This window comes from Camelus dromedarius, chromosome 17, assembly GCF_036321535.1.
Source record: "Camelus dromedarius isolate mCamDro1 chromosome 17, mCamDro1.pat, whole genome shotgun sequence".
Lineage (NCBI taxonomy): Eukaryota > Metazoa > Chordata > Mammalia > Artiodactyla > Camelidae > Camelus > Camelus dromedarius.
This window is the reverse complement of record NC_087452.1, coordinates 33,303,402-33,807,481: the sequence shown is the minus strand read 5'-3', so window position 1 is coordinate 33,807,481 and position 504,080 is coordinate 33,303,402. Positions and strand designations below refer to the sequence as shown.

The 504,080-nt window shown below is 47.2% G+C and overlaps 18 protein-coding genes, 1 long non-coding RNA gene, 1 other non-coding gene and 3 pseudogenes across 52 annotated transcripts; 9 read left to right on the top strand and 14 right to left on the bottom strand.

Moving 5' to 3' along the window:
• Positions 1 to 15,857: 15,857 nt before the first annotated feature.
• DAG1 (dystroglycan 1) lies at positions 15,858 to 66,099 on the top strand. 5 transcript variants are annotated; one of them, XM_031470320.2, is made up of 4 exons: positions 15,858 to 16,143; positions 21,116 to 21,167; positions 52,260 to 52,660; positions 63,468 to 66,099. In XM_031470320.2, the coding sequence occupies exons 3-4, from the start codon at positions 52,376 to 52,378 to the stop codon at positions 65,865 to 65,867; spliced, it is 2,685 nt and encodes an 894-aa protein (XP_031326180.1). In that variant the 5' UTR covers positions 15,858 to 16,143; positions 21,116 to 21,167; positions 52,260 to 52,375; the 3' UTR covers positions 65,868 to 66,099. The 5 variants fall into 5 exon arrangements, with proteins under 5 accessions (XP_031326180.1, XP_031326181.1, XP_031326182.1 ...); XM_031470321.2 differs by having other exon boundaries at positions 21,116 to 21,172; XM_031470322.2 differs by lacking the exon at positions 21,116 to 21,167 and having other exon boundaries at positions 15,858 to 15,984.
• Positions 66,100 to 77,702: 11,603 nt separating this feature from the next.
• BSN (bassoon presynaptic cytomatrix protein) lies at positions 77,703 to 160,889 on the top strand. Of its 2 annotated transcripts, none has more exons than XM_031471146.2 (12): positions 77,703 to 77,896; positions 119,904 to 120,312; positions 131,859 to 132,743; positions 140,139 to 140,585; positions 141,011 to 147,670; positions 149,900 to 151,976; positions 152,289 to 153,100; positions 153,233 to 153,332; positions 153,838 to 153,969; positions 154,229 to 154,283; positions 154,653 to 154,745; positions 157,160 to 160,889. In XM_031471146.2, the coding sequence occupies exons 1-10, from the start codon at positions 77,703 to 77,705 to the stop codon at positions 154,267 to 154,269; spliced, it is 11,757 nt and encodes a 3,918-aa protein (XP_031327006.2). In that variant the 3' UTR covers positions 154,270 to 154,283; positions 154,653 to 154,745; positions 157,160 to 160,889. The 2 variants fall into 2 exon arrangements, with proteins under 2 accessions (XP_031327006.2, XP_064352610.1); XM_064496540.1 differs by having other exon boundaries at positions 156,886 to 160,889.
• Positions 160,890 to 163,009: 2,120 nt separating this feature from the next.
• On the top strand, positions 163,010 to 171,917 carry APEH (acylaminoacyl-peptide hydrolase). Of its 3 annotated transcripts, XM_031470330.2 has the most exons (23): positions 163,010 to 163,074; positions 163,150 to 163,282; positions 163,786 to 163,912; positions 164,293 to 164,386; positions 164,485 to 164,560; positions 164,650 to 164,813; positions 164,983 to 165,120; positions 165,217 to 165,308; positions 165,392 to 165,432; positions 165,517 to 165,638; positions 165,725 to 165,763; positions 166,215 to 166,275; positions 167,453 to 167,550; positions 168,192 to 168,243; positions 169,018 to 169,106; positions 169,561 to 169,699; positions 170,154 to 170,237; positions 170,322 to 170,402; positions 170,754 to 170,842; positions 170,952 to 171,142; positions 171,250 to 171,352; positions 171,437 to 171,543; positions 171,651 to 171,917. In XM_031470330.2, exons 1-23 carry the CDS (start codon positions 163,063 to 163,065, stop codon positions 171,754 to 171,756), a joined length of 2,238 nt encoding a protein of 745 aa, XP_031326190.1. In that variant the 5' UTR covers positions 163,010 to 163,062; the 3' UTR covers positions 171,757 to 171,917. The 3 variants fall into 3 exon arrangements, with proteins under 3 accessions (XP_031326190.1, XP_031326191.1, XP_031326192.1); XM_031470331.2 differs by lacking the exon at positions 165,725 to 165,763; XM_031470332.1 differs by lacking the exons at positions 163,010 to 163,074; positions 163,786 to 163,912 and having other exon boundaries at positions 163,147 to 163,282.
• RNF123 (ring finger protein 123) lies at positions 171,469 to 205,787 on the top strand. Of its 6 annotated transcripts, none has more exons than XM_064496533.1 (39): positions 171,469 to 171,598; positions 179,643 to 179,760; positions 180,036 to 180,120; positions 182,779 to 182,858; positions 183,004 to 183,098; positions 183,514 to 183,568; positions 183,681 to 183,766; positions 184,068 to 184,154; positions 184,382 to 184,449; positions 184,644 to 184,769; positions 185,108 to 185,222; positions 185,307 to 185,411; positions 185,813 to 185,944; positions 186,094 to 186,186; positions 186,258 to 186,331; positions 187,120 to 187,237; positions 187,439 to 187,538; positions 187,753 to 187,814; positions 187,996 to 188,067; positions 188,292 to 188,412; positions 189,039 to 189,140; positions 190,342 to 190,448; positions 190,857 to 191,055; positions 191,413 to 191,558; positions 191,835 to 191,918; positions 192,659 to 192,766; positions 197,147 to 197,324; positions 198,188 to 198,262; positions 198,412 to 198,499; positions 198,598 to 198,685; positions 198,786 to 198,870; positions 200,214 to 200,353; positions 200,461 to 200,649; positions 200,739 to 200,814; positions 201,047 to 201,131; positions 204,765 to 204,907; positions 205,057 to 205,151; positions 205,277 to 205,362; positions 205,446 to 205,787. In XM_064496533.1, the coding sequence occupies exons 2-39, from the start codon at positions 179,679 to 179,681 to the stop codon at positions 205,564 to 205,566; spliced, it is 3,951 nt and encodes a 1,316-aa protein (XP_064352603.1). In that variant the 5' UTR covers positions 171,469 to 171,598; positions 179,643 to 179,678; the 3' UTR covers positions 205,567 to 205,787. The 6 variants fall into 6 exon arrangements, with proteins under 6 accessions (XP_064352603.1, XP_031326186.1, XP_031326187.1 ...); XM_031470326.1 differs by lacking the exon at positions 171,469 to 171,598 and adding an exon at positions 175,845 to 175,985; XM_031470327.2 differs by lacking the exon at positions 171,469 to 171,598 and adding an exon at positions 177,832 to 177,970.
• Positions 172,337 to 177,805, bottom strand: MST1 (macrophage stimulating 1). The gene is made up of 17 exons (XM_064496535.1): positions 176,953 to 177,805; positions 176,128 to 176,275; positions 175,935 to 176,047; positions 175,737 to 175,851; positions 175,518 to 175,654; positions 175,320 to 175,440; positions 174,706 to 175,173; positions 174,398 to 174,528; positions 174,209 to 174,311; positions 173,958 to 174,094; positions 173,830 to 173,865; positions 173,624 to 173,744; positions 173,396 to 173,473; positions 173,099 to 173,245; positions 172,917 to 173,023; positions 172,679 to 172,818; positions 172,337 to 172,571 (listed from the first exon to the last, which is right to left on the bottom strand). The coding sequence occupies exons 1-17, from the start codon at positions 177,002 to 177,004 to the stop codon at positions 172,410 to 172,412; spliced, it is 2,316 nt and encodes a 771-aa protein (XP_064352605.1). The 5' UTR covers positions 177,005 to 177,805; the 3' UTR covers positions 172,337 to 172,409.
• AMIGO3 (adhesion molecule with Ig like domain 3) lies at positions 201,486 to 204,766 on the bottom strand. The gene has a single exon (XM_010978368.3). The coding sequence runs from the start codon at positions 203,995 to 203,997 to the stop codon at positions 202,471 to 202,473; it is 1,527 nt and encodes a 508-aa protein (XP_010976670.1). The 5' UTR covers positions 203,998 to 204,766; the 3' UTR covers positions 201,486 to 202,470.
• On the bottom strand, positions 205,757 to 208,248 carry GMPPB (GDP-mannose pyrophosphorylase B). Of its 3 annotated transcripts, none has more exons than XM_064496537.1 (9): positions 208,098 to 208,248; positions 207,854 to 207,987; positions 207,649 to 207,729; positions 207,510 to 207,558; positions 207,231 to 207,373; positions 206,861 to 207,019; positions 206,699 to 206,777; positions 206,497 to 206,624; positions 205,757 to 206,413 (listed from the first exon to the last, which is right to left on the bottom strand). In XM_064496537.1, exons 2-9 carry the CDS (start codon positions 207,980 to 207,982, stop codon positions 206,009 to 206,011), a joined length of 1,173 nt encoding a protein of 390 aa, XP_064352607.1. In that variant the 5' UTR covers positions 207,983 to 207,987; positions 208,098 to 208,248; the 3' UTR covers positions 205,757 to 206,008. The 3 variants fall into 3 exon arrangements, with proteins under 3 accessions (XP_064352607.1, XP_064352608.1, XP_064352609.1); XM_064496538.1 differs by having other exon boundaries at positions 208,107 to 208,246; XM_064496539.1 differs by having other exon boundaries at positions 205,757 to 206,140; positions 206,231 to 206,413; positions 207,854 to 208,236.
• A 318-nt stretch (positions 208,249 to 208,566) lies between these two features.
• On the bottom strand, positions 208,567 to 270,784 carry IP6K1 (inositol hexakisphosphate kinase 1). 2 transcript variants are annotated; one of them, XM_064496536.1, is made up of 7 exons: positions 270,565 to 270,746; positions 269,941 to 270,204; positions 226,807 to 227,157; positions 216,915 to 217,125; positions 215,090 to 215,271; positions 212,502 to 212,677; positions 208,567 to 211,962 (listed from the first exon to the last, which is right to left on the bottom strand). In XM_064496536.1, the coding sequence occupies exons 3-7, from the start codon at positions 227,027 to 227,029 to the stop codon at positions 211,429 to 211,431; spliced, it is 1,326 nt and encodes a 441-aa protein (XP_064352606.1). In that variant the 5' UTR covers positions 227,030 to 227,157; positions 269,941 to 270,204; positions 270,565 to 270,746; the 3' UTR covers positions 208,567 to 211,428. The 2 variants fall into 2 exon arrangements, with proteins under 2 accessions (XP_064352606.1, XP_031326195.1); XM_031470335.2 differs by lacking the exon at positions 269,941 to 270,204 and having other exon boundaries at positions 270,565 to 270,784.
• LOC116158383 (U6 spliceosomal RNA) lies at positions 217,595 to 217,701 on the bottom strand. Its single transcript, XR_004142689.1, has one exon. It is a non-coding gene; the product is annotated as a U6 spliceosomal RNA (small nuclear RNA).
• On the bottom strand, positions 219,337 to 224,489 carry LOC116158231 (aminoacyl tRNA synthase complex-interacting multifunctional protein 2-like; annotated as a pseudogene).
• On the top strand, positions 239,180 to 239,898 carry LOC105088149 (large ribosomal subunit protein eL32-like; annotated as a pseudogene).
• Positions 270,785 to 272,664: 1,880 nt separating the features above from the next.
• Positions 272,665 to 280,822, bottom strand: CDHR4 (cadherin related family member 4). 2 transcript variants are annotated; one of them, XM_064496531.1, is made up of 18 exons: positions 279,777 to 280,822; positions 279,235 to 279,419; positions 278,959 to 279,121; positions 278,790 to 278,881; positions 278,193 to 278,303; positions 277,465 to 277,568; positions 277,150 to 277,286; positions 276,714 to 276,897; positions 276,463 to 276,616; positions 276,105 to 276,198; positions 275,591 to 275,794; positions 275,373 to 275,512; positions 274,681 to 275,145; positions 274,321 to 274,463; positions 273,768 to 273,824; positions 273,579 to 273,666; positions 273,329 to 273,356; positions 272,665 to 272,817 (listed from the first exon to the last, which is right to left on the bottom strand). In XM_064496531.1, the coding sequence occupies exons 1-18, from the start codon at positions 280,036 to 280,038 to the stop codon at positions 272,762 to 272,764; spliced, it is 2,667 nt and encodes an 888-aa protein (XP_064352601.1). In that variant the 5' UTR covers positions 280,039 to 280,822; the 3' UTR covers positions 272,665 to 272,761. The 2 variants fall into 2 exon arrangements, with proteins under 2 accessions (XP_064352601.1, XP_064352602.1); XM_064496532.1 differs by lacking the exons at positions 279,235 to 279,419; positions 279,777 to 280,822 and adding an exon at positions 274,102 to 274,182 and having other exon boundaries at positions 272,665 to 273,359; positions 278,790 to 279,075.
• Positions 279,292 to 293,241, bottom strand: UBA7 (ubiquitin like modifier activating enzyme 7). 6 transcript variants are annotated; one of them, XR_004142432.2, is made up of 25 exons: positions 293,027 to 293,241; positions 292,775 to 292,943; positions 292,541 to 292,675; positions 292,325 to 292,431; positions 291,891 to 291,981; positions 291,652 to 291,787; positions 291,374 to 291,471; positions 291,134 to 291,280; positions 290,531 to 290,713; positions 290,270 to 290,377; positions 290,033 to 290,113; positions 289,800 to 289,955; positions 289,545 to 289,710; positions 289,260 to 289,465; positions 289,078 to 289,160; positions 288,827 to 289,010; positions 288,680 to 288,754; positions 288,246 to 288,429; positions 287,655 to 287,737; positions 287,283 to 287,375; positions 287,001 to 287,192; positions 285,310 to 285,402; positions 285,134 to 285,234; positions 284,479 to 284,666; positions 279,292 to 279,419 (listed from the first exon to the last, which is right to left on the bottom strand). XR_004142432.2 is itself a non-coding variant. In XM_031470340.2 (24 exons), the coding sequence occupies exons 1-24, from the start codon at positions 293,080 to 293,082 to the stop codon at positions 284,537 to 284,539; spliced, it is 3,057 nt and encodes a 1,018-aa protein (XP_031326200.1). In that variant the 5' UTR covers positions 293,083 to 293,241; the 3' UTR covers positions 284,449 to 284,536. The 6 variants fall into 6 exon arrangements, 4 of the variants coding, with proteins under 4 accessions (XP_031326200.1, XP_031326203.1, XP_031326201.1 ...); XR_010384852.1 differs by lacking the exon at positions 279,292 to 279,419 and adding an exon at positions 280,974 to 282,167; XM_031470340.2 differs by lacking the exon at positions 279,292 to 279,419 and having other exon boundaries at positions 284,449 to 284,666.
• Positions 282,163 to 284,287, top strand: INKA1 (inka box actin regulator 1). The gene is made up of 2 exons (XM_010978932.3): positions 282,163 to 282,680; positions 283,445 to 284,287. The coding sequence occupies exons 1-2, from the start codon at positions 282,468 to 282,470 to the stop codon at positions 284,243 to 284,245; spliced, it is 1,014 nt and encodes a 337-aa protein (XP_010977234.2). The 5' UTR covers positions 282,163 to 282,467; the 3' UTR covers positions 284,246 to 284,287.
• Positions 293,242 to 302,880: 9,639 nt separating the features above from the next.
• Positions 302,881 to 326,397, bottom strand: TRAIP (TRAF interacting protein). 3 transcript variants are annotated; one of them, XM_064496529.1, is made up of 16 exons: positions 326,123 to 326,397; positions 321,836 to 321,893; positions 321,224 to 321,307; positions 319,169 to 319,208; positions 318,440 to 318,567; positions 317,109 to 317,203; positions 316,494 to 316,607; positions 315,540 to 315,627; positions 314,839 to 314,928; positions 314,346 to 314,434; positions 306,124 to 306,279; positions 304,282 to 304,330; positions 303,854 to 304,003; positions 303,691 to 303,741; positions 303,341 to 303,474; positions 302,881 to 303,269 (listed from the first exon to the last, which is right to left on the bottom strand). In XM_064496529.1, exons 1-15 carry the CDS (start codon positions 326,218 to 326,220, stop codon positions 303,346 to 303,348), a joined length of 1,419 nt encoding a protein of 472 aa, XP_064352599.1. In that variant the 5' UTR covers positions 326,221 to 326,397; the 3' UTR covers positions 302,881 to 303,269; positions 303,341 to 303,345. The 3 variants fall into 3 exon arrangements, with proteins under 3 accessions (XP_064352599.1, XP_031326210.1, XP_010976613.2); XM_031470350.2 differs by having other exon boundaries at positions 302,881 to 303,253; XM_010978311.3 differs by having other exon boundaries at positions 302,881 to 303,474.
• Positions 324,415 to 325,277, top strand: LOC116158332 (small nuclear ribonucleoprotein G-like; annotated as a pseudogene).
• A 1,376-nt stretch (positions 326,398 to 327,773) lies between the features above and the next one.
• Positions 327,774 to 339,386, bottom strand: CAMKV (CaM kinase like vesicle associated). Of its 2 annotated transcripts, none has more exons than XM_031470349.2 (11): positions 339,220 to 339,386; positions 332,076 to 332,250; positions 331,846 to 331,977; positions 331,584 to 331,658; positions 331,230 to 331,368; positions 330,966 to 331,086; positions 330,736 to 330,811; positions 330,502 to 330,638; positions 330,303 to 330,381; positions 329,978 to 330,065; positions 327,774 to 329,682 (listed from the first exon to the last, which is right to left on the bottom strand). In XM_031470349.2, the coding sequence occupies exons 2-11, from the start codon at positions 332,168 to 332,170 to the stop codon at positions 329,119 to 329,121; spliced, it is 1,506 nt and encodes a 501-aa protein (XP_031326209.2). In that variant the 5' UTR covers positions 332,171 to 332,250; positions 339,220 to 339,386; the 3' UTR covers positions 327,774 to 329,118. The 2 variants fall into 2 exon arrangements, with proteins under 2 accessions (XP_031326209.2, XP_031326208.2); XM_031470348.2 differs by having other exon boundaries at positions 332,076 to 332,184.
• A 3,331-nt stretch (positions 339,387 to 342,717) lies between these two features.
• On the bottom strand, positions 342,718 to 346,470 carry LOC105088129 (uncharacterized). The gene has a single exon (XM_010978922.1). The coding sequence runs from the start codon at positions 346,468 to 346,470 to the stop codon at positions 342,718 to 342,720; it is 3,753 nt and encodes a 1,250-aa protein (XP_010977224.1).
• A 7,493-nt stretch (positions 346,471 to 353,963) lies between these two features.
• Positions 353,964 to 366,720, bottom strand: MST1R (macrophage stimulating 1 receptor). The gene is made up of 18 exons (XM_064496528.1): positions 365,340 to 366,720; positions 361,736 to 361,906; positions 361,262 to 361,422; positions 360,748 to 360,913; positions 360,499 to 360,635; positions 359,907 to 360,068; positions 359,718 to 359,811; positions 359,352 to 359,564; positions 359,104 to 359,250; positions 358,861 to 359,023; positions 358,608 to 358,709; positions 358,326 to 358,532; positions 357,888 to 357,968; positions 357,562 to 357,743; positions 357,359 to 357,468; positions 356,934 to 357,099; positions 356,394 to 356,530; positions 353,964 to 354,506 (listed from the first exon to the last, which is right to left on the bottom strand). Exons 1-18 carry the CDS (start codon positions 366,570 to 366,572, stop codon positions 354,251 to 354,253), a joined length of 3,888 nt encoding a protein of 1,295 aa, XP_064352598.1. The 5' UTR covers positions 366,573 to 366,720; the 3' UTR covers positions 353,964 to 354,250.
• A 4,043-nt stretch (positions 366,721 to 370,763) lies between these two features.
• MON1A (MON1 homolog A, secretory trafficking associated) lies at positions 370,764 to 382,001 on the bottom strand. Of its 3 annotated transcripts, none has more exons than XM_010978275.3 (6): positions 381,738 to 381,992; positions 375,281 to 375,420; positions 373,377 to 373,862; positions 372,007 to 372,772; positions 371,145 to 371,292; positions 370,764 to 371,047 (listed from the first exon to the last, which is right to left on the bottom strand). In XM_010978275.3, the coding sequence occupies exons 2-6, from the start codon at positions 375,405 to 375,407 to the stop codon at positions 370,907 to 370,909; spliced, it is 1,668 nt and encodes a 555-aa protein (XP_010976577.1). In that variant the 5' UTR covers positions 375,408 to 375,420; positions 381,738 to 381,992; the 3' UTR covers positions 370,764 to 370,906. The 3 variants fall into 3 exon arrangements, with proteins under 3 accessions (XP_010976577.1, XP_064352597.1, XP_031326217.1); XM_064496527.1 differs by lacking the exon at positions 381,738 to 381,992 and adding an exon at positions 381,328 to 381,349; XM_031470357.2 differs by lacking the exon at positions 370,764 to 371,047 and having other exon boundaries at positions 371,151 to 371,365; positions 381,738 to 382,001.
• A 664-nt stretch (positions 382,002 to 382,665) lies between these two features.
• Positions 382,666 to 386,845, bottom strand: LOC116158232 (uncharacterized). Its single transcript, XR_004142433.2, has 2 exons — positions 386,429 to 386,845; positions 382,666 to 384,801 (listed from the first exon to the last, which is right to left on the bottom strand). It is a non-coding gene; the product is annotated as an uncharacterized LOC116158232 (long non-coding RNA).
• Positions 386,846 to 387,006: 161 nt separating this feature from the next.
• Positions 387,007 to 474,535, top strand: RBM6 (RNA binding motif protein 6). Of its 7 annotated transcripts, none has more exons than XM_031470360.2 (22): positions 387,007 to 387,156; positions 387,534 to 387,675; positions 400,972 to 401,081; positions 404,473 to 405,751; positions 406,999 to 407,088; positions 408,351 to 408,420; positions 427,236 to 427,309; positions 454,610 to 454,684; positions 459,350 to 459,410; positions 461,191 to 461,466; positions 461,891 to 462,051; positions 462,888 to 462,985; positions 463,661 to 463,703; positions 463,844 to 463,925; positions 464,162 to 464,247; positions 464,787 to 464,933; positions 466,579 to 466,674; positions 467,832 to 468,092; positions 470,000 to 470,074; positions 470,774 to 470,871; positions 473,403 to 473,532; positions 474,291 to 474,535. In XM_031470360.2, the coding sequence occupies exons 3-22, from the start codon at positions 401,038 to 401,040 to the stop codon at positions 474,414 to 474,416; spliced, it is 3,372 nt and encodes a 1,123-aa protein (XP_031326220.2). In that variant the 5' UTR covers positions 387,007 to 387,156; positions 387,534 to 387,675; positions 400,972 to 401,037; the 3' UTR covers positions 474,417 to 474,535. The 7 variants fall into 7 exon arrangements, with proteins under 7 accessions (XP_031326220.2, XP_031326219.2, XP_010976565.2 ...); XM_031470359.2 differs by having other exon boundaries at positions 387,534 to 387,708; XM_010978263.3 differs by having other exon boundaries at positions 387,534 to 387,746.
• Positions 474,536 to 479,723: 5,188 nt separating this feature from the next.
• RBM5 (RNA binding motif protein 5) lies at positions 479,724 to 503,541 on the top strand. Its single transcript, XM_010978252.3, has 25 exons — positions 479,724 to 479,846; positions 481,188 to 481,256; positions 483,061 to 483,226; positions 484,067 to 484,222; positions 487,933 to 488,002; positions 488,488 to 488,561; positions 490,986 to 491,069; positions 491,893 to 491,953; positions 492,409 to 492,474; positions 492,955 to 493,115; positions 494,369 to 494,466; positions 495,084 to 495,171; positions 495,332 to 495,409; positions 495,489 to 495,561; positions 496,258 to 496,343; positions 496,730 to 496,814; positions 497,026 to 497,117; positions 498,780 to 498,941; positions 499,355 to 499,504; positions 499,585 to 499,656; positions 500,266 to 500,445; positions 500,751 to 500,825; positions 501,895 to 501,992; positions 502,071 to 502,200; positions 502,895 to 503,541. Exons 2-25 carry the CDS (start codon positions 481,240 to 481,242, stop codon positions 503,018 to 503,020), a joined length of 2,448 nt encoding a protein of 815 aa, XP_010976554.1. The 5' UTR covers positions 479,724 to 479,846; positions 481,188 to 481,239; the 3' UTR covers positions 503,021 to 503,541.
• The last annotated feature ends 539 nt before the right edge of the window (positions 503,542 to 504,080 follow it).

Here is a 504,080-nt window from a genome sequence, read left to right as displayed (position 1 = left end):
ATCTCTGCATAGACCTGAGTTGAATTCTCAGATACCCCATGGGGAAGCCTCCACACACACAATGGAACTGGGTTCAGGGACCCTTATTTACTCCATTTCTGCCTTAAAAAAATTTTAGTTGATCTATTATACAATATCACTTTGATTCCTTTCTTTCCTTTTTTGTGTATTTTTGAACTATTTCCTTAGTGGCTTACTTGGGGATTACAATTGACATCTTTAATTTTTAACAAGCTACTTTGAATGGTACCAACCTAGTTTCAATAGTTGACAAGCACTCTGCTTCTATACATCTCTGTTCCTCCCCCTTCATATTGTAATTATATTTTCATACATTTTATGTCTACTAACATAGGCTTATAATCATTGTTTTATGCATTTGCCTTTTTAAAAGATTTTTAAAATTTAAAAATTTTTCTTTGTTTATTTTTTAAATTAATCTTTTTGGGGGTTGTTAATTAGGTTTATTCATCTATTTATTTAATAGAGGTACTGGGGTTTGAACCCAGGACTTCATGTATGTTAGGCATGCACTCTACCAATGACCTATATACCCTCCCTCCTAAAGCTTTTTTAATTGGAGTGTAGTTGATGTACAATATTATTTAAGTTACAGATGTACAATATAGTGATTCACAATTTTTAAAGGTTATACTCCATTTATAGTCATTATAAAATATTGACTATATTCCCCGTGTTGTACAACATATCCTTGTAGTTTATTTTATACATAGTAGTTTGTACCTCTTAATCCCCTTCTCCTATATTACCCCTCCCCTCTTCCCTCTCCCCACTGGTAACCACTAGTTTGTTCTCTTTATCTTTGAGTTCTTCTTTTCTGTTATGTCCACCAGTTTGTTGTAGTTTTTAGATTTCCCATATAAGTGGTATCATATGATATCTGTCTTTCTCTGATTTATTTCACTTAACATAATTCCCTCCAAGTCCATCCATGTTGCTGCAAATGGCAAGGTTTCATTATTTTTTTTAAATTATTCCATTGTATAAATATACCACACTCATCTATTTATGGACACTTAGGTTGCTTCCATAACTTGGCAATTGTAAATAATGCTGCTATGAACATTGGGGTGCAGGTATCTTTTCAAATTAGTGTTTTGAGGTTTTTTGGATATATACTCAGGTGCGGAATGGCTGGGTCATATGACATTTCTATTTTTAGTTTTCTTGAGAAATTTCCATACTATTTTCCACAGTGGCTGTACCAATTTACATTCCTACCAACAGTATACAAATGTTCCCTTTTCTTCATATCCTCACCAACATTTGTTGTTTGTGTAGTTTTTGACGATAGGCATTCTGACATGTGTGAGTTATGTCTCGTTGTGGTTTTGATTTGCATTTCCTGATGATCAGCGATGTTGAGCATCTTTTCATTTGCCTGTTGGCCATCCGCATTTCCTCTTTGGAAAAATATCCATTCAGTTCTTCTGCCCATTTTTCAATCCAGTTGTTTGGGGGTTTTTCTGATTTTGAGTTGTATAAGCTGTTTATATATATGTGTTGGATATTAACCCCATTATCGATCATATCATTTGCAAATATTTTCTCCCATTCAGTAGGTTATCTTTTCACTTTGTCAGTGGCTTCCTTTGCTGTGCAAAAGTTTTGAAGCTTAATTAGGTCCCATTTGTTTATTTTTGCTTTTATTTCCTTTGCTTTAGGAGACGGATCCAAAAAAAATACTACTACAATTTATGTCAGAGTGTTCTGTGTTTTCCTCTAGTTTTATGGTACCCAGTCTTACATTTAGATCTTTAATCCATTTTGAGTTTATTTTTGTATATGGTATTGAAATATGTTCTAAGTTCATTCTTTTACACATAGCTGTCCAGTTTTCCAAGCACCACTTGTTGAAGAGAGTGTCTTTTCTCCATTGTATTTTTTTGGCTCCTTTGTCATAGATTAATTGACCATAAGTGTGTGAATTTATTTCTGGGTTCTCTATTCTGTTCCAATGTACTATGCAGCTGTTTTTGTGCCAGTACCATACTGTTTTGATTACAGTAGCTTTGTAGTATAGGCTGAAGTCAGGGAGTGTGATTCCTCCAGCTCTGTTCTTTCTCAAGATTGTTTTGGTTATTCATGGTCTTTTGTGTTTCCATACAAATTCTAAAATTATTTTTTCCAGTTCTGTGAAAAATATGCATTTGCCTTTTAAATCATGTAGAAAAAAGAGAAACTACATACCAAACCAAGAGTATCATGGTCTTGGCTTTTATATTTACCTATTAAGTTGCCTTTATTAGTGTTCTTTATTTTAAGTTATGGCTTCAAGTTACCGTCTAAAATAAATAGACCTAATTACCTCCCTCCCCCCACCCCAAAAAAAGGAATTTAAAAAAAGTTACTATCTAGTGTCCCTTCGTTTTAACCTAAAAAACTCTGTTTAGCATTTTTTGCTATATTGTTGTTATTGCTGTTTATTTAAAATAAGCAAATAGTTTAAATTTTCTTTGGTTTTAATTTCTAATATTATAAACATCTATAGATATAACTCACATAAAATCACTCAAGTCCTTAGTCATTTTAATAGTGTATGTAGTTCTAAAAAGACACAAGTGAACTTATTTACAAAACAGAAACAGACTTACAGACACAGAAAACAAACATTGTTACTGGGGCAAAGAGGGTGGGAAGGAATAAATTGGGAGTTTGAGATTTGCAGATACTAACTACTATATATAAAATAGATAAACAACAAGGTCCTACTGTACAGCATAGGGAACTATATTCAATATCTTTAAGTAACTTATAATGAAAAAGAATATGAAAAAGAATATATATATATATATGACTGGAACATTGTGCTGTACACCAGAAATTGACACATTGTAAACTGATCATACTTCAATTTAAAAAAAAAAGTATACATGGTTCTTAGAGTAAAAACTTTGGAAAAAAAAAATCATACTTCAATCAAAAAAAAATCCTGCTATTCTAGGATTTATTTCTGGGAGTTAATTTGCTAGATCATGGCTATGAGAGAATGCACATCCTTAAATTTAATCAGCAACATCAAACTTCTTCCTAAAATGGTCATACAGCAATAAGCAATAATCCTTTTAAGCTGTTTCTCTGGCCCTCTTCTCCTGACTCATCTCTGACACTCCTCACTCCCCAGCTCCGGCCACACTGGCCTCCACGTTGTCCCAGGTTCACAGATTTATGTCAGTTAGCCCTAATATCTCCTCACCTGACATAGTATTGCACATTTGTTTACATGTTGTCTGATCATCCTGTAGAACAGAAATGTAATGCAAGCCACAAATGTGAGCCCCATGTGTAATTTTTAAATTCCTAGTACTTACGTCAAAAAAGTCAAAGAAACAGGTTAAATTATTTTAACAAGATATTTTATTTGACCCAAAATACAAAAAAAATCATTTCCATCAAATATTGATATAAAATCAATATTTAAAACATTAGATAGTTTACACTATTTTTTACTAAATTTTTGACATGACATGAGGTATGTATTTCACACTTACAGCACTTCTCAATTCATACTAGTCACATTTCCAGTGCCCAATAGTAGCATTTGGCTAGTGGCTACCATATTTGACAGCACAGCTGTAAAATGTAAACACTATAAAAGCAGGACTTGGTTTGTCTTGTTCCCGGCTAAATCCCCAGCACCTAGAACAGTGCCTGGCACATAGTAGATATTCAATTAGTGTTTGCTCAATTTGGTAATGAATGGAAAGGCTTTCCACTCCTCCCTACCAGCATCCTCCCCTAGAGCAGGTCGCAGCCCTCTGAGAACACGTCTCCTGGCTGGCAACCCTCGGCATAGTCAAGACAGCAGCGCCACCTGCTGGGGAATGGAGAGTCTCCCGCCCATGAGAATCAGGTTCTAGGATTCAGGCTGGTGGAGCCAGCGTAGGTGGGAGGTGGGCTCTGGGTCCCTGGAATGATATTCCTTACCTGAGTCTTGGACCCTCAACTTTCCAGAAATCTTTCCCAGACCTTATTTCCTAGCATTACCAAAGCAATGATCATATCAAGAATTCCATCAGTAATCAAAAACAAGGAGACCGTGCCAGGCTCCCTTTGGCATGGTCTACACCTGGACTCTGGGAATGGCTGCCTCAAAGTCTCCTACAGGCAGGCCCTCTGCCCAGTCCTTCTTAACTTCTGTTGGGCGTAGACCTTTTGAGAACATGATGAAAGCCAGTCTCCCCCAAGAGTGCACTGTACACACATATGCACTGCACACACACATACACACACACACTCACATACATTCACACACACACTCACACACACAAGCTGCTCTTACTCATAATGTTTGGGGATCCAGAAAGAGTCAATATATAAACTTATACGAAATGAATGGCACCTTTGTCATAATGCGTCTCCAAGAACAATCAAGTTTCTGATCCAGGTGGGGAAATCTCCTAGCTATGTTGAATGAACAAAGCAGAATAATAATAGCAACAATAATAATAACCACTAACATTTACTTAGCGTTCACTCTATGCCAGGCATTGTTCTCTTTACGCTTGTGTTCTTCCCTCATCCCACTCCCCTTCAAGATACAAATCACAATTATTCTAATATCACAGGTAAGAAATTAGTGAAAAAATTAAATAAATGGCCCAAGGCCATACTGCTGAAGAGTGGCCATATAGGTGTTCGATCCTGGCAGAAGGAAATCATGTTGTATATAAAATCTGGTCTCAACTCCATGAATTTTTTTCATTTTATAAATATTTACTGAGTACTTTTTTCACATGGACATACTGCAGTAAACAAAAGTCTCTGGTCTTACAGAGTTTTCATTCTAGTGGAGGAGACAAGACAAATCAGTTTACATACAATGTCCAGTAGAGATAAGTACTCTGAGCAAAACCCAAAATACAAAAGTTACCGTCTAAAATAAATAGACCAACATACTCTTGCCAGGATTCAGCCAGGCCCTTTGTTAAAAGCCTCCTGGCTCCTAGGGTAGGCAATATTTCTTTCCTCATTTCTTAACTGTAGGTTCAGAGTTGCTGGTTGGCAGCAAGAGGTGGCAAGAACGTGACTAACAGGCCAGGCTCTGCCTAGAGGTGGCCATACTAGGCAAAATGAGCATAAGAGGAATTCGGTTTCAAGATGAACCATTTGGGAGGGCTGTCTTGGGTGGGCAGTGAAGTTTGGGAGGGTGTGAGATTTGGGAAGGACCCAGAAGTCTGGGCATAATTTGGACTTGGGCTATGCTTAGCTTAAGGCCTGGTACGTAAATGTGCTCAATAAATGTGGTGAATAACTGATAGAGCCGATAAATGAAAAAAAAACAAACCGAGCCAAACAAAAACCCAAAAGGTGTGTTGAAGGGCGTGTGTGAATGAGAGTCCAGAGATTCAAAAGCTCCCTGAGGCCCACAGGTTGGCAGCCAGTCCCATCTGGATGGGCAGGAGGCAGGGGGGCAGCAGATGCTTCTGGGAATCAGGGGGTCCCTAGTGTAAGTATAACAGCCCAGCTCTGGCGAGTACAGGTCTAGATTCTCAGCAGGGTTTGAAGCCGATCTATCTTTTATACCATCTCCAATAGGATGATGTGAAGTAGCTCCAAGGAGGCAGTAGGGCAGATGGGCCCCTGGAGGCTCCCCTAGCCCAAACTCTCAGGCTCAAGAAGGCAATGCAAGTCATGATGGCCAGGAGCTGGCCCCAAGGCTTAGCCAACTGGGGCAAAACCAGACTGGAATTCTTGGACCTTTAGCACACTGCAGGGGCTTCTAGCTTGGAGTCCCTGCAAGTACAGCAGGATGTTTGGGACCCTTGTAAATTATAGGCAAGGTTGTGTGTGTAGGGAGTGTTTGTCTAGGAAAGGTGCCAATAGCTTCTTCAGATGATGGAGGTAAGGAAGGCTGGGGACCCTGCCACAGGGCATGAAATCCATGGTACCTCCTTCTCAGAGTTGGTTTCCAGACAGGCTCTGTGCTGTCTTCCCAAATGTCAGCTGACAGCCCCACCATCTCTGCCACGGAGTACTCAGCAGCTCCCATCCAGGAGCGTGTGTGTCCAATCAAGGAGGTAGCAGGGAATAAGACTTTCTCTGGTCCTTGGGGGCTGCTGGGTACAGCTGGGACTTGAAGCAGCTTCCTGCAGCTGTTGGGGACAGAGAGCCAGGAATGTTTGTGTTTCACTGGCTTTCCCAGGACCCACTGTCCTGCCACTGAAGTCACTGGACCCCACCAGGCCCCATTCTGGGCCTTACTGTTGGTACATTTTATCCCATTATGAAAGGAATCTGGAACGAGATGACTGTAGCATTGGGCAATGCAGGACCAGCAGGAGGCTGCTCAGCTGGCTTATCTTGTCTGTTCCCAACCTCCTTCCCTGAGTTCCCCCTGCTTGGCCCCCACTCCAGACCATTCTGCTTAGAGTCATCAGGCAAGTTCCAGCAAAGTCTGGGATGCCTAGTCAGAGCCCACTCAGGCAGTCACCTTTGCCCCATTCTTGTCCGTCTGGTCAGGCCTGCACAGGCTCTGCTACTGCTGAGCCCTTCCAGGGAGTTCCTCAAGCCAGCAGGAACCTTAGCTGCTCCTCTCCGCAAAGACCCAGCTTTAGTGACCCCCCTCCTCCAGGTGGCTTCCTCAGACTAGGCCAGGCTGCCTGAGTCCTCCCCACACACCTCCTTGTTTCCTGGTACAGCTCTCCCTGGGAGGAGCTGAAACACAGGCTCCTCTGTTTTCCTAACTATGACTTCTAGTTCTCCAAACTGGCCTTTTTGTGTGTCTGGGAACAGAGTAGGTGCTCAGAAAAGGGCTTTCGGATTTGATTTGATTGTTTCCCTGCCCTTCACCCAGTTCCTTACCCTTTAACAGTCAGGATCTGAAGAATGCCACCCTGAGGACACCTCTGTCCAAACACTGGCCCCAGGCCTCTTTGCTCTTTGAAAGGGGCTGGCTGACCTGGAGCTACCTGCCTTTTCTTCCTCACTGAGGTTCCTGCAGCCTCTTCCCTCCCTCACTGGTCCCTGACTATTCCCACAATCAGCAAGTGTCAAGACCCCACCAAGGTGAGGCCAGGGTGGCCACCAGCCATGTGAACAAAAAGAGAAGGAGACAGAGACCTGGCCCTGTTTCTCTCAAATCTGGAAGCCCCTCTTACAAGCCCAACGCCTCTGTATCCGGGACTCAGGCATGGATGAGTCCTGGTAGTTGAAATTTTGATGCAACCACGTCCATTTATTCACTTATTCAACAAGCATCAGTGGAGTCCCTTACTCTGGGCCAGCCACAGTGAAGGCTATGAAGATGAACCCAGATCTTCAGCTTGGTCATTTCCTGGCTATGTGACCTCTGCTAAGTGACTTTACCCTCGTGCCTCAGTTTCCTCATCTGTAACATGGAGCAAATAATAACTGCTTCAGAGGGTTGTTGGGAAGCAAAGTGAAATTTGTGTATCCAGGGTGCAGGACAGAGCTCAGTGATGGTAGCTGTTATAATCGAGGGCAACCTTTGCCCTCCAAGAGCTTGAGGTCTCCTAGAAACAGTACGGAGTCAGATGCTGAGAAGAATTCTGCATATTGTTCTTGAGTGGAATAGGCAGGGCTTGGGTAGGTGGAGGAGAAGGGGCCCGCATAGGTGAGTTGAGGGGAGGGGATGAGACTAGTGAGCCTTGACCAGTCCAGGGCAGGTTCCTATTGCCCAGGGGGATATAGGGTGGTGCTTAAATTTATTCTTCAGGAGGCTGGCAGTCCCTGAAGTTATGTTGGTTTATGAGGATTGGGCTCCAAAATGCAAATTGGACTCTCTGGGAGGTCTCTCCAGAAGGGTACAGATCTCCTACACAGACTTCAGACTCCAAGAAGCCTCATTTTCAAATGTTCATTCATTCCTTCCATTTGATTGGGTACCTAAGTGCTATGCTCTGTCTCAGGTGCTAGAGGTTCCCAGGATGGAGGAATAGCCAGACACAGATCCTCCAATCTGTCCTAGGCATAAACTCTAAATGAGACATAATACTAAACAAAGATCCAGAGCAGGGACACAGTGCCCAAGCCAGAAACTGAACGGGGAATGAGCAGGAATGAAGTCGGCCCAGTGGGAAAAGAATGCTGTGGGCAGAAGTGTCCCATGTGGGAAGGCTTGAAAGGTTTGAGGTGAGCTGGCAGATGCCTGTGTAGGAACTTAAAAAGGTTCCACGTAGCTGAGGGTTTATGCAAAAAAAAAAAAAAAAAAAAACCTAGGGTCAAGATGTGTGGGTAGGTATTGACAGAAGTGAAGGATGGAATGTTGGGGGGCAGGGGGTAGAGTAGAGGGCAGGTAACTAAGCTGGGCAGGTCAGGGTGAATGAGGAGTCCTTGTTCCCAGACAGTGGCAGTGGGAGGTCAAGCAGAACACTGAGCAGGGTGGGATCACAGGTAGATTTGGGTTTGAAAGTTAGCTTTGGCTGCTGCTGCACCAATACTGGGTCAGCAGAGGACAGGGCTGCATGGCCTCTCCTCCCTGCAGGCTGCAGTGGTTTTAGGGGCTCAGAAGACCAAAGCCCAATAAAACGAGGAGGATGTACAGGGTAAGGGCTGGCACTTCACCCTCAGCTAACAGGAGGGAAGGGCATCTTGGCCCTGGAGGAGGCTGGGAGCAGCAGCAGCTGTTACCCCTTGTGAGAGTGCAGACAACCCACTGCTGTGCTGGGTTTCCAAGATTTGAAGTCAAGGACATCTGAAAGGCAGGGCTGTGGGTGGGCCAGCAGGGCCATCGGGCAGGGGAGGAGGAGGTCATGGCAGTTCAGCAGGAGGCAGTGTCCCCTCTGATCCAGCTGTCTGGGAACAGCTGCTGGCCCGGAAGAGGGAGGGAACCAGGACAGCAGCAGGTGAAGAAGCCCCCTGGCTGCTGGGCCGTGGGAATGGAGGTCGAGAGCCAGTGGGGGTGGGAGGGCAGCAGGGGAGGGGCAGCATCTGCTGCCAAGGGGCCAGCCTGGCTCCAGTGCTTTCACAGGCAACCAGAATTCCTCTGGGAAGGAAAAGATGGGATGAGGAATGGGGGGCTAGCGAGGGAGCAAGTGCTCTCTTCCCCCTTCTGGTGGTTCCCCCAAAGGCCATCCCCCTGGGCTGCACTGCCTCTCTCAGGATCCTTCTAGAGCCCTCCCCCCGCACTAGTCCCTGGGTTTTTTTTTTTTTTCCCTCTCCCCAACTCCTCAGCTCCTTATCTGCACCTGTGTCCTGGCCCTTCTGGGAAGGAAAGTAAATAACCCGGCACCTTTTGGAAAGCTCTGGCCCATAGGGTCAGACAGGGAAAATGGTTTGCCCAAGGTCCCAGTCAGTCAGAGGCAGGCGCCAGGGCCCCTGCCTGTGTGCATCCAGCCCTTGGGGCCTCAAACCTGGGCTGCCCACTATAAGAGCAAGTAGGCCTGGGACTCCCCCAGGGCCTGCTTCCTGTGAACTGGGGAATTGAGGGAACCTACTGGGAGTGAGGCTGGTCCCAGTGGTTGTAGGTGCAGTAAGGAGGCCTGTGGACTCCCGCTTCTTTGCCCAACTCAGCACCGCTGCCACTGAACCAGCTGCCAAGGGTCCCAGCCAGCAGGGTGAGCACAAGGAGGTTTCAGGCAGAGGGAGGGCAGGGGATCAGCCAACGCCAGCTTCCTTCCTGAGGCCCCAAACTTGGGGGAGCAGCTCCTGGGCCCTGGCTTTGAGGCCCAGGCTATCCTCTTCTGGAGCAGCCTTCCCTCTACCTTGATGTCCCCACCTTGGTGTCATGCCAGCTGCCACATTCCCACATGTGCTTGAGGGCACAGAGATGGGTGGGGGAGGAAGAGACAAAATGGTTTTTTTCAACTTTTCTGTAAAAATTCTCCACGAATCATGAATGGGTCTTTGTATGGCCCTTAGGACATGTCAGTGCCTCTGCAAACAGCCACGACCATGTTTGCAGCCAGTCATGCCCACACACAGAGATCCAGAACCTTGGCTTCAAGCTGGGGTCTCTCTTACCTCCAGGGCCAGGGCTGGTCCTGAGTCCTTAGGACCTCAGTCCTTCCTGTTCCAGGCCTTCCTGGTCCCTGGGGTCCCTGACATCCCTTGTCAGGTTCAGCCTACTGAACTCATCTGATGAACACAGAGCTCTTCTGCCCATTCACGGGTGACCCCAGCCAGGACTTTGATCCATTCTGGCTAACTGGCAGCTGCAGGGAGAGACCTTTGAAGGTTACCAGCCCTGAGCAGTGAGCAGGAGGGGGATGGATGGGACAGCTGGCTGAGGTCCCATGTGCCTGCAGGTGACACTCAATTTCTCCTGAGGGCTTCCAGCAAGCCTGTGTCTAACAGCAGCCCAGGGGAGTCAGGTGGGAGGAGCACCCTAGAACCTGTCTTGGACCAGGATATTCCCCCTCCTTCTCTACTCTTTCTCCCCACTTCACCTTGGCCCATCCCAAGGGCTTCCTTTCCTCAGGGAGCTGGTGCCAGGCCCGCTCTGGTGGGCTCTGCAGGGTCTCTCCTAAAGCCCTTACCTGCAACACAGACCAGGAGCTGCCCCAGCCATTCCTCTCACCACAGGCATTTTCCCTGCCCCCCTCGTCCTTCCTCCTTTGGGGCTGGAGGTGGGGAGGGGGGTGCCGCCTCTGCATTCCGGTGGAAGGTGGAGGCAGGGAAAGTGAGACATTTTCTCTCTAAATGCTTGTTCTGACTTGACTTCTATGGCGCCTGGTGCCCTTCCCCTGCAGGCCCCCTATGTCTGCCCCCTCCCCTGCCTGCTCTCCCACCCCTCTCCCCATCTCCCAGGGAAAGGAGGGGCTCCAGGGCTGGGGCCAAGCTGCTGCCCCCTCATTCCTCACCCCACTGCATTCCTTCCATGAGGCCTGAGGGCACCGTCCCCACTCCCCTCCTCCTTGCTCCCACCCTTCAGCTTCCCTATCCCTTGTTCCTGGGATCCTGTCCTTCTGGCAAACCTGAGCCAGCTTAAATCCAGCTCCAGTGCCTGCCACCTACCAGTCACTCATCTTCCCTTGTTCACTGTTGCATTCACTGCTCAGGCCATGCTGACCTCCAAGATTCCTCAGACCTGGCCACGCCCTCCTCTGCCCCGACTGTGGTGGCCATTCCCTAGGCTGGTTCCCCTCATTTCCCCGAAACCTCCAGGACTTCCTACTTTATCTCCTGTGGGCTCTGTCTTCAGAGAGAGGACTTTCCTGAAGAGCTGTACAGCACAGCAGATCCTGGCGCCTCCCAGCCCTCTCATGCCCGATTATTGTACTTTTATTTACTTGTTTATTTACCATATATCTTGCTACACTAGAATTTGGGCTCCACAAGAGCAGGGCTTATTCCTTTTATCCCTTGCTGTGTTTCCAGCGTATAATAGACTCAGTAAATATCTGTGGATTAACAATCCATTGATGGATGTTTCAAACTGGTCCAGTCACATACAGTGATCTGTCATTCTCAGTGAGCAGGCAGGTCCCACAGTGAGCAGGCCCATACATCACATGAGGTCCCTTGATGATGAGGATGGCTGAGAGACTCAGAGAGGGCAATTAGCTTATGTAAGGTCACACAGTGAATTTAGCTCTGGGTCCCTACAGAGGCTTATTCCTCACATGGACATGGATCTACTGGGAGGTTTGGGGCTGATAAACTAACATTCACTCTTTTTTTTTTTTTTTTTTTAATGGAGGTACTGGGCATTGAACTCAAGACCTCATGCCTGCAAAGCACTCAGTCTACCACTGAGCTAACCCACCCTCCCTTCACGCTTTATCCTTTATTAGCTCCCCACAAGATGGCTGGAGGGATCCCTCTTATTCCTCCCAGAATTACTGGGGATTTCCCAGACCACAGGTGGAGCTCCCAGAGGCCCTGACTGTCTCTGTCACTCAGCCTAGAGCAAAGGCTGTCAGTCCACTCAGGTCCAACACCTTCCAGTGTTCCAATGGGTTACCCATCAGCCATGACAGCAGTGCTGCTGGGTAGCCCGTTAATGTCACCTGACTAAGGGGCCACTGAGAGGATCCCAGGCTGATGAGAGGGATGGGCCCAGATCTCAGGCCATCTCTGAGAAGAGGTCTTTCTGCCCCTGAAGGAGCCTCTGGCCAACCTCTGAGCCATACATGGACATATGACTGAGCGAGAGAAGGGACTCTTAATCTGGCTGAACCAGAAGAGTGTGGGTAGTTTCCCCAAGAAGTTTAGGGGCTAGTTGGTCATTGACTGAAAAGAATTAACAAACAGACCGTTTACTTTGCTTGCTTCCACTGGCTACCTGGTCAGACCAGACCTAATCTGGTGTTTAGTCCAGTGCTCAAGGCCAGAAGCTCAGTGTTTTGAGAACAATCACCCAAAGTTGGCCTTGGGGGACTGTTTTATCCCAGAGCCAGAAGAGAGTGGAATGTGGCTGAGCGAGGGGGCAGTAGAAATATGTGTCCACCTGGGGAGAGGGACTTTTATTTATTCAACTAGCCCTCACCCTTGCTGTGGAGTTCCTGTTCCCAAAGGACTGCATGTTCTGGAGAACTAGGTGTAGAAGCTGCTGCCTGGCTGACTAGAGGAAGGCCCTGTGCCAGACACGTCTGAAGGGGTCTGCTGGAAGTGCTGGAGTGGAGGGCCCTGCAAGGGAGGGAACTAACTTGTCGGAAGGCTGGTCGTGACCAGCAAACACGCCTACTGGCAGTTTCTCCCGGATGAACTTATCAGCCCTTTCTTTCTGCCAGAGCTGCTGGACAATCTGCCTTCTGTTAAATCCAGACAAAAGGGACTCCTCCCTTGCCCTGATTTGGCTGGCCCTGCTTGCCAGCCCACTGCTGGCCTGGCATTTGGGTCAGGAGCCTCTACTCTCAGCCAGCACTGACCCATGCTGCTCTCCATCGGGACTTGGGGAGGCTCAGCAGCAGGAGCCTCCCTCCCTCAGGCTGGGCACTGGCCGCAGGCCCTTGGTTCCTTGGGGAACATGCCAGAATAAAAAGGCCCTAGGACCAGAGGAAAGTTTGGTCTATGTAGGTGTCTGCTGGATTTTATTTGAGCTAGAACCAAGGCCATAGCTTAAATCACATCAGCCCCAAGTAAGCATTGGGACATCTGCCTTGGGCCTTACACAGGGCTTGGGCCCTTGGGGCTAATTGCCAACCAACAAGTGAGGCAGGCAGTGTCCGCTGATTCCTTCCTTCCCAAACAAAAATTGAGCCTCTACTATGTGCATGCTGTCAGGTGACTGTTGCAATGGTGGGAACAAGCAGGTGCACATCTGGCCTCAAGGACTCATACTTCCGTGGGGAAGAAAAAACTTAATCTGATAATCTTCCTGGAGCCTCTGGCTGGGGGTCTAAATGAAGGAAGCACTGGAGGCTAAAGGGCCAAGAGAACTGAGGTCTGACTGTCATGTCTGAAGAGCCTCATTCTCAGTCTCCTGATAGTCCTCCCAGGGCTCATACCACGTGGGCCCTTTGGGCAGCTGTTCTTGGGTGTGCCCTGGGTCTCACTCTTGGCTGTGCTCTCCAACTGGCTGTGAGCACCACTCCTGACCAAGGGTGGCCTAGGCACCGCAGGGGTTCCAGAATAACTCCCAAGGGTGAGTCACTGGGGACCTTGTGCTTAGCCCAAGGGTGGGCTGTAGAGTTTCATGAGAGTGGGAAGTCTTCAACTCTCAGGACCACAGGGAGTAGCAGAGCCTTGATTTAGCCCCTACACATCCTAGGGGCCCATGAAGACTGTCTACCTCCCTCTTTACTCTGCTGTGGGTTCCATGGGGGTTGGTTGGGTTCCAGTGGGGGCTGGTTAGGCCCCCAAGAGGCTGGTCCAATTCTGGCCAACCAGGCCTCTTGCCTTCTAGAGCCTGAAGGTACAGGGGGCTGGGGGACCTGGGAGTGGATATGCCAAGGCTGGAGGGCTGGGACAGGGGGAGAGCATTGCAGCCAGTCTGGGACCACAGCATCTCCAACTGAGTCCCAAACTGGGAGAGGCAGGGACTGGAAGGTGGCTATAAGGGCTTCAGGCAAACACTGCTCCTCTTCTCCTAGGATTAGGAAGGGTCTGTCTCACCTTTTGGCACCAGCTAGTTGAGGTAGGGACCTTCCCATGGCCAGAGTTCTTGGGAAGCTTGGGCATGGGGTGCTGGGACTTTGGAGGCCAGATTGAGGCTTGGTGCCTCGTGTAACAAGACCAGTGCTAAAAAAGGGAAGAGGAGTTACTCTAGCATCCATGGATGGTCAGTGAGGACTAAAGAACAGCTAGCAGCTTCTGTGTAGATGGTAGGAGGGAAGTGCCTCATGAGGCCTGTACTCACTGCTGTCTTTTGTTTTAGAAAAAAAAAAAAATATGTTTTATGTTTATAACTATATAGTCAGACATTAAACTACCCAGCAGAACCTGGGGCTGCAAAGCAGTGCCTGGTGTTTATTTGGGGGTAGTGGTAGACTCCATAAACTGAAGGAGTATATGAAAGAATGTATTTTGTTTAGAAACCTAAATAATTTTCTGCATTCTTAACCTTTTCAAAGCAGCAGAATTTTAGAGCTGGATTTGAGAGGCCAGTAATTTTTTTTTTTACTTTTAATATTAATTCATGATTTGGGCCCTTTTCCTGGTTTTTAGTTCTTTTTCTGGTCTATGTGAATGAAGTCTGGAACCCAAGTTTTTAAAAAAATTAAAAAAAAGTTTCTTTAGGGGGGAGGTATTTATTTTAGGGGGGAAGTATTTATTTACTTTTTGGAGGAGGTACTGGGATTGAACCCAGGATCTTGCGCATGCAAAGCATGTATGCTACCACTTAAGCTATATCATCCCCCGTTATGCTTTTAAATATAAAGAATCACAAACAGGTGTGAATGTTTGGGAGATGGGGCATTCCTTTCTGCTCTCTCTGAAATTTTCTTCTCCCAGTCCTTCCTGAAGAGGGGGAAAAAGCAGGGGAGACCCAGAGCTGTCTCGATTGTGGGAGGAACCCCTGGCAGGCGGCAGCCAGTTCTGTGTTCAGAATGTACTCACTGACAAGAGCGCGGGCCTAGAATTCCAGCCTGGCCACAGGCCCAGAAGAGAGTGGACAAATCCTAAACAGGGCTTGGGGAACAGAGCCCACCATGGGTCCCATCCCCAGACCCATCCAGTAACTGTTCAGGTCCAGTAACTGTCAGATCTGGGGCTTTGAGATTGGGGGGGGGGGGTCTAGGTAAGCCCTGGGGAGATGAGAGCACTTTTAGGAAGACAAGAGCCTTTCTGAAGGGAGACAGACCTTAGCAATAACCCCCCACCTCTTTATTCCCCCCACCCTCTGCAAGAATGCGGGCCTCGGGTGAGTGACCAGTGCCAGCGGGTCAGAGCTATTTCTGGCGCCTGAGGAGGCTTCAGATTCCGGGTGTTCAGGGCAGGAGGAGGGGACGAGGGTCAGGCCAGAGGCGCTTCCCGGACGCCCCCGCCTGCTGGGGGACAGGCCCGCTTCCTGCCCGTCCAGTCTTTGCCTCAGTTTCCTCATCAGTATAAGAATCGGACAACAGGGCCACGATCCTTCGCAATTTAGAGGACGCTTCCTGATCTTTTTTTGGCTTAGAAATACCTCCTGATTTGTGTTCGAGGGAAATCAGGACGGCTGAAGGCAATCGATGGGTGGCCAGTTGTGGCCGGGCCAGTTCTCGAGCCTGACCACCCGGGTTGGTTGGATGCCTGTCAAAGACCCAAATGCCTGAGGTTGGGCGGGGCGCCCCTCCCCCACTTCCAGTCCCAAGCGCTCAGAGGGACCGAGATGGGCCGAGGCGTGTCCCGGGGACGAACCTGGCGGGCCGCGGGGCGGGATTTCCAGGATGGGGCGTGTCCTTTCGGGCGGGGGCGTGGCGGACCAATGAGCAAAGCGGCGCGGGCGGGGGCGGGACCTATGCGCGGGTGCGGCGCGCTGCGGGGCGGCCGACGCAGGCAGAAGCGGGCGTCGCGAGGACTGCCGGTCGGCGCCGCGAGGAGCTGGCTGAGGGATTGGCTGCGGCACTCGCGTGTCAGGGGGTTGCTAGGCTCCGGCCGCGCGCCCCGCCCTCGCGCTCGGCGCCCTCTCACCGCCCGGTACGTGCTCGCGCGGAGGCTGCGGTGCGGCGCTCGCGCTCCTCGGGCTCGGCGGCAGCAGCAGTGGCGGCGGCTTCGCGCCGAGTCCCCGGGGTGCAGCGGCGGCGTCTAGCGACCGGGAAGAGCGAGCACCTGCCGCGGCCCGCCCACAGGCGCTCGGTGAGTGCGCCGCCTGTCCCCTGCCGCCGAGCCTGGCAGCCCAGGGCCCCATGACCGTCGCCGCCCGAGCCTCCCTAGGAACACCTGCTGCTGCTCGCTATTTGGCCCGGGGTGGGGACACGGTCGCGGACGTCCTTGCGGGTGAGGCGCGGCGCGGCCCGGGCAGAGCCGCCCCCTTGCTCTCGGCCGTTTAGGCGAAGGCTTGGGGCATCGGCGTCCGGGTCGGGGCTGCGCGCCGCGGCGATGGGCCAGGCCTCAGCCCGGCCCGCGCTCCCGGTAACGCGGGGCCTGCGCGTCTGCCGCGGGCATGTGCGGCCTGCGGGCCGCCTCCCGGGCTTCCGAAGAGGGTAGCGCGGCCCAGTTTGGCCGGAGCCTGAGGATGGGGCATTGAGCCCCCGCAGGAGGCGAGGAAGGGCGCCGCAGCCTTTGGGTCCTCAGCCGCTCAGAGCCTTGGGGTCACCTCTCCACATACATACACACTTGGGCTTCTTTGGAAGCCGGCGACTACCTTTTCACTTGGTGTTTAGAAAACCATATTCACCCACGGTTATATTTAGAAAACGTCTCTAAAATGCTCTCTTGGTTTAGAATCTTTATGCCATAAATTCCAAATTAATTTCAAACTCAACTACTAATTTAAAATGCATATTTAAATCTCTGTGACTTGAGAAACTTTTAGATTACTTTGGAATTAGTATTAATAGTGAGCATGAAGTTTTGTCTTGGTGAGAGTTACAGTCTAGGACAGCACGGGTTTAGCCTAGAGTTCTAACTTAAGAGCCTGGCCTGCTGTTTCCCTAAATAAGTGAGTAGACATGATTCCTGGCATGGAAGCCAGGCTCTGCAGGGAGGGTGGTGTTTATAGGACAGAAGTCCAGATAAAGAGTTGGATGTGCTACCAGGTGTTTTGGAGTTTGGTGTAGATGGGATGTAGTAACTTTATCAGGTTGTTCTGTGCTTAGGGTTCAGAGACCTAATTTTAGAATGTCCTTTTTAAAAAAAAAGAATTCGACATTGGCGGCGTAGTTTGAATATGAAGTTGAACTTTGTTTGCCTTTGAGTCAAGGAATAAGAGCTCCTGGCCTGCATGCTTAAAGGAGGCTAAGGAGCCATTTCTTGGAGAAATCAGATTTGAGGAGGGAGTTGGATGCATAGCGTGAGCCTGTTAAAGGCCTGTGGGATACTGTATGGAAAGTCTGAGTGAGCAGTACTGTATAGGAAAGAAACGTTTGGTTGGAACATGAAACCTTGTGTACCTGTGTTGAAAGAGGTAGAGGGCAAGTCTTCACTGTTCTTAAAAGTTGATATGGCAAAATGCATTCATTTATTTAACAAATATTTGGCTTCACTACTTACCAAATTCTGTGGTAGGTCCAGGGGACTCACGAAAGAGGCTGGTTCTGCCTTTAAGGAACTCAGTTTGGTGGACAGTAGGGGATGGGAGCCTGTGATTAATAGTGTCTGCTCTCTAAGTGTGCTCACATGGTGCTTTGAGAGTCTGAGGAGAAAGGGAATTCCTGAGCTGAGGTTTGCAGGGCCAGCAGAAGTTAGCTGGGGGACAGCAAGCTCTGGACACAGGGAACCACATGTATATGAGTGCCTAGAATAGCACCTGTGAGTCCTTCAGCTTGACAGGTGGAAGCCCCACGCCTTCCTTCTACTTAGGAGTTCAAACTTCATACTCAAGGTGTAGGAGTCTGGGAAGGCTTTGCATTAGTGGAGTGGCGCCATCCAGACCTATGTTTAAGAGATCTTATTGGTGGCCACACAGATAATGGCAGGGAGGGGATGGGATATGGACTGTTGACTGTGAGGTCAGCCAATGGAAGGAAAGATGAGGGAGGAGGAGCCAGCTCAGAGACTGGTTGAAAAAGTTTGAGCAAAGGGGCTACTAAGCTGTGGTGGGGGAGGAGACTGCATTCAGGAATATGTGGGCCAGAAGATTTAGCATGACCAAGGATTTAAACCACCTTTCCTGCAAGTTTGCTGGTGTCTCAGACACTGAAAATGGTGGGTTTTGGAGGGACCCTGGGACCACTTAGGCTGGAATTGTTGTTTATAAAAGGATAAGCATGGCATTTGATTGTTAAAAACCTTAAACAACTTTACTTCTCACTTGAACTGGGGGCATTGTGTTTCTTCTTGGGCGGGACTAGTATTTTAAACCCTGAGAGTAGATGTGTGTTCATCCTTGTTGAGGCAGATGAGAGCATGTTCAGTCCTTTACCTCACAGTTGTTCCAGCCTTTCCTGTGCTGGGGGGTCAGTGATGCAGTGGGCCTACATAAGCCACAGTCAAGGGCCTTCTGTGTTTTCTGCTCTACATGCACCATTGCTAATGCTTATGAGAACCCTTTATAGTGACTTAGCAAGCTGAGTCACAGATGAAGGAATGTTCCCAAGGTCACACAACTGCCATGTGGCAGAATCAGGATTTGAACCCAGATTGAACATTTGCCCATAGCCACCTGCGTTTGTGTTGCATCAAACCAATATTGGTGGCCTTAGTTGGGTCCTTCTCTGGCAAAGACCAAACCCAGGTATCTGGTGGCGGGCAGAATGCCAGGACAGTATGGGGAGGTGATCAACGATCCCACATGGAATTCCAGGAACATGCTGTGAAGGACCGTTTTCAGAAACCTAGGGTTTGTCACAGCCTTCTTGAAGCCTGTACTATTGCTCTGGGCATCATGCTGAAGTAAGCCAAGGAACTCGGGTCCTAGGCTAGAGAGAGCAGACTTTAGGGGAGAACTGCATTCGAGCTAGACTTTCAAGAAGGGTTAGTGGTTTGGTCGGTGAAGGAGTGTGGCAAGACGGTCACAATTCTGTGGAAGAAAGAGGTGAGCAGAGGAAAGGAGTGTGAAGGAAAAGACTGGGCACCTTTTCTGTATGTTCTGGAAGGTTGATTTGGAGTCAGAATGCCACATGCGTGAGTTTGGTGTTATGTAGGAACAGGGAACCTTGAAGGTCTTGAAACACAGCTGTGGTGGGATCAGCTCTGGGTTTTCAGAAGTGAGCCTGCAGTGTGTGGAGGCTGGGCTGGACTGGAGGCAGGTTGGTTCCTGCTGTGGTCCAGTGGGGAGACAGTGGACCTGAATAAGAACAGTGGTCAGGAGAGGAGTGGAGAGAGAGAAGGTTCAAGATGAGTTAGTTCAGCAGATGTTAGGGACCTAAATGGTGCTGGTACCAGTGGGGTCTACCTTTGAAGGGAAGGGGCAGGAGGTCACAATGAAAAGATGAGGATGTAAGGCAGTATCAGCCAAGGACTGGTGGGGACTTGAGGGACTTGAAATAAAGAGGGGCCCCTAGACTGCAGGAAATGGGGAAGTCTTCATTCAGTCTCTGTGGCAGATAGGCAAAGATAAACTTATGAAAGAGAGAGCACGACTTGATTCACTTGGTAGGTAATGGAACAGTGAATTTTAAAATGCTTGATGTTTTGGAGACTCAGAATCATGGCAGGGGTCATACAGCTTTAGACTGGATTCATTGAAAGAATTGCCATTGTCTCACAGATTTGACATGTGCAAGGCAAACTAAAGGTGGCCCATGATGGTGTGAAGTTGGAGCCCCTTTACCTGTACCTGCCTTTTTGAGTTGAGTGGTTTTGGTCATAGCCTTAATAAGAGGCACATAACTAGCCTAGTGGAATGGCAAGTGGGAATAGACCCATTTTGTGGATGGGCAAGAATAAGAGTGAGGTCTCATGAGTTTTTTTCTAGCCAGTGTAAGAAGTCAGTAATGAGAGGTTTGATTCAATATCCAGGTTCCAGGGTGTGTTGTTTAGATTTGAGCCACTGTAGAGTGTGACTGCTTGGAGGCTGGGGGCTTTCAGAGTATCAAAGAAGTAAGACATGCTGGTGTGAATATCAGAAGGGACCCAAATGGGGGCTAGAGTATTGAACCTTAAAGGCACTAAAAGTGAGAATAAATTCAGATAATATGGTCTTCAATGTGTCCTGTGTATTGGTCAAGGATTTCTCTCTCCTTTTCTGGAGTAAGTTTTCTCCTTCCATGTTAAAGAGTGTTTCTGTGCCTTTGCTTATTGTGCTGTTGCTTGTTAAGCCCCATCTTTCTCTGCTCTTCCTGTGTTGACTCTCCAGTCCTGGAGTAAGGTGATGGTGGTTTTGAATATATGAGTGATTAATCTTGTCATTTCCCAGTGGGTGTTTGTGTGCTCATGCCTTTGGGTATTAATTTAAAGCAGTCTTCCTATGAGTTGCATAACCTGCTTTGCCTTTTGACTGTCCCTCTTCACTCTGATCATTAGTAATAACTGCTCAGATAGCAATTTCTATAAATAGGATTCTAGAGTAGTTTACAAAACTACAACAGCCAGAGGGCTTAATTTAGCCTTAATGAATAGGGTTTCCTATTTTCCTGTTTCTTAGGTTTGATAGCTAAGCATTTTCTTAGCCTTGCTCTGGGGCCTGGGTGGAAAGATGGATGGGATGCAGTGGTACAGGGTCATAAACTGAGGGTGTCTCAGTTGGTGAAGCTGTTCTGTGTTCTGTTGGAGCGAAGTAAATCTGAATGAAAATTTTGCAGTATGTTGACTTAATTTATATTTATATTTTAAAAGCAGGATTCTAGTGGGAATAATCAGATAAATATAAAAAATCAGTTTTATGACTGAGTGTCTTTATCCTACACATCATGGAGTGCATTTAATAGCATTGAGGTTTTGCTTCTCAGTTATACCTTCTTGAGCTAATTGTTTTTGAAAATACTACTGTCTAAATTTTAGACACTGGAATTAATTTTATATCTTTGGAAGTGTTTATAATTTTTGGTCCTGGATGGACTCTACAGAAAACATTTTGTTTTCTTTACCACCCTTTGACATAAAGGGTGACTGGTTGGCAGGAGACTGAGTGGCATTTCCCACTTCCTTTGGAGTTGGTCATTGTGGTGTATGTAATTCTATTTCAGTTGTGAGCATTCACCAACATTGGTTCCTTCTTTTCCTGCAGGGCCTCTGCTCTCCAGGAAGATAAAGCTTTTAAAGCAGCCTAGCACTAGAAGGTGAGGTAAGGTACTTGAAAGGGAGATTTCTGCAAAACAAAACGATGGATAATCACATACTTGGCAAAATGAAAACGGAATTTTAAAACACTATGGTGGGGGAAGAGCTATATTAAATAATACATATATTTAAAATAAGAAATGTGGAAGATAAAAGTAGAAAGGAAAAAATCCCTTGTCTCCCCAACTTTATTCTTTCTTTAACTAGAAAATGCTAACACGTGGTACAAACTCATAAGGTTCTAAAGGATTGTACAGGGGAAAGAAATGTTGCCCAAGTGCCTGCTTCCCCTCCCTAGGAGCAGTCATTATTTCCTGATTCCTGGGTGTCCTCCAGAGTTGGACCTTGGGCAGCACTTTTACTGAGTTTAGGTTAGAGAATAAATTTATTGTCCTGTTTTTACCCTCCTAGCATTATAGCATGATCATTGCTCTATATGTATAACATTTCTGATGGTTAACCTATCCCCAGTGCTTAGATGGTTGTTAATCTTACTTTGGTTATAATAGGTTATGTTGCAGTTAACATCTTTCTGCATAAAGTTTCTAAAAAATTTTTTCTTATCACCATATAAAATATAAAAATATAAAACTTTTGATGAAAGTGAGATGTGACTTACAGTTTTGCAGGAGCACATCTATAACATCAAGTAAGGCAGATTTGTATTGATTGTGGTTTTTTTTTTTAACATTTAAAAATAGACATTCTATGTATTGATTTTTATTTTTAAACACTGTGTATGTTTTCCCTAGTCCCTTTTGTATGACTTGCGTGGGTATGCAATTTTTATAGTCACATGGAGGCCCATACTCGATATTTCCTCCCATTGCAGGTGTGTGCAGCCACAGATGCATCCTGAGGTAGTCACAGCTGTTGGATACCCTAAGTATAGGGGACCGTGCCAGTTGAGGGGAACTCAGGAACGAATGAAGCACATGGAAGGATGTGTTATCTCAGGGAAAGAGTGGCCAGTGCCCAGCATGGTCCTCTGTATTGGCATTTGCTCTTCATTTCTGTAGATGCTGAGTTTTTGTGTATGGAGTATGGGAATCAACAAACGAGAAGCACCTCTTATAGAGTTCTTTCTAATTGTTGGTATATGTGTATTGAAACAGATTAGTGGAACTGGAAGATGCTTGGTTTGACAAATGTTATGGTTGTCTTTGTTTTACCTCTCGCTATGCTGGGAACCTTTCCCCTGGGCATTCTAGAGGTTGATATGGGATTACTCAAGAAGATTCCCAAGGCTTTGTATGGCAGAAGTGAGCCAGTTCTGCCTTGGTTTTCATAAATGCCTCTCTTATTTAGCTTAGTTGTTCTTCAGGGGCCGGGCTGATTCTCTAGCCAGTTTTTGCCGAGAAAAATGATAAAGTCAATGATGGAATTGCAAATGGTGTTTTCTTTTTATTTGGCCATTAATCAGAACCTGGGACACCATCCAATTTTCTGGGCCCTTACTGTACTATGAAATACTTTCATAAAAGGTACATCTCGTTGTAAATGTCCTGTGTATACTCCTGCTTTGGCTGGTAGGTTGTCTTTGCATCAGATCTGCCCTGACCCCTGGGAGCCTTGCTTACTGGATTTAAAACTTTTTGAAAATAACGGAGACCAGCCTGATGAGTAGCCCTTGAGCAGAGGTGGATTCTGGGTCTTACAGAAAATGAAGAAATGTAGAGAACTTTGCTCTACCTGTTAGGTTAAACATGCCTGAATAGTGTCTTATATTTTTAGACATTTGAGCAATGTTGGAAAGATTGAATTGCCTGAATAGAGAAATTTGGTAGGAGGAGACTAGAAGAGAAGCTCTTTATTAAAGATCTAAAAATAGAATTCATTAAAGTTACAAACAGATAAGAGTAGAATTCCTTTCTTGTTCTTTCCTTCTCTGGATTGTGCTATCAGCTGTTGCTTCTGCTTACCTGGGAAAGATCACGATATTTTGTCAAAAGGGTCAACGGTATGGACTTATAATACTGTTTTGCCAGTCTGAACATGTGCTTTTTCCAGTTTTAACAGTAATTTAAAAAGTGACTGGATTCCTTGGCACTGGGAAGAAATCCTTAGCAGGAAAACTTGATTCTTCTGCTTGTAGAGCTGACCCTGGGCTGACGGGGCCTGTGGGGGCCTCTGTCCCCTCAAAGCCCTGAGAGTTTTTCTTCTTCTTTTGGTTGAGCACTGCTGACCAGAGAGGATGCCTATGCGGGCCATCTAATCCATCTGATTTCATCAGGTGGCATCTCAGGTCTCCCTTCTGGTTTTTTGTTTTTTTTTTAGAAGGTGTCCTTTTTTGATTTATGCAGCTGGAAAGGAAAATGGTTGCTCAGGCTTTCTTCTTATGCAGGCCTCTGATGCCCTGAGCTGCCTGTGCCCTTTCCCTTTATGTGAGGGGGTGAAGGAATGTCCTGGCCTCCCTTTTCCCCTCCTGCCATGAGCTTCCAGGGAGAATGGGGCCCTTTGTGGCTGTGCCCACAGGCACAGCTCTCCGCTTCAGTGGCAGGCCTGCTGTGGCCTTTCTGTTCAGTCTACTGTGGTTACGGGGTGCTGAGGAGCCGGGAGCCTAGCGTGCAGTCATTTCCTCACATGCTGCTCTGCTGTTCAGGAGAGTTCTGAGGGATGGTGCTTGTGCTTTGTTTGCCCCTGGGTCTGCCCTCTGGTTTTGTCACGTCTTGGTAAACATTCTTTTAGACCCCTTTGCAGGCCTGAGCTCACTCTTGTGGCATATCTCAGGCCATATTTGGAGATGCAGGCCTGCTGCTCCCAAGGGTGACTGAGTGCCTGGTCACAGGAGGCTGGGCAGTACCTCCAGGCCTTTCTCGTGTTCTGAATCCACTGGGAAGCATGGGATTAATCTATATGTAAGTGAAATTGGGTTTCAGATTTATTTTGGCTTTCAATTATATCTCAGTAAAGCTGAAGAACTTATTTTGGCTTTAATCAACTCATTGAAGATGTGAAATGCCAAAATATGAGGTAGGGGAAGCCAGAGAGACTCAGGTTTAAAAAAAAAAAAACAGATTTGTTCTGGATATGGGAGCGCTCCCCTGGTATCAAACTGCCTTACCCATCAGGCAGTTCTTCTCCTGACCCCAGGCCTATGTGTCTCTGGAAAAAAATGTATGAGGTACTTATGGTTTCAGTGAGATAGGGGTAGAGGCCAGTGGCTGCTGCTTTTTTGAGGGTGTTGGCTTCAGGCAGGGAGCCAGATGTGTGATTATCTGTTGTTTAGCAGGTTCTGTGAAGGGTAGGTGAGCAAGCTTCTGGTCGTAGGGGGATGGAGAAGGCCTGGTCAGGCCTTCCTGGAGTTGGCGAAGGGCTTTTCTACACAAGGTCTACATGATTGCATGGAGGGCTGCTGAGAAATCTGCTCCTTCCAAAAACCCAGGTTGGTTGACTTTGGAATGATCCTGGAAATTGTTCTTGATCTTAGTGAAAAGAAATTTCATTCTTTCCATGATGCTTTAGTACGTACAATTTCCTTATCTTTAGTGAAACTGTCTTGGCACTGGCACTGCCCTGGATGTTTGCCTTCCTCCCTTTGCCTTCTTTATTACAGGGGGGAAAAAAATTCTAGCGTATTTTATCCTTCTGCCTGAGCAGAGTGATACTTTTCTTTCTCTGTTTTAGGCTTGGGAGTGGCATTTTGTTTTTATCAAATAAAGAAATAAAACATACTTGCCATGCTGAGATCACACTGCAAATGCCAGCACTTATTAGAAAATGATATTGAGTTTTCTAAAGAAGAACTATTCTTTCAAATAGTGCCTGGTCACAAGAGGTGACGTCTACCCACTGTAGGTTCTTGCTTTTTGGCAGGACAGGCAAGATTTTTGGCACAAGTGTGATGAGATTGGACAATGAAAACACTGAGTACCCTCAGCAGTAGAAACTTGGGCCTGAGGAAGGAACCTGCCATACTGAGTCCCCTGGAACCCTCCCATCCTAATGTGATCTTAAGTAAGGCCTTTAACCTCTCTGTCTCAGTAAAATTGGGATAGAATATCATCTCCATAGGCTGCTGAGAAAATAAAGGCTTCCTAGTAAGGTGCCCTACACCTCTCCATGACTGCTACCTGTTTTTTGGTTTTTTTTTTTAATTTTTTTAATTTTTAAAAATTGAAGTATAGTTGATTTACAGTGTTAATTTCTGGTGTACAGCATAGTGATTCAGTTATACATATTATCATAATTGCTACTTGTTATACTTGTCCTTTTTCTGATGTAAACTGAGAGTCTGATATTTAATAAAGGCTGGACATATTTCTTAGGTTAAGTGGTGAGTTTAGGGGTTTTTTTTATTGTGTTTTATAATTAAGTGCATAATAAATTATTTTATATATATCAAGTAGTATCTTATAAAAAAAATCTAGACATGAGCCCACTGGTACTTCCCAGAAAGTAGCTCTAGCTTGACTCCTTGCTCACCTGTGGAGCATTGAGTGCTGTGATGTCTCACTGGGACAGGTGGTCCTTGGGGGCACTGGCCCCATCGATGTGAGTAAAGGACAAAAATAGTTTGTAGACCAAGGACTCTGTTAACTAGACAACATTGTTTAGATTTTTAAGGAGTTTCTTTGGAGAGTCTTTGTTGTGCCCAGGTTTGTTTTCTAGAACTTCACGGTGCAGTGGAAGGAGGATGGACCGGCAAGGTTGCCATGTGAATTGAGTGACTGGAAGTGCTTCATTTCCTTTTTTTGTATAATGTTTATTTCTGTTTGAGTTACCAGCAGAAATGCATGCCTAGTATAAAAATCCCCTGGTTTTTAAAGAACTACACATATACTTACTTTTTCTGTATGTGACTATATGATTTCCTTACTGGGTAACTTATAATATAAAATTATAGGATGTGAGGAGAATAAGGGTACAGGCACCAGTGTCCAATTTCTGAGCAGAGGATAATTATCCTAAAGACAAAAGTTGGGCTCCCACCTCCAGGTGATGAAGGCACCATGTTTTATGATTCTGTGTTGAGGGAAAGCTGCCTGTGGGTTCCCAGTGGAGAAGGCTCCACGTGATTTCCAGATAGTAGAGGATTTGGTCTCTGACCTTTATGTTAGAGGCAAGTGAGGGTAGAGCTATTGGCTGTTATCAGATAAGAAAATGATATGATACCACCAGAGGGGAGCTGAAAATCTCTAAATGCTCACTCTAAATCCTTTAATAAGGTAGAGGGGAAGCAGAGCCGACAGATCAGGGAGTAGTCCTGGGGCGATGCAGCAGAACAGTCCAGAGGAGGCCGCTGTGCCAGAGCTGATTCTCAATACAACAGAAGAAACACCAGTGTGGAAGTAAGTCCATTTCTACTGTAGGCACTACAGACTTCTTGTCATTGTCGGGGGATTACTGGCCTGGGTAGTTTTATTTCAGATTTGGATCTGGGGTGGAGAAAGCAGGGTGCCTAGTGGTGTACGTAGTGATGTCCATGTTCCTTAGCTAGTCTACCCATGTTGGTTGTCTGAAGCACAGAAATACTACGTTCATAAGAGGTTATGGGTGACTGGATTAAGATTGTTTGTATTCTGTATATATATTTTAAAGTGTGTACTTTGTCAGGTCCTTTTCTTTACCTGTTTTAGCTTACCTAATGAATTTATGTTTATAATTGGAAAAAGTTAAAGAAAAAAGGAGTTTGATCTAGGATGTGTTTAAGATTAAGTATTGACTGTTAAGCAGCCTTACAAGACTGGCTAACCCATGAACTATGGAGGGAACTGTCATGTGGCATCCCTTAGGCAGGCCCTGTTGGCAGGGGTTTTCAGTTATTTGTTCATTCATTCATCAGGTGGTTTTTGAGTCACTGTCATGTCCTGGGCACTGTGCTAGGCCTGGGGAGGGGATCTGGTGATGGATGAGAGAGTTATGGGCCCTACTCCTGCCCTGACCAGAAAAAAGAGGGAGGAGTTGTGATGATTATTTCCTCTCAGTTGGTGTTTTTTAGAAAAAAAGTGTGGTTTGGAGAAGCTGCGGGTGACTTCAGTCAGTGTGCCTCTGATTCATCATAAGGGGGGGTGGGGGGCTAGGCCCATTCAGAAGGTGATGTGAGGGATCAGGGACAAGACCTTACAGAGCTTGGTACGCAGTTCTAGATTATTTTCGAAGCCAAGCTGACATTTGGGTACACACTGATGTGTCTGTGACCTGTTGAGCTATTTCCTGACCCTGATGTTGTTCCTTAGACAATTCAGGCGAGGCCTTTGAGTTGGAGTTTCAGGGAGTGGTCAAAGTGAACTTCGGGGAGGCCTTTTGGTTTGGTGATGATTTGGATGAGGGTGTGTGTGTGTCGGGGGCTTTGGGGAATAACTGAGGAATCTGCAGGAGATAGAAGGGTTATTAGGGAAGGTTAGCCTTGAAAGGATAGGGAGGGAGAAGATAACTCAATGTGTGGAGGAACTTTGCTGTATTTGCTCTGTTAATCACCAAGGCAGCTGGAGGAGGTGAGGGTGGGGGTGGATATAGACTTCACCCAACCCTGAGATGATGGGACTTATGGTGACCTAGACAGAGTCAGCTTCTGAACAAAAATGGAGGCTGTGAGGTTGGACTAGCCCAGAGTCGAGGAATGTTTGGAGTCTGAAAGATTAGTGCTGGTGTGCTTTGCCAGGGAGCAGGTTAAAACCCTTTAGGGCTATAGGAGTAAGGAAAATCTGCAGGGTAGGGAGTAATGACTGAGTGTGTCAGAATTTGAGGGTACCTGGTTTAAAAAGAAACAGAAAACCTTCTTCATCCATGGGAACTAGGTGAGAGGGATGAAGGAGCCATGCAGCTGTGGGCTCTGGGTGAGCAGCCAGTGGTTGTTCCTAGTGCTGAACCCCTGAATTAGAGAGAGGTCCCCACCTAGTTGCCTGTGGGGCCACCCTCTCTGTTCGCCCTTCCTGGTGAGGTTTTTTTTCTGCATACGCTGCTTTGCAAAGTCCTTAAGCTCTTTCAGGGCTTATTTTATGTTTATTTCATCTTATTTAACTTAAAAAAAAACTTTATTAGTGTAAAATAAAACAAAAATAGAGGAAACAAGACCCCCCCAAAAAAGTATAGCTTAGTGAATTATAAGGTCAACAAATAGAGCTTTGTTGGCCCCCAGAGGCCTTTCCATGGGCCCCAACCCTGCCCCAGCCCTTTTTTTTCCTTCCTTCCCAAGGTGACCACTTTCTGTCTTTTTGTATTCCATTTCCTTACATTTATTCTTATTTAAAAAAAATTTTTTTTGCTGGGGAGCTGGTAATTAGGTTGGTTGGTTGGTTTGTTTTCTAATGAAAGTGCTGGGAATTGAACCCAGGACCTCATGCATGCTAAGCACATGCTCTACCCCTGAGCTATACCCTCCCCTTCCTTATGTTTCTTTATAGTTTTATCTCCAAAATATGTATCCTTAAACACTGAGTTTAATTTTGTCCATTTTTGAAAATTGGCATATCTTTTAATCTACATTTTCTCCCCTTTGTCCTCTTTTCTTGCAATTACCTGCTGAAGAACCTGGGTCCTTAGACCTGTAGAATCTACCACAGTCCAGATTTAGCAGATTGTGTCGCAGGGTGCAATTCAGCATTCTCTTCTCTGTATTTCCTGTGAATTGGCAGCCTTATCCAATGGCTTGATCAGCCTCAAGTTTGGTCCCTTTGGCAAGGCTAGGATGGTTTGGGTCTTTCCTCCGGAGTGCTGCTTTCCTCATGTTCCATACTTTGCTCAAAGCAGGTACCCAGAGCACCACTTCTGTGGCAGGATGATGGGGTCTGAGGAGAGGCCAGGCCCAGCTCAGGCTCTCAGTGGCTCTGTGATCCTTGATCCTTGTCAAACCAGTTTCCCCAGCACGGATGTGACAGATGTTGCAAGAGGAAAAGCCTGGATGTGTCCTTTGGCCTAATTTACTTAGATGAGTTTAAAGTGCTGTCTGCCTCTCAGGCCCTCCCTTCTTCCTTCAAATTTCCCTTTTCCCCCCAATACTCGGCTGCTCTGCCTTTCATTGTCTGTTCTTTTTTTGCCCCCTCTTCAGTTTTCCTCTCTTCTTTCCCCCTTTGTTGATAGAGTGTTCTGATGGGGAAAATATTGAGAGAGACTTAGGAGAGGAATTCTCATCCTGCTTAATTGCTCACTATCTGCGGACTGTGGAAGCCTTGGTTTACCCACCTGTAAAATGTAGGTGTTGCTCCTGATGACTTAAATGGTTGGTTCAAACTGTGTCTTATGAGTATTGTGTTTTACAAATTTTCTCTGTGTTTGAAAGTTATTTTAGAGGATTTTCCTGCTTCTCTAGGTAGGGCACTCGGCCCCAGTGGTAAGAAAATGGAGAAATGGGTAGAGCTTGGACAGCAGCCAGAATCTAGTTTGTCCCTATACCTGCACCATCAGGCCGGGTAGGTTGGGTGGAGGATAGTAGAAAGCTTTGTGGGCTGTGGTCATGACCTCACCTGCTGGTCTCAAGTTCTAGGTACAGAAACTTCCCTTTCTGAATGGGGAGGTGTGTCAGCAGCCAGCTGCCAGCTGCCAGCTGCTGCCCTGCTGGTTGGTGGCTGAAGATGTGGGCATGTGGAGGGCCAAGAGTAACTGTTGCATGAAAGTAGGCTCAGGCTCGAGGCCCAGGAACTTGTCAGCTAGTCCTGGCTTTCCTGTCTGGAGGCCCCACTCCAGCTTACCCCAGAATTTGACGGGCAGTGCAAGTCTGTGTCTGGTGTGAGGGCAACTAAGTGCTCACCTCATAGACAGAACCACTGCCTGGAAGAAAAGGGCTGTGCTCATGATTGGCCTATATCTTTGTATATACCAAGCCCACTGCCGTTCAAGTGAGAATGCCCCTGAGAAGAGGTGTTGTGTGATGTACCAGGATTTATCTGGCCTTTCCCCACTGATGTGACACTTACCATGTGCCTGTGGAGTTTTTGTTGTGCTGTTATTTCACACATTTAAAATTTCATTCATTTTTATACTTAAATAATTTTTTAAAATTTTTATTGAAGTATAGTTGATTTACAATGTGTTAGTTTCAGATGTATAGCAAAGTGATTCAGTTATATATATATATATATATATATATATATACATATATATATATATATACTTTTTCAGATTCTTTTATACTTAAATGATTTTTAAGCCATGTAAATTCAGATTTTTTGCATCCTGTTTGTCTATCAAGGTTGCTTAGGCCTAAGGAGGTAGACCAGTTTTGTTTTCTTGTTTGGAATCTAAGTTTTCTGAGTGTTGTTCTTTAGGGAGGAGAATGTAAGGAATTCCAGAGTCAGGGAGGCGTGTGCTGTGCTGGTGGAAGGGCTGGAGGGGCTGCTGGGCATTGCTCAGGAGCTGCCCGAAGAAGGAGTGGGTGTCAGCAGCAGGCACGGCGGTGAGGAAAGTGCTGAATCTCCTGTATGAGAGATCTGTACCACTACACTTAAAAGTTGAATTACTCAGAATTTGGTGAGGTCAAAACCACAGCCACAGTTAGTTGCTTAGGTGGCGAAGCAGAAGGTAAAGCTGTGTTTTCTGGTGTTGGCTGCTCTGGTGTTCTTTGGTGTTTGTGATCAGCTAGGAGTGAACGTCCTTAGAGGGAGTCCTAGTTTCACCTCAGGGCAGTCAGATAGCAGCCCTCCACCAAAATGATCCCAGGCCAGAGCTGAGTTACTTCATCCTTTAGGCTTTGAAAATCTATTCTTTTATAGATGAAGTTGTTTCACTGAATCTCCTGCTAACCAGTAGTGTTTGATTTTTTGATGTTACTGTTTAAAAAACTGAAGTATAATTTACATGTAGCAAAATGCATAAATCATAAATGTACAACTCGACAGTTTTACAGATGTATACATCACTCAGATCAAGGTATAGAAAATTTCCAGAAGGTTCTATTTGCCTTTATCTAATCAGTATCTCCCCAAAGGTAACCACTCTTCTGATCTCTGTCCTTGAGCTTAGTTTTACTGCTCTTGACCTTCATGTAAGTGGAGTGGTAGAGTACGTGTGTACTCTCATGTGCCTGTCTTTTCTTGCTGAATGTTAAGCCTCTGATGTCTTCGTGGTTCTATACAACAGTTTGTTCTTTTGTTGTTGTTTAGTATTTCACATATGAATATACCATAATTTACTGCTTTTGTTGGTGGACATTTGGGTTGTTTCTAACTTTTGACTATCATGAATGATACTGTTATAAACCATTCTTGTCCATGGCTTCTGGGTATACACCTAAGAGTGAAATACTGGATATATTTGATATCTTAATTACAAGGAATTTTGTTTATATGCCTCTGTTGTATTTTATTTTTGAACTTTTTATCATAGAGAATTTCAAGTACACTCAAAGACAGAATAATACAATGAATCTCATGTACCTATCACCAGTCCCAACATCCATCAATAACTGGCCAGTCATGCCCCAATCACACTCCCAGCTATTGTCCCCTCCCCCCCATTATCTTGAAGCAAATCTCAGACATCCTGTCATTTCATCCATCCATCCTTTAGTGTATATCTTTAGAATATTAATGTAACCACAACAGCTGCTGAATGGCTTCATGCCCTTTCTCTCTGGTCCTGGTGTTTCTCTCTGGGGGTTTGTATCATGAGCCTCATGGTGGTAAGTGGTTCCCTGTTCCTGTTCCTCCTTATCTAGGTGGAGTTGCATATGTCACCTGTTTTTTCTGGGCAGCCTTTGAACCAGGAACCAGTATGGTACAGATTTGGGAGTGTCATCTTAGGACTATGGAATGACAGTTACTGTTGTGGGCACGACTTCCTATTGGGCTACTTGTTCATGAACAAGTTAGGCTGATCAAAGAGAAAGATGAAAGTGGACTGGGGAGGCTCAGGCACACAACTGCCTGTCCCAGATGGCTGCATTGGCCTGCGTCAGATGGTTCTTACCCCAGTGTCCCAAGAGTCTGGAGGGTATGACCTCCAGGAGGGCTGGGCTCCAGCATTCCTCCCAGGCCTTGCCCCTCAGTTGAAGAAAAATAGGCCTCAAACTTAGACTTGACAGTATGGTTTAGAAAAGGTTAATGTTTTTCAGAACACTGAAACTACAGTATGCAGATTAGATTTGAGAGCCCCTAAATACTCTCTAACTTCCCTCTCCCATCCTCCTAGCGCTCAACATTTGTACTCGTGTTCCCACTGCCCTGAACCAGAGCTCTTCTAGGGTAGGCCCAGGAGGTGCCCGGGTCCAGAGGGCTGGTCCACAATAGGAGCAAAGAGCACCACAGATACCTTATTATTTGGAGAAATTAGCCCATAAATTTTCCATAGCAATTTTCCTCTGAGGTAGTCAAGTTTGAGTAGAAAAACATAGTGCCATGTTTTGATTCATTAGTCATCTGGATGCTCACCCTCCCATATTTTCATGCTGGCTAACTATGAAGTACCACTACTCCCAGCTTGAATTTATGATACTTACTGCCCACTCTGTCCATTAATCCAACAATATGAGAGGGGCATACAGCTGTCTCATACTGTTTGAACCTGTCCCACCCTCCTTCCTCTTCCATCTTGTTATTAATGAAGGAGTTTGACAGTAACTAAATTTTAGTGAAAGTTAAGGGGAAAATCACTCGTATCTTTAGATGGGAATGTAAACTGAAAGGCATTTTGCCAGTATCTATCAATTCTACCTATATAACCTTTATAACCTTTGACCCAGCAATTCCACATCTAGGATTTTATCCTCAAATTTCCTACCAGAAGAGTGCAAGTCTGAGAGGGAGAGAGCACCCTTGAGAGGACACCATGCAGGATGCTTACACATGGATGTGCCATCAGCAGCAGGGGGAATGAGAAGGTGGAGCCACCCACTGGGGCTGACGTTTGTTGGTTCTAGTAAATTTTAAAAAGTAACAATTATGAAGCATATGATTCCATTTGAGTTTTAAGAATAGAATAAAAGATGTATTTGTTTATGTGTTTAGAGATATACTAAATGTGTCATTTGTGGAGAGCTACTGAAGACACCAGCCTGCCTACCTGAGGGCCTGGGAAGAAAACCTTCTTTTCACTACGCCTCCCCCACATGTGTATTGTTGGAATTTATTTTACCTCCATGTAAATTACTTTTATTACATTAGGTCCAAAGGACCAGACAGTTGACGGCATCATTTTGAGGCTTCTTGTGTATCTTCTGAATTGTGCCTGGGAATTATTAGTGGGAATCTGATAACTGGGAAACGCTGATTTCAGCCTGCCCAGATCTTGTGTTTAGCTCTGGGACCTCTGAACTTGGTGATGGTTTGGTCAGGGTTTTTTTCCTCCAGAAGGGAAGGCTCCTGGGAAGGAAAGATGAAACTATTTTTAGGCTTGAGCAAACATAGCCCAGTGTAGTAATTTCAGGCCCCAGTGTGACATTTTCTTCCATTATAATCCGAGTCACTTTTAAAACAAATAAACAAGTCCTTTTTTGTGTATATTTTATGCTTGTAGTGTTTCTAGAGGGAGATGCTTTTAAGATACCTTCTTTTCCCCATATAAACTTGGAGGGCTTGGGGGCCTGGTGGGCTTTGTTTTGAATCATGCAGTCAGGGGCCTTGGTGCCTGGAATCTGGAATGCTAGTGGACAAAAAGTGCTAGGGTGTGAGGTAAGTGGTAGGATTGGGGTTACTTAGGCCATCACAGTTTACAGAGCTCTTCGGCTGACTTTGCGTCACAACTGTGGGTGAATTATCTCTGCTTTTCCAAAGAAGAACTGAAGTCCTGAGAGGGGAAACAGACCATGGCCCACACTCCTTTTTATTAACACTTGTTTTCTTTCCATTTCACATAGCATATATTTTTGTAACTTAAAAATCTGATATAACTTCAGACTTAGAGAAAAATTGCAAGAATAGTACTCCTCAATACTAATGAGTCACCATTTATTTACATTTTGCCTTGTTTGCTTTGTCATTCTCTCTTTTCTCTTTATATATTTTTTCCCCGAACCATCTGAGTAATTGGCAAACATCATGCCTCTTTACTCCTAAATACCTAATTGTGTATTTCCTAAGAAAAAGAATGTTCTTTTACACAACCACAGTACATCTGTCAACATGAGGAAACTTAACACTGGTATAATATCTACATTCCTTATTCACATTTCCTCAGTTATCCCAATCGCATCTTTGATAGCCCCATGTGAGCAGGCACAACATGCTGGCTTGTCATCATAATCAGTACTGATTGAAGAGGTAGCCGACAGTTTTTTCCTCTGTAAAGTTGACTTTTTTCCTTTTGCAATTAATAAGTAATTTATGGGAGGATACTATGTAACTATCCTGTTCCTTATCAAACTTTGAGCCTCTACTTTCAGCATACAGTGATGCGTCTAAGACCATCATTCCTTCAGTATTAGTTGTCACTTTACTCAAAGGAGAGGTTTCTTGCCTCCTTGTTTATTCATTGGTTTATTTATATTAGTTCATATTGATCTTATTCAATGGGATATAGCTCATTCTTGTCGTTATTCATATTGATGCCCAGATAGTCCCAGGAGGCCAGTGGGAGCCCCTTTAGGCTGGCTTCTGTGTTCTTTTGACATGTCCTCATCTTTGAGCACTTCCTGACTTCCTGATGCAACAGGATATTCCAAGTTTCTTGTCCCAGCCTGGCATCAGCCCTTGGTTTCTTTTAGTTGAAGTGGTGTTTAGAAACCAACATATGGATGCATGGTACATATTTTCATTTACTGAAAGTCTTTTAAAATAAATCTGATTTTGTATTCAGTTAATAATGTTGCAGTTGAATAAAGGAATTTCATGAGTTGACTAAAGGAGTTCCAGTTCTTGATTTTCATTATAAGTGAAAGAAGTGAACACATGATATTAGCAGAGTAAGATGGACTTTAGCAACAAAGTAAAAGAAGGTCCTGCCTGCTCAAAAAGAATTTATTTCTACTTAATTGTTACAGAAATGATCAGAACCCAGCATACTAAGTCCTCTGCCCAGGTGATTCTAACATGCAGCCAGGGTCTGGAGCCACTGCTCCAGAGCTTAGGAGAGCTTGTATCCTCGGTTGAAGTAAGAAACTTAGCATTCTCACAAAGGCAGAATTGGGCATTCAGAAGGTGCTCATGAACCTGCCCATTAGATGGACCAAAGCTCATTTGAGGAAGATGGTCACTGAGATAACAAGCTTTAGGTGACCTTGGTGGCCATTGCATCAGAAAGGGGTGCCTTCTGTTTCCCTTTTCCTGAGAACTCTTCATGCCTGTCACTGGAAATGTCCAGCTGTTTTTGAAGTGGTAAAGGAAAGGGAAGGAGTGAACTTTGGTATAGTGCCACATTTGAGGAAAAGCATTGATTTATGTTAATTCCCCAACCAAATGTTTGTTGAGCACCTGTTCCACTGAGGGGTTGATCAGATGTGGGAGTAAGCATTCCAGGTTAAGTGGAGCATGGTTGTGCTGTAGGAACACCAGCAGCTCTGTATTCAGGAGAACGTTCTGTGGAGCATACTTGTTCTAGGCGTGGCAGAGTTTGGGTGTGTTTGATAGAAGGGGAAGCACTCCAGAGTGGTGAAGGAAGGGCAGTCTCTCAGGAGAGGAGGACTTGGAGCCTAGTCCTGAAGATAAGCAGAGAAGCTGAGGGTTCAGTAGACGTCACTGTGCTGGGCAGTGAGGCATTATCGTAGCTTGTGTAGGAGCAGAGCCCAGAACAGAGTGACCCAAGGTTGGGCGTGAGCCAGGAACCTTGGACAAGTCACTGACCAAAGCCAGTTTGGGGCCAAGGGGTGGGCAGGGGAAGGACTCAGTGCACGCTCTCTCAGGTCTTTGACCTTTCTTGAACTTGACTGGAATGCTGGGTCTTGACCCATATCATTGGGTGGTGATAGTGGGCCCGTCTCCCTGGTAAGGCCAAGGGAAAGCAGCTGACTGCCTAGACCCTTCTATCCCTTCCCATCCCAGTGTTCTTGGTTAGACAGACTGGTCTAGGAAGTGGAGATCACACTCTGAGACCTCAGCTTTCTCTGATTGGTGCTGATCTGCACTCTTATCCACCCTGTCCAGGCTCTGCTGTCTAGCCCCCATTGATCAGCCTGAGCCCAGGACCTAGTGAATTAGACCCTGTTCCAGCCTTCAGGGGACACCTAGTCTGGCGGGGAAAGTTTTTATTGAGAAGTAAGAGAAACTCATGATTTTTCTTGAGACTAATCATCTAAATAAGAGCAGGCATTTTCATTTTTATGGTGTTCTTCATTTGTGAAGAGACTAAAACAAACGGAATGGAGTTGAAATTAAAGAGCAGACGGGGGATAGGATGGCATCTGAAATTTAGTAGATGGTCAAAATTTGTTGAATAAAAACCATCAAGGAAATATAATTCCTATCGTGTGTTTCCTTGTTAGAGCAAGGTGCTTATGGAAAAAGAAAAGTAATTGCTGCCAAAGTATCATTATTTAATTTGCCATTTGCTTAAGTTATCTCTGTTCACGCTATTGATTATTACTGTACTTGGTATTATTTCATTCTGTATTGCCTAGAAAACAAGGATTCTGAGAACAAACTTAGATTTATAAAATAATTTTTAAAAAATCCTGTCAGCCAAAAAATTGCTGTTGCTCCATTGCACCCGCTGGTGCTATGCTCTCTGGAGTACTGTGACCTCTGATAGTCACTGACCTCTTTCCTGTCCCGTTCCCAGAGGACAGCCACACCTGACGTTCTGATGGGCAGGACCACTGCTTTCCTGTTGAGGGGTAGGTGAAGTTAGAACATGTTCATTCTCCTTCAGAACGTTTTGGACATGACTGCTTTAAAGCCTGTTGTGTCCAGGCCCATAATACATGCTGTGCACCCACTGTTTACAGGCCTTGGTGCCCAGGCACTGCACTTGTTGCTGTGAGTCATCAAGCAGGACATGAGCCACAAAGAAGTAACCAGAACCAGACAAGTGCACACCAGTCCTGCTCGAGGTACTCACTGAGTCTTAGATGCCTGTTGAGTTTGAAGCCCTGTCACTTCCTTGACCCTGTGGTCAGTGTCAAATTCAAGTACTTAAGTCTATAAAAGCAAAAGATAGGTGAGATCCCTGGATGCATTGCACGTAATCCAGAAAGCAGATGTGCAAGCTTTAAATTAGTCTTCTTTGAATTAGCTGCAGTTATTTACAAGGAAGATGCTCCCAGAAGCTGCTGCTCAAGTTTTTGCAGTTGCACTAATCTCTGGGGTACGAGAGGTGGAAACTCTGGTGTCAGGAGCGTGCTGGGTGACTTCCTGCTTCTTAGCCCTTCATCAGCCCTTTTATCAGTCGGATTTCTGCAGGGCAGCTTAGTCTGAGAAGATAGAATCAGAGCTCTGTCTAGTTTACTCATACTTTCTCTTTTGCCTGTGACCTCTCTGCCTTCCTGTCCTTTTCCTCTTACTGACCAAGGAGTTTCTGAGAGACAGGCAGTGGCTATCCCCATGGCTCTGTGAGGGGCCAGCCTGTTAGGAGGACTGTGTTGCCATGAAATCACTCACAGTGTCATCTTGATCCCTGCATGAGATAAATGCAAAGAGGAGGTTCCTGACTCTTAATTAGGTCTGTTCTTAAGACACAGAACTTTTAAGTTTCATTGGATTGGTATACAATGAGAAGACATAAAAGAAACTTGTCATTTACAAAAGAGGTCCTTTAAGTTGTTAGCGCTCAGTGCAAATGATTTACACAGAGACAGGGAAGGGCAGAGCGCCTCTGTGCTCACATCAGAAGCCAGTTGAAGATTCTTGGGAAAAGTAGATAAACTATCTGAAGAATTAAGCTGTGGGCTTGTGGGATCTTTGTCCGTCCGCGCTGTGGGAGTCCATTTGTGCCTGACAGTGGCTCACCTTGAAAATTTAGGAGATCTTGGCTCTGTTTGGAAGAAGGAAACAACACCTTCATGCATTAGGAGATTCTGACCACCACTGAGAAGTGCTTGGTAGCTGCTATTTTATCTTCATTACTTGGGAATATATAGATTATGGCTGCACCCTTTTAATAAGACAGGCGAGCTGTTACATGTGTCCTTCTCTTACCTTTTTTATGCTTTTAATTTTTAATCCTTGGATTCTAAAATTCAGGAATTAATTTCCAAATAATTACTACTGAGTGAAAACTCACTTTGTCCTTTGTGCCAAGGGAGTGATCAAAGCCTGCAGAACAAGGAGGTAGAAGCAGTGGGAGGTGAGGACAAGTGTCTTCAAGGATTTCTTCAGTCATGTTAAACCTGGGTGTAAATCTGTTGTGGCAGACAACGACTGGGAATCTGGAGCTTTGAGGAGGAGGAAAGCACTTGGAAGTAATGGGTTTTCTCTGTCTTACTTGGTGTAGAGGTGCCTGAACTGGATACATTTCTTTGCATCGGTGCTGTGGTCCTTGAGGAGCAGCCGGGCATCCTCTGCTGGGGAAGGCCAGCAGTGCAGGAGTTGATGGGATTTAGCCCAGGAGCTTTGCCTTCAGCAGTTCACTGGGAACTGGCATTCTCAGGTGCCACTCTAAGTCTGATTCTGAGGTCATGCATGGCAGGCGTCAGTGTTGGCCTTGTCCACTGCTTTGCTGCCTGGTCTTAGAGTGGCCATGGCTTTGCAGAGCAGGGGTTCCAGAAGTCTGCAAGGCCATCTTTTGGCTGTTTTGCTTCAGCCTTTGGAAACACACCCCTAAAACCTATCAGAGAAGTTTGTGATTATTTAGATTTTGTAGCTGTGGCAAGGCTGAGGTAGGTAGAAGGGCCAGTTAGACAGAGCCATATGTGGGAGGGAAGGAATTCTGCTAGCAAGAAAGTCTGAGCAAACGGAGTGGGTACCAGTTGTGTCTTGTCCTTTTATAAGCAAGTCTTGTTGATCTGGCAATTTCTGGCGTGGCTGAAATGTTCTTGATGGTTGAGCCCTAAGAATGTGGCCCCAAATAAGAATGTGGCGAAAGCAGGTCACAACTTAAACACAGAAGATTGAGTATTTGCCTAGATACACACTCATTGCACCTTACAGCGCAAGAACTCCCAGTCAGCAGGGGCCAGAACACCCCGTCTGGCTCCTGACCCTATATTGTGAGGCTGCAGGCAGGGTCAAGGGCTGCAGTAAGGGGGGACCTGGGTAGGGAGTTGGGAGTGACTGGGGCCACTCTGATAATTTCATCTCACTTCTGTGTTCTGGAGTCTGATTAGCCAATTAGGTTAAGAAAGCCAGCAGTCAGCACACTTTTTCTAAATTTAATTCATTGAGGTCAGATTAGCATATTAGTTTTAGGCTATGGTATTTATTTTTAATCTTTTGTAGTACAATGGAAGAAATATCAGGAAGCTTAGCTTTTAACTTCGAAGTGTGAAATCAAGTGATTACTTGTTTTGTGTTTGGTGAATCATTTTGGGGATTTAGTGGAAACCCCATCCCTATACCCCGATGTCTGGTGAGTGCCTGCTTGGTGCTCGGCATCTACTGGGGGAGAGGGCAGCCAAGCATATGCAACACGAGATCCATGCAGTGGACCTCTTCCCCCTCCTTTCCTCTCCAGGCAGCCCTCGGAGTCCAGCCTTGACCCAGACAGACATTGACCATCCTGCCCTGACAGTGTTGTCCCAACTCTACCCTTGTACTAAGATGAGGAAGGGATTGGATAGCCAGGGGAGGTTTGGGAAATCAGAAGGCAACTTTTACTTTCTAGTAAGCGCCCCCTTGGAAAACACCTATAATTTATAAGTACTTAGTTTATTACTTCTTGTGTTTTATGATTTAGTAATGTATGTAAATCTTAATTGGCAAATCTTATGCATGGGAAGACTACATGCATAGCAAATAAAGCTTCACACCCAGCACAGGGTAGATAGTCTGTAAATAAGCACTGAAGTGTTAATTATTGTCGGGCTGTCTTGAGATGGCTATAGTTTACTTCAGTTGCGTTCTTGTTTGCCACAAGGGTACACGGATGTGGTAATTCGTCCCCACTTGTATTCTGCCAAGTCTGGCCACCCACCTCTCACACTTACTCCCCCACTTCCACCCCACCTCCCAGTTCAGCTGCTGCAGCCAAATGGACAGTTAAGCCTGGGCCTTGTCTTTGGGCTCAGAGTATCCTTTTCCATCCTCAGTGCCCTACCTGGGCATCAATAATGAAAAGACTGGACCTAAACCTCATTAAGTCTTTTTTCTGAAGTCTGGTTGGTGTGACTTTTGGGTAATGAGGATTTAAAAAAATACTTATTTATAATTGTAGTAAAATATACATAGTATTAAATTTGTCATCTTAACCATTAAATCTTTTAAAAAATTGTGATAAAATACACGTAAAACTTACCATCTTAACCACTTTAAGTGTACAGTTCAGTAATGAGTAATGTTTAACAGCAGCATATGGAGTTCAGTGGAGTGTAGAAGGAACTGTTTTTCAATGAGCTTGATCACATAAGATGTTAAAAATCTACCCAGATTAAAAACCACAGTCCAGTGGAGAATGGCCATTCAGCCCTGGCTTTGGAACCTTGTCTTTCTATCCTTCCTCTAGGGTGTGTTTGTACCTGAGTTTGTACCCAGGTATGAAACTTTTACTTCCTTCCTGTCTTTGTTGAAAAAAATCCCATCACCATCAGCAGAAACCTCTGCCCTTCCTGGACCTTTGCTTTTGATGATAACTGAGAGTTTGCAAGAGTTTTCTAAGTGAAAAAAGCATTCGGATAGCAAGTGAAAAAAGCATTCGGATAGCTTTTCTGTTTGATAAACTGTTGTGTAAGACTTGCTGTGTTTGTGACCCTGGACTATATTGACGAGTTCCCAGCCCCCCGATGGTGTCTTCGCTAGGCTGCCCCCGCACCTCTGGTATTCTTCCCATGGTGCACAGGCCAGGCAGGAACTTGCTTCCTGTCAGGGAAATCTCTTCTGCGTCCTGAGCTGTGAAGGATTTTAGGATGATACCTTGCATCTTCACCAGTGACTTGGCTCAACACCTTCTTCATCTGATGCTAAGGGATGAAAAAGTTCTGTTTTAAGCTCAAAGCAGAGAAATCTTTTTAGTATTTAAAGTCCAAATAAACAGTGACTTCACACTATTCTTTTCCATTGTGTTGAGTACATCCTGTTGGCCATCAGATTGAGCAGTTTTAAACTCATTAACCCACTAACTTTTTTATATTAATGTTAGACTCACATTTAACTTCTGAGTGTCTGGACAAAAACCTTTTTGCTAGATGGAACCTAAAGTGGTTGCTCCAGTTAAGATGATTGCTTTTGCTTTTCCCAAAACCGTTTAAAATAGGGACATGGGTTTTATTATTATTGTTTGGTTTTAAAAAGGAAATCCCATTTTCCTTAATTACCAAGGTGAATGGTTGCAATTTGACAGTTTAAGTACTATTTTTAGGTAACATAGCTATTGGAGAGTAGGGGTTCCTGCCAGTGGTGGGGTGGGCTGCTTCTGCCTCATTTTGTGTGGTTAATAATGAGATGAATATCACAAGTTTTCCTTCATTCTTAGAAAGTAAAAACTAGTAGGGAGCTATTCTTTCAGAGTTTTTAGTTAAGATATTTCAAAGTTTCATTCTCTATGGGTTTCTCTGCATACGAGGAAACATTAAATTTTCTATGAATTGAGTTAATGCCATTTATGCGTTTGTTCCTTGCATTTTTTTGACTGGAAAGTATTTATTGGCTGAACCTCCTGTGTGCATGGGGGTACTCATTAGCTCTGGGAGATAGCCTCAGCAGAACAGAGCTGCTTCTCTCCTGGGGCTGGAATTCCAGAGGAATCCCCTAGTTCCCAGAGACTGAAGGCTGTCTGGACAGGGTAGGGTCACAGGGCCTTATGCCTCATGGCTTGTGTACACACACACACACACACGTACACACACACATACACACACACACACACACACACACACACACACACACACACTCTTCATGCTCCAGTTTGCATATAAATAGGGATTAATATCAGTGACAGGAAGGAGGCTTCTTTTCTGCTGAACTCTGCCTCGGATGTCTGGGGTCCTCACCTGTCACTGAATAATGCTTTTGATTCCCTAGTTGTGTCCTTGCTGACTAATCTGATAAACTTTAAATACACCTTTTAGGCACTGATGAAAACTTGACTTTTTATTTCTGCTCATCACTGAAGAGTCCTCAGTGTCACAGTTGGAGAAAGGAAGTATGCCTGTTTTTCACCCCTTATACCATGGCTGTTGAGCATGTGTTTGGAATGCCAAGTGCTTCACCAAAGCTCTGGGAAAGCTCCTCTTCACAGAACTGTATTTTGCTGGGGCCTGGAGTAGTGCTGAGCTCAGACTTAGCAGCGGGCATTGCATTGGGGGCTGGCACAGAGGAATGAGTTACCCTTTCCCACTCTTCTCAGTAGGAGAGCCTCGGCAGCTTCTGTCAGCCAAACAGTAATGCGTTCAGCTGAGACATACTTTTGGAGTACCCTGAGCGCTTCTGGCGTTCCAGAGGGTATACTGTGAGTGCATGTGCAGCGTTAAAGTGAGTGGCTGTGTCAGGAAGATTGGGTGACTCTGGTTGGTTTCTCTGGTTCCTGAGCACCTTCTCCTCCCACCATGCTCTGGCCACAGATTCAGTGTGACCATCGTTGAGGATTACCTCTCTTTAGGCCTTGGTTCTGAAAAATGAGAAGGAGGATCTCTGTAGTGCCTCCATGTCTGAATGACCAAGTGTGTGAGTATGAGACTGTAGAAAAGCCTTCCAGAGGGAGGTCCTAATACTGGTGTTTGGGTGCAGCCTGACAAGTCCCTACAACAGGGAGATGTGACCCTTGCTTACAGGAAGCCAGTATCAGAAAGATACAAGGCTGCTTTTTGCCAGTTTACAAAAAGACCTTTTCTCACCAGAACATGGAAAACCAACACACAGCAGTTGGAGTTGTGCCCTGGACATTGCCCGCTTGCTAAATGCAGAGCACTTAGTCATGCTCATGAAACAGATACCCTGTGTTGTCATATGTCTGCAGATAGCTGACTGAGCTTATGTTCCTGGTAGGACAGGGTGTGTCTCATACTGTTGCTGTTTTCAAATAAGCTGAGAATTTTAAAATGGAGAATCAGATTAGAAAAGTAAAAGATCAACAGGATCTAATAAGTAGAAAAGTAAGTACACAAAAGAGTAAAGACGTAGGAAGAGACTTTAAAAAAGCAAAAGGCCTGTATCTGCCCCATTCATTTCTTAGGTCTGTGCTTGGCATACGTCAGTGATTGCAACAGTTGGGTCCCTGCCCTTCCACAACTTAACAGTCTTGTGGAGTGTTGGTTGAGCTGAGCCATTTACTAAATAAGAGTTAATCTGTATAAGAAAAAGCCATTAAAGGAAGCACTATGCAACAGGAAAGAAAACACTAAAGTTAAAATTTAAGGTAGTATAAAACAAAAGACATAGAACATTTAAAAAAATTAAGTGATAAAATAAGGAGTATAGAAGCACAGACAATTAAGAAACTGGGAGATACAAAAAAGAAACAGAAAAGAATTTAAAAGAAAAGCCTTAAATTTAGGGCACTTTATAGAGGTCTGAGGAGAAGACCTCCACCCAGGGTACAGTGAACACCAGTTGTTGAGGAATCAAGTGTTTCCTTCCTTGTCTTTCCTGGAAGAGGGCCCCGCTGGGAGTTAAGTGGCTCTTGGAACTGATGCCCACAGGACCCCAACTTCTAAGTCCATGGTCATTTGGTGTCCCCCTCGAGAAGTGTACTTAACACTGCTGGCAGATCTGGTGGGCATAAGTGATCTAGTCTTGTCCTGTTGGCAGGGAAGAAAGGTCCCTTTTGAGGAATGTGTCTGAAGTCCTGTGAGAGCTGCCTGATCACATGTGGCCTTGGAGTGGAACAAGGTAGTGGAAACAGGAAGGAAGACAGTATTGTATCTCTTACTTATCTCACATTGATGAGAGGATTGTGCCAAATGATAAGACATCTTCATTAGCTTTCTAAGGTAGGTGAATTTCAGATCCTGCCTCATACCTTTATAGAACAGCACCATGTGTTTTTCTGAACCCTTAGGGAGAAAGTGCTGTCCTAGGAAGTAGGGCTGCATGCAGACTCTGTGCTCAGCGGGGCTGTGTAAACCTGTGTGACTTGGGCACCAAGAGGGAGAAGTGGACAGAGATGAGGGTGGTGGGTGGGGTAGGGTTGGGGCAGTGCAGGAGCTCCAGGGGCTGGGATCTGGATTTTAGATGCCATTCAGAATATGCCAGACACATGTTTGAGGATGGGGCTTTCCAGTTCTGAGAAGGTGGTGAACAAGACCCAGATAGTTGAAATAGGGCAGGAAGTGCTGGCTGTTTTAGGGTTTTTATTGAGATCACAGGACTCAGATAAGCTCTTCACTTGCATGTTTCAGTACTCAGCAGAGAACATAGACTAACAGCATTACATGTAACCCAAGTATCTGCCACCCAGCTTTGTCATATCTGAATGTTCTTCTGTATTTTTGTAAGATCCTGTTTTAGAAAGTAAAGCAGTTATAAATTTGGAGACTCATGAACCCCTTCTTTTTCCTTTGCCCTCTCTTCCTAGACTGACCATGATCCTGAATTTGGTGTTCATGATCTCATACATGATTTTACATTTGTATGAATCTATAAGTGGTATATAAACATTTTACATAAGCGGCATTAATATCTTTATGCAGTGAACTCTTTTTGCTAAACATTTTTTGAGATTTATCAATTTTAGTTCTTATAATTTTAGTTGATTTTAATTGTCTACAGAGTTCTATGACGTGAATGTAACTACAGCCTGTTGGTGCTTTCTCCAGTTGGAGTTGTTTCCAGCTTTCCAGTGTTGTAGTGAATGTGCTTGCTCTAACTTCATGTATGTGTGTGCATTCCTCTGGGTGTGCACCTAGGAATGGAAGGGCCCAGCTGGGCTGGTGAGTCCTCTCCAAGAGATTGGACCAGGCAATGCTGGACTAGCCATGCAGTTCCTTCCTCTTAGTGATGTCACATTTCAACATTTTTGCCTATTCTGATTGTTATGGAAAGGTTTTTTCATGTTGCTTTAATTTCCTTCCCCCTGATTACTAATGAGGTTGAGTATCTTTTTGTATGTTTATTGCTATTCAGGTTTTCTTTTCTGTGAATTACCTATTTGTTATCTCTTCTGTCTTCAGCCCATTTTTATTGTTTCAGAGCACTTGATGTATTTTGATAAGGATCCTTTAGCTATCCTATGCATTGAAAAAGCTCTCTCCTATACTTTAGTTGGTCCTTTTTACTTTCCTTATGGTATCCTGTATTGTACAGAAATTAAAAATTCTAATTGAAATTTACCTTTTTTTTTTAGGTTTAAAAACCTTTTTTGAGTGTGGATTCACATGCAGTTGTTAAAAATAATACAGAGAGATCCTATGCACCCTTTACACAATCTCCCCCCCCCCATGGTAACAGCTTAAATCATAGTACAATATCACAACCAGGATATTGACATTGATACAGTCAAAACATAGAACATTTTCATCACCACAGGGATCGCTCATGTTGCCCTTTCATAGCCACCACTAATCTGTCTTCCCTTTCTATAATTTTGTCACTTCAAGAGTGTTATATAAATGAAATCGTATAGTATGTAATCTTTTGGGATTAACATTTTTCACCCCCCATAACTCCCTTGAGATTCATCCAAATTGTTGAGCATCAGTAGTTCATTCCTTTTTATTGCTCATTAGTATTCCATGGTATGGACATACCACAGTTTAACCATTCATCCTTTGAAGGGACATTTGGGTTGTACCATTTGTTGAGAAAGCTATTTCTCCCCCATTTGATTGCTTTGCACCTTTGTCAAAAATCTGTTGAGCATTCTTGTTTAGGTCTGTTTCTGGATTCTCTGTTCTGTTCCATTGTTTGTCCCTCTACCAATACAGTCTTGATTACTTCACTAGTTTAGTTGTTACTGTAGGTGGAATAATTCCTCTTTTTTTTTTTTTCCTTTTCAAAATTGTTTTTGTTACTGTATTGAGAGGCTGTAGCTGGTGTAGTAAATTTAAGAATATGCAGATTATGACTTGCTGATGAGAGGGCACAAGTCATCCACATAAGGTCAGCAAGGTAGCTCCCTCAGCATCTGAGCTCCCACTTTGGGGAAGCGAAAACCATAGGTTCCTTTTGATTGAAGATGCAGTTTAAATCCACGCACACAAAGGAAGTAAAGATCTATTACTTACAGATCCCAGAAATAGAGGGTAGGAGTGGGAATGGGTGGGCAGTGAGCCAGGGAAAGGGCAGTCCTCTATACCAGGTCACAAGCCAGTAGGAGATGTAGAGTACCTATGATTTACATAGTGTTTGGGGCAGAGGATTCAACTCTTAAGTGGTTATTTTAAAAGGAGCCTCAGGAAAAGCAGAAGTGGGAACTTACAGCGGGAATCCTAAGCTCAGATCCTAGCTGAATGTTCAGACTTTGGGTATGAGCAGGGTTATCATACTGTGAAATGCCTAGGCAGCAACTCAAAATAGTTGTTTTTCTCATCACAGCTATTCTGGTTCCTTTCCATGTAAATTTTAGAGTAATCTTGTCTATATCTACAGAAATTCTTGCTGGGATTTTTAATAGGAACTGCATTAAACCTTGACTTAGTTTTCTAGGGCTGCCATAAAAACTTACTGCAATCTTAGTGGCTTTGAGTAACACACACATTTATTCTTTCCTAGTTCTGGAGACCAGAAGTGTAAAATCAAGGTATTGGCAAAGGCTGTTGCTCCCTTTGTGGGTTCTGGGGGAAGAATCTCTTCCTTGTCTCTTCTAGCTTCTGGTGGCTGCGACTATTTGGCATTCCTTGGCTTGTGACCACATCACTCCAATCTCTGCCTCAGCCTTCACATTTTCTTCTCCATCTGCCTGTGTGTATAATCTCCCTCTGCCTCTTATAATTGCAACTGTGATTGGATTTAAGGCCAACCTGGATAATCTCCTCATGTCAAGATTCTTAGTTTAATCACATCTGCAAAAGCTTTCTTCATAAAGTACATTTATAGATTATAGGGATTAGGACCTGATATTTTTGGGTAGCCATTATTTAGCCTATCACAAACTTATATATCAACCTGGAGAGAATTGTTACGATATTGAGCTTTCCATCCCATTAACACAGCATGTCTCTCCATTTGTTTAGATCTTTGATTTCTTTCACTAGTGTTGTCTAATTTTCAGCATACAAATCCTGTACATGTATTGTTGGATTTATACCTACATATTTCCTTTTTTAAACGATTTAAATGGTATCATCTTTTAAATTTGGTGTTCCCATGTTTATTTCTAGCATTTAGAAATACAGTTGATTTTTGTGTGTTTGTTTTGTTTCCTGTGGCCTTGCTAAACTTGCTTATTTGTTCTAGGAGTTTGTTCTATAGATTCCTTGGGATTTTCTACATAGACAATTAAGTCATATGCAAGTAGGGACAGTTTTATTTTTCCTCTTACCATCTATATGCCTTTTTGTTTCCTTTTCTTGCCTTATTACCCTGGCTAGAACTTCTAGCACTGTGTCAGATAAGAGCAGTGAGAACAGACATACTTGTCTTGTTTCTGACCATAAGGAGAAAGCATTCAGTCTGTCACCATTAAGTGTAGTATTAGCTATATGTTTTTTGTAGATGCTCTTTATGAAGTTGAGAAAGCTCCCGTCTGTTCCTGTTTTTCTGAGAGTATTTATCATGAATGGGTGTTGAATTTTGTTAGGTACTTTTTCTGTATCAATTGATAAGATCATGTGATTTTTGTTCTTTAGTCTGTTAATATGGTAGATTACATTTTTCAAATATTGAACTGGCCTTGCATCCTGGAATAAGTGCCACTTGGTCGTGGTGTATAGTTCTTTTTATATATTACTAATTCTATTTGTTAATGTTTTGTTAAAAATTTTGTGTCTATGTTCATGAGAGGTTTTTTTGGTATTTGATTTAGGTATCAGAGTACTGTTTGCTTCATAAAATGAATAGGCAAGTATTTCTTCTTTCTGGAAAAGATTATAGAATTGGTGTTAATTCTTCTTTAAAGGTTTGGTAGACTTTATTGGTGAAGCCATCTGGACCTGGAGATTGCTTTTTGTGGAAGTGTGTATTCTTCATTTTTATTTTTATTTATTTTTTAAATTGAAATACAATCAGTTTACAATGTTGTGTTAATTTCTGGTGTACTTTGTGGGAGTTTTTAAATTGCAAATTCAGTTTCCTTAATAGTTTCTTTAATAGAAATTATCTGTATCATAGTGGGTGAATTGTAGTAGTTTGTAGTTTTTAAGGAATTGGCCTATTTCATTTGAATTATCTAATTTATCTGTGAGTTATTTGTGGAATTTCCTTATTATCCTTTTGATGTCCGCAGGATCTGTAGTGATATCCCATGTTTCATTCCTGATACTGGTAATTTGTGTCTTCTCTGCTTTGTCAGTTTTATTAGAGACTTGTCAATTCTATTAATCTTTTCAAAGAACCAGTTTTTATTTTATTTATTTTTCTATTTTTGTTTTCAATTTTTTTTATTTCTGTCTGTACTTTATTTTTTCCTTTCTTCTGCTTGCTTTTGGTTTATTTTGCTCTTTCTCTCTCTCTCTCTTTTTTTTTTTAAGATCTTGAGGTGGGAGCATAGATTATTGGTTTGAGATTTTCTTTTTTTTCTAGTGGATTCAATGCTATAAATTCACTCCAAGTGCTGCTTTAGCTGTGTTCTGCAAATTTCAGTACAGCCCTACAAATGTATTTTTATTTTCATTCCGTTCAATGTACTCTTTTTATTTGCCTTGAGACTTGCTCTCTGATGTGGGAATTATTTAAAAGTATGTTTTCAAGTGTTTGGAGATGTTCCTGTTATCTTTGTGTTACAGATTTCTAATTTGATTCCATTGTGGTTGGAATTATTTTAGTTCCTTTGAATTTGTTGAGGTTTGTTTCATGGCCCTAGATGTGGTCTATCAGGATATATGTCCTGTGGACATTTGAAAAGAATATGTGCTCTGTTGTCAGGCAGAGTATTCTATAAGTGGTAATTAAATCATGCTGATAATATTTTTTGGTTTTTTTGTATCCTTGCTGGTTTTCTTTCTAGTTGCTCTAGCAGTTGTTGAGAGAGTGATGTTGAAATTTCCAACTTGAATTGTGGATTTCTTTATTTTTCCTTTCAGTTCTATCAGTTTTTGCTTCGCATGTTCTGCAATTCCGTTGTTTGGTGCATACACATTTAAAGTTGCTATTCTTCTTGATAGATTGACCCTTTTAGCATAACGTCCCTTTTTGTTCTGATAATCTTCTTTGCTCTGAAGTCTATTAATACAGCTGCTCCTGCTTCCCTTTAATTATTGTTTGCATGATATATCTTTTTCCATCCTTTTATTGTCTACCTGCTTTTGTCATCTTGGTGATGTCATCTGTTGATTATCTTTTTTTGATTCAGTTTGGGATCTCCCTGGTTCTTGATACGACGAGTGATTTTTGATTGAAATCTGAACAGTTTTATTTTTTGTTCTGAAACTAGATTCTGTTTTAACTGGCCTTTGTCTCACACTTCTCTGGAAGGGGAATGGTAGAGGCGGCACTGTCTGATTACTGGGAAGTTTAGGTAGAAGTTGAGGTTTAGTACTCAGCCTTTGTTGACACCTGAAGGCAGGTGAAGTCCTTGTTACTGCTGGGTTGGGGTGGGAGTTCTGGTTCCCTAGACTTCACTCCCACTGATCATTGGTAAAAATTCTGACTTGCCAGTAGTCCTCTCTGACACCATCCCAGCAGGGAGAGGGAGAGGCTCCTTCTTACTGCTTGGATGGGAATATAGAAATCCAAGTTCCCCATGTGGTTTCCACTGACATCAGGGGGCTAGAGGAAAAGAGGTGGTGCATTGTTACTGGCCAGTGGGGATGAAAGTCCTGACTCCCTCCCCAGTAGACATATTAGGGCGCCTTGTTGTAGCCTTATGAGGGTGGAAGTATAGGCTCCCTCCTTGGCCTTTGGTGGTGTGGGTGGGACTGGGGCCACAGTTTTTTCTGTGGAGTTTGGCTAGAATAGAGCTGTTATTGTCTAAATATTTTCTGTCTTGCTAGGCTACCCTTCCTGCTCCTTTGGCTAAAGAGAGCAGACTTTTGTTAGGAATTTTTTTGTCTCATCTGTTGGCACTTCTGGGTTGTCAGCTTCCTCAGCTCTAATTCTAGGATATATGAGGCAAAAAGGAAACTCATAACTATGTCTTTCCTTGAGTCCTGGGGTCCCTAGCTGGTTTTGTTTTCTTCTCTTGACTTTTTAGAGTCTCTTGTTTAATATATATACACATATATCTAAGACTTTTCATTGTATTTAGTGGGAAACTAAGGAAAAATACATCTACTCCATCTTCATAGAAGTGAAAGTTCAATGATTATTTTTCCTTTTGTTTTGTCTTTTAAAATGAAATCCTTCCTTATTCTGACATTCTACTATATTCTAAAATTTTTAAAGTTCTGCCTTTTACATTTGTGTATCTAATCCACCTGGGATTTATCTTGTTTTTTGATAAAGTGACAGAAGAACCTAGTTGTGTTTGTTTTCCTACATAGATGATCACTTGTCCTGGCACATTTGAACAGCTTCTTTGCAAGCTGGTTTTGAGCTCTCCCTCTAGTTCCACAGTCCACTGTCTACTCTGTCCCATGTGATACTGCATTAAATACAGTAGCTTTATGATAAGTCTTTGTTTGGTAGAATAGGACTCTCAGCCCTCAAAATTGTTATACTAAGATTCTTGGATTTTGTTTCTGTCTCATGAATTTTAGTTTAAAAACAGGAATAGCAAAATCAATAGCAAAAAAAAAAAAACCCCTCTTGGAGTTGGCTTGGATTTGCATTGACTTTAGAAGACACTGCCCATTTCAATGACCTTATTTTCTTCAGCAATTTTATTTACTTTCCAGGTCAGAAAATATCACGTGGTCCCTCAACAGCTTGGCTCAGGGCAGGGCTTCATCCTTTTCCAGAATGGGAAATTGCTTGTGATGGCTGTGGTCACCTATGGGCACCCAGAAAGTTACACAATGCATCTGTGTGGCTGCCAGCCTATGAGCAGTGTCATGAGCTGCCTGAAACTGGTGTGGGGGAGAGGGGGCAATGTGCAGGGTTCTAGTTACTCTTTTGGGGGGTGGGGGGCAAAAGAGTTCAGTAAGTTTGTTCACTGGCATCGAGTTTGCAACTATATGTAACATATGGGGTGTAAGAAGTGGGCAATTGCTATATTTCTCTGTGCAAATACTTGGCTTTTTAGTCTTTTTTAAAGTATTTTTTAAAGACTTAATAATTGTGACATTTGCCACATTGTTTTATCTGTGTATATACATGCACACATTTTTTCGCCCTTGGACCATTTCAAAATGAGTTGCAGAGACTTTTGATACTTCATACCTAAATACTTCAAAACTGAGTAGTCTCCTATCAAGCTACACCAGCATCATCTCATCTAAGAAAATTAACAATAAATCTAATCTCCAGCCCATGTACAGAATTCCCTGTTAACCCTTTGGGAGCTGGGCTTGTGTGTTTGTTTTGTTTTGTTTTGTTTTGTTTTGTTTTGAAGTAAGTCCAGGATCCAACCAGAATACACAGGTTGCATTTGGTTAGTCTTTAAATCTAGAACAGTTCCCTTGTGTTTAGAGGTGTCAGCATTTAGAAAGACTAGACTGGTTATCTTGTAGAAGGTCCCACATTCTAGATTTGTCTGATTGTGTCTTTATGGCCCGAATGTTTCCTATAAACTGGAAGTTAGGTCTGGAGCAGCACTGCCCAACAGAAGTATAATGAGCCATGTATGTCATTAAATATTTTCTGGTAGCCACATGAAAAAAAAATAAGCAGGTGGAATTAGTTTTAATTATATAGTATTTAATTTTAAATTAGTTACCATTTATTAATATTTATTTACTTAACCATATTTAATATTTTTACATGCAAAATATTATTTCAATATGTAATCAATATTTTTAAAGTATTAATGAGATATTTTACATTCCTTTTTTTATACTAAGTTTTCAAAATCCACTGTGTATTTTACACTTAATGGGCCAGCCACATTTCCAGTGCTCAGAAGCCACGTGTAGCTGGTGGCTCTGTACTGGACAGCACAGGGTGAGACTTGATCCAACTTAGGGTAGATGTTTTTGGCAGGAACACTGAGGGGGTAGTAACTGCCAGTGTTCAAATTTGAAACCATGAGGATTGCTCAAGTCTGAGTCTGCTCTTCTTCTTTTTCAGGCTCTGGGTGCTCTGGGATGGAGCAGGTGTGCAGAGGGTGAGGACCCAGTTCTGGGACCACGTCGCTTGCTTCCTCTCTTAGAGAGACTATCGGCTTGAGCAGACTCGGGCCCAGGATGAGGATGTCTGTGGGCCTCTCGCTGCTGCTCCCTCTCTGGGGGAGGACCTTTCTCCTTCTGCTCTCCGTGGCTGTGACTCAGTCCCACTGGCCCAGTGAACCTTCGGAAGCCGTCAAGGACTGGGAGAACCATCTCGAGGCGTCCATGCACTCAGTGCTCTCAGACCTCCACGAGGCTGTTCCCACAGTGGTTGGCATTCCTGATGGCACGGCTATTGTTGGACGCTCATTTCGAGTGACCATTCCAACAGATTCAGTTGCCTCCAATGGAGATGTCATCAAGGTGAGACTGAGAGGGGTGGATATAGCTCAATGGTAGAGCAGATGCCTGGCATGCATGAAGTCCTGGGTTCAACCCCCAGCACCTCCATTAAAAATAAATGAATAAGTAAAAACCTAATCCCCCCCAGAAAAACCCAAACAAACAAACAAACAAACAGGGTGAGGCTGAATATAAAGTGTAAATGAGGAAGAATTCTCATCTCCCATTTTAGTTTTGATTTTAGTTTAGTTTTTTTGTTTGCTTGTTTTTTAGTTTAGATTTAGCTTTTCAGTTTTCCAACAATTCTGAGTTCAGTTCTTCCAGGACCTGCTAAGTGTTCCTTGGGAGAAGGACAGCCACTGATGTTCCTAAGAGAGTCCCCTTAAATCTCAGAATAGTATCCTAAACCTTTATTCTTGCTCCCATTTTGAGTGTGTCACCATTAAAAAGCCTTTACATCTGTACTCTGGAAGGTCTTGGTCATCAAATTAGGGATTTGATGGAAGAGCCTGTGTATAGGAAAAGGTCTCCTTTCATTAGCCATTTCTTGGGATTAAACCAAGAAATACAGAACTTTTAAATGCTTTGGACCTATTTTTGAAAAATAAGGTATAAGGTAAATATCAGAGTTTTGCTCTATTTACTAATGTATTTGGTCACGTAAGAACCAAAATTAGAACCTAGATTTTAGCCTTGCCTCATTTCCTTTTGGGGAAGCAACCCAGAGAACAAGGGGATCTGAGATCCATGTGACAGAAGAGTGTCTTGGCCAATTCAGGATGGAGATCAGGTGAAACAGGAAGATTTTAGGTGAAGAAATCCCTTTGCCTGGGGTTGTGGGACCTTGGAATTTCCCCTCTCTCCTGAGTGAGTTTGCATGGTGGCCACATGGGTGGGTGGGGTGTACCCCTCAAGCTATGCATGTCTCCTACAGCACAGATCAGCTCACTTTTTCTTAGAAAGGGCCACGTAGTAAATAATTTTTCTGGCATTGGTGGCCTACGGTTTCTGTTGCAACTCTTCAGCTTTGTCAGCGTAGTATGAAAGTAGCCATAGACTGTATGCAAATGAATGAGCATGGCTCTGTTCCAATAAAACTGTACTGAAACTAAAATTTGAATTTCATATAATTTTTACATGTCAAGAAATGCTATATCTTCTTTTGATTTTTTTCCCCCCTCAATTATTTAAAAATTGCAAAAACATGTTTAGCTCATGGGCTATACAAAAACCACATATCATCCCACGTTTGACTCATGGCCATAGTTTGCTGACCCTTGCCCTACAACGTTCTTTCCCCAGAGGTGTGGCTTAAAAATGAACTAAAAATATTCCAAGATCTGTACTTTGTTATGGTAGTTTTTGTATCTGTTTTGCATTCAGACTTCTACATACACAGTGTTCTGGTTATTTATTGGTATGTTTAAAGCACCAAAATGTAGTGATTTAAAACAGCCAATTTGTTTTGCTCACAATTTTGTGGACAAGAACTCGGATTCAGAACTCATCTGGGAATCTCTGTTGCACATGGCATTACCTAGAGTGGCTCATCTGGGCCTGGAAGATCCACTTCCAAAATGGCTCATTCATGGCTGGCAAGTTGGTGCTGCCTGCTGACAGGGAACCTAGCTGGGGCTGTTGCTCAGGATCCTTGGTTCCTCTCCATGTAGACCTTTCCACGGGCTGCTTGGATTTCCTCACAGCACAACAGCTGGGTTCCAAGACTGGGTATCCCAAGATACAGGAAGTGGAAGCTGCCAGTCTCTTAAGGCCTGGGTTTGGAAACTTGCACAGTGACACTTCTTTGTACTCCATTGGTCAAAGCACAAACAGTCTCTGGTGAGTCTTTACCAACTTGCTGTTCTCTGACCCTCAAGCCTTGGCATCTAGATTGGAAATGGTCACAAATTCCATGCCACTCATCCCATTGAGAGGTGTCTGTGCCCCTTTCCCTTGAATCTGGGCAGACTCACTCCTTACCTGACCATCCTTGTGTTCTCTTCTTTTTCCCTTTTGGCCCTTTCTCTTTAGGTCATGACTTGTTCTCAAGGTAGCCTTATGATCCTAGCTCACTTTCATAGAGCTCTTTCTAGTTTGTAGAGTGTAAAAGAGTTCCATGTAATCTTCATAATACCCCAGTAAGCTAGATTCTAGTTTGACCATTAGGTGAAGAATGAAAGTTATGGAGGTACATTTCTTACCCAACTTCAAATTTTTCATCTTCTGAATATCCAAACCCTGCAGTGGTTCCCCTTGTTCCAGTGCCCACTGGAATGTTGTGCATAGGTTAATCTTGACCAGAGGTGCCTTGAATCAATAAAGTGAGCTGGATATTTACTGTATCTGGCAGAGAGACATCTAACAGGCTTATTCACCATGGGAGTAAAGAGATTTTACTAGGGAAACAGGATTTTATCTGAGCATATTTATCTGCAGAAAGCAGACCATTTAGTAGCTGATTAACCTGTGGAAAAACAGATGAAGATGTGTAATTCTTCATCCCAGTCTTAACATCAGGGCTGTGTGGGGTAGAAATCAGATCAGAAAGCCTGACTTTATTCCTGGAGCTTTGGTTTCCCTGTGTATAACACGATTAAAAAGTCTTTATATTAAAAGGAGTTAGTATTCCCCCACCCCATTATAAGAATGATATTATAAATATATATTGTAGAAAAGGGAGAGAGAAACTCTTGTGGTTCCTACCATTATTTTATTCCTCCTTCATTTTCTGTGTTCATCAAGAGGTGTCTTTGTCACATACACAGGCATTTTAGACAGACCTGGAATCACACTGGACATATTTTTTAACCTTTCTTCATTCACTGTAGTTTGAGTTTTTCTCCTTGGTTATTAAGTATTCTTTGCCAATGTAACTTTTAATGGCTGCCCATTGGGTATGTGTGTGTGTATGTGAGGAACATTTTAGGTCTTGGTACCCAGGAGCCTGGCTGGGGTGATCTCCAAATCATATCCATCACATTACCATCGTCTAAGCTACTACTCACTCACCTCTTCCCAAGCCCGCTGCCTCTGTTCTTGACCCCTCAGTATATTCTCCACACTGAGGCAGGAGACATCTTTATCTTTGTAAAACTTAAATCTGCTAAAAACAGGCTTCCCCTGATCCCCATTACTGAACCACATTGAGGATTAAGCTCCATTTGATTGGGCCTCTGGTCTACCCTCTCTCCCCTTTCCCTTTGTGTACCATGTTCCAGCCACATCAGCCCCTTCTGTCCCACGGGTATGCCAAGCTCTGGGCCCACCCCAGTCCTCTAGCTCTTTCTTCTGTCAGCATGCGTATAGCCATGCCTCTCAGGTTCAATTTGAATATTGGAGCCTGTTCCCTTCACTCTGATGAAAACAGCTTTCTCACAAAACCCTGTGTTGTCTTCTTAGCAAATTTTTGTACTTAAAATTCTTGGATTTTTTTTAGTCTGCATGTTTGGTTCCTGTCACATAGAAAGCCCTCAAAATGTTTATGGGCTGGCAGAGGGAAAGAGGACCCCCTCAGTGCCTGCAAACCTGTTTTGGATTGTCAGAGCTAGCTGGCTGTTTGCAGGAAGAAATGCCAGCCTGTGTCAGTGCAGTTAGAGACTAAGCTTACCCAAGCCTCATGTGCTGTTCCTGGGTGAGGGTTGGTCTTCCAGCCAGTTTGGACGTGGCTGAATTGCCAAATGAGGGCTCATAGGCAGAGCGTGGTCTGTTCTGAGACCTGAGGAGATTAGATGGTGTGGTGGTTGTACTTGCTGACTGGTTAGGAGATGTGCATGGGGGTTGGTGATAGAGTAATTCAGTGTTTGTAACAGACTAAGTCTACTGAAGGGACTTGGAGTATGGGACTGGCTGAGGAAAGTGATTATGTAGCGGAGACGTCCTAAGCCCTCCGCTCTGGGGTAGTCAGGAGAGACATCTTTGCATCTCTTGAAATGGTTGGGCTGCCCCTGCAGAGCCCCTCGGATATCTCATTTTGGTTGAGCCCATGAGGCTTTTCATCCCTGCTTCTCTTTAGCCTCCTTGTCTAGAAACAACGTGGGCCTTCCCTCAGCCCAAGATGTCGGCAGACGGGGAGCAGCCCTTCTTGGGACTGTGCTCTCAGCTGCTGGCGTGGGCCCCCAATTGTTCCCCTAAGAACAATGGGCACTCTTTTTGGCCAGGAAGGGGAGCTCATGAAAGGGGCATTTCTTTGGATGCTTGAGAGCTTTGTGGTAACCCCGCCTGCATGAGATGAACTACAGTTTCTTCCTGCCTCAAGTGGGTGTTCCCTGGCTCTGAATGGACCCCTTGTGAAGAGAGCACACCGGGAAATGCGGGTTGGCGAAGGAAGGCATCCTTGGGGGTGGGTTGTCAGAATGACATTTGCCCAGACACATTTGTTCAAATACTTATTGAATATATATGCTTCTATGTTTTAGGAAAAAAATTAACTGACAGGGACTGAAAGAAGGTGCCAAAGTAAAAATAGATGATGTTAGGGCTTGGGATTGAGACTGATTCTGAGAATTATAATTAGAATAATAATTATTATAATAAGTATGATAATTATAGTACTTACTATATTATAATACAATTGTAATATAATAATTATTAATAGCTCTAACTGTGCTAAGCTGTCCCTTACTGTGGAGGGAAAATGATTAATTTTTTAAAAATTGAGATACAGTCAGTTTGGAATGTTGTGTTAATTTCTGGTGGATAGCATGGTGATTTAACTGTGTGTGTGTGTGTGTGTGTGTGTGTGTGTGTGTGTGTGTGTGTGTATGTATGTATTCCTTCTCATACTCTTTTCATTATAGGCTCTTATAAGGTATTAAATATAGTTCTGTGTGCTTTACCATAGGACCTTGTTTACCTAGAAGATGACTAATTTTTGTTTTTAGATGAGAACATCAAGTAAAATGCCTCATAATTCAGACCAGAAGGGCACTGACTGGGCTGGACAAGCTGTGTTCAGCTTGTGATCCTGTGGCCTTGGCCTTCATGGCAAGAGCTCTGTGCTGGTTTGAGGTTTGAATGTCTAGCCACAAGACCAATGATTGTCTCTCATGGATGTGGCTCTGCTTTACTCAGCAAAGCAGAGGCCCCTCGCATGCACTTCCATCCTGGTTCCTCATCTTATGTGGGGGCAAAGTCTTGGACCTTTGACTTCAAGCTGGAGGCTCTTCCTGTTGACCTGTGCCATCTCCCCACAGTGCAGCTACATGACTGCCCATGTGCATCATTTGCAGAAGCTGAGCTTGGCCACAGAGCAAATTTGTCTCATTGTCATAGTTCATGGCACAGACACAGGATCACCCTGAATGTGAGTCAGCAGCTTGGGGGCCTCTGAAATGTGACTGGAGGCTGACTCCATCACAGTGACCATTTCCTGCCTCCCTGAGCAAAGGAGCCCACCACACAGTCGGCCTGCCTCAAGAAGGCCTTGATCACCTCATATTCAAGGGCCTCCGGGGTGTTGCCTATGACACCCAGCCATAGATGGCTGCAGTTTGGGCCAGCTCTGCAGCTTGGCTGAGGGGTCAGGGGGCTGAAGGGTCAAGAGCCAGTGACCACGTCAGGGAGGGCAGGGACTTTGCCAGGTCAGGCTCCTAGAGGCCCAAGCAGTGGTGTGTCACAGGGCAGCAGTTTGTGCCAGTGTGAAATGGACCACTGAGAAGACCCTCAGAAACATCTGTTGGGGGCATTCAGGAAAGCCCAGCCTGAATCCCTTGGGCTGTCCTGGCTAGAGGTGTTGGTTGGAAGGTATGACCACTGAGGCCCAAAGGAGCCTCAGAAAGGTTTCTAGTGTGAGGGAATTCTCACCAAATGCAGTTACTTGATCATACTTTATTCCAAAGATCTCTCTTTGCTGGCCATCATCAGCTCACCCGAAGTGACATGGGTATGAAAGTGCTCACCCATCTTTCTGGACTCTTTGCTTGCCATTCCTTAACTCCTGCATGGGTAAGATACCACCTTGTGGGTTCTAAATGATAAAGCTTAGGTTTTCTTGGCTTCAGAAGCCAATGATCATATAATTAATTAGGCCCTAGTGAGAGTCTAGCGCTTTAGTTTAGTCTTTCAGCTAAAACTAGCTGGCTGGTCCAGATTGTGGGTGGAAATCTGCCTTTGATGAGGGACTAAGTAATAGAAGCTCCTCTTTTGCTCTTTCTCCAGGTGTGGAAGTTTACTGACTTGAGGTGAGAGACTACTCGCGTTGCATGGTGTTTAGCACAGGTGCTGTATCTTTATCAAGGCCTGGTGTTTGATGGTCAACTGTGCAAGAGAGGGCACGAGTGATGCAATTGGAGAGAATGTGCTAGAACTGAATTAGGGAGTCAGTTACTAGTTATCTGCTAGTATTATAGACTGAGGAGTGACCCAAACCTTCACATTTGGCAGTTCCCCAGTCGTTGGTCATAGTGATTAATTGTAGGCATTGCTAGGCCGATAGTCTTCAGAACTCTTTATGGGTCTGCCCAGGTTTTGTGGTTTTGATTCTTAATTTTTTTTTTTTTTGAGGAAGTTTATGGATCAAGATTTTCTAAAACTGGGTGTGTGGCTGTCCGAGATCTTGTTTTCCTCAGTGCTGGGCTTGCCTTCCATCTCAGAAGCATGTTCTCTCTGAGAGTGGCTGAAACTGGAAAGATTTCTGGCTCTTTCTGGGTGTCCTGTGATCTAAAGCCCATGATCTTCTCGAATCAGGTTTCTTTCTGCAGTTTCTGCCTCCTGCAGGTGTTCCCACTAACTACCTGAAGACACCTTTCCAAGATGGCTGCTTTATACGGTCAACAGGCCTTGTCTCCCACAACTCAAAGGCAGTGTTGGTGTCTACAGACAGAGGGCTGGGTGACTTGAAACCCTGGGAGAGTTCCATGGCCAGGACAGCCTGTCATCCCAAACACATGAGCTGGTGCCTCTGAGCACTTCACGCAGAGCTCTGATTCCTACTTCTTGCCTGCCATTCTAGCCTGCAGCTCTTGGCAGGGTTAGTTGTGGGTTGTTACAGGACAACTAGTACAGAAATTTCTGTATGAGTAAACCAAGGAGTCCAAGGATAGTCATAATCTCATGTGCAGATATGCCAGGATTGAGCACACCTATTTCAGACTCTGAGGAGGTGAATGCTGGCATTGGGCTGTCATCTGCAGCAAGTTCTTCTTGCCCCACTCCGCCCAGCACCTCTCGACATTTTCATCCACTCTTGGCAAACAGGTCCTAACAGGTAAGCAAATCCCTGAGGGTCCCCAACCTTAGCCTTGTTCCCCTATAGGACCCTAGCTTCCTCTTTCTGTAGCCTCTCCATTTCCCTTTGATGCTTTGAGTTTCCTGCTTTGGGGTATGAACAGGGAGACAAGGCCTCAGTGTGTGCTGGGCCCAAGGCCTGTTGGGAAGGAGAACTGGGGAGTGGAGCATGGGCATGCCCAGACCCATTCCTGCCTGCAGCAGCCTCACAATGTGTACTGTGTCTCTGAGCCCACAGGGGCGGGTGGGGAACCCGCACTGACAGAATCTAGTGTGTGCCTGGTCCTATGATCATACAAGGTTGACATCGTTTCCCCCTTTTTAGGGGAGGAAAATGAGAAAATGGGCTGAGGTTGAGTCAAGCCTCAAACTGCCTGGAGCTGGAATTCAGCCAAGAGCTTGTGGAGATGGGGCTTCCCCTTGAGTAAGCTGTTGTTCTAGAGACGAGTCCTGGCTTGTCATGAAGGCTGTGTCTCCCAGAAGGAACATTCATATCCTATTTCACCCTTAGGCATTGAGTTCTGGAGCCTGGAAGTTTTGAAAGCTGGGGAGGATGTCCAGAGTTCCCATGGGCTGAGGGACTCCTGCTTTGTCAGGGTTGAGTAGGTGTTGCATCCCATAGTGTTCCCTCAACTGAGTGCCCTGGAGAGGGAGGGGCCGCTAGTGGAATCCTCTGGGGACTGTGGACACTGCCAGCTCTTCAGGCACGTTCACACTTCCCAGTTCAAGGGCTTTCCCCAAATGGCCTTGAAATCACAGAGATGCCAGCTCACCCGTGACTTGGCTAGGTTCCTTGTGGAACTCAGATTTGTTCTGCTTCCTGTGGCCCTTCTATTAAAATGAATCATTGCCAACCGGAGTGCTGCCTGGGCCTGGTGTTTCCAGAACCAAGATGCTTGGAGATGCATGGATTTTAGTTTAGTTTCATAACTTTCCTTCCTGTCTGAGGAATATCCAAGACCCTGGGGACTGTTTGCTTTAGGGCTGTAGATCCAGGTTGGACACCTGTCCTGTGGTCAGAGCTCCAGGACCCTGAGGAGCCAGAATTTGCAGAGGGGAAGGCAGATGCACGTTGGAGAGGCTTGGCTCTGTTTTTCTGACATAGCTTATCCCAAATGTCTGTAAAGCTGTGGGTAGACCATAGTGAAAGAATTGGTTTCCGTAACCAGAATAAAGCTACCAATTCTGCCCTTCCATCTCTCAATTTGAGATTGAGCATTATAACTTGCTTTGGTGAAACCTGAGGTTTTCTTTGATGTTTGTTATTTATTTTACACGTTATTAATATATTATAATGTTACTTGGCCTAGTTTAAATAAGTGTATATTTTCTAAGACTGGCTGTGTAGGAGTCTTGGCCAAAGAGTGGCCTGGGTTTATTTCTTGGGAAATGTCTGACAGTAGAACTGTGGCTATTGGGGTCAGCAGGACAGCAAGTGAGCCAGCCAGGGAAGCTTGAGGAGGTGGGGGCCCTTCTCTGTTTTTTCTGTTATAAAGTGCCCTTACGTAGCTGGGACAGACTTGAAAAAGCACTGGGTCTGCTTACTCATCTGTGCTGATGGAACACACAGGGCTGGGCCCAGGCCTAACTACCTGGCCATTTAGGCATATCCCACGGGCCTGGCCAGCCACTTGGCAGCCACCTCTGGAGCCTCTCCTGGTCTCTTCTGACCCTGTTCAGTCTTCTCTACAGGTGGCTTCTCCTCGGCTGGCTTCATTCAGAGCTCCATTCCAGGCCATCCCTTCCTTCTTTCTCTACCCTCGCTCTTGCAGGTGTGCTCTCATCCCAGTGGTAGCCAGGATGGGGTAGGGTTAGGAGAAATACCCTCGGGTGGCTGGAGACTTGGGCCCACACCCTGCCTCACCTATTCTCTGCCTCTCAGGACCGCAGTTTCTACACCATCTCTGTAAAACATCTCCTGGTTCCCTTGACTGCACTATTCCATTTGGGCTCAAATTTTTGCTTCACATTTTCTGCAGAACAAGAGCATAAAGCCTCTACTTTTTATGGTTATATGTGGATGTGGCAGTTTTCATATTTAACATAATTGAACTGAAAAAATTTAAAGCATGGATTTCTCAGTCAAAGCAGTTGAAAATTTTGTAGCTAAAAAAGATTGTAAAGGAAGAATATATTTAGTATTTTTCATGGATTTGAAGACACCATGTTTACAGTTATCTTACCATTTCTGATGTTGGCTGTGTTTGCAGTATATGGTGAGTGGCAGGATGGGGATTCTTAGTGCTGCATTAATTGGATGACTGCACCCTGGAGTTGATGTAATGTGGTGTCACAAAAGAAACACTGTTTAGGGTCTTCTCCCCAGTCACTTAGGCACCTGGCTCTTGGCAGGAGGAAGCCTGAGGAACCAGAGCCCTTGGGGAACCCAGCAAGCATAGTTCTGGCCTTCCTGCCACAGGGAAGGAAGCATTTTAGTGTCCCTCTGCTGACAAGCAATGACCATGAAGGGCAGTTTCTGGGCTGAGGCTGGCAGTAAGACATGCTGTCTATTGGCCAGAATGTCTCAGGACTTGATGGACAGGATAGTGTAGCTGAGAGTGCCTCAGGCAGATCAGAGAGTGGGTGCCACCTTTCTTGCATTCAGGTCAGGAGTAGTTGTTTCTTGAAGGTGAGAGGAGTCTGGGCAAGAGGCAGGTCTTGTTTTCCTCTTGTCAGCTGCTATGGCGGCATTCCCTCAGGTGCTTTACGTATTACCAGTATGTTGCTGGGGAAAAGGACTTCCACCCTGAACTAGTCTTGGAGGTTCTGTTGGGTGGAATAAGGGAATAAGCTGAGGCCTGCATTTGTGCCTCAGCTTTCCAAGGGCAGAGGTGAGATCTGGGTTTACCAAACTTAGTTGGCTACAGAACTCTCTTTTAGAGAGACTGGAGCTCCTTGGAATACCTTTGATAAACACTCTTCTAGAATAATTTGCCATTCCCTCACCATGGGCATTGCAATTTTTCTTGAGGTTTGAAAAGCAGGGTTAAATAAGACATTAGATACTGCTAACCAAATGTGCCCCAGTACACTTGAATGTAACGTGATAGTTGTAAAGTGAGTCATTTGGGGGCATTGAGTTGTCCCTGCACCCAGACCTGTGCATTTCCACTTCTGGGCAGGAAAAGTACCCTAGGCCAGGCATATGACTTGAGCAAAGTTGTGGTGTCTGCAGAGGGCAGTGGAGAGGCCTGAGGTGAGGTTGGAAAGGAGAGCTGAGGGATGAGGCAGTCAGGTTTGATTCTGTAGGCAGGTGGGCAAATAGTGGCAGGGCATGTCACTGGCATAAGAACCTGCAACATTCTTGAGCTCCATGGCATGCATTCTCTGGGTTGAGACGTGTTTGAATGCCAGCAGTGCTGTCTCCCCACTGTGTGGGCTTGGTTGAATCATTTGCATTCTATGTTAGCCCATCTGGCAGCCCCAGTTTTTTTGTGACAGGTATATGAGCTCCAGGAGAGAGGAGTTGGTTCCTCCAGTAGGAATTCTGAATTGTACCTCAGGCCTGTCATACAGTTCAGGCTAGGCAAGTGGTTGACTGTTGTGATCATTTTCAGGTTATGCAGTGACAGTAGCACTTAACTCATGCTGATGTCTCTTCTAGGTATCAGCAGCAGGGAAGGAGGCCTTGCCGTCCTGGCTGCACTGGGACCCACAGAGCCACACCCTGGAGGGCCTTCCCCTTGACACCGATAAGGGTGTGCATTATATTTCAGTGATCGCTGCACGCCTGGGAGCCAACGGGAGCCACGTGCCCCAGACTTCCAGTGTGTTCTCCATTGAGGTCTACCCTGAAGACCACAGTGAGCTACAGTCCATGCGGGTGGCATCATCAGACCCTGGTGAGGCGGTGTCATCTGTCTGTGCTGCTGATGAGCCTGTGACTGTCCTGACAGTAATTCTGGATGCTGACCTTACCAAGATGACCCCAAAGCAAAGGATTGACCTTCTGCACAGGATGCAGAGCTTCTCAGAAGTGGAGCTTCACAATATGAAGTTGGTGCCAGTGGTGAATAACAGACTGTTTGATATGTCGGCCTTCATGGCTGGCCCGGGAAATGCAAAAAAGGTGGTAGAAAATGGGGCCCTGCTCTCCTGGAAGCTGGGTTGCTCCCTGAACCAAAACAGTGTGCCTGACATTCGTGGTGTGGAGGCCCCTGCCAGGGAGGGTGCTATGTCTGCCCAGCTTGGCTACCCTGTGGTGGGTTGGCACATTGCGAACAAGAAGCCACCTCTCCCCAAACGCATCCGGAGGCAAATTCATGCGACACCCACACCTGTCACTGCTATTGGGCCCCCAACCACGGCCATCCAGGAGCCACCATCCAGGATTGTTCCTACCCCCACATCTCCAGCCATTGCTCCTCCAACAGAGACCATGGCTCCTCCAGTCAGGGATCCTGTTCCTGGGAAGCCCACAGTCACCATTCGGACTCGTGGTGCCATTATTCAGACCCCAACCCTAGGCCCCATCCAGCCCACTCGGGTGTTAGAAGCCGGCACCACAGTTCCTGGCCAGATCCGCCCAACTGTGACCATTCCGGGCTATGTGGAGCCCACGGCTGTTGCTACCCCTCCCACGACTACCACCAAGAAGCCACGAGTATCCACACCAAAACCAGCCACGCCTTCTACTGACTCCTCAACCACAACTCGAAGGCCAACTAAGAAGCCACGGACACCCCGACCGGTGCCCCGGGTCACCACCAAAGCTCCCATCACCAGATTGGAAACCGCCTCCCCACCTACTCGCATCCGCACCACCACCAGTGGGATGCCCCGTGGAGGAGAACCCAACCAGCGCCCAGAGCTCAAGAACCACATCGACAGGGTAGATGCCTGGGTTGGCACCTACTTTGAGGTGAAGATCCCATCAGACACCTTCTATGACAATGAGGACACCACTACTGATAAGCTGAAGCTGACCCTGAAGCTTCGGGAGCAGCAGTTGGTAGGCGAGAAGTCTTGGGTACAGTTCAACAGCAACAGCCAGCTCATGTATGGCCTGCCCGACAGCAGTCACGTGGGCAAGCACGAATATTTCATGCACGCCACAGACAAAGGGGGTCTATCAGCTGTGGATGCCTTCGAGATCCATGTCCATAAGCGTCCTCAAGGGGACAGGGCTCCTGCGCGGTTCAAGGCCAAGTTTGTGGGTGACCCAGCAGCAGTGGTGAATGACATCCACAAGAAGATTGCCCTGGTGAAGAAACTGGCCTTCGCCTTTGGGGACCGCAACTGCAGCACCATCACTCTGCAGAATATCACCCGTGGCTCCATCGTGGTAGAATGGACCAACAACACCCTACCCCTGGAGCCCTGCCCCAAGGAGCAGATCACAGGGCTGAGCCGGAGAATTGCTGAGGATGATGGCAGACCTCGGGCTGCCTTCTCCAATGCTTTGGAGCCCGACTTCAAGGCCATGAGCATTGCTGTGACAGGCTCTGGCAGCTGCCGTCATCTACAGTTTGTCCCTGTAGCGCCACCCAGGAGGGTGCCCTCAGAGGCTCCACCCACAGAAGTGCCAGACAGGGACCCTGAGAAGAGCAGCGAGGACGATGTCTACCTGCACACGGTTATTCCGGCCGTGGTGGTTGCAGCCATCCTGCTCATCGCCGGCATCATTGCCATGATCTGCTATCGCAAGAAGCGGAAGGGCAAGCTCACCCTCGAGGACCAGGCCACCTTCATCAAGAAGGGGGTGCCTATCATCTTTGCAGATGAGCTGGATGACTCAAAGCCCCCACCCTCCTCCAGCATGCCACTTATCCTGCAGGAGGAAAAAGCTCCCCTCCCCCCTCCTGAGTACCCCAACCAGAGTGTGCCCGAGACCACTCCTCTGAACCAGGACACTGTGGGAGAGTACACGCCCCTGCGGGATGAGGATCCCAATGCGCCTCCCTACCAGCCCCCGCCACCCTTCACAGCCCCCATGGAGGGCAAGGGCTCCCGTCCCAAGAACATGACCCCATACCGGTCACCCCCTCCCTATGTCCCCCCTTAACCCACAAGCGCCTGGGTGGAGGCAGGGGTAGGGCAGGGCCCTGGAGACAACGTGGAGTTGTCTGTGGAGACCGGTGGCCTGCAGACCATCGCCCACTGGGAGCCGACACCTGACCTAGCACACACTGACACACATGGGGCCTGGACAAGCCTGCCCTCTCTGGTCCTCCTAAACCCCAAAGCAGCTGGAGAGACTTTGGGGACAGTTCTACTTTTTTTTTTTTTTTTTTTTGCCTAACAGCTTTTTGTTTGTTCATAGAAAATTCTTCGCTGCGTTTTTGATGGCTGGCTCTGAAAGCACCGTTTGGAGTAGAGGTAGATGAAGGGAGCGAGAAACTGGGAATGAACTCGCAGGCAGTGCTGGGCCGCCTCCCAGCTCTCTGCGTTTTGCCTTTAACACTAACTGTACTGTTTTTTCTATTCACGTGTGTCTAGCTGCAGGATGTAACATGGAAAACAGTAGCTAAAGATTAAATTCAGAGGACTTTCAGAAGTTAAGGTTAAGTTTTTACATTTAATCTGCTGTTTACCTAAACTTGTATGTATAATTTTTGGGTGGGTATGGGAAATTGCTTTGCTAAAAATAAGCTCCCAGGGTGTTTCAAACTTAGAGAAGACCAAGGGACAGTATTTTTTATCAAAGGAATCCTATTTTTTCACACTACGTAAACTTGGTTGCTCTGATAACCCAGGGCTTGACTGGGGGCCTCCTGGCCCTGGCTCAGGGGCCAGGGCCCTGGTGCTGGGCTTGCTGTCCCACTGTTGCCAGGGGCTGGAAGCTGGAGGGGCCTCTTGGGCCATGGACATCCACACCCCCACCCCATGCACGCTAGCAGCCCACCACCAAGGGGTCTTCATTTCCATGGAAAGGGGACTCCAAGAGGCAGTGGTGGCCGTGGCCCCCAACCTAGGTGCTCCAGGGTGGGCTAGCTGCTCGTGGGGGTGCCTGGGGAGGTCGAGGGACTCGACCATAACATCAGCCTGTTTTCTTTTACCTTTTTTCTGTGTGTTTTTTTCCCCTCCTAAAAGGAATATCATGGTTTTTGAAACACTCAGTGGGGGACATTTTGGTGAAGATGCAATATTTTTATGTCATGTGATGCTCTTTCCTCACTTGACCTTGGCCGCTTTGTCCCAATAGTCCACAGCCCCACCCTGACCCACCCCACCCCTCTTCTCTGGCGCTCCAATCCCAGGCCTTGGGCCTGAATGGCTGGGAAAGGTCTGGTGGCTGGGGAGGAGTGCCAGCAATAGTTCATAGTAAAAATCTGTGGGCTCTCAAAGCTAATTTTTTACTAAAGTTTTTATACAGCCTCAAATTGTTTTATTAAAAAAAAAGATTAAAAACGGTGATGCTTACAGCAGTTTGTACAAGCTCTTAGTGTTGATTCCATGGAACTGACGGCTTTGCTCATTTTGATTTTTTTCCCCCCTTCTTTTCCTAATGGTTTAAATTCTGGAATTACACTGGGGCTTCTTTTGCCTTTTTTAGCAGAACTTCCGTCCATCCATCTGCATCTCTGTCCCATGACTCAGGGGCACCCACTCTGCTTTGATTCTCCTCCTTTGGAAGAAACCATTTTGAGCATGACTTTTCTTGGTGTCTGAGAGTTATTTTAGGTACCTTTTAGGGAGGAATGCCTTTTGCAATAATGTATCCCTTCTGTGATCGAGGGCGGGTGGGTGGACCCAGGCTCCCTTTGCACACCACTAAGCAGCCACTTCTAAGCCATATTGACCGTTTTGCAGAGGATTCGTGTGTGCTGCCTCAGGCGGGGGAGTGACAGTCAGAGGGGAGGGGTCTCCACCCTGCACTTCTCTGGAGGGTGTTCCCCCTTGCACCTTTTCCCACAGGGCCCAGCCTCTATCTCCTGCCCTGCCCCCTGGTTGGGTGAGCAGTGCCCCTGTGGGGGGAGCCTGTAGATGAGGGCTTCATGGACCTCCAGGGACTGGGCCTTGTACCTCCAAGCCCTGATGCAAGCTGGAGTTTCCCCAGTGCCCCCAGATTCAGGAGCACAAGCAGGATCTGACCTGGTGAGATTATTTTTGATGACCTCATCAAAAAATAATTCGCAATGTTCCAGGTGAGGGCTTTGAAAAGCCTTCCAAATAGCTCCGTTGCCCCTAGCAACCCCACCATTGGGTACTGCCATGCAGAGACGTGGCTGGCCCAGAATGGCCTGTTACCATAGCGACAGGAGGCAATGGGGCAGTGAACAGAATAACAACAGCAACAATGCCCTTGCAGGCAGCCTCCTCCCCTGAGCGCCTGGCTGGCAATGGTCGTTGGACTCTTAAGACAGAGAGCCAATCTCATATTCAAGTGTTCACCAACCACTGACGTGTTTTTATTTCCTTCTATATGATTTTAAGATGTGTTTTCTGCATTCTGTATAGAAACATATCGAACTAAATAAAAGCAGTGTCTTTATTACAATGCCATTGCCTCCAAGCGTCTATTTCCTGGCCTCTGCACAACATGAGTGTAGGGTTGGACTGGAGTCCATGTGGCAGACGGAAGAGGGGACCTGGCTAGGCCCACTTGGAGGTGGCCTTTGAGCAGCTGACCAGATAGCCTTCATAGCCTTACCATTTCTGTGCCTCTGGGATTGGTGGGGCTGTTTGTCAGAGCTCTGCCAATCAGTGAACCCTCCTTAGCACCTCTTATGCCTGAACCAGCTGAACCATAATTTCCTCATCTTTGGTGGGGGTTTGTGGAGGGGAGTGGGCAAAAAACCCAATGAGACTGAGTGGGAGGGGAGGATGTTGGCAAAGGTCTTACAACAGGCTGTCTGCCCCAGAGTGGATCAACTCCTGCAGCTCCCAGGCAGGGGTCCCTCAGGCTGGGCCCTTGCGAAGATGGGAACTTAGGGGTTCCCCTGGCTCCAGCTCCTGCGCCCACCATTGTATGGCTGGGGCTGGCAAGTCTCCCAGGTAGTCTCAAGGCAGGTTTGGCCTTGGCCTTGGAGTGGGGAGAAGAGGAGAGTGGGTTCTGGCCAGGCTGTTCTACCCCGATTTGGCCTATAGATTCTGGGGGCCTGCCTCTAAGTGCCCTGCCTGGGATGGACAGGACAGCTGGGAAGGCTTAGTGTGACTTAGTGTCCAGGAAGGAGCAGGTTGTCCTGGGATATTGCCCAGGGTGTGGGAAGCAGGGGATGCAGCAGCTGTGTCTTTAGAGGCGGTATCAGGGGTCATTGGTCACAGAACAACTGTAGCCTCTTTTGGACTCACTCCCACCCCCACAGGGTCTTCACCATCTCTACCTACAGTCCCCAGGCTGCTTCTCTGCTCACAACCTTCGAGACCCAAAGCTAAGACTGGTCTCATATTGCAGATAGAGCTGAGTCCCAAAGTGGGGAGATCACACAACGAATACCACACATAAATGCCCGGGAAGGCTGTCCCCAGTTCACAGTTCAGGGACACATATCTCACCCCCTAGACCTAGCAGCAGGGGCCCAGGAAGTGACCCTGCCCTTGCTCTCTTGGCCTCAGGAAGTTCTGCATAATGTCTGAGCTGAAGCCACTGGGTTATGAGTGGACTCACTGTCCTGAACTCTGGTAAAGGGATCTCTGGTTTCAGCAGAGAACAGTAAGGTCAGCAGGGTAGGAAGACGAGGAGCCACAAGGGCCTCTGGCCCCTGCCGTGTCCTACTCTCCTTTGGAATGTCTGATATTTGACTTGGCAGACCCTTTCCCTGCAGCACTCCTGCCAGGTCTCTGTGACCTCTCCTTGGTGGAGATAGGGACTGTCTACTCCGGTCTTCTAAGCTGGAGAGAGGGTGGTGGAGGGAAGGGGCAGGAAAGAAAGATCACAGTAGGGGAGGGGAGAGGGGGCTGTCTGACCCACAAAAATCTGCCTTCCCCCACTCGCCTTTGACCCAGGGCAAGTTCCCAGGATCCCTTTGGCCTCGCTTCTTCATCTGTGAGGTAGAGACAGTGCTAGTCTCCAGGGGATTATGAGAAACCCTGGGAACTGGAAAGCAGGGCGTGGAAGTGGGATAACAAGTCACCCCTAACACATCTTCCTGTAAAAGGGGCAGAGAATTAAAGCGAGGCTAAAAGAATCCTCATTCTCCTAGTATAAAGTCACTGCCCTTGGGCCAAGATCCTTGGGCCAGGCTTGGGCCAAGGTGTTAGCTGGAGAATACTGGGGTGTCTAGGTGCTCCCGACCAGCTTAGCACTTTAGACTGGAGGCTCCACATGACTCATCCGCCTCCACTTTTTCTCAACAGGTAGAAAAAGCTCCTAGAAGAGGCCCTTCCCTAGCTCTTCTAAAGCCGGGACCGCCACACTCAAGCCCTTTGTAAGATATTACTGAATCTTAAAAATACAGATCAGCTAATGACTTACTCTTCTCCTGCTTTGCTTACTTTCTTGATAACCCTCCTGAGACAAGGTGACTGATGCCCAGAGAGGGCAAGGGTCCAGGTTCTGTGTGCAAAGCAGGTTCAATTCTGAGTGTAACCCAAACACTTTAGGTTTTTTTGTAGTGTAAAATTTTGTTCATATTGTAGAGCAGCAAAGAATTATTTGAAGCCCCCACTGGGAGATGAGGGTACCATTTCCCTTATGGGGACCCTAGCGGACCCAGAGAAGATAGGGCAAGAGATTCAAAGTGAGGGTCCCCTTCTGCTGGGAGTGGGGTGCTCCTGCACATGAGGGCAGCCTAGAGCAAGCGCAGCATAGAGAGAGACCTGGTCACTGGGACCCTCACTAGCCCCACTGCCTTCACCTTTGGTGGTGGTGACCCCGGAGTCCTAGCTGGGGTGGAGCAAAGTTGATGTTTGTGTCCCTATGGAAGGTTCCGTGTGCCAGGAGGTGCCTCTGAGTTGGTTTGGGGCGGTGATGGGGGCAGCTCTCAACCGTGGTAGTGGTTCCGGGTGCCCCCCATGTGAGCCTGGTCGAGGGCCAATCGCCAGGCGCTCTGGGCCGAAGATGGAAGACAGTGCCCGCGAGTTCCCAGGAGGTGGCGCCAGAGGCTAGACGAAACCTGACAACAATGGGTTAGCCGGGCTGTGGGCGGAGTTAAGTCACAGCGGGTTAGGGGAGAGTCTGGGAGCTGGGAGAGGCCGGCTGTGGGCGGGTGGAACCCGGCGTAGAGAAGAGCTGAGACGGCTGGGTACTGGACTGAGGCTTGGAGGAGGGCGGATCTGTGGGGCAGGGCTAAGGCTGTAAGGCTAGCTGCCTAGAGCCGCTGTAAGCTAGGCCGCCGACCCGAGGTTTAAAGGGCCGATCTTTTCTCACTCAGCCACTGCCGCACAGACCTTGAGGGCACTGGGGCGCGTGGAGCTGGGTTTGGAGCCTGTCCTTCGCTGCGCCCATTCTCCTTCGGAAAGGGAAGCTAGCAGAGAATAGAAGGGAAGAGTCTGGGTCCCAGGCTTCTAGATGGCTTCTATTCCTGGGGCCCAGCCTCAAACCTTGAATTCAGATGTTTGTAGAAATGAACGAATAAGGACTTTGCCCACTCCCGCCTTAGCTTTTGTATGACTCCAGGCCAGCGCGGGGCCCGCACACAGCCCTTGTTGGATGCCCCCTGTGTCTCCCTTTCCTCCAGCCTGAGAGCTCCTGAGGGCACGGCTGTGGGATATGGGAGGGTTCTGGATGGAAGCCAGGCGGCTCCTGTGCCCCTGGGGGAAGACACTTGGCATTAAAAGCAGACAAGGATAGGGTAGCAGATGACCCTTTTTCTGGGTTGACCCTGGAGTGGGGGCACCCTGAAGCCTCAGGGAATACCTTGCCCAAAACCCAAAGCTGTCTCCACAGTCCTGGGCATGCACTAGGACAGCAGGGAACATCTAGTTGGCAGCTGGCTGGAGCTCCCCAGGCCAAGGCTGAAGGCACTCTTGCCTTGTGTCCTCATGGTGTTGCAATATCAGGCTGTAGAGGGCAGAGCCCAGGTTTGGGGCTTGCCAAAATGGCTGAGAGCTCAGGTCAGACCAGCTCCTTTTCCAGGGATCACTCCCCACTTCCCTCAGCACCCCTGTTGTAAAAGGTCTTGGGAGAGAAAGGTGAAGAAAGTGACTGGCTCCAGCCCATGATGGCAGGGGTGGGGAGGTCCTGCCGGGAGGTGGTAGCAGACTGTCCCTGGGTGTGCCTAGAGGAGAGGACCAGCTCTGTCTTGGATGAACTCACTCTCAGGGAACATGTACCTGGTTGGGCTGGGCAAGGAGCTGGGCTTGGGAGACACAAAGGGGATGGAGTCCTGCTTTTGTCTGAGGAGCACACAGCGTATATTTATGCAGGGGGTCGAGAGGAGGCCAGTGATTAGAGTGCAAACCAGAGGCTGAGGGTTCATCTACTGTGTCCCCAGTGGCTCTGACTCAGCAGCCACTGTGCCTCCCAAGTTATGCCCTGGGTCCCAGGCAGCACATCAGCTTACTCCTGGACATCCAGCCTCCTCAGAGAGGCCCTGAGCCAGGGCAGCACTAGGAGAGGGACACAGCCACCCTGTGAGCCCCAAGAAGATCCCTGGAGCAAATCCAGGGATGAGGGTGGGCTTGGTTGGAACGAGCAAAGATTGGGGGTGGGGGGGCTCAGTGGAACAATGGCCTTTCTGCTCTTGGTGGCAAGTGGAGGATGTCCTTTGTCCAGCTTTACTAGGAATTCTTCAGTCTGCACTATCAGCTTATTGTTGGAAAGACTGCCTTCCCAGAAAGCTGATGCCTGTGTCAGGCCTCCCAGCTGGAGGAGTTATTAATACATAACTAGCAGTGGTATCCCAGATGTTGCTGCCCATCTGATACCTGCTGCTACCCAGGCCAGAACCTGGAGAAACCTGAATGCAACTTCTGCCCTGACATCCTGGCCTGGTGATTCTTTGGCCACACCCACTGCTACAAGGGGTGATAGTGGTCCTGCACAGAGGGCCAGTAGTCAAGTCCTCCAGGTCCAGGGCCTGTTTGAGCAGCAGGCAAACAGAGGTCAAACTTGGAGATTGCAAGCCCAGTGAGGGCAGAGTAGGCTCAACAGTCTTGGTTTCTGCTGCATCCTTGGGGTCAAGCATGATGCTATCCTTCCTCTCAGGCTCAAAAGTGCCACATTTAACTGAAATTTAAATCTAACTAAATTGAATTTAACTGAATTGAAATCATCCATCCTAGCAGAGGCCTAAGGGACTCTGGACCTTTCTATTTGCCATAAAAGTTTTGTTTCACTGACCTGCGCTATTCTGTCCATCTTTCCTGGAAGTCAGGAACTGTTCCAATGGCTCCTGGAAATTCCCTGGGCAAACAAACCCTATCATAATTCACTCTGGTCGGGACAAATGTGAAATTCAGTGGAGACAGTAGCTATGTCCATGGCCTGAAATTCCTAGTGGTAAAGGGTGATTCTCAGTAATGGGCTTGGATTTGTAGTAGCAGAACCACAGAGGGGGTCAGGAGGGGGGGTCACCTTAGGACTTTCCTTAAGACATGTGGAACTGAGCCTGATGGATGGGTTGAGCTAGCTGCCCCTTCCCAGGAACTGTCCAGGTCACGTCTGAACCTCTGCTGCTTAGAGTAGGACCCATGGGCTGGTTAGGAGAGGAGATACAGACATGAGTTTCCACCTGGGCCTGTTCTCCACCCCCACCCCTTCCCCCACCTATCTCCCCATCCATGGAATAGATGTAGGTGGAGGGAAGTCCATGGGAACTGGAATCCTAGTGGGAAGGACTGCTACAGAGATTGAGGCAGCATTTTCTGTAGTTTATGGGAAACCATTTGTGTGCTTGTCTCTCCCCTTGTGCTAACTGAACTCTTTGAGGGCAGGTCCCACAGTCTTTACTGGGCCTGGCACTGAGTAGGCATTGGGTAAGCACTGGCTGAAGGAGGGTGAGTGTGCATGTATGTCTGAATGAGATTGGCAAAGCCAGCCTGGAGGCTGTTTGGAGGAAGACAGAGGGGCAAGGAAAGCAGCATGTTTTGACTTGGACACTTAGAACTTGGAGAAACCATGTCTTCTTCATTATTTTTTCTTGTCACAACAAGCCTTTGGAAGCACATAACTCTAATAGCAATGGGACTTAATTAGCTTTCTTGGGAACAATGCAGGGGCGGTGGGGCTAGGCTGGTGATAAACATTTCGGATGTTTCTTTTTTTTTACTGGCTTTCTTCACATAATGCAAGTAAAGATTTGCACATTGCGACAGGAAAGGAATTATGCAGACAAGGCACCAAGCAAATTCTACACCTTCCATTTTGTTCCCTTTTCCTACTTTTTCAAGTGATGTGGGTCATCTGAAGATCCTAGTGCACAAGCAAAATTGTCCTGGCCAGGCCAGGTGGGCTGCTGAGCTGGACAAAGATCAGGTTTCTTGTTTGTAGCTTCACATCAGCCTGAGGCTTATTTGGGGAGCTGCCTTATTCCCCATGTTAATGGGTGGTGCTGACAAACTTCAGCCAGGAGGGAAACCTGTTTTGGGGGCTTCTTTCCTTCCTCTTCAGTTCTATTTCTCCACCCCAGAGGAGGAGTGGGGACAGGGAGCCAACTTCCTGGGTTGTTTCTCATTAGGAGATGAGATAGGCCTCAGCAGCACTAGAACGACAAGAAGAGCGCAGAGCTCACCGGGGCCCAGAGACAGGAGCCGGCTCTCCCAGCCTTTCTGGAACAGTCCAAAGCTCATGGCAGCACATCATCCAGAACTGTCCTCAGTCATCCTTCTTTATTCTCTTTCAATCTCCATGCTCTCTACTCCCCTTCTTGCCTGTAGATTTTGTCATTCTTCACCACCACTGGCATCTTCATCTTGGGATCCTGAGCCTCCCTGTGGAGGTGCCCACGCTGAAAGTAGCATCCCAGGGTGAACTGGACTGTGTGGGGAAGCAGGAAAGCCTCCGAGTCTGCACTCTGCCCTTCCTCAACTTGGGCTTACCTGCATGTTGCCTTGCCCGTGGCCCAGCTGGCATCCGGGTGTAGGTCCTGAGGCCCTGCATCTCTTCATTCTTCCAAGATTTGCCTTCCAATGACTAATCATTTCCACAGATCCCAGCAGTTGACTGGCTCTGTCTGGGCCTTTTCCTACCTGGATGAATTTTTGTCTTGATTTCATTTCTCGCCGGTCTTCTTTAAGTGTTTGAAAGCACAGACTGGAGAATTAAGCAGACATATGCCCATCCATCAGTTCTGATTTGGCAAGTGGACTGATTCTCCTCCCATCTGGCCTTTCTCCCAAATGACTGCCATGTGTCACAAGTTACACTGAGGTGGGAAGAAGGTACCTTTGGCAAGTGAAGTTTAGGGATCTGGGAAACTTCTGCAAGGTCTCCAGATCCAACCTGTCCCTGGCCAGGCAGCAGATGGACCCAGGAGGGAATGGTACCGGATATGCCACACAGCTGGTTTGCACAAACTGAGAGATTTATTCATTCACTTGTCATGAAATCAAGCCGAGGAATTCTCCTAGGTCAGTACAGACAGTTCACCTATGACCCCTCCATCAGGAGAAACTCTGGATACAACCTCAGCATCCTTTTTATTATTCATTAAATCAACAATCCAAATGTGGTGGTACAGGAGCTATAGCCAAAGGTCCTTCTGGGGTGCTTTTCAGTGAGGGAAATGCTCAGAGCTGCATGGAGAACTCAGCCCAACCATTAGCCCTTGAGGCCCTGCTGAAGGCCAGTCCAAGGGATAGGACAAACCAGACAATGTCCTGCTGTTGCACAGCCCCCATTCTAGGTCAAGAGGAAAGAAACAACCCCTGGAACAGCAAATAAAAATGAGAGACCAAATCAGAGCTCCAGACAGCCAGAGGCCAGCACCATCCCATGGTCAGCAGGAGTCCCTTTACTGAATGCTAGGGTGGATGTGGACAGGGCAGGCATGTTTCTGGGGGTGTTTCTCAGAAGAAGCGGAACTAAGAGTTTGAAAGGAAGGTAGGGCCACCACTAACCCATACTTGAAGGTCCTCCTGGGTCTACTGTACTGTGTCCTTTGTCACCAAGGCAGCAGAGACCCTGGAGGTCTGCTAACAGCCAGGAATCCACTCTGAGGAGGACAACTCCCCAGGCCCACTGGCTGGGTAGGGCTAATTATCCCCATTGGAACCAGGGGCATGTTGATTTAAATCTGTGGAAAGCCATAGCTCCTGTGGCTTCTACAAAACCAGGAAATATACATCCTTCTCTCCCCTGCTTCCAAGTGGCCCAGCCCACACTCGCTGACTGGTGTCTGTGAAGCCAGAGGGGCCTGTGTTGGGCCAAGCTCACGTCATTGGTCTGTCCTTAGTGTCTGTGTATATGTTTTTCCCCAAGAGAAAAGGTATGGCACAAAACCCTCAAATCCCAGACCATCCACCAGAGAGACCACTTTGCAGGCTAGGAAATGGAGGCTTGGTGAGTCTAAGTCGGTTGTCATGGTCCCATTTGGGAAATGGCAGGGCTGAGATCTGGATCCTTGTGGAGCCTAGATATGCACGTGTAGTCACCAGACACTCACAAAGATGATTCAAACACAGAGGGAAACAGTGAAGACCAACATTACATAGGCAGAGAGGCTCTCATCATCCCAGGTAGTCAGTCAGGTAGTCAGCCATCGAGGCTTCACAGAAGCTTCCTCCCAGAGGTTGAGCAGCTCAGAGTGCATGGGAAGGCCCAGCCAAAGTCTGTCCATCAGTCTGGTTATCAGTGTTCCTTGAGGTCTCTGGATTATTCCAGGTCAGGTTAGAACGGCTGACATCCCATTTGGTACATTCATCATTAGGAAAATTAAATGGGTTTGTAAAATGAGTTGAAGTTTTCTCAAGTTCTTCTACACAGCCATGATTTACGAAGCTAGGAATAGTTTGGAATATAGCCTGGATCTTCTAAGAAATATTCTCCCTCAAGAAAGCACAGGTTTGTGTGAGAAGCCAGGAGGTAGACTACCCTGAGTAGTGTACAAACAGTGAAATCTGCAAGAGTGAGGTAGTAGAAAAGTAATTTGGTGAGCTCTCGGGTTAATGCAGAGCCAGCCTGCAGCCCTTCATCTGGACAGTCTCTGGGAATCACAGCTCAAGGCCTCTAAGAAATATCATCTTTTTCCCATCCCCAAGGTCACTGTCCCAGGGCCTGCTGAGGCAGCCTTCCATCTGGCTTCAGGCCAGCCCTGACACACCCTCCACCTTTCTCAGGGACACTTCCTAAGACTCCTGTCCTGTGAGACCTGATTTCAGCGTGAATCCCAGATGGTTCCCATTGCACCATCTGGACAAATTCTTCACCCCTCAGATGGCCTTTGAAACCCTCCTAACCAGCCCCATCCCACAGCATCCTTTATCTCTGTCCTTCCATGACCTTGCGCCTCTGAACACTCTGGTTAATTTGTCTTTCCAACTCCTAAATATCCTCTGATGCCACATTTGGTCCTCCTCTCTGAGGTCTGTCCCCACGAAGTCTGCCAGCCGGGACACTGAAGTTACCCAAATGAGAGCTCCCATTCCCGAGTTCCCTGGGTCAGAAAGCGCCACTGACTCTAGGGCAGGGCACGGCGCGACGCCACCATGGCCCCTTCTCATGATCCCTGTTCCTCCAATCCTGGTTAGGTGGGACGCTCCCGCCAGCCCCTACTGGGCTCAAGGTAGCACAGGCGGGCCGCGTCGGTCTCGGAGGGCGCATGCGCTAGCGCTGGCAGCTGTTTCCCGGCGACCCCGCCGCTGGCTCATGGACACGCGTCCTCAAGGGCTGGCGGGAGCGCGCGCGCGTTGGGGGCGGAGGCCGCACGGGCCGCGCATGCGCAGCGGCAGGCGGCGGCGCGAGTCGAGCGGGGAGATGGCGGCGGCGGCGGCGGCGGCGGCGCGGAGCGTGTGAGCAGCCGCCCGGGAGCCGCCGGCCCGGGCCCAGTGCGACCCCGACCCTGCCCGCCCACCCGCCATGGGCAACGAGGCCAGCTTGGAGGGGGGTGCTGGTGACGGGCCGCTGCCGCCCGGAGGCTCCGGCCCCGGCCCGGGCCCCGGCGCAGGGAAGCCTCCTTCAGCACCTACCGGCGGCGGACAGCTCCCGGCGACCGTCGCGGGGCGGGCTACCACGGGACCACCCGGTCCAGGCCCCGGCCCCGGCCCGGGCGGGTAAGCGCGCGGCGCGGCGCCTCGGGCGGGGACCTGCAGCCTGAGGTAGGGGCAGGGGCTCCCGACCCTGCAGTCTCGTCTGAACTGTGAGGTCGGATGTCGGGCCACACTTTGAACCCAGCTGGATTGGTGTGACCCAGGTGGTCGCGGGAAGGGGCTCTCCCTTTCCAGCCATCCCGCCTTGGTAAAGCAGGTTGGTTAGCGCAGGGTCGGTCTGGGCCTGCAGACCGCGACTCCGTCACGAACCCCAAATTCGCTTACCCCCAACGCTGGGCTCAGGAGGGGCTTATGTAACCTCAGCCTGGTCCCTCCGCACTGGGGAGCAGTGGGATGGAAAACGTTCTTGTCTGGTGGTGTCTGCATGTGTCCATTGTGTTGGGCAGAGGAAAGAGCACAATGGGAGTGGCTGTCAGGGAAGATAAGTGTCACTGCGAGGAACAGAAAGATGAAAATAGTTGAACCACGAACTTGGTCATGCGCTTTCCTCAGGCATTTAGTGGCTATAATCATCTTTGGAGGAAGGGAAAATGCTGCTGGACACCAAAAGGTACTTATTTAGGCTCAACAATACTAACAGGGTCATATGCTTTCACCATGGTTTAGGGAAACACTTTAAGGTAAAGCAAAAATGCTGTTGAATCATCTAGCACCAAATATGTTCCTGTTGCCTTATGATTTAGATTACCGCTTCAAATCAGTGGAATGCTTTAAACAGAACATATCTGATCAAATACTGTGAAACCAGCTTGTTTAAAACGTATGACAACTGAGGTCTTTTAAACAATCAAATGGCAGTAAATGCAGTGGAAGGATATGCCAGTGTATGATAAATCCGTAGACTGAAAACTCAGGAAAGCTACCAAGAAACGACAAGATAAAATGGAAGGCATTATCTTTACACCAAATAGGCCTAGGGAGTTGCAAAACTGGGGGGTGCTTCGGGATCCATGTGAGTTAGCTGATAGTGTTGCCTTGGCTTGTCTGTGGGGGAGCACATAAACTGTGAGGGAGCTTTTTTTCTTTTTTCTTTCTTTCTTTTTTTTTTTTTTTTTTTGATTCTCCAGCTGTCCAACTGTGCATCTCATGTGCTTATTTCCTCAGAAGTCATTTCTTAGACAACTTACAGTGATGAAGGGCTGTTAGTAGTCTGAAACCTGCCACAGACAGGCCAGCCTGTGAGCATCCCTTTTAGAGTGGGGATTTGCCCATTTTACATTAGCTATTACGATAATGCAGTTGGAGAGCACACGGTTCTTAGCACTGCAAATACTGTCCATTTTGTGGCATGTTGAGCTGCTCTTTGAGTTTTAACTTGAGGGAGGCTCACTCAGGCTTTAGAGCTCTTCCTCTAAGGGAAAACGTCTACAGCTGAGTGGAAAAACACCTTGTTATTGGGAGTTCTCTGTATGGGGAATTTGACGTTTCTCTTCTGGTGACCAAACAGGCTGCTCTGCTTGTAGTTTATCTGATGTTACAGAGCCAGGCATTTGAAATTTTGGAAAGACTTGGGCCGCTCAAAGGGACAGGAAGAAGGCTAGTGTCTACTGTTAATACTCCTTTTCTATTTCATTTCTGTATTGTCTATGTGTTCCATGTGCCTTGCTACAGGGCAGACACATGAACTACTGTGGGTTAGGGAACCATGGGCTTCTGCTGGATTTAGTAGTCACATAATCTTTCTTCTGGCTGTGGGCAAGGCTGACACACGGGCCTGTGGTGCTAAGATCGAGAGTTGTCAGGCTTAGGGGGTGAATTGGCTATTGGTCACCAAAGCTCAGGATTGGGGGCCCTTAGGAATGGGATTTACTCTTTCAACTGACATTTGGCTTGTCACAGCATCTAAGCTGAGCTGCGCCTCCATCGTATGTCTCTCCTTCAGCGTTAGAATGGCTTCTACTTCCTCTCACCAGAGCATCTCAGGTACCTGATGCCAAATTTAGCATGTTCTGTTCTGAGATACTGCTGAACAGATTGGCCCATTGATGGAAAAAAAGCCCTGTGGCATGTGCTTCTGGGCATTCAGAAAAGATCATTGACTTTCAAGCAAGTTTATGAATTTGGGGGAATTATATTGTGAGTAGAGGTAGGTGGAAGGTCAGATAAAAGTGAGATCATTTTACATTTCATGCCCCTCAGAGGGGCATGAAACTGCTGTTATGGGAGAGTTGCTTCCTAAGTCTTTCCTATTGCTATATTACACCTTATCACCCCAGGCTGAATTAGTCTTTTCGTCTTCATACTGAGCTGACTTGGGCTTTGTATGGGGGCAACTCCAGCATTTGTGGCTGAAGAACCTGACTTTGAATCCCATGAGTAGCAGTGCCACCACACCCATAGTGCCGCCTCTTGACCTGTTTGGATGATGTGGCACTGTGGGCATCGTAAAGTCCCTCAAGGCAGGGCTCTCTGCTTCTGGTCTTAGGGTCACACGTACAGTTATATACATTGTACCTTTCCCAGGGAGTGCCAGGTCAGCGAAGGCTGAACTCTAGCTCAGGCTCCACTCTCCAAGCTGTATGCCTTGGTATGGGCTGCATTCTCCCACAGGAAGGGGCACCTTTTATTCATTCATTCATTCATTCCTTTAATTTTATGGAGATATGCCCGATGTGCATTGAAGTGCCCAAGCTGATGGAATTTTACCTGTACACACATCACCAGTTCAAGACAAATTTTATCAGGACCCCAGAAAGCACATTTTAAAGAAATTTAGAAGCCATGTAGACCAGTGGCAGCCTGTTTAATCTACATCAGCTCTGTGGACTTGCATATGCTTTGACATTTGAAAATTGATCTTTAATCAATCAGCCAAGGTATATTTACCTGTATTAAGAGCAAGCACTTTGCTGGGCTTTGTGGAGGGTCTGGAAGTGTATACGATGCTCACAGTCTGGTTGGTCAGATAGCTCTTGACAAGCTCTCAAGAGCCAAAAATTGGAAGGATCCTAGGAGTGACACTGTAGGCAGCTCAGTGTCTGAGAAGTGTCAAATAGGCAGTGCTTATACAAGGGTTGTCAAGTGAGAACATGGAGAGGCAGAGCCAGGCTTCAAAAGAAGAATCCCAAGGTCCCTTGGGAAAATGGTGCAGTTATGAGAGGTGGAGAGAGGAAGAAATGGCATGAGGAGGTGGCCTACACAGGCAGGGACTGTGAGCAGACAATGGGCTGAGTGCAGGGGTGTGGAGGAGAGCTGGGGCAAACCAGGTGAGGTTCCTTGCCCTCATTATCCCATCAAAATCCTTGATCAGCACTGGGGTCGCCTCTGACTCACTTCCAGTCCATATGCCAGGGAGACATCTTGAGCCAAGGGCAGCTGGGTGCAAAGAGCCTGGTCATTTGCTGGAAGATGGGCAAGGTTGTTCTGAGAACCACACCCAGAGTTCCTTTCTCAAAATAGATTTGTCATAATTGCTGCTGAAAAATGAATGAATGGGTTTGTCAGGCATAGTATCTTTGGTCTGGGATTAGCCAGACTTGTTCTATCAGCTAGCAGTCAAGCTCTAGAAAAATCTGGGATTAATTTGTAGGGATAAAATGAAAGGATATACTTGTCAGGTTTGGAAATAATGGTCCTTTATCATTTAGAGATTATGTTTGGCCACTAGATTCTCATGGAGGGCATGTCATGGAGTTTGTGCTAAAGTGACCTAACATCTGAATAGTGATGATGTCAAAAGTTCACTCAAAAGGGGCAACCATTTTTGCATTTCTTGCCAGGGAAAGAGGGGCAGTTTTTGATAATATAGCTGTTCCTAGCATTAGTAAGACTGATAAGATGCTGTGGGTCCAAAAAAAAAAAAAAGTTATGGAAACATTAGGAAAAGAGAGTCTATTTTATTTAAAAAAAAGTTTTTATTATGGAAATTTTCACACATACATATATAAAAGTACAGAGAATAAGCTTATGAACTCCCATGTCCCCAGGGCCTAGCCACAGCCGTCATCACCTCATGGCTGATCAAGTTTATCCATCTCTCTTACTTCCCACCCCGATGGAAGCAACTACCAGACATCCCAACATTTCGTCATCAATATTTCAATGTAGACTTCTAAGAAAGAAATTTTTGGGGAAAGAGGGAGGGAGGTAATTAGGTCTACTTATTTACTTATTTTTAGGGGAGGTACCCTGGGGATTGAACCCAGGACCTTGTACATGCTAAGCATGTGCTCTCCCACTTTAACTATACCCTCTCCCCCAGGGTTCAATTTTTTTGATTATCTTATGAATTTATTTGTACAGTTGGTTTGTTTGAATTGTGATAGAAACAAAGTCTATACATTGGGTTTGATATGTCTCTTCAGTTTCTTTAAATTTATAAGTTCCTTCTCCTTTTTTCCTCTTGCAATGTGTGATTGGCTGTGTTGTTTGTCCTATGATTTCTCATATCTGGATTATGCTGACTGTATCCTTGTGGTGTCATTTAAGATGTTCCGCTGCCCCATATTTTCCCTGGAAACTGGGAATTCTTTCTTGAACCTTCCTTCCTTCTTTTCCCCCTTCCTTCCTTCCTTCCCCCCTTCCTTCCTTCCTTCCTTCCTTTTTTTCTTTCCCAAGAAATTCTAGCATTTTAAGAAAGAGTTCGTTGAGGACTTCAGACATGAAGGGGCTGGGAGTTCACTGAAAGTAGATCCAGACTTCGGACTAGTCTGGGAATCAAAGAACAATGCAATGGGTCACTTTTCTGTTCTTTTTCTAACATTCTCCTTCTGCAGAGTAAGTTGGGTTCTAAGTGTAAGAAGTCAAAGCTTTCAGAGTGCCTGGGTCATGCCTTTTCACCCCAGCTTCACCGGAGTGTCTTCCCTGTACGTGTAAGTGGCCAGCTGCTAGGAGACAGGATTTGGGGCTTCAGTAAATCCTCTCCCATCTCACAGGTCCTGCACATTTGAATGGGGTCCTTTCCCCTTGTCTGTGATGGAGGCAGGGAGGGACAGACCTTGCTATGTGTGGGCTACTTGAGGAGAATCTGTTCCTGGAGCCTGAAGCCCATATGTGATCAACCGGGGCTGACTGTGGAGGTAGATTGGCAAAACCGTCACAACAATTGAAACTACCTTTGCTGGATGCCTGCTCCATCAGAGTCATCCTGCTAGGTGTTTTGCACACTTATTCCTCTTTCCACCTGCCTGGCCACACAGCTCCTGCAGGCCCCATGTGTCCTTGTTTTACTCGACCTTCCTGCCCAGGGACTCACTTTGTAAAATGGTGGTGTGTTGGCTGAGACCTGCGTGTCTGCGGCAAGAGCCGACTGTCACTTTAGGACTTGAGGCCCTCCTGGTAAGCTGGGACTTGGGGGACAATCCAGCTGTCCTGTCTCAGTTGGTGTCAAGGTCATGTCATGCTGGCATTGGTACTGTATTCGTAGGACTTGCTCAGGCTCCTTTCCTGAAGGGCCTTCTGCCATCTCCATTCACCAGCACAGTGGTGGAAGCTGATCGTAGTTGGGAAATGAATTGGGACCCTGGCCTCTGGGAGCCTGCCTGTAGTAAGGGAGATGGAATTCTGGTGTCCTACCCTGTATGGATTGGGCCTCTGGTGGGTGTCTGTCACTCTCTGGCATCCTCTCAGCCAGAGTCTTATACTTGAGGTTCTGGTCAGCTGTGCCTGTGGGATGGAGCAGATGAGTATGCTCCCTGATTCATCTGTGCTGTCCTTTGGGTCCCTAGGCTGGTCACAGGGCTGCTCTGATCTCTCCTTCCTGTAATTTGTTCTTAGGGGCATCTAGGGTTCTGAAGAGAGCCTTGTTCTAGCAGAGACCTCTTAGCTGGCATCCCCACTTCTTTCTAACAAAAGGGTCACATGGAGGCATATTGGGAGCCTCCAGGGAACTCTAGGTCACCCCTGAGATCAAATCCTGGCTGCCTCTGAAGTGGTGGGACTGCTGTCAGGGCCAAAGGTGAGGAAGTGATTTTTGCTAAGGAGAAGGAGGACTTAGTCCCAACAGCTGAGGAGATCAAAGAGCCTCAGAGGCTTGTCCACGAGCTCACAGAAGGATCACCTGATCCGGTCCCAGCTGGGACTGCCCCCTGTACCCACAGGAGCCCAAACTCTCAGGTGTCACAGGCTCAGGGAGGGAGCTGTCCCCTCCAAGGATGCTGAAAGAACCAGTAAGGCATTTGTGTGCTTTGGAAGAAAGGGGATGTAAGGAAATTTCCCAGTAGTCACCCCCATACATTGGATACATTCGCGTATGCAGGTACGTAATAAGGATCACCTATACTTTTTGTATATGGGAGCGGGTCTGAGGGATTTCCACAATTAAATCCCACTTAGAAGTAGGAGAACTTTAAAGTGAAATTTTATCTATGTACTCAGGAAACCCTTTGCTGAGCACCTCCAGGGTGCCTGTTCTGGGGTAAAATTCAAGGAACAGAGGAAGGAGCAGGAAATGGGCTCTGTCCTCAAGGGGCTTGCAGTCTGGTGGGAAAGAGACACTTCAGTTCAGGTCTTTATCCTCAACATCCTTAAATTAGAGTTTGTTCCTGCCTTCTCTCTGTGTCACAGAGGTAAGATAAATAAGCACATGATTAAAAAGGGATTGTGTTACTTTATCTTCTAAAATAGTAGAGCACATATTTGTATGGTGCTTTCCAGCTTACAGAACACATTCACAGAACTGACTTACTCTGCTGGGAGCTCCAAAGGCCTAACATAAGAGATTTAGAAAAACAGCCAGCTCGCTGACTTTAGCAAACCTGAATGCCATACACTGAGCACAGCTGGAGGATCACGTCACTTCCCTGCCTCCTGCTCTCAGAAGATGGAAAATTTAGCAAGAGGATGGGCAGGGCTTTGAGGACAGGAAAAGGATCTGGAAGTAGGACATTTGAGCAGAAGACAGGGTAGGGTGGGGTGGGAGTGAAGAAGAGTGGAAGCATCCTGGGTGGGGGTCAGAAACTCAGGTTTTAATCTATACTGACGTTGCTTGAACTGGCTGTTGGTGGGGGGTGGGTCCTCAGTGTTTTTCCATCTATGAAAATGAGAAATTTAAGTCGATGATCTCCAAAGTCCCCTCCACCTCTGACAGCTTATTTCTGTGAGATAAATAAGAAGGAAGGGGGATGCCTCCCACTGTTCAGCCTCAAAGAGGAGAGAAAACAAGTACAACATGCAGCCGTTAGGTTAATTAGAAGAGCTTTAAATGAAGAGGATTTCTCTCCTGTTGTGCCCCAGAGATCTTCCGGAGTGGACAAGATGACCTCACTGTCAAATGTGGAACCAGGAGAGGGACTGGCTTTTCAAGAGCCGGCTTGCCTCTCAGTTGCACCAGATAAGCAGGGGCTCTTGAAAAGCTGTTGGTCTCCTACAGGCTTGGCTGGCCAGCCAGCAAGGCTCCCACCTGGGTCTGCAGAGCCTGCCGCAGCTCCCTGTCCCCAGCTGTGCTCGACTGCTTACCTCCTGAGTGTCGTCCCATCCATATCCCACCAATGCTCTGGCAGCAGCCCATGTGGCCATGTTTCCAGGGGAGCCAGGGTTGGCGAACACTTCACGGCTGTGGAAAGGGCTGGCCCGAAAGGGATTTTAGTTCTGCCCCCTCCAGCTGGGCAAGTGTTGCTTCCTTCCTTTGTAGATGGTGTGGTATTCTCCGCAATTTCTCCTGCAGCTCCGTGGGTTTTGTGGGCTCAGGCCAGGTCTCTGCCAATGTCAAGGTGTGGTTTCCTTCAGAAGCATGGTTTAGCTTCAGCAGGTGATATGTTTACTCTGTCCTCCTTTTATTTTGAGCATCTAATCCAACCCTTAATGGATGCCAGAATGTCTGCTTCCATATTCCCTGAAGGCAGGAGCTCTGCCTTGGTGTGAACACCCTGGTGGTCGGTGGCCTTTGGTCCTTCCCAGGCAGATGACTCCTCTGTTGGAAAGTTCTTTTCTTTTGTGTGTCCTCCTGCTACCTTCTATCCCTTGGTCCTGGCTCTTCCCTCTGGCACAGCTGACTTATCCTGACAGGTCTGGCAGGAGCTCACTGTGCTGTCACCTCCTTAACCCTGGCCTTCTCTCTAGACTTGATTTCTCCAGCTCCTGGGGCTGGGATGTGACTCTGGGACACTTGCTAACCTGGGCTGTCCTGCTCAAGGCTGTCAGTATCCTGAGGACAGGGAGGCTCAGAGAACACAGCTCAGGGCTCAGCACATCTCATGGACTATGAGTGCCAGTCTGAAGGATCAGGGGCCTTGGCTCATGCAGCCTGACAACATCATCCTACACCTTTCTGAGCATTCTCTGGCACTGCATCCCACCCTGTCCAGCCTCATGCTGGCATCTCAGCATGAAGGCTGGCTTCCCTGCATCCTCAGCTTGAGCAACCTGTGAATCTTTGGGGGTTCTGCATGGGTCCCAGCCATGTCTTCTCTGGTTGTACTTAGAGATCCCTTCCAACCTAGTGAGACCCTTTTGGATCCAGACTCTGTCCTCTGAACTGAGGTTATAACTAAAGCAGCGTGATTGTTTTGGGAATCATGCTATGAGAACTTCTCCCCTTCCTATGGCCCTGTGAGCCCACTTTCCAAACCCCTGTATCGGATCTCGAGTGGCCAGTGTTGTGCTCTAGAGGCCATGGCCTTACTAGCTCGGGTTTGAGTGGTGCCAACTGAGGACAGTGGCAGACAGGGTGTGCATGATTGGAGAGGTAGCTGCCACTTGTACCCTAGCCATGGCAGCCCCTGTGCACGGCACAGGAAACCCTGTGCAGGCTTGTCCTTCCCTGGTGGGCCAGGTCATGCTGGCCTCTCTTTGGGGTGCATTGGCCTTTGGCTCTGTAGGTTAGATGTCCCCAGGAGCAGCAGATGCTTTGCAGATGAAAGTTTCAAAGACAAGTAAAAGGAAAAAAGATGGCATGATGAACTCGCTCCTGTGATCCCATCATCCATCTTCAACAACGGTCTGCGGCTTGCAAACTTGTTTCATCTGTATTCCTCCGACTTTTTTTCTTTCGGCTAAAATATTTTCAATAAAAATCCAAACATATCATTTCACTCATTAATATTTTAGGATTTATCTCTAATGTTTAAAAGATACTTTTATTTTAATCCAATTACATGATCACAGCCAACAATATTAACTGTAATTTTCTTTTTACTTTATTACTTTTTGGGGTTTTGTTTTTGGGGGGGATAGTTAGGTTTATTTGTTGATTTTTTTAATGGAGATACTGGGGATTGAACCCAGGACCTGTGCATGCTAAGCATGTGCTCTGCCACTGAGCTATACCCTCCCCCTGTAATTTCTTAATATAACCTAGCACTTAGTCCATGTTCAGTTTTGCTTGATTATTTCAGAAATGACTTTTTCTAGTTGGTTTGTTCAAATTAGAAACCAAACAAACCTTGCATATATACAGAGTATTTTATATATATGTAATGTATATATGTCTTTGTTTCAAAATAATAACAGAATTTTTTTTACTAACAATAGTACTAATAAATATAGTTTAAGATTCTCTTGTGGTTTCTTTGGTCCTTAGTTTATATCTTTTCAGGGATATGTAGCCAAAATTCTGCGTTTTAGAGTTATTAGAAATGATTCTTCTCTGTGTGGTTATGCTATTAAGAAGATATACAATTAAGCTTTTTTTCCCCTCCAGTTTGTAAGGATTGCTTCTTGATCACTTATCTCTTGCCACCATCATACTGCACAGTAAATCAGCCAAAACTCAGTGGCTTCAGATAGCAATTTTTTATTTTCACTCATGCATCTGCATGCTGGCTGTAATTCACTGATCTAGGCTGGGCTCCAGACTGCAGGTGAGTCCAGGTCTGCTCCATGTGTCTCTTCTCCTCCTCAGACAGCAGGCTAGCCAGGGCATGTTCTTCCCATGGTGACAACAGATGCACAAGAGGGCATGCCTAACCACACACACACACACACACACACACACACACACACACACACACACACACAACTTCAAGCCTCTGCTTGAAATGACATATCTGCTAACATTCCTTTAGTCAAAGCAAATCATAATTAAGCCCAAAGTCAAGGTGTGGTGTTGTATTGCTATGGCTGCATAACAAACTGCCCCAGTACTTAGTGGTATAAAACATCCATTATTTTGTTCCCAGATTCTGTGTCAGAAATTCAGACAGGGCACAGTGGGACGGCTTATTTCTGCTCCGCAATGTCTGGGACTTTGGCTGGAAGACTTGAAGGCTGGAGACTGGAATCATCTGACACGTTTTCATCATTTACATGTCTTAGAGTTGATGCTGGCTGTTAACTGGGGGGCCACAGTGCTTCTTCATGTGGGCTAGATTGAGCTTCCTCACAACGTGGTTGCTGGGCTCCAAGGGTGCCCTGAGACAAGGGGGCGGGGGAAGAGAGAGTGAGAGAAGCAGCCAGATGGAGGCTCACTGCTTCCGTTACTTAGTCTCAAAAGACATGAGTTGTTACTTCTGCCACATTTCATTCATTGAGGCAGTCACAAAGCCCTGCCTGTGTTTGAGAGGAGGAGACAGACTCCATCTCTTGATTGGGAGTGTCCAGGTTTTGTAAGAGCATATGGGACTGGAAATCTTGCTGAGACTATTTTCGGAAAATAGAGTCTGCGGCACCTGGAAAAATATACTGCACCTCTCGGAGGAGAAATTGCAAAGTCACATGGCAGAGGGCAGAAATCTCCGGAAGGTAAAGAATGGAGAACAACAGGGCTGTCTACCATATTTGTTACTTTTTCATTTAATTTTCTTAAAATTATGTAAAACTTGCGTGTGATTCCAAATAAAACTAGGGATATTGAGAAAAGTCTGGTTCCATCTTGTTCCCTTCCACCTTGTTCTCTGCCTTCCCTGATAAGAAACCATTTTTATCAGATTTCCTCATTGTTTCTTTTTGAAAATATAAGGGAAAATATAGGTTTATTTACCTCTCTTTTTTATATAAAAGGTAGCAGACTCTAAACACTGTCCTATACTTTGCCTCCCCTCCACCACTTAATATATCCTGAAAATCACCTCACTGCAGAATATAGAAATCCTTCTGATTCCTTGTTGCATTCACACCCTGCTCTCTCACATGGACATGCCATGTCTTATCCGTGGACATCAGCCTGTGTCCAGTCTTTTGCTCTTATAAATAGCACCACAGTGAGGAACCTGGTGTATATGTCATTTTGTATTTTTACCAGTGTATCTATGGGATACTTTCCCAGTATATCTATGGGGTAGTGTATCTATGGGATAGTTTCCCGGTGTACCTGTGGGGTATTTTATGTTTTTTCCAGTATATCTATAGGGTAGTTTCCTGGGGGATGCTAAGACCAAATGGTCAATGCACATTTTGCTATGTGTTGCCAAGCCTGAGGGGCAAGGGCAAAAGCTGAGCTAGTGAGCGGCTTGGACAGTATTCAAGTGTGTCAGGATGGTCACTGGACAAGGAGGGGGTGATGGGCAGTAGGGAGTGAGGTGAGTGTGCTAAAATGTGCTTGACTTCTGAATATATTCTGCACGTAGAGCCAGCAGGATGGCTGGAGTGTTGTCTGTGAAGAGTTAGGGAGAAGTGTCAGGAGGACCTCTGAGTTTTGGCCTGAGCATCTGGTGCACCCTGGGGGCAACAAGGACGGGCCCTAAGATCATAAGTTTGTTCCTGGACAAGGTGTGTTCTAGAGGCACTCAAGTGTGAGATGTTAGGTAGGCAGCTGGGTGTTCAAGTCTGGGCTAAAAGCAATAAAGTAGCACTTCACCTGCAAATGCTTTAATATTAAGGCCACCCGGTTCCTACAAGTACCCTGAGGAAGAGCTAAGGAAGAGGAATAAATTGAGGCAATACTGGGGTTCCAAGAGGGCAGGTCAAGTACATTCAACTCCACAAACATTTATCTTATCAAATGAAATACTAGAAATGAAAACATTCACAAGAGGCCTGGTGTTAAATGCCAACTGGTTCCTGGTTCCCCCCCCAGGGCTGAGGATATAAGGGTGAGGATGTTCCTACTGCAGAGGATGTTTGAATTAAACTTGGTTGAGGGTATGGCCCCTGCCCTCTGGGAGCTGTGACTCACTGAGCGAAGCTTTGGGGCTCAGAGAGCCCACTGTGGTCCATCCTTCTCATCCTCACATACAGTTGCTAAAACAGATACAGAATTTGAGCCTTGGACCAGAGAGTTTGCTTGTCCTGGCCCATCCCACAGGCTCTCAGGATCCGTTGCTAGTCAAGGCTGAAGCCCAGGCCACCAGAGTCACAAAGAACACCTGCTCACTGTAGGAAGAGTATCATGTTGCCCCTTAACTCTCACTGGTGTTCATGAAACTCTGGGAAGGCTGGACTGTGGTGCGGGACAAGGTCCCCTTGGCAGACTCTGGAGATTGGGAAGAGGGCAGGAGGGAGGGAGCTCCAGGTCTGGGATTGCCGCTCTTGGGTGGTGATCTGCTCAGCGGCTACTGGGGTAGAGATAACATAATTTGCCTCTGTGATAGAGATTTCTCTGGGCCCAGGGCTCTGGGCACAGTTATGGCACATGGAGCTGGCTCAAAGCCAGTGGCCTGGAGTAGGTTTTTCCCAATGGCCAAACATCCATCTCTGCTCACCCTCTGTACTGAAGCACTTTTGTGAACATTAGTGCTTATCTCTAACTGCCAGGGTGAGAGAAGCTGCCTGCTGTCAGGGAGCTGATGCAGGCCAAGCGTGTGGAAGAAAGGAGGAAGGGAGCAGACAGAACAGGCAGCTTGTTCTAGATGCTTCTAACAGACCAGGTCTGCCGTACTGCCTCCCTCCACCCCTTGCTCCCCAGCTTTGTCAGGTATATGATAGAGCCCTCAAGGGTCCCTGCTTTCCTTGGTGCTTGGTGCCTCCCTGACCAGCAGGGTGTATACCTTGGCTTGCCTGAGTTGTGGACACAGAGATTGAGGGGCAGCAGGCACATGGCTTCTGTGCTGTCCCTACCCAGGTACCCAGTCAGGTGTGAGGAGCCCTGGGAACCACGTCCAGGGCTCCAGGGACAGATGCCACATGATCAGCCCCTTTTCTAAATGGTGAAAACCTCCCACACCCCTGAATGTGGCATGAGAAAGCAGAACTGTCCTCCCTGTCCTCAATTCATAGAGCCTGGTAGGGACCCTTAGGGTGACACTGCCCCTTTCAGTTGCCAAGACCTTGGCTCCTGCTTTGAGTTGGCTTGGTGGTGCTGAGAACTTGTTTTCAGAAGCATGAAGAAAGAGGAAGCCGAAAGCTTTGCCTTTTTGGAAACCATCCTGTGTTCCATGTATTCCGACACCAGACCTGATCCTGGGACTCTCAGGCTTTTGCGATGGAGGGGCCGTGACCCCAGGGGTAATCAAGACTAAGCTTCCTGGCAAGGTTTTCAGGGAAACAGGCCTTGGTCAGGCTCCCTCGGCTTCCTTTTCCTTAGTCCCTACTGGTGGCTCAGGAGAAAAAAAACATTCAGACAAAGATATGCATGGCTTTTGAAAAGATAGTAATGATACTTAGTAATAATTAAGTGATTTTGCTTATACAGTATTTTTTCTCTGTGTAGCTCTGGCCAGTAGAGGGTCATGATCACTGGGGAGGGATGGAGACAGGCCAGAGAGGTAATGGGCGTTTCTAAGAACCCCATAGCAAGGTGGGGCAGGACTGGGAGGAGGACTGCCCTAGCCTCTGCTCAGTGAATCTCCTTGGCCACTTTGAGATGAAGAAACTTCTGTGTGTCTAGTGAAGGGACCGGGCATCCAGTGTGCAGCACTGGACTGCTTGGCACCCTCTCTGACCCTGGGTAGAGGGGGCTGGGGGTGGGGAGCAGGTGACAGTCTCAGGGTGGCCTTGGGGTATAAGGCTCCAGGACCAGAAGAGAAGAGCCCAGCCCCTACTGCTTGAATTGTGGGGCAGGGCCTCTGCTGCAGCAAGTCTCCTCCGAACGACTCTCTCTTGTAGTGCGCTCACCCTACGCCAGGACCCAGAGGTCTCAGGGTGCACTTGGGAACGAGGACAGAGATTGTTCAGTGCTGGTGTGGATGCAAGGGGTACCTTGTGAACAAGCCAACAAACTCCAGGCCCTTGTGGAGTACACAGCCTTTGGGAATAAGGCCCACAGCCAGATAAGCGATTCTGATAAAGTGAGCTGGTTATTAGTCCATGACATGCCTGGGAGGTGGGTTTAGACACATAGGGTCTAGGCAGCACCGACGACACCTTCCTCCAACAAATTAATTTCTCCAGAGACCTTGCTTTATCCCCAGGGAGGTCTTTGCTCCCCAAAGATTCTCTTTCTGAGAATGCTATTTCTTTGTTCAATATTTTTGTTCAGTGTTTATTTTTATTCAGTGTTTATTCATTCAGCAAGCATGTGTCAATCTTGTTGTGTATCTGGGTCTGTGCAGGCTCTGAGTTCACAGAAATGCAATAGTCAGCCTACTTGGATCCCACAGTCTGGGTGAATGTGAAGGGCTCAGCCAAAGCCACACAGTTCAGAGAGAGGAGCAGCAAAACTTTGATGCCCCTGTGTGGGTCTCAGAGTGCTGGTGTCCTGCAGCCTTGGGCAGAATTCCTTTTGTAGCTGGACAGACCTGAGCCTCAGATGATGGCTTCTCATCAACTAAAACATACACACTCATGCACAGACACACACAAACACACACTCTGACCCTGTTATCTCCCGGTGCTCCAGGGACAACCTAATGTCCAGGTTCCTGTCCTTAGCTGCCCAGACCTCCCTGTGGGTTCAGACCCTTCTGACCACACTCTCCTTCTGGAAACTTCCTTCTTGCTTTTGTAACACTTCCCTGTTTACCTGTTAGGCTTCTTTGTGGCACTGCTTGCCCTGCCTCCCCGAGGTCCTCAGGACTCAGCCCAGAGCCAAATCTTTTCTCCTTATCACCAGGCCCCACCCAGGGCTTCTGCGTGAGAGGTGCTGCGTGCTGGCAGCACCCCCAACTCTCCAGCCCAGGTCCTCTGGCTCCCAGTGGACATCTCCATCTGGGCACCCCCAGCCACCCCTGTGCAGTCTGCCATCACTTGCCCCCTCGCCTTCTCTCGCCTTTGGCTGATATAGGACTTAATGTTGGGTTTGTAGGGACCCTTTTTCTTAGGAAAATGTAAGCCTGTACCATGATGGACTTAATCTGACACAGAGACTTTTTGAAGAGAGAAATGTTGATGATTTTGTTTGGTGTCTGTAAGAGATCTTAAAAAGTCTCTTGTTTGGAAATGGAATCTCTTCCCAGACCCAGGCCTGGGCTCCCCAGGTCAGTGGAAGCTGCTGAGCAGAGTGTGGATGGTCAAAGATATTTCTGGTGGGAAATATCATAATCCAGTTTGGACAGCCTGAGGTCAACAAGAGGGGGCCGTATTATAAGATCAGAACTCTGTCTTTCAGAACCCAAGAGCAGTTTACAGTCAGACCTCAGACAGGGATAAGAACCAGGGAGACCTTCTCCCCACTGACCTGCTTCTCTCCTTCACCTCCCTGCTGCTGCAAAATGTTAGGTTGCAGGAATAAACTACCTGAAGCTACCCCAGAAATCAGTGCTTTAGGGAGAGAAGTCACATAGGAGGGGCACAGATTTAGACTTAGGCCCCTTTTCCCTGCTAGGCTTAATGACAGAGGGGGCCCAAAGTTCTGCGGGGTCTGCACCACCAAGGAAAGCTGGTGAAGACAGGAGGGGATGGAAATTCAGAGCTGGCTGCGGTGTTCAGCCATTCACATTGAGCTCCTTCTGAACTGTCCCTCAGAGTTCAGCATTCATGGTCAAGAACTGGTAGGCGATCTCCACCTCCATGGGTGACAGGAAAGGGGGGTGCCACCAGCTGTGGCATCTTCCTCTCCTGTGATGTCAGGGCCTTAGGATCACCCAGGGTCTCCAGAACCTTCTGACCTGCCCTGGCTGTCGGCACTACCTGTGGCACCCACCACACTGGCCCCGATTCCTGCCTCTTCCTGGGCTGTACTCCTGGCTCCTTCACTGTCTGCCATCTTGAATCCACCCACCCTCTCCCCTAGCCACTAAAGGATCAACACACATGCTTTTTTAAAGAGATGAGATCACACTGAATATATGGCTTTGCAGCCAGCTTTTTTTCACAGAAGAGTATGGGGAGACATTTCTCCCTACCCTCCCACCACTCAAGGAATCAGCAGTTCGGGCCCTAGATAACATTTTGTCACCTTATCCCTTCTAAATTGGAGCAATCCATGTGCCTTTTGGAGGCTGTGGGCCACTCCTGTGTCCCAGGCATATCTCCAGGCAAGCTACCAGACCCTCTATCTAGCTGGACACCTACTTGCTCAACCTTTGAGGGTAACACGAGCTAGAGCGGTGCCCTGCAAGGGTAGGACGGTGGCCTTGCCCCTGAGGCTCTGCCTCTGAACTTCAGAGAGTTTACAGGTTCTAGTCTGTTTTTCTGGCTAGAGCTGTCTCCTGGATGCAGGGGTCCCTGCAAAATTCCTTTTTCTTTCCTGACATGTGGTGTGAATTCACTTTTCTCTATTTATACCTTCTGCAGGTTGCATTGCTCGGATTCACAATTCTTTGAGCAGAAGACTGCTCTTAGGGCAGGGCACTTGCAGCATGAGGGATCTTCTGCAGCTGGCATCGTGCCTTTTTCCCTGGTCCCGATGGTGGCCTGCATTAGTACACACGGCCTATGCCCCTTCAGAGACCTAACCCCAAATCTCCAAATCTGAAGAAGGGTGGACCCCAACTCTCTAACCCCTTCCCACTAAGGGTTTTGGTGTTTGAAAGTTGAAGTTTTGGGGTTTTTTTTTGTTTGTTTGTGTTTGTTTTTTTGTTTCATTTAATTCCTTCTTGAGTCTGTTTTGGTAGTTTGCATCTTTCTTGGAATTTGTCCATTTCATATAAATTACCTGAGGGCATAAGATGTTCATAGTATTCTCTTGTACTGTTTATTTATGATCAGTAGTGGTGTCTGCCTTTTATTTCTAATTTTAGTCATCTGACCTTTTCTCTTTTTTCTACATTAAAAGAATGTTGGTTTGTTGATCTTTTCAAAGAACCTTATTTTTATTTCATTGATATTCTCTGTTGTTTTCTATTTTCTGTTCATTTACTTGTGTTTTAATTTTCATTATTTCTTTATTGTGCTTATCTTGTGTTTACTTTGCTCTTCTTTTTCTTTTATTAAGGTGGAAGTTTAGGTTATTGATTTGAGATCTTTCTTCTTTTGAACATAGGTATTTACAGCTATAAATTTCCTTCTGGCTGCTGCTTTTGCTGCATCTTATATATTTTGGCATACTGTGTTTTCATTTTCATTTTTTTCAAAGTATTTTCTAATTTCTTTTGTGATTTCTTCTTTGACCCATTGGTTATATGGGAATGTGTTGTTCAATTTGCTCTTATTTGTGAATTCCCCAAATTTCTTTCTGTTACTTATTTCTAATTTAATTATGTTGTGTTCAGAGAGCATACTTTGTGTGATTTCAGTTCTTTTCAATTTATTGAGACTTGTTTTACGGCCTAGCCTATGGTCTGACCTGGAGAATGCTCCATCTGCACTTGAGAAGAATGTGCGTTCTTCATCGTTGTGTGGAGTGTTTTATAGATACCTGTTAGTTCTAGCTGGTTTATAGTGTTGTTCAAGTGTTCTGTTTTCTTGTTGATCTTCTGCCTAGTTGTTCTAGCCATTGTTAAATAAAGTATTGATGTCTTCAATGATTGTTGTTGAATTTACTATTTCTCCCTTTAATTCTGTCAACTTTTGCTTTATGTATTTTGGCACTTTTAGGTGCATACATGCTTATGTATATATGCTTATAGTTGTACATAATTATATATTGTATATTAATAATATATAATTATAGTAATTGTGTATAATTTAAATCTTTCTAATGGATTGACTTTTTAAAAAAATCAGTCTTTATCTTTAGCAACACTTTTGTTCTACAGTCTATTTTGTCTGGTTTGATAGCCATTCCAGCTCTCTTATGATTGCTGTTTGTGTAGTTATTTTTTTTTCCATTAAAAAAATTTCAAACTATTTATATCTTTGACTCTATAACGTGTCTCTTATAGATAGCATATAGTTGAACTTTTTAAATCAAGTCTGATAATCTCTGCCTTTTGATTAAATTAATTTATTTTCATTTAAATAATGTAATTGGATGTACATCTGCCAGTTTGCTTTTTGTTTTGCATATGTCTCATGCTTTTTCTCATGCTTTTTAATTCTTCTTTTCCTTCTTTACTGCCTTCTTTTGTATTAAGTGGACATTTTCTGGTGTAACATTTTAGTTCCTCTGATGATTTTTTAATTGTATATATTTAGATTATTTGCCCAGTAGTTGCCTTAAGGCTTACAATAGATATCTCAGTTTGTCAGAATCTACTTCAGATACATGCCAGCTTAATCGCACTGAAACACAGAAATGTTACCCCTACAGCTGTTACTTCTTCCCCTTTTTTGTGCTATTATTGTTGCACATACTTTATCTATATATATTACAAACCCAGCAATACGTTGTTATAATCATTATTTTATATAACATCATATATAATCTTACATAGAGGTTTTAAAGAAGCTGAGAGAAAAAAGGGGAGAAAGTATGTATTTGTGGAGTCTGCTATATTAACTTTCTTATTTACTATTTCTGATTCTCCTCATTTTTTCGTGTGGGTTTGACTTACTGTCTGATGTCATTTCCACACTTCATTACAGCTTTGTTCCCACCCACCTCTTTTGTGCTCTTCTTGTCAAACATATTACATTTCTATATGTTATAAGCTCAACAACACACACATATAGTTTTATGCAATTGCCTTTTATCAGTTAAGAAATATGCAATTATACTTTCTTTTATACTTACTTACATAGCTACCTTTACCAACACTCCTTGTTTTTTGTGTGTAGATTTGAATTATTGTGTGACATCACTTGCTATCTGCCTGAGGAATTTCCTTTATTATATCTTTTTTTATCCCTCTAGCTTTATTGAGGTATCATTGGCCTTTGCTATTTCTTGTAAGGTAATTTACTATCAACATTTTTTTCTGCTTTTGTTTATCTGAAAATTGCTTTATTTTGTCTTCATTTAAAAATTATCTATTTTTTCAGAGATTTTTAAGCTCACTTTGTATTTGTTATTAAAGAGATTGTTGGCTTTGCTAAGGCTAAGAACCAAAGACACAGAGTAATATGAAATGATGAAGCATCAGCACATTTCTTATTCACAGTTTCTAAAAATGGAAAGCCAATTGAGTAGAATATCTTGAGACATATTTGATTTTTTTAAAATTGAAGTTATTGTAGATTCACATGTGGTTTTAAGACGTAATACAGAGACATTTCTATATTACATTTTGCCCAGTTTCTCCTAGTGGTGATATTCTCCTAGTGGTAGGAGAATATTACAACCAAGATATTGGCATTTATACTATCCAGCTACCTAATTTAGAGTTTCCTGGTTTTACTTGTACTCATTTGTATGTGTGCTTATTAATTATCAAAGTTACACTTTTATCACCTGTATAGATTTGTGTATCCACTACCACAGTCAAGACTCGGAACAGTTCCAACCACAAGGATCTCTCATGTTGTCCTTTTATAACTATACCCAACCTCCCTCCTGCCCTTTCCCTCTGCTTCATCTCTAATCCCTGGCAACACCAATCTGTCCTCTATTTAAAAAATTTTATCATTTCAAAAATGTTGCACAAATAGAATCATACGGTATATAACCTTTTGAGGTTGGCTTTTTTCCCTCAGTATAATTCTGTAGGGATTCATCCAAGTTGTATCTATCAGTAGTTTATTCCTTTTTATTGCTGAATAGTATTTCATGGTATGTATGTACCACAGTTTGTGCAACCATTCACTGTTGAAGGCCATCTGGGCTGACTCCAGTGTTGGTCTATTACAAATAAAGCTTTTATAAACATTCATGCACAGGTTTTTATGTGAACATAAGTTTTCACTTCTCTGGGATAAATGCCCGGAGCGCAATAGCTAGGCGTTTGACAGTAGCGTGCTTAGTTTTTAAGGAAACTGTCAAACTGTTTTCCAGAGTGGCTGTACTGTTTACATTTTCACCAACAGTATATGAGCAATCCGGTTTCTTTGCACCCTTTCCAGACTATGGTATTGTCGTTATTTTTTATTTTAGTTATTTTGACATTCATTGTGGTTTCAATTTGCATTTCTCTAATGTTTAATAATGTTGAACATCTTTTCATATGCTTCTTTGCCATTTGTATATCCTCTTTGGTCTGTTCATGTCTTTTGCCCATTTTCTAATCAAAATTTTTTTGTTAAGTTTTGAAAGTTCCTCATATATTCTGGATACTAGTCCTTTATTAGATATGTGATTTCATATACTTCCTATTACTCTGTAGCTTTTCTTTTCATTCTCTTCACATAGGCTTCAACAAAGCAAAACTTAACATTTGGTGAAGTCCAGTTTATCAATTTTTTCTGTAATGGATCATACTTAGAGTGTCAAGTTTAAGAACTCTGCCTAGAGTAGATCCTGAATGGTTTCCTGACATTTAAGTCTGTCAAACATTGTGAATTAATTTTTGTATAAGGTATGACGCTTAGGCTAAGGTTTTGTGTGTGTATGTGTGTGTGTTTCGGGTTTTTTGTTGTTGTTTGTTTGGTCTGTGGATGTCCAGTTGCTTTAATACCATTTGTTGAAAAGGCTATTCTTCCATTGGTTGGTTTTGCAACTTAGTAAAAAGTCAGTTAAGCATATTTGTGTGGAACTATTTCTGAATCCTTTATTCTGCTCCATTGATTTATGTCTGTCCTTCTGCCAATACCATACTGTTTTGAATAATGGGTTATATAGTAAGCCTTAATATTAGGTATAGTAATTCCTTCTACTTTACTCTTCTTTGACAAGATTATTTTAGTGTTGTAGGGTCCATGCTTTTCCATATAAATTTTAGAATAAATTTGTCTATGTCTATAAAAGCTTTACTGGGATTTTGATAGGAATTGCTTTAAACCTGTAGATCAGTTTGGGGAGAACTGACATCTTTTTTATGTTGAGTCTTGTAGTTCACGAACATAGTATGCCTTTCCATTTATTTAGGTCTTTGATTTCTTTCATCAGTGTTTTGTAATTTTCAGGTACAGATTCAATGTTTTTAAACTTTATACCTAAGTGTTTTATTTTCTTTGGAATGATTGTAAGTGGTATTGTGTTTTTACTTTTGATTTCTTCATGTTCATTGTTAGTATATAGAAATGGAATTGATTTTTATATACTTATTTTGTATCCTGCAACCTTGCTGAACTTTTTTAATAGTTCTGTGATTTGTTTTGTAGAGTCTTTGGGGTTTTTAATGTAGGTAATCATGTCATCTACAGATATATACAATTTTATTTCTTCCTTCCCAATCTTATGCCTTTTATTCCTTTTACTTGCCTTATTACAGCAGGTAGAACTTGCAGTACTATGTTGACTAAGAGTGGTGAGCAAGTGGCTAGAAGAGCAGGCTGGGCTGAGGGATCTCCAGACATCAGGTTGAGGTGGTGAGACCAGAGGCCAGAGGGCTTGGAGTGGCAGGCAGGATTTGGGCTTGAGTTTGTTAGGAGTATTCTTCTGGTCACTGTATATGACATTCATGGAGCAGGGGAGCCTGGAGCCCTGGGAATGAGTGGAGGCTATAGTCAGAGCCCCATGTTGGAGTCAGTAACAGAGATTGTTGAACATGGGTCTGAGACAGAAAAATGGCCCACAGGGAATGAGGAGGACCTAGATGAGAAGCCACATTCAAGACTAGGTCAAGGCAGGACAAGAAGCCCTAGTTCATTTTCCTGGCCCCTGTGATATAGTCACTGACCAGTGTCAGATACTGGGGAGAGGGTATAGCTCAGTGGTAGAGCGCATGCTTAGCACGCACGAGGTCCTGGGTTCAATCCCCAGTACCTCCATTAAAAATAATAAACAAACAAACAAACCAACCAATGGCAGATATCAACTCTGTCTTAGAGAAATCCCTCTGGGGGAACAGAGGAGAATAAGTTCTTGAAACTAAAGCCAGAGCTAGCAAACAGAGCCCAAGGCTCTGGTGGTAGTTACCTGGGACAGAGTCCCCTCAATGTCATTTTCGTCACTGAAGCCGTTCCTTGGTGTCCCTTTCAGAGCTAAGGCTGAGTCTCAGTCTACCCTGGTTTATATCCAGTCTCAGAGAGACACCAGACAGTTTTCCATTTTTTGGTATATGTCACTAGCATGGTTTTCTTCTGAAGAATTTATTCTTTTATTTTTCAATAGGAGGTAATGATTAGATTTCTGGAAAATGTGGGATTTGTTTAAATGAGTCACAGCATTTGGCTGAAACAGAGAGGCCTCCATCTGTCGCCTTTGCGTGGTCTCCGGTTCTGTTCTCTGTGACTAAGCTATAAGGGAGGCAGGAGAACTTGGTGTTCCGTAGCTCACCATGACTGGCCCTGCCTGTTAGACACAAGCCTCACTGAGTAGAGATATGGGGAAGTGGACACTGTTTACTGAGAGCTTTTTAACTTGAGATCCCTGCAATTAGCCCCCCTGTGTTTGGATGAGAGAGGGTGGGGGCAGGAGCCAAGGGCTCTTTGTCTGCTGACCTCTGCCAGCCCTTTCATCAATGACAGATTGTTCTTCTGTGCAGAGTAAAAGAAAAGGTGAGCTGTGAATGAGGGGCACAGCGCAGAAGATGCTCACACCCCTGCAGCTCCCGCAGAGGGGTGGCTGCTGTGTGGGTGGAGGAAGTCATTTCTGGGTCCTTGTGCTCGGTCAGCAGATTGGCCTGAGCCACTGGGCTGCTCACATGCCTGCCTCTCCCTGGGCAGCTGGGCCTGGCCTTTCTCAGCCTTGGGAGGGGCTGGGCCCCTAGAGTCCTGCTCCGCCTCTGCTGGCTCCTCCAGGACAAGCAGTGGAACTCTTGAGGGGAGCAAGTGCTACTCCGCTGCTCTCCTGTTCTGCTCAGTCCTGAAGACATCGTTCTGAGCTGTCACAGGAAGTGCCCTTGCCTCCCTGACTCACTCTTATCTCCCCTGTGGGTGGTGTGCTGTCTGGCCAGTGTGTGACTTCAGTAGACTCTTCCTCCTGTGGGGCCTGGTGGAATGGCTGGGTGGCCCTGAAAGCAGATGCCACCAACTTGGCCTGGTTCCTTCTTCAGCTTCCCAGCTACACAGGGAGTATCACGGGAGTTGCCTGCCTCGGCCGGCACCCTGGGCAACACAGGCCTGTCAGGGTATATCCCGATTACTGAACCAGCAAGTGACCAGAGCCTTTTCCAAGAGTGAGCCTGGCCCCCATGTGTGAAGAGGGCTGAGTGGCCCTGGCTCCATTGTTGGAGACAGCCCAGAAGCTATTCCCTGCAGTGATGCCACTAGCCCTGAAGGCCCAGAGAGGTAGATTTCTTGTTGGCTGTACTTTTAGCAGGTTTTTGGTGAGCCATGCGGTCCCTCTGTGCTGAAGCTCAAGACCCGACTCAGCTCAAGGAAGTGGTCAGCGGGCCCTGCCAGCTTCCAGCAGGGGCAGAACCCCCACGGCCAGACAACCCCTCCATTTGGGATTAGGTGTTGCCCTCTCCTGGTACATCCAGGAGGTAGCTTCTCCCTCCCAGCAACCAGCACCGGTTTGCTTTGACCCTGGGAGCTGGCGTTCAGACTACTAGCCTCTGATCAGGCTATGCTGACCTCCCTGGTTTGCTCCAGCTCCTATAATTTTAGCACAGAAAGACATCCTAGTCTTAACAGTTCTTCCCCTGACTTTGTTGCCCTGACAGTGACCCTGGGGCTCATCCTTGGTAGTCCTCAGACACCTCCCTCACTTATTTTCACAGCTGTGGAGAATTCCATTATGTGGCTGGACCACAGTGTTATTCATCCTTCCCCTACTGAGGACTTTGGGGTTGTTTCCTGAGCTTTACTGTTATTAATAGTTCTGTCGTGAATATCCAAGTGTGTGTATCTTTTGTATTTCTGTACCTGGGCATTTAGAAGCTCTGGGTCCATGCCCAGTTTGTGTTACAACTTCCAGAGAGGAAGCATGGTCTTTTTTTTGTCCATTTAGCATCTTCTGGCCACTGCACTATAGCTAATTAAAAGACCGATGAATGATGTTCACTTAGAAGGGAAGCAAATTTGAAGTGATTCAACTTGAAGAGAAAAGACTAGGTAAATACTCATTGGCTGAAGTAAAAATGTTGGCATGGTAACTAGGGGACCAGGTAGAGGCTGGAGGAGAACAGAGCTGGGAAGGTACAGCAGTGCCCAGCGTTGAGTCAGGGAGACTGAACGGATGTCCACAGGTTTGCTGGTGGGCTGGGTTGGGCCTGCCTCATGGTGGGGACAGATGGGCAGGGGACGACCTCTGCAGCTCAGTTGAGGCATTTTCTGATTTTACTCAGGGATTCCTTTATTTTTTCCCTCTGTCTCTCTCTCTTTTTTTTTAAATTGAAGTGAAATTAACGTAACATAAAATCAACCATTTAAATGTGTATCACCCAGTGGCATTTAGTACATTCACAATATTGTATAACCATCACCTCCATCTAGTTCTAAAACATTTTTTCACCCCTTACGTATGAAGCAGTTGCCCCCTGTTTCCTCCTACCCTCAGCTCCTGGCAACCACTAGTCTGCTTTCTGTCTCTGTTGACTTCCCTATTCTAGGTATTTCATATAAATGGAATCATAAAATATGTAGCCTCTTGTGTCTGGCTTCTTTCACTTAGTGTAATATTTTCAAGGTTCATCTGCACTGTGGCATGTATCAGTACTTCATTCCTTTTGTTTTCTTTATTGTGTACACTATACATCACATAAAATTGACCATTTAAATCATTTTTAAATGTACAGTGCGTCTGCATTAAATACATTCCATTGTTGTGTAACCATCACCCCTTCCATCTCCAGAACTTTTTCATCATCCCATATTGAAACTCTGTGCGCATTAAACAGTAACTTCCCATTCCCCCTCCCTAGCCCCCAGTAACCACTGTTCTACTTTCTGTCTCTATGAATTTGACTATTCTGGGTGCCTCATATAAGTGCAATCATGTAATATTTCTCCTTCAGTATCCAACTCAATTCACTTAACATAATGTCTTCAATACGAACATCCATGTAGCATGTATCAGAATTTCATTCCTTTTTAAGGCTGGATAACATTCCATTGTATGTATATACCACATTTTGTGTATCCGTTTATTCATCAATGGGCATTTAGGTTGTTTCCACCTCTTGGCTATTGTGAATAATGCAGGGATCCTTGAGTCTCAGCAGCCTGATGGGCAGTTGGAGCAAAGACATGTAGACGAGCACTGAGATGAGATGCCGAGGCTTGAGAATGAGTCCAGAAGAGGGGTCTGCTCCCCTGTCCCAGGCCTCCCGGACCCACTCCCCCTTTTCCCCTTCCCACGTCCCTCCAGCCACACGCTGGCTGCTCCGTCTGCCAAGGCACTCCTACCTCAAAGGCCACGCCCCAACATTTCTTCCCCTAGGATGCCCTCCCCTCAGGCCTTGGCTCAGCTCCTCCCAGGATGTTTGCATGGCTTTGCTCACGTGTCCCCTCTTTGGAGGTGCCCCCCTGACTCACTAGGGTCGTCCCCCTCCTTCCTCATTTGGATTGTTCTTCTGAATCAGGCTTACCTATTTGTCTTCTGGGTTTTTGCCTGTCTCTGCATCATAAGGCAAGTTCCACGAGACGAGTGGCCTTGTTTGCCTTGGTCACTGCTGGGGAACCAATGTCAGCAGTGCAGCCCAGTGCCAGGGGCCCTGCAGCTCTTGATAAAAAGAATCTGACATTCAGGGAAGCCTTACTCTGTGCTGCCGTGGCTGCCATTGGAGCCCTAACCTTTCCGTCTCCTCGTCTTGAGTTTGGATCTGCATTTACCATATCCTCTATCCAAGGCATCACACCCTGTTATCTGGAACCCCAGACTACCCCAGGTCCTCAGCACCTTCCCCAGACATTCCCTCTACCTTCTGCCAGGGCAGAGTCTGGCTGTGCCTAAGTCCGCGGCAGTTCCCTCACCACCTTGGCAGGACTGTCCAGAACTATGCTCTCTCACTTGTTCCTCCCGGCAGGGGCCCTCAGACCCTGGTCCTTCCTCTCCTGCCAGCCATAGGCCATATGGTTCTACCACTTTCTCTCCCTCAGCATTGCTGGCTGGACCTCTCATTACTTCCCACTCCCCTAAAGACTTTGGCATCAGAACCCCAGGCCTCCTGCCCACTCCCCTTACTTTCAGCCAGGGAAGGAAGGAAGGGAGGAAGGAAAGAACTAATGTTTTCCTCGGTGCCTCCTGTGCACTTGGCATTGCTCTTCCTCAGGCTGGGGTGGCCCTGGCCGCTCTATTGGCTCAGGCTGGCCTGGGCCCTTTGGGCGTGGCGACGAGCTGGGCTAGTCCCTCAGAGCATTCATCTTTCCCCTGGAAGCAAGGCCTCCTGTACAGGGTCTGACTCATTACCCGGGGCTGGCCACATGCCATGAAGTGTGTGCTCACGCAGGCACTCACGTGCTCACCAGTGCAGGCGTGCAGTGCACGTTCACACATGGGAGCACAGGCTAGGGCTCGCAGGCACATACGATCTTGCACACACTTGTGAGCACATGCCCGGCCCCCACCCTCAGGCATGCACACATGTACTCATGCAGCATCTCATCACACTCTTTTCTCAGGTCTTAATCACCACGCTCAGACCCACAGGCCCATCTTTTCCTTACGAGTACGTCTATCTTAATGGATTTCAAGCCCAAGTAGCTGAGTTTAATGCTCTCAATGTGTGAAAACGTGTCAAGTAGGAACACAGGCAATCCTGAGCCTCTGCTATCAAACGGTGGGCCCAGGGAAGGGGAAGAGAGTAGGGAAGAGAGCTCCTGGGGGTCAGCCTGATGAAGGACTCCTGGTCAAGGGTCCCATCTAGAAGAGACTTTTGCTCCTTGGGTGGGAGGTTCTGGCCTTAGCCAGGCCCAGGGGTCCTTGTGGGAGACTTAGCTACCCCACAGCAGGCTGAGCAGCCGGGAATGAGGATCAGCTCCTTGAGGCAGGAGGGAAGAATGGGCAGGTGGGGTGAGGAGGGCTGGTGGGGGTGGAGGGCACTTCCTACAGGAAGCCTTCCCGGCCTTTCATGTTATTGGAAAATCTCTACCAGTGGGAGGCAAGCTTCCTGGGGGGCTGATAAGTGAATCTACCACACAAGGGATCTAGAAAGGAACCCCCAGCACCTTACTGGCCCTCACGGTCCAAGGGAGAGAGTGGCAGAACCAAAGTGCCAGATGCGGGTAGTATATCTCTCCTTCCGAGTTAGACCTCTTGGAAATGTAAGGCAAGAAAACCAGGGGAAAGACTGCAGAGTTGGAAAAAAAGGAAGGTGAGCCACCATCCATGTACAGTTTTCTGCACCTAGGTGGACAGGGCGGGCGGAACAATGGGCATGGTGATGTTGAAGGCTGGAAAGGCAGTGGATGGCTTCCCTTTTTAAATGTCCTTTAATAACAAAGGCATGTCTTCCTGCTGGAATCTTGAGTCTCACTTACTGTCTTGAGATGTCATGTTTTGTCATTCTGATTTTCTTTCACAAGCCTCATGAAGATCTAGCATTCACTAGATCAATGCTTCCTTAGCACTGGCCCCATTTAGGTATGGTGTTTAGTGTTCAGTGGGTGCTGCATGCAGGTGAGTGGAGGGAATGAGGCCAAAGAGCCGCCCACAGGCACCACTAGGAGCTGCCCTGCGCGAGGCCGTGGGAGTCCACAGGAGATTTCTGGGGACGAGGGACTCTGGGGAAGGTCCCATAAATGGCAGGGTGCCTGAGCTGGCTTTTGAAGGTTGGACTTTTTTAAGAAAAAGGCCTTCTAGAAAGAGAGGAGAGCATAAGCTGGGAGGGGTGAAAGTCAGCTGAAGATCTGCAGGACTCCGTACCCAAAGGCTGTGCAAGAAGAGGAGGCTGCAGGTGGGGGGACCCCATTGTAGAGTACTTTGAAGATAGACTGTATACAGGGTGGGGTGGCAACCCTGCAGTGCTGCTGTGGGTAGCCCCACCTACCTTGGGTGGAGCTTTTGGTATTTCCCTCGTGCCTCTTTTGCAGGTGGGAAGAGTGAGCACTTAGCACAGGGTGGTCTGCTCACAGGCTCATTAGGGCCTTGATTGTGGCAGCTGCTGCAGAAAAGCCAAACCTCTTTCAAATGGGCTTTCTGAGTGAACTCCTGAACAGGGCCTACCCTGATGTCTCTGCCCTGGACCTCAGAGTCTAGTCCTTTCTCCCCTGGGACTGTCTATCACCAGCCTAGGAAGTCCTAACAGGCACAGCCTAAGAGGCAGCACAGCCTCTCCCTTCCAAGCCCAGTGTGTGCACCACCACTACCACAGAGGACCACCAATTGCCTAATCATTCACCCCAGTCCATCGGCCATTCAGTCCACAAAAGTCACTGAGTCCTACTCTGTGCCAGGCTCTGAGGACCGGGAGAGGGTATGATGTGTGGAAGAAAGGCAGACTGTCCATTTTTCTCTGGAACCCTCTCCGCTTCTGCCTGTCTTCTTCCTGAGATTTCTCTGACTGCCAGCCCATGTTCACTTCTCCTTCTGGGAGCCCCTGAATCCCTCCCACCTCACCATATAAACGTGGGTGTGCATTTAAGTTCTAGCTATTTTGTGGATGATAGCGTTTTGTGTGAGAGGACGCTTGCTTTGAATTCTTTCCATAGTAATAAATTTGAAACTGCAAGGCAAAGGTGTTGTTGAGAGGCTTTCCTTCTCATTTCATTCCCTGTTATTTCCAGTGCCGCAGGCCCTTTGTACAAAGGCAAGATTCTTTAGCAGCTGGAATAGCCCTGCCCAAGTTGCCCTGCCCAAGCTGGAATAGCCCTGCCCATAGTGCTAGTTGCACTGTGCCCTGGGCCTGGGGACAAGTGATGGGAGGGCAAGTGCCAACAGGGTGGCTCTGGGAGCCAGGTAGGAGTGGGGCCCCTTCTGGTGATTTACTCAGAGCTGCAACTGAGGGCCATTGATGATCCTGAGTCACAATTTTCTTTGACCATTTTGGGGTCACAGATGAGTTTTTCCTTATTCTTGTATAGAAACACAAAAAGCAAGCAAACTATTGCTGGTTTAAAAACTTAAAAAAATTTTTTTAAATTAAAAAGGAAGAGCAGGCCTGCTTTCTGGACAGAGGGGTTTTTAACATGGACTGGGCAGGCATTATTTTGGTGTTTCTTTTGCCCCCCAAAATACACAATGGACATAGTTTTTGGATCTCATTGGCTTTCCGTGAGAAAGGAGTTAAGGGGTCCTCAGGCGAGGTGGGGTTTCCTGGAAGGCTAGAAGAGCAGGCTCTGGAAAGCCCTATACATTTGAGGCGTTTGCAGGTTCAGCCCAGTACTCTGTGCGCAGCAGGTGTTCAGCCAATTCACGTATTACTGAAGCAGGCACTGGCTTATTTTACTAACTGCATTGTCGGCTCACATCTTCCTTCCTGTGCTTGGGTCAGGGCTGAGTGTGAGTCGGGCCCTCAGCCATCGTCACGGGCTAAGGATATATCCTAGTGGTCCCCAAGGGCAGGCTGCGGGCTGGGTCCTCTGCGTGGGTCTGGAGACTGGACAGAAGCTCGTCGAACTTTCTGAGCCAGAGTCCTGGCTTCTGCCCTGTTGGGGTTGGAATGGGGAGAATAGAGCCTGTCGCCTCCATTGCCACAAAGACTTCCAGTTTTGTCTTAACTTATCTCGACTTCCTGGTTTCAGCAGAATTTGGAAGAGAGCTGACAAGCACAGCACTGTCCACCTGGTAAAAGGCTGTAGTCGTAGAATTTTCTGGAGCGAGAAGCGGAGAAAAGCTGGCTCAGCTTTATGTAATGACTCCTGACTCCTGATTAGAGCTTCCGAGCTTTAGGAGTCCTCCCCCTGAGCCAGAAAACTAGGACGCTTCACAGCTCAAAGTTGTCCCTGGGTGGGGTCCCAATGCAGATGTTTGCAAGCCTGGGGCTGGGTGGGGGCAGGAGCCTTGGTGGCTTGGGCTGGATCAGAACTCCTGGGCTCCACCTGGGAGCCATGGCTGTCCTGGAAGACGGGGCTGGTAGATGAGAACCAAAGGCTGGCGAGGGGCCAAAGCTCCTGAGTAGGCTGTGGAGAGGGGGCTATGCATTTGCCTGTCCGGCCATGTGTGCCCTCAGAAAGCTGATGCTGCTAGGGGAGTCTACAGGGGTATCTGGCTGGCCTGATGGCGTTCTTAAAGGGTACCCCAGACACCACAGGCTGGAAAGGCCAGGAAGTTTCTTAAAACTCAAATGCTGTACACACCGTAGGTCTTAGTACAGGGATGCACTGTGATTTGCCCAGACGAGTATCAGCATCCTGGGTTCAGTCCTTATGGAACCCAAAGGGAAGAGTCCCTGAGGTTGGGGCCCTTGTTCCCTCTGGTGTCCCAGTTCTGGTCCCTTAGAAAGCCTGGTGATGGGGAGAGCCTTTGAGGAGCTGCTGACTTGGGTCTCATCTCTGGGTGGTGACTCTGGTCTGACCACCTGCCTGTCTCCTCTTCCTTCTGCTGGCCCTCTTGGCTTCCAGCGTGGGCCCCCACCTTCCCTGGCTCCCTCAGGAATCTTCTACTGATGAGCTGTTACCTAAGCCTGATGAATAAGTGGGAAAAAAGGCATTAGGGCACTGAAAGCAATAATACTCCCCTCCTACTGCGTTCTAGCAAAACAGACCAGCTCTTTTATGCACGGTAGTAAAGCCCAATCTTTGGATCTCTTCCCCTTGGGATTTGTGATAATTGGCTGAACCAGACCTTTGTAAAATGTAAATGATGTAAATGTGACTGTTTAATCCACCTAAAATAAGAAGTTGCATTCTAGCTCTACCAGTGTCATTTCCTACAGATCTTGCCTAATTACTAATTATTTTTTGTCAGTTGATTAAAACAGCCTGTGGGACTTTTGCTTCGAAGGGATTGTACCCACATTAGATTCTGGGAACCCCTGCCCTCATGGGGAGCTTGGTCTGACCTAAGAGACAGACAGTAAACTATGGTGCCTTTCACAGGGGCAGCGATGGGGCGGGGCTGGTGGGGGACACATAGGGAGGGAGGCCCCAAGAGGCTCCACACCAGAAGTCAGGTTCGAATGGTGCTGTGGAAGCATTTAGCTAGCCCTCTGGAGAGCCTGGGGTCATGGATGTAGGAAAGTCCCTGGCTTGTTGGGGAGCTCCCAGGCCTCAGGCAGGGCTTGCATTAGGGAACAGTGTGGGTGATGCTCAGGCTGGTGTGGTAGGCAAGAGCCCGCTGGTTGTGGGCCAGATCAGCCATTGAGGAGTTTGGCCTCTGTGGACTTCAGGCAGTTTGGTACCTTCCGAAAGCAAACAAAAATGTTTACGAATGTGTGCTTTTCTTCTTCTTAGGGATAAGATCTAAGGTGTTAAATCAGATTTATAAAGGGGCCATGCTTTAGGAAACTTAGAACTTGCACAAAGGGAAAGCCAGAGAAAAATGGCATTTATTTTGTGTTGTAAAATGTCTTTCTGATTAAATATGATGAATTAAAAGCATCTCTGCTCAATCTCCTTACTGAACTAATCAAAAACTGCAAGAAGGACAAGAAACAGAATACTCTTATCGTTAATAAAATTAAGAAACACCCATATGCTGAAATGCAGTGAACAAAGAATAGTTTCCAAAAACGGGGAAAATTAGTCTGGGATGAGGGAGGGTTCCAGGAGGGGAAATTTGCCTCTGTGGAACTAGGGCAGGAAGGTCAGAGTTTGGGGGGCCAAACCCAAGAGCTGCCTTCTTGGACTGGTTAGCAAAGCCACCGTATATGGGGACGTTGAGAAATGTCCCTGAACCCTGTGTTATGCCAAGAAGTTACTTGGGAGGTGGAATTGCTCAAGGAGTTGACCAGATGGGTTGCCAGAAGCCTGGACAATGGAAAGACAAAGGAAATTTAAAGTAGGTATAAGGGAGAGGGTATAGTTCAAGTGGTAGAGCACATGCTTAGCATACACGAGGTCCTGGGTTCAATCCCCAGTACCGCCTCTAAAAATGAATAAATAAATAAGCCTAATTAACCCTCTTAAATTATAAAATTAAAGAAAAAAAGAAATTCAGTTTAAAAAAATAAAATAGGTTTAATTGGTATCTCTGGAGAAGAGAATAAAACAAAGGGAACAGAGAAGTATTCAAAGATATAATTAATAGAAAACTTTTCCCCCCGAAATAAAGGAATGCATAAATCTTCAGTTTACCAGGACATACTGAATTTCAGGAAAAATAGATGTGGAGTGTTCACCCATAAAACATCTCTTGGTGAAGTTAGTGAACTTCAAAGAGGACAAAAGAGTTCTACTGCATCCGGAGGAAAACGTTGGTATACCTGTAAGGGGCACTCATCAGGCTGGCCCAGAGCCCTCCACGGCAGTAGTCAGTGCTGGAAAACACAGGCGCTGTATCTGCAAAGCCCTCAGGGAAAGGAAGCGTGAACCTAGAGTTTTACGTCCAGCCAAGCTGTTGTTCAGATTTAATGACAACAAAGATATGTTCAGACATTTAAGAACTAGGGAACGTGGGTCCCATGAGCTATTAAAATGAATGAATGAATGAACACTTCTAGAGATGTACTTCATAAGACATGAATGGAGAAGCTATGATTAGGGGACTAGTAACCCCTCAACAGAGTCCTAAGAGGATGCCAGCTACCATTCACCTGCCCTCAGGCGAGCCATTGTTCAAGGGATGCTGGTTGCACCATGGTGCTGGAGACAGCCTTCGAAGTTACACTGAGCTAGTGGCATTTGATGCTTCAGCCGACTGATGCCCACACAGCTCTTAGGACTCTGGGAAAGCCACAGATTGGAGGTGGAAATGGGACCAAGGGAAAAGTCAGAGGTAAACACGACATACATCCTCTGGAGGATGAATTTGGCTTGAGGTGGGTCTGGCCCAGTTCTGCGTGAGACACTCCAGGAAGCTGGGTATCACTTGAGGCAGGTCTGAGGGTCTGGTTTGGTTCTGCATCATGGATATCAAGTCCATGGCATTTGCACTTATGTGCCCTACCCTTGGGTTCCTGACAGATCTTATTGATTGATGGCAGTAGTCTTTCCCACTGATCTTTCTCAAAACCAGCCCTCCAGGCAGTCACTACCAACAGTGGGGTTAGAGGAAAGTTACCCTTATTTCTCGCCTTGTGCTGGATTCTGGAGCCTGGCTGGGCTTGAAGGGAACCAAGGCCAAATCAGATTGTCCTGAGAGATGTGCTCAAGCTCATGGATCCACATAGGCCTCAGGGCTGGGGAGTGAGGTCACCAGGGCTTGTATTTATGGCCTGACTTCCATCCTGTTCTCAGCTTCCCACTGGTCTCTCCTGTTATGCTTGCAACTTCCCGGGGCCCATGTTTGATGGCAGCTCCTCTTATTCCTCCCAGTCTCTGTTGCTGCATTCTCTACCTTCCTGTCCCACCTGCAGCCTCATCGCACACTTGCCCTCAGCAACAGCCAAGCAGGAAGAGCTCACTGCCTTAAATGTGCTCTCTGCTGGCCCAGATGGACTGGCCTGGGACCAATTAAAGCTTGTCATTTGGTCACAGGAAGGGTCCCAACTGCTAGATGTTTCCGAGGGGAAAGGATGCATGGAGGAGGTGGGTATCTGGGTAACACTTACGGTTTCTTCACGTGGGTTTGTCTTTTCAAGGGTGTGAGGACGTGTATGCACAGGTGCATCAGTACCTACCTCCTGTTGGGGCTGTCACCAGGCTGGCATGGTGCTTTGTCCTCACCTGAACAGGAGCTAAGAATTCTCTGGGGTCTTTTGGGTCTTGGAACATTACCCTCATAGTGGAGCAGCAGCTTTAAGGGGTGGGGAAGTTAGGAAGGGAGTGTCAGCCTCATGGGGAGCTCTGCTTATAGCATGACCACTGCTGCCCCCCACCTAGGAACCCTGCATGTGGCACCTTCCCTTCCCAGCCAGCGGGGCATCTCCTGGCTCTAAAAGAGCATCTCAGAGGCTCTGAGCCCGTGGTGCTGGCTTCCTGGCCAATCACAGGCTCCCAATTGCTGTGGCTAAGTGTTACAGAGAGAACCAGGGAAGAAAACTTGAAAACTCTTATTTACATTTTTAAAAATTTTGTTTCTTTATAATGGAGGTCCTGGGGATTGAACCCAGGACCTCGTGCATGCTAAGCAAATGCTCTGCTGCTGAGCTATACTCCTCTCCCCTCCTATTTACATTTATTTCCTATCTCATCCTTTCAAACTTTGCCATTTGGGGAGGTGTGTTTTATAAGTAATACATATGCACATAATTGGTAGATAAATATTCTTTTGTAGGGGATATGCCAACATGTTTTATTGATCAAAAAGGCAGAAATCCACTGGCTTGAAGGCTTGGCAGGTCGATAAATGTTTTCTTACGTGAAAACTGATTTTTTTAAAAAACCAAACTTTCTGAATTCTCCCATCTATTGCTGAGAGAGTTGCTCCAGAACCCAGGACCTACAGCCCGAGGCCCAGCATTCTGCAGCCCCTGCTTCTCTCCCTGAATCCATGGTGGGGAACCCCTGGGCTGGCCTCATGGTCCTTCCTGGCCTGAATCTTAAAGGAGAAGGTCCTCCCACAGCATCTTCCCGGCCGTAATTGCTTGTTACAGAAAGGTCAGCCATGAATTTATCAAAACCTTGTTTGAAGCCGTGGGACTCTTCCGGCTGCTCTGACTTAGAAAAACTAGTTCCTTAAGTTCACTCCCCTCCTGGTGAGCACAGCCAGCCATTTATTTGTGGGAAATATTTCTCTTTCAAATATTCGACTGGGGGTGGTGAGGGCATGCTCTAGAAGGCCACCATGTGGAACCTGGCCTAGTTTTCCATCTGGGGCCTGCACCGTCCCCACACTTCCCCGCTTTCCTTGCCGGTCAGCCTCAGCCTGAGCAGGCTCTCCCTGAGTGCGGCTGCCAGTGTCCTCCAGGCTTCTTCCCCCGTGGGCCAGGGCAGCCATGTGTCTCCCTGGTGGCCCCAGCCTTAGGGACATACCCAGTGTCTGAGCACCTTTGGTCACTGGAGCTTGTTGGCCTCATGCCTTTCTTGGGGGTTCCTAACCAAGGGGAGCCCAGCTTCTGACCAGCGCAGTCTGGATCATTCTTCCCAGTAGTGGTCATGGTCTGGGGCAGAAGGCTGCAGAGGTTCTGGGGAGAGCCGGGGTCAGGGGAAGCTGACAGGGTTGGCTCTGTGCCCCACCCTAGCAGCCCTGTGGCTGGCAGCTCCTTCCTGCCCTGCTCACCAGCTTTAGGACTTACCTCTGATGGGTCAGCCTTAAATACTGAAAGGGAGGAAAGCTGGTAGAAATACGGCTGTTTTTACCTGCTCCACCCTTCTTGGCCATCTTTTAGAAATCTCCATCCCTGGATAAGGCATTTTTAGTCTTCCCCTGCTTGTCTCTCAACCACTCCTTCATATCTCTGCCCTCTCCCTCCTTCACCCACCTGTCCTCCTGTGTCTTTTCTGCTTTATGGCCATGTCCTTCTCCCCTCCTCTCATGTCCTCATCCCAGCCCTCCCCAAGGAATGGCGCTCCTGGAGGCTGCTGAGAGGAGCACGGACCTCCAGGGCTTTCGCTGCTGACCAGCCATATCCAGGAAACCAGGTCTTCCCTGGGGCTGGGCTGGGTCCTGCCTCCCTCCCTCCTTTCTTCACCCCCTGTAGACCTTTGTTAAGGAGGGCCTTCTCAAGGGCACGCCTCTGGGCTCCTCCAACCACCTGAGCCCCCTTGCAATTGTGTCCCGGAGTGTTTCACAGGCATATCCTGATCTCTGGCCTCAGACAGGCCCTGGGGCTCAGCAGGATAGGGACCTGGCCCCCCCTGAGCTGGACTGGGTGGAGAGGGCTCGTGACCCTTATGGGTGTAGCCTTCCACCAAGGCTTCTGAGACATCTCAGCCGTCAGGGACAGAGACATTGTTTAGGACTCCTCCTTGTGGGAACGTCTGTAACCCTGGGGGTTGTGTCTCTTGTTCTCCTCTCTCTGACTTCTCTGTTTCTGGCATCCCTTCTCCCATTAATGTTGGTGCTCCCCACAAATCTTGTCTGGCCCACTGCTCTCCGTGGGATATCTATCCCTGAGACTTGCCTGTGAACGGAACCATTAACTCTCCAGATAAAAATATCTAGACTTTCCTGGATTGAACCCAAGCTCTGACCCATCTCCTGATGTCTTTTGGACACCCTACCCCTAACTACCAACTCAGCAAAGCCAAACTCAACCTCATGATTTTGCCATTTCACTCCCCAGTCTCCAACCACTTGGTGGCTTCTCTCCCTGGATCTTCCATCTCAATCAGAAGGACCACTCCTCCCTGGACCCCAAGCCAGAATACCCCTGCTGAACCTTCCCTCCCTCCCAGCCCCTGGACTATCTCTTAGGATATTGTCTTATTCTCACTGTCTACCTACCTCCACCATCTCCTGTCAAGCCACAGCCAGAGCACTCCCTTGCCTGAAAGGCTTAGAGGCCCTCTCTCCTGGCCCTTCTCATTTTAGCTCTGAGCTTCCCACGTAGTTTAGGCAGTTCAGTGCACACAATTGTCAGGAGCTCTTCCGGGTGCTGGGAATAGCACTGCCTTATTTACACCCTGTCACGCCTCTGGGCCTTTGCACCTCCTTTCCCCTCTGCCTCGATTGCCCTTTTCCTTTGGGGAGAACAGCCCATCTAAGACCTGGTTTAGACATCTAGTCCTCAAAGCCTTCTCAGACTTCTGCCCCTCCCCTAGACCATCTGGAGGTGTCTTGCAGTGATTTGTTTGCACATCTGTCTGCTCTCTAGACTGGAGGCTCCCAGAGGACTGGATCCCTGTCTGATTCACTTTTTTAAATTTTTATTTTAATTAAATAATGAATAAGCGTTTATAAAGACTATAAGAATACTCATAAAATATGTATAAGATGTAAGGGCTAACAATACAGTGAACACCTGTGGACCCACCTTCCCTTAAGAGACTATCTGTTCATACCATCAGCACCTATTACAGAGGCTGGAACTATTATTCCAAGGGTCAGTAAATGTTTGTGAATGACTGAGTGCTCAAATGAATGAATAAATGAATGTGGTTTTCTCTATTAGTCTCTCTGCGTTGCTGGGCAAACTTGATTTTGGAATCCCAGCTCTATCACTTGCAGGTCACAATGGCTTTACAGGTTCCTTAACTTCTATATGTGGCAGTTTCCGTGTCTGTAAAATGGGCAAAGTGAATCCTACCCCATGGATTTGCTAGGAGGCTTAAAGGAGTTAATATGTGATGGGCGCCTGGCACACGGCGGTGCCCATGGCAGGGGCTCGGCTGGTGTGCCCACCGCTGTGGTCAGTGGCATATTCTGTGTGGTGGAACTGGGGATGCTGCCAGCAGTTAGAGAGGACTCCAGGAGTCATTCCTGCCATTCTGTCCTGCGTGAGGTCAGACCCAGGGAAGGGCCAAGTGCCATGCCAGTCACATGCCATATTTCGTCAGCTCAAACACATTTTGGGACTACATTTTACTGTTCTGAGTCATGATGTGCCCACAGCCATCCATCTAGGAAACACATACTGAGCATCCAGTGTGTGCCGGGCATTCTGATAGGCTCGGGGCACAGCTGTGGAGAAAGCCCAGAGGCCCTGCCCACACAGTGCTGGCAGCCTAGTGCAGGGATCACAGAGGGTGCACAAAAGCAGTACTAGAGTATACAGTGAGTTGGAGGGTGCTCAGCGCCTTGGAGAACAAAGAGGCAAGAGGGACAGAAGCTGCATTTTAAGTAGAATGGTCTGTAAACAAGTGATTCTCCAATGAAAACATACAAATGGCCAATAAGCGCATGAAAAAATGCTCAGTATTGCTAATTATCAGAGACATGCAAATCAAAACTGCAATGAGCTATCACCTCACACCAGTCAGAATGGCCATCATTCAAAAATCCACAAACAATAAATGCTGGAGAGGGTGTGGAGAAAAGGGAACCTTCCTACACTGTTGGTGGGAATGTAGTTTGGTGTAGCCACTGTGGAAAACAGTATGGAGATTCCTCAAAAAACTGAAAACAGACTTACCATATGATCCAGGAATCCCACTCCTGGTAGTATATCCAGAGGGAAGTCTAATTCAAAAAGATACCTGCATCTGAATGTTCACAGCAGCACCATTTACAATAGCCAAGACATGGAAACAACTGAAACGCCCATCAACAGATGACTAAAGAAGTTGTGGTGTGTATATATATATATATAATCATTACTAAACCTTAAAAAAATGAATAAAATAATGCCATTTGCAGAAGGAGAGAGAGAGAGTAGGAGATGAGGCCAGAAGGAAAGGGGCCAAATCTCGTGGGGCCTCGTGGACCATTGTAAAACCTCTGGCTTTTCCTGTAGGAGAGAAAGGGGGGCTTAAGCAGAGGAGGGAAGTGGCTTGATTTATGTATGTAAAGGATAATCCTGGCTGCTGTATAGAGAAGACTGAAGAGGGGCGAGTGGGAGCAGCCAGGCTTGTGCAGAAACGAAAAAAGAGGGTGCAGGGGCTTGAACCAGGTGGAGCGAGGAGGCAGTAGGAGCAGCGAGACTCTGAAGCTAACAAGATCACTGATAATTGACATGGGATGAGAAGGAAGGGAGGCAGAGATGACTACAAAGGGGAGATAGGGAGGAGCATATTTGCAGCAAGATCAGGGGTCAGCTTGGGCTCATCAAGCTCGAGATGCCTGTAGGACATCTTAGAGTTGACAGTGAGCCAAGCGAGGAGTTCAGGGGAGGGATCTAGGCCAGAGATGTATGTTTGTAGTTATCAGGAGGAAGTGATATTTATTTATTTTTAAAAATATTTGTTTATTTATTTATTTTGGGTGTTGTTTTTGTTTTGGGGGGAGGTAATTAGATTATTTATTTTAATGGAGGAACTGAGGATTGAACCCAGGAGCTCGTGCATGCTAAGCATTTGCTCTACCATTGAGCTATACCCTCCCCTGGGAGTGGGATTTAAAGCCTTCATTGTTGAGGGGGTCCTTGAGACTCAGGGGTTGTGTGTGTACTCAGAGAAGCTCCTGTACACAAAGGCTGAGTCCCTTCAGTGTTAGAAGCAGGGTTCTGGATAGGGAGATGAGGAAGAACCTGTAAGAGAGTTTGGAAAGGTGTGGCCAGGAGGGAGGAGGTCACCCAGGAGAAGGTGATATTCTGGGAGGCAAGTAGAGGACTTAATTCAGGAAAGAGGGAGGGCTCGGCACTATCAAGTCCCACTGCTGAGCAGGTGAGAGGAGGAGCTGAGAGGTGGCTGTGGGATTTGATCACGTGGAGGCTGTTGTTGACTGTGGCCTGAGCAATTTCTGTAGAGTGATGGGCAAAAGCCAGGCTGTACTGGTTGAGAGGAAGGGAAGAGAGGAGCTAGAGGCTATGAGTGGAGACAATCCTCTCAAGGAGTTTTGCTTTAAAGAGCAGCAGAGAAGCAGGGCAGTAGCTGAAGGGAAAATGGGGCCAAAGTTCTTCTTTCTTTTTCAGGATGTTTGTGTGGCAATTGAAATAATCCAAGTAGAGAGGTAAAAACGGACAGTGAAGGAGAGGGGAGAATTTGTGAAGGTGAGAAGTGGGCCTTGGGAGCAGGAGACAGTCAACATGGGGGGACAAATGACAAGAGGCCTTCGATGTACAGATTCCCATCCAAAGGCTCCCGCTTTCCAATGGCGAGCCAGTTGTCAGTGACAGTGAAAAGAGGGGGGTTCATGTTGGAGGCTTGAAGGTCAAGGAGAAGGTGTGAGGGATCATCTAGGGGACGGGGGAGTGAAGGGTTCACGGACCTGTGTTGCAAGTGCCAGGTAACAATGACAGCCGCCATGTGGTATGTGGACATGCATCAGGCCTGTGTGCAAGGAGCATTGCCCTTGCAGTGCAGACCTTGCTGAGGGCAGAGGGCATTGTTTGTTTATTCACTGTCACCACAGCTGAGTTGAAAGTTAATTTGAATTTGGATCCCTAATTGTCACATGAGAAAGACTACATTGTGATGCAACACTGAATTCAACTCATCATGTACACAAGTCTGCCTGTTACACATCACCCAAAACACAGTAGAAATTGCTACACTTCTCAGAAGAAACCACGGACCTTGCACAGCCTGGGAAGGGGACTGCAGTCCCTTCACATGATGCCAAAGGCTCTCTGTAGTTTCTGATTAACTTTCAAGAGCTACTTTGAATAATTTAAGTAAAACAATGAAACTATGAATTTAACCAAGTAGGATAATTTCTTTATAATACTTAGAAATCAGTCTATGAGAGGTCCTAGAGCCTGGATTCCAAGTGTGGGCCAGAGATGGCTGCTGCCACCATCACCCTGGGCCTCACGGCTGGTGGTAAAGGTGGCCCAGAGGGACTAGACTCAGACTGGTTATCCTACTGAAGAAGAAAGTGGCTGGTCTATGAGACTGGATGGATGGGTATATGCTGTTGGTTGATGAAAGAGACTTTTGACAGACATTTAACAGTGTTTCTTTTTTCTGGAAGAGTCTTTATTAGACTGAGGGCGTGTCTCTTCACCAGCAGTTCCTCGGAAGGGAGGAAGAACTGCCAAGTGTTTTGAGTGGGCCTCCCCTGGTGGGCTCCTCATCTCCTCTCTGAAATGGCTTGTCCTGAGACATCTTACCAGTTGTACCAGTTGGCTCCTGAATCTTTTTGGTAATCAGGTGGCCTTCATAGAAGGGAGGCAGACATAGAATCCCTTCCTGTTAGACCCTACAAGGGCCGGGAGCACTGGGGCTGAAGAGGCCAGGCCAGGCCGCTTCACAGGTGGCTGTGGCCCGGGCTCCACAGTGGCTCTCAGCCAGGCTGCCCTGTCACTTGGTGCCCATATCCGCCCAAATGAATACAGACTGAAATGAGTATAGAATTTCAGGGAAACAGTATGAAGCATTGCCTTTGGTTTTTCGTGCTCAGCCTCTTTCAAATTGGAAAAGGAAACCTGGCAGAAATGAACTTCGGTTGGGTGAAACAAAAAGGAATGTAAAGGCATCAAGTTTAGCCTGGTGATTTGCCTGCTGCCTCATTGGACTCTCACAGCTCTGCCGGCTCGGCAGCAGCAGGGCCAGGTCAGGAAGGAGGTGGGGGTCAGGCACACTGGACCTCCCTCAGTGGTTCCTCAGGGCCTGGATCCTAGAACTATGGCCCCACCCAGCCTTGCACTAGCAGAAGAGTAACACTTCACCCATCGTGATGGATTGGATTGGCAGCAGGCCTGCTGGAAGACTGGCAGAAGGAAGGCTCCTTTGTCCCTGTCAGAGATGGCATAACTAGGCATTGGGGTGCCTCCCCCACTCACTTCCAACTGTCTGGGGTCAGCCTCTGAAGGGGACAAGCCAGAATGGAAGAGACCTGCTGGCACAGTAGCTCTAAACTTGAGCTGCATGTTGAAATCACCTGGGGAGGAAAAAAAAAATACTAATGCCAGCGTTCTGCCCCCACAGATTTTGATGTAATTTGTCTGGGGTGCAGTCGGAGAGTCAGAAATTTAAAAATCAGCCTAGATGTTACTAATGTGTAGGTTGAGAGTCTTGGTACTCAAAGTGTGGTGTGCAGACCACAGTAGAAGCATCACCTTAAGAGATTTTTAAAAAATGTTTACTAAGCAACTGTTTTATTTTATTTTAATTTTTTGGTGGGGGTGGGGAGGAGGTAGTTAGGCTTATTTATTTATTTATTTATTCTTATTTTATTTAATTTGTTTAAACTTTTTTTTTATTGAGTTATATTTATTTATTTTTAATGGAGGCACTGGGGATTGAACCCAGGACCTCGTGCATGCTAAGCATGCGCTCTACCACTGAGCTATACCCTCCTCCCAACCTTAGAGATTTTTAAAAACACTGACTGCACCCCAGGCCTACTCAATCAGAATCTATACTTCATTGGGATGTAAGAGGGGACACTCGTGGTCCTACCACATAGCCTTGTGCTGAGGGTTCAAGTGGGAAATGCTTGTCAGGGCTCAACGCGGGACGCAGTCTGTACTCGGCCAGTGGTGGTTGTGATGATGCCACCAGACAGAAAGAGGAGGTGGTGATGGGGCTTGGCAGGGTTACCTCAGTTGGTAGAGACCTCTGCAGGTGACTTTTCTAAAATGTGTTTCTAATGTTGTTATTTTCAATGTCATTTCAGCACTTCCAGGAGACTGGACCCCAAGGAGCCCCTGGGTAGCCAGAGAGCAGCTTCCCCAACCCCGAAGCAGCCTTCTGCTACTGCTCCTGGCCGCGAGAGCCCACGGGAGACAAGGGCACAGGGCCCAGCAGGCCAGGAGGCTGATGGCCCCCGCAGGACGCTGCAGGTAGACAGCAGGACGCAGAGATCAGGGCGGTCCCCCTCTGTGTCACCGGACAGAGGCAGCACCCCCACATCACCCTACTCCGTCCCCCAGATCGCCCCCCTTCCCAGCAGCACGCTGTGTCCCATATGTAAGACCTCGGACCTCACGTCGACCCCCAGCCAGCCAAACTTCAACACCTGCACCCAGTGTCACAACAAGGTCTGCAACCAGTGTGGGTTCAACCCCAACCCTCACCTCACCCAGGTAATCACCTCTGCGCCGGCTCCCCTCACCCCACCCACCTGTCTTCGCACGCCTCCCCTGATTCCCTTCCCCTTTTCACCAGTTCTCTTTTGCTGGCCATTTCCCTTGGCCATCAGCAGATGTGTCTTCCTAGGGCTTGTATTCTGGCTCCAAGATGTAGTAGCAGAGAACAAGTCCCGGCCCCCGATCTCCTGAGGGATTCCTGTACCTCCTGAAAACTGGATCAGAGGCTCTGAAGAAAAGATGCTTTCTTACCTGGTCCAAGTTTGACCTGGAGAAATCGCCTTAGAGAGGGCCAAAGACAGTCTTAGGGATAACTTCTCCCCGTGGATGCTCATTTGGAGAGGGCCATGAGCAGCGGCAGGGCCCAAAGGGAGGCAAATCTGTGTGGCCCTAGGCCAGCGTCTCTCCCTGACAGTGAGTTCTGGAGGTGGATGCCGGTGAGGGGAGCAAGGTGTTAAGGGGGTTAGGAACCTGCCTTCCACCTGGGCTTCTGTTCTAGTTCGCAGGGGCCTGAGGGGGTGGAACAGCTACCAATCCTGAGAAACGGCCTTGGGGTAAAGTAGAGACCCAGGCTGGGGGCCAAGCACACAGTGATGACAGTGTCCTACACTCACAAAGAGGCCACGACAAGGCCATTTCTGTGAGACTGGCCTCCTTTCTGCCCCAGAGGACCCTGGGGCCCTAGCCCCACCCCAGCTGTGTCAAGATGCTTTGAGTTGCTGTGGGATGCTCGGCCAAGCCCCTGAGGCTCTCTTTGGTGCTCTGGAGCCTGGGTGCTTCAGTATATTAGTTGAGCTGGGGCCATGCCTTTGAAATGAGTGGGTTTGCTGACTTCCCCCATCTCCTCCTGGGTAACCCAGAGAAGCCTCTGGTTGTCCCCTCAGGGCTCTGCCCATGGGCAGGATGGGGAGTGACTGACTGCCTGGCTGCCTCTGGGATTATCAGCAGCAGGAGCCGTTTGGACCACATGAGTGGGGGGATGAGTGAGAATGAGTGAGAATAACTGTTCACAGGTCGGGGGTCTATTTGTGACAAGAGGTGCTGTGGGTGTGGGACGTGTGGTTTGCGAGAGGTAAGTGTGAGATTCCGAGGAAGGAGCTGCTGGTGTGGGGAGATGACTCAGTGTATTTGGAGTCGCTCCTGGAGTGCGGGGGCTTCCTGAGGAGGCGTGCACACTCGTGATTATTACATCTGTGATTAGAAACAGGCCCATCCCTGCACTGATCAGTTAGGTAAGTGTTGCTCTTTGATATTTAGAACCTTGTGATTAAGGCCAGGGAAGCTCACCTGTGTGTTTCTGCCAGCAAGATGCCAGAAGCACCCGGCCTCACAGGAGCAGGGAGGCTTGGCAGGCAGGGATGAGAGGCTGCCGTGGGGATCACCCCCTTGGGCTGGCCTTGTCCCCCGGGTTCCAGCCTCCCTGAGACACTTACTAGAACAGCAGGACCTGAACGACTCTGGATGGGGTGGGCAGAGATCAAGGGTGAGCCACACGTGGTGGCACCAGTTTCCTGGTGGGCATCCCGGTCCTTCCCACACAACAGGCTCCCCCAACCTTCAGTGCAGTGGGAGGGGAGCCAGCCTTTGGCTGTGCCTGGAAAAACAGCAGAGTGGGAGGACCTTGGCGACACCCATTCCATCTGCCTCATTGTGCTGGGAGGAAGCCGAGGCTCAGGGTCAGGAGGAAAATGGCCTCTACCTTACTGCAGATTCACAGCGTTTGCTGAAGAGTGGGCCTCCTGGCCAGGTACTTCAAGACACATGCAGGAGCTTCAAGACAGGACTGCCGCTGGCGGCCTTTCCCAGACTTGCTTTCACAGAACATTAGGGGCTGCTGTTCCATGGGACCCAGTTTGAGAAATGCTGACCTGGTCCATGCTTCACGTTCTCACCTGGTGGAATGCCTTTTTCTGCAAGGGTTTCCAAGCAGAACCATTTCTTCTCTAGGGCTGGCTTTCAGTGGCTGTCAAGGAAAGAGACCCATCGGCCCATTTTCCTGAGGGGCCAGCAGAGCCCAGTATTTGAGTCAGAGCAGTTGCCCTATGTTGCTTTGCTAAGAGCCGGCGCACCTCCCTGGTCAGGCTTGCGCATAATGAGGAAGCAAGTTTGCAGGTTCTGCTCACACACCTGCTGATAGGTGCACCCCGGTGGGACCACATCTGGTCTGGCCCCTCTGTCATGATGTTAAGTCAGCCGGGAAGGCTGTTTGTGGGATTGCCCTGGTGTCCTGGGCTGGGGTCCTGCCCGGCCTGTGGTTCTGGGCAGCACAAGGGTAGGTTCTGAAGTCAGGCGTGTGTAAGTGTAGGTGGCAGGGGCTCAGGCAGAGTGATCTTTTCCAAGAAATTCAACTCCAGCACTCACTTCCTTCTTTGATTTCTCACTTCCTAGGAGGGGCCCAGCTGGAGTGGGAAAGAGCCAGGGGACTGCGGTTCCCAGCCCAGCTACACTGCAGACACTGGGCACTGGGGAGCTTCATGGGGGCCCTGTCTGTGGGGGCAAGGTTGTGCCTGAAACTGCTGGTGTGGTAACGCGGGGTAGCCTGGGTCCTGCATCCTGCCTCAAGGGTCACAGAAGCCTCACTAGGGCAGGGAAGGGCAGGGCAGCAGGATGCATTTCTCCGCAGCTTCTCACTGGCCCAGAGAGAGGTAGAGCATTCCTGGAGAGGGACAAGGCCACACAAGTGACATGGCCACACAAGTGACATGGAGGGGTTCACGGCCACTCAGACCACTAATGAAGCTGTTCTTGGATCTTTGGAAATGTGACCATGGAAAATAGGCCTTTTTTCATGTGTGTCAGTGGCTAGTTTGTAACTAGAGTAGCAGCACAGGTTGGGAGCGTGATAGAACTGTTGTGCTGAATGGCTGCATGAGGACAAAGGAGAAGAAAGAAGGGAAAAGACTGGTGCTGCTGGGCCGATGGGCACCAGAACTCAGTGTTTTGGTTTTTCTGTCTCATGGCATCTCTCAGGGTCTTATTACTTTAGCTGGGTCCTCAGAAACAGCATGCCGGGGCTGGAGATGAGAATCACATGCAGGTCAGCCCCAGTTGGCCAGAACAGTGTCTGCTCTTCTGGCCAGTGGACCCAGGGGCTGACCGATGGGTGCCGCGCTCACACAGACACGGCGCTGCTTGTCCTGCTGTGCCCAGGTTGGCCAGCTCTCAAGGCAGAGGCAGGGTTGACTGGATGCCTGTGCTTCCTGGTCAGATCAGCAGAATCCTCTCAGAGTACCACCTCCAGTGAGGCCACTGCCCGCATCTGGGAGGCCCACCCTCTCCCCCTCATCCCCAGCCTTCTGAGTCCAGGCAGCCCATCTGCCATCCACCTCCCTTGCTCTAGTCAGAATCGCTTATAAGCCCCTCTAAGGAAACTACAGAGCAGTGAGTGTAGTCTTTCTTCGCCTGTTCCAAGGTCTAGGCTCTGCTGAGACCAAACCAAAACCAAGCTACTGTGCCCACCCCCATCCCCACCCCCTGGCAAGCCTTGGGCTCAGGCACTTACCCAGGGTGGGTGGTGTGGAGAAGGGAGGGGGAGATGCAGTGGCCACAAGCCTCTTCCTCTCCTGCCTGCATCCTACTCTTTTCCGGCAAGGGCCGGGCCAACAGATGGCCCGGGGGTGGTGCTGTGAATGCAGCCCGGATCCCTCTGCTGCAGCCACCAGCCTTGCCCCCTTCCCTCTGCTCCCTCCTGGCCATACTGCCGCCTGGGCCAGTGAGGAAAGAGGAGCAGGTGTTAGAAGGACTTGGACGGTAGCGGGCTGAGGAGAGGCAAAGATGTCCTCCTCCTTCCTGGGCCCAGCCTTCCCCTTTCTATCTCCAGGTGGCAGGCCCTTTAGGAGGCCTTTTTCCCACTGCACATCTAGTCTTGGGGTGGTTTGCCTGGCAGTAGCCACTTTGACCCAAACAATTTCTGAGTCAATAGGGAAATGCTCCCCAAACTTCAGTCAGCCCTGGGCAGCTAGCCTTGTTGCCAGTCCCTGTTTCCAGGAGATGGGCCTCTCAGCCTCCTCTCTTGGGCCCCTGTGGGGTGGAGGCCAGAGGCACTGGGGCAGGTGGAAAAGTAAGCTATTCACAGCTGCGGCCATCAGGCATGGAATTCTTAACGTTTAGCTATGAAACGGGGCTGTAAATTTACCTAAGATTGAATGTAAAATTAAATCAGAACATAAAATGTGAAATTTTATTCCTAAAACACTGGCTTTTATAGATGAGGGTCAAAGAAACAGAAAGAAGAAAGAATGGAGTAAAAAAAAACGGCAGAAAGAGAGAAGTAAAGTGGAAGCAGGGAGAGAAGGGACAGGAGGGGAGAGGCGGGGAAGGGAAGTGATGGAGGGGCAAGTGACCCCGAGGCAGGAAGAGGCAGAGGTGGAAAGCTCAGTAAAGTAGCCAGTTGCTGGCTGGTAACCTGTTGATTCTGCTGTTTCTACGAATCTGTTAGCTCAGCCTTTGGCCTAAGCAGCCTGGCTTGTTTCTACCCAGTCAGAGGGTGGGCTTCTCCCTTCTTCTCATCCTTTGTTCCTCCCCAGTTGCTTTCTGAGTGCTTCTGATAAGCCAGGAACCGTCCTCGACACTGGAGAGGCAGGCAGAGCTGAAGCAGGTGGGTTGTTCAGCCGTGGGGAGCCTGTAGGCCAGGGGGAGAGGCAACCCTTCCATCAACAACCACACCAGCAAACACACAGCCATACCTGGGGGGCAGGGCTGTGGAGGACCAGGAGGAAGTTGAGGTGGGGGATTGGCGCTTGATGTTACTCTGCCACAAGACTCTTGGGAACTTCTCCCAGGAGGAGAAGTTAGGCTGCAGATGTTAGACTGAAGCTGGGCTGGAGACAGGTGGAGGCGGGGAGACCTGAGGGGAAGGGTGAAGTCCACGTGAGGGCCTGGGAGCAGGTGGGGTCCAAAGTGGTTGGGGTGCCATAAGTCAGGACCAGATGGCAGGCAGATGTGATTTCCTGCTGGGCTCTCCAGGTGTGATTTCCAGGGTTTTGGAAGGTAGTAATGGGAAGGTCAGGTGGGTGTTGAAAAACACCTCTTTGAAAATAGATAATGGTGAGTGTTACACATTATGAATGTAATTAATGCCACTGAATTGATACTTAAAAATGATTCAAGTGGCACATTTTATGTTTTATTTTACTCCCTTCATATATGTACACACACACACACACACACACACACAGACACAGACACACACAGACACAGACACACACACACACACACACACACACACACACACACACACACGACCGTGCAGATGCCTGGTGTATTTTGGAGGCTAAACAGACAGGTTTTGGGAATGTAGTGGACATGGGGGTTAGGAGATGGAGAATTCTTCTCTCTGGGCCATGTCAAGTTGGAGGTGCCCCTGAACAGCAACAGGGTGACAAAGCTAAGACCAGGCGGGGGCCGGAGACCTTGGAGAGTCACAGCCATGTATTGACATTAGTATACTTCCAACTAAATACTTCAGCAAGCATATCATTAGTTAGAGATCAGTATTTGTTTAAGGTTTTTTAACATAAAATTTACACAGAATGAAATATACAAAACTTAAAAGTCCCATTCAGTGAGCTTTGATAAAAGTGTGCACCTGTGTCAACCAAAACCCACCTGTCAAGAGAGACAACATCGCTGTCACCACAGAAAGTCCCTTCAGGCCCCATCCCTGTCCATCCTCACCCCTTGCCAGACACAACTGCTGCTCTAATTTTTATCCACCATCAATGAGTTTTGCCTGTTCCAGGCAAATGGCAGAATGCACTCTTTCGTGTAAGGCTTCTCTCACTCAGCACAGTGGTTTCTGAGCTGCATCCACATGGCCAACTCTTGAGAAGCTTGGCTGAGAAGGGGAGGAAGGAGCATGGGCAGTAATGAGGCAAGGTGTGCAGGCAGGAGAGGGTTTCTGAAACGCAAAGGACAGTGGTGTTGTCTGAGTCCTGAGAGGGAAGAGATGCCTAGGGATGTGGAAGATGGGGCGTAATTGAAGGAGTGGAGCCCCTGGAAGAGGCAGGTCTGGATCCTGAGTGTGGAGGAGGCATTCTGTTGTGTGGCACACTGGAAGCAGGGCCATCATTTGAGCCAGAAGGCAGGGGAAGGTGACAGGCCAGGACGGGGAGGAGAAACTGAACCATCTGGTATGGAGGAAAGCTTCCTGGAGAGATGGAGTGAGTTAACCGGGCAGCTGTACGGGCCCAGGAGAAGCTAGGACATAAGTTAATTTATAGTGAAGCCCATTTGCCTAGTGCCCATTCAGCTGTTAGGGTGCAGGCAGGGAGAAAAGGTGTGCAGCTGGATCTGGTTCTGAAGCAGACACAGGTCAAGAGAGCGCAGGGCATTTAGCAGAGTGTGACCAGAACGACAGACCACAGATTCAGCCGGGTGAGAAGGGATATGAAAGCAGAGGGCCCACGGCCAAGCAAAGCAGAGGCTCGGCAGGGGAGTCTCCACAAGGCCCAAGGGCTGCTGTAGTCGGGAGGCCTGAGAAATGACCTCAAGGCTGGAAGAGGACAGGTGCAGGGGCGATTTTGGAGGAGAGACCGTTTTGGACAATGGTCAGTTTGAGGGTGAGGCTGTGGGATAGAGGTGTCAGGTGGGTCAGCCACATGGCTGCCATCTGTGGTGACTGTGGGAGTCAGTTCAGTGGAGGCCTGAGAGGCAAGGGACAAGGACTTTTGAGAACCGGAGGCCGTGATGAAGGGGCCGGGAAGGCAACAGCAGCCAGGAGAGGAGCAGGGTGGGGAAGCCAAAGGCCGAGCCCCGAGGGTCCCGGGGATTTTGAAGACAGGGTGAACCACATTCTGGGGTCAGGGGAGCACAGCTTCTCCTGGCGAGGGGACCAAGAGGAGTGTGGACTTGGGGTGTGGGGAGTTGACTTGGTCCTGGACAGGAGATTTTATAGGGCACAGTGGACAGGCCAGGGAGGGAGGGAAGGCCCTCTGGAGCAGGGTCAGGAGAGTTGAGGGATGTCAGAAGGTGGAGAAGGATCAGCAAGGGGATGGATTCTCTCCCCTTCACGAAGCTCTAGGCTAATGAGGCCTTCCAGCCCTAAGCAGCAATTAGGTTCAGCCTCTGCTACCGAAATCTTGGCCTCAGATGCTGGGCAGATTCCCAGGGCCTCCCTCAGGGTCCCAACATGCTGAGATTGGCACAGTCCTCCCCTGTGGGCCAGGCCTGGCTGACCCAGCTCTGGATCAATGTGTCCTGCCCTAAGGGACCCTGTGGTGCCTACCCCTAAGCCTGAGGTCAGCCAGCTGATGGGCAAAGCAGGTCAGTAGCAGACTTCGGGCAGCTGGATGCCTGGTGGAGCACATGATGTGTCCAATGCCATGGGCAGTGCGAGGGTGCAGGCCAGCCCTTGTCCTCGGCTCACAGTGGGTTATGTGCCTCCTGTCGAGGTGTGGCCAGTGATTCATAGCCCGGAAGAGCATGGAGCACATCGGCCAGTGGGGGACCCTCCCAGGAACCTCTGGATTTGGCACCAGCAGGGAAGGCTGATTTATAAGCTGGTTCTGTGATGTTTCAACTTGTACAAAAATGGAAAAAAGCATGAATGCAGCATCAGGCATGATGTCAGTGCAGTGATCCGACACACTGAGTCCCCGCTCTCCCAGGGAGGGCTGGGCCTTAGAGGCACAAGCCGCTCCTCTCTGCAGGAAGACAGGCTAAGTGACGTCTTCTTCCTTGCCGGTGGGGAGGTGGAAGGGGACGGTGGAAAGAGAATCTGTTACGGCTGGGGGCCCTCAGCGCTTCTTGGCAGCAGTGGAGGTGACAGCATTGCAGGCTCCACCCGGGAGGAGAAGCAGATTCCCCAGGCAGCATTCTTTGGGGCCAAATATGACATGCAAGGCTAGATCCCACCATTTGGGGCTGAGGCACAGGGTGGCAGTGCCACCTGTGTCCCTGTGGGAAAAATGTAGAAGCTCCCCTTAAGAACTGCCACCACCCCCTTCCTACCCCAGAGCCCAGTAGAGAGGGAACCACGGGGAGTAACCACGCAGACAGATCATGGCTGACTGCTCATTCAACACATGGTTCACAGAGCCCCCAGCTGGTCCCCAGGCCTCTGGATTCTCTGGTGCCACCTTAGCTGCCCTTCTATGCATTGAACAGTAAGGGAGCAGCTGAGAAGGGCTCTTCTTGAGGAGACAGTCCCTTCAGAGCCACAGAGCCCACAAGGCCTGCTTTACTGAATCCCTAGCAGGCTCCTGGCAGAGCAGGCAGTGGCTCCCACTTTCCTGTAGCTTCTGCTTCCCCCACCTCCAAACCAGCTCTTGGCCTGAGCCTGCCATTCCCTACTACCGCTCAGGCCCCCACTGGGCTGGGATGCCTAGGCCTCTGTGCCTCTGAGATGGCAGGATGGGCCTCCTTACTGGCAGGAAGGGTCAGCTTGACAAAAGCTAGTGTCTGGCAGAGCCATCCATCTCCATCTCTGAGTAAGCCCCGGGAAGCCCCCTTAGCTCCCCATCTGGGTCTTGGGGCATGAGGTCTATGACCCACCCTTCTCCTGGCCAAGAGACAAGAGGACTTGAGGCGAGGTTCCCAGTTGCACTGGTAGAAGGCCATGTCCTCTGATTCTGGTGCCTAGCTGGCTAGGAGGGTGCCCAGGAGCCAAAGACACTGTTCAGCCGAGGAAGCCTCTCACTGCTGCTGGTCCCAGGGTTTAGGGGAGCTGCCACAGGCCCGGTCATGTATACCCAGCCTAGGTGGGCAGGTGGCTGGTGGTGCATAGCCGTCTCTCTCCCTACCCAGTGGGACAGCCTTCATCCCCCTAACACGGGGTGAGGACCTTGGAGAGGCTGAGGGTGAGCTCCTCCCAGCAGGCCCCTGGGGGTCTGTGGGGGAGGCAGAAACAGAAGTCTTACTATGTTCAGAGAGATCCCCCAGCCAGTGTCCTCCTTGGGAGGCCTCGTGTGCTGGGCCTCTCTGCTGGGCCCGAGCCTGGGAGGGGCTGAGGGAGGGCACGGTCAAGGCTTCTCACCGTCTGGAAGAGGCTGGATAGAAATAGCTGCGCCCATCTGGGAGATGAGTCACTGAGGGGTGTTTTAGCCGTTTCTTGGAGAGGTTCTATTTTAGGTGAAACGCCTGTGACAGCCTGGGTGACGGGGGCTGTGTAAGGCAAGGTTCTGGTGGTGAGTGCAGGAGTTTTAGCACATGCCCTGGTTCAACCCTGTCCAGAACCCAAAGGAGGGTCACCCTGAAGTCCCAGGATAAAGAGCCTTACCTCCTAGGTTCCTCTTCTCGGAAATTCCCACCTCAGGGCAGGCCACAGCTGGTGGGTGCATGACAGACACAGGACCTTGGGTGTAGGCTGGGCACCCACCGCAGGAACTGAGTTTGTGGCTGCTGCCCTGGGTCAGGGCCTAGCCTCCCCTCGGGAGGGTGATCCTCTCTCAGGGTCCCTCTGAGAGTGAGCAGTCAGCTTGCCCCTGGAAGCTCACTTTTGGTGGGAGTGAACCCCCCTCACCCCTGCCAAGAATGACTCTTCTAAAGGAGTCTTTGGACTGAGTCCCAGGGACACAAATCGTTTCCTCTGTGCTTTCTCTGTCCAAAAGTAGATGAAGCCGCCTTGGGTCTTCAAAAGCATCTAGCTGTGGCGATGGCTTCACACTGTGGTGCTTGGGCATCACTGTTGTTAGGGTTTCTAGAGCTGGGCTTGGTCTTTGAGTTTTGCAGGGGCAGCTTCTAGATCCATGACCTGACCTACATGAGACTAAGTGGCCTCCAAAAGAGGCAGACATGCAAAAGGCACCAGGCTCCAGGCTGCACCTCAGGAGCAGGACAGGGCTGGCAGGGCCAGTCTTGCCAGCAGCACTGCTTCCTGGCTGGGTAATCACACGAGCTGGTTATGAGCCGATCTAAATCATATTAGATCTTGGTTTTCTCTACTGTGAAGACAAAATGAAAGAATGCTTGTGAACATGCTCTGTGTAGTGCTGGATGCCGGGGTGGATGCACCAAAGTGCAGTCTCCTCCCCACTCCTCGGATGCTGCTCTTGTGCTTCTGGGAAAGACAGCCAAGCCCAGGCTTCCAAACTGGCAAGTCAGCCCCGGCGGCAGCAGCACAGCCCTACGGCCTCCAGGCATGGAGCAGGCCTGAGGGACCCCGAGGGTGGACAGAACAGGCCTTCTGCCCCAGGGACCAGACTGGACCTTTCCCTGGCAACGGGGCCGCCACGGGGCTTTCAAAGACTCTGGCTGCAACCATAGATGAGCAGACTTAGCGTCTGTCCTTGGATCTGGTTGAGAAGAAGGAGCCAGCCTCCTCCTTGTTGTCCGAATCTCCAATCTCATGGCCAAGGCCTTGGGAGAGCCGTGCCCCTAGTAACGGGTTGTCGGGACTAATCCCACAGGGAGCCTGTCTGGAGTGAGCCCTGCTTCGTGCACACATCACCTCAACAGGAGCTCAGGGACCAGTAGGGAGACGGGAGACACCCAAAGAAATGAAGTAGCAGAAACTTGGGGAAAGAATAATTACTGTGAAGAAAATAAACAGGTGATTAGATAAGTACTTCGGAGGTGTTTTAGATCATGTGGCGAGGGAGGGCCCTGATGGGGAACTGGTACTTGGTTGAGACCTGCACAGCTAGCTGGGCCTGGGGGCAGAGGGAATAGTGAGTGCAAGGGCCCCGGTTATAGAGGAGAGCTCACAGGACCACTTGGCAGAACAGGAGGCCCAGTGCATCTTGGGTGAAGCAGCTAAGGGGAGAGGGGGATAGGCTGGGGTAGATCGGGGGCCTCATGGGCCGTGGGAAAGAATTCCCGTGGTAAGTATGATGGAATCCACTAGAGGGGTTCGAGGAATGTGTGACTGCCTCTGCTCTGCTCCACACACCTGGAAGTGACGTGCTCTGATTTATATGTGGATTTTTTGGAGGAAAATAATATTGGCTCATGTAACTGGAGGTCTGAGGGTAGACTAAAGGCATAGGTGAACCCAGGGAATTAAGTGAAGTCATGAGATCTGCCTGCTCCTCCTTGTCTTGGCTCCACTTCCAACTGTCTGCTGACTTCATCCTTAGTACCTGTCTGCCTACTGGGCAAGAAAGCTACTGACCACTAGAAGGCTACATCCTTCTGATGAGTGATCCTATCGCCTAACAGTCATCCACCAAGTAACATGGAAGGGCTCTGGTTGGCCCTGTTGGCAAGGTCACCTGCCCATCCCTGCACCGCCCCCGCCCCAGCTGAAAGCAGTGATTGGATGGATGGTAGCAAGGATTGATGAGGCAGGATGTGGATGGAGTCAGATGGTACACACTGAGCAGAGGCAGAGCCACTGGGTATGGGGAGGACCCTGGCAGGCAGTGGCTTGGTAGTTGGGGATGGGGAATGTGTGACTGCCTCTGCTCTGCTCCACACACCTGGCAGCTCCTAGAGGGTAGGGTGGTACCATCTGCCCCTTCAGCCCCACCTCCTGGCAGCCCAGAAACACCTGAGCCGGGCTGGGAGCTCGTGCCTGTGCGAGGAGTTGGGCCTGGCTGCAGTGACGTGGGCCACGGGCGCCCCCAGTCCTGACCATCCTGATAACCATGATGCTTCCTCCTCAGGTGAAGGAGTGGCTCTGTCTGAACTGCCAGATGCAGAGGGCTCTAGGGATGGACATGACCACTGCGCCTCGCTCCAAGAGCCAGCAGCAGCTGCACTCCCCAGCCCTGTCTCCAGCCCAGTCCCCAGCCAAACAGCCCCTGGGGAAGCCAGAGCAAGAGAGATCACGGGGCCCAGCGGGACCACAGCCTGGCCCCCGCCAGGCTGAGACAGCCAGGGCCACCTCAGTGCCGGGGCCTGCCCAAGCAGCTGCCCCTCCAGAGGTGGGGAGGGTGTCTCCACAGCCCCCTCTCCCCATCAAGCCTTCCACAGCTGAGCCCAGGCCACCTGCAGGAGAGGCCCTGGCCAAAAGTGCCACCACAGTGCCCTCTGGGCCTGGTGCTGCTGAGCAGACCCAGGAGGGCCTCACTGGGAAGCTCTTTGGCCTTGGTGCATCGCTGCTGACCCAGGCAAGTACCCTCATGTCTGTGCAGCCTGAGGCCGACCCCCAGGGCCAGCCTGCCCCCAGCAAGGGGCCACCCAAGATCGTCTTCAGCGATGCCAGCAAGGAGGCTGGCCCGAGACCCCCAGGCTCAGGGCCTGGGCCTGGGCCAGCACCTGGAGCCAAAACTGAGCCTGGAGCTGGAACAGGTCCTGGATCAGGGCCTGGAGCCCTGGTGAGAACTGGGGGAACAACCAGTCCAAAGCACGGCAGAGCAGAACACCAGGCAGTGTCCAAGGCTCCTGCCAAGCCAAAGACCATGCCGAAGGAAAGGGCCACCTGCCCACTGTGCCAAGCCGAGCTCAACGTGGGCAGCAAGGGCCCTGCCAACTATAACACCTGCACCACCTGCAAACTCCAGGTGTGCAACCTGTGTGGCTTCAACCCGACGCCCCACCTGGTGGAGGTAAGAGAGCTGGACCAAGCATGTTCCCTTGGGCCTTGGTGAGGGGCCGAGGCCTGGGGTAATGGGGGCATGGGAGCCAGAAACGGCTGCGGAAGGCTGGGTCTGTAACAGTCACAGGGCTGCCCCTACGCAGCTGCAGAGGGGCTATGCTCCCTTATCTGTCCCTGCCCTGGGCCAGTCCTTCCACTCAGAGAATAAACTGGCACAGCGGATGGAATAATCATGCCCGCTGCCTCTGACTGACTGACCAGTGCCCTAAGACTGGTCCCAGAGGTAGCCAGGCTCTGGAGGCTCTGAACTGGCCTCCCCATTCCCAGCTTTCTTGGGGATGGCCCTGATGGAAGATGCCAACCAGCCCTGCTCATGTAGGACAACCCTGAGGTCCCACCCTGCCTTCAGTCTGACCCTCACAGAGATTAAAGGGCTGTTAGACAGAGGCCTGTGCCCCCCCCCCCCCCCACAGGCTCTAGCCCAGCCAGGCAGTATCCTCCCATCATCCCTTCCTCTGAGGTCATGGGTTTTGATGTCTACTTGTCCAAATCACAGCTTTTGGTCCACATGTTTTCCCCTGGCTGGGCCTAGTCTCCCCGGGACTATTTGTGGGGTTGCGCAGAGATGCTCTTCTTACCCACAGGGAAGTTTGAGAAAGTGCTCAAGACAGGTTGAGGCCTGTCTTTGTGGTCTCTCTTCCAAGAGAGTTCTGGTCACTGTGCAAAGCTGAGTGGAAGGGAGTAGGAGGCCTAGTGTTCTCTCAAAGCCTGGGGCCCAGCCTGGGAGGCTCCGAAGGTGTGGAGGTACCCTGGCAGAGCTGGACGAGCCTGGGCCTGGAGGCTGCTTCTGCTTACCCACTCCCTTACCCGCTCCGCCCTGCCCAGGGCCATCCGTGTGAACCCTTGGCTGCCTTGGGCATAGCTGGATGTGTCCCCTTTCATGGCATGCCCTTGGGGTCTATGACTGACTCCTCTTGGCAGGTGGATGTGCCCCCAGCTGTGTCGTATCAGGAGATGGTCAAGCCAGCCCCCTCCTCCTGCACACACGGAGTCACCTGAGTCCTTGGGGCTCCTGGGCTGACCCATGTGTGATGGATGGCAGAGCGTGGGAGTGTGGAGTGCAGACCACCGCTGGCCCAGAAAGCAACAGAAAAGCGCGTGGTGTTGTTGTGGTCTCTGCAGCACCTTGTTCTGACTTGCCTTGGGCCAGCCTCAATGGGAGCAGCCCGTTGCAAAAAGGAAGATGACTTTGGCTGCCACAGGCCATCTTTTCCAACATGCAGGGAGAGGCAGGCTAAGGGGACAAGCAACCTCATGTGATGCCCATGTGGCCCTCCAGGCCCACACTGCTACCTCCCAAGCCCTTGGTCCAGTGGTTTACTGGAGGACAACTGGCCAGAGAGCCAGCTGAACAGAGAGGCAAGGGGACACCAACAGGGTTACCACGGCACCAGCGGCACTCCCGTCAGAGCCAGGCATGCATTTACTGCTGGGTGGGGCGGCCCGATGCTGAGGGACTGAGCCCAGTTGGACTGCTGAGCTGGCCCAGCCTGGAGGACCCTTGTCCCTGAGAGACCTCTTGGCCTATATTTCCTCATTAAGCAGAATGTGCAGAAAGGAAGGGAAAACTCTCTCTGTCTGGGAATATAAATGTTCCTGACAGTTCCCTTCAGCAGCCTCTGGGCCAGGCCAGGGGAAGTGCTGATTCTGCCCAAACAGAAGTGTCTCAGTCACATGCTGACTCTGGGGGAGCAGGCTGGATTCTGATCCAAGCCTCTCACTGCTACTTGGCTGTCGCCTCCCTGGATCCCAGAGCTTCTGCCCCTTGATAGCCAGCATTGCCCCCTGCCCCAACCCCTCCATGTCCTCCTGTCTCCATATCCTGCCCCACTGCCACCTCCTGGGCCAGGACCACCCTTGCCTCCACAGGATCTGATGGGTTCCATGGGCCTGATGGCCATGCTGCTGGGCACACTGCTCCTCCTAGCTCCTCCCCACCCGCGGCCCCTGTTTCCCTGCTGCTTGCTCCTAACAGCAGCCAGAAGGTGGCCCAGCTTCTCTGACTCCTTTCTTCTCATGGCTCTGCTTGTTAATGCTGCCATCCTCGGAGGGCCTGTGGCTGCTTCTGGGGAAGGGGTGGATGGGCAGCCATGATGCCCCCTCCTGTGGTTCCCACCATGGAGACCATGCCACCATCAACGCTGAGATGCAAGCTGGCAGCCTGGGGTCATCCTCAATTCCCTCTCTCTCACCTCAGCATCCACTCCATGGACCACGCCCTGCCGGCACTGCCTCCCCACTGGCCTCTCCTCTCCATCCCTGTAGCCATGGCCCTACTCTAAGCCCTTGTCCTCCCTCATCCAATGACCGAAACCTTCTCGTGGCTTTGCCTGCTTTGGGTCTTGCAAGGGGCTGATGGGGAGGGGCTGGTGCTTGGTCTGTCTCCTTCCCTCACCCTCCCCACCAGCACTGTTGCTTTCCTTCCCTGAGACTCTTAACCAGGCCACGGGCCGCCTCCGATCTCATCTCAGTAAATGGCCACTTGGCTTTGGAGCAGTTTTGCTCTTCCCTTTGTGTTCTTGATAAAAGGCTCCTGATTCTCAGTAGGTGCCCCAGACACATCCTGCCTTGGAAGTGAGGTGGCAGTTCGAGCAGGTTCTTCTGCAGGACTGAGGGGTAGGTCTGCCCTGGCTGTCTCTCCCACACCTTCCTTGACCAAGGCTGGCCTGTCAGATTGGGCATGACTGTGCTGTCTCTGTGCACCATGTGAGGCAGAGGGACCTGTGTCTGCATGCAGGCTGGGGGCCCTAGGGCAGGATGGACCAGGGAGCCCCCACTGTTTGCTCCCCACAGGCCTGTTGGACCTGCTGTGGCTCCACTTGAGGCCAGAGCCTCCTGTCTGAGCTGCCAGGGTGGGAATTACCCTCAATATCTCTGAGCTATAAAAATCTTTTTACCTTTTTTGTGGCCAGGGAGGCCAGAGCATACAGTGGAGGAAGCAGGAAAACTAGATCCCTTTTCCTTTTGAAATTTCCTCTGAAAAAATAACCAAAGTGCTGTTTAGTGAGTCATTTCATAATTAAGAGTTGTTGATTCCAAATTTCTTACCTATTTATCTTTTTGAAGGATAATAGTACCCTTTGGCTTAATTTTTAATTGGCTTTTGGTTCAAAATAGAGTTTGTGAAGAAATTAGTGGAATTAGAATTGTTACAGTAACATTGCCAGTTTCTTATCTTATTATAATTGCCAAAATGCCAGCCATGGCCTTGAGAAGACAGGCCTCCTTGGGCAAAGGGCCTGGCACCTGTGATATGTGGGTCGGGCTGGGCTTATTTGGGGCGAGGGCAGTTGCCAAGGCATCAGGAGAGAGGCCAGCTGCGGCTCCGCTCTAGACCTGCCTCAGTCCGCCTCTGGGGGTAGTGATCTCAGGGGGCCTGGTTTCCTCCCGTGTGGAATGCGGGCCCTAGTACTCCTGCTTAGCTTTCTGTGAGAACCAGGTGAGATGCTGTACCTCAGATCCTTGTGCAAAGTCCAACACATAGTCAGCCCTCGAGTCAGGCGATTGGCACCAGAGTGCCCTAAAAGAGAGTCTCTGTACAGGGAAGAAAGAGTCCCCACCAGCCCCGACTATCTGGGTATGAATTGACCTTGTGGCCAGTGCAAGATCCTGGTCTCATGAGGGCCGGCCCACAGGGTATGAACACATTTGGTACTGGAGTACGAGGAGAGCACAGCCCAAACATAAAAGTATATGTTGGGTATATCAGAGAGGATTCCTCTCATTGGAGGCAGAGACCCAGAAGGGAGGAGCCTAAGCCTGACCCGGGACAGGAAGTGTAGGGTCACAGAGTCAGAAGAGGAACAGCAGTACCAGTGATGGCCATCCCTGTGGTCCAGGGTGCCAGGCTTAGGCTTTTTACATCTGAGCATCCTTTTCACCCTCAGCAGTGTGGCTAGGGAGATGTTGGGCTAGGCAGCCAGCCTGGTGTCACTGTAACCAGACTGACACCTCAGCCACCTCCACATGCAGAATACCTATGTTCTGCAGGGTCACTGGGGCAGCGAATGGCAGACAGTGCAGGGAGGATGCCCAGCTTCCAGTGGAGCCTCTCTGGGTTCTCTTGGCTCACAAGGTACGGCAGCCAGTGGGGTCCCAGAAGGTGGCAGGTCTCACCTGCCTGTGGGGCGCCCCACCAACTCTCTCAGACAACTCCATTCCCCTGTCTCATCCTGAACCCACCTACCTCCATCTGATGGTCTGCGCACCTGCACCTCTTACCGTGATTAGGCAGTGATTGCCCTTGGGGGATTCCTACCTTCCTGCCCTCAGAAAGGAACTGGACAGAGAAAAGCAAGGCAGAAGTGGTCATCAGAGCCTCCCATTGTCCATCCCCAGGCCCCAGCTCATTCCCCGCCCACTTGCCAAAGGGAATAGGAAGAGGGGCACACTAGCAGCAGCTCCCCAGGGGCTGGGGCTGGGTGAGGGAGACTATGAGAGAGAATGTGCAAGTGAATGAATGAATGAGGGAGTCAACACTAAAAGGGGAGAAGGAATAATGAACATGGAATGAATGAGCAGGGGTGGGGTGGGAGTATGAAGTGGGGGGCAGAACAGTGTGAAAAAAGGAGTCAAGGTCTCAGGCTGCAGCTGCATTCCAGCATCCAGGCTCAGAGAGTCTGCAGGCCTGCCACCCATGCCATCCCCATCCTCCAGAAGACTTGGGACTCAGCCTGGTCTCCCCGCTCTACCTCTAATGGCCTCAGTGCCCTGGACCCTTCTCCCCCGACCCCCAGAGGGCTGGGGAAGGGCCTCCAGCAGCCAGGTCAGGTGTTTATTTTTAGCTCTTACCTCACATGCCTCCTCCTGCCCTCCCTCCCTCCCTCGCTCCCTGCTATATCAGAGCCGGGAGCAAGAGGGCCGACAATTTGGCAGCCCTTTCTGCAGCCTGGCTGCCTCTGTGAGTAAGCGTGGGAAGGAGCAAAGCCCTGGGGAGCATGTGACATGCTCTGCTGAGGGCTGGGCCTCTGGGCTCAGGTAGGAAGGCCACTGCAGGGGTTGGGTCTTAGCTCTTGGTATCAGCTCTGCCGCCTCCATCCAGTCCACCCTTCCAAGGTGCTCTTGCTTTGTTTGGACTGTGGCTTTTGGGGTGGGGTCTGCAGGCTAGAGGTGGAGGTCAGAGGTTTGCCAAGCCACCAAGGTGAGCCAAAGCAGATGACCTCACCTTGAGAGGCCTAACCTGGGATGGCTGTGTACATGGACCCAAGATGGAGTCAGGGCACTGTTGCCTTGGGCCAGCCCCCTGTCTAGACCTGGATCCTAACCCCATCATGCTGATCCTGGGACTGGGGAAGTGACTGTTTGCTCATTTCCAGAACTCTCTCTGAGCCTCTGTCTACACCCATCCCACCTCTCTAGGATCCTTTCTCCATCTCACAGTCCTCTCTGTCATGGAGGGATTTCCATTGTGACCCCAGGTGATGCCGGGGGACATGTGGAGGGGATTCCTGATTCAGCCCATCCAGCACTCTCCCCCAGCTCCTTTAGGACAGACCCTGTCAGGCACCAAGTGAGTCCAAGGCCCAGCAAGTGGCCAGCACCCATTGCCTCATAGGAGTTTGTAGGGGGATACATAGAGCATGAGATAAGGTCCAAAGGCATCAGCACGTGTGCTAGGGCCAGGCCCTGCAAGGGATAAGGTGAGTATGTGCGGGACCTCTGAAGGCTCCTCCTCCATAGCTGAGCCCCTCTGCCCTGTGTATGGATTTGTATGTGCTGGTCTGGGCACAGTTGGAGCTCTAGTCTCAGGGAAGCAGTCTCAAGGCCCTGTGTAACAAGCCTGTGGAGCAGACCTATCTCTCAATAAACACGAAGGCCCTGCCACCCACCCCACTTAGCCTCTGCTGGGGCCCAGGGCAGAGAAGGTATGTAGCTCTGTGGGTAGGAAACCAGGGCAAAATCATTGATACCATGGTGTCCTGAGGATGCCAGGCTGAGGATAGGCATCCTGGAGGTACCATGCTTCCAATGCTTTTCCAGGTAGGCTAGGGTCTGACTAGGGCCCAGGGGCAGCGTGTGAGGTAAGGGTGCTAAGAATGTGGCCCACTTTGGGCTGGCGAGGGCCAAGAGGCACCTCTTTGCCCTGTCCTTGGCTCTTTGACCGTATGGTTCTGTGTCCTCTGGTTCTAATGTCCCATCCGAGTGGCCAAGCTGCTGGTGGGAACCTGAGTGTCTGGGCACCCAGATGTGCATCAGCAGGAAGGCGGGACCGCCGAGGCTCTGCACGCTGGGGCGAGAGCAGGCACAGGTGTGCACTGTCACTTTCACTCCCTACCCAACCCCTTGTGGGCCAGGGCACGGCCTCAAGTCTTGCCAGAGAGGAGCACTGTCTCTGGAGGAGGCTCCTGGGAGACAAGCTCCTGCCAGCCTCTGACGTGCTACAGAAATCACTTGCTCAGAGCCTGGGATGCTCAGACCGCACCCCTGTGCAGACATCTGGAGGTGGGGGACTTAGACTTGGTTGGACACATTAAGACCTGTGTCCATCTTAGTCATGGTTGTGTCTCCAGCCCCCAGCACTGAGCCTGACACAGACAGGGTGATCCTGAAAGTGTTGATGGTCAAGAATTTGTCCCCAGCCAAGCTCTGGAGGAACCAGGGCCCCTGGCCTAAGGGCTGGCAGATACAATCCCCATCAGAAGAACAGCCCCAAGCCCTGGGAGCAGGAGGAGGCTTCCACTTGGGAGTCTTTGCTGGCCTTAGACAAGGTGACTTGGGCTGGGGGGGTGTGAGCAGAGGGGATGGCTCAGCCCCATCCCCCAACCTCCAATCAGGGCTTCTCCCAGACAGCCTCCCCTGGCCCCAGGAGCCTGCAGCCTCCAGGCACAGCCCTTACTTCGGGGGGAGGGATGGTGTCTGAGGTCTGAGAGCTAGGAGGCTGGGATGGGGCAGTGCATCCAGGAGGTGCTCCCTGTCTGGTGCCATTCCTGGTCTGCAGGGGCTCTCACCTGGGGGGCCCTGCACCTCTCCCAGGAGCTGTTCCCTCCCTGGGGGTACTGAGTCCCCAGCTCCCCCTCTTCCCAGATCCTTGTGATACTTCTGTAGCCTCCCCTCCCCTATGGGTTCTCCTCCTTTTCTGGTCAAGGGAAAAGCTCTCTGTGGGGTAAGGAAGGGACCCTTCTTTTGGGTTTGTCATTTTAACTCTGTATATATGCATCTAAAGGATGGGGAAGTCTGTCATTTGGGGGCAACAGATCTATCAGTCTTTTTCTCCTTGTGCCTTTAGTGTCATGCTTGGGAAGACTTTCTCCTCCTTCAGGTTATAGAAATAGTTATGGACAGAATCTGACTACTTCAGTGTCTTTGTGATTTTCATCAAACTCCCTCCTCTCTCGTTGCCTTACAGAAAACTGAGTGGCTCTGTCTGAACTGCCAAACTAAGCGGCTGCTGGAGGGCAACCTGGGAGAGCCAACCCCTCTGCCGCTGCCCACCTCACCGCAGCCCCCTGTAGGAGCCCCTCACCGTGCATCTGGAACAGCCCCTCCAAAGCAGAAAGGGGCACAGGGGCTGGGCCAGCCATCAGGTCCCTCGCCTGCCAAGGCCAGTCCCCTGCCCACCAAGGCCAGTCCCCAGGCCAAGCCCCTCAGGGCTTCTGAACCCAGCAAGACCCCGAGCAGTGCCCAGGAAAAGAAGACAGGAGTCCCAGCTAAAGCTGAGCCTGTGCTGAAGCCACCTCCAGCGACTACCCTGCCCCCTGGGACTCCTAAAGCAAAGATGGGGGCGCGGAGGGCTGAACCTGCCACCCCTATCGTCAAGGCTGTTCCAGAAGCCCCCAAGGGTGGGGAGACAGAGGTCAGTCCCATTCACTTCCCAGGGATCCTAGCTTTCAGGCAGGGCAGTCTAGGGAAGGGCTTAGCTCCCTGGGGGACTGGGATGTAGGCCTGAGGCAGGCTCCTTGGGGCCACAAAGGACAGCTTGGACGCCTAGATGAGGCCCTGGTGGGCCTGGAGCTTGTGAGTTCTAGGCTGATCCTGTGTCTGACACCTTGTTGGATGCTTTGCTGGGTTTTGCTACTATTAGATGGAGTTAAGTTTCTCTGAAAACCTAGGGCAGCTTGGGGTTTGACATGGAAACTGCGAATTATCCAAGGCCAGAACAATGGAGTGGGTGGTGCGCCCTAATCCCTGGGGAGGTGGAGGCATCCTTTCCCAGGGCCCTGGGATTGACGGAGAGGGCCAGGCTCCCTCATGCAGTGTCTGCTTCTCACCCTGCTGCAGGACCTGCCTTGCAAGACTTACTCTCAGGACCTGTCTCGGAGCCCACAGAGCCTCAGCGACACAGGCTATTCCTCTGATGGTGTCTCCAGCTCCCAGAGCGAGATCACAGGCGTTGTGCAGCAGGAGGTGGAGCAGTTAGACAGTGCAGGGGTGACAGGGCCACGCCCGCCTAGCCCCTCCGAGCTCCACAAGGTGGGGAGCGGCATGCGGCCTTTGTTGGAGGCCCGGGGCCCAGCCCCCAGTGGCGAGCGGGGCAAGCCACCCGGCAGCAGTGGTGAGGAGCAGAAGCGGCGGCCCCACTCCTTGTCCATCATGCCTGAGGCCTTCAACTCCGATGAGGAGCTGGAGGATATCCTGGAGGAAGAAGAAGACTCTCTGGAGTGGGGATGCCAGAGGGAACAGCGGGACACGGCTGAGTCCTCAGATGACTTTGGCAGCCAGCTGAGGCATGACTACGTGGAGGACAGCAGTGAGGGTGGCCTGTCCCCTCTTCCACCCCAGCCCCCAGCCCGGGCAGCAGAACTGAGTGATGAGGAATTCATGCGGCGGCAGATACTGGAGATGAGCGCTGAGGAGGACAACCTGGAGGAGGAGGATGCTGCCACCCCTGGGCACGGCCTGGCCAAACATGGTTCCCAGAAGGGTGGCCCCAGGCCCAGGTCCGAGCCCAGCCAAGAACCAGGGGCGCTGCCCAAGAGGCGCCTGCCCCACAATGCCACCACAGGCTATGAGGAGCTGCTTTCTGAGGAAGGCCCAGCAGAGGCCACGGACGGCACTGGGGCCCTGCAGGGCGGGCTCCGCCGCTTCAAGACCATCGAGCTCAATAGCACAGGCAGCTATGGCCATGAACTGGACCTGGGCCAAGGCCCTGACCCTGGCCTGGACCGGGAGCCCGAGCTGGAGATGGAGAGCCTGACGGGCTCACCTGAGGACCGCTCCCGCGGGGAGCACTCCTCCACACTGCCGGCCTCCACGCCCAGCTACACGTCTGGCACCTCACCCACCTCTCTGTCCTCCTTAGAGGAGGACAGTGACAGCAGCCCCAGCCGCCGGCAGCGGCTGGAAGAGGCCAAGCAGCAGCGCAAAGCCCGGCACCGCTCGCACGGGCCCCTGCTGCCCACCATCGAGGACTCCTCGGAGGAGGAGGAGCTGCGGGAGGAGGAGGAGCTGCTGCGTGAGCAGGAGAAGATGCGGGAGGTGGAGCAGCAGCGCATCCGCAGCACAGCCCGCAAGACCCGGCGTGACAAGGAGGAACTGCGGGCCCAGCGGCGGCGCGAGCGCTCCAAGACACCCCCCAGCAACCTGTCACCCATTGAGGATGCCTCCCCGACGGAGGAGCTGAGGCAGGCGGCTGAGATGGAGGAGCTGCATCGCTCCTCCTGCTCTGAGTACTCGCCCTCACCCTCCCTTGACTCGGAGGCTGAAGCCCTGGATGGCGGCCCCACCCGGCTCTACAAGTCGGGCAGTGAGTACAACCTGCCCACCTTCATGTCCCTCTACTCTCCAACCGAGACACCCCTGGGCAGCGCCCCTACTCCCAGCTCCGGCCGGCCCCTCAAGAGTGCCGAGGAGGCCTACGAGGAGATGATGCGGAAGGCCGAGCTGCTGCAGCGGCAACAAGACCAGGCAGCAGGGGGCCGCGGGCCCCATGGTGGCCCTTCTGAGCCCATAGGCCCCCGGGGCCAGGGTTCCTTTGAATACCAGGACCCTGTTGACCATGACTATGGCAGGGCTGCTCAGCCTGCCTCGGAGGGCACCCCAGCCAGCCTAGGAACAGCCGTGTACGAGGAGATCCTTCAGACGTCCCAGAGCATTGCCCGCATGCGTCAGGCCTCCTCACGGGACCTGGCCTTTGCTGAGGACAAGAAAAAGGAGAAGCAGTTCCTGAATGCCGAGAGTGCGTACATGGACCCCATGAAGCAAAACGGTGGCCCACTCACCCCTGGTACCAGTCCCACCCAGCTCGCTGCCCCTGTGTCCTTCTCCACCTCCGCCTCCTCAGATAGCAGTGGGGGCCGAGTCATTCCCGATGTTTGCGTTACTCAGCACTTTGCAAAGGAACCTCAGGACCCCCTCAAGCTGCACAGCTCTCCTGCCTCCCCCAGCTCTGCCTCCAAGGAAGTAGGCCTATCCTTTCCCCAGGGCCCTGGGACCCCAGCCTCCACAGCTGCAGCCCCTTGTTCAGCTGGCCTGCCACGAGGGTACATGACTCCAACCTCCCCAGCAGGCTCTGAGCGCAGCCCTTCGCCTTCTTCCACAGGCCACAGCTATGGACAGGTCCCAACCACTGCAAACTATGGGTCCCAAACTGAGGAGCTACCTCAGGCCCCCAGTGGCCCTGCTGTCAGTGGACGGGCTGCCAGAGAGAAGGCCCCAAGTGTGAGTGATGGTGAGAGTGGCACCCCCCAGGCCTCCCGGGGATATTCCTGCTTTGTGGGCTCCAGCCCCCCTCTCTCCCCATCTTCTCCTTCAGAGAGTCCCACATTTTCCCCTGGCAAGCTGGGCCCAAGGGCCACAGCTGAGTTCTCTACACAGACACCAAGCCCGACCCCTGCCTCGGACATGCCACGGAGCCCTGGGGCCCCCACCCCGACACCCACGGTGGCTCAGGGCACACAAACACCACACCGACCCAGCACGCCTCGCCTGGTGTGGCAGCAGTCCTCTCAGGAGGCCCCCTTCATGGTCATCACACTAGCGTCAGATGCCTCCAGCCAGACCAAGATGGTACATGCCAGCGCCTCCACCTCCCCAGTGTGCTCACCCATTGACACCCCACCCACGACCCACAGCTATAGCCAGACAACGCCTCCATGTGTGTCTCAGCTGCCCCCAGAGCCACCTGGGCCACCTGGCTTCCCGCGGGCAGCCAGTGCTGGTGCGGATGGGCCCCTGGCACTATATGGCTGGGGTGCCCTCCCTGCCGAGAACATCTCCCTGTGCCGGATCTCTTCTGTTCCTGGAACGTCTAGGGTCGAGCCAGGCCCCAGGCTGCCTGGCACTGCCGTGGTGGACCTTCGCACGGCTGTCAAGCCCACGCCCATCATCCTCACTGACCAGGGCATGGACCTGACCTCTCTTGCTGTGGAAGCGAGGAAGTACGGCCTTGCCCTGGATCCAATCCCAGGTCGGCAGTCGACCGCTGTGCAGCCTTTGGTTATCAACCTCAACGCCCAGGAGCAGACCCATGCCTTCCTCAGCACTGCCACCACCGTGAGCATCACCATGGCCTCATCTGTGCTCATGGCTCAGCAAAAGCAGCCTGTGGTCTATGGAGACCCCTTCCAGAGCCGGCTTGACTTTGGCCAGGGTGCTGGTAGCCCCGTGTGCCTGGCCCAGGTCAAGCAGGTAGAGCAGGCTGTCCAGACAGCCCCATATCGCGGTGGGCCCCGGGGAAGACCCAGGGAGGCCAAGTTTGCCAGGTATAACCTGCCCAACCAGGTGGCACCTCTGGCCAGACGGGACGTTTTGATCACTCAGGTGGGCGCTGCCCAGAGTGTTGGCCTCAAGTCAGGCCCCGTGCCAGAGCCGGGTGCTGAACTCCACCGGGCCACCCCTGCAGAGCTGCGTTCACATGCCCTGCCAAGTGCCAGGAAGCCACATACAGTGGTGGTGCAGATGGGAGAGGGCGCAGCCGGCACTGTGACCACACTGCTCCCAGAGGAGCCGGCAGGTGCCCTGGACCTCACTGGGATGAGGCCTGAGAGCCAGCTGGCGTGTTGTGACATGGTCTACAAGTTCCCTTTTGGCAGTAGCTGCACAGGCGCCTTCCACCCCGCCCCCAGTGCACCTGAGAAGAGCGTAGCAGATGTGGCCACACCTGGCCAAAGCGGCGGCCCCTTCTATAGTCCCCGGGACCCTGAGCCTCCAGAGCCTCCCACCTACCAGGCACAGGTGGTAGGGGGGCCCATGCCCCGTGAGGAACTGAGGCCTTACCCACCAGGCCTTCCTGGCAGGCTGTACTCCTCCATGTCTGACACCAATCTGGCTGAGGCTGGCCTCAACTACCATGCCCACAGGATCGGGCAGCTCTTCCAGGGCCCTGGAAGAGACTCGGCTGTGGACCTCAGCTCTCTGAAGCATTCCTACAGCCTGGGCTTTGCAGATGGACGCTACCTTGGGCAGGGCTTGCAGTATGGCTCATTCACAGACCTGCGTCATCCCACAGACCTCTTGACTCACCCACTTCCCATGCGGCGCTATAGCTCAGTGTCAAACATTTACTCGGACCATAGGTATGGCTCGCGGGGAGATGCAGCTGGTTTTCAGGAGGCCAGCCTGGCCCAGTACAGTGCCACCACAGCCCGTGAGATCAGCCGCATGTGCGCTGCCCTCAACTCTATGGACCAGTATGGAGGGCGGCATGGCAGCGGTGGTGGTGGCCCCGACCTCATGCAGTATCAGCCCCAGCCCGGGCCTGAGCTCAGTGCCCCACAAGGTCTGGCTCCCCTCAGACCTGGTCTCCTTGGGAACCCCACCTTCCCAGAGAGCCACCCAAGTCCTGGAAACCTGGCCCAGTACAGGCCTACAGCAGGCCAGGGAACAGCAGTCCGACAGCTGCTACCATCCACAGCCACTGTGCGTGCAGCCGACGGCATGATCTATTCGACTATCAACACTCCGATTGCTGCAACACTGCCCATCACCACCCAACCTGCCTCAGTACTGCGGCCCATGGTGCGTGGCGGCATGTACAGGCCTTATGCAGCTGGTGGGGTCACAGCCGTGCCACTCGCCAGCCTGACGCGCTTGCCCATGATTGCCCCCCGGGTACCTCTAGGGCCCACAGGGCTGTACCGATATCCTGTACCAAGTAGATTCCCCACTGCTTCCAGCATTCCACCTGCTGAAGGTCCTGTCTACCTGGGGAAGCCTGCTGCCGTCAAGGCCCCAGGGGCCGGGGGCACACCAAGGCCAGAGCTGCCAGCAGGGGCTGCTCGGGAAGAGCCTCTTTCCACAGCTCCCCCTGCTGCTGTCAAGGAGGCTGTAGCAGCCCCAGCCCCAGCCCCACTGGCTGGCCAGAAGCCGTCGGTAGATGCTGCTCCTGGGGGCAGCAGTGGGGCCCTCAGCCGGCCAGGGCTTGAGAAGGAGGAAGTGTCACAGGAGGAGAGACAGCGGAAGCAGCAGGAACAGCTGCTACAGCTGGAGCGGGAGCGGGTGGAGTTGGAAAAGCTGAGGCAGCTGCGGCTGCAGGAGGAGCTGGAGCGGGAGCGTGTGGAGCTGCAGAGGCACCGCGAGGAAGAGCAGCTGCTGGTGCAGCGGGAGTTGCAGGAGCTGCAGACCATCAAGCACCATGTGCTGCAGCAGCAGCAGGAGGAACGTCAGGCTCAGTTTGCTCTGCAGCGGGAGCAGCTTGCCCAGCAGCGCCTGCAGCTAGAGCAGATTCAGCAGCTGCAGCAGCAGCTGCAGCAGCAGCTAGAGGAACAGAAGCAGCGGCAGAAGGCCCCCTTCCCTGTGGCCTGTGAGGCACCTGGCCGAGGGCCTCCCCCAGCTGCCACCGAGATGGCTCAGAATGGCCAGTACTGGCCACCCCTGACCCATGCAGCCTTCATTGCCGTTGCCGGGCCTGAGGGACCTGGGCAGCCTCGTGAGCCCATGCTGCACCGAGGTCTCCCCAGCTCTGCCTCGGACATGTCACTGCAGACCGAGGAGCAGTGGGAGGCAGGCCGCAGCAGCATGAAGAAGCGGCATTCCATGCCCCGCCTGCGGGACGCCTGCGAGCCAGAGTCGGGGCCTGAACCTTCTGCGGTCAGGAGGATTGCAGACAGCAGCGTGCAGACAGACGACGAGGATGGGGAGGGCCGCTACCTCCTGACACGGCGGCGCCGGGCACGGCGGAGTGCTGACTGCAGCGTGCAGACGGATGATGAGGACAGCGCCGAATGGGAGCAGCCGGTGCGCCGCCGCAAGTCTCGTCTTTCCCGCCACTCAGACTCAGGCTCCGACAGCAAGCATGATGCTACTGCCTCGTCATCCACTGCCGCCCCTGCCGTGAGGGCCACAAGCAGCGTGGGCATCCAGACCATCAGTGACTGCTCCGTGCAGACAGAGCCTGACCAGCTGCCCAGAGTCTCTCCAGCCATCCACATCACCGCTGCCACTGACCCCAAAGTGGAGATCGTCAGGTACATATCAGCACCAGAAAAGACTGGGCGCGGGGAGAGCCTGGCCTGCCAGACGGAGCCGGACGGGCAGGCCCAGGGTGTGGCGGGGCCACAGCTTGTCGGGCCAACTGCCATCAGCCCCTACCTGCCTGGCATCCAGATCGTCACCCCAGGGCCCCTGGGCAGATTCGAAAAAAAGAAGCCAGATCCCTTGGAGATTGGATACCAGGCCCACCTGCCCCCGGAGTCCCTCTCACAGCTTGTGAGCCGCCAGCCTCCCAAGTCCCCCCAGGTCCTCTACTCACCAGTCTCACCCCTGTCCCCACACCGGCTCCTGGACACCTCCTTTGCTTCCAGTGAGAGGCTGAACAAGGCTCACGTGAGTCCCCAGAAGCACTTCACGGCCGACAGTGCTCTCCGCCAGCAGACGCTGCCTCGCCCCATGAAGACCCTGCAACGGTCCCTGTCTGACCCTAAGCCCCTCAGCCCCACCGCCGAGGAGTCTGCCAAAGAGAGGTTCTCCCTCTACCAGCACCAGGGGGGACTGGGTAGCCAGGTATGGGCACAGGGGCTGGTCCAGGGTGGGACAGGGGTCTCTACCTAGCCTTGGGGACCCCACAGGGAGGGGTTCCTCCTGGGGTGGGGATGGAGTCTCCTCCAGCTCTAGAGGCCCAGAGCTAGGAGAGAAGGAATGGACCTTTCTCAATGTACATCTGGTGGAGCCTGCAGCTCGGCAAGGACACCCTGGGCAAAACACACTCACACATGGCCCGCACAGCCATTCAGACCCTGCTAGAAACTTCAGCCTCTCCTGGGCAATGCCTCTTCACGGCCCCTATCTAGTCCAATCCCTGCCACCTCCCCCCTTCAGGCCTCCTCAGCTCTGCCCCCGAGTCTTGACCCCTCCTACTCCATACCTCTTCTGTGGATATTTCCTGACAAAATCAGTAACATGGACCTGGCTGGGCTGCTCCCCACTCCCCAGCCCTGGCCTGGCTTCCAAAGCCCCATAGGAAGCCCAAGCCCCACATCCCAATGGGCTGCAGTGTGCTCTCTGCCTTGTCTTGTCCCCACCTCTATCTGGCCCTTAGCAAATCTTTTTACACACCTGTCTGCTCTCCTAGTTAGGGGCTCCTGGAGCATAAACTTACCCTTGTCTGTGGCTTTTAGTTGTCAATGATGCCCTGGGGCTATGAGACGTAGCCCACTGTGGAGGGAAGATGGGGGTCGCTAGGACCTGATGCCAAGGACTTTGAGTGCCAGTCAGAGACGGGTGGGCTCTTCTTAACGGCCCTTGGAGCTTCTGGATGTTTCAGGCAGGTGAGACAGATTAAGATGGGTATCTTAGAAAGCTTCCTGGGCAGCATGTGGACAGATGGGCTGAAGGAAGTGATTGCACAGTGACCCTAAGGAGAGTGGATAGGAACCAGAGGCGTTGTGACATATATTTCTGTTTTCTGGGTGTGAGGTGGGGCCTTAGGGGATGGGGTTGTAGAGGTTAGTTTGGGTTGTGGAGAGCCCTGGGATGTGCAGGCCAGAGGGGTGGGGGGTGAGATCAGGTGTCTGGGCTGGCAGAGAAGGCACGTTAGAGAGGCAGCTGTCTTGGCTTCCACTAGGGTTGGCACAGTGGTCCCATGGGCTGGCCGTGTGAAGCCATGCCACAATGGGTGCTCGTGGTGTGCAACCAAAATAACAAAAGACAGACAACGGACAGAAGGAAATTTATTCCATGTCACCAAAGACCCAGCCTTCATCCTGGGGTTTGGGGGCACACTATCATTTCCTTTATGACATATGGCGAGAGTAGGTGGAAGGTTTTTAGGTAATTTCTTGGCAAGGTAAAAAGTAAGAAGCCTGATGTTAGCCTCCAGTGTATCTTGGGGATTTGGGTGGTCCGTAAAACCCAGAAACCTTGGGCTTTCTAGCAAGGCTAGGAGCTAGAGACAAAGGGAGGACCAAGGGCAAAACTTCTGCAATGTGGACTTTGAGGCAATGTGGAGGCAGGTGAGGAGGGCCCCACAGAGGGCATGTTAGGGAGCGCTGACCAGGAGCCAGGTAGCCAGAGATAGGGCTGGAGAGGCCCTCAAGGGGCTCTGGGAGCCACAGAGAGTGGTGGGCTGACAGGGATGTGGAGCAAGCTGGGGGTCAGGCCGAGAGCACAGTTTGGCAGAGGGTGATGCAGGGCCTCAGGAGGAGAGTGGGCAGGTGTCTGAGTTGCAGATCACTTTAGAGAGGAGGAGAGCAGGAGGCTGAAAAAGATTCAGAGCCTACAGCAACTGACACCCAGGCAGCATGTGGCCCTTTCTATGATCCTCTAGGGAACCGGGGGGCCCAGGACCCACTCCCCTCCTATCCATGGCCCTTCACTGCCCTTGGCTCCTGCCAGCTGCTAGGACCCCAACCCAGAGCCAGACCTGTACTGTCCTCACCTTGGTACACTCAGTAGGAGGTGGAGGGTGACCGACCCATCAGAGACCTGCAGGGGTTCTCAGAGCCGCTGTGTGCCAGGCCAGTACTAGACACCAGCACAGAGGGGCATCTGCTCCTTCTTTCCCCTCCCACCTTCCAGAGCTATGGGAAGAAAGCCTGTAAGATGATCAGAGGCCCTCCCTCTGAGGCCAGTGGGTGGGCAGGTCAGGCCTTGAGGCGGCCTGATAAATCAGGGCGATGACAAACAGCTGTGGAGCCCACCCCTACCCTAGCCCAGAGCATTCCTCTTCCACCCTGTGCCCCGCCAAGCCACCCACACGGGTCTCAGTGCTGCCCGCCCTTCCCTCTGTCTCAGGTGTCGGCGCTACCACCCAACGGCCTGGTCCGCAAGGTGAAGCGGACACTGCCCAGCCCCCCTCCAGAGGAGGCTCACCTGCCCCTGGCTGGCCAGGCTCCCCCACAGCTGTATGCGGCCAGCCTGCAGCAGCGTGGGCTGGTGGGGCCCACGGCTGTCCCTGCCACCAAGGCCAGTCTGCTCCGGGAGCTGGACCGGGACCTGCGGCTGGTGGAGCATGAGTCCACCAAGCTGCGCAAGAAGCAGGCAGAGCTGGATGAGGAGGAGAAGGAGATCGACGCCAAGCTCAAGTACCTGGAGCTGGGCATCACCCAGCGCAAAGAGTCTTTGGCCAAAGACCGAGGCGGACGGGACTACCCACCCTTGCGTGGTCTCGGGGAGCATCGTGACTACCTGTCAGACAGTGAGCTCAACCAGCTGCGGCTCCAGGGCTGTGCCACCCCGGCTGGCCAGTATACAGACTTCCCTGTCACTGCCGCTGCTCCTGCCACCCCTTCCGGTCCCACTGCTTTCCAGCAGCCCCGGTTCCCACCTCCAGCCCCGCAGTACGCTGCAGGTAGCAGTGGACCAACTCAGAACGATTTCCCAGCCCACCAAGCACCCACCTACCCTGGCCCCAGCACATACCCGGCACCTGCCTTTCCTCCTGGCGCCAATTACCCCACTGAGCCTGGCCTGCCAAGCCAGCTGGCTTTCCGTCCCACAGGCCATTATGCAGCCCCAACACCCATGCCAACCACACAGAGCACCCTTTTCCCAGTCCCAGCAGACAGCCGTGCCCCCCACCAGAAGCCACGCCAAACATCACTAGCCGACTTGGAGCAGAAGATGCCAACCAACTATGAGGTGATTGCCAGCCCCGTTGTGGCCATGTCTTCAGCCCCATCTGAAACCAGCTACAGTGGCCCAGCAGTAACCAGCAGCTATGAACAAGGCAAGGCCCCTGAGCTGCCACGGGCCAGTGACCGTAGCAGTGTGAACCTGAGCCCAGCCCCTACCTACCCTTCTGACTCACACTACGCCAGCCTGGAGCAGAACGTCCCCCGGAACTATGTGGTGATCGACGACATCAGTGAGCTAACCAAGGACAGCACCTCCACTGCCTCCGACAGCCAGCAACTGGAGCCCCTGGGGCCGAGCAGCACTGGGCGTCCAGGAAAAGAGCCAGGAGAACCAGGTGTCCTTGAGGGGCCCGTACTGCCCTGCTGCTATGCCAGAGGGGAGGAAGAATCTGAGGAGGACTCTTACGACCCACGTGGGAAAAGCGGCCATCACCGGAGCGTGGAGAGCAATGGCCGACCAGCCAGCACCCACTATTACAGTGACAGTGACTACCGACATGGGGCTCGAGCAGAGAAGTATAGTCCAGGACCCGTGGGGCCCAAGCATCCCTCCAAGAGCCTGGCCCCGGCTGCCATCTCCTCAAAGCGCAGCAAGCACCGGAAGCAGGGAGTGGAGCAAAAGATCTCCAAGTTCTCGCCTATCGAAGAGGCCAAGGATGTGGAGTCAGACCTGGCCTCCTATCCCTCCCCTGCAGTCAGCAGCAGCCTGGCCTCTCGGGGCAGGAAGTTCCAGGACGAAATCACCTATGGGCTCAAGAAAAACGTGTACGAGCAGCAGAGGTACTACGGGGTGTCCAGCCGGGACCTGGTGGAGGAGGATGACCGCATGTGTGGTGGGAGCAGCCGGTCCCGAGGGGCCTCTGCATACAGTGGGGAGAAGCTGTCCAGCCATGACTTCAGTGGCCGGGCCAAGGGATATGAGTGGGAGCGGGAGGCTGTGGAGCGACTTCAAAAAGCAGGCCCCAAGCCCTCATCTCTGAGCATGGCCCATGGCCGGGCCCGGCCCCCTATGCGGAGCCAGGCCTCCGAAGAGGAGAGCCCTGTCAGCCCCTTGGGGCGGCCCCGCCCTGCTGGGGGCACCCTTCCCCCTGGGGACACCTGCCCGCAGTTCTGCTCCAGCCACTCCATGCCTGATGTCCAGGAGCATGTCAAGGATGGACCGCGGGCCCACGCATATAAGCGTGAGGAGGGCTACATCCTGGATGATTCCCACTGCGTAGTTTCCGACAGTGAAGGTAATGGCAGCTGGGGGTGATTTTGGCAGATGCTCAGTACGTGGGGTGCCTGCCTGACCGAGGGGCCCTGGGCCCTGAGATGTCCCAGTGGGGCCTGGCCTGGTGCCTCATCCAGTGGGCCCTGCTGCAGGGTGCCCTTCCTGCCTGCTTCACCTGCCCCCTGGCCCCAGTTGTGGGGGGGTGGGGGCTGGGGGCCTAGTGTTAAGCTTGTGGCTGTGGCACCCACTCTCTGTTTTCCTTGCATGGCTTCAGCTGGGCCTCCCCCTGCGGCCAGCCCAGGGGTTGATGGTGTTCTGTTTTTGGTCTCTGAAGCGTATCACCTGGGCCAGGAGGAGACAGACTGGTTTGATAAGCCCCGGGATGCCCGCTCTGACCGGTTCAGGCACCACGGGGGCCATGCAGTCTCCTCCTCCTCCCAGAAGCGAGGCCCTGCCAGGCACAGCTACCACGACTACGATGAGCCCCCTGAGGAGGGCCTTTGGCCACACGATGAGGGTGGCCCAGGCCGCCATGCCTCAACCAAGGAACACCGGCACCACAGTGACCACGGGCGGCACTCAGGCCGCCACGCTGGTGAGGAGCCAGGCCGGCGTGCTGCCAAACCACATGTTCGGGACCTGGGTCGCCACGAGGCCCGGCCTCACCCTCAGCCCAGCTCCACCCCGGCCATGCAGAAGAAGGGTCAGCCTGGGTACCCTAGCTCCGCTGAATACTCCCAGCCATCCCGAGTACCGTCAGCATACCATCATGCCTCTGAGAGCAAGAAGGGCTCCCGGCAGGCCCACTCAGGGCCCGCTGCACTGCAGCCAAAGCCAGAATCCCAGCCGCAGCCGCAAGGTCGGCAGGCAGCTCCAGGGCCACAGCAGTCACAGCCGCTTCCATCCAGGCAGACGCCTTCAGCGGCAGCATCTCGCCAGCCACAGACGCAGCAGCAGCAGCAGCAGCAGCTGCAGCAGCAACAGCAAGGCATTGGGCTACAACCCCTGCAGCAGGCCCCATCACAGGCTCGGCTGCAGCAGCAGGGCCAGCCAGCTGCTCGGGGCCCGGCCCCTGCTGCCAGCCAGCCAGCAGGGAAGCCTCAGCCGGGCCCCTCAACAGCCACAGGCCCCCAGCCAGCAGGACTGGTAAGTAGGGCTCCAGTACATGGACCCTCCCCAGGGTGAATGCTGGGACTGCAGCTGGACAGCTCCTTGGTTCCAGGCTGGGCATGGGCAGAGTTGACGGGGGGTAGCTCAGCTATTGGTTCTGTGTTGCAGCCACGGGCAGAGCAGGCAAACGGCTCTAAAGGGACCGCCAAAGCACCGCAGCAGGGGAGGCCTTCTCAGGCCCAGCCACCACCAGGACCTGGACCTGCAGGTGAGCCTACCCTTGGGCACCCTTGCCTATGACCCAGAGTAGCTGGGCTGCCATCTCCCTACACTCACTGGCACCCTGAGCCCCCCTGCACCACGTGCCCTCACTGCGCCCTGAGAACATGCCCAGTGGGCTGCAGGCCTCGCCAGCAGAAATGAGCTGGTGGAGTCACCAGCACTGGGGCCTTAGGGCCCAGGCAGCTCTGGGCAGGGAAGCTGGAAGGGACTGGGGAGCTCTTAACTCTCTCCTTTCTCTCCCTCCTCTTCTCTGCCTTCTCATCTTCCTCTGCCCTTTCCTCCCTTTCTCCTTTGTCTTCCTCAACTTCCTTTGTTCTGCTTCCTCCCACCCCTGTTCTGCTTGTTCTTATCTTTCTTTTTTCATTCCTCTATCCTCCTCCTCAACCTCCATCTCACAGGGTCCCCATGTTCAGATTCCCTCGTGACTACTCTCCTGCTCAGACCCTGAAGAGCCAGGCCAAGCAGCCTCATGATGGTTTCTTTCCCCTTAGGTCTGAAGGTTGGAGCCAAGACTGGAGGGACCCCAGGAGCTCCTGCCAGCCCACCAGGAGCCGATGGGGAGAGCGTGCTCTCCAAAATCCTCCCTGGTGGGGCAGCAGAGCAGGCCGGCAAGCTGACGGAAGGTATGCACTGCCTACAGCCAGGGCCATGGTGCACGGCTGCTCCAGGGCCCTACTCTGGCAGGGGTCAGGTCTGGGGAATGGTTCCGGGCCCCGCCACCCAGGCACGGGCCAGCCCAAGGGCCCACCTGCTGCTGCCTAGTCGTTCTCTGGGTGGTCCCTGCCCCTCCAGCTGAGCTTGGCTTCACTGTGCCAAATGGCCGTGATTAGGAAGGAGTCTAGCCCAATTTCCTGTTGCTTCTCTCTCTTTTCTATTTCACAGCTGTGTCTGCTTTTGGCAAAAAATTCTCCTCCTTCTGGTGACCATGCCCTGCAGGGTGAGTATGAACTGCCTGTACCCACTTTCCCCCTGGGAAAGGCATGAGGCGCTCCTGTGGGGGCCCTGCGGGGTCTTCTGGGAGGACTGTAGTCTTCAGCAGCGGATGATGTGGCCAGAGCTGCAGTGTCCTTCCTATGAGTGTGGGAGAAGGAGGAGGAAAAGGAGAGACACTGTGCACAGAGGCCCCATTATGGGGCCAACTCAGTAGAGATCCCTAGCAAAGGGAAGCCAGGGCCAATGATCCCTTGTCCTTCTCCACCACCCTCAGCCCCCACAGAGCTCTTATAGCTATGAGTTGACATTGGGTTATAGGTGGGGCCCCCTATGATGCAGCTCCTTCCAGCCCTCCACTGTAAATACTCCACAGGCTCTTGAAGAAATGAAGGGAGATGATATTATTGCTGTGGAAAAATCTCTGGAGTCAGAGGCCTGGGCGCAGCTCTGGACTCTGCGTATAACAGTAAGTATCAGGACCAGGGTGGGGGTGGGACCTGGCCTGGCTGACCAAACCCACCCAGTTCCTACAACGAGGAGGGGCCTGTTGGGCTTCCTGCAGCTGGGATGGGCCCAGCAGCCACTTGGGAGGCAGAGACAACTCAGCTGGCTGAGGTGACTCCAGTAGTAACCTTGGGGAAGGGCCCAAAAAAGCCAACCACACCCAACTAGGGGTCTGTATGCCAAGAACTGATTCAAAGCCTCATCCCTGAGGCCTGGTATAGTAGCTTTGCTCCAGACATTCAAATGAAGCCAGAACCCCCAAACCCTGCCGAGCTTAGCAGCCCTTGGTGTGAAGTCAAGATACTATTGACTCAAGACCAGCAAGAAAGAAAAGCAGTATGACTGGAGAGGCAGACAGGAAAGGGACAAAGAGGACAGGGAGGCACTTGGACAGGAGGATCCAGACCAGGTCAGCCCAGGGAGAGAGTGGAAGAGCGTCAGGGTGGCTCTGTCTGGGCTGCAGTGGCCAAGGCAGGATCAGAAGCCTCTGCCTAGAGCCTTCTCTGGCCCTGGCCCTGCCTCTGTGGGTGAAGGAGGAAGTGGTGCATCATCCAGGATGGCAGGGAGGAGAGCCTGGTTACTAGCACTGCTCTGCACACAGCCAGGTACCACATCTTCCCATTCCATAGCCTTGGGGCCATCCTCCTGCCCCTTCTTTGCCATTTCTAGGACTAAGACTATGGAGGTTTGGGTGTTTCTCATGGTGGACAGGCATGTGTGTGGTAGGGCCCAGTGCTCAGCAGGCAAATCACCAGGGAGCGCTGGGGCCAGCAGGGGTCCTTGCTCAGGCCAGGCCTGCTTGTGGGAAGGAGTTGGGTATAGTGTCAAGAGGGCCACCTGTCTCTGCAGGACCAGTGAGGGTGCTGGAAAGGCCCAGTTTTCTATCCATTTATTCAGCAAATGTTTGTCAGGCTCTAGGTGGGTGCTGAGCCCTGTTCCAGGTGCTGGGGATATAGCAGAGAACAAGACCAAGTCCCTGCCCTCTGAAGCTGACAGTCCATTAAGAGAGGCAGAGAGCAAATAAGTTAAAAAGAATTACTTTACAAGGTAATTTCTGAAGGTGATAAGTGTTCTGAAGGCAGGGAAGCAGGATTATGGTGGAGGGGTCTACTCTAAAGAAAGTGGTCAATACCAGGTAAGGCTCAAGGGAGGAGAAGAGGCTGCTGCGGGAGGTGCCCACGGAAGGGAACAACACCAGCGGAGGCTCTGATGACACAGGTAGGCCTCAGGGACAGACAAAAGGCCAGCAGAGCCAGAGCCACAGAGGAGGGGAGGTACGGTCAGGGCTGAAGTCAGAGGGGGCGTGAGCCAGCTGGGTTGGGCTTTGTAGGCGAAGGTAAAGAGCCCAGAATTTATTCTAATTACAGTAGCCACAGTGCAGCACCCCAGCGTTCTTCCTTCTCTCACCCCACGACAGTGGGCTCCCTGCCGCTTTCCCGCTCAGCCAGATGTTTCCTCTGAGCCGCCCTGGAACAGATGTGAAATTAGAAATAGTGTTGAAGGGAGGGGAAGGAGGGGCAGCCCATGGGCCAGGTCCATGGCAGGACCCACCTTGGGTTTAGGGCCAGGGCTCTGTCACTGGGGAGGGAAAGGAACCCCTGGTGTGGCTTTGTTCCGTGTCCTGCCACATGATGTGTGCGGGCCATGGAGACCACTAACTTTGTAGTTAAAAGAATCTCCCTCGAGTTCTGGCATTTGGCTGATGATTGGGCCAAGCGGTCATTGCTTCTGTGAGTGTCCATCTCCTGGTGTCTTTTGTGGAAATTTCAGAAGTGGGTTGGGAGGGGCTTGCCATTTTAAACAAAATTCTATCTCCCTCATTTTTAAGAGAAACAAAAAGCATCATGTATTAAAGAAATGGCCCTTCCTGGCCAGCCTGATTCTTCTTTCTTCCTGACTTTCTCTTTGTGACCTCAAACCTGCCCAAGCACCCATCTCCCCATGCCTCAGTCGGGTGGGATCCTGTGGGTGTGGAGGCGCTAGGCTGTCAGCACGGGGCAGACAGCTGGGAGGAGCATGAGTGGGAAGTAGCTTCCACAGTTCTTGACAAAATCCTTCTGCCTTTCCTCTTTCCTTCCCCCTCCCTCCTGTCCTCCTCCAAGCATCTACAGTCTGGCAAACCCTTGGCCCAAAGACTCACACCAGGTGGGACGTGGCAGGTGGGCTTCAGTTGAGGACGGGATGTTTTCTAACAGCAGCTGCCGGGGTGAAGCATCTGCTGGAGAAGTGGGACCACTGGCCCGGGACCACCTGGGAGTGTCTTTCCAGAGACCCTGCTCTCCTCAGGGGGCCGCCTTCAAGGCATAGCCGTCGCTGGGAGGGAGGAACCGTCTCGGGAAACCCTGCCACTTGGCGGTCTTGCTGTTCTTTCCACAGCCACCTCTCTGCAGCCTGGCCAGCCAGGCTTCTAATGCGTTATACGCAGAGTTTGGGCGCACGCTGCCTGTTTCTGATGGACGCCGCCCTCCCTCCACAATGCCAGAAGTTTTTCCACAGCCTTGGAGAGGGGCTTTGACTGAGGGCTGGGGGCCCCAGGCTCCATTTCCTTCACATTCCAGCTGGCCCGGATCCCTCTGTGGCCACAGGGCCCTGCTCCCCTCACCCTGCCCTCTGGGTGACACCGGAGCAGACTTCTGTGTGACTAGCGTGGTTTTGGGAGAACTTTAAAACATTAGGACCTAACACTGTCTCATCGCTGAAATAAGAGGCCATAGCACCGAAAAGCAGTGTGGACGCCGGCTGAGGCTTCTCCCAGCCCATGGGTGGCCGCGTGCTAGCACACCTGCCACCATCTTCAAAGCCATCCCCCCAGTCATCGTGAGCATCCCAGCGGCACCGCCATTGTCTCAACCAGCCGGCTCCTCGTTCATACACCTGGGGATTTCTTTTGATTTCAAGAACAGCCTTAATCATTTCGGTTTGATTTAAGTGTATACCTCATGAACATTTTTCTTTCGTTGCCCCTCCCCTTTACTCTCTTCTCTCTCTCGGCTCAGCTCCTTGCCTCTCCCCTCCACCACCACCTTGTGACTGATGGTTTGGTTTCCTTTCTGCTCTGTCCCTGCTCAGCACAGGGAGAATGTTGACTTAGAAGCAATAGTGGGCAGCAGGCCACCAAGAGCACAACCCCAGGGCGGGGTCTAGGGAGGCCCCTCAGCCCGCCTCTGTTTACCGTGCAACTCCAGTCCTTCTTAAGCCATCACCAGTGGACGTGCTCAGAGCAGAGGGGCTAGGGCTTCTGCCAGCCGACGGAAGGGCCCAGAGCCCTGCGTTGGGGAGTGTGGCACCATCCATCCACCCGGTGGACTGGGTGGTGGTCCTTCCCAAGGCCCTTCCCTTGGGGACCTCCCTTCATCTTGGGCACAGCCGCAAGTCTCATCTCTAACGTTCTATGCAATGAAATATAAACCCTCAAAGACAACTGTTAATATTTAATAAATTCCATGTTATGTATAAGGAGTTAATTGCAAACCTGCAATTGAGAAACTGGATAGATATGCTCATATCAAACCCCTCACCCCCCCACCCACCCTGCCCCTGCCCCCACCATGTGTGTGAAATTCTCAGTCTGTGGCATGTTTGACCTGTGGCAGGACTCGCTGCTGCCAGGCGAGTCACCGCCTGTCCTGCAGTGGAGCATGCACAGCTCGCAGCCCCTTTGCACGATTTCATCCATTTTAAATGCTTGACCCCTTTGCTTGGAGTTCTTTTTGTCTCAGAACCTTTCCTTCAGGAGTTCTTCTAGCTGACTTTTGCACGAGCTAGTGAGGACCCACTGAAATTGCTGCCCAAGCATGCCAGGCCATAGGCCAGGCAGTGCAAGGCACCACACACCCTGCCGGTTTCTCTGATCAAGATGTCTCTGGAGTAGACATGCTGTTGGGAGCCTGCACAGGATGTGTGTGCATGAACATTCAGAAGGTTTGCTGTAGGATTTCCATCTGTAAGTCTTTCCCCCTCTTACACAAGCCCTGAGCCAGAGACATCTGGCCACCCCTTCCTAGCGAGGCACTGCTCAAGGGCAGAGCTGGGCTGCATCTGTAGTCAGAGAGACAGAGGCCACGGGCAGAGCCTGGCTGTGTCCTGGGACCCCAGCTCCTGACTGCACTTGCTCCCTGCCTCTCCTCTCTGGCTGGGAGGCTCAAAGGTCTGTGATCCAGGAGATCTAGGCTGGGGCCAGAGGGTCAGGGAGTGCTCAGGAAGAGTTGGACCTTTGGCATTTCTGGTGAGGACAGCTGACAGTATCATCTTGGACTGGAGTGAGTGTTCACATAGACAGTGGCTCAAGCTGAGTTTCTTGGGAAGCTTCTCAATAACAAAACATACAGAAGGTTCTGTTGTGACACTCTGCATCTGTCCCCAAGACCCAAACTCCCTGCCAGCCCCCATCTCTGAAGCCTAAGTATCCCATTGCTCATTAGCTTCTCTACAGCTGAGCCAAGAGGGCAGCAGGTGGCAGCTGCCTGACCCCTCCAGGCCTGGCCTTCCTCCAGAGTGCTCTGGTCTGTACCATGCAGTTCTCAGGGGTCCATGTTTCTCATGCTTTCCTGTAAGGTCTACACACCCTTCAGAGGGATTCTGGCCCACCTCTGGTAGTCGTGGATAAGATAGGAGGCTGTCAACCCCTGTGTTGGGCCCAAGACCCTGTCCTTTGGGATTTGGGCTTCACCCATCCCATGGGACACCTGCCTCATCCCAGAGATCAGGCTTGGGCTGGTTGAGGCCATCTGTGTAAGGGCTGAGGGAGTCCACCATCCAGCACCTCGGACCACCCAGGGCTCAGTCTGTATGGAGATGTGCCTAGTGGCTGGATACGTTGGGGACCAAGGCAGTGATCCTTCCCACAAAAGGCCAAGGGATGGGGCCAGGAGCAGGGAACAGGCAGGGAGATGACAGCAGGTCAGCCTCAAATGTTGACTTTCCAGCAAATCTCCTTTCTGGCCAAGCTCTCTGATTTTGAAATTTCTGACATCTGCCACTCCCTACCCTGCAGTGTACCCACAGGACACATCTGTACCCATCACCCCTTGTGAAGGTGGCTGGAGCAGGCCTCTGGGCCGCAGGTGTCCTGGCCCTTGTGTAGATACAGCTGTGGCTCTGGGGCCAGAGGCTGAGGGACTAGGATTTGGTGCCTTGGGCAGTGGGGAGCATTGAGCACATCTCTACGTGGGCAAGGCGGTCTCTAGGATGCACTACAGACCTTCTCCACAGCTCCCCACCCCCAGTGTCATGAGCAAAGGCACTGCCTCCTCTGTCCACTTCAGGGCCCAGTGTATCCACTTCACAGTGACACCTCCCTTCCCCACCATCCACTTAGTCCTTGGGAAGAGAGTGTGGTCTCAGGGCCTATGATGAGAGGGCAGCAGTGGCAGCAACTATGGCCTGTCTTCTGGAGCCTGTGGGGAGTTTTCCAGGCAGATCCTTTGCCATGGCAGCAGGGTCCTGGCCTGTCTGCCCCTCCCCTGCCATCATGCTCCCAACCCCCATTCTGTAAATATGCATCATCATGGACTCCAACAGGGTCAGGGGGACAGGCCTGATGAACTGAAACTCCTCAGAGATATCATTTCTGTCTCCCTGGGTAGCAGCAGCCCTGCTGCCATGTGCACTGGGGTGGCACTGGAGAGCCATGGAAATTGTGAGCTATTGTGTGTGTATGCATGTGAACAAGTGTGTGAGTGTGTGTGTGTGCGCGCGTGTGTGCGCACGTGTGCGCACGTCTGCCTCATTTGGCCTCTGGGATCAAATCAGCTCCTTCTCTCTAAGTGCAGTGCCCTGGAGAGTGGTGGCTGCCCAACACCTTTCCTCTGCTAGCTTCCATGTCTTGTTTTTGCTTTCCCCTCACTCCTTCCCTGACTCCCTTCTTTCTTCTCTCCTTTCTTTCCTTCTCTCCTTCTTTATTTGAGGGGGAAAGAGTGCTGTACAAAGTCAAACAAACAAGTTTACAGTTGTAAGTGCAATGACCCGAGTCCTCCACATGACCTTGTGAATTGTGTGCCGTCCTCCTGTGCTCTGTGAGAACTCGTGGTACTTGTGTCTCTCCCCCTGTATTGTGACAAGGTAACTCTGTGGTATCAGAATAAAAGGACTTGATATAAACAACCTACAGACTGTCTCTGGGATGGTTTCTGAAACGGGAAGGCTTAGCCAGAGGAACAAATCCCCAAGCTGTGACAATCCTGTCTCTTCACAGTTAGGGAAAAGGCAAAGGTGCAGAAGAACTGGCAAGGCCCTGGCTGAGTTCACACCAATCTGTCCAAAGACAATGGGCCCCTCCACAAAGTGCCCCAGGACAGGTCCAACATTTGGACCAGGAGGGAGCAGTTAGCTCGCTGCCGGGACTGTTGAGATATGGTGTCTCCTCCGCCTGTGGGTGTCCAGGCTGCACAGCTTTCTGGGGCCTGGTCCCGGGAAGGAGGTGAGCGGGTGCTGCCCCCTGGTGTTGCCAACAAGCCCTACACCTATCTGCCTTGCTGTGTGCCCTCCAACCCCCAAACTCTGGGGAGCTACTAGGTCTTAGCTCTTCCCCAAGACCGGAGAGCCTCCTTAGCAAAGTAACCCAGAGTTGCTAGAAATTTGAAAGACACAGGTAAATGAAAAGAGGATCAGCCTCATCTCTGGCCTTCCCCCGACTTAATACCTTGATGCATGTCCTTCCTATTTGTGTTTTTCTTTTTCATTTTAAACAGAAGCCAGAAGGTACAGTATCTTCTGCTTTCTAGCCTCCTGTTTGTTTCTACATGTTCATGCAGGACTTAGATGTTCATACTCCAATGCCCAGCCTCCAGAGAGGTGCACCATGAGTTTACAGCCAGTCTACTGCACGTGCCCTGAAGGACAGGCACCATGTTCCCAGTTTCCTGTGGTAAAGAACGCTGTGAGGAATATCCTAGTTTCCCACTTTCCACCCAGATTGGTGGCTCGGGCCACTCTTTCTGCTCCCAGTTCTGGCCTTAACAGTCCTGCACACACTAGACACTCACAAATGCAAGTGGCCTCAGAAAGTGGAAACTGTTTACTTAACTAGCCCGATGTGGTTCATGGGGAAGGGGAAGCCTCAGGCCAGTCAAGCAGGATCTCACTCAAAGGCCAGGCAGGGCATATGGAGTCAGGGCCCTGAGGTATGGAAGACCAGCCAGTCTCAGGGTATACGGAGGATGGGACATCAATGCTGGCCTGATAGCTGCCCAGTCTCTCCTGCCCTCTTCTGGCAACATAACCCACCCAGTCCAGTGCCACTGTGCCCAGGGAGCCTGCCTGCCCAGGTTTTTCTTTCCACAGGAAGCTCTCTGGTTCTGGGTGGAGCCTGACCCCACCAAGCCCTCTGCCCCCAAGAGCTTGGGCTGAGGCCTGGGGAGGCAGAGGCCCTTTTGCTCACGATCCCAGCAAGGTGCCACTGAGCGGGGCGGGTGATGGCTGCAGGAACAGATAGCTTCTGGGGTAGGCCTGGTGGCCGATAAAACCAGGCAACACCCCTGTGAACTTGGCACCGTCCTTCTTTGCCCCACACCCCAGAGCTCCGCGCGCTCGGCCGGGAGCGCACCTCCGCCCTTCTTTTCTCGTTGGCCTGAGAGCCCCTCCAGAGCAGGGCCTGGAACCATCTGGTGAATGTTTGCCTTGTAATGGACCAGAAGGACCGACAGTCAGCCTCCGGGCTGCGGGAGATCTCTGCTGGGGATGGCATCTGCTCGCACCCCGCTTCTCAGGCCCCGCCCCTCACCTCTCGATTGTACTACCCTCGCTGGACTCAGTCCTGCCCCGCCCCGCCCCGCCTCAAGTCCTCGAAGAGCCCTTGGTCCGCAGAGCTCTCAGGCCCCGCCCCCCGATTGCTTAAGACCCACCCCCGTCCCGCCTCACCCCCTTCCCCGTGGGCCCTGTTGTTCCTCACGGGCCCGCCCCTCCCTAAAGACCCACGCCTTTATTCTGTTTCCACAGCGCAACCCCTTCTCCTCGGAAATCCCATTCCCGCCGCTCCCAGTAACAGACATGGGACTTGGCCCAAAGAGCCCTCCTCCCACCGACCTAGTCCGCCCCAAAAGGACTCGCTCCTTCCCTCCAGGACTCTAGGCCGCAGCTCCTTCTTCCTCCCAGGCCCCACCCCCTTCCCCCTAGAAGCCCCGCCCCCTGCTAAAGGTCCTCGCCCATTCGTCGAAGGTCCCGCCCCGCTCACTAAGCGGCGAGGCCGCGGCGGAGACAGGCGGGGCCGCTCTCGGCTCCGCCCCTGGAGTCTCACTTCCGGGCGCCAGCACGCAGTACCACCCGGACCGCCCAGGGCCAACATGGAGCGTCAGGTGAGGGATCGGCTCGCGGTTCCCGTGGTCGTTGCAGCCCGGGCCGGGCCTGACCCTCGTGTGTCCCCTGCGCAGGTGCTGCTGAGCGAGCCCGAAGAGGCGGCGGCGCTGTACCGGGGCCTTAGCCGCCATTCCGCGCTGAGCGCCGCCTGCCTGGGCCCGGAGGTCACCACGCAGTACGGGGGCCACTACCGGACGGTGCACACTGGTGTGTATATGGAGAGGAATCGGTGGCGGGCTCTTTACGGGGCCATGCACTCGAGTGGAGAGGAGGAGGGTGTGAAGGCAGGCTCGCTGCCTGACAGTGCACACGGATGTGTGGAGGAAACTGGGCTTGTAGAGTGTAGGAGTGGAAGGGTGAATCCCCCAGAGATCCTTGCACACAGGTGTATATGGGGCTCTTTGGGGTGTTATGGGATGGTGCCAATGGGTGCAGAGTGTGGGCTTTGTAAGAGTCACCCTCATCATCCTATCCCATATCCACCCTCAAGGTTCTAGAGTGGATGCTTGGGGCAGTAATGGTTACACTCCAAGATATTGTCAGCTCAGGCTCTGCAAGCCTAGTCTTGAGTTGTGGCCAAATGATGCCCATCCTGCCCCCAGAATATCTGAAGACAGATTGAGGGAGGTGGGCTGGGCCTGCTTGGGATTGGGTAGGGCAGCCTGTGCTGGGACTAGTCAAGTTGAGCAGCCTCGTGCCTCTCCTCGCAGAGTGGATCCAGAGGGACCTGGAACGTATGGAGAACATCCGATTCTGCCGCCAGTACCTGGTGTTCCATGACGGGGACTCAGTGGTGTTTGCAGGGCCTGCGGGCAACAGTGTGGAGACCCGGGGGGAGTAAGTTTGAGGAAGGAAGCTTGTGGGCAAGGCCACAGCCATCTGCAAGCCTTTTACAAATGCCCACCATGTGCCTTGGTGTGAGTAGGGCCTAGAAGGGAGGTTGGGAGCCAGGTTCCTGCCCCTTGGGAGCTCAGGTGGTCTCTGGTGACATGGTCATAAACACTGAAGGCTTGCTCCAAACTTGGGCCAGGACTAGAGGCCTTGCTTCAGGGAGGGGATGCAAGGCAGCTGCCATGGTGGCGCTAGAAGGGGTGCAGGGATGGATGTGGGCCAGAGTCTCAAGAATCTTGTCAAAGAGGTTGTGGCCAGTAAGGGGACAGGATGGGCTATCACTGGGTGGGAGGTAATTCTAACCTGCTACCCCATATCCTCCTTAGGCTGCTGAGCAGAGAATCTCCTTCAGGCAGCATGAAAGCTGTGCTGCGCAAGGCTGGAGGCCCAGGCACAGGGGAGGAGAAGCAGTTTTTGGAAGTAAGTCTGCGTGGGACCAGGTGGTGGGCAAACTGAGGCTCAGTCCCACAGATGAGGCTCTGTAAAAGGACAGCAACCTCACTCCCAGATGTCCTCAGGTCTGGGAGAAGAACCGGAAGCTCAAGAGCTTCAACCTGTTGGCGCTGGAGAAACATGGGCCAGTTTACGAAGATGGTGAGGCAGCCGGCTGGTGAGCAGGCAGGGTGGACAGGAGGGGCAGCCATAACCCAGGGCTCCCCCTGATCAGCCCTCCTTGCACCCAGACTGCTTTGGCTGCTTGTCCTGGTCGCATTCGGAGACACACTTACTATACGTGGCAGAGAAGAAGCGTCCCAAGGCTGAGTCCTTCTTTCATACCAAAGCCTTGGACATCAGTGGCAGCGATGACGAGATGGCTAGGCTGAAGAAGCCAGACCAGGCCATTAAGGTGCTGTGGCTGTGGCAAGTCCACAAAGGCCCTTCAGGGCAGCCTGGGGCTCAGTCTGCTTTCTACGCACACTGCGTCTATCAGAACCAGGGAGGCACTGGCTTCTAGAGGGCAGGGCAGGGCAGGGTCCTGCAAGACAAGCTGGGCATTGAGTGTCTTGTGTTCTCAGGGGGATCAGTTCTTGTTTTACGAAGACTGGGGAGAAAACATGGTTTCTAAAAGCACTCCTGTGCTCTGCGTGCTGGATGTCGAGAGTGGCAACATCTCTGTGCTTGAGGGGGTCCCTGAGAGTGTGTCCCCCGGACAGGTTAGTGCTGACTCTGCCTACATCACTCCTGGAGTCTGAGGGCCCTGCCTGAGCTACTGCCCCTTATCCACATCTTCCCTGTGGTCTTGTTTACAGGCATTCTGGGCCCCTGGAGACACAGGTGTGGTGTTCGTGGGCTGGTGGCATGAGCCCTTCCGGCTGGGCATCCGTTTCTGCACCAATCGAAGGTGAGAACAATCGAAGGGGCAGAGCAAGGGTGCCTTGTAGCTCAGACTGGCCTTGAAGCTGAGTGTCTCTCTGATGGTTCCAGGTCAGCCCTGTACTATGTGGACCTCATCAAGGGGAAATGTGGTAAGTGCTGGCATCTACCTGTGCTTTGCTGACACACAATGGCCCTGACAGCCTGCGTGATGCTCACATTTTTGTCTGGTCCAGAGCTCCTCTCAGATGACTGTCTGGCTGTCTCTTCTCCTCGGCTGAGCCCAGACCAATGTCGCATCATCTACCTGCGGTTCCCATCTCTGGTCCCCCATCAGCAGTGTAGCCAGTTGTGCCTGGTGAGCTGGGGGAGGGGGAGGGGGGAGGTCAGCAAGAAGAGGGGATGGTGGGTGAGAGCTGAAGGGTCAGCTTTGTCTCCCCACAGGCCGCTCAGTGGACCTCCTTTCGTGGGTGCAGTGATGGTGTGAGTTCTGCTTATCCTTTCAAGGCAGGGCCCAGAGGCTGAGAGTGCTGGCATGGGGGCCTCTGCACAACCCAGACTCACCACCTAGAGAGCATCCTCTTTCTACACGAATGCTCCTCCCATTGCTTCTCACTGTACGTGGCCAGGCTCTGCAAGGGCCTGGGATGTAGTGGGCAGTTACATAGTCTTTGCTCACGAAGAGCTCTGGGCTCCTAGTGAAAGTCAGAGGCCCCTTGGACAGCTCGTCCAGGGCTCCTAGTGAAAGTCAGAGGCCCCTTGGACAGCTCATCCAGGTCACCAGAAAGAAGATACACCGTGCTCCTCTCAGGTCCTCCCCTCCCTTCCCTGAGGCTATGCTAGTCTATCATGGAAGAGGACAGGTGTACAGAGCTCCATGCCCTGAGGGTACTGCCGGTCCCTTGGTGGGCCTGACCACTATGTTCTCTTGCAGTATGACTGGTACACCAGGGTCACCTCGGTGGTGGTGGATGTCGTGCCTCGGCAGCTGGGAGGTAAGGGGTGTGTGGCTGGTTGAGTGCAGTGGAGCCTGCAGCTCTGTTTTCCTGCCAGCTTTTATCCTGGCTCAGGGGCAGCCTCCTCAGCTCTTCCTTCCTGGGTTCCTTCTGAAGTCTCCCTCCTGCTGGGCTAGCCCTAGGTTCTGCCTCCTCAGGGGTTGGGGCCATCGCTGTAGGGAATGGTTCTGATAGAAGGAAGTTAGCTAGACTGAAGCTGAGATCAGAGCAGCCCAAACTGGCTGAGGATTTAGATTGTTTCATTCCCATGCTGCAGCCCATAGATATTTCTTATTTTTCCAATGGCTGGTTAAAGCCACTGCTCCTTCAAAGGGTCTCAGAAAGTGCACTAGGTTGGCAGGTCCTAGTCCAAGGGTGCTCATTCTCCCACTCCCAGCCCCCATCCTAGCATTTGTTCAGTCCAAGGCCTTGAGGCAGCGGGGCCTCTGGGAGGGTGGCCCTTGGCCGACAAGCTCCAGTCAGTCTTGAGTGCTCGCAACTCTGCTTGGGATCCTGAACAAGGATGTGAGGGGTGAGTCTCTTTTCCTTAGGCCGCCTGGTCAGTTCCAGGAATCAAGGACAAGGGATGGTCTCCTTTTCTTCTCTTGGGGTTGCAGGGATGTAGCAGTGGGGACCTGGTCTGAATCTCAGCTCTGCCCCTTAATAGCTGTGTGTCCTTGGACAGTGTCCTGACCTCCCCAAGCTTCCATTTCTTTATGTGAGAAGCAGGCAGTTATCCCTGCCTTCTTTGTAGGTTGGTAGCAAGGGCTACAAGAGGGATGATATTAGAGGGTAGGATTTATTCAGCCTCCTTTGCACAGCACTCTGCTAAGTACGGTAATGGACAGACAGGTGTTGTCTTGGTTACAGCATCCAGTGCCCACCAGGGACCAAATAAGAGCAGCTCAGAGGAATGCCAGTGCATTTCTTCTGAGCACCCGTGGTTTCTCTCAGAAGTTCTCACGTTCCCCCTCTCTTGGGACCTCAGAGGCCTCTGCCTCTCAGCCCCCTCTTCAGGCCATGCCTCATCACCTAGGGTGCCCCCATATGTGGAGCTGCCATTCTGTCACATCTGGGGGGTCCCAGGTGAATTCCCCAGCAACCCAGCCTGCCTCATAGTCTTAAGCCCTCTACACCTCCATTCCTGGACGTGGCCCCCAGCCCTCTGCCTTTGCAGAGAACTTCTCTGGGATCTACTGCAGCCTTCTGCCTTTGGGATGCTGGTCAGCTGACAGCCAGAGAGTGGTTTTTGACTCTGTTCAGCGCAGCCGGCAGGTAAGGGGCCCTGACTGTGTTGAGAGGCGGCCCTTGACCAACCCCCAGGAGCTGTGGGCCTGGGACATAGCACATGCACATTGCCCAGCCACAAGGTCTCACTGGTTCTTTAAGGCCCTGCCTGCCCCTGTCCTGGACTTGCTTTTCCTTGAGGGGGCTGGCTGCCTGGGTACCTCACAACAGAGCCCTTGGCCCTTTCTCCTGAGGCAGAGATGCAAAACATTGCCCTTCCTCAGCATTTCCAGCTGGAGGACAAGGGGGCCGCCACTGGGATGGGCCCCTGAACACCATACAGGGAGCTCATAGAGATGGGACAGTGGCTTTCTCCCAGTGATTGGGTGGGGACAGCACAGTATGCCAGGCTCCTTTGGGATGTGATTTCATTTGATCCACAGTGTAGTTCAAAGGGGCTCAGAGTCATTCCTTACCTTACCCAGGGTCACTCAGCAAGTTGTAACGGAGCTGGGATATGAACCCAGGCCCTCAGGCCACTCCCTGCTGCACTGAGTAGCTGTCACCATAGTCCTTCACAGCTCTGGCCTGGCCTGGCCCAAGGTCCCCAGAAGGGTAGAGCAGAGATGGGGGCATGACCCACTGGGTTCTGGGATGTGGTACCACACGTGGCCTCCCTTCTGCTTCAGGACCTGTTTGCTGTGGACACTCAGATGGGCACTGTGACCTCTCTGACGGCAGGTGAGCAGGGCTGGCAAGTGGACCAGCCAGGCCAGGGGTGGGACTAAAGCTTGAGCACATGGGGCAGTGGCCGCACTCTTGGTCACTCTGCACCACTGACTACTCCACAGCCTTTACTGACAGTTTCATGGGGACCCTTATCCCACCAACGGACAGCCTTCTCTGCTCCCTGTGTCCTGGCTCTGCCTCTGCATGGCTCCCACCCTGCTCCTTGAACCCAGAAAATTCTCTCTTGTCAGGATCTGTCAGTCATCCTTCCTCCTCCCCAAACCTCAGGCAGAGGCACCTCTGTCACTCCAGGGCCCAAGAGAAGCCCTGGATTGGCTCCCTCATCTTCCTCTTACCCAGGCCTGGTGATTCTGTCCCTGAAATGTTTTTGAGTTCTCCACCTGCCCTGGCTGTACTCACTCCTCCACAAACATCTCTGTACAGCCGCTGCTTAGGAATCTCGATCTCCTTGGACCCTGCTGCCTAGAATCAGAGCCCACCCCCACCTGGGCCTAGCAGCCCCTGCCCCTGCAGACTGCAGTCCATCAGGTGGTGGGTGGATGTGCCCTGTGGTCTGGTGTGTCCTCAGGTCTGGCAGTCCCGGGGCACAGCCAGCACCTGCTGGATGAATGGACTGAGCAGGAAGCTCACCCAGAGCTGTGTGTCCCTTTGTGGGTGTCCCTTTGCTTCTCAGGGTGGAAGGGGCACCTCGCTGTGGAGCCTTCAGGCTGGGACTCTGGCTCTGCAGGGAGGGGTGGGAATGGTGGTGGTATCTGCCTTCTCCAGGGGGGTCAGGTGGAAGCTGGAAGCTGCTCACAATTGACCGGGACCTCATGGTGGCACAGTTCTCCACGCCCAGCCTGCCCCCAAGCCTGGTGAGTGATGGTGGGGGTTCGCCCAGGCCAGAAGGCAGAGGTTCCATGCAGGCAGAGCCCCCCAGGTCAGGGAAGTGGCCTCAGAGTCTGACTGTGGCTGGTCAGCATGTGAGAGGCCAAGGTGTGGGTCCAGGGTAGCTAGTCCATGAGGGTCTGGCACCATGCGGAGGAACTACTAGGCTAAGGTCTGCTCTGTACAGAACAGGGTGTCTGGGAAAGTGCCCAGTCCCTGGGTATAACAGTACAGGGAGACGGCAGAGCCTAGAAGCTGAGAAGGGAGGGGTACGAATGTGTGGTTACATGAGTACCTTTGTACATATCAGCTTACGACAGGAGTCCATGCTGTACCCTGTGGAGGTGGGCAGACGGCCCACCATAATGAGAGTTGCCCTTTCTCAGAGGTGGAAAGGCAGGGAGGCAGCCAGGCCTGTGACACACTCTTTTCCCTTGGCAGAAAGTTGGGTTCCTGCCTCCTGCGGGGAAGGAGCAGACAGTATCCTGGGTGTCCCTGGAGGAGGCCGAGCCCATTCCTGACATCTCCTGGAGCATCCGGGTACTACAGCCACCCCCAGAGCAAGAGCATGTGCAGTATGGTGAGCTGGGCCAAGGGCTGAGGGACACCTTCTCTTGAGTTCCCCAGCATATAGGGTCTGTGGTCACCTTTCTAACCTCCTGTCTCACATTTTGGGGTCTCTTGAGATTATCTCCAAGAGGCTTTCTGTTCCTCTTGTGGTCAGTCATGGGGAGTAGTGTCTGGGCATCACCAGACCAAATCATCTGTGGTGGGATAACGAAGCCCAAATAACAGTCCTATACAAGGCCTCTGTGACCACACGCTACCCAGGATGTTGTCCCTGCAGACAGTGAGACTCCCTGACTAGGGCAGGAGCATGAGCCTCTTGGGGTCCATGTGTCACAGTGTGGGCTACCTTGGCCAGGTCTCTTGTTTCAGAGGTCAGCCCCAGACCTGCACCTACAGCTGAGGCCTTGGCTCGGGAAGCCCCTGGGGATTAGCACCGGCCCTGCTGATTGCCTTTCTCCCTGCAGCTGGCCTTGACTTTGAAGCAATCCTTCTGCAGCCCAGCGATCCTCCAGATAAGACCCAGGTGCCCATGGTGGTCATGCCCCACGGTAGGCAACTGGCCTGAGAGTCCCTGCCCTCCCACCACCCCTCCTATCTGGCTCTTTCACCCTCTCTCTGCTCCCTATCTGCAGGGGGACCCCATTCATCCTTTGTCACTGCCTGGATGCTGTTCCCAGCCATGCTTTGCAAGATGGGCTTTGCAGTACTACTGGGTGAGTGAGCAGGGCCCACGGCTCTGGTAGGGCTGTGGGGTATCGATGGAGTGGATCTGGTTTGTATCACCCTAGTCTCCAGGCCTCTCTGTAGTCTGGATCTGGTAACCACTATCAGAAACTGCCCTCGCCCAGCCTCTGGTTCCATGGCATGGTGATAACATGGGCTAAATCAAGACTTCCATGGGAAGGCTGCTGTAGTCACTGGGCTTTCTCAGATCTCTTAGCCCCTTCCCCTTGAGTCTGTGGTGGCAGCTGGCCCTAAGGCCTACTTCACATATGGGTGAAAGGGTATCCGGGGAGCTAGGAATGTCACTTGACTACTCTGTCTGGTCCCTCCCTGGCCTCCAGTGAACTATCGTGGCTCCACGGGCTTTGGCCAGGACAGCATCTTCTCCCTCCCCGGCAATGTGGGCCACCAGGATGTGAAGGACGTCCAGGTAGCAGGGGCTGGGGCTTCTGGACAGGTTGGAGGGTAGGTTCTTGGGGGTGTGCCTTCATCCTGCTGAGCAGGCAGCCGGCTGCAGCATGATCTGCCCCACCCTGTAGTTTGCAGTAGAGCAGGTGCTCCGGGAGGAACACTTTGACGCAGGCCGTGTGGCCCTTATGGGTGGTTCCCATGGTGGCTTCCTCTCCTGCCACCTGATTGGTCAGTACCCAGAGACCTACGGCGCCTGTGTGGTACGGAACCCTGTGATCAACATTGCCTCCATGATGGGCTCTACTGACATCCCTGACTGGTGGGTGTGCCCACAGGTCCCTGCCCTTCTCGCCTCTACCCCATACCCTCATGGAGTTCCCGTAGGCCCCAGAACTCCAGGGGCTGCTTCAGCTCAGTCTCTTGCAGGTGCGTGGTGGAGTCTGGCTTCCCCTACAGCAGCGACTGCCTGCCAGACCTCAGCCTGTGGGCTGACATGCTGGACAGGTCGCCCATCAAGTACACCTCTCAGGTACACAGCCCTCCCCCTGCCCACTGTGCTGCCAGTGTGTCCAGGGCCCCGGACCCTGCTTACGACGACTCCCCACACATCCAGGTGAAGACTCCACTGTTACTGATGCTGGGCCAGGAGGACAGGCGTGTGCCCTTCAAACAGGGCATGGAGTATTACCGTGCCCTCAAGGCCCGGAATGTGCCAGTTCGGTGAGTGTGGCACGCATCTGGCGACAGCCCTGGGAGCTGGTGAGCAGGTGAGCAGGTGAGCAGGGGAGGATCCTCCAACCTCAAACATCACTGCCCGACCCTTGCAGGCTCCTGCTCTATCCCAAAAGCACCCATACACTGTCAGAGGTGGAAGTGGAATCAGACAGCTTCATGAATGCTGTGCTCTGGCTGTGCACACACTTGGGCAACTGAAGCCCTACCTCTCTGCATGAGCCGGCTGGCATATGCCGCACTTGGCTCTTGGAGAGCCCCAGGGTCTAGCAGAGTGGTGAAAGGCATCCTGGGCTCTGGACTCCATGGATAGGTGAGCCGAGGAATGTGGACTACATACTCATAATAAATGAGGACACAGAGTCTGGTTCCTGCTGGTACTTTGTACCAAGCCACCTGTAACCCCAGCCCCACCCTTGGGGTTCAGAGGCCGTAGGCCCTGGGTGTGGCAGCCATAAGGACGGCATCTACTGCCAATGTGAGGGGGCAGGGGATAGTGAGAGACTGAACCGCTGCCTGTCCTGGCCACGTGGGACTCCACCAGGCTAGCTCCCTCTGCTGCAGCCCCTTCTGTTAGAAACTGCCCTACACCATCCTTCCCCTCCCAAGTTTATCTGGGGGACCAGTGAGGCCCTGGTTTCCACAGCACCTACAGGCTAAGGTAGCCCTAGGGTCAGATCGCCCGGCCCAGGGTGTGCTGGACTCGAGCCACCCAGGCCCTAAAGAGGTGTTGCCAGTTCATGCCCTAGAAGCAGAGGCTAAGAAGCACCCTTCAGAGGCATAAAGAAGAAAGGTGGCTTTATGTCTGACAGATAGCTTCATCCTCCCCAAGGCACACAGGATTGAGGCTGGGCCTAGCCCAGCCGCATGACCTTGTGAATCCAGTCCACAAACACAGAGACACGTGTGAAGATGGCTGGCCAGCGGGGCCGTGCGCACACTCGGTTGGGGATTATAATTCCCTGTAGGACCCAGCAGTCATGGGTAAAGCAGGCAAGTGGGCCCCCGTAGTCACCCTGATAGGTATAAGAACTGGTGAGGGGGGCTGGGGCCATGGCAGAGACCAGCCCCCATGGGGGCAAAGTAGTACATTTTCAGCTTGCCAAATGGCCCTGCCACTGACCTCACAGGCACCCACAGGGGCCAACAGTCCCTCAGTGCACATTTCACTTTCACGTACGCGGCCTCGGTGCTTGCCATTACATTCCTGGTTGGAGATGACGTTCAGAAGGGCCATGTTCAGGACCGTGTTGTCCCCTGTACCTACAGTGAAGGGAATGGGAAGAAGAGGATCTGTGGGTGGGATCCAAAGCTGGGCCTCTTGGCCCAAAGCAGTCCCTGCTCCTACCCTGTGCTCTTACCTTTGGTCTCGCCCCAGCCTGCGATCTCACAGTTGGTGCCTGGAGGCACCACATACCGCTCAGGGGGCAGGCAGATGAGGGCCACACGCTGGTTCAGGGTCACAGGTCTTCAGCAGGAATGAGGGCATTCAGGGTCTGAGGCCACAAGGCCCTGTCCCACCTCATACCCCTTTGTCACATACCTCTCCAGCTTGAGCAGAACAAGCTGGGAGCCTGAGGGCCCGCAGACCATCTTGGCCACTGGGACGCGCTGCAGGCCTGGCTCCCCAGGCTGCGGGTTCTGGAACAGTGTGCCCAACCACACCTCATAGCCCATGAGAGGCATGTTGCTGGGAGAGAAGCTCTGCTAGATCATTCGTGATTCAGTCTGCTGCCCAACACTCCCCCGTTGGCTTGTCTAGGGAAGGTGGCTAAGGGGGAGATGAAGGCAAGGGGTTGGGACTGGATCCCTTGGGTCCCCAAACCCAAGGGAGGCTCACCAGGAGGAGAAGCACTGCTGGGCAGTCAGTACCCACTGCTCCTTCACTAGGGAGCCTCCGCAGAAGTGCTGGCCCTGCCTGGAGGAGTGCAGGTTAGGAAACAGTCCTGCAGCCTGCCATCTCTTGGCTAAGGCCTCTGAGGCCAGGGACAGTTTCCCACCCTCCACTGACATAGCACAGAAGATACAGCTTCAGCCCCTCCTGGGGGATCAGGCAGTTGTGTCTCACCGGTTGCGCAAGCTGACTGTCCAGGGTGAGTTCCCAGGCTGACCCCCCACCACACGCAGCCTGGAGCGCCGTGGGTCCAGGCGAGTCACCCTCTTGCCACACTCTGCAAACAGCACTTGGTCTGGGGGATAGAACGGGCTCATTGAAACCCTCGACTGGATGGAGATGGGGGTTAAAGGGGCCGCAACCCACGCCTGGCCCCGTACCTGGGGGCTCCAGGATGGACGGCGGTTGGTCATTATCTGAAACACCCAAGTTCAGCCGCGTTAAGGGAGCCAGCCTTTGGCGGTGGAGGCTGGGGGCGGGGCCCCGGGGGAGTGTCGCGGGTGCTTACCGCAGCGCCGCAGTGCACAGTAGTCAAACGGGGTCCCCGGGTCCGTGGTGTAGCACCAGGGCCCGTGACTATCCCGGTCCGGGTTCCGGCAGAAGTTCTCCTCCAGTTGCGCTTGTGGGGCGGAGGTGGGTGTGAACCTAGGTGGGAGAGGGGACAAAATCATAGCAGGGTAATGCCAAACCAACGCAGGGCTCCAGTTTGAGAACGCCGTGGGTTAGTCTAAGAGGGGCGGGGCGCGCGGACCTACTCACTGAGGCTTGTGCGGCGTCTCGGCAGACCAGCGCTGGCACCGGACGCCCTTGCGGGTCTTGCTGACCGAACCCCGGTATAGTTCCCCCGCGCCGTGATAGCAGTCTGCAGGAAGCAGAGGGAGGCGGCCGTCAGCTGGTTCTCTCCCTAGCCCTCCGGCTCCGTGCCTCCAGCCCCAGCTCTGGTCTTACCCTCGGGCCGCACGTCGTCCGCGCACCGCCTTATCTGGTAGCAGAAGGCCACGCGCATGCCAGGCCGCGATGTGAAGCACCAGGGCGCCTCCGATCCGTCGGGGTTCCGGCAGAAGTTCTCCCGAAGGTCCCTGAGCAGGTGCTCGGCTCAGCCCGGTGGGTCCCAGCCCAAGGACCGGTCAGCCAGCCTCGGCCGGGAGCCCAGCCTCCAGCCCCGCCCCAGACCCCGCCTTCCTTCAAGCTCCGCCCGGGACCCCCTCAGGTCCCACCCGCAGGAGTACGCCCCCAGCGGCGGCCCACCACCTCACTTGCACGCGTATTTCTCCGGCGCAAAGCGATGCTGATGCGGGTGCTGCGCGTCCCAACGCTGGCAAGGCACGCCCGCGGCGGTGGTGTTCACCGTGCCCCGGTAGCCCTCGCCTTTCCCGCGGAAGCAGTTGAGTGTCGTGGCCTCGTGGCGCGGCTGTGCCTCGGATCCTTGGATGGACCGATACCGGTCGGAGCCCAAGAGGGAGCTTAGACCCGGCGTGGGGCTGAGGCGAAGCCGCAGGCTCTTTGGGCCACCACAGGGCCACGCCCAGCCCCTCCTCTCTTCCCAGCAAGGCCACGCCCCCACGCGTCCCAGGTGCCCTCCCAGGCCCCGCCCTCGCGCTCTACCGCAGTGGGGGAGATCGCAGAACTCCCGCTCCATCTGTGGGTCGGTGGTATAGCACCAGGGCCGCTCCGAGCCGTCCGGATTCCGGCAATAGTTGTCGTCCAGATTTTTTTCAAGGAACCTGGGGGCGGCAGCGGGGCATGAACAAGACTCTCCTGAGACTCAGGCCCTATCTGGCCCCAACCGCTGCCTCACATCGCCCCGCCCCTGCAGTCCTGGGCCCTCCCCTTGTCCGGCCCCCCGCGTGCGGAGCCCGCCCACGCGTACTTGCTCGGCTCAAAAGGGTGCGGGTGCGGGTGCTGCAGGTCCCAGCGCTGACACTCGCGCCCTGACTCGGTGCGGTCCACCGAGCCACGGTAATCTTCGCCATTGCACAGAAGGCAAGCGGCTGGAGACACGGGGCGGGTGGGTTCGTGGACCGGCGTGGGCATACTCCCGCCCCTGGCTTGACCCGGAACCACTTACCCTCCCGACAGGACTTGATGCCGCAACTCTGGAAGCGCACGGCAGGGTCTGTTGTATAGCACCAGGGACCTCCGGGGTCCCTGTCCGGGTTGCGGCAGAAGTTCTCCTCCAAGCCATTCCGGAGCGTGGGCGTGTACCTGGGTTTAGAGAGCAGCAATACAGTGCGTGCCGGGAGCAAGCGCCAGGCCGGCAGGGACAGAGGGGAGCTGTCTGTCTCACTTGTGGTCATTGGGGAACCTGAGGCTCCAGCGCTGGCAGGGTAGGCCACCCACGGTGATGGCCACGGTGCCGCGGTACTCGACCCCATTGTCCATGATGCAGGTCCGAACATAGCCTAGGAGCACAAGACCCAGGATCAACAAGGCCTGGGGCCCCAGCACCTCTCTCTTCAGCCTGCCCTTCTCCGCAGCCACTCACTTTTCTTTTGGAAGAGATCGCAGCGCCTGGAGCGCTGCAGCCGTGTATGAGGTGAGTGCTGGGTCCATGGCAGCAGTTGACAACCGTGGCTGCTTACGTTGTAGTGGAAAGCCCTGGGAGAAGGAGGCACAGGGTCACCCGGTGTCCAGATTTCCCTAAGTACAGTCTTACCTAGGTTCCTGTGGCCACTCACCTGCAGTCGAGTAGGGGCCCACAACGCCCTGCACACTCCTCAGCGTCTGCTACATCCTCTTGCCAAGGCCTGGACCCCACTGCATGTAGCAGGTGTTGCAGCTCTGTACCTCGCAGCACCTGGAAGTCATTCAAGGGCGAGCGCTGCCCTGCAGGGTGGGCATGCATATCAGTACCTCCACACTTTACTAATTCAGGGGATCAAACTACAAGGCTTCTGGAATAGACCCTGTGGGCACATTCAAGGGTCAGACCCCTGTATTTGGGTGGGAGAAGCAGGCCCGGACAGGTGGTAGTTATCACTAGTGCATTTGTTTAGTGGGCAAGGCACTAGGCTCAGGTGTAATACATTGACTCTGTGAGAGCAGTGGGTGATGGTGCTTTACCTGTGGAGCTTTTCTCATCTCATTTCTCAGATGAGAATGTGAAGGCTCAGAGCTATGATATTAACTAGGCAGAGGCCCAACCCAGGTATTCTGACTCCAAGTCCGGACTCTCACTAGCGTGAGGATGTTTGCTAAGTTAGAGAGTTAAATCAGGCTCATGAAGGATAACTGCCCGCATGTGTGCATGCATCCGTGAGGTCCAAATCACTGCCTCAGTGCTACGGTAGGCTTGTAGCAGGTGTTCTAACGCAAGCCTGTATAGGCTGTGTGTTTATTCCTCAGGCTGCCCAGCTCTACGCAAGAAGCCAAGGTCACTCACTGCTCTGTGCCTAGTAGGAAGGTAAGCTCCTGGCTCAAACAGCAGGATGGGCCTGGGGCCAACCTCTTCCTGAAGGCAGCTGGGGGATTAGGGCAGGGTAGGGGGCAGTAAAGGCACTCACCAGGGGCCCCTGAGCACTGCGTCAGAAGCAGCAGGAGTGGGAGCCGCTCCATCCTCCTGGCTGGAGGCTGCACTGTGACCCACTACAGCCCCATCCGGGAAGTTGTGAAACCTGTCCCTAGGGGATTGGGTGGCTCTGGCTCCACACCTCTACTCTAGGCCTGATGGGGCCTGACCTGAGACCCAGTGGCAGGAATGGGGGTGGGGCCAACGTCAGAGCCCCTAGGTGAGGTGGCAAGGGTCTTCACTTCGGCACAGCTAGCCCCTGTGAGGCCTCTCTGTGTAGTGGACAGTGTTGGAAAGGTTCAGTGGGGGCACTTGAGGTGCCCTGGAGTGGGAGTGGAGCCCCCCTGCAGCCTAGGCTTCTCTGAAGGGAAGGACAGCGTGGACATGGTTGCTGCCAGAGGCAGTGATATTAAAGTTGCCTGAGCCTCAGCCTTCCCCTGTAGAGTGGATAACGTTCCCTGCTCCAGCCCCAAAACAGCCTGCCTCTTTTGCTGGAGGCGGGTCTGTCCACGCCCCAGATAGAGGGCCCCCCTCGCCCCGCCGGAGGTGCCATCCCAGGGAAGGTGAGCGAGGCCACCCGTCAGGCCTGAATGGAGGTGAGGGTGACAGGGAGCAGGGACCCTGCGAGGAGCCGCCTTTCCGGCATCCTAGGGGACCTCTGGGTGGGGTCTGCAAGTAGCTGGTAGGAGTTGAAATAGGCAGCAAAGTCTCCCAGTCAGGACACAGTTGCGACACGGCTGTGCTAGGAGCTCCTCCGGCGCAGGCGGGGGTCAGAGATGGTTGGGCACTGGAGCGAGGCGGCACCGGGAACATCCCGGAGGCCGTGGAGGGCCCCCCCACCCCCCCGGCGCAGGCCGGGCACAGGCCATGCGCAGGCCGTGCGCAGGCCGTGCGCAGGCTGTGCGCAGGCTAATGCGCTTGCGCGGCGGGCGCGCGGTTTGGCCCTGGACGGACACCGTAGCCGAGAGGCTGGGCGGATGTTGTGAGCCGGGACGCCGCGGCCGACACTAGGGGTGAGTGAGGGGCAGCTGAACTCCGGGTGGGGTGGGTCCCCGCGGCTCGCCTTGCGGCCTCGGCCTGTCTAGTGCGAGGGTGCTCGTCGCTCAGGGAGTCGCAGTCTAAAGTGCGAGACTCCGGGCTGGAGTTGTCCTGGAGGAGCCTCCGGAGCTTGGGGCCGGGCGGGGGCGACTTGGCAGAGACCAGCGCTACCCTCACGTCCTTGGGTTCCGAGATGGGGTCGGTTCTGTTCTGAGCCCTGATTCCTCTGCGCGGCTGAACAGGATCGACGTGGCAGGGAGCCCCCGAGCAAAGTCAAAATCTACTTCTCATCTGGGTCTTCAGCACCTGACACCCGGGGTGGATGGAAGGTTTGCTCCTCAGATGAGCGACCACGTCTAACCTGTCCTGGACCTGTTCTGGAGTGAGAGGGACAGCGGTCATGGTTGCCTGCGGTGGGCGGTAGGGTGGGAAGTCACTTTCCCGAGGGGCAGGCGTGGTGCGGACCGTGAGTGAGCAAGGGTGTGTGGCGGGAGCACTGGACCTGTTTGGGGTGAGATAAGAGAAAAGAGTGCTGTCTAAGGTATTGCTCGAGGGCTAGGCTCTAAACCAGCTGATAGAACTTTCTGTGATGATGGAAATATTCTTTTTGTTCGGTGTCTTGTCTCATAATCACTGGCCACAAAATCCGTGAAATGTGGTTAATATAATTGAGAAATTGATTTTTTTTTGAGTAAAGGTAGACTTATTTAGGCTCTTTCAGAAGGGAAAAGCCACGAGGTTTGGGGGTTAGGTGATTAATTTAAAGTAAAAGTAGTTACACACTCCATAGACAGAGTGGGATCTGTTTCACTCAGATGGGAGAGTGCCTGAGAAGTTGATTTTTAAATTTTTAGAAATTTAATTCAAATTTAAGTAGCCACATGTGGCTAGTAACTACTGTGTTGTACAGCACAGCTCTAGATCTTTGAGGCTGGCACTAGCAATTTAGTGCAGCTTCTGAAGCAGCTGTAGCAACACCATGATATTTGAGGAATGGACAGCAGTGGGAAGACCAGTGGAGTCTTTGAATGGGCAAGGGTGATGCTGTGATGGGGTGGGAGACTGTCTGTAAGTGCGAAAAGGAAAGCTAGCAGGCCTTTGGAATAGAGAAGGGATGATCCTGGAACTGAGGAAGGGGGTCCTGGCCTTGGGTGTCAGCAGGACTTGTGGCTGGAGATGGACAAGGCCTTGGACAGTGGACTTGGCTTGGTTTGGGTTCTCTCTTCCAGATATGGACCCAGTGTGGCTTACCACTGAGAAGGATACATGGGCTCTTCCCCTAGGCCACCTCACTTTAGACACTTTGATCTGATTTCCCACTGGGTTGAGGCATTTCATTTAGTTTAACAAACATATATCTACCACCTGCTCTGTGTCAGGCCCTGTGTGAGCCCTGGGACATGCTGGGGCCCTGTAACATGGGCCCAGAACCCGACTCACCCTCCCTGTGTAGGAAGCTGGAGGCCACTGCTTTCCTGTGCCCTGGATTAGTGTGTGTGTGTGTGTGTGTGTGTGTGTGTGTGTGCGCCCGCACGTGCGTGCATGCACTGGCTTCACCTGCTCCCAAGCCTCCTGACACCCCAAGACTGAGGTCAGTGTGAGGGCCTTTGACTAGCTTTGAATAGACAGGCTTTGCCTCTGCTTCAGCCCCCAGGACCACTGGCTGCCCACAAACGATGAAAGATGGCATCCAAAGGGGCCAGCATGTCTTTTTCCCGCAAGAGCTACAGGCTGACCTCAGATGCGGAGAAATCCAGGGTCGCAGGTGAGGGCTTGCAGGGCTGGGAGGAGGCTCCTTGTGTTGAGGGAAGAAGGAGGAAGAGACAGAGGTGGCAAGGTCCCAGGTCCAATGAGTCTCAGGCTTTGCTGCACCCCTTGTACTGTGAGCCAGCTCTTCCCTGACAGCAGCCATGGAGCAGGGTACCCAATGTGACTGCTTCTCTGACCCCTGGACCTGGGACCAGGAGTCTCTGGGGCCACGAGAAGCTGGGAGCCACACTGACCATGTGTCCCTTCCCTCTCTTCTGATCTGTGACCCAGGCATCGTGCATGAGAAGCTACTGAATGACTACCTGCACCGCATCTTTTCCTCTCCTGATCGGGCACCCACGGCAGCCACCAGCAGGTATGGCCCGGGGGATTGCCCCTCCTCTCCCTGAGGGACCAGACCAGAGGCTGGGGGTGGCATTGTAGGGAAGGGGGCCTGGGCTCTGGGGAGGCTGGCTTGAGCTCCATTCTCACTCTGCTACTCCTGGCTGTGACACCTGCGGCCAGAGAGTCTGCCTTCTGGACCCCGCTTCTTCTTTTCCCCTGGCAGTGCTAGTACCTTCCTTCTGAGGATGGAGCAGAGGGTAGGGGCGTAGTGGTGTGCACTCAGCACTCATCATAGCACTTCACACCTGAGTACTCCCCACTCAGCATCTGGTCCAGTGTGCACCTGCCCTCACCTCTGCCCCACCCTGGCCCTCTGTAGCCTCTGCTTGGATCTATGAAGCACAGACCCTACCAGCTTTTTTCGTTGCTTATGTAATATATTTAAGTTTAGCTTATGTCAAAGTTACAGGTGCACTTTAGCAGAAACTTAGAAACAGACAAAGAAGAAGCATCTGTCATCTTATGCTAACATGACCATTTGAGTGTGATTCCTTTCTGTTTCCTTTATATCAAGATGTATGTAGTTTGGATTGTGCTGTATGGAAAGTTTGTTAAAACTTTTTGTCAATTTCAGCTCCTTAAAACAAACTTTTATTGAGGAATATTTATACAGTAAACTACATGTATTTAAAGTATATAATCCAGTAAGTTTTAATATGGATAACGTGTGAAATCATCACTGCCACAGATGTGTCCCATGAACGTGTCCCTCCAAAAATATTTAGGAAAGTCTTATCTTTGTTACCAGGTGGTGTTCTGAGTGTTTTTCTGCATTACAGATTTTTCTGTATTACAGTGGCTGGGGCATGTGGGCATCTTTTAGGGCCTGGAGTCTGCTGTATCCCTGAGCGCTGTCCTGGTTTGGAGGAGCTTTTGTTTTTATGAACAATGCTGTTTGGATGCCCAGGGTTGGAATCATGTGGCTGGAGTATTTGAACTGCAATCACTCTTTAGACTGTTGCTGAATTACTTCTCCAGTGGGACCTGTACATTCTTCCTCCCTGCAGTGAGGCATGGGGGTCTCTATAGTTCAGCCCCCTTGCCAGCCAGGGCTGGTCTGTCACAACCTCTGCCCGCTGGGTGGGCACAAAGGGCAGCATTGTTGCCTGTTCCATTTAAGCAGCTGTGACGGCCGAGGGTTTCTGCTTGTTCAGGGCTGCTACCCACCTCCACCCCAACCCTAGTCCTGGCCTGTTCCCAGGGCCATCTGATCCCTACCTCATATGATACCAGAAGCCATCCTGCTGCCACTGGGGCCATGGCTGCCAGGAGGGAGAGCAGGTGGCAGAGCCATTAGTCAGGGTTGTGTGGATGCAGAGTCCTGGGCTGGAATCTAGGCAGTCCAGAAAGGGCAGGCGAGTGCTGGGGTTGGCCAAATGGGCAATGCTGCCGGCACCTAGTGAGGCTTGAGTCTCAGGCTGGCCACCCATAACTGCTCTTGAGAGCAGACGCAAGACTAGAGCAGCCCTTCCAAGTGTGGGCCTGTAAGAAATACTGCTGAGGAAGCCTCCTTTATCTACGGACCCAATAGGGTATTCAGAGATGAGGTTGGCTACAGCTTTCCATGCTACTGGCCTGGCACCCATTTGCAAGAGTGCTCCCTGGCCTTGACCTGGGGCTCAGCAGGAGTCGGTGGGAGGCTTCATGTATCTCCACTTCTTGCAGCTCCAGATCATTAGTAGCTCATGGCAGGGGAACATTTGGCCCCTGTGCCGGGTCGAAGCTAGCTTGCTAGAAAGTTGGGGCTTTGGTCCACCTAACGCCCCCTTCCAGGGCCTACTCTGTAGGAGGATGACTGGGGTTGGAGCCAGGATTAGAGATGGAAGAATGGGTGCCAGCAGTCTGTGGACTGGATCCAGATGGACATCAGGCCTCTGCTCTTTGATCCCCGCTAGTTACTGACACCCAATTCCCTGCTATTCTTAGCAGCTGAACTCAGGACTGAGCTGGCCGACATTAGACAGAGCCTTTTTCCCTCTGGGCATGTGTGCTGGGAGGATAAGGGAGTCACTCAGATTTTCCCAGCCCCTTTGGCTGGGGCAGGTGGCAGGCCGTGTGCTCTCCTCTCCTATAGAGGTGAGTACAGGACCGAGCCAGCCAGCAGCTAAGAGGGCTGAGCTCTTCATCCTCCCAGGACGTGTCTGGGTCAACACACAGGCTTCCCTGGCTGGGACCACACACCAGGGTTCAAGGACTGGACTGGATGATCTTGGTACTGACCATCTTGGGCATCAGCACTTCTCCCAGCCTTCCTCGCCCACCTTCAAGAGTGGGCAGGTTATGGGCTACGCAGGGAGCATTATTCCTTGGAATCTTCATAGCACCTCTGACAGACAGCTGTTTTTCCATTTTTATAGATGAAGGGATTAAGCCTTAGAAAGGCACCCCGCCCCCCTTGTTTTAATAGTCCTGAAGTGCACCAAATTGGATTGGTCATAATTTTTAATTTAGCAGATATTCCAGTCTTCTGACCCCCAGCATGCCAGAATCTGGGACTGGCACAACCCTTTTTCTGGAGTCTGGGTAGCCATTCTCTGAGGCTCAGGGGAAAGGGAATGGGAGAGGGGTTTGTGTCATCTGGCTGGTTTCAAGGACTTTTGGGCCCCTCGCAGCCTCTTACTCTCCCCAGGAAACTCCTGAACTTCCAGAACCTGCCAGAGCATCTGGAGCAGCTGTTGCATGTGGACAATGAGAATGAAGAGAGCCGGGGTATGTAATAGCTTCTGGAATGTGGTTGGGGAGCCAGGGCTGGGCCCTAGGGGACCTGGGGCTGCCGCCCTGGGGGGCTCAGTGCACTCTGCATCTGTCAGACTCTGGGCCGTGTGCAACCCACACCCACCTCTCTCCTTTTCAGGACAGGTTGAAGGGCGGCTTGGTCCATCCACTGTGGTCCTGGACCACACAGGTGGCTTCGAGGGGCTTCTTCTGGTGGATGATGACCTCCTAGGGGTGAGCGAGAGCAAAGCGTCCGGATCCAAGTTCCTCCTGACACAGCCCCTAGATCCTCCTAATATGGCCCTTCTCTCTCTATCTTTCTTGATGGGGCTGTAGCCACAAACCCTTCCTGATGTGGCCGATTGCATCCCTGGCCCCCAAACCTTCCTAACATAGCCCTGAAACCCTCTTGGTGTGACCCCAGCCCCAAGGTCTTCCCAAAACAACTATGAGCCCCTCCTCTCATGCTCCTGGCCCAGAATCCTTCCTGACACAGGCCTAGGCCCTCCTGCCATGTTCAGGCACAGTGCAGCGTGGACTACAACGGGCACCACCACCAAGGCGAGCTGACTTGGGATGGGGCTATTCTCCCTTGGGGAGTCACCCTGTGTGCCTGGGAGGACGCTCACCGCCCCTGCTCTTCACCCAGGTCATTGGACACAGCAACTTCGGTACTATCCGCTCCACCACGTGCGTGTACAAAGGTGAGACCATGCCCTGCTGTGGCCTGGGGAATTGGAAGGAAGTTTGAGGGCCCAGACCCAAGGCAGGAGGCAGTCTTTGTTTCCCTGCTGGGTCTGACGTACCTTTTTCCAGGGAAATGGGTCTACGAGGTGCTCATCTCCTCCCAGGGGCTCATGCAGATTGGCTGGTGCACAATCAACTGCCGCTTCAATCAGGAGGTGCGTGTGGGAGGGGCCCCCCTAGGGAGACCTTCCCCTGCACCCAGCCTCCTCGGGGCTTAGGCAACCCCCCAATCCCAGCCCACATAGGGTCTGCTCAGCACCCTAACCTGGATTGCTTTCTGGAGGAGGGATGTGTCCCACCCCATCCCAGGGCAACCCAGCCCAAAACAGCTCTCATTTTTTCCCCTCAGAGCATCAGCCCCATTCTGTAGAGCCATGAGGGTTCAAGGTTGGTGGCTGGCAGGCTCTGGCTCTGCCCCCTCCACCTCACTCAGACCTCATGGACACTTCTCCCTAGGAGGGGGTTGGAGATACACACAACTCCTATGCCTACGACGGCAACAGGGTGCGCAAGTGGAATGTGACCACGACGAATTACGGCAAGGTGAGGGCGGAGCCCCTGCAGCCCACGCGCCCTGTGTCCATCCCCACAGCTTGGTGGGAACCCCTGGGCAGCTGTGAGGGAGTGTAGGGCACCAGGGAGGGGATGGGACTCAGGTCCTCTGCCCTTATGGCCGGTCTCCCCTGAGTGGTAGTGGAGACACAGCTCTGGGGGCAGAGTGGGCAGGCTGCTGGGCTTCTGCACATCTGTAAGGCCTCCTCCCCTGGCAGGCGTGGGCAGCGGGGGACATCGTGAGCTGCCTGATCGACCTGGATGATGGCACTCTGTCCTTTTGCCTGTGAGTCTCCTGCCTCTATCCACAGGCCTGGCCTCTGGGGCCTCCCCAAGCTGCCCTCAGTTTCCTGGACCCTGGAAGGGGGCCAGGCTGGTTTTGGTCACCTAAGGGTGGGCAGCCCCAACAGGCCGGTTCACAGGTCCATTTCGGCCACATTCTTCTTAGAAATGGCTCACAGGCCCTCCCTTCTGCTCCAGGAATGGTGTGTCACTGGGCACCGCCTTTGAGAACTTATCCAGGGGTCTGGGCATGGCCTACTTCCCAGCCATCAGCCTCTCCTTCAAAGAGTCCGTGGCCTTCAACTTTGGCAGCCGTCCCCTGCGATATCCTTTTGTGAAAAAGACTGTGGGCTGCTGGGAAGCTGGGACTGGGGGCTCCCTGCTCCAGGAGCTCTGTGAGCAGGTGGTGGGCCCTGCTGCCATGAGGAGTGAGTAGGGTACAGCTTAGGCAGGTGCCAAGGGCGATTCTTGCAGCAACCTTGTTAGGTGGGTACCATTACTGTTTCCGTTGGACAGATGAATGTGAAGCGGCAGGAGAAGTTTCATTCCGCAGAGAAGTGGGAGAGTTGTGGTGTGAACCAGGCCCTGCCCCAGGGGTCTTGGAGGGAGGGGTGGGTGTTCTGAGCCACAGATCAGGCATTGCTGGCTTAACTCTGTGGCACCTACCCGGTGGCGGGCTACCGGCCCCTGCAGGACCCACCGTGCACTGACCTGATGCGGGCGCAGAAGTTGCTGGGCTGCTTCCGGGCAGTGCTCAGCGTGGAACTGGACCCCGTGGTGAGCCAGAGTCTGGGCCAGCTGAGCTGGGGGCTTGCCACTGCCCTCTGCCCCTCACAATCCTCCCTCCTCCTTCATACACAGGAAGGGCAGCTGGTGGAAAAGGAAATCTCTGAGTGGCAATTGCAGGGACAGCCCACCATCCTCCTCACACTGGCCCACATCTTCCATCACTTCGCACCTCTCTTGGTGAGGGGCCATGGTGTGGTGGGGGGCAGGCCGCGGTAGAAACGCCTGTGCTGGGGGCTGGGATGCTGAGGCATGTGACAGAACCATCCCGTCGGGCGCCTCAGGCCTCAAAAATGTCACCAAGGGAATGAGGAGACGCTTCCAGCTGAGGGTGTCAGGGGACATCCTGGAAAGAAGATCAAGGGGTGATGAGATCACAGGCCATGGGAACTGCATGTGCAAAGCCCCAGGAGGGCTGTGGGACAGTGGCCTTTCTTGTGTCTCAGTCAGACCCTGGAAGGGCTCATCTATGTCCTGAGGCTGCTTGAAGGGGCCCAAGAGTCCTTGGCCACCAGCCAGGGCAGGGGGACGCTGAGTGGGGCAGAAGGCCACCGCCTCACCAGTGCCCACCCTCGGTGCAGCGCCAGGTGTACCTGGTGGAGGCTGTGCTTGTGAGCTTCATGTTGGGCATCGTGGAGGCAGGCACCCCTGCACAGGCGCAGGCGCATTCTGTGATGCACCAGGTCCTGGACCTTCTGTGGCTCTTCATGGAGGTGAGGCGTCAGACCTCAGGCCCCAGGCTGGGATGTCAGCCTCCACTGAGATGGGGGAGGTACAGGGAGGGTGCTGGAGAAGGCCCCACCGATGGCTTTCCCAGAGCCGGCCCTCAGCATAGGTGTGCAGCCTGGCCTCCCCCTTCTAGGACTATGAGGTACAAGATTGCCTCAAGCAGTTGATGATGTCCCTGTTGCGGCTGTACCGATTCTCACCCATCGTCCCAGACCTGGGCCTGCAGGTAGGAGCTCCAGCCTCTGCCCTGAGCTCCCTGGGCCTCCCCAGCCCATTCTGAGCACCCTCTCCCCACAGATCCGCTACCTGCGGCTCACTATCGCCATCCTGAGTCATCAGAAGTCCCGCAAATTTCTGCTTAACAACGTCCTGTATCCTCCCCTTGCTGCCAGGCAGGCCAAATGTGTGGTGCCCTCTGGGGTCAGCAGAGGCCAGGGAGGGTGGTGTGCCTCTGGCCACGGGTCCCTGTGGAGGCTCAGGAGGACAGAGCCACCCAAGATGTGAGTCCTTGTTCCAAGACCCAGCCTTCCCAGCACTTTCTCTCCAGAGCAGGGAGGGTAGAGCAAAGGACCCAGCTGGCTGGCCAGCCTGAGCAGGGATTTCCAGATGGCTGCAGGCTCTTGAGCTGCACGGAGGTATGGGGGTGCTGCCAGGACCTACCCTCTTCAGCCAAAGCGCTGCACTTTTATCTGATTCCACGGTGAGGGCTCCTACGAGATCTTTAAGGAGTCAGCTCCTGTTTCCCAAAACTGTGGAGAACTGCAGGAGTAGGAGGGAGAGCAGAGCTTCAGGCCCCTGGCTGGAAAGCCTGTGCTAGCTGCTGTCTTTTCTCTTGGGGTCCTCAGCCTCCAAAAGGCAGAAACCAATGGAGAGGCTGCTGGGCCCTCTCTCCAGCCTGTACCACAGTCATCTGTTCCTGTGACAAGCTTTTCTTGTGTCCCTGCTGGGAATTGGGCTTGGGGGTTTGACGGCCACAGCTCTTTCTCCAGGTTCACCGTCAGGGATACGGGCACAGAGCAGCAGTGGCACCCCGGGGAGTGGGAGAGCCATGGTGGGCACACCCGGAGGTGGGCAGGTTTTGGGAGGGCTTCCCAGGGAAGACTCACGAGGGGGCGTGGGGCATCTGTAGTGAGCATAGCTCTTCCTTGACGACCACCAGCTTCGACGTGCTCCGGTCCGTTGTCTTCTTTTATATCAAGAGCCCCCTGCGTGTGGAGGAGGCTGGCCTGCAGGAGCTCATCCCCACCACCTGGTGGCCCCACCGCTCCAGCAGGGAGGTGGGCAGACCTGAGTGGGGTGGGCCGCGGTCACAGTGAGGGCCAGCCCAGGGTATCTGAGCTGCCTGGCACTCAGCCCGTGAGGCCCCTTCCTGCTCTGGGGGAGGGAGTAGGGGTCTTTTGTCTGACGTAGACCTGGGTAAGCCCTGGCTGAGTCTTGCCGGCTTCCATCCCCCTACCCCTGCCCCTGCCCCTGCCCAGGGCAGAGAGAGTAAGGAGGTGAAGGATGAGACAGCGGAGGAGCGGCTCCGGCGGCGCGCTTATGAACGGGGCTGCCAAAGGCTCAAGAAGCGCATTGAAGGTCAGCCGCCTGCCTCGGGCACTGGGTAGGGGGTGGAGGATTTGTGTGCACACGTACTTGGGGGCACCTGTAGTCCCTGTGCTTAGGTTGGGCTCAGGGAACCCTGGTGGTAGAGCCCTGGTCTAAACCTGCTACCCCTTCCCATCCCTGGGAGCCTGAAGGCCAGGCCCTGCCTAAGGTGGCTGTACTGTTCCCTACCCTACTCAACCCTCAGTGGTGGAAGAACTACAGGTCCAGATCCTAAAGCTACTGTTGAACAATAAAGATGAAAATGGGGTGAGTGACTGACTCCCAGACCCCTGCCTGGGTCCCTGGTGGGAAGGAGTGCCAGGCTGTTCCTGGAGACCCAGCAGGCCGGGCTAGCTTGGCTGCCTGGGGCAGGGCAGGACACTGAGCTAGTCCAGTCTGGGGTCAGTATCCTCAGCTCATCCCAGCCTCCTTTTTCCTTCCGCTGAAGGGTGAAGCTTCTAGGTACATTTTCCTGACCAAGTTCCGAAAGTTTCTGCAAGAGAATGCCAATGGCCGGGGGGTAGGTATCCACCAGGCCAGCCCACCGCGGCCCCCTGGCTGTGTCACAGCATTTGCACCTGGGCTTCTGGCCCCTCTCCGCCTGCTTCATCCCTGCCTAGTCCTATTCCTCCCCTGTCCCGCTGCCCTCCACACTCAGCCCAGGGTCCTGGGGCAGGGCCTTGGACGAGGAGTGGGCTGGCCTCTGGGCTGCACTAATGAGTGTCTTCCACCCTATACCTGCAGAACATGCCCATGCTCTGCCCACCCGAGTACATGGTCTGCTTTTTGCATCGCTTGATCTCAGCCCTGCGCCACTACTGGGATGAATACAAGGCTTCGAACCCCCGTGCGTCCTTCAGTGAGGGTGAGTGCGGCCGGGCCTTGAGTCAGAGGCTGAGTGGAGGCAGGCACAGGGCAGTCCCTGGTGTTGCTGTGGAGTGCTGGCTGAGGGCGGGGTTGGCGGAAGCTGCCCCGGCCTCCTGCCTTATTGAGTCCTCCCCACCGGGTCGCAGGAGCCCTGTACCCTGTACTCTACGACTGCTGAGCCCGTGTTTGCTCTGATGGTCCCTGCAGGTTCCTGTCCTGTACTGGCCCATTTTCTTAGTCCTTGCCTGCCCAGCCCTCAGCAGTCCCTTGTCAGGGATGCCTTAGGTGGGCTCTGAGGTGCTGGGGGTCCTGTGTTTGTGTGGGAGAGAGTCCTCAAGGGTCAGTGGGAGCCTGGGTTGGGGGGGTCTCCCATGGGGCTGGATCAGGGCCCTCTCTGGCTCTCCCCTGAGTGACCTGCAGCCAAGAATGCCCCCTTCCTCCTAAGCTATACAGTTGCTGGCACTGAGGTGAAATGGTAGAGGGTGGGGGTGGTAGGGGAAGCTTAGTCAGGCAGGAGGCCAAGGCCTGGGTACCCTCTGTACTGAGCCAGAGTAGAGGGGGGGCCTCTCGGAGGGTCTTCCTATTGGGCTCTGACTGCTGGCTGGGCCTCCCAACTCATTGCAGAGGCCTACATCCCTCCCCAAGTCTTCTATAATGGCAAGGTAGACTACTTCGACCTACAGCGTCTTGGAGGCCTCCTCTCGCATCTTCGGAAGACCCTCAAAGGTACGTGCAGGCCCGTGGGCAGTGAGCCGGGCAGGGTGGGGAGGCCCTGAGCCATCTCCGCTGTGAGCGCTGAGTTTCGCTGTGTCCACCAGAGGGCGCCCGAGTCTCACCCTGCTCCACAGGAGACTGATGGGCCACTCTGCCTCAGGTCTTGGGTCCATCCATTCCTTCCCTTGTGCATCCGCCCCAGAGGACATCTAGGAGCCCTGTAATGAAATAGGGGGCAGCTGTGCGGGTGGAGGAGGGAACCATGGGATCTTGGGGAGGGGTGCGGTGGGGTTGTGTGCATTTGCTGCCTGAGCTCAAGTGGCCGCGGTGCAGAGGGCTGAGAGCACGGTGTGAGCAATGGCAGCAGTGCCAGAAATGGCCCAGCCTGGCCTGGAGACAGAAGCAGCTGCTGTGCTGGAGAGGAAGTGAGAGGCAAGGGGTCTCAAGGGCAGAGTCTGAGGGCCTTGGGAGCTGCAAAGAGAGTGTAGGCTCCTTCCAGGGCAGGGGTAGCTTTGGAAGGTCTTAAGGGTAAAGGAGTGAGGTCAGGGGTCTGTGTGGGAGGAAGCTCCCTCTGGCTGCTGCGGTGTGGAGGGTGGAGTGCAAGGGCCGAGCACGGGGACAGGCCGGTTGTCCGGGTAGCAGGAAGTGGGGAGGGCACGGGTGAAGGGGAGGGAGGCTGTGGGGATGGGGCACCATCAGGGAGAGGAGCTGCAGGAGATGACAAGTTTGATGTGCTTGAGGTTCCAGTGACGCAGCCAGGACCACAGCCTGGGCTGGAGGCAGAGATGGTGGGTTTGGCTGTCAGCGTAAAGGTGGGATGAAGCCTGGAGTGAGGCAAGGAGAGGCCTGGGCAGCTCTGGACCTCCTTCTGTGTTGGGGGCAGGACAAGGAAGGCAACAGTGGAACAGTCAGAGAAGTAGAGGGGCGCTGGAGAGTGTGAGGATATGGAAATAAAGACAGAGGGAATGATGGGGTGTGATGGGGAATGCCTCCTGCCTCACTCAGCAGGACTTACCCTGCAAGACGCAGGGCCTTGAGATGGAAGATGAAGGATGGGTTGGAGTAGAGGGGTGGAGGCCCAGGCACAGTTGTAAATGGGACCCTGCAGAGCCTCCTACCCAGCCAGCCAGTGCCCTCTCGCTGTCCTGAGCAGTTCCACCTGTGACCCCTCACCCCTCCACTGGCCTGAGAGCCCTTCTGCCATTCCTCCCAGATGACCTTGCCACCAAGGCCAACATCCTGATCGACCCACTGGAGCTCCAGGCGGCCACCATGGATGACCTGGACGAGGATGAGGAGCCAGCCCCGGCTGCGGCCCAGGTGCCGCGGTAGGGGCGGGCAGGGGGCTTCGTGTTGGGCTGTCCCACTATCAAGGGCAGGGGTGTCACACGGGGCCATCTCCCCTTCCGTGCAGGCTAGGAGCTTCTCACCAGGCTGGTTCCCCTGCTGTAGGTGGAGGCATGAATTGCTGGGGATGCAGTGGGGAACGCCTCCTGCCACAGAGTCCCTGGGAGACACAGGGCCTTGGGATGCTAAGTGAAAGCTGGGTTGGAGTAGGTGGAGGGTGAGGCGCAGGTTCAGTGGTAAATGGGGCCCTGCGAGGCCTCCTGCCCAGCCAGCCGGTGCTCTCTCACTGTCCCATTCCCCAGCTCCATGAATCCAGGGAGCCCTAAGGGGCCCCAGGTCCCGGGGAGCTGAGTGGCGTCTGGCCTCCTCTCTCCACCACAGCGCCCCATGCAGGCCCTGGCCATAGGGGGCTCGCTGCCCCTGCCTCGGCCCGGCTGGCTCAGTTCTCCAACCCTGGGCCGAGCCAACCGCTTCCTCAGCACAGCAGCTGTGAGCCTGATGACTCCCCGACGGCCTCTGAGCACCTCGGAGAAAGTGAAGGTCCGCACGCTGAGCGCAGAGCAGAGGACCCGTGAGGACAGTAGGTGCCAGGCAGGGCCAGGCATGGCACTGAAGGATGCTTCTGCCCTGTGTAGCTCCCCACCCTGAACAAACCCAGAATCCACCCCCTTCCCTCCTGGTCCTGTGGCCTGGCAGTGTCTCAAGGTCGTGGGAAGTGTACTCTGAAGGCAGGAAATCGATGCTCTAGAAATAGGTCCTGGCATGCAGCACCTTCCCTGCCCCTCCCTCCACATTTTTCCTGCAGGTCCCTCCTTGGGCTCAGGCTGGGGGAGAGGGCTTCCTTCTCCTGCTTTGAGGCCCATCCCAGCTCCATAGGCTTAGGGAACTGGAGTGACCCTGCCCCTGCCTCTGACCCTGCCCTTCTCCTGCTCCCTAGTCGAGGGCAGCCACTGGAATGAGGGCCTGCTGCTGGGGCGGCCCCCTGAGGAGCCTGAGCAGCCTCTCACCGAGAACTCCCTGCTGGAAGTCCTGGACGGTGCTGTCATGATGTATAACCTCAGCGTTCACCAGCAGCTGGGCAAGGTCTCACACCACTGGTCCCTGCGCGTGTCATGGTTCTGCGTGTTTGTGTGATGCACACGTGCACACGTGTCGGGTGCCTGTATGACTGCACACAAGCATATGCCACAGCATGACTGGTTTCTGCCAGTGCCATTTGGGCCTGACCTGGTTGACTTTTGTGGGAGGGGGCTGTCCTGGGCCTTAGGTTGAGGGTTTGGTGGGGCAGGGGTCCAGGCTGGAGAAACCTGCATGAGCTGTCCAAGGGTCACCCTAGACATGTGGTATCTGGTGCTTTAGATGGTGGGTGTGTCCGATGATGTCAATGAGTACGCGGTGGCTCTGAGGGACACGGAGGACAAGCTCCGCCGGTGCCCCAAGGGGGTAAGGTAGATGGGCAAGTGGGTCTTTGTCGGGGGGGATGTTGAAGAGGGCAGCTTGCTGGCTTGTGGTCCCCAGGGCAGTCTGTGAGGGAAATCTGCTGCCCTGCCCCTGCCTCAAGGGTTTCCTAGCCACTCTCCTCGTCCGCACCCACAACCTGGCCAGACCATGTCAGTGAGAGTGGGGTTGGCACCAGGGCTGGGCACGACCTAAGCCCCATTAGCCAGCCTTGGTCTGTGCTAAGTGTCCCCACCCCAGGCTACTAAGTGCTGACGCACAGTCACTCTCCTCATCAATTATGGATTCGACCCTGAGTGCTTCCTCAGCCACTTGCGGAGTCAGCAGGAAGCAGGGCCTGCCTCCCCAACTCCCCTGGAGCCCCTTGGCTGTAGCTCTTCTACCTGGCAGGCAGAGCCAAATGTGCCCATTCTGGGCTTCCCTAGCAGCCCCTGGCCCCTACCTGTCCACAGAGCCCTGGGCTTGGCCGGAGCCGCAGTTCTAGCAGGGCAGCCCTGGAGTGTCCCACTCAGTGGCTCGGCTCACGCCCCCCAGCCGCATCTCACTTCCACGTTCTAAGAGGCACCCGTGCCCTGTCTTGCTCAGGCTCACCTGCAGGTCAGAGGCCGAGGAGGTTTTGAAGAGTGGAGCCGGGCCTGCCCCGGGTACCAGTGGGGCCCCTGCAAGGCTGCCTTGGGTCTGGGCATGGGGCCATGTCCTGATTGTCCTCCCTTCTTTGGTGGCAGAGGAAAGACATCCTGGCGGAGCTGACCAAGAGCCAGAAAGTCTTCTCAGAAAAGCTGGATCACCTGAGTCGCCGTCTTGCCTGGGTCCACGCCACCGTCTACTCCCAGGTGAGCAGGTGTGGCCTTGACCAGCAGCAGCTGCCCTCCCCGAGCCCACGGACTAGTCAGATTGTGCGGGTTGTGCGGCCCCTCGATGTTCCCTGCCCTCTCAGGCCTCTGGCACGTGCACGCCTCTCCTTGCCTCTCCCATTGCCACATCCCCTGAACTTTTCATGTCCCATAAACTTAAGCAGATGCCATTTTTAAACCCCAGTTCCCCATGTGGTTCCCTACGAGGAACAGTCTGTCTTCCTGCCTCCCCTCCTGCGCTGCTCCTCCTCTCCCAGTGCATCAGGGGTTCTGTGGCCTCTCCCTAGCCTCACCGTCACTCTCTGCATCTGCTTTTCTCTGGCTCATCTCCCACTCCTGAGGCCACTGGCCTGTCCCTCCTCACTCATTCACTCACTTGTTCATTTAATAACGTGCCCAGAGCCCGGACGATGCCAGGTGCCATCTTGACACTAGGGATGCTCAATAGCAAATCAGAAAGCGGAGTCTGCTCTCCCAGGGCAGTCAGCCTTGAGTGGCAGACGGATAGGTGGTTTGGTCCCTCTATGACCACATTTTGACCCCCCAGGCCCTAACCCACCAGACTTGTTTCATGTCCCCACCTGCCTCAACTAGTGAGCACCCTGGGACGTCCCAGGTGCCCTCATCAGGGCATCTGTCCACCTTCTTGGGCATGCCCCTCCCCCATAACTGGGTGATCAAGGCCTTTGGTCTCATCTCTCCCTCGCCACCTCTACTTGCTCTTTCCCCTGGTGGCATCTGCCCAACACAGACCTCCTCCACCTTTGACCCCTCTGTTCCCTCTTGCCGCAGACCACCTTGCTCCAGCCTCACCAAGATGGTCACTGTCAGGGAACTTCCTCTCCTCCCCACCGCCGGGACTTCCTGCCTGTCCACCTCCCAAGGCAGTCTTGCTGCCTCCTCCCACACCGTCTTCTTAGGAACCTCATCCTCCCATCTCTAGATCTTCTTCCTTTTAAATTGTGGTAAAATGTACATAACATAAAATTTACCACTTTAACCATTTTTTCAAACTGTGGAATACAATATGTAATTTACTGTCTTAATTGTTTCAAATGTACAGTTCAGTAGTGTTAAGTATATTCACATGGCCATGCAACCTTCATCTCCCAGGACTGAAACTTCTCCCCACTACCTCCCCATCCCCCCGCCGCCCACCTCAGTCCCTGAAGAGAACCACCATTCTGCTTTCTGTCTCTATGAATCTAACTACTCTAGGTACCTCATCTATAAGTGGAATCTTTTTCACTGGCTTATTTCACCTAGCATAATGTTCTCATGATTCACCTGCATTGTAGCCCGTGTCAGGATTTCATTCCTTTTTAAGGCTACTATTCCATTGTATGTATGGACCCTGTTTTGTTCGTCCATCTGTGGATACTTGGGTTGCTTCCACCTTTGAGCTATTGTGAATAATGCTGCTATGAACATGGGTGTGCAAATACCTATTCAACATCTTGTTTTCAATTATTTTGGGTTTATATCCAGAAGCAGAATTGCTGGATCATATGGTAATTCTATTTTTAGTTTTTTGAGGAACTGCCACATTATTTTCCATAGGACTGCACCATTCCCTACAGTAGGGCACACGGTTCTAATTTCTTCCCATCCTTGCCAACACCTGGTACTATAATTTTTATTTTTTATAATAGTCATCCTAATTTGTGTGAAGTGGTGTCTCATTGTGGTTTCAATCTGCATTTCCCTAATGATTAGTGATACTGAGGATGTTTTTATGTGCTTATTGGCCATTTGTATATCTTTCTTTAGAGAAAAATGTATTCAAGTCCATTTGCTGTTTTATTATTGGGTTGTTTTTTATTTATATATTCTGGATATTAACCCCTTATCAGATTATGATTTACAAATATTTTTCTCCCATTTTTGGGGTCACCTTTTCACCCTGTTGATTATGTCACTTGATGCACTTTTAAAATTTTGATGCATATTTTTAAATTTTGATGAAGTCCATTTATCTGTTTTCTTTCCTTGCCTTGTTTTTGTTGTTGTATCCAAGAAATCAAGGTCCTGAAGCTTTTCTCTTGTGTTTTCTTCTAAGAGTTCTATAGTTTTTAAGTTTGTCTTTGATCTATTTCAAGTTAATTTTTGTATGTGATGTGAGGTATGGTACAATGCCATTCTTTTGCTTGTGGCTATCCAGTTTTCCTAGCACCCTTTATTGAATAGACTGTCCTTTCTCCATTGAACGACCTTGGCACCATTGTCAAAAATCATCTGACCATGTGTGTGAGGGTTGTTTGGGGGGCCTGTCTACTCCATTGGTCTATATGTCTGTGTTTATGCCAGTACCACACTGTTTTGATTTATTGTAGCTTTGCAATAAGTTTTGAAATCAGGAAGTATAAGATCTGCAATTTGGTCCTATTTCAAGATTGTTTTGTCTGTTTGGAGTCCCTTGAGATATAAATTGGATATGAATTTTAGAATAGAATTTTTCTCTTTTTGCCAAAAAAAAAGCCATTGGGATTTTCATAGCAATTGCATTAAAACTGCAAATTACTTTGGATAGTATTAACATCTAACAATATTAAGTCTTCTAGTCCGTGAACACAAGATGTCTTTCCACTTGTTTGTGCCTTTTTGCATTTCTTTGAACAACATTTTGTAATTTTCAGTGTACAAGTGTTTCGCCTCCTTGGTTAAATTCACATCTGTTTAATTCTTTTTGATACTAATGTAAATAGAATCATTTTCTCAATTTCTTTTTTGGATTGTTCATTGCTTGTATGTAGAAACAGTTGATTTGCTGGTTTTGTATCCTGCAAATTTTCTGAATTCCTTTATTCTAACAGTTTTTTGGTGGCGTCTTTAGGGTCTTCTACATGATCATGTCATCTGCAAACAGATAATTTTACTCCCTCCCTCCCTTTTATTACTTTTTCTTGCCTAATTCTGGTTAGAACTTCCAATACCAAGTTGAATAGAAGTGGTGAAAGCAGACGTTCTTGTCTTGTTCTTGCTCTGAGGGGAAAGTCTTTCACCGTTGAGTATGTTGATTGTGCACTTTTGGTAGTAACAGCCTTAATTACCCTGAACTGCCTTTGTTTCTTCTGCATCCTCAGTGCTATCAGTGCATGCCTCCCGTTCATTCGTTTCTCCCATTAGTGAAAGAAAAGCCCACGACGCCTTTCCCTGATGTCACATCTGCTTAACAGCTGCCACTCTCTCCTTCCTTCTGTGTGTTTTAGCTTCCTTATCTTCCCTTCACTCTTGGCCCAGCTCAGGATCCTCTGCTCTGAAATAATCTTACGAGGTCTCTATCGCACTCACCCCTCTCCCTTTGCAGACACGTCTCCTCTCCCATTTCAGTGGTCCCTTGGCTGCATCAGTGCCATTGTCATCCCCAGACTTGGTCTTCTCTGGCGCCGGCTCCCCGCAGGCCTTCTGGCTCACTTCCTATGTGTACTCCCAGGCCCACCCTCTGACTTCTTGATTACATCTCCATGGGTTCTCAGGTTTGAGAGCACAGCAGAGAGCTGGTGGAAGGTCCCAATGCTCCGGCTCCACTCCAAGAGATGTGGGTGTTGTGAGTCTGGGCTGGGGCCTAGGGTTGGTTGGTTCTGGTTGGTGACCCCTTCTGGGCCCTTCTGTGGGATCCCAGTAGACTGTCTGGAACCTATATTGTGAGGAACAGGGCCCTTGGCAGATTTTGTCTGCTTTCTGTGGCCTCTGGTCCACTAGCAGTCACGCTGCCTTTGGCCCTCCCACGACCTTCTCTGAGCTCCAGACCAAGTTTCTACCTGCCTCCTCAACACTACCTCTTTGGGGACATCACTAGGTACCTCGTGCTCCACACATCCTAAGCCACATGCTCTCTGCCCTGCACCAGGCCTGCTTCCCCTCTGGTACTTGTGACCTGCATGTAGGGCCCATCACTCCCCAGAAATGTGGGCCCATTCCCTTGTCCCCACAGCCCACTGGTGCATCCCCGTTCCTGACCATCCAGTCCCCTTGCTGTCTTGGGCCTGGATGAGGCTGTTGCTTCCTCACTCCTTGTCCCCACCTGCCCCTGCAGCCCCTTCTGCTCTGGGCAGTGTTCTGACACAGACTTCTGATCACATGACACTCTCTCACTTAAAACCTTCTGTACCTTAAAAAAAATGCAAATCAGAGTTCTGGTCTGGGTTGTAGTGCTACCCTCTCCAGACTGGGTGGCCCTTCTTGCCTGCCCAGACCAGTATTTGATCGTCCCTGCCTGAGCCACTGCTCCCACTTCTGGAAATCCAGTTCTCAGTTCTCATGTCGTAGTCCTGGGAGGCCCTTCCTAATTCCCAGACGGGACCGTGCCCCGTGCCCCTTCCTGTGAACAGCCCAGCAGCGTGCATGTGTCTCCCGCAGGAGAAGATGCAGGACATCTACTGGCTGCTGCGCGTCTGCCTGCGGACCATCGAGCATGGCGACCGCACGGGTTCTCTCTTTGCCTTCATGCCTGAGTTCTACCTGAGCGTGGCCATCAACAGCTACAGCGCCCTCAAGAATTACTTTGGCCCCGTGCACAGCGTGGAGGAGCTCCCAGGTGATGGGGCCACGCAGGCTGGGAGGGGGCAGAAAAGGGGGTCTTTGGAGTGAGCCCTTACAGCCTTGCTGAGCCTTCATGGTCCAGCAGCACACATCCCTGTGAGAAGGAGGTGAGGCAAGTCCTACTCTGCCCTGCCCAGCATCAAGTAAGAATTTGCAGAAGTCCCAATGGGTGGAGAGCCCTGCTCTAGGACCAGCAGCCACAACCAACAGCTCCTCCCTGGTGTTGGGAGGGAAACAGACAAAATGGAGTACAGGGTGTGGGGTCAACCCGCCCTGCCCTGGCTTTCACTTCCTTCTTGGTGCTGCTGGGGCCCAGGAGCCAGCTGGCCTCTCATCCTGCCGCCCTGGCACTGGCCATGGGGTGTGGCATCCCAGGCAGATCACAGCAAGGGGTGGGCAGCCCTGCTGGTGGCCACGTAGGAGTCTGGGCTTCTTGCAGACCACTGATTCCAGGCTGGGCTTGGCAGTTGATGTCGGGATCAGGCTGGGAGCTGTCAGGCCCCCTGCCCTGCCCTAGGCCTAGATGCAGGCTTTGTTCTCAAGAGGTAGAGCTCTGGGTGCCCCAGGGGCTTTGACTGCTCAAGATATGTGTGCTGAGGTGGGTTTGAGCCCGGGCAGAACTCTTACCAGAACCTGTCTTCCCACTGGGACCCGCCCAACCCCTGTAGTGAGTCTGTGGCTTAGCATCTCGCCAGCTGTTAGTGAATGCCCTGCCTGAGGTCCTCAGATGCTGGCTTAGGCTCATACTGGCCCTTGGAGCCAGCTCTGGACCTGCTACCCAAGCCAACCCACCAAGGGATGTGCCTGCCCCTGGAATCTATACTCCTAGTCAGCTGCTCCTACTACCCAACTCTGCAGGCTACGAAGAGACCCTGACCCGCCTGGCTGCCATCCTTGCCAAACACTTTGCCGACACACGCATCGTGGGTACTGGTGAGGTGCCCTACAGAGGGCTCGGGGGATGGGGACGGGGTGGCACCTCTGGCTGGCTATTTTCTGTGTAGAATGCCAGCCAGGTAGGAGTGATGCATGGGGACCAGGGCTCATGCCTGGTCCTGCTGAGGCATGGCCTGTTCCGGCAGACATCCGTGATTCACTGATGCAGGCCCTGGCCAGCTATGTGTGCTACCCAAACTCCCTGCAGGCTGTGGAGCGGATCCCTGAGGAGCAGTGAGTTGGGGCCCAGGGGCAGGAGGGGGCATGCACTCTGGCCTGCACAGCACCATGCCCAGCCTTACCACGTGCCCGACCACCCCTTGCCCTTGCAGGCGCATCGCCATGGTGAGGAGCCTCCTGGCTCCCTATGAGCAGCGGCCCTGGGCCCAGACCAACTGGATCCTGGTGCGGCTCTGGAGGGTAAGCCTGGCTGGAGGCGGGGTGGCTGTAACTGGCTGGTGGGGATGAGGGAGGGGTGCCCTGCCCTGCCCCACTGACCTCCCACTGACCCCACCCCTAGGGCTGTGGGTTCGGGTACCGCTATACTCGGTTGCCACACCTGCTGAAAACCAAACCTGAGGATGCCAATTTACCCAGCCTCCAGAGTGAGTATCCAGTTTTACAGGCTGGGGGCCCTTGCCCACTGCTCTAAGTTTCTCTCAGACTTTTCCCACTTCCTCCAGCCCTAGTCCTGGACTGATGTTGGGTCCAAACTCCCTGTCTGTCCCATGTGGTTTCTGTTTCCCTGCTTCTTCTCAGTGCAAGGACACTCAAGTTCCCTTACTCTCCAGTTCCACATGTGCCCTTTGATCCTGAACACTCTGCATGGGTCACAGTGAAAAGGGGCAGCATCTTCCCAGGCTGCTGGCAGCTTATGCAAAGTGAGGACACTGTCCTTTGCCCTCTGAGCCAGCTCCCTGATCTCTAGCCTTGTCCCAACACCATGTTCTGCCCCTTCATTTCTATCTGCTGGTGCCAGGCCCTGGATACCTGAGTCAAGGCAGAGGCATAAGCTAGGGGTTGGCCAGGGCCCCACAGGGTGTCCATGGAGCTTCCTGGAGGAAGGAGCCTTTGGTTGGGAGCAAAGGCTGCATTCTGTCCTGTGCCTGTGGCGCTGCAAAGCCCTGTGAGCCTGAGGACCCTCACTAGGCCCAGCCCCGAGTCTCAGGCTGTCCTGCTTGCAGAGTCTGCCTGCCACCTGCTGTACTCACCCTACAATGGTTCTCCTTGGCCCACATGGATGGTTCTGCCCTTGTGGGCAGTGTTTTGGACCAAAGGGGTCCCTAGAACCTGAGTGCCTTGTGCAAAGTCACAAAGCAAGTCCTTGCTGGTTGTCAGGATCCTGCCTCCAGGGTGGGCCTATGCTGCACATGGAGAGCAGCAGTGGGGCCAGATTCACATCCTGCTGCTGCAGGAACTATTGATTAGCGCGGGGGAGGTATACCCAGCCTGGGTGCAGCTGAGGGCTCTGGTTACTGCCGCCTGTCAGCTCAGACTTGGCACCCACCACTTTGGCCATGTGCCAAGGCCAGGCCAAGGGCAGCAGAGGACAGTGGAGGATGGCACGGCTCCGATTAGGCTCTTGGGAGAAATGGCCTTGATAGGAGTGGAGGAGTCTAGGTTACTCTGTCTAAGTCTAGCCCTCTCCTGAAGGGCATGTTACTGAGAACTTGCTGGGGATCGGGTTGGGGCTAGGAGGCTGTTCTAGAACTGGGTCGGGGTAGTGCTGGGAACAACTGCAGCCTGCGGTTTGCTCAGCAGAGGGAGGGGACAGATTTAGCCCTAACCCCCAGGTGGTACTGCACCCTGTCCCCCTGCCATCATGACCTGAGCATTCCCAGGGAGCCTCTTTGCCCTTACACCAAAAGCCCAGTGAGTGAGGGCACAGGCAGAAAAGCAGGGGCCACTGACTGGAGTCCCTGATGCTCCTCTTCCCCGCGTCTCCCAGAGCCCTGCCCCTCCACCCTGCTACAGCAGCACATGGCAGACCTGCTGCGGGAGGGTCCCGACGTGGCACCCAGCTTCCTCAACAGTGTCCTCAACCAGCTCAACTGGGCCTTCTCTGAGTTCATCGGCATGATCCAGGAGGTGGGTCATGGGGCGACCTCATGGGTGAGGGAACTGCAGAGGATGAGGCATGACCTGTGGTATGGCCAGGCCACTGACTGCTGCCCATCTCTCTGTTGGCGGCTCAGATCCAGCAGGCTGCTGAACGCCTGGAGCGCAACTTTGTGGACAGCCGGCAGCTCAAGGTATGTGCCACCTGCTTTGACCTCTCAGTTAGCCTGCTGCGGGTCTTAGAGATGACCATCACGCTGGTGCCTGAGATATTCCTCGACTGGGCCCGGCCCACCTCTGAGATGCTACTGCGGCGTCTTGCACAGGTATGTCCATCTGGGCAAGGAGGGTTGGCACCCTGGGGACACCCCAATTGTAAGCCCACCTATCCACCAATGGTTTCCTGCCCTCACAGCTGCTGAATCAGGTGCTGAACCGGGTGACAGCTGAGAGGAACCTATTTGATCGTGTAGTCACCCTGCGGCTGCCTGGTGAGGACCTAGATGCCCGGCACCCAGCACACCACAGGCCTTGGTTTCTCCGCCAGGAGCAGTGCTGCCTGATTCTACAGTCTGTACAGGGACAGTCAGGCTTGGCACCCCCAGCCTAGCTCACCCTTCTGTGGGGAAGACAGTGGGAGGCATGGATGACGTCAGCCAGGCAGGGGTGGAGCCCCTACAGCAGGAGCGCATGCGTAGCTCATCCCCTTCCTTCCCTTCTTAGGCCTAGAGAGCGTGGACCACTACCCTATTCTGGTGGCAGTGACAGGCATCCTGGTGCGGCTTCTGGTGCACGGCCCAGCCTCAGGGTGAGTGTTGGGGACTGGGGGCCCCTGTGGGAGCTGGGCTTGTCTGATGGGGAGGGGGCTGGGCAGTGCCTCTCCACAGCTCAGTTTCCTTGTCTCTCACAGGGACCTTAGTATCAGGTCTGAGGGTGGAGGAAAGGCAGTGCAACAGCAGCAGCAGCTCTAAGTAGAAGCCAGGACTTCAGCAGAGCAGGGTGCTCTGGTCATGGTCAGAGCTGCTGGCTGTGGCTATGCCTCAGGCAGGGGCAGGGGAACCAAGGCTCTGTGGTAGGGGCGGGGTGCCATCCTGCGATGTCTAGGACGGCACTGCTGGGATTAGGAGCACACACACCGTTAACCTGCGTCTGAAGGCTCCAGCAACGAGCATATACTACCTTTATTAAGAAACTCCACAGTAACTGGATCCAGGACACTTGTAGGGGCCCCCCACTCAGGAGGGGTTCCCAGACCCCCCCTTCCCTGCCTCCCTGCAGTGGGAGTGGTGAGATGCATATGAAGCCAGGGCACTGCTTCAGCCATTAGGCCGAGACCAGTGCCAGCCCTTAAGAGGATTCTACTCTCGAGGGACAGCGAGTTCCGGCTCGGCCCTCCCATCTTGGCTGTGCTCAGCAGGCTTTTTACTGCTGAAAAGCTAGGGGCACAGGCCCTGGTGCCCCTTACTGCTGTCCTGTGAGCCCATGGGAGAGGCTCTGCCCTCAGAGTGGCCTGTGGATGCCCCTGAGGGTCTCTTGAGGAGCCTTGCCTGTTTCATGCCTGCCCACCAGACTCTGGATGGACTTGTGATGCTTAAAGTAGGTTGGATGTTGGTGCATGGGGAGTTGTATTTCACCAGAAGGAGGGCTTATAATTCCTCCTTCCACTCTGAGGGTGGGGGCTACGTCTTCCTTTGAGGTCCTCCTCCTTGTTCCCCATGGGCCATTCCCTTCCCATCCGCTTGGAAAGGGGAAAGCGGTTATGCTTCAGTCCTTTACCGCCACTCCTTGAGGGCTGCCTTAGCCCCTGAGAGTGGACCTGGGGCTCTAATGCAAGGGTTCCTCCAGATGGGCCTCAGTTCCAATCTTCATGGGACATTTGGCCAGGAGGTCCCAAGGAATGTGGGCACAAGCAGGCCCTGGTATGGCCTGGGGCCTTTAGGTCCTGTGCTGGGGTGGAGCAGGAGAGAGGCGGGGGAACCCAACCCCTGTACCAGTGAGTGGGGTCACTGTGGTTGATGTTGAGGCCCACATCGGGGCTGGAGGACCAAGCCCAGTGCTTCTACCAGCATCTGGCAGTTTTCTAGGCAGCAGCAAGGAACAGGGCAAGCAGCGGGCAGGCGGTGGCCTGGATGGGGGCCCTTGGCAGCCTAGGTCATCACCAGACCCTCGGAGCCTGTGGAGCTAGCAGACTCAGAGCCAGCCTGGAGTCGCAGGCCCACAGGATTGTAGAGGTCGAAATCCTCAGCTACTGCCAGCTGCACACGACCATTGAGGCCCCTCCTGCCAGGCTCCAGAAAGACCACATGCTTGTGGACACTGGCCTTGCGGCTGGATGCGTTGGGTGGCGTGGTGCTGAGCACTGAGGACTGTGCGCTTAGCTCCTGGAGTGGGCTGGGTGTTCGGGGCCAGCGGCGGCAGTGGCAGGTGTGATGGTAGCAGCGGCGGCAGCCAGGGCAGGGCGGTGCGAATAGGTAGAGCAGCACGAGCACCAGGCCTACGGCACAGCCCAGCAGTGTGGTGAAGCCTGTGTTGAAAGCCTCAGGCTCAGGGTGTGGGAAGTGCACGCTCACGTTGTACTCGTGTGTCTGGTTGTGATGCAGGCGGGGCCCGGTGGCCAGGCACACGAAGACACCCTGGTGCCTTGTCTGCACGTTGCCAATGGCCAAGGTGCCATCAGCCAGCACTGCAATGCTGCCGTCGCGAGATCCTGGTGCCACGAGCAGCTCATGCTGCGGCGAGACCCAGGCAATGCGCATGGCTGGGGCACTGGTGTTACAGTGTAGCCTCAGGGACCGTCCCACCTGCACATGCAGCTGCTCTTCAGGCTGCTCTAGACCCAGAGCCATGGCAGCTGAGCAGTTCTCAAAGACACGGCTGTGCTCAAAGAAGCGCACGCGGGATGTGGGCACTTTGAAGGCCAGGCACGTGTACTCGCGTGTGAAGTCACTCACAGCATTTAGTCCCCGCTGGTGCCAGCGCTGAAGCAGGTGGTAGAGGTGGCAGTCACAGGGTAATGGGTTGTTGTGCAAGTAAAGGCCGTTCTTGAGAAAGGCTGGCAATGCAGCCAGGTCAGGTATGGAGATGCGTCCCAGGCGGTTGGAGGAGAGATCCAGAGTAAGTAGGTGGGTGGCACCCAGACCGTGCAGATGGTGGAAAGAGAAGGATGCGAGTTGGTTGCAGCCCAGATAGAGACGACTGAGCGCACGCAGGCCGTGGAAGGCATGCTCGTCCAAGTGTGCCAGGTGGTTATTGAACAGCAGCAGCATCTCCAGTGCCCCTAGCCCATCGAGGTCGTGGCGGCCAAGAGCCCGCAGGGCATTAGATGATAAATCAAGCAGCCGGAGGCCGCTGGCATTGTTGAAGACTCCACGACCGAGCACGTTCAGCTCATTGTGATTTAAACGCAGGGCACGCAGCCGGGAGAGGGGCGCCAACCAGCCAGGGCGCAGGTGCTGGAGCGCATTGTGGCTTAGGTCGAGGTCTGCAGCCGTGACTGGTAATGCAACCGGCACATCCTGCAGCCCCAGGCCGGTGCAGCTCAGCAGGTCGGCAGTGCAGACACATTTGTAGGGGCAATTATGGGGCCCAGGGGGCAAGAAGCCCTCGGAGTCCGGGGTGCCTAACCCGATGCGCAGCATGCACAGCAGTGTGCCCTGCAGCACTAGCCGGGCCATGGCTGCCACTACCAGGGGTGGGACAAGGCAGCTCCGCTTAGGACGCAGATCTGAGACTCACCCACTTCTCTGGCTCGACGTGCTGGGCGCTAAATGACTGATGGCTGGAGAGGCAGGGTGCGGGCTCCGCCCCACGAGGCCGGCTGCTCCCGCTCCCTGGTTCCAGGTTTGTAGTTGCGAGCTAAGGCCACGCTCTGCTCAGTATTTCCTCCTCCGCTTTTCCCAGCTCTCTCCGAGCGCTCTCCTGAAGGCTCAGCTTCTAAATACTTTCTGGGAGGCGATTGCTCAGGAGGCGGGGCCTCAGGCTCCCATTGGCTCTCACTGAGGGGGCGGGGCAGCCACGCCCCCTGGCGATCACTGACCCCGCGTGGCCGCCAGAGGGGGCACGAGTCTGTCCCCCAACGCCTCAGCCTGCACTTGGCCTGCAGCTTTCCAGAGCACTCATCTCCCAGAAGAGAAGGGGAAACCTGGGAAGCATAGTTTTAAGCTGCTAATGTGTTTTCTTTGAGGAGTTATATATTAGGGGGGTAGGTGGAGTATCACAATTTACCCTGAGCCTCCTTAAAACTGGTACCTTGGCTATGTGGGTCTTATGGGGATTTTGGACTTAGTTGAGGGGGACTGCTGAGAAGTCTAGGGATGGGGTGAAGTGAAGGGGTCAATAATGCAAGTGGGTTGGATTGTCACACCACCCCACCTCTTCAATAGACATTGATTTCAAGACAGGCGCAGCCTTCTGACTACCCTTGGCACCCTCTCCCACTTAGGAGAGAGCGATCCACATCAGTGCTCCTGGCTGATCCCTGCTTCCAGCTCCGCTCTATATGCTATCTCCTGGGGCAGCCAGAGCCTCCGGCCCCTGGCACTGCCCTGCCTGCCCCTGACCGGAAGCGCTTCTCCCTACAGAGCTGTGAGTGGGCTGGGGGTGGGTCAGGGGAGAGAGGGATTTGGGTCTGGGCCAGGTCGGCAGTCTTAAGAACAAATTCCCAAGCTGGGAGTATTCAAGAGGCACTGGGTTCTCAGGCCACATTTGGCCTGATACCTCCTACCACTCCCCAGACACAGATTACATTAGTGTGGAGGAGCTGGCCCTAGTGGAACAGATGCTGGCACACCTGACCTCTGCATCTGCCCAGGCAGCAGCTGCCTCCCTGGTGAGTGAAGCCACAGCATGTGGGTCCACACCACCCAAATACTTATCAGCACAATTGTGTGCACAGTATATGTCGATTTGTCTGGACATCCAACTCCAGCCCACCCTGTACTCTGCTCCCTGCAGCCCACCAGTGAGGAAGATCTCTGCCCCATCTGCTATGCTCACCCCATTTCTGCTGTGTTCCAGCCTTGTGGCCACAAGTCTTGCAAGTAAGTGGGCCCCACAGGCACAGGAGGTTGGGCAGGGAACAGCAGGGACACACAGGCCGCCCACATGCCATCCCCTGTTGTAGAGCCTGCATCAACCAGCACCTGATGAACAACAAGGATTGCTTTTTCTGCAAAGCCACCATCGTGTCCGTAGAGGACTGGGAGAAAGCAGCCAACACAAGTGCTACTTCCTCGGCTGCCTAGGCCTGCCTGGCCCTCACAGCAGGAGTCCCCACCCTTGAACCCAAACCCAGGCTGGGCCCTATTTATGAGCTCCCCTTGCCCTGTCCTCCACCCACCAGCCCCACATCCAACCTCCTTGCCTGTGTGTAACTTCGTTGGCGGGAGCCCAGCCATGCCCTAATTGTGCCTGAGCTCGACTTTCAGTCAGGGCCACAGTGAGCATTAAATTATTATTACATACAGTCCTGCCTTGGCCCTCCTTGAGGGAGTGGGCTTTGTGGGGTGTGCCCAACAAGGATCCTGCCAGAGTATGTCCACTGCAGGAGGCAGGTGTACAACAGTTTCATCCTCATCCAGTCCTCCCCAGCCAAATGGCAATGAGTCCAGGGCCTTCTGATGGGTCGAGCCAGTGCTCCCCTTGCCAGGAGGGAAATGGGAGCTCAGCTAGCCCCAAGGCATCCCTTCACATGATGATGCGAGGCTCCGGCACTGACTCGCCAATAGACTTGTGGGGCAGCACACTGGCCCCGTTGAGGTAGAGCTCGTCGTTAACTATGACGTCCTCGCCCAGCACGGTCACGTTCTCCATACGCACCTCGGGGGGGGGGGGGAGGGGGCAGGCCTTGTCAGTGAGGCAGGGGCATTCCCTGCCACTCTCCCCACCTGGCCCAGCCCAGAGGCTTACCCACTGGCCCACACGGCAGCGCCAGCCTACGATGCAGGACTCTAGCCAGGAGTGGGAACGGATGTGGGCATCTCGCAGCACTGTGCACCGCCGGATACACACGCCATCCTCCACCACCACACCAGGACCCAGGCTCACGTTGGGGCCGATGCTGCAGTTCTTGCCAATGCGGGCACTGGGGTCCTGAGAACAGTGGGGAAAACAAAAGTGGGCCATTTGTTCCCCAAGACTGAAGGGGTTGATGATGGGCTGGGCATGGGCCTCACCACCAGCACGTTGCCCACTATGCCAGGGCCTGAGCACAGTTGCTCAGGCTGCTTCTGTCGCAGTGACTGTAGGAAGAGGCACATGCCAGTGAGGAAATCCTTGGGCTGCCCAATGTCCATCCAGAAGCCTGTAGGGAGAGAATGCATCAGGGGGCTCAGGCCAGCCACAGACCACCCCCACCCTGTGGCCTCCCTGCCTCACCCTGCAACTCCATGGCATAGAGCTGCCCCTCCTTGGCCATGACGGGGAAGATCTCCTTCTCAATGGACGTAGGCTGCAGCTGTGGGAGTGGGCAGCTCATGAGCAAGGTCGTGGCAGTGGTGGCCTGCCCTGCCCAAGCCCACTCAGCTGGCTTCTACACACCTGGATGCGGCGCAGCACTGCAGGGCTCAGGATGTACATTCCTGCATTGATCTTGTTGGACACAAACACCTGCGGCTTCTCCACGAACCGGTGAATTCGGCCTGTGTCAGCCTCACACACCACCACACCGTACTTAGAGGGTTCTTCCACTTTGGTCACCTGAGTGCGGGGGGACCTCAAGCCTAGCCCAGTGTTCCTGAGTCTTGATATACATGCTGTCTTAAATCTCAGGGGCTGTGCCCCAAGAGCTTACAGGCACATATACTGCTCATCTCTGCAGCCACAACATCAGGGGAGCAGTTCAGGGCTAGGAGTGAGAGGCTGGGCATGGAGGGCAGGAATATCGGAGAGGAAAGACTCGCTCCCTTACCACAATAGAGCCCTCCTGGCCATGGTGCCGGTGGAACTGCATCATGGCTTGGAAGGGAAAGTCGCAGATCACGTCACTGTTGAGGACGAAGAAAGGGTCTGCAGTCTCAGAGAGCAGGTCACGGGCCAGTGCCAGGGGCCCAGCTGGGGGAGGGGGGCGGGTCACCATCATTTTGGGATCTGAGGTCCTGAATCAGGCTTGGCAGGCCTCATCCAGGTTGAGTCTTGCCCCTTCCCTGACTCTTAAGCCCTCCCCAAGGGACCTTCCTATCCTACTGACCTGTTCCCAAAGGCTCCTCTTCATGGGACATGGAGATTCGGATTCCTAGCTGGAAGGGAGAAGGCCCCAGTCAGGTTTCCTCCCACCAAGGTGGGAAGCTGAGTGGGGACCAAGGGAGAGAACCTAAAGTGTGACTCACCCTTTGCTCCTGAGCCTTCATTTCTTTCTCCAGCACCTGAGACATATAACTCACAGCCAAAATCACGTGGTCCACGCCTGCCTGTGGGACAGAAAAGCGCCGGCCACAAGGCAGGCTCAGCCGAAGGCACAGGCATCCCGGACCCCTAGTCTCTGGCCGTCCCTCATCCCCCAGGTCCTACCAAGGCCCCAGCCCCGGGCCTTACCGCGGCCAGCGCCTCCACTTGGTGCAGTAAGATGGGCTTATTGCAGAAATCCACCAGCGGCTTCGGGATGCTTAGCGTCAGCGGCCGCAGGCGCGTCCCATAGCCGCCCACCAAGATCAGTGCCTTCATTGCGCCTGCAGGCGGCCGGAGAGTAAGTCCCGGGCTCCGAGGTGTCCGCGGCCCGCCTGGCTGACCCCTGCCGCACACTCCCGCCGCCGTGCCCAGCCCTGTGCCCTTCACCCACCAAACTGACCGACTCGGGTTCTACCCTGTTCGCTCACTCCGCGCTGACGACGGAGCTGGAGCCAGGGCCACCGCGAACCAGGACGCGCGACGCCAGACGGAGAGTGGCGGGCCCGGAACTAGGGCCTGACCCGTGCGGGCAGTGACGTGAGCCAGGGCGGGCCAATCAGCCGCCGCGTACGTGGCACGGCCGTCGGCGTCGGAACGCCGGGGCGCGGCGCTCAGGCAGACGCAGCCAATGAGAACTGAGCGCGCCGGGCTGCCATGGGGACCGAGACCCGGACCCGCGGGTCAGCCGGCCATTGGCGGATCCAAAGGCGGAGCTGGCGCCAAGGGCGAGGCTTCCTTTCCCTCCCTTGCCAGGGTCGGCTGTGCCCCAGCCGCTTCCGGCCCCGCCCCGCCAGGAGAAAGGCTCGGACTACGCCTGTCTTCTGGAGGCCACGGGGTTTTCTCAAAAACAGGGACATGCCTCAGTTTCTAGCGGCTTTATTTTGACAGACACGACCTCAGACACAAGCGGGGCGGGCAGCGCTAGGTGTACAGAAAGGGACGGGCTCGGCCCAGGGCTGGAGCACCCCCTCCCCCGCACGCAAGGTCCCGAGAAAAGGCAACCTGCCCAGAAGCGGAGCCATGTGTCATATCAGGGCGCAGGGCTCGGGCGGTGTGGACAAGCTTAGGCAGCTTCCAGAAGAGTGGAGCAGAGAGGTCCTCGAGGCGAGGCCTTACAGTTCCCCAAGAAGCAAAGGAACCAGGCTCTTCCCAGGGTTCTCCCAATTAAAACATTTTTTAAACCGGCACAAACAAAAACAAATTGAACAGCTTTAAAGTTCAAAGCAATCTGCATCTAGGGGTGGTGCACATGGCCAGATGTGAGTGAGTGAGCAAGCAGCTCCTGCCTGAAATAGCCCAGGCCTTTGGCCCCCTTAGGGGGAATCCCCACGCCCACTGCACAGGCCCGATGTGAGGGAGGGGTGGGGTCCCTGGCAAGTTGCTACACTGGTCCCCTTCCTCTTTAAGCACCGCCCATCCCTCCCCGCTAGGGGGCTGGTTCGACTTGGCCCAGGGAAGCACTATATAGAGAGGGGCCACTTGAGCGCCCCAACCCGTGATCCCATCTTGCACTTTGGTCCCAAGTTGGGGCTGGGAAGGCAGGGCCCAGCAGAAACAGGGCTCCCTGGCATGAAGCAGGGAGCAATAGCGTGTGCAGACACATGCCCACCACCCACCAGGTAACAGTTCTGGGTCTCCTAAGTGTTCAAAAGTGCAGAAAAGAGGGGCCCTGCCCTGAGGGAGAAGCAGCAAATCCCAGCCCTGCTTTTTTTGGTGCCAGGAAAACAGTGACTATAAGTGCGTACAGCCTCTTTCTCTATGAAGAATGGAATGGGGCAGCATTGCTCCCAAAACACAGGAACTCGGGAGGCACGCCCCAAGGCTGGACAGGTTACATCAAGGGGGTCCCGAGTGGCCCCAGACCCTTTGTCTTACCCTCTGCCCTACCAGGAAATGACTATCCACATTAATGAAGAGCTACTGCCCCTATGGCTGCAGCCACAGAGCATCACAGGAGAGAAGATGGTCATTACAGACCACAAACAAACAAGTTGTCCCTCCTAGCCCCAAGGAATGGGAACCTGCCCACCACTGGCACCAGGGTGAGAGGGCCAAGAGAGATGGGATCCCATCAAGGAGCCCTAATTACGATGTGGGGCTGCAACTCTAAGGACCAGGAAGTTAGTCTTCTCACAGACACAGGCTAGCAGGCTTACCTTTAATGCCCAAACAGGGACATGCCAAAAGTGACAATGACAGTGGCCCTAGGCTCGGTAGTGAGGGCACTAACCTCGACAAAGGATGAGTGCAGTGTCACATCCTGGTCACATATGTTAGAGGTGACAGGTCTCTATTCCATTAAGGGCTGGCAGCAAAAACTCCTAAAACCATGGGAAAGGCAGGGGTCACCCCTTGGGCCTTCACTGTGCCACTGTCAGTGCTGAGTGTTGAGGAGGCCACACTCCAGGCTCACAGAGAGGGTGCTAGGCCAACAGGGAAACACCTCCTCCAGTTTATCTTGCTACCAGTTCTTTGTAAAAAGGTAGCACCTGCTGAAGAAGGGCAGAGGGGCAAAAGCTAACCTCAGAAATGGTAAAGAGAATATTCCTCTCAGGAATGAAGGAAATCAGTATTTACTAACGAACAAAGCTACACTCCAGGGGAAAGACCCCAAGAGACAGGAGCTGGCAGATGGACAAACAGACTGATGGACCCCAGTACTGATAAGACAAAACTCTCAATAGCAGAACCTGGGTACCTGCACCCAAGGCCCAGACAATATCCCTATAAGCCAACAAGCTTAAAGTTCTCCCTCACAAGCCTGGAGCTCCTCCTGGAGCTTGGCCTGGAGAGAGGTGAGACCCTGAGCAGACCACAGCCTTTGAGCCCTGGGAGGAGCAGCCCAACCCACAGCTGCCCAAATAGAGGAAGATGACTCCTACCCACAGCACAAGAATTGGAAATACTGTCTGGGCAAGAGCCACCAGAGGCGCCACCAGAGGCGATGAGGCCTGCTGGACACTCAGCAAACAGAGCAAGGCCCCCTCCAGTAGGGCATGAGTGGGTAGCCAGCCTCCATAGGCAAGGGATATTGGTGAGAAAGGCAGGCTAGGGTGTGCAGGCAGGAGGAGGAGCAGGTTGAAGTGCCAAAGAGTGCCTGGGGACCCCAGGGCCTTCCCTCTGTCATAAGCTGGCTTCAGCACAGCTTCATGAATCTAGACTCAAGCCAAAATCAGAACCAAGAAGGATGGGTCCAGCTGTGTCCACTTGGCCCTATGGTGCCCTGGGGACATCTGTTGTAAGAGCTGGCTGATACCCACAAGTTACAAAGTCCCCCAAGAGATGGGCACCCAATCCCTCTACATCTGAGGAATAAGGGATGAGTGAGCATGGATGGGCCCTGCACCAACACAAGGCTTCACATCACAACCAGCAGGACTCTGCAGCCACAGACCCCAAAGACCTAGGCAAGAGAAACCAATGTCCAAGGGTAATCTATCCCTGTTGGCAAGCCCACCAGGGGCCCCTCTTCCTTCCTAAGTCAGCCTGGACACAGCAGTCAGAGCCGTAGAACTAAGAAGCCTGGCTGAAGGGATGTGTTCTGCCCTCCTTCACTTTATATATATGGATTCCAGGCTACAGCTAAAAACATTTCTTTTAGTTTACACCAAAGAGAAATATAACCCTTTAAAAGCAAGTCTGTGTGTCCTCACGGCGAGTTCAGAGCAATGGTCCCTGCCTGCGGGTGGAGAGGAAGGGGTTCTGGGGACCCAGAGCTGGGCCTACTGGTTCTCGTCCCGCATCTGTTCCATGATGCTGATGAGGTTCTCCAGGCCAAACACATAGCCTCGGTCAGGCCCATCATGCACAGTAGGGTCATCCCGGAAGCCCTTGAACGTGCTGTGTGCAAAGTCGATCATGCGGACATCCACCTTGGGTGGAGAGGAGGGGCCCGCCTCGGGGCTGGTGCTGCTGGGGCTGGTGCTAGGGCCACAGGGTGAAGCCACCTCAGGGAGCCCTGTGTCCAGGTGCTTGAGACGCATTTCAGACCGGCGGTCCAGGTGGGACTCAGCCCGGCACTCCTTGCCATCATAGATGACAAGCAGGGAACTGGAGTAGAAGCGGTAGGAGGCCTGCCGCTCCAGCACAGCTTTCAGGCCCCTCAGTTTGCTCAGGATGGGCTCAAAAAGGTCACGCCGCAGGTCCAGGCCGTTGTGCAGGTACTGATAGAGGGCGTTGCGGAAGCCTTCAATGGACAACCCACGGCCATAGTACTTGTTCCTGCAGAGGTAATGCCCTGTGTCCAGCTGGTACACCTGAAACCCCAGGAGACAGACGGGTGAGTACCAGGGAGGACTGATGACTTCACAGTGCCCTGGGCAAGCACTGTCTGGAAAGTACTTCCCACAAATCTGAGCTTTTCTGCTCAACTGGAGTGGTCAGGACAAACTGACCCTAAGTTTTCCTGTGGTAAAGCCAGGAGAGTGCAGAGACCCAACCTACAGATTTTCTGCCATCACCTTTGGAGGCCTCCTCCAAGCTGCCCTGGGAGACCAGCTGGACTCGAACTAGGAACATCTTGACAGACAAGAGTCTTACTTGCCCCAGCAACAAGGCAACAGGCTCTCACAGTGCTTCTGCACTGGAGCCCAGACCAAGGTCCCCAGGTAAGGACAAGAGGGCTCGGGAAACATATCTATAAAGATGCACTCAGCACCTGTGGGGGAGTCGCCCTCTCAGAGGAGACTCTAGACCATCGCGGGCCAGGAGGTAGCCGGTGTGGACAGCAGGCAGGCACACACGCAGGCAGCAGCACCTAGGCTTTCACCAAGTGAAAGCACCTACTCTCACTCACCTGCATGCCACAGACCCTGACACCCAGCGTAGCCGACGTACTCTGCTCGCACTTCCGCATCTGCCGGGCTGCCTTCTCCGCTGATGCGTCGTCACCGTGCTGCCGGGTGCCCATCTTCAGGTCCAGCACACAGGGGTACTTGAAGTGGTGCACCACGTTCTCAAGCAGGAGGAACTCTGGACCACAGTCAAGGGGAGTAACAACCATGCTCACCAACCCCAGCCAGGAAAGCACAATGAAGTTTTTCTTTAGAAAAAGCTGGATTTAAATTTCTATCTTACCATTTTCTAACTCAATTTCAAGCTAGCAGACCATTTATTTCCACTTACTCCTTAGTACTTCTAGGACCTTCTGCTCAAAACAGCTCTGTGGTCCTAACCGCCTGGCATTTATATCTATAGAAAGGAGGCATTCTCTTCTGATGTAATCTGTATTCGCCTCACAAACTCTCAAATGTGGATTTCACACCACTGGCCTATTATTTAAAAAAAATGAAAAACTTAACTGTGGTAAAATATATATAAAATTTACCAATTTAACCATTTTTTCAATTTTCTCTTTAATAGAACTTTTTAAAGTATGTTAGAACAGTCTCTCTCTTTCTTTCTAATGGAGGTCCTGGGGATTAAACTCAAGAGCTCATGCATGCTAAACATGCGCTCTGCCACTGAGCTATACCCCACCCCTAATTTAACCATTTTTAAGTGTACAGTTCAGTGGCATTAAATACATTTACATTACTGTGCAACCATCACCACCATCCAATCTCCAAAACTTTATCTTCCCAAATAGAAACTAGAAACTGTACCCATTAAATAATAATTCCCATTGCTCCCCCACCCTCATCCCCTGGTAACCACTACTTCACTTTCTGTCTCTATGAATTTGCCTGTTCTAGGTACTTCATACAAGTAGAGTCATATAATATTTGTCCTTTTATGTCTTGGCTATTTCACTTAGCAAACTGTTTTCAAGGTTCATCCATATCGTAGCATATGACAAAATTTCATTCCTTTTTATGGCTAAGTAATTTTCCACTGTATGTATATACCACATTTGTTGATGTCATCATTTTTATTTTACTTTTAGATCTGTCTTACAAGCATACATAAATAAGCCAAAGAAGATCTGGCAGTTTCATATACATCCCTGGCACCATGTGCAAACCAAGGCCCTACTTAATCCAGTACTTCACCCAGGCCTAAGAAATAAGGAAGATGACTTCTTTGTAGCACTACTACAAAAATGAGAAACCAGATTTAACATTCCCAAGCAGGAATCTTTAGAAAAAGCTGGATTTAAATTTCTATCTTACCATTTTCTAACTCAATTTCAAGCTAGCAGACCATTTATTTCTACTTACTCCTTAGTACTTCTAGGACCTTCTGCTCAAAACAGCTCTGTGGTCCTGACTGCCTGGCATTTATATCCATGTCCTCATCTAAATCTACTGTCCGCAACAATCTCAGATAAAAGTACAGGCTTGTCATGTGTCTGCTAAAAGTCACCCGGGGTCATGGCATGGACCTCAATTCCACAACTGGGACTATGAAACAATCAGATCGTCCTGGAGGATAAGACACTAAGCATCACTCTGATGATGAACATTTTGACATCCCCTAATTCTTTAAAGAATAATTTATAGAAGACCATTAAATCTGTAGCCTTTTAGTCTCATCACTTGCTATAACCTATAAACAAGTGACAATAAAACAAAGAAAGTTGCAGAAATATCTCATAATACCTGAGAGCATGTGCTCTCAAATCCTGCTTTGGCCACTCACTGGCTCTGGCACAACACTTAACCGCCCCTGCGCTTCTATTTACTCACCTACAAATGGGAACTGTAGCAGTTCCTCCCTCAAAAGACTTAGGAAAACTGAGTAAGTACATACTCAGCACACATGCCCTCACTTTCTCGGTAAGTATTTGTTATTTATTGTCTACTGCTTCAAGATACTAAATGACCTTAAAACTTTCCATTTCATAACATTTTTTTACCTTTAGTATCTTAAAACTATTTTATATGGTACAGATACAGTGTTTAACCTTAGAGGAAAAAAAAAAAAAAACACCAAAATCAAACATACTACTTTTCAATTATCTTTTGGGAGGGGAGAAATACACACGTGTACATATGCACGCACACACAGATCCCTGACTCTGGACATGCACTGATAAATATGGTAGTCACTATCCATGCCTGGTAACTTTAATTTAGATTTTAGTTAATTAAATTTAAAATTCAGTAACTCAGTCACAGCAACCACATTTCAGTTACTCAGTGTGAGTAGTGGCTACCACACTTTTTAGCAGATGCAGAATACTTCCACTGTCACAGACAGTTCTACTGGACAACACTCTTCTAACTGCCAGGTTTAAGCTTCAGTCTTAACAGCCCCAAAAGGCAGAAAAAAACAACATGTTGATGAAAATAAGGACAAAGAGGAAGAATGTATGGAAAAAGGAGATAAGAACAACAGACAGGCCCCTCAACAGAGAGGGCCTCGGCCATGGTACTGGAAGGTGCCCTGAAACAGGACCCGTGGTCCCAGTAGCAGGTGCTGCTGGACTAGAAACAAGGATACTGTAGAGCTTTCGGTCCTTGGACTCAGAGCGCATGCGGCTCAGCTGCTGCTTGTGACAGCGCAGGCTCCAGGGGTTGTGGCTGATCTTCTCAGAACTCAGACCACTGTTGCCATCTAACATCTGGAAAGGGACGTCTGAATGGCTGTGGAGCTCCACCTTTGGACTCTTTGCCTCCTGTGAGCTAAGAAGAAAGAACACAACACATTGCTAAGGGGCTCAGACAAGTCACCCTCTGGGGTCTCACTGCATAGGGTGGAGGAGCCTGGATCAAGTCTAATTTGCCACCCCCACAGACCTTCCTGAGGGGTGAAATGGAGGCCCAGATGCATAAGCCCATTGAAGTGAGTAAATGGTATTAGCATAAGTAAAGTAGTAAGAAGCAGGCAGGGTGTGCAGCCTGTGTTGCTGAAGTGATCGGATGTCAGAGATAAAAAAGTCCCAATTTCAACTTCTGAGTCAAGTCACAGAGAATCCTATTCACTGAAACTTATTTTTGAGTGAGATTAAATATGTATAAAGTAAGTTAACCAAACAATTTTGATTCTGCTTTGTTTCAGGAAGCTCGTATTATTTTTCATTTACATTAGTTATATTTTTATTTATTTAACAATTCAGTGTGTGTGTTTTTAGTATATTCTTGAAGTCATAAAGCATCATCACTACCTAGTTTTGGGGACATTTTCATCACTCCCCAAAAACCCTGTCACCAAACCAGTCTACTTCCCATCTTCCCCTCCCCCTCAGTCCCTGGCATCCACTGATCTGCTTTCTGTCTCTTGGACAGAAAAGATGGACTTGCCTTATTCTGAACAATTTATATAAATGGAATCATAGAATATGTGATTTTCTGTGACTGGCTTCTTTTCACTTAGCATGTTTTCAAGGTTTACCCATGTTGTAGCATGTGTCAGTACTCCATTCCTCTTTACTGCTAAGTAATATTCTATTGTAAGATACACTACATTTAATTTATCATTCATCAATTGACGGACACTTGGGTTGTTTCCACTTCTGGGCTGTTAAGAGTAACGATGTTATAAACATTAGGTTACAAGTTTTGTGTGTGAATATATTCTTTCAATTCTCTTGGGTATACACCTAGGAGAGGAGTTGCTGGCTTTAACTTTTTGAAGAACTTCCTAATTGTTTTCCAGAACAGCTGCACTATTTTACATTCCCATCACCAGTGTAGGATGGTTCCATTTTCTCTACATCCTCATTCAAACTTTTATTGTCTGTCCTTTTGATTATTGCCACCCTAGTAGGAGTTTAACCACTTTTTCACATGATACATCAAGAAACATAATTCTTTGCAGATTATTTTCCTAATTTACAAGAAAAATCAATTTCCAATGCAATAAACTAAATTTTAGGTACAATGAAAGGCTGATACCAGAGTCTCAGAGAGCTCTGACACCCAAAACCCTTAAAGAACATTGGTCTAGACGGCTGCTCATTGCCACTGCGCTCTGACATCCTGCAGTTGAGAAAGCAGTTGGAACCTTCGTGGACCAATGCATTTTGACCTTCTGTCTTGGGGATGCGAGATATAACCAAGTTGGAGAAAACAGGGCATTCTTGCTTCTAAAGGACTAACAGAGCCTCATTCTCTCTCAACCAACCACAGCCATATTCAGAAGCAGGCATCACTGGGGTGAAACACAGGCAGCAGGCTGCACCTATGTGGATGGCCCAAGAACATCCACCATCCCTCCGCAACTTTGAGCCCTACTTCCCCATGATGTAGCAGGACTGGAGATATTCTGAGTATTTGTGCTGACAGGACCAGATAGGCACCTCCAACCCCACTCACCACCCTCTTACCTCTCTGAGGTTTCGAGGGACAGGCTGGCTTTCTCCTCCTTGTGGTCACTGCCACTGCCTGACCGGTGCAGGCTCCGGCGGGAGTGTTTGCGCCGAGGTTGCTCCCGTTCTGGAGTGTCATCCTGCTCCACCGTCTCACTTTCCACATAAGGGTAGGCCACCAAGTTAATGTAACCATCACTGTCTCCCTCAAAACAGACAGACACCACACCTGTTTAAGAAAAAAAAAAAAAGGCAGCCAGTCAACAAATGTCTACACAGGTTGGGTCCATGCAGCAAAGACTGCTGGCCCTTGCTGACTCCAGCTGCCATGACTTGACTGTAGATCAGTGTAGGAACAATCAATAGTACACATCTTTCCAGAAGACAGTTGACCACTCACCCCTCCCCCTAAATCCACTATTTACCTTTGATTTTGGATAACCTATATTTATTTCCCATTCTCTTATCATCTAGCCCTCTCACTTTCTTTTTTTTTTTTTTTAACATTTTTTATTGATTTATAATCATTTTACAATGTTGTGTCAAATTCCAGTGTTCAGCACAATTTTTCAGTTATTCATGGACATATACACACTCATTGTCACATTTTTTTCTCTGTGAGTTATCATAATATTTTGTGTATATTTCCCTGTGCTGTACAGTGTAGTCTATTCTACAATTTTGAAATCCCAGTCTATAAAAATATGGAACGCTTCACGAATTTGCGTGTCATCCTTGCGCAGGGGCCATGCTAATCTTCTCTGTATCGTTCCAATTTTAGTATATGTGCTGCCGAAGCGAGCACCCTCTCACTTCAACTATTGCCTTCTGTACCATTAAAAAAAAAACTGTATTCTCTAGGTGACATCCACACTTGACATAATTTAACCCTCGACTTATTTAACTCCTCTGTGATACTGTCATTTCCTCCTCCAGATCTGGTTTCCTTCTGCCTGACAGTGTCACCTAGACAGACATCAAGACTTCAGCCTCCAAGACAGTCCCCAAAATATATCTTCTGCCCACTGAGCATCAGGCTATTCTAAGCTCACCAAACAGAACTTCTGCCTCACCGAACCACCAGCATTTCTAAGTTGAAACATCCTTCTCTTTTCCGTGCTGTATTCATGCAAAACAGTTTGTTGTGTCCATTTTTATCAAGCAGGTTGTTCATAGTTTCTTCTGGATCATTACCAAAGGAGTTAAACACAATACCTAGAAATTTACCTCAAGTTTTTTTTTTCCCCACAATGGTCCAGGCTGACCTTCAATTAACTTCCAATCCAGCTTTCTGTCACTTCTCCTTTTACACTTTTGGTGTGCAAAACTGGCATTATAATCTGAGAATTAGTCAGAAGCATTTAGGAATATGTCAGTATGCCAGGCCAAGAATATCTTCTCTCTGGCCCATTTCCTTCTCTAGGAGGGCACTACCCTAATCCCAGGGCCCTTTCAGGAAAAAAATTCTTAAAACATCAAGGTGAAATGGATGCTTTTTTCTTGTATTTCCCATTACATTGCTTAAATGTATACTTCACCTTAGTGTGCTTCACATCTGTACCCCAGCTTCCTTACACAGACGACCACCGTGCCTACAGGTTTTTGCCTTTGTAACTCCCTCTCTGTCTTTACTACAGCCTCAGTTCTGTTCAAGCTTGAATGCCCTATGGTCTATAATATTCCTTCTTTCCTGGGCTCCCCCTATGTATGATTTAGAGTGTCCAGGCCAGCCACACCGCTCCCATGCTGGGCCCCTCCTTGCTGCAGCTGACAAGTGAGTCATTCCTTCTGTAATCCTCTCCTTTTCCCTTCTTGGTTTACTTCTTATTTGACTGGAATATATCTTCAAGTAACTTCCTAAGAAAGGGTGTTCAGGAGGTCACTTTTCTGAGTCTTTTACAGGTCTTTATTCTACTCCAACTCTTGACTGGTTTGGCTGAACACAGAATTCTATGTTGTTTACAAATAAAGAATTTTAGTTCATTCTTTCCAATCTGGATACCTTTTATTATTTCATTTTCTTGCCTAACCACACTGGCCAGAACCTCCAAGTTAAATGTCAACTAGAAGTAGAGAGTATGGACATCCTTGTCTTGTTCCTGATCTCAGGGGTGAAAGTAACTGTTTCATCATCAAGTGTTATGCTAACTAAGTTTTTCATAGATGCCTTCTATCAGGTTTAAGGAACTTTCCTTCTATTCTTAGTTTGCTGAGAATTTTGTTAATTTTGTTTTATCAAGAATGGATGTTGGATACTGTCATACACTTTTTCTGCACCTACTGAGATCATTTTATTTTTTTCAGTTTATCAACATGGTGGATTACATTAACTTTTGAATACTGAACCTATCTTGCATTACTCAAGTAAACCCTACCTACTTGGTCATGACATATGTCCTTTTAATATATTCTTGGATTTAATCTAAAATTTTGTTCAAATTTTTTACGTCTAGGTTCATGAGGGATTTTCTTTTAATGGCCTTACACAACAAGGTAAGATATATTCTCGCTTCAATTTTTTGGAAGAATTTTTGTATTTCCTTCTACCAGATATTTGGTAGAATTTACCAGGGAAGCCGTGTGAGCCTGAAGTATTCTTTGATAGAATGCTTTAAACTCCAACTTCAATTTGTTTGATAAAACTATTCAAATTATTCATTTCTTCTTGAGTCAGTTTTCATAGTTGTGTCTTGCAAGAAATTGTCTATTTAATCCAAGTTGTAGAATTTACTGGCATAAAATTGTTTGTAATAGTCTTTTACTTTTTAAATACTGGTAGAAACTGTAGTGATGACACATCTGTCATTTCTGAAATTAGAACTTTATGTCTTCTATTTTTCCTCATCTGGCTAGAGATTTATCTACTTTATTGTTCTTTCCAAAGAATCACCCTTTGGTCTTTGGTTTGTCACTGATTTTCTTTATTTGTGCTCATTTTCCTACTGATTTTGTTTTTTCTCTTATTGATTTGCATGAATTCTTATTGAACTGCATATACACAAACACACACACACATACATTCTAGAAAAAAACCCTTGGTCAGTTTCATGTTCTGTAAATATCTTCTTTTTTTTAAAGGTGTATTTTGAAAAGTTTTAAATTTTATATAGTTAAATGCATCATTTTCTCCTTTTACAATTTCTGTTTGTCTTGCAAGGGCATCTAAACCTACACTGGAAACCTTTAATTCTCTGCAGGCACATACCACCGAGTACCCCAGCTTACCAATGGCAGATAGCATCACGCCTGATCAGGGGAGAAATGGCTAAGCTGTGGGTAGGACAGGAAGAAGCTCTCTCCAAGAGTAGGTTAGATCTGGTAATTAAATGAATCATGCAATCCAACACTAGTTTAAGAAAAAAAAATTTTTGATTCTGACATTTTCTTATCTCATTACATAGACAGAATTCAGGTAGGAACTTGAAAATCAATGATCTTTTATCATTATTTTTTAAATTTCTTTTTTTAGGGGGGAAGTAATTAGTTTTTTTATTTTATTTATCTTTTAATGGAGGTAATGGGGATTGAACCCAGGACCTTGTGCTACACATGCACTCTATCACTGAGCTATAATAGCCTCCCCCGCTCAATGGTCTTTTAATTCATCTGATATGAGCCCTAATTTTCTTGGCATTTGTAAGACTGGCTTAAATAAATTACATTTGGGTAGAGCTTTGGGTTTTTTTAAATATACGTTTTACTTTTTAAAATGATGGTAAAAAACATATCTAATGTAAATTTGTCATTTTAACCACTTTTAAATGTACAATTCAGTGGCATTATTTAAATACATTTACAATGTGTCACCATTTTCATTATCTATTTCCAGAACTTTTGCATCACCTGAAATGAAAACTCTATACCCATTAAGTTATAACTCCCTATTCCCCCCTCACCAGAACTCCTGGTAACCTGTAGTTTCCTTTCTGTCTCTACACATTTGCCTACTGTACACATTTCATGTAAGTGGAATCATGTAATTTTTGTCCTTTTGTGTCTGGCTCATTTCACTCAGCATAATGTTTTCAAGGTTTATCCATGTTGCAGCATGTGTCAGAACTTCATTTGTTCTCATGACTGAATACTATTCCATTGCAAATATATACCATATTTTGTTTATCCATTCATCTGTTGATGGACAATTGGGTTGTTTCCATCTTTTGGCTATTATGAACAATGCTTCTGTGAGTATTACCTTACAAGAATCTGTTTGAGTCCCTGTTTTTACTTCTTTTGGGTATATACCTAGGAGTGGAATTGCTGGATTATGTAGTAATTCTGTTTTTAACTTTCTGAGGAGCTGACAAACTGCTTTCCACAGTTGCTGTACCATTTGACATTCTTACCAACAATGTTCCTATTTCTCCACATCACTGGCACACTTGTTCTTTTTTTCTTTCTTTTTAATAGCCATCCACTGGGTATGAGTAGTGTCTATTGTGGTTTTGATTTGCATTTCCCTAATGACAAATGATGTTGAGTATCTTTTCATGTGCTTACTGACCATTTGTGTATCTTCTCTGGTGAAATGTTTATTCAAGTCCTTTTGATCATTTTCTTAACTCTTAGTTGGCAAAAAGAGGTGAACCCGCTCTTAGAACACCCAAGCTCTGTTTGCAGTTGTTGTTGTTTCTCCTCAGGGCTTTAGCTTATTCTCGGAAGCTTGGAATGTCCTTTCCACTGCCCTTTGCCCACAGCTGCTCCTCTTCCTCAATCCTTTAAGTCTCCTCAGGCACTCCTTCCCTGATCATCCTATATCAACCGTTCTGTTCTGGAAGCTTCATTATTTTCAATTACAGAACATTAGTTTCTTCATAGTACGTATCACAATCTATACTTGTTTTGTCTATAATTTGTTTATTCTTTGTTTCTCACTTTAGCATGTCAGTTCCATAAAGGTATGGGCCTTTTTTCTTTTACATTAATGAGCACAGAGCCTGGCATCTAGTAGATGTTCAAAAAATACTTGATAAATGAGGCAAAGTTGTGAATAAGGACAAAGAAGCCTAGAACTTCACACTTATTATTACAAGCAGTAACACCTGATGACTACAGCTGGTCATACTAAATAAATGAAAATCTCTCTTCTAACCTATTGCCAAAATAAATACTACTACTGGCATTTTTCCTTAGCTGAGTTTTAAAAACACCTGTGCTTCTGGCAATAAAGAAATATGTGTGTACATGTTGGTTAGTATTATACATGTATTTTCTTTCTGCTGGAAGGATTTAAAAGCAATGATACTCCAGTGGCAACCAGAACATTTAGCACCAAGATCTTGGTTTTACTAAATACCATCCCTACAATAAAAGGAAGAAGAGCTCCTTGCTGAAGTGGTTGGTTCCTGAAAAAAAAAAAACACAAGATGAGTCTGGAACATCTTGTGGTAACTAGAGGTAAAGAAGTAGTCAAAAATGATGGAAGTATATGTCAAAAGCACACTAGAGCCAATGTTAAGGAGTTCCAGTGGCCAAATCTAGAACAATTTGAGGAATAAAATATTTGTTAAGTCCAAACTGATAGATAAATGGGTGAGAAGGGACAAGTCTTCCTTATGGAACTGTAATTTTTTTTAATTAGTAAATATAAAAGGAATGATGAAAAGAGAAGTCACCACTGGCATGCAACATATTAATAATCATTGCAGGCAAGAAACACTGATGAATTCAAAATTAATGGGCTAATGTAAGATAAGAAGCAGGATATTTAAAAAGTCTCAAAGTAACTCCCCATTAGGTACTTATTAATTACAATGGGAAAAATAATAACTTTATGGTGGAGAAGCCTGGCAGACACCACCTTAACAAAGTGATCAAAGTTAAATCACCAGTAATAAAATATGTATCTCCTGACATGATAAACTGAAAAGGACATAAATAATTTCTATTGCTCAAAATACTAATCTCAAATCTAACCATGACGAATATAAGACAATTCACAATTCCAAATCTAGGGACATTCTACAAAATAACTACTAGTACTCTTCAAAAGTGTCAAGGCCATGAGACTGAGAAACTGTCCCAGACTAGAGGAGACCAAGGAGGACTAAATGCAATGTGAAATCCTGGATCAGAAAAGGGACATAAGTGAGAAAACTGCCAAAATTTGAATAAAGTATACAGATTAACTAATAATATTTTATCTATGTTCATTTCCTGGCTTTGATAATTATAAATTATGCTATTTTTTTTAATATGATGCTTTTATTCATTGACACTCAACAATTGGCCTAAATAAAGACTCTGATTTTAGTGTAAGTCCCTTTACTAACAATAGGCATGAAAATACACCATTCTTAAAATCTAAACCCTTTAAAATCAGGTACTGGAATTCACTTAAGGAACCTGAGGACAGTGTTAGGAAGAACCAGGTTTTCACAGGCCCTCATTCACTTCTGCGCATTGGCTGGCACCATCACACTGCAGCATCCAGTCGGCTGGAACACAGATCACAGCACAACCTCTGCCACAGTGAGTTAATTCCCAACAAGCCAGGGGCCCTTCCTAAGAGCTGAATTCATGGAGGAGAACAGTGACCTCTTTACTGGTTCCCTCTTTTAGCTGAAAAATAGCCATATCTACCCAACTATCTATGAGGGTTACATTTACAGCATTGTGCTTCTTGTCAAACAGAGAGAACAAAAAACGTGCAATGTTCCCTTCTCCTTCAATTGGACACAATGGACACCAAACTTCATTTTAGTCTTCAGCATTCCTCTAAATTAGAGTAAAACCCAGCTGATATTCACAACAAAGCTGTTTTTTAGTCTGTTAGCCAAAGCACTTGAGAAGGTTTTCTGGCACACTCTTGATGGCTGAATGTGTGTGAACAGTGGACAAGACCCTGTAGTGGTCACAGAGCAGCCAGTGCACCTCAAACAAGGAATAGGAGAGGAGAGAGGAGGAGAAAAGAGGGGTGGGAATGGGAGGGGAGGGGAGGCAGGGTTTGCACTAATCAAGATGTCTCTCAGTGTCCTGTAATCCTTTCCAAACACTGAATTTAACTCCAATGCACTGGTTGATAAAACAGTGGGCTCATCAGGTTGGATTCTGTTGGTTACATCCAAATCCACATCTGGCATCTGATCATCTTGGAGAGACCATCAGCTGCAGCTTTCAATTCATACAGATATTTTAAAATATCATCTTGGTGGGAAAAAATAAAATAAAAATAAAACATCATTTTGGCAGGACTCAAGAGGTTGAAGAGATGGGTCAGACTCTTCCAACATGTGCCCTGCATCCAGTGTGGGGCTGATGGTCCTGCCATGCACGTTGGAGAGCCAGTACATGAATCTACATGGAGACATGACCTGCTCAGTGATACGGCTTTACCTGGTACACTGGTATCATAGGAGCATTAGGGAAATTGTTATTTTTGTAACTTTTCTGTAATTTTATATTAATTTCAAAATAAAAAGTAAAAACCCTATGCTATCAGTCTTTGAAATACATGAATTGGATCAATAATATCTTCCATTTTCTTTGAATAAATTGGACTTCGTTTGACCTAAAAAGAAGGGATCGATTTTAATTGTATTTGAGAAAGTGTGTTTATTCTTCTCCAGTGAAAATGCAGCCCAAAGAAAGAAAATCAAGTAGATACTAAGGATTTGCTATGCCTAATTAGAGACTTCTGATCCCCTTCTGAGAGAAGGTTTGGGGGAAAACTGAACTAATGTATGACTGACAATCCTTCCCTGGGAGGCACCTTGAAAATCTAACTTTTCCCATTCTGGTGGTTGTGATTTAGAAAACATTTTTCTGGAGCCAGGGTTCAACTCCATTTTAGGGGATTTTTTTTTTCCCCTTAGCATTAGAAGAACTCCACGAGCTAACAGGGCCTATAGTTCTCTTTCTGGTTCTGGCATATTTATAGCAGCAGACTTTGTCACGGATGTGTTGAGTGTGGACAAGCAGGCAGTTGACACTACATTTATAAAGCATTTGTAACTGTTGTTTCTTAGCCACTTAGAGAAGGCAGTGTGTTTGATTCTGGCTTCTACCCTGTTTTGCAGCCTTAGAGTATTTATTCCTCCAAATTCAATATTCTGATTCTGTTTTGATAACAATAGCAAATAAACCATCCAATTCAAAACTGAACAAAGGACTTGACTAGACATTTCTCCAGAGAAGGTATACAAATGGCCAATGGCACATCAACATCATTCATCAGTCATTAAGAAAATGCATATCAAAACGAGATACTACTTCACACCCACTAGGGTGCCTATAATACTTTTTAATGGAAAATAAGTATTGGTAAAGATGTGGAGAAATAGAACATTGCTGGTAAGAATGTCAAATGGTACAGTAACTATGGAAAACAGTTTGTCAGCTCCTCAAAAAGTTAAACACAGAATTACTACATAATCCAGCAATTCTACTCCTAGGTCTATACCCAAAAGAAGTGAAAACAGGGACTCAAACAGATTCTTGTAAGGTAATACTCACAGAAACATCATTCATAATAGCCAAAAGGTGGAAACAACCCAAGTGTCTATCAACAGATGAATGGATAAACAAAATATGGTATATATTTGCAATGGAATAGTATTCAGACATGAGAACAAATGAAGTTCTGACACGTGCTACAACATGGATGAACCCTGAAAACATTATGTTAAGTAAAATAAGCCAGACACAAAAGGACAAAAATTACATGATTCCACTTATATGAAATATCTACAATAGGCAAATGTGTAGACAGAAAATAGATTAGAAATATGAAAATGGATATATGTATGTATATACATGATGGGGATATTGTGCTATACAGAGATAGACACATTGTAATTGACTGTATTTCAGTAAAAGCAAACAAACAAATAAATAAAAGTAGATCAGAGATTACTGGGGTTCAGCTGAGGGGGAATCGGGGAGTTACAATTTAATGGGTATAGAGTTTTCATTTGAGGTGATATAAAAGTTCTAGAAATAGATAATGGTAATGGTATAGAACTTGTGAATGTATTTAATGCCTCTAAATTATATACTTTTTAAAAAAATGGTAAATTTTAGGGGGAGGGCATATCTCAAGTGCTAGAGTGCATGCTTAACATGCACGAGGTCCTGGATTCAATCCCCACTACTTCCTCTACAAATAAATAAATAAACCTAATTACCCCCTTCAAAAAAGGTAAATTTCATGTTATGTATATTTTACCACAATTAAAAAAAAAAAGTTAAGGAAACAAAAGTCAATACTGATATGGGTTGATTTTTCTAAATCAAGGATCCCCCAAATAAAGGATGATGCAAACATGACTGAATTCATACAGCTTTGGAAAAGTTAAAAGTGGAACACAAAAAAATACAACTTACACCTGAGGGACAATCATAAAAATATATAAACATAGTGATAAAAACAGATTTTAAAATAAAGTGACTTAAATTCTGGTATATATTCATGGGGTTCTAGTCTGTAAAGTTAATTTACATTTTAAAACAGGTTATTTTTCCTTCAAAAGTTAGGACCTCCAGGCCCCAGTCCTTCTGTAAATTTCTTACCATTAATTCATTTCTCCAGCACATACAGACACAAGCTCCAGAGTCTCCTTGCCAGCTGTCTCACTGCCTTGTCTGGAAAGTACCCAACTCTTCCTCCTCTGGGACCAGAGAGGTACAGCCCCTTCTCTCTTAGATCATCCCAGCAAACAGGGGAAACCTTGACAACAGCATGGGACCTAATGCTGTGAATTCCTGAGTTTATCTATCAATGAATTCAATTTTCAAGATCTAAAGACCTTGCAGATACCTTCAGCCTCAAATTCCACTTAAGAAAGTGACTTTGCTGTTTTGAGATAACAGAGACCTATAATCACTTCACATGGCCACAAAACAAGGAAAATGGAGCTAAGGACTTGTAAGCCCAAGGCTGCTGCTCTCCCCAAACTGGCCAGTGACTGACCTTTGTACTCAGGGGTGAACTCCTTCATTTCAGGAGGGAGGGACTCATAGAAGCGCTGCTCCCGGGAGATGAGGGGCTTGCACACAGTGTGGTCGTCGTAGCGCATCATGCTGCTGTGTCCGCCCACCTGGTGGATGAAGGGCTCCAGAAGGACTCCTCGGTCTCCGGCCCGACTTGCGTTCTTGCCATACTGCCCCACTTCCATGGTTTGACAAACACACATTGCGTTGGGGGCTGGTTGCACACTGGGGGCAGAGGATGCAGCACATGAGCCACAAAAGGAGAGCTAGGCAGAAGGTTCTGGTGAGCTGAAAACCAATGGTCAGAGTCTGTTCAGCTTATTCTTCTTTCCTAACAGAAAGAAAGAAAGGAAAGGAGGGAATCAAAACATTTGGCAAGCTACAATTTCCCTGGAGTTCACAGAGTATCCACTCCATGAAGAACACAGATTCTGTCTTGTTCCCTGCTATGTGTTCCCTCAGCATGTACAACACTGTCTGATGCATGAGAGGTACAGAGGTAGTGGGGTCAATTCCTGTTAAATGATGCAACTTTAGTCTCTTCCATCCATCTTTTTATACACAGAAGCCCATATTCTCTTCCTTTCCTAGCTCTCAGATCCCTTCTAAGTTCTCTAAAGGATCTGACTTTAGAGCTACAATATGTTACAGCCATGAGGGAGGCAACTATTCCTGTTTACTTCACATTCAAAGTTGAGTTCAGGAAAAAACAGAAGGCAACACCTATTCACTCTGTTCAGACTTTTCTCGATATCCAGTCCTAGTAAGGGTCTCGCCCTGACTCAAAAGAAGAGTTTTTGCCTGAGAAATCAGGTCACACCAGATTCCCAACTTTTCTGCTGAAGGGGCCAAGTACCAGGCAGAGAAAATCATTCCTTGCTGAGTTGTAGAAGCATAAAAAGGTTTTGTTTTTCCCAAAGGGATTCAGGTTTCATATTTCTTCTACTTTAAATCTACAGCCAGAAATTTATGACCATGTCTAGCACTACAGAGCTTCCCTTTATGACTATATCAAACAGTGGGACAGCTGTACTTAATAATCTTCCTTTCCTTTTTTTTTTTTTTACCTTGTTTTTGTATTGGGGGGGGGTTAGGTTTATTTATTTTAATTTTATTTATTTTTAATGGAGGTACTGGGAATTGAACCCAGGACCTCATGCATGTTAAGTACATGCTCTACCACTGAGCTAAGCCCTCCCCCTTAAGTACCCTCCTATTAATGTCAGTTTTTTCTCAAGAAAGTTACTGTAATGGGCAACTTAATACCGAACACATTTTTTAAAATTAAGAATGTAGTAGGCGAGACAACATCTAAAAGATCAAGACTAAAAAAGAAAAATAAAATATTTGTAGCACAGAAATATGGTTTTACCTGTAAGAGATAAACCGTTATTTTTTTCTCATTTTTTAAATTTTTTTTTTAAATGGGAGTACTTGGGATTGAACCCAGGACCCCATGCATACTAAGCATACACTCTACCACTGAGTTATACCCACCCCCCAAATTGTTTTTTTTTCTGAACCTCATAATTATGGACAAAATGAGCTATACAAGAACACTGTTACAAAAATGCAAAATGTTCTTAATCCAAAGCTGTCCAGGAAATTATATTCTATTTCACTGCTATCAATAAAAATAAATTATTCTCCACTCCCACAAACAAATTTGCACCATTTTAATGCACACACTTTTTTGCTTGGCTATTCATTTTCAGTCATCCTTCATGATAAGACAACTCTCTGCCCCAGGGAGTTTTCCCAGACTCCATTCTCCTCAAACAAGAGTTCGATGCACACCTCTATGGCTCCTAAGGCACCCTGTGCCGACTCAATAGTAGCACTATATCACGGTACTGTTACCTATTTACTCATCTGTCCCACCACCAAACCATTCCCTCTTATCTCCACCTAAGGTCCAAGACAGTTCCTGGCACACAGCCATGCTCAAAAAAAGTTTACTGGAATGAACTAAGTAATTCCAGAAGGAGGACCACAGTGAGCAAAAGCACAGTATGAAAATAAAATATGAAAGCACAGTCACAATGCTTAGGGCAGAAAGTTGGGGCAGGAAGAAACTGCTGAAAGTTTTTTTCAGGGTTCCTGAAAGTGCCCACTGACTCCGGACTCTTAGGACTGTCCATCAGCTCCTGCCCCAGCTCCGCTTCACCCTAGGACTGTCTCTGACTGTAGATGGGAGGCTAGGAAAATGCTAGACTTTTTAGCCTGGGTCAGTGGGTATCTGGTATAGGAGAGGGGTCACCAGTACCAAGTGTCCCAGAAGAATTGAGCATTAGGGCCATTCCCTGAACTCTGAGAGACCCATGGCATTCTCTGTAGCCTCCAAGGACTAAAAGGCAGAAGTCCAATCTCCAGTCAGATCCAGACTTTTGATCTTTTGTTTCTATAAGAAATCTGCATAAAGTAATGGTACTGTTTTTACATTTGCAATATTTTCTTAGAGATAAACAAGTAACACGCACCATATTCCTGTAACTATGCTTTGGTATTTCTTTTTAAATAAATCAGGAACCTATAAAAGAAGAAGTGCCCAGAACTCTCTCAACCTCTATGAAGCCCTGGCCAAGTCACTTAACTTCAAGTTTCCCTGCCTATAAAATGAAGACATGCCCACTGCCAACTCTGTGGAGTATGCTGATGCAGTTAAAGGGCCTGGGCTTGCCTCACTTACTGCCCAGTCTTGGAAGTTCTCCAAATAGCAAAAGCTCTGACTCTTTTTGATAAAGAGCCAGAGGTTGTTCCTGAAGTCTGATGTCCACCTAGGCCCACTATGAAAATTGTGGACTGAGAGGGCTGTCGATGATGTCCTTCTCCACTATTTCCTCCCTAATTAGTCACAATATTATTCAGGGAGCCAAAATTCAAGGGAATGTGAAACTCCATTCTAGCTCAGGGAGAACCTTGAACAGTACCCCCATTCTTATGAATGGCTAATTTAGAAAAAAGCATGTGACTCTCTTCTTCCCAATGAGATATGAGGGGAAGTTGGCCAGGGATTCTCTGGGAAGTTACCTTGCTCTTAAAAAACAGAGAGGCGTACCTCCTCTTCATCAGGATACTATTCTGGCTGGATGTGGTTATCTGAGACTACTGCAGCCACCTTGTGACAGTAAAAGATACTCACCTAAGACAAGGCTAACTAACATGAGGAGCATGCAGAATCGAAAGATAGAAAAAATTAGGGTCTAAGATGCTGTCACTTAAGTACTGGATATCCTGCTATCTAACAAAAATAAATTTTCCTTCATGCTTTAAGCCAGTCACATTAGGGTATTCTGTTACTTGTAGCCAAAACCACTGTAAAAGAAAAGATAGAAATAGGTGCATCAAAATCCCCAGATCTTCAGTCACGCACTTTGCACATCAAGAAGTCACTAAGGGTTTTCTGATGACAAGAAAACTTCCAACAACTGAAGAACAAGTCTTTTCATTGATGACTCCTTAAGCCCCAAAATGAAAAATGTAGCTCTATAAAGTGTCCCTAAAGTCAGACAATCTGAATTATGTCTGGTCCACAGGGTTGGTACCAAGGTACTAAAAAAGAATCTGACAAACAGAAAATTCATTCTCTTGTAAGTAGAAATGAACTGTCCAAATATCAAATAATTTGCCTAGAACTGAATCTACTATGCTTCAACAAGAGGCAGACCATCAAAGAAACTTACACTCTTGAACTTTAGGACCTTACTGGTCGTTATTTTTTACAAATGCATCTAAATACGGTGGAGTCAATAAATCCTATATTCTGGAATGTAAACAATCCTCAAAGATTTTACAGACTATCCTCTGCAAATACACTGACCTGATTTCAAGTGTTTATGCCATTCAAGACTTCAACAGCTTCTGCATTCTTTTCTAGACTTAAGGCTTAACTACCAGCATAAAGAAAAACTTGTGAAGTCTTCAAAAATAACATCAGAAAACTGAAATCATGAGGGACTCTGGTTTCACTGCCACAGGTTAAATTAAAAAAAAAAAAAATCCCCCACCAGTGTTATGTTTTGTTTTTTGTTTTGTAAATAAAACTCAAAAGGTTTCCCCTGGGGAAAACTTTTTAAGTGGTTATCCTTTCCCCTGTGTGGCATCTGAGAGTTATGTCACTAGAGAAATGGCCAAGTTTCACTTTTCCGTGTAGATTTGTTCCCATGTAAATGTGTTCCCAAAGTACCTGTCTTGTCTGTTCTCCATCCCAATAGACACAGATCTCTATTCTGGTAAGAGCTGGCTCCCTAGGTGTCAAAGAAGGGAATGAAGGGTGGTTCCTGAGTATTACAAAATAGCCACTTTAATTATGCTACTCAGATGTGTCTAGGACAGACCCAGGAACCATAGGTTGGAGGAACTTGTGAGCTGCCACCCCAGTTTCTAAAACTAACAGAAAGCTGGCTTTATCCAAAGCATCTCCAGGAACAAAAAGGCTACTACTTTCCCCAGTCATGGCCCTCTGCTATGACTAACAAACATGCAAAAGCGAAAGGCAATTGCAATTAGTATTTAATTCCTACAGCCTAATTCTGTGACACATAAATCTGAAGTGGCATTTGCCCAGACTCAGAGTTGAAGAGAAATAAGCTATTCTCTTTCCTCTCTATACCTTTCTATTCTTGCCAGAAGTAGGGCATTTCTCCTTTTGGGACATTCATGAGTATTTAAAAAGAAGTAACTACAAGGAGGAACATCCTTAGGGTTTTGAGAAGGATCTTTAAGAAATTGTCTTAACCTGTTTGGGCTGCTGTAACAGAATACCACAGACTAGGTGGCTTAAAACCAACAGGAATTTGTTTCTCACGGTTTTGGAGGCTAAGAAATTCAACATCAAGGCGATGGCAGATTTGGTGTTTAGTGAGTCACTGTGTCCTCACATGGCAGAAAAGATGAAAGGGCTCTCTTGGGCCTCTTTTATAAGGGCAACTAATCCCATTCATGAGGGCCCCACCCTCATGACCTAATCACCTTCCAAAGGCCCCCTCTCCAAATACCATTACATTGGAAATTAGGTTTTAACATGTGAATTTGGGAGGGACACAAATATTCAGTCTATAGTAGAAATCATGATCAACGTTTCAAAGCTCTGCCTCCACAGTACTTTTAGCTCTTTCTCTGATGAGACGTCACCATTCCTGTCATGACTTGGTAGGATATTTGGCGAGGAAGTCTTTATCTTTTGTGAGAAGGAGCTTGTCCTTTTCTTTGGAATAGTTTGTAGCATTGTGTGTACTGGATTGAAAATTATTTTACTTTTAGATGTTTATTTTTAAAAATAAGAAAATTCCCACTATGGAAGTATAATACATTTCAGAATTTAGTAGTAAAGCTCCTCTCTAATGAGCACAATCTTGAATAACGGAAATGAATCAAGAATATTATCTAATATTATGCATTGGAGTAGACAAGACCACTGTGTTTTGATTACCATGTCTGTTTTTACTGAGTTGTTTGCATTAGGGCCTGAATCAGGTCCTAGAAGAGGCAGGAAAAGTATACCATCAAGCTAGGCCAAAACAGTTACTCTGGAAAACATTAAGTTTTGGGTTTTAGCAAAATCATGTTGTGATTAAAATTATATGACCCAGTAGATAACTCCTACATCCTAAATATAGGACCTGGTTTTAGTCCTTTTTTGTCTTATAAAAGGACTGTGCCCTAATTAAAGAACTACTGGCTTGGCTTGTGGGGTGTTCAGTAGTAGCTGCATTCTCTCCAACACTGTCACCATCTTCACAAGCAGAGAAGAGGTACAACACTGGAGGAGAAGCAGTAGCAGATGTTCTTCACAAATGTGGATGCTACAGTAAGAGAGCTAAAGTAGCAGCAATTCCTTCTATATATCCTGGTGACTGATTTTCAAAGAGGAAATAGTGCAGTTTGTTTGAATTAGTTATTCTGGATCATTGGACATTTATATTAAAATGGTTAAAATTTTGTCAGCTTATGAATGGACTGCTCCCCCTGAGGTCATGGGGTTCCACTGCTCTGCGTATAAAGTTTGTACAACACCTGCTACAAGAGTCTCTATTTGTTTGTCCTTCATTTTCTTTAAAACACTTTGGTTCCAAATTTTACTACGTAAAACGAGAAGGAAGGCTATTTTTAAAAAGAACCTGCTGAGATTAAGCTGAATTTTTTTCATTGATGAATAGCAACAAATGGAAATAAATTTGCACTGCAAAGACATTAGTTACAATAGTTAGAAAGATTTTCTGGTTATAGCAACTAACTCCTTGAACACATAATTGAACTCCAAAATTAATTATGCCTCTTCAGGTAAAATAAAGTTTCTGATATTACTGAAATTTATATATTAATCTGTTTTCTTTTTTCAAAGCAAAAGCTGTTGGTGAGATAAAATGACTATCAGGTGTTATTATGGTTTGTAAATTAATAAATGGAATATTTACTTCTATAAAAAAAGACTAAAATCGATGAACTGTGATATATTCCTACAATGGAATACTACAGAGAAATTAAAAAGAACAAATTACTGCCACATACAACACAGATGAATCTCATAGGTGTAAGGGAGCAGGAAAGAACCTAGACACAAAAGAGGTCATGCTGTGTGATTCTATTAATATGAAATTCAAAATTATAATGGAGGCCACAACAGTAGTTTCTCTGGGAAAATACTAATTGAGAAGGGGCACAAAAGTGAAGGTGAACATATCCACTGAGCTGTGCACTTTGTGAACTTTATTGTAAGTCAGAACTTAATAACAAGGAAGAAAATCAACAGGATTCCCCTATACCAGAAAAATAACAATTAGAAAATAACTTTAAATTCATCCCATTCACAACCAAAACTATATAAAGTACATACAAATCTTTTAAAATTATGACAAACCAATAATAAAACTTTACTGAAGGGCCTAAAAGAAGACATAAATACACCATGTTCATGTAAGGGAGAGCTCGATATTGAAATGAAGCACAATTTCAATAAAAATCCCAAGAGAGTTTTCTAACAAACGACAAGTTGATCTTACTCATATGGCGAGTAAAGGCCAAATGTAGTCAGACAGCAATGTTAAAGGGTAATAATTAAAGATGACTTGTCCTCTCCAAAGTTCTTTATGAAATTAAAGCAATTAAGATACAGTATGATATTTTGCAAAGAGATCAACAGAACAAAGATCTTAGGAACAGATACAGAAGTGGGTGCGTGTCACTGAAGCAGTACTTAAATACCCATTTCATCAATTGAGAAAGATAAGCTATATCATAAATGGGCTAGAATAACAATCTATATACAGATAACATTATATCTCTATCTCCAACAATACCCCCAAATAAATTCCCAACATGTAACTGTGCAAAATAAAATTTTAAGGTAATTAGGAGAAAATTTAAATTCCTTTGACAACAGATTAAGTAAAATTCCATAAATAAGACATAAAACACACAAACCAAAATAGGATACACTGATGAATAAGACCACATTAAAATATTTTTAAATTTTAACAGCTTATATTGAAGTATAATTTACATAATATAAAATTCACATAAGTGTACAATGCAATGATTTTTAGTAAATTTATCAAGTTGTAAAACAATCCCCCAAATTCAATTTAAAAATATTTCTATCACTCCCCCAAAGATCTTTCATACCCACTTGCAATCACCCCATTCCCACCATTAGCCACATTAAAATTTTTGTGTAAGAGAACCATAAGTGAAGTTAAAAGTCAAACAGACTAGAAAATAGTATTTGCAATATGTATGATTAGCAAGAATGTTAGTAAATAATGTATGAAGAACTCCTATAAATAAAAGTGGGGGGAAAAAAAAACAGAAAATGGAAAAAAGAGGCTCAGAGGGCTAATAAACATGTGATAAGATATTCCTATTCACAAGTACCAGGAAAATGCAATCTAAAATAGGAAACCACTTCACTTCTGTAAGACTGGCAAAAAATAAAAAGTGTGAGTATACCAAGCACTGGCCAACCAGGGAGAAATGGCTCCTCTCATATTCTGTTGATGACAACACAAAACCAAAGATATGTACCCTCCACAATCCAGCATGTGCCCAAGATGGCAGGTTCAAAGATGTTTACTGCTGCATTGTTGTAACAGAAAAACGGAAAACGATCTAAGTGTCCATCAGTGGGGGAATGGATAAATGAATGGGTATATGCATAAACTGTACAGTACTGAATTAAGAATCTACATATGTAAACCTGAATACATTTCCAAACAAACTGGAGAAAGCAAGTTTGGAAATATTTCTAGTATGATGCCACTGTTGTAAATTTTTAATACATAAAACAACACTATACATGAATTTCTGGACATACATGTATCATGTAGAACAATGATATAGAATGGAAGGTGGGGGAAAGGGTATAGCTCAAGTTGTAGAGCGCATGCTCAGCACCCAAGAGGTCAGGGGTTCAATCCCCAGTACCTCCTCCAAGCAGAAATCAATGAAGAAACCTTATTACCTCCCCCTCATAGAATGGAAGGGTGTGCATCAATTCTGGAGAAGGAAAGGAAAGGATGGGACTGGTATCTAAGAAGAAAAGGGAACTTCAGCTCTTTCTATAATTTTTAATTTTTTAAAAATCTGAAACATAATAACTTAAAACTTCCCTAACTTGGGAAATGAAATAGTCACCCAAGTCCTGGAAGCTCAGAGAGTTCCACACAGGATCAACTCAAAGAGGAACACACCAAGGCACATAGTAATCAAGCTGACAAAAATTAAGGATAAGGAGAAAATAATAAAATCAGCAAGAGAAAAGCGACAAATAAGATACAAGGGAACCCCCGTAAGGTTATTAGCTGATTTTTCAGCAGAAACTCTACAGGCGAAAAGGGAGTGGCACAGTCTATTTAAAGTGATGAAAGGTAAAAACTTGCAACCAAGAATACTCTGTCCAGCGAGGCTCTCATTCAGATTTGATGGAGAAATCAAAAGCTTCACAGATGAACGAAAGCTAAAAGAACTGAGCACCACCAAATCAGGTTTTCAACAAATGATGAAGGAACTTCTCTAGTCATCAAACCACAAGAGAACAACAACAAAAAAACGACCTACAAAAACAAAACAATTAACAAAATGGCACTTAGAACATATGTATCAATTATCACCTTAAATGTAAATGGATTAAATGCTCCAACCAAAAAACACAGACTGGCTGAATGGATATGAAAATAAGACCCATATACATGCTGTCTACAGGAGACCCACTTCAGAGCTAGAGGCACATGCAGGCTGAAAGTAAGGGGATGGAAAAAGATATTCCATGCAAAGAGAAACCAGAAGAAAGCTGAAGCAGTAATACTTATATCAGGCAAAATATATTTTAAAATAAAGACTGTCAGAAGAGACAAAGAAGGACACTACATAATGCTCAAGGGATCAACCCAAGAAGAGGATACAACAATTGTAAATATATATACACTCAACATAGGAGCACCTCAATATATAAGGCAGTTGTTAATAGACATAAAAGGAGAAATCGAAAATAACACAATAATAGTGGGGGACCGTAACACCCTACTTATATCAATGGACAGATCATCCAGACAGAAAATCAGTAAGGACATACAGGCCCTAAATGACACATTAGATCAGAAAGACTTAATTGGTATCTATAGAGCATTCCATCCAAAAGCAACAGAATACACATTTTTCTCAAGTGCCTCAAATATTCTCCAGAATCGACCACACGCTGGCTGACAAAGCAAGCCTCAGTAAATTTAAGAAAACTGAATCGTACCAAGCATCTTTTCTGACCACAACACTATAAGGTTAGAAATCAACTACAAGAAAAAAACCTGCAAAAACTGCATACACATGGAGGCTAAACAATATGTGCTAACTAAAAATTGGCACTTGCCATCTGCCTCTACAAGAACTGGATCACGCTGGCACTTGCCATCTAACTCTGCTAGGATTAAATCACGAGCCGCTGCAGCCATTGACTTCCAACACACCCTGAAAGGAATTCAGGATGGAGGTCAGGAATGAGGTACTCTGTGCTCTGGGAAAACTGGCTTCAGATAGTCAGTTATTTTCAGAAGATTTCATGACTCCAATTCTTGTGTCTACTCATATCTAGAAAAGCACTAAAATCATCAATGGTGGCATCTGCTCCTGGTGACTAGCAGCAAGCCTCTACCTAACCTTGTGTGTCTGACTGCACATACCTCCTTCACTGAAATCATATATAATACTGAGTTCTCCCCCTGCCCCTTTGGAACAGTTTCTCAGAGCTGTCTGAGATGAAGCTCCCAGGCTACAGTCCTCATTTTGCCTCAAATAAAACTTAACCTACAACTCTCATGTTGTGTGATTTTATTTCAGTCAACATATGCTACTAAATAACCAATGGGTCACTGAGGAAATCAAAGAGGAAACCAAAAAATACTTTGAGACAAATGAAAACACAATGATCCAAAACCTCTAGGACACAGCAAAAGCAGTTCTAAGAGGGAAGTATACAGCGATACAAGCCTACCTCATGAAAGAAGAAAAATCTCAAGAAAATAACCTAATCATACACCTAAAGCAGCTAGAGACAGAAGAACAAATAAAACCCAAATATTCAAGGGAAAGGCTGAAGGCTGCCAGTTGGAAAAAGATTGAGGTTTGTCTCAATCTAAAAGAGAACCAACTCAACACAGGACCAGGCTCCAGAGGAAAGAAATGAGGTTCAGAATTTGAAATTTGTAAACTGTTCCAGGAGTCTCCAACTAGAGAAAAAGCCAGTGGACTACAGAATGCTGTAAATGTGTGTTCCTGGATGAGGAAAGAACAGTCAATTACCCACCAGCGGGCCGCCACAGGAGACAGTGGCTGCGAGAAAATGTACCTGAGAAAATGTGCATGAGCTCGTACACATCTGGATGGGTTCATAAGACTGAAAGAAGGAACAATAAATAAAACAAAGAAACTACCTAAAAAAGGGACTCAAAATAGAGGAGAATGTTAAGTGCTCCACTGAAACATTCTTTTAAAATTCAAATACTATCTTTAGGGATGCCAATCCTATAAAGCTCCACACTGTCAGCATATGGTCTCCTGAAGTGAGCAAAAGCATGGCACAAATGTGCCTGGGGTTAACCTGCACCCTTGTGAAAAGGGAAGTAATAATGACCCCCAATTTCAGTGCAATTTTATAAACCTAAAATGCACTGTTTAATACGAGGCTAAACAATCCATTCTCCCCTTCTTCACTCTCTCTTCACCACACCCTCCCCACCACACACTTCTGGCTTTCCACATCTAGTTAAATTGAGATAAAACAAAATTAAGAAAAAAGGAGAGAAAAAAAAAAGTCTGAAACAAATATGGTAAAATGTTAACATTTTAAAATATACATGCCCAGTTTATTCTCTGAACTTACATTAAAAAGAAAAAAAAAGCCTTCATATAGTGCTAAAAGCCTGATGTGTCAATGCAAAGTAAATGGAGAAGGATACGCTAGCGATGGTTCCAAAGTAGGGTATGAACACCATCACAGCCCCTGGAAATGGAGAGAAAATATTAGAACTCCTCGATCTGTGTTCTTCACTTGGCCTTCAAGCACCACTCTTATCTTCCTGACACTCAGTTTACTGGTTATTCCTCTTCTTCACAACCTTTTAATGCTGGAGGCCTCAGGGCTCAGTCCTTGGTCCTCTTCTGCCCAACTATACTTTCAGTTCAGTCATCCTTCTTGAACACCAAATTCATACAACCAACTGCCTACTGGATCTAGGAAGTCTAAATTTAACATTGCCAAAACAGAACTCATTTCCTCCCACTGCTCAAGAAACTTCTCTCTTCCTACAGTCTTACCCATTCCCTGTTCCATTTTTATAGCTGCTCACATCAAAAATCCTGACAGTCATTCTTGATTCCTCTTTCTCTCAAACCCCATTATCATGTAATCCTATTGACTCTATCATCAGAACATATCCAGATCCAACTACTTCTTATCACCTCCACTGCTACCACCCTGGTGTGATCAATATCTCTCACCTCCTAACTGGTATCCCAGTTTCCATTATGGCCTTCTGGCAGCCTGTTTTTAACACAGCATCCAGTGACTCTGCTAAACGGAGAGTCAGAGCATGTGACTTCTCTTTCAAAATCCTGCAATGGCTCCCATCTCACCCAACTCCTTGCTGTGGCATACAAGATACCACAAGATCTGCACCCCTCCCCACCTCCATTTTCTCTTTGATCTGATTTCCTACCCCTCTCTCCACTGCTTATTAACCTCACTCTAAGTCATATGGGTTAGACACACAGGCATATTCCTACTTTAGGGTCTTCACATCAGCTATTACCTCTGTCTGGGCCATTCTTCACCCAGATATCCAAGTGGCTAACTCCCTCACCTCCTTCAAAAGTCTTTCTTCACTCTCCCCCTCTCTTCCTCAGCGCTACCTACGGAGGTGGCAGCCATCTCCTAGTCGGCATCATGGCCACCCTCAGACCCCTAGTGAAGCCCAAGATTGTCAAAAAGAGGACCAAGAAGTTCATCCGGCACCAGTCAGACCGATATGTCAAAATTAAGCGTAACTGGCGGAAACCCAGAAGCACTGACAACAGGGTGCACAGGAGGTTCAAGGGCCAGATCCTGATGCCCAGCATCAGCTATGGGAGCAACAAGAAAACAAAGCACATGTTGCCCAGCGGCTTCCAAAGTTCCTGGTCCACAATGTCAAGGAGCTCAAAGTGCTGCTGATGTGCAACAAATCTTACAGTGCTGAGATTGCTCACAATGTTTCCTCGAAGAACCGCAAAGCCATTGTGGAAAGAGCAGCCCAGCTGGCCATCAGAGTCACCAATCCCAACGCCTGGCTGCGCAGCGAAGAAAACGAACAGACAGCTCGTGCACACTGTATTTGTATTAATAAAACCATGAAACTAAAAAAAAAAAGTCTTTCTTCAAATCTCTTGGAGTTCTGGTCAAGATGGTACAGTGGTAGGAGCACAAGCTTGCCTCTCCTTGCAACTACAACGAAACAACTGAATGCTAAACAACCATTGAAGAAAGACTGGAATCTAGCAAAAAAGATCTGCAACTGAAAGCATAAAGGGGAAGCATAGCAGGACGGTAGGAGGGGCGTGCTCAGGATATAACTGGGCCCCATACCCCCCAGGGGGGTGACCCACAAGCTAAAGATTTGTTAAGTCACAGAGGCCCTCCCACAGGAGTGAGAGCTCTAAGCCCCATGTCAGGCTCCCCAGATCGGGTCCTGGCATTGGGAAGAGAAGGAGACCCCAGGACATCCGGTTTTGAATGCTAGAGGGGCTTGGCTCTGGGAGCCTTAAAAGACTGGAGGAAACAGAGACTATATTCGCTTGAGAAGCGTACGCAGAAACTCACGTGCTGCAGGTCCCAGGGCAGAAGCAGTGATTTTATAGGAACCTGAGCCAGACCTGCCTGCTGGATTTGGAGGGTCTCCTGGGGGCTGCGGCTCACTCAGGGGACATAAAAGCTGGTGGTGGACATTCCAGGACTGTTCATCTACACAAACTTTCCAGGAGGTTAACATCTTGATTGGATCCTTAGCACTAAGACCTAGCCCCACCCAACAGCCTGTAGGGAAGCCTCAGGCCAAACAACACACAGGGTGGGAACACAGCCACACCCATCGTCAGACTTCCTAAGCCACAAAGGCTTCAAGACAGAGCCCTATCCACCAGAGGTCAAGGACCAAGCTTCACCTAGGACTAGGCAAGCACTGGCTCCTCTTGCCAGGAAACTTGCATAAGCCTCTAGTCCAGCCTCATCCACCAGGGGCAGATACCAGAAATAAGAAAATAATCCCAAAACCTGTGGAAGGAATCCACAAACACAGAGAAAGACAGACGATATAAGGAAGCAAAGGAATATCTCCCAGGCCAAGGTACAAGATAAAATCCCAGAAGAAGAAATAAGTGATGAGAAGATAGGTAATTTATCTAAGAGTTTAAAGTAATGATGGCCAAGATTTTCAGAGAACTCAAGAGGAGTAAAGATGCACAGAATGAAGTTTTTAGCAAAGAGTTGGAAAATATAAAGAATACCCACAGTTGAATAATAAAATCACTGAAATGAACAATACACTAGAAGGAATCAAGAATAGACTAAATGAGGCAGAAGAATGGATCAGTGAGCTAGAAGACAGATTAGTGGAAATCACTACTTCAGAACAGAAAAAAGAAAAAAGAATAAAAAGGAATGAGGATAGTTTAAGAGAACTCTGGGACAACATGAAGCGCTCTAATATTCGCATTATAGGGGCCCCAGAAAGAGAAGAGAGAGAGAAAGGACCTGAGAAGATTTCTGGAGAGATAATAACCAAAAACTTCCCCAACTTGGGAAAGGAAATAGTCACGCAAGTCCTGGAAGCGCAGAGAGTACCACACAGAATCATCCTAAAGAGGAACACACCAAGGCACATAGTCATCAAATTGACAATTAAGGATAAGGAGAAAATATTAAAATTAGCAAGAGAAAAGCAACGAATAACATACATTAAAGTGATGCAAGTGAGAAACTTACAACCAAGAATACTCTATCCGGCAAGGCTCTCATTCAGACTTGATGGAGAAATCAAAAGTTTCATAGATAAACAAAAGCTGAAAGATTTCAGCATCACTAAACCAGCTTTACAACAAATGTTAAAGGACTTTCTCTAGTCATCAAACCATAAGAAAAAAGAACAAAAAGAAAGAGAGAAAAAAAAAAAGAGAGACCTACAAGATTGCTTTGGCTGTTCGGGGGTCTTTTGTGATTCCTTATAAATTTCGAAATGGTTTGTCCTAGTTCTGTGAGGAATGTCACGAGTATTTTGATGAGGGTTGCATTGGATCTGTGGATTGCTTTGAGTAGTGTGGCCATTTTGATAATGCTGATTTTTCCAATCCAAGAGCACAAGAAATCTTTCCATTTCTTTGTGTCATTTTGGTTTTTAGAGTATAGGTAACCTTGGTTAAGTTTATTTCTAGGTATTTTGTTGTTTTTGATGTAATGGAAATGTCTCTGCCAGTTATAAAATTCTAGTTTTTGAAGTAAAAAAAAAAAAAGTGAGTGAATGGCCGCAAATGGCAAAACATCCTTCTTTTTTATGGGTGAGCTGTATTCCATTACATATGCTGCATCTCCATTATCTATTCAATTATTAATGCGCACATAGGATGCTTCCATATCTTGGCAATTATAAATAATATTGCTGTTAATAGCAGGGAGTATGTATCTGTTTGAGTTAATTCTTATTTTGTGGTTGGCTTTATTCCTTTGATAACTATGTAAGTTTAAAAAGCTAAAGCTCTAAACATTCTTAGAAACAATGAACAGTACATATATGTAAATTTAAAAACTATGTGCAGTAAAAAAAAATGAGGTATCAAGCCATGAAAGACATAGAAGAAACTTAAAAGATATATTACTAAATGAAAGAAGCTAGTCTGAAAAGGCTACAAACTGTACGATTCCAACCAAATGACATTCTGGAAAGGGCAAAGCTACAGAAACAATAAAAAGATCATGGTTTCCAGGGGGTTGAGGAGAGGGAGGGAGGAATGAATAGATGGAGCACAAGGGATTTTTTAGGGCAATGAAATTATTCTGTACGATACTATAGTGATGGCTACATGTCATTATGCATTTATCAAAGCCCACAGAATGTACAATATCAAGAGTGAGCCCTAATGTAAACTATGGACTTTGCTTGATAATAACGTGCTCATGTTGGTTCATCAGTTATAATAAATATGCCACACTGATGAGGGATGTTGAGGGTAGTGGAGTATATATGTGTGGGTGACATGGGCTATATGTGAACTCTATTTTCTGCTCAGTTCTGCTGTGAACCTGAAACTGCTCTAAAAGAATAAAGTCTACTAAAAAAAAAAAATCTCTCAGTGAGGTCTACCCTAACCTCCCTAAGTTTAAACTGCAAACCCACCTGGACGCTCCATCCCCCTTATCTGTTCTACTTTTTTTTTTTCATGGCACTTATCTCATTCTGACATGTTATACATTTTATTTACTGATAATGCCTACTGTTCATTATTTTTATTATGATGTCAGCTCCATGAAAGAAAGGCTCTTTGTCTGTTTTTTTTACTATATATTAATTGCCTGGAGTAGTACCTGGCATGTGGTAGCTATACAATAAAAACAGCTGAATAAATAGATGTATGTATATGATGTATCCACAGAAATGTACAGTAGGATAAGTATATACATATGAAAAAAATACTTACGGTGGAACAAGGTCTTTTTTTTTTTTTTAATTACTATTAGGGTTCTAAATCAAAGAAGTTTACAAACTTCTAATCTAGGGCTACCAAAACCAGAACAAAGAGTTAACTTGGCTTCACAGAGAAGAAAGTATGTTGACCACAGAATACCAAATCAAGGAATAAATGGAATGCAAAATTCTGTGGTTTGACTCTAAAAAAAATTGATATATGAAAGAAAAACAGGTTTAAATGTACCTGAATAAGAATGACAACAACAGAAACTAAACAAGATATGGAAGAAAAAAAGAGGATAGCCTATTAGGAGGAGAATTAGACCGTTTTTATTGATGATACAAAAAAGAAATTAAGGGAGAAAACAGGCAAACATATAAATAATTTCAATTATAAAGGATAAATCACATCAAAGAACTGGGACCAAATTTAGGAGATATATAAATTTACAGGAGATAATGAACTTAAAGAAGATACATAAATTTAAAGGAGCTATACATATGTATGTATTTGTCTATATAAGTAGTTTTGTTTGTTTTAATTCAACAACACAGCAAGCCTAGAAAGTGGCAATGAATAAAACCCCTAGCAAAGAAAGAAAATCTGCAATCAGATATGGTGGTGAACAAGGTCCAAACTATTTTAAGAACTACAAAGGCACTGTTCTCCTAGCAAGAGAAAGACAATACCGGTCATTAAGTTCATTAATCGCGTGGGCACAGACACACACTCAAAATGTAGATCAGCAGACATGTACTCTAAGGAGCTTGAATAGAATTCCAAAATCTGTGGCCAATGTATTTTTATAGCCTCAGATTAATCACATGGGTTTGATATGCAATTTTTTTTGTAAAGAGAATCATCCTTGTTATCTTCACACTACACAGGTGTATCTACAAATTTCCTCAAATTTTCATAAAAACTGGTTTAGGAATCCAATATTTCTACTACCGATTTTAAAATTAAATATAGCAGATAGTAGTAATGGGGGGAGGTGCCAAGATGGAGTAGAAAGACTCACAGCTCACCCCTCTCACAAATACACCAAGAATTACATCTACAGACCCACTGAATTGCACAGAACCCCTACTGAACTCTGGCAGAGTGTTTCTCGCTTGGAAATACAGGAGGATTCCTCACAAAATCCAGTAAGACAAAAAAGAAAAAAAAAGAAAAAGGAAATTGGTGCGGTACTAGTCCTGCAGGGAGGGAGCAGTAAAGGAAGAAAGCTGCCCACACGCTGGGACGCCCCCTCTCCAGTTGGGAGGTCAGCATGGACAGAAGAAAAAAAGGGACACTATGAACTCATCTACAAAACAGAAATAGATTCACAGACATAAACAATCCTTATGGTTACTGGGGAAAGGAGGTGGGAAGGGATAAAATTAGGAATTTGAAATTTACAAATGTTAGACACTATATATAAAAATAGATTTTTTAAAAGTTTCTTCTGTATAGCACAGGGAACTATGTTCAATATCTTATAATAACCTTTAATGAAAAAGAATATGAAAACAAATATATGTATGTACATGCATGACTGGGACATGGTGCTATACACCAGAAATTGACACACTGTAACTATACTAAAAAAAAAAAAAAAAAAAAGATTAAAAAAAAAAGTCCACAAACAATAAATGCTGGAAAAGCTGTGGAGAAAAGGGAACCCTCCTACACTGCTGGTGGGAATGTAGTTTGGTGCAGCCGTTATGGAAAACAGTATGGAGATTCCTCAAGAGACGAGAAATAGACTTACCATATGATCCAGCAATCCCACTCCTGGGCATTTATCCAGAGGGAACCTTAATTCAAAAAGATACATGCACCTCAATGTTCACAGCAGCACTATTTACAATATCCAAGACATGGAAACAACTGAAATGTCTGTCCATTGACTGCATAAAGCAGCTGTGGTATATTTATACAATGGAATACTACTCAGTCATAATAAAATAATGTCATTTGCAGCAACATGGATGGACCTGGAGATTGTCATTCTAAGCGAAGTAAGCCCAAAAGAGAAAGAAAAATACCGTATGATATTACATATGTGGAATCTAAAAATAAGACAAAGGAACTTATTTACAAAACAGTAGCAGACTCACAGACCTAGAAAACAGACTTACGGCTACCAGGGTCGGGAAAGGAGTTGGGAAGGGATAAATTGGGAGCTCGAGATCTGCAGATACTAATATATATAAAAGAGATAAACAACAAGCTCATACTGTATAGCACAGGGAACTATATTCAATATCTTATAGTAGCCTATGGTGAAAAAGAATATGAAAACAAATGCATGTTCATGTATGACTGAAGCATTATGCTGTATACCAGCAATTGATGCAAAATTATAAACGGACTATACTTCAATAAAAATATACATATACAAAAATAAAAAATTAAAATTAAATTAAATATATCCACTTAAGCACTAAAAGCATAATGACAAAGTATCATGCATTTAAAAATCATATGAAATTTATTTACTTTTTTAAAAGTTAAATTTAAACTTGGTAAGGCAGGAATGCTAAATAAAAATCTGGCAATAATGTATCTTTGGTTTTTTACTCTCCGATACAATCTAAGGGAAATCACTTGGATTATATCAGAAACTAAAAAAAAACAACAAAATCATTCTAAACTGAAAAGAACACAATAGACTAGTAAATCACTCTAACAGAAAAGAACACATAAAGCAGCTCTGGACCTTATAAAAACTAATTTCTAACTTATTTCACAAATAATAAGCTAATATGGACTCTGACAGGATAAGATACTGAAATACTCTCAAATTCATGGACAAAAAAACTCTAGCTGAAAACTAACATGAAAGTACATTTGTTCTTTAAAGCATATAGCCAAGGGAACCTAATGTTTTCTGAAATTCAAGTCGATTCTTGCTTTTACATTGAGACTAAAGGTGCTGATACATATCAGGTATACTTATGAGGGTGACAGAATAATCTTCCTTTCCCCATTCCCAAGGAGTATTTCAAGCAGATGCTCACAAATCTCTCCTTTGAGGAAGAGGGAAATATAAGGAATATTCTCAAAGTAAGTAGGGCTACCAACCTGAGCCTGCCCTTCCAATCTACCAGGGACTGGGACACCCCTCACCTAGAAACCAGAAGTATGTGCAGAGGCCTAGGGCAATTTGGGAGGTTCAAAATAAGGAAGAGGGAAAAAAGGCTTAATTTAAAGGTATCTATTTTGCTTGTCCTCAGAGAAGAGGAAGGTTGTTTAGACTTCTGGGTCCTATCCTGCAGCAAGGGACACAGTCCTGAGGACACCAGGCTGAGAGCAAGAAAGAAAAGAAACTTGGCAGGTGGCCTGAGATGTGCCAGCCCATCAAGAAATAGCCAGAACACAATTAATTTAGAACAAAGAGAGAAGCTAAAATCTAGTGAACCTCTTTCCTGTTTTTATCAGATTTCTAAAGAAAGATTAGAAACCCTGTGCTTCCCCCAGATTTTTTATTTAATTAAGTAAAGATCCTTTTGCAAATGTCTATCTCAACTGCGCTTAAAAAAAAAAGTGGGGGTGGGGGCTACAGCTCAGTGGTAGAGTGTGGGCTTGGCATACACAAGGTCCTGGGTTCAATCCCCAGTGCCTCTGTTAAGGGGGATTTTTTTTTTTCAATTTTTAAAAGAATAAAAAAATTCTTTAAATGTGAGAAGGGAGGTTGAGGACAGAATTTTAAGAACACAGGTCCAAAGTAATACAGGGGAAATCAAAATTAGAAAACACCAAAAGAAAGGAGAAACAAAGGTACCCCGTCCTTCTCACATGAAACATTGTATATTCACAATTTGTATGGGATTATTCTTTAACAAGAAGCCACAGGAATACCTGTGCTGTGACTAGTCTGTTTAGGTGAGTCATACTTGAATCAGGTTAGTCTCTGCACAACACATCTATAACTGAATCTAAACATGGTCATACCTAGAAAGTACATTATGTAGAAGGATAGGAGAAATGGTTCTACAAAGAACACAAAACCACAGAAAATTTAAAATGAGACTGTCTAAAGTCCTAAAATATGGAATGGGGAGCTTCCTGGACTTATTACCTCATATTACCAATCTCAATGAAGGCTCAAAGCTGAAGAGAGAACATTCTGCATAACTGAAAGAACTATATTCAATACCTTGTAATAGCCTATAATAAAAAAGAATACAAAAAGAAATATAAATATAAATATATACACACACACATCTCAATGATGATGCTGTACAGCAGAAATTAACACAACATTGTAAATCCACTATATGTCAATTAAAAAAAAAAGATGCAAAGGGACAGTATCGGCTTGTTCTGGAAATCTGGGTTTCTGACATGACTGGTAACTCTAGTTCCTTTTCTTCATCTTCATCCTATTTCAGCTCAACTAAAAGAGAAGCTGAGCACAGTGGGGGCAAGCTGACAGGACTGAGGCAGAGATGAACACACCCTAAAGTGACTAGGAAAATGATGCAGACACCTCCATACTCAGGATTTTCCCTCACCATAACATCTTTCGAATAAAATCTGCTCAATTTCAGAACAGAAACAAAAGAACAGTAATTCTGTCACTCAATCAAATTTCAATTAGCTGTTACTCTAAGTTTATAAGTGGAGTCACTCCAGATACAAATCTACTACTTTATACTAGTGATATTCGTGTTTTGCTATTAAAGAGGTAAAACATGAAAATAAAATATCTTATAACTACAAAAGGTGAAGTCTAAGCTCTGGTCACAGCACTGAGTCTTTTAGAATACCTGGAGCCTCATTTAGATTACCCACATCCTTGAATGATGAATACTAGCTTAAAATGAGAAAAATATCCAGAGTAAGGAATTATGCAACCACAGAATAGCTCCTGACTTCCCTGTGACGTTTCAACGATAACCACAAAACTGTTAAGAGAACTCCAAAGAAGCTTCTGCATAACTGAAAGAACTGAACTCTGTACTATTTTATGGTTTTCTAAAGTTTAAAAAATTTTTTTCTTCCATTTTCTAGGTGACTTTATATTTAAGGGGTTTTGGTGGGGAGGGGGTTTAGGTTTGTTTAGTAATTTATTTTTGGAGGCAGTACTGGGAATTGAACCCAGGACCCTGTGCATGCTAAGCATGCGCCCTACCACTTGAGCTATACCCTCCCCGCCGTACTATTTTAAAAGAGGCACACCAAGAAGCAACATACACCTAAAATTCAAATATGGCTTCAATCCAGAGGACTATTCCTTTGGTGGTGAAATCACACACTTAAAGGTTCTGATAGTATACTACTCTGCAAATTATCCAAAAATAGGATCAAAAATTAAATTCCTCAGACATGGGCACTGAATTGTATTCAGCTGTAGTTGGGGGATACAATGAAGTGTCCACCATAAAATATAGCTCTGCTGCGTTTTGCTCTTTTGGGATAACCGCTTCTGAAGAGGCTGAGACCACCTTAGGTTCTCTCCTCCAAGGACCATGTTCTTAGTATCCTACGTTCCTGACCTCCTGTGAGACCTCTCCCCCTCAAAGCCCACATGGCATAATTCTTTATACAGTCAGACATTCAGAAAATAATGAGAGATTTCAGGACACAAATTCAACAGGCAGTCCCTCCATTTGGAACCACACACCACCAGGGGCCGCATAATGACATATCTGAACATCTATCCTGTAGACAAAGATTTTTATTAGCGAGTGAGTACCCAGCAGCAGATGAGCAACACGCAAAGTGATAGTATGAGTGTGGGGAAAACCTGTAAACAAGAGGCAAATGACCTGTTTAATGCCTCATAAATGCAACAGTGTTTGAATGCTCCTGCCATAAAGACTCTGTCTTCTACCCTCCAGCAAAACACCAGAATTTTGAAAGGTACTTTAAAGCACCTTTAAACATTAGAAAAGTACTTCTAGCTACCTCAAAGACAACCCATAGTTATAGACAGAGGGGGAACTAACTTCCACCCACATAAACCCACCCAACAACTTTCCAACTTAGAAAAGTGTACAGATGTTTCCAAAGAAACATCATACCTTAAAAGAGGGTTCCAAATATCTCCACTCTCCTTTTCTGACCTTCATGTGATATAGGAACTCAACAGCTTGAACATGTAGAGAGCTCTCATGATTCTAGGGGTCAAAAACTATGTTTAAAAAAAAACAAAAGAGTGGAACTCAAACTAGAAGCAAGCCATCAATCCAATGATTAATAAAATGTGTACTTTTTAATGCACCAACTTCATCTATTTTCCCTGTCAACAAATTAGATTTGAGACTGTATGTCCTACTTTTCAGGGAGAGGTAATATTTGAGAGAACAATTTAAAACGACATGCTATACTGATGCAACTAGAGCAATGCTGAAATTTTTTAGTTTTAAAAGTAGAAACATAAAATTAGTGACTTAAGGTTCTCCTTAATAAGCTAGAAAAAGACCAAAGTAGGTAGAAGGAAGGAAATAATAAAGATATAAGCAGAACTCAGTAGAGTATTAAGCCAAAAGCAGGTCTTTTGATTAAAAAAAATGAAATTGATAAAAACCTCTAGAGAAACTGATCAATAAAAAGAGAATACACAGATTACCGCTATCAAGGATGAAAAAGGGGGCTATCACGACAGGCCCTATAGGCATTAAAACAACAGTTAAGTAATACTACAAACAACTGCATACCAATAAATTCGACAACTCAGACAAAATGGACAAATTCCTTGAAAAAAATACAACTTACCAAAACTGACACAAGATATATATAAAATCTAGAGGGGAGGGTACAGCTCAAGTGGTAGAACACATACTTAGCATGTATGAGATTCTGGGTTCAATCCCCAGTACCTCCTCTAAGAATAAATAAATAAACCTAACTTCCTCCCCTCCTCAAATAAATACAGTAAATAAATAAAAAATAAATTTAAAAAAAAATCTAAATAGCCCTATATAAAGAAGACTGAATTTATCATAGATCTTTCCACAAGGAAAACTTCAGACACAGCTGATTTCAGTAGTGAATTCTATCAAACATTTATGGGAGAAATAACATCAATCTTGCATCAATTTTTTCAGAAAACAAGGAGAGAAAGAACACTCTCCAACTTGTTTTATGAGGTCAGATAACCCTGATAAAATCTAAAAAGGAACCTTATAGCAAGAAAGGATGAAAGAAAGATCAAGTAAAAGACAGAAAGAAAAAAAAATTAAAGACCAATATCCTTCATGAACACAGACACAAATATTCTTTTTAAAAATTTTAGCAAAACATAGATGCTGGAGAGGGTGTGGAGAAAAGGGAACCCCCCTACACAGTTGGTGGGAATGTAGACTGGTGCATCCACTATGGAGGACAGTATGAAGATTCCTCAAAAAACTAAAAATAGACTACCACCTGATCCAGCAATCCCACTCTTGGGCATATATCCAGAGAAAAATAAAATTCAAAAAGACACATGCACCCCAATGTTCATAGCAGCACTACTTACCATAGCCAAGACATGGAAACAACCCAAATGTCCATCAACAGATGACTGGATAAAGATGTGGTACATATATACAATAGAACACTACTCAGCCATAAAAAATAAAATAATGCCACTTGCAGCAATATGGATGGACCTGAAGACTGTCATTCAAAGTGAAGTGGGCCAGAAAGAGAAAGAAAAATGCCATATGACATCATTTATATGAAGAATCTAAAAAATAGTAACAATAATAATGACACAAATGAACTAATTATTATTTTGATTTCTTGAATATGTGTAAGCACATCTGACTGTCCTTTATGATTGGATTACTGTATTCTGTTGATTCTTATTTTGTAGTTGGCTTTATTCCTTCAACAACTATGTAAGTTTAAAAAGCTAAAGATCTAATCTGTTCTTAGAAACAATCATTAGTACATATATGAAAACTAAAAAAAGTGCAGTATACTGTATATATGTATTTACATGTAATATAATGTGTATGTGCAGTCAAACTGTAATAATTCTACATAATAAAACTGGGGGAAAATAAAGGAAAGAAAAATTTTAGCAAAACAAATCCAGTGATACATAGAAGGAATAATATGACAAAGTGTGGGATGCAAGGCTGATTAAATATATGAAGAACCAATCAAGGTAGTCCACCATATTAACAGAAGAAAGGAGAAAAATCATACGATCATCTCAATATACACAGGAAATGCTCAACAAAATTCAACTCCCATTCATGATTAAAAACTTTCACAAATAGAAAAAGAAAGAAAAATGTCATATAACATTGCTTATATGTGGTATCTAAAAAAAAAGGACACAAATGAACTTATCTACAGAAAAGAAACAGACTCGGTCACAGAGAACAAACTTATGGTTATCAAAGGTTAAAGGACGTGGGAAGGGATAAATTGGGAATTTGAAAATTGCACCTCTTGGGGAGTGATGGAAATGTTAGTTATCTTGATTGTGGTGGTGGTTTCCTGGGCGTATACATCTATCAGAAATCATCAAATTGTACATCTGAAATAATGTAGTTTACTATACAGAAACCATATCACAATAAAGGTGTTTTTAAAAAAAAGCAATGTTATAAAAAAATTTTTAAAAAACTCACAAATAGAAATAGAAGGAAAAATCCTCATCTGATAAAGAGTATCTATAGAAAAACCAAAAAACACCTGTAGCTGACATCACAGTCCATGTGAAATTCTGAACATTTCCCTCATATAATCAAAATAAGGCAAAGATGTTCATTCTCACCATTTCTATCCAACATTTTATCAGTTAGTATAGTAAGGCAAGAAAAATAAATAAAAAGCATAGACACCAGAAAGGAAAAAATAGACTTCCTCTATCCATAGATAACACAATAGAAATACTTTATACAAACATAACATACATAGAAAATACAAATCTACAAAGCAACTTCTAAAGCTAATGTGAATTTAGCAAGGTCATAGCATACAAGGTCAACATACAAAAGCCAATTATATTTTTATATGCTAGCAAGTAAACAATTAGAAAACAAAATGTAAAAAATAATTCATTGGACTGACTTCATACAAGATGACAAAGAAAGAAATTCCAGGGGGAGGGTGTAGCTCAGTAGTAGAATGCGTGCTTAGCATGCACAAGGTCCTGGGTTCAATTCCCAGTACCTCTATTAACAAAATAAGAAAACAACCCTAATTACCTCCCCCCACATAAAAAAGGTAATAAAGTAAAAAAAAAAAGGTTAAAAAAAAAAAAATTCCAGGAATACATTCCTCCACTCAAAGAACTATTGAGCTGGCAGAAACTGTCTGAAGAAATTTTGGAACTCTGGAGTTTAGCTGGAAAACATGAAGCCTCCAAGGTAGAGCTTGATGAAGAAGCTGGTGAATATTGGTAAATTTTAGCCTTCTGTGAAGCAGCTATCCAACTCCCAGCAAGCAACAGTGGGATGGCTACCCTCATTCCTGGTGTAGCTTGCTGGAGGCTAGGGTGAACACAAGAAAGACCTTGTCCTCCAAACATCGAGGTTGTAAGTCCTAATTGATGATGGCTGCTTTTGATCACTGAGGAGCAGGCAGAGGCTAGTGACCATTGTTTCAATACCCACAGGCCAAAGCAGCTTCCAGGGAATTTAAGAGAACAGTACTTGTTTTTATTTTTCCTCCTTTTGGGAGCCAGACATTAAAGGAAATCTTTATCAGGTCACTGTCTAACTGCAGATATAACTGAACAGAAACTTCAATTACCACATACAAGAAGGAACACACATTTCCAAAACTTGTCTGGAAAAGACAAATGGAAGGCTCTAGCATTCAGTGAGCAAAAATTAGCAATCCTTGAGGAGTGGGAGAATCAGGATTTCTAAAGTTACCACAACAAAATACTCAAATGTCATTTTAACAAAATACTTAAAAACCTAAAAATTTATAAACAAAAAATTAAAGAAATAGAAAATCAATGCCCATTCACAAGAAAAGGAAACTTTGACCAAAACCAAAAACAAAACACCGTGAGGAAGCAAAGACACTAAATTAGTATTAGTTAAAGATATTAAATCAACTGTCTGAAGTACATTTAATGAGCTAAAGGAAACCATGGTCAAAGGAATTCAGGAAAACGATGTATGAACGAAATTATAAAAAGGAACTAAACAGAAATTCTGCAGCTGAAAAGTACAATAACTGAGATGAAAAACTCACTAGAGGTGTTCAACAGTAGATCTGAGCACACATAACAAGGACCAGTGAACCAGAAGATAAGACAATTGAAATTATTCCATCTGAGAGGCAAAAAGAAACAAAAGTAAGGAAAGGTAGAGTCTTAGGGACCTGATGGACAACACCAAATGTAACAATATATGCATTACAGGGGTTTCAAAACGAGAGGTAAAAGAGCAGAAAAAATATTTGAAGAAATAATGGCCGAAAGCTTTCAAAATCTAAGGAAAGACATGAATATACTTATCCAAGAAGCCTAACAAAAGGGCAAGTGGGATCAACTCAAAGAGACTCACACCAAGACATATTATAAAACAAAAGCACACTATAAAACTGTTGAAATCCAAAGACAAAGAGAGAATACTTAAAGCAGCAAGAAAGAAGCAACTAGCAATATATAAAAGATCTTCAATAGGATTAACAGCTGACTTCTCAGAATCCTCTAGAAGGCAGTGGGATGACACATTTAAAATCCTGAAGGAAAAAAAAAACCTGTCAACCAAGAATTCCATATCTAGCAACACTATCCCTCAAGAACGGAGGGGAAATTAAGATATATCCAAATAACAAAAGCTAAAGAAGTACATTACTAATTACCAGTAGACTTGTCCTATAAGAAATGCTAAAGGGAGTCCTTCAGGCTAAAATGAAAGGACAACTCAAAGCCATAAGAAAAAATACACAATGCTGATAAACATAACTACATAGATAAATACAAAAGCCAGTATTACTGTACATTTTGTATGGTTTATAACTTCTTTCTTTTTCCTACATGATTTAACAGACAAATGCATAAAACTACTTACAAATCTATGTTAACAGGCATACAGTGTATAAAAATGTAATCTCAAATATATACATACATATAAATAAATAGAGGGAGCAACAGAGATTTATAGGAGCAAAGTGTTTGTATAAACTAACTAGGTTATCACATTAAGATGTTAATTTTGATCTCCAAGATAACTACTAATAAAAATAACTTAAATATACAGAAAAGAAAGAATCAAAATGATACACTACAAAAAAAATCAACTAAATTTTTTGAAAGGTCAGTAATGGAGGAATCAAGGAACAAACATATAAAACATACAGAAAGCAAACAGATAAATGGGAGAAGTAACTCCTTTATCAGTAATCACATTAAATATAAATGGGCTAAACTCTCCTATTGAAAGGCAGAGATTAGCAGAATGGACTTTGAAAAAAAGATTCATCTGTATGTTGCCTACAACATACTTACGTGAGAAATACAGACATAAAGAGGTTAAAAGTAAAAGGATAAAAAAAGATGTTCCATGCAAATATTAATCAAAGGAGAGCCGAGATGGCTATGCTAACAGCAGACAAAACAGACTTTAAATTATAAAAGGTTACAAGACAGAAAGGATATTAAATATCAACAAAAAGTTAAATACGCAAGAAGAAATAACAGTTGTAACATATCTGCACATAACAGAGCCAAAAAATGCATGAAGTAAAAATTGATAGCATAGAAAGGGGAAAAACACAATTTTTCCAGAATAGTTGGAGATTTCAAAATCCCACATTCAGAAATGGACAGAACAATATCAAAACACAATGGAGTATCAACAAGGAAACAGAAGATTTGAACACTATAAACCAATTAGACCTAACAGACATATATGAATATTCAACACAATAATAGTAAAATACATATTCTTCTCAAGTGCACACAGAACATTCTCCAGGATACATCTCATATTAGGCCAGAAAACAAGTCTTGATAAATTTTAAAAGTCTGAAATAATACAAAGTATCTTTTTAAATCACAACAGAATTAAACTAGAAATTTTTTAAAACTGGAAAATTCACAAATATGTAGGAATTAACATACACCTTAAACCATCAATAGGTCGAAGAAATTACAAAGGAAGTCCTTGCCAAAACAATTAAGAAAGAAAAAGGAATAAGGCATTCAAATTGGAAAGGAAAAAGTAATATTGGCAGATGACATGATTTTTTGTTAAAAACTCCTAAAATTACACACATTCAAACAAAACCACTATTACAGCTAATAAATGAATTCAGCAAATCCATAGGATACGAAATCAATACACAGAAGAGTTGCATTTCTATACACTAGCAATGAACAATCTGAAAAGGAATTTAAGAAAACAGTAACATTTACAATAGTATCAAAAAGAATAAAAATACTGAGGAATGAATTTAACCAGGGAGGTGAAAGACTTCTATTGTGAAAACACAAAACATTGCTGAAATAAATTAAAGAACTAAGTAAATGGATAGATATCCCATAATCATCAAAACACTGCTAAAAGAAATTAAAGAATTAAATAAATGGAAAGACATCCTATTTTGGTAAATTGGAAGATTTTTAATATTGTTAAATGACAAATACTACCCAAAGAGATCTACTAACAAAGTTTGTAATCACTATCAAAATTCCCATGGCAGTTTTTGCAGAAATAGAAAAACCCATCCAGAAATTCATATCAAATCTCTAGGGGGACCATGAATAACCAAAATTCTTGAAGAATAAGTTGGAAACATCACATTTCCTGATTTTAAAACTTACTGAAAAGCTACAATAATCCAAACAGTATGGTACTAGCATACAGACAGACACAGAGACCAGCGGAACAGAATGAAAAGCCCAGAAATAAATCCTAAGATATATGATCAAATGATTTTCGGTGAGGGTGCCAATAACATTCAAAGGGGAAAGGACAGTCTTTTCAACAAATAGTGCTGGGAAAACTGAACAGCTGCATGAAAAAGAATGAAGTTGGACCATTATATACATATCATATAGAAAAATTAACAAAATGTATCAGACCTAACTTATGAACTAAAACTATAAAACTCTTAGCACAAAACACAGGGAAAAAAAAAACTTCATGACCTTGGATTTGATAATGATTTCTTGGATATTACAAAAGCACAGGCAAGAAAGCAAAAAATAAACTGGACTTAATCAAAATTAAAAACTTGTATTTATCAAAAACACTACCAAGAGAATGAAAAGATAACTCCCAGAATGGGAAAAAATACCTGCAATCACACATCCGATAAGGGATTAATATCCAGAATACACAAAGAACTCCTACAACTTAACAAAAAATAAATAAATAAACCACCCAATTAAAAAATGATCAAAGGACTTAACTAGACATTTCTCCAAAGAAAATACACAAATGCTAATAAGCACATGAAAAGATGCTCAACATCATTAGTCATCAGAGAATTGCAAATCAAAGGCCCAATGAGATACCACTTCACACCCACTAGAAAGGCTCTTATCAAAAACCAGGAAATAACAAAAGTTGGTGAGAATGTGGAGAACCTGGAACACTGTGCACTGCTGGTAGGAATGTAAAATGGTACAGTTACTGTTAAAGAGACTCTGGTGGTTCCTCAAAAAATTAAACAGAGAATTTCTATATGATCCAGCAATTCCACTCCTAGGTATTCCACTCCTACCCAAAAAAACTGAAACCAATGTTTATATACCAATGTTCATGCAGCATTATTCACAATAGCCAAAAAGTGAATACAATCCATATCCATCAACAGATGAATGCATAGATAAAATGTGGTGTATACACACACACACGCGCACACACACACACACACACACACACACACACACAGGAACATTATTTAGTCATTAAAAGGAATGGAATTCTGATACATGCTATAACATGAATTAACCCAGAAAACACTATGCTAAGTAAAACAAGCCAGGCACCAAAGGAAGAAAAATTTATGATTCTATTTAGATGAAACATCTAGAAGAGGCAAATTCACAGAGATGGAAAGTGGATTAGAGATTGTAAGGGGGTAGAGGGAGTGGAGAATGGGGTGTTACTGTATAATGGGTACAGAACTTCTACTTGAGATGATGAAAAAAGTTCCTGAAACAGTGATAATGGTTACACAACATTATGAATATACTTAATACCACTGCATTGTACATTTAAAAATAGTTCAAATGGTACACTTCATGTTGTGTGCATTTTACAATTAAAAAAAATTCATTTAACAGTATGGAGGTTCCTCTAAAAACTAAAAACAGAACTATCATATGATCCAGCAATTCCACTCCTGGGTTTGTATCTGGAAAAAATGGAAACACTAATTTGAAAAGATACATGCACCCCAACAAAAAAAAAAAAAAAGAAAAAAAAATACATGCACCCCAATGTTCACAGCAGCACTATTTACAATAGCCAAGATATGGAAGCAACCAAAGTGCCCATCAACGGACAACTGGATAAAGAAGATGTGAAATACATATAAGAGAAATTAACTCAGCCATAAAAAAGAATGAAATTCTGCCATCTGCAGCAACATGGATGGACCTAAAGAATATTATGCTTAGTGAAATAAGTCAGAGAAAGACAAATACTGTATGATACCACTTATATCTGGAATCTGAATAATACAAATGAACATATATGCAAAGCAGAAACACAATATACAAATGTAGAAATATAGAAAACAAAACAATGGTTACCAAAGGGGTGAAGGAAGGGAGGGGTAAATTAGGAGTATGGGATTAAGAGATACAAACTACTATGCATAAAATAGATAAGCAACAAGGATATACTTAGCATAGCACAGGGAATTATAGCCAGTACCTTGTAATAACATTTAATGGAGTATAATCTGTAAAAATACTGAATCACTATGCTGTACATTTGAAACTAATATAATATTGTACATAAACAGTACTTCAATAAAAAATAATATTGACAAAAAATAATTCCTTTACAATAGCATTAAAAGAATGTTATATATCTTGGAACAAGTTTAACAAATTATGTGAAAGACCTCAACACTGAAAACAAACAATGCACAAAAATTAAGTAAGATCTAAATAAATAGAGATCTATAACACATACATGGATTAAAATTTTCAATATTGTTAAGATGTCAATTCTCTCTAAATGAATCTATAGATTCAATGAAATCCCAACCACAACATCAGCAGACATTTTCACAGAAACTGACAAACTCATTCTAAAGTGTATATGGAAATACAAAGAACCTAAAATATCCAAATCAATTTTGATAAAGAATAAAGTTGGACGACTTACACTACCTGACTTCAAGAACTGCTATAAAGCTACAGCAGTGGGTTACTGGCATACAGATAAACAAACAGATTAATGGAACAAAATAGAGATCCAAGAACTAGGCCCATATATATACAGTCAACTGTTTTTTGACTAAAGTGCTAAAGCAAACAAATGGGGAAAGTAAGTTATCGTAATTTTAAACTATGTCAAATTTTTCAACAATCCTTCTGCTAAAAGGCACAGCCCTCCTCTCCCCTTGATGAACTTAATGACTTGATTCTAACAAACAGAATATGGCAGAAATGACAGTTTGTGACTAGGTCACAATGGGCTTCTTCCTTCCTGTCTTGGATAGTTCAATCTGGAGGAGATAACTGAATACTATGAGGATACTCAGAGAGCCAACTTGTCAAGTAACTGAGGCCTCCTGCCAAAAGCCATGGAAGTCATCTTGGAAAAAAGACCCTCCAACTCCAAGCAAACCTTCAGTATTAGTAGCCCCAGAAGACATCCAAAATGTAACTTTATGAGAGACTATGAGCCAGAACCAACACACTAAGCTGCTCTTGAATTTCTGATCTTCAGAAACTGAGGCAATAAATGTTTGCTGTTTAAGTTTTAGAGTTATTAAATAGGTAACAAATACACAAGCCTTTTCAGCAAATGGTGCTGGTACCGGGACAACAAGATATCCATATAGGGGGTTGGGGGGATAAACCTCAACGTCGAGCTTACACAATACATAAAAATTAATATAAGATGGATCAAAGACCTAAACGTAAAAGCTAAAACTGTAAACCTTTTAGGTGAAAACACAGGCGAAACCTCCAACACTTAGAGATAGGCAACGGTTCCTCAAACAGGACACAGAAAGCAATAACCATAAAAGAAAATACTGATAAATCAGACTTCAATAAAACTGAAAACTTCTGATCTTTAAAATATACTAATAACAATATAAATAGGCAAACCACGATGTACTGAGAGAAAATATTCACAAACATGTATCTGACTGGTATTCAGTATATATAAAGATCTCCTAAAACACACTAACAAACAAGTTAACAGTTCCTTTTTTTTTTTAACGGGCTGAAGATTTGAATAAGTACTTCACAAAGGAAGTATACAAATGACCATTAAGTACAGACACAAGTGCTCAATATCATTAGTAATCAGGTAACTGCAAATTAAAACCACAAGATATCACAACACTTTCACAAAAATGGCTAAAATTTAAAAACACACTAAATGTTCCTGAGGATATGGAACAATCATAACTCTCATACACTATTGGTGGGAATGTAAAATGGTAAAATCATTTTGGAAAAGGTACAAAAATTTCTTACAAAACTAGACATACATCTACCCTATCATCCAGCAATTCAATTCCCCTCAAGAGAAATCAATGTGTATGGTCCCCAGAAACACCTGTACAAAAATGTTCACAGAACCTTTATTCATATGTCAAACACTGGAAACAGCTCAGATGTCCATCAATAGAACAGATCAACAAACTGGAATGTTCATGCAATGACATACTTCACAGCAACAAAAAGGAATGAACTAATGATACAGACAACAGCACGGGTAAGTTCCCTAAACAGTATACTGTGTGAAAGAAGTCCTATACAAGAGTACATATGGTATTATTCTATTTCTATGAAATTTTAGAACAGGCCTAACTAATCTATGGTGAAAAAAAATCAGAGGTGGTCTCCAGCTAGAACAGAACAGCAGTTTAAAATGAATCACTATATTAAAGAAAACAAACTGGAAACATAGATGGTGGTAACAAGGGCATTCTGTTGAGAAAATACTTATCAAATTACTAATAATGTGTTGTAACTCTGAAAAACAGCAGCTTACCAGTTATCAATGTATTACCTCTTGGTTCCAAGCCTGAACTTCATTGCCTGTCCCGCAAAAATGGAGCTGAACCCATTAAATATTTTCCCTTTGCCAGTTGATGTTAAACTTTCAGTAGAAGACACTGGAGAGACACTTTAAAAAGAAGACGCTTCTCTACATAATTCCAGTATGCTCCTCTCCCCAGGCCCCTGCCAGTCAGCTCCCCCAGTGTCTGGCAACTGCTGGGTGCCTGACTCCCACAAAGCATAGTGGTCAGCTGCACTCAGTGGCCAGTAGCTTCCTTTGACACCTCACTCAGGCAGTTTTGTGGCAGAGTGGTTCCAGCAAAACACCTCTTCATAAATGGCATTCTCCATCATCCGAGAAGGTACACTTCCAGCAACCTCTAGAGGGCAAATTTCTAACATGTTCTGGCAGTGTAGTACCACAGTGACTTTCTATGCCATCCACTTAGGGATGGCCACCCTTTCCTCTAACAAGATATTGGTCTCGGTCCTAGAAGGGCATCTTCCTTAAGCACTCTATCAGCCCTAGAGGTAGTGGCTATTCCTATATATGCTATTCCTATATTAGAGTTCACTCAACTCCTTACTAGTCAATCCATCCTTACTCTAATCTGTTAACCTGTTTAAATTACTGTGTGATTTCTGTCTCCTGAATGGATCCTGACAGTTGTTTCAATGAGTTGAAAAGGCTAAGTGGCACAGACCCAAAATGAGAAATTGTATTACCTACATAAAATCCATATAGCTCTGCTTATTCACAATTTGACAAATGAAAAGTAATACAACACCATAAACAGCCAAGTTAACATCCTTAAGGGTCCAAGAAGCCCTGCCTGGTACATTCTGCTTTAGGAAGACAGATGACTGGATAAAGAAGTGGTTGTATATTTATACAATGGAATACTACTCAGTCATAAAAAATAATAAAATAATGCCATTTGCAGCAACATGGATGGATCTGGAGATTGTCATTCTAAGTGAAGTAAGCCAGAAAGAAATAAAAATACCATATGATATCACTCATATGTGGAATCTAAAACAAGAAAAAAAGACAACACTAATGAACTCACCTACAGAACAGACACAGACTCACAGACATAGTAAACAATCTTATGGTTACTGGAGGAAGGGGATGGGAAGGGATAAATTTGAGAGTTTGAGATTTGCAAATGTTAGCCACTATATATAAAAATAGATTTAAAAAAACTGATTTCTTCTGTATAGCATAGGGTACTATATTCAATATTTTGTAATAATCTTTAATGAAAAAAATATATGTATGTAAATGCAAGACTAGGACATTGTGCTGTACACCAGAAATTGACACACTGTAACTGACTATACTTCAGTAAATCAATCAGTCAATCAAATCAATCACACTAGGGTTAAAAAAAAGAAAAACTGCTATGTTCAATGGTATGATCCTAACTAAAGTCTTATACTTGAAAAGATAAACTCTTTAAAGGAAATCAGTTTTGATTTGTTTTTATCACCTCTAACTGCATTTACCTAAAAGTAACTCACGATACTTTACAAGTGTTTTCTCATTAAACCTCAGATTTTTTTTTGCATTTTTATCTTTTAATTGAAATATAAAACCAACCTTGTTGGTTTACAAGGTTAATTTGTGATATACAGCATAGTGATTCAGCTATTCATATATATTCCTCTTCATATTCTTTTTTGTATATATATTTTTATTTAAGTATAGTCAGTTTATAATCTGTCAATTTCTGGTGTACAGCATAATGCTTCAGTCATAGGTGAACATACATATATTCGTTTTCATATTCTTTTTCACTGTAAGTTACTATAAGATATTGAGAATAGTTCCCTGTGCTATACAATATGAACTTAATTATCTATTTTATATATATTATTTAGTATCTGCAAATCTCAAATTCCCAATTTATCCCTTTCCACCCTACCCTCAGATTCTTGATAAGAATTTTTACTATCAAGAAGTTTTACAAAGAGCTCCAAGATGTAGACATTCAGCAGCCCACAGGGCCAGTATTTCAATAAGGACCCCAATACAGCAAATAAGCCTTGCTCACAGCACAGATTACATTTTCCCATGTAAAATGATTACCTACTTAAAGGCAAGTTTCCCAGGTATCATGCCAGGGTGCAAAGCTTTGAGGAGGAAAGGAAAAGTTGTCTACATTTAAAAGATGAGTAAACTAAAGCACACAGAAGATAATCAGATGAAAGCTAAAGTAGAAAAAGGAAAAGCTTTATCTGGCCCACTTTATAACAGTTTCTGAATCTAAACATCTGACTGAATTCATGACAAATATGAAATACCATATTACTCTTCTCTAAAAAGAGTAAGCTTTTCATTCTAGAAAAACACAAGCATCAAGATCCATTTTGTATAAAAAACAAATTATATTAAGGGGGGGAGGGTATAGCTCAGTGGTAGACCGCATGCTCTGCATGCAGTAGGTCTTGGGTTCAATCCCGAGTACCTCCATTAATAAACAAATCTAATTACCTCCCCCCAAAATAAATAAAACCAAATTGTAACAGAAAAATGTTAAATGTTTTTAAAAATTATATTACATGGAGGTTTATAGTAGCTTTATTGATAACTACCAAAACTGGGAAGCAACCAAGACATCCTTCAACAGGTGAATGGATAAACAAACTGTGATATATCCAGATAATGGAATACTATTCAGCACTAAAAAGAAATCAGCTGTCAAGCCCTGTAAAGACAGGAAAAGACCTTAAATGTGTATTACTAAATAAAAGTAGCCAATCTAAAAGGCTACCTACTGTATTATTCCAACTACATGACAATCTAGAAAAGGCAAAACTATGGCAACAGTAAAAAGATTCGTGATTGCTAGGGGTTGGGGAAGAGGAAGGGATGAATAGATGCACAGAGGGTTTTTAGGACAGTGAAACCATTCTGTATGATACTATAATGGTGAAGCCATTATACATTTGTCAAAACTCAGAACATACAACACAAAGAGTGAACCCTAGCATAAACTACAGACTTTGGGTGATAATGATGTGTCAATGTAGGTTCGCCAATTGTTAACAAATGTACCTCTGCTATGGAATGCTGATATGTATGGGTGGGAGCAAGGGGTATATGGGAAATTTGTACTTTCCATTCAATTACGCTATGAACCTAATTAACACTGTTCTAAAAAATAAAGTCTATTTTTTAAAAGTGAAATTACATGAATGTTCTAATTTTTTATCTAGGTGGTTGTTTTATCTGGGTTAGGTGTGTACATGTTTAAAAAATCTTCACATTGCATCTATTTTATACTCAGTAAGAGTTACTTTAAAAGAAAACAAAACTTTAACATGGCAAACTGATCATTTGGGGGAGGAATCTTCTTAAACTACCATTAGAAGACAGCAAGAGGAGTATTACATACTGATTTTCTCTACCAACAAACTAGAAAAAAACACAGTAAACTGAAAAGAAAATAGACACCTGAAATTTTTAATAAAATGCCTTCTTAAAGAAACAGTATTTAAAGAGTAAATTTCTCAATTCAATCAACTCCCACATGAAAGTTTCATTCATCTTAAATACCCACCCTATGTTACACCCAGAAAATATCATTTTAGCGGTCCATATTAATCAATTTTATTAAGAAACTTGAGAAGCTATAAAAGAGGATGCTGATAATCAAGTTTTTGGCTACAAAGAAACCAGTCACTGAACACTGGCACAAGAAGTCAATGATGAAACAAAATGGAACATGCCATACAGAACTATGAACACACAGTGTGGAAAAATGATTTTTAACAGGAGGGTGGATTTAAGGGATGAATACTGATCACCAAAATCACTGCTTGCTGCTCCCAGAAATTAAAATCACTTAGCTAGGACTCTGGTTGGTGTTGGTTTTCAAATACCACACATGGAAGATCATCAGATATGGACACCTCAAGGTTTGAAAAGTTGCATGTGAATTATAATAATGCAATTTTTTAAAGTAGCATGCCTGACATATGACCAACAGTGTAAAGTTGCAGTGCCCATGGTGGTAACTGGGCACCCTTACAAAGGCACAAATCACCAAGGCCAGGCTCTACAGAGGTATGAAGGATGAATCCTGTGAACCCCGTGGATGACCAAGTACCCTCCTAGCCTGCATCAATTAACAAATTCAGAAACAAGACAAGTAACTGAACTAAGTTATAAAGCAAACAGACTCCCTCAATGTAGAAGCTTGTCTCTACTTCAAATGGTTCCTAATTATTCCAACTTCCCACCTCAATGGAATATCCATTAGTTTTTGGCTCCATATGGGTAGACCCAGAAACCTGGGGAAAAAAAAACAAACAGAAAACGAAGCTTGGAGCTGAGAACTATGAGGGAGGAATAACAACAAAACTGGGCCTAGAACCTATAGAACTGTTCTCCAACTTTTCCTGAAACAGTGTCCCTCAATGTAGCCTGGGAGTCAGAGCAATTCTACTCCCAGATATTTATCAAAGAGAAATAAAAAATTGTACAAAGACTTGTACAAGAATACTAACTGCATCTTTATTCATAAAGGTCAAAAATCAGAAACAACCCAAATGACAGTAGCAAATGATACGGCCATAAAATGGAATACTACTCAGCAATAAAAAGGAACACAACAAAATGGATGAATCTCAAAAACATCATACTGAGTCCGATACAAAATACTATATAGTCAAATTTCATTATTCATAGTAATGTTCTATAAAGTCACTGCAAACACCAAGTTAGCAAATAATGAGCCACTGCACCTAGGGGAAATACAAAGTTTCTTTGAGCCCATGGACACAACATTTTCACCAACTAATCAATACATAACCTTCCAGAGCCACATACACACAATATATAACCTTGTAGGTATGTTTCTGTTTAAAGATATTTTATTTAATATATATTGTTGATTCATTAACACTGAACTCACAGCCAACAGCACTATAACTCATGCCTGAACAAAACTTACCTAACACATGTATTTTCTTCATAAGGTGCTTCACAGCCTTCTTGTACTTAGGAATATAGACAGCACTCTAACACTATAATTGGGAACCATTTTTATCAGCAAAATTACCAATAAAAAGCATAAAAATATGAAAAAACATGGCATTAAATAGACCACAAAAAGGATATCTGTTTACAGTACAGGTATCCCCAACTCTTCAAAAAGTTGGCTTTACACCACTTTGCTTTTATGAAAGACCTACCTGTTTTCACTAACCAAAAGAAACCCAAAGAGCATTTTCACTTTTATGAAAAGGCAGAAAGTGAAAACAGCATTCAGCATCTGTTTTACAGAGAGCCATTATAGAAGTAGCATGCTCCCAGAACAGAGAGAGTGGCACTGCCAAGCTCCTTCCTTGGGAATTACAATCAGCATCTCAGCATCAAGCTGTCACAGCTCTGAACTGTTGTCTGTGCTATCTGTGCTTTATCTTGATCTACTTTGCGCATCTGTAGCAAGATGTGTCCCAAAGTAATTGCTTCTCCACTTCATGCCATTTCGGCTCACGAAAGGTTTCACAGCACCCTACTTTCATCAGAAAGTAGTTTCATACGAAAGTATTTCCAACCCAAAGTGGGGGAAATCCAGTATTACAGTTGAAACAATAAAGTAGAGTGTCCCCTTGTTCCACCTCACCTGGGAACGTACCCCAGGCAATTCAAATTTTTCACCATTTCTGGTTCATAAAGGGTTTTCTGTGACCAATGAAGTGGCTCAAATTCTCTTTCTTTCTTTCTTTCTTTTTGCAGGGGGGAGATAATTATGTTTGTTTATTTTTTTTCAATGGAGGTACTGGGGATTGAACCAAGAACCTCGTGCATGCTAAGCACGTGCTCTACCACTTGAGCTATACCCTCCCCCTTCCCCCTCAAATTTTCTTAATTCATTGCCAAATTCTAAAATCAGGAAATTTCACATAAAAATCTAGATTTCTGGTTTTCTTAAAAAAAAAAATCACACAATCTAGTAACACAACAATTGGCTAGAACTAAGAAACAGTGACCCTTTCAATAAGGCCTGTGCTTGCTAGTTCACCCTAGTCCCCACCACTTACTTCTGCCCTTACATCATGCCTCCCCATTCTACTGCCGGCTAGCCCTGATGTAAATACATCATTTACCAACCCAGATGTTCATAATATATTGCTGACTGCAAAAAGGTTCAAATCAGATTGTATTGCATAACCTCATTTTTGTAAGTTACAAAACACAGGGAAAAAAAGTATGGCTATACAATAAAACACTAACAGTAAAGTTATGAATGATCCTTTATTTTTATTTCATGTTATTCATATATTATCTTTTTTAATAGTGAATATACATTTCTTATATATTATGTTATCTTTATAACAGCTTTGAGATAATTCACACATATTAAGTCACCCACTGAAAGTGTACCATTCAATGGTTTGTAGTATATAAAAGACATGTGCAACCATCACTACAACTTTAGAACACATTCATCACCTCAAAAAGAAATCCCATACCCTTTACCTATCATTCCCCTATCCTCTCATCCATCCCCAAGCCTTAAGCAACCACTAAGCCACTAACCTACTTCCTGTCTCTATAGATTTGCCTCTTCTGGACATTTCCTATAAATGGGATCATATAATAAGTGATCTTTTGTGTCTCACTTCTTTCACTTAGCATGTTTTTCCAGGTTCATCCATGACACAGTATGTATCAGTATTTCATTCCTTTTTATTGCTAAATAATACTCTATCATATGTATACACCACATTTTATTTATCCATTATCAGTTGATAAACATTTGGGTTGTTTCCTCCTTTGACTAGTATGAATAATGCTGCCATACACATTCAAATACAGGTCTCTGTATGGATATATGTTTTCATTTTTCTCAGGTAGATAACTAGGAATGGAACTGCTGGGTCATATGGTAGCTCTACATTTAATCATTTAAAGAACTGCCAGACAATTTTCCAAAGTGCCTGCATCATTTTCATTCTCACATTCTCACCAGCTGGGTATAAGGACTGTTTATTTCTCCAAATCCTCACCAACACTTGTCATTAACTTTTTGATTACAGAATAGTTGTTTTACTGTAAATGTTCATTCAATCATAACATGCCCAGATTTTTATGGATTTCAAGGTGCTCTTATTCCCTGACATCACATTTTGGACTTGAAAGAAGTCCAGTCCTAGACCTGCTTCCCTAGCCTGCCCACCTTCTGCAAAATGAGGAGACATGAATAACTGAGCTAAATCAGCACCCACAAATAAAATTTTTACAGAAGGCATCAGCAGCAGATTTTCTAAGCACTCAACAAAATAAAGTCTCTAACAGGGATCCAGCACTGAAGTGAACATATGTTCCCATCAAAACTCATTTGTAATGCCTCTTACATAAATGCAACTTCAAACCATAATAGCAGCAAACATGAGAATCTTGATTTATCATGTTTTGTATAAGAATCGAGATGTCTTAGTTTTTCCCACTCAGAATCAACTGCTCAAATCCTGCTGTAGTATATAAGTAAAATGAACTGATTTTAAATCAGGGCAAAAACACAGATCCATTGGCACAAACATATAAAATGCCTGACTGCTCCTTTGCCCCAAGCCAGAGATAGAGTGCACTGTGCAGCCTTTCCCATCACTGCTCCTTACAGTCTCAGGGCAGCAAAGGGAGGAGGGCAAGCAGCAATACTACTGGCAGCAGTTTACAGCAGTCCAAGGCGGCAGTGAGAAGACCCAACCAGAAGAGAGTCTAACAATCTCAGCACCCAGTGTGATGTTCACCCAATACATTATTTTCCAAGAGTCAAAACTAGCATCTTAGCCAGGAAGGGGGTGAGCCACCAAACCCTTTCTGAGATGCAGGATTACTTTATTTTTAGGCTTCAGTTCTGCACTGTGAACAAGTTCTGCCTCTTACAGAATGAGAATGGGCCTCCATAATATGCTAGTGTTAACAGGTGCAAGCACTTCAGGCAGGATAGGAGGTGGAGATCCACGGCTACCAAATCCTCATTTGTACTTGCCCATTTCCTCCATTTCCTTGTTTAATTACAGAGAGTGTTTCCAACTCAGACAAATTTAGCACATTTTAGTAAACATTTAGTCCTCATCTACTGCTTGGAGGTACAAGAAGACACAAAAATACAGTCTCTGTAGGAAGGGAATTAGATCTAATCAGAGGAAATAAACAATTATTCTTAAAAGATATATACTGTTGGTTTTTTAATAAGAGCAATAATGCTACTGCAGTTCAGAGGGAGTGGAGTATCCCCAAGGACTGGAATGTTTTGGGAGTGTTTCATAAAGAAGGTATGAAGGATATGAGTTGGACTCTGGAGAAAAGAGAAGTGAAACTAAAGGCACAGGGTATCCCAAAGAGGAGCAAGAGCCAATGGATAAGCTGGCAAAAGGATTTGTGTAAGTAAATGATTTTGTATGGAATGTTTATCAAACCATTTGGTTAGTGGGGTTTAGGACAAACCCTAGAGATGCGGGCTGAGGCCAGCTGGGCAGGAGCACCTTGACTGCCACATTAGAACATCAGATCTCATCCCGCAAGTCTGTAGCAGCTTGACTTTGATGTAGGATCTCTATAGTTGTAAATTATGTCTGTTGCCCATAATAATTAAAAGTATTAACATTTACAGGTGAATTATTTAAATATGAAGTTAAAGTAAATGGAAGGCTATAAAATTCCTACTCATTTGCACTTAAAAATGCCCAGCACAGAAGTAGTGCTATTAGCTATCTTTAGGTAGTAACATATGCTGAATCAAGCAAGCATCATGTAATACTCATCAATATCCATGAGATAATAAAAGCATTAAACAAAGGCAATAAAAGTTCTTGGATATTCTATTATTTCCTCAGGGCAACAGTTCTAAAATAGGATTAGACCATGAATGGACTTTAATGGACCCGTGAACCCCATAAAATTGTATGCAGGTTAGCGTCATGAACTTGACTAAGGAGAGGGTCTGTCTGTTTATACATCTCCAAGAGGCCAGATACCCAAAATAGGCTAGGAGCCTAACTAACTTAGGGTTATTTTAAACAGAAAACAGCAGGAATTTAAGAAGTGTTATTCAAAGCAGGGTTGGGAGCTTGAGGTACTTTGAGAAGCTCCAAATATTTTAGTATCTCCCTCCTTTCTTGTCAAGAACTGTCCAAGATACTGGTCTTACCAAGAGTAAAACTCACTCAAGATTCAAAAAATGGCCCAAGGGTAATGAAATACCTAAAGACTAATCCCTAAACTTCTCTCTCTTCTCACATGTAAGGGCAACAGTAACAGGCCACCAGCTGTCTCTGGTTTCAGCATCTTCTCCAAGAAAACCTCCTGAACAAGGAGCTGGTTTCTTTGAAAATTAAACATTCTGTGGTGACAAGATCCTGACACAAGTGTATGAAGTATTGTTGCTTAACTTCTTAGCCGTCTCAGGCAGGCTTTTTGTATGACCAAATACAGGAGCCTGTGCTGAAGAGCCAAGGGCTCATAGGGAAAAAGAAATGTGTTTTGAAGCACTCTGAACTCTTCCTAGACCTGCACACCTTGCCCGCGGTCTCTACCGTCTTACCCTCACAGGAAGGGGGCCTGGCGATCTGTTTTCATTGGGAAAGATACATTAACACTGTTATAAGTTATTGTGCCAGTTCCGCACCATTCGCAAGACAAAAAGAAGTTTCATTTTTTTCTGATTCTAAAACACTCCCACATTTCCTCTGTCTCCTGATTACACTGGCAAAATATGCGTTTACGAGATAAAATCAATCAAGTCATCACCACGATATTCACTTTCTCCTAGAGCAAAAAGAGGAAGATCTTACCATAACTCCAAAAAGTGATGGTCTAGAATCATAGAAATTATGTCCCAAAATAAAACTCGGGCATCATGGACGTTAAACCAGGCCCTTCAGGTAAAAGACAACGGTGCGCTCCGAGGAGCAGAGGTAGCAGGCGCCGGGCAGAGGGCCTTCGCTCAGCCAGAATCACAGGGCCGTCACACTGGCCTGCCCGTTTCGCGGGGGCTTTCGCTTGTTTTGTCTAGTCTTAGTCTCAAGCGGTCTGTAAGTCAGTCGCAGGAGCGACACCTAAGAAAAACGGTACGTTACTGCTCACTCGGGAGCAACACAAGACCCCGGAGAACATCAAGCTGGCAGTGGACACGGATTAGCGCTGAGGGTCAGAGAAGCCCAGGATTTCGGTCAGAGAAACTAGTTTCCCGCTACCCGCAGGATGGCCTTTGGGAGCGGGGCTCTCAGACCTCCACCCCGAAGCCGTCCTACGGCCTCAGCGACAACATCTGGGAGGCTCCACGGGCGGCCAGTCAGGACGCTCGAGCATTGCTCAGCCGCTGCCCCTACCCTGCACGCGCCAGCTCCAACCCCGCGCCCGCGGCCGCCCACCCCACGGCGTCAGCCTGGTCTTTCGGGCCGGCTCCTGTCACTTACCGGCCCGGCCCGGGCAGCGGGCGCCCACGGCTCCCCACGGGAGCTGGGCCCCCCGGGCCTCCAGGTTTCGGCCCGCCCCCTGGCAGGCAGCGCAGGCGGCTGAGCCCCGCAGCAGCGGCCCCGCACCGGGCACTCGGTCCTGCTCCCGGCGCTGCCCACTAGGTACGGATCAACAACAAGATGGCGGCCAGCCGAGGGGGCGGGGGCCGGGAGTCATAGTAACCAGGACGGCAAAGAACCCGCCCCCAGCTGAGAATATCCCCAATCAACAGCCTCTTTGCCCGACACTCGGAGGAGTGCCTCCCGCTGACAGGTCGGCTGGTCTGTCAGTCAGAGCCTAACTCTGGCGGCCCGTGCCGAACGCCTCAGCACGTGACTGTGACGACACGAATTGGCGCATGCGCGCCATTCCCAGCGTTGCTGGCGGCAGAGCTTGTGAGGCTTCTTCGAGGCTGTTAGCGCCCTTGGTATTCTTGCGTATGTGGCCTCCGTGCGGGTCCGGCATCGTCTTCTTACACTTATGCACACTTAGCGAATTTGTGCTGTGTGCTATATGCTTTTCTTGTCATCCAGCTTGGGAGGCAAGACTTGTCCCTGGTTCACTGGTGAGGAAACTGAGGCTCAGAATGGGAAGCCAGACCAAGGTTATGCCACCTCTGGAAATGGAAACCCCGGGTTTCGTTCCTCCACTTACTGACTCCCGTCTATAGTGCCCTCTTCCCAGAAGCTTTCTCAGCTTTGCCCTTCATCAGTACCAAGGTGCAGCCTTCTGTGCTGCCCCAGCAGCCCCTGGCGCGTTGCCCACATTTTTCCTTCTGCTTGACGTTCAGGCACCAGCACAAGCCCTGTCACACAGCATGCATTCTCTCTTTCTGCCCTAGAGCATCTAGTCTTGAGTTCTTATGACATCTTTTTTCCCTTTAATTGCCTGATGTGCCACCAAGGCCAACGAAGAGTCTTGGGAGTACAGTTATCCCCCATACAGAGCACCTAACCCTGGGCTTGGTTTCAGATGCAGTCACCCAGCCTGACCCACAGCAAGTGGGTCTAGCTAGCTTTGTGACTTTTGAGCTTTGATTGCCCCATCTGTAAAATGAGGATAAAAATCAAGCTCTTCAGAGATGAACATTTAATGAGCCCTTAGAGCAGGGTAAGTGCTCAGGAAAAGTCTACCTGAAACCACTTCCATTAACCAACTGCTGTCAAGTTGCTGTCTCTGAGGCCTGCTCTAACACCCTCACTTTACTTGGAAGCACCACAAAGCATGCTTCCCGCCCCACCTCCCACCCCAGAAGGCACTCAGCTGCTTCTTCCACCTGGGTCACCACAACTGGCTCAGGAAGGGAGGTCCTCTGGTACCCTGAGAGGGTTCAGGTCCACAGACTTGACAGAGGGGAGGAGATTGAGAGAACTTGGAGGACACTACAGTAAAGGTAACCTCCACCCAGACAGGAGGTCCTTGGGGGAGAGCTGGCAGTAACCTGAGACCTGATGCCAGGCCGGGCAGAGGGGAGTGGGCTTGCACTACACCCGATAGAACCCGCCCTCCTGCAGGTTACTGTAGGCCACCTGCCCACGTCCAGCAGCTCAGCTCAGCACAGGGAGGACCGAGGGCCAAGGAATTAGAAAGAAACAGATTAGGAAGAAATGAGGACACCTGCTCAATTCCTCCATGGCCAGTCACGCCATGGAGGTGCCCAAGTCTGCACCAACCTTCACCACAATGGAAATGCTCCAGATCCTTTTCAAGAAAACCTCCACATACAGTCAGCAGATTGCCCTGGAGATTGGTGTGGCTCTCAAACAATGGCCTCCTTTCAGTAGGAAAAGGAAGGTCCTGGGCCCTCCCTATCTGCTGGAGCAGGTGTCCTCTGAGGGGATAGGCCAACTGGAGGCCCCCACAGTCACTAACAAGGATAACAGCTTCTTACCTCTGCAGAACATTAATCACTGTCAGAGCATTGTACAATGCCTTCTCAAAAAAAAAATAACCTTACTCCTCCCTAGAGTGTTCCTACAAGGCAGGGCATTCTCCAAGTGAGAACAAGTGACCACAGATTTCAGAGCTTCTCCCACATGTAGGTTACAAGGCTAGGACTCTTCTGTTTGTAATTTTGTTTATTATCAAATCAACTTGAAACATAGCCCATGATCATGTGAAGAAGAAATTCCACAAATATGAAGCAGCTTCTTGGCCTCAGACCCAGCGCCGGGCTCCCGTATGTGTGTTGAACAGGTAATCTCTGCCTGTACCTGAGCTCAGAAGGTCAGGAGAGAGAGACATCACTGCTGGCTTTAGCACAACTGCCTCCCTCCCATAAGGTTAAGGGAAGATATTCCAGGACCCTTGGTGTGACCCCCCTACTTCTGCTTGATCCACCTTGACGCTCTCTCCTTTATCAAGTCCTTTGAAGTCTGGCTCAAATGCACAGGAAACATCCTTGATTTCCCTGAACTGGACACCAGCCCCTCGAAGCCCAGTGTCAGATTACTCTGCCAGAATTCATGGTGACATTGGAGTATTTGGAGGGCTGCTTCCCTCCTCACCACCTTCCCCCTCTTCCACTGTGGGCAGGAATCAGACCAGGTCCCACAGGTGTTTGGCAAACACTGGCTGAAAGGTCAATGGAGGTGTTAGGGGGGAGACACCCCATTCAGGGAAAGAGTAGATAGTGGATGCCTGGTGGTAGGAGGAGATACTGAGATGGGGTACGGAGAGAAAGTGGGCCCAAGTGGAGAATGGTTTGGAAAGAGGAGGACTCACGGGAGTCCTGTGCTCTGCCATCAAAATGCTGCTGAAGTGAAAAATGAGAGAGTGCAATGAGTTGAATTCTGCCCATGGGGAGCAGGTGGAGGCCTGTCCCCAAAGAGGTCACCTGCCTCCTCCATCCCGATGGTGCTGGTATGGGCCCTCCCAGAGGGATAGCCATCCAAGAGGAAGGGGGCAGGGTTGGCAGGGGAATACTCTGGAGCAGCCAGGGTGCCCACTACACAAGATGGTGGGTTGACCATACCAGGCTCATGACACTGCTGGGTGCTTGTGTTGTCTCCATCTTCTGTGCCTCCATGAACCCCTCAATGGGTCCCTCAGTTCCTTGGCTACTGGGATAGAGTAGGAGCAGGAGTATAGCATAAGCCTCCAGGCCCCAGTCTGAGTTTAAGAGCTGGACTTCCAGGCATAAAGGTATGCAAATGAGGCTTACCTGTTTAGGAGCAGAGCCTGGGCTGGTTTGTTTGGTGCCTGGAGCACCTGGGCCAACCTAAAATGCCAGAAGGAGGGATCAAGCAGTGAGGGCCAGCAGACCTGCTGGCTCCAGGAACTAATACCATTCAATCTGCCCCCTTTACTGGGGATAGCCTGTGTCTGTATGCAATGACCACATTGTTACCCTCACCTTCCTCTGGGTTCAATCCTGTGCCCATAAGAAGAGTCTTAGGGGAAAGTCAGGTTTCAAGTGGAGGGCAGGGGTCAGGAATAGGGGTAAATGTCCAATGCATGACAGACTCAGAGTCCAAAGCCCTGGGCTTCATCCATACCGATCCCATTCCAAGACTGGGTTCTGCCAATGACTGAGACAACTTCCTCTCAGCATCTCACTGCCTGTAACCTGACAAACACTGGAGAGAGGGCAGCCCTACTTAATACCAGTTTGGCTGCTCATAAGCTTGGGCAAATCTTGGTTGAAAGTACCTATCACAGATGGGGTCCATTGGGGGGCTGGGAGGAGGCAGACAGCACAGGGATAGGAACCCTACCCCTGAAGGAGCTTGCTGAGGAGCCAGCCCAGAGCCAGGAGGAGAAGGGCACTTGTCACAGTCAGCACCACCACAAACCAGGACTCTGGCTGCCAGAAAGCCTCCATGTCTGTCACAAGCAGGGGTGTCATCATTGAAGACACCTGAAATAGGGCCATAGTTTTACCACTGCCCTGCCAAAATGCCCTGATCATCCAACTCCAAGGGCTGGACCATCTCACACCCCAGATTTGATCTTCTGAATTGTCAGGCTCTTGGCACTCATCGGTTCCCCACATCGGTTCCAGGTGGAAAACTAGGTCCCCACACCCTCCAAGATCCTTTCTCCCCACCCACCAATAGCCTGTGGACCCCTCTCACTGTAGCTCTGTGGGTGCTGGTGGCCACTGTGCTGGCCGTCCAAGGAACTAGATGAACAATGACAGTGGTTGTGGTGCTGAGGTGGGGGGTGGAGGGACCTGCATCAGCCACATGGATCAAGAGCTCATAAGTATGGGGCTGCTCTGGCCAGGAGAGCCCCAACATGAGGTCGTTGTACACCAGGACAGCTCCTTGCAGGCTGAATCGGCTCTGACTATTCCCTGAAAACAGAGTGGCAGAAGAAGGGGGCCATTGCTGGCCTTGGCCTGCTCCTCCCCCACAGCCTGGTAGCCCACCCCTACCATGGCCCTCGCCTCCCACAATGCTGTAGGAGAAGACCAGGCGGTGTGGCTCTTGGGGAACCCGACATGACACCTTGGTCACCTCCACACTGTGGCCCAGGTGACTGTGGATGGTGAGTTCCTGAAATGGGGGCTCACACTCAGGAGCATGATCATTCACATCCTGCAGGAAGGAAGACAGGTCACCCACTCCCCAAATCCTCAGACTAGCCCCTGAGCCTCCACCCACTACAGCCAGAACGTAGGTGTCAGCCATCAGGCTCCAAAGCTTTCCACAGTGACATCCCACCCGTCTCCAGCTAACCAGTAGAGGAAACTGAGGCACAGAGTGGAAAAGCAGAATGCCAGAGGGAGATCTGAATTCCTTCCAAGGTCTCAGGGCTCAGTTACCTCAACCTCAATGGTTATGGTGCAGGAGCCTGAGTGGTGGCAGGTGGGATCCTGGTCTTGGCTGTGGTCACTCAGCAGGACAGTAAGCCTGTACAATTTCTGCAGCTCATAGTCCAAAGGCCCCAGGAGGCGAACCTCTCCTAGAAGAGATAGCCACAACCTTAGCCTGCAGTCAACTCTGGCTCCACCTCTCCATCCCAGCCCTGGGGTGGGAGTACCACTGAGACGGTCCACAGCAAAGGGGGCAGATCCACCAGAGATGTAGAACTCAATGCTGTCATGTGGGTAATCCATGTCACTGCCCAGCACAGAGCCCAGCAGAGTGTGGGGTCTTGCATCCTCACGAACCCGAAATGTGCGTGGCACACAGGATGGGGCGAACTCGTTGACAGGTGTCACCATCACGAGTACTGGCACCTCAGCTGGAAGCCATTCAGATGTCAGGGAGTTGGCCTGGGGTTGCCCAGCCCTGCCCTGGGGTTCTGAGGAGGGAGATGTGGCCCTGTCCTGGGGGTTTAGGGAGGGAGAGGGTCTAGAGGAAGGGAGGGCAATAGACCTCCTCTGCTGGGGGCATCTAAGAGAGGAGAGATGTGCCTCACTCAGGGGTCTTTAGTGGAGACAACCTTGCTCTTTTGGTTTCTGAGGGAGGAGAGGTGATCTCATCCTGAGAGTGGGAAAATGCATACAGAAGAGCCATGTCCTGAATGTCAAGGTCTGGGTATGATCACTCACTGGTCATGAGGGGCTGACCGTTATCCAGCACCAGGATGGAAGCTGCATACTGAAAGCAGGCCCCAGGAGTGTCACAATCCAGTGTGGCATTCACCTAGCCAGAGGACCAGAGAGTGAGGCTCCAGCCTGGGAGAGCCTTGAGCCATGCTGTTCTGCCTCGGGCCAGGGTATCCACAGATAGCCTACCCTGATCCTCTGTTTTCCAGACTGCAAAGCAGGTTGGTTCCACCACGGTCTCCTTCGCCCTCATGGTCTCGGGTTCCACAGACCGTTAGCCTCCCCTTCCCCACCTCCCTTTCGTCCCCCTCTTCCTATCCCAAGCACCCGGCACGTGTGTCTGGTGGCTGGGGCTGGGTACCTGCAGGACTCTGTCTCGAAGGCAGAGGCTGGCCGTACCAGGAGGTCTGTGGAACATCAGCTGGTAGTCGAGGGTGGAGCCTGGAGAGTCTGGGTCAGTGCAAGTGATGGTATTCAGCACGGTGCCCACAGGAGTGGTCTCGGGGATTTGAGTCCTGGGAGCAGAGAGCGGGCGGCAGGGCGAGAGGTGGGGCTGGGCCGCGAAAAGTGGCTCTCGCCCCCACAGCCTAAGTAAGGCTTGCCTGTACTCACACCAACATCGCTGGGAGGCAGTGGGGGGGCCAGCGGTTGACTGACTGCACGTCCACCGTGAGCTCAAGCTTGGCGCTGGTCCATGGCCAGAGCCGCTCGAAGGCCTTCACCTGAAGCCTAGTGACCGCAGCGCCTGGGGCTTGCGCCAGCTCAAGTGGCGCGGTGGTCCGGACCAGGCCGTCGACTGGGCGGGGTGGGAGGGCGGGGGACGCACAGTTCGGCCTCGCCCCCAGCTCCTGCCGATTCCCACCCTCCCACCGATCCATCCGCGGGGGAAAGCGTAGAGTCTGGCCACTCCTCCAAGTCTCGTTTCTAACTTCCGGTCCCCAACTTTCTGCCTCAGTTCCAAGCTTGTTTCTTATGAGAGCGAGGAGGTACGGGTCACCTCTAGAACAGCCGCAGAGGCATCTGGGTACCCACCCTCTACGCCACTCACCGCATCCAATGGAGAAGAGCGGGCAGGGCATCGGGGAGAGGATTTCGTAGCGCACATCGAAGCCCCGGGCCTGGACCTGAACCACCTTACTCCCAGGGACGAGGTTCTCAGGGATGGTGATATTCTGAGTTTGCTCCCTGGACCAAAATGAGGGTACTGGCTCCTACCTGCCTGTCTACAGGCCCCTCCCTTGGGTCTTCCTTCTTACTGGAGCTAGCTGGGGCTGCACCAGCAACCCCACACTTTAATCCTACTCCTAATTCCCTGGGGCTAGGTCCTACCTTCCCGACTGTTCCCAGGGTAGGGGAGCCTTACAGGAAGGAGACCTGGCTGGAGGGAGCAGGCAAAACTTTCACAATCAGCATCCCATGGCAGCTTTGGCCTTGTCCAAAGTTCACCAGAATCTGAAGCTGGAAGACCTGCGGTGCACACAGAACAGGAAGGGAACCATGGTGTGTGTCTACCTGTATGTCTGTGCCCAGTCTTCCCTTCAAATATGCAGCTCCCCACAAGGTACCACACTCACTCCTCCCCATGACCTGTCACTCTGCTGACAGATACTTCTTTGAGTCTCACTCTTTTGGGTCATAAGTCCTTCTATTAGGGTTCACACAACCCCTAAAAGAGTAATATCTGAGTCAATCACAATGTAAATTATCATCTTAGACTTGGCTAAGAGCCAGTCACTAAGATGTGGAAGTTTTAAAGAAGGAACTTCTCTAACCTCCTCCAGACTACACTAGCCACTGTACCCAGAACTTTCTCTTCCTGTGTGATGACATAGAACTTTCTTCTTTCTATTAGAGTCATCATGGGCTCCTGAAGCCAGGGATCCCTTTTCTTTCTAGAACTTAAGAGCTCAGCACAGAACCAGGCCAAGGTGGGAGGACAGACAGCATGGGGCAGCTGGTGCAGGTAGGGACTATGTCTGGGAAAGGCAGCATGACTGAGGAGGCCAAGAACAAACAAACCTCCAGGAGGTGATGGCTCTGCCAATTTTGTGCCTAATTAATGGATATCTCCTGGTCCCCAGTCATGCTTACCTTTTGAGCTTGTCCTTTGAGGCCCTGGGACGGTGCCTGCAGCCAGCCCTGCCCATTGATGGAGAAATGTCCAGGGAAGTATGGAGGGTCCTGGGCACTGGTGATGCTCATCTGACAGGACAGAGATGCTGGAGGCCCCATCCCTAGCACCCAGTGCCCCCAAGCATCCCTGTCAAAATCCCCAAACAACCCACCAGGTACCTGTCCACTCTCAACGCTCCCACACCCACCACTGATACTCTAGCCTGGGTTCCCCCTGGCCTTGATCCTCAATCCTCTCTGCTTTTAAATCAATTATTTTGTCTTTTAACCACATTTCTTTTTTGGATTACAAAAATGATAGAGAATTTTCATGGAGAACGCAGTACATACAGAAGAACTTTAAAAAACTCAGCCCCTGAGATGTTCCTATAGGACCAGTCATAGTGGGGTGGGCAGCCCTCAGTGGCTCTCTCCAAGAACATGCATCATGCAGAGGCTCGGCTATAGACTAAGAGTCCCTCTGCAGGCTATGCTTGGCCTTGCAGAGACTGGACTTGGTCACCCCAGTCCTCCTATCCTGGCCCCCTCCCTCCATTGCCCATGTGCAGGGCTTACCTGGGCTCCCTGGAGTTCCATGCCTGGGAGCAGCAGAGTGTACAGCCGGGCCCCAGGTGTGACCATTTCTGGCACCTGAATGATTTCCCCAGCTGGCCAGAGGGGAGGTCAGGGAGGCTCTGTTCAGGCAATGCCTGCCCACACCCCCACCTGCTGCTCGTGGCCTCACCTGGGCTGGCAAATCTCCCAGCACACTGGATGTGACCAGGGTCCCGCTGCACATCCACAGAGAGTGGTCCCTCCATCGTATGGTTGCCACATGTGAACTGCAGCTGCAGCTCATAGTGGTTCACTACCAGGGCATCCAGCTGGGCCGAGCTGCTCAAGGTTATCTGTGGTAGGTGTGCAGTGCCTTGTGGGGCCTAGGCTCTCCATCCCCTGCCATCATTTCTGGCTTTGTGAATTTAGGGTCTCCCCTTGTCCTCCCATGGTCCCATTACCTTACCTTGGCCACATAGATCCCCTGCCACCTGGTCAGGCTGGGTGGGTTGAAGAAGTTGGTGGGTGGCTGCACATGGAGCAACTTCAGGGTGGGTATGTATGAAGAGCAGTTGAAGAAGAAAGACTGAAGGATGGTACCAGGTCCCTGGCTCTCAGAGACATTTATGAACCAGGGCAGGCAATGGAGGTCTGTGAGGAAGAGATGATTCAGGCTGGAGGACCCCCATGATCATGGAAACATACCCACAAGTAGAGTCCTTCCCTTCTGCCTTAGGGCCTGGCCACATCTGGGGGACAGGCAGCTAAAATCCTTCCTTATCCCCACATCCAACCACGTGTCAGCTCATTTCACAGACTGGGAGTGAGAATTTGGTGAAGAAAGCAGCCAAGATAAGGAATGAGGGTCAGGGGTTCAGATCTTTGCCCTTTCTTGTCTCCCCCCAGCCCCTGTCCTCCGTGATAGCTTATCAGAGAAGGATCAGGACTCTACTCTTCTGTGGAGTCATGGGGTAAGAACTGGAGCTCCTCCACCCACCAGCTCCTCACCAGAGACAACCAAAGCAACAAGAAGCACCAGGGGCCTGAGCAGCACCATAGTGGCCTGAAGATAGACTGCAGAGACTCCAGAAAGCCAGACGTGTTTGTCAGGCCCACCCTGTTGCCAGGCTAGTTGCCAGGTTAGTTGCTCAAACAGGCGGGACTCCTGGGCTTCCAAGATCCTAGCCCCACCCATCCCTGGTGACTGAGCTCTAGGCTCTAGACAGGCATCAAAAGGCCTGGAACACCCCCAATTTTCACTGCTCCCCATGAATTCTCCTATTCATGACTACAATCTGAAGGAGATGTGAGGGGAGAAGGATCAAGCTTCACATGGGGAAACTGAGGCTCAAGACCGAAGTCTTGGCCATGCAGTCTTGGAGACAGAGCAAGCACAGCACACAAGAAAAGTGTGCCCAGGACCTGCTACCCCACAGAATCTGAACCCCAGCTGTCCACTCACCATTAGAACATTATCTGCCTATAAAATCTGAGCCCAGCCATCAACAGAATCTCTCAAAAGCTGTCTACATTTGACAAATAAAAGTATCCTTGGTGACAGAAATAAAAACAGTGGTCATCTTTGGGGATATCAACTGGAGGGGGCACAAAGTGGCCTCCTGGAGTGGCTGGTGATATTCTGTATCTTAATCTGGGTGACAGTTGCACAGGTGTCTACAGATTTTAACATTTATGGAGCTGTACCTTTGAGAGTTGTCTAATCATTTTATTTATGTTAGAAGTCAATTTCTAAAAGGTTGTCTACACTTGCTCTCTCCAGTTCTTCACCTCTACTCTCTCTTCTACCTATCATAGTTGAGCTTGTTCCTCTCTCCATAAAACTGCCCTTGTCAGAGCCCTCAGAGACCTGCATACTGCTGAATCCAGTAGTTTGTTCTCCAGTCTCACCTCCTCACAGCAGCATTTGATGCTTGTTCCCCTTGGCTCCTAAGTGCTCATACTCTCTTGGTTTCCTCCCACCTCCTGGCTGCTCCTGCTAAGCTTCTTTGCTGGTTCTGCTTCATCTTCTCTACCTTCCCCCAGTGGAGTGTTCCAGGGCTCAGTCTGACTGCTGCCCTCCACTGTGCACCTTCCCACTCACATCCAGGTCCCTGGCCTTAAATACCATCCATTCCCTTTGGTTCCTAGATCCAAGGCTTCAGTGCTGATCTCCCTCCCAGACAACAGAGGCACACACCCAATGGCTGACTGTGCATCTCCTCTTTAATATCTAACAAGTATCTTAAGGGTCATGTGTCCACAAATGATCATTTGATTTTGCTCTCCAAACCCACTCTTCTCCAGTCTTTCTTGGATCAAATCATGGCAATTTCAGCCAATCGGTTGTTCAGACCAGAAATCTAGGAGTCATGCTAGATACTCCTCTTTCCCTTCCCATATTCATGCATCAGCAAGACGACTTTAACTCCAAAACACATCCCAGAAGGGGTGACCCCCTTCTTTGCACCAGACCTACCCGGACCCAGGCCCTCCCCTCCCTTGCTGGATGAGGGCAGGAGCCTCCACTTCTATTACAGAGTAATTCTCTCAGAGCAGCAATTATCTAAACAGGAGCCAGCCCAGGTCATTCCCTGCTCAAAAGCCTTCAGTACTTCCCACCAGACCAAGAACAAAACCCCTTATTCCTTTCTAAGAATGCCAGGAACCTGGTTTTGCTGACCTCTTCACTCCCCTAACTACCACCATCATAAGACATCTGGGCCTTCTTTCTGTTAAGCCCTGTCCAGCTCCTGTCCTCTCAGGGCTTTTAACTGGATGGTTCCTCTACCTAAAATACCCCTCTTCTGGATCTCTCCTTGATGGCTTATCCAGATCCCATACAGAATGCAATCTCTGAGAATCTCTTCTCTCAAGCGAGCCCTTCGTCCTCATACCCCGGTATTTTTCTGTCTAGTGACTTGTCTAGTTCTGTCTCCAGTTAGTCTGTGTCCTTGAACCTAGCCTCCGATTATGGAATGGCTTCAGGGAACAGGCTCTGACCATTTCGGTGAGAGAGCGCCGCGCTAAATCCCTGCGCTCCCAGTTTGCATGTGGTACCGTCAGAGGGGATGCGGGTGTCGCGGCAGGAATCGCAGCTAATCGCGCGCTGCCCACTAGAGGGCGGCCCCGCCTAGCTCGCCGCAGACGCGGGCAGAGAGGGCGGGGACTGGGCCTTGACTGAGGCTCCTCCCCGGTGTTGCCGCGAGGTTCCGCGCTCCCGTCGTCCTCGGAGGGGCCGCGGAACCCATCCCATCGACTCCTAGGGACTGTCAGGGCTGGCTCCAGGAGCAGATTTGGTGGGTCGGCCCCGAGTGGGCCACGGCACTGCGGGGTCCGACGACTGGGGGTGGTCCGCCCGCATAGGGGCGCAGCCGGGAAACCCGCGCGCTCCCAGGGCCCCTGCAGGAGAGACCACAGTTCTGTCCCAGGAAAAATGGGAACGCTGGGGCTACCACAGAGAAGCGACTTGTCCTGGGTCCTACAGCGGACCTGGAGTCAGCTCAGCTGTCCAGGACGTCGAGGAGTCCCGGCCCGGAGCCCACGGGGTTTCCAGATACAGTCCCGCCCCTCCCTCCAGAGCTGGCGGAGTGGGGAGTGGGCGTCCAGCTCGCCCACCCGGCCGGGCCCAGGGGGCGGGGCCACATCAGCCACGCCCCAGCGCCATTGGCTGGGGCGCCAGGGGCGGGGCGCAGCTGCCAGATGTTGGGGCGGCGGCCGCTGCGGGAGCTACGAAGAGGGAGGAGCCGCCGAACAAGGCGGAGGGCAAGGGCGCCGCTGGACGGCCCGCCGGGCCCTTTCCGCGCCGCTCCCGCTAGAGTTCTAAGAGGAACTGGCAGGCCTGGCGGGGGCTCTGGCACCGGGATGCACAGCGCTCGGCTTGACAGCTTCCTGGGCCAGCTGCGCTGGGAATTGGTGAGGCTTGGGAGCGGGTGTGATTCGTGAGGACGTGTGTGGGGTGCTTGGCTGCGATCCAGCCCGAACCACACACGGGTTGGGGGGTTGTCCCGAGTGCCCATCCAAGGCAGAATGGGGGCGGGGCGGCGCAGATGGCCCAGATGGCCCGCGTCGGGTTTCGGACGATTGGGAGCTGCGCTGGGCATCAAGTAACAGCCGCCCAGCTGGCCGCGCTGCCGGCGCGGCGGATGAATTGGGGGGAGAAACTTCTTTCGGGGCGGAGCAGGGGACTGCGAGGGACTAAAGTACTGGTGCTGCTATGAATGCCCCCTACTCCAGACTAGCCTGTACCTCCGTCCTCTACACCCCACGTAGCAAGTACTTTATCCTTCTCTGAAAGACGCTGCGGGCTTTAGGGAGCTGAATCCCTCAAGAGGCATGGGATGCCAACCACCCCCAGACCCCAGCCCTGAGCAGGACCTACTTCCCGATGCAGGCCCGCAACCCTGCCTCCCGCCCTGGTGGCGGGTACCGACTTGCCTGGCTCTGCGTGCTGCAGCCTGCCGGACTGCCACCAGGTCGGCCGATGGGAGCCACACGAGCTTCGTGTGCCAGCGCCCCATGCCGGCCCTGTGCCCACTAGAGGCCTTGCTGCCTAGGCCTGCAGGCCTATCCAGCCCTCCTGGGCCTTCTGTTTTGGAATTGGTCTGGCCAGGCAGGCAGGGGTACAAGCACTGCCCTTCCGACTTCTGCCCTCTGTTCCTCCCTCTGTTCCTCTGCAGCTGTGTGGCCGGGACACAGGTTCACCCCAGATGCCTGGCCCTCTTCCGCCACCCACCAAACCCGGCTCAGGTGTGCGGCTCAGGCACCGGCTCAGGGCCCCAGATGCCTTGGAAGAGGACTCAGTCTGTGGTATGGAGGAAGAGGAGGAAGAAGCTGTGGTGACAGGAAACAGGGGTATAGTCTTGGGGACCCCTAAGGAGCATGCCCTGGACTGGGACTCTGGCTTCTCAGAGGTGTCAGGCAGCACATGGAGAGAGGAAGAGCTACCCGTACTCCAGCACCCAGCACCCCCTGCACGGCCCCCCCACAGACAGCGTCTCTCGGCCAGTGGCATCTCCCTGCCTAGTGGGGCTCCTGTGGCCCGTGCACCACCTGCCCACCGACCACGGCCCAAGTCCACCCCAGATGCCTGCCTGGAGCACTGGCAGGGGCTGGAAGCTGAGGACTGGACAGCAGCCCTGCTGAGCAGAGGTCGCAGTCGCCAGCCCCTAGTTCTGGGGGACAACTGCTTTGCTGACTTGGTGCACAACTGGATGGAGCTACCTGAGGCAGCGGGTGAGGGGGATGACAGGGGTGGCTCCCGTGCCCGTGCCCGGCCACCCCAGTTCCTGCTTGGCCTCTCTGAGCAGCTGCGGCGCCAGCTGGCCAGGGCACGCCGGGCAGCCATGGCAGGAAAGCGATTGTCATGCCCACCTCGTCCGGAACCTGAACTGCCTGCAGATGTCTCACGCTTTGCAGCCCTCATGAGTTGCCGCAGTCGCCAGCCCATCATCTGCAATGATGTTGTCAGCTACCTCTGACCCTGCCCTCCAGCCTGGGACAATAAAAGCCTTTCTCTGGACTGTCCTGGTTCCATACCCCTGAGGCTCCAGGAGGCAGCCTCAGCCCTGCAAGGCACAAATCAGGCAGGGGAATCTATAGACCCTTTTTCCTCCCTGCAGGGGTCCCTGTCATACCCATGTCACACCCCGTGTGCCTGTCTCGTGTTCCGTCATCCATCCTGTCCTTCCTTCAACAAGCATTTATTGAGTACCTCCTGAGGGATTGGGATGCAGAGCTTGACAGAGCTGGGTGGTGAGGCTGCTGCCTTGTCACAGCTTATAGTGCACGGGTGGGAAGGTAGTGTCCTCCTCATCACCCTCACAGCTGAGCTCCAGTACCAGCACCCGCTGTCCAGGCTCAGGTGCCTGGCCGGTCACCTGCCGCATTACTTCCGTCACCCTGGTGGCATGGTGGGGAGAGGATTGGGGGAGATTGGGGAGGTGGGCAGTGGCAGGCAGAGAGTGTCCTGGCATGGACTACAAGGTGCTGGTGGGCCATAAGGAGCCCAAGCCAGGAGCAAGAATGGCCCAAGACAGGAAACATCTGAAACTATTTTAGGAGCGGCTGGCGGGGCGGGCAGGAGGCAGGAAGCTGCGAGTCCCCTGGGAGTGGGCTGGGAAAGGGGAGCTGAGCAGGGTGTGGAGGAGCTGGTGGGGCTGGCTGAGCAGGCAGCTCCTAGAGGCCCCTCCTCAGGCTCTTGGCCCTCCGCCCACCCCCAGACCATTTGCTGGCTCCATTTGGCAAAAGAAAACTTCAGGAAGGTGTGAGGGGCCCAGATGAGGTTGGAAAGAGGGAAGGCTACTTTTCTCCCACCTCCAACTTCCAGGGACAGAATGAGACCTGGCTAGAGCCAGGTGTGGGCTCACCTGAGGGGCAGGTGCCAGGCCTGCTTTTCAAGCGACCATCCTGCAGAGTAGAGCACGGCCGGGCCACGCAGCAGCATTGTCACCCTCACCCCCAGCAGTTCCTAGACAGAGAGAGGTCAGGTGCCAGCTGGGCCAGGCTGGGCCAGGCCTGGGGACAGAGCAGGAATGGGGCACACCTGGAGATGGGCCAGCAACGACTCCAGGGTCCTCTCCGGCTCCCCAGCAGGCACTTCTAGGCGTTTCCAACAGGTCCACTCCAGGTGTTGGAACTGGGGGGTGGTAGTGGCGAGGAGTGAGAAGCTTCTTACACACACCCCTCCCCCTCCCCCTGTCCCTAGCAGCTTATGGCCCCTTCCTAGGGGAGGAGCTGGACTAGAGGCAGGAAGCAGAAGCCAGGGGGTGGGGGTGGAAGGTGGGATCTAGGCCCAGAGTCTCACCACCCTCCCCACCCATGCTGAGGCCAGCACAGGAAATGGGGATATGGGGCCCCCGCACAGGGAAACAGGCGATCCATCACACAGGCTCTGTGTGTGTGTGTGTGTGTGTGTGTGTGTGTGTGTGTGTGTGTGTGTGTGTTGGAGGGACATGCTTCCTGAGGAAGCGGGAACAGGGCCACTGCAGTCTCTGATAAAGCTGCTTGTTCCTCAAATGCAAGGCTGGAAGCTGGGGTAGGGGGGTAGGCGGTACATCCTGTCCTCTAATCCTTTACTACCAGGGCCTTGGACTACTCATGGGCACACAGGCAAGGGGCACAGTGACCCAAGCAGTGACACAGCCCACAGAGGCCTCCTCTTTCTGTCCCCTTTTTCCTTCCTTATTTCAAGAGTCTTGAGGTTCTGGGACCCAGAGCTGAGGGCAGAAGGTGGCAGACAGCCAGGGGCCAAGACAGGGGGGCTCTGCCAGCTCCCCAGAAAACAGTGGGGTCAAGCTGAGACGAGGCCAGAGGTGAGATGGAGGATCCTTCCCCTCCCTCTCCCCCTCCTCCATGGACAAAGGCAGCTTGTGTTCTAGCTAGAGGCTGGGCCCCTCACAAAGGGGCTCTGTGTGCTGTGCCCTGAAGGACCCCAGAGCTGCTCAGCAAGAGCAGCACTGGCCCATGACCTCTCGCCTCTCTCCTGGTGAGGAAATTCTCTCTACACCCTTCCTTGTGCCCTAAGGAAATGCCAACTATTGCAGAGCCTGGGCACACAGCCAGGGGCACTCATAGCCCTGCACTTGAAGGAACACACATGCACACAAGCCCAGGAACACCCACATGTGTACTCACACGCACACCCATGCAAGCCCACATAGTGAAAAAGCCCTGTAGTCCCACCTGGCACACAGATGTGCAAGCATGCTCCCTCCATGCCCACACACCACAGGGCCAGGGATGCCCAGACCCCAGTGCACTCACATGTGACATGAGCGTGCACATCCCCACAGGGCTGCACACCCCACACAGGGCCCCATGGTGGAGAGCTCAGTGTCTTTCAACTCAGCTTGAGGGGAAGGTCCAGGCCAGAGGAGGATGGATGCCATGCCATGCAGGCAATGTTGATGTTCAGCTCTGTTTGGGGCTAGGGCCCTAGTCCCCCTTCCCCCTCAGGGGCACTCGTGGGAAGGAGGGGGATGTGGGGGATGTCTGGCTCCACTAATGAGTTAAAGCTGCAGCTCCCCCAGACCCGGAGGGTTGGAGGGTGGGGGTGGCTGACGGCTGCTTCCTGTGTCTGACAGGTCCCAGCCTGGCTTTGCAGCAGGGAGGGGGCTGGAGGGAGTCTTGAGGACTCCCCCAGAGTCTGGGTCCTGGTGACAGCCTGAAGCCCGAGTAGGGTGATTGCAGGGAAAACTCAGGCCTGGTGTCGGGGAAGTGTTGTCAAGGGCTCACCTTTTGGATGGCTGGGGCAAAAGGTACCCAGCGGCTAAAGTAGTTTTCAGCCAGGTGCAGATAGTTGTGGCGAAAGGCACTGAGGGGCCGTGGCCCGCCCACCACCTTGTATAGCTCCAGGCCCACCAGGCCAGCCACGGCCGCTGTAGTGGTGGCAACAGCTGGGATAATCCGGCCCACAATTCGCTTGCTCTGCCATAGACAGAAGATTTGGTCTGGGCCTGAGGTGTAAGGCTAGGGTTTGACCCCACCTCCAGGCCTGAGTCCCAAGGGGCAAGTTACCTTAGTGCGGTTGGCCGGTGGGATCCCATAGTTCTGAGCTCGCAGGCAAGCTGCTGCTGTCACAAAATCCACATGGAAGTTGTTGTCATTGTCCTGTGAGGGCCAAGGCACGGTAGTGTTAACATTGCCCCAGTGCCCCTCACCTTGGCCAACTCTGTGCCACTGCACAGGTCTTCACACAATACTGTGGGCTAGATGCTCACATCTACCCACTTAACAGATAAGGAGGCTGAGGCTCAAGGGAAGTGAGGAGCTCCTGGGGTCCTGCTGGGAGGACAACTCAGACCAAGGGGCTCAGACCAAGAGATTTAGTTCTTAACCTTCCCCAACAACCTCTCTAGCCTGTCTGTTCAGCCCCAGATGGGCTCCCACCTTCTCAAACATCAAGGGTTCCAGGGGAGGGCCTGTGCTCCAGATTTCCAGGGCTTCATGCAGTTTCTTCAAGTGCTCAGGGCCTGTCGGGGGAAAGGTGTGTTGGGACAATCCTTAGACCCCAAGTCCTGCACTCTTCCAGGAGCCCAGTGCCTATCCCTGGTCCCTGCCAAGCCTAGCACTTCCCATTTACAGTGAGACCCCTTGATTGATGCTGCAATCTCCCTAGGAGCCCCAGCCCACACCTGTGTGTGCATGTGTGTGCGTGCACATACATGTATGTAGTTCTGTCCTTATCTAGCAGCCACAGCTAGTTGCTCCCCAGGGCCCAGTGGTTTGTGTTTTTTATTATTTTCGTTTGTTTGTTTGTTTATTTGGTGAGTCGGCCAAGGGAACAAGGTGGGGTGGGGTAGGCAGAAGAGAGGGCCTTCTGAGGGGCCAAGGCTAGACAGAAGCAAGGTCAGAGGGCCTGAAAGGTAGTAAGTTGGCTGCCTTCCCCTGACCCCATCTTCTTTCTGGAGCACAGGCTGAGGACAGGGTCAGGCCTTTGAGTGGCAGGATGGGGGCTAGGGCCAGGGCCAGGGATCTCACCCAACTCAGCAGAAGCCCAAGCCAGCTCCAGGTCACTAGCAAAGATGGGGGCCAAGTCCTGGAGGTCAGGAAGTGGCAGCAACTTCAGCAGTCCTCTGAGCTCAGTCTGGTCCCGAGAGCCAGGCAGCCCATGCATCTGGGCGTACAGGTTGGCAGCTGCCAACACATAGAGGAGGTGCATGTCCTGCAGTGAGACCAAGAGCAGGGGCAGATGCAAGGGTTTGAGTGAGCTTGGATGGGCGCGTGGGGTGGGGGTCACTGCCCATTTGTGGATCTGTTTGAACACCTGCATCTGCCTCACATGTGAACACCCCCATGTGCACAGATAGGGCTCTCTCCCTCTCAGCATCTCCCTCTCCTGCAAAATCAGAGGTGCTCACCTCCATTCTAGGGGCCACATTCCCCTCTCAGGGCTCCCAAAAGACTCCACTCACTTGGCTGGCGTCAAACTCCAAGGGCTGGGGACACTGTCTGGGACTTGACCAGAAAGGTGTTCCATCCTCAAGCACCTAGGGAAATGGAGGCTGCTGGACTCTGTCTGGCCACCCTGAGCACTCATCCTCCTGACTCCTAGTACCCACTTTATCAGGTGGGAAGAGCCTCAGCAGCTGTATGATGCCATAATGGAAGCACAGTTGCCAGTGGCCAAGGGCCCACAGCACGCAGTCTCGCCACGTCTGTGGACGCTCTCTCAGGACACCCAGCACCACCTGCAGCAGGGTCAGTACCTGTGGCCCATCCATGTCAGCCAGAGAAATGAGTGCCCTGCGGACAGAGGAGCAAGTCTGAGGCTAAGCCTCTTGGTTGACAGGGGCTCTGAATTCTTACTCACCCTTGTGGGTGGCCTTCCTGTTGGTAGCGTTTGATGGTCTCAGCAGACAGATGGAAAAGTCCCTCAAACTCATCCCGGGCCCACTAAGGGGAAGGGAGGAACCATGAGGTGCCAGTTAGGGAACAGTTCTGCAGCTGAGGATGGAGCCAGGTTGGGTAGGAGTCTCTGGGGGTCCTTCCCACCTGCAAGGTGTGCTTGGCTGTGCTGGGGAAGTACCGCACGGTGCAGACAGGGTAGGAGGCATCCTCAGAATCTGCATCCGAGGCAGGGCCTCTGTAGACATCAGTCACATCCGGCATGAACACACAAGCACTGCCCCGGGTGCCATTTGTGCCCGCTTCCAGTAGTGGCTTCAGATAGTGAGTGCAGCGAGCAGCCACATAGTGTCCTGGCAAAGGAGCAGAGGGTCAGAAGTGGGGTGGGCACAGTCTCAGACAAGGGGTTGAGTTCCCAGGTCGAGCACTCACGAGCCTGGAAACTGTCCAGGGCGGCAGCCACGCCATCCACATTGGAGAAGAAGTTGTCCCCATAGATGTGCTCTGTAGTGGGATCCAGTGGGTAGGTGAGCGGGGTCACCTTCAAGTTTGAGTTCAGGTGATGAGCAGCCTCAGCAGCCACCTCTGCCTTTGGCCTCTGAGAAGAAAGTGTGAAGACTTGGGTGTGGGGTATGTATTACAGGAGGACATTTCAGGACACGGATGTGGGGAGGGGTGGGCACTCACACCAATGTCCTGGGGCCTGAAGAGGAACTGCCGGCTGAGGTTGGAGCGCTCCACGTGATCCATGTCGGCAACAGTCACGCCCCCACTGCCCCCAGCCCCCAGGCCCACTAGGGCAAAGCCTTTGAGCAGCTCACAGCCAATAGCACCAGCACCCACCTGCCAACAGGAACAACCTTAGCCAGGGCCTGGCCTGGCCCCACCCTGCTCACTCCCCACCTCACCACAAGGCTCACCAGGAGGTAGTGCTGGTGGCTCAGTTTCTTCTGAAAACCAGCCCCAAACACGGCAATTTGCCCGTCATAGCGGCAGTCTCTCTAGGGGACACAGATAGCGGTCAGTGATGGCCACTGGCTTCTGCTGCATCTCCCTCTTATACCAAGTTTTCCGGGCCAGGATTTTGGGACCAGTCTTCCAGTTTCCCCATTGTCCTGAGTTTGGATAAGGCTTGCACCCCTACCCCAGGTTCTCACCGGTGCATAGTCTTCAGGATTGAGAAAGGGCTCCTCATCTTCTGGAAGGCAATCGAGGGCATCAAAGTACAGCCACTGGTCCAAGGGCATGAACTTCTTGGAGACCGCCTAGAAGTCAGCACTTTAGGCTGGGGACTCCTTCCACCTCCTAATGCCCTCAGATCTTGGCTGAGGGCTGCACCCAGGTTGGTGAATCCCCCAGGGCTGCCGTCTGGTGTTGAGCACCCATCCCAGCCCCGCCCTGCCTCTTCCTGTGCCCACCTTCAGCACTTCCTGGGCAGCCACCGCACCCAGCATGGTTGCAATGGGGCTCAAGCTACCAGCACTGCTCAGGGCGACTGTCCGCACTAGAGCCTCATCCAGCTGCTCTTCCGATGACTCTCCCTCTGTCCCCTTCAGTGGTTCCAGGGCCTGGGCGAGTCCCACCACCATCTCTGCATCAACCTATGGGGTAGAACTCCATGGGTATAGGATCCCCCTGAAGCTCCAATCCTTCAGGCAGCCATCCACCCTGTTCCACAGAAGAGGAAGCAGAAGCCTAGGTGGGATGGAATTCCAGCTGCCAGACTGGGAAGCCCCACCAGAGGATACCCAGTGCCAGACAACAACCCTGGAGGCTTCTCCAACCTGGGGGCAGCTTCCAGACCAGATATGAGAGGTTAGGAGTAGCATGGGTCCCCAGGCTTTGTGCTTGGCCTTTTCACTGACCCAGCCTCTGGTCTGGAGATAGTGTTTATCATCTCCTTTAGATGAGTGGGAAACTGCCTCTGGATTCAAACTTGGATCTGTGAGATAGTCATTGCCTCCTGGAAGGTGAGGCCCCATTAAGACACAGGCTGGGAAAGGGGCATTGGGGCCACTCACAGGATCCCACCGCCGAGGAGGGCGGCCATGGAGCTGCTGGAATGTGTGCAGTGCACGGAAGGCCCGATGCAGGCAGTGGGCACGGTGCACTTCCTGGGGACTCTGGGCCACCACACGGGGCTGGAGCAGGGCTGCATCCAGGGGCTCCTGAAGGGGGCACTCAGCTCAGGGTCAGGTCCAGAACCCCGTGGGCCCCCACAAGGCGCCCAAACCCCTCACCTCAGATGCACTTAAACTCACGTGTTTCACAGTCCTGGGTCTCTTGACCTCAGTGACAGCCCCACCACGCAAGTAACGAGAGAAAGTTGCTGTGTTCCCAATCTCCAAGGTCCCATCCTCTGGAGGAGATCCAGCCTAGTCAGTGTGACCCCTGAACTCCAGGAGTTCCCCACACCCCATCCTGTCTTACATCTATGTCTTTGACATTGTTCCACCCTGAGGAAGGTGGAAGGAGAACCTCTCCCCATGGACCAGGCTGTGTCCACCCACAACGGGGGCCTGGAGTGGGGTTGACTCACCCCGCATGTGGAGAGGCCGAGGAGCACAGCCATTGAGTTCCACCATGCCCTCAATGCCTGAGAAAGTCACCAAATCCCCATTGTGGAAGTGGTGGGCATCAGCCTCTTCTCTCAGGGTGAGAATGCCAGGGGATCCCTGGATAAGAGGTGGCTTGCTCAGGGCTACCTGTATCTGCCTTCCACAGGCTCCAGCAGCCCCTCCTTAGTCAGTAGGTGAGCGCCCAGACCTTAGCACCCACCTGGGAGATGTGCTGGATGGTAGCTCTCAGGGGTTCTGCCTCTGTAGGGTCCTCGACAGTGAAGTCCTCACCAAAGTCACAGAATAACTGCCTGTGGTGGGGTAGTAGGGGTCACTGAGATGGCTCAGTGGTTAACCACCACGGTTATGATGAAGGGTGGGGGACACTAGGGCAAGCCCAGAGGAACTGGGAAAAGAATTAGGAAAAGAATGCTGGGAGAGGCTTGGAAGCTGGAGTCGGAAGGATTTACTGGAGCAAGTCTGCAGGCAGGGTAGAGGAGGCAGACGAGTGGGACTGGGCACCAGAATTGAGAGGGGATGCTGGGACAGGCCTGGGATTGGGTGGAGGGGCTCTGGAGCAAGCCTGGAGCTGGGGACAGCACTGGGACCAGTTGCTGTATGGATGTGGCAGGCGAGGCAAGCTGTCTCACTCACCCCACGAGGCCTCGAGTGTCCGCAACTAGAAAGCAGACTCCGTGTTTGTGGCAGAAGGTGCCCACCTTCAACTGCTCCTCCAGCTTCGAGGCAGTCAGCACCACCACCTGGGCGGACCTCAAGATCAGCAGGGCCAGAACCACTTTGGGCCCACCCTACTGCTACAGCCTGGAGGTGGCTACAGGGCTAGCCTGGAGAGTAGGGCTGGGAGGGTACCTGGAAGTCCAGCAGCAGGTCCTCAGTGATGTCACCTGTGTGGATGCACACCTGAACAGCTCCATTGAGCTTAGCCAGAAGTTCTTGAGATGCCTCAGCCCTGCTCCTTCCCAAGTCCTGTTCTGAGAGGAAAAACTAAAGACAGACCCAGTCTGGCTTAAGCAAGGAATTTTCTCTTGAGCCCTTGAACCCCCAACCTGGCCTGGAAACCCACAGTCTCCCAAGGACCCTCACCTGGGCAGCCAGGTCAGACCAGCAGGTAGGGTGAGGATCATGAAGAGTGAGGATACCCACACCCATCAGGACCAGGTTTTTGGCTATCTCAGCCCCCAGGCCCTGAAGACCTGACAGCAGGACCTTGGCTCCCTGAATCCTCTGCATGGCCGGCAAGCCCAGCACATACCTGTAGGTAGAGGTAAGAGGGCAGGTAATTGGAGACCAGAAGTCAGAAGTCCACCCCGCTCTCCTCCCCACCTCAGGCCTCACAGTTGCCGAGAGTAGAGCTCTTCATCCAGCAACTTGGAAGTCTCCAGGACATTCATCCTGAGGCCTGGGGCTGGACGACAGGCTGAAGCAATTATAGATAGGATCTCTGTATGGGAGGCAGTGCCAGCAGGAGTCAGTGCCCAGCCTTGGTAATGCAAACAGGCACTAAGGCCAAGGAGTAAAGGACGCTGCTGGTCACAGCTTTCTGTTTCCTCTGTCAGTTTGGGGAAAAATGAAAGTAAAAGTGAAACTAGACTGAGCTGGTTCTTGGTCCCGCCTCCAGCCTGTCCTGCACAGACAGCCTGGCAAAAATGAGTTCTGGCAGCCCTAGGGCACTGGCAAGGTGGGACAGAGTTCCTGGTTCTGTTCTGCCCGTGTGAGAGCAGGTATCTCTCTTGAGAAAGGGGGCAGAGCCGTGGGAGGGATCCCTGTAGTCTCCTGTAGCTCCCTAGACATCCCAAACCTCAGCCCCCGATCACCCTCAGGAGCTCCTGCCTGAATGGGCTTCTCACCCACAGAGTGCTGGTGGGAACTCCCTTGTCCTGATGACTTGCTTGGCTGCCTGCCCACACTCAGAGACTTAGAGACCCTAGAAGACAGAGCCAGTCCCATCCCAGAGGCTGTGAGAACTTATGGGATTAAGTTGTCCCACTTCCAGGACCTAAACTACAGACCTGGGATGGAGCCTAACACCTTTGGGAGTGCTTGCCTAACCCTGAGCCGTCTCCTCAGGAACTCTCAGGGAGTCCCCTCTGCTCACAGCTGCAAGATCAGGACAGCTGACAGCCCTAGGTGGCCAATCAGGGTCTCTCACCGATGAGTCCCAGGATTCCAAGAGGGTGGTCAGTATCTGGGTGCCAGATCTGAGAGTGTGAGGCATGGGGCAGCCATGATCATATGTGACCTTATTTTAAATTTAAACTTTTCTTTTGAAATATAGACTTGAAGTTCAAAAATAGTACAGAGAGGTCCTATGTACCCTTCACCTACAGATGTCTCCTTCTGCTTTCTTGGGAACTTGGCGCCAGCTCCCCACAAAACTCCACAATAGCCAAACCAGGTGCTATCCTAAATTCTTTTTTAAAAAATTGAAATAAAATTCATACATTAAAATAACCATTTTAAGTATACAATTCAGTGGCGTTTAGTGTACTTACAATATTGTGCAACTATCATCTCTCTCCAGCTTCAAAACTTATTCATCACCCACTGAAGAACACCTTGACCACATTAAATAATCACTACTCATTCCCAACCCCATCACCCTGGCAAACACTTAGATACAGTTCTGTCTGTAGCGATTTGCCTATTCTGGATATTTCATATAAAAGGAATTAATACAAAATACGACCTTTGGTATCTGTTCTTTATTTTCACTTAATTTTTTTGAGGTTCACCCCAATTGTAGTATGTATCAGTACACCATTCCTTTTTATGGCTGAATAATATTCCATTACATGCATATATCACAGTTTGTCCAGTCATCTGTTGATGGATATTTGGGTTGTTCTTACCTGTTGGATATTATGAATAGTGCTGCTACGATCATTCCAGAACAAGTATTTGAGTACCTGTTTTCAGTTCTTTAGGGTATATACCTAGAAGTAGAATTGTTGGGTCATATGGCAATTCTATGTTTAATTTTTTGAAGGACTAACAAACTGTTTTCCACCAGCAATGTACGGAAGTTCCTATTTCTCCACACCATGGCCAAGCTGTTTGTTTTTTTTTTTTTCCAAATTATACCCATTCTAGTGGGTGTGAAATGATAGGTTATTGTGGGCTTTTTTTCCATTCAATAAATATTTTTTGGATGTGTCACATGTACTAAGTACAGAAACCAGGGCCAGATTCTGAAGTAAGTGGTATCTTTCATAGACACCAAAAGATATATGATGAAATTCAACATCCATTCCTGATTTTTTTTAAGCTTTCATTAAAATAGAGATGTATTTTTAAAAATTGTGGTTTTAACCATTTTAAAATGTACAATTCAGTGGCATTAAGTACATTCACAATGTTGTGTAACCATCACCACTATTTAATTCCAGAACTTTTTCTTTACCCCAGAGAGAAACTCTGTACCCATTGAAGAGTAACTCTCTAATCTTTGATCCCCTGTTTCCTGGGAGATTCTATTATAGTTTCTGCCGCTATAACTTTTCCTATTCTAGATACCTAATATAGGTGGAATCACAAAATATTGTCCTTTGGTATCTATCTGGTTTTTTTTTTCCACTTAGTATACCTTTTCAACATTCATCTACGTTGTAGCATGTATCAGAATTTTGGTTCTTTTTTATATAGTGGTAAAATATACATAAGATGAAATTTACCATTTGAACATTAAAAAATGTACAGTTCAGTAGCATTAAAGATATTCACATTATTGTGCAACCATCACCACCATTCATCTCCAGAACTTCGTCTCTTCAAACTGAAACTCTCAACCCATTAAACAATACGTCCTGTTTTCTCCTTACCCACCCTTTGCAACAACCAAACTTTCTGTCTCTATGAATTTGACTACTCTAGGTATCTCATATAAGTGAAATCACACACTATTTGTCCTTTTGTGCCTGGATTATTTTACTTACCTTAATGTCTTCAATCTATGTTGCAGTATATTTCTGAAATTTTTTAAAGGCTGAATAATACTCCATTGTATTATAGACCACATTTTGTTTATACATGCATCTGTTGATGGACTCTTGGGTTCCTTCCACCTTTTGACTATTGTGAATAATGCTGATATGAACATCGGTGTATAAATATCTGTTAGAGTCACTGATTTCAATTCTTTTACATACGTATCTAGGAGTGGAATTGCTGGACCATATGATATTTTTATGTTAAGCTTTTTAAGAAACCACCAAACTGTTTTCCACAGTGGCTGCACCATTTTACATTCCCACCAAAAATACACAGGGTTCCAATTTTTTCACATCCTTGCCACATTTCTTGTTTTCCATCTTTTCGATAACTGCCATCCTAGTCGGTATGAAGTGGTATCTCATTGTAATTTGTTTGCATTTCTCTAATGACTAATGATGTTGAACACTTTTCATGTGCTCATTGGCCAGTTGAACAGTTTCTCTGGAGAAACGTCTATCAAAGTTCTTTAATTAGTTTTGAATTATGTTGTTTTCTTGTTGTTGAGTTGTAGGAATTCTTTATATATTCCAGATATTAAACCCTTATCAGATATATGATTTGCAAATAGTTTCTTCCATCCTGTGGGCTGTCTTTTCACTCTTTTGATAGTCCTTTTGATCCAGAAAAAATTTTAATTTTGATCAAATCCGATTTGCCCATTTTTTCTTGTTATCTGTGCTTTTGTTTTCATATCCAAGAAATCATTTTCAAATCCAAGGTCATGAAGAGGTTCTCCTGTCTTCTTTTAAGAGTTTTATAGTTTTAGCTTATAAGTTTAGGTCTTTGATCCACTGAGTTAGTTTTTGTATATGGCATAAGGTAAGGGTCTGACTTCATTCTTTTGCTTATAGTTATTCAGTTGAAAAGACTCTTTCCCTGTTGAATTGTTTTGTCATACTTGTCAAAAATCAACTGACTATATAGATGAGGATTTATTTCTTTTTAGAGACTTTGTCTCTATGATTTTGACTACTCTAAGTCCCTCAAGTTGAATCATACAGTATTTGTCTTTTTTGACTGGCTTATTTCACTTAGTATAATGCCTTCAAGTTTCATCAATGTTTTAGCATACTGCAGAATTTCCTTCCTTTTTAAGGTCAAGTAATATTCCATAGTATGTATGTACTACATTTTGCTTATCCATTTCATACAAATAAAAAAATTTATTTATTTATTCATTCAGGCTGAGTAATATCCCATGGTACCGTACTTGGTTTGTTTCCATGTTTTAGCTATTGTGAATAACAGTGCTATGAACTATGAGTAGTGCTATGAATAGTAGTGTGGACATTGATGTACAAATACCTCTTTGAGATCCTGCTTCCAATTCTTCTGGGCATATACCCAGAGTGGAATTGCTGGGTCATATGGTAATTTTTATTTTTTGAGGAAATACTGTACCATACTCTTTTCCACAGTGGCTGCACTATTTTACATTCCCACCAACAGTGCACAAGAGTTTCAATTTTTCTGAATCCTCGCTGACATTTGTTTTGTTTTGTTTTGTTTTGATAGTAGTCATCCTAATGGGTATGAGGTGGTATCTCATTGTAGTTTTGATTTGCATTTCCCTAATGATTAGTGATACTGAGCATCTTTTTATGTGCTTATTGTCCATTTGTAAGTCTTCTTGGGAGAAAAGTCTATTCAAATCCCTTTCTATTTTTGGATTGGGTTATTTGGTTTTTTGTTGATGAGTTTTATATCCTGGATATTACCCCTTATCAGATACATGATTTGCAAATATTTTCTCCCGTTCTGTGGGTTGTCTTTTCACGATGTGGATACTATCTTTTTGGTGTTGGTTCTTTTTCAAATATTTGGTAGAATCACCAGTGAAGCGATCTGATCCTGGGCTTTTCTTTCTTGGGAGTTTTTTGAATATTGATTCCATCCCCTTACTAGTTACACACCTATTTAGATTTTGTATTTCTTCTTGAGGCAGTTTTGTTAATTTATGGGTTTCTAGAAATTTGTCTATTTCAATTGGGTTATCCAATTTGATGGTGTAAAATTGCTCATAATATTCTTATAATCCTTTTTATTTCTGTAAAATTGGTAGAAATGTTCCCACTTTCATTTCTGATTTTGATAATTTGAGTCTTCTTTTTTTCTTAGTCAATTTATCTAAAAGTTAGTCAATTTTGTTGATATTTTCAAAGAATCAGCTTTTTTTTTTAAATTGAAGTACAGCCAATTACAATCTATCAATTTCTGGTCTATAGCACAATGTCCCAGTCATGAATATACATACATATAAAGAATCAGCTTTTGATTTTGTTGACTTTCTGTATTTTTTGTTTACGATTCTGACACCAATTTTAATGGGTGTATTTATTACACACCACCAAGCAATTCTCCAATACCAGCTGGGTGTCCTACAATTCAGCTGAATTCTGACACTATCTACCTGGAGATAGCATCAGATTCCATAGGTTAAGGGATCAGTCCTATAAGACTGCCCTCCTCCCCACCATTTCAGATGCCAATTGCAAGTCCAGGTTGTCACCTGTGCTTCTGGCTGTCTATAGACTGGGGGTTCCCACAACCTTCTCTTTGGGTTTATTTCATTTGCTAGAACATCTTACAGAACTCAGGAAAATATTTCACTTACTAGATTACTGGTTTATTATAAAAGGATATAACTTAGGAACAACCAGATAGAAGAGATGCATAGGGCAAGGTATGTAAGAAGGGGCACGGAGCTTGCGTGCTGTCTCTGGACATGCCAGTTTCCCTGAATCTCCATGTGTTCACCAGCCTGGAAGCTCTCTGAACCCCATCCTCTTGGGTTCTTCTAGAAGGCTTCACTACATAGGCACAGTTGATTAAATAATTGGCCATTGATGATTGAACTCAATCTCCAGTCTCTCTGTTCTCCCAGAATGGAAGGAGACTTTCAGTGGGACTGAAAATTCCAATCCTCTAATCACAGGTTGACTCCACAGTCAACCAGCCCCCATCCTTAGATGCTTTCCAAAAGTCATCTCATTAACATAACAAAAGACAAGGGTTTTAGGAGCTCTGTGCCAGAACGAAGGCCAAATATATATTTCTTAATATAAATCACAATATGACATTTTTCTATCTCTATTTTATTTATATTTATTCTTATCTTTCTTATAGCCTTCCTTCTGCTAGCTTTTGCTTTAGTTTGCTTTTTTTTCCCCAGTTCCTTAAGGTATACAGTGGGGTTATTGATTTTAGAGCTTTCTTCTTTTTTAACATAGGTGTTTATAGCTATAAATTTTCATCAGTACGCTTTTGCTGTATCCCATAAGTTTTAATATATTGTGTTTCATTTTCAGTCATCTCAAGGTATTTTCTAATGTCCCTTGTGATTTCTTCTTTGACCCATTGATTGTTTAAGGGAGTGCTATTTGAGTCATGAGAAGATGGCAAAATAGAAAGCTCCAGGAATCTGCTCCTCCAAAACTAGCTGAAACCGTCTGAAGCAACTATTTTGGGAATTTGGAGTATGGTACAACACTTTCAGCATCCAGGGGAGAGCTTGATGAAGAGGCTGGTAAGTTTCAGTCTCACTGAATTTTTACTTTTCTCATAAACCACTACTGCTCCCAATCCCCATGTCAGAGCCATATGAATAGTTTCTATATGCTCCCTCACACCTCACACACATAGTTTTCCCTAATGAGGGACATCATGGTTGCTCCTAATTTTTTAGCAATTATGAATAAAGTTATAGACATCCATGTGCAGATCTTTGTGTGGACATAAGTTTTAAACTCATTTGGGTTAATATATAGGAGCACAATTACTCAGCTCTGATAAAACTATGTTCAGCTTTGTAAGAAACTGACATAGTATACAATTTCACCATCCTACCAGCAATGAATCAGAGTTGCTGTTGTTGCACATCTTTGCTAGCATTTGGTGTTGCTAAGTGTTTTGGATTTTAGCCATTCTAATAGTTGTATAGTACTAACGTCATTGTTATTTTAATTTGCAATTCTCTGATGACAAATGGGGATGAACGTCTTTTCAGATGCTTATTTGCCATCTCTATATCTTCTTTAGGGAGGTGTGTGTTCAGACCTTTTGTCCATTTTTTAAATTTGGTGGTTTTCTTATTAAGTTGCAAGAATTTTTTGTATAGTTTGGATACCAGCCCTTTATCAAATGTTTTTGCAAAGATTTTTCTCCCAATCTGTGGCTTGTCTTTTCATTCTCTTAAAAGTCTTTCAAGAGCAGAAGTTTTAAATTTTAATGAACTCCAAATTATATATTTTTCTTTCATGGAGCATGCTTTCAACATTGTCTCATCATCAAACACAAGGTCACCTAGATTTTCTCCTATGTTATCTTCTAGGAATTTTACAGTTTCGTGTTTCACATTTTGCTCCATGATCCATTCTGAGTTAATTACTTTTGTGAAGGCTTAAGAACCGTGCCTAGATTTATTTATTGCTTGTCCAGTTGTTCCAGCACCATCTGTTGAAGACTACCCTTTCTCCATTAAATTGCCTTTGCTCCTTTGTCAAAGATCAGTTGACTCTATTTGTGTGGGTCTACTTCTGGGCTGTTATTCTGTTCCATTGATCTGTGTGTCTATTCTTTTGCCAATACCATACTGTCTTGATTATTATAGTTTTCTAGTAAATCTTGAAGTTTGGTAGTGTCAATCTTCTGACTGTTCTTCCAATATTGTGTTAGTTATTGGTCTTTTGCTTTTCCTTATAAACTTTCAAATCAACAAACTTTTCAACATCAACAAAATAACTTGCTGGGATTTTTACTGGGATTTTGTTGAATCTACAGATCAAGTTGGGAAGAACTGCTGTCTTGACAATATTGTGTCTTCCTACCATGTACGTGGAATATCTCTCCATTTAGATCTTTGATTTCTTTCATCAGAGTTGTATAGTTTTCCTCACAGAGATCTTGGTACATATTTCATTAGATTTATACTTAAATATTTGTTTTCTTTTTTTTTCTTCTTTTTGGTGCTAATATAAATGGTATTGTATTTTTAATTTTAATTATTTTTGCTGATCTATAAGAAAGCAATTGCCTTTTGTGACTCTGGTGAATCTTTCAGTTATTATACTTTCCAGTTCTACAATCTGTAATATTTTCAGTCAATTTTTTTTCTGTGAAAGGTCCATACTTTATAATTTTTTGCTGTAATTTGTTTGTAATTTTTTGTTGAGAACTGGATATTCTAAGTATTATGTTGTGGTAACTCTGGGAATTAGTTCTCCCACTCCTCAGGGATTGCTAAATTTTGCTTTTTGAGGGCTAAAGCTGCCAATTTGTGACTTTTCCAAACTATTTTTGTCAAGTGTGTGTTCCTTGTGTACGGTCACTTAAGTTTCTGTTCCATTATCTCTGCAGACAGCTAATGACCTGACAAAGACTTTATATAAAAAAAAAGTTTAAAAAAATTTTAAAAGTCACTGGGCTCTGCACTCGACCTTTAAATTTTCTGATCGATGCTGCCACCAGGCAAGCCATTGCAGCCCAGAGGGCTGAAACCAAGATAAGCATTTCAGATTACCACCAGACCCACCAAACCATACAACCTCAATTTTTTGGAGGGCAAGGTCCCTACTGTCCACCCTGGCACCAGTCAGCTTAGAAACTGGAGCCACTATCCCCATAACTGCTATCCCCATAACCGTGATGGGGCTGAGGAATGGGGGATGGTGGCTGGTTCAAGTACAGGCTCTTCCTTCATCCAATACTTTCCTTGTTGTCTGATCAGGTTCCCTGGTTCTGTGAAATAGTTGATTACAATTGCTCTTTCCAAGTTCAATATATCTAGGTCTGCCCTAAATTTTTTTTGGTAACCATTATCACTGTGTATTTCCAAAACTTTTAAATCACCCCAAACAAGGGGGAGGGTAAAGCTCAAGTGGTGGGGTGCATGCTTAGCATGCACGAGGTCCTGGTTTCAATCCCTAGGACCGCCATTAAAAAATAATTTTTTTTAAATAGAAAGATATTCCTAAATCACCCCAAACAGAAACTCTGTAACCATTAAGCAATAACTTCTCATTTTGCCCTACTCTAGACCCTGATAACCTCTATTCTACTTCTGTATTTATGAATTTGCCCATTCTAGATACCTCCTCTGGGTGGAATCATACAGTACTTTGTGTCTGACTTATTTCACTTAGCTATCCCAAATTCTTTTTTTTAAATTTTTAATCTTTTTAAATTTGGGGTGGGGGAGGAGATAATTAGGTTTATTTATTTATTATTGTTTTTTATTTAATTGACGTACTAGGGATCAAACCCATGACCTTGTGCATGCTAGGTCACTATCTATCACTGAAAAATACCCTTTGCCTGGCTGTCCCAAATTCTGTTTTTTTCCCAAATTCTTAACCCATAATACTGACTCATTAGGTCCCCACAAGTGAGAGGTTGGTGCTATTGTCCCCACTATACAGAAAAAGAAGCTGAAACACAGAAAGTCTAGGTAATTTGCCTAAGATCATTCAGCCAGTACGGAGGGTACTTTAGCCAGCCACTGCACCTTTAACTTCATGCTGCACTTCTCCTCACTAACCATTCTTGGCTCAAGGCAGCACCAGAGGGGTCCAACTCCTATCAACAAGAGTGTCACTCCCTCTTCAAGAAGCCCCAAGCTCCTCCAAACATGCGGACAGCAGCTGGGTACTCTCAGCCTGAAATATGCCCTCTCTCCCTGTGCCAGGTCTATGTTGGGCCCTGCAGAAACAGGTGAACTCCCATCTAGTAGTGAGAGAGGGAAGTTAGGGGGCCTCACCCAAGCTAGGAGTCAAAAGGGAAGTCTTCTAGGAGAGTGCCCTTGAAGCTAAGACACAAAAGCTAGCAATCTGGATGGCAGAGTTGGGAGGTGGAGAAGAGGAGGGGTGTCACCGGTCATTTGTTGTGCTTGCTGTGAGTTCACTGGGTCTAGATCCTAGTTTACCCATTTGCTTTCCTGCTTATGGCCCTTGAGCTGTGCCCGGGTTAGAGACTGTGGACAAAGTACTGCAGTGTCCTCATTCTTGCTAGAGTCTCTCTGTGCCCCATGGGAGGCAATCCCTGAGGGTGGAACTGCTGGGTCTGAGTCTAGGTGAAGGTCTCACTTTAGAAAATCATGCCAGACAGTCCTCCAAAGTGAGTGCAAATTTATACTTCCAGAGCCAGGAATAAAAGATTCTATCTTTTTTATTTTACATAGAAATCTTTCCCCATCCTCTCCCCACCACCATCCCCTATTCCCTGCCCTGCTTGGCCCAGGCCATGCTGAGCAGCAAGTCAGAGGCAGGCAGAAGCTTGGGCAGGCTGAAGCTGCCTGAGAAGCCTCAAGCACTTTGGTCCCTAGAGTCGACAAAAGACCCTGGTCTGGAGGGCCAGAAGCAGCCCAGCCACCTCTGATCATGGCTATAAATGGGAGCCTGGAACATGGAGCAAGCCCTGCTGTCAGGAACAGTGAGGTGATCACATCCACTCCCATAGGTAGGCCCAGTGTGATAGGGAGCGGGGCAGGGCGTGTGCAGGAAAAGCAGTTTCTGGACCTCAACTTCACTCCCATCTTCTTGTTTATCCTCGTCCTCAGGGCAGGTCCTGGAAGAGGGGCTGTGCCCCGCAAACCCTGTGCTGAGCTAGTTACCAGTCCTCAGCCTACAAGTCAGAGACATATATCTGGACACTGATCAGACTCACTGTTCTCACTGCCACAGGAAGGTGTCCAACTTGGCCTGGGAGGGAGAGAGTACTGTCTTGGTGCCCACTCTCTGCTTAGCCCTGGCCTTGGGCTTGGGCTTAATGGGCAATGGGCGGATCAGAGTAGTGTCAGTCTGAAGAAAATGTCAAGGAAGAGGCTTAAAGACAGGATTGGAATGCAGGGCAGGAAAGGTTCAGACTTGGGGGTGGGCAACCCTGCTACACTGAGCAAGGACTGGCTCTGCATATCTGGCGCTGCAGCCTCTGGCAGGCTGGGATCTGGGGGTACAGGTGAGGGATGGTGTGGGCACCAAAGCTCAGCCCGGCCCAGTGCCACAGAACAAGGATACAGGCTGGATGAATTTTGTCCGGCCTCCAAGCCCATCAAAGCCTGTCCTTACCTAAAGCAGAAGGAAGAGGTGAGTGGGCCAGGGTAATGGGCTAGGGGGCTGGCCACCCAGTCCCACCCCTGAGAAGGTTGGCACTTGCCAAATTGTAGGAAGCCACACTCACTGCATCTGTGCTGCGACAGGGCTCCGCCCTGGCCCTCTTGGGCTGTTTCTGGCCCAGGACAGCATTCCGGATGAAGACAGGAAAGGCACCAGCCAGCTCCTCATCAGGCTCTCCCAGACAGCGCTGGCCACCCAGTGAGAGCTGGGACTCCTGCAGGAGACCCCAGAGCCAAGCTTCATGAACTGGACAGCAGCAAGGAGGAGGGCGGGTAGTGATGGTGGATGGAACAGGATCAGGATCTCTGATGCCTCACCAGGAGGCAGGAAGGACAGTGAGTAGGGTTCCCAGGGTGGCTCCAAAGTGCTTCAGTCCTCAGCCAGGAGTGAGAGGGCTCTGGCAAGACCCTGATCTCTCAGGAGTCCAGCTTTACACTCAGTCCTGGCAAGGGTTGCAGGGTGACTGCCTGAGCTTCTTCTAAGAAGCCTTACCTTCTTAGAGCCTTTGGGGATCTTCTTGAAAACATCATGAACAGGAGAACTGCAAGAGTGAGACATGAAAGCAAGAGGCATGTGAGTGAGACACAAGAGGCAGGTGGACCAGGTCAGCATATGCCCCTTTGGGAGCAACTGTGTGGCATGGTAGCATGATGGGCAAGGCACCTCAGTAATCCCCACCCCAAGGGCAGATATGTGAACAGCTGGACAGCCACAGCCACCGGAGTGGTGGAGGCAGGAGAGGTTGGACCACATTCCAAACTTGTGGCTTCCACTCAGAGCCAAGCCAATGCCATTGGAATGTTCACCATTGGAATGGTGTGCTCTCAGGCACCTTACCACGTCCTGGGCTCTGTGTGGGGCTGGAAGCCCAACTGATCCACCACCCACAGGAGGAAAGACAGTCATACCTTGATAAGAAGTCAGGCCTAGCTCTATCTGCCACCACCTCCACAAGACCCTCAGTAAGTTAGATAGCGCATAAAGTGCTCTCAGAACACAGGGCTAGACATCTCCCTAAATGATCTGTGTAGGTAGGGTCGGGGGCAGAACAGATCATGGCCCCAGGCCCTGGCCTCCCACTCCTAGCTCCAGAGCTGGACACAGTGTTTCTATCCAACTCCTAGGGACCCTAGCAGCTGGACACCTCTCCTCTTATTTTCCCAGATCTGAGTGGGAGAATGGTGACAGGCTGAGCCTGTGGGTTCTCAAAGTCACAAGGGCAAGGGCAGGATCAGGGTCTGCCGACACTGAACTCCTCTGCTTCTGTCCCCACAGCCTGTGGTCATGCCACATGATGACCAAGGGAGGAAACTCTACTTGCTGAAAGTCTGGTTCTTGGGAGGCTGATCCAAGTTAGGGGCATCCTGGGCTCCCTCACATCCCTTGCAGTCACTGAAGATGGTAGAATGTCTCTAAAAATCTGGCACCCTGTGGGCCCCAGGTGCCCACCTTCAACCTTTACAGCTAAAGAGGCAACAAGAGGAAGGCAGAGTATCGAGCAGGCACTGATAGGCCCCCTGACTGCAGCCCACATGCCCTAGGTTTCTCATTGCTACCAGGCCTGGCCTTATACCATACAGGTGCCTCTGCCCCTGAGGTGGGGAGGGGTGGATAGCCACCTGGTTTTCCTCTCCCTGGGCCTCCTCCATCTCCACTGCCTAACATCTCAAATTCTTTCTCTCATGTCTAAAGTCTTGAACTCTCTTACCTGAGCAGTGTATATCTACATGGATGTACGGGAGAAGCTCTTGTCTCCATGATGAACTATACTTGGCCTGCCTGGCCAAGGGGACAGTCTCTGCATTCCCAGTCCCACTGCACCACTTGTGCAGCTCCCACCCACTCCATAGCAGCTCCGTACAGCTTCTCATGCCTGCCCCTGTGGGCTACCTCCTTAAGTGGTAGGGCCCTGGGCTCCTGGGTCTGAGATGGTCCTGCCTCAAGCATGAGCCTGTGGGGCTCACAATTGAAGAGGAAGTTCAGAGTCCCTGCCTCAGGACTCCAGTGGACAGGCATTCAACATACTGGGAGCACACCCCACCACCCCAACAGCATCAGCCCAGATCTGCCCCTACTGGGACTCCTGTATTCTCTCCAACTCACATCTCAATCTTTGCTTAAAGGGTGATCGTGAAGATTAATGAGACAAGCGACAGAAGGGCTTTGCAGAGAGAACTCAGAGCAGGAAGAAGAGGTGACTGGAACCAAAGCCATGGCCAAGCCCAGGTGACCCTCACTGCCCCGTCAGCCACTCAGAGTTATTAGGGCAGAATCTGCAGAGATCTCTTAGCCATTCTCCCCCAGGCTGTGGAAAGGCCAGGGACAACCACTTACTGTGACTTCTCTGGGAAAAGCCTCTTGGCATGGCCATGCTGGGTGCTGGAAGGCTGGCCTGGGGGGGTGTCCACATTAAAGGTGGCGTTGAGGTCAATATCATCACCGAAGGCTGGCCGGCGAAGCTTCAGGTTCAGCATCTCCACAGGAGCTGGACTACAGGCAGAGACAGCCTGGTGACTTAAGACCATAGTGGCAGCCCAGAAGGACAACTGCTCTTCAAACGTCAGAGATGGATCAGCTTCGGGGGCCTGGGGTCCACACCTGGTTTAATGCTACCCTGAAAGGAAGCCCTAATCTCTACTGAAAAAGACCACTTGGCTTAGTCCTTCACACAGCGAAAGTCTGGTAGATATGGAAGGAAGCAAGCAAAAGCCACACAAACTCAGATGAACAAATAAAAAGCCTTTTGTCCAAATAGCCTCATTTCTTAGAATGCAGTGTAAGGATCCAGTGAGAGAGTTGACCACACGCTGAAGTAGAGGGATGTCCCTTCCAGTGTCACTCATCATGGCAAATGGCACAATATTAAAAGCTGTCAAAACGACTCCCCCAGCGAACTGGCACTTTCATAGCTTGACTATGATATAGACATTAAAGTACTGTTGCTAGAGAGTAAACTTAATAATATGGGGAAATGTTCATATGTTAAATTTAAAAAGCAACATTAAACTCTGTATAATAGTCCACAAAAGAAAAGACAGACAAATTAGACTTCACAAAAATTTAAAATTTTGTGCATGAAAAGATACTATCAACAGAGTAAAAAGGCAGTGCACAGAATGGGAGAATATATTTGCAAGTCGTATCTAATGAGGGATTAAAATCCAGACTATATAGAGAACTTCTAAAGCACAACAAAAAACAAACAATCCAATCAAAAATGGGCAAAGGACTTGAATAGACATTTCTCCCAAGATGATTTACAAACGGCCAATAAATATCAGAAAAGAGGCCCCAAATCACTAATATTAGGGAAATGCAAATCAAACTATAATGAGACACCACCTCACCCTCATTAGGATGGCTACTAATAAAAAAACAGAAAATAACAACTGCTGGAAAGAATGCGGTGGAATTGGAACCCCTATGTGCTGCTGGTGGGAATGTAAAGTGGTACAACCACTGTGGACAACAGAAAGGCCATTTCTCAAGCAACTAAAAATAGAATTACTAAATGATCTAGCCATTCAACATCTGGGTATATATGCAAAAGCACTGGGAGCAGGATCTCAAAGAGCTATTTGTATGCCCGTGTTCAGAGCAGCATTATCCATAATAGCCAAAAGGTGGAAGCAACCCAAGTGTCCATCCACAAAAGAATGCATGAGCAAAATGTGGTATATACATACAATGGAGTATTATTCAGCTTTAAAAAGGAAGGAAATTCTGCAACATGCTACAACATGGATGAACCTTGAGGACATTATGCTAAGTGAAATAGGCCAGTCACAAAAAGACTATATGATTCTACTTATATGAGGTATTTGGAGTACTCAAGATCATAGTGACAGGGGCTGGGGGAAGGGGGGAAAATGGGGAGTTATTATTTAATGGATATAGAGCTTAAGTTTTTTATAAGACAAAAATTCTGGGGATAGATGGTGGTGATAGTTGTACAACTTTATGAAGGTATTTAATACCACTGAACTGTACACTTAAAAATGTTGGTAAATTTTATATTATATATATTGTACCACAATAAAATTGGGAGAAAAAAAACCTCCACATATAGAGAAAAAAAACCTCTACAAATCACATGATTTGTGCATACATATCGTCTACCTCACCACATACAGAAAGAGGACTTGAAGGAAATTTACTATTGGTCAACGGTGACTACTGCTGGGATAAGTCTACATTTTCAAATTCTCAACAATGAATGTGTTTTTACTTTTTAATGGTGAAGGGGTGTAATTCTATCAGATGACTGCAGCCAGCAAGATTTCTCTAGCTCATCCAGGCCTAGTGGGGCTCCTTAGCTCCTGTGATCAGAGAACTCGGAGGGTGGCAGGGGCAGCCCCAAGAATACTCTCTCTCTTTCCTTCCCTCAGGGCTGCCCACAGCCCTACTCTCACTACTCAGGGACCAAGGGAGGAGCCGTGGGGATATTAGTCTCGGTCAGGAGCCCGCTGGGGTGTGCATATCAGGGGAAAGGGAACTGCCAGCACTGACTTGGGTGGGTAAGCAGTCTGGAAGGCCTGGAATACCTCTTCCTTTCCCTCGCCAGATCCCTGGAAATTCTACCCTCCTCGTGCCTCCAAGTGGAAGCAAAGGCTGCTTTGCTTCCCTCTCTGGGAGTCACAATATAAAGCAGCAGCCAGGACCACTCATGCCAATCTTCTGTAATATCTGTTATTCTACCGCTATTTACCAACTGCAGCAAGTCCAGGCCCAGGTTAGCAGAGGTGCACTCAAGAGGCAGGCAGGGTCGGGCTGGGGGAAGCCATTTGCCCTCCAGGTGGCTCTCAGCAGAGTTTCCTGCTGCCATCCCCTTGGACCCTGCCCAGTGGTGCTCATGGCATGTGCCCAGCCTTGGCTCAAGCCAAGCCAGCCTTTTTCACTCGCACCTCCTGGCCATCCACAACATTAAGCTCAAGACTCAAGAGGTTCTCACAGTGCCTTCCTCACTCCCCCACACCATCTGGCTCATATGAATACACTTCTTTTTCCCTCAGACAGCTCCTGGTGAATCCTTCTTCTTTCATGAGCTCAAACACTATTTTCCTTCCTACCAATGGTCTTTCTTTCCTTCCTACCTTCTGCCTGTCTGATGAAGTGGAAGAGCCTAGGGCCCAGTGCCGCCCCTCACTGGTTGAGGGCCTGGCTTGAGGTCCTCCTGGGTGATACCATTACCTTTGGGATACTCACCCAGGGCTTCATACCAGAGTCCTCAGGAATTGAGGCAAGACACTCAAAGCCCCCTTTCCAAAACTGAATCAAGGCCCTGGGCAGACCTATCACCTGTGTGACATGGGAACTAGTCAATGTGTCCTACACAACGTGTCCTAAGCATAGCTTCCCCAACTCCCTTGAGCTTGAAGCTCAGGTGCTCTTGAGGTTCATAAAAGGAGTCTTCCAAACACCCTCTCTGTAGTACTAGGGGTGATAACTACCTCCTGAGGTCTCCCAAAAATGACAGGAATGTAGGATAATCCTACTGTAACAAATGGAATGGGCAGCCATCATCAGTATCTGTAGATTTCCAAAACAGTCTGGAAGGGAGCATGGCCAGGGGATAGGAGACTTACCACCAGACCCATCAAGCCAGAACCCACCAGGAGAGGGTTACAAATGCAAGGGAGGACTAGGGAAGACCTAGATCTACAGACATATTAAACAAGCCTGAAAATGGGAGTACTGATGGAATGTGTGAGCTTGGCTCCATCCCTTCCTATATCTGCATTGGCAAAGCACCAGGTAGCAAGCCTGCTACCTGGGGCCAAGAAAGAGAACGGCCTTTCCTAAAGACACAGGCAAACCATCCATGGGATTTTAGGGCAGCCAGTATTGGACCTGACAGTAAATCCCTCTGCATCCTAGGTTCAGCAAAGACTCAGTATGATGCCAGCTGACCGCACACTCCCCCAAACTCTGCCCATATAAGTTAGGCTCGCAGGTAGCTTTTCTGTTCCTCCTCCTGAGAGGGCCACAGGTAGCCAAGGTCCCCCAGGCACGGGAGGGAAGTCCAAGAGAAAGGCCGTGATAAATACACACTGACCCTGACAGAAACAAAACTGCCAGACCATAAGACAAAGGACAGTATATTTTGCAGTGGATGCACTCCGAGAGCAAGAAAGAAGGCTTGGAAATTTAAAATGCGATTACTGATTCAGCCTTAAAAAGGAAGGAAATTCTCACATATCTACAGCATGGATGTACCTTGAAGATAGTACGCTAAGTGAAATAAACCAGCCACAAAAGGACAAATATTATTTGATTTCACCTATAGGAAGGTCCTAGAGTAGTCAAATTGATAGAGACATAAAGTAGAATGGTGGCTGCCAGGGGTAGGAGTGGGGCATGGAGTTGGCGTTTAATGGGTAGAGTTTCAGGTGGGGAAGATGAAAAAGTTCTCTAGGTGAACAGCGGTGATGGTTGCACAACAATATGAATATACTTAATGCCACAGAATTATTCATTTAAAAATGGTTAAAACAGTGAGTTTTATGTCATATATATTGTACCATAATAAAAAATATGATTGATGAAGTAAAATATCATAAAAATTAAATTCTAATTAAAATTTAAGGAAAATCTCCCAAAATATAGAGTACAAAAAACCAAAAGTATACAGGACCAAACCAAGTCAGACATTAGATCTGCGGGTGGTCCAGAGCAGCCGGAGACACTGGAGTGCAGCAGACTCTCAAAAGGATAACACAAGAAAGTTCCCGTTTTGGACAGCTAATTTTAAATAAAGACTTGATCAAAGAGAGAGAGAGAGAGAGAAAAAAGTTCCTAGAGCTGAAGGAGGACGCACATGTTTACCCTGAAAGGACCCAATAAGGGTCCAGCAAGACAAATGGAAAAAACTCTCAACCAGACACGTCAGGGGAAGTAACAGGAGCCCCAGAGCAAAGGAAGCAGCCTAAAACTGTCTCAAGAGAAACAAGAGTTTCATCTACAAAAGAGCTGAGAATCAGATGGGCATCAATTTCTCAGCGGCAACAATGGATTTTAGACAACTAGAAAGCAGGCTCTTCGGGGTCTAAGGGAAACTAACTTTCATCTGGAATGCAAACTGGCAAACTAAGCCAGAAGCAGCATAGAAGCATTTTGACACACAGCCCAGTTCCCTTCCTTAGGAACTATTTCAAGGTGAACTTTAGCAAAGCAAGGAAGTAATATCAAGAAAGACTGAGACATAAGATACAAGAGACAGAAGTCCCAGGGTGACTGTCTTGCCATCTCACCTCTCCCCTGGAACCCTGGGTGTTCCCTATGGTGCTATCAACTTGGAAAACTGGAAATGCCTGGGCTATCCACTGAGAAGGGGATGCCTGAGTCAACATTGCCTGTGTGCTTCACACACACTGGGTGGCAGGAGGAATAACACAGATCTCTGGGAACCAACATGGATATATCTCCAAGGCATTCCAGGGAGTCCTATTTTAAAGTTATAGAGTGACAGCAAAGCATCCAGAAAACACCTAAAATCAAATACCCAACTGCCTCCCACAATACTTTGAATGTCTATAGGGTCTTCATCTGTAGTGAAGCAGAGGTCTCAGAGGGCACCCATCAAGCTGGTGACCTGGTACCCCTGGGCTGGAGTGCAGGCTCGAGGAACCATCTCACAGGTAACCAGATGAAAATCAGAGGCGTGCACCAGTCCCACCAGAGCGATCTTTCTCAAGCATCCCGATAGTTTCCATTGTCCTTAGGATAAAAATCTGCACTCCATGGCTGGCCTGTGAAACTCTGCAGATTTGGCTTGTCTGCCGCTGGCCCCACTCCTCCAAGCATATCCAACTCAGTCCTGCCTCAGGGCCTTTGCACTTGCCATTCTCTCTGCCTGGACTGCTCTTCCTTTGGATTTGAATGTTGGTTACAGGAATGTGCCTTTACATTGCAATATGTCAGGAAAGCCTAAGACTCCTTTCAGACCCACATAGCAACCTGTCAGCTGCCATAGGAAAGGTAGAGGCAGGGTTTTTGAGGGGACTTTCAGTTTTGAGGGTCGTCATCAGAGCACAAAGATGGGGCAAAGCTGCTACTGAAGATTCAACAACTATTTTTGAGAGCTTGGGTCCCTAAAAAAGACCCTGAATTTAGAACTGATTGTGTCTAGTTCAAAGAAGGGCTAATACAAAAAGCACAGACCTGCCACCCTAATTTTTATGCCCAGAGAAATACTGGAGAAAAAGGAATGACGTCAGCTTGCAAACAGCTTGATGGGAAGCCCAGCTCAGTTTTGTACACATGTAGGCTTATCAGATATGGTATCCTGCTGGCTTGAAAGACAGGGGAGACCAGAGAAATTACCTCTGTACCAAGGTGGGCTGCAGGCCCTGACCCAAGGCTTACTCAGAATGAAGTGGGCTCAATCCCAACTGGGAGCTATAGACCAAATCCCATGATGTGGTGTGTGGCCAGTGGGCTCAAGGCTTGGTTATTGAATCCCCTAGCTTGTCTATCCTACTGAAACACAAGTTGCAAGAAGACAGGGAGGGCCTGGTATGCAGCAAGCACTCAATAAAGACCTGTTGTAGAAGTCTAGACCTTAGAGAAGCCTGGAGTGGTAAAGAAAGTAAGCAAAAGCAGGTATGCAAAGTCCCTGGGCATCTAGAGGCAGCCTGTGTGCTTGTGGGTCCTTTACTGTGGATGCTGGACACAGAGGACAAGTGCACGGAAACACTGAGGCCCATGGAATGGAAAGTGGAAGGGAGCACCATGAGGAACTTGCAGATGGCAGCCTTGAGTGATATCCTAGAAAAAGGATTTTTACTTTTTGCCTTAAGCAGCTTGGGTTCTAAAGGTTTGTCCACATGAGATGGTAACTGAGACTATTAGCTCCCTGAGGGTGGGTACTATACCTGCCAATCTCCTGGCAGAGCCCTTATGTTACTGGGGCTTCCAAGGTGGCCAGGCCTATGGGCTCTGAGAGTAGAGTAGGTAGGAGGGACCAGCAAAGAGCTTAGTTTGTCGAAATCAACCACAGGCTGAACCTCACAGAGTCCTGTGCCCCTCACACTCCCACAGCCCTTCCTCAGTCCAACCTACACTGGGGCAGCCAGCCAGCTCTAACTCCATAAAGAGACTGGAGGACCCAAAGAAAGACAGGGAAGAGTAAGACTGAGGAATTAGTGGGGTCGGGGGTATAGCTCAGTGGTGGAGTGCGTCTGGCATGCACAAGATTCTGGATTCAACTCCCAGTGCCTCCATTAAGGAGAAAAATTAAAATAAATATATGCTAAAAAAAAAAAGAAAAAATGAGGAATTACAGGTACAAGAATGAAAGGAAACTGGCCTATATGCATTCACTCCCCCTGTGACGTTGACCAAGTACTACATGCAGGGAAAGCACTATGTGTGTAAGGAAGTTAGTGGTGAGGGACGCAGATTAGGATGTGGCTCCCAGTCTACGGATGGCTGGGCGTGTATGCAGTGGGTGGACCATGCTCCAGCCAGACTCTAGAGCACCTCTGTGGCCCCTGGCTCCTGACACAGCATCTGAATAAGAAGCTACCTATGCAGAGGACAGTGAGCTTATTTCTGCTGAGGAGACTAGGGAAGGCTCGGCAGGGCAGCTAACTCTTCAGTATGGAGAAGAGCACAGGCACAGAAAGGCATAGGAGCAGGAAGGCAAGGAAGGGGTGCTCTGCTGTGTCTGACAGTGTGATGTGGCTAAAGGCTGAAGATCCACCGCAGCCCACAAGGAGGCTCCACAAGTGCCTCAGGCACAGTGCAAAAGGTCCCCAGAAGTGTTCTGGCAAGGGAGTGGCACGATGCCCAGGGCTGAACAGATAGGAGGGGTGGAAGCATGGATCAGCTCAGGGCTGAACAGATAGGAGGGGTGGAAGCATGGATCACAAGCCTCATGTGGAGGCACTAGCAAGGGAAAGGGTCAGGAAGGAACCACAGAAGTTAGATGGGTAGGCTCTAACAACTGACTGGATGTGGGGAAGAAGGAGCATAATGATTTTCCAACCTTGAAAAATGGCTCAAATGAAAATGGCTGGACCACTGAGCTGTGTGTTTTCTGTCTAGAGCATCAGCTGGGCAGCTAAGCAGGAGAGAGCCCTGAGGATGCTCTCAGCCTGTTTCTGTGAAACACTCAGGAAAAGGAATGGGTGGCTACAGCAGGCAGGGACACCCGTCCCTCAGCCTCTTGGCTCCCTCTGCTGGCAGCTTTAATGCGCACATTAATGGGACCAGAAGGGAGTTATTCTGCTGGTTTCATGTTTGAGAATCTGGGGCAGACAGATGTATTAGGTGAGCCATTCCATAAACAAATGCCCTGGCACAGAGAATGCTCCTGCCCTTTCTCTGACCATTCTTAGTTCCTTTCTGGCCTACCCTGGCCTCCCCTTGTCAGAGTCCAGACTTTACCTCAAAGCTGCTTTCCAGCTAAATCTTGGTTGTCTCCCACTATAGGAGGTCCATAGCCTCCAGGCCCACATGGGCCACCCACCCCCACAAAGCCAAGATGAGTGAAGACCCTTACCGGGGAGCTCCTCCAGCTTATGGCCCCTGCATACCCCAGATATTCAACAAACCTCTCAAAAACCAGGCGGTTGACAGTCTCACTGTCTACTGGCGGCAGGTTCAGGGTTTCCTGCAGCACCGTTAGCTTTTTTTTCAGGCTCTTGGGGAAGGAAAGAGAAAAGTGTGAAAGACAGACTGAGACATCAAGTCCAGAACAACTCCTAAGGACGTAGCAACATATGCACAAGGGGCAAGCCCACTGGTAACAGAACAAGGCCTGAAACCCAAATATCAGGCTCAGGAGGCCAGGACTACTGGATCTCAGAACCCCTCTCTGAGCCCCTCCTCTGGTAACCTCAAGGATGTAGGCATAAGACAAACTGTGAGGAAGACCCAGGCTCCAGACCAAGGGCCAAGGTACACGTCCTGACCCAGGAGGATTCAGGGAGCCCAGAGGCACTAGTGCTGACTAGTGCGAGGTCCCCGGGCAGAGCTACCCCAGACCTGCTCTTAGAGAGCACACAAGTCACCCCTCATTCCCACCTGGCCAGGGATGTCCCTCACCACAATTTCCTTGTCAGCACTCTGTAAGTCCTTCTGGGCCGACTTTAGCTCCAACTTGGCCTGGTCCAGTTCAGAGCAGACTGTCTGCAACTACAAGAGAAGTATAAGGAGTAAAGGACAAACCAAGGGGTGGCCATGTGCCCTGCCCCAACCTGCCGCTACACAAGCTCATGGAAGCCTGGAGCCCAGAAGAGTCTGGGCACATGGTGGGAGACCTGAGCTCTATGGGGCTGGACCATAGTCCAGCAATGCCCATCTGGAGCTGCCCAGGAGCAAGGGCTGCTTCCCATACCCTGCAGCTTGTGGATGCACCATGCCCAGAAATAAAAGCAGCTGTGCTGACTGAACCAAGTTCCAAGAGGCCTCCTACTCTGGGCCTGGTACAAAAACAGACTCCTGCAGCTGTCACTTGTGGGACCTGTGTGCTCCAGTCAGCTGAGAGGTACCCAGGGGCCAGGAAGAGCATAAGTGTGCAGGTGGTGGGGGGATACCTGCATGATCTGCCACCCTAAGAGGACAAGCCACGTGGCCAGAGTTGATGCCCAGTAAGGACCACAAACCAGTCTCTGTGAGTCATCCAACAGCCAGTCACATGAAGCCAGCTGCACCATCAGGCCCCATGACCTTGCTTAGGAGACATGAATGGGCAAGACAAAAGGACAGCCACCTCACCCCTCACCTTCTGCTCCCCACTAAGTTACCTTGTTTCTGGAAGAAAACAAGTCCTTCTTCAGCTTGTCAGTTAGCTCTCCTGAAGCCTTCCGTGCCTCTTTTAGATTCTCATACTCTCTATAAAGGGGCCATGGAAAGAGATGTCAGCACCAGATACCTGCTGCTCAGACTGAGCCATAGCACCACCCAAACACAAAGCTAGATCCGACCCTCAGCCTTTCTCATTCCTACTCTGACACCTGAGCCCAACAGGGACTAGGTGGTGCTGTGGAGGGTCCTGCACCCAATGCAAGGAAAGCTGATGAGTCTCTGCACCCTGCCTGTCTTGTAGGCACTGGTGATTTAAAAGGATCTACAGGGTGGAGGAGGATAAAAGCTCAATGGTAGAGCGCATGCTTAGCATGCATGAGGTCCTCAGTGCAATCCCCAGTACCGCTATTAAAAAAGGGGGTGTACAGGAAGCCCCAGCCTCACTAGGAGGCCCTCTACACCACCTGCCCCTACAGGAGGCATCTGGGATCCTCCATGCCTGTCAGGCAAGTGACCCCTCTTCCCCAACTTCACACTCATGGTAATGGAGCATCTGAGCTAAGTTTCTGATATAAACCAGGCAGGGTCAGTAACAGTGCTGATGCTGATGGGAAACAGGCTCTGGATATCACAATGGGGCTTATAGCTCAGAGAGCTGTGCCAACCTCCTTAGAAGTAACAGTTATAATTCACACTTAATTCTTTCAATAATCCTGTGAGGCAAGTTATTATATCTCTATTCAGGAAGCTGAGGATCAGAGAGGTTAAGAAACTGGCTCCTGGCCACATGGTGAGAGGTGGGGTGAGAGTTCAAACTGAGACAGATTGGCTCTAGAGTCTGTCCCTTAACTCCACCTGCTCTGCTTTACAAGAGATGGGCAACAGATGGAGAGGCATGGCTGGGTTGCCATGACTTAGCTTCTGGATTTGGACAGAGGGACCAGAATACACACTTCTTGAGGGATACGCAGTACACAGCCAGTTGCTCCACTGCTGACTGTCCCACACCCATGTCTCGGATCATCTCCTCCACCTCGGGCCGCTGGCTCTGGAGTAGGAGCTCAATCCTGAAAAACACCCAGCCCACGGCATTTAAAATCTGGAGGCTGATGGGTAGATACCTAGTGCAGCTCTGCCTCCCTTTGCTGCCGTTGCTATGGTGACAGCCTGAGCTGCTAGGATGCTTTAGCAGGCAGGTCTACCCAAAGAAAAGCCCCACAGCAGAGCTAAGCACAGCTGCAGAGATGCTGCTGGAGAAGAAGGGGTGCTGACAGAGGACCTCAAGGTCAGGGATCCCCAGAGAGAGGTTCATGGAACAGAAGCCCTGTCAGGTTGTCTGGCCACAGGCAACAGGCACAGGGAGGAGTGTGGCAAAAGGCCCCACAGAAAGTAGAGAAGCCCACAGAGGCTGAGCAAGGAGACCTGTGCCCATACCCAGCCGGCCTGCGCTTCCCACGGCCTGTGGAGACTTGAGCCACAGAGACAGGCCAACCCCTGCTGCTCCTGAGAGCTGTGCCCCTGCGGGCTGGAGGCACAAAGGTATAGGTGGGCCCCAGCTCCAAGCTCACCGCTCCATAGTCTTCATCTTGCTCCGGAGTCGGCGGGCCTCCTCCCGTGCTTGTTTGGTCTCATCCTGCTGTTGCTCCAAGTACTTCATCTGCTTCTGAAGGGCAAAGGCACCTCTACATATCTGTTGCTTGGAGGCTCCCAGGGGCCAAGGCTAAAGTCACTGAGAGAATCTACCAAGAACTGTCTGCTTTTGAAAGTGCTGATAAGCATGTGTTTCAACACCCCAGAGGTAAGGCTCCTGGGCCCGACTCTGGATTGTGCTTTTTCTTCTAAGAGGCCCCAAGCCAACTGCTTCCTCACCTCTCTGCTTGCTTCCTCCTGAGACAGGTCTTACCATAGGCATAGCCCACTGCCAGCATCAACAGGCCTGCTGGGGGTTGCCAGGATCATGTGGCCCACGCCTCATGGTACATGCTGTGCAGGAAGCTGAAGAAGCCTGAAGCACAAATCCGGGCTGCACTATCCATCTAGACTCATGGATGGTTGCCAAGATAGGAAAGCTGAGCCTGAGGCAGCTGGCTAGGCTGCCCTCAGCACCTGGCCACTCCATCTCTGACCCAGGAATGCCATCAGACTCCTGCTCTACAGCCAGGAGCTAGTTCACTCCTTCCCTCCCACCGGCCAGGACACGTGATCCAGCCCAGCCACCAAGCAGGAATAGAAACAATGAGCACCCTGGGGCCCTGTCTGATCACACGGATGGTTCCCTTTCCCTTTCAAATGGCATCCAGCAAGACTGCTCCTTCCTACGAGGCCAGAATATCAATCATGAATTCAGATCAATCACCTCATGCCCCTTGGAGAGCAAGAGGCTCACCAACCCAGGCTGATATGAAATTCATCTGGGTCTAGAGCCGCTTGCTCTGCAGGCTTTGATCTGTCCGGTCAGCTCAGCAAAGCCAACTTCAAAGGCCCCCTGCTCCTCCCTGGGATGCTGTTTGATCTGGCTCCAGAGAGCAGCCCAGCCAGACTAGTGTGATAATGGAAGGTTCTTCAGGCTGGCTTTGTCAGTGGAGTACAAACCACTTTTGGAAACACGGTTCAGCCTCACTGAGGTCTTGGCTGAGCAGCCCCTCCAAGGACTGGGAAGGCCTTGCCTCCCCTGACTACCAAGTACAAAATCCGTAAGCATAGCCAATATGACACTTTTCTTACGGGCTGGATGGGCACAGTATGGGAGGCCTGGGAAGATGGGATTTGCCTCCATTTTACAACTGAACACACCAAGGTATTAACCAAGAACCAAATGATACGTCCAGTAGAGTAATGAGCCCAGGACTTCAGACTATACCTCCCCACCAATCTTCGCCCCCAAGACCTGGGGACCCACCTTGAGGGTGGAGCACAGCATCTCGGCCTTGTCTAAGGCCTTCTGCAGGGACTCCACAGTGGCATTGCGCTCTTCCAGCGTGTCCCGCAGAGTGTCAATGATGACCTGGCTGTCTCGTTTTTCCTTCTCTGGAGCAGGGGTGAAGATGGAGGGAGAGAAGAAGCCCCTTCACCCATCCATATGAGAACCTGGACCCTTGGGCTCCAGCACCCACCCCAGAGCCCATGAGGAACAAGTCTCAGAGCAAAAGGTTGGATGGCCCACTTCTCTTGCTGGCAGGCACCAAACCAGGGAATCCCAGCCAGAGTTTCTTCATTCCCAGGATGAGACCCTCTTTGTGCTGCTTGAAACTACCTGAGTAAAGACTTCACTAATCCCTGTTCCTGTGGCTTTAGTTAATTCCTCATCCCAGAACTCAAGCAGATTCCTGCCAAACCTGGCAGCTGAACCCTCTTTTACAAATACTCTGTCCTATCAGGTAGCCCCTCCTAGCCTGGGTCCTAGGCAAGAAGTCTCAGACAAAGAGAAGAGGCTCATCTGGTTCAGGTGGACAGCTTTAGTCACCTCCTTTTCCTCTCCTTTTCTGCCAATCACAAGAGCTGATAAGACTCTTGGACAGACAAAGCAGGGAGAACCCCTGGCTCTGCCAGAAGGAGGGAGGCCTTCCTCCCAGGGCCTCTCCCTCCAGCACCCAAGTCAGGGGCTTCCCAGGGCCCCTTGGGAACTCACCTTTCTGGGAAAGCAGGGCTCTAGTATTATCCAGTTCATTCTGCAAAGCAAGATCCACAATAAGCAGCAAAAAAGCAACGGATCTGGCTTCCACTTGGCCTCCCATAAGGCTTGTGGGGAGACCCGGGAGGTGACAATGAGGCCTGTAGATCCAGAGAAGCATCTCAAGGACCCTGCTGCGTCTCAAGGACAAGCTAAGTCAACAATGGAGAGAGAAGCCTTGCTTTATCTCTTTGTGCCTTTTTAAAAAGTAGATAAGATGAATGGAAATAATCTCAGGTACAAGACCCCAGGACAGGAAAACAGGCACAACAGGGCAAAGTAAGTGGAGCTGGACCTGTGTGGTCAGTCTCATGGCAGAGGCTTCCATTGGTTCCCTGGGCCTGTGCTGGCCCTCACCCTCTCTGGCATTAGCTGCTCTCACTGGGGACACAGAGTTGGGATGGCCAACCACTCCTTGCCTCCACCCTGGGTTCTGCCTGCTTCATGTTCTAACCATCTCCAAGCTCTAAGCTGGCTCTGTGTACCATGAATCTTCCAGGCCCATTACGGTAGGTGAGCCAGGACAACTCTGCCCTGCTGAGTGAAATGTCACATGTGCTAGGCTCAAACCAGACTGTGAGGGTTAAATGAACCTCTCAAAGTTCATGCATGTTCCAAATCCACTGCCGCAGAACCACTGAGAGGCTGGAGCAGAACTGAGCTGAGCTCCCATCCAGGAGTCCCATGCACTCAACATCCCTGTGGGCAAGAGAGGTGTCTACTCCATAAGCAGGAAAACCAGACTTGGCAGACCCGAAAGGTTTGGCCAAGGGTCCAGGGTGGTAGCTGGATGCAATCCAGACAAATCCTCCTCCAGATCACCCTTCCTAGGTCAACACAAGATACAGAATATCACATGTGACCAATAATAAGGCCCAGCCCAGTGGGCAGATAAGTCCCTGCTGTCAAACTCTCCACCCAGGACTCTGGGGCAGGAGCTTTTGGTGGCTGAGCTGGTCAGCGTAGGCTGGACATCTGGGGTGGAAGTGGTGGATAGATAAGGGCATGCATGGGCTGCCTGAGAGTGGCTGTCAGCCCAAAGCTACTGCTAGCTCTCTGGCTCCTTCCACATCCAAGCAGGGTGCCTTCCAAGCTTTTGCTCCAAACTACTTAAGATTTTGCCTCCCTGTCTCCTAGATCTGGCTTTGAAAGCCGGAAAGAAATGAAGCTGCTTTTGTTGCCTTTATCACAGGGAGGACACAGCTTAAAACTGGGAGCAGTTACCATGACGATGAACATGTTGGCTTTAAGCACAAAAGCTCCACATTCTTGAAGCAGTGAGGTTCCAAGGACATCACGGCACCCTGGGGCTGGGGCCAAATGAATCCTGATCTGACAGATGCCCAGCAAATTCCCAGCAAATTAACCCTCAGAGTCCAGGTTCACTTGCAAACCTCAATCCCACTTCCTTGAGAGGTTTCTGCCAATACAACCCCTTTGTGCACAAAGAAAGCTAAATCTTAGACTTGGAGGGGAAGCAGCAGAAGTGTAGGAGGGAATCCACCCATCCTCCCCTGCAGTGTGGGTTTCTATCCTGGCTGCACATCTTGATTCCAGGGGCTCTGCCCTCCATTCTTGGTCTGGAAAGACTCAGGACCCTGGGTATATACCAAGCTCCCCAGGCAATTTTGAGGCACAGGCAGGTTTGTGAAGTGGGTCTACACATCTTCTCTGGCTGAGGACTGGAAGCGTTTTCTAATCTGTCTCTAACTGTCCAAGCAGCAAAGTGGGCTGGGAAGGATAGCTGCAGATCTGACCTGTGGTCAGAGTTGCTCTGAAATCCCCAGGGAAGTGCTCACAACCAAGTAGCTCCCTTCCTTCCTACAGCCTATTTCTCCAATGACTGTATCACCGTCAGTTGCCCTCTGCTCTCATTGCCTCTGCCTTGAAATCTCTACCAAGTCTCCCCTCTAGATCTCCATCTCCATATTCCAGCTACCCTCCCTGGGTAGGAGCAGAAACTGAACTCTCAGAGGGCTTGGGGTTCAATAGGATGAGATAAATTCTGGATACCTTTAAGAATTCTGCATCTAAGACACTCTCCTCCTCTTGGGCAAGGTCAAAGAAGAGCTTATTGATAATGGTTCTTTTGCCGACCTGGATGGGAGAACAAGATACAGCATGACTGCACAGCTGGGTCATGGGCAAGGAGGACAGGGATGCACATGTAGCCTAACATGCACCTAAACCTGTTCTCAGGCCTAACCTTTCATAGCACATCCCGTGGAGTCAGACAATCTCTGCAACCCTGTAGATATCCCAAGCTGGTGCCACTAGCTTGGTGGTTACTGAAGTCATGTCACTGCAGACCACCCATGTGGTAACTGCTCAAAAGATACCCCAACTGTAGGTGTTAGGCATTGAGAAAATGGGGAAAGGCAGGGAAGGAGGCCAAATCTACTCAGATGAAGACTGGCCCAGGCAACAAGTCCATCTGTCAGCTACCCCTGTGCATAGGTAGGCCTCCCAAGCCAGTCGAAAGCACAAGTAAGGCTCAATCAGCCTCAAACCATGAGGGTCCAAATAGGTCAAAGATACTCCTTAGCTTGAGAGATCTTTCCTCTTTCCTGCTCCCTGGCAAGGAGATGTCGTTAGCTGAGGTTTTTTTCACCCCACCACCCTCACCTGGATTCGGCACTGTGGGCAGGTCCGACTTGGTGCTGTCTCGAACCACTGAATTAGGCTGGAATGAGAAGCAGAAAAACGGACTGGTGAGCCCTGGCTTGGGGGGAGACGCAAAGACCAGGTAGCCACCCTCACCATAATGGCATCTGTCCTGTTCCTCCTCCACCCAATGCCTGCCCACAAGGAGGGCAGCACCACAGGCAGTGATAGTACATCCCACGAGCCTGGCTGGTAGAAACACTCCAACCAGCTGGCCCTTCTTTTGGCCCTGTTGGCTTGGCCTTCCCTACCTCTGAGCTGCAATTCTGTCAACCTTCTAGGCTTTGACTTGGGGGTGGGGGGACAACATTCAAAGCCAGGGTCACTTAGAGATGGGGATTATAATCATATCCTCGTTTAAGCTGGGATTCCAAAGGGCTATACTTTCAAGGTAAGGGTAAACTAGAGGTAAAAGCAAGTAGCAGTAAAAGCAAAACACAGCTCAGCTATGCACCATCTATGTGCCTTAAACTTTAATTAGTCTCCCACTAGGAGATTCTCCTACCCTAGGACCAAGGAGGAACAGTCCTTTCAGGAAGATGATACCGTCATCTTAGGCCTCAATTTTTTAATAAATAATTTTTCGAATACTATATACAACATATAATCAGAGTTAACCATGAATAATGGAATATCACACAGCAATGAGACAAACAAGTCTACAACTAAGAACAAAATTATGGATGAATTACATAAATATAACATAGAGGAGGAGAAGCCAGATACAAAAAAAGCTATATTGTGCATAACTCCACTTACATAAAGTAAAGTAGGCAAGACTCATCTATGTTGCTGGAAGTCAAAACAGTAGTTATTCTTATGTGTGGAGGAAAGGTGGGCTGGGGGGTGGGTGTAACTTGAAGAGGGCATGAGTGTTACTGACCTGGGTTCCTGAACTCTTTAATCAATAGAAATTGGTAAGAGGCTGGATGAGAAATTCAGGCAAGACCTTATTGGGACTCGAGCTGCAGCACAGGAAGCAAAAACAAGCAACAGGCGCACTTAAATGGGGTGAGGGTAAGGGTGGATGGGTGCACTGGACTGGAGGGGTGGCTTAGGGGGTCTGCCCACTCCCTTGGTGGTGCTGGGTGCAGGGATCATGCCTAGTACCTTGATTTTGCTCCCAACATCTCAGAAGTGTCAGTTGAGCCGTTTTATATTTTATTGTTCATAATTTGCCCCAACTGCACATGTGTGCAGTTATTTTTAGTCCCTTATAACTTCTTTGTATTCTGTTGCTCCAGGAAGATGTTTATCCAGGTGCAAGTATAAACACTCTGGTAGTGTCCCAGGTCCCAGTCTCTCACTAAGAGGTTTCTGAAGTGCTAATATCTAGTTTCTTGATCTGAATTCTGGTTGCATGAGTATGTTCAGTTTGTGAAAATTCTGCAAGCCATACACTTATTATTTGTGTACTATTATGTAATATATCATATTCCAATAAAATGTTTTGGTTTTTTAAAAAAGCAAACAGTTACACAGGGAGAAAAGTACTACAAGTGCAAATCAGAACATATCCACATAGGATTCAGACATTGGAACTGTCAGACACAGAGCATAATAAACACATTATACTGAATAAATAAAAATTAAGATTGAAAATATCAGTAGAGAATTAGATAATAAAAGGTGACATAACAGAGTTTAATAAGAACCCAACAGAAATTCTAAAACTGAAAAAAAGGCCAAAATTAAGAATTCAATGGATGAGTTTAATAGAAGTTTAGACACAGGACTGAAGAATTAGTACACTGAAAGATAGGTCAGAGGAAATACTAAGAAATAGAAAGATGGAAAATGTACAAGAGACACTGTTGTCAGACAAAATAGACTTTAAGTCAAAAAAGGTTACAAAAGACAAAGAAGGACTTTACATATTGATAAAAGTTCCACTCTAACAAGAAGTAACAATTGCAAACATATATGCACCTAACAAAATATATATGAAAGAAAACTGTACAGAACTGAAGGGAGAAACAGCTCTACAATAAAAGATGGAGATGTCAATACCCCACAATTTTAACAATGGATAGAACGATCAGACAGATGATCAATAAGGAAATAGAGGACTTGAACAACACTTTAAACCAACTAGACTTAACAGACATATGCTCCCTCCAACAACAGCAGAACACACATTTTTCTCAAGTGCTTGTGGAACATTGTCTCATACCTTGGGCCACAAAACAAGTCTTAATACACTTTAAAAGACTGAAATCATACAAAGTATCTTTTGTAACTAAAATGGAATGAAACTAAAAATCAATGAGAAGAAAAATGGAAAATTCACAAATATATAGAAATTAAATTAGACAGTCTTAAACAACCAGTGGATCAAAGAAGAAATCACAAGGGAAATTAGAAAATACCATGAGATGAATGAAAATGAAAACATCATACCAAACAACAAACTGTGGAATACAGCAAAACCAGTACTCAGAGGGAACCTGATAGCTTTAAACACATGCAGTAAAACAGAAGATACCCATTAGGATGGCTGTTGTTAAAAAAAGAATAGAAAATAACAAGTGTTGGCAAGGATGTGGAAAAACTGGAACCCTTGGGCATCGCAGGTGGGAATGTAAAATAGTGCAGCTGATGTGGAAAACAGTAAGACAGCTTCTTAAAAATTAAACATAGAATTACCATATGATCCAGTTATTCCACCTCTGGGTATAACCCAAAAGAAAGGAAAACAGGAACAGATACTTATACACCAATGTTCATAGTAACATTACTCACAGCAGCCAAAACATGGAAACAACCCAAGGTCCATTAACAGATGAAGGGATAAACAAAATATGGTATTTCCATACAATGAATATTACTTAGTCATAAAAAGGCAGGAAATTCTGAAACGTGCTACAATATGAATAAAAACATTATGCTTAGTGAAATAAGCCAGACCCAAAAGAGCAAATATTGTGCAATTCCACTTATGTGAGTTACCTAGCATAGGAAAATTCAAGGAGAGACAGAAAGTAAAATAGAAGTTTCCAGGGGCTGTGGGGAGGGAAGAATGGAAAGTTACTGTTTAAAGGGTACAGTGCTCTGTTTGGAACGATGGAAAAGTTTTGGAAATAGATAGTGGTGATGGTTATACAACATTGTGAATGTACTTAATGCCACTGAACTGTACACTTAAAAACAGCTAAAATGGAAGGCGTCTTTGAGCTCACTGAGCAAACACCCTCCTGAATTAAAAAATTGTATGAAGATGTTTTCATTGAAATTAAATGGAGGCAGACATGACCAAGGGATATAGCAAGAATTTGATCTCTTTATGTATCCTGTGATAGATGAATGTGTGGAGACAGCAACTAGTGGGCAACAGAACAATACTAAAAGGGTGGTAATATGAGGAAATAATATCATCATGTTAGAAGCCTTGGAAGAAGTATAAAAAATGGCTGTGTTCACCAGAGAAATCAACTGCTTCCACATGTCCCCTTTTCAAAGGGCTTGTTTTACTATGATACAAAAATCAGGTCCTGTACATTTTCATAACGAACTTTTTTGTTAAATAAAGTTTTGTAAAAGTGAAAAGTTAAAATGGTAAATATTATATATTTTTACTACAATAAAATGGTGTATAGTAAAAAAAAGAAAAAGAAATGGTTAAAATGGTAAATTTTTTTACGCATATTTCATCACAATTGAAAAAGGAGCTCCGAATCAGCCTGTCCACAGCTGCTAGGGGAACCTCCCCACCCGCTGTACACTCGACAGTATGGTCCTACGGGTCTACAGAAACGCTTGATTAGCGAGGACCTCCTTGCTCTCCGATATTAACTTGAGTCTACTAGGGTCTGTGAATACACCGGGGTGTTTAAACAACGAAATGACTCTGGACAGAATCATTCCAAAACGTCAAGCAAACCACAACAAATCGGGTAGCCATAAGTGTAACAGGTCTCAAAGAAACAAACGGGCTCGCTAATGTGGCAAAAGTTCATCTCCCCCCGGGTTACTGATTTTGAAATCACGTCTTTTTGCAAGTCTATCAAGGAAATCCCTACTCTGTCTTCATTAAACCAACCCCGACCCTTGCCGGCCTCAGCTCAGGTATCACCTCCTCCGGGAAGCCTGCCATGATCCGCTCCTGCCCAGGTTGGGAACCTCTCGTGGGGTACCGTCTAAGGACGTCCTCATCACCAGTCTGGGCTCCGCGGACCGGTCGCCCGGACACCCCACAGTCCTGTAGAGGTACCAGAGCGAGTGCCCAGTCCCCAAACAGCGGTCACTCACCACTGTAAGTGGAAGGTATGGCCGCAGTGGATGGCGGCCACGTCACGGGAGTGGTCGAAGAAGTCGGAGCAGATGGTGCACAGCGCACGAATGGGCATGATGACTGGTCTCAACAGGCGCAGGTATCCAAGGAAGCCGCGACCGGTCCAGCTTCGTGGCTGCGCCTAGACGTCTCCGTTTGCTTCAAATTTGGCTCCACTGAGCGACTTCCGGAACGGATCGGAAGTGGCCACACGGAACTTGAAGGCGCCGACTGAAGGTTGGATCCGGATTGGACGAACCCTCAGGGGCGGGGCTTAACGGCTCCGCGGCCCGTGAAGAATCCTGGGGCGGAGCGCAGGCCTGAAACTGTCAGCGGTATCTCTCCCTAGGCTCTCGGAAACACGGCCAGTACCGCAAGAGTGCAGCGTTGGCGGAGCACCGGGAGTAGCTACTCCGCCGGCCAGGCCCCTTTCTGGGGTAAGATGGGGCGTTATGGTCCCAAGCCAGAGCTGGTGCGCGGCATACTAGGCACCGGCTCTTCAGCCCCTGTTCTCTCAGTGCCGCCTTCTCTGCACTTCGGGAGAGTCGAGAAGACCGGGACCATAAGGGAATGGGACGATGTTCTCGATGGAGAGTGAGTCCCCTGGGCTTTGGGCAGTGTTCGACCATATGGTGGAAGTCCATAGCTTCCAGGCCAAAAGAATGCTCCACCCTCTCAGACCTCGGCTCTAAGTGGTCCTAGAATGATGGACACAGGTTCTAATCCTTAGGACACCCCAAGCTCACCCTGGCTCTGTACAAGCAAGGCTTTATGATCCCTAAGTTTGAGGTGGCAGGGTCAATATCCTGACTTTAGCTCCTAGCTCTCAGGAAGATCAGTTTTGCCTCAGGACTGCAGTAGGGTTGGAATTTTGGAGGCTCAGATGCTTCACAGACAAGTGACTAACAAACCTTTTTTATTCCCACATCAGAGAAGTTATCTTTGTGGGGGTCTTCTCTGACAAAGAGCAGCATCCCTGGAGAGTTCACCTGGGCTGATCAGGGCTGGAATAAGCCTTCCTAGGAGTTTTCGTGCTTAACTAATTTTAGCAGTGTTACTCCCCTCTCCTCAGAAGAAACATTAGGTAAAGCCCCATAATATAAGGCTGATCTATTCCACCTGAAGCAGACCCAGCATGAAGTCCTTGGGGTCTATGCAGAACGCAAAGGTTTTGTTCATAGAAAGGAGGAATCAACACAAAGGGCAGAATAGAATCTTTGTGTGATGCCCACCCTGCACCCACTCGGCAATCCAGGGAAGCCCACTTTGGCCACGGGCAACGTTTCTCCCTATGGCCCTTGGTGGGTTCTAGGTCTATGCCTAAGTCAAGACAAGGGCTCCTTGTTCAATAGGACTTGTCAGAACAGCAGCCCAGAGGTTATTCCTTGGCATAAGCCCAGCACAGGACCCACCACCCACATGGATTTCTAGAGTCCAGAGGATCATCCCTCCACCATCAAGGAATATACTGTGGTGAGGATGATCTGTTCTCTCAGCCCAAGCAGTCCACATGGCATTGAGCACAGACCACTACCTGTGGACCTACTCCCAGCTTCTCCCCTCCCCACTGCCTTCCAGGGGCCCTTCCCCAGTAATATATAGGAAGCAAAGGCAAGAGGGTGGCCAGAGGCTTTGGCAGAGTGACATTTATTTGCCAGGTTCAGCAGGCACACAGCCCACCAACCTTCATACACCAGAGCAGACCCACAGGCATGCAGGGAGAAGGGCAGGACTACCCCCGAGTGCCAAGCGAGGGCTGGGACCAGTATGGCTGCCCGTCCAGGCTGTAGTGGGGTCTGACAAAGGGCACCTGCCAGGAACCTCCATCATGAAACTGGGGAGCTTTATTCTACTCCCTCATCCCAGCAAACGCAACTCAGCATGGTTCAGAGGCACCTGGGCCTCTCTCCAAGCCTTGATAGAAGGGGAAGTGGGTCATAGACATAGAGAGTGTTCCTCTCTATTTTGTTGTTGAATTGGGAGAGCAGAAAATCTGCCCCTGTGAAGGGCAGACCCCTAAATAAGACTGCAGGACACTGCCATGCAGCAGGCCCCCCAGGATGGAGAGAATGGTGGACTGAGCCTGAGGGGGGCCATCTGGGAAGAGCCAGGAGATGTTAACCTTCCTTCTTTGGCCCATGGTAAGGACCCAGCTAGACTGGTATACTAGGTGCTGGGCCTACTCTGCCCTCCCAGGTCTCATTGCCACATCCTAATTGCTCCTCCTCCCTCTTACAGGCTCATGAAGCTCAGGGCACAGGGCAACCCACTACAGGACCCAGGAGGGCAGGAAACAGCACTAGGGTCTTGGGAGAGACTTCCCAGAGACAAAAATGGAAGCTTCTACCCTCTAACTCTCTTTCATTTCTGAAGACCCCCACGGCTACCAAGCAGTGCCCCCAGTCATGCGACTAGTCTTGTCTAAAAGCCTACTGCCCTAGATGATTGCATTCTCTGTACCAGCCTGTTTCCACTCCTAGAGCAGCACACATACCACAGGCACATACCTTCATGTGCAAGAGCCTAAGACCGCTGACAGGGCCTCGCTGGAGGACCAGCTCTCAGGGCAAGGCCACCCAAGTTTAGGGCCTGGGAGAGGATGGGACCTGCAGGGCCGGCCAAGGGGAATTGTGAGGCAAAAAGGGAAGAGGGAGGGGAGCAGGGACCTCCTGAGTATCCCTAGAGCAGCATCCCACAAGGAACAGAAACTGATAAAGCTAGCAAAAGACAGAAAAGCCACAAGGAATCCATGCAGGGGCTGGGGCTGGTCCTGCTTCTGGCCTGCCCACCACTCAATGCACATACCCACAGGAGATGAGACTGCTCTCCTGTGGCCCCCAGACATGCCCCATGCTAGGAGGCAGGGGCGGGGGGAGTGAGGGCATCATGCCAGTGACTCTATGTACAGTGAGAAGCCCCTCATCCACTCTCCCACCCTCTTGCCCATCCCCCGCCCCCCCACCAGTCTGCCCACTCAGCTGGCCTCCTCCCTCCGAGACTCCTGGGCAGAGCCAGCAGCCTCTTCCCCTTTACTAGAGGGTGGAGCCTGGCCTGTTGCGCCCCCTGGGGCTGTGCTGTCCGGCTGGGCTAAAGCCGGCCCAGGGGTGGCAGCAGCTTTGGTGGCCGGTGTGGCACTGCTTTGGGTGGTGCTCTCTTCCATGGCTGGTGTGGCTCTCCCATCAGTAGCTGGAGTAACACTTCTGTCAGTGGCTGGGGTGACACTCCCATCAGTGGCTGGAGTGATGCTCCCATCAGTGGCTGGGGTGACACTCCCATCAGTGGCTGGGGTGGTACTGCCATCTGTGGCTGGGGTGGCACTACGGTCTGCGGGGGCTATATTATCACTCTTTGCAGCATCACCCACTGTGGCTGGGATGGCACTGCCCCCAAGAGCTGGGGCAGCTCCACTTGCAGCAGTGGCCCCACCTGCAGCCCCAGGAGTGGCAGTGTCTGTGGCTGGGGCAGACTGGGCTGCAGCTGTGCTGGACTGCTCCGGTGCCCTGAGCCGTTTCATGAGGGTGGTCACTCGGACAGCCTTCTGAAAGGACAGTGGATAGAGGCTCAGAGTGAAGCTTATGGAAGCTGTATCCATTCCTTCCCCAGAGGCCAAACCCAGACCATTCCATAGTGCCCCGGCTGCCTCTGACCACCCCAAGGCCAGGAACCCAGCTGCTCAGCACACCTGCTTCAAGTAGTAACAGTGGCTCCAGCTACACCTGATGTTTGAAGAAAAGCCTGTGTGTGGCTACAGGGATGTGATGCAGGCAAGAAAACTATGGCGCCAGAAAGAGCTCTTGAGATCAAGCCAGAAAAGGGAGGCATCCAAGCCTTACCTTCCACTTAGCCCTGGCAAAGTTCTTTTCAATCTGGGCACAGACACCGTCCTTGATGTTTTTATCAGAAGCAGCATTGCCAGAAATCCTGGAAAGAGTGCAAGTGCGTCTGGATCTGAAGGAGTATGGCCTTCATGGAGATTGTACCCAGCCCTTCCCTTGTAAGATCAAGGGATTACCAGGCAGACCCTCTGGGCTGGCCTGAGCTCTGGGTGCCCTTCCAACCCCAACTCGAGGCCTCAAGTATGGAGGCTGCTAAGTGCGAGGAGGACAGAGGCCAAGGGAACCCTGGCCTCTCCTCCCATCCTTCCCGGGCCCTGCTCACCACTCATGGGAGATGGCTTCTTCCGCAGTGATCCGCTGGTCTTGCTCCACCTCCATCAGCCTTGTGACCAGGTCTTTGGCTGGGGAGAAAACCAGAGAGAGCTAGACATGGGCACCCCATCTCACTGTCTAGAGGGGATGATTGGGCTGGGGGTTAGGATCAGAGTCCATCAGAGAAGGCTGAGAGCAGGTCTCCTCACCAGCCTGAGAAATGTCATCCCAGTATGGAGAGTCAAACTCATAGTCGCCAGCCAGGATCTTGCGGAAGAGATTCTTATCATGGTTCTCATAGTCATCTTCCTCCACCTCCTCGTAGAAAGGTGGGTTCCCTGAAAGCCTTCATGGAGGGCCAAGGGCAGGGTCACTGGAAGGCCATGGACACAGACCCCCCACCCCATCTGGCTGCAAGCTTGTTTGCCGGCTCATCCACTTACAGGATGTACATGATGACTCCAATGGCCCAGCAGTCCACAGGGCGTCCATATCGCTGCCGGCCTACCACCTCCGGGGCTGCAAACAGTGTCCACCTGCTGGTCAATATCAGGCCTGGCCAGGCCTTGTACCACTCACATCCATTTCCTGGGATGGGGACTTCCTTCCCCCCTACCCAGAGCCACTCCTTAAAGGCTGTCTCCCACCCTGCCCTGCCCCACCCCCTGCTTGCCCAGGTACTCGGGGGTCCCACAGGGCTCCTTGATCAGGCCATTCTCTAGCTTAGCCAGGTGAAAGTCGCTGATGACGATCTTTGAGTTCTTCAGCCGATTGTAGTAAACCAGGTTCTCCAGCTGCTCAGGCCAGGAATGGCATATGGGTGGGCAGAGGAAGACACCATGGAAATCTCAGAGGCTGGACCAAGGCCCCAAGGTGCAGCCCATCCCAGCCCCAGGCCGGCTGCCTCCTGACCCTTTGACCTGGCTACTATCCTCACCTTGAGGTTCCTGTGCACGATCTTGAGTGAGTGCAGGTAGGCCACTGCCTCCAGGACCTGCCGCACCACGTTGCTTGTGTCTCGCTCCGAGTAGTAGCCCTGGTCCAGGATCCAGTCAAACACCTCCCTCCCCGTGGCCCTGAAGGACACCAGCCCCTGAGCCCGGCGTGGGCAGAATTGGGGGTAGGGCAGGAGCATGTGGGTAGGCTGCCTACACCAGGCAGCTGGCTGGGCAAGGCACAGAGACCTGAGACCCCAAGGATCCAGAAGGAGGGGCTTTCCCCGGCTGCAGAGGGCAGAGCAGGTAAAGACCCTGGGGACTGAGTAATCCCGGAAACCCAGACCCACACTCACAGCTCCAAGAAGATAAAGTACTCCTTGCGGGTCACAAACACATCCACCAGTTGCAAGATGTTGGGATGCTTCACCCTAGCAGCAGAGAGGAGAGCCAATAGTTAGGGCTGGGTAAACTCCTAAGAGAGGCTCTGGTTGCCACTGTGGACCACAGCAGACTAACTAGCCAGAGGCTGGTACTGCTTGAAGCTACCAGCCCTTGAAGCCCTTACCTGCTGCCTCCCCTACCCTACCTCACCCCACCCCCAGGCCTCACACTCACATCTTTAGGATGCCTATCTCGTTCTTGGCTGCCTTCCGCACCTTGCGGCCATCCCGCTTCTGGAATTTCTTGCAGGTGTGTAGCTTGCCTGTCGTCTTGTCCTTGGCCCGGAAGATCTCACAGAACTCCTCACTGCAGCCAGCAGGCACTCCACTCAGCACGGGCTATATTCTGTGCCCCTTTCCGCAGCCCTTGCCTGCCCACCCTTGCCCAACAGACCCGGCACTCACGTCTTGATGACCTGTCCCAAGTCATATCTGTCGGTCACCTCCGACGGCTGGTTATAGTTCTTCTTGTCGCCGAGAGTCACACACCCAAACGGCATTGCCAGGCTCTGAGCTGGGGGCAGGTTGGGGTCTGGCTCAGCTGTACTACTCCCCACTTCTCCTTGCACACAGAGGTTGCCTTTGGGAGACCCCAATCTGATTCAGACCAGGCCAGGGGCAGAGTCTGCACCAGGAAGGGCTGGAGGGTGGTCAGGCTCGAATCCTAGCCCTGCTTTTCTGGCCACACCTCCAGCCACTCAGTTTGGCTGCTCAACTGTGACAGCCCCTGCTTATGAAAAATGTATTAAACTGACATATCAGGGAATCATTTTGCATTATATGTAATCAAAAGAAGATTTATCAAATGATCTGTTTAAATTTCAGTTGTTTCCCAGATGAAGGGGACTCTAACTACTGACCCATCAGAGAGTCATCTCTGAAAGTCTGATGATGCCAAATGTTGGCAAAGATGTGGAGAACATGAGCACTGCTGGTGGAGGACAAGTCTCCCCTCTGCAAAACAATTTGGTAAAACTACTGAAGTCTGAAGTCAAACATACCCTATGAACCAGCAATCACACTGCTATATAGATGCCCTACAGAAACATGTCCATTTGCGCAGCAGGACATTTCATACAAGGATGCTCATGGCAGCAATTACCCCAAACTGGAAACAGACCAAATATCTATCAACAGCAGGATGTACTGTGGTAGAGTCACACAATGAAATATTATACAACAATGGAAATGAGGAGCTATATCTGTAGCCAACCACATGGTCAATCTCATCAATGCTGTGGAGTGGAAAAAAAAAAAAATACAAAGAGCGTGACTCTACCAAAACAGAGTTCAAAACAGGCACAACTAACCTATACTGTCTAATGTTGCAGACATACTGGTAAAACTATATATAAAGAAACACTAGGAAATAAATACCATGAGTCCAAGAGCAAGAGAGAGGTTGTGATTGAGTCAGGTCACATGTGGGAATTCTGCAGGACCTGTTTCTGAACCCGAGTGGTGGGTTCAAAGGGGTTCCCTTTACAATTTGTTAAAACCTGCTTACAAGTTTTAGGCACATTCCTAGATTTTGGTCATATTTCATAATTTAAAAATATTTGTAAAATTATGGCCATCCATACTGAAGAATACTTGGTAGCTACTAAAAAGAATTAAATAGATCTAAATGTGCTTCTGTAGGACAGTCTCTGAGATATGTAATAAATGAAAAAGCAGGGAACAGAATGGTGGGTAAAGTGTGCTGCATTTGGGTAAATTTTTTTTAATTTATATACTAGTGTTTACTCACCAACTCTTTTCTGGAAAGACACCTAAGAAAATAAGCGTTCTCTTTGGGGTAAAGAATTGGATGTCAGAGAAGCAGATTTATATCTATCACTTTTTAATTTTGTTGGATTTTCACTGTGATTACTTTGATCTGATAAATATCACATTCAGGCACAGTGTTTGGGGGATCTCTCAGAGGGAGAACCCCTATCTGGGGAGAGAAGTGAGGAAAGGCTTTAGGGAAGAAGCAGCATTAGGGCTGGGCCTTAGAGGGAAAGGATTTGCCAGCAGGTGTGCAGGGGTAATGGTCCGGAAAAGCAAGACAAGCCTGCCTAGTGCCTGACTGCCAGGGTCCATAGGAAACCTGGGCAGTGAGGTCCAGGGGAAAGGCCCAGGCCAGGGGTGGGTGTCCCAGGTAGAAAAGTGACCACACCCAGCTGACTGCAGTAGGTTCCAGGCACTCTGGCACCCGGAGCATGGCGCCCCACGGGTCTACAACCCTACCAGCCCAATCCTCATCTGCGGTGCTGAATGGACTGGCTCCAGCACCCAAAGGAAAAGGCACTCACAGCCCTTGCTCAGAAGTAAACTTCAGAAGGGGAGTTGGTGACAGTGTCTGGACCTTTGCAGACCTGACCTAGAGTCTGCCTCCATAATAGCTGGTCAGTGTGACAGTGGGGTGGCAACAAGCTTCACACTGAGGCTGCATTCAAACTGCTCTGCCTCTGCTGACTGTGCAGTCTCCATCCATCCTGATTAGCACCTGCTTTGCAAAGGGCTTGGGCTAGGGCTTTGGCTACCTAGATGTCCCCCTACCTGGAGTGACTCACAGCCACAAGGTAGTTGGGGAGAGAGGAAGCCACCACCAGAGGAAGCAGCTTGGTCAGAGGGACTCTGCCAGCCATGATCAAAGGCCAGGACCCACACAACCCCCTGGCCAGCCCTGGCTGCTGCTTGCTTCCTCCCAGTGGGAAGTGACCACTTCCCAGGGGTCACAGTCCTGAAATTTCTCCCTCAAATTTGCCCTCCGCATTAGGGAATAAATTCCATCATTCCCTGATCCAGGTTCTTTGGGCTCAGGGAACACAAATGCATTTCATCAGTGTGATTCAAGCCAGGGCTTAAGCCATCTTGTGAGGCACTGCGGAGGCAAACAAGAGAAGCTTTGAAGATCATCCCCGGCTGCGTATCTTTGCCGCCATGGTCACAGCCCTGCTCCTGCATCTGCCAGGGAGTAGCATGTGGTTAGAATCCCACTCTCACAGCTGAGAACAGAGGCACGGCCACCCACCACTGACAGCCACCCATCTCTATGCCCTAACAATCCAGGGGAGGGGGCTGGCATCAGTCTCCTCAATGGCTCTTATGTGCAGTGATTCTCTTCCCAGGCTGCGATCCAAGGGCTGTATACTGGGCAAGAGAGTGGTACCTTAGCCCACAGGTCCTCCAGGAGGACCGGGAGGGGCCTGTGTCCCAGCTCTGTTATTCTGATTACACCACTGCCTCTGGCAGGAATGCCCTTCCCCCAAAGCCTCCCATCAGTATCCTATTTGTCATGGTACAGTTATTTATAACATAAAAAAATCAGCAACTACCTAAACAATCAACAATAGGTAACTCGCCAGCTCAACTGTGTCCACTCAACGGCAGGAAGTATGGGCACTGGCAAGGCACTGCCCACCTGGGCCTCCCTGTGAAGCAACCTCCACACAGGCTAGGTGCTGAGACCAGGGCTAAATCTCTTCTTTCGTTGTGCTATCTGACATAATAAGGTTGTTTGTGCCACAGATTGTCTACAACAATCCTGAAGCTCTTGAATCAAAATGGCCCTTCCCTGAGATAACTTCCACAACCTCCACTTCCCCCTACCCCACGCCAACAGCTCCCTGCTCAGCCACGTGGCGTGGGAGGTTTTGTATATGCCTGTCCCTGATCTTGGCCCAGCTTTCGGCCGTGCATATGCACTCATGCCCACAGGGACCCAGGGCTGGTCTTGGGGGTTTGTCTCCCCGACAGAAATCTGGGCCTCTGCTCTGTCACATCAGCCTGGAGCTAGACCCTAAAACCTTATGGCAGGGGGTGGAGTGGATCTGCCTTCCCCCTACCATGGCTGCACTGATCTCAGCCAGTGACTGCTTCTCCTCACCAGCATCACTGCACTCACTTTTGCCTCCACCTCCAACCTGGCCCCAGGGCAAAGAGAGGAGAAAGGGGGGCTGCTTCTGATTAGCGTCTTGGTCTCCTCCACCCCCACCCACTTTACCATCTGCTACCCACTGCTGCTGCCTGGGAGGCTTCCAGTGTGGTGTACGTACCAAGCCCCTGACACCTGCTTGCAACAAGGGGGTCCCTGGCCCCAAAGTTGGGAGTAACAGCCGAGGGACAGCTTTAAGAACAGCAGAAGGCCAGACAGAAAGGGGGTTTGCATTTCTCACCCCCATGGCCTGAACAGCCCAGATTCCACATCCAATAGTAGAGCGCTCTCCTCCCGTGACACAGGACCCGGGCTAGGCCTCAGTCCCACGCTGGGACATGGGAGGGCACAGAAGCCCCATAGCACTGTTTCCCTTGAGACATGGTTCCTTCCATCCTCTGCAGAGAAACTGAGAAATTGAATGTTGTGTACAGGGGGCTGTCCAAAGGGAGCTTGGGGGAAGTGCAGAGCCTGGGGGAGCCTCTAAGGGAGTCTGAGGGCCAAGCATTCCCTAGCCACTGCCTGCTCCTCAGGTCTGACCCCTCAGACAATGCTGAGGGAGCCTCTGCCTGTTGGTGCCTTGGTAATAAATGGTCCCCTAGGGGCCCTACTGCAGCCTAAGGCAAGCAGGGCCCAGGGGGAGCTGGAATGGGACAGAGGCCAGCTCCAGAGGCTGAAGGGTCCCACATTAGAGTCCTAGCCCCTCCTGCACTGGGTTCAGCCTGGTTCAGGCCATAGCTTTCGTAGCCATAATCAGGAGTTTCCTGCCACCCTGGTCCTCTCCATGTGGGGCTCCAGGCCTTGCAGCAAATCTAGAAAGGCCCGGAGAGGCCCAGGAGGCCTCCGGTTGCCTCCCAACAACTAACTGTGGGCAACACCTCCTGATTTAGTGGTAGCTGTGAACACCAGTCTGCAAGCACCCGCTCCCCTTCCCTGCTCTCCTCTCAGGGACCGGGCCTGGGCTTCCTGCTGTAATAGACGTGCCTAGGCCCAAGCCCTGCGCAGGCGACAGCCAAGTCTTCAGCAACAGGACAGGCAGAATCAGAGACTTCACTCTTAGTGTTTAGTGTAACAAGACAGAGTCCAGCTTCCTGCCCACTATCCAATTGCTTTAGGTAACTGGGCAGGGTGTTGCCCTGGCTGGGCCTCAGGCTCTAGCTAAACCATGGTCCATAGTTTCTACTGACTCTCTCCTGTCTAATGAGGGAGGATGTGGGGGCGGGGTGCTCTCTAGTCTCAGGGGTGGCACACAATCCAGTGCTGCCTCCAGAAAGTTCAGCCTTCAATATGCAGGCAGAGCCAAGAGCCAATTGGCCCCTTCCAGGCACCTGGAGTTCCAATCTTTGAGCCCCTGAAGGAAAATCCACTAGGGGCCCTGCTTCCCTGTGGGTGGAGGAGGGGGAATGCAGGGAAGGCCCCAGAGTAAAGGGTTGCTATGGTGATGGAAGTTTTTAAAAAGGGGAGGGGAGGGGAGAGATGTTGTTTAAACCCTTTCTCCAAGAATTCCCTGAGACTTTGGCCTGATTCCTTCCCCATGGGTTCTGTGACCCTGGTCCCTATGAAGAAAGGGGCAGTGGGGAGTTGCGAGACTTTAGAAAAGAGAGAGGGGGCAGGGACACAGAGAGACAAAGGCAGAACCTGCAATGGAAGGGGAGCAAAGAGGCGACAGAGTAAAAAGGACACAGGCACAAGGACACAGGAGGGAAGGGGGGCAGGGGGGTTGAAGGGGCCCATGGGTGCCCAGCAGCTCCCCAAGGCCTCCATGACCATGTGCTCTGAACACCTGGGCCAGGAGCTGCCCCTGGTGCCTGGACCTTTGAGAAGGAACCCTCCTGTATCCCCCTAGACATGCACTGAACGTGGTGTGGGACAGCAGTAGCCCTGTGGAAGAGGCCAGCTGTTGCAGTCCCCTCAGTTGGAACAGTTCCTCAGCCCCTCTCCCTGTCATCACGGCAGCTTAGGTAAGGCAGGTCCACCATGTTGAAGGCACAGGCATGGGGGATGGAAATGAAGCTTGGAGACCTGGCTGTTTCACTTTACAGCCCCTCCTCTCAGCTGACCCAGCTATGCCTAGACTCCCCAGCCACCCCCAACCCGATCCACTGTCCTCTAGAGGCCTTGGGTCCCCAGGGCCTCTCTTGCAGCTCAGCCTAATTCCCTGTCACCGCCATCCCCCTCCCCGACAATGGATTCTGTCTGAGGGCCAGAAACAGCACCCTGAGCAACCTAGAAATAGGATAACAACTACACAGCATTCCCCCTCCCACTCGGCCTCAGTTTCCCTGGATGGAGATCACTGACTCTGTGGCCTTCTCCCAGGGCAAGGACTGCCCACCTGCTAGTGAGTGGTGGCCAGCACAAGGGCTGCCGAGAAGGGCCAGTAGCTGATACAGGAAAGGCAGCCTATGGCACCTGAGGGCCCACATCAAATGCTGTAAAAGGGAAAGGAGCCTCTGCTCCACCCCAGGGCCAGCCTGACACTGAGGGGAGTGGAGACATCAATTCCCTACTTGAGGAAACTGGGGCCCAGCAGGTGCCCAAAGCTGATAGGACTCAATTGTGGGTGAGGGCACCAGGTCACCACAGGCGGTCCTTGGGGGGCTTAAAGCCTGGGCCTTGGAGGAGGGTCAGAACAAGGGCTGGACTGCTGCAGACTGAGGTTTTGGTGAGGGACAGAGAGCCCAGCTCCCTACGAGGGAACCTGGTGGAGCAAGCTCTGCCTAGGGGGTGAGGACAAAAGCAGTTTGGTAGAGCTATGGGGACTGGGAGAGCCTAGGGTCTCTGCCAGACACCACAGGCTGGGGAAGGCAGAAACTCAGTGGCTCATTGTTCACCCAGCCAGCCAGGGGCCCTGCTCCCCATCGTGCTGCCACCCTGACCCCCTTCCCCAGTGCTGCTGACTCGCCCCCGCTGGCACAGCAACACACATGCGGAAGGCACACGTGTGAGCACCAAGCCCCGCACCTCCCAGCAGAAACATGTGCGTCCCCCACCCCCACTGCGCAGCTCTGGGTGGGTGCCCTGGACACCCGGCGGGCCCCCGTGTTAAGGCTCGGAAGCTGGATCTTGGCTTGGGGGCTGCTGGTCCCCAGGGGCTTGAGCCTCCTCCCCCACCCCGCAGCAGCCCCGCCCAGCCCCCTTCAGGTTTTCGCCCATAAAGAACTCTCCGTTGTCATGGAAATTAGTGACTGCTTCGCGGGAGGGAGGGGGCCGGGGGCAGTTGGGAAGGGCTGGAGGCGGCTCTGGGAGTCCGGAGGGGCAGCTGAGCCCTCGGCCCCTACCGCCAAGGGGCACCACGAATGTTGGAGGGTTAATGTTTTCACAATTAGGAGCCCAGCGAGACGGGGGGTAGGATGGGGAACAAGAAGGGGAGACTGGCCTAGACTTGAGTCTTACAGGTTTCCCCTGGGACCCCCGAGCCGTCCGAGGTGACGGGGAACTTTAGCCCAACCCCGCACGCTGAACCCCGGATCTGCAGAGCCCGCGTGCTCTGCCCCCGCCGGGACCCCAAGCCCTCGCAGCACCCCCGCGCACTTGGCTACCCGAACCTCGAGCCAAAGACCCAATCCTCTAAGACCCCACAATATGCGTTCGGGGGGCGCCCCCTCTTCCTGGCTCACCCCTCACCTGCAGCGCTGGTCTGTCACAGAGAGGAAGCGATCGCGGGTTCAGAGGGGCTCCGAGGGCTCCGGGGGAGGCGAGCAGAATCCGCTCCGGGCACGCGGGGCAGACGCGGCGCCAGCTGCAGCCACTTCGGCTTGCGAACCTCCAGCATCTCCCGCCGCTCGCCTGCATCGGATTCGCACCCCGGGCCGGGGGCGGGCTGGGGGCGGGCTGGGGGCGGGGCCTCCCTCAACAGGCTCCGCCCCGACCCTGGAGGAGCTTGAGGCTGGAATCCCACTCGAAAGCCGGCTGATGAGGGGTAGCAGGAGTCGGTGAATACTAGCCTGCCGGGCCGGGGCCCGGCTCTCAAAGGCTCTCCTAGGCCCTCGGACTGACGGGGAAACAGGGACCTGAGGGGCCTTCCTATGCCCATTGTAGAAGGTGTGGGGAAAGTCTGAGTCCTGGAGCTGCACAGGAGTGTCTTGGCAGGTCCCTAAGCAAGCGGCGCTCACAGCTCCCAAAACCTGACTCAAAGAGCAGAACCCACTTAGAAGAACCAAGTGGGCAGTCGCTAGGGCAAGCTGCACTACAGACTGCCCCCTGCCCAGCTAATAAACACACGGGGAGGGGAGTACAAGTGAGGGCTCCACACCTTGGTTGGCAGTGTCCTCCCTACACTACCCTCCCCTCCTGAAAGGTCAAAGCCTTTCCCTTCCCCATGTCCCAGCCAGGGTGGCTGACTGAGTCTGCCCCCTCCTGTGTGGCACTGAATTTCCCAAGCTATAAATGTTACCTATGACATGGTGTAGACTCTGCTTTCTTTCCAGTTTAATCCCCCTTGAACGTTGCATTAGTGGCATCCCTATTGGTGGTCTGGGCTGGCATATGGGGATACAGGAAAACAATAGCACCAAGGTGCCCCACCAACCTGGCCCCTGATGGGAGGAGGCAGAGAATTGCCAGGAAGTCCTAGGCCATTTCTCTGTCCCTTGTCAGGGAGGCACAGGGACCTAATGCTTGCCCTGCCACCTTCACAAGCCTTGAGGCCACTTTTTGAAGGTCAGGCTTAGGCTTCTCTATGCCTGGAGTTGGGTGCCAGCCCGCACGAACCCGCTCAGTGAGCCTTCTGACCTCATCCTGGGTGGGATCATCTCCAAGCCCTTGGCCATGTTGAATAAGTCTCCCCTGCATAGTTCCCCATAGCTGCTGATAGGAGCAACTACCCAAGTGAGGAAGTTAGGGCTGGGGCTGTGGCTAGAAGTCTAGTCTGGGAGATGACTGCTCAAACAAGACCCCTTCAATATCTATCTCCAAAGTGGGTGTTGAGGAGGAGTCCTTCACATCCTTCCCTGGCTTTGGGTCACCTCTTCCAGGCCAGGCTCCCTGGGCTCTGGGTGGTCTGAATCACGGCACCAGCTCCACCCGTGAGTAGGAATCTCCTGGCAAGCTGGACACCTTGTGCCCAGGGCTAAAGGCACAAGAGCCTGTGTGGCATCTCGGTATGCTCAGTTCATGTCTGCAGAATGAATAAATGGCCTGGCTCTCAGTCCTTCCTGCTGTCTGCCCACTGTCATTGAAACAGTGGTTCTCTGAGTTCTCTGGTACAGCTGAACCATGGCTTGCTGACCCCACACACGTCACACACATTTTCTGCTTTTCCTGAAGGTCACGACCATCCAGGCACAGAGAAGCTGGGCCAGAGAGAAGCTGAAATGTGGGGGATTTAGAGGCAAGGAAGAGGTAGCTCGGGAGAGCCCTGCCTACTGCTGGCAGTGCTCCACCTCTTCTTGGTCCCGTGCACACTCCATGTGCCTGTGGGTGAAAGCACGTGGCAGGGTGTATGTGCACACGTGTGAGTACATCTGTGTGTGTGTGTGTGCTCTTATGCCATGGGAGATGGCAAGAGCACAGTGTGTGTGGTGGTGCCTAGGGGCATGTGTGTTTGCATTCTGTGTGCACCCAGGCATGCCTGCTGGCGTGGGCACATGGACGCTGTAGCTAGTCCTTAGAGCCATGGGTCCCCTTCCTGCCTGACACAGGCCTCAGGATTGTGGAGGCTGACTCAGGGTGTGACAGCAGGACATAGGAAAAGGGTGGACCATGCCCAAGGGTGGACAGGCGCTAGGGTGACCCTATATCATAGGCTATTTCTAGGGCAGCCCCTCACTCTCAGATGTGTGTGGGTGTAGCCGGGTCTTTGCCCTTTGTGGCAAGGGCAACCTAAAAACAAGAACCCAGGGTTGGGACAGGGGTATGGCTTGTCGCTCAGCTCCCAGCCAGAGGGGCACAGGCCAGGTAGGGCTTCAGTGTTTTGGCTTCAACCTGCAGCTGCCCTCCAGGCAGGAAGTAGCAACACCAGCTGAATGCCTCCTCTCAGCTCTTCCAGGCCAGGGACTGGGCTGACACAGAGCTTTATTACTCACTGTACTTTTTAGAGCCAGACAAGTTCAGGGGCCATGATTTCTAGCCACCTGCGTGGCCAGAAGGAGGGTGGGAGGTCCTTCAGCACAGGGTGGAGTTGAGGACAGGAGCAGGGGCAGTTGGCATTGGCACTGGCATTGCCCTATAGTCTCTATGAGGATCTCCCGAGGAGGCCTGCACCCCAGCCTCCTTGTGGGCAGAGGCTGCATGGGTTGGGAGGCTGAAGAGGAGAAGGGAGCCCATAGTGAACAGTTCCAGCTCCCACTGGAGCTAGATAGAGACAAGATTAGGTGTGAGCCTCCATACCTACAGAGACTACAAAGCAGGCCAGAGCCTCCTCCCCCAGTTCAGGTTGTACCTCTCACCCAAGTTCCAGGATTTATCTGCACCACTACCTGGATTTCCTGCCCCAGGACACCAGAAGCCAGCACTCCTATACCTTCAAATTCTGACTGGCTGCTAGAGCCCCTGCCAACACAGCATGGAGCTCCAGCCAAGCTTCAGAATTTAGGTGGTACCTGCATTACCAGGCCAGCTCCCCAAGAAGTCCAGACTCTGACAGGTATCCTCCCTTGGGGGCAACAAATGCTCCCAGCCATCTGTGGAACCCTTTGGCTGTTGTCAAGTTTCCTGGCCTCAGCCCCTTATAGAGGGCCCAAGATGGGGGAAGGCAAGCAGTCTTTTCTTCTGGAGCTAGGGGAGGGGGCTGTTCCCCCCCCTTCATGACTCACTCCAGGCTGTGTGGGTTATTACATTATGTTTGAAATTGCCATGGCAACCAGCTGGCAATCAAGGGTAATTGAGCTTGTCGCCAGGGCAACAGGGCAAAACCCACAGCAGCCACTCTCTGTGGTTGCCCTTGGGGTGCAGTAAAGGTCAGGTTAGACCAGGGCCAGTGCCAGGCAAGGGGCTCTGGGGCTCTGGAAGGGATAGGCTTGCCAAGGCCCCTGGAATTCCAGTGTGTGGAAGCAGGGGGTGCCTTGAGAGTGCCAAGCCCTCCATCTCTGATCCCATGCCTGGACTCCTGCCCTTCCCTCCACCACCCTCTGCCTAAAATGTGCCACAGTGGTCAAAGTAAGCAGAACCAGAACTTTTATGTGCTCACAGATGGTACTTGTAGATGGCCCATGGGCCCTCCTCCTCGTACTCATGGCGGCTGAGCCACAGGCTCTGGAAGGAGTCTCGGGACACCATGATGGAACCTCCGAGCCAAGCAGCAACAGCACGGTGCGGAGAGCCCAGTACAGTGGCACAAGGGCCCAGTTCCTGTCTCAGGCGTTCAGGAAAGCCATTCAACAGGGTGCTACCACCGTCCAGCACCACATTAGCCAGCAGCTGCTCCTGCTGCTTGGTCTCCAGCCGGCTAATACTTAGGAGGGCTAGTTGTGGGAGGCCTGGCTGATTGAAGCCTAGCAGATTGGGCTGGAAGAGGGCCTCGGGGCAGCAGAAGCGCTCAGAGCCCAGCGTGATGACCTGCTTGTCTGGAAGCACAAAGTCCACCCGGGCCTGGGCCTGGGCACGGGCCATCTCGGCTGTCATGTCCATGGCCACATAGCAGCAAGCCTCTTTAATCTGGTTGACCAGCTCTGCCTTGGGTGGTGAGTGGCCACTTGCCAACAACAGCTGAGCCAGGTATTCAGTGAGGTCAGCACCAGCCACATCCAGCCGGTAGGTGTCCAGTGGGGCCAGATCCCCAGTGATGATGGGCGCCACATAGGAAGTGCCATGGCCACTGCCCAGCACCAGCCCAGTGGTGCGCCCATAAGCATAGAGCGCCAGCAGGGCCTGATGCACCGTCTGCATGGCTGGCACATGGAAACGCTCAAAGAGTATTTCAGCTACCTTTTCTCGGTTGGTGCGCGGTGAGATGGGTGAGTCAGCTACCAGCACCGCCAGCTCCTCGGGCCGCACACCCAGCCTGCAGTAGAACAGGTGCTGCCACAGCACCTCCAGCGCATCCCAGTCGGAGACCACTCCTCGATTCAGCACTGAGTAAGAGCCCTCTCGTTTCTCAGGCACTGCATACCTGGGCTGGCCCTGAACCGGGTGCTGGAGCAGCTGTACGCGTGAGGGCACTACACTCAGGACATGGTCTTCTCCAGCCAGTCCACACTTGGTGAAGCCTGTGCCTGTGTCGATCACCACAGCTGCCATGTCCTGGTAGGGGCCCAGAGAGTGGCGGCAGAGCACTGGGGACTGCACTGGCAGGGTGTTCGTGGTGGGCACCAGCTCATAGCAGGCCCCTCGGAGCAGACCAAGGTGTGCGACCACTGGTGAGTGTGTAATGTCCTCAGCTGTCAGCTTGAACCGGGGACCCTGGGGCTCAGGGCCCACCATGGCCATGGGCAAGACCTTGCAACCAGTGCCAGATGTGGTGAATGGGATCAGGGACAGCTGTGCCTCTTGGGCCCTGGGGGAGCAGCCAGGTTGCCAGGATGAGAGCTGATGTGTGCTGGAGCTTTGAGTAGCACTGGCACCAACTTTTTCTCTGTTCACAGAGACACAGGTCTCCTCAGGGGGCAGGGGCACCCGAACCACCCCCACGTGGGTACGGTGGCCCAAGGGCTCATGTTCCTGGCACAAGGTGGAGGCCTGACCAGGTTCCCTAGTGGCAGGGGGCCCTCTTGAGAGGGTAGGCACAGTGGAGGTGGGAGGCACTTGGGAAAAGGGAGGCTGCCCAGTGAGAGAAAGCTGCCTGCCATTAGGTGTCCCAGGAAGAGGGGGCTGACCAGGAAGGCAAGTCCGCTTGGTGGAGGGGGCCTGCTCAGCTAGGGGTGGCTGTCCCGAAAGGTAGGTCTGCCTGGTGTGGGGACAGTGCTCTGCAGAAGGAGGCTGACTGGTTGAAGGGGGCTGTCTGGCTAGGGTACACTGTTCGGCTAGTGGGGGCTGACCACCGAGGGGACCCTGCCCAGCATCTTGGACCTGAGGGTGGTCAGGATGAGGAGTAATGACCTCTTTCTGACTGTTGCTGCCTACATCCTTCTGGAGCTGGGGTCTGGGCACATCCTGGGTTTTGGCTGGTGGTACATACTCTGGGCTCTGCTCTGAGTTCATCCACTGCAATTTCTTGGCCTGGACCATAGAGGTATCCTGCATCCTGGAGGCATCCAGCATCCAGATGGTGTGACTAGCTTCATTTTTTTCAGCATCAGGTTTGGACCAGCCAGGACCATGGGCATGGCTAAGTGTCCTCTCTCCAAATTGGAGGGGCATCCCCAGTGGAATAGGCCCAGTGAGCATCCCCATCCTGATGGGTGTCTCAGTACCAGGGGAGTCCACTGACTCCAGGTTGACCCTGGCCTCCTTGGGAACCAGGGCCACCTCTCGGTAGCTTCCAGATGAAAGGCTAGAGGGCACAGGGCTGGACACCATGGGCGTGGTAGACCAGAGGCTGGAGCGATTGCTGTCAGGGGAGAGAATGGGCATGGCCAATGGCCGGGTAGACAGAAGATTTTCAGAGGCACGGATGGATGAGTGGCTGGGCATGAGGCCCACCAGCACTGCAGGTGAGCCCATGGGGTCATGGCACAGTAGCCCCATCCTGGTATTGCCTGTGGCCATATCAAACACCAGCACACGGTCTTCTACAGCATCCTGGAGCTGACAGGTAGGGGCACTGGAGAGGGGTATCTGCATGGCTTCCCTGGGAGTCTCTGCTGGGGACTGCTTGTGGTAGTTTACTTGGTGGGCAGACAGGGGCACATTGGAGCAGGTGTTGTCGCAAACATTGAAGGGCTGCTGATATGGCTGAGAGCTGCAGATCTCCTGGCTACCCCTCTGGGACTTGGGGGTCCCTAGGGGCCCTGAGCCTGGTTTTGGGCTGCTTGGCCTGGAGGTACAGACCAGGGGCTTCTCCAGTTGGTTTTCAGGCTGCTTGGGTAACACAAGCCTTCTGGCAACCTCGAGCTCCTGGGCCTGGTCTGGGGACTGATTTGGAGTGGGTGCTGGGGTGGGAGGCTCATTCTGAGAATGGAAATTCACTTTGTCCTGGCAGGATGTGACCCCTTTGGAAGACTCCGAGTAGATTGACCATTGATTGCCATAATTCCTGGGCAAGAGGTCTTGGGACAGGTCCTTGGTGATGGCATTAGTATTAGTCAGGGGGTCGAGGTTGCAGGTGTAAGTTTCAACTGCTACTGATATTGGGGTTGTATCCAGAGCTGGAATATTTGCCTGAGTTGAAGCTGGAGGAGCCTGAGTTGGACATGGACACTTGTCCTGGCCCTGATCTTGCACTGGGGCCAGAAGAGGAACTTGGGCTGCAGCTGAGCCATCCTCCCCTGGAAGAAAATAGGGTAGCCACCGGCTCTTTCTAATGCCCATTGGGGCTATCTGATCAGGGCTGCAGGGGCCTCTGCCCCAGCCTACTAGAACTTTAGCTGGAGCCTTGCCCTCCCCCGAAATCTGCACCTGAAGCCGGGAGCAGCAGAGTCCGTGCTGGGCCATGTCACTGGTACCGTCACTGCGCGTGCACACAGGTAAGGCCAGGGTCCTGTTCTCCATGATGAGATGTGTTTGGGCTCCCACGACGGGGCTTGGAAACGGGCTAGTGGAGGAGAGGGTCAGGGCATCCTGGGAGGCCTGCTCACAGCCACATTGGGAGCTAACCTCAGCAGGGTCCTGGAGTTGCTGGTGAGTGGGCTTGGGGGTGTGGGTCTGGGAGGCTGGGCCATAGGCCCCATCAGTGATGGCCTCGGTGGACAGTGACAAACCCTGCCTCAAGTATACAGATCCTGAGTTTATCCAGGGTCCCTGGGACCCTCTAAGGCCACCCCCCAGCTGCTGGCTACCAGCCAAGGGGTGGCCCTGGGGGCCCGATGGATCAGGGTCCCCCACTTTCTTGGTGACTTCCATAGTCCTGCTCCATGCCCTAGGTGCCCTGCCCCCACTTCATTGCCATGGCAACTCCACACATCACAGCCCCCAGTGACCTGGGGGAGGGTGACAGAGTGTGGGAAACCAGGGGCCCCACCCCCCTGAGGAGTGGGGGCCTGCGCATGGAACCCTGGGAGACAGAAAGGCCAAGGGATGCCAGTGAAGTCAGCCAACTCTGGACTGGCCTTCTCTCTCCTTGCCAGCCAGGTGGCCACTCGGCCCAGGCCAGCCCTTGCGTGAGGGCAGTGCTCCTGGAGGTGGGAGTGTATATAAGGCCAAGGGAGAAAGGTAGGCAGAGGAGATGCTGAGGAAGCACCTGGGTTCCCAGACTACCTCAGATGCCAGACTTACTCTTTCTCCCCGGTTCCCAAGTGGCAACTTGAGACTTAAACCCTAACCCAGGGATGCAGTTCCAAGTGTGTGACACGAGGCCCTTTAGGGGTCCAAAGCTCCTTCACCACTCAGTCCTAAGAGGCAGAAGTGGGTGAGGGGCCCAGGCTCAGGCCCAAACTCCCCTCCCCCATGTTCCCCGGCTCCCACTCCAGGGACAGCAGCTCCTTGGCAGTCTTTCTGCTCCAGATGGTTCTCCTCTGCCTGTGCCTCCCAGAGCCCCCTCCCCAGAGCCACATGTCCTTGAGGCCCAGGACCAGTATCCCACAGGGGTGGGGATGGGCACAACTCGGACGGGGGTGGGGCCTCTGCTCAGAATCCTCAAGTCAGAATGTTCTAGCCTTTGTCACATTGTGTCAATTTCACCTTGGCCAGAAGGAGGCTAGAACACTGGGCATAGGCCTAGGCCACAGTGGACACTGGGCCAGTCAAGTCACAATTACAGGATGGGTCATAGTGGGGATACAGTGGTTACAGGGCCATTCTCACAGTGGGCAGAGGGCTCACTACACAGTGGGGGTATGGTGGGTGTGGGACTGGACACACAGTGGGCACAGCTGCATACATAGGGAGGACAAGCTGGACAAAGGAATAAACTTGGAGAGGCATACAGGAAAGGAAGCTGTCAGACCAGGTGGGCAGTTCCACCCTCCATTTCTTAGATGGGCAAACTGAGGGTCAGGGAGGAGTAGGACCTGCCTGGACCACCATCCCAGGCCCAGATGTGCCCTGCAGCCACAGAGGATAGGCCTAGTTTGGGGCACCACCTATTTCCACAGACCTGGCTCTGGAGTTCTGCCTGGGGCGGGGTCAGACCCTCCACCCTCCCTCAGCTATGAGCTCTGGGTCTCCTCCCTCTGTTGTCCAGGGCTGGCCTTTCAGGCCTCAGTCTTTCCACCTAGGAAACAGGTCTGTGGAGAATGCAGCTGTAGGCTTGTCCTCTGAAGCAGTGTGTTTTCACAGGAGTTAAAAATAGTGCTTACAGTTGGGCTGTGGGGTGTGAAGTGATGTGACCAGGGACCAAGGCTAGCACTGAGCTCCATCTGCACATTCCTGACTCGGGATTGGGCACAGCCTGACTCAGTCATGTCTCAGGCCCCCCGGGACCGCTCTCCCTTCCCCAGATGCTGCCTTCAGTTCCAAATGAGGACAGATGCCTCTGCTTACCACACACCCAGGAAGGTGGCAGAACCCCAGGGTCTGTGGCTTGCACGTGTGTGCATACACACACATACTTGCTGAGCACTGTTAACTTCATTAATCTCTTGCCTGGAGCAAACTGTTTTTTTATATTTTGTTTTGTTTTTCCCCACAAGAGAGATACTAGTAGCAGCCTCTGATGCTCTTGCAGCCCTTGAGCTGGGCTGCACCTGGGAGGGCTGGGGAGGCATGGAGGGAGGACCTGAAAGCTCCTTCCTGTCTGACCACTGAGCCATCCCCAACCTCCTGCGGAAATGAGGCGTAATCCTCCTTTCCAGGGCTGGAGTCCTTGTGAACGACTGACCTGAGAAGGGTGTGGCCTGTGAAGGAGGGACCAAAGAAGGCAGTCTGGAGAGAGGAGAAGGCTCTTCCTACCTGGAAAGCAAACACCCTTGAGAGCAACAAGAAGAGTGACAATTACTGACTGGGTCCTTCCCTGGGCCAGGCAGCGCTGAGCATTGTAACCCAGCTTCACAGCAGTTCAGTGAGCCAGGGACAATCATTCTTATTTTACAAACGAGGAAATCAAGGTAGAGAGGGGAGAGAACTCACAGAGGTCGCAGCTAATGAGTTGTCGAGCCAGAATCCAAAGCCAGGCCACCAGGCTCTAGATACCACACTTCAGGAACCTATGGTGCCACCAATGGGTGCCTGCCCAGGGCCATGTAGGCACGGACCCTCCTGGAGGGGAGTCAACATGCCTTGCTTCTGAGTGCTGCCTCCCCAAGCTCCATCCCACATGGACCTGCTCCTCCTCCCAACAGCTTAGCAGGTGGGCATTTTTAGGAGGGGAGCATTTTTTCCTCTTCGTGCCACTAAATCAGTGCCCTCCCAGGAACCTGGCGGTGCTGAGTAGGGGCTAGTTACATACCTGGGGGACCAGGCTGAGTCCTTTGTAGTCAGAATTCTTGGCTGGCTGAAGCCCCTTCCGTTTCATCCAGCCGAGGGGAGGGGCAGCAGGGCAGTTTAGAGAGGCTCCCAAGCTCTTCTGCCCAGCCCCCTGGGATCAGGCAGGGACATTGCCCCTGTACCCCTCCCCCCAACATGTTTTTAAATAGTCTCTCACCAGGAAGAAGGGCATCCAATTCTATTTCTGATTCTGGAAAGTGAGGAGGGCCAACATGTTACCATGGCAACCTTGAGAGCCCCTCCCCCAGGCTGAGCCCATTCCCCAGGCTGAGGGCTGTCTGGGATGAAGGGGCCCAGAAGCAACAGGAAGGAGTTCAGTCTGAGGGCAAGGCCAGGCAGAGGCTCCTCTGTGGGGGCAGATTCCAGCATTGCCTCCCTTCACGCTTCACGACCCCTCCGGGCAGGCCTAGGGGGAGGAGGAAGGCCCCTGTGGAGAGGGTCAGACTTCAGGAGATGGGGTGAGTCACCTCAGTCTGAGAAACCCTCCTTCCCTGTGGATCAGGCTGGAATCCTCCCACTGAGGAGGCCTGGAGGATGGTGGGTAGGAAGGGCATCAAGAGGAGAGGCATAGGAGCTCCATTCTACCCAGAGCTCCGTGACCAGCCGAGCCTTCCAGACCTGCTTCTCCCACACAGACGTATTTTCGGCTCTGTTGTGTTCTCAGGAGTCAGCTCTGTCAAGTCCTTGGCCCTGCACTCTTCCAGTCTACCTGTCTTCCCCTCCTGGGACTCTGGGAAGACTCTGAACATCTCCAAAAACCTAGGATCAAAAGGAGGCTGAGAGGGCTCCCAGTGCAGCCAACCACTTGATAATGGAGTGAAAATCAATGCCTGTCTGTTTCCCCAGACATTCATCCCTGCCCACTGTCCAGGGGCTCACACACCAGCCCTTCTGTCCCAGAGGCTGTACATGGGTAGCATTTAGATCTGTGAAGGGAGGGCACCCCAGGTAGGGGAACAGCCCAGGCAAAGGCAGGCGTCTGAAGAGACCCAGAAGGACATTGTGATCAACCCTCTCTAGGTACTGATGGGAAACCAAAGCCCCCGAGGACAAAGGCTGCACTCTTGGTCTCTCAGCTCTATACACAGCACTCTGCGTTTTCCTCTCCTCCCTGTGAACCCTAACTTCCTGCTTCCCTGGCAGTCTCTCCTGGTCAGTGTACCCATTCCTTGGAGGCAACACCATGTTTGAAGGAGCTGGCACACCTTCTCTCTGCCCACCCACCTGGCCCCAAAGGAACGCAGTCACGGTGCAGGGAACCCCAGTCCTAGAGGAAGCTATGGCAAGATGAGGGGTGATAATCCACTCCTCATCTGGGATGTGAAAGGCAAAACCCAAGAGTGCAGGAGGACGTGGCTCTTGAGCTCTAAGGCACGGAGAAATTCAAATAACAACTGTTTAAACAACCTTCCCTGCAAGCCATGGTGCAGTGACCCCTCTGCTGTGATGTGTTACAGCTTAAAAATAGCCCACAATGAACCGCTCTGAGCTCCAATTGACTCAAGCTTACGTAACTCTGCGTGAAAGATGGCCAGCCGCACCAGCCAGGAGGGAGGACCACAGCACAGCCACCCTGACAGCTGTCCACAGCTGGCTTAGGGACTGGAGCGAACTCCTTACCCTCCCTGGGAGTAGGAACCAGCAAAGGATGAGGGGAAGGAATTGCTGTCAGAACATGCAGGACTTCATGACTGCCGAGAAGAGGCCTCCGAGCACACCTGCAAAGGGGGTGTGAGGAGAGCTGCCCTCCCTCAGGGTCCCTGAGGAACCCAGGCCCAGTGGAGGATGGGGGTGACTAAGAACTGCTGGCTGGGTCAGAGAGACCAGGGTGGGCGCTCACGAGGGCAGAATGACTGGGGCCACCCAAGGAATTCCTTTTCCTTTGGAGAGGGGGCTCCCCAGAAACATATCAGTAGGACTGATGCCAGGTCATCATCTTTAGACCTGAAGAACCCAGCCCACCCAGGAGGCCACCATAGCCAGAGATGAATGTGGTAGCTGTCCAGGCTCTCTTGGCCTCTAGGCTTGTTGGGTTAAAAATCTTGACTGGAATAAGCCTCAATAGAATGAAGAGAGAGACTGAGGCTCAGCTGGCCCCTCTGTGCCAGGTGGGAAATGTTGGGGGTGGTTCAGCAAGTCATCCCACCTCCTGGCTGGTTGGACTCTCACATGGGCAGAGCATAGGCTTGGGGTGAAGAGATGCTCAGTTCCTGAGGTCTTCAAGGAGAAATTTTGCAGCCCAGCATGAGTAAAAGGAGCCTGGCAGATCCCAGACCAGGGCTCAGCTTCTGATTCCCAGGGCTGCTTCTCTCCAGGCTGAGGCAGTAAATGCAAGAGATGTGTCCTGGGCCTTCCAAAGCCTCAGAAACTTGCAGCTGCCCCTATGTCCCCTGACCCTACCTGGTACTGAGGGGTCCTGCTCTCTCCTACAAGTGAAGGGAGTCAGTTCCTGAAATGGCAGCAGAGGTGGACCTGGGACCTCATGGGCTGCACCAAGGGAGTGACTGATGAAGCCACTATTTCAGGAAGGTCTTGGAGTTGAAATGAGGCTATGCCTGGAGCCCTCAGGTGTGACCCCCAGAGCCCCTTGGGGTCTCTGAGGAAATTCTCTGAAAGGCTAGGGCTTTGGCATAAGGGGAATCTCAGACCAGATTCATGGGCCCTCATCAAAGCAGGTGGGTCTACCCTGTGCATGCCCTCCAGGTGCCAGACAACATGACACCAATGGGCAGTCAGGAGGATGTGAGTCATCTGCTGCCACCTCAGCCCCAGCTCCCATCCTGGCCTTCCTCCAGCCTTTACTGGCACCTGCTTGCCCCCAGCCTCTCTGAAATTGAGGCAGAGGAGCTGATGCTTGCTCTCTACAACTCATGGTGGGAAGACTGGACTCCCAAAGCCCTGGAAAAAAACCTGTCCTCACCCCATCTCACCCTCGTGGCAGGCCTAGGCCCACCATGTCCACCAACAACTTTCCTCTTGCTCCAGCCACTACTCAGTCCTTCCCCAGGAGAAAGGCAGCCCAGCCTTCACTAGCCCTGGAAGCCATTCAGAAAACTCCTGGTCCCCCCAGCCCATCTGGGGGCCTAGATCTAACCCTCCCTTCCTCTCCTCCCTGGTGGCCCGGTCAGGAATCTGAAGCCCTGAAGCAGTTCCAGCTCCTAACACTCCAGATGGACTCGGGACTATCAAGTGGCTTTGCGAACAGTTAGGTGCTTGGGGGCTGCAGCATTATGGGGAGGAGATGCAGCTGTGCCAAGCCCCTATTTAACTGTGTCCTCTCCCTGGAGACTCCTGGGCCTGGAGACCCTTGGCCCAGAAACAGGCCCAAAGCCCCACATTCTGACTGCACAGGAAACCTGACACCCCTTGAGCTTCTTCCATCTGCCTTCTCCCAGACTCCTCTCCTTTCTAAGCTTCCCTCCCATCCAGAGACCCCCTTCTTGTCTGAGCCCCTCTCTTACGAACAGGTAAGCTAGAGGTCCATAAGCTGCAGAGGCTCAGTGGAGAAGGAACCTCAGACCAGCTTCAGAGAAGCCTCTGAACCTTCTCCTCACTCCCCACCCAGGACTTGGAGATTGGATGACCCTTAGATGCCCAGGATGAGGTTAGGGCACGAGGACTGCACCTTGGAAAGCTGGAGACGGTCCTTTCCAACAAGTATGGGGACCACAGCTCTGAAATACTCCAGCACTGTGGGAATACAGTCCAGTCTCCTCTCTCCCAGCCTCAGGGGTGACATGATAGGCGGGAGCCCAGGGGTCTCTGGCAGAGCATGCAGGGCTACCATCTCCTCTGTGCCTGCACTCATGGGCATTAGAGGTGCAGTCAAACAGGTAGAGACTGAGTCAGCCTCTACCCTTCACCAGCTCATAGGGCCCTGACCTTCAGACCCCTGCGCTTGAGTGGAGAAGTCTTTTACCCACCTGTCCTCAGGGTCCTTAGGCTCCCCATAGCTGGGCCTCCCCATGGCCTGAGGTGAGAGTATGGGCAGAAAACAGCTGGCCAGCTCCAGCCCCAAGGAGACCCAGGGTTCCACAGATGACAGGGCAAAGAGCTGCGGACCCAAAGGAGAGGCAGTCTACTCCCCTTTGGGTGTGGTGGGGTCTCCCAGCTGGTGGGATAGAGGCCACGGGGATCTGGAGCAAGAGAGAGGAACCACCAGGGTGCATGTGTTGGGCCCAGTCACCCTGATACCCCAGCTATCCACACCAGCAGGGCCCAGCTGCTCCCTCAGCATTGGGGGCATGGGGGAGGGGTGGGACCAGAAGGAAGTTGTTCTCCTTCTCCAGTGGAGCCCGCCCCTCCAGTGGCTATTGTACAGTGGCCTTGATGCGTATAAACAGCCTGAGCAGTCTGCACCTCGACGCTGGTGACGTGAAAGTGTGGAGCCGAGGCCTTGCTGCTGGCTCATCTCTCTCAAGGTTGCAAGAGCAATGCTGCCAGGGTTGGGGTGGAGGGAAGCAAGTCTCCACACCTTGACAGTGTGCGAGTGAGTGTGTGTGTGCACGTGTGTGTGTGTGTGTGTGTGTGGTAGGAGGGGGTGTTGGGGGAAGATAGCAGGTAGAGCAGGGAGCCCTGGAGAGGAACTGGGGCCTGGAAAATGGGACAGGCAGACTGGGCAGTGGGAGAAGCCACCCTGACTGCTACATGTCTGGTTACTCAACCTACCCCTCCTGGTTCCATCCCAAAGTCCCCAGGGCCCTAGATCTGGGCCTTGCCTACCCTTCCTGATCTCTGGAGCCTTCTTGCTGACTCAAACCCTTTCCAGCCTCAGGGTCTTTTCATGCACTGTTCACTCCACCCAAAACTCTCTTCCCTCAACTGCTTCTGGCACAGTTCCCACTGACAAAGTCTCAGAAAAAATGTCACCTCCTGGGGTGGCTTCCCACACCTTTCTATTCATCTTGCTATCTAAAGCTGCCCTCCATTCCCTCAAAACAGCCTGTCTGTTTCTTTCACAGCATTTATCACAATTTGAACTTGAATACTCATTTATTCATTTACTGATTCAAGGGCCAGTGGTCACCATTGAGTCCCCTGTGCCCAGCAGCCAGGCACACAGCAGACATTCCATAAATACTGCATCAAGGATCCCCTCACTGGTTCCCTCTGTGGAGTGAGAGGCCATTGTGCCTTGCACCTTCCCATGCCCCTGAAGGCTGAGAGGCAGGGACAGGGGCAGAGGCCAGCCCAGAGGCAGCTTGGGTTAACTCCCACCATTACACAGGTCCAATCCCTCAGGTCCTGCCTGGGGCTGAGGTCACGTGGGCCTTGGTGGCTCTGAGAGGGGCCGGGGCCGCCCTGTGCTCCTGTGCACTGGAGGGGACGGCGACTGTTCCGATGACAGGTTTGCCTTGTCAGAGGTGCCAGGACCCACGTTCACATAGGCCACGGGCAGCTGCACGTAATGGTCTCCTCGCAGCGTGGCGACCATGCGCTCCACTTCCCCTGCCAGCACTCCGAAGGTGGGTCTTGCTGCAGGATCTGCAGCCCAGCAGTGCTGCATCACTGCATACCTACCGAGTGGAGGAAAACGTCAGAAGCATGGTGCACTGCACCCAGAGACTCCGGTCCATCTGCTTGCTGTTACCACCCGGCAGGCCACACAGGGGTGAGGGCAGGTGACAGGACCTGGTGCCTTGCATCGCCCAATTAGGGGCAGCTCTTCTCCTTCCCAACTTGGCAAGGTTGAATTGTGTCAGGGGGCTCCTGTGCCCTGTGACCTGGGCTATGTGATCTTGAGCAAGTTCCTTAACTCTGTGCCTCTGGATCCTTCTCTGATCACAGAGCTATTGGGGCATAAGGTGAGAGGATGCCTGTGAAGGTCTTAGCTTAGGGCCCAACTCACAAGCTATCGTGGTTATCATCACATATCTTCCAGGAAGGAAGCCCAGATCTGGGGATTAAAAAGCCTGAGATGTGTGGGGCAGCACATAGCACCATGGTTCCCAAGCAAGTGTCTCTGGGTTTGTCGGGTGAGTCCTAATACATCCGCCTTTATCTTGGAAATATTATCCCTGCCTTAAATGATACTACAATTGCCCTACACACAATAATCTCGTATAATTTTTAGACCCTCTGAAGGTGGGACTGTTATCATTCCAACTTTCCAGATGAGAAAAACTGAGGCCCAGAGAGAAGGGACTTGCCCTGAAATAGAGGATGCTGTGGTGTGCCACCCAGATACCCCCCTTTATTCTGCCTGTGGCTGCTGATGGCTCTTGGCTGAGGCCCTGTCTAGGAATTGCCCTAGGGAGAAAAGAAATGCCTCCTCCAAGTTCACACTCCTTCCTCAGGGACAGCTGTGACCAGTGACTGATTGATGTCTGGTGCAAATAGCTGGGCCCCTTGATCTCAATTTCAGAAAACTCTGAAGGGCCTTTCCAGTGTCAGAGGTTTCCAGGGCATAGGCTGTAGCTTCTGTTGCATCTGCATCACAGGCCAACTTCTTCCCCTGCCTAGTCCTGCTTCTCTCACCCCCAGTCTACCAATAAACCCTCTGCACATAAATCTCCATCTCAGAGTCTGTTTAGGGAGACTGCAATAGAGGCAAATAGACAGTGAAGTTAATTTCCTTTACTTTGTTTTCTGCTTTGTTTTGTTTTGCAGGGGGAGGGAATTAGGTTTATTTATTTATTTTAAGTGGACATACTAGAAATTGAACCCAGGACCTCGTGCATGCTAAACACACACTCTACCACTGAGATATACCCTCCCCCTAATTTCCCTTACTTTGAATCAGACACATTAGTGATGTAAATAATAAAGAGCAAACCCAAGGCAGGCAGGGCAGTGAGGAAGGATTACTCATACCCTTCTGGAACACAGATTGGATAGGACTCATCAACCACCTTTACCTGTGTTCTTCCTGTTCTAACCAGAGACTTCAGCACAGCTGAGGCATGTGTGCTGCTTATGAAGCTGAACCTGGGCACCAAAACCACCCATCAGGCACTGATGAAACACAGCGGCCATCATACCTCTGGGAACAGGCAATCTAAAACTATATCCAGTGGAAAAAAAAATCTGATCTGCTGATGGAGGGGGAGGGGCTAGTGTGGGAGCTAATGGAACATTTCCTTGAGGTTAAGAAAGAGGAAAAGATGGAAAACAGCCCCCCTTGGTGGGGGTGGGTGGAGAGGAGTGCTGGGAAATCAAATCACTGGCCTCAATCCAGACTGAGTTAGGAAATGCTGTTACCATGGCAACTGTGATATTCTTCCAGCACCCAGCCCCGAATAGGGGTGGAACCAATCTGCAGATGAGGAAACTGAGGCCCAGAGAGGGTCCTTTTCCAGGTCAGCCAGAGAATCAGGCAAAGAGTAAGGCAAGGACTCTGTCTCCAGCCCCTTTCTTGTCTCTGGGGCCTAGCTCACTCCCCATCACCACTTCCACATACTCACAGAGAATCGGGGCAATACTCAGGCTGGGGCAGGCGGCGACCCTGGGCCAGGAAGTGAGCAAGGTCAAAAGGGTCAATGTGGGAGTATGGTGGGGCACCCCGTGTCAGCAGCTCCCATAACAGCACACCAAACGACCACTGTGGGAGAAGAGAGGTGAAGGGACTCAACTCTTACCCCAAATTTAGAGACAGGTGGGTCCCCCCAGCTCCTCTACCTCTCAGAGCCCTCTAGCTGGAATGGAGGGGCTTGACCCCCCAATCAGAGCCCATTCCTCAAAACCTCACCAATGTCTTCCCTCTGTCCCCACCCACCACTTGAGCCTGCCCAAAGTTGGTGTTGGGCAGGGCCCAGATTGTCTGGAGTTCATAGCCTTCTCTTGCCCTGACACCTGCCCAGAGGTGGGCAAATGGGCTGGGGGTGCTGCCCAGCTAGGGAATTCCCTGGACTCAGATCATCGTCCGGAGCTAATGGGCAAGTCCAGGCTGAGTGTCCTCCCAGGACGCTGAAGCAATGTGGGCCCTGGGGCAGGTGGGGCCTTACCACATCAGACTTGGTGGTGAATCTGTAGGTCTGTAGGCTCTCGAGAGCCATCCATTTGACAGGTAGGCGAGCGTGGCGGTGCTGTTGGACACTGTAGTATTCCTTGTCCAGGACGTCGCGGGCCAGACCAAAATCAGCCACCTTGACCGTGAATGACTCATCCAGCCTGGGAAGGGAATCACTCTCAGGACTGGCCCCCACCAGGCCCTGAACCCACCTGTCCTAGCCCTCACAGGGTTTCTGAGCCACAATGTCCAATCCAAGACTGCACAGGGTAGACAGGAAAACTGAGGCCCAGAGACAGGAGGACATGTCCAGGGCTGCACAGCAAGGGCTGGAGCGTGGGCCCCTCCCTGAGGTGCAGCTTAGCTGCAGGCCCTGGTGCTCTGCCCCCTTGCTTCTCCCCAGCTGCTCTGGCAGCTCACATGCAGTTCCGAGCAGCCAGGTCCCTGTGCACAAACTTCTGCTCTGCCAGGTACTCCATGCCGCGGGCCACCTGCAGGCCAAAGCTGATGAGGTCCTTCACCGTGGGGTTCTAGGGGCACAGGTGGGTCAGTAGGTGAAGGCAGAGCAGCTCCATCCCCAGCTGCTGCCCAAGCCCCTGACCCAGGGCCCACCGAGCACTGACCCGCTGGGGTGAGCGGATGAACTGGAGCAGGTCTCCGTGGCGCATGTAGGGCAGCAGCACACGAGGCAGCCCTTCAGGCGGAAGCACGATCCCAATGAGAGCCAGCACGTTTGGGTGGTGCAGACCCCGCATGAGCAGCCCCTCGCGCAGGAAGGCCTCCACCTCCTGCACTTCTGTGATGCCTGCAGAGCGGCTTGAGTCAGGCCCAGGGCAGGGAGCCAAGGGTCAGACAGGGAAATGGAGAAGAAAGTTCTCCTGCTCAGGGTTGCTCAGTGAGGTGGTTGCACAGCAGGGACGGAGACCCTCCCAGCCTCTGTCCCACTTACGACTCAGCGACTTGATGGCACAGTGGACTTGATTCTGGGCCTCGTCTATGTATTCTCCATGGTAGACGACTCCAAAATGGCCTATGAGGGAGAGATGGTGAGAGGAGCCCCAGTGCCCAGGGCTCCACCACACCCTCTCATTGGCACCCAGACCTCAGAGCACCAACTGGCCAATCTGACATTAAAGACAAGCGGCAGCCTCCAGATGGCAGAGCCTGCAGCCTTCCTAGGCCCACTTAATCTGCACCAGAACCCAGTGAGGACAGAATTTCTGTTTCCCAGATGAGCAAATGGAGGCTCAGAGAGGTTACACAGTATGCCTCAGGTCACACAGGTTGGTGAGAAGGCCAGAGCAGAGGCCTGCCTAACTGTTCCTTGAGCCCATGTCATCTCAGGACTCCATCTCTGTCCCAGTCCCAGCTGGCCTGGCCCCCATACCTTTGCCAATGACTCGGTCAGTGTGGGTGAGCACCCGTTCATGGGGAATCAGCACATCCTTAACCTCGGCCAGGAGCGTGGGGTTCAGGTCCCCGAGTTGGATGGACTCTTTCCTCAGCAGTGGGACATGGGATCCGACCCCACTGTCTGAAAAGGATGCTCTGTGGATCCGAGTGGTAGAACCCAGGTCACTGATGGCAGGGGATGCTGTGGAGGAGAGGGAGTGAGGGACTTGTGGCACAGAGGGCATGGCCCCAGCTTCTAGTACTGCCACCATCTCACCGAGGCCATTTCTGTAGTCAGAGCCTGAGCGGAGAATAGGCAGAGGTAAGTCTCCAGTGGTCCTGTCCAGGGATGCCAAATCATCCAGATTCGGAGAAAGGACTGTGGAAAAATGGCCCCTAGTGGCCAACCATTCCAAGCTCCTAGAGGCTGACCCCTACCCAGGAGGCATGGGCAGACCAAGGATATAGGGGCTTGGAGGTGTCACTGTTTTGGAGTAGGGGCTGAGTCAGGATGGGAGTGGAGAGCTCACCTAGCTGTTTCCTCCGGTAGTAACTGAAGACCAGTACGGCAGCCAGTACACCCACAAGCAGGAGCAGGGCCAGCAGGACACAGAGGAGCATGCTCTGGGGGACCCCTTCCAGACCTGGCCGCACTACCCTGCCCAGGATGTGACACCCACCATCCACGCAGACCTGGGGGCAGGTGGCAGCTCAGGCCCAGCCTGCAGGCCCTCAACCCACATCTCCTGCAGAAGGCCTGCTGAGCTGCCTACCTGCAGTGGAGCACCATCCTTGCCAAGTTGCAGGGAGAGGGGCAGGGGGCAGACGACCACATCGCCTCGGAGCTCATGCCGGCAGCTCTCACCTCCCACGGTCACGTTCACATCCACACAGTCAGCCACAGCACCCAGCCCAATATACTGCAGAGACAGTCATGAGGACTGGCCAGTGCCCCCATCTCCTTTGGGCAGGCTTCAGCCCCAACCCTCCACTGTCCCAGCCCCTCATCCCCCACACTTACCTCAAACTTAATGGCATGCTCCTCAGGCTTCAGCGGGGCCAGGTCTGTGCTGGGTGGGTAGGGTGGGGGCAGGAAGCGAAAGCCAGGCAGTGTGAAGCCAGGAGCCCCATCCCCCTGGACACTCAGGTTCCCCATCACCCACCCCTGAGGACCTCGGACCACGTATTCAGGCAGGCGGCACCAGTGCTGCTCCGGGAGCTGCCCTTCACACTGCTGGACCCATGCGAGAGTGGTTAGCCAGGTATCCTACCTACGGCCACCCCAGTCCCCCAGCTCAGCACAGGGTAGGGCTGGAACTCAGAGGACTGGTGTGGCCTTCCTCCCTCCTGGCCAGTGCCCGCTTTGCAGCTGCCAGCACCCGCTCACCCTGTTCTCCACTGCCTTAAGCCCATCATGGAATGACACCATGAGGTGCCGCACTGAAGTCAGGTGCTGGCCACGGATGGTCACATAGGAGCCACTGTGGAGGAGAGTGGGGTGGTGAGCTTGTGGTGCTCTCCAAGGCTGGATCCTTCGTTCTTAGGAGACCAGAGTGGGCAAGGAGGTGGCACTTACGTGTAGCCACAGTTGGGGCTGATGCCCAGCATGATGGGGTCTTCCTTGTAGTGGAAGTTCCAGGAGCCAGGCACCTTGGCACCCCCTACCTGCAGGCGAATGGGAACGCTGGCAGTAGCGGCCCCTGGGGGCGTGGTACATAAAAGCTGCCCCTCGCTGACCCTGCAGAACAGGTGGATTGGGCTCAGAGGCACCCTCCATGTGATGGTCAGACCCAACTCCTCCAGGGGCCTGCCGATCCGTCCCAGTTCCTCTGCTGGTCATCCCCTCAACCTGCCCTACTCCGTGGCTCTGTCTGAAAGTAGGGTGGTCCCAGTAAGTCCTCCAAGAAGACAAGGAGGGAACAGGTACCCCACAACATTGGCTGGAGCCATTGGACTCTAGGTCTAGAGGCAATGGACTCTCCTGCCATCCCCAAACCACCTCTGAGTGGGAGGAAGCAACAGACCCTTCTTCCTGGACCTGTTCCTTACACTGACCATGTGACTGAGCCCTCCTCCTTCTGCCCTGACAGGGATCCAAGCCCCACGTGGTGAGGGCTCCCCTGTGTGGGACCCTGTGGATTCCCATCCCCTTTCCTGCTGGCACTTACCGTTTCAGCGGGCACTCAGTCCCATTGATGAGCACAGCCCGGCTGGTGCCTACAGACAGGCCTTGGCCTTCAAGGGTGAGGGAGGTTCCCCCTGCCCGTGGGCCAAAGAGGGGTTGTACTGTTCTCAGCACCGGCTCCTGAGAGGGCATGGAGGTGGCTTAGCTTGCAGTAGGAGGCCCTCCACCCAAACCCTTCCCTGCCCGAATTGCCCAGCAGGCCAAGAGAACAGACAAGGCAAGGTGGCCTCACCACGAAAGAGAAGCCTTGAAGCATGGAGGTGCCATCCACCCGGAAATGCCTGCCCAGTGGCACGTTGGACACGGTGAGGCTGACGTTGGCAGGCCCAGCTACCTGCATGACCAAGGGCTCCAGCTCACACTCAAGCTCCTCTACAAAGTACTTCCGGGGCACTTGGCTGGGACACCAGGGGAACTCAAAGTCAGCCAGGGGCCACCTTGGCTGGTTGCCTGCCCACTACAAATCACAGGTCTCCTCTGAGCTTGAGGATACTCATTTCTTCCCCCAGGTTAGGCAGGATCTGGCAGAGCAGAGACTAATCTTGCCAGGCCAGGACTCACCAGACAGGTAGGGCACATGCAGGCTCAAGAAGGGACAGAGATGTCTCCCCAGACACAAAGCCACAAAGCCATTGCAACTTACCCCATACCACTATGCCCCACACAAGCAGAAGACAGGGTCTCACAGGGACGGGGCTGCTTGGTTACCCCCATCAGGGATCAAAAGGGTAGAGACCAGGTTGTACCTGAGGTTTGAGCTGTCCTTATGCAGCAGTCGGCAGGGACTTTGACCCACGGTGACCTGATGGGTGTCTTTAGGCACCAGGCCAGTAGGGTGTAGGTTGAAGTTGGAGCCACACAGGGTTAGCCTTGTGCTGCCCCTCAGGGGTCCACTCTGGGGGTGGAACTGAGGGGAGAGGAGAAGATGGCCTGAGTCCCCTTCTGGGTCAGGACTCTCAGCCTTGTCTGCTTTCCCCGAAGTTTTCTGCCATACTCCTTGCCTGTCTCACACTTCATCATTCTAGGTCCCTCACTAGTCCTCACTCAAAACTTTTCTGCCTCTAAGTCTTTGCATGTGCCATCCTCTCTGCCAAGAATGCCCTCCTTGTAGATACTGAGGCCAGCTCAGGCCTGAGGAAGATCATGGTCAAGAGCTGCTGACCCCCACCTCAGGCCCAGCTTGCCCCACCCTTACCTGTATCCTGCCAGGCAAGCCATACCTCAGTAAGCTCTGGTGGGCAATGGTCCTGTTGCCAGGGGCCAGGACACTCCTTCTGCCGGCCACACATGCCCCCACACCATCCACAGCCCATGAAACGCTGTGCCCGCAGGCAACGCCAACAGGTGAGGAAGTGGCGGCAGCCAGGGCCCCGGATAGGTACCTGGAAGACCTTGGACAGACAGGTGGCTCAGGGGTGGCTGAAGGTGGTGGGGGGACTAGGTCCCCTAGACTCCCTGGTCCCAGCATAAACCAGGGAGGTGAGACCTGTGTGTCAGTGCCTCCCTGGATCCAATGGGGTGGCTGTGCTCCCACAGCACAGTCCCAGGCCCTGCCCTGCCCCACCTTACCTTGTCCCCAGAGGCAAAGAGAAGGTGGTCCCCAAGGCGACTGATATCCCGATGCACAGGCTGCCCATTGCTGCCCAGTGAGAAGTTGGACACGTACAGCAAGTAGTTGAGAGACCTGGCCAGTTCCACCTGGGACAGGTCAGCTGTGAGCAAAATGGGGATGAGGGTTTGGGGACAAGGGGCTGTGGAGATGAGGAACCTACCTGCAGGATGCGCCCATCAGCTGTGCCCATGTGGGCCAATGTGACATTGTCGAGGCGTGTCACGTGCAATGCAGTGACCTGCACTGGCCCTAACAGCCCATTGAAGAGGTCCACACGTGAGAAGCTGCTGCTGACCAGCAGAGGGAAGTGGTGGCAACTGGTGTTGGGGCTGAGGGCCTCCAGGCCAGGCTGGGGAGGGTCAGGGAAGGAGTCAGGGCTCATCTCCATGCACTGACCCCTTGGGAACTCTGTCAGTGACCACCACAGCCCAAACTCCCACCCCTCACCTGCCCTGGCTGCAGAAGGTCCCAGGCCTGCCAGTTTCCCCACCCCCTCCACGGGGCTCTCAGAAGTAGCAAGGCCAGGGAAGAAGGCCAAGGCTGGAAGTCTGGCTCAGCTCCCTCTGCACGTCCATTCTGATAATGAGTCTTACAGAGTCAACCCCATTCTGTCCTCACAGCCTTGCTGTAGAGTGGGTACTCTCACCACCCCCATATTACAGAGAAGGAAACTGGCTCACAGAGGTTTGCTCACCTGTCAAAGACCTTATAGCCACTCCTCTCCTCAGGAGAGGAGCCAGGTTGGAAGTCTGAGTTCTTGACCAGAGTCCTCTCCTGCCCCCTGCTGGTTCCTCCCTGCACTTCACAAACCCTGTTCCCTCTTAAGGCTTCGGTTTCTCCCCCTGCGTAAGGGCCTGAACGCTGAGGTTAACTGGCCAGCACAGGGTGAGTAACATGGTCCTTCTCCCTGAGACACCACAGGTCTTCCTGAATCTCCAGCTGCTACCTGTACCTCCTTCAGGGTACAAAAGAGATAAACCAAAGCCTGAGGGTCTGTATACCAGACTAGGCCCTGGGGCTGGGAAACAATAATTTCTCTCCTGCTCTTAGCAGGAGGGTGTTTGGGGTAGAGTGCCAAGGGCAAGGCTGTGGAAGCCTCTGGGACACCAGGAAGTGAGAGTGTGAGTGCAGGGTATCGAGCTGGGCGCAAGGTGTAGCCAGGGCTCTGTAGCCTTAGCTGCTCGGAACCCTCCCTTACCAGCCCTAAGGGTGATCCCCAAGGCTGACAGAAGGCCCCCTATTAGACTAAGTATGCTTAACCCAGTCCTGATTGAAAGTCTTGGGAGCAAAAGTATGTCTCGAGCTGAGCCCTGAAACTCCACACACTGGATCTGTAGCCTGGGTGGGTGGAGACTAGGACTCTGTCCTCACTGGAGGTGGGTAAGAGTCTTGAACCTAGCAGGAAGACAGCCAGGTGATTTCAGTATGACTCAGCGACAGGTGGGGCTGTGGGGTGGAAAAGGGGCCCTATCCCAGTCAGAGCCACACCCGTGCCTGTTGGCCCCTGGGCTCCAGGGCCTTAGCTCTGGGTTCCCAGGCCTGTCTAGGGGCCCCTGTTTCCGGAAAACACTTAAGCATCCAATGCCCCGTAGTGGAGGGTGACCCCCCCAGACTCAAACCCTGTCTGAACCCATGGTGGGCAGGTCCCAGCTCTGAGCCCCTCAGGCTTCATGAGGGCAGCCACAGTGAGCACACAGTGGGTGTCTTCCTGGAGGCTGCAGGCCCAGTCACAGGACAAACACTGTACAGGCTGGTTCACACAAGGCCTGGCCAGCCTATAGGCGGGGCTTGAGCCTGGCACCACCAAGTTGTGCTGGGTATCTTCTGATCCCCTGACCACTAGCCAAGTCAGGGAGAGGTTCTGACTCCCCAGAGAGAAGGAGAGGAGGCCAGGCAGGGCCGCCCAGCTCAGACTAGGGATCCCAACCCCTAGGGCCTCCTCAACCCATATGGAGTCAGCAGAGGGTAGAAGGCTGAAGACTCCCTACCCTTCATTGTGTATAAATTCTCCTCCCAGCACTGGGGCATCAGTCAGAGCAAAAGGAGTTAGTGGAGAATGTCATAGCAGGGCTAGGGCCACAGGGCAGCCAAAGACTCAGAGAGCAGTGACTGTGGGTCAGCTTGCTAAAAGGCCACTTGTCCAATGCCATTTGTTCATTCATTCCATTGCCCTGGGTTAGTCTCTTGTATGGTGGGACTGTTTCAACGGCTTCAAGGGATCAGTTTTGGTTTTGTCCTCAGGGAATTATTTTAAGGAATTTCCTTTTTGTCTCTTCTCCAGATCCCTGACACTTATGCTGGAGAGAACCTGCGTAGGATCTGCTGGAAGGCATCCCCAGTTAAGCATGGGCTGGGAGACCTCCTTCCTGGGGTGAGAAGGGGGACTGCGGCAGGGCCCCAACTATGGTGAAAGAAAGTATGGGATTCCTGCATGGTGAACTAATTCTAATCAGCCTCTCCTAGGCCTTTACTCATCCCCAGATGTTTATAGTTGATTGCACAAGACTGGAGTGAACCTTCTGGAATCTACCAGAGCCAAGCCTCCTTCCCACTACATCCTGAATCCTCTCCCAATCACCCAACGGAGAACAATCAGGAATGAGTGGGTCAGTAAAGCCCAAGGCATGCAGGCTCCCTGACAAGCCCCCAACTTCCAAGGCCCAGTAGGCTCTCTAGAGGGGGAGGCATTCTCTGACAATCCCTGACCCACCCTCCTTGGAAAGCAGAGCAAAACAAATGTTCCCACAGGGAAAGCAAAACAGTGTTGGTGAGTAGCTATGAGTCTGGATGAATCTGTGAGCATCTGCCTGTCTGGAGGGCGCTGCTTTTCTGTGCATGTCCTTAAGGTTATTAGTGAGCAGATGGGAAGGGACACCCATCATTCTACCCAGCATTTGGAAGTGTGCCTGGCAGAGAGTTATGATGCAGTCTGGTTTTCACATGGCCAGGGAAACTACCTAAAAAATCAAGAGGCCAGGGTGAGAGGGTTAAAGAGCAAAATGGCATAGCAACAGGGTCCAGCCTGGCCAGGAGATGAGCCTCCAGTGTGGCCTTTGGCTGATTCCCTCACTACCCTAAAGAATAGGGTGAAAGAGGAAACCTGCCCCCGACTGCCATCCCCCTTCCAGATCCCCTCAGTACCGGAAGAGAGGCAGCTGGAAGGGAAGCATGCGTACAATGCTCACAAGTGAGGGCCCCTTCTTTCTGCTCACCGGGTGAGGGCAGAAACTGGGCAATTGAAAGAAGTCAAGGTCTCGGCGGAGGCCAGGGTGGACTGGAGGCTCACAGCAGCGCTCTACTCCCTGATCAATGAGAGTGTTCAGCAGATCAACCGGGAAGGCACAGACGACAGAGCTGGGATCCACAACAGGCTTGCTGTCCCTGCTAGCCGAGAAGACCCCAAATAGCACTTCCTGGCCCTCGGCGATGCTCAGTTCAGCAGCCAATCTGCTGCCCACAGGAGCGGCATGGGCTGCCCTCAGCACTGGGTAGGGATGCCCTCCCTCATGGGCCGCGCGTCGCCGGCGTTTAGGCTCAAAACTGCAGTCAAGGACCATCTCGCGGTAGTTGCCCAGGTCGGTCTCTACAGCACTGAGCCGTGCCACACGTGTGTGTAAGGCGCCGGGAGCGGCTGCCACGTTGGCTGGCTGCACTGTCAGGAAGTAGACGAAGGCTCCTGTGTGGAAACTGTACACATATTCGATGCGGTAGGAAGCGAGGTGCTCGGGCAGCACTGACAGTGCTGCAAAGCCTGGTGCAAATCCTGAGGCGTCAGCCTTGAGGCGCCGGATGGACACTGAGCCGGGGCTGAAGCTGGCGGCCACTGTTGAGTTCAGCGAGGATGCCACGTAGAAGTAGGAGGCATGGCCCTGCTCAACCACTGTCACAAGGGTGCCCAGAGGGCTGGCCACACAGTCGGGACAGTCCTCGGGCCGATTGTGGTGTGCAGAGAAAAGGCAGGCTGGTGGTGCCAGGTGCAGGGCTGCCCCTTGGGGCTCTAGCTCATGCAGGAAGCAGCGACCATGAAGGCTGGAGCCACAACTGATCAATGCGGGCAGCGCTGGCTCCAGCACTAGCACCTGCGCATCTGTATCCTCCCGCGGGCCGTAGGGGCCCGGGCCACAGGCCGCACACGTCCGGCAGTCTGGGTCCCCGACAGGGCCCGTGGCCAGGCTCTCAATTGGTTGCAGGTCAGGCCCAAGCATGTGCAGGCGATTGCGTATGGCCACAAACATGGCACTCTCTTCCCCGCCGCCCTCATAGGTCGCCACGGCCTGTACCGGACCGCCGGCGGAGAAACTGGGCACCAAGTACTCCACTTCAAAGTCGCGGGAAGCAGCGTAGGGGACGCGCGGGCACTGCCAGGACCCACCCGTCGTGGGCACCGCCGGCAGCAACAGCAGTAGTAACAGGAAGGGCTGCAAAGGTGGCGGGTGGAGCTCCATCGAGGCCCAGAAGGGGCCCCGCGAGGTTCCTGCAGGCCAGAGCCCGGCTGGAAGCCGACTAGAATCCTGTGTTGGGACCAGTGGGGAGTGCCGGTCCTGAGAGCCCTCCGGCAGCTGACCCCGCCAGGGCTTCTGAGATGCCCACCGCTCGCCCCCGCCCTTGGGTCTGAGCACCTGACGCGGGCAGACACACTCACCGACAGGGAACAGAAAAGCCGCCTCACCTGCTGATCCAGCTGCCGCTCCCAGCCGGCGCTTGGAGCAAAGTCTGTCGGAGCGCCCCGGGCGGGGCTTGCCGGGCAGGGGTATGGGGGCGGGGCCGTGGGCTGGGCCTGCTGTAGGCCTGGCCTATCCCCGCCCCTCTGCCCTTCCGACTCTCCTGGCCCTCGAAAGCCTGGGTCCTACACCTACTCTTGGGCGCCTTTTTTTCCCCTCAGTGGCCTGTGGGTGGGTGTGCGTGGAGTGGTCTGGAGAGAGGTTACACAGATCTGAGCCGTCCCGACCCGCCCCCAAAGACTGGGCAGAGATGAGGAAGGACCAGGGCTGCCCCAGCGCGTTTGAGGACCACCAGGCTTCTTTATTCTCTTGGAGCCAGGATACAGCAACATCCTCAGACGCTGGTTTCCGGGCAGGGCCTGAGGGACCCACCGTCTGGGGAACAGAGACCAGGAATGTGTGGAGGACCAGAGTGGAGGTGTGGAGAGACCCCAGGAGTGGCACTACCCTCTGTGGGCTGGGACTATCCTTCTGTGGGCCTGCCCGGGGCTGTCAGCGACAGGATGGTGTCAGAGGACGGACCATTGCAGCCTGCCCACCCATGGCAGTAGGAGTTAAAAGATGGGGCTAGCCCTGCTGGCTGGACGTTAGACTCAGAAGAGAAGATGCTTATGTGGAGGCCCAACCCTAGCTCACTTTGTCCAGTGCTGCTTCAGTAGGTGGCAGCTATAAGTTGGGGACAACAAAACAGCACAATGCTGGCCTTCCTTCCTGGCTCTGCTCCAGTGCCCCCCTGATATGGGAGAAACATGGGCTTTTGGCTCTGAGGGCAACTCTAACCTTCACTGTTAGCCATGCTGGGCCTCAGCCTCTCAGTACTGAAATGAGGACATAGTTCTAACTGGGTGGTTGCCCAGAGTCCTCTCTCCAGGCTGTGATATGTGTGGGGCAGGGGTAGGGGAGGCAACCTAGGTCTGCTCTTGCCATCTCTTCCCAGGGCCCCCCTAACACTGGAGGGGCTCCTGGGGGACATCCTCAACCTGACAGTCCCTTCAGCCAGGTGGGCCTGGAGGAAGGGAAAGCTTCACAGGGTGGCCCTGGGCTGAGGTCTGAGGGATCTGTGAACTGTGAGTCCCAGAGCTTTGGAGGGTGAGGTGGCTGGTAGGCAGAGTTGCCCTCAGCCCCACAAGATTCAGCCTGACCCTAAGTGTTTTTCCTTTACTTGCCGCCCAGCCCATACTCCTTGTTCCTCCTTCCAGGAGCACCCTTTTCCCTTTCTTCTCTTGCAGCTTAGGTGGCATCTCCTCCAGGAAGCCTACCTCGTCCAGGCAGTGCCAGGTCCATTTTGTGGATCCCAGAGACCCTGTGCTACACCTACCCCAGCACAGTTCACTCTGGACACCTGACTCCACCTTCCCCCATTCCTAATGCTAGACTCCCCTACCTCTCTAGGCTGGAGCTCAATGAGCACCTGGTGACAGAGGGGAAACAGCACCGGTGGCCACACCTAGTGCTGGGAGATACCGTGCCTCGGGCAACATAAAAGGCACTCCCTTCTCTAACCAGAATTGGCCCGGAAATGAATAAACATCCATCAAAAATTATGGCACCATTCCTGTTCCACAGTCAACACGTCTAAAGACAGTCATGCAGGACAAAACTGAAATGAACTATTCCCTGCCTAGTGCCATGACATAGGTTCTTGTGACCCCCATCCCGCCTCAGGTTACTGGGACAGAGTCTTCTGGGGCTTGGGAGGAAACTTCAGGGGTCCTCCTTGATCACCCCAGCCATTGGAGGTGGGAGGGTGCAGCAGCCAAAGTTGGTTCTCTGCTGCCATCGTGTGGTCAAGCTGCAGACTGCCCCAGGTGGGCATCTCAGGCAGCCTCAGTCCTTGACAGAGGGCATCCCAAGAGTGCCCTTCCTCCTTCCTCATCCACTTTGTCTGCAGGAGGGAGGCAGGCAAGCCACATGGGGGAGGTCAGCTGCCTTGCGGTGCCGAGTACAAGGGCTCCCCCAAGGTGAACTCCCAAGGCTTGGCCCATGTTTAGCTTAGGACCTTTTCAATTGCCCTTTCATTTGTCACCTTGAAGGAATGTTAGCCACCTTGCCCTCTTCGGGCTCTCACCCCCCTCTAAACACTGTTCCATAAAAGTAGTGCCAGCCTCTTTCTCCAAACCAGAGAGATCATCTTTGTGGCAGCAGGGGGAATCTCTCTAACCACAATGTAACCACATCACTCTGCAGCTTTAAAACATTCAATGGCTCCCCACTGCCAGATTTTTACCTGGAGTCTAAAAACCCTAGGCCTTAAAGACTCCTCCAGCTTCTCTGTAAACTAGTCATGCTAGGTTCTTTAGCCCATCAGGTTTCATACCAGGTTCATCTCTTTCCGCATGCTGTTTCCTCCACTAGGAACACCTTCCCTGTTTGCCTGTTATCCCTTCCTTGCTCCCCAGGCAAGTAAACCCCACACTCCTGGGTGCCCACTGTTCTAGGTATACACATTCATCTAATTGTGACCGCCCCTTCCCACCCCCACCCCCAGAATAGGAGCTGAATGCAGAAAAGCTGAGAGCCCTACAGGGATCTGGGCAGCTAACAGGGACACCTAAGGGCTGACCGCTGACCAGAACACCAGTAGCAGTCAGAGGCAGCTGGCCCAGAATCGCCCTGGCCCCAGAGCCAGTGGTTTGGTGTCCTGGCCAGGAGCAAGGGAAGGAATAGAAGCAGGAAGCAGACAGAAAAGAGACACAGGGCACATGTGCGGCAGAAGCAGCACCCACCAAGCCTGTGGCTGCTCAACAGGGGCTTTAGGGGTCCGGGCAGATGGCCTGCTGCCATACGCATTTCCTGGGACAGCCATTCCAGTCCACACTTGGCTCATGCCACCCACAAGTATTGCCCAACAAGGGTTGGTTTTAGTGGCAGAGTATCTTGGCCCAGCACTCAGAGACTGCATGAGGGTGATTCACTCTAGTCTGAGGACCATATTCAATGGACACTCTTCTTGCATAAATACTCCCTAGGCCTTTTGCTCCCCTGGCCAGTGGGATGGTTAAGTTGTGGCAGAATTGTGAGAGCCCCCCAGCAGTAAGGTAGAGGCTTTCTGCACTGTGCCTTGGGCTCTGTTCAAAGAACATCTTGTGGTAGGGTTAATGGGGCTGGGCCTTCACTGCCGAGCCTCCTGGGATGTCCATGGTGACACACGTAGGCTGGGCCATGCCAGGGAACAGAGTGACTGAAGAGGTCCCGGTCTACCTAGTGACAACACCCCTTCTTAAAGCAGGGTCCACTCCTACCCTAGAGGTCAGCTGGGTCTTCTTTCAGGCCCTCCAGCTCACTCCTGGGGGCCACTCTGAGGAAGGCGCTGGCTGGAGGTAGGGGAACTGAGGTGCACAGCCCTTCATGAGGAAGCCTAAGCTGGGACAATTTCCCCAGAGGCCGGACTCAGAATTTGTCTGTGCTGAACACTAGGCCACCTCACCAAGGGCTCCTACCTATGCCTGGGCTCAGACTCTCCCCACCTGAGTGTCCCCATCTTACTCAGCTCAGCCTCTGCTGAACTACAGCAGCCCAAGGGCAGAGCAACAGCTAGGGTTCTCAAATAGTTGGGTGGTCCTTCAGGGCATGTAGCTGGGGGGTCCCACCTAGGAGTAAGGAGGAGGCACTAGGGGTTCAGACCAAGTATGGAGATGGTGCTTCACAGGGGTGGGGGGCAGCACTACCAGTGGGGTACTGGCAAACACTTTACATGTGGGAGACTTCAGCTAAATGAAAACAACCCCAGCCCAGGGGTCAACTCTGAGCACATGCAGCCTGAGCACATGCTGTACAAGGGAGGGAGAAGAGAGGCTCAATTGTGCATGTGCCCTGTGCATGGGGAAGCCTGGGCGGGGTCTAGGGAGGAGGATGCAGTGTCTGTATGTGAGGGAGAGTGGGTGAGCGCAGGAACCAGTGACAAGGTCCAAGAAGTATCTTTCCCAAAGCACTTTAATGCACATGCCAACCCACAGTCCCTGCCTGCTGCCTGGGCAAGAGAGGCCAGCCCCACCAGGAGGCTCCCATCGCTTCCACAGCCCAGTGTGCTTAGGAGGGCTGAGCCCCACACATTCTCATCAGTAGGTGAGGGGTGTGAGGATGAAGAGGCGGTCTTCTTCTTTGCGGATCCAGCGCATCAGTTTATGGATGGCACTGATGGCCGACGCCTTGGTCCCCAGGGGGCTGTAGCACATGTAGAGCTCAAAGGCACCTGTCACCTGGAAGAGGGGCACAGGGTGGTCATCCTATTAGACACCACTTGTGGCTCTTGCCCAGGACCCCAATGAAGCCCATCCCACCCCAGGGCCACCTTACCCAGGCCAGGAGGTTCTCGTTGGGGCCCGTGTAGTAGATGGTCTTGAGTGGGCGGGAGGCATTGTGGGCACGGCTATGCAGGTACTGGTAGAGGCCCAGCAGCCGCTCCTGCTCCTCTTCACTGGTGTATGGGGCCTCAATCTCAGGGCTGGAGATGGGGGAGTGGGTTCGCAAAGGAGTGACTTCCACTGGCTTCTCTGGAGATCCAGAAACACCTGTTCCTAGCCAGGGAGACTCTGCCATGTGTCCTACCCTCCAAATGCTCCCCCAGGACAAGGTATTGTTTCCCCACCTCTGAAGTGTCCCCAGGATAGGGCTGGGTACTCTCAGACTGGAGCCCTGTTCTCCCATCTCCTTCAAGTTCATGACATCTTTGGTGATACTCTCCTGGAGAGGCCAGTCTGAATTTAGGTGTCCAAGACAGAGTGACAGGTCTAAAGTAGAGGAATAGTGAGCTGGGAACCACCTGGACCAAAAGGGGTAAAGGGAGGATAGAAGTTGCCACATCTGGCTCCAGCCCCTCTGTTGGAAGAAGTAGAGGAAGAGTTCTACATCCTGGGCTAGACCAAAATGACCTTATCTTAAGAAAGAGCAGCTCCAGGCCAAAAAACCCAGGAGACCTCTGTTCCAGCTTCCTTCCCTGGGTATACTCAGTATTTTGAGGCTTTGTGGGCAATGAATGAAATAGAGGATATGCTGGTAGGAAGTAGGGTAGAGTGACAGGGAGTCTGGTTCCCAGGTGTCAGAGTCAAACAAACAGCATGTAGGTCTATTCCCAGAGGGGTCATCAGCTTCAGGACTCAGGCCCAACCAGCTCCCCCTCCCCACACCCCTGTCCGCCTCAAGCAAGGCCTTCCCTCACCTGGTGAAGAGTCCCGAGCTCTTTGATTTGTAGAGGAAGTGGCGCAGGTCGGGGATGCCCACTTGGGCAACACTGTAGTATGGCGTGCGTAGTGCCTCCCGCAGTGCCAGGTGGGCACCGCGCTTCCGCAGGCGCTCCTGAAAACGGCGGCGGCAGTCAGAGACTGCAAAGAAGTCCTCGCGGTCGGTGGAGACTAGAAGCAGGCAGAGATCCGTGTCAGGCTCCAGGTAAGAGATGTGGGCGTGGAAAAAGCCAGCTGCGTTGAATTTGGGCAGGCAAACTGGCGTCCAAGCCTCGCCCTCGCGGAAGGATGAGGAGGAACTTATGAGGTTGAAGAGCAGGTGCAGGTCGATGGGGTGCAGGAACTGGTCCTTGCGGCGCACGAGCGCCACGAGTTGGTTGCGCGCCAGCAGGATGGAGAAGACGAGGCTGCGCGCACGCGCCTGCTGCAGGCTGGCACTCACGACATCGCGCACGGCCGCCGCCAGGGGCAGGCAGCGCGCAGCTCCCATCAGGAAACTGGGGTCTCGCGCCATGAGCTGCAGCAGGTTGTCGGTGATGCGCTCCGAGCCCGAGAGCAGACGCCGCAGGTCGTAGTTCTGCTTCTGCTGGAAGATGTGGCTCAGCTGCGCGCCAGTAAGGAGGCTCAGGATCTGGTAGTAGATGTAGAGCAGCTCTTGTGCCAGTTCCTGCGCTGACTGCCGCGTGCGGGCCACTGCCACCAGCACGAGTGGGCTCCGGCGCACGAACACTACCTTGTAGCCATCTGATGGGGGGATTGGGGGTGGTGTCAGCTTCAGCCCCTCTCTGGGAAGCCCTCCGGGATTGGCCTGGCCAGGCAACCTTAGAGCCCTGCCTTCCTATGCAGCATGTCGCCTTCCACATTCTCTCCACCCTCCCTCAGAGCTTGCACACAGTGGGGGCTTCAGGATGATGAAAAGAAAAACAGAAGCCCAAGGGCCCCCTTTCCCCAAGGGCTCCAGGCCTGTTCCTGCCACTTGCTTCACAGACTGGGGCCAGTTTAAAAAAAACTCAGGAAGCACTTCTGAAAAACAAACATTCTTGGGCTAAGTGGCAAGAGCTGGGTGGGGCTCACAATCTGGGATGTTTTGGTCACCTCCCCAGGCTTCTCACCCTCTCCAAGAGCAAAGCCCACGTGCCAGCCACCTTTGGCCCTCACAACAGCCCTATGAGGCAGTCAGTGTTGTACCTCATGTTCAGATGAGGACCTGGGGCTCAGAGAGGTGGAGGGACTGCCCTCGGTCACATAGTACATCCCAGCCCTCTAGTTCCTGGGAGTTCAAAACCTGCTATGAATTAACCTCGCCAGGGACACCTCCCAGAACAGAACCCTCCTCCAAGTGGCTCACCTGCATGGATGGAACGGATGGCATTCTTGTCAGCCTCCAGAAAGGACACCAGGGCCACCATGACACCCATGGTGCTGGAAAGAGCCTCCTCTGACCCATAACGAGAGTACACAGGCTTCCCCGCCTCACTCAGCACGAAGACGTGCTTCTGGTGCAGTCGCCATGCCTCGGCAGCCTCCTCCTCATCCCCTTCACCAATGCCCTCCCTTGGGGGCTCTGTGGCTGGTCTCCCGGCTGCCCCTGGGGACTCCGGCCAGTCTTCAGAACTTCCTGGAAGCATCTCCTCCTGCAGGTCTCGGGCGACACCTGTCAGCTGGGTGCTCAGCTCACTGAAGTCCTGGCTGATCTGGCGCATGTCTGCAGGCAGAGGTGGGGGACCCCCAGCACCCTCCTTGGGGCTCTCCCCAGAAGCCGCCCCATCCTCTGATTCAGTCAGGTCCTCGTAGGAACGGGCATGGACGAACATGGCACCCTCCTGCCCAGCACCTGCCAGCCAAAAGCACTGGTGTTCAGAGCGGTAGCTGCTGGCAGACCACCTCACCAGCAAGGTGCCCAATACAGCTCTTAAGCTTGACTGCCTGTCCTGATAAGGCAAGCCACCATTCCCTCCTGCTACTGTCTGCTGCAAGTCATGTCTCTCTGAGACTTACAGCGCCAGTCTTCTCCCATCACACTGGGAATAAGATCCGGAACCCTCCAGGCTGCAGTGGCGGCTGGTATCTGCCTGCCTCTCTCACTCTCATCTCACAGGCCTTGCCCATCTCAGTCACACTGGCCTTTGCCCACCTGCTCTTTGGATGCCCTTAACACACCCCCACCTATCTCAGAACCTCTGCATCTCCTGTTCCCTCAGCCTGGAAGGCGCTCCCACCCCCTCGCAGGCCGGCTCCCTGTCACACTTCAGCTCTCAGCAAAGATGTTAGTTGCCCCCATCACCTGACCACCAACCCTCAGCACTCTATCATATCCTGACCCGTTTTTTTTTTTTTTTTTTTTGAGGGGGAGGTAATTAGGTTTACTTATTTGTTTTTCAAGGAGGTACTGGGGATTGAACCCAGGACCTCCTGCACTGTAAGGATGTGCTCTGCCACTTGAGCTATACCCTCACCTCCCCATCATATCCTGATCCTTGATGTCTCTTGTGGCACTTGTCAGTTACTGTCCTCTACTCAACTGCATGGGGATCCCCCTCGATGGCAGGAACCTGGTTGTTCACTGCTGTGTGCCCAGCACTTGCCCTGTGCTTGGAATACCTCCTGTGCTCAGCGAATCTCTCTCACTGGGAGGAGGCTTCCCGATTCTGCTCAGAGACCCATGGCTCCACTGTAATGGTCTCACTAACCTCCAGCTCCCCCAAGGGAGGGACCATATCAGTCTTCCTTTACCGATTTTTTTTTCACACAGGAGTTCAACAGATATATTTTGAGTTTCTATTATGAGTTTAGCACTGCACCAGGTACAGGGGATACAACTGCTTTGTGCTTAAAGAGCTCACAACCGTGGATGAGCGAGATGGACAATACATACATAGACAAATAAAATTACAAAATAACTAGCATTCTGTACAGAGCATGGTCAAAGCAGCCCTCCCTTGTGAGGAGGTGACATTTAAGTTGAGAGCTGAGGTGGGGAGAAGGAGCCAGGGAGGTACACTGTAGACACAGGGAATAGGAGGAGAGCCCACATTGGCAGCCAGACAGCACAGGGCAAGCGGCTGAAGTGGAGAGGAATTCCGGATATAGACTGAACCTGGATCCCAGCAGTATCCCCAGCACAGGACGAATATTCAGTGAGTGAGTGAACACATGTGTGAATGAGTGGGAGTGAAAGCGTGGCTGGGAATCCCGATTGCCCTGGAGGCTGCTCCAGCCATCAGCTGGCTGGGCTGCGCTCCCTGCCCGTACCTGGCTCCCTTCCCTGGGCCAGTCCTGGTGTGGGGCTCTCAGCTCTCTCCACACTCTGCCCATCAGAAGGAGCCAACATGCCATCAGGGCATTCTCCACTTCTCTTCCTCTGTATGTCAGCAGCCATTCCCTGGGCTCTCCTGTGGGGCAAACAAAGACATTGTTGAGGGTAAGGAGGAAGGTGCTATTTGCGGGGTGTAACTGGCAGAGTTAACAGTGGTTAAGTACAGGAAAGTACCCCTCACCAGGACCCAGCTATTCAAACCTCTGGGGAATGGATTCTGAGTACTCCTTTCTAAAAAATGAATTGTGCTGTTCTTTTTCTGATTATAAAAGAAAGAATGCATGGTATCTAGTCATTGTAGAAAACTTAAAAAAAATACCAAAAAAAGTATAAAGAAAGGAATAAATCATCATTCCCAGTATTTCTCACTGCTCACATTTTAGTATATGTCCTTCTAGTCTTTCTCTAAAAATGTATATAAAAAATATATGTATGTATTTTTTACAAACTTATAATAGCAGCTAACACTTATTCAATGCCAAGGTAGCATTGTAAGTTTATGTGGACTTTTATCTACTTCTGATCACTCCTCTCTGAGGCAGGCATTTTTGTCAGGCTAACTATACAGATGAAGGAACTGAGACAGAGAGTACCCTGCTCAAGGGCATGACAGGAAAGAAGTGGTGGAGCTGGGAACTGAAATCCTTCTGTATCCTGATCTCTTCCACTGTACATCCTGCCATGAACATTTCTCCACTTAAAACCGAGTTGACTAATTAGTTCTTTTTGCTATTTAGGCCCTTCCTAGGAAAGAAGTGAGTTGGAGCAAACAGGCTTGTCTTCAAGCTAGAGCCTTACTTTTCTCCTTGCATTTTGTACCTTTGGAATTTGGCACTGGGGCTTGCCTTTTCAATTAAAACTAGCTATAAACATGTCACTTCTCAGTGCCCATTTGATGGACACTGAGGACAAACTCAGCCTGATCTCCCAGTCCTTACACCCATTCAGGACCAGGTGGAGGTGGCCATGAGGGGATGTCAGGGATAACAAAGTTGGGTGGCTCACTTGGGGTCAGCGTCTAAGGCCCCTGAATGACAGGCTGCAGGGTCTTCATTTGGCAGGCAGCATACAATCTACAGGAGAGGGGTTCCATCTGAGGCACTGACCCCTTAAGGGAGAGAGAGCTGGCTGGCTGGATTAGAAGGGCAGCAAAGACTAGTCAGACTCATGAGGAGGTCACTGCAGGCAGGGCAGGGGCCTGGGAGGGACTGGTTTTAGTGTGAGCAAAGCAGACCCCATCCCTGCCCTCCTGGAGCAGAGTTCACAGGGAATAACTGAGGCCTGTCCCTTACTAGCTCTACAACCTTGGGCAAATGACACCACCCTGAGCCTGGCATGAAGTAGGTGCTCAAAAACGTTCATGAGAGGAGTGATCGCAAAGAAACAGCGTCACCATCACTAGCATTTGTGTGGCCCCAGCTTGTCTGTGTCCAAGAACACTCTCTGACAACCCCTCCCCCAGTTCCTATCAGGCAGCTTCTGCATGTACAACCAAAGAACTGATTTTCAAGCTTTTCTTTGTGTCATCTTTGTGGTAAGCTATTGAATCCTTTCTTCAAATTAATCTTTTACAGAAGTTCAATGTGCAAAACAGACAGGGAGGCAGGACCAGAGACTAGCATAGTGGCCACTCCTGCACTGATCCTGGAGCACCACAGAGTAATTGGGGGTTGGGTACCACTGGCCAGCAGCATTACCCCACACAGAGTGTGCTTTGAATAATCTGCAAAGGAACATTATTCAGGAGAACATTTACCTTTTGGGATTTTCTAGGCCACCAATCCTGTTAATCAGGACAATCAAGAGTGATGGTTCCCAGCAAGGGTCAGAGCCCAGAAGACCAAGGTGTGGACCACCTTATCTGACAAAGGGCCAGAGTAATTAAGGCTCTGCATGCCCTCAGCAGGAACCCGAGAAGGCATCCACAGAGGACTCCTCTGAGAGTGGGACCCATTCCAACTAGACTTTTGCCTCTATTACTCCAGCAATACTGCTGCCTCAAGGTCACCAGTGACCTCCAGGATCATCTCACTTCACTCAGCAGCAGCAACAGATGCACCTGATTATTTTCCCTCTCTCAAAACACTTTCTTCTCTGGGCTTCCGGTATTCCACTTTCCTTTCTTGGTTCTCCTCCTACCTTATGGACCACCCCTCCTCAGTCCTCTTTGCAGTTCTTCTTACTGTTGAGGGATCCAGATTTCAGTTCTTGGATCTCTTTTTTTTTTTGGTGGGGGGAGGTAATTAAGATTAATTAATTAATTAATTAATTGTTTATTTATTTATTTTAAATGGAGGTACTGGGGATTGAACTCAGGACCTCATGCGTGATAAGCATGCGCTCTACTACTTGAGCTATATACCCTTGCCCCGGATCTCTTTTTTGTCTCCATTCAATCCCTTGGTGATTATACCCAATCTTGTGGTTTTAAATTTTACTGATACATTAATGATTCCAAATTTTATTTGCAGCCTCGATCTATTTTCTTACTTCTAGAAGCACACACATTTAACTGTCTACTTGATGTCTGCCCTTGGATATCTTACAGTATCTCAAAGTTGTATGTCCCAAACTGAGTTCCTGAGCATCCCCTTAAAAAGTTGTTCCTCCCAGAGTCTTCTCTATCTCAGCGAAAGACAATTTCATTCTGTTAGTTATTTAGCAAATGATCTTGGAGTCATCCCTTATGCCTCTCTTTTTCCCATACCTCATATACCAAACCATCAGCAAATTCTGTCGGTTGTAATTCAGAATACACCCAGGCACACCCAGCAAAATATCTCTCATTAACACTTGCCCCATAGAATGCCTCTGGTTTTTAATACCTAACTGCAGTAGCCAGACTTCAAAGTGGTCCCCAGTGATCCTCAACTCCAGGCATTCAGGCTTTTGTATACTTCCCTCCCACACTGAGCAGCACTGATCTACGTAACCAACAGGATAATGTGAAAATGACAATGTGTGACATCTGAGGCTGAGTCATAAAAGACATTGTGGTTTCTGCCTTGCCTTCTTAGATCACTCTAAGTGGAGCCAGCAGCCATGTTGTGAGGACACTCAAGCAGCCCTATAGAGAGGACCTCATGGCAAGAAACTGACACCTGCAAACAGCCAGTAGCAAGGTGCTAGTCATGTGAGTGAGCAATCTTGGAAGCAAAACATCTAGCCCCAGTTAAGCATTTGGATGACTAAAACCTCATGAGAGACATCGGATGTGAACCATACATCTAAAAGGCTCCTAAATTCCTGACCCTGAGAAATTGTATGAAATAATAAATATTTATTGGTTGTTTAAGCTGGTAAGTTTTGGGATAATTTGTTACACAGCAATAGATAACTAATACAACAAACATATTGACTGAGCTTATGTTTATACAGAAGAAACTGCATATTTATGTCATCAATACTTGATGTATATTTTTAATAATGTAATGTGCATTTAAAGCCTCAAATGACATTCCAAATAGAACTGACAGAAGATCATTGAGAGCCAACGAAAGAGGCTTACATCAAACACTGTTTGATGTAAGGAGGAAATGTTTTAAGCATTTTATATTTTAACACTATAATTTATCGGGCATATATTAAGTATGTATTTTCCTTGTGTTTCAGTGCCATTTTAGAAAAATGGGGATTTGGGGTTGATGAAGGGAGCGTTAATACTTTTTTTCATTTAAAATAATGGGAACAGACACTAAGTGATTCCAGACAAATGTCTAACTTTCATGTAACAGTTTACTGATGCTGTGTGGGAAATGCCCATATCCAGAGACTGACCACTTCTCATCACCTCCACCACTACCACATTGGTCCAGGCCAATATTACATCTCTAGCAGACTGCTACAACAGTCTTCTAACCAGTTTACTGACCTCTGCCCTTGTCCCTGTGCAGTCTATCCCCTTCTCACAGCACTCAAAGTGATCCACTTGAAACAGAAGCCAGGTCATGTAATTCCTCTGCTCACAATTCTGTAATGGTCCCACCTCACCCAGAGAGAAAGCCAATTTCCTCACAGTGATGCACAAGAACCACTCTATCTACACCCCCTCCCATTAATTCTTTGACCTCATCTCCTGCCCTTTACCCGACTTGCTTTGTGTCAGCCCAGCCGCACTGACCTCATGGCTTTCCTTAAGTGCATTGTAAATGTGAATCCTGAGTACTCCTTCACTTCAGAACCTTGTTCTTGCTGAACTTTCTGCCTGGACCACATCTCCCTGCTTTTTCCGCTGCCCCCCCACCTCACCTATTCCATTGCTTGGGCAAATATCTACATGACCCACTCTGTCACTTCCTTCAGGTTGCTGCTCAAGTGTGACCTTAGAAATATCCTGGATTCTTATCCCCCTTGCTCTACTTTATTTTTCTACACTGAGGGTCACCCTGTGACCTGCCACAAATTTCAAAATGTCAGCAGGAGTATATAATTTTGTAAGGGAGAAGGTGAAAAATCCTCAAAGAACACCCAGCTCCAGTGTAGCCTGGGGAGACTCCTGCTTGTGGGGAAGATTTGTCCTTGGTTGTAGTCAAGTGCTCAATAACAATGGCTCTGGAGTCAGAGGGACCTGGATTAACCTGGCTTGGTTTTATGAGTCTCAGCTTTCTTACCTATAAAATGAAGATAATGATAGCACCATTCATTGGGTTGTGGGAGGATTAAATGACAGAATCCATGTAATTTGGTTACCCTGGCACAGAGTAGGCATTTGTACACTCAGCTGTCTTTAGCATATTGTGATTATTCTTATTCAGCATTCAGATCGTGTGTATCTGCATTTACACACAGACCCAGTGGTCTCTGCCATGTAAATCTTTCTTTTGAGAGTTTGCTCCCCCTGAGCCAGGCCCAGAATGAACTGGCTTGGGAAAACGTGTTTCTGACCTCATGAAGCAAGGTGGGTTGTGGCCTGAAATGACCCTTCTGTGACTTTGGGCCCAAAAGATGTCTATTGGCCTAGGGCTAGGAGTTCCCCCAGGCTAACTGGCTATTCATCCTGAAGTTGCAGGAACAGACTATTAGTTCTCTGCTGCTCCTAGAAGTGTCTGCCAAGTTGAACTCCTTAGTCTGTCACATGCACCTGCTCTGTGTCCTTGCACCTCTGGCTCAAAGACTCAAACAAGGTCTATAGCAGCTTATGGGATGCTCTGAGGGCCCATTACTCACTGATCCCTCAGGTGACTAAGCCAGCATGTCTGAGTATTACCCAGCATGGTACCTGCAAAGAGTGAGGGCAGGCTAAGCTGGCTGAGGCTGGTGGACCCTTCCTTCTTAACAGTTCCCCTGCCACCTGAGATCATGCAGCACCTCAGTAACTCCAAGGCCAATCTGGGGATCCAGCCAAAAGCTCTGAAGAAGCAAACAGTTCTCTGGACACTTACACTGGAAACTAGGCAGGGAGGGTGAAAGACTCATCGCAAAACCTACCTAGTAGCCACTGAAGCCTTAACTTGTGTGGCCGAAGCTTTTGGGGGGCTGAATCTGAAGCAGTCAAACAAGAGAAGTCTCTTAGAACCAGATACTCCCTTTGGGCCCCTTCTCAGGCAGCCTCTCTAGAAGACCACAGGGCTTGCTAATTTCCCTAGAAGTGCTCTGCTGTGCCTTTGAGCGATGTTACCAAACAAGTTAGCTCAATCAGCCCTTCTACTGTGCCTCCCTCCTCTAGGTGCCTGGCCTGAAGGAAGGGAGGGCCTTGCAAGAGCCCCTCCCAACTGGCTCTCTACTATTCCTGCTCCCTCTTCCTGCTTACACAGTGCTCCATCCTGCCTTGATCCTTTGAGGAGTGGTCCACCTGGGAGGATAGTGCCAGGATGCATGGAGGTGTGGCAGACAGGGTCCACGTGAGGCTGCGCTGTAGCTACTTCAGCAGGATGCCTACCCTGCTGAGAGTATGGCCTGGTACTTGTCACTGCTGGTGGCCACTCCCCTCTCTGACAAAGGCTGCTTACCCTCCCCCAGCAAACTCCAGCTCAGAGTGGCTCACCTGGTATAAGCGGCAGCTCGGTTATCTGAGCCAGGACACCCTTGAGAGCAAAGTTCCAAGCCCCAAGACACTTTCAGGAGCTGCCTTGCTCACCCCACAGTCAACCACTGCAAATGTTTGAGAGCCCTCTGCTTGCAGAAAGTGTGCGTTGGGGGGTGGGGCAGTACTACCTGGCCACTGCCCCTACAGGACTTTGCCCTCTCAGCCAAAGGAAGAGTTCCAGGCCTCGCCTTTTGTATTCCCCAGCTGGGGACCAACCGTCTAAGTGACCCCAGAGAGACCTAGTCCTCCTACCGCAAATGGCAGCATAGACGGCAGAGGCTCCCAGTCTTCAAGCCCCTCCCTCCAAAGATGACAGCTCTCCAGTCTCTAGGTGCCCCCAGGCCACGTGAGTTGGTAGTCGGACTCACCTGTTTCTCTGGGAGGAGGGGGCAGGACGCACAGAGATTGCCGGTCACTGCCTTCTGCCGGACCCCCGGGAGGGCACGGGTGTCCGGCCGGGCCTGGAGTGAGGGCTCAGGTTCGCGAGACCACGATCCCCTGCGGACGCAGACATGGCCACAGCGCTGACCACCGCCCCCACCCACCGCCCGTCGTCCGGCTGCCGGCTCAGGAAGACAGCCCTCGCCGGCCTCTCGCGGCAGAGGCCCGGCTACGGTCTCTGGGCCTGGCCCTGCCCGCCCCCAGGGTGCATTATGGGAGATGTAGTTCGCAGTGCACGGCCGCCGCGAGGCGGGGCCGGGCGCCCGGTCCTGGCAGAGCCCTGGGCGGGACCTGACCCGGGTCGGGATGGCCTCGGCCGGCACTTCCTTCTCCAGCGTCCCGGCCAAGCCCAGGCACCTCCCCAAACCCAAAGCCCGGGGTGGACCGCAGGCCCAGAAACCCCGGCCCCTCCGCCCGACCCAACAAGAGGTTTATTTCAATGGAAAGAAAGAGACGTTAAGGTTGTTTCCTCCACTGACTGTGGAAGGACATTGCAAGTTTGTGGGCTGGATAAATGTCACTAGTGGGCTTGGCCACATTGGCTAAAAGGGTGTAGACACACCTATTATTGCTTAAAAAAATTCCTTTTAGCCATTACGTTTTAATATATCAGTATGAGGCACTAGAACGGTAGTTCTCGACTCTGCCCTGGGAACTTAAAAAAAAAAATACACACACACACACACAAATGCCTGGATACGACTCCTAGAGATTTTGATTTAATTGGATTGGGATGGGACTCAGGCCTCATTATCTTTTTAAAAACTTCCCAGGTGATTTGCCAGGGCAAGGATACCTCTCCTATGGTAATTTGTAATTTCCTAGATGCAAAGTGATAAAAACAACAGGAAAACATAAAGCTTTCCGAAACAATTTTATTTTTGGAGAACAGTTTAAAGAATTAAAATTAGGGATTAACAACAATACTGCTCATGCCATCTCTGAAGCAATCAGATCACTTTATAGCCTCACAGTTAATTCACCCAACAGTTCAGAGATGAAGGAAAAAGTCTGAAATCACTCCTTTGATTCTCCCTGCTGTTCCAAGCACCCCAATGCAGTGTCCTGTTTCCGTCTCAGTCCTACACTGGAATTGGGAGAGAGCTCTGCCCCTCAGCTTTTCTCGTAGTCTCAGACAGCTGTCACTTGGAGCTTACCTCCACAACACTGGCTTGTGACTGACATGGTGACAAAGCTGTGGCCTTTTACCAGAGATGGCTTTGCACAGGCTATTAGACCCTTGCACATAATTTAAGGGCAGCTTTCTCCTCCCTTTTAGGTAAGAACCTGTGAGAAAATGCCCAATTCCTTACCCATCTGTTCTCCTGGAGAGGAGAGAGGGGGAGAGGAGTCTCCGGGTCTTCCCAGGTCATTCATTTTCTCTCCTCACTAGATCAGAAGGACAGGCTCCCTCCCTTAGAATAAATATCATTTACACGGTTTTGCTCTCATTAATCCTGCCATATTACATTATAAGAGTTTAAGCCAAGAAGCTCTCATATTCCCTGGCTGGTACAGAAATAACCTGGCTATATTCCATTAACCAGAAGTTGCACCCCACAGAAGTGATCCCCATAAAAGACATTTAAACTTTTCTAACATACCTAACCAATCTCCATAGTCTTCATGTGACCTCAGGGCTTCTTTGAGTCTCACTTTTGCTTTTAAGCACATGAGCTTCACCAAATAGCACCACACTCATTTGGAAGTATTGCATCTCTTTAGCCAAAAGAGTGGCCATACACCCCAGGTGCTTTGGGCTAAGACTTGAGCCTAGGACATTCTCACAGAGCAAACCGTTGTGGATACTTACTAAAACATTTTACAGTTGTTGTTTAAAACTCTGTTTTAATCCACCTGTTGACCTGTATTTATATATTTGAATATTGGGATAACCCCTTTTTTTTTAACTTTTTGTTTGTTTGGATTTTTTTTTTTGTTTGGGGGTAATTAGGTTTATTTATTTATTAAGTGGAGGTACTGGGGATTGAACCCAGGACCTCATGCATGCTAAGCATGGCTCTACCACTGAGCTATACCTTCTCCCCAAGACAACCCTTCTGAAAGGTCACTTTTTGCTGACAGAACTACCAAGAAATATAACTTGGTCTTTTGGAATAATAATAAATGTCAATCCTGTGATGGCTCTACTGCCCTATATGATGATCCTTCAAGCCTCAGGCTTTGCCACAAACCACAGGCTACCCTGCACCTCCAGGTCAGGGGCTCCTCAAAACCACAGTTTTCTGTTTTGTCTAGGCCTATGATTTTCATGAACCCAGCATAGCATGTCATCTTCACAACAGCAGTGGTGAGGTCTAGCTGGGACTGGAGCAAAGAACAAATAAGACATCTGTTCCTCCCCATATTTCTTTTCTTTCATGGCTTGAGTGGATATTTCAGAACCTGAGGTGCTGTGAAGAGGTAGCTAAAGTGACTGTATTCTGAGACTGGGATCCGTTCCCAGCCCTGTTCCTATCTTGCTTGTGTGACTCAGGACAAATCCTTTAATGACTCTTTCAACATTTTCAGCAATTTCCCCCTCATACAAATACAAGATATACAATATGAAGTATTCCGAGCTAAAATAAGAATAGTCAGTCCTTCCCTGGAAATTTTGAAGAGGTTTTCCTCCCTGACTTTATTACTTTGCAGCCCCTGGTAAGGCGGCTGGTTTTCCTGCTCTGCTGGAAATTTTCATGGCTCCTGTCTCTCATTTTAACATTTGATCAGGCCCCTACTTTCAAGGCTGAAGAGCCATGACCCCAAATGAGACCAAGGCAACAATCAACAACAGGCAGGACCATGTCTTTCTCTTTGCTGGATTCTTCCGTGTGAGGATTTAGGGGCTGAAGGTGAGCCAACTCATCTCTGCAACTGGACGCTGTATTCTCCATTCCAGGTGAGGGCGCTGTTCTGGGTCAGCTCTTTTACATAGCTCATACTTCCTCATCTAAGGCAGTATAAATAACCTTACAGTCCATAGTACTCCTGTAAGTTAAAAAAATTTTTTTTAGATGCTTCCTGTGAAAACCCTCAATAATCACCCTAAGGAAAGAAAAGGGGAAAACAGGAGCATGAACCTTGGAGTAGGACTGATCTGGGTTGGAATCTCCCCACCCTCTACTTCCCAGCTGTGGCTGGGCTCTAGTTTCCATAACTATAAAAGGGGATATCAGACGGTTATTGTGAAGATTAAATGAGTAATGAAGTATCAATACAATGCCAGGCACAGAGTTGTGATAAAGAGTAGCAATTATTATTGCCCAAGGAGATTGGAATGAGACAAAATAACTAGTTCCTTAATATGGTTTACCTCTTTAGAGGATAAGGTACTTTCTGATAAGGGAGACATCCACCAATAATGGTCCAGTTTGGGAGGCAAAGTCAAAGTACCTGGAGTTCTGTGTAAGTGTTCCTCCTCTCACCTGGAATATCTTACTGCTGGTGTGTCCCAGGGCTCAGGGCTGGAACTCTGCTATCCTGACTATACTCACTCTCTCACTCCCTAGGTATTCTCATCCAGGCCCATGGCTTTAGATACCAGATATGTTGATACCTCCTAGATTTGCATCTCTAACCTTGAGCTTTACCTGGAATTCTAGACTAATGTACCCAACTGCCAACTCCACATCTTGTCTACTGGCATCAAAAACAACCTACCCCAAACTGAGCTCCTGCTCTTCCTACCCAAATTGCTCCTTCCTTATTCTTCCCTCTTTCCCTTCATCCCAGTCCATGTCTCCTGTTTCCACTGTGACCACACAGGTACAAGTATCATCCTTCTATGTTTAAATTATTGCAATAATCTCCCAACCAGCTGCCCTGCTTCTGCCATTTCTACCTTCAGCCTATTCTCCACTCAGCAGCCAGAGAGATCCTGTTAACATAGAAGCCATGATATTATTCTGTTTAGAGCCCTCCAACAACTTTCCATCTCCCTCCTTACAGAAATCAAATTCATTTCAGCAGAGATTATATATCTTGTTTAGTTTGTTGTCTGTCTTCAGTAACTGGCCCCACTCATGTCTCCACTAGACCAGCAAAGTCTATCAGCTTTGTTCACCTTCCTGTAACCCCAGCATCTAATGCAGTGACTGGCTTACAAGCAGGTGCTTCACACAGTTCTTGAATGAAAGAATGACTTCAGAAAAGATGCTTGAAAAGTAGGAAGGTAACTTTAAAGACTACTTAACCCAACAATCTCTTTTCTCTACAGAAAAGTCTTGCTTTATTTTATAATGATTTACAAGCTTTTCTTGTGGAGACTTCTTTGATCCCATGATGTTGAATTTAGGCTATAAAGTCAGGTTACCTTCCCTGAGGATCCACTGACAGGGATACCAGGTAGCTGGAACCACCAAGCATTTCAACAATGTAGACACTCCACTTGGAGACTTGGAGCTGGCCATTTGAAGAACATTAGCTGTAAGTAGATCCTGGAAATGAGCTGCAAACTTAAAGCTTGCTGCTCCGTTTTCCACTAGATTGCTGATTTGCAGACACCTCTGTGACCTCGCACAAGTCACTCTTGGCCAGACTTATTGCCCGAGAGCTAGTTTCCCTGTTGAAACTGAGCAGATTTTCCTTCATAGGTAGGACTACTGATGGTACTCACCTGGTATTCTTGAGCTGAGGATGCCTAACTTGGATACCCAGCAGAAGGAAAAGGGGAGGAGCCTCTGTGACTACCGTTTTTCGGGAGGAGCCTCTGTGACTACCGTTTTTCTCCACGATCTCTCGCACCTATCCTCAGGTCTTGGGCAAAAGGGCTAAACTCCTGTATTGGGAAGGTCGGGAGTCAGGCGCTTGAGTGGGCCAGAAGTCCCTGACCCAGAAGGCTTAGGACGGAGAAGGTTCCCTTCCATTTCCTTTACACTAAGAGAAAATAAGGCGTTTTCAAGCTAGGCAGGTCAGGGCCATATCCGCTCTGGCGGGGAGCAAGGCCAAGCCACCAAGAAAATGCACGCCTTGCTCAACTCCAAAGAGCCAAAGAAGACAAGGGGCCGCGGGCCAGAGGCCAAACCACAGCCCCCAGCAGCCCCAGCGGACCAGGGCGGGGAAGCGCCCTCCCATTGGACGCCGGCGAGAGCGTGCCCCCACGCCCCGCCCCCGCAGGCAAGCACACACCCCCGTCCCGCCCCCCGCCCCACGCGCGGGGCACGGCGGGAGTGGAGTCGGCGGGACCCGCAGCTGTACTCCATCTCCCGGCGGGCCGAGCGCTGAAGGCGGCGGCGCCTTTGTGGAGGCAGCGGCCGAAAGCGGAGGAAGTTCCGGTCTCCGCGGCGCTGGGTCGGTTGCTGTGGCTGAGGATTAGGAGCGGGCTGCGGAGGCCGCGCTGCCTCGGTAAGGGTTTGGGGTGGTAAAGAGGGCGTGCCGGAGCCTGTGGGGAAGGAGCTGGCCTGCCAGGCTGCTCTGGACGTGGCAGACCCTCGCGGCCTGGAAGCTGCGGCTTCGGTGTCGCGGGGCAGCCGCGGCCTCGCTCAAGAAGAGTCAAGTGGCGGGGTGGTGAGGGAGGTGCCGCCCACGGGAGGAACGCCCCGGAACGGTCGCGGTCCCGGGGCGGGGCCCGGCGCGGGGCCCGGCGCGGCGGCAGAATTACCGGTCAGGTCTCGGGGCGGCCGGCTGCGGGGTCTGGGGCTGGCGCGTGGTCGCGGTTCGGTGCTTCGGGTCCGCGGAGCTGCAGGCGGCCCTTTCTTCCCCCTTTATTCCTGCTTTTGCAGGAATCTGATCCAGTTCTCTGAGGCATCGCTGAAGAGGGAGCCTTTCTTGTGCCTAGCACCGTAACCTCGCCCTCAGACCTGGACAGACCCGAGTGGGCTCAGCAGGACCACAGGGCGCGAGAGCTCGGACCCCGACACGCGGGTCGGTAGAAGCTGGAGGCGGGAGAGTGGTCTGGTGGGTCCTGTGCCCGTTGGGCGAATGTGGGAGGAGAGGCATGTTTCCTTTTATTCACTTTTTAGATTTCTTTTGGCGTTGAAAATCTGTTTTTCTTTTAACTTTAGAATTGATGTTGTGCGACTGGACTCAATTCTGGGCGTGCATTTTTTAACAGAAAGGACTTTGTACTGTATATGCTGTAAGGGTAATTGTATTTTTTGCATATTCCAGGTTTGCTTGTGAAGGTCAGAGTTGCGGGATCTAGGTGAAGGAGTTCAGTAGACTGATGCGCCTGATCACCTGGTTCATTTTCTGAACTCTGGATTGTGCCCTAGTTTGTTAGTTTTCAACTTCCTGTTGAGTAATGCTACCAGTGTGAATGGTTTAATAATGTCAACATCAGCACACTTGTGAGGACTATAGGGAGAGGATCAAGAACTGATGAGTGAGGGTAGGACTGGCAATATCTGAAGTAACTAATAGTATGTTACCATTTGTTGGACCTGAACCTTGTCTGGTTAACTAGCATCTAACTAGGTACCTAACCTACAGGATAGCTACTGGGTCTCTGTTTTTGGACATCTGTAGCACCCTTCTTTTTAGAATTGTGTTACCAGAATTGGGTTTATTTTTGTTACCTTTAGGAGCCTAGGACTTTGTAGCCTTTCAGAGAACTGTCAATGGAGAGGTTACTAAGTGAACTCTCCAGTCTTATTGAAGATACATAGGCAAGGTTATATTCACCTGCCAATGTTTAAATGTATAAACTGGTGTTAATAGTCTGATTCAGAGTTGTATTAAGATTAAAGCTATTGGAAAGTTCTGCAATTTTAGGGATCATAAATCATGAACTCTTCTAGCTGTATACCAAGTGCTTAGAATTAATTTTTCTGCTATACTCCCACAGTAGTTGTTCATGTCATTCACTTAGTTAACAGGGCATCTATCAGGTGCCTTTTATAACCTTCCTATCACACTGTGGGACTCAATAGAGCAGAGTTGGTAACTGTAGGAGCTCTAGCTTCTGATAGGCTTTGAATCCCTAACTCCTCCACTAACTTAGTGACATTGGACAAATTACCTAACTTGAATTTCCTCATATGTGAAATGAGGTTAAGAAATATAGGCATCTTGTAGGTTGTTGAGAGGTGTATGTAATGCTCTTAGAACAGTGACTGGTGTGCAGAAAGTTTTCACTAAATATTAGCCACCACTGTTACCTTTTTAAAAAACAGCTTTGAGATAGAATTCACACACCATACAGATCACGCCTTTAAGGTGTCTAATTCAGTGATTTTCCCTATATTACATTACTGATTTTTTTTACAAAGATGTGATAAATATATTACATATGTTGTAACAAAATTTGCCATTTAAACCATTTTTATGTGTAACAATGTGCATTAATTACGTTCACAGTGTAATGAAACCATCAACACTGTTTCTAAAACTTTTTCATCGCCCCAGACACAAACGAACGATTAAGCAAATAATTCCCATTGCCACCTCCCTCTAGCCCCTGGTAACCTCTAATCTATATTTTGTCTCTGTGAATTTGCCTTTCCTCAGACCCCATATAAGTGGAATCATACAATATTTGTCATTTTGTGCCTGACATTTCAATTAACATAGTGTTTTCAAGGTTCATTCATGTCATAGCATGCATGCAAACTTCATTCCTTTTTAAAAAAATTTAAATATACATTTAAAAATTATATATATATATATATAGTTATCTGTCTGTTAATGGGCATTGGGTTGTTTCCATCTTTTGGCTATTGTAATGCTGTGGTGAACCTGGGCGGGGGGTACAGTCCCTACTTTCATTTCTTTTGGGTTTATATCCAAAAGTGGAATTCCTAGGTCATGTGATAATTCTATTTTTAATTTTTTCTGAAAGTGCCATATGTTTTCACAGTGACTACCATTTTACATGCCCACCAGCAATACACAAGATTCACATTTCTCCACATCTTCATAGCCTCTGTTAGATTTTTTTGTTTGTGTTTTGTTCAATAGCCATGTTAATGGGTGTGGCATGGTATCTTGTGGTTTTGATCTGTAATTTCCTTAATTGTTAATGATATTGAGCATATTTTCATGTGCTTATTGTCCACTTGTATATCTCTTTTGGAGAAATGTCTATTCAAGTCCTTTGCCCATTTTTTTAAATTGAAGTGTAGTCAGTTTACAATGTTGTATCAATTTCTGGTGTACAGTGTAATGTTTTAGTCATACATGTATTCCTTTTCATATTCTTTTTCATTATAGGTTACTACAGCATATTGAAAATAGTTCCCTGTGCTATAAGGTAGAAACTTGTTGTTTATCTAATTTGTATATAGTAGTTATTGCCTCAAATCTTGAACCTTTGCCCATTTTTGAATCAGGCTGTCTTTTGTTGAGTTTTAGAAGTTTTTTATATATTCTCATTATGAGTCCCATATCAGATATATGGTTTGAAAATATTTTCTACTATTCATGAGTTGCCTTTTTACTCTGTTGATATCGCTCTTTGAAGTACAAAAGTTTTTAATTTTGATGAAGTCCAATTTGTCTGTTTTTGAGTGACTGTTTTTGGCATCATATCCAAGAGGTCATTGCCAAATCCAATGCATGAAGCTTCCCCCATTTTCTTCTAAGAAGTTTAGATCTTAAGTTTAGGTCTTTAATCCTTTTTTGAGATAACTTTTATATATGGTATTGAGTGAGAGTCCCACTTCATTTATTTGACTGTTCATATCCAGTTTTCCTATGACCATTTGTTAAAAAGACTGTCTTTTTCCTGTTGAATGGTCTTGGCACCCTTGTTGAAAATCTCTCGACCATGTATGTAAGGGTTTGTTTCTGGGTTCTCTATTCCATTGTTCAGTATCTGTGTCCTTATACCAATACCACACTTTAAAAAAATTATTATTATTATTATTATTTTATTATAGTATAGTCAGTTTACAATGTGTCCCTTTCTGGTATACAGCATAATGTTGCAGTCATATATATACATACGTACATTCATTTTCATGTTCTTTTTCATTATAGGTTACTACAAGATATTGAGTATAATTCTGTGTGCTATACAAAAGGAACTTGTTGTTTATCTATTTTATACATAGTAGTTAGTATCTGCAAATCTGGAACAGTACCACACTCCTTTGGTTACTGAAGCTTTATAGTTAAGTTTTGAAATTGGGACTTGTGAATCTTCCAACTGTGTTCTTTTTCAAGGTTGTTTTGGCTATTCAGAGTCTTATAAAATTCCATATGAATTTTAGGATGGGCTTTGGAATCAGATGGTCTTGAGTTTGCATACTGGCTTTTCCTCATATGAGTTATATTGTTCTGGGGCAGGTCTCTCAACCTGTTTGAGCCTATTTCATAGTCTGTAAAATGGGGATAGTAGCAGAACATACCCCCATAGAGGACTGTGATGATTCAATGAGAGAACCCATGTAAAATGTGTAACTATGGCAGAGTCAGCACTCAGCTATGGTTCTGTTTATTACTCTTGTTTCCGAGAGTAGAAACAGACAGACTCAGGAAGGTCCTTTCCAGCATAATGTTATGATTTTAAACACCTGACCATAGAGCAGGAGTAATAATATTTAACACATTGTTGCTTTAAAATTTTTCAAAACTTTTTTAGGCATAATTTATGTATCATAAAATTCACTTATTGTAAGTGTTCCGTTTGATACAATCATGAACACTATTCAGATTTAGAATATTTCCAACACCAGTTTATTCTTAATCTCCACTTGCCACTCTGACTGCAAGTCCTAGCATTCACTGATCTGCTTTCTGCCTCTGTAGTTTTATGTTTTCCAGAATTTTCATATGATTGAAATGATATAATTCTTAGTCTTATGTCTGGCTTCTTTAGTGTTTTTTGGGTTCATTCATATTATTGCATTCCTTTTTATGAGTGTGTCATATTTATTTACCTATCCACTGGTTAATGGACATTTGAATTCTTTTCAGTTTTTAGCTATTATGAATAATGTTGCTGTCAATATAATTGCTTCCTATGCATGCTCCTGTTTTCTCCTTATAGTAATCATATGAGGTAGGTACCACTATTACTCCCATTGTGTAGGAGGAGAGCTTTGAGGCATATAGAAGTTAAATATAACTTATCAAGGGTACATGGAAAGCTGGAGTTTTGATTCAAACCCAGGCAATCTGACTCTAAAATATGTTCACTAAGCCAATGGTCTTGAAACCCCCTGAATGACTTAAAAGAATTTAAAAATTTTCCCCCCTAAAATTTAAAAAATTTTATTTACTACTTTGCACATTTTTAAGTTAGCATCTTAATATTTCTATCATAAATGGCTGCAAAGGATGTATTTTCTGGCATAATGTATATTGCACATGTGCTTTAAATATATATTTGTCAGAACCTTGGAGCTTAATTTGTGGAAAATGTCTACCATGTAATCTAGCTGGCAAATCAAACTTAAAATCAGTCATGTAGCTAAACCAGAATGCATCAATGGGAATGCAATCAAAATCCCAATAATTTTTTAAAAAACCCTTAAAAATAGTAATAACTAGTATTTACTAAGCATTTGATGTATTATACACACTCTTCTAATGAATTTACATTGTCATTTTATCCTGATAACTATGACGTAGACATTATCTTTATTTTGATTTTTACAGATAAGTAAACTGAGGCATTTAGTTAAATAACTTGCTTAAGGTCCTGTAGTGTGGCAGAGCCAAGATTTGCTTCCAGGTGGTCTATCTCTGAACCCAGGCAGAGTATGTCCGGACACTGCACTCTAAGCCTTCACTGCCACACTGTGCTTGTGTTACAAAACTCACTTTTAAACTAGGAACCTAACTATAATTTGCTGGTGTAAAGGACCAGTTTATAAGAATATTTAAAACCTGGTAAATTTCTATTCATCAGAAAAAGTGGTTCTAATGAATTATATAAATGTCTCCCTACAGTAATAGTTTAATTTGTACATGAGCTTGAGATTCCTATGGGATAGCCAGGTGGCAATTTCTGGCAGGCATTTGGACTTTATAGAGGAAGTCTAAGCCGGAGGTGGAGATGTAGAAATTATAATCATAGAAATGGTAGTTATGGTGGTTAAATTGAGAATGGATAAGATTGTCCAGTATCTTAGTCAGCTTGGACTGCCGTAACAAAATACCCTGGACTTAAACAATAGAAATTTATTTCTCACAGTTTTGGAGGCAGGGAAGTTCAAGCTTAAGGTGCCAGCTGATTTGGTTCCTAGAAGATCGTCTTGGTTGGCTAACAACTGCCTTCTTTTTATTAATTAATTAATTAATTAATTTTAACTGAAATATAGTTGATTTACAGTGTTGTGTTAGTTTCTGGTGTACAGCATAGTGATTTGGTTATACACGTATATTTTTTCATGTTATTTTCCATTATAAGTTATTACAAGCTTATAATGGATATATGGTTCCCTGTGCTATATACTGTAGGACCTTGTTGTTTTTCTATTTTGTATATAGTAGTTTGTATATCCTAATCTCAAACGCCTAATTTATCCCTCCCCTTCTTTCCCCTTTGGTAACCAAAAGTTTGTTTTCTATCAGACAGCTTCCTTCTTGCTGTATCCTCACATGGTACAGAGAGATCATCTCTCTTTTGTCTCTTATAAGAGCATTAATCCCATTCATAAAGGCTCTACCCTCATGATCTAATTACCTCCTAAAGGCCCCCCTCTCCAAATATTATCACATTGGGGATTGAGACTTCAACATATGAATTTTGGGGCAACACAACAAATGTCAGCCCATAGCACCCAGGGACGGCACATGGATCAAGAACAGTGCAAGGGAACAGTATAGCGCCTAGGAGATTAGCTATATTTGGTGGATATTCATTTATTTATTCAACTAATATTTAAAGGTTTTGTATTGGAGTGTGTGTTTTGCATGAGAGAGACTCTAGTATGTTTACAAACAAAAAGAAATTAGTCAGCAGAGTGGTAACACAGGCCAAAAAAGGACTTAAGTGATTGAGCAAGAATAGATTCTTCAAACTACAGTCTTCAGTGTAGGGGTACACAAAAACATTCCAGGGAGAAGGTGGGCATGCATAGTTTTAAAGGAATCAATATGCAGAACTTCACTTTCCATAAATACCTTTCTTAAGAATGGATCTTATTCCTGGATGTAAGAGCTAAAACTGTGAAACTCTTAGAAGGAAACACAGAGGGAAAGCTCCTTGCATTAGATTTGGCAATTATCTTAGAGGATATGATACCAAAGGCACAGTCAACAAAAGGAAAAATAGACAAATTGGGCTTCATTAAAATCAAAAACTTTTGTGCTCAAAGAATACTGTCAGCAGAGTAAAAAGGCAGCCCACAGAATGGGAGAAAATATTTGCAAATCACATGTCTGATAAAAGATTAATATCCAGAATATATAGAAACCCCCTAAACTCAACAACAACAAACAACCTGAATAAAAAAGTAGGCAAAGGACTTGAGTAGATATTTCCAAAAAAGGCTATACGGATGGCCAATAAGCACATGAAAAGATGCTCAACATCATTAATGATTAGGGAAATGCAAATCAAAACCACTTCACACCCATTAGGATGGCTATTATCAAAAAGCAAAATTACCGCATGATCCAGCAATTCTGCATCTGGGTTATATACCCACAATAACTGATGCAAGGTCTCAAAGAGATTTGTACACACATGTTCATTATTCACATTAGCCAAAAGATGGAAGTAACCCAACTGCCCATCAATGAATGAATGGATAAACAAAATGTGGTATACACATACAATGGAATATTATCCAGCCTTAAAAAGGAATGAAATTCTAATAGATAATGCAGTATTTATGAACCTTGAAAACATTATGCTAAGTGAAATAAGCCAGTCATGAACAAATATTGTATGATTCCATTAGTATTAAGAGGTACTTAGAGTAGTCATAATCATAAAGACAGAGTAGAATGGTGGTTGCCAAGGACTGGATTAAGATGGGAGTGGGGAGTTTAATGGGTACAGACTTTAAGTTTTGCAAGATGAAAAACGTTCTGTGGATGGATGGAAATGATGGTTGCACAGCAGTGTGAATGTACTTAATGTTGCTGAACTGTACATTTAAAACTGGTTGAAGTGGTAAATTTATTTTAATTTTTCTTCTTGTGGTTTTCCACAAATTATTTTTTTCGTTTCTTTCTTTTTTTTTTAAATGGAGTACTGGGAATTCAACCCACGACCTTGTGCGTGCTAAGTGCACACTACCACTGAGCTATACACACCCCTCTGAAGTGGTCAATTTAAATGTGTATTTTACAGTTTTTAAAAGTAATTTTTAAAAATGGGTCTTGTTGATTCTCCTTTTCCACCTTTCTTTTCTTACTAACCCTTTCCCACTTTACAAAAAATTCACCTTTCCATTTGAAGTACTGAAGGTACACTACTCCAGGGAGGAAACCCTTTAGGATACCAAACAATGTTTATCTCGTCTCCCGTTGAAGGATATTTGGGTTGTTTTCCTTTTTTTTAAGCTATTATGAATGAAGTTGTTGTGAACATTTTTGTACAGGTCTTTTGTTTTCATTTATTTAGATAAAGACTTAGAAGTGGAGTTGCAGGTCATAGGGTAGTATTTCTCAGACCAAATTCTGAAGTGGTTGTACCATTTTGCATTCTTTTGAGTCATATGTGAGAGTTCTGATTGCTGGAAATCCTTGTATATTTGAATTTTGAGTCTTTTTAACTTCAGCAGTTCTAGTGAGTGTGTATTGGTATCTCATTGTGGTTTTAATCTGTTTTCTTTATGATTAATACAAGTGAACATTTGTCAGGTATGTGTCACAAGTATTTACTCCATATTCTGTTTGCTTATTCACTTTTTAACAGTCTTTCGAAGAACAGGTTTTAATTTTGATCTTTTTCTTTATGGTTAATACTTTCTGGATCCTTTAGAGAAGCCTTTGCTGACACCAGGCTTAAAAAGATTTCTCCTATGTTTTCTTTTAGAAGCTTTATAGTTTTAGCTTCTACGTTAATGCAGATCCATTTAATTAACTTTTCAGTGTGGTATGATGGTAAGCAAAGCAAATGCCATCATTGGGAAATTAGGATATAATTCTGGACAGGGAGCCTGAGAAACTGCTACCACATCCAGGGAAGGCAGCAGGCATGCAAATTCCCCACTCCAGATCTGAGCAAGTCTCTTTTTGAGGTCCTATAATTGGAATGAATAGACTTAAATTTTTTAAAGTGGGAATTTGGGATGGGGCAATTGTGCTTTCAGCAGCCACTAATTCCAGCTCAGTAATATAAAGCCACTACTTTTTAAAAACTCATAGTTGGATTTTAGTTGGGTAGGTGCTTACATCAATCCTTGCCTTTTGGTGCCCTCTTGATGCTCTTAACTGAGTGTCCTATAGGGCCCAAAGCATTTATTTTGGGAGAAAAAGAGTTTTTAAAGCAGGATCAGGCTGCTGTATACCACAGCTTAAACTAATGGAATGGGACCCCTGGTTTTACTTTGTTTGCTTTTGGAACTAAAGTCATGATTAAGAAGGATGGCCCTGGGTATTGGTATTATGCTGCTAGAGGTGAATTTCTTGGACCTCTGCAAGATGCGCCAGCGAGAAAGCATTTGCCAAGAATGTTTTTATTAATCAAGAATTAAAGGCAGAGGCGGCTCAAAAATAATCAACTACAATCATAGTTCCAACGATAAAGGCTGCCGACCTACAATGGGGAGGCTTAATTCCAAAACTCACTGGTTGGATTCCAGGAAACCAAAGTCCTTATGTCTGAGGGAGTGTGATTGTAAACCTAAAACTTAAAGGAATTAATGAGAAGGGCATCACTAGAAGTGCAGCCTGTAGCTTAATGTGATGCTTACCATCTCTCAGGACCAGCTGGCCCCTATTCAGCAGCTATTCATGTGGAATTATTTTTCACTTCAGCCTTCAAAACTCTCATTTGACTATTTACTACTACCACCAAGATCTGCACCTGCAGCAACTTCACCTAGACTTACATCCTCGTCTTCAGAACTGACACCACAGGGGCCCTTCTACCCACTGCATGTTCACTACCAGCCACAGTTGTGTATGGAATTAATGTTTTAGTACCACATATTTTCAGAGTTAGGTGATATGGCAGGTGATTTGTTTATATTCCCTAGTGGATTCTGATTTTCTTGGCTCCTGCCTTGCTGTGTATATCAACCAATATCTTGGCAGGGTTCTGATGAGCTTCAGCATTTAAAGCCTTAACCTAGCATTCAGTTTGTCCCACAGTGCCAGTCCTGCTTTCTGAAAGTGGCCCTGGCTCCTTAAAGTTTGAGACTAGTTTGACATCATTTCAGCCCCAATACCCATAATCATTTGCTTTGCTGGATTAAACTGCATGTCTGTAAGAATTCCAGCTCTCCTGAGGAAAATTTTGGAGGGCACCACTACTAGATGTTTTTACATATCTTTGGTCCCATTCCCACCAGCAGTGTATGAGAGTTCTAATTTTGCCATATCCTTGCCAACTTATCCTTTTTATTATAGATACCCTAGTGGATGTGAGTGGTATCTTGTGGTTTTGATGTGCATTTCCCTTACAGGTAATGTTGGACATCTTTCCTGTGCTTATTGGCCATTTAAAAGTATATTATCTCTGGAGAAATGTCTATTCATAGCCTTTGCCCATTTCTTATATTCGACTGTCTTTTTTGTTACTGAGTTATAAAATAGTTCTTTATATATTCTTGATACAGTTTCCTAATCAAATATATGATTTGCACAAGTTTTTTCCCATTCTGTGGGTTATCTTTTCACTTTCTTGATGGTGTCCTTTAAAACACAAAATTAAAAATCTTGATGATATCCAATTGATCTATTTTTCCTTTTGTTACTTGTGCTTTTGGTATCCATCTTATCCAAGAAATCATTTCCTAGTTCAAAGTCATGAAGATTTATGCCTGTTCTAAGAATTTTATAGTTTTACATCTTAAAACATTTAAGTCTTTTGATCCATTTGAGTTAATTTTTATACATGAACTGAGGTAAGGGTCCAGCTTTATTCTTTGGTATGGGGACACCCATTTGTCCCAGTACCATTTGTTGAAACGACTGTCCTTCATTGAATTGTCTTACCACTCTTGTTTAATACACTTGAGCCTAAATGTGAGGGTTTATTTCTCAACTCTCAATTCTGTTACATTGATCTATGTTTATCCTTGTGCCGGTGCCACACTGTCTTGATTGCCGTAGCTTTGTAGTAAGTTTTAGAATCAGGAAATGTGAGTCCTATTTGCATGTATTTTTAAAGTTTATATATAATAGCTTATCCTATATCAGTTAACATAGCTACCCCATTTTTTGAGTTGCATAGTATTTCAGTAGTACAGATGTACTCTCTTGAGGTACATTTAGATTTTATAATCTTTTGCTGTTACAAACATTGCTTCACTATGTACCTTTATAAACATGTCACCTTACATTGTAAGTTCCTAGGAGAACTGGAAAGTCAGTGGTAGTATACATTTAAAATTTTGTGAATTCTACAATTTTCCTTATGTTAATTGATTTCTAACTTCAACCTGTTTTGATCAGAGAAGATACTTTGTATGGTTGTCTTATAACCATTGTGGCCTAACAAATGGTCCATCATGGAAAATATCCCATGTACACTTGAGAAGATGTGATTCTCTCGTCATTGGATGGAGTGTTCTGTGTGTGTCAATTAGATGTAGTTGGTTTATTGTGTCAAGTTCTCTATTTTCTTACATTATGTCTGGTCGTTGTATTCATTATTGAAAGTGAGGTTTGAAGTTTCCAACTGTTACAGAACTATTTATTTCTTCCTTCAGTTCTTTCACTTACTGCTTCACATATTTTGAGGGTCTGTTATTAGATGCATAATGTTATGATAGTTTTATCTTCTTGCTGTATTTTTTTAACCTTTAAATTAATATATAATGTCCTGTTTTGTCTTTTGTACCTTTTTTGATTGGAAGTCTGTTTTGTCTGATATCAGAGACCACCCCCTCCTCCCAAGCTCACATTTGGTTACTATTTGCATGGAATATTTTTTTCTGTCTTTTCACTTTCAACCTGTTTGTGTCTTTGGATCTAAAGTGAGTCTCTTATATATAGCATATAGTTAGATAATGTTTTTTATCTATTCTGCCAGTCTTTTCTTTTCATTAGAAGAGCTTATACCATTTTCATTTAGAGTGATTACTGATAAGGAGGGACTTCTGCCATTTTGCTGTTATCTATATGCCTTATAGCTTTTTTGTCCTTCATTTCTTCCACTATTGCCTTTAGTGTTTAGTTGATTTTTTTGTACTGAAATGTTTTGATTTATTTCTCATTTTCTTATGTGTACATTCTAAGGATTAGTTTGTGGTTACCATGGGAATTACATTTAACATCCAATAATAATTTAATTTGAATGTATACCAACTTAAGTGCAGTAGCCTACAAAACTGCTTCTATTTCCTTCTCTCTTTCTGTTACTGATATTACTGATAACATCTTTGTAAATTGTGTCCCCACTGACCTACATTAATAATTGTTTTTTTATGCATTTGTTTTTAAAATCATGTAGAAAATAAAAAGTGGAGTTATAGTAATACTAGCTTTTATAATTGCCCTTTTTTTTATCTTTACTGGAGATCTTTATGTCTTCATATGGCTTCAGGTTACTGTTTGACTTCCTTTCATCTCAACCTAAAGAATTCCTTTTAGCATTTCTTGCAGGGCGCATCTAGTGGTAACAGATTCCTTCAGCTTTTTGCTTATCAGGAAATGTCTTACTTTCTCATTTTGGAAGGAGAGTTTTGCTAAATATAGAATTCTTTTCCTAAACCATTTCTGTAAGACTATTCCTTGTCATGTATGATCACTTTTCTTTTAGCCTTTGTTCATCTAATGTGTTAACCAAGATTTCCTTGAATGCCAGGAGCTCAAACAGATAAAAACAAACAAAAAACAACACCAACAAAAATAAGAGAAAAACAGAAAAATAACCACCTCTCTGTTTTTGCAGATTGGTTCTGTGCTGGGGCACTCCTTCAGCACTTGGCTAGGCTTGCTCTGGGCCTAGAGATCAGCCCGAGGTGAAAGCTTAAAGTCCCTCAGGTTTTCTCTGATTATGTTCTTGTCTGGGTATGCTTGTGGTTTTCTTAATTTTCCCACATACGAGTTGTTTTGGAATGTCCTAATTTCACAAAGTATTTTCACCCCAGCTTCTCCATAACTGAGTCTGTAGTCTGCTTTGCAGCTGTTAGTAGCAGTGCCTGCCGTCCCCCCATCCCCCCGCAAGAATTCTTGGTTAGGTAAAACAGAGATAATACCTTGCATCAGTCCTTCATATATCCTCCACACAGATTAGAACAATGTACACAATAATTTACGAATTCACGTTTCCCTTTGGTTTGAGGGAGGGAGCTGGGATCTGGGCTGCCACTGCTAGATGAAAATCACTGCCATGCTAGAGAGGGGATGGGGCAGGGGTAAGTGAAAACACCACAAAACTTTCCTAATATTTTGAGAATGGCTTTTTCTTGATTTGAACTTTAATTTGATTGTTATAAACCTTTGACTGTTTTCTAAAACTCCAACAAAGTTGGTTCAGACTACTTGTTTTTTTGTTGTTTCTGTGGAGTCATAAGGATTTGGAGCTTCCTAGTCTGCTGTTTTGCTGATGTGTGGGCTGTGTTTTCACTCTTTTGATAGCGTACTTGGATGCACAAAAGTTTTTCATTTTGATGAGGTCTATTTTATCTTTTTTTTTTGGTTCCTTTTGCTTTTGGTGTCATATTAAGAAACCATTGCCAAATCCAAGGTCAAGAAAAGTTTGCCTCTTTTTTAGTAGCTGAAGCATAGTTCCTGCGAATGTCTTCTCAGCCTGACTTAGGCTACATGCCCATATTCAAAGCAATGACTGTGGTGAGGGTAATAGACTATTCTGATTGACCAGACTGGATAATGTAGGATCAGCCACATGGACTGAGAGTGGTGTTTATGCTAAGGTGCCGTTTCCAAAAAGGAATGTAGAATGGGTGCTGGAAAAACTAATAAATGTTTTATGAAGCATTCTTAGTACATTGAGACTCAGTTAATGGTGCCCTAGAGTACACATTTTAAATTTAAACTGTATTTTTCTTTCTATAAATTAATATGTAAAAGTGACTTCCAAAACATATCCCTGCTGATGAGGTCCCTGATAAGCCAAGCAGGAGGAAATTGGTTTAGTCTTTACTTCATGTTCCAACGAACTTATTTTTTGTGACTTGTTTTGTACAGATACTGCCATAACCAGAGTTTGGTAGCAAAAGGATCTACTTATTGGGCCTCTTGACATAGAAAGAGATGTGGGGGGATTCTCGATCTGCTAACAGAACAGGACCTTTTCGGTAAGTCTTAAAGTTAGAATATTGAAATGTCAATATTTTAATGATATATTTATAGTATAACATTTTTGACCTACCATAAAGGGGGATATTTTTGTGTGTGTAGAAATAGCTCTGATTTTTTTAAAAATAGAAACTATTTAAAAAATGTCTAGTCATTTCTAAAGTGATTATGAAACTGAATACCCAGCACGTCAAGTGTTTTGTGTTTTAGCATTTTTTAAACGTTAAAAGGATCCCTAAATTTTTAATTTACAGTATCTCTTTTAGCAAAGTCATACATACTTATCTAATAAGGAAAGTTAGCAAAAATGTACATGAATGTTTATAAATGTACACAAAATGTTTCATTAAGTTCACTAATTTATGTCTAAAATCCAGAGCTGTGTCTTTCCTGTGACACATTGTGTTTCAGCTACCATAAAAAGTTCTGAGACAGAAAAATTACTTAGTGCAGTTTTTAAAGCTACATTTCAATTTTTGGGGTTACTCAGTACAAAGTGGAGAAGGTGGTACCATTCAATTGTAAATGAACTTGTAGGGAGTTATTTTTTAATAGCCAATATAATAAACACTGGTGATGGTATTTTAGAAACTTTTGCATTGGGTTTGCAATTAATGAAATGCTATAGGAATGTGATTTTAATGGTTTTAGTTAGTGTATGGCAAAGAAATTTGACCTTTAAAGTTATACATAAAAAATTTATGCTCTAATTGAAATTTATGTTACTAGTAAATTTTCTTTTGGATTGACAGTCTTCAGGATTTTATTGTGTAAATTCAACAGATGTTTCATTTATTATTCTGAAGCTGGGGATTCCAATGAAAAATTTAGGAAGAGAATTAAGTTTAGAAAATTCCATATAATATTTAGTAAAGCTAGTTTCATAAAGGGGTATTTACTTTCTGCTTAGCAATCTTTAAATAAAAGCAATGGTGATGATGCTGGGTATATTTTTCCTTTCAAAATACTAAGGTCTGGATCAGTGGTCAACAAACTACAGCCTGCAACTTGTTTTGTTTTATTGGGACAAAGCCATGATCATTTGTTTACAAGTTATCTATGGTTGCTTTTATGCTATAATGGCAGAGTTGAATAGTTGTGACAGAGATTGCAAAGCCTAATGTAATTACTTTCTGACTTGTTATGGAAAAAGTTTGCAGATCCCTACTCTAGATTAGTGGGTTTATATTTGAACATTTTAAAAGCTATCCTTTTTACTTACATTTATGGGTAATTATTTTGTAAGTAAGACTGTTTCCAGTAAGCCTTTAGAAATGTTAGATAACTTTAGCTCTATTGCGTTACTTAAAAATTTTTTTCAGAAAATTGTTTCTTTGACCAATTTATTGTTTAAAATTCTATTTCCCCATCTTAATTTTAGTTTAGATATGTCATTAGATGCTATTTTTTAAGATCTTTGACCAGAAGGAGACATAGTTCCTATGTCTTGCATAGTTCCTATGTCTTTGCATAGTTTCCTATGCAAAACTTTTTTTGTGGGCTAATTTGGGTGAAAAAAGGAGTATCTTACAGAAAAATGATTTTGTATTTCATTTTAACAACTTACCTTCTTAAATTTTTTTATTTGTTTGGAAATGATTTTTATAGACACTGCTATTTTATACAAATAGAACTGTTTTTTGAATAGTCTACATAAAATACAGTTCTAAGATTCTAGTACAATAGGTTACTCTAGATCTGTTTGATCACCTCAACATAAGGGGGTAAGTCATCTCAACTTAAGGGGGTAAGATAATCTTAAGGTAGTATTCAAAGACAGTGTTGGATGTGTTCTCTTCAGAGAACATGGAGATTTAGATTACCTCAGCACTCATCCCATGAGTGTCTGCTGAGACATAAGTTTTCCTGCAAGCGAACTATTGGGATTTGAATGATTTAAAATATAGGAGACACTAGAATTAGTAATAATGTCTTAATTGTAGTGTTAAATTGTATTACTTACGAAGAACTTTTAAATGTTATTCTCTTATGATGAACCCCATAGACATAACTAATGTTAATGGAAGCTAATGAAAGTCATCATGTTCTGGAAATCCATTAAATATGCATCATTCTACTGTTTGGGTTACTATTGTTAAATTCTTATTTAAGAAAGGGTTTGGCATTGTAACTTTGTCTTGAACTGAGTGACCCAGAATCAGTTGTCTGTTAAATCTTTCTATAATGGTGTAGTCTGAGCTCAGAAGGGTCGTGTAAAAGAATCTATATATTCTGGGAGGAAAGAACTGAGTTGGACTTGATCTCCTAATACTTTTGTTTTACTTGTAAATAGCAAGTAAACTTCAGATCATTTCATGTTTTCCTTTTTCATATCCTTCCTTCCCCTCCCCTCCCCTTCAAGCTCAGGATCCTAGGTTCCTAATTGCCTATTTAAATTCCCTAGTCTTTTAAGCTGGGTAGTATAAAAGATTGGGCCAGTTCTCCTTTATCTCCTGAGTTCTGTGAACTGAGACTGTCAATTTAATACTATGCTTATTTTAAAAAATATTTTATTACCATGCAAAATTAGATGAGGCATTAGAATTTGGAAAATCAGCTTCTTCATTTGGGACCTGGAGATGCTTGAATGCTTGAAGGCCTAATGCTCTTTCTAGGTCCCTTTCAGCATTAAGCTCCTGGATGCTGTTGCTTGGTTTAGTTGACTTGCACATGGTTTGTGGCATGGTTCATGCTGCCTTCTGAGAGTAGTTATAATAATGGGACCCAGGTGAGAGCGCTTCTAGGTGGTGCCCCTGTAGTACTGGGATTTAGATGTAGCCAGGGCTGATGCTCATCTGGTAAACACTGGTGTGCTCCTACTGGTGATTTACAGCCAGTGTTTCTTAATTTCGGGCCTGCATCCATTGTGATTGGGTGGTGTCCATACTGTATCTGTAATAAAATATTTTAGAATGTTAGTCCTATATGCAGCAATGAGAAAGACACCTCCTAAAACTTACTGTACAAAATTTACAGTGCATTGATTTTTCTGATGTATAGGAATCATCATGTTGATCTTGGATTTCTAAGTTCCCTGGCTGTAGGAAACTGAAATTTTTGTAGCTTGTCACCGTTGCTAGCTTATCTGGTGTTGCGGATTTTCCCTGTTGCAGGACTGAGTGAAAGCTTTTTCTGCAGCAGTCATGTTGAAAACCTTGTGTTGACTTTCCTCGTGTTCTGAAATGGGAGCATAAAAGTTTACTCCACCACTTCGTCTTTAAAATAGCAAAACATTGCTGTTTTCTTCAGATCTAGGACCTTGTTACAGAACTCTGCCAAAAAAAAAAAAAGTGTTTACAGAAGAATGTGCCTTGATTAGAGAAGAATATGCTGGTGTGTAGATTTCAAACTCTCTGGACAATATGAATAACACTGTCTTTGTTTCTACAGTGGGAGCCAAGAAGAAAGGTTTGCTCCCGGGTGGAACAGGGATTATCCTCCTCCTCCCTTTAAGAGTCATGCTCAAGAGAGACACTCTGGCAACTTTCCTGGCAGAGATTCACTTCCCTTTGATTTCCAGGGGCATTCAGGGCCTCCCTTTGCAAATGTAGAGGAGCATTCTTTCAGCTATGGAGCTAGAGATGGACCGCATGGTGACTATCGAGGAGGGGAGGGACCTGGACATGATTTCAGGGCGGGAGATTTTTCATCTTCTGATTTCCAGAGCAGAGATTCATCACAGTTGGACTTCAGGGGTAGGGACATACATTCTGGGGATTTTCGGGATCGAGAAGGACCACCTATGGACTATAGGGGTGGTGACGGTACTTCTATGGATTATAGAGGTAGGGAGACATCTCACATGAACTACAGAGACAGGGATGCTCCCACTGTTGACTTCAGAGGTAGGGATGCTCCTCCGTCTGACTTCAGGGGCCGGGGCACTTATGATTTAGATTTTAGAGGCCGGGATGGATCCCATGCAGATTTTAGGGGAAGAGATTTGTCAGATTTGGATTTCAGGGCCAGAGACCAGTCCCGTTCTGATTTTAGGAATAGAGATGTGTCTGATTTGGACTTCAGGGACAAAGACAGAACACAGGTGGACTTTAGAGGTCGAGGTTCAGCTGCTAGTGATCTAGACTTTAGGGACAGAGATACACCACATTCAGATTTCAGAGGTAGACACCGGTCCAGGACTGATCAAGATTTCAGGGGCAGAGAGGTGGGACCTTGTATGGAATTTAAAGATAGGGAAATGCCCTCTATGGATCCAAATATTTTGGATTACATTCAGCCCTCTACACAAGATAGAGAACATTCTGGTATGAATGTGAGCAAGAGAGAAGAATCCACACATGACCATACAACAGAAAGGCCTGCTTTTGGCATTCAGAAAGGAGAATTTGAGCATTCAGAAACAGGAGAAGGAGAAACACAAGGTGTAGCCTTTGAACGTGAGTCTTCATCAGACTTTCAGAACAGCCAAAGTCCACTTCAAGACCAAGACAAGTCACAGCTTTCTGGAGGTGAACAACAGAGTTCGGATGCTGGTCTGTTTAAAGAAGAAGGTGGTCTGGATTTTCTTGGCCGGCAAGACACTGATTACAGAAGCATGGAGTACCGTGATGTGGATCACAGGCTTCCAGGAAGCCAGATATTTGGCTATGGCCAGAGCAAGTCTTTTCCAGAGGGCAAAACTTCCCAAGATGCCCAGCGGGACCTTCAGGTAGGTTAATAGAGTGGATTGCTTTTTTGATTTTTGCTTTTTCATAAGGCTTTTCTGAAGGATGGAATGTGGAGTCCTGGGTCTAACCTTGTATAATCTTTAAAAAGCCAAATTTATATTCAAGAATGGAATGTACATCTCTAGAGAAAGGGCCCTCAGTGCAGATCATGTTTTTGATGTATGTCTCTTCATTATTTTGCTTGATGGTGCTGATTTAACTGCCTTGGAATAATTCAGTTTGAAAGTATTTGTCCTTGGGAGTTGGTTCTCTCAACTCTTGCGTAGTCAGGCCTTGTGGCTGCTTAGGTTCATTTTCTTATTTAAATTAGTTTAGAGAATACCTAGGAGTCTTCCCCTCGTCATGAGGAGGTGATGTTAATGTTGCAAGTTTTCTCTTGCAGCTAATTTAACTTACTTAAATGTTGAATTTCTGTATGTATAATATATAATCTAATGTATATATAATCTAAGCAAGGAGAATTGTTTCCAGTTGCACAATGAAAATATTATTTTTAAAAACAGGTTTTACCTATCTCTATTGAAGTTTCTGTTATTTTGGACAGTAATTCTAAAACATGCTAACCAAATAATGGATTTTGAGAAAGAGTCATATAATTTATTTTTCAAGTCAGGACACTTTCAAAAGTAAAAGAGGATGCTATTGATAATTATGCCAGTGTAATAGGCATAACTGGAAGCTGTGGTCACTTAGTTATAGGAGACTTTTTCTTAAAAGTTAAATTCTTTTTATACTGTTGAAATGAAGGAGAATCAGAGCTGAAACTTGTGAATATGGAAAATGCGTATTTCTTTCAATTGTACTGTTAAGTTGTATGGTAAGATGACACCTTTTGACCTTGTTCTGGAATTTGTTTACAGATGACATCTTTGATAACTGACATCTGGATTTGTTTGTTGCTATTTTCATTCAGGAAAAGAAAATTCTAGTTTAGAGAATCTAGTTGGGTTTTTTTCTGTTTATAAAAGTCCTATTCAAGTGTTGTTTCTCCTAACACTCTGCTTTACTGTTTCAAGATTCCCTCAGTGAGCATGGGTCTTAGCACACTTGTCATCTAATGATTTAAATCAAATTTTGTAACTCAGAAAAACAGAAAAAATTACAATTTTTCATATCTTCATATGATGCAAGTCATTCTGACTTTTGATCCTGAGTACCTATATTTCATGTTCAGTTACATTTTGTATACTAACGTATATATGAAATAATTTTTTATTCTGGATTCAAGGATCAAGATTATAGGACTGGCGCAAGTGAGGAGAAACAAAGCAAGCTCATTCGATTAAGTGGGGTGCCTGAAAATGCCACAAAAGAAGAGGTAAGGGTCTTTGTTTTCTTTTTCTTGTTCCTTTTTTTTGTTAAAACTTTTTTTAACTTTTAATTTTGAAAAATTGTAGATTCACAGGAAAGTGTGAAGAAATGTTCAGAGAAATCTTGGGTAGCCTTCATCCAGGCCCCCCCCCCCCAGTGTTAACATCTTGTATTATTATAGTATAGTAGCTAAACCAGGAAATTGGCTTTGGTACAATCCATAGAGCTCATTTATATTTTACCAGTTATACACGTACTTACTGAAGTGTGGTTTGTAAAAAAAAATTATGACAAATGTTTGCTGTCCTCAGACTTGATAATCATCCTTTAGAGAATAATCCAGGAGGGAGGGTTGGAGTGCATACGTAAAGATGCAGCAAGAGTGAAAACTGGGAGCTGTCTAACTCCTCAGTGTTAAAGGACTGGCTGACTAGATTATGGATGACCTTAAGGAAGAACTTAGAATATTACAACAACAAGAGCAAATAGTACTTACTCTGTTAGGCACTGTGATGCTTACAAGCATTAGTTCATTTAGTTATCATGACATCCTATGAAATAAGTGCTCTTTATTCATTCACTCCAAATATTAAGCACTACTGTATGCCAAACAGTGTTCTAGGCATCAAGTGATATATCAGTGAACATTATAAAGTCACTGCTTCCATGGATAATAAAAAAAGTAAGCAAAAAAAAAAAAAATTCAAGCAATGATAAATGCTCTGAAAAAAAAAACAAAACTAAAGTTTAGGGATTACAGCATCACTGGGGTAGGGGCTTTTTTAGATTGAGTAGTTGTGGAAAACATCACTGAGGAAGTGACATTTGAGCCCAGGCCTGAATGCAAGTGAGAGAACAGTCCATTTGAAAATGGGTAAAAGAACTGACTAGGCTGAAGGAGTTCAAGTGCCACAGTCCTGGACTGGAAAGAGCTCAGTTCATTATCTTATGTTTAACAGATGAGAAACTGGGCACTGGAAAGTTACACAGCAAGTGAGCGGAAGAGGCTTAGAATATAGGCAGTCTGATTTCAGAGCTTAGCTCTTAAGGTTATGCTTTTCTGCCTTTTTTTATGTTCTTGGGAATATTTGAATAATTATATTCTATTCATTCAACAGTTTTTGAGTGCCTAAAGTGTAAATAGCTTAATTTTGCCCTTGCAGAGTAATCATAGCTTTAAATTACGTAGGATAAAAACCACTAGGGGAATAAAATGATCAGTATTTGATTATGCTGTGTATCATTAATGTACATACCATGTTCTTGCAGATTCTTAATGCCTTTCGGACTCCTGATGGCATGCCTGTAAAGGACTTGCAGTTGAAGGAGTATAACACAGGTGAGTTTCACGACTTGCATGTGGCCTTGGGTTAGGAAGGGCCTATATCAAATATCTGCATCTTGTGCTACTCAAAATTCTTTTTGAGAAACCACAATTAAGATTTCCAGAAGCTCCTGCTGATGCCTTCAAATAACAGCCAGCTTTAGTCTTAGCGTGGTTCTTTGTGGATATTTGTCCACACTTGGGCGATGAGGATTCATGTTCCAGTTCTTCTAAGTGCCTATGAGATACAAAGTGAGTGTTGCAGCATTTGTCCCCAAATATATTTTATATAATTAAATTGTTAAACTTTCTACTTTTGTTCTTCATGGTGGTGGAATATTTACATTTGAGCCTGGTAGGATTTTCATCTTACTATAGGTAAAATTTTACATTTCATTGTTTCAGCATGGAATTTTGAACTTTCTAGAGAAGTTGGACAAATTAGTGGTTTCTTGAATTTTCAGCCTTGTTCTTAGAACAGAGTCCTGTAACAGCTATTTTGTTGAAATCCATGAATTGATCCGGGAGGGCTTTCTTTTTGACCTCTGTACTCTGATCTGAACTGTAGATTAAACTTTTCAGAATATCCTCCTAGTATTTTTCAGTACCAAGTTTGGTCAGCTCCTTCAAATCTTATTACAGAAAAAGTAGTCAAAAGTGAAATGCCAAACCCTCAAGGTACTGGAATAATATTTTTAGGACTACACAATATGAAATGGTTTAAAAACAAAGGTAATTTTTAAGTGATTTATTTTGCAGAATTTTAAATTGAGGAAAGTTGGGTATTAATGTTTTTACAAAACTTTGAATTTCAGTAACTCGAGTTAAAGAACTTTTTGTTAAGAGTCATATTTTGAGGATATAGTTTACTTTTAAACAGTTTACCATGGAATAAACATTTTTGCATTAACTAGGTAGCTTCTTCTGATTGGTTTTGCAGAGGCAAACTATCCACAAAAGTAAATGTGCTTGAAATAATCTGGTGCTTGTGTTAAGTACAGAAATTTTTTTCTGTAATTTGACAGCAAACTCAGAAGCATTATTTCTCAGAAAGCTGATTATATCTTTGATTTAAATGTGTCAACTCTGAATTTGTAGAAACATGACTAAGAGTAGTTATGCTGTTGTTCTTGCACACCGTTTTTGGGAGGGGGGCATGTGTCTCTTTTTTTAAAAACTTGAAGTGTAGTTGATTTATAATGTATTAGTTTCAGATGTACAGCAAAGTGATTCAGAGATATATATATATATATATACACACACACACACACACACATACATACACACACACACACACACATATACATATACATATATATATATTCTTTTTCAGATTCTTTTCCATTATAGGTTGATGGATATTGAATATAGTTCCCTGTGCTATACAGTAGGATCTTATTTATATATAGTAACATGTTTGTATTAATCCCAAACTCCTAATTTATCCCTCCCTGCCACCCCTTTCCCATTTGGTAACCACAGTTTGTTTTCTGTATCTGTGAATCTATTTCCAGTTTTTAAATAAGTTCATTTATATCTTTTTTTTTTTAAATTCCACATTTAAGTGTTACCACGTGTTGTTTGTTTTTTCTCTGTCCTACTTACTTCACCTAATATGATAATCTCTAGTTCCATCCATGTTACTGCAAATGGCATTATTTCATTCTTTTTTATGGCTGAGTAATATTCGTGTGTGTGTGTGTGTGTGTGTGTGTGTGTGTGTGTACACACCACATCTTCTTTGTCCATTCATCTGTTAATGGATATTTAGGTTGCTTCCACGCCTTGGCTATTATAAATACTGCTGCTGTGAACACTGAAGTGCATTTATCTTTTTGCATTAGAGTTTTCTTCAGATATATGCCCAGGAGTGGGATTGCTGGATCATATGATAACTCTGTTTTTAGTTTTTTAAGGAACCTCCATACTGTTCTCCACAGTGGCTGCACCAATTTACATTCCCACTGACAATGTAGGAGGGTTCCATTTTCTCCACACCCTCTCCAGTACTTGTTATACTTTTTAATAATGGCTGTTCTGACTGGTGTGAGGTGATATGTCATTGTAGTTTTGATTTGCATTTCTCTAGTAATTAGCGATGTTGAGCATCTTTTCATGTGCTTATTGGCCATCTGTATGTCTTTGGGAAAGTGTTTAGGTCTTTGCCCAGTTTTTGATTAGATTGTTAGTTTTTTTGCCATTAAGCTGTATGAGCTGTTTGTATATTTTGGAAATTAATCCCTTATCGGTCACATTATTTGCAAATACTTTCTCCCATTCTGTAGATTGTCTTTTTGTTTTGTTTATGGTTTCCTTTGCTGTGCAAAAGCTTTTAAGTTTAATTAGATCCCTTTTTTTTTTTTTTTGCTTTTATTGCGTTATTGCATTGGAGACAGATCCAAAAAAATATTGCTATGATTTATGTCAGAGTATTCTGCCTATGTTTTCCTCTAGGAGTTTTAGACTATCTGGGCTTGTATTTAGGTCTTTAATCCATTTTGAATTTACTTCTGTATATTGTGTTAGAGAATGTTCTAATTTCATTCTTTTACATGTAACTGTCCAGTTTTTCCAGCACAGCTTATTGAAGAGACTGTATTTTCTCCATTGTATATTCTTGCCTGCTTTGTCATAGATGAATTGATCATAAGTGCACGGGATTGTTTCTGGGCTCTCTATCCTGTTCCATTGATCCGTGGGCCTGTTTTTATGTCAGAACCATACTGTTTTGATTACTGTAGCTTTATAGTATAGTCTGAAGTCAGGGAGCATGATTCCTTCAGCTCTGTTCTTTTTTCTCAAGATTGTTTTGGTTATTTGGAGTCTTTTTGTTTCCATACAAATTAAACAATTTTTTGTTCCAGTTCTGTGAAAAATGCCGTTGGTAATTTGATAGAGATTACATTGACTCTGTATATTGCCTTGGGTATGGTCATTTTAACAATAATGATTCTTCCAATTCAAGAACATGGTATGTCTTTTCATCTGTTTATGTCGTCTTCAGTTTCTTTCATCAGTGTCTTACAGATTTCGGAGTACATGTCTTTTGCCTCCTTTGGTAGGTTTATTCCTAGGTATTCTTTTTGATGCAATGGTAAATGGGATTGTTTTCTTAATTTCTTTTTCTGATATTTTGTTGTTTATAGAAATGCACAGATTTCTGTCATACACACTTTCTTAATTTACTGTTAACTTTGGGAATTAAAAGTAGAATTTATAAGCTGCAATTGCTTTTTAAGCCATAGGGCAATAATTTCAGCTTTGATCTTGTTTCACAAACTGCTTTCATTAAGTATTGATATTTTTAGGAAATGAGATATGTCTTGATGTTTAAATAGCAATTTAAAATCTTCATTTCTTTAGTTTTTATTAACTTTCTGTTTGTATTGTCAGATTTATTAGCAAATTAAAACTCACATTAATGTATGAGGTCCACAGAGGAATTTCTTAAATTTGCTGGCTATGGTAGCTATTAAAATCATAATTGAAGAAAAAGTAAAATAAAATCATAGTTGGCAGACCAAAGATATTGATAGACATATGAAATCATTCAGGATGGTGGTTAAAAAAATAATCAGCTTTCAGGAAATGCAGCCTTTTCTTGACACTTTATTATATAAAGTGATAGTCTAAGAAAAAAATATATATATACATGTATGTATATATACTTTTCTAGATGAAAAGATTGGGTTACCAGTCCTGTGTTATCTGTATAACAGCACTGTGTGGCAAGTAGAATGAACTTTTGAAATTATCTGATCATGTTACTCCCATGTGTAAAACCCTCCAGTGCCCTTCCATCTCACTTTGAAGAAATTCCCAGCTTCTTGTTCTGACTTACAAAGTCCTGCGTGAGCTTGCCCTTGGCTGTTGGTTTGACCTCATCCCACACTTCTCTCCACCTTTCTTTTTATGCTCTAGCCACACAGCTAGACTTCTTTCTCTGTTAGAGCCTTTGCACTGCTCTTGCTTCTGATCCTCACTTGTCTTTTGGGGTTTAATTCTTCGCTTCAGCTTCACTTCTCAGAGGCCTTGCTTCATCATCCAGTCTAAAATCACTTAGTCATTTTTTGTCATATCTTGGTTCATCATCATAGAATCTATCGCTTTGATAATTTTCTCAGTGGTTTTGTGTATCTTATTCCTTCCACTAGAGTTAGCTCCATGACAGCAGGAGCCTTATCTGTGTTTTTCCTTCCTGTTTTCCTGGTTCTTGACACTCTGTCTGGCCCTGATGGGTTCCTAGTATGCATGGAATGAATAATGCGGTGTATATGGAGTGATGTGTATGGCAAGCAGCTGTGGTCTGGGCAAACAAACTGGGGGTATTTACATACAGTGGAATACTACTCAGCAATAAAAATGATGAAACTACTCATGCAGGTAACATCATGGCTGAATGTCAAAGGCATTATGCCAAGTGAAAGAAACTAGACTCAAAAGCTGCACACTGCCATAGAAAGAAGCAAAGTTCTAACACATGCTACAACTTGGATGAGCTTTGAAAGCATTCTTCTTGGTGAAAGAAGCCAGACACAAAGACCACATATTGTCTGATTCCGTTTATATGAAATATCCAGAGTAGGCATATCCATGGAGACAAAAAGCACGTTGAGCAGTTTGGTAGTTGTCAGGGGCTGGAGAAGAGAGAAATAAGGAGTGACTGCTTAATGGGTGTGGGGTTTCCCTTTGGGGTGATAAAAATGTTCTTCTGGAACTAGATAGTGGTGATGGTTGCAAAGCACTGAATATAATTAATGTCACTGAATTGTATACTTTTTATGTTCTGTGTATTTGACCATAACTTTTTTAAAAAGACTACATACTGTATGATTCTATTTATATGACATTCTGGATAAGGCAAAATTATAGGAATAGAAAATAGTGATTACCAAGGTATTAGAGGAAGAGTTGACTGTAAAGTGGAAGCATGAGGGAATTTGGGGACATAATGGAACTTTTATATATTGATTGTGGTAGTGTGTATCAATGTTAAATTCACTGAAGTTGGTAACTATTTGGTTATGTAAGAGAATATCCTTATTCTTGGGAAATACACACTGAAGTTTTTAGGAGTAAAGGACCATGATGTATGCAGTTTTCTCTCATGTGCTTTAAAAAAATATTGGGTGTATATGGTGAAGGGAGGAAGAGATTAGTAATAATACAACAGATATGACAAAATGTATCAAGAGATGAATCTGGTAACAGGCATATGAGTGTGTTCTTTGTATTATTCTTGTACTTCTTTTTGTAACTTGGAAATTATTTCCAATAAAAATTTGAAAAGCTGACATAAAGCTGATCTATTTTATTTTTAAACAATCAGCAGATATCTTGCAAGGTAAAGACTACAACGAACAGCTTCTGTCAACAAACTGTAGAGCAGAGGTTCTCAAAGTGGGTCTTGGATCAGCAGTGTCAGCACTGCCTCAGAACTTGTTAGAAATACCAATTCTCAGGCCCCCTTTTAGACCTTCTGAATCAGAAACTCTGGCTGTGGGGCCTACCAGCCTCTGCTTTAACAAGCCCTCCATGTGATTTTTGATACACCCTGAATTGTGAGAACCACTGCATTAGATTGACTGTTTATATTCTTAATTCTAGAACTTTTTTGCAGAGTTTAAAATAGACTTGGTAGGCAAGTGGACCTTCTGTAAGTAGAAGATGCTAATACTTATGTACTATAGGATCCCATGGCAAGGCCTTGCCTACCTGATACCAGTGCTGCTATACAAATCTGAGGCAGAAGCTGGAGTAGTATTGATGTTATTTTGTGTTCCTAATTGTTCTTTCTATTTATGTAGCATACTTCCTCCAGAGATCTTGGGATGGTTGTAGATGTTCTCATTCTCGCAGTGTTTCTCTAACATAAGAATGCAGACAGAATTGCTCTTGGTTTTTAGATGAACTTGAATACTGTACAATGTAAAGCTTGCTGTGATGTTTTTTTCCAAGAGAATTTGTATCCTTTAGTCAAAAAATTATGTTTCCTTATAAGTCTCCTACATAGAAAGTAGCTCTCCAGAGTAAACTGAAGTGCTACAGAGTTATTTTAGTACTACTTTGTTAACTAGTGTCAGAAAGTTAGAAGGTTAATGTGTGGTGTTAGCAGGAAGGAGCAGTGTCTTGCTTTGATTCTGTCAGTGTTTGTATAATGAATGGACCCAGTTTCTGTGGCCCTGGGAAGGAAATTTCTTCTTAGGGAGGGAGCATTTGCAGTGACCAAGTCACTTAGTCTTGTACCCTAGCATTTTGGGTATATTGAAAATGACATTGTATCAGAGGCCCTCCACATTTATTTAGGGTAACAAGCTCATATCTTTCATTTTTCACAACTGAAATGGTTTGAGTTTTTACCTCTATGTTGATAAAACAGAAGTACCATCCTTAAGAAAAGAAGGAAAAACCCTGAGAGGATCTTTCAGTTTAGGGGCAGAAATGCATTGTGAAATGGATTGACACTGATGATTCAAAACATGCATGGTTTATGGTATCCCAAATGGAGTAGTATCACTTAGAAAAAAAGTAATTAGTTGGAAAATGCAAATACACATTCTTGCTTTATATTTGCATTTACAGAATAGACAGGTAAAAACTTTAGTTGTTAGGGAAAAACTGATCATAGGCTAATCAGAAAATATCACATTTATTTGTCACATCTCTAAAACTGCAGAAGATGTTTTCAGCAGTCTTACTGGGTTTGGTACCACATTTGGGGAGGGTGTTTACAGTAAGCCTTAAGGAAAAGTGGCTGAGCTTTCAAAATAAGAATGTCTGGGAAGGCAAGAGGCACTTTATAGGGCTGGTTGAGTCTTGTGGAGGCAGTGGAAGGACTCTGTGACTGAGTGGAGAACTATACACCTGGAGAAGAATCCCATGATGCGGTACTGGAGGGATCAAGTGAACCTTGGGAGAGGTGCTGGAATTGGGTTAATCTTAGTCATCTTTGGAATTATCTAGGGATTTGCCTTATTTCATTTTTAAAGTTTCCCACCCCAAAGACTTTGAATAGAAGGTCCTATTAGAGAGTATGGGTGTTTTGTTATCCTTACCCTCACTTTGAGAGATTACCTTGGTGTAGGCCCTGGGAGTGGACAACTTGGTACCATGAGCAGAGACATCAGCGAGTTGTCGCTGATAATAATGTGTTCTGAGCCTTGTTAAGTGGTGTGATGCAGAACAGGTGCCCACTGGACTGTTGGGGAAATGATAGCTTGAGGTCCCTGTAGACTTTACGGGAGCAGTGAGGCACTAAGTTTTAGTGTCTCAGGGAAGTTTGAGTTTAGTTCTGTTAGCTAGTGAGGGGAGCAGTTGCCTTAGAGGATCAACCATGTTTTCAGGCTTGGTCGGGGGTGGGCACTTTTGAGGGTTTGTTACTGACTTTAAAGTAGACTGTTGCTGACTGTTTTGGAAAGCAAGACTTTAGAATGACTGGTTTTATTTAATCTTTTTCTTTGGAATTGTTAACTTTCCTGACACTTAAGATGAAACTCATTTTTTCTCTGGAATTTGACTCATCCTTCAATTAAAGCTTCCTTGTTGAAATCCCTTAAGTTAGCAAGGATGGTTAGTGGTAATATGCAGCTCTGGTGGAAAGTTGTAATGTTATTGTTGACTTTTATTGGGCTCCCTGCATCCTACCTTTCCTTGGGGCTTTTGGGTATAGAGTCTTACTCTGGATCTGAGAATGGAACATCCTTCATAACTTCACTACCCAAGGCATCACTTTATTCAGGAACAAGGACCACCAGCTTGACACTTTTTCCTTGGTAGACTATGTAGCATTGGAAGTCTCTACCTAAGCCATACATAATATCTGGAGGTAGAACTGATAGCTGTTTTGAGACTGTAGCATGACAATAATGAGCAGATGACTTAATTGGCAGGTTATATTCTCTTCTCCAAAACTATTGGCTGAGATGGACTTTGCCTCTCTGAGATGTGGAAGGTGTTTGAACTCTGTGTATATCCCTCTATCAGTTCTCTGCCTTTCTGAGTTCCTTTCTCTTTAGGTAGGATTGCCCCTGGTTTCTCACTTGTCTTTTTGGCCAAATGCTCAGGTGGCTTTGACTGAGTCTTCTAGGTTGTATAAGGCTATCTGGGGCTTCCTGTGCCTTTTGGTGGTTAGGAGAATTTACTGAAGAGTTTTTTCTGATAGAGTAGCAAGAAGAAAAAGGTCATTAATCAGCCTGCATAGTGCGGGGGGCCACTTGACTCGCAGCTTCAGTCCAGAGAGGAAGAGTCATTTATATAATTATCTTCAATAGGAAGCAGATAGAAGCCATCCATAAAAACTGTTTACAAGATTTGAAATACATTGGCTTCTTCCTTTAACTTTCCCCTTGTAAAACATCTGATTTGTGCTCACCTTTTCTAGCTTACATTCTCTACCCTCAGAATGTAAATTAAAGCAGTTTTTACCTGCTTCCATGGTTCTTACATGGTTTTCACTTAGGTCTTCTGTCTAATTTAAATATAAGCCTTTTAGGGACTAGATAGTGGTAATGGTTACACTAGTTTACTAATAAACCACTGATTGTACACTTTAAAAGGGTGCATTTTATGGTATGTGAATTATATCAATTTTTTAAAGTAAGCCTTTTTGAAAATTGGTTGACAAGTCATATAAAATAAATTTCTTAAAAACATTTTCATGAGTAAAAGAATATTTACAGAATTTCAGCACAGATATAAATGGCCTACTGACTGGTACTTATACCTTCGTAGTGGAGCTCATAATTAGTTGTCTCTGGTCTCAGTTCAGTTCATTATGCAATGCATAGGAAATGTTAAATTTTCATCTTTTTAAGTAAAACAGCACTCTAACCTAGAAAAACTTGTGATTCATTCTTTGGTGTTACCACCAAATATGTGCCATTCTGACTAGTGTATGGCTTTATCTTTGAAGCTATTGGACAGTGTTATTGTTTATTGATTCATTCATCCAACCAATATATATGAGTGTTGAGATTCAGAGTTTATACTGGTGAACACAAGCAATGTAATCGTTGACTATAAGGAGCTTCAGTTTTTGTAGGAAATGGGTATCTGTTCTTCTTCTGAATATGCCACAGTATCTTATAATTCAGTTTTTATAAAGGGATCTGGGGGTTCTCATGTATCATGGGTCTTTTTGGCTGAAAGTTTAAAGAATTTACTACTCTGGTAACTTGATGGAAAGTATTTGGTCATTTCCAATCCTAAGGTTACTAGATGATGACAAAAATAGGACTTTTAGAGGCAGCAGGATTAAAAGAGAATAACCCCTTGAAGGTAATTATTGGTCAGAGAGATCAGCAAATAAAGTGATGTTCCCTGAGTTTCAGAGAAGAAAAAGAAATCAGAACTTTCACTTGGGTGTCACAGGAAATGATCAGATAAGAAGTAGAGAAAAATGCATACAGATGGACCTTGCTTTTTGTGTGCTCTCTGGAAGGCTTATTGTTCTTCTATTCCAATGCATATTTTTAAAAAGAATATTTTCAGCATCTAAAAATGTAGCTGGGTTGTGAGAATTTGTAAATTTCCAGAGAGGAGCTGTTTCTACACAGGAAACCTTTGGAGACCTTGAAAGTTCTTGGTTGTGTCATTCTCAGTATTGGGAAGTTTCTCCATCATTTCTCCTTACTAAAAGAGGGTTGCTTTCCCTTTATGGGAGTTTTTAAATGATCAGGAGCAGTTTGAGATGTTTAGAGTTATCTGAAACCTAACTTTCAAACCACCTCAAAATGTACCTTAGGAACCAGTATAGGGGAAATGGTAATATTTCATCTGTAGAACTTAGTCCTGGCTCTGTTGAAAGAATGTTAGTTTTGTTGTGGTATTCTTTCTTTTGGTTGTATGGGGCCTATTATTTTTGTTTTTAATCACTATTTTAAATTCTGAATTTGGCCTGGAAAAAGAAAAAGAAGATATTTATTGGCTTGATTTATACCTCTTATGGTTGTTCAGTTGCTTTAGGGGTAGGGGGAATGGGAGAAACAAAGTAAAACCAAACAAAAAATATTCCTTCTGTTTTATGTTTAATTTGAACACCCACAGGTGCTTTTGCATTTGTCAGAAGTGAATGTTGGTTGTCATAATTGTCAAATGCTTATGAAAAAATCCCATGGTACAGGAGGTACGGTCGGGGCCATGCAATAGTACTTCATAGCCCTGGTGAGGGAAAGTGACAAAATAATGTCATTTTAAAAAATGAATCAAATATCCCTGAATGATGGTGACAAGGTAGGAAATTGATCACATAGCTTAAGCTTCGTTAGGTCTTTTCCTAGTAACCCCTATCCATTGAATTTGTTTCACAAACTATACTGATTTCCTGCCTTTGCTTGTCTCCAGTTAAAGAAGAAAATATTAATCCTGTTGTTTATCTCATACACCAAGCTACAAAAATTCCTGACAGCAGTGTGTGAGGTTATATGTGAATTGGTGGTTAAATAATATTTGTGTAAGTATTAGGATGTGTTTCTTCAGTCTGAAAGTATTAGTTAACCTGTATGTACTAACTCTGGAAATAAAACATTGGATGAGTAGACCCTCTCAAGAAATTTTTGTCAAAAATACCAACAGACTTAATTTTAATTTCTGAAACTGTGTAGTGGTGAGGGAGTAAGAGTTTTCTGTTCTGTTGTTTGTATAATTATAAGGAATTTTAAGATCTATTATTTGTTAAAAGAAAATTAAAAATGTTTAGTTTTGGTTTTGGATTAATATCAAGCCCTAGAAAGTATTCACCTTGTTTATCAGCCAATGAATATGTTTGACGGTGTACAAGCATATCTAATGAAAAGTTTTGGGAAACCTTAACCAAGAATAGTTCTGTATTTTAAAATGATGGTGTGCAGGACAAGTGCTATCAGCAAACTTAGCTGATTACAGTGGTGTTTGCAGTTGAACTTGACAAAAGGGGGGGCGACAGATCTCCTGTAGTGAGAGATGGAGGTCTGAACATGTTCTGGAAAGACATCAGTGGAAAGCAGTGTTTGCCTCCATATCACATAGGCAGAGAGATGATAGATTTTTTTTTCCTTCTGACACCAGCCAATTCTGGCACTAAGTAGGTGTCCTATAATTTAGTTCAGTTCTGACACTAACCACTCAGAGTTAGCATCAGACTCCACAGTTTTAAGGCCTCAGTCACACAAGACTGCCCTTACTTCAGGCGTCATTCACAAGCATCAGATCCCCAGGTTACCTGTACTTCTGTTGGAGATTCTTACAACCTCCCACCCTCTTCAGGTTTGATAATTTGCTAGAATGGCTCACAAGACTCGGGGAAACACATAGCCAGTTTATCATAAAGGACCAGATGAAGAGGTAGATAGGTACATAGGTCTAGAAGCATCCTGAGTGTAAGAACCTCTGCCCCGAGGAGTTAGGGTGCACCCTCCCAGAATAAGGATACATTCACCACCCTGGAAGCTTTCCAGATCCCATCATTTAGAAGCTTGTATGGTGGTTCCATTATGTAGGCATTGTTGATTAACTTATCTGCCACTGGTGATTTATTCAATCTCCAGCCCCTTTCTCCACTCTGGGAGTTACAGAACGAGGCTGAAATTTCCAAGCTTCTCATCATCACATCTTGGTCTTTTGATGACCAGGCCCCATCTTGGAGCTATCTAGGAGCCTACCAAGAGTCATCTCATTAAAACAGAAGACTCTCACTGCCCTTATCACGCAGGAATTTCCAAGAGTTTTAGGAGCTCTTGCCAGGAAACTGGAACAAAGGCCAAATATCTTTCTATGATACCACAGATGGGGATCCTAAGGCTGCATCTGGCGTGCCTACTTCCTTTAGTCGGGCATCAGTTCTCTATTACAGGGCATGATGACCTAGGCTCTTAGTCTGGTCAGCGTGAGTCTCACAGAATGCCAGTTGTCTAATAACTCTTCTCGAGATGCTAGTTCACTTCTGGAATAGGTAAGTAAGTGGCTTCGCTAGTGTGATTGATCTCTGTCATCTTGAACAGCTTCTAGCTCAGAACCTTCCCAGAGTCCCTTAATTAATGAATTTTCCTTTTTATACTAGGACCAAGGCAGTGGGAAAGAAATGTCTATGGGCCATATTTTCCTTCCTGGTCGTAATGAAAATTGCTTTGTGATCTAGAGAAAAAGCAGATAAAGTTTTAGTATACACTAGAAATCAGTGAGGAAATTTCCATCAGTGCTAAAATTTTAGCAGATACTTAGAGGCAGATTTAGTCCCTAATACTGCTTTATAATAGAAGCACAGGGATACTGAAATACATTATCTCAGGCACCCCTGAAATGATCCTCCAAAAGAGTTACCATCATTGCTACTTGACGTATGGGATAGCCCAGTCCCACAGAGAAGTGGCTTGACTGAGAGCCTGCGGTTAATTAGCTGTAGCTTCTTGCCTATGTACAGAACTACAGAAGTTACTTTTCTTGTGTGTTGCTCCAGTGAAGATACCCACTACAAGGCTGTGGCATTGACTGAGTGCCATCATGTGCCAGACATTATGCTGGCGTTTGGGATACAGAAATGAAAAGACCTCACCCCCTGATCTGGGACCTCTCTTGTTCTGGGGTCATCTCTGCATGGGCAGTTTGCTTCAGCATTGATGATGCTCCTCTCTTGGGTGATCCTTTTGCTTTGCCTGTACCATCTTTCCTACCAGGCTGGAATGTTCTTAGCTGGGGAAAAACTACAGATCTTACTCCTGATGGTTGCTCTGTAGGTTTTTTTGTTTGTTTATTTTTAAGTGAACAAAAGTTGAACTAAATCATTGGCTCTGTAAAGAATAATTGTTCCCAGATAAAAAAAAAGTCCTGGGGATCTAATATACAGCATAATGACTATAGTTAGCAATATTGTATTGTATATTTGAAGGTTGCAATAAGAGTAGATGTTAAAAGTCCCCATCACAAGAGCAAAAAATTGTAACTGTGTGTGGTAATGGATGGATGTTAACTAAACTTATTGTGGTAATCATTTTGCAGTATATACATACATCAAATCATGTGGTATATGTAAAAGTAATGCAATGTTATTTGTCAATTATAGCTCAATAAAAATAAATAAATGACTAATTTTGACTTATGAAGTATCTTGAGATGGTCCATGTCTATCTACTTGTCATAACTGTTCCATTAGACTAAGCTCTCTGAGGCTAGGACACTCCCCTCCACTGTGCTCACACAGCACTGTAAATGTCAATGAAATTGAAATGAATTGAATACGGGTGAGAATTTCCTAACAAATGTTAGTCTGGGCCCAGAGAACCTTCATCAGGAAGAAGTGACCCTAAGGTTAATGCTGGACTTTGAAAACTACTTGCAAATACAAACTTAAATAAATAAATAAATAAATAACCAGTTGGTGCAGATGGAGAGCTAAATAAAATAGAACCATATACAGTTTTCAAAATTTAGCAAATAATCATCAGTGTATGTCTTCCTTGTTTCATCTGTTTTATTATAAACCAGCAGTCCTTATATGCATAGTTGAAAGGGAGGGAATTGTAAGTGCTTATAAGAAGTCAAAGTGATAGATTTCATGTGGGCCAATTTCATTCTTCCCAGATGGTAGTTTGATGTGTAAATCAGATATTTTCCTAATTTTCATAATGAAAGCTGAGATTTTAACAAAACAAAGTACCTGTTGAAAATCTTTCACACAGGCCTCCTTTGTCATGTTATTTCCTCTGATAGGAATTCAGATACCTGGATCTATTCTGTTTGGTTTTTGTTAAAATCTCCAACATGCTAATATTTTACTTTCCTTCTAAACACCTGTATCCCCAGTGAAATGGAATTAGGAAAGCAGGACTGATAGAACTAAGCCCTCTTAAATCTCTATTAAGATTTTTCATGGTGCTTTTTTTATTCATAATGCTTTTTTCCCACATATTATTCTCCTTGTTTAGAGAGGAAAACCCCTGCGGTTTTCTTTTTCCTCAAAGATACCCAGTAAAATTTTTTAAAAATCTCTTTTCCCCTCTCTCTATGTCTTTTAAAATTCCTGATTCTTTTTTTTTTTTTTTTTTTTTTCCATTTCATAGTTGGTGTATATATTCTGGGCTTTTTCAGAGCCAACCAGTCTGCTTCTAATGGGAGCTTCAACTGGACTTGTTTATGTTAATGGATTTTTCTAGATCAGTTTGAGTATAGGGCTGCTCATCTCATTTGCTTAAATAAATCTTGTATAATCGTTATGAAAACTGGGTTGGTATAGACTAACACGACTTGAATAGTCAGGGGCCATGTTTGTCAGCATCACTGAGGCAGCTTTTCTAGGGGCAGAGACTAAAGAATTATTAGTTCTGGGATTGATTATTTATCAGCATTTTGTTTTCTGTGCCTTGTTTTCCCTTAAGCACCTGGTTAGCTTTTATCACAGATACTTTTTGGGGGAACAGGCAACCAACCACATGGTAAATGAAGATGGAGAAGAGTTGAAAACTTAACATTACCTTTATAGATTTCCTTCCCTTGCCCTGTTCTCATCCCTCTCTGCTGCCAAAAAAAAAAAAAAAAAGAAGCATTAACATTTCTATGAGAAATCTATATGTTTAGATTAGAAAATGGAGTAAGATATGCTTTTTAATAGTCACATAAACAAGCACAAAGACCCATCAGCCCACCAGACTTCTTCCCAGCGTGTGACGGTGGAAAAGAAAGGTAATAGAAGAGACTTTTTAAATTGCTCTTTTTAGGTAAGAATCTGTCTAAGGGGCTTTTAACTTTGAGTTTACCATCTTGATGATTCCAAAGGGTTCTTAGCAGTTCTGAATGCAAGGTTGGTTGGTAGTTTTCAGAATGTTTAGGTCTCTGAGTGGAATATCTTCTATGTCAACTAGAACATTTTCTGTGAATTTTGTTTTTATTTTTGTTTTTTCAGGGTTTTTTTTAGGTTTTTAGGGAGGTAATTAGGTTTATTTATTCATTTATTGAGGAAGTACTGGGGATTGAACTCAGGACCTCGTGCATGTTAAGCATGCACTCTACCACTTGAGTATACCCCCCCCCTTTTTAATGAATTTTTAACATTTGAGAAATTATTAAAAATCACCAGTTATCTCACTTAACAATACAACCACTGTAATCATTTTTGTTTACAGTTGTGTCACATTACATCATTTTCAGATTTCTGTGTATTCACCTGTGCTTGCTCAACCCCTCTGCCCTGTTTCACACTCCGTTTTCCCTCTCGTGAAATAAGTATGAGAGGTTGAGGTGTGACTCAGCTATGGCTTCAGGTGGTCTCTGTTTCTAGTTTTCTCTGAGTGTGAGCATTCACTGTGCTGGCTGTGAGTCTGTTATTTAAAGTGATATATTTTTCATACGTTATGGCCCTTAAATGCAAGCCAACCTCTTCATCTGGTGTCAGCCAAAAGAAAAGTGAGTGATCTGTTGCGACGCTGGAGAAAAGACTGGCAGTGTTGGACTTAACCTATATTGAGAGATGGTATGTTGTTCTTCACCCTGGGGTGTTCAAGTATGATTTTGACAATGCATGGTTTTCATCTCATATGCTGACTTTCACCTCTAACCTCTGATTTAGATATGACTTCATTGTATTTAATTCCAGTCCTTTTCCCTATATACATTTTAGATAATTGTTCTCATTTTTTAAAGCTTTTAAAATGTACTATATTAAATATACTATATTGGTATCGTACCATATTATAATTTTTATAACTGTCATTTACAACAAGAATTTTGGGCTTATGTCTTTTAAACTGTGACATAGTCTGTTTGTCCTTTTGAAAGAATTTTGATAGCCTTTATGTTCAGTCCACGAAAGTCCTTTAACTGCTTTCTAACTTGGACACTTGGGCCAACTCACAATGGCTCTGCCACAGATATTTTAGAACTAGAGTAATCGTTGTGCTCAAATTTCAATAGTTCTTAACTATAGACATAGTCTTATCTATGCTAAGGCATGTGGGATCCTTTCTGTGATTGAGCTCTGTAGAGTTTGAATTCAGATTTATATTAGATAGAATCTTTTTTTTTTTTTTTTTTCAGTACAGGCTCTTAGTAAAGGATGAAAGGCTATACAGTATAGTGGTTAATAGCATCAGTTTGAATCTGGACTGCCTGGGTTTGAAGCCCGGTATTGCTACTTACCATTGAGGTGATTTTGAGCAAACTACTTATTCTTTGATTGCTTTCCTATGACAGGTAAAATGAGGTTAATAATATTTACCTTATAGTATAGTCTTGTGAGGATTAAATTGTTATATGTAAAGTTTAGAATATACTCTTGTACCAGTAAGTGCTATGTAAATATTACTTGGTATTGTCACCTGTTTTGGCAATTTATGAAAATCCTTGTAGTACAACTATAAGTCTTGGACACACAAAGTGCCTGGAATCAAGATTGGGTATTTTTTAATTTTTACTTATTTATTTTTTAAGTTTTAGGTATTATAATTAGACCTTAAATTTCTATTTTTGTTTGATAGCTAAAGTTTCAGGCAGAAGAAATTGAGTGTTGAATTTGTGAATTTAATATTATATTTGAAGTACATTGTTGACATACAGTATCTCAGGATTGATGTATAGAGATGCTATTAGTGCTCATTATTTCTCCCCTAGGCTGTATCTTTTCCTTCCCAGTGACATAGTTTGTTTGTCCTTTATCAAAGTGTGAATGTTGTCATGAAATCCTTTCTCTCTATACACAGATACTTTGCGCTCCTCTGGGCCATAGTAGTTACTTCTTTAAGCACAGAAAGGAAACTCAGAGCTTTGCCAATTTGTTGTTAGTTCCCTATGCTTTTCATTTTGGCAGCTGTGAAGAGGATTAGCTTTACACATACCTGGACGTTCCTTTGATATATTCTGTAGAGGTAATCATCAGTGCATCTGCTTGTTCCATGGCTGCCCATTCCTGATGGACATGCATTTGAGTGTTTGTAGTAGATATTTGGTGATAAAAATCACCTTAGTTGTTTCTGCTATTCTACAGTGTTTCCCAAGAACATTCAGAGCCCTGTACAAAATGCAGAATGTTCTTTGTATGAGATGTTCACTGAGTTTAATCAAGAAAATCCACTTGAAAGGAATTTAGTAACAAAACAATTCCCACTGTTAACAGGACATGCACAAGTACATACACTGTTTCTCTAAAGTAGTTTCATTTCTTCAAGTAGTTACAAATCAGAGAAGACTGATTTTTGTGGTAAGTTTAAATAGTGATTTTGGGGGTTCTTTTTTTTTTTTTAAGCTTTTAAAAAATTTTAAAATGTTTTAATTGAAGTAATTGCATGTCATCCTTGGAGCGGGGGACACTGCAATCTTCTCTACATCATTCCAATTTTAGTATATGTGCTGCCGAAACGAGCGTAGTTAGTTCTAATCTGTGTTGGTCAAAGCTGTGAAATCAGGTGGAAAGTCTCTGTCTTACTAAGATGGTGCTCAGATTTCTGGTAGTTTTCTTCTCTTCTTCCTGGTCATTTCTTAAAATTCAAGGCAAGAATCAAATTATGCCATTGTAACATTATATAATGACCTTGGAACATTTAACACATCTAAAGTCACAGCTTTTACTACTATCATTAAAAAACATTTCAGGCCATTCATTCCATGTGACAAGGAATCCAACTTATTTCACTAAGTTTAGTCTATTTTTAAGTTATATTTTCTATTGCCCTAGTTTTTGTTTGTTTGTTTTTGTTTTTACTTTCTTTGGAGGGGCTTTGTTACCTTCATTCAATGATACCGGTTTCCTATTGTTATATATACTTGGTACTCAAAATTGACTTAGGTTTCACGTGGTTTCTCCTTCTCTGAGTTTTATTTCTTATCTGAACAAATCACATCTTTTTCTTGCTAATACATTTGAACAGTGTTGCTCTTAAAGATGAGCTTCTTTGTCCTGTGAGGCATTGGAGGAAGCATGGAAGCCACTTGTGGAGCATTACATTAATAAGTGTTTTTTTGTAGTTAAATAGTGGCAGTATCAGGGAAATTATAGGATGGCTTAGTATTAGAATTTATTGGCTTGTAAATCCCATGACTTCCCAATCTCATGGGTCATGAGAGCCACAAATAACACTTGCTCAGGAGAAAGGTGGACGGTGCTTTATACTCTAATGGTATGTACAATTCCTGAACAGGTATTGATTGCTAACAATTGCTATCTCTCCCCCAGCCTAACCTACCGCCAACTTTGTGCATAAGCACAATTTTGGACCCAGCTATTTGTACTTATTTATGCTTTTACACCTTCTTCCTTTCATAAAGATTTTAGCTGGTTTATGACTTGAGTTGAAACAAGGAAAAAAAGAGGAGACCTGAAATGGTCTATCCCTTGCCAACCAGAAGCCTCCTGTGGTATCCAAACAGAATAGTTGCCTCAGTCTGTCAGCACTTCTCTCTTTGAAGGTGGTTTCTTCTTGAAAAGTGGTGACTATTAGCATAGCTTTGGGATAATTCTTCTCCTTCCTCTCTCAGGATACATTTTTTTCCAGATACTTTTCTGTTCTTGTTGATCTTGTTTTTCCAGAGGATTCAGCCTGTGGTTAAAATGTTTTGGGTCCCCATTTGAATTTTCTGTGGAATTACCCAATTCTGGGGGTACCCTCACCAGATCATCAGTGCTAAAGAGGGCAAAGGATCTTCTTGGTTAATAGAAAAAGCCATTTTGGAATGACTCTCTAGGTCCAGAAACATCTAGACTTTCCTTCAGTACTTTTTTCTGTTTGGGGTAGCAGCTTGCCTAGTATAGGGGAGGGAGGGCCTAGCTGGGAGGGCTTGTGTTTAAGGGGTTCAGAAACAGGGGATTTAAGTGTGTCTTTTGTGTTTTCAAAGCACTAACACCACTCCCGTCTGTATTTAAATGCTGTCCCCAGGTTACGACTATGGCTATGTCTGCGTGGAGTTTTCACTCTTGGAAGATGCCATCGGATGCATGGAGGCCAACCAGGTTGCTTTATACTTCGGTCAAATGATGCTGGAAGGATATATTTTTTACGTATGGGGAGGGAGGGTTTCAAGTGACTCAACTTTGGAAAGGTACCAGAAATCTATATTTGGAGCGTACCACATTCCATCCGAAGAGTGGTTGTGAGGAGAAACTTGAAAAGAGGCTGGGAAAAAGTTCCTCTAGAAGAGTTAATGGGTACAAGAATGTATGTTAAAAACTAGTGCCCAATTACAGTTGGACCATATTTCAAAGATAGTAGATGGGAAAAAAAGGACAGATCCAGAGTGCTTCCCTTTGGAGTGTGACTGAGATGGGGATCCAGACGCAAAGGATGATCCTTGACTGTGGTCTCAGGGTAACTTCCTGGCACAGGAATTCTAGGTCAGTACTTAACACCCAGACTGAGGGTGAAGACAACTGATGGCAACTGCTGTGGCACTCAGGTCCTGCCTGCATGTGCTACTTTTGTAAGAGGGCCACTGGGAGGAGAGAGTTGTTGATTGTGTGTATTGCATTCATCATTGTTCTTTGCAAATTGGAGTTTTGTACTCAAGTTCTTAGCCGCATACAGTCAGAGTTGGTGAATCTGAATCTGTATTTACCTTATGTTTTAAACACCTAGGTATATTGCTTGCCACCTAGAACTGTCATCTGGGTCTTGAATTGAACCCTGCTTGGGAGTTTTGGGAGAAATTATGGAATGGATAGAATCCTTCTTGTCATGTTCCCTTAGGGAAAGTTGTTTTCTTTGTGGTGTCTTAGTTCCTCCATCTGTAAAGGGAGAGAAAGAAGCTTAGTGATAGAGTTTGATTTTTAGGTACCCAGTGCTTGTACTTAACAGTATGAATGTGATGTACCCAGAATCATAAAAGAAGGCTCTGCCAGAGAATAGTAGTATTGCATGGAAACTCTTCCTCTTTCATAGCCCAGTGCCCTTTAATCAGCTTTGTTCCATTCAGCATGGCTTATTACACTTAACCTTTTCCCTTCTTTGGCCATGTTGTCCCCTTGCAGCTATGGAGATGATATGCTTTAAATCCTTTGGGAGTAAGCACTAATTAGAGGAATCTCGACGTATCTATACCTATTGTTAGTAGTAGAAATACTGCTAGATCCTCAGAGAATGGCTGGATTAGGACCATATCCCCTTGACAGAGTTGTTGTTGACTGATTTATTCAGTATACATCGAGTCAGTCATTTAACAGATACTAATTATGTGTCAGAAACTGCTACCTGCCAATATTTGGAGAGAAGAATAAAGGTCCCAATATGTATACTTATGGTTGATTCCGTTCTGACAGTGTGTCCTAATTTGACAACACTCATTTAATTCACAAGCGTCTTGTTTTTATCAGTGAATAATCTTTAAATCCTTTGCCATTGTGCTAAAGAATACTGTGAGTGGTGGAAACATAAATGGGGGAGCCATGGCAGATGCCATCTCTTTTGTACCATCCTCCCAACTCCTAGAGGGATGTTGCTTTTTATCAGAGCTATTCAATCTTCAGAAGAATAGTGTTGTGTTTTAACTCACTCTTGCCTCTATGCCAACAGAAAGTCCTGTCTAAAGTATCTAACCTCCTAAAGAGTAGTATCAAGTAGAACTAGGGCAGCCTTCTTTACAGATAAGATTTATCCTTATGCCAGGTTTCTTCTAGAGCCACACCTGGAAAAAATGTTCATTTACACAAGCAGTGTCAAGGGGATGTGGCCTTGTAGATATCTTTTCCCCAAACTTTCCACCCATTCTATGAACACTCTTAGAGTTCCTGGATGCCTCATGAATGACCCTTTCCCAGTGAATAGGACACCAGAATAAAGCAGGAGCAGGGTGAGGATTTTTCTAGGTGTGAAACAGAATGTTTTGATGGGTATCCATCCTCATGTATAGGGTATCATATGGCACTCTGCAAGAGTGCAAGTAAGAGACAGACTCTGTCTTCTGGTACTTTATAATCTCAGACTAAGAAAGGTGACAAGAGATTATGTGGTACTCATGGATCCCATAGAGAGTTCTCTCAGATAAGCTCCAGATTTCTGTCTGATCTCATTTCCAATATTCATTAGAGTTATTTTTTAATAAGACATCACCATATCCTAATTCATTCAACCCCATTTCCCAGTTTTTTTTTTAAATTGAAGTTGATTTACAACGTTGTGTTGGTTTCAGGTGTACAGCAAAGTGATTCAGCATATATATATATTTTTTTAGATTCTTTTCTGTTGTGGGTTATTACAAGATACTGAGTATAGTTCCCTGTGCTATAGAGTACGTCCTTGTTGGTTACCCATTTCCTAGTTTTTTATTCTTCCCCTAGTTATGGGACAGAGGTCACTGCCATGCAGTAGAATCCTCTTCTGCTGAACTGCACATACTTCATGATTCAATCAGTATTCTTTTAATAACCTTTACCACAACTCAGACGTGTACAAATCATTTTGATGGGAAAATTTTTGAGAGGGGACTTTTTGTAACTAGGTAGTATAGCATAGGAAAGAGGAATGTAGGTTCTGCAGTGATGTTACTTCCTAGCTAGGTCGTCTCTGACAAATTTCTTAACCTACCTCAGCTTCAGTTCCCTCTGTTACCAGTGCATCATGGGACTCTGGTGTGGATTAAGTGAGATCACACATTGATGAGTGCCTGCTATGTGCCAGACACCTTTCTGGATGCTGGAGGTGCTGCAGTAAACAAGACAGATTATATAACTTATGTTTTAGTGATAGAAGTCAGAGCATGAACAGTAGACAAATTTAATGTATGATAGTGCTAAGCGCTATGAAGATAATGAAACAGGGTATTGACAGAATGCATATGAGGGCAGTTCTAGATGAGGTGGTCGGGGAGCCTTCCTGAGGAATAACATTGCATTTGAGTAGTGACTCTTGGTGAATAATGTATACAGAACACTCAGCATAGCATCTGGTACCTAGTAAGCATTTGAAATTAGACAGTCATCTCCTCCCCCTCTTTTTCCTCTTCTTCATGTCAAGTAATTTCCGATCATAATTCTGGGAAAAAATATTTTTATATCTGGATATTCTTTAAGGCGATGGATATGAATCAAGCACCCAATAACACAGTAGTTGAGAATCTTATGAGAGGCATATAAGAATGTGAGGTAAGAAGTCCTCACTCCTTAAAAGAATAAGGTACAAATGTTTGTGGAAGATGTCTATTCATCCATTCTTGTTCCTTCCAAGTTTTTACCTATAGACCAAATTGGTACAGATTCTGAGTCACTATCTGCTGGGCACCTCTGAGTAGTCAGTGTGTATGCTTCTGAGGAGGTTTATATGAAATGCCTTGGGGTGAGTTTTTTTTTATAACTCTTTGCTATCCTGACTCTTGATGTGAAATGTCTTTTATTTATCACTGACAGGTACTTACAGATCTAGGGGAAGGGGATAAAGGAACCTTCTGCCAGCTTGCTTTGTCAGATATTATGGTGTATGTGTGCCATAATGAGGTGGCTCAGGATGATAACCAAGACCGATCTAGCCCTTTCCCAGTGCTTTAATGGAGACATCAAACTAGTCGGATGCTCTGCAGCAGTACTGAGCATGGTGGCTAGGGGGATTCATCAGGGCATCACTCAGCCAATAGCTATCTGTCTGGGGAGTTAATTTCCAACAGAGGTCTGTCAGCTCATACCTTCATCGTCTGTCTAGCAAGAGTGGAAACTCAACAAACACTGTGAGGCACAGAGCCTTTTATTCCATTCCCTCCTGAGAAAGGTATTTCTAGCAGTGTCATGTACCTTTGGCTTTCTTTATTGTCCAAGTCCCTGGGGATTGAGGTATGACTATTATCTCTTTTTGCTGTGTGTGCCATTGTACTGGAACTTGGGAACAGGAGTATAAAGCATCATGTTAGAGTATCTGTCTCTTTCAGTGGTTGCCCAGTTGTGAGTACGAGCTCTCTCAAACTGTTGTCATTTGATCTGCAGCTTTTTATTTTCTCAGATTTGCTGGTGTGATGTTTACTGCCTATTTCTGTTCCACCAAATATTCAATAAAATGCTTTTATAAAAGGCCTCTGGGAGAATTCATTTTTCTGGAGTTTTTACTAAACTTTCTTAGCATCAGTGGCCTTCTTTAACCAAAGATGACTTGGCTATATGACAGAATCAGCCTGACTTTATGAAGTGCACCGAAAATGATGCTGTTATCACCTAACATGAAAATTCCTTCAGACACTGGCCTTTTCTGGTGTGTGTGTTTGGGATTAAGGCTGTAGAATATATGAAGTTTTATGAAATAGTGTTTTTGTGTCAACAGTTTTAAGAGAGTTTGGGTTTTTGAAGATACCAGGATGGCCAGGGTGTTTCTGAAGGTGTATGAAGCAAGCCAAATCTTAAATGGGGTCTGTCCTTGTGATTAAAATGAGATGAATAAGGAAAGCTTGTATATTGAGGGCTTTGAAGACTATTTGTGAAACCATGATGGAAAAAAATGAGCTAAGACCCAGTTTGTTGGAATCTTATTCAGGTTGTTAGCAATACTGTATGAAACACTTCAGTACTTAAATTGTGTGCTTTCCAGGTAACAAAAAACCAGTAATTTTTATAAATTCCTGCAAGGCTGTGGTATTTATTAAACCCTTCCCCTAAAACTGCTTCAGTGAAGAGAATGTGGCATCCTGGCCAGAGCTCAGCTGTATAACCTGTGGCTTCACTCATGCCATTCTTTCTGGAAATTTCAATTTCGGTACCTTCTCCTGATTGCCCTCAGTAGAGGTATTGGTGGGAAACGGAAAGGAAAATGCATTCTAAAATGTGTGTAAATCAACAATTATTGAAGATTCTCACGCTCTGGAGAGTTGAGGGTATTAAAGAGAATTTTAAATGATTTTAAGAATTGGTAATTTGGTGGAGAGGGTATAGCTCAAGTGGTAGAGTGCATGCTTGGTATGCACGAGGTCCTGGGTTCAATCCCCAGCACCTCCTCTAAAAATAAGTAATAAACCTAATTGCCTCCCCACCCCAAAACAAAAACAAACAAACAAAAAGCAAAACAAAACAAAACAAAACAAAACAAAAAAAAACAGTCAATGATTTGATTATGCAGTCTGGTTACCTATCTAGTGATTGAGTCTTGGCTGGGCACTAGGCAGTATATCGCAGGTGTTGAATACATGGATTCTGGAAGCAGACTTCCTGGGGTTGCATCCCAGTTCTGTCACCTTCTACTATGTAACTTGGTCAAGTGGCCTAACATAACATCTCTGTGTCTCAGTGTCCTCTCATACTTCTAGGGATTAAATGAGTTAATGCAAGTGAAGTGATGAGAACTGGGCCTAGCACGCAATGAGCATTGAATGTATATTTGTTATTAACATAACAACTTATCTGACTGGAACAACAAAGTCCTAAGTTAGAGCAGCTCCAATCTTGGCTTCATGGAGTGTATGGGTAAAAACAAGATTTGATGGCAATGCCCAGAGGATTATTTTTATGTCAACAATACTTCTCATTTAGCCTGTTGACTGGGGCTGAGTATCAGGGGACTGCTTTCAGGTCTCTCTAGGAGTTTAATTTTCTTGAATTTGAAAAGTAAACATTTATTATCATTTGTCAGTTTTTGAGGAACTTCCAATGTGTCTCCTGTGATGAGATCTGTAATTATTTTGTCATACATATTTCATGGTTTATTTCTGGATTAAAGTAGTTTAGTTCTAGGGGGGAGGGTATAGCTCAAGTGGTAGAGCGCATGCTTAGCATGCATGAGGTCCTGGGTTCAATCCCCAGTACCTCCTCCAAGAATAAATAAATAAACCTTATTATCTCCCTCCACCAAAAAAAAAAAAAAAAGGCAGGGTGAAGTAGTTTAGTTCTTAATTTGTTCTAAATTGGAAATGTGCCTGTATATTTTAATCTTGTGCTTTGATGTTCTCAGATTTCTTTTAGCTGTATTTTTAGTTAATGTTTGATATTCTATAAAAGTGAGATTATATGAATAAGTGCTAATTTTCAGCCTTAAGGCCTTTTAGAACTTGATCACAATTATTGAAAAAAACAAGAAGAATATGTATAATTCTAATTACCTCAGGGGTTATACAAAGGCGCCGTTCAGTTTGTGGTCTCATTATAACTTTTGGTTTATGACTTTGTATACAAAGTGTAGGATTAGGAGCACAGACAGGTTTACGATTCCAGCTTCATCACTTTCTAGCTCTTTTGTAGCTTCTGAATCTGTCTCCTCATCTATTAAATGGAAGGATAGTCATAGTACCTACCTCAAAGCAATGGTCAGATTAAAATATGTAATGTATGTGAAGTGCCTGGTACAGTGGCTCGCATGTAGTACATGCTCAGTAGTACAGTGTGATTCTGTAACACTGGACTCTGCTTGGTTGCTTTCCTTTTTCTTGGCTGCTTATCCATCTCTTGGGACTCAGAGATGCCTGGAAAGTGGTGACACTGCTTTGGGTCATTGGCAGCCAGTTCACATGGTGCTGTTGCCCAGTGTCTCTCCCATGAAACTTGGGATGTCTGGAGTAAGAGTTTTGAAAGAGGCTGCATAGCACCTGTCCTGATGGTATCTGAGGGAGAGGGGGAAAGCAACAGGGAATAGTGAGTGACTTAATGGGTAGTAACTTCTCTTTCTGGGGTGATAAAAATGTTCTGGAATTAAATGGTGGTGATGGTTGCCCAACCTTGTGAATATACTAACACCCACTAAATTATACAAAGTACTACGAAAGAGTGAATTTTATGGTATGTGAACTATATCTCAAGTTTGAAAAAAAAAGTCTTTAAAAAGTGGTCAGTCACTTTGTCCAGAAGCTAGAGATTTAAAACTTTGATCTTAAAAATGTATGAAGAATTTCTTTGTTAATGGTGTCTACATAACACAGAAGAACATTTAAGTTAAAAATCTGAAAGATGATGGATGGAATTGGAAACAAGCCACATTTGAAGTGTCCATGTGGCCTGTGCACAGTAGTTGCTCAGTAGAATTGGGTGGATTTTCTGTTTTAGTATCCACACAGAAATAAAGGAAAGGACTATTTTGAAGTAGATTTAAAATGAAAATGCCATTTAGGAAATCTTTGGGCTCTTTTTAGAGACAATATTCCTATAACTGGATGCTTTTTAGGTACCAGCATGGATCTTCCCTGGTTTCCTGCAATTGTTAACCAAAGCTTAAAGCTGGGGTGTGGGGTGGAGAAGACCAAATCACTGATGGTCGTGGTCGCCTCCCTGTATATCTTTCTTAGAAACTTTTTTCCAGCAGTATTGACACTGTAGCTGTCATCTTTATCCTCTAGTATGAGATGAATACAGGGGTTCTTTTTTTTTTTAATTTAAAAAATTACTGTCATAACTTTAGCATCATAAAATTCACCTATTTTAAGTGTACAGATCAATGACTTTTGGTAAATTTACCAAGTTGTGCTATCATAATCATAATTTACTTTGTTACTCCAGTAAGATTCCTGTTCAGGGATACATTTAAGTTAAAAATAAAATGATTTCAGACTTAAAGAAAAGTTTCAAAAATAGTACAAAGAATTCCTTTGTACTTTGCACCCAGATTCCCCAAATGTTAACATTTAACCACATTGGAATGCAGAGATTTTTCAATGATTCCTTCTCTTGAAAAGAGGCATCATCTAACTTGTCTTCCCATCACACTCTCCCTTGTTGGTTGGGAGTGCTCTTTGGTTGGGGAAGGTACGTAAATTTCTGATGAGTTGAGTGGATGCTTTGGAAGGTGACTGGGGCTTAAGCTATGTTGTCAGTCATTGCTCCGAAGAGGGTCCCCTGCTGGGCAGGGCTGATGTTGGGGGTTGGGGCTGGAGGATGAGAAATAGGGCCAAATTCAAATCTCCCACTCCTGCATACTGTGAGGTTTTTGTGGGGCTTAAAAAAAAACATCAAATGTTTTCCCCCATGAGAGAGCTGGCATTTGGATGCCTGATACACAAAGGACTATGTGCTAATTAGCATTAGACCAAGAAGCAACAGCAGTCAGGAGAAAGAGGAAGCAAACTTACCTCCACGGGCCTGATGTTGTTTTGTAATACAGTGGTTCTTAACAGTAGGGGGAGGGAATTTGGACATCCTCTTCTCCCTTCCCCAGCCACTGGGCATTTGACAATATCTGGAGACATTTTTGGTTGTCACTATAGGCACTAGTGGATAGAGGCCAGGGTTGCTGCTAAACGTCCTACAACACACAGGACAGCCCCCATAATGAAGAATTGTCTGGCCCAAAATGTTAACAGTGCCAAGGCTGAGAAACCTTAGTACAAGGAAATAAGGTTTGTGGTTAGCCAAAGAGAGGATGACCCAGCTTGCCATGGGTTGACTTTTAATGAATCATCTTTCTCTTTACCTTCTTCTTGGTCCTAACAGAATGGGGAGTGGTGGGTGAGGTTAGGAGTATAGTGAGAGTGTAGACATGGCTCCTGCTCACCTTCCAGACTACACTTACAAGCCTAGCCTGTGCCCTTGGGTAGGAGCTTTAGAATGAGACCTGTTTGATACAATAAGTTCTTTAAATAACCAAAGGTGATTTTTAGAATCAGTCTGAGAAATGACTAAGGTATTCTGCTGGATATGGGGCTTGAGGGTCAGCAGATTACACACATTTGGTAGTAGTTACTGGAAAAACCAAAAGTTGAGAATTCCTTAAACAGATTGTACTTCACATGTCAGTTTTCCAGGACATATTTAAAATGTGGGTGCCGATTTTCATAGCTGTTGGTTATGGTGTATCAGATAGCAAAGTCTCTTTGGATCATCTTTTCATTTGACTTTATTTTGAAAGGTTTCACAGAGCCATATAACTGGGACCAGCATGTTGAACTAGTTACAGAGACTAAACTCAAAGTAAAAGATACATATATTTTATCTTAATATAATAGCATTTTTTCTGTAAATGGGACCTTATCCTGCTGTGTAAAACTGGTTGTTCTGTCTGGAATCATTGGATATATCAGAAGCAACTCATTTTAACTTTTGTTAACATGGTGAATACTGAGCATTTCCTATGTGCAAGACCCTGGACTAGGTGCTCATTTATTAATGAATAAACTGGACATGTCTCCTTACTGTCTAGTGGGATGAGACTGTTGTAAAGTTTTAAATTTTTTAAACTTTTTATTTTGGAGTAAGTTCAGACTTTCAAAGTGGGTACACAAATATTAGAAAGAATATCAATACTCTTCACTCCTACATTTCATAGTATAGATATCAAAATCAGGAAGTTAACATAGATATAATATTATCTAACCTACAGAACTTTTTCAAATTTTGCCAGTCGTCTACTAATGTCTTTTTTCTGGTTTAAAATGCAATCCAGGATCATATGTTGTATTTAGTTATTATATCTCCTTTTATTCTCTATGACAGCTCTTTGGCCTTTCTTTGTCTTTTATTGCCTTGACACTTCAGAAGACTACTGGCAGTTATTTTGTAGGACATTTCTCAATTTGGAGTTGTCAGTTTTCTTGTGATTAAATCATTAAATTTGGGTTTTGTTCTGTGATTAGTGACGTTAACTTAGCCTTCTTCGATAAGGTGCTTTTTGTCAGGTTTTGCCACTGTAAAGTTAACTATTTTAGGTATAATTAACTTACTAATTAATTATAATTATTAAATGTCTTGTGGGGACATACTTTGAGATTATATGAATATCCTATTTCTCAGAATACTTTTTTCACTTAATTTTAGCAACCATTGATAACTCTTGCATGTAACAGTTATTACTGTGGATTTTATCTAAGGGTAATTTTCTTTTTGTTGTTGTTTTTTTGTTTTTGGTGTGTTGGGGGGTGGTAATTACGTGTATGTATGTATGTTTGTATGTATGTATTTTAATGGAAGTGCTGGGGATTGAATGCAGGACCTTGTGCATGCTAAGCAGGCACTCTAACAGTAAGCTATATACTCCCCCCAACACCAGGTAGTTTTCTATTTCCACCATTCCTTACACATTTGTTAGAATTCTGCTGTAAGAATGAGCCACCCCATCTCCCTTATTTTACTTAGTGAATAGAACTAAAAAAATATGGTATATACACACCTGTACATTTTATATCTATCTATATACATATATTAAAAACCATGATTTCATGATGATAACTCCAATTCTAGTTCAATATCACAGAGTTCATTCTAGCTTTACCTTATTCCTTATTTGTAATTCCTTTTGCTAACAGTGAAAATCCTGGCTCTCATTATCCATGATAACTTTACTCACTTTCTCAATCCAAGAGTATTTATAAAGTAGTTTCAGAACTGTTCATTTGTACCCCTGTGAAACTAGAATACAGTATTTATCCTGAGAGTATATAGTGAAAATACTGTTTTCCAAAGTTAGTTAAGTTAGTTCTTCACCCCCTCACCCACTCTTCTCTGTGGTTATTTATCTTACTATAGAAAAAGTAGAAAGCACAGGTTAAAAGAGTCAACATCTCCAGTAATCTCTACTGCTATTTTAAAAAAATTAGTGGACTTTTTCTTTTTTCCTTTTAAATAGACTTTTTTAGACAGTTCAAGAGTCACACAAAAAAGTTGAGCAGAAATTAGAGAGTTCCAATATACCTACCCCACCTTTACCACCACACTCACGGAGCTCCCTCACCATCCATTCTGCTACATTTATTACAGTCAGTGAAACAACATTGGTACATCATTATTAACTCAAAGCCAATAGTTCACATGAGGATTCACTCTTGGTGTTGTACATTCTAAGAGTTTGCACAAATTTATAATGACATGTGTCCACTATAGAGTAGTTTCACTGCTTTAAAAACCCTCTGTACTCTACCTGTTCATCCTTTCCTCCCTGCAAACTCCTAACAACCATTGATCTTTTTACTGCCTCCGTAGTTTTCCTCAGAATGTTATATGATTGGCATCATACAGTATGTAGCTTTTCCAGATTGATTTCTTTCACTTAGTAATGTGGATTTACAATTCCTCCATGTCTTTTCATGGTTTGATAGCTTTTTTTTTTTCTTAAGCTCTGAATAATACTTTGTTGTCTGAATGTACCACAGCTTTATTCATTCACCTAGTGAAGGGCAACTTAGTTGCTTCTAATTTTTGGCAATTGTAAATAAAGTTGCTATAAAATAGCATCTATGTGTAGGTTTTGTTTGTTTGTTTGTTTTTTAATATGTAGGTTTTTATTTGAGCATGAATTTTCAACTTATTTGATTAATACCAAAGGAGCACAGTTCCTGGATCGCATGGTGAGAGTATGTTTAGTTTTGTAAGGACTACCAGACTGTCTTCCGAAGTGACTGTAGCATTTTGCATTCCCACCAGCAATGAATGAGAATTCCTGTTCTCCATATCCTCTCCAGCATTTATTGTTGTCAGTGTTTGGGGTTTTAGCCATTCTAATAGGTGTGTAATGGTATCTCATTTTTGATTTGCACTTCCCTGATGACATATGACATGAGCATCTTTTCATATGCTTATTTGCCAGCTGTAGGGTTCTCCCCTACCCCTTACCCTGTCCCCTTTGTTCTTTAGCAGGTAGAGGAGGTTCCCATCTATTCTTAGTTTGCTGAGAATTTTTATTACGAATGGCTGTTGGATTTTGTAAATGCTTTTTCTACATCTGTTGATATGACCATGTCACCTCTTTTTTTTAAAATCTGTTGATATGATTGATTATATTAATTGATTTTTGAAAGATGAACTAGCCTTGAATACCTGGAAAAAATCCCATTTGGTTATGGCATGTAGTTCTCTTTATACGTTGTTGGATTTGATTTGCTAATATTTTGTTGAGGATTTTTATATCTCAGTGCATAGAAGATATTGATCTGTCGTTCTTTTTCTTGTAAAGTCTTTGTCTGGTTTTGGTATTAGGATGATGTCTGCTGAGTTAGAAATTGTTTCCTCTTCTATCTTCTGGAAGAGATTGTAGAAAATTAGTGTAATTTCATCCTTAAATGTTTAGTAGGCTTCATCAGTGAACTCATCGGGGCCTCATGCTTTCAGTTTTGGAAGATTATTATTGATCCATTTCCTTTAATAGATACAGGCCTATCCAGATTGTCCTTTTATTCTTGTGTAAGTTTTGACCGATTGGTTTTCTAAGAGTTGGCCCTTTTCATCTAGGTTGTCAAATTTGTGGGCATGGAATTGTTCGTAATATTCCTTTGTTACTCTTCTAGTGTCTATAAAATCAGTAGTGATGGCTCCTATTTCATTTTTAATGTTAGTAATTTATATTTTCTCTCTCTCTTCTTTAGTTAACCTGGTTAGATGTTTATCAATTTTGATATTTTTTAAAACCCAACTTTCAGTTTCACTGATATTTCTCTACGAATTTCCTGTCTTCAATTTTATTAATTTCTGGACTTATTTTTATTGTTTATTTTCCTTTCTTTGGGTTTAACTTGCTCTTCTTTTTCTAGTTTCCTAAAGCAGAAGTTTAGATTATTGATTTTAGATCATTTTTTTCTATTACCTGCATTCAGTGCTGTAAATTTCCCTCTAAGCATTGCTTTCCCTGCATCCCACAAATTTCAACAAATTGTGTTTTCAGCTTTATTTAGTTTCAAATTTAAAAAACTTTTTCCTCTTCAGAGATATCTTGTTTGACCTATGTGTTATTTAGAAATGTGTTGTTTGATCTCCAACTATTTGGGGATTTTACAGCTATCTTTTTGTGATTTCTAGTTTAATTCTGTTGTGGTCTGAAAATACACATTGTATGATTTCTATTTTAAATGTGTTAAGGTGTGTTTTATGGCCCAGAATGTTGTCTAAATTAGTGAATGTTCCATTTGAGCTTGAGAAGAGTGTGTATTCTTCTGTTTTTGGATAAAATAGTCTATAGACATTGATTATAGATTATTGCTGTTATTTTGATGTGTGCCCGTCCAGATTTTTCTAGGCATATGTCATCTATAACCTTTGTATTTACAAAGTAGGATAATTTTGTACACATGGTTTTACAGCCTTTCACTTCAAGTATTGTGGACATATGTCCTTGTCATTAAATACATTTTTATCATATCACTTCTGATGGCTCTGTAATACTGCACAGTATAGATTACCATGATTTAACTAGTTCTTCGTTTGAAATTTTGAGCTTATTTCTCTATTTTATTAAAGAATGCTATGATTAATATCTTTGTAGCCAATTAGTCACACATCCTTAATTACTTCTCTAAGTCAGTTCCTAAAGATAGACTTACCAGATTAAGAGAAAAGCATATTTTATGACTTAATAAATATAGTCACATTGCCTACCAGAAATTTCCTGCTTTATTCTTTTGCCAGCAGTCTTTGAGAGTACCTGTCTTCCCTGCATCCCAGCTGATACCTAGTGTTATTAACGAAATGTTTGTACTGGGTAATGATACATAGATGTTTGACATTCTCTAATTTTCTGTGTTTGAAATAATTCATAATTTTTTAAAATGTTGCCAGTGTAGCAGGAAAGGGAATGATTTAATTTTGTCTTATGTTATTAGTGAGATAAAATGTTTTTACATTTTTTTTGTTTGTTTATTTGTCTTTTTTTGTTTTGTTTTGTATTTTTAATGGGGGAACTGGGAATTGAACCCAGGACCTCATGCATGCTAAGCATGCGCTCTACCACTGAGCTATACCCATTCCCCAAATGTTTTTACATTTGATTACTAGTTATTTGTATTTCTTTTATAAACTGTTGGTTCTTGATATGTATTCAGCTAAAAGTGAAAAAGCAGGACATCTTAGTTATTACCTTATCTAGTCTTAAAGTAGATACATATGGGTTATTTATTAGACTTTTGAAGTGTTGAAAATATATTACCTAAATATGACATGGGGTTTCCCAAGAATTTATCCTTGAAAAAAGAGAATCTTTTTTTTTTAAATTGCTAGATGACCTATAATGGCTCTTCTGGTGATAGAAATGCAGCATGTAAAGAGCTTGAATAAAATAGAAGTGTACAAATGGAAAGGGTAATGTCTCTAAATCATTATTTCTTCTCTCTTTTTGAAGTATTACACACTTACAGATGATAAGCATACCATTTAGTGAATTACCACAAATTGAATATGCCTCTTGTCTTAGTTAGTTTGCGTGTATAACAAAGTATCATACACTAGGTGCTTAAACAGTAGAAATTTATTTTTCACAGTTTTGGAGGATGGAAAGTCCACGATCAAGGGTGCCAGTCAATTCGTTTCTCTGTGGGGGCCCTCTTCCTGGTTTGCAGATGACTGCCTTCTTGCTGTATCCTCACATGGTGGAGAGAAAGATTCTCTCTCTCTTGCCTCTTAGGGTACTAATCTCATTCATGAAGGCTCTACCCTCATGACCTAATTACCTCCCCAAAAGTCCTACTTCAAAATACCATCACATTAGGGATTGGGGCTTCAACCTATGAGTTGGGGGTAGGGCGATGGCCACAAACATTCTGTCCATAGCCCCTGTGTAGCCGCAGCGTAGGCTCATAAACAATGCTGCTCCATATGCAGGAGCCCCTCCTACCTCTCCTGGTCATTAAATTTTCCACCCTTTCCAGAAGTAGTCACTCAGGATCCCAAGTTCTCATGCTATAGAGTCTTTTGACCTGCTTTTAATCCTTATGTATGTGGAATCACACAGGATGTATTTATCTACCTGACTTTTATACTTTGTACTGTTTTTAAAATTTATTTTGTGTATAACTGAGATGTGTTCATTTTCATTGTTGTACAGTCTTCCAGTGTAAGAACATATCATAGTTTATTCATTGGTTCAATGCTAAAGAACATGCAGGGTTCCCCTCCGCCACTGCCCCGCCCCCACCTTTTGAAGCTGTTTCAAAGTTGTTACTTCTCTTGGTGAATAGGTGCACTCATTTCTGTTAATACATACCCATGGGTGGACTTGTTGAATTTTGTGTGTATCCTCATTCTCTGTCACCTAGTAGTTTAAACTTCATTGATTGCTGCCTAGATGCAATCATTCAGTAGCTATTGATCCCCTTACTATGTTTATATGCCTGCCAGTGTGTAGGTATTGAGGTACAGTCATAATTCAGACCAGGTTACTTCATATCCCTAAAAATTTATTCATTCAAGGTTGGGAAAATGAATATTCCCTTCTAGTTAGAGTTATCTAATTTTCAGTTATATTTAGTCATTGGGAACTAGAGCTTTGGACAAGAATTAGGGTATGCTAAGGAGGATGAGTGTGACAGTGGTGTGCACAGTTAAAGAAGAAAAGGCTGGAGGCAGAGTATCACTGAGAGGCTATGGGGGTGAGGGATAGGCTAAGTGGACCAGGGTATGGCAAAGAGAGAGGAATGAAATAACTGTATGTCTTTGTTCTGGCAATAGTCTTGCAGCCCTGAAAATTTTTTTGTTTTGCTTTGTTTGTTTTAATTGAGATATAGTCCACATACTTTAAAATTCACCCTTTTAAAGTGTACGGTTTAGTGGCTTTTAGTATACTCACAAGGTTATGCAACCATCACCACTAATTCCTGAATATTTTCATCACCTCAGAAAGAAACCCTGCACCCATTAGTAGTTGCTCCCCCATTTCCCTCCACTCTCTCCCATCCCATGCTCTAAATGTTCACTAGTCTACTTTCTGTCTCTATGGATTTGCCTATTTGAGACATTTCATATAAATGGGAGCATACACTTTTGGGGGGGGGCTTCTTTCACTTAATGTAATGTTTTCAAAGTTCATTCATGTTGTAGTATGAATTAGAGCCTGATTCCTTTTTATAGTTGTAGATACCATTGTATGGATGTAATGCATTTTCTTTATCCATTAATTATTTGGACATTTGGGTTGTTTCCACTTTTGGCTGTTACGAATAACGCTACTATGAACATTCGTGTACAAATTTTTGTATAGACATATGTTTTCAGTTCTCTTGGGTACATATCTTGAAGTAGAAGTGCTACAGCTTTCTGGGTTTTTCTCAGGAGCTTTCTCCAAATGGATAGCATGTTAGGCCCTATTATCAGAGTGGTGTGTATTGAAAACATGGAATACTTAGAGTTCCAATGGCCAGGTTTCAATTCTGTTTTGGATGCCTTGGGCATTCATGTTGCCATTTTGAAGGTAATTTTTTTTTTTTTGATGGGAGTAGGTAATTAGGCTTATTTATTTATTTTTACAGCAGGCACTGGGGATTGAACCCAGGACCTCATGCATGCTAAGCATGTGCTCTACCACTTGAGCTATACCCTCCCCTCATGTTGCCATTTTGAATTCTCCCTTGGACTGTGGGGTTTTTGTTTTGTTCTGGCTTTTTTCTTCTTCTTGACCAGATGCCTAGGGCACTTGCTGCCCTGGACATGGATCGGTTTTTGTTTCTTGGGTTTTGAGCATATCCAAGATTTGTAATTGACAGTTGAACAGCTAAGTTTCTTCTTTCCATTCCTTACAGAATCTTCTGCTCAGAGTTACCTATTAAATGGCACATTTATTTTTTTCTGTCTGTGCATCTGAGAATTCTCAGGTTGTCTGATTCTTGAGGTGTTTCAGTTTAAAGATACAGAGTAAAGGTCTTTTTTTTTTTTTTCTTTCTTGTTTTGACCTGATTCCTGTGCACTGTGAATCCAGGGCAATGCAAAATATGTTAGGTTCCTTGCAAACTGGAGGAGTGCCAGCTCAGAGGAATGTTTGCCTTTGTTTCTGTCAGGTTCCTAAGCTCAGCTGGACGTCTTTAAGGTCAGAGAATATTGGTTTGGGCACCTTGCCTAGGAAAATGCTTCTTCTGGCTCTTTTGAGTGCTTGGAACAAAGGGGGCTCTCTGTTGTCAGGCATTTGCTTAGGTAGTTTCAAGATGGTACTGGAGACCTGAGAAATATGAAATAAAGGAGTAAGTAAATAACTAAACCCGAGAAAATGCCCAGGTAATGACAAGCCAGGATCTATGTACAGTAAAGCAAATGTCACCAAAAATAGATGTCTCTAGATTGAAACAGGGACTATTTCTCTTTTTCACCTTTTTTTTCCTTCATTGCCTGAATGGTTTAGAGCTATTATTGGCAAAACATGATGTGCTAAATAAATATTTGTTTCTGGGTAATATATGTTGAAAGTGGTTTCTGACTCTGTATTCCTTCCTTATAAGCCCTTAGCAATCTTTTTAGTTTTGGCATAATGTAGAAGGCTCTTGTCTTACCAATCTGAGTAGCCTCTTGACTTGCAGATTGTGGTACTTCTATCAGGTTTCTACCCTGTTATCACTGATAGCAAATAGTAATTTACTATTTCTGTTCTAACAGAGGTAGCCACATCTTGTTTGTTCTAACTTCCAAATTTCTGCTTGGTTCTTGTTATACTCTGGGAAGTAGTGAAAGGAATAGCTTGGAAAGTGCAAGGCAGTTTGTCAAAGGCCTTGCATTTGGTCTTTAATTTGAAAACATGGGGGAGCCACAAGAATGTAACAATATCAAAATGACACTATAGGGAAATGTTTCTTAGGGTAGTATATAGACTTGACTAGAAGGGAGAAACTGCAAAGGAAAAGATCCCTTAGAATCTGGAGCAGAAATCGAGATGTGAGGAGTTGATGGCTTACACTAGGGGCTGGGAGCAGGTATGTAAAGAATACATCAGGTTTGAAAGAACAATCTCTAAGGTTTGGTAGCACTGGATATTGGACAGAGGGGCAAGAGAGAGGGTGGGCTCAAAGGCCACTCAGAGTTTACAAGAATGGTAAGGGCCTTGAAAAGAAATAAAACATCTAGAAAAGGAAGGCATTTGGCAGGGAGAGATGAAGATGATTGTTAAGTGAGAGGTGATGGCAGGACATTTAGGTAACTGCTGGGATATAGGACTGGAGCTTGGCAGAAAAAACATGAGGTTTTTTTCATTGTTAATTTTTATACCTTTCTTTCCACTACTTAACTAGTTTATTCTACAGCTTTCTTTAAATTTCATAGTCTGTGTCTTTTTTTTTTTTTCTTTTTTTAATTGAAGTATAGCCAGTTTACAGTGTGTCAGTTTCTGGTGTACAGCATGATGTTTGAATCATATATATACATATATATTCATTTTCATATTCTTTCATTATAGGTTATTATGAGATTGAACATAATTCCCTGTGCTATACAGAAGAAACTTGTTGTTTATCTATTTTTTATATAGTAGTTAGTATCTGCAAATATAATCTATATGTGTTTTGAGCAAATTACCTACCTCTGCACCAGTTATTTCCAAAAGCGTCTATATCAGTTAGGATTCGATTTGGCTGTGAGTGACAAAACACTAGAAATAACAGTGGCTTAGAATGAGGTGATTTATTTCTCTTTAATGTAAATGAACTCTAACCATCCAGGTGTTCTTATGGTGGTATATCAGGGACCCGGCTCTTTCAGTTGTGAAACCCTGCTATCCTCAACATGTGACTCCTACCTTATTGTCGAGGGTGGCTACTTGAGTATCAGCCATCACTTGGACTTGCCAACCAGTGGGAAAGAAAAGGGGATGAAAATGGGCATGACCCTCCCTTTAAGAATACTTCCTAGACTTTGCAGGCACTATTTCTCCTTATGTCCAGTTGATTAAAATTTAGTTATGGCCTCACTTAACTGCAAGGATGGCTGGGAAACTTGTTTATTCCAGGCAGCCGTGTACCCAGTTAAAAATCAAGGGTTTATAGATAAACAAGTTTATACTGTATAGCACAGGGAAATATATTCAATATCTTGTAGTAGCTCATGGTGAAAAAGAATATGAAAATGAATAAATGTGTATTCATGTATGACTGAAGAATTGTGTTCTACACCAAAGATTGACACAACATTGTAAATTGACTATACCTCAAAAAAAAAAAAAAAGGGTTTGCTTCCAAGGAAGGGGAAGCAAATAGGCATTGGGAGGCTACTTCGAGTCTCTTAATTTTCCAGACTAAACCAGATTCCAAATTTTTTCAGTTATAGAACTTGTTTCTTCAACCCTTAGTAATCCTTATAATAATAAAAATATAGTAAATAGTAGTAATATATATAAATAAAATATAATTTAAATGTACATTTCTGCTTTTGTATTTTTTTAAATGTCACATTAACTTATGACTAATAGCTAATGCATATGCTTTGGAATAGACCAATATTGATGTCAGTGTCTAAATTTTGAATATAAGATCAATAGATTCAGAAGTCGGAGAAGTTATAGTATGATAAATACCATGTTTTACCCATGTTTTTCTGTATGACATGTTCTACAACTTACTATATACAAACTATAAGATTATATTATAGAGGGCAGACGTATAATGCCCTCTACCTGAAATCACTAGCATTTCTACCAGGCCTACCTTAGCAAAAATAAGGATCTATCTTGATCTTACTTATTTCTAGGCTCTCTCACTTTTCTTAAGTGTGAGTGATCATTTTCTCCTCTCTGGGTCACATCTAGCTTTGTCCATTGTACATGCAGCTCACAGTGCACTTTGTACATGGTGAGCTGTCACACAGTTGACCTGTCAGCATACACTTTCTTATTCTCCTTTTGTCTCTCTTCTCTTCCAGAAATATTAAAGAACTCTTTCCAATCTGTACTTCTCTTGATAAGAATTTCAGGTGGAGGTATCTGCTGTTTGTTTAAAACTGTACTTGTTTGTCATCTTTGTGCTTTAAAAGATAATCTCCATGAGAGCATTGCTAGGTTTTGTTCATTGCTGAACCCCTCATGCCTAGGCAGCTGTGAGAAAACATTTGTTCTTGAATAATGAATACATAGCCTGTTCTGGCTTTTGTTTTGGGGGGATGAAGAGGCTTTAGGGAAAGGGTCAGGGCATTTTTTAATGTATAAAACTCTAGAAGTCTTCCCACAAGAAGAAATAACTTCAGTACATTGAACTGAAATCTTTTGGAGAGGAGCCAGCTGTGTGTCGTTATGTTGGCCATCTTCCCGAACCTCAAATTGGTCTGCATTGACTGACACACAGCCTTTCGACAGGACAAAACATAAAGTTGGAATTGTTCTAAAAAATCTAGACATGCAGGCTATTCCATGTGATAGAAACCTCAAGATGCTTCCTAATGCTCCTCAAGGTTCCCCCACCCTTTTAATGTGTTTTTTCCCAGTTTTTCTTATAAAGAGGAGAAATTTTCAATTATATGATCTTGGTTATTTTGATGGTCTTCAAATACATATAAGGGATACCTTTTAATACACTAGATGGTGTATCTTAGGTCTTTAAAGGCATCCAAGGGTTAAGTCTGTGTTAGATTTCCAGGGCAAACAGGTTTGACCTGGAGGGTTTCTTGATAGCTGGAGGCTGTGCCTTTGTAGCACTTGACAGTACATCTGGGTGGGGCAACATTAGAGACCCCTTGGCTTTGTCTTCTCCCAAACTCCTGGATTACCAGATTCTTGCCCCACGCAGAGATCATTCCCTCGTTGTCTGCAGTGGCAGCCATGATATGGCTCAGCAGATGTTGCTTCCTCAGTATGGACTAATTTAACTTGGGCATGTCTTCCGTGTGAAAAGCTATCCCTTGTTTTCATTAGGGGCTGAAGTTTGATAATTTTGTGTCACTTGCAGATGAGAATGAGTAGATCTAAAAGAATTAGGGACCTAGCCTGTCCCAGTGGATCTCTTCTAATTTGGAGCTTCCATTCTTAGTCTCATAGCTTCTGTCAGAATGGCATTGGGTCTGTAGCTTTTTGACTAAGAAATAATGGTGAGTGGTTACTTCCCTAAAATGGTGATTGACCAGTGTGTGTTTAGAAGTCTGGCAGCTCTGTGTTTTATTCATCTTTTCAAGGCCCTGTTTCTTTAGAAAGTATGTCAGCAGGATTCTCTGAAATGTCTGCACCAAGGACTTTGAAGCCAGAGAGGCTAATTGATACAGCCTTCAAGAGAGCTAGGCTCTTGAGTTGGGAGGTAGCAGATTAAGAGCCAGGAGAAATCATCTCTTTTCAATGGTGAGGCCAGAAGAATAGTTGCTGGTTCTTTGGGGGATGCTTGGGGAACATTGTGCAGCCTTTATGGTGGGCTCAGCAGTGAGGCCCGCGCAGCATCTTAGGACTTGTGGGCCTCATCTGCTCTCTTGGCTGTTTCTGCCACCTCCAGTCATCAACTCTGTAAGAAAAAGAAATGAGAGATAAATTGTTTGAATGTTATTCAGTGAACAGAACAAAATAAGAAGTTCTATATTTTCTGCATTGATTTTAGAAACTTCCTTTTTTTCTCCTAAGGTAACTTGATTTAGAGACCTAGGCAGTGAACCATGCATATATGTTGAATTTAAGGTCCACTTTTCCCAGGAGAAAGGAGCCAGGGGAAGTAGAACAACAGTCATCTCAGAATAAAGGAATAAAATGGAGGTTATAGAAACCTGAATTCTGAAGGAGATTCTGAGGATATTGGTAAAATATCTTTAGAGGTAGTTTTCCACTTCCACTAAGAACTGGGTCATATCTTTATTTGGAAATAAATAATTGATTAAAAATTGATTTAGTAATTAAATAATTGATTTATTTAAGGGATCTTAACTTTATTTAAGCTGAGGTCCTTAGAACAAAAACATACAAAAGTATAACAAACTGAAAGTTTCAAAGATATTTGCATTTTAGCAGTTCACAGTTGTTTGATTATTCTAAGTACTGATAGCTGGAGCTTGTAAATCTTTTCTTCAGGGTAAAATATTTTGCGGTGATGGAATTTGCTGAGTGCCCCGTCTGCCTGGCTGTCTCAGTCTCTTATGATACGCCTCATCTTTTCACAAGAAGAGAAAAGACTTTTGGCTGTTTTGATTATTTATCTGCTATCTTATTTATTTGTTTGTTTGTCTGTTTATATTTCATCTCTTTGTATTTGACTCAAATGACACTTATAATGGGAGAGTCTTGTAGATCCCTTGGTAGACGAGTATATTCTTCCTAAGTCTTCCCGGGCCTAAGCTTGTGAATTATCTCCATGATTATGGATCACTGATTTTCCTCCATAATGATGGAGGAATTTTCTAGAAGAACTGGAATCTTACTTTAAAATACACGAAAGACTGACAGAGAATGGTGGTGGAGTGGGTGGAATATATTTTCAGCACCAGATGGCTTTAAAATAATTAAGATGCTGTATGTCAGGGCCCATGTTATGTCCCTAGAATAGAGTTCATCCTGAGACCCTACATCTTTCTACCAACTCTCAGCGCGATGAATGGGGGCTCATTGAAACACAGACCAGTCATATTACTTCACAGAACAAATAAGGTTTTAGCAAGATGCTGGTTGTGTCCTCTTAGGAAATGACATAAACTGGTTAGGCAGTGGAAAATATTACTAAGAAACATTTTAGAAACATTTTTGTTGTGCTTTCATCTGGACAAGAAAAGATATCTCAAGATAAGTAGCAGCCCAGAGGGCAGTGTCTCTTTGCTTCTCAACCTTAATTGGTCCCTGAAATGGGATTCTGTTTTCAGTGGAGAGCCCATTAGGGCCTCATCTCCTGGCTGCTCAGAGGACAGTTCAGATCCTGTTGGGTGAAAGGCCGTTCTAAGCAGAGGGCACTCAGGGGTCACTGGACCAAGCTAGAGTTGTCACAGAGCATTCTGTGTGCTTTCCTTAGGATATTTGGCCCCCGTTTCCCTCCTTCCTTCCTCTCTTTTCCTCTTTTTGTCTCATTTTGGTTTTGGCCTTTGGGAATACTTAGTTCTACAAAATGTTTGAATTGTAAAATATGCTTGCACCAAAAAGAGTGAGTCTGGCTGCTTTGCAAAAGATTTCTATAAAAACTACCCTTTACACTAAGGAGAATGATATACATACAGTCATCCCTCTGTGTCCATGGGTTCTGTATCAACATATATAGAGGGATGACTCTACTGCACCATTTTATATGAGACTTGAGCATTCTCGGATTTTGGTATCCACAGGGGTCCTGGAACTAGTCTCCCATGGATACCAAGAGCTGACTATACATTTGTTTTAAACCTGTTATTTTTCTCCTTTTGCTTTTGTCTCTCTGCAGATCCATTTGATTGCCACTGTTGTTGACATTCCTACTTACTAGCAGCCCTCTTTGTCTTAGACAGAGTGCCTAAAGTAATTGTAGGTGCCTCAAGAACATAAAGACCACCTTGAGCAGGCCAGTTTGGAGGATTGGCAATGCTATCAAGAAGCAGAGTCTTTATGGCAATCTCTCTAAAAACTTCCTATGGGGCCATTGCCTGTGAATTTTGTTGTGACAAGTATTATGAGTTGGCTGATACCCTAAAAGTTTAAAAGCAAACAAAAACAATATAGTGAAAAGAAAACCTGACTAGTCCCATTTGTGTTGCTAACTAGCTCTGAAGTCTTGAGCAGGTTGCTTCACGTGACTCATACTTTTTCCATGTGGAAACAGGTTTTATATGTGCCCTATTTGTGAGGATTGATCCAGGTGACATTTGTGAAGAATGCCTTTATAAACTGTGACTGATTTGTGAATAAGGATTACTACCTCTGATAAGCAGTGTCACTTTTCAGCCACCAGTAACCTGATTCTCCTATCCTGTGTTTGGAAGAAGCACAAATCTATAAAGAGGGTTTGCTGATTTTTCAGTATGAGTTGTATTCACAAGGCTCACATACTTTCCCCCACCTTTGATCCTTTGTGTGTCTCTCTCCTTACTTTAATGGGATGATTTATGAGGTTACACAGCAACCGTATCTCAGTAAAAGTATAACTGTGACTGTGCTTGTGGGAGATTGTCAACAAAGATGCAAAGCTACTGGCCAGAAATGTTCCTTCCTTTCCATTTTCTCTTGTACCTCCACAGTACCTTAAAACCCTTGGGCTTGGTTATCAACCAGCTGGAATATATGGTAGAGTCTCAGTTCTCTGACGCAGTCCTTTTCACAGGTTAACAGTCACAAAATGGAGTTATGAAGCCTCCAAGAGTATTCAGATGAAAAGGGAAATGGAAATGTGAATATTGGATTCAGCAGCCCTCAGACCCAGCTTGTGCTCCTCTCTAGTGTCCCTAAGGCAGAGAGTAAAGATTTGCTTTGCTGTTCAGGAGTGCATTTATCTCTAGCTGTTAGCAGCTTCACTTTAAGACCCTTTGAGATATACTTAGAACACATATATATGACTTTGTCAAGTGTGGGCTTTGGGCTTGGGAGGATTCTAGCAGGTTTTAATCTAATTTAAGCCTAATGTAACACTACTGAGAAAGGGGGTGTCTTTAGTTTTACTTTCAGATATATGGTGCATCATTAGGAATTAGATGTGGTTAATCAGACTCATGATCTTCATGTTACCTTTGCTTTAGTAGCTTGGTAAATAATTCAAATGATGAATAAAAATTATAATGTGTGAAGATGGTAGGTAATAGACAATTAAAAGTGGACAACCAAAAGTGATAAATCATCCTGCCTGCTTATTAATCCAACTCCTCACAGGTTCCTTCCCTAGGAGACACTGGCAGATCTTTACTGTATGAAATCTGAATAAAGCACCTGGTAGGAATAGGGAGGTGGGCAGTACATGTCATGCCTGTGCTTGGTATATCTGGGCAGCTGATACATGATAGCAGCTGGGAATCAAATCATAGATAAACCTGATTGTTCTCATTCAAGTTTTTCCTGTGTCTGTTTATTCCAATTAAAACAATTGGCTGTTCTTCAACAGCGATAGTCTTTGTTGGTTTTTTTTGTTGATAGTGGTGGTGGTGGTGTTTTAACAGTGATAGTTCTAACAACCATTTTATATTCTTTAGCAGTGGTCTCTGGTAGCCTTATGTCTAACCATGTGCAAGTTGAAAAGAAAGGGCCACTTTTATAGGGGGTTGTAGGGGACTCTGAGGAATAAGAAATGTGCCTTTGTAACACGAGTTGAACGTAATCTTCTCAGATTGACACACTGTGGGTACTCCTGGCAGGAGGAGTTCCCTACCTTCAAGAGAAAGTCACAGCGGCTCCTGGAACATCATATTTGTTATCTGAGAAGTATAAAGTGCTCCTTGCCTCAGGAATTCCTGACTCTACTGATGCCTCCAAGTGGTGAAATCAGAATTTGCAGTTGACTGCAATTCACAGTAGTGCCTTGTTCCAATGGCACTGTTCACTGTTCACATGGCAACCCACACGTTTTATGGACTGGGTGTACAGATGTGCACTGTGACAGCAGTACTTCCCTCCAGAGCCACTGTGTGCTAAGCACTCCAGTCTTCCAGGGATAGTTGGATCCATTCAGTCTTTTTGCCATTCCACAAGCTCTTATTAAGTTCCTTTTCTACACCAAGTACTGTGCTTGGTACTGGTAATAAAAGACCAGCAAGATTTAGCTTAGGTGCTAAGATTTGGCCCAGCAATCGAAAATTAATGCTAAGTGCTATCATAAAGTTAAGGGTTCTGACATGCAGTGACCATTCCCGTGTGAAAGCTTAGCCTTGAAGTGGGGTGTGAAATATCACCTGACAAGCACGTGAGATGAAGTGAGTGACAGCTTGATCCTGTCTAGTCTCACCTGCTGTTGCTAGTCCTTTTCGAGCATTTAGGGCTCAAAATACACTTATTGAGCCCTTACTACATCCGATGCTAAGCACTTCGCATGTATTAATTTACCTAATCTTCATAACCAGTTTATGAAGTAGGTACTGTTATTCCTACTTTACAGATGAGGAAACTGAAGCTCAGAGAAGTTAAGGATCTTGCTGAAGGTCATGGAGTGAAGGCAGGATGCAAATTTAAGGAACCTGACCCAGAGTCCGTATTCTTAAATACAGGTGCCTCTGGGTGGAAGAGTACCATCTTCACCAACTTTCTGTATGGGTAGAACTTAGCAGAGTGATAATCCCCTGGCCCTCCCTACCTGCAGAGCTTTTTCTCTTTCCTGGGTTGGCTCCTAAGGGCAAATTGCCTATCCCTAAGAGTGAGCAGGAATAGGCAAATGCAGCAGACAGTCCCTTATCTACAGCCCCAGATGTGAATCTGGCTGCACCTTTCACCAGCTGGGTGACCTTGCCTCTCTGAGCATGTTTCCTCATTTGTAAAGTAGAGCTAATGATCATGGGATCATTTAGGGATTAAATAAAATAACACACTTAATTAACAGTTTCTGGCTCTGAGTAAGCACTTAAAAATGTTAGCAAATTTTTATTATCATCGTCCTCTAGCCTTGAGAACAAGCCGGGAAATAATTTCTCAGAGACCAGATTCTAGGACCTAGGTAGGTGGGTAGTTTCATTGGTTTTTTTTTTGGTTTTTTTTTTTTTTTTTTTTTTTTTTTTTGGTTCTGACAAGACAATAATTTTATTCTATGTATTTCTCTTGACTCTTTTGGTGTGAAAAGCAGAGAGGTAAAGCATTATTTGACAGATGTATGGATTCAAGCAAGAAACTGAGGTCCAATTGCAAAGAAATGCCTTGTATAACTCAGAGCCCTGTCTGAGGAGACACAGAGGACCCTAGAGGGCGGAGAATGAACACAGCGCAGGGGCTAGTTCCAGAGTCGCATCCTCGGTTAGTTCACTTACAAGTGTGGGTGAGGGTCCCTTGTCAGTAGGCAGAGATTTTTTTTTCCCTCTGCTCTAAAAGATATCTGCTGTCTACTGTTTATTAAACAAAATTTATTTTTTCTTGACGTGAAAGAATTCGTGTCTTGTCCAAAATGCAGAGGCAAAGGAGCTCTGTAACTGCAGTCCTGTTGAGCCCCTTTCCCCACCCGATCCTGTACCAAACTTTCCCAAAGTGCTTATTTGCCAATGATTGCTCCTCAGATCTCATAGCCAGCTTACTTGGTGGGCTCCAAGCCACAGTGGTGCTGCTGCCACCACCACCACTGCTGACACCACCAGTCATTCAATTTCCTGCTATAAGGATGTGACCTACCGTGAAGCTTTCACAGTCCTCTCTTCTTCCTGTCTTCGGTGTTGTACCTCTTTCTTTTGGTGCTTTTGCCATGCAGCGGTGTTGCAAAGTTTTCAGGCACCAGAGTTGAGATCCCTTACTACCTCACCAAGGAGATTTGAGTTAGCCATGGAAAAGAAGATAACTGAGAGGGCTCCTGTTCCTCTGTGCTTCAGAAGGAAGAGTTTGCTTCTTGAGTGTGTGCTAGCTCCCTAGCCAAGTGGGGGGAGTTGCTGGGACTACATGACCTCTGGAGGAGTAGACTGGGCCTAACCTGCCCAAGGACAGTGCCCCAACACACAGGAGCCAAGACCGAGGACTGACTTCACCTTCTCCCACTCCCTTTCCCTAAGCTTAAGCTCGCTCTGCCACACTGCCCCAAGTCTGTGGCTTATAACAGTCATTTCCTTCTGTTGATGAATAAGCTCACTCTTTGTAAGATATTTCAGCTTGGGGACTGGAAAGGCTCTCTGTGCCTTCCTGTCTCTTCATTTCTTCAAGGTTCATGTTAATGGCCTCTATCTTTGTCTCCACAGGGAACTCTAATGATCCATGACAAAGAGGTCACCCTTGAGTATGTACCGAGCCCGGATTTTTGGTACTGCAAACGGGTAAGTGCCAAGAATTCCCTTCCTTAGAAGTAAGGATCCAGCATCACAACTTCTCCATGTCTCCAGGAGCGCTGCCTGGTGTAATATGTGTGGCCAAGGGCAAAGCTCTTCTTTCTTGGTTTACTTAAGATAAACTGGAGGTCAGGGCAAGGTCGTCTATAATTTCTGCTTCCCAACTGCTGCCTGTGGCCATACAGGGTTCTGGGCCTGTAGTTGGTGATGCTTTCCCAAGGATATATGCCATGCTTTCTGTTGATTATGAACAGAAAGAGTAACAGTCCCTTGACTTAAAACCTCTTCTCAGTTACCATTCTTGGGTGTGGGTAAAGAGTGTTTTTGGAAAGGTGTATATAGAGAGGCTAGTTCTGTGGGAGGTATACATTTTTTGGATATTCAGAGTTTTCTGAGGATATAGAACTTCAGATACTGTGATATTTTTCCTCTGTTTAACTCTGTTTTCTCATAGAATGGCATATTTAAAGATTTTAAGCTATATTCTTATTAGAAATCCAGTTTGATTGCAAATGAGCATGAAGATGTATTTTGTCATTTTTCATTGCTGCTATGTAGTTTCAAAAATAAGTTTGAAAATTTTATGTAAAGTTTCTTAATTGTAATTCATTAAAAGTATCATCAAACTTGATAAAATTAAATAAAAGCTTTAGCTTGACATTTCATTAATCTCAATGAAATACAATCTGGATAGCTGTGGTTGTCGGTAACCAAAGCATTGATATTTCATGGATATACTACCTTAAGCTGTCAGTTTAGGAAAACATTTAACTATTTTTAAAATGGTGATAAAATTACATATAACATTAAATTTACCATTTTAACCATTTTAAAGTACAAATAGCACTAAGTACATTCACAATGTAGTGCAATCATCAACACTGTCTAGTTTGAGAACTTTTTAATCACCCTAAAAAGAAACCTCATCTGTTAAGCATTGCTCTTCCCTCAGTTTCTGGAAACCACCAGTCTGTTTTCTGTCTCTATGGATGTGCCTATTCTGAATATTTCATGTAAGTGGAACCATGTATTATGTGCCCTTTTGTGTCTGCCTTCTTTCATTTAGCATGTTTTCAAGCATGTTTCATCCATGTTATAGTGTATATCAGTACTTCATTCATTTTTTGGCTGAATAATATTATATGGATATATCACATTTTGCTTATCCATTCATCAATTGATAGCCTTTTGAGTTGTTTCCACTTCTTAGCTATTGAGAATAAGACTGCTCTGAATATTCATGCGTAAGTTTTAATTTGACCACCTGTTCACAGTTCTTTTGGGTATATGCTCAGGAGTAGAATTGTTGGGTCATGTGGCACTGTCATGTTTTAACTCTGAGAAACCACTAAACTGTTCTCCACAGACACCAGCTGCACCATTTTACATTCCCACCAGCAATGTCTGAAGGTTCTCTGCAATGTCTGAATTTCTCCACATCCTTGCCAACATTTGTTATTTTCCATTTTTTGGATAATAGCCATCCTAGTGGATGTGAAATAGTATCTCATCATGATTTTCATTTGTATTTCCCTAATGACTAATGACATTGAGCATCTTTTCTTGTGTTTGTTGCCACTTGTATGTCTTCTTTGGAAAAATGTTTATTAAAGTTCTTTGCCCACTTTTAATTGGGTTATTTATATTTTTGTTGTTAAGTTGTAAGAGTTCTTTACATATTCTGGATATTATTCCCTTATCAGATATGTGATTTGCAAATACTTCCCCCTAATCTATGTGTTGTCTTTCACTTTCTTGATATGGCCCTTTGATGCACAGTTTTAATTTTGATAAAGTCCAGCTCATCAATTTTTTTTTCTTTTGTTTCTTGTCCTTTAGTGTCATAAAACTATTGCCAAAGCCAAGGCCTTAAAGGTTTACCCTTATATTTTTTTTCTAAGAATTTTATAGTTTGGGCTTTTATATTTAGATCTTTGGTCTATTTTGAGTTAATTTTTGTTCAAGGTGTGAGGTAAAGGTCCAACTTCATTCTTTGGAATGTGAATATTCAGTTGTTCTCGCACCATTTGTTGAATTAACTATTCTTTCCCCATTGAGTGGTCTTGGTACCCTTGTTGGAAGCCATTTAACCATAGATATATAGGTTTATTTCTATAGATTCAATTTTATTCTGTTGATCTGTATTTTTATCCTTATGGCAGTACCACACTGTTGATTATTGTAGCTCTGTAGTAAGTATTTCAGTTGGGAAGTGTGAGTCCTTCAGTTTTGCTCTTCTTTTTCAAAATTGTTTTAGCTACTCAGGGTCTCTTGCAATTTCATGTAAATTTGAGGATCAGCTTTTCCATTTCTGCAAAAAAGAAAAGGCCATTAGAATTTTGAATACATTTAACATTTTAATAGTGATTGCCTCTACATCTTGAGGTTATGAGTAATTTCCTCCCCCTCTTATACTTCCCATATCTGCTGTAATGCACATGTATCATTCATTATATCATCAGAGATTCAGGGAGCTAGCATTAAAGGAAAAATTTTGAACTTCATTTTCTGTTAACCAGCAAAAAAAAAAAAAATATTGATATCTGATGTCAGAATTACACAGCTATTGCCAGGGCTGTTGTTTGAAAGAACAGAATGGCTTGGTTACATTGTCTGTAAAATTACAGGCCATTTATTTAGCTATCTCAGGGGTACTTTGTAATTTCTGTGTGTTTTTGGAAGAGTTGAAGTGCCAACCCTGCATATGTGATCTTTGGCCTGATGTGAAATGCACTGATTTTTTTTTTTTTAATTTATAGCAGTATTATTCGTAACAGCCAAAAAGTGGAAACAATCCAAATTGTCCATCAACTGATGAATGGGTAAACAAAATGTGATATAACCATGCAATGAAATGCTATCAATTTGGCAATAAAAGGGAATGAAGTACTGATAGATGCTACAACATGGATAAACCTTGAGAAAACTGCCAGACACAAAAGATCAATTCTATGGGACCTGGGGTGAGACTGAGAAATAACTCTACTAGGTTTCTTTTTAGAATGAAAAAAATGTTCTAAAGTTAGATTGGTGATGGTTGCACTATACATAAACTAGAAATCATTGAATTGGACAGTCCCACAGTCTCCATGGGGGATTGATTTCAAGACCCCCGTGGATACCAAAATCTGCAGATGCTCAAGTCCTGTATATAAAATGGTGTAGTATTTGCATGGAACCTGTGTAATGCTTTATAAATAGTTACTGGCATGTAGCAAATTTAAGTTTTGCTTTTTGGAACTTTCTGGAATTTTTTCCCCCAAAATACATTTTGTCTGCAGTTGGTTGAATCTTCGGATGTGGAACCTGTGGATAGGGAGGGCCAACTGTAATAACAGATTGCCCTCAAATCCTAGTGACATAAATCGACAAACATATCCTTCACTCACATTACATGTCCAGGACCTATGGGTCATTGCTACAGTTCTGCTCCGTGGTCTCTCAGTCTGGGACCCAAGTGGAAGGAGCAGTCCCAGTATGGGACTGCTGTCCTCCTGGCTAAGAGAAAGAACAAGAGGGTCATTCACGCAAGCAATGGCTCTTAAAGCCTCTGCCAGACCTGTGTAGATCACGTTCACTCACATTCCATTGACCAAAGCCAGACACATGGCCAGGGCTGACAGTGAAGAGTAGAAATCACTCACCCTACCGGGAGGCACCACAATCACTTGACAATGGGCAGGGCTGTGTCAGATCTGCTTACAAAGAAGGGAATAATGAAGTAATCGACAATAATGACCTTACTCAAGTTACTTAACTTCTTCAGGCCTGAGTTTTGTTATCTACAAATTGGGAAGATAATAGTTGTCTGGATTAATAAGTGACAGCATATAAAGTAGGCCTGGTACATGGTGTGTGCTGTCTGATCATTAGCTGCTGTTGCTGTTTTATTGTTCTGTCCACTCCTCCATCTGGCATTCTCTAACTTGCCCTACAAGGCCCTACTCAGATAGCTTCCTTTTCATGGTTCCTGCTCTTTGGTTTCCTACCGGTCAGCTCTGCCCTCATAGCAGTTGGAAGCTTGGTGGCAGAAGTTAAGATCTGGGGCCTTGGGATTGGGCAATGTACTTGCCTTTTTGTCCATAGGTTCAGGTAAGAGCTACATTCGCATTGCAAAGTGTCTCTTCCCTTGTGCTAGGCCAGTGAATGTGCCTTTTCCTTCTAACATCCTCAGAACAGAGAGACACTACCTGTAGCTCTTCCTCCTCCTTCATTGCCCTTTTTAAATCAGTGTTTGAGAAAGCAGTTGATAATTGAATTCTTCTCAGTTCCAGCTAAGCCTAAATAGGGCTTTCATAACCAATTCAGGATCAAATTTTAGATGCAGACTAATAACGGCTTTGGTGCAGTATATCTTATAAACCATATAATAGTCCATAGTAAATTTATTTCCTGTAGAAATCCGTGTCCAGAGCAAAGGCATTTGGGGCTGCTCCAAGGTCCAGATGCTCTGTTAAAGGCAACTCTCAAGCAGTAGCTCACCAAACTCTTCCTGCCAGCTCTGATGAGTGGAGCATATCAGACTCATTAGGCTTTAAGGTGATCTGGGATATGGCTTATTTCTTTCATTTTTGGTAGTTGTTACTGTGTTGGATGTACATTATTTTTTTAAGTCTTTTTGATCAAATTGAATTCTTCCCCTTTCCCTTGCAGTGTAAGGCCAACACTGGTGGACAACGGTCTTCGTGTTCATTCTGCAAGTGCCCAAGGGAAGGTGAGTGGTGGCAGAGGTAGAGGTGGTGGTTTTTATTTTGTGCACAGAGCACAGCAAATTTCTTGCTTTCCTTGGCTTTAAAGAGTGGTCATCCCCAAATACAAGTTGATAGATAAATCTCTTAAAAGTGCAACGTGATATCTAACTGCACGTGACCATTAGTGAATAGTTTGGATCTCAGAGTTCCACCAGGGGAATAAGATGGGTTATGGTCTCCTCGGCTTGAGGTGGCTAAGTAGGCAGCTGATCAGAGGTCAGCAGTATTGTTATTTAGAATACATTTTAAGGGTATTAAGCTGAGAAAGAGTCTACATGGCATTAGCCCATGTGACCCTGCCCCACCCCCTACTTCTCTGAAATTATTGGAAATAATTTGCTATTGTTACTGTTTTCTCATTTTATGTTCTAAATGTTTGAGGATCTTCAACCCAAAAACATTTGTTAAAGTAACAGTAAAAATATAAACGATAAAATAATCAGGATTGAGTGTATATATTATATTTATAGAGTAATAAACCTACCAGTTTCTCAGTGCCTTGACTTTAAAGTAAACCTCTCCAGAGAATCTTTAGGTAAATAACCTTGAAGACTCTATCAAAGGCCTCCAACAATACTCTGGTAACAGTGACTGTTATTTTCCTGTTTCTGATAATTATCCTATAAGGAAAGGTAGGACAGGACCATAAAATACAGCTCAGTGCTGGGATCCAGGTAGCCTCCAGAAAGACCTGTTTATTCCAAGGTTAGAACTTAGTATGCCTACCAAGCATTTCTTAGCTGGGCTTTTGGCCTATAGTCGAGATTCTACTCTCTACTGAGGGCTGTGAAGCAGATGTTATGAAAATCTGGGGAAGACTCTACATCCCTTAGAGACCAAACCAACATGTGAGAAGGTAAGTAAGTAACTTTCCAGTAGGGAGGTTGGAGACTTTTTTAGCTTGTTGTATTACTTTAGATTAGGAAAAATTAGGGTTTTTTTCTCAAGAAAGACTTCTTTCTCAGTCTGTTCCAACAAATGAATAGATGGTTTATAAAAACCCTGGAGCACCATACCACTAAGATGGCTGAAACAATTTAAATGTGGAAACATTCACTAGTCAGTCGCCTGTCACCGCTGTTAAGTAATCTCTATATTGCTCCCATAGAATGTCTCTTTTTGAGCCACATGACTTACTCCAAGAATGAATTAATTGCACAAAAAAATGCCCTAATTAACTGGACAAATTATCCTGCTATATAGAGATTTGAAATGATCATATTTTGAAGTTACTTGCATATAAATGAACTGTGTGCAGGTAGGTCTTTAGCTTTGCTGTGTCTATGGTCTTAGCAGAATTTGAGACAGTTATCTTAGTACCGTAATGCAGGAAGAAACAAGGCTTCTAGACACACATGTTTGAAATATATGTATCTTTGGTAATTTGTCCCCAGATCTGTTTTTGTTTAGTTTGGTATGACCTTCTTGTTTACCCCAGATCTGTTATCATCATTGGTTATAATAGTCAAGTCTGGGATCTCATGAAGGATTTAAATATTTGGGAAGTGATAGAAAACTCGTAAGATTAAATATTTTAAATACTTGGATAGTTTCTTCTGTGAACTATTTTATGTGCTGTCCTATTAACCTTGCTTAAAGTCTGTCAGAAGACTCTTTGTAGGTATTTCTGAGAATTTTAAAAGCATTCCAGTATGAGTATTTGGTGGTAGGTAAGGAGGAATCCCAGGAGTAGTGTTTTAGGGGATGAAAACTGTTGGAGATTCTCTGTTTCTGCTCCTCTAGTGACAGATGCCAAGCAAGAATTAATAACCTACCCTCAGCCTCAGAAAACATCCATACCAGCACCATCAGAAAAACAACCTAGCCAACTCACAAGGTCAGCTGATAAGGAACCTGAACCCAAGAAGCGGGAAGAAGGACAAGAACCACGCTTGGGACATCAGAAGAGAGATGCAGAAAGGTATCTGCCTTCTTCTCGAAGGGAAGGGATCACCTTCCGAAGAGACCGAGAGAAGGAGCCGTGGTCTGGGGAGACACGCCAGGATGGAGAGAGCAAAAGTAAGTGGTTTGTTGGGGCACGTACCAGACTGTGACCACCACAGTTGGAGCATAGATGGCCTGGGCTATGGCCCTGGACCAGCTGCTTCTTACGTCCTAGTAAAACTACTCAGCCTGATTGTAGAGGCCGTTGTTTTTTGCAGGCCTCCTGTACTAGTTGGAGGAATTTACATCGCCCAAATAGCAAGTTGCTTTTCAAATGCAACAAGATGTAATTTTAGATTTCTAAGTTTTGGTGAAGAAAAGTATAAAGTATTTGACTAGCATTTTATTATAGAACCAGCCTTGGCAGAGGAGGGTAACATCTGCAGTCATCTGGAGTTTAAACAAAAAAAAGGATACACTCAGGCTATGAGGACTTCAAAAATGTAAACCTTTCTCTCTCTTCCCTTTCCCCTCTGTCCTTTGTGTTTGGTTCATTCAGCAATCATGCTAAAACGCATCTATCGTTCCACTCCACCTGAGGTGATAGTGGAAGTGCTAGAGCCCTACGTCCGCCTGACTACTGCCAACGTCCGTATCATCAAGAACAGAACAGGCCCCATGGGCCACACCTATGGCTTTATTGACCTTGACTCCCATGCGGTGAGTCATAGTTGTCTGTCACCACCACCTCTACCTCTCATGCCCCATCCCTTCCTTGAGCCTTAGAATGGCCTAGGGACAGCTGGCTATAGAAACCTCAAGAAGATTTGAAGGACTTATTTATTCTTGGAATTCTTGTATGCTACCTGTTACCATAACCCCTCTTGTTCTTCCCTTTGGGTTCATTCAAGTGAAATGACTGCCCTGGAAAGTTAGAATTCTGAGTGGTTTTCCAGATCCATTTTTGTCTTGTGGCACTTATAGTTTCCAGTTAAAATAAAATGACAGTTTAGTCAGTTGTGAAAAATCGTAGTAGTAAACCTTTTTTGTCAAGATTTTAGTGAATTTTCTAATTTCTTAAAATTGTTTTGCCTGGCCACAGACAGTTATATATATTTGATGTTAATGGAACATTTCCTCTTTTTCCTCAAAGTGTTGCTTTAATAGATTCTTGTGGCTTGAATTTTTAGCTGTGGGGCTCTTTTCTATGGAAGTAACATGAGGATAGCAATGAAAATCATTGGTATTTCTTAGATTTCATGCTCAAAAATCACAAGGGGCTTTGTAAACTGGATCTGATGTAATGACAGTTGCAGACTAAAAGAAGAGGATTTGAATTTCTGAAATTATGTCAAAAACTGATGTCTATTTTGACCATTATTCTGATCCTTCATTAAGGGTTGCCTGTTTTTGCCAGTGTTCTCTTACCATTACGGTTATGACCGGAACATAATGTTTCGTAAATTTTTCCTTTGAGAAGGAGAATCCACATTCAATTCTCTTTCAAGGGACATGGGCTTTTCTCTCTGGGTTCAAATGAGTCTTTGGTTCACCAGGAAGCTCTTCGGGTAGTGAAGATCTTGCAGAACCTTGATCCACCGTTTAGCATTGATGGGAAGATGGTAGCTGTAAACCTGGCCACTGGAAAACGAAGGTAAGGCAGAGGGCTGGGGCTCCTTTGTGCTGCCCCCACTCAAGTCTTTGGGAGGAAACTTCTATTCCTGGAAGGAGAGACAGAGATAGTAAGATGTGATGCTATCCTACTGTGAGTTACTTCAGATATGTATGTATGTTTTCTTTTTCTGAAGCTTGCCTTCTTCTGACTCTAGATTTTTTTTTCCCCCTTAAATAGTATTACTAAGTACTTTAGTTTTTTCTCTTTTGACTCTCTGGTATCTTTGGGTCCCAGATGATGGTACAGTCTTTGGTGTGCAGAAAAATTGCAATATATCCTTGCCCCTTGGAATCCTAAGAAAGTGTTTTCTTGACTTGCCACTCCCCTGAGCTTGTTCATACCCCATAGCATTGGAAAATCTAATTCTCCTTTACTCCTTCAATCATCTTGACCCAGGAGTGGTAACTGGGAAGTAGCTGCATCAGAGAGGCAGGCTTACAGGGATGGGGCAGAGCTTGCTCTAGCACCTTCAACTCAGTTGCTCTTTTGCTTCAGCAGGTAGCATCACCAGTATCACCAGACCTGCTTTCTGTCTGGGTTGGTTCCTTTCTGTGCAAAAAGGGGAAAAGAGTTTCTCACCAAATCTGTAGGGTCGGGCACTCCTCAAGTGGCTTTTGGTAGCAGGCTCAAGACATGTTATATTGTTTGTTGCAGAAATGATTCTGGGGACCATTCTGACCACATGCACTACTATCAGGTAGGCTTCAGCAGTTGGGGAGTGCTCTGTTAAAATCCTCAAGTAACTGAAAGAATGATTGTGAATTCTCTCTAGTGGGTGACTGTTAAGGTAAATGGCTATCAGAAGTTCCATAATTTTAACTTGCCTTTCTGTGATAGGGTAAAAAATATTTCCGAGATAGGCGGGGAGGTGGCAGAAATTCAGACTGGTCTTCAGATACAAATCGACAAGGACAACAGTGTGAGTGACCTTTTCTTTTGTTCTTTTTGGCTTGACTAGTCATTAATTGAAATCTTTATGGTCACAAAGTTGGCAGGAGTTGCTGTTGACTAGGGGTTCTCATTCAGCGAGAGCACCATCTACAGGTTCTGTAACCATTTGGGTTGGCCAGCCTCGCTCTTGGATTGTTCTTGATGGGTCCCCAGCAAGGGCTTCATTACAGGGACTAACATTGGCTCTGGTTGTATTCCCTGTAGCATCGTCTGACTGTTATATATATGATTCTGCTACTGGCTACTATTATGACCCCTTGGCAGGAACTTATTATGACCCCAATACCCAGGTGAGTTTTTGGCTTTGTTATTTTGTCAATGATTCTTTTGAGAAAAGAACCTATGATTTGTTACTTTGAAGGTTTGATCTCTGGTTGCTCATTACACGAAAAGTCTAAAAGTTTAAATCTGTGGAAACTGAATATTTTTCCATTCCAGGCAGCTGCTCTGACTGTTAACGCTATCCGTATCTCATGTCTAGTCTGGTGTTTTAAAAAGTCCAGGTCTTATATCAAATTGTATTTATTCAGGTGGATTTTAAAGATGATCATCTTCATGTTAACTATTACATATATGGAAAAATCAATGCCTTGTGACATTATAGGCAAGAACAGTGCAGCTCTTGGAAAAATGGACAGTGAGTGGCCTGGCTAAGTCTTGGCCCCTGGAGTAGTCCCCTTGGCCCCTTTAGGTTTTTTGATTTAGTCTCTTCTTACGCTTGAGGGAGAGAGCTGCTCTTGCCCTCAGAGGGGAACTGTGCTCCTTAGACCTAGAATTACTGGAAAAGTGAAGCATTCTGTAGGCTTAACTGTTTCCAACTATATCGCAGCAAGAAGTCTATGTGCCTCAGGACCCTGGGTCACCTGAGGAAGAAGAGATCAAGGAAAAGAAACCCACCAGTCAAGGAAAGTCAAGTAGCAAGAAGGAAACATCTAAAAGAGATGGCAAGGAGAAAAAAGACCGAGGAGTGACAAGGGTAAGACGACTTGTGAATCTGCTCCCTTTTCACATAATTACAGATTAAAATAAAGGCATCAGAGACAGACAAGATCTGGGTTTGCGGTGTAAAGTCACGAAAAAAGCAGGCAGTCTCCTTGCCTCTTACAGCCTGTGGTCACTCTCTTTTACAAATGCAGAAACAGTGGGTGGTGGAACAAAGTGGCTCAGCTCAAACGCTGACACCTCAGCTCCACACAGTTTTACTTTCTTTTTTTTAAATGTATTTTTAGTTTTAGTTTTAGTTTTAGTTTTACTTTCTTACATCCCTTTTCAGTGCTTGACTCCATATACACATTTCTATAGGTATAATTGTAGCATGAGGTGCCATTTTGTATTCTTTATTCATTTTACATTTGATCACAAGTATTTTTCCATTGTTCTATAATACTCTTTATTACCTTAATGCCTGTATGGTCAAAAGTCATAGTAAAACTGTACCCTTGTTTTCTTCATCATGCTTACATTGTTTGTCTTCCCTTTCTAATTTTATACAGTTATAATATGCAGCATTTAGTATTTTATTTCTCTTTTAAATTACTTCCTTAGGATAAATTTTCAAGAGCAAAGATGATGAACATTTTTATATGTCCTGACATAAAATCAAATTATTTGCCAAAGAAGTATATTGATTTACTCTGACACCAGTTATACATTAATGCAAAATGATGAATTTGCTTGTGGCTCAGTTCATAACTTGTCTTTTTTTCCCTTCTAATATTGCTATCTAGATATACAGAGAGAGTCTGTCTGGGAACTTAGACTTTGTTTTTTCTTCCAGTTTTATTGATACTATTGACATACAGCACTGTATAAGTGTAAGGTGTACAGCATAATGATTTGAGTTACACACATCATGAAATGATCACCACAGTAAGTTTAGTGAACATCCATCATCTCATATAGATACAAAATAAAAAGGGAAAAAAATTTTTTTCCTTGTGATGCGAACTCAAGATTTACTCTCTTAACAACTTTCATATATAACATACAGAAATGTTCATTATATTAATCATGTTATACATTACACCCCTAGTCCTTACATATCTTATAATTGGCAGTTCGTACCTTTTGACCACCTTCATCCAATTCATCCTCTCCTCCCCCGATCCTCACCCCCAACCTCTGGTAACCACAAATCTGATCTCTTTTTCTTTGAGTTTGGCTGGCTGTTTGTTTGTTTTTCTACCCCTCCCCATTTTTTCTTTTCTACAGCACAATGTTAGTTACTGGTGCACAGCATAGTGATTCAACATTTTTTTACATTACAAAATGATCACAACTGAGAACTTAAACTTTAGAGTCATACTAGCTTAATATTTGGATTCTGCTTTTGCCACTTATTCTTTCTAACCATATTCTCAATCATTTGTAAAATGAGGATATCAATGCCTATCTAGGAAGATTTGTAGTAAAGGCTGAAAGAGATAACGTATGTAAATGCCCCATCTGGTGCCTGACATATAGTAATCTTCAATTTATACTAAATGTGATGTTTTTAAAGGTTTTTTATTTTGGAATAATTATAGCAACACTATAGATATTTCACAAATTAGGAGGTTTGGAAAATCAGACTAATTTCAACAGGGTTAACTCATATAAAAATTACCTGGGATTTTGATTAGTTTCAGGAAAGTGCCAGTGAGGGGACAGCCCCCTCAGAAGATGTCTTTAAGAAGCCTCTGCCTCCCACTGTGAAGAAGGAAGAGAGTCCCCCACCAGTAAGGCTAAGCTGATGTCCTGGGATAGGGCTGGGGCTAGTTCCACATGGGAAAGAAAGGTCAAAGGTTGATGCCTCACTTTGATGTTGGTCCTTTAGCTCTCTGTGTCTTACAAATAAGGATTCCTTGAATATAAGCATGAGGTAAATTTTCCTGTCTCCTAATGGGGTATTACTGGAGAATCAGAGGCAGAATCAGAATCTGTCCTTCTCCCCTCTTCCTTGTGCCATTCCCACCAAAGCAGGGCATGCATGGCCTTTTAAAGTTAGAATCTTGGTCTTGTTAATTCTTCTCTACTAAATGACCAAGGAAACCCATTTGCCTGGCCCCACTGTTTCCTACCTTTTGGTGCTGCATGAGAATCTAAGTGTGGAGTGCACGCATGGTCATGGTCATTTTTATAGTGTGCCTACTTGGCCAGAGTGAACAACGCTAACATTGGTACCCATTTTTTTAGATGCCATAAAGTGATTGGCTCAATCCAATCAGTTATTTTGATTAAATATAAATGGATAACAATAGAGACTGTTTATATGTTTTTATTTTGATTGATCATAGGCCAATGACCTTGCATCATTATTTAATATTTCCTATAAGCGACTGATACTTTTTGCCTGCTCCACATTTTTTAGTTCAATGTAACATCTATCCAACCATGTAGTTTCCTCTGCCTTACTCAGGAGCTGGATCTGTCTACCTGGATATTTATCATTCATTTGCTTTTAGTCTATCTCTTAAACCTCTTTTGCTATAGGGGTTACTGTAGCCTTGGTGGAATTTATCTTTCCTTTTCTCCATGAGTAAAAGTGACTTGGGAGATGATTGCTGTCTCTCCCTCTTTGTAATCTGTAACTTTTAAGCTCTTTTCCTGTGTTCTCTGTCAGTTTCCCTTTCTCTTCCTTCTCTCCACTATTCTTTTGCTAGAGTCACTTCTAAGGGAATCTTTCTGGCTTATCTCAGTGGGCAAGAAGAACAGTCAAGCTCAAGCCATGTTGCTTCCATCTGGGAAATAAGCAATGTGGTCAGTGGGCCTATTTTGAACCCAGTTCATTATTCAGACTAAAAGAGAAGAAATGAAATGCCCATATTAGAATATCCAGAAAACAGGCCGTGGATATAGGTTGAGTTTATGTTAACTCCTGGCTTTCTCCTTCCAGCCTAAGGTGGTAAACCCACTGATTGGCCTCCTGGGTGAATATGGAGGAGACAGTGACTATGAGGAGGAAGAGGAGGAGGAGCAGACCCCTCCTCCACAGCCCCGCACAGCCCAGCCCCAGCAGCGGGAGGAGCTGACCAAGAAAGAAAACGAAGAAGACAAACTCACTGACTGGAATAAACTGGCTTGTCTGCTCTGCAGAAGGCAGTTTTCCAATAAAGAAGTTCTGATCAAACACCAGCAACTCTCAGACCTGCATAAGGTATTAGGGGAAGGGCCCTGACCTTTTGAATTTTTGACTCTTTACCATCAATGAGCATCGAGCAGAGAATACAGAAGCCTGTGCTGTCCTTCCTCAACCTTATTATCCCCAGCTCCTATAATTAAATCAGTTCAATTAAAAAATAAATTTTTCCTCCCTTTTTGTTCATTGGTTGCTCTACTTTAAAACTGTGTCCACCTTCAAAAAACTTCACTGTGTAGACCCAAGGCAAGGAGCATGGCTGGGGCTAGAGAACCAAAAACAGAGGCTGTGCTGAAGACAGGAGAAGGAGTCGTAGAAAAGGAAACTCATTGCTGGGTTTCTCTTAGTTCTACCATTAACCTGACAATTGGACCTCAGATAAGGCCTGTTTCTTCTTTGATACTTGATGGCTTCACCTGGTTCTGTCTGACTCTGACAGTGTGCCATTTTCCCCAAAGGTGGGTCACATTCTGTCATCTCTTCATGAAGTGAGTTATTGCTATAAGCCATGCCACAACAGCTATTCTTGGGATGTTAAACTGATGTAAATTGATCCTCCCTTGCAGTCTTCCCACTTACATGTACTGACCAAGGAGCCAAATTCTGGACAAGTAAATCCCCTAGATGAACTCATGTTCTCAGTAGAGAGTAATTTCTCTCGTACTTCTTCTCTAGCAGATGTTGCTAGAGCAGGTGAGGGGATTAGATTTAGGTTTTCTCTCAACGTAAAACCCAAAGTCTTATGTGGCTAAAGGCTGAGAGGCTCTGCATTTGGTGATAAGCATACCTCTTCTTCCAGCTGCCTCGGCTGAGGCTCTGCAAAGTTTCTAGGATTCTCGGAAGTTCTTTCTAACAATCCCTGCAATAGACTACCTCCCAAGTCCCTTTGACCTTCTGGAATTCTGAGTCATCAGACCAACATATTTAAATTTCAGCTCTCTGATGAAAATGCTAATAAATGGCTAAAAAGATAAAAAGTAGTTGTCAGAGGTATATATAGAATAGATAAACAAGATTATACTGTATAGCACATGGAAATATATACAAGATCTTGTGGTAGCTCATGGTGAAAAAGAATGCAGCAATGAATGTATATATGTTCATGTATAACTGAAAATTTGTGCTCTATACTGGAAATTGACACAACATTGTAAACTGACTATAACTCAATAAAATAAAATAAAATAAAATAAAATAAAATAAAATAAAATAAAATAAAATAAAATGTAGTTATCAGGAAAGAGGAGCCAGAGTTCTGATGAATCCAGAAACTGAATTCATCCTGGAATGTAGAACGCAGACTGTAGCACTTTTCCTTTCCTTGCAGTGATCTGGTGCAAAGAATCCCTTTTCTGCGCAAGAGCTTTTCTGGACACCTTAAGTTTCTTATATATGCCAGAGGGCATCGTGTAGTGGAGCCATAGTTGAAGAATGTGGGACCCTCAAGGAGTATAGGACTCTCAGAGCAATCTATTTGTTCTTTCATGACCTTGGGGTTCGTTTTTTCTGTGGGCTTTAAAGAGTAAATAGTGTCTGAGGATGGCAGGTGGTGGCAGTAGGCAGAGCGTGTCGGCATTTGGTTTTCTTCACTGGTTTATTCAGATTTCCCTCTCCCACAAGTTTTACCTTAGAGAGATGTAAAATAGATTGATGTCTTCCAGATTTTAGAGAGAAGTAGGATAAAATGTGTGCCACAGCACATAACTAATCTATGTGACAAGCCAGTGTTAGAACCTGGGTTCCCATTGCTGAGGCTAAAAGCAAAACCAGTTAGGGATTGTTGCTTGCAGGGTACAGTGATCACTTAGGAGAGTTGGTCAGTGAAAGGAGTTTCGGTCTTAAAGCAGCTATCAGGAAAGGCCTAGAGGCATTTCTAGGACTGCTTTTTTTTAGACTTATACTCATAGAACTCCCTCTCTTCTTAGCAAAACCTGGAAATCCATCGGAAGATAAAACAGTCTGAGCAGGAGTTAGCCTATCTGGAGAGGCGAGAACGGGAGGTAAGTGTGGTGACCTGTTACTCCCTTGACCTCAACTCTTTTTGCTTTCTGGTGTAACATTTGTAGGCTGTGCTGAGGATAAAGAACAAAGAGACCCCAAAAGATAGTGTATAAATTTCTCAAAACTCATCAAACTACATTAAAATGGGTGCATACTGTAAATTATACCTTAATAAAGCTGATATTTTTTTAAAGGTAGTGCTAGAGTCTCTGCATAAGTCAAATAATACTCCTTTTTCCTGCCCACCTTTTAAAATCAGTGAAGGAGTGTTGGAGAGGGCTGCTGAAATAGCATCTTTTACTGTTAAAGGCCAAGTTGGAAGAAGTTGCTTAGTGTGAGAGCCAATGGACTTGCTCTCTAGACCACACTGTTAGGCAGACTCACCTGTCCAGCTACAGGCTTCACCTCACCAGCCCAAGGCAGGTATATGTGATGGTTAGAGAGCTACCAATGGATGCCTACTGGAGAGTGCCTCTTCCTCAGAAAAGGCAAATATAGCGTATCTTCCCAAATTTACCAGTCAGAGAAGCCACTACTTTCTCAAGAATAGTGTATAAAGGAGCAAGAGATTCTAGGAGTTACCAGTTCAATTCCCTTTGCATTAGAAGAATTATCAGGAATAAAGTTAAGCTTTCCCACTACCCAACCCCCTCAGACAGAAATATAAATATCAGATCTGTTCTTCTGCTTACCAACAGGGAAGGTTTAAAGAAAGAGGAAACGATCGCAGGGAAAAGCTCCAGTCTTTTGATTCTCCAGAAAGGAAAAGAATTAAATACTCCAGGGAGACTGACAGGTAAGATATACTCTTCACTCAGCCTAGGCCTCAAGGCCTAGTGATGAAACCATCTCCTTCTCCAGCTGTGCTGCTTTTTTTCTTTCAGGGAGTAGGTTATCGGGAGTAGGTTCTTTCTGAACTCTTGAGCATGAGGTTCACCCCAGCATTTTGACTACCTGTCTTAACACACAGGGAATATGTACATTGGCATCAAAGAATCGTTGGCTGCTTAGCTGTAGTAGCCCTGGTTGTGAACCCTTTCTCTTTTCATCAGTAATGCTGTACCTCCTTATCAGCCTGATAAGAATGTCACACTCTTGGACCTTTTCTCTAGGGAACATCCGTTCTCATACATAGGTGCTGAATATATGGTTGGCTGCTGATGGAGATATATGACTTTCCTGTGCTTGTTTCTGGGCATATAGCTCCAAAATAATGAGTCCGGAGTAGTATAGGATTTGCTGATAGTCCATGGTGTACAGGTAGTGCACTAAGTGCAAGAAATATTTGGGTAGACAAGACATACATTATCCTTGACTATCTGAACACAGAATAAGGAAGGCTTAGGTGATACGTTGTCTCATAGGGCAGACTCAGAAATCTGATGGAGAAGGGGAGGGCATTTCAATTGGAGGGAACTGCATGCTTCATGGAGGAAAGAGAGAGAGAGGTCATGATGCATTTGAGAAGTTGTAAGTAGCTTGATGGACTGAACACTGGAGATATGTGACTGAGTGACAAGAAGATGAGGCTGGCACAACAGACCCAGTCCAGTTCATGAAGTTCATGCTCCTTGAGTACCATGCTAAGACTTTGTCTTAGGGCAGTGGGAGGGTTATGAAATGATTTTAAGCAGGGAATTGATTTAGCAAAACTTGAGCAAGTCTGTGTGCTGGTAAGCAAACAAACTAGTAGCCAGGATAGATTTTGCCTACGGGGAAGGGGAAGATGATTGATGGAGAAAGGACCCTAAGAAGGCTAGATGGGGTCTGGGGCTCTGGCATTCCAACTTGTTTGTTCACAGCTCACAATAAGAGATTATTTTTGAATCATGGCCCAGTAATCGTGCATGTGTGTATGTAAGTAACCGAAAAAGAAATCTTCCTGAAAAATACTTCCTTACTGTGTGCAATAAACTGATATTTTTACTCTAGTCTATTTTATTTGCATTTTTAAGAAGTGCTAAGGTGGGACCACTTAATCAATGTAGCGTCCTATTGGGTCATTCACTGCAGTTTGAAATACACTGGACTAGGACAAAAGTGAAGGAGTCAGCCAAGAGGAGGAAGGGCACCTTAGCCCTGAGTCATTGGGCTGGATGTAGAAAGAGACCATTCTCTAGTCTCGGTACCTTTCACACCACATTCTACTAGCTCTTCTCCTTCTTAGTCTTCTCTCCTGCTCCTCTTCCTTTTCTGGGTAATTCCAGATATTCTCCAGGACTCTGCCCTCAGTGTTCTTTATTCTTGCTGCTCCACTCTCTTGACCTGGACTATCTATGGTACCTCAGGCCTTAGCTACCACTAACAGGCTAACAAGTCCTGTGACTATCCCAAGTCAGTTCTGTTTTCTGAGTTCAAAATCACTATTTCTATTTACCTCCTGGGTATGACCTCTTGGACACCTCTCAGGCTCTTCACACTAAACAATTACTCAATATTATATTCCACATTATACTCTAGTCCAGTCCTGCTAAACCTACTGTATTCCTATTTCAGAGTAGTAACATCATCGCATCATGGTCTGCCTGGTCTGACCCAGTCTTCCGCCTTTATCCTGTATGTCATTATTGGCCACTTCCCTAATTAAGTCTTGCCTCCTTCCTAACTCATCTTCAAATCAGACTGCTTACTCTCAATCTTTGCTCTTCAGTCTTCTGTCCATTATCTACCATACCACCAAAATGACCTTTGTGAGCAGAAATCTCCTAAAACTTGACTTTTTGTGAACATACACCTGCCTAGAGGGAGGCCTGGGTTCCAGGGATTCTTTGCTTGGAGGATGAAGTCCAGAGTCATGATTTAGCATGATGTTAAAGGCTTTTCACAGTATGGCCCAAACATCCTGTTGTCAATTCCTACCACTTCTCTCCTAGACAAATTATATTCTTTCACTTTTCTTTGCTGAGTCCTCCTTTCCTCCCATGCTTTTTCTAGCTCACAAGCTCCTCGTTTAAGACCCAGTTTAGATATACCCTCTTGTTAGAATTCCTCTCATTTTTGGTGATGCCCCTTCGGAGTTTGTGTTCCCTCTGTTGTATTTCCATAGTAGATATCTGCTGATGCCACATCCATTGCTGAGCTCCTCAATGTGCTCTAAGCATCTGTTGACATATCCTTCTCACATCCTTCCCCATGAACAGGGTCAGGTCTTAGTCGTCTCTGTATCTGCAGGAGAAAGCCTGTTGCATAGATAGCAGGCACTCAGAGATATCATTTAATAGACTTAAGAGGAGGCAAATCTGAATCAAGAAGACAGGTTTTTTATTGGGCTCACAAACAGGTCACTTTGAGAGTGCTGATGTCTAAGTATGTCTGCTTCTTTTGCAGTGATCGTAAACCTCTTGGTAAAGAAGGCATCGACAACAGCAGCAAAGGAGGCTGTGTCCAGCAGGCCACTGGCTGGAGGAAGGGGGCAGGCCATGGATATGGCCATCCTGGGTTGGCTTCAGCAGAGGAGGTGAAATGGTTTTCATCTTGTTGGGGATGGCATGAACCTGAAATATACTTAATTTTCTCTCATTCTGTGGCCCAGAGCTGTGTCCTTGTCTTTTGGATGGGCTTTCTCCACTGCTGGCAGAGAATATCAGAGCTGGGGAACCCATCAGTCTTGATTACTGGCTTGTAGCTAGGCATGCTAGGCCTTTTGCTATTTGGTTGGTGCTGGGAAGGGGAGTGATAAGTTGGAATAAGACTCATCTTACTCGTCCTTAGAGTAAGACCTAGGGGCAGTGTGGGAATCAGTTTGAGGCTGAAGAATCATTTGATGAAAAGAACAAGGGAACCAGCAATAAAAGGCACAAAGGCATCTCAGAGAGGAATTGTCATCAGAGATCTTTGATGGTTGAAATTTGAGGAACATGAAGTTAATCTTGGTTCCCGTAAAGGGCCTCGCCCCTCATGGTTCAGGAAAAGAAGAGAAGATAGAAAAGGTGGTAAGAGGGAGCACTGCACATTTTGTGTTGGCTTAGTCCCCCTCTGAAAATGCTGAGTATAGGAGATTGGCTTCTGCTATTTCTGGTGTTGAATCTTGTGTCCTGAAATCATGGCATCACCACCCTCCTTATTCATCTTGAGTGTTTGTTTATTAATTAAACATTCTTTTAAAATTCCTCTATTTTGTGTTCCTCACTAGTCCAGAAATGCTTATAGTCAAAGACCAGCTCTGAGGCTAATTAGTACATAGCACCCACTTCATTGTTCATCTTTGTTTTACAGACTGAAGGCCGGATGAGGGGGCCCAGTGTGGGGGCTCCAGGAAGAACCAGCAAGAGACAGTCCAATGAGACTTACCGAGATGCTGTGCGAAGAGTAATGTTTGCTCGGTATAAAGAACTCGATTAAAGAGTGGAGACAAGTCCTATAGGACAGAGCCTCCTTCTTGTTTTGTTTGTCCGTCTCTCCTTTTGTTTTGTTACTGTTCTTGCTGCTAGAACTTTTTTAAATAAACTTTTTAAATGTGATTTTTTTTTTTTTTTTTTTTTTTTTTTTTGGTGGCTTAATTTTTCTCCCATAGATGGGTGGGAGGTGGGGCTAATGGTAGCAGGGAGAGAGTCCTTTGATGTGAGCCCATTTGAGGTGATGCTGAAATGGAAACAAGGGAGGGCTGTAGTGTGCCCTGGAACACTGCCTAGTATGTGACCTTTGAACTCTGGCTTGTATGAATATTGTCAGATTTTTTTTACATTATTTTCCTAATCTCATTAGTGAAAATAGCATCTCACTCATTGTTTGTTTCAATTTCTTTGATAACTGTGGAGGCTGCACATATTTCCATATGTTGGTTTACTACTTCTTAGACTTTCAAAAGTCCTTTTCCAACTTTATTTTGGGGGCAGGGGCAGGGGAAGCAGTGTTGTGACAACTCTTTTTCTAAGTGTCTGCTAGCTGTTCAGTGCTTCACACATTGTGATCACCTCAGCAAGTTGGCATAATGAGAATTACCACTCCTCTCCAGCCACTGCCCCAGCTTTTCCTTCCCTCCATGGCTAGAACTCTCCAAAGAGATGTCTGCCCTCTTTCAAATCTTGCTTTATTTCCCACTGTATCACTCATACCATTTCACAGAATTTGCTTCAAAAGTGAAACTTGTTTTTGGTTTTTTAAAAAATTCTTTGTAGTTAAAAGGACTACTGTATCCTACAAGCCTGTAATTTCTGAGAAATTATAAATTAAAATCTGAGAAAAAATAATTTCTCAAGGTAGCATATACTAAGAATGCACTTCTCAGATATCTCAGGGAAAGAATATTTCTTAGGAAGAGAACTGCGTGTTTAGAAGAACATCTTGATTGTATGAGGTAGGGGTTTGTAAACTTTTCTGTAAAGAGGTAGAGAGTCAATATTTTAGACTTTATAGGTCGTGTGATCTCTGTTGCAACTATGTAGCTCTGTTTGTAGTCAGAAGGCAGCCATACGCAATACATAAACAAGTGATTTTGGCTGTAAAGTGATTTGGTCCAGGTAAAGCTTTATTTACAAAAACAGATTATAGGCCAGAATTGGCCTAAGGGTTGTGATTTGCCAACCCTTGGTCTAAGGACATAGTCTGGATGCATAAGGCAGGACCAAGAAGGCGTCTATAAAAATTGAGTTGAGGGGGACTGGCATTTTGGAGAGGATGAGCACTGAGGAGAGATGGGAGTATACCAAGGAGAAAACATTTCTAGTGATAGGAATAGTAAATGTGAATTTAAATTGTTTGCCATGCTATGTCCGAATATAATCCCTTTCTCTTAAACTTTTTTCTTTTAATCCCCACATGCCACCCCTCTTTCTCTTAATCTTTAATGTCTTTTTATTCTTCCAAAAGAGAAAACAGGAGTACATTCCTTAGGGCTGAGGAGACCCTAGTTCTGGGCCTTGCTACCACTAGTGCATTTCAGAAGATGGGCCATTTGAATCTTTCAGCCCCAGACAGGAGTACTCCAAGAGTCTTTCTGGTCTAACTGATGGTCTGCAGGTGCACCTGTGATGTATCTCATTACTCTCTGCCTGGCCTTCACTGAGTAGGTCAAGACACTTTTTGGAATCTGGTCCAAATTTGTCCTGCACTGGCCAGACTAGGTTTTCCTTCTAACTTTGTGTCATCCTATTGGGTTAAGCCTGAGCTATGGAACACATCCAGCTGTTTGCTATTGAAGACTCCTTAGAAGTTACTTGGTTGCCCCAGGTTATTGGTTGCCCAACAAAAGCACTATCAGGTTATTAAGTGGTCACTCTGAATGTTTTGAGAGCCTACTTTGTTACTAGGGCATATAGCATGACCAGTGTTGGTCTTTGTGCCCATGGGACTCAGTCTACTGGGGAAGATGAACTTTGAACAATTTCTGATGTGATGAGAAATGCAAGGGAAAAGTACAGTGAGCTACTGGGATGGTGTGACATGGACTTGATTCTCATTTGGCGGCGGCAGCATCTTCCCTGAAGTATTTAAATTCTGACACTCAAAGACTGGTTTGGGCCATTGCCTAGTTTTGTTCTATTTTGTTTTCTAGTTTTATTTTGCCACTTTAGTGGAAATTTTGCATTTGGAAATAAGATCTAAAGTATTACATTTTTAAAGCAGTATTTTGCTTATTGTTGAAAGTAGAAATGGGTGTGAAAAGTGTGTCGCCTTGGGAGGTTCCCTGAGGCCTTTGATCAGAATGCCAGCTACATAAGGGCAGAGATCTTGGGTAATCTTCTTCAGTACTATATCCCTGGGGCCTGGTTCAGGGCCTAACACAGTAGGCACTCAGTAAGTGAGTGAATAATGCTGAGTTCATAGGTCTATGGTAAATACTTGTTGAATTAAATTTTGATTGCATATCTTTCTCAGTTCATCAAAGCCTGTCTCTGACAAAAGAAATTAGTTTCTTGGTATAGGCAGGGGTTCTTACATAAGTCTTTTTACTAATTCTAAAGCAGTAGTTCCCAGCCTGGGACCAAAACATGTGAACTTTTTTTTTTCTTTTGCCAAATGGTGGGAAATTAAGGGAAAAAAAAGAAGAAGACTAAAATCATCGTTTCATTAGAGAACTTTTTTTACATCAAAAAAAATAGGAAAAGTAGACTTAAAGGACTTTCCTTTATTCTATGTTGAACATATGTGGCTTTATTTAAAATTAAAACAAAAACCCAACCTATTCCATTGTCTTTGTTTTTTGTACTTAGCTGAGAACTTGTTAAACTTCTCCAGACCAACATCAGCAGCCAGACAGGCCTTTAGGGGCACAGCCTTGGAGCTCAACAGGGCAGTGTCCACAAAGAAGGTCAACTACCAGAGAATTTTGAAGATAGCATTTCCCTCTGGATGGAATCCATCTTTTTTTCTAGACACCTTCTTCAAATATTTGAGAATGACTATATACCATTTATGAACAGCCATATAGTTTTTATAGCTGGTAATGAGCCTAGCCCAGCAAGAACCTCAGGGATGCTCAGAAGTGCTTACTGAACTGCTTTGGAAACAAGGCAGACTGCTAGTGGCCATTAATTAAATCTAGCTGGTTCTGGATTTTTGGCATCTGCATCATCCATTGCAGGCTTTGCAATGACCCATTTATGTTTAACTTTTAAATATTATTAAACTAGTATTTGAGTTCCTCCTGGAGGTCACATACATTTACTTTATTCTGATGATAAAAGTTTTACATATATGTGCACACTCCCCCTATAAGTTGGATATTATACATAGATACACACACAGATGCATACATATAGAAATGTAGAAATATATAGTGTGTAGATAGTGCTTTGCTTGTCTGGATGCTTGTGTTCCCCCTCCCCCTGCCAAATTCATATGTTGAGATCTTAACCCCCAAAGGTGATGATAGTAGTAGTTGAGGCCTTTGGGGAGTGATTAGGTCACGAGGATAGAGCTGTCATAAATAGGATTAGTGCTCTTACAAAACAGATCCCACAGAATTCTGTAGACCCTTTCACCATGTGAAGATACAACAGGAAGTCTGCAACTCGGAAGAGGGCTCTCACCAAACCATGCTGGCACCTTGATTTTGGACTTCCCAGCCCCCAGAACTGTGAGAAAAAAATTTCTTTTGTTTACAAATTACCCAGTCTGTGGTGTTTTGTTATATAGCAGCCCAAACAGGCATAGATAGAAATAGAGATGGGGAGAGGGGAAAGAAAAAAGTTAACCCATTATTCCAAAACCCAGAGATTTCTACCTTTCCATCAATTGTCATGACTTTAGTTATCCAATGAGTTTCCAATGTCAATAACTTAATGCCCTTAGTGTAGAAGGGTAAACCATAGAACATGTTTAAGGATGCTTTTTCCAGGAAAAATACTTTCCAGTATATTTGAAGCTTCTGGTTTGAAATCTCTTTGATATCTTTCCCCTTGTTTTTGAAAGGTCTCTTCTTATCCAGAAAGATAAGAGTATGGATGTGGTTTTCCATAACTGGTATCTTCCTTTGCTTGTCATGGTCTAATTTTTCAGTCTGTATGTGTGACCTGAAAAAATCAGTTCTGCTAAAACTATATTAACAGTGCCAGTGGGCAAGTTATGCTAACTGGATGTATAGAAATAATGCCAATTCACTGATGAGTCAGTGTCCAAAATAACTCTGAATTGTGGAAGGATCCCTGCTTCTTCCTGCCACAAATGTTGCACTTTTAGCTTGGTAATGGATTCATTTGTTCATTCAACAAATATTTATTGAGTGCATACCGTGTGCCTGGCACGAGTAGAGGCACTGGGGATATAGTCGTGAACTAAATAGACAAAAGTCCCTGCCCTTCTGGAGTTTACATTTTAATGGATGAGGGCATGGACTCAAATCCCAGTGTGAAACTTAACAGTGTGATGTTTTGGTGTGACCTATCTTTCTAAAACAAGGCCAGTGATAATGGCTTCGACTAGATGAACAGCAGCTGAGGCAGCTAGAGGTATACATATATTTTAAAGGTAGAATTAATGGGATTTGCTGACAGATTGGGTGCGAGGAGAAACGAGTCATGGATAACTCCAGGAGTTTTGTCCTGAGTAACTGGAAGCAGGGAGTTGCTATTTATGGGCTGGGGAAGGCTGTGAAGGAGATAAGGTTGGTTTTTGGCTGTGTTAACTTTGAGATGCTACTAGACGGCCAACTGTTAAATTAACCCTGGAAAGTAACTTTCCCGAGCCCTTGTCTTAGACTAAAGAATATCAACGATATTCTGAAGACTGCCTTCAAGAATTCTCTTAATTTTCATAAATCTCAATTTCCTCACTTGCAGCATGGGTTTGATAACCATCTCATAAGTTATGGAAATGAAAACAGATATTTATAAAGCATGTAGCCTAATAGTCTAATCTAGCGTCCAATAATGCAATAGGCGATCAACCCACGTTCCTTCTCTTAAAGCCAGATTAAACGAGATGGGTTACATCGTTGTCACTGAAAGCAAACTGTACTAAGGTCCTTGTAGCAAAGGGAAATAATTACTATGCCTAATTAAGGAAGGAGCTCTAACCCGGGTCTGCAAAAGGCAGACTGGCTACTCAGCAGTGGTTTTGAAGAAAGGGAAATACGCAGAAAATTAACACAGGGCGTAGTTAAGTGACAGACTGCCCTAGAGACCACACTTCCCAGCAGCCCCCGCGCGGCCAGACACCTTTGCGGATTGGACACCTCCTTAGGAGGCGGGTGGCGGGGGGAGGGGAATAGGCGCGAGGTACTGTGGGTAGGAGACGGCCGTCGACGGAGGCGCCATTTTGTGAAGCGGCCGTACCCTGTTGGAATTCTGGGGCACAAAACCGCTACTGTTGTTGCTTCCGTCCTCCCTGAGGGTAAGTGAGGCGGCCTCCCGTAATGACCGGCGGTTCTTGGTGTTGGGGTAGGTCTTGTAGAGCCTCCCTGTCAGCCGCGGGCGACGGCCGATCAGCCCCAGCCGGATCTCTCGAAGGGCTACCCGAGGCATTGGAGGGCCGCGCCCCTCCTCGTCTCCAGTGCTGTCAGCTTTCAGATGGCGTCCTCTCCCCTCAGCTGGAGGCCCGCTTCTTTCGGGCTCTTAGTGTGCCCCTGCCGATACACGTCTCCGACCCCCAAGCCTAACTGAGCATGGAGCGGTGGTCTGTCCCTCGGGTACTTCTCAGGGGCGCCTTGGCAGTCTCTAGCCGCCATCGTCCCTCAGGTTCACTTGAATATGCCCTCACCGGAAAGCTGTTCGGTGAAGGCTGATGTGCGGGCTGAGAACTTCTTGGGGGATGAGAGGCGCATGCAGGCAGGAAGAGAAAGCCGTACGCCTGATTCGGTCACGCAGGCCGTGGCGCCGCCATCTCGGCCGCGACTCCCCACGGAGGTGGGTCTGGGCACTGCCCAGGAGATGAGGGGCGGCATCAGAGATTCTGCCCAGGGCGTTGTTTTTCCCAGATGGTTCTCTTCCTTTTATTAATTCAGCAAATGTTCGTTGAGCGCCTGCTTTAGAACAGGCACCAGGAACGGCCGTAACTAGTTTTTCGGACCTCAGACGCATCGAACGCCGTCTAGTTGTGTGATGTTTTATCGCTGTCGGTGTGCTGCGGGGCCAGGCTGGCGGTCAAGGGCCTGTGGTGGTTATCGTTGTTACCTAGGAATTAAGTCTTATCGAGGTTTGCTCTTGTCTCATTGAAATAGCTTTGGATCAGCCGTTGCGTTTTATAAATGGAGTAGATTTCAGTCAGCTTAGCATCCGGCTTCTAAAAGATTTTACATTTTTCATAAGTAATTTTTGAATTTCATTTCGCTCCTTGTATTAGTAAAGACACTGATTAATGTTTTAACGATCAACTACCCTACTGGAGTTGCTTTGATTCAGAAGACAGGGAGCTGATTGCAGCTGTGACCTTTTTGCTTTGTAATCCTACAGTAGGAGCAAGGAAGGAATCTTCTGCTTGCATCCTTTTATGGGTTCGTTATTGAATATGAAATTGATATTTTAAACTATTCATCTTTGTGCTATGCTAGTTGTTAACAAAACGTTAGCATGATTTTAATGTTGACAGTTGGTCCCCACCTCCTCCCCCCAACCATAGATAACCATTGTTAGTGATGTAATGAAATTCCAACCTCAGTAGTGTCCCAGCTTATAAAACAGTTGACTTATACGTGATCTCTCAGATTTGCAGCAACCAATCTCTTTTGCCTCCTAGAAAAAACAAAATTTGAACCTTTGGAGCCGTGTGCTAGATCTTCAGTAGGACAATGGGTTCAGACAAACGGTAAGTTATTACTGTACATACCTTAAAATCTCAGCATTTTAATGGGGACTGAACTATTTGTTAAAAATTGTCTAGCAAACAAATACTTGAGTGTCTTTATTGTCAGGCATTGCTATGAGCACCTTCATGATACTTGCTCTCACAAGCATGCAGTTTAGTGAGAGAATTAAAATACTATGTGAACTGTGCTGTGATGAAAGAAGTTGAGAGTGCTGCCAGAACACTTAGGAACATGTGTTTTCTTGGAAACAGCCAGCAAAGCTTCCTGAAGAAAGTATTCTCTAAGGAGAAGCCTGAAGGGTAAGAAGGAATTAGGCAAAGGAGAGCAGAGTGGAGTAGGTCACTTAGAGTTCCCTATTGGCAAAGCTAGGAGATCATCTAGTCTGGCACTTTGCACAATTCCTGGCTGTAGAAAGCAATCAGTGAATGCTAGTTCTCATTATTGTCCCCTCCATGACAAAATGATCCAGATTTATAGAGCTGAGAAGCTTTTGGACCATGGGTTACATTAGAAAAAAGAAAGAAAAACTGCTAAAGAATTAGTGGATAATTAGGTTGAGAGCATTCTACTGCTGTGTCATCTGTGGATTCTCCCCCTTATACCATTTGATTTAAATACAAAACCTTGACTTTTTCAGCCAGTTGTCTCCTTAATATTGAGTCCAGTCCCAGTGATAGATCAGATTGATGACCCAGTGGGACTCAGGAAATAATTCATGTTACATGATGTCATTGCTTTAATGCTGTGTCAGTAGTCTCTGTTTCCAAATAACTTATTAAATTAACATTTACAATTTTAAGGTCTCTTATCCCAACACTTCACATCCTGAGATAGTTCTAGACTTCTTATTTCATTTGTTTCTTTTTATTATTTGTATTCCCTAAATGAGTCCCTTGTAAGCCTTTCCTTTGACTTTTCCTTACAGGGTTTTATGAACCTGGTAAACAGTTTATGAAAGAACTATTTATATCTGTGGTCAAATGGATTTAAGCCTCTTGTTATTAGATTTTCCTGTGAAGCCCGGTGCTGCCCAGTAACTAAAAGTAAATTAGATGTTATAGGAAATAACGTACTCTGATGGTGCTAGTTATGTCTAACAAATGAACTTCATTAACTGCCTAATGGGAAAAAAAGACTTAATCATTCAGGTTGTTGGTCCATTTCTCAGCAGTGAGTTACCCTTCAGAGTGGGTGAGTCAGGATGTGTTCTCCTTTGAAACTGAGTGAAATGCTAATACAGTTGAACCTTGAACAACCTGGATTTGAATTATGTGGGTCCACTCCTATGTGGATTTTCTTCAACAGATACAGTACTGCATGATCTGTGGGTGCAGAACCATGTATACAGAGGGCTGACTATGGGACTTAAACATCCATGGTATCTGCAGTGGGTCCTGGAACCAATCTCCCTCAGATACTGAGGGACAACTGTAATTGCATTTTTCCTACCTTTCACTAAGATCCAAAATCAGGGATGAAAGGAATGATGTATAGACCACAGGCTTGGGAAAATGCAAGATGAACTTAGACAACCTGACTCTTTCTCAAAAATATTAAACCCAAACATTTAATAGCTGTATTTTTAGATTTATTATGAAAACTGCCTTTTCATTTAGGGATGTAGGTGTTTTCCCAGTGGTTGTCTTTGTAAATTGGAATTTGGTGATGAATTTTAAGGGCTTTATTAAACTATTTGGATATCTTATAAACTGAGCTGTGGGGTATGTGTTTTTTCAACCATGTTTTCTGAAGAGACAAAATGTGATTTACTTTAGAGTAAAAGAAAGTTATTTTTCCTGGCAGAGTGAGTAGAACAGAGCGCAGTGGAAGGTACGGCTCCATCATAGACAGGGATGACCGTGATGAGCGTGAATCCAGAAGCAGGCGGAGGGACTCGGATTATAAAAGATCTAGTGATGATCGGAGGGGTGATAGATACGACGACTACCGAGACTATGACAGCCCAGAGGTGAGCGACCAGCAACTGTTTATGGAATTGTTAGAATTATAAATTGTATGCACAAAACCATCAAGATTCTTGAAATAAGTATACCAAGTGTGGAAGTCTCTCAAGAGGAATATTATATTCAAACTTTATTATTCTGAAATCTATTTGAGTTGACTATAACTCTCAAAAGACAGACAGCCCTATAATAATAGAAATACTGGCCAGGATTTACATAGATAGGGCTCACCATTCACCAGGCACGCTTTTGAACACTTATGTGAACTCATTCAGGTCTCACTACAACCTTATAAGGTAGGTGTTATTCCCATTTTAAAGATGAAGCATTTGGGGCATAGTTTATATCATCCCTGTGCCTCAGATAGTGTTTCTAGAAGTTGTAGTTTAACATTATCGTAGCAGGTCTCTTTCCACATTCCCTTCCATATGCAGACATTATTTAGAAGTAACTGTGCTGCCCATATAATTTTGCACTTTTTTTTCTTTTCCTATGCATGTAATCATTTTATTGTAACAGGCAGTAGTGTTTCATTGTGTTGGTGTACTGTATGGTGAGTTGTTAAACCATTCTTCCTGAATTAGATGATTGTTGCAGGTTTAGGGTTTTTTCGTTTTATTTTCTGTTTGTTTTGGGTAGGGGGTTTGGTTTTGTGGGGTTTTTTGTTTTGGTTTGGTTTGGTTTTTGTTTTTGCTGTTTTAGAAAACGTTGCAGTGAATATCATCGTGGAGTTCTTATATTATCTCTGTTCCTAAAGATAAATTCCTAGGAGTGGAGGGACTGGATCAAAGGGTATAAATAAGCCCAGTGTGATTTTAATTTTTTTTTTTAATTGTAAAAATCAGAGAGAACGTGAAAGAAGGAACAGTGACCGATCTGAAGATGGCTATCATTCAGATGGTGACTATGGTGAGCACGACTACAGGCATGACATCAGTGATGAGAGGGAGAGCAAGACCATCATGCTTCGCGGCCTTCCCATCACCATCACAGAGAGCGATGTAAGGGGAACCAGCAGTTCTAATGAGCCATTCAATAGGCACAAAGAACTTTGAGCTTCTACCATTATTTTCTATTGTTATTTTATCTCAAACTAATACCTAGTGAAATACATTTCTATATTTTGGGTGGAGTTCTCTCAACTTGGTTCATAGATAAATTACCATTTATATTTAGGCTTTGAAGCTTAGTGTAGTTTTCAGAAGTTCCTTAGCTACAGGGAGCAGTTCTTACTCCTGCAGTAGCCCTTAGGAGGTATACAGTACATTTTTATTGAATTGGTTACTTATTCAGTGAGGATGTATTAGTAAGAATATTTTTGACTTGGCCACCCTTTTATTTGATAGAAATGATATTATCCAAAAAAAAAAAAAAAAGAAATGATATTATCCATTTGAAACCTCTGAAAAGCCTGTTGAAAAGTCTGGCTCCCCACTTCTCATACAAGCCAACTAGAGCCTTGGTGTACTGGGCACTGCCTGATTTCCAGTGGTATCTCTGGCCCTTGCCTGTTCCTTCCAGCCACATCCATCACTTACTTCCCCCGCAGGCCACTTTGTCCATCATTTTCCCAATGTTCCTTTTTCTGCTTGAAGCCTATCCTGACCTGTGAGGCAGAATTTATGTGAATCACCAACCCTTGACTGCAGGAGGCTTCTCAGCCAATATTGTTTGTGAAATGAATGTGATGTTTTGAAATATGTTTTTAAAAGATGTAAATGCATGGTGTTGTGCCAGTATCTATTGTCTTGAAGTATTCAAAGTAATAATCTGACTAATGTTTAGTGGATTTTAGACAGAGCTGAAGGTAAGTACTGACTTCACACAGCTTTGGTCCTCTAAACACTGGAAGTGACAAACGTGAAATGGGATGTTAGAGTTAATAGTGGGTGTTTGTGATCCATTGCACAGCTGCTATACTGTGTACTGTTAGATGCTATAGTGATGCAGAACCATGGATCCTGCCTCATAAAAGTTTAAGAATGAATAGTTAAGATCAGGAGATGATGAAGACAATGCAGAGTAGAAAAGTATAGGAGTTGAAAGAGGTCCTGTTGAAAGTCTTCTGTGGAATAGCTCTGGAGACTTCTTTAAGGGAGGTGGTTACTAGTGGCGGGTAAAGAAGGGCTTCAGGGAAATATTAGTTGAGCTGATAGTTGAGGGATGGAAGTGTTTTGATCTGGTGGAGAACTGAGGAAAAGGTGTGGACTGGCCCTAGCCAGCTTGATTTTACTGAAAACAAAGACTTTGGCCAAGAGAGAGGTGGATGGGAAGGTGATTTGGGGTCCAGTGGTGGGGTCTTTGAAAGCCTAGCTAAGTATAAAAGAAAGTTACTGAGGTTTTTGCCTGGTAACAAAAGCTCTTCAGGTTAGATGGGAGGAGGGAGAGAGTGATAGGGGTAGATAGAAGGCAGAGCTGAGCTCAGGTAGCAGCAGCCATGGCACATGAAATAGGTGGTGCAAGAAATCCTGCAGGAGTCAATTAAGGAAAGTTTACTTTTTGATCATGTCATCCCCTTGAGGTGTCTGTTAGAGATGTGTCCCTCGGAGCTTGTGTATTTCAGGCTTCTCAGAGAAACAGAGGTGCCTACTGTAAGAAGGCAGGTTTCAAAGTAGAATGTCTGAAATTCCCAAATATCATGCAATATTTGTAGAAAATTTGCTTGTTGGAGTCTTTAAAACATTTTAAAATTATAGTATTTAATCATGTCCTGAACTTTAGTTTATCACTTTCATTAATTTCTTTAACTTTTTTTTTAACAAACCATTTTTTAAATCTTTATCGTTTTTGTTCATTTGTTTTGAGGGGGTAATTAGACTTACGTATTTATTTTAAAGGAGGTACTGGGGATTGAACCTAGGACCTTAGGCATGCTAAGCATGGGCTCTGCCACTGAGCTGTACCCTCCCCATCACTTTCATATTGTTTGTCTTTTTATTTTAGTCCCCCCACAGACATGTGAATTCTTAGAGTAACTATCTTTAGTTAACTGTCTTACTATACATGTTACTGTATCACTACTTTTATAGAAACTGTCTTCAGTAACTCTGGTGACTAACTTTTTAGTTACTATGTTATGAAGTGTGAACTTGAGTCAGGTGGTTGGGTCTGGCTCAGTGTAGCTCTTCTCAGACTGAAAAAACAGATACAGCCAATTTTCCTTATTCTGTATTTACAGTGTGTAAAGCCACTGGGAATACTGTACCATGCTCTTAGGGAAAATACAAAGTTAGATTCATGTGAGCCTCTGGTCACAACATTTTCATCAACATATCAATATATAACCTGGTTTTATGTGTATTTCTGTTTAGAGATGCCTTATTTAGTATATACTGTTGGTTCATTAGCACTGAACTCACAGCCAGTAGCACTGTAACTCATGTCTGATTGAAGCTTTTCTAACATTTTCTCTGTAAGGACCTTCCTTCTTGCACTTAGGAACACTAGACAGCACTGCAGCACTTCACTTGGAGAGCCATTTTAAACAGTGAAATCACCAGCAAAAAATACAAAAGTGTGAAAAACTTAGCACTAAATAGACTATGAGAAGGACACTTGTTTACAGTATGAAAGTTGAAACAAGGCAAAAATCACCTCTGCAGGAACAGGTGCATCAGGCGACTCACTTTTTTTTTTTTTTTTTTTTTTTTAACTACTCTGCACATGTCTGCAAATGACTGTGAAAGCAGTGCAAATATTGATTTGGAGTTATGAATTTTAATGAGTAGGCAAATCCACAAGTACAGAATCCACAAATAATGAGGATTAACTATCTGTAATTCTGCAGCCTTTACACGTAATTATGGAAAGTTGGGATCACTAAGAATCTCTGTTTTGCAAATTTGGCCCTGGTTTTTTTTCCTGGGAGTATTGCTGCCTGATACAATAGCTAAAGGAACTAATGTATTTTTTAATGTATTTGGAGTTCAGCAATAAGGGTCTGACATCAGTAACAAGCCGACGAGCCAGGATTCTTTATTTGGGCCCAATTACGGTTTATTTTAATTTACTAGGAGTCTGAGAATGTTATGAGCTTTGTTGATTTTCACCATTAATGTAAATGTAAGAAAACTGTTTCTTTTAAGACATTGTGCAGAAAATGTTTATCTTAAGGGAGTTCCTCATTTTTAGGGTATTGATTTCTTGGTCATGTACTTCTGAGGACAGTGACATCTTAACTCTCATTTTTTCTCTCTGGTCCTTTAGAATGGAGGACAGTAAGATTAGACAAAAGGAAGGAGGCTTGAGGTACAGCATACAATGAGCAAGACTGTACCACAGCGTAAATAATTGTTCCTGGGGGCAAGCTCAGGTGGTAGAGTGCATGCTTAGCATGAAGTCCTGGGTTCAATCCCCAGTACCTCCTCTAAAAATAGGTAAACAAATAAACCTAATACCCCCCCCCAAAAGAAAAGCCAAACTAAAAAAAAAAGCTATAAAAATAAAGAAATAATAATTATTTTTTTTGTGCCTGAGGCAAATTCCCTGTCAGCATATAAATAATGCCTTCAAAGCTGTTACAGTACATCAGTTTCTCTGAGAAGAGTTCCTTCTTTTATTCTCTTTTAGAATAATTACATTTTGATGATAGAAGTTTAAAGTCTTGCTAATTAAGCAGTTGATGTAAACCCTAGTCCTTGGACTTTCTTTAGTGTGGAATAGTTTGTGGTTGAAGCTTTAATTATAAATAAATGTGTAAAACCCTGTGCAGATTCGAGAAATGATGGAATCCTTTGAAGGTCCTCAGCCTGCAGACGTGAGGCTGATGAAGAGGAAAACAGGTGAGAGCTTGCTTAGTTCCTGCTGTTCTGGTTCTCTTCCCCATTCCCACCTCAGTCCCTAAAGAACATCCTGATACCCCCAATCTTCAAGCACATGAATTCAGAATGAGAGGTTTGCCATGGCTAAGGAATGTGACTCTTTGAAAATGATGTTTTAGAAAGCATCTGAGGACCTTTTTATAAACTTTGGTTTTAAGGGCTTTTTTTCTTTCGGTAAGTAGTGATTTATGAACTCCTTGTTTGACTGTAGTCGGTTGCATGGTTACTTTTTAAACGTGGAATCAAATCGAGTGGCATTTAGTTCAGGCGGCTTGGTTCCTTGCCATGGCAAAGTATCAAGAAGATCCCCAAGTCAAGTCACATTTGTAAAGCTGCTTCCCAATTGGCTTTGTCACGCAGTGTTGAAGCAGTGGGAGAGAGATTCACCTGTTATAAAGGAACTGACTAACACGAGTATCCCGTCTATATCTGAATGCTGTCTCTAGGTGTAAGCCGTGGTTTCGCCTTCGTGGAGTTTTATCACTTGCAAGATGCTACCAGCTGGATGGAAGCCAATCAGGTTGCTTCACTCACCAAGTCTAGATATTCATGAAAATGGAACAAGTCTGTACAATTAAAAAAAAAAAGGTTGAAGGAGTGGTTTGTTCCAAAGGAGTGACTTTAAAGAAAAAAGCTTTGTATATATTAAAATTGATATTACTAGATTAAAACAGTACAAAGCACTACATTGCAGAATTTGCCCTGCCTTTAAATATGGCTACCTGGCAGGGCTTTGTTAACCACTAAATACATAGTTACCAAAATATCTTGAGTATTCCCCTTTTCCCTACCTAATTTATATTCCTATTCATTATGTTTGTTGAGAGTAATCTTAGAATATCCAACTCTCGATTTGACAGTGAAGAGAATATAATAGAAGTCTGCTACAGGCATTTTATGAATAATTCTTTATTTCTGCTTGGAGACCACAAGCTTCCTGGAGGCATAACTTTTCATATGGGTCTTCACAGACCATTTAAGGACCTAGTGGAATATATGAACAATGTCTGATGAGATTAGCCTGGGAGCTGGTGTCCTGCTGTCTAATCTAGTTAGAGTGGCATTAACATTCTAATCTCCCTGAGAATGCCTTTTATAGTCTGTTCAAAGCAAATGATTGATGATTCTTGGATGTAACATTAACTGAAGTTTTCTAGTTTGTCAAGATAATGTTCAATGCTTGGCACTTAAATAACTTTTGCCAGAACTCCAAAGCACAGTATTGAATGCCTTAACCAAGTGCATTCTGGGAAGTTTGCTTATTTAACTCATTATGTTGCTTTTCTGCAGCATTTTATGATTTGTCACTCAAAGTAAGAGTTATATTCTTTGGTAATTTATTGTCATTTATAACAAGACTCACTAATGAGGGTATCATTTTGATTGAGTGATTTTTAAGCCTCATTTTCTTAACCCAGAGGTGACAACCTGGTCTTAAAAAAGTAGATCTTGATTCATTTCATACCATGGACACCATCCTAGTAAATTCAGGACAGTCTTCATGTGAGTCCTCTTTCTTGACCTGACACCATCTTTTGATGCAGTGGATGTATCAGAATGACTTGCCTGGGAGTTTAAAACTCCTAGGAAGTTAAAACCTGTAAGACATTTAAAAATCTCCACAATTTTAATGTATACAAAGCTATGTTAATGTGTAATATTTCATTACAGTTCAAGTTCACTCCGGAGATAAAAGGCCAGTAGGATTAGGGACTCAGTGGTAGTTTGGAATTTCTCCCAGCACACATCCCTCCTAGTGGGATGATCTGTTGACGTATCTCCCAGCTTCTTTATTTTTGCTTCTATACAACACAGAGAGTGGATGGCCCTTCAGCTCTTTCCCTCTTGGCCAGACATGTAGTCTTGCCTCTAGATATTGCAGAAACAACATTCACAGCATGTCTTAACTCTTCCAGGATTTGCAAGAACCAAATTGTTCAACAGTATGTATGTTTAGAGGGGTTAGACTGCTTTAAAAAATTTGGATATCTAACCTCTTAAATCTGTTCTGACACTGTCAGAACATCCCACTCCCTTTCCCACCCCTCAGGAGAAAAAAAGAAAAGGTGTTCTTGTTAAATGAAGGCTCTTTGGGGGCAGGTGCTGGGTGTATTGGCTAGACTGATTCCACTCGGAGTTTTGACCTTTGAAAATTAAGTTCCTTTTAGTCACATGGTTGACTTGAAGGATGAGGTGGTATACGAACATTTATAAACTTTTTCTAACCCCCTGAAGAAACTTCATTGGCCTCCTGGTTACTCATTTTGAAGAGAGTACCATCTATTTCAGTGAAAAACACATCTGTACCCAGGACATCACGTGGTTGCAGTTGGCAGGAAGAAAACTCATTTAGCTGTTTTACAGTCGATGGCATTCAGAATAGTCCCTCCTGAGAAAATTGTAACCAGATTCCCTTTAAAAATGAGTTCCCATACCATTGTCCCCCAAAGGACACATCCTGAAGCAGGAGTTTGAGGGAAGGGGAAATACAAAGACTTCCACTTTACATAAGAATTGGGGACTGGGAGAAAAGTGAAGCGAAGCCCAAGGACACCATGCTAAGGGCTAAAGTAGGAGACAACCTCAGAACTGGGAGAGTTGTGTCTTCTGCTTTTTGAAATAGACTGTCACTCTCAGGCAGCCTGTCAATGCTGATTGTTAGGACTTCTGTCTCTGCTGGAGACACGGCCTGGTGCATGTCAGCGTTTAGTGTGTGGCAGCTTTCTCAGCACTCCCTGACTCCGTTTACCTTTACTCCGCATCCCATTCTCTTACTGCCTATCTGAAGGATTGGATGGGCAGAGTATAGGTGGCGGTGGTTGGTCCTCCCCGTATGTTGTCCATTTAATTCCAGAGCACTGATTTTTCCGAAGTGTGCTCTGCCCTGGGAAAATGGACACATGTTTCCCACAATGGGAATAACTGATTACTTCTTTTTTTACAGAAAAAGTTGGTGATTCAAGGAAAGCATATTGCAATGCATTATAGCAATCCCAGACCTAAATTTGAAGATTGGCTTTGTAACAAGGTAAGCTGTGTTCTTCTGAAGTAGAAAAAAACTTTTGGGGTTTTGTTGTTGCCTGTTTGACTGTTTAAATAAAGAAACTAGTAAGTACCCAATCACTAGCTTTTATCTTAAGGTGATTTTCGTACTTCGTGACTTTCTTTGGGTCGTCCTGATTAGGTATTACAGGACAGAATCCCTTGAACACAAGAAATTTTGTTTAAAATCTAGGTTCTAAGCCCAGTGTTTCAATGAAGATTTTAAGTTTGTTTCACTTTATGGTTCTTGAATTCTAGAGCTCTCAACTTCAGCAGTCTCTTAATTACATTAACAGAACGCCTTGTGTCCCTGCTCGAATTGTATCGAGTCTATTATGATCTAGTCACCAATGCACCATTTTGAACTTAGGTGTTGCCATTGACACTTTGAGAGTGCTCAGACTCTTTGTTCTGCATGTGTCCCATGTCCAGTAGGTGTCTAGACAGTATTCCATTTACGTTGTGTGTGTAAGAGTGGTCCATTTAAGTGCTCTTCTCATATAAGGGAGAAGTTTGCTAGTGGTTTGCTGCAGGGTTTTAGGGTGAACTGAAACTTTTCTCCAACTTAATAAAAATAGAATTCTGCTTCAAAATACGTCAAGATTTGTTTTTCTTGGAAAAATTCATGTAGTGAAGCATTCTAAATTTTTAGGTTTAGTGCCCCTTTGTCTTGGATATGTGGGTATCACTTTCTGCTTTTTTTTTGTTTCTCACTAGGACTTGCCCAATGTCCTATTGCTCTAACCCATATTTTTAGTAAGCCTGGCCTACTGTGAGAAATAATTACAGGTAAAACTTTTTTTTTCCAGTGCTGCCTTAACAATTTCAGGAAAAGACTAAAATGCTTCCGATGTGGAGCAGACAAGTTTGGTAAGCCCAGATTCAGCTGTTTGGGATATGTATTGAAACCTGACTAATTGGGTTGTCTGTGAACCTAGATTGTAGGGCATTAAAACAAATAACCTATGTATTTTCCTTAAACCTTTTTACCTTAGGTTAGGTAGATGCTGCTGATGATTGTGAGAGTACAGATAGTTATTTTATTTTCCAAAATTAAGTCTGATCACCTAGTTTGTATTCTGTACCTGCTTTTCTTTAGTACAGAAGTAATGTCAGCCCTCCACTGGCCCAATTTTTACATTCCACATTGGAAATTCATATCAAAATTAATGAGATTTTACTATAGCGACGAGTGGTTCAAAAAGAAAAATAACGACTGCTACATTTACTTAAAATTAAAACTTTGGTGTTTGAATGTATTTCTTTACATTGGTTTGTTGTTTGTCTTCAATTATGAGGCTCTCCCTCTCTTTCCCTTTTTACAGACTCTGAACAGGAAGTGCCCCCTGGAACCACAGAATCAGTTCAGTCTGTGGATTATTACTGTGATAGTAAGTTCAGATAACAATCTTTTGGCTTTTATGTTGGAAGTTGACCTTTGTTGGATGTTTTTTTTCTTTTTTAATAAGTAGCAACTTCAGGTTATTTCATAAACGATTGGTCTTTAGAATCTTCTCCAAGTCAAAGTGAAAGATACACCCTTTACCCTTGAACAACATGGATTTGAATTGTGTGGGCCTACTTACATGCTGAGTTTCTTTAGTAAATGCTGTAGTACTACACCATTTACCATTAATTGAATCTGTGGATATAGAACTACCAGTACAGAGGGCTGACTGTAAAGTTACACACAGATTTTCGGTGGAGTTGGGGGTGGCAGGGGGATCAGCATCCTTAAACCCCCTGCATTGTTCAAGGGTCATATGTACTAGAAACTTCCCAAAATGGATTTGTTTGTACTTGAACCTGCCTTGAAAGGCATTGATGGTGGGAATGCATATATATATCATTTGTCTCATTCACCCCCCCAGCAATCATCCTTCGAAACATAGCTCCACACACTGTTGTGGATTCCATCATGACAGCGCTGTCTCCCTACGCATCCTTAGCTGTCAATAACATTCGCCTCATAAAAGACAAACAGACCCAGCAGAACAGAGGCTTCGCATTTGTGCAACTGTCTTCTGCAATGGTGAGGTGTTCATTGAATCTTCCTTTATTAAAAAAATCTGAGCTTTTAATTATTAGAGGAATGCAGATAAAAACTACGAGTTATCACTTCACACCAGTGAGAATGGCCATCATTGAAAAGTCTAAAACTAAATGCTGGAGAGAGTGTAGAGGAAAAGGAACCCTCCTACACTGTTGGTGGGAATGTAAATTGGTGCAGCCACTATGGAAAACAGTATGGAGGTTCCTTTAAAAACTGAAAATAGAGTTACCCTATGATCTAGCAATTCCACTGCTGTGCATATATCTAGAGAAAACTATAATTTGAAAAGACACATGCACCCCAGTGTTCATAGCAGTACTATTTATAATAGCCAAGACATGGAAACAACCTAAATGGTTATCGATAGATGAATGGATAAAGATGTGAGGTTGGGGGAGGGGCAGAATATTACTCAGCCATAAAAAAAGAATAAAGTAATGCCATCTGCAGCAACATGGATGAACCTAGAGATTATCATATTAAGTAAGTCAGAAAGACAAATATCATATTAATTGTATATGGAAGGTAAAAAAAATGATACAAATTCTATTTACAAACATAAAAAAGACAAAAAATAAGGGAGAAAGGGCAGGAGACGGATAAATAGGAGTTTGGGATTAACAGATACACATTACTATATGTAAGGTAAATAAACAAGGACCTACTGTATAGCACAGGAAATTATACTCAGTTTCTTGTAATAACATAATGGAAAAGAATCTGAAAAGAAAACATATGTATAGATAAAACTGAATCATTTTGCTATACACCTAAAACTAACATTGTAAATCAACTACATTTCAATAAAAAAATAAAATTAAAAAAATAACTGAACTCTGAGAGGCAAATGTGGTTCATCAAATTATGATTCTATGTGTAAGGCTCCTGGAGCCCAACATGATGAGAATTGTTGCAGTGCTAAATTACAGACTGATTAATAAGTGGTAAAAAAAAAAAAAAGTGTATACTTGTAGGTAACTGGCAGAACTGAAATTGGAGCCACAGTTTTGTCCTTCATGCTTTGTTTTAGATTAATTTAGCATTTATTCCTTTAATAGTACTGGATACCTTCATGTCCTAAAGGAAGGAGTATTTTTTTCCTCAATATTTCATATGCACGAACAATAATGAATTACTCTCGTTTAATAGAAAGCACTATTGGAATGGGATAAGTGGTAGGGAGAGTGTTTTAATTACATGACAAAATTATTTTTCTTCACATTCTCCTTCAGGATGCTTCTCAGCTGCTTCAGATACTACAGAGTCTCCATCCTCCTTTGAAAATTGATGGCAAAACTATTGGGGTTGATTTTGCTAAAAGTGCCAGGAAGTGAGTGGCTTCATAATCCTTATTTCAGACTGCTGCATCTGCACACTTGACCCTAGATGCTTTGCTAACTGTACCCTAAGCCCACATTCTGTACACTGAGACGCTATCCTCCCTGGTTGCCAAGGCTAGAAGGGAAACAGTTATCTCCTCTTAGAGCTTATTTCTGCCTGTCTCCAATAACCAATTGCCAGAAAACTTCAGAGAAGGACAAAGACATGACAGATGGGTTGAGAACATGTGCTATGCAAACTGCTTCGGGATAGTGCAAACCCATCTGGAAATAATCCTTTCCTTCTAGAACAGCATGCTAATAAACAGCTTCATGTATATAGAGTTTCATTCTAGTGATGTCAGTTTCCCATTTCTAGTATCATTGCTTATCCAGCAGACACCTTATTAGATGGCAGGGTACAAAGTAGAACAATGATACTGTAGGGACACTTTCCTACTGAGGGGTTTGCCCATCGAAACCTTTCCTTGCTATAAAAAATGGCCTTGCTGGCATTAGAGACCTTCCAGCAAAGGCTAGAGTGAATTGCTGTGTTCTGGGTAGTGGGAGGTTAGTGATTGGAAGCATACTGAGATGGAATCACATGATCGGATCTTTGTGGTTTCAGAGATTTGGTCCTCCCAGATGGTAACCGGGTCAGCGCCTTCTCTGTGGCTAGTACAGCCATTGCTGCAGCTCAGTGGTCATCTACCCAGGTAAGATGGAGGATCTTTTTGCTCAAAGTAGCATGGTGGTATTGTTCAGAATTACAGAAGTACCCTCTCCTGTAGTGCTTGCCTTAGAAGCTCTCCGAGGATGTTTTTAAAAACTTGGTATCCACCAAGTTTGTCTTTGTTTCCTCTTGACATTTTGTAGTCTCAGAGTGGTGAAGGAGGCAGTGTTGACTACAGTTACCTGCAGCCAGGCCAAGATGGCTATGCCCAATATGCTCAGGTAGGTAGATTAGACCAGCATCCAACTTCTGATCTCCTTTGTCTAAGAATAGCAGCTTTAATAGTGGGCTTTTCTTCAGTACTCACAGGATTACCAGCAGTTTTATCAGCAACAAGCTGGAGGATTGGAATCTGATGCATCATCTGCATCAGGTAATAAACTTCATCTCCCTTTTATCTTTTGTTTAAGCAGATACATTTGAAGAGATACAACTAGATGTTCTAACTAGACCTAAATAAACATGAGAATCCATTTCCCTGCAAGACTTTGGGGGAAAGCTGTCATTCAGACAACATTCAGAGTTGTCACCATGTACCTAAGGTTCTAGGCGGAGATTAGGATTGCTTGCGTACATCAGGAACTGATAAGAACATCTTAAGAGACCATGTTGTAAAGAGTGTTCATTCTTGAAATTCAAGTTGGTATTCTCCCTCTCTTTGTTGTTAGGATTCATTGGTGCCCACATGGGTTCAGGTGAGCATAGAGGGTGTGGCCCTAGAGTCTGGTGTCCACACATCATTCAGAAGGGTCACTGTAAGAAGTCTTTGCTTTAGTTTTTGTTCCAGAATTACAAAGGTGTTGCAGTGAAATCTTTCCTCAACCCCAGAGCAGATATATAGAGACTTTCTTCCTTTCCTTCTTAGCCATCATACAGGAAGTTTGACTTTGTGTGTCATGTGCTAGTAGGATTATAAAAATGAAAATACAGGTTCAAGGATACTTAATGGAAACTAGATTGTTAAGAACTGACATATACAAAGACAGATGCTAGCTTGGGCATTACAGATAAGGATGTTTGGCTTAGAGTTCAATGCTTGGCTCTTCCTAACTCCTGTGTTTATCATCAGGCACAGCAGTGACCACCACCTCAGCGGCTGTAGTGTCTCAGAGTCCCCAGCTGTATAATCAAACCTCCAATCCACCCAGCTCTCCGGTAATCTTGTCGTCCTAAATACGGAACTGGTGACTGTTGGGGAAACTTTGTTTTGCTGTACAAGTGTTCTTTTCCTGCTGTATGAGCCAGGATTGAACAATACACACACATTCCAATCTTACTTCTCTCTGTCTAGTAGTATTAAATAATATAATAATTCTGTGTATATACTTTAACTATAAGGTTCCAAACAGGGTATATTTATACTATACTATGCATGCTTAGTCTTGACCTTTAGGAAGAAAGTTGTAAACATGTATTTTATTCAAGGATTGCCTTAGATCGTATGTCTGTCAGGGAGCCCTTCCTGCTGGATGATTGCAGTGATTTAGTTCTCTTAAGAGGCTTTACAGTTGAAATTATATTGAAGCTGCTGTTCTTTCCAGACTGAGGAAGCACAGCCTAGCACTAGCACAAGTACACAGGCCCCAGCCGCTTCCCCCACTGGTGTAGTTCCTGGTACCAAATATGGTAAGCCAAACCTCATGGGGCTGTTGACAGTTGGAAGGTCCTAGTTGTTGTCTTTGTTTACTAAGAGTTCCTCTCCCTATGTGGGTGTCAGAGGGACACTTGGGGATGTGAGAGAAGACCATTAAGGCCTGCTGCATCTCAGTGACTTAGAATTTGAAGTAAAGCCAGTTTCTTACCGGAAATGACTGTGTGCTGGATTTTGTTTTTGCAGCAGTGCCTGACACATCCACTTACCAGTATGATGAATCTTCAGGATATTACTATGATCCGACAACAGGGCTGTACTATGACCCCAACTCACAGGTAATTTAAGAGTTTAAAAAAAGTGTTTTGGGGGATAATGTACATATGGAAAAGCACAGAACTGACATGCAGTTCTTTGGTTTACATGTATATGCGTTCATACATATACCAGCACAGAGATCAGAGCGAGAACATTCCTAACATGCTGAATGTCCCTCATGCCTCTTGCCAGTCAGTACCCTCCCTCTTCAGTAACCACTATTCTTACTCCTATTACCATGGGTTATCTTGTCAAGTTAAATTTTATAGGTGGCTGTTAACCTTTGTGGAAAGACCTAGACAGAAGTTTTAAATTGTGATTTTTTTTTTCTTCCTATATAGTCTTTTTTTTAATTGAGGTAAAATTCATGTAACATAAAATTGGCCATTTTAACCATTTAAGACTATACAGTTCAGGACTTTTTAGTATATTTACAGTGTTGTGCCGCCATCACTACCACTGCCTAATTCTAGAACATTTTTATCTCTCCAAAAGGAAACCCTATATCCTATACACTGAGCAGTCACTTCCTAGTCTCTCCTCACCCCAGCTAGCACTGTCTGCTTTCTGTCTCTGGATTTGCCTGTTCTAGACATTTTGTATAAATGGAATCAGATAATATGTGCCCTTTTATGTCCAGCTTCTTTTTCTTAGCAACCCTGTGTATTCTTGAAGGTGGAAATTAGGAGATCTCTGGAGTGATATTTTATTTTTGGTTATGTATATAACTTTTAAAAGAGGAAAAGCAACATTAACACTCCATAAATAAACAGCTATTTGTGACCAGGAGCTGTATGTGTAGAAGAGTGAAAATAAGTGCCTTTAACAGGAACTTGGCATTGAGAGCTTGTGGCTTCTGAGAGAGTAAGGTGTGAAGCTGTGTGGGACCTGCCTGAGCAGGCCGCACCTCTGCATGGTTCTACTGCTCTCGTTTGTGAAGACTGACTATTTCCCAGTTCTCCTGGGTAGCCATAGGAGTTGTGAGTCCTGTGTCTCTGACCCACATCACCTTCTCTGGATGAGATGTAACAGGCAGTCTCTCCTGGGTGCCTGTTGAGCAGGTAGAGTGAGTGGAGAATAAAGAAGAGGAGAGAGAGCTGCTCCCCATCCTCTGTTGCAGTTCTCTCCACACATTTCAGATCAGGTTCCTTCACCCTGTCACCTCCTTCCAGGCTCCCAAGCTAGCATTTTACAACCCTTTGATTGCCTGGGTATCCTGAAGCAGGGTTCTGTACAGTTGAACCCAATGATGAGATGTTAACTGATTGTCATGGAACAACACGTGTGAGTAAAAGATCCTCCTGAACCACCTGTTCTGGCCACCTGATTTGTATAAATGATCTATCTTTGGAAAGGGGTCAGACACCTTGCTCTTTGGGTACCCTCCAGGCCCAGGGATTAAATCAGTGGGAACTAGACTCTTGAAAAGAAACCACATTCCACTTTTGCCCAAGAAGTTTCACATCTCTTCACTGGCTGGTCATCTTCCTCACCTACAGCAAGTGTCCAGCAGCTCCTCTCTGGGCAGGAAATACTACTGCTCTGCAATGTGTTTTATGTTTTTATGTTTAGTTTTTTTGACTGAACAACTTTGACATGCCTTTTTTGACAAAATACTCCTTTAAGTTAATGGTTTGACACAGCAGAAAGTCTGCATTGTTTTGGGTTTTTTTTCCTCCTAGTACTACTACAATTCCTTAACCCAGCAATACCTTTACTGGGATGGAGAGAAGGAGACCTATGTGCCGGCTGCAGAGTCCAACTCCCACCAGCAGGCAGGCCTACCGCCTGCAAAAGAGGGGAAGGAAAAGAAGGAGAAACCCAAGAGCAAAACAGCCCAGCAGGTGAGAACGTGACCTGGCCAGCAGACCCATATTTCTCTCTGGGGCATTGAGCTTAATTTTTAGCTGTTTAGAGGGCAGGGGAGATCTGTGGCATTTATATGCACTTTATTTGCATTCTTAAAATCTGGACCACACATCTTATTTACATTAAGTTTGAAGAGTATTTAGCAATTCTTTAGGATTACTATATGTTGTTTGTCAGTTGCCGATGTACTTGGGGAAAAAATGCTGAAAGACTCAGACTTTTGAGCAGTATTCTTTAATAATATTTTTGGTTGTTATGTGGTAGCATCTCATAAAGATAAGGGCCAAAGGGGTTTTGTTATAGACCATCTGGTTGAGGTAAGACCCTTAATGGCTTATTGTCTGGCACAGGAGACTTAAGTATTTTTTTCGTGATTGTTTGACATTAGATTGCCAAAGACATGGAACGCTGGGCTAAGAGTTTAAACAAGCAGAAAGAAAATTTTAAAAACAGCTTTCAACCTGTCAATTCTTTGAGGGAAGAAGAAAGGAGAGAATCTGCCGCAGCAGATGCTGGCTTTGCTCTCTTTGAGAAGAAGGTAACAGTAGTGGGAATGGCCATACTTCATAAGGGGAACTTAGGTAAAATTTGAGGCTTATGACTTGTTCTATTTCCCAGGGAGCCTTAGCAGAAAGGCAACAGCTCATCCCAGAACTGGTACGAAATGGAGACGAGGAGAATCCTCTCAAAGTAAGGAAGTACTTCCAGTGTTTAATGGCCATATCTGTGCTTTGTGTCTCACTTTGAATCTCAGCTGCATATTGGCTAATGTGATTCCTATTTAAAATGGGATGTGGTCACTGTCAGTGGGTATTTGGAGCAGCTTCTACACATAGACTCCACATTGAGAGCTTTGTTTTCCCTGTGTGAAAGCAGGTGAGATGGAGCAGAGGATGAAGCCCAAATTCCAGTTAATTGAGTTTTATTGCATTTGTAAATAGAGTTTTAACAGTCTGGAAAGAGAAAATTTAAGATAAGAAAAAACCTATTCTACTTGGTAGATACTGGTTTGGGTTGGCCATTACTCTGATCTATTTTGGGGTTTTCATACATGGTCAGTAGTCTGAAAACAGCCATCCAGGAACTCTTCTTGGGTCCCAAGAGGTTTGGTGCCAGGAGGCTGTTGGGTCCAGCACTGGAGGACCTGACTGCCACACACAGGAGGATGAAATGGAATACACCACTGACATGTGACATGAGTAATGGGTGCACTCTCACAGCTTGGATTAGGCATTACTTTTAGCCATCGCTGTCTTCCTGTTGTACATTTCCAGTGACCCACCCTCCTCTTGTTCCTAGAGGGGTCTGGTCGCTGCTTACAGTGGTGACAGTGACAATGAAGAGGAGCTGGTGGAGAGACTTGAGAGTGAAGAAGAAAAGCTGGCCGACTGGAAGAAGATGGCCTGCCTGCTCTGCCGGCGCCAGTTCCCAAACAGAGATGCCCTGGTCAGGCACCAGCAGCTCTCAGACCTACACAAGGTAGCCATGCTTCTCTGAGCTGAGCTGAGGCAGGGAGGGGAAGCAGCAAGACGATGCGAGTGCCCTGACAATAGTGAAGATTCTGCGTTGAATGATTGCCTTTTAGAAGGCTATTCCTGATCATAGTCTGTTCCAGATTATAGAGTGGAAAGGAACATGGCAACTCCATATACACTGGGCTCTGGCTTTCATGCTGTAGTGTATTGAATTGGGCATTGACTCTTAGAAGACAATTGATGTGGGTAATGTGACATTTCAAATTGGGGCAGTCTGAATTCTTACCATCTGTAAAATCTCTTGTATAGCAAAACATGGACATCTACCGACGATCCAGGCTGAGCGAGCAGGAGCTGGAAGCCTTGGAGCTGAGGGAGAGAGAGGTGAGTGGGGGTCAATGTGCCACTAGAAAGAGTATCTTGGGGTAACTGCCTTTGGGGGTTTTTTTTTAGCACTTGTTCCAGGTCCCGGGGGCAGGGTAGGATTTGTCATACGCACTTGTCACCTGGCCATTGTGGCTCAGGTAAACTCGACCCAGGCAGTATGTGCTTTGTGACCCCCTCAGTGTTCCTCAAGACTGTGCACAGGTTCCGGATGCTACATCCTTGCTGGTAAAGTACTGTGGGTTTTAGGAAGTTGAGCGTGATCTCATTTGGCCTGGCCAGGGAAGCCTTTGAGGGCAATGAAGGGGAGCTTCAAATTAGGCCTAGGGAGCAGCAAGCAGGACACATGATACGATGATTGCAGGTGATACGGAAGGAAGCAGTGGACAAGGCAGACCAGGGCTTGGGGTGAAGGCAGGAGAAGCCTGTGAGACCAGTAATGGGAGTCACTGGTAATTGATGAGGCTGATTGAGAGCCAGCTGGACAGGGTTTTAAATACAAATACTGGCCTGTGGGTTAGAAATGAACCTGTGGGCAAATTACTTAAAATTTCTCACCCCAAGATAATTCATAAGGCTTTTGAGGGCTGTAGCTAGGGCTTTTGCTTTCCTGTTTTTTTTTTTCTCCACTGTTTATGGTGCCAGCTCTGCAGAGACTGCAGAACAGGTCTCTGGAAGCCTCCTTGGGTCTGTCTGTCCCTGGAGTTGGGCCCTCCAAATGCTGAGGGGGAACAGCAGCTCTGTCCTCCTCTCCCTTGAGGACCTTGGCAGGCTGTGCCCACACCCAGCAGGCTGAAGAGCTTGACAAGAGGTGACTAATTAAATAAAGCTGCTCATTAGACACATAGTTCTGCCCCAGGTTCCACACAGAGTTCATCTCTACAGACCTGCTATTTTGGATGTGACTAAGTACAGTGAGGGAGACGGGGCATTTGGTATTTCAGACCACTCTAGAAGGCCAAGCAGCAGATGAAGAAAGCACTTGAGGTGATAATCTTGAAGTGTAGGTGCATGAGACTGTTAGAGATTGAAGTCCAGATATCTTTATCTGTTTGTTCTCCCCACATAGATGAAATACCGGGATCGAGCCGCAGAAAGACGGGAGAAGTATGGCATTCCAGAACCTCCGGAACCCAAACGCAAGAAGCAGTTTGATGCTGGCACTGTGTATGTGTTCTGCACATTTTCCACTTTGTGAGCTGGGGCTCTGGCTGTTATAAGTAACTGTGTGTTTGCCACTGGCAGGAATTACGAGCAGCCCACCAAAGATGGCATTGACCATAGTAACATTGGCAACAAGATGCTGCAGGCCATGGGCTGGCGGGAAGGCTCGGGTTTGGGAAGAAAGTGTCAAGGCATCACAGCCCCCATTGAGGTAAGTAGTAGGATTGGGCTTCAGTGACTTGCAGGCTTGTTCCAGAGATGAGATGAGTCCTTTGTCATAAACAAACCCTTAACACTGACTCAGACCCATGTAGCTTAGCTTGGATTTAATATCTTTCAAAGTGATTCTGGTTAGGTAAAAAACAAATTATAATTTAGTAAGAATTCCATCCATAATGAGAAGTCCTTTACTCAGAGCTCAAATTGAAATATAATCCCGGGATCAGAGTTCCCCAGCCACTGGCCTTTTAGACAGGAGCTCCACCTGTGATTGCTCCCTTTCTAACCTGGCAACATAGCTTAGGACAGACTCTTACAGTTGATTTGTTCAAGCAAGTTTTGCAGACTTCGGGGTGTCATGCTATGATCCATGCCCAGAATTACCAGGCCCTCCCTGGGCTTCAGTGCAGTGCTTTGGGGCCCTTCCTAGGCACGATACTTGCTAAGCAGGCATAGGGTTGGGGGAGGGTGTGGTTCCATCTGCCTGTCTCCCTTACCCATTTGATCCCTTCAGACCTTAACCTGCTCCTGGTCTCCAGTGTAGAAATCCATGTCTTCATAATAGAAAACTTCCTCTCATCTCCTAGTGGGTAGTCCTGCTCAGGAAGGAGTGGACTAGATGAGACGGTGTGGGGAGTAGTCCACACACTGCTTGCCAGCTGCTAACAACAGTTTTGTTCCCCCAGGCTCAGGTCCGGCTAAAAGGAGCTGGCCTTGGAGCCAAAGGCAGTGCATATGGACTGTCAGGTGCAGATTCCTACAAAGATGCTGTCCGAAAGGCCATGTTTGCCCGGTTCACTGAGATGGAGTGAGATTCAGCAAGCGGATGAGAGAGAGAGATGACAAGGAGCTCCAAAGAGCGCAAGAAGTGCTCCATCTCCTGAATTCACTCTGACTACCTTTCTCTTAAGGGCATGCCTTCTGCTGTTAATAGTTTTTAGGGTGAGCCACTTCATTCTGCAAGGTTCTCCCACTTAAAGGAGTTCCCCTTGTTTGGGTTATCTGGTGAACGACCTGCCTTCCTGCCAGAGGGCTTGTGAGCTGGCCAAGGGGACAGTGGGTCTTTTATACTTCAGTGTACATAGTGTAATGTAGTGTGTTTTACACGTGTAGCCTGTGTTGTGGTCCATCAGCCCCTTGCATCCCTAGGGGGTGTTGAGATGCCCTAGGTGGTATGTGACACCAAAGCCACCTCCATCATTTGTTGCGCTGTCTTTTCTTGGCAAAAGCCTTGTGTATATTTGTATATTACACATTTGTACAGAATTTTGGAAGATTTTCAGTCTAGTTGCCAAATCTGGCTCCTTTACAAAAGAAATACCTTGAAAAATGAGTGTCTGTCTCTATTCTTGGATGACGAGGTGGGTAGAGCATGTCTGAGCCAGTCTAGCCTGGTGATAAAATCAGTGTGTGAAAACTCTTCATGGAAACTCAGTTGTAACTGAATTGGCTTTTCCACTTCCTTTCAGTTTCTAAGACCAGGGCGAGTGCGAGCACTTGTGCTTCTCCACTTTTCACAAGATTGTATTCCAGACATGCAGGGGTAGGGATGTTACTGCTCTGGGTAAGAACCTCCCTGCTTCTGGCCATGATATGGGTGATGCTGGGTCCACCCTCGGCTGAGGCAAAGGAACTGTGAAGCCGTCGTTCCCCTGAAGTGCTCTTCTGTGCTGCCACCTCAGCTGCTGAGGAGGTGGTCAGGGACATTGGAGAATTTTCCATCCTAAGTGGTGGCATCCCATCCTTGTCATCATTTTGGCCAACAAGACCATGCTTGACAAGGGCGGGAAATGTGCCGGAGGCTGCTCCTGGGACCAGATGTGGTAATGAGGTACCCATGCCACTAGTCTGGCTGAGCTGAGTGCTTGGGCT

Coding starts and splice junctions, on each gene's coding strand:
- DAG1 (XM_031470322.2), top strand. CDS start 52,376: ATGAGGATGTCTGTGGGCCTCTCGCTGCTGCTCCCTCTCTGGGGGAGG. Junction 52,661..63,467: donor CCAATGGAGATGTCATCAAG/GTGAGACTGAGA, acceptor TGTCTCTTCTAG/GTATCAGCAGCAGGGAAGGA.
- BSN (XM_031471146.2), top strand. CDS start 77,703: ATGGGCAACGAGGCCAGCTTGGAGGGGGGTGCTGGTGACGGGCCGCTG. Junction 120,313..131,858: donor CCAACCCTCACCTCACCCAG/GTAATCACCTCT, acceptor CTTCCTCCTCAG/GTGAAGGAGTGGCTCTGTCT. Junction 153,101..153,232: donor GCCCCCAGCCAGCAGGACTG/GTAAGTAGGGCT, acceptor TCTGTGTTGCAG/CCACGGGCAGAGCAGGCAAA.
- APEH (XM_031470330.2), top strand. Junction 165,433..165,516: donor CCTCATCAAGGGGAAATGTG/GTAAGTGCTGGC, acceptor TGTCTGGTCCAG/AGCTCCTCTCAGATGACTGT. Junction 170,843..170,951: donor AGGATGTGAAGGACGTCCAG/GTAGCAGGGGCT, acceptor CCCACCCTGTAG/TTTGCAGTAGAGCAGGTGCT.
- MST1 (XM_064496535.1), bottom strand. CDS start 177,004: ATGGAGCGGCTCCCACTCCTGCTGCTTCTGACGCAGTGCTCAGGGGCC. Junction 176,048..176,127: donor GGGCCCCTACTCGACTGCAG/GTGAGTGGCCAC, acceptor TCCTTCTCCCAG/GGCTTTCCACTACAACGTAA. Junction 173,246..173,395: donor CAGCAGTGCTTCTCCTCCTG/GTGAGCCTCCCT, acceptor CTTCTCTCCCAG/CAACATGCCTCTCATGGGCT.
- RNF123 (XM_064496533.1), top strand. CDS start 179,679: ATGGCATCCAAAGGGGCCAGCATGTCTTTTTCCCGCAAGAGCTACAGG. Junction 188,068..188,291: donor AGAATGCCAATGGCCGGGGG/GTAGGTATCCAC, acceptor CTATACCTGCAG/AACATGCCCATGCTCTGCCC. Junction 190,449..190,856: donor CAGCCCCGGCTGCGGCCCAG/GTGCCGCGGTAG, acceptor TCTCCACCACAG/CGCCCCATGCAGGCCCTGGC.
- AMIGO3 (XM_010978368.3), bottom strand. CDS start 203,997: ATGGCCCGGCTAGTGCTGCAGGGCACACTGCTGTGCATGCTGCGCATC.
- GMPPB (XM_064496537.1), bottom strand. CDS start 207,982: ATGAAGGCACTGATCTTGGTGGGCGGCTATGGGACGCGCCTGCGGCCG. Junction 206,778..206,860: donor CAGTGCTGCGCCGCATCCAG/GTGTGTAGAAGC, acceptor CCACTCCCACAG/CTGCAGCCTACGTCCATTGA. Junction 206,414..206,496: donor TAGTGGGCAACGTGCTGGTG/GTGAGGCCCATG, acceptor CACTGTTCTCAG/GACCCCAGTGCCCGCATTGG.
- IP6K1 (XM_031470335.2), bottom strand. CDS start 227,029: ATGTGTGTTTGTCAAACCATGGAAGTGGGGCAGTATGGCAAGAACGCA. Junction 215,272..216,914: donor TCCCTCGAAACCTCAGAGAG/GTAAGAGGGTGG, acceptor CTTTCTTCTTAG/CTCACAGGAGGCAAAGAGTC. Junction 211,963..212,501: donor TCAGGGTCTGTGGCATGCAG/GTGAGTGAGAGT, acceptor CTGGGGTTTCAG/GTGTACCAGCTGGACACAGG.
- CDHR4 (XM_064496531.1), bottom strand. CDS start 280,038: ATGGGGAGCAGTGAAAATTGGGGGTGTTCCAGGCCTTTTGATGCCTGT. Junction 277,569..278,192: donor TCAAAGGACAAGCTCAAAAG/GTAAGCATGACT, acceptor TGTGCACCGCAG/GTCTTCCAGCTTCAGATTCT. Junction 276,617..276,713: donor TGCCTCCCAGCGATGTTGGT/GTGAGTACAGGC, acceptor CTCTGCTCCCAG/GACTCAAATCCCCGAGACCA.
- INKA1 (XM_010978932.3), top strand. CDS start 282,468: ATGTTGGGGCGGCGGCCGCTGCGGGAGCTACGAAGAGGGAGGAGCCGC. Junction 282,681..283,444: donor GCCAGCTGCGCTGGGAATTG/GTGAGGCTTGGG, acceptor GTTCCTCTGCAG/CTGTGTGGCCGGGACACAGG.
- UBA7 (XM_031470340.2), bottom strand. CDS start 293,082: ATGAATGTCCTGGAGACTTCCAAGTTGCTGGATGAAGAGCTCTACTCT. Junction 292,676..292,774: donor GGTCTGACCTGGCTGCCCAG/GTGAGGGTCCTT, acceptor GTCTGTCTTTAG/TTTTTCCTCTCAGAACAGGA. Junction 291,472..291,651: donor TCGGCCTCTCCACATGCGGG/GTGAGTCAACCC, acceptor GATCTCCTCCAG/AGGATGGGACCTTGGAGATT.
- TRAIP (XM_010978311.3), bottom strand. CDS start 326,220: ATGCCCATTCGTGCGCTGTGCACCATCTGCTCCGACTTCTTCGACCAC. Junction 315,628..316,493: donor TACTGCGTATCCCTCAAGAA/GTGTGTATTCTG, acceptor GCCCCTTTATAG/AGAGTATGAGAATCTAAAAG. Junction 304,331..306,123: donor CTTTTCCCAGAGAAGTCACA/GTAAGTGGTTGT, acceptor TCACTCTTGCAG/TTCTCCTGTTCATGATGTTT.
- CAMKV (XM_031470349.2), bottom strand. CDS start 332,170: ATGCCGTTTGGGTGTGTGACTCTCGGCGACAAGAAGAACTATAACCAG. Junction 330,382..330,501: donor GGATGACATTTCTCAGGCTG/GTGAGGAGACCT, acceptor TTTTCTCCCCAG/CCAAAGACCTGGTCACAAGG. Junction 330,066..330,302: donor GAAGCCATCTCCCATGAGTG/GTGAGCAGGGCC, acceptor CACTCTTTCCAG/GATTTCTGGCAATGCTGCTT.
- LOC105088129 (XM_010978922.1), bottom strand. CDS start 346,470: ATGGAAGTCACCAAGAAAGTGGGGGACCCTGATCCATCGGGCCCCCAG.
- MST1R (XM_064496528.1), bottom strand. CDS start 366,572: ATGGAGCTCCACCCGCCACCTTTGCAGCCCTTCCTGTTACTACTGCTG. Junction 357,969..358,325: donor TGACCGAGTCATTGGCAAAG/GTATGGGGGCCA, acceptor TCTCCCTCATAG/GCCATTTTGGAGTCGTCTAC. Junction 357,100..357,358: donor CTGGCTGCTCGGAACTGCAT/GTGAGCTGCCAG, acceptor TTCCCTTCCCAG/GCTGGATGAGTCATTCACGG.
- MON1A (XM_010978275.3), bottom strand. CDS start 375,407: ATGGCTGCTGACATACAGAGGAAGAGAAGTGGAGAATGCCCTGATGGC. Junction 371,293..372,006: donor AGCTCGGGACTCTTCACCAG/GTGAGGGAAGGC, acceptor CCCCATCTCCAG/CCCTGAGATTGAGGCCCCAT. Junction 371,048..371,144: donor ACGAGAACCTCCTGGCCTGG/GTAAGGTGGCCC, acceptor CCCCTCTTCCAG/GTGACAGGTGCCTTTGAGCT.
- RBM6 (XM_031470360.2), top strand. CDS start 401,038: ATGTGGGGGGATTCTCGATCTGCTAACAGAACAGGACCTTTTCG. Junction 427,310..454,609: donor GATGCATGGAGGCCAACCAG/GTTGCTTTATAC, acceptor TTGTCTCCACAG/GGAACTCTAATGATCCATGA. Junction 468,093..469,999: donor AACTCTCAGACCTGCATAAG/GTATTAGGGGAA, acceptor CTCTCTTCTTAG/CAAAACCTGGAAATCCATCG.
- RBM5 (XM_010978252.3), top strand. Junction 491,954..492,408: donor ATGTGGAGCAGACAAGTTTG/GTAAGCCCAGAT, acceptor CCCTTTTTACAG/ACTCTGAACAGGAAGTGCCC. Junction 500,446..500,750: donor AGCTCTCAGACCTACACAAG/GTAGCCATGCTT, acceptor TCTCTTGTATAG/CAAAACATGGACATCTACCG.